Below are 518601 nucleotides of genomic sequence, written 5' to 3' on the forward strand. Positions count from 1 at the left end.
GTGCCAAATATTATCTTGTTGCAGTTTCTTTAAGGATAATATATTATATTAAATTTGATATATTTTAGATATTTTTGGGTTTCGGATCGTCATACAAAAAGAGCAACCTAAAGTGGAGCTGAGACAATTAGTTGATTAATTTATGCGTGGATTGTCAAAAAATCCGTTTTGATAATAAATTAAACATTTAAGTAATTTATCAAGCAAAAGTGTAAAAAATGATGTGGTTTCTTAATTATGAAGATTTGCTGCATTGTTTTCTTGCATCTTTTGACTTTTTTTTTTTTTTTTAATTTTGAACAATTGGCCAAAGAATGTTTAAGACATTACCTTTGGGCTTTTAGAAAATTGTGATGGGCATTTTCACTATTTTCCAACATTTTATAGACCAAACAATGAATCAATGAATTTAGAAAATGATCAACATGAAAGTAATTCTTAGTTGCAGCCCTAATTTGAATACATTCCCTTTGGATCTAAGAAATTATGATGGGCATTTTATTCATTGCTGAGATTTTATAGAAAAAAATTAAGTTATTAGTTATTTATTAATCCAAAATTAATGATTTAATCTCCGGCTGTAGAAAATGATTGAATTGTGGATATACTGACCACCTTAAAACATGTTTGTTGATTCTGTGTCCCTGAAACTCATCCTCATTGCTGCCCTATATCATCAGTTGTCATGAACTGATTTTAAAATTTGGGGAAGCTTATAATAATTTTCCACAAGGTGGGCAATAGAGTCCCTAACTATTTTCTACCGTTTTGTTTTAATAGGACCAAAGTCAAATGATACAATCATGTTGGGCACTTGCAGTGCAGAAGAAGACACATTAACAACTACAATGTCAAATGAAACCACCTTGGATTAAAAATAAAATAGCTAACATTTATTTTCCCATTTTACAAAAGATGTTGAGAGAAAAAAAACATCCATTAGCAGTCCTCCTGCTGTCTCAGCTCCATGTAAAAAAAAGAAAAAAGACAAAACACTTTCACCATCCAAATATGGCCTTCACTAAACTGTTTTGTTACAGACCAGTCTGTCTGAAGCTGTGTGATACTCTGATCAGCTGAGAGGGCAGAAGAGGGCGAACATCAACAAAAGCACATTATCTTCCCATTTAAAAGACATATTTGCAAACATTTGTTTATAGAAGATTCACAAAGGAAACAGTTTGCTATTTTCAACACAAAGACAATGAAAATCAGCGTTGATATGTTTAATCCAGCGTGGCGATAATCAGTATGAAGCTAAAGCTGCAGTACATTACATTGTTGAAACAAGGTTAAAAGAGAGCAGAAAAGGGTCAATTGCCTAAGACTGCATGAGTGTGTGTGTGTGTGTGTGTTTGTTTGTTACAGTTTAACTCTAGAGTCTGAAGACACTCATGCCACAAGTAGAGCTACAGTTTGAATAGTGCTTCACTGTGTAGAGGAGCACTTCATAGTGGCCACATGCTGCTCAAGCCACGACAGCACAAGTAGTAGTAAATGCAAGGACACAAAGACAAGTAATATTGAAATAAGATGACTATTTACTGTATATGATCTCCTCTGGTGACTATAAAGGAGGGAGAAAATGCATAGAAAATGCTTCTAACTCAGGTTAAATCACCATATGTTCATCTGTAAAAACATGTTTGCAGTTACCATATTCAGTAACAAATAAATATTGAATTTACACCAACAACACAGCCATCCTTTATTCTTCCTTAAAATGTATCATGGAAACAGCCACCAGCTGATAAAATTGGAGGGAGGTGTTATGATGGACTGGGCTGTCTTTGAGTCTTGTGCCTTATACAAGTTCTCTCTCTAGTGGTTTGTACATGAACTGCAGCTGATTCTGGGAGGGACTATCAGCTTGTGCTGGTGTGGTCGAGGTCTGGATGACGATGAGTTCAGAGGACCCAACGTGGTTGCTCTGACCTTCCTGGAAGCTCTGACATTCCTGGAAGTGTTTGTTTTACAGTCCAAAGCGGGCCGGGGTGTGTCTGGGTGTCATCGGAGCCTCCTCTTTTCTTCCTGGTGTGCAGATTTTCAGTGCCCTAAAACACAAGAAGAGAAGCAAGATAGGTTTACTACATACAATTCAGCTTCTTTATTACTCTGTTTGAAAGCAACTCTTCATCTCTTACATAAACGGTTAAAGGCAAAAGGGAAGAGAGGCCTGAGCGGCTCAACATGAAAGCAGCTGGAGAGTGAAAAGGCAAGCTGGTGTCTCTGAAGAGTGTTGGGATATAGAGCCTGACGCTTCTGACAGCACAATCTATCATCTTTAATTACAGCAGCCACACACACACACACACACACACACACACACACACACACACACACACACACACACACACACACACACACACACACACACACACACACACACACACACACACACACACACACACACACACACACACACACACACACACACACACACACACACACACACACACACACACACACACACACACACACACACACGGCCATAACCCCCTTCTGTCACTGTGTCCCTCTCTCTGGGTCCCTGTTCACATCAGGTAAAATTGTTGCACTCAGCTTGTTCCTCCACTACTTTTGTAACAGTGACGTACATAAATGTAGATAAACAGTATATGTACATACTAATATCTTTTAATTTGTTCTTTGTGTTTGTTCTCTCAGCGTTTTTATTCCTTTTCTGTATGTTGTTACTTGTCTTATTATCTGCTTGTCAATCAACTGTAAAGCACTTTGAACTACACTAGCCTGTATGAAAGATGCTATATTAATGAATTTTGATTGATTGATAATAACGCTTGAATAAGGATTTGTTCTGTCATTGTATCTTGTGTGCAATGACAATAAAGCTTCTTTATCTTTATCTTTAAAAGGAATCAAAGCAGTAGTCTTGCATGTTTTAGGCTGCACACACATTACACATATACATATACATACATACATACATATTTGGAAACATTTTCCAAATCATGCTGCTCTGTTTTAGAAATGTGAATATATTCTCCACTGTTGTCCATTCCTTTATGTACATCATCAAAAAAAATCACCCTTAAAACTAGCTGGAATTGTGCAACTGATCAAATTTGCATCTTTTTTTTTTCTTCCAATCATAGTTAGATTATTGTTTTACTATAATGCAAACTTTCCAAAGGAATCTGCACTTAAAACTGCATTACCACACCACGATAATGTGATTTTGACAAAAAATGATGCACACTGTGATGGATAAAACAACTCACACAAGTTTCAGTCTGCTATTTGATTTTTTTCAACCCATATAGAAATAAATCGATACAACTGTCTGGAATTGAAGGAAAATACATCCATAAATCGAAAACTGTGTAGCATGTATTGACAAATGTAGTATAGAATGACATAAAGGGTATTGTATGCAACTATTTTTTCCCCATTTGAAAAAAAAATCCGAATAAGTAAAAAAAAAAATCCGGAATCCCAACAAGTATTACATACAGAGAACTAAGTACATCATTTTAAAGCGCTCCATCTCTGTATAAAGAGCTACACTGGCTCCATAGCCAACTCTTACCACTGATGTAATTCCAAAAACACTCAATTTCTCTATTTCACATTTATACACAAAACAAATGACCAGGCCATTTACTAATTCACACCACTGATCTGCGCTGGTGAGCTGGGACGCAGGTAATAAGCAGGCGGCACATGAAGGCGTACCCGACAAAGTATTTCAATCCTGGTCACACTGAACTCAGAGAAGAGACGCTTGTGAGGCCTGCCGGAGGACAAAAGCAGCCAAGACCCCAGGAGAGCGGACGACGTTCATTATCACACATCCAGCTTCCTCTGCTTAAATCTAATTCTTAATCCCATACCTCGAGTGTGATTATTTTCAACTGATCTGTCACAGACGTGGTCACACAAACCCAGATAGATAAACCAGCTGATTAATTAACAATAAAAGTTCTTTTTAAAACCTGTCTTTATAACCTTATTTCTCTCTGTAAAGCTTGTGGATGGGTGTGAAATTAATTTTTTTGGTCTAATTTGAAAATGAACGTTCCTCTCCTTTCTCTGCTCTGCTATGGCACAATTTAAATTGCTGCAGTAATGGGGGTCAGCCAGGAGTCAATATTATTTCTTTTTGTCTCGTCTGGAGGGACCAGAGGTGAGAAAAGCTCATCATGAAGAGTGAGAAAGGTGGAGTAGAGTGAGTGGGAGAGGAGGAGGAGGGAGGGGTGAAGATATGGATTGGAAGCGAGGTAGGTAAATTAAACGTTTCTATCTTGACTGTGTATGGAAAATGAGGGCCACAGGGAACTATTGTTGGATGAGGCCCGTCTGTGATGAGGAGTCGAAAGGAGGAGAGATGGTCGCTGACTTACTTAACACTGCCAGTGTTGTTCTTCCTGTCCTGCTGCTCTCGCCGAGATTGCAGCTGCTCCTCAGCCAGTGTCATCTCCTCCTCCATGTTGCTGATCTCCTCCTTGGCCCGCCGACGGTTCTCCTGGAGGAGGAAGGGGTGACAGAAAAATTAAGGAAACATTAAGAGATGTATTAATGTCGACACAGCAGATGAGTGTTTAAGTGCACAAGGTAAAACTAGTCAGTCTGTGTATGACAACCAGTGACTCCATTCACATACAACTAGTCGTGATCAACTGTTAACATAATAGTGATTATAGCTTTTCTATAAGCTAAGCTCAATTATGCAAAACATGACCAAAAGTACAAATGTGGGCACTCCCATCCACATACTTTTGGCCATATAATGCGCTAAACACTTGTCTTACCTGTCTGCTTTTACCAGCATGTTTGATGCTGTAAAACATTGGTCCAAGTTCTGCCAGCCACTCTCCATCCACTGCAGTCACACACTGCATGTACTCCTACAAGACAGAGCACAGGTTAAACTTCAAAGATTTCATACATTATTTGTATGCTGGTCAAGTTCTGCTGCCAACAGATTATTATTATTTATTTATTTTTTTTACCTTGGTGGTCATGACAAGCTCGTGGTAGATGATGTAGTCCGGAGTGTAGCCCATACCAAACAGGGAGCTGGTGGGATGGAGGTGACATGGCATGCCTGTCCTCACGTTCACATATTCACCAATTCCCTGCAAGCAAAACATGCATTAATCAGAAATTAAATTGGTCAGAGCTTCTGGGTAAGTAAAATAGGACCTTCTGTGCTGCTTGCCCAAGTCTGGGTGAGTATGTGCAGGTCTTAATATGTGTATGTTGAATTTGTGTGTGCACTTTAAGGTCAGAGCAAAACAGGTCATCTGGGCTAATTTTCTCCTCCACCTTACATAAATAGCAAGAAAATAAATGTAAAGTATATCCAATACCACTACGATTGCTCAGGTTAGCCAGCTACCCATAAGTCAAATGGAAAACCTTGATTATATAGTCATGATTTCAGATTCCCTTTCAGATTTTAGCGGCGTATTAATGTGAGGCCAGAAGGGATATTTCACGACTCTGTAATTATGCTGCTATAAATCTGCCACAACCAGTTGCCACCAGGCTTAACATATTAACTGAGGGAAACCCAGAGAGCAGAATACCTTGAGCTTGGCAGCCTGGTGGAAGTAAGCGGCACAGATGCACTTCCTGATGATGTCCCAGTCTGAGCCACAGGAAATAAGGTTCATCCTCTGCTGCACCATGATATCCTTTAACTGGGAGCGCACCTCACGCACCTGCACAAAAATAAAATGTACTGTAAGTACAAAATATAAGACCACTGTCAGGTTAAAACATTTGTCTCTCTGTGAATATTAGAAAGTTTGAGAGGAACTTATCAGAAGTTGTGCTATTTGCAAATTGACAACAGTTCCTGCAGCTTTGAAAAGGCCTCTTGGGACTCAAACGCAGAGAAAAACATGTTCAAAACACCAAAATGGAGGCGCAGCTCCACCTGCAGTGGTCTTTTGTTTTTTTTTGTCAATGTGTATTAATGTATGTATGTATGTATGTATTCAATTTTTGCTATGTGGTGATACCAAAGATAATTTTTCACAATGTGGACAATAATGTTTCTAACTAGCAAACTAAAAGCAAGACAATAATCCAGAATTCAAGTTCTGAGTACTAGTTGCGCTACAAGGGTTATTCAATACACATTCCTGTCAGGTACAGTTTTGAGCAATTCAATGTGATATTCTGCTGATTGACAGCAACATGCAAATTAGGGCTGGGCAAAACCATTTCTTTTTTAAACTGTTCATTTTTCGATTACCTAAACAATTATTTTTTCGATTATCGATTATTTTCCCATTATTTGATTACTATAGCAATTTATACAATATAAAAACACATTGATTTCCTATAACATTTCAATATTTATTTAACATTTCTTTAATACATCCCTGCAGAGTATTGCTCCCAAAATCTCTCCAGATAGATGAGACAAACTGATTTTGAACTGCCTGTGGAAGCATTTCCTTCATTTTATGTGCTTAGCTACAGTCATTGTGTTTTGTTTTGGCTGACGCGTCAATGCACATTTTTCGCGTCGACGTATATACGCATCGCCCCAGCCCTAATGCAAATAAATGTAACAGTGTGACTGCAAAAAAATCTGCTTTGTGAACATTTAAAGAGAAGGTAATGCATTTGACACGTTTGTTAAACCTCAAGAATAAACACAATGCATTTTGGTAAGAAACAATGAATGTAAATGTAACCATTGTTTGTTTCGCTGTTTGTTTACAAGAATGTTTATGTTTCCATATAATCATGGTGCTAAGCTTGAATTTATCAAGTGAAAACTCAATGACAGAAGTGGGTGTCGACAGAAAGAAGAGGTGAGGCAGTGGGAGTCTGACCTTGCGCATGGCCTTCGTGTGGATGAAGTGCTCGTTGCACCAGATGCCGGAGTAATTATTGTTCTTCCACTGCATGTAGACGTTGAGGTAGGTCAGGTGGTCACTCTCTGGCACTGAGAATTTCTCCCTCACCTGGTCACTCTCCTCCTCACGACCCTGCAGAGATACACAAATGGAGTTTTCCATGTAACACGAGGATTTAAAAATATATATTGTAGAACATTTTCCTACACAAACAAATGATTTTCCACCTTTGAAGTATGATGAATGAAATCAATTATTTAACACATAAAAATATGCTATTAAAAATTATTCTTAAAAAATGGGAAAAGATGTTCAGCAGCCTTTTACCTATTTCACACTAACATATTACACAGTCCATGCTTCAATTAATGTATGTACAAGTGACCAACATAAACTACATCAAATGAGAGTACCTTAGGTCTGTAAAAGATGGCCGGCACAGACAACATGGAGACAATGATGAGGATATCAGCACTGCAGCCCATGTCGCAGGACACAATCAGCATTTTGGACAAAGCAGGGTCAAGGGGAAACTCCACCATCATTCGCCCCGTTGGTGTCAAAGCACCTGAGAGCACAAAAGAGGACATGATTACAAGGTCAAACACGAAGATTATAAAAGTGCATGAGAGGTGAAGAAAGCTTCTTTTGCATCAAAAGCCTTCTGGTGTGAGGGAGAATACAACATAATGTGCCACTTATTTGTCTATCACTGTGAGAGAGGAGGATGAACTGCTGACAGTTGAGAATACTTACAGTGAAAAAAAAAAGTGTGAGATCAAAAACTTTGCCAGTTCTGATTTAAATGATTAGACGACAGAGTCTCAGATAAGAAGCTTATGAGGAGGAAAAGCAGAGAGGCAGAGCAGCCAGTTTGGTGCAGGTAAGCCTTAATCAGAGATAATCTGCTGTTAACACACCATACGGGAATCATCAAAAGTCCCCCCTTATCCCCAAATCCCTAAATCCCTTGGTATCTGGCTAAGGATGAGACAGAAATGAGACCCGACCAGTCAAATCAAACACGGGATCAGTTACTAGGCAATTACTCCACTGGCTAAACCTCACAACTACCTCCTGTGGACCTGTTTGCAGTGTCTGCATCATCATCACTGCAGCATCTTTTGCAGAAGCTAGACTGCCTGTGTTTGTCATGTCAGCATCACCATGTAGCAACTCAAAGCAGCACTGAGGAGGAAATACAACCCTCAAACACACAATACTGTGTCCCAGCTTCATCTTCATCTCAAAGAGGTGATGATTAATGTCGTCTGGCACTTCACAAGACTCGTGAAGGGTGGCTAAGGCCTGATACTGCAGGCATGGAAAAGAAAATTGATACTGAATATGACTAGAATATTTTGCATGACAATATTGATACATGATAAGCAAGTATTCATTTTTTATTAGTTTAATCATGTTTTTCTACTTATTCATTATTATGTATTATGTTTAAATTAAAACTGTGACAATTAGTTCCCAAATTCATTGGTTGATCAATAGAACATTTAATAAATAATCATTCACTAAAATCTTTAAGCAACTTTCTTATTCTTACAGACAGGACAAATTAAAGGAAAAACCAGTACAGATCTGGTGGCTCTGTTATGCTGTAAGGGGCTGTTTGCTTGCATGGTTTGGGTCCACTTGTCCCCTTAAAAAGGGAAAGGTCACTGCAAATCAATACAATGTTGTTCTGAGTGATCACCTTTATATGATGAAACATTTCTATCCCGATTGGAGTGGTCTCTTCCAGGATGCAAGATGACAATGCCCCCATCCAAAGAACACAAGGGGTCACTGAATAGTTTGAAGATGAAAATGATGTGAATTATATTCTATGGCCTTCACAGTCACCAGATCTCAATCTAACTCTGAACACCTCTGGGAGATTTTGGACTGACGTGTTAGATGGCGCTTTCCACCACCATCATCAAAACACTGAAAGAGGGAATATCTTTTGGAAGAATGGTGTTCATCACTCCAGTAGAGTTCTAGTTGTACTGCACAGAAGATGTTATTTCTGCTTGACATGATTGCCTGCCGCACTTCCGCCAGTGCCCACCGGGTCAGCTGTCATGTTTCGCCCTCTAACCAATACATCTCCTGGTGGGGGGGGCAATGGCCAGTTGGGGACATCTCCCCGCCACTGACCCCCTGGCGTGTTTGCACCCCACGCTCCATCCGTCCTATGTACGCACAACCAGTAGCTCAACTTCTCAGCTGCCTCTGCCAGCTCTTTGATGGACCTCTGCAGCCTAACCCCAGTCGTACAGAGTGCACGAAGGAGTTGGAGAGCTGATTTCCCAACAAATCCTCTAGCTCCAACTTCCACTGGGTGGATGGTTGTGGTCCAGCCAGCTTCCCTGCATCCTGCTGCCACTTGAACTCACTTGAATGAGGACCTTCTAAGCTGCTGGGGACCACATCACAACATCTGGTCTGAGTGTTGTTTGTGTGATCTCAGGTGGAAAGATCAGCTGTCTGCCAGGTCAACCCGCATTTCCCACACGTTACTAGACTAAGCAGAGATGTCTTTCCTGCTGTTGACTTCTAGCAGCTCTTTCCTGGCCTGACAAAGGACATGAGCTGACGATGTTGACCTGAGAAGTTGTTTGCTCCCTGCAGTTCTCAAGCAGCTCTGACAGCTTCCGTGACACCTGGTTGTGGCACCACCTGAAGCGCCCCTGGGCCAGGGCAAATCTTGCACAGAGACTTTTAGAATCAATGCCAAAGAGCACTGAAGCTGTTCTGGCAACATAGGGTGGCCCAACAACTTATGAAGACAATTTATGTTGGTTTTTCCCTTTAATTTATCACCCATCTTTATGTAATGAAGGTCTCAAAGATGGTAGGCTATGTTTTGTTTAACTTGTTAATGGGTATTCCAGGAGATGAGGATTACTGTCAGGAAAGTCAGCTGTATCTAATATTGAGTGTGACTATTAAATGTAAAAGATATCTCTGTTAGCGGTTACATATCTTATCAGCAGTAACATGTAATTAATCAATAGACCACTGGAAGAGCGATTACAGTGAATTAGTTTACGCACAAACACTTGACATGTCTGGATTCTAGCGGCATGTGGTCGTCCAACACCATACTAAGACACTTGATGTTGATTTTTCTTTTAATTTTTAACCCGTCTGTATGCTACAGTACACTGAATATCTTTAGGTCTTGCACTTTTATCCAGACAAACCAAAGATGTTACCTTGAGGTCTGGGAATGTGTTCCTTTTTAAGAATTTGCTGGTATTTTATAGAATAAACAATTAATTCATGGAGAAAAATCAGGGCTGAAGTTGTAAGTCATCCTTTCTGTGATACAGATAAAGCTGTGACAGAGAGTCACTGTCAGTTTGCATTCAATGAAATATAATGATATAACCAGTCCAGACTGTACATCACATAAATTAGGCATCTTATTCAGACGATATTATGGTACCTCTGGTAATTCCCACTTCTTCACTACCCACCTGTGTTGTCCAGGGCTCCCAAGATCCAGAGCTGGTACATGGAATTGAGCATGTTGTCTTCAGGTGGTGGATCCATGAAATGGAAGAGGAGCAAATCCTGAACGCCCAGGGACTTCAAGAGCAGTACCACATTGGCCAGGTTGGTTCTCTGAATTTCTGGTATGGTGGTGGTAAGCATCTCATTCTTATATGCACTCTGAGTGTAGAGCCTGAATGGAGAAGGAGGGCAAAGACACAGACGTGGACACAGTGAGTGGGAAAGTTGAGCAACCATGAATAGTTACTTAAATAGAATAAGTGTAAAGATGTTTTATATTTAAACTGAAACACTGTACAGCCATGGGCAAAGCAATGAGGAAATGCTGCTGTACGCCTTGAGCGCTAATGTGAATTATTATTTCTTCTTTAACGTGCCGACATGTAAGAAGGCTACATATAACTTTGATGCAGAGACTCAAACAATATATTCAGGGAAAACATCCAAAGCCCAAGTTCAAATGAAGACGCTGAATTCACAAAGCTTTCTCAATAATTACAGTTATCTGATTAAAGTGCTTGAAATCACAGAACAATTTGAATGTGTATGGATATTTGAGGTTTGTGTGTAAGTACAAGCAGTCACAGCTAAAAGGGTCTTTGAGTGGGGAATTCTCCATATGAGTGGAGCAAACCAGCATAACTCACTCTCTCAGCTCTCCAACATTTGGATGCATCCACCCAAACACCTTAACTGTATTCTGTGTAAAGCTGCTCCACAAACCACTCTTCATATGTGTGTGAACATGGGTGTATGAGCGGGTGAGTAGGATTAATCCTGAAATATGTGGGCTTTCATAGGCATTTTAACTCATTAGCAAAAAAAATGTATAACTGTGTGTCTGTGAGTCAATCTTTTAAAGTAAATGTTGCAAAAGACGGAGAGGTCAACTAAAACATCTGACAGAGTCCTTTGTGGTACATTTCCCTGCTGTAAACAGAGCTAACCCGCATGAAATCCTCAGGAGATTAAGGCTGGGTCTCTCTCCCTTTTACTGCCTCTGACACACATCCAGAGCCCTGAACAAACTATCTGTGAGCTGCACTGATCTCACATGACTGAAGGAAGAAAACACATTTGAACAGTTATGCTAAAATATTGGTGCATTTTCTAGGAAGCAGAAACCAAAAGTGGTGGTTTATTTTTGAAAGTGGACTCAGAGGGACACCAGGGGGAGAGGGAACATTATGTTCCTGCTCTCAGGAGCATGTAAAAAAACAAGAATATCCTCATTGTTTACACTAAGGAGACTTGGTATTGGCAGCTAAAAGCCAAGATTAGGAGCTGTGCAGGAACTTGAATGTGGCAAAACTATAAACCTTGCACCAAAGCAAACGCGAGCCTTTACCTATAGCACTGCCCTGGTCCTGTACGCCCTGCTCTGCCCGACCGCTGGTTTGCATTAGCTTGACTGATGGGATAAACCTGTAGAGCGTCCATTCCAATGCGAGGATTGAATACCTGTAAACAGAATAAAGTTGATAAAACAAAAAAGTTTGGATAAATCTTGCACATGGGGAGAAGACTTTTTTTTAGACCTTTTAAGAATTGTTGAGTGATAAAAAAACTATCTAAGATTTTTTTTTTAAAAAGGTGACTGAGGCTTTGAAGTACCTTAAGTTTACAGTATCCCGAATCCACAACAAACATGATTCCATCCACAGTGAGGGAAGTCTCAGCAATGTTTGTAGCAACAATGCATTTCCTTACACCGTCGGGAGCCTAGTGGGGTGTTAAACAAAGGAGGTCATCAGGAGGTCAGGTATGTTTTCTCATTTGTGTTCATAAAAAATACTCAATAGTTGCAAAATGTAGAAACGTAGTCAGAAAATGCTTTGCAAATATCAAAAAATATCATATTATTGTGCAGTGATTAATAGAAACCTTCTGGAAGATCTTGGCCTGGAGATCAGAGGGCAGCTGGGAATAAATGGGCAGCACAGCCAGAGGTGGGGCGTTCTCCAAGTCCTCCAATCGCTCCACAATCTGATCTGATGTCACCTAAAGCGACAAGGATATATATACACACATCTTAATTCTCATGAGAACAAGATAGACAATAACATATTTTCAACACACGAAATATATTTAAATATAACAAACTGAATATAAAATATACATTTATAGTATGAACAGGAAGTGGCCAGCAGCTATTGACAGATTAAAACAGCAAACAAACACTTTTTTCGCCTATATTAATATGCGAGACCCCTTTGAGTGGTACAAGCAGCCATGTCTCTCACCTCAATATCCTCCTGTCCTGGCATAAAGATGAGGATGTCTCCTGTCATCCCACTGAGGTGGATCTGAAGGGCCTGCTTAACTGCTGCCTCCACATAGTCCTCCTGAGGAGTCTACACAGCACAAAACAGAAAAAATATTTAAAATCACCCTATAGCAGCCAAAACACACTCCTCTGAATTTTCACACAACATTAAAGATATTTTTACTGGTATATGACAAACATTGGTTCATAAGTGAATTTATACAGTATACTGTGGAGTACTGCAGCTGCAAGTAACAATTTGTCATACATGTTTCAAATTCTACAGATATATATTGCAGAGACTTATTCTTTTTAATCCATCACCCACATTAGTCATGGAGGATTGAATTCACGGCAAATGTCAGTGATGGCAGGTCTACTTCTGTTGATAATGACAGATAATGTAATAATGATAACGTAGTGCAAATTCTTTGGCAAATTATGGTTATAAGAAAGAACAGAGAACAGACAACAGAAACATACCTTGCTAAATAAGACGTCTACTGGAAATGTTCTTCCGGGAATGTGGAATATGGGTACATTGCCAAAAAATGCTGCAAATTTATCAGAGTCCATAGTTGCAGAAGTAACTATGAGCTTCAAATCAGTGCGTCGCGATACAACCTGGTAGGAAACAAAAGACAGAAGTGACAAATTAGAAAATTATAATCATCCATGATTTACTTAATATTGTAACACACAGCAGGCACACAGTTGTCCATTTGTCTTAGGAATAACAAAAAGAAATCTATCTATCAGTGGATGTTAGGCAGTGAGAACTGACCTCACGTAGCAGGCCGAACAGCACATCAGTATTCAAGGAGCGTTCATGAGCCTCGTCCATGATAACAGCACTGTAGTGATCCAGGTCTGACTCCCTCAGTGACTCTCTGAGCAGGATACCATCTGTCATGTACTTTATCAATGTTTTCTCAGATGTGCAGTCCTCAAAACGAATTGCATAGCCCACCTGCAGGAAAAATGCATAGGCAAAATTCAATTGTCAAAATCAATTTGACACACTCAAAAATTTGTATCATTTCCAGTATTTTGACTTTTCTGTTTCTTCTCATTTAATTCTCTGCTAAACCCAAAGACACAAACACATGTTATGTTTTCTTTTGTCCGCTAGATGGCAGTATGACACAGCATGTGACCAACCACTCTGCTTGTGTAAGAGCTACTGTGCCTCAGACTGGACATTACACAGTATCACATTTACTATACAAGCCAGTCTAATACACTTCATTGCAGGGGATAATTATCTCAAATCAGAGGTCATGGAGCAAACACAAGCAATCAGACAGCAATTTAAGAAGTGGAGCTATTAACCAAAGTTGTTGTTAATTTGCACAAGCTTCACCCTGCAGTCTCACCTCCTCTCCCAGGTTGGTGCCAATCTCCTCGCTGACTCTCTTCGCCACACTCATGGCAGCCACTCTTCGGGGTTGAGTACATCCCACCAGGCCGTAGCTGGTGTAGCCATCTTCATGCAGGTACTGAGTCAGCTGAGTGGTTTTCCCACTTCCCGTCTCCCCTACAACGATCACGATGCTGTTGTCCCTGCAGATGGCAGAATCACAATGAAATGCTTTAAAGTTAATTTGGTCATAGAGTAATTATCATAGTTTGTATGTGATATAAAACTCTTTGTGGGTGATAATTAGGAGAGCTATGAGCTCCATTGGGGTGTCAGTACCTTATGATGTTAAGAAGTTGCTGTCTCACGGCAAAGATCGGCAGGTACTGTCTCTGCTCCAGTAAGGTCTTCTTCTTAGCAAACTCACTGCTGGCCTCAGTCTTCTCTTTCATGTGGTCTGCAAATTTCTGCTCTGCTCTGTAAGTCAGAGAAAAGTCACTAATATTTAATATGGCAGGTCAGACACTGACACCACAGTTCAATCAGTAAAACCTCTGGATTATTAAAAAGAAAATGTCATCTAGATCCTAAATTCAAACAGTCTGGTCACCTGTAGTCCACTTTGCCGTCCTCGCCTACCGGTTTGCCTCCAGAGGAGTCTTCTTCCTCAGTCTTCTTGATCCCCATGATATCTCCCAACTTGGTCCCTGCCAATTCCCAGTGTTTGTGCTGTGCCTGAAAAAATTATTATTCAAATCAATTCATATGATTGTTTAGATTAAAGCTTCAGTTTGAAACTTCATGCAGATTGCAATTTTATGCATGTTCAACACACAGCAAAAATGACGGACCATTTGTCAAGTTGTTGCACCTCATTGATAGTGGTCTGCTGTGAAAATGTCATCAACCAACCAGAAGAGGTGATCATGAATAAATTATTTACAGGAGTGACGAGGTAAGACAGATCTGGCATTATCAACCAGACAGGTATGAACCAACAAACCCTATTAACATTTCTCAACCGCAGATGATGAAGATGATCTGTTGCGACAACATACACATGAACCTAACAATAAAATAATAATTTAAAACCCTGCCTGGGTTTGCTTTTAATATGTATATCAGCAACAATGACATCAGCTCTTATACGGGTGAACATTCTATCAGTTTTTTAAAAACTTTTTTTTTTTAAGCCCAGGCATAATGCAAAATAAAAAACAAAACAAATATTTTTAAATCTGGGTTTTATTAGATGAACTACAATTTGGATTGTCACGAATACTAAAGAAGACTATGAGGGTAAATTAATTCTATAAATTAGCTTCACATACGTTAACTCCCACAGCACATTTTCAGAACCATTACACATACATACTATTTACAGTTATATACTATATTAAGTTTTATTAAGCTGTTTTAGTTAGAATTAATGTGTTTAACTGTGTAATGCATAGTGTAATGCCCAATTAATGTATCTATGTTTTTTTTTTTTAATAGAATGAAATCTGCACTGTTTCGCAATGCTGAGGGGGCAACGTGTGCAGGACAATCCAGAAGGCAATTTATGTGTCTTGACTTCTCTATGAGCAAGAAAATTGTTGGAGAACATTCTTTTGAGTCACGCTTGTCCATATCTTAACCACATCTGTTACATAATGAAACTTGCTAGAAATAGTTGTGTAATTAACAAAGTTCAAATGCTGCCACCATGTTGGAGAACTGTATGGGGAGGAGGTTTCTGAAGGTGTTTGACGATCCAACAATTAATCAGATTTCTGTTTAGTTATTCATCGAGCATACCTTCTTGCGTTCTTTTTGCTCACGATGTTTACGGACAAGCTGGCTGCCCTTTCGGGAGATGATGGCCATGTCAGAAGTGGCATCTTTCACAGGGATGACAGGCTCTGGCTGCAGCAGTGAGACAGACACACATAAACAGACATCATGACTATGATTCTGACATAAAACCATCTAAAACATCTAATCCACTGAATAATTGCTAAATATTTGTTGCCGTAATTACCACAGATTAGAGGCATTTTATTACAACCTGTTTAGGTCTTGGTTACCTGTTTAGTGAAGACTATTCTCCCATCAAGAAAGGGGGGGACCAGGTTGTGAACCAGGAGGTGAACTTTAGTAGCATTGTCTTCTTCAAAGTCTTCATCCACTTCCAGCCGCTGCACCACACCACTGGTCAGCATACGGTTAGTCTCCCAACGCTCATTATCCTGACAGGAGAAACACAGCCAGTTAAAAAGGTATACCAAAACAGACAGATGCACTAACAAGACAAAGTACACACAATTACACACTTGTAGTTCTGATTAGGCTGACAGTTCATACTGTTGTAGTACCTCGTTGATCTGTCGTTTCCGAGCAGATATTCGTTTCTGAGTCTGCTTCTGAATGATCTGCTCTCTCTTCTTTACATATTCATCAGATGTGGAAGTAAACGGGTTGTTGAACTCATCATAGCCTTCATCCATCATGTACCAATCTCTGTCAGCTTGCTGCAAAACAGTGACACAATTAGCAATGTCTAAAATTAGAACCTGTCACCAGCTTTATGAGAGTTCATAGTTACTATGAGGGCTGAGCTGGGCTGTGCCACTTACCTTCTGGTCATCCTCCCACTGTTCTTTCTCGTCCTCATTGTCAAACATAATTCCTCCTTCACCATCTTTTTTACCTAAAGATAAAATAAGGAATGTCATCAGACATGGATTTTAAATCGTTCATGTGAGCACACAGCAGATTATTTTCTTAAATGTTACCTTTTCCTTGGGATAAACGAGGTGTAGAGCCTGAATGCTTCCTGTCATTGGCCCATTCATTGTACTTGTAGGATGGGGTGGGCAGAGGTGTGTCGTCAGGGTAACGGCCTCTGACTGACCTAAGATCAAAGCAGGTAATACAAAAATGTGACAATTTGCATTATGGAAGTACAAGCTGTGGTGGTATCAAATACCAATAGCAATGTTATAAAAAGCAAACAGTTTTCATCTATTGCTTTGGAAACTGGGGTTTACAGGCAAATAAGGTGTTTGGAACATGTGAGTCCTAAGTTCAAATACATGCTCTTAAATTTTTCATAAATATTCAGGCCTCAGCATTTTTTAACTCATCTTCAGCAATCTACTTGTAAAACAAAGTGATTTATTAATGTATTTATCAGAAACATAATTTCTGTTTTAAATACTACTTAGCATAATTTATGCCTGTTGATGAATATAACAAATTTAATGAATTTTGTGTAAGTCAGAAGTTTTAAAAATATGAATTAAATATATATGAAAGACAGTTGTTTACCTGTCTCTCCTCTCACTCTCTCGGCCAGAGCGATGGCTTCGCTCTGAGCGTTCAGACTCTTTGTGAGAAGGGGCTGGGGATGGAGACTCCCACTGGGAAAGCCGCGAACTGCCATAACCACTGTCGTCCTCCTCCCAATTGGAGCGGGAGGGAGTGAAAGAATCTATATAACAATAACATAGCAGATTAGTCAACCAATGGAAATAAAAAATAATTTGTACATAAAAACAATTACACATAAAAATATAAAACATGAGAAAACACAAAGCTACCTCTGGGGCGATTCTGTGGTGTAAGGGGTTCATTACGCTTATTTCCCCGGCTGATGCGTTCAGACCAGCCATCTCTCTGTGAGCGCTCACTCCTCTCACTGCGCTCCGATCGGCTGCTGCTGCTGCCACGGTTGTAGCTGCTCTCTCGCTCATCTGATAAAGACAAAGACAGTTAGTTTCAATAATCATTGTTTTTGTATACATTTTTTCATATCGTTTTCATTTTACAGTCAGTAAACTGTCACGCCCATCACAAGTCACACAGTGACTATAAAAGTGGAGCAGCATTAAAATACCACTGTTACTACATGAATAAGTCAGCTCAGTGATCTTTAGAATCACCTCTTTCACTCCGTCGATCTCTCCCTTTATCTCTACTCCTTTCTTTCTCTCTTTCTCTGTTCTTGTCCTCTTTGGAGGAGGCGTAGACTCCATGCTCACGTCTATCCTTCTCTCTCTGCTGGTGTCTGCGACGAAACTCTTCACTGACTCCTCCAGGGTTGGAAGGCGTCTCAGAACCAGTCACACGATACTTCCTGCTAGTAAAACGAAAATAAAACATTGCATATAAGTCATAGTGGAGTGAGTACTGAGTTTATTACCTATTACTGAGGGAAACACATTACCAGTAGAGTTTAAGTGATAATTAATACACAGATAAAATAATCAATAGGGTAAAAGTTCAATGAAGAAAGTTATATGATTATGAACATAAAAAACAGTACAAGAAAGAATCCCCAAGATCATGTATGTTTTGCATTCACTAGAGATGCACCAATCGCTTGACCACTGATTGAAACCAGTCGACTTTCAGCTGATCAGCCATGACCAGTGACCAGCCGATCATTCATATATCCAATTTTTGGTTGGTGAAAAATGTCTTTTAATTATTTAATTCTCTTAAAGAAGTAAAATCAGAATTTAAAAAAAAAGAATTGGATAAGCCAAGAAAACCGCAATCGGTGTGTCAAGTATGCTCTATAAAATGATTCACATGTTTTTTTTAATGTTGTTTTACTAATAACCCCATAGTCTCATTTAGCCAATTTTAATCTCAGAGTCCTGGCAAAGTGGCAACCTTTTATTTATCCATATTGTTTCTTTTAACAATTTATTTTTCAATTTCACATAAAACACCTGGGGTCATCACAGATATGAGTGGTATATGATTTGGACCCTTGTTTCATGTATCTATGATCCACAATTTTTAATAAAAAATTATCCAGTGTGTATAACACACTGACACTTACCTCTCCTTCTTAGCGTGCCTGTCCTTATCGTCGTCTTCATCATCTGACCCAGAATCACTTTTACCTTCCTCCCAATCCTTGAAGGAGGAAACCTTCGATTTCTTAGTACTTCTGTCATCACTGCAACCATCTGCCTGTTCCTTACTCTCACGCTCCTTCCTTTTCTGGGCTGCCAGCAGATCCAAGCCCAGCAGAGAGGTGCGTGGGGTGGGAGCCCGAAAAACATGCTGCTCTGAGGCGGCGCTCTTCTTCTTGACTATCAGTCCACCAACTTGAGCATCTGGATCAGTCCCCTCCAGCCTGTGCATGGAGTCATCGTCATCCATTTTCTGTGGGGGAACAGCATGTGCAAAAGGTAAAAATGGGTAATCCTATTGAATGTAAGTGTTATGGCTCAGGTGTTGTTTCTAATTGAAGGTTTAATCTATTAGCACAAACAGGGCATCATTGAAGTGGCACCTAAATCCCGAAAATAGCGAGTGCCCGAGTTGGTGTCTTCAAATTGATTGTCTTGACTTGCCAACAGTCCATGAATTAAGGTTAGAGATATTCAATTTACCATCCTTTCATGGCAGACAAAGAAAACCACCAAATACTCACATATTGGGAGCTAGAACTGGTGAATATGGGACAGTTTTACATGCAGCTCAAAGGGGCAAAGTCTTTGAATATTTTTGAACTTGCTATTAACTTAAACAAATCAGAAAGACACATATTTTAAACCGACTGTGATACTGTTTTAACTTCATGTTTTGTTAGCATAAACTGTCCGCTGTGGTTGTACTAATATGTTTTATAACAGGAAATGTGCCCTTTTAGCTAATTATGGTAAGTAAACTGTGTGACTTCTGAATATGTAGTTAGAGTATTACTCTGTTTACTAACAGCGAGATGAAATGAAACTAACACTTACCTCAGAGGCAGCGAGCTAGCTTCAGCTAATTATCAGTCCTGACAAAAACAGCCGTGCGTTTCTTCAGCTCTCAAATCTACAATCTCTCACATTAAGTAAAGAGAGTTAACGTCAATTTCTGAAGCGTCAAGCAATTCCGAAACAATCTGAAACACTTAAAGTACAATTGTCGTAAACACAACGCATATGTTTACCGAAGCCGCCATTGCTTTCCCACAATCCCACCTGTTGGCGCAAAAAAGCATTTAAACCTTTATTTAAAAGCTTGTGATGACAGACAGAGGAGAGACAAGCATATTGCTGACTGTTTACATGGGATCCTTGTACAAACTCACACACGGTATAAATAACAGCACACAAGCTGTAAATATAAACAATAAAGTTAAAATATGATATATTATAATACTGAAATATATATGTGAAATATACTGTTACTATCATGTGCAATAAGCTATGCCTGTAATGTGAAATTCACTCTTTACCATATGTGCAATATAGTGCTGCTGAACTTGTGCAATAACAATCTGTGCTACTGAGCCTGGCATCATTGCCATATTGTGAATTTTTGTTTGATTATTCAGCAGTTTAGCATTATTCTTTATTTATACTGTATATATTATATCTTCTCTATCTATCTTATTTATTTATTTATTTATTTGTATTGAATTTGAAATGCACCTCTGGGGTTGTCGAAAAAGTAATTTCATTGTGCTATACAATGACAATAAAGTGCTTAAACTTGAACTATAATAATTATAACATAAAATAAATTAACACTATAATACCCACAGTAACTTTAAATTATACATATTTATTTACTTTAAAATACAAAATGTGCTATACATTCACTAATTGTTGTATATTTGAACAGGCTGTATATATTGAACATAACCATCTAAAATATATAATAAGTAACGTGCCTTTTTTATTACCATCTAATATTATTTCATCACTCCTTGCACTCTTTACTTCGTAACACTAGCCTATTTGTTCCCTGATTACAGTTCACAGAAACTGCTTTACTTATATAGTCATTCCTTCTATATATTTCTGAAGATTGATATATTGTTATTTTGTGTAGACACATTGAGAGTCACTAAACCAGAGTCAAATTCCTTGTGTAAACATTTGTCCATTAAATATGATTCCCAGTCTGATATTTACTTGATTCAAAAAAGAAAATGCACAGATTGATTTAAAAGTTACACAGTACCATGGCAAAACGTGTCAAATATTGAGTATAGAATCACAAAATGTATGTTTACAAACTGTAAAATTAACCAGAACAATGATATCCATTATTGTCAATATTATTGTATTGCAGGGACAACATTCAAAGATACCAGGTAAACATTATGATCCCTGCAGGGTACACCAGTGTGCTTGTAAACTTGAAAGTTTGAGGAGTGCATTATGTGGGAAAATCATCAGTAAAAAGGCTTAAACTAAGGATGAACCTAAAGGTATGTACTGAGCAGGAGCTATTGAGTGAAGTTTCTACTGAACTCAAAAAGTAACTGTTTCACTTAAAACACACCATTGTGTGCTAATGAGAAACATGAAAGAGGATCTCCATATGTTACCTTTTAAGTTTTAGGTTGTAAAACTATAACCATCATGTTAACATTATCAGTGTCAATAACTGAATGAAGAAGCACTGGTGAATCATTTTGAAGTGTTACATTAAAGAAAGTGTAACTTGATCTCAGTTTTAGTGTTATATATCTAGGAACAGATTAAAATTTTCCCTGAGACATGATATGGAAAAGAGCAACAGATATTGGAAGAAATTGAGATGGTACTTGGATCTGAGATGACAGTATTACAATATGTTTGCTTCAATTGAATAATTTTATTTATTCATTTTCCATGCTGGGACTTTTAAAGTGGATTTTATGAATGTATGGGGGAACACTCCCTTTGATTGAGGGTATCCAGCATTTTACATTGTAGCAGATGACCCAGTCTTGTGTGTATTCTGTGTATGTATTTGTGTTTTTATAAAATGTATTGTGAAGAAATTTGTATTGATAGCTATGTAATTGCAATTCAGTAAAAGTATTACCATAATGCCCTCTGCAAAACATCTTGGTGAATAGAGTTAAAGTATCTAAATTACAAACACTGCTCAGTATGTCATTTGCAGCATTTAGAGATACCATTCATTTTTTCCAGTTAATCAGTTAATCCTCTTAAAATGTTTCTTTTTTTCCTTTGGTTTATAATGAATATGGCAAACAGTGATATTTAAATAAATGGTTTGTATGGATTTATCCATAAATGTTGCAATGAGTTGTCAGTTTCTCAGTGAAACAGTAGTTCAGATAAGAGGTTATATCAGGGCAAACTACATTCAGACTTTAGTATGTTGTACAAAGGTATTCAGGCACTTTGTTAAGACGAGGCAGGGTAAAGGGCACAGTTGGAAACTGATACAGCCAACAAATCAAGTCTCACAAAAGACCTTGCGAAATACATATTGGAATGTGTTTTAGACTGCAGAGCATTAAATCCAGACTTTACATGCTAACAGTGAACCATTTGCGTACTTATCTGCCACTGTCATGTTGTAGTTGCTACACTGACTTATCAGTAGCATCCATATGCTTCGAAAGGCCCCCTATCAGCACAGAAATGACATCAGCACCACTATATCCCTCAAGTTATTCCCATATGTAAAAGCATAAAATCACTTACAGTATTTATGTTCAATATACATTCATATTTGATGTTATAAAATAGTCTAATTTGATTTCCAAGAACTGAAAACGTGATCATGACTATAGATAACACTATAAGACCCACTGCTCCTGTTTACAGCTGACAGAAACAGTTTCACTTGTATATTCATTCCTTGTGTATATTTCTGAAGATTGTTGTATTGTTATAAGGTATAAGTACGCTTACAGCCATTATACAGTAGTCAAATTCCTCACCTAAACATCATTGGCCAAGAAAGGTAATTCTGATAACTTACACCCAAGGGTGCTAAGGGTCCAGGTATCATCAAATATGATCTTTGTTTTGTATTAGAGTTGTACTTTACAATAATATTTTGTTATTGTTGTTATTATATATATTGTAATTAATTGGTGTTTTTCTCACTTTTATGCGGTCATATTATTTTCTGTATTGTGAAATTTTAACTTCTTTTTTTTTAAGTAGAGGCTTTAAATTAGTCCATTTGGGTTTTCTGCCTCTTCCTGCACTGTGTATTATCTGACATTTTTGTGTAATTTTTAACTTGTGCAAAATAAAATAAACTCAACTAAACTACATGTTCACAAATTAATCTCAGCAATTTAATTTCAATGCTTTACAATAGTCTCATACATACAAAGCAAATGTGACGTAGGCTCACATAAGAGGTTATAAAAGAGAATATGCGCAATGACAGCGCACAGGTGAGACCTTGGCAATTTTCCGTCTCGTGATCATCAAGTGGTCGATTCTGATTGGTTGCCACCTGGAAAGTCTCGGTTTGATTGGTCAGATGTCATGTTTGCGTTGGACGGTAAAGTAACACGCATGTCATTGGTCTGTTTCTCACGTCTGCTGATGTGCCGGGTTGGGGTGTTATCTGGCAACCCGAAATTGTTTAGCATTTTGTGGTAATATTCGTGTTTATGTTATCTTCTTTCTACGAGCTCTACTAGTGTTGTTCAAGCAGGGTGCAAACTGATCTAGACGTAGCTAGCTAGCGCTATATTCGTATCTGGCTAACTGGAGCTAACGTTGGCTAGCTGGTCAATCGATATTTTTTATTCGCATTAGCGTTACAATGGGTGAAGAAATTAACGACAACCTCAAGAACACAGACAGTATACCCGCTAATAACACCAATGTTGAGGAAAACGGCGAGACAGTGGAGGGGAGTGTAAAATACTACACATTAGAAGAAATAAGAGTACATAATATGAACAGTGACTCATGGCTCATCATCCACGACAAAGTTTACGACATCACAGGTTTCCTTGAAGAGGTAAGAAACATTTTTGTCAGGTGATAGTGGCAACTTTTGCGTTAATATTGTCATATTTTTCAAGTTTTGCTTTAAATATCGTGTACCCCGTTTTGCCTAAGTCTACTTCCTGGAGTTACAAAAAGGTTGTTAACGTCATGTGTTGACGTGTAACGTGTACTGACTGGCCATTAACCAGCAGAGAGGCTCTCCGGTGGTTCGGATGAATCAGTGACTGCGTTAACTGGCAACTTAAAGACCAGTTTGTATTTGATTGCTCGTAGTGACGGCAACCGTTGAAACCACAAGGAGACACCTTAGGCGTTGAATTCTCTTAAATTGAATGCTCAACACAGTATATATTCGTCTCGTCCTTTTTTGCATGCAAGGTAAATGGTGTCGCCAACAAGAAGCATTCACAATTTTTATTTCACTGGAATTAATGCTTTTAAATGTTTAAACTTGATATATCGTTGATCACAAACTATATCGAGCCACAAACTATATGTGTGTATACAGTGTAAATCCCAAGATATGGCAGCTGTTATAGCTGCATTACCACCTTATACACTACATTGCATTATAAGAAATATTGCAAGAGGCGAATGCTTCTCGCTGAACACAATTTAACTTAAGGAAATGCTTAACGTAGATAATATCCACTGATGAATATTGACTGTAGTATTAACGAGGCTTTTAGGAAGACACCTAGGCTGCCGTCACTACGACAACCACTGACGCATTCGGCTGAAACTCGCCAGTTAACACGGTCTCTCGTTAAACCGGAACACCGGCATTTAAGTCTGCCGGTATTTCAAGTTCCCCACGGGCCCGACTGTAGACGGTATAGGTCAAACAAAAGGTTACGTCAAGCGACACTTAGCTAAGGTTTCTCAGGGCAGACTGCAGTAGCTTACATTGGAAAACTTATAGCAACTAATAGACAATTACAGCAGTTACCTAGTCAGCCGTCAGTTTGTTACAGGTTAGCAGAATTGATGCTCACCAGCATTATACATGCACCAATATATCAGTATAATATCAGCTTATGGTGTCTATATGAACACTGAACACTGCAATCTTTCTCCATCATTATTCATTGCCTATTAAAAGATCCCCCTCAAATGCACTTCAATTGTAGGTGAGGGGAGCCCAAAACCACACTGTCTCCACACAGTCATTTTATGCAAAAATGCTTTTAAAAGTTTATGTGAAGTTAATATGAGGCTTCAGCAGTCTGTGCTAGCCATATCAAGTGGATATCTGCTACATTTACAGTCTTTTTTAGTAAATTCTTTGTGTTTCATTAGTGTTCCCTGTTGAGCTACAGTGGAAGTAAGTTATAGTGACAAAAAGAGGGACTTTGGCACTAAAAATATTAATTAAAGATATTTGCTTAATTTATCTCATTTGAATGACCAAGGCTTTATATTAACTTCAGATAAACTTTTAAATACATTTTTGTACAGAAAGAGGCTTGTGGATTTCAGCCTCCATCACTTACATTGTAAGTTTATGAAATACATTATGAAATACTGACGGACTGTCAAGTACCTCAAAATTGTGCATTACTTGAGTAAATTTACTTCTTTGTGTCTTTTGTAACACTCTGTTAACCCATTCTACAATTTCAGCATCCAGGGGGTGAGGAGGTTTTACTGGAGCAAGGAGGTACAGACGCAACAGAGAGCTTTGAGGATGTGGGTCATTCCACAGATGCCAGAGAGATGCTCGAGCAGTACTACATTGGGGAGCTTCACATGGTAAGATTTCTTTTAGCTCTGAAAGGCCTGGTTTCCTGCCTGTTGCATATTGAGATAATGTGCATTTCCCTTTGTCAAATACATAAGTTTAATGTCTAACAAATCATTATCATTGCTGAAATACCACACCAAAAACTATAACTATAATAATAACGATGTGAGCATCCACAATTATGAATGAAAACATTTGTAAACAGTGGTGCCAAGCACATGCTGTGTGCTCCAGCTGTGTTGGCAGCTTAAGAAAATGGATATTGATGATTTGTTACTGCTGTACAGTGCACAGAAAATAAAATCAGAAGGATTTACGGGCAGGTGGTGATTCAGTGTGTTACTCAGAAGAATTTTGGGAAACTAGTGGCTGTAAAGTTGCAGTATTTACAGACCAAACTGCATCAACTGATGTTAGCAGACACTGAGGCATGATGCGTAAAAGTGAGCAAATTTTATTGTGCTGTGGGAGGGACACATGGTATGAGCATGAATCTGAAGCCTGAAAAGGTTGATAGCTTTAGTTTTTTACATTATAACGGAGAACAAAGTCTCAGCATCATTGTATTATAAAGAGAGACAAACCCATCTAAAGAAATCGCTTCTGAGTGTCATTCTGCTCCAATTTATAGTGTGTCAGTCCGTGGAGAGAGAGGAGCAATTTAAATAAATAAATAAATATAAATAAATGAAGTGAGTCATCCAGAATTAAGGTGATTTCGTTCAGATCAGGTTTTTGTTGTGCTGTATGGTTTAGGGGATATGTTTTGATTGGCAGTCCGTGTTTCTGTCGTTCATGAAATCACTCTGAAAGTGGTCCCAACTACATTGTTCACCACTGGCATTGTTGTTACAGTTGTGGTGTGGACCATCCTTTTGAGTTAGAGCAATTTAAAACAATGTATTAATTATTATCATTATAGTTATTGTTCTTGGTGTGGTCAGCCCCTAAATCTAACATAACCAAGTAGCATCATTTATTGGTGTCACCAGATTGCTTTGAGAATGAAGTAGCTATTTGGTGCACAAAACGGTGCCTTGAGTCACAAGATGGTGCAATGTCTAGTCACTAGCATGTCTAGTGAGAAAGCATCAAATTATGACATGTAATGTAGCCAAAGCATAAAACTATAAAGTTGTCTTTATATGTCTCCCATATTATTTTCAGCCTAGCTTAAACTTTTTATCATTTCTAGTTTTTCCTCCATGCATCATTGAGAAATAATTGGAAGTATCATCCATCTAAACTGGTCAAAAGACCAGAGCACTACAGATCTAGTCAGTATGGAAGAGTGACTTGAAAAGACCATGTCCCTAAGGGACAATTTAGCATGACTGTATGCCAGACGTCTCAAAACAGGCATGAGGCAATAAATAAATTCTGATGATCTTTGATCTTTTCCACCCAACATTATAATGTTATGGAAGCTGATGCTCAGCTGAGCTCATCAGCCTGTTAACAGAGCGCCCTTAGATTTATCATAGTAAAAAAATAAAGAAGGTTAAAGTATAGTTAGAATTTTTCACTGTCAGTGTAGCGCTAAGTGACAGTAAATACAGGGGCAACCCATCAACAGCACTCACAAAACAGTGACTGAAAATGAGACAACAGAGAAAGTTACACAAAAAAATCCAACTATATCTCAAGTGTTTTATAAAGGAAAAAAAAATGTAAAAGGGGTTTTTTGTGTCTCTAAAGTTTAATTTTGCTGTATCACTTGTCTTGCTGTTCTTTTTTCAAACACAAAGCATTGCATTAAATAGTATAGTAAGATGAATTAAAATATTAACTACAAAATAATTAATCAAAAACATTTTTTTCTAAAGAAATTTCTTACATTTTGATATCTGACAAATTGAAACATCCCACTTGACATGACAGTGATAGTATTGTGGCTATAAACAAGATTGCTGGCTTATTTGCAAGCTCCAGTTTCCTGTCACAGGTGGTCATGTGAGGTGATATTATCTCGATTAAGATGGTAATTAGGGGTGTGACGATACACTCAGCTCACGAGACGAGATATTGGGTTCACGAGATCGAGACAAGATTTTAACTATATTTTTATGAAAACTTCAATGAGGAAATACATGACTATTCTTTTATTTAAAATTCACAAAATGGAAATTGAATTGAAATGTTTGAACTAATCAGCTTGTAATGAATCACTTTAGTTCTACTTTCTAAATATATAATTATCATATGCAGTATGCAGCAATGTAAAAGGTTTTCACCATATAGATATTTTAATGATGGATAATTTTGGTATTTATGGAAATAACAACCATAAATACAAAAGTTAGATACAATCACAGATACTAAAAAGTAAATTGTAAAGAGTAGAAACAATTCTAATATATAAATATAAATTAAATAAAGAATCCAATTATCACAAATTATAACATATTGCTAATAAAAAAACACAAATAAAAGTAAATTGCACAAATCCTGTATCACATAAATACACAAGTAGAACAGCATATAAATTGTGTTATAATTTGGTAGTGTGACTCATTTTACTTTTTGCATCATAAGACTTTCATAGCTGCGCTAGATTCCCTGCTCCTCCTACCTCAGGCTTTCAGTGTAGAGACCTGAGGTTAACCTGCTCCTCTCCTCATCTCCTACTGCTGACTAAGATCTTCTCAGGTAGAAGGTAGAAGCTGCAACAAGGTTAATGATCCACACGTGACATTATAAAAAGAAGACATGACGTGCGAATGAGCGATAGAAAACCGATCGTCTTTTTTTTTTTTTTTTGGTGTGCCCCTTAATTATAGCTTCGCGAGACAAAATTCAAGTCGACGAGAAATATCGTTGCGTTTCGTCTCGCGAGATCTCGTCACACCCCTAATGGTAATTCATATCATTACATCTGGAGTTTTGAGTTTGTGTGTCAATATTAATTTGTCAACCATAACATCGAAGCAGTAATACTTATGTTTTTATTTTCTTTGTAGGATGACAGAAAAAAGGAACCAACAAAGGTAAGCTCCACTGTCTGTTCATCTAACCAAAACTGCAATAGAAAAGATGCTGAAGCAGAATTTGCAAAGTTTTGGGTTACTGTATTTCTTTTTAATATATGTTCTTTTCCTTCATTTTCTGCTACAGGATGTAATTGTCACAAATTCAGGAGAGTCCAGGTCAGTCATCATGATGTGCAGTACACCACATGTCATTCTCACAGTGATTTTTTTTGAAAATCAAACAGAACAGGTCATACATCAGTCTTCACCCATTTTTTTGCTAAGTGTCTTGCTGCAAGAGAAGACTTCTTGATTTATCACTGTAAATAAGGTACTCTTGCTGCATGGACAGCTCAGAAAATACTAACGGTAATAGAAAATGACTTGCTGTTTATGTGTTAGTCCCTTTAAGTAGAGCCCGACTGATATATAAGTTGATATTATTGACTGATATGATGATCACATATATTTCGGTATCAGCGAATATATTGTCCGATCTTAATAAAAATAATAATTTTGTTTTATAGATAATGGCAGCATTTTATGTATATTTGATTATTTTTCTTAATTCAGGTTTAACATATTTACACTTTTTTTCTGTGTTTTTTATTTATAGTTATAATTATGAAATTCCCAGTGAAGTTTAATGTTTTAGTGCACTGATGTCGTTTTATACAGTGAAGTTCATTGTTAAGCTGTAAAATATATATATATACCATTTCATATCTTTTTCATGTGTTTGATGACTACATTCAAGGGATCATTGCAAAAAATGTGCATTTATGTATATATTTTGTACATATACAACTATTGGCTTGTATATTGATATCAACATTTTTTTTAAAATCGTTAATATCTATATTGGCATCGGCTCCAAAAAAGTGTTTTTGCAACAAAAAGGTATTTTTACAGTATTTTACAGTTATATTTTTACAGATTTTGGCATTTTTTGGATTTTCACAAGCCACTACCTTACAGTATGTTGCTCATATAAATCATTATTGTTGTCTATCTTTAAAAAAAAGTTTTTCAGTTGCTCTTGCTCAAAAAGTTTTTTCTGTTTTCCAGCAGCTCCTGGACCACGTGGTTCATACCCGCTATTGCTGCAACTGTCGCTGGAATCGTGTATCGCTACTATACGTTTGAACACAAATCCTCTTGAGTGCTGTTTTCATGTTATTTTTTCATCTGGAGGCCTTGAAATGTTTGACCAAAACCTCCTTACACTGAACGCACACAATTACTGTGTTTGCATCCTTTGCAACAAGAAAAGGAGGGGAGCAGTTTGATAAAGTACTTTTGTCCTTTGTCCATCAATATGCATAGAGTGCACCAAATAGGCAGTTGGGTAGAGACTTTATTAAATTGTCTGCCTTCAGTTTCTTTGTACGTCATTGTCACTATGCCTGTTGTCATAATTGTAAAATGTTATCTTTAACTTTAATATTCATGCATTTGACTCAGTTTGGTCTTTGTATGTTAATTACCCATATGCCCATTCTAAAAAAAACATTTTTACACAGAAAATGGACTGTTGAAGTGGATGTTAGTATGATATGAGTTTTTTTGTTTTTTTGTTTGTTTTTTTCAAAACGCTGCAAGTGTTTTTCCCTACAATTTCTTAGTTTTAATTGTCTGTGAAATGTTACTGCCACGTAATATACAACTTATGAGTTTATTCAATTGACTCCCTCTACACAGTTCTGGGTAAAAGACTGCTTAATTGCATTTATCACTTGGTTTTAAACACATAATGTTTCTAATCATGTAAATGACTGTTCCTTTTGAAATTAGTGGTAAATTAGATTGTATCATTAATTAATTAAGGTATAGAATGTGTTATGATTTGTCCCTTTTTTCTACAGTTCTATTACCAGGAATTTCTGTAAATGTTAAAAATATCTGATCAATAGATGTGTATAAATTAATGTAGTATGTAATAAAACAATATTTTACTACCCAGATATGATGGCTGAAAAGAAACAACTAAAGTGAATACCCTTGACAGAAGAGAACTATTTGTTATTTGATTGTTTTTTTTTAAATTAATGATGTTTATTATTTAACTGATGCTTTTTCACAACTTTGTTTCATTGTAGTGCAGCTTAATTTTTTTGTTTTGGGTGATTGATACTGGCAGCTGTCAGTGGAGGACGTGAGTTGTTTAGAATGAAGTCAAGTGTGCGTTTCTTGATTGACTGCTGTTGGCAAACTGGTGGGCTTGGCTGTTGTCATTAGAGCCATAGATGGGAGTCTTTGAATCTACAAATTGTCATTGGGCATATTTAATGTAATGTGTTTCAGTTGTCTTTGATTTCTTAGGGTTGCTTTTCAGATCTTCGCACTGATAAATGTGTTTAGGTTTCAGTTCAGTTCAGGCTTTTCTGAACCAGACATTGCCATTATTTTATTTCATACTACTATTGGAAAAAGCATTTTCCAACTACAAAGTAACAATTTGAAATCCATTTACAGCCTGTTAATATACCAGAGTTCATAATTTAGGAACTTGCTGCTATTTTTACATATGATTATTACTTGCATATTTGCAGAAAACTTGCTAGGTCGACTTTAATTGCCATTTGTTTGCATTCAACTGCCATTTCATGTCATTAAAAGCCTCTTTGAATAAAATTAATCTTTAAAAGAAGTATCTAGTCCTGATGTGCTTTATAAATAACTTAAAACATTTATACAATATGGTATTTATAGTATGGGGTGAAGATTATCACTAGTTTTAGTCTGCTACCGTTTAGACAGAATACAAAAATAAAAACAGTCAAAAGAAAAGTGCTCTGTAAATGACCTGTAAGTGTGAAGAGTCACTGCTGAATAGGACTGTATGTTGGTAGGCTTTTATGTGTTTCATACGAGCCTGACGGAAGTGTTGCAGCTGTGAATTGACATACAGTTGAGCATATAGACAGCTCAGACAATTGCAATTAGTATAGTCAAGACCCCAAAACGTCCCTAACATGAGTGTATGAATGAAACCATTATTTTAAAAATGAATCAAAAGATGAATCCACTGACAAATATCTCCTCTAATGTTTGGTCAATGAAGACTGAGACATTAATTATCCTGAATGTTGTTTGTGTGTTATTGGTACATGGCTTTTGAAGTGGATGTAGTGAAAATGGGTGACCTCTTCAAGCTGTTGTCTCTTTCTAGGAGTGAGCACATGCTTGCTGATGCAGAGTTTAAAACTAGTTCATTTTCTGATTAGTAGACCTGTTAGATGTAGCAAAAGCTACGTGATCTCAAAGACAGGACATCAGTGTGTTGCCTAATGATGACAAACTCTGTCTCTGGAGCTAGAGACAAAAGAGACACTCTGAAAATCAGCTTCTGAACTGATCAGTAGGCTCTGTGAAGCCAAAATGATGAGCTTGATTGTTATTGAGGGACACCAATTGCTATGTATGAAATGACAGGGTGGCGCACAGGTGGTCGAGTGGTTAGAGCGCATGCCATGTACGCAGTGGACGCTGGTTCAAATCCCGGCCAGTGGAACTTTCTGCATGTCACACCCCCCTCTCTCTCCTGTAATTTCCTGTCTCTCTACATTCAAATAAAGGCATCTATGCCAGAAAAAAAATCTTAAAAAAGAAATGACAGGGCAATGCTGGGAACAGAGAATAATATCAAACAGAAGTACAGAGTAGTGTGGGACACAAATGCAGGTTGAGCAGGCTGTGTCTCAGATTCATATATCAGCTGTGATGGAAGCAGATCCACTCACACACTCATCACTTTGTTATCAGTTGAGGTGGCACTAGTGAATTAATCTGCCTCTATAGATGTCAGGCTTGCGTCCTTTTTGGTCACTATTTTTAGTTTAGCACATCATTCTTTTAACATGTGCCTCGAGCTGCTGTATAAATACTTACTCAGATGGTTACAACCAGAAGGGCAAATTCTTTCTTTCTCCTTTTCCTTTAAATATTTATGAACTCAATAATTGACAGTATGTTGTGACACTACTGTGCTAATTTGAAGAGAATACATGAAAAATTGAACAGCTGGGTTCAGTTTCACCCTGTGGTCCTCTTGGTTACAGTAGCTTAGATGGGTGCTCATTCATACTTTCTTGACTGGAGGACATGAGCTCCTTTTAGAAAAGATGGCTTTAAAATTCTGACACATTATATCATTAATGCAATGACTGGCAACAAATGAATAGTGAGAGTCCTCTTGATGCTTTACAGGTGAGTGGCATCCTTTAAGACTGGGTTCCTTTTGTTAAAAATATAGTTAATCATTTTCCCACTTTAAATGATATAGCATAATATAGCTGATGATATGGTTTTGCACTCATACGCTGATTTGTTTTTCTTAGATAACTATTCCATAGTGCAATACCAGCATAAAGTGAAAAGTACTTGAGTCCTGAATATTCTTGCTTCCCCCAAGCTACTTTCCTGTGGAGAGAAGCAGGAACCAGTGATTGAAATTAAAGCGTTTTCCATCTACAGCATCCACAAGAGTCCTCACAGCGCAGAGTGCCCATGACCTGCAAACCACAAAAAGCAATTCATCCTTTTTAATCAGATGAGGCATATCAAGAACTGGATGGCCCTTCAATGGTCCTGTGGTTAGATAATTGATGGTAACTGGTAAAAAAAAAAAAAGAACAAAGCAAATGCTGCTGCACAATACACCGCATATTTTGGTTTTTTGGTTTCATAAATGCTCATTAAGACCAACCAACAAATGATATGAGGACACTCTGAATGATGAAAAATATATGCTAAGTGCAAAATATCAGTCTCAATCATTTGATTAATACACCAAAAAATGTTTAAACCACCTTGTTCTACTTTGCAGCACATCAACCAAACACAAAGTATTTTAAAGGTGTTTCAAAGCTTGGTTATGCTCAGTATAAACACAAGGTGGCATTACTGCCTCAAGATGCTAATATGTCAATTGTTTCATTTAGACCTCTACCACAAACAGTGAAAAAAAATATATGAAAATGGCTAATCTGACTTGTGCACCCACACTAATACATTCATCACAGAGTTTAGCAGTGGTTATCTCCAGGTTCCCATGTGCATGGAACAGCAGTGAACACGATAAAAACAATGCAGTCACACATGGTGGGAGAGACATTATGCAATGATGGGAAAAAACAACCTGCAACACTGTTTCTGCAATAGTGTGATACTGATAAAGATTGTGTGCAATAATATGGTTTGCTGTAATATCCAGAGACAATATACAGACTAAACTGATATGGGGCTTCTGTTTTCCCATTCTCTGAAATTAGTTGAGAAGTATTTACATTTGGAGCATTTTAACTGTGGTGTTTCCTAGTTTCTGTACAGTAAGCCAAAGACAGAATTATTTTAGAAATGTGTTAGATCTCATCTGTAGATATTTTCTCAGCTTTTGGTCCAAGTGGTATTTAAAAACACTGACCATTTTAGATCCATCTCAGCAACTATGACCTGAGTAGACGGTATGACCAGTGCATATGAGACAGCATATTGTATTTGCGGTTGTATAGGAACATCACTTTCCGTGATTGAATGGCCATCAGCAGTCATCCTCAAGGAGAGCTGAGGCTGCTAATGCACAACACTCTAGTGTCCTGAGAGACTGGCTTTGCAAAATTCTCAAACGGCTGGAAGAACACTCATGGATGCTGCAGGAATAAGCACGATCTCTGAAAGTAGTTTGAGTTAGTTGAAAAGGTCAAATATTCATAGGATACTACATATTATGATATGTTTTATATGGGACAATAGTTCATCAAATTCCACATTTGTGCTCATGTGCACAGGAACACTTTGGTAGAAGAGATGCATCTACAGACAGAGAAGCAGTGTCAAATGTGTCTGCAGAGGAAATCCCAAGAGGATTTCACGGCTTTGACAACTTCCTAAAAGGTTCAATAAAACACTCAACGCTCACAATACGAACATTCCCAACTTCCCTCCTCCTCTGAAGGACTTAGACATTAAAGGATTAAAATTCAGCTGTTTTCATTCAACAAGTATTTTTTTTCTCTCCCTGCTGAGTCAGTTTTTGAGTCACTTAACCTGGTTCCTTGCATCACACAACATCAAAGAGTTGAGAAAATAGAAATATATTATCATAAATCGTAAGTGCCACATCGAAACAGCTGTCGAAGTGTAGCTGTCAAATCAAGTTCTACCTGAGCAAATTAACATTGCTGAATACATAATAGCCGCCCCATACAGTATCAACATTTCATAACTAATTTGCAAACAATTTGATACTTTTTACATGGACTAACAAATGTGTTATATTTGCTTTCGTTCTAACCTCATTCTTTGAGAAGTAGTTTTGTAAAACTACTTGCAGTTCTTTCATAACCAAATTGCTGGTCTAATTTTACTTATATATATAAATATATATATATATATATATATATAAATATAAACCTGTTGTTGTGTTGCTGTTCTCTCGTCAGGAACAACACCAGGCACACAATCAATCAAATCTTTCCCTGTTGAGTATGCAGAAGCCAGAGCATTGTGTTCTCTTCTGATTGTATTCAGTAATATTTTAAACCCCATGCCCCTGGCTCAACCTGTTATGCAACATGGCACTGGTAGGTAGTAATTAGCATAATCCAGTTCTAATGATTATTCATCAGGCATTTTATTAGATGTAAAATTGAAGAAAGTGTCAGTGAAATCCAAAGAAATGTCAAATATTTGTGTATAGACTGTAATTACACTTGCAGCAGTCTATTATTTAAGTACATGTTATTGCTGATATGTAACTGCTAAACTTTTATATTTAATAATCACACTCCATATTATACACAGCTAATTGTTGACAATGATCCTTAAGTTCCTGGAATACTCATTAACAAGTTAAACATAACATAGCATTTGAGACTTTAATTACATGCAGACGGTTGACAAATTAAAAGAAAAGCCAACATTAAGTCTTGGTCAGGTGTTGGGTCACCACATGTCCCTGAACTTTACTGGAGGGATGAACACCATTCTTCCAAAAGACATTCCCTGTTTTGATGATGGTGGTGGAGAACGCCATCTATCATGTTGGTCCAAAATCTACCATAGCTGTTCAATTGGGTTGAGATCTGGTGACTGTGGAGGCCATAGCATATGATTCACATCATTTTCATCCTCATCAAACCATTCAGTGACCCCTCATGCCCTATGGATGAAGACATTGTCATCCTGGAAGAGACCACTCCCATCAGGACAGACATGTTTCATCATAGGATAAAGGTGAACAACTTTGTATTGATTTGCAGTGACTCTTCCCTCCGAGGGGACAAGTGGACCCAAACCATGCCAGCAAAATGCTCCCCACAGCATAACAGAGCCCCCAGATCCCCCTCACCTGTTTTTTCTTTAATATGTCTCTATATCAAAATAGTCCTTTGGAACTGACAGTGCCAACAGAGCAACCCTAAACAGACAACAAACTTCTAATTTAGTTTCATGGTCATCTAATATTAAAGATGTATACTGTTTTAATGATGTATGCTGTTCTACGACAGTAGTAATTACAAACCCTTTTTAAAAATTTGTATACACTGGGTATGAAGCACCACAAACATGAAATGCTCAGAATTTTGATTTCCAACTCCATTTCCTGCAATAGAAATGAAATAATTCATAAATAGGGAAAAGAAAAAATTAACAATATTATCTATTATTATAGCAGGTGTTTTTGCTGCTCTACCAGACACCTAGCTTCAGGTTTGGGAGATGTTTTCACAGCATACTAAAGCTCTTTCCAATTCCTGGTCTGTTTTGTGCTTGAGTAATGTGGTGTGTAGTGCACAAAGAGCAAAAAATTTGAATACAGGTTGAGTAATTCACGCTTTTCATTTTCAATTTCAGATTTGTTCCCTTTTTACTTGAAGTAATTAAAAAAAAAATCTAACTCAGACTAAAGGAGGACACAATCTAAAGGCATAACACTTTATTTAATGGATCATTCATAAACCAACACATTATCAAGTTATTTCTTCATTATTTATAATATTAAGATTTTAGAAACATAGCAAAATTAATTTATACAAAGGGTCATGTTGAAGACAGTCATTTCCCTCACATGATATAGTGAAAGACATTTTCTGATGGCTACAACTTTGTGGAGAGGGTCACCGTTTGCTAATGCCCAAAATCAGTCTTGGTGACACTATGCAGCACTCTGAAAACTAAAATAAGTTGCATAAAATGATTCTAAATTTCAGTTTTTGGTTGAATGTTTTGGAGGATTACACTCTTGATTACCAACAAAAAATTTAAATCAACCTTCACGACAGTTAACTCTATTCAGACAAGATGACATAGGCATTGCCAAGTTGAAGCCCTGCTGTAGTAAAATATACTGGGGGGTGGGGGTAGATCATAGGATTAATAGCTCAAAATAAACAACCCGACCTCAGAAGTTACCCAAGTTATCTCTTGCCAGCACAAATGTGGTGACCTTTCTACAGTGTAGCTGCTTAATTACTTTTCTCCTTGCATACACTGAAATGCTGTGACTTAAAGGTTAACTTCTCCCAGCTGTTATATGCCAAGGTCTTTGATTCACTGTTTAAACTGAAGAAGAGGTAGATGTCCTCAATCCCTCAGAGTAATCGGATAGTGATGTTGCTTCATGAAATGTCTCATCTGAATAGAAGCCTAAATATCAGTTTCTTGTGATGAACTAATTGACTAGTATTGGATGTTTGAAGCGAAATGTGCTGACTTGAGCAACAAATGTATCAACACATGCAGCATCTGACACCATTAAAATACTGATTTTTTTAGCTCTACATATAGTGATGGTGGACATTTCTGGGGCCCAAGCTAAGCTGAAAGCTAACTATAAAACAACTTAAAAGTAGTTTAAGAGGTGTTGTCTGACAGTGCATTACATCTTGTCAACACTGGGTGTGTGGGTAAAACAAAACAAAAAATCAAAGTTATAAACTGAGCTTGTGTTCCAGTCAACAGAACACAATTTTTAGATTGAAAATGGATAAAAAAAAAGGAAACATATACAACAATCAAAATAACTCAAATAATAATGAAGTAGACTGTACAGTAGATTTGCAGTTTTTCATACACTTGCTGTCATGTCCTGTCTTAGTATCAAACCATTTGCATTGCAACTCAGTGACCCCCCTACTCTAGTTCTTACACTTAATGTCTTTCTATGGATATGCCAATGACATGGCTTCAGTTGACCAGCCAAGTCACACAAAGCAAGAGAATACAGAGTTTCATGAGCATGTCCTCTAACATGCCAATGGTGCACCTCAGCTGAAGAGGTCCTAAGTCAAACTCAACAGGGTACAGGTAGAGGACACACTGGAGGACCGCTCATGGACACTGTTGTTATTATGCAGAATTCCTGACACAATCTGTGTCCTTGAAGTAGTGCAGAGCCCCAGGGTTTTTGCCAGTTTGGGGCAGAGGGCCAGAGCCAGCCTCTGCAGGATGAGGTGGAATTTCCTGCGGAAGCTTCTGTTGATCCAGAAGTAGAAGATGCAGTTGAGGAAACCATTTGAGGTTGGCAGCCATACCACCACAAATTCAATCCACTCTGGTACACTGCTACCTGAGAGTGCTGTGGGTCAGAAGACACGTAGATGAGCATGTAATGTTTCAGTATTTCATTGTGAGTCATTCCCTTGACAGCATTGATATGAGGCCATCACTTAACATGTAGATATAAAGTACAAATTAAGAGACAGATTTGGTTGGAGTGGAAGTGGCTACTTTGCAGTGATGCTCACTATCACTGGGACGGCAGCACACTTTGAAGTTTAAATTAATACTTTCAGCTTCATTTTGCAGAGATTTTCATCCATATCAGATGAATTACAGCCCTTTTTGAAAAAAGGTCTCCAATCCTAAAAATATTCAGCTGAGACTCCACTTTCAGTCTTGATTACTATAGGACAGCACATGGTTGGGGTAAATGAGAAAAAGTCAAAAAAGGTCTGACTCATAAAACTGGCCATTAATCAGTACATTCCTGCCCAGAATTACATAAATATTTTTGACAGCCATTTCCTTCAGTCCAATCCTTGTTGAAATGGAAGGAGTTTGTAGACAGGCAATAGCTATTAAACTTATATTCTTTAATGTGTCCCAAAAATATTATATAACCTACTTGTATGTTTCATTGTTACCCATGGACGCATAAATTCCAGTCAAGCATACAAAATGTAATATCAACAAGGCACTATCTGAATTTTTACCTTAAGATTTTTTAAAAATCGCATGACCCGAGACAATTTAAAGCTATACAATAATACAACACTTCCTATATGTGGTCCTCATCTAAAAACCCTACTACACTATACTAACTCATACTACACAAGAACCTAGCCACACAAAAATGTCCGGTTTCATATATTTCACAACAGTGAACAGTTATGGCAGATCTCAGGAGGACTAGACACCACATAGTGGAAGCTGGTGGGGATCCAAATGAATAAATAAATAAATCTATATTGTGATCAATGCAGTCTGCTCAATCAGCAGGATGCTCGGCTTCCCCATTCACTGGTATTGTTCATCCATAATACAATCCATACAATCCATGATACAATGCAATAAGTGCAATGTCAAGAGTGTTTTTTCTTTTGAAGGAATAATGTTGCATCTGTAGGTATTTTCCACTTGTTGAAAGTTTAACGTTTTGATTTTATTAGAGGCCAAGTTCAAATATTTGTTTAAATGTGAATAGACTAGCCACAATATGGTAAATGTGCAGACTGGAGCAAAACTATATGTTCAAACGAATTTGAACTTTTACCAAGGCTATATGTTAAGGAGTTGTAAGACAGCTTTAGACATGCATCCATCTTCTACATTATTCTAAGAAGTTCCTCAAAAGAGGATTCATCAACTATATCATGATGGAAAATGCTTTCATTCAATGCACACCCTTTAAAGTTCATTCCCACTGCCTCATTAATGCTTACCATTGTAGATAAGAGCTGCCATACAGGGTGTCCAACAGGTGTAGTAGGCTGCCATCACAGGTACGAGCACTCTAGATGCAACGTCGTGTCTGCGGCGACGCGCGCCGCAGTATTTGCGCAGTTTCAGTCTCTGTCTCTTGGCAGCACGCCACACTCTGAGGTTTGCATATGTCATGATGATGGAGCAAGGAAAGAATATAAGACATGTCATGCTTAGGGAGTATCCGACATTTGTAGAGTAGGATAGATTGCAGACCAGTGATGCTGTGGAAAAATGAACCTCGATAATGGCACCTGGAAATGGTATTGGCGACAATAAACACGGAGGGACGCACCAGGCAAGGGCGATCAGGAGCAGTGTGTTTCTTCTTGTCAACAGAGATGAGTATTGCAGCGGGTAAAACACTGCTATGTACCTCTCCAGGCTTATGGAGGCTAGTGTATACATGCAGGTGGAGTACACGGTGGCATTGCAAAAGGCCACGACATGACAAAGCGCATCTGGCCCCTCACTGTAGTCCTTTAGCAGACTCACCCACAGATTCAAGGGCATGACCAACAGTCCAAACGCTGAGTCTGCAGCAGTGAGAGAGAGGAGAAAGTACCGAGAGCTTCTTGACCAACCAGCCACGGACGAAGTAATAACCAGGAGAACTGCAATATTTCCCAAAGTGATCATCACGCCCAAAACGATTATTATGCTTACTTTGACGGACCGATGAGTCAGCTCGAACAGTCTCTGAGAGTCAGCAATTGACAGGTTGTAGTCGTCAGACTTTGAGATGTTGAGTGTTGTAAACATTTTTCCTCATAGTGGCATGACTGCGACCAAATTATCAAGCACCAAAATGTAGGTGAAAGTCCATTGTAGAAGGCAAAAGTATTTCAAAGATGTGGAGTTACACTAGAAAGCAGCCCTGCAGCTGCTTGTAGCCTTTTGCTACAACCTGAACAATTAGCAGCACACCTGGGTCAATTAGGGTTGGGTGGAAACAGCTACCTCTCCAAAATCCATTGCAGCCGCATCATCAGTTGTTATTTACTGATACCACAATGATTAATGTATAACTTGAGCTAATTTCTAATAATAAATTCAGAAATTGTTTAATTTATTAAAAAAATATAGGTGTTTCAGGTTTTTTTTTAGAACTTTACACAACTTCTCCTCACCTACAAAGCCCTTAATGGTTGGGAACTATCATATCCTAAAGAGCTCATAGTACCCTGTTACCCCACTAGAGTACAGTGCTCCCAAAATGCTTACTTGTGGTTCCTATAGTCTCCAAAAGTAGAATAGAGAGCAGAGCAGAGTCTCAGTTATCAGGCTCCATCATTCAATTTGGGTACAGAAGGCAAACATCCCCTCTACATTTAAAAGTAGTCTTAAAACTTTCCTTTTTGATAAAGTTTATAGTTAAGGCTGGCTCAAGCTTGCCTTGCTGCTGTAGGCCTAGACTGCTGGAGGACTTTCCATGATGCACTGACCTCCTATCTCCTCCTCCACCTCTTCATTTCTACACATTCATGCCTCATTACTATGGCATGCATGTTACTAACTTGGCTTCCTTTTTGTTTTTGTGCTTTATCATCTTACATGTTCAAGTGGATCATGGTTGTGGACTGACCTGGGGGGTATTCCAGAAAGCGGGTTATGTGAAAACTCAGAGTAAGTTCACCCTGAGATGAGGGAAACTCCGTGTTATCCGTTCCAGAAAGAGAGGTAACTGAAACTCTGAGTCAGTCACCATGGTAACTGACTCTGTGAACATAACCTGCTCGCTGGCAGGTTTTCTGTAAGAAACCCTGAGTTTCTACCTGTCTCCTCCCACCTGCCAGACAGCAAGCTGCCAGACATGGGTTGTCCGTTTCTTCGCAATCCGATAGATATCGAGGCAGAATTAATTCGCAATGCCTTATGTCGGGAGATGTACTCAGGGCTCAATTGGATGTGCTTTCATTCCGAGATGAATATCTGTTAGAACAGTATCACTGTTCATTACACTCAATCATTTCTTAACATTCTCCGTCCATATCTGCCTTCTTGTTAATCTAATTTTTAGGAAGTATTTTATTTAATATTCATGTACACATCGTCACATGTTAGTCTTATAATCAATGACTCCAATATGTATTATATGTAAAATTGTGTTAAATAAAAGTGTTAAAATAGTGTAAAATGTTAATCTACTAAACAGGATATTAGATGAGAGGACATATGTGTTAAGCAGCTTTCTGTTTGGGGTTTAAATTACTACATGTTGAAGTAGCCACTGAATTAATATTTACTTTGTTTAATAGCCTACGTCAAATATGAATGAAATCAAAGCGAGGTACAGTCATAGCCCAGCAAAATGTGCCTTACTTTTCTGAATTATGTTTTTTTATTTCATTTTTAGCTGCTTCCAAATACGTTACACCAGTTTTTCACCTGTATGCTACAATTTTAAGTGAGGTAAGTTAAGTCAGTGGAGTAGTGCATTACAACTTAAGAATTGACTCTCTCTACTTAGCGTCTGCAGCGGTGTTACTTTTTGTGAAATATATGATCATATTCGCCACAGGCCTGCAGGGGGAGCTCCAGTTACAGTGAGGTGACGTAACTCAAGCTTTTTTTCTCAGTAGTTGCCATGGTGAATCAAGGTATCGGGGCTCCATTGATGATGGCTTTGTATAGTGGTCGCGCACGCGCTAAACTCAAGGTTAACATACTCAGAGTTGATTTACCTAATTCAGATCAGCTGTTCTGGAACCGGATACTCAGAGTTTCCCATCTCAGAGTAAGTCAACTCAGAGTTCTGGGTTAGACTCAGAGTTTGTTGAACCTCCTACCTGGAATACCCCCCAGTTATGAATAGAGAGCTTCCATAGGTTGTGGTTGTGGTCCCCATCCTGCTGTGATCCTGCTTGACGTCCGCACCTGCTATAATTGTTATTAGTCACATTTCTATTATTATTACTGTTGTTATTGTTGTTTTTTTATTGTTATTATTGTTATTGTTGTTTCTCTGTGTCTCTCTCTCCTCTCTCCCTCCTTCTTTCTCTCTCAACCCAACCGGTCAAGGCAGACAGTGGCCTACAGTATATACCTTAGCACACTATATACATAATTGCTGGGCTAAACTACTATACAGTATTTGGAAACTGACCTGTGTGTTCTCACTATAGCTTTAATAAATACAATTAGTAAGACAACGTTTTAGCCATGCAGGGCTTTCATCAGTTTCAGCAGCCTGTCTCACTAACCAGAAATAATGAAGATGCCATGCGAGAGAGAAGTGTGGCTTCTACATATTATTAAGGACTAAAATGTGTCAAATATCTATCATGAATAATTCATATGATAGAAACATTGTAATACAGCTCCTGTATACCATTAACGTTACTATTTTTAAATTATTGACTGCATTCACAACCACCCAGTCAATAAGTTTGCAGTGCAGCCTACCAGGACAGGTTTCATCACCAACAATAACAAACAATTCATCACCACCAAAAATGATCCCACAGCAGATGTACACTTCGTCACAGCCTCCGAATGACATCTCACAACAGATCACGGTCCATTTTCCACGATCGCACACCATCAGTGTCAGTCTCCCCTCTACCTCCTATTCCAGTGAGAAGCTTAAGTGTTTCGTCTGCACTGCTGAGTGGTAGCTGCCAACTGCCCTCCTTCAAAAAAACTGTATGGCTCAAGGGCAAAGAAAAGGGCAGGGAAGATTGTTGCTAACCTTTCACACTCAAGTAACCATTTGTTTCAGAGGTATTCTTCTGTGCGACAGTCAGTCCATTAAACAGCATATACAGACTTTTCCTGAGCACATAACCTACTTCCCTGTATTCCCAGGGACAATATCGCCTATGATTTACTATATCTCTACCAGACAATCATACTGTCTTACTTGTCTTAGTGTGTAATGACTTATATGGTGGTGGTGGTGGTGGTGGTGGTGGTGGGGGGGGGGAGAGACATTTAGATCAATGAAAATGAAATGAAAATATATTTATAATGTAGAATTCAGGTGATAAAATAACAATTCAAAATCACCTTTCCAAACAGAGTCCTTGTGACTTCAAAGTCATCAATCTTCTATCTCGCCTAAGAATCCACTGCTAATATTAATGTTTTAACAGTAGTGTAGCATCTGCTACAGTGTGCCATGGGAGGACCTTTTCCTATAAAAGGGATGCAGCACATACGGGATGGACTGTAAATATACATCTATGTACAGCCCTAAAATACACAGTTTTTCTGTTCTGCTGACATGCACAGGATCCCCCAGAGGAGAACTGACAGCTATCTGAGTTTGATATATGTGTTTCTTACTGTCCTAACGAGCAGATTTCTCTTGGTGATGTCTAACAAAAGGCTTGGAGGAGGGGATGGTCTCAGGCTCTTGGGTAAATATTACCAAGACCACAAAAACTGGGGATGGGTAAATTTAAACAGTGACTTAATGCAAGGGGGAAGTGCACTCTGAGCCATTTTCTTCGCCTCTCACTTCATTCATAAATCCAGCTGCTTTTTAGAGTATTTTCTGGCTAAAATCCTGGGGTGTTTTCATATGACAGAGAGGGAGGGTTTTTATGTGTTTCTATGTTGGGTCTACATGTGTGGGTGTGCACACACACAAGTAGTACTTGCCCAAAGGTGCATGTGTAAAAGCAGTTGATCCCATGCGAACATGAGTGAGATAGGGAGAGGATGGATTTGAACATGCTTGCAATTGAATATCCTGTGAGTGGGCGGACTCCTCCATTGGCCACCTACTGCACAGCACTTCCTGATGTGGAGGAAGGTGGCCATTGATTTGATCGGTCTGTGTATGTGTGCTTGTGTGTGTGCAAGTGTTTGCGTGGGCAACACTATCTAATTCTACCACAGAGGGTTGATGTATGATGTTTAGGAGAGATAGCATAGCAGGGAGGCGTGATGGGCAATTGTGTGAAAACTTGATGTCTGTCCTGACAGTTTGTCTAACTGATAACAGCTCTGCCAGCACAGACAAAACCAACCTGGCAGGTTGGACGTTATTAAAGTGGTGTCTAAGATATATCCTCTTTGTGCCTACACTCTGATGTGTTTCCCCCGTGGAATCAAATAAACAACACCATCCCATACTGTGTGAAGATACGTGCAGAAACTGAATGGAGAAGATACTATATATGTAAGCATGCACTGCATATCAAAGACCGATGAAATGTAGATTAGTCATATTCAGATTTGACTGAGCAATTTCATACAAACAAGTCCTCACATTCTTGCACTAGAAAATTGAATCCAACAAAATGTTTAATGTTTTTGCTGAAAATGTGGAAAACATGTACGAGGTTCCCTTTGTGCTTCATTGCCACTGAGCAAATTTATACCATAGGTGAGACAGACTGTGAGAGTTTATTGATCACAGTTCAGTTAATTAAAACAAGCTTATCTCAAGGCTTTGCAGGGAAATGTGCTGTATTTCTAACCACTGTGTGTGGACAGAAAGATAGCAATCTGATCAACATTCCTAAAAAAAATCCTGGGTAATTTAAGCAGCCCATATTGACCCTGTTACACAATGTTTGTATGTCATAGTGCCTCTGCTTCTCTCCATTGTGCAAAGATACTCACCGAATCAAGATGCATAAGAGCTATTCAACTCTCATTTAAAAATGCCTGGAAATTGAATATCACTGGAGATCATATTACATTTAAGGTTTTGAGAAAATCACCATTGAATCAAACCAATACACTTCTCTGTGGTTGATCTTATGCTTCTCATTCTCACATATCTCCTTGAAAAAAGGGTTGATGGTAGAGTTAAACTAAATGATTGAAAGAGTGAATAGAAGTGTGTGAACGTGAGTCTGTCTGTTGGAGATCTGTAAGCTCCCTATCATACAATTGAGTGAATAGAAAACTGTGGCATTCATGCTCTGTCTGAATGGTATTGTGGTTTAATTCTTAAATGTTTATACACTGCAACATTTTAAGAAGTTTAACTACCAGAAAAACTGCATTCATTGATTTGACCTCAATTTTTTTTGTCAGTGGTTGCAACTCACGTCACACAGTTCTTTGGTAGCCTTGATGGTCCGCAGCATAGCAGCTTTATTTTGGAGCCAGTCGCTCCCCAATGACCTTAAGCTGAATGCAATCTTTCATGTCCACATTTCAAGGTATTTCAAATTTAAAGCTATACAGCAAATTTCATTGACAATGCATCTTACAAAAACCTTTGGTCAAATTATATAGCATAGTGTTAGGTAAAAGAAACAATACACAACATGTGGTCTAAACACCGCTATGTGGACAGATTGATTTAATCATATCAAAACCAATTAGCAATGAAAATCCACACCAAATTTTAATCTATTATTTTTTATTAGGGAACAAAATCTTATCATTTTGAAATATATTAAAAATATATTTCAAATAGTAGTACTGTGACTGTCCAACAAATCACCTTGTGCAGTTACTTTCCACTATCTAGTAGTCTGCATCCAAAAGTAAATAGTTTCTGAGAAATATTTTAACTACTGTCTTTTAAAGTCTATAAAGATTATATATTGTACAAGTAATTACCTGATTTTTGGAGATTTTGTTTTTGTAGCCTCTGGACTGTTAGATTTTTTCAGCTTTGTCAAAATGTTTTGTGATCATTGCTGAACAATGCTATTAACATTTAGAAGTAAGAACAATGAGGAGAGAGCGGTGGTATAGATCAGTAAAGAATATATACAACATGTTTTTAGTCTGAAGTATTTGTGAGATCTGCTGATGCACAGCGTTGTTTAGTCACATAAATGAGAACATTTGTACGTTTGACCCCCAGATGCGCATAATTTGATATGACTGTACTCTCTGTTCTAGCAAAGGTTATACTGGTGTTTCACTGCTCTACAGTCTAATAGTGTACCATCTCTACTTGAAAACCCTGACCCTGCCTGGTCCTCTACACCCCAGAGCAAAGAGTGATACAAATTACGGTTGTGTAACTGCAAAAATAAGGCCATGTGTGTGAATTATAGTGATAACTAAAAAATAAGGTCTAGAAAAGTGCTTGGAGAGAGTAATGCTAAATCTTGTTGCACAATTCATCCTTGACAATCTCAAGCTCAACAAAAGGATGTCAATACATATAATATTTACATGCCTTTCTTGTCTTTCCACCAGTATGTAATGAGATGTTTAGATATTGTGCTCTATAAAACATACCTTATCTTTTTGTAAATATGGACAGATAGATTTTATTCGTAAGCCTGAATAATTGAAAACACGCTTAATCATAAATGGTCTTGTTGAAAATATTAATGAGAAACTAGAAGACATTTTTCCTTTTTCAGCTTGTCTAGTTTCCAATATTCCTTACACTAGACACTCCACAGACGACTGTGTTACGTCAGGGTTTGGCTGAGAGGTCAGACAGATCAGAGGAGAGGAAAATATTGTTAACAGCACTACTCTATCAATAATAGGTAAGGCATTTATAATAATAAAGTAAATAATGAAACAGATGTGGCCGGCAGCTTAACCCACAAATCATGACAAAACTGACTACCTTTATTCAAAGTCTCCTTTTTGATTCCTCTCTGCACAGCTCATGACTTTCTCACTTTCTCTTTCATCAGTTATTCTGTTCCTGATGATTGTGCAAAGCAATGTGATTGGATGACGTCATCCATGTGTGCGTCAAGCCTTTGATGCTGAGTAACAGGCAGTGAATGAAAATGAGCCACTGAGTGAAAACTGTGACTAAAATTCTGCCTGTTACAGTTATGCCAATACTTGTCTCCTCTGCTGTATTTATCTCAGGAAATTGAGGGTTTATTGGCAGCTTAATATTATGCCCTTCAACAACCTAAACAACAATATCAGAAATTTCACAGACACCACAGAGACATAACCAATTTATTACAATTACTGTGGATTCAGCATATCATTTTAATGTTGTTACGCCTTCCTAACCTTTTGAAAAGTAAAACACTCAAGCATTTACATGAGCAGTCATGTTTATCTGTATACCCTAACATCCCTTTAAAAGGTCTTAATGGGCTTCACAACTTCACAACATAAATAATTCCCCATTTCAGTCAAGTTCTCTAAAATGACAGGGGAAAAACTAAACTAAAAACGGAACAGCAGCAAAATTTGGTTGAAGAAAGTAAAACACATATCTTTGGATAGCAGAGTGTGCAATAAACAACTGTTGGAGGGGGAAAATAATTGCAAACAAGACTAAGAGTCTACAACCATGCTGATGGCTCTGTGAAGCAGCACTTTTACACAGCTGTGCTTTGATCATGAACCTAAGTATTGGACAAGTTCAAATTGTGACCTGATGATGGCTTTAGATGAAAGGTCAGGGGATCACCAAAGTCCTTTTTCATCCTGAGATGAACAAGGATGTCTGTACAAAAAACTATGATAATCAGTCTCATAGTTGTTGGGATTTCCATCACTAGAGCCTCAGTACAAGCTGTTAGTGTGGCTACATTTAAATGGAGCAGAATTAGTAGAAAATCAAAACACAGCAGGTTATAATCCAATCATACTAAACCCAGTACTTATTTATGTACAAACACTAATGTATGTAATGTAAAATCAATAAAAATCAATAAAATTAACTCAGTATGAGAAGTCCTTTATGCACAACATTATACATTGCACATATAAATACAGAATATTTGTAATGTATGATACTAATTGTTTTGTGGTGTTGCCCTCCTATGATAATGACACACACATGCACGCCTGGTGCGTGCGCGCGCACGCACGCACACACACACACTGTTCTGCACCTCAAAGTGTGGTAGCTGATGCAGAATGGTTTATCTCATATTTTGAACACCATATAAAAGGATCAAAAGCAAAATTGATGTAATGCACACAACGTCAACTTTTTATCGCCAGCCTCAGGACTGCTGTCAAGCTTGATAATGAGCACTTATTAAACCCATCTGTTTGGTGAGAATCACTCTGTTTACCATGCTAACAGAAAATCAGATTGTAACTGCCACCGATGAAATCTTTCTGTAGAGAAAAACACATTTAAAAGATGCGCCGGAGTCTTCAGCACCAGACTATGATAAGAGCCATCTACAGGCTTCATCTTCAGGCTCAGAAGAAGAGATGTTTATTGCTTTAGTACCTGATAGTGCGACCCAGTCGTTGTCAAGACTCAATAACGGTGTTGTCAAACATTACATCTTTTATTGCGCATAAAATAGGATCTAAACGATTTTCCAGCTGGTGCCTTCACAGTTAACATATTGTCAGTACTGGTATAATGGCAAAGATGTTATTGGTTTCTACATCTTAAGTATGTTGCCAATTGGATTTGCATTAAATTAAATCCTAAACTGAATGAAATCAGGAATAAATATTAGTTAACAGAATTTGAAATTTTTCCACGGATGGTTAGAGGTAGAAGTCATGTAGTCAATTTGTATGCAACAGCCATTATTCTAAATGTATGAGCCACCTCTGTAGATAACAGATCTGCTCAAGTCAGCAAGGTGTAGGTCCAGGGAGAGGTCATGAGGGTCTTAGCACTGAATAATTGTTGATGCTGAAAGCTAAAGCACTGAAAGCAGCTCTATCGCACATTCTGGTTCACACCCCACATCTTCATTCATCTGAAGAGGTGGATGGAAAAGTAGATCAACCAGTTGGGTAACTTGAGGGACGATAGAGGGCCGCTACGCATCATTAAGGGGGGAAACCCTGCAGAGCTTTCAGCTACAAAGTTCATGAACACTGAAAACCAGTAGAAGGATCGATCCTGAGACATCTTGCACACACTGTAGACCAAGATGCTGTTACACAGAACTCCTCAAACATCACTCCACCAAACAAAGCCACTGACAGCCATACTCCACATGGAGTGCACTCATAAAGCAGGAAGGGTGATCCTGGCTCCTTGATCTATGAGATTCACTTAGAAAGATAGTAGGAATTCAGCTGGATTACCAACCGAGCAAAAGAGGCAGCTGCCCAGGGGCCCCACAATACCCAAGTTTACTCTATATTGTTTGTGTCTTACATGTTTTGATTAATCTCAAATGTGTTGCACCACTTGTTTTAAAGCTGTGTTTTATAAAATTATACACAGAGAACTGAGGGCAAGCATTATTCCATCTAAGGAGTACTACAAGGCTACAATCAACATGTATCAATATTGTGTAAATAATTACATACATTTGTGAAAACTGTGGACCATTATGCCAAATGTTAGCCCCAGCTCCCCATATGAGGTTAATCCAGCCATGGTTAAGACCCAAAACAAGTGCTACATTGGTGAGGGCATTATTTTTCAGGTATCGGTAAGATGATCAAGTACAATCCAGACAAGCCTATTGAAGTAAAACAATTCAAAAGTTTGAAGTCTTATTAGATTCCAAAAGACTGTACAGTGGATTAAAATACTATAAGGAAGGATATTACAATTCTAGACAGTTACAGTATCATATCAACGGTTACATTGTTCACATTGCAAATGACTCTGTGGTTTGGTGCTGTGTTTTCTTTTTCACACTGTGAAAATGGCCTTAGTAAGTGAACCTGCATTTTAACAAGGAAAATTTAATAAAGCTTTAAAAAGCTAAAATGATCACTCGTAAATTATTCTATTTTTCAGTGGTAAGGAGTGTTGAGTGAAGCACTATATACATGTTTCCAACATACTTGGGGGCACTATATCCTGTCAGTGGGTTACATATATGGAAGGCAACCCTGGTGAAGTTTCTTCATCTGTGTTCACACTAAAGGAAAATCAAAGTCAGACAACTCAGAAATCTCCCTCTCCTCATTTCAGCCAGTTAGGCCACATTCAATATTCAAACATTGCATCAGATTACATTTTAGGTGTAGTCTTTCTACTGTTCATTTCATATCAGATATTCTACTAACTGCCATTGTTAAACAATAGAGCACAACACTCATGTAAACTATACTGCCTATCCTTCTTCCCCTCCCCTCAGTCTATGTCCACTCCTATTCTGGATTCACTGCAGTTTATCTAAGCAGGAGCAGGTGCTTGCTGAAGAATACCCCAGGATTAAATCTTCACATGAAGCCTGTTTACCATTCACATATTGATGCCCTATTCACTATAGAGCTGCTTCAGTAATGTGTCGTGGAGAAATAGTGAAAGATTGATTTCTGGCATCTGCATGTTACAAAAAGCAACATATTTTATCACTGAAAACAGACATTGGCCCATTATGTTGAGGTTGACAGTTGTATATTAGTTGTAAGCCCATTATTGAGAGGTAGCTTGTCAGTATGATAGAGTTTTTACCTAATCTACCTTGTTGCTTTCATAAATGAGTCTGGGTTTATTTTTGGTGTTTTTGTCACTCTTCCTCTCCATCATTCTTTCATAACCACTATCTTTTATTTTCACGTTGCACAAAAACCACACATACAGGATGTCTGTTTCTGACCTGTTGAGAGAACAGACTGTCCTCTCTTTGTTGGGACCCTGGCGAGCCATAAAACATGCGAGGTTACTTTGTTACACAGTGACACAAGAACCATTGATAAAGAAGCAATTGCACCATGTACAGAGATGGCGTTATTCCTATAATGAATCTGGCAAATGTCACAGATTTCATGGGTTGTTACACAAAGTGAACTGTTAGAACTAATGGAAAAGTCCTCCCCAGTTGTATTAAATTTCCTTGTGTACTCCAGTCTATCCTTAAGGGAAAAAACATGCCAAAATACAAGTACAGTCACAAGACAACTTTCAGACTACATATTTCTGTTATATTAATGCTGCGCATCAAAATCCATTTATAGTAATCACATACTAGGAGGCGTGGATATAGACGCCTTAAATAATTGATCCTTTTAATGTTCTCAAATACATCCAGGCAAACATTCACTCAGGGACTGGCAGGCTCCTTGTATGTATTCTCTTGAAAGCCTGCATCATTTTGTCAGCACAAAGCTCCACTGCATGAGAGATGTCTTTGATTCATATTAGGTACATTTTCTTTTTCTTGTTGTGATTTCACCTTTGCTCATACAGACTTTACTACAGGTAACATGCCTATAGGTCACTTTTAAACTTTAAATTCACTTTTAAGACACGTGTGCTATGTGTTACAGAGTGAACAGGTTGTGTTATGTCAGGTTGCAAGGTTCTAGAAACAACAGTGCCATTATTTTTCCCATAAAAATCATAAATAACTAGCTGTCATAGCACTCCTGTCAATTAAATGGTCTCCTAGATAAATTATCACTACTACATTATTATATTACTACATTACTATATGAGTGGCAGAGCCAAAAACATTTTTTAAAGAAAAATCAAAGAGAGGCCAGATGAAGCGTGTTACTGCTGTGATTGGGATGAGGACAAAGGGCAATAGAGGAAAAAGAAGAGATTTACTGTTGTTCTATATTGTTTCAAATACAATGCTAAATTTATCCAGCATTTATACTGCAGTAATGTTTGTTGCGGTCATGATATCCTGTTTTTGGTCCAAATTAAACAAGTGATCTGTGTGAGATAAAACAAAATTAAAAAACTGTGTGCTACATATATTACAATGTCTTTTGTTTTGTGCTGCAGAGAGTCGCCATCTCTTTACAACTGAGCTCTGCGTAGCTAATTGGTTGTTTTCAGTATGAGTTGGGAAAGCTACGACTGCAATACAAAAAAGACACCGTGGACCATAACCACAAAGCTCTTACTTCTGAATACAGCTCTACTGTGCCTATATTTAAAAAATAATGCAGTTGAAAATATATATTAATCTAAAACCCAAATGTGTAAGAATTCCTAGCTACTTAGATAAATCACAGATTATTAGAACATTAACTACACACGTCATTAGGTCCAAGATAAAATCTAGACCTGGTGAAGGCACTTTAAGCTATTTTGCTCCTGTTCTCTGTTTCAAACTGCCTGATGACCTGAGATCTCTTACAGCTGTAAACAGTAAAACCTTATGGAGAGTGTTTGTCTTTGTGATGATAGTCCGGTTTGTAAATGTGGGTGTCACTGTTGTTTGTTCTTGTATTTTATTAAATGTAGTCTCAAGTCACTTGTTGGCATATTGCACTTTAATGTAAAGCACACTGAGCTTACTGCTAATAAAATATGCTATATGAATAGTATTTTCTTTTTAAGATAAATACTGTATTTCTAAATAATAACAACAGTGTGAAAATGGGTACAAAGCTGTTTGCATTTTCAAAAGGACACAAAAGGGGAATCAGTGACTGTTACAGGATTATGATGAACATCAGAGATAAATATTTATCTTATCCTTTTAGTCCTAAAAGCAATAAAAATGGGATTAAGGCCAGCCTGCCTTACTAAGACCGCATGTATCATATTGATAACCCTCTTAATCAGAACATTAATCAGCATTGTTTTAGCTGGTAATATTATATTTGAGGTCGATCTTTAGGTTCTCACTAAATAGTTACTGTTGCAGTGTGTCAGGTATGAGTTTGAGTTTGATTAGTAAATAGAGAAAAGACAAAAATACCAATGGCTTGATATTGAGCCTGGGTTTCTTTACAATAGGGAGTTGCCAAATGTGGATATTGTAGGATTTTGTGTTTTACATACAGTACCTAAAACTCTTTTAACAACATTAAATTCAAATGACAGATACAATGGATAAATCAACTGTCTGAAGTTTAATGGCAAAAGTAAGGGGGAGGGAAACACTGAAGCACCTTTCTGTAGCATTTGTCTTGGCTGACATTCATGTATTTCTGGTCTCTCAGTCGGAAACTTCAAGTCAAAAATAAAACAACATCTTGAACATGGACTGAAACTCTGAAAAATGTAGCTTTTTCATTTCCTTTTCTATTTTCATATTAACCCTTTCCATGCACCTTATCCATGGATGCAGCCAAAGCTGATCTCATATTCCTCTTGTGATCTGTGTCCATTTATCTGCTGTATCTTAACAATGCACTGGTAATGTGCACATTTTATATAGGCTGAAATTCCAATAATAGGGATCTATTAATGAATCATTAACACAGCAATACTGTGTTAGCCATGGTGGTGATGAATATGGATGTTGGCAGCATCATTTCTGTCATATGGCGGCTTTAGTATGGGCACGCTGGCACAGGGAGAGAAATGTGTTTTTTGGCTGGTGCTGCTACATCCCATGTGTGACCGATTTGACAACTCTCTTTTATCCCCTCCATACTGTCATCTCCACTTCCACAGCACCTGTGACTGATCAGGGCTTTGGTGGCCAAAAAGAATATGAGATTAAACTGAAAAAATGTATATGTTAGTTTACATCAAAGTGCTGATTAATTTGAAAAAAGGAAAAGAAAAACAGAGTTACTGTGCAAAATATAAACAGTTTCTCAATTAAGTAAAGCTCCCAATGATTCTTTTTTATTATTATATAAGTACAATGATGCATAATTGAAAAGATTGCAGCATCTTTAGTACTATAACATATTTTATCCTTACACTGAGACATACAGTGGTAACCAGTCAGACCAATTAGGGCAACACAAAGTCACCTTTACCTGTAAGTACACTATGTGATTTGGTGTGTTCACACTGAGAGAGATCATTGTAATTGAAATGTGTTGGATGGAGACTACCATTTTGAATGATAAGGAATACAGATTTATCATGGCGATCATTTTGAACTGTTAAACACAGGAATATGTAATAATATCCATAATGACGACGATCTATCAACTGTGTCAGTTTCAGAGCTGCCGTAATGAGCTCACTGGCTAACTGGCACTATACACCTAAATGGAACATAAAGTCAAGCCAGTTTTCCTTTTAGTTAAGGTCATTGAATAGGTTTCTTAAGATCTTCAGAAGCTGGTTAATCTGAGGTCACTGATAGTTTTCTGAGTGATTCAGTGACACGAGAATACGTTGAGCCATATTATGACTAGACTTATAAAAAAGTCACCATCATAACACCTTGTCATTCCAGTATTTAATTAATTTATAGCAGTAGGACAATTTGTCTCTGTAAAATATGTTAATCACTCAAAGGAATACATAAATGAAAGTCCAGTCAAGTAAATTTGATTTTTATAGTGACAAATCACAATAAAGGTTATGCCAGGGAACTTTTCACACTGAGCAGGTCATTTACATAGACCCAACATTTCCCCATGAGCAGCACTTGGTGGTGGTGGCAAGAAACAACTCCCCTTTATCAGGAAGAAACCTCAAACAGAACTGGGTTCTAAGTGGGTTGAGAGAGAAATAGGGAGAGAGAGGCAGAGATGCAAGGAAACAATAATAATAACAATTTAAAAAGGCAGTCCTTGAAATGTGTTGTATGTGGGAGTTAAAGGACATATCCTGACTCCTTATGGTGTCGGAGGCCAAGGTAATGCCATCCAGAGTAGCTGTATCTTTAGAGAATGTGTTTGTAAGGTATTTGTCTGTGTGAAATAGTAGAGGAGGTGGTTAGAACAGTGAGTGAATTGATTTGCACTCTGAGAGAAGCCAATTGCATCTACTAATGAGATAAACACAGTGCTAAGGCTGTCATTATCGACATTTACATGAATATTAAAGTCACCCACTGTAATTACTTTATCTGTACTACAGACTAAGAATAAAATAAATAAATTATCAAATAAAACCTCTGGGAATTCAGATGAAAATTCAGGAGTCGGAACATTATATAGAATTGCTTTTTTCCAGGTTAGGTATAAAAGACTAAGAGCAAAGCTTTTGAATGAATATAGAGTTGATTAATAGACTTGAGTTGAAAATGGCTGCAACTCCATCTCCTCAGCCAATGAAAGTACAGTTTCAAAGTCTGTCAGTTGAAATTAAGTGTTATTTATCTGGAATATGGAGAGCTAAAATTGTTTTTTAACAGTCTCTTCCCTTTTAAATATGTGTGTTGTGCTCTCTCTCTCTCAGGCACATTTCATTCTTCAGTTTAATTATCATCTTAACTTTACCACACAAACTAGGAGGCAGCAGGAACACGATTCTGCAGATTCTGTCTACAGGGAATAGTATCGAGTGTTCAATAATTCAAACTGAACTCGGAAAATTGTGGTTTGTTACCCAACTATTCAGCAAAGAATTTTATTTGAACCCTATCACCAGAAAGTCATAAACAGCTTTGATTTTTCTGCATTTTGTGGCTTCACAGCCTGAATTCTAAGGTGATTATTACACAGAAATAGTCCTGCTCTACTGAGGTCAGAGTCTCTGTCTGCTCATTGTTTAATCATGTGATTTTCTGTGAAGGGGTGGACTCATTTAGGACAGAAGGTACTTGACTGCCCTGAGATGCCACTTCCAGTTACACTAAATTAGCAGAGATAAATACTAAACTAAATAATCTCTTTAGTACTGGTGTGACGATACACTCAGCTCATTAGACGGACAATACACGATATTGGGTTCACGAAAACGAGACGAGACAAGATTTTAACACTAATTTTTAAGAAAACTTCAATGACAAAATATATCACTGGAAAAATAGTCCTTTATTTGACTGAAAGTCACAAAATGCAAAACAATGTAGGTGCATTTTGAAAAGTTTTAACTAATTATCTTATAATGAATGTCACTTCAGTTCTACTTTCTAAGTATGAATTATCATATGCAGTATGCAATATACAAGCATTGTAAAAGGTTTCCCATCCTCAACCCCCCATATAGATAGATATTTTATAGATAGAATTTTTGTATTTATGGAAATAACAGCCATAAATACCAAAATTATATACAAAAATGAAGCATGAAGAATAGAAACAGTATATAAATATAAATGAAATAATTAAATTATCACAAATTATAAAATATCCTAATAAAAAACACAAATACAAGTAAATTACTTAAATCCTATATCACACAAATACACAAATAGAACAACATACTTATAAATGGTGGTGACTAATTTTACTTTTTGCATTAGTAGGCTACCACAGATGCGCTAGATTACTCCGCTCCTCCTACCTCAGGCTTTCAGTGTAGAGACCTCAGGTCAACCTCTCTCCATCTCCTACTTCTGACTGTGAGAGCCTCTCAGCAGGTAGAAGCTGTTAGTTCACAAACTACAAGGGCACTAGCTCCAACAAGATTAATTGACTCACACAGTGACATTATAAAAAGAAGACATGCAAATGAGTGATAGAAAACTGATCCTTTTTAAAAGTATGATTTTTTATCCCAGTGTTCAGAATTTATTTTGCTTTCTGCCACCGAAAGGTTGGTAAGTTTACTCAAGTATATTTGTGTATTCTTGCTATTCAAACATTAAAAGGATCAGTGTGTGAGAGTTTGCAGTTGTGAGGTTGTAGATTGTATCAAATACCAACTTGAATGGGAATGACACAGGAATGTGAAAGATGGAGCTGGCTGCAACTGACCAATGACTGCATGATGATGCAGTAATCATAATTATCAGACAACCCACTTAGCCTAACAAAATGATTCACAGCCACTAGAAATATATCTGCCTGTATCCATGGTGAAACTCAATAAAGGCCCCCCGCCCACACACACACACACACACACACACACACACACACACACACACACACACACACACACACACACACACACACACACACACACACACACACACACACACACACACACACACACACACACACACACACCTAGTCTAAAACTAAGCACTGTAAGTGTCATAAATTTGTCAGCTACTTGCTACCATTTATCAATACCATATGTGTGTTTATGTGCAGGTAGACCACTGGTAAGTTTTGTTTTTACTTTTTTCAGCTTTCTTTCATACACAGAAACCCAGTGAAAACCCATAACTCTTATCCATGACTAGGAAAAAACAAACAAAACAAAACTCAGCTAAAACTTTTAATTCTGGATTGCCCTGGTGGCTGGGCAGCTGAATAGTTACTGGCATGCTACATAAATGCAAGGTCCCTGGTTGTCATCTGTTTGACCTTGTTTCCTGTCTGCCAATTCACTATCCAATGAAAGCAAAAATACTGAAAATAAACAAAACAGAAAATCTTTTAATTATCCTATAATTTGTTAAAATTGCAACCATCTTTTGTACAAGTAGCCTTATTATTCTATTTTGTTGCAATTGATCAAAATTACAGCTTCACCACAACTTAACTGGTTTGCGTCTGCTCAAGGACCTTTGTAGCATGTCATTCATATTGCTCTCTCCCTTATTTCTACTGTTGGCATTCTAGACACAAATACCAAAAAATATAAAGACAATAACACACATTACTTTGTAACAGTAAGGGCTCCCATGAACATTTTCCCCAATAGGTTTCTAATTTTTCTTGTGAAATGAACTTGTGAGATAGATATACTACATTTCTCATGAGAGATTTAATTATTTGAATTTGAAGTTTGGCAAATTATATAATGACTGGGCAAAGTAGTATGCATTAGTCAGAATTTTAAAACTTTAAGAAAATATAGATTATATGTAAATACCAGTATTTTACATGCATACCTTTAAACTCCCTACTTCTGCATTAAGAGTCTTGCATTTGCATAGAGGAAAATAAAATGGGTCTTGTCTGTAAATGAATTGATATGTATTGCAGTATTCTAGCTCATTCAAGAAAAAAAAACTACACTTTTTGTTGGATTTAATTAAAACACAAACATGGAAGGGATTGTTGTGAAAAGTGTGAAAGGTCATGAATTCATGCTAGTGTTATTGCCTGTGGCAACTCTGTTATGCTTGGCAGTGAAAGATATAAAATACCTAATTCTGTATTTTCCTTTATTTCTCTATCAAAGAATTTGGAACTTCAAACGATTAAACTTGTAACTTCTGCTCGTTGGTCATTTTATATTTATGTGTGAACAAATGATCAAAGATATTCACCAAAACAATTTCTGTACCTGCTTAAATTGAACTTTCTAACAACTCATTCCTTTTAATATAATGAGATATGTTTTATTGCTGCTGCAAAAACTAAAAAGTCCTTACAATTCCATTTTATTTATTTTGTTCCTATAAAAACATTTATATTATTTTATAATATTTTTCTTGGCTTACTTAAGTTGTAATAGATCAATTGAGGTCAGGTAACTATATTAGTGGGTCATGAATTCAGCTTCAAATAAAGCAACAGAGTTTGCATTTACTGTACAACCTCAGCATACTATTGCATTGCATAACACTATTTAATAAATGTATGCAAAAAAAATAGAAAAGAAATAGGAGGAGAAATGAGCAGCAACGTTATATATTTATAGATGTTTTACTATAAGTATTAAAAAATACTGACAATAAAATGACTTCCATTTATTGAAATGTTTTTTTCATAGAATAGACTGTTTTATTTATTTAGCCTGTCAATCCAAAAATATGCCACTTCTCACTGTCCTGATGCGAGGCTGGAAATTGGCATAATCTCTCAGACAAAAGTCTGTGGCAGTGATAAAATGTCAGTCAAACATTTTAAAATGTCAGGCACATCGATATCAGCCAAGGCGTAGGTGGAGGTCTGTTTGTGCCAGAGGGAGTATAACAGAGAGAACTTCAGGGATGGATTTTTCAACTGCTGGAGACACATCACACTGCCTTTTAACACCAAGCCTTGGCCTAAATATCTGAAGAACAAAAAAGAAACAGAAAGGAGCTGCATGATCTGCAGATAAGGAACCTGGTGTTATTAACATTTCTCACCTTTTCTTCTGTTATTGCTTCAACATGCCCGGTCTGTTATTTGATATAAATGCCATATTTATATATTACAATGGGAAAAATAGACTTGTTTTCATCATGTTTTAACAAAATATACTGATTGAAATCTAAACCTTGAGCAGCATCAGAATGAATAACTAGTCATTCAGTGTCAGTCACTTTGGGAGTGCAGGTTCCAGTCTGGTCATTTTGGATACGGAGTAGAAAAAGCACTGGAAAGCTACTAAACAATCCAACATGGAACAATATATTAAATATGAAAAACCTATGATACCTATTCTGATACAGTTGGACCACCGATTTTGAGATATGTAAACCAACCCATATTAAAGAATAATCAATAGGTTTGACCCATCAGTCCACCACAACATCACACTGGTTCTACTTCGGGCTCTTCCTCTAACGCACAACGGAGACCACAAGATGAAGAGTAAAAGCCTTAGAACAAACAGGACAGGTTTTCTTGTTCAGGTGTCAGAGAAACAGTTTGACTCTCCCTCCTGCTTCTCTATTTTCTTTTTCATGCCCCAGAAATTGCATAGTTTGTTTTCTCATTGTTGGGTTTGTCAGGAGGTATTCTTCAGAGGAGTTTGAGGTTCTGGAAATTAGGGAGTCTTTTCACATGAACTTCAGCAGCTATAGGACAGAATGCAATGTTTGCACAGTACGTGTTCATCATTCTTGAGCTCAGGCTGGATTCGATTTTCTTTCATTTTCAGTTTTATTTTCAGTTCCTTTCGATTCTTTGTCATATACTGTACCCCCTCTTTCTCACAGATGTCTGCTGCAGGATTCTGATCTCCTCCTTCTCCTCCCTTGTTGACACAGGGTGTCCCTCTCGGCCCTCGACTTGTTTTGACAAGCTTTCTACAAATGAGTTCACCTCCTTCTCAAGTCATTCTTCCTACCAGCAGCTGTATTTTATACTTGTTGTTTGCTTTCATAACATAGAAATTTCATTTCTTAAACAAAGACTCTCATTCTCTACCTGGAGCTCTGCTGCCAACCTGCTGTTGCTCTCTTATGCAGCACCTATAGCTCTTTTTGAAGCTCTTTCCTGTATTTTTTGGTCTTGATTTGGGCATGTGGGAGCTCTGTGGCAACCTGAAAGTGTCCTTATTACAAAGCTTTGTTAGCTTTTTAAATTCTTCCTTGAGATTCTACAACACTTTCGTACACACTTGTGTGTAAAAAAGTGTGGCTTGTCTTGTGCTTCCATTTGACCTCAATATGATTTTTGTCTTTGTCTTCTTTTTGTTTCTTCATCAAATGACACTCTCATCTTAGAGCATAAATGCCATGTCTGCCAGACAATATTAAAGTGCCTTGACCTTCCTCCAGGGATTTGGCTGTCTGTATCTCTCAGCTATCCAGGTCTCTTTCTGGAGCTAATTTTTCTTTAATTTTTTCCATTATTGGACAGTGGGCAGTGAAGAGCCAGACAAGAAAAGGGAGAGAGAAATGGGTATGACACACAATAAAGGTCCCTGGCTGGAATCGCACCAGGGACTTTGCAGTTATGCGGCATGTGCAGTGACCATCTGGCTACCGGGCACTCCAGGAACTACTTTTTCAGTTCAATTGCATCTATTTGTGGCGAGACTGCATTTCTCTCATTTTTCCTGCTTGGGGACAAACTTCATTTGCGTTCCTTTTTTTCAGCACCATTTTTTTCCACTGTTCAGTCCTTGAGTTTCCTGGCGAACTTGTTGATAACCAAGGACCTCTGGCTGTCAGTTTAGTCCTTCATGTCTTGGTTGGTTGATTCAGTCTAATAGTTCATCTGTGGTGGTGTCTGTTGCAGAACAAAGCATGGAAGAAAAGTTGTTCCAATTCTTGTTTTTCTCATAAATGTTACTCAATTTACATTCATCTTTCCTCAAGTTTTCCCATAATATTTATTACATATATCATTATCACTAAAGGAGCCAGAGGAATAGCTAAACATAAGATACGCTGAGCAAGAGAGAGCAGGTGAGTGAAAGGGAGAGCAAAAGTAAATAGCATAACCAAGCCCTAGTCAAACCCAAGTTTACAAAGAATTAAATTATAATATTTCAAATTTGGATTGAAACTAATTTTAGATCAAATCTTCCTAGTTTATTTGCATTTTCAAGGACAAACTGGCATCCACTGCAGCTCATGATTTACAAAGTTAACTTTATCAGCATAGCAGTGTGTATGGTAACTTAGTTTCATATATATCCATAAAACACATCAACTTAACTCTCCTCTCGTGTAATTTTTCAAACATTTTAGGTATAATCTCTGCTGTCTCATTGTCTGAACAGTGTTCGGTCCTCTCTGTCTTGCTTCTTCTGTTGACGCCTGCCACACACAATGCTCTAACATATGGTCTGGCCTTTAGTATATTATGAAAAACAGAAAATTATGATTGTGATTTTGAATGTAGTTTCCTTACATAATAAGCAAAACAACTTTTTTGTTATGTTTATAATTATAATTATATTATAGCCAAAATTATAACTGCTCCTTCATACTTTTGATAAGAAAATCTGCAAGTACAGATAAATAATGTGTAATGGATTAGGTAATATTATGTACAAACATTAGTAGGGGTAAACATGTCTTACCACGTTTCTGCAAAGTGCACAGAGATGAAATTCATATCAATCCTATTATCTAAATATGACACCAAACAAGCATGCTTCCCAAAATGTCAGAGCATTCCTTTGAGATTTACAGAGTATGATTTATCATCTAATCTTACAAACCAGGAAAACATTCTACCATATTAGAAGCAAAACTGATGAGTAGAAATATTACTCATTATAGTCTGTCAACAATGGAAGCATTTCTTTTCAATGACATGCCCATGAGTTCAAACATTTTCACTTGCATGGCTCTTTGATGGCAGGATGGTAAACCTCAGTGCAAGTCACTGAAGATCAAAGATATTCATTGCATGGTACCACTCCTTCACTTACAGATATGACATTTTGGAAGATATAGCCATTTCTATTTTGAAAAGTTTGACTTTGTAGATGATTGGGAGGAAAGATAACGTGTAAGACATGTTGAAAGGTGAAATATGATTTTAAAATATCCCCCAGTAAACCACCTACTGTTACAGTTGTGCAATGTTGTTGTAACTAAAGGATTTAAGATTAAGTATTTTAAAGTCACTCTGGCTTCTGTAATTACAAACAAAGTCAGAGCTCATCCTGATGCTCCCGAGTGCCTCATAATAAGCAATGCTCATCAGACAATATCAACTACAGCACACATAATGCTCTCAAGAAAACTTTCCGCTGTGAAAAGTTTAATATTCACAGAAGGTTGCTGTGTGTTTACACTGGTGATCTTTCTGATCAGGAGTCAACCTTGTCCCAGCTGGCCTCTTCCTTGTCAGTGTGAATCCTCCCTGACCTCAAACAATCTGCTTGTCAAAAAATAATAAAAAAATAAAATAAACACAACACAGTTGGATAAAATACTTTGCTGCATACCCAATGAAAGAAGAAGATTTGGCTGATGGTTTTTATATTTAAGAGGCATTATTTCTGTTTGATGGTTGTTCATCTTAGTATGAAATATAAAAATCTGAGGTATTTAATCACCCTTCCAATTAATTATTTCTATTGATATTTTTGTCTTTCTTCAGACGATGGACATGGTTTAAATATTGTCTATGTGTACATTGACTGTTAATGCAAAAAGGGTGCTGTCACAGAATGAGCCTGCAATAACAAATACTGTGTAATCAGTGAGTATAGAACCAAACTGCTGAGATTTTAGATTTACACTGGGGGTTTTTTTCAATCCAGGGAGCTTCCTTTTTCACTTGCAATGACTTAAGCATACTTGATAATGATAATGATTATCATTATTATTATTTTTTAAACGTTATCTCTGAGAAGTAATGCATTTTGAACCACTGGCAGCTTTGGAAGCTCTGTTTGCCACATGCTATATAGAATAAAATAATTCCAAATATTCCAACAATTCAAATAAGATTTGGCAAGAAATATGTAAAATGGGAACATCAGGGGTTTTTGTTTTTTTGATGAAAAAGGAAAATGAAAAGAAAGATTTTCATTGTCAAAGGTTTGTGTTGATTATATATTTTCAAGGTTTCCAAACATGGTTCAGCCAATAAGAGATGAGGACTGGAACCTGAGCATCTGCTTTAAATCATTTTTAATAAACTTTAATAAACGAATATATTTGTATCTCATATTTTGGTGTTTGAACACTAATAGAATCGCCACAAGGGAATCAGCAAATGGAAATTACAGGGTGGCACAGTGAAAAACTACTTTCTGTTGGTCCTGTTGTCAGTAAAAGGGAAACATTTTTGGACTGTCCTACCAAATAAAAACAGAAACTGATCTGAAAAGTTTAAAGTAAAGGTGAAATACTGGCTAAAACAAAACATGTGATGATTGATCACTGTTCATGCACTTTTGCACACAGACATGCACATGGACATTCAAAGACTATGTGTATGCACACACACAGACAGACACACACCTACAAACATTATGCACATATTCACAAATTGACATTTATTAGGCAACACAATAATATGCACACATATTATGCAGCACATGTAAATAATGTAATTTTTGTACCATCATCTCACATGGATAAGTCAAGAATGTCATTATTCATTATGTGCTCAATTTAATTAATGTATTTTTGGTAATGATGATAGGTTATGACCATTTTTAGTTAGAAAAACCTAACGTTGGACAACGGTCACAAATTAGCCTTGGCTAGAAATCCTGTATGCAACACATTTTTATCATGTTATTGTAACCTGTTACAATGTTTCCCACATTTGCACTGAGAAAATAAACTAATAAAAAAAATGGATTCCTTTGAGCTGTGTAATATCCTGGCTGTAGTTCTGACCAATAAAAAAGGATGATCTTTTAAAGCAAGCAGCACTGTCTCATGTGTTGGAGCTGTTGCATATTGCATGCACTACCTAGCAGTGTCTTGTAATTTTTTTTTTTCAAGGACTTAACTGTAGAGGTCATTGACTACTCAGACCCCTGAGGACACCAGCTCTGTGGGAACTCACATGAATGACAACGCCTGGAGCAACCACAATATTCCTGCTCTAAGTCACCTGTTTATAGACTTAACCATCACCGAGGTGTTGACTAGGAGGTACCCAGTGTCTGATTCACTTCACTGACTTGACCGTGTTGAATATTCCCTCATTGTAACTTGTTACATGAACAAATGCTGTTTTACAGTCAGTTTTCATCCCAGTTTTTAGGTTGGACTTCAGCTATTTACTCAGATTCAGTGAGCTTGATTCAGTGTGTTCTGGCAAACAGCTCAATAAAAACAACAAGAACAAATATGTGTAGCTGTGTCAGACAATCTGTTTGGACAACACAATATAAATGTAGCTTTACTGCCACACACTTCCAAACAACTGCCTTTCTGTCCAGTAAAAGTGACACCTTATCTGTCAAGCAGTCAATGAAGCTGGGGGATAGTGATAGCAGGGACAGACAGGAAAAGGCATATTGAGCTAGCTCCACATCTAAGCTTCACCACACGGTGGACCTGTAGGGAATCAATGGCATTGATCACAGCATTGCTGTACATACCAGGAAGTATATGAAAGAATCAAGAACAGGAAAATACATTTCTTCATTGCCAAAAACACCCAAGCTTATTTAGCTCTATAAATAGTGCTTTTGCAAGACAGATAGACAAACAGACCGACTTTGGAGGAGACATTGTCACTGTTAGGTGCTCTATAAACCAATTAGACTAGTTGTAATTATTTTGGTCTGTTTTACTGTTGCAAGAAATCAGTAATTGTCCCATTGAGAATATATATATATATACATATACATATACATATACATATACATATACATATATAGTAATGTCATAGTCATAGCCAGAGTAATGACCCATCCTTATTCTCCCTGGTATTTTTTACTGTGTATTAAAAACATACACATAACACTTTTTATAGCAGTAGGTAGCAGTAGTACAGTAGCTCAGTAGCTATAGTCATAAAGGTACACCCTTTTTCCTAGGCTAATGTTTTTTGCTAAGCAACAATAATGCATAAGTCATTTTTACAATGTTAGATAACAAAATAAAATGTTGCATTTTGCACGTTGCACAAAATAATTAATACCAAAACTGTCTGTTACCCCATTTTACCTGTTTTTCCTATCTTGTTAGCCAGGAACAATACTATATTACACTGTAATTATTAAATATGTAAATACATAAGGTGTACATTTTCTTAAACACAACCTCTTAATCTACCCCTTATTTCCCAAGGTCTTTTTATTTTCTGTACTGCCTGGGATATGTACCTGGTAAGTGTTTTTTTTTTTTTTAAAACCCATAATTAACCATAATTTGTAGGCTGTTAACAAGATTTGATGTTTTTGCAATGTCACATTAATTCCTGCCTTTAAGCATTTTGTGGGTGAAGCGCTGTAGGCCACAAGCCCCTTTAAAATCATATCTCTTTTAAATTTTGCATTTTTTATCATTAGAAGCTTTTCATTAGATCCACAGAAAGTACCTCATTCCATGATAGTGAAATGAGAATTAAAGAAGTATTAAAATCAAATAAGAGCTAAGTATAAACAGAGATATATGGAAGTAAAAGGCTCGCTCACGTTGTTGGCATTCATCAGTCAAGGAGTAAGTGCCAAAGCACAGAGGCTTAATCCAGAAGGTATAAGGCTGCAGAAATCTCACCTTCTGTATCAGCAATTCAGTGCTTTGACAGGTTTACTGTTTCTTCTTCATCTCCAAGCTTACTGCGATAAGAAAGAATCCCTCACAATCCCTGCTGGATTGATTGTCCAGAGTAAGCAGAAATTTGATCTATAAATTGTCGCCAATGAAACACAGTCCAGTGACAGTCATGTGAGTGGCAAAGTGTTTTAGGCAACTGAAATAGGTGAACCAAGAATATTTGACAAGGGATATCCTAGTGCAACATACTCTGATCAAATATAACCAGGACTAGTTGCCATCTTGTATTCTTGAGTCACAGACATCTAAAAAAAAGCAAATCAATAAAATAATGAATGCTGCCTGCTGCCATTAGTTTTAACAAGCCTACAGCCACAGTAGCAGCTGTTTGAGACTATACCTTGGCAGAGTATGTGCTTTGATCAAAATGCTAATGTTAGCATGCCAATATGATCACAATGCTAACATGTTCATGTGTACCAGGTAATATTCATGTTCACCAGCTTAGTTTCATGTGTTGGCAGGCCATTCTTTTCTAATTAGAACTACACAGTACAGTAAAGCTAAATACTGGACAAAGTGACATTTTGAGCTGCTGGTGGTACCAGAGGAAAAGTCAGGGGATTGAAGTCATTGGGATTCATCTATGTGCACCATGTCTGCCAAAATCCATAACAACTGAAGTTCTTGAGATGCAGTATTTCAGCCTGGACTAAAGTGTTGGATTGGCCAAGTAACATGCCATCATAGTGTGACTGAAAAGTTTAGTTTAAAAAGTTTAGTTTAATTGTGTGCCTCTCATGGGTATTATTTGTACTTTTGAAACATCCTTGGTGGAGAAAATCAGCTGAGTATACAATGTGTTTATGATTGGTGAGTAGTAATCCCAGGGGAAAACTGATTAAAACACACTCTGAAGAGCAGGACCAATATCAATCTATGCAAGCTGTTCAGATCAGATTTGAAGGGATTTAACTCACCTGCCAACAAAACCAGTCAGCCAACTCTGTTTGACTGGCTTACTTTGTCTCTCAACTCTTATTAAAACCAACTTGGACTTTCTGTTTATGTGTGGTTGTGTGTGTATAGAATAGAATAGGCTTTGTCTATAGTGTACCAATCACGTCTAAGTGTTTGTGCAGTCAAAGCAGTGGCAATAACTGCACATTAACATTTATAGCATACACACCACCATGGGTAAAGAGAAGCTGAGTCTTGTTTGTTGACTCAAAGCATATTCTGTTCTACTTATGGCTGCAAGATTAATCTATAATTGAAATGGGGACTCCGACCCCTTCACTCCCATAAGGACAGTTTGTGCTTGTGAAACAGTGAGGCAGTTACAGCATGACTCTGGCAATGAGTGTTAATGTGGGATGGTAAAGAGACAATGGTATTAGATCAGAAAAGACAGTCAGTCCCATATGAAGCTTTGACTTTTGAGCACATACACACGGCCAAACATTTAATAGACCAACAGAACCATTATAAAGCTCCTAATGGCCTCTAAACGGTTTCTGTACATCACCCACTCATCCCTAGATAATTTATGGCTGATAGCATCATGATTCTGTAGTCGTTTTCAAGCTGAAAAGAGAGGGTTAAGTTTCAGTTAAAGAAATGGCCCAGCTTAATAAAAGACACACTGTAGGGATTAATTAAACAAACATCATAATACCAGGAACCGCATCTCTCTACAGTTTCCAACCCAGTTTACATTATCACAGTGGGATTAATAAAGACACATAAAAGTAAAACCCAGTTCCATTAGCTAACTTCCTTTTATTTCTCATATTACACAGCACATCTTTCACAGTTTTCTGTACTAGAAAGTTGCATGACTAAAGGATGAGGGAAAATCTATTTAGCTATTTCCTGCACTCAGCTAGTCTCCTTCACAAAATCGAAAGGACATGAGCCACACCGCACACATTGCATGCTTGAAAATATTGCCTCTATAGTTTCAGTCAATGACACCACATGATACCTTCTGCAGACGTACACGTCAGAGCCCTCTACAAATGGAACACAACCCCATTAACACATAGGCAATGCACAGGATGTGGTTGTAGGTCTGAGCAAGGACAGCTTTTTCTTGTGTTGAGTCTACCTCCATTCTTGAAGTCCCTTTAAACGCACTATATGCATGATAAAATGTAGATTTATAATGACAATAAAGCATTACAGGTTTCATTCATGTCATCAAGGACTACTTTTGCATTTGGGTCTTCTACACCATTTGGAAACCAACTGCCAGCTAAATTACTGACTAACAAACAAACAAAGGTCATTGGTTAAAGGTTAGCATTGATACTAATTTAATAACACTCAATGAAAACCTTTGTTTCAAGTCTTAGCTGACGTTCTTTTTTAACCTAATCTGCAATAACAGAGTATTTGGTCACTTTGGGGATGATTGACATTACTACAAACAGTTATATGTTGCAGATGCAGATATGGAGCAACATGGCTTTCCTTTGGAGTTGTGTTTCTAGACACCTGATAAATGTAAGTCAAATGTTTACTCTCCTTTTGGCTCTGTTTTTAAATTATCTTGCAACCTTAGCTGATACATGCTCTAAGCTAGTCACTAACATTGACTGTTAGCAGTTTGGTGCTTTTGGTGTCATTGCTGTAAAACTTTTGATGAAAACAGTTATATGCTGAAATGATCTGATGAGAGTGTAGCAGAACAGTAAAGTTCTGAGCCTTAAAATCAAAACAATGAGCTGCAGAGTCAGTTGCTAATCTAGTTTATCACTGAGCATTATTCATTTAACATACAAGTATGTTATCCATTGTTAATATGAATATATTGATTACAGCTGCTTTAACCTGCACAATATTTGCAAAATTTGGTTTAATCATACTGAATTAAGTGCATTTTGAAGTTAATTCCTGACCCTGGAAAAAGCAGTTTATGTAACAATCGCATGTGACAGTTAATGTGACATGGTGAAAAGCTCCAGAACAGCCACTAAATGGATTTGAGGTAGGATTATTTGGTCATCTGAACCATGAAACATAACTTTTAAGTCAACGTACACAAGAAGTCCTTAAACTGTTCAGTAAAAAATGATTTTGAGGAACACTTCAGACTGTAAGAAATTCAGTAATGAATCATCATGGTTTCAAAACCGGTCAGTTATGTTTTATAGTAGGTCTAGCAACTGTTTGCATCTCCCATGAGAGAGAGCAATTGTGCTTAATAGAGCCACAATCATGTGGTCTGTTCCTCAGAGAACTAGTGACATGTATTTATCCACTTTGTCAGTTCTGATAAATGGCACCCCTGTCACGGGTTTGCAGTTAGAGGGAGATACCGTCAGTGGCCATTAAAACAAAATGTCTTGTTTGGAGACATTATGGGGAAGAAATGTTAGCAATGCATTATTCTTACAATGGATGTGCTTGGTGAGGACAGACTGCTCTGTCTTGTGGACAGCAAATAAATATTACAAGCCTCATGGTGGGAGCCATTTGTCTCACAAATGTTTTGCTGATGCTCTGATTGTTAGTTTTAGAAAGTGCAGCACTGACAAAACCTGTTCATCATCTATCAGTCCAAAGACAAAAACAAACAAATTAAATACATGCATATAAATGCATATAAATATAACCACATTTAACACTTGCTGTGTCTACCTTCTCTGACTGCAGCCTGCAATCTTCTCCCTCTTATCCCCACCAGGCTGATGCCATGGCATGATTACCTACTTTGTTGCAGGCCATCAGGAAAACACTATGTACCAAATCTTTTCAAAAGTCTTACCACAGAGAACACAGCATATGCTGCATTTGGCTTACATAGGAACTGCAACCACAAAGAATTATCCCAGTACAGACCTGCTTGAGGGAGTGATGGCCTGGTAACATCTGATGGATTCCAGCTATTACATTAAATATGCATGATGAAATATATTGTGTTATTACTATGGGAGCAGTAGAATAAGAAGTAGTAACATCTCTATTATGTATTTAATAGCATTGTAATATTACTGTGTAGTGTGTATAGTGTGTTATACACAGGCCAGCTGACAGTCTTGCCTGGGCCCGGGACGAGATAACCTTAGATGGGCCCCCACGCAACCGGATCTCTCCTTTTCCCTTGCTCTTCCTCTCCTCTTCTCTCCTCTGCTCTTCCTCTCCTCTCGTCAGTGTTGGGGAAGCTACTTTGCAAGCATAGCTTGTAAAACTACATGTAGTTCAGCCTGGCAGTAGTTTGAACAAACTACCATTTCTACCACTAGAGAAATGTAGTTTGTAAAACTACAGCTAAAAAAAGTAGCTTTAGCAACTACTTATACTCATTATACTCATTTAACTCAGCGTTAAATAAATCAACATGTGGTGTATATGAAACTAAATATAATAGCCTACAAAAAATCCACATGCCAGCAGAAATATGCCTCTCAACTCAGTTTTATTTTTTTAAAGAAAAAAAGCTGGTCAACATACTGTAGGTTCACCATAGACATGTTGGGTAATCTATAGATATGTTGGGTAATATAAAGAGAAAATGAAAAGCCTACCCCAATACCCACATGTAAATCAGAAATGTAAATCAGTCTACAAAAAATGTAATAAAAAACCCAAAGAGGTAGACATATTCTAGATCGGTGTGTCTTCAACAACAATGTTGGCATGACATGACATGATTCATGCCTTTTTCCAAAAAAAAAATTAAATTAACATTTATATTATATAGGTTTTTATTTTAATAAAAAATATTTCATGTGCAGGTGGTCGAGTGGTTAGAGCACATGCCATATACGCTGCTAAATAAAGGCGTCCATGCCAACAAAATCTTAAAAAAATAAAATAATAATATTTCATGTTATTGACCAAAATTGTAGTTTGTAAAGTAGTTTAACTACAAAAAATGACCCAAAAAGTAGTTGAAATACTTGACGCAGCACAACATATGAATGTGGTTTAACTACCAGCAAGTTACAGCTAATTGTAGTTAAGCTACTGTATGTAGTTCAACTACATGTAGTTTAAGTCTCCCCAACACTGCCTCTCCTCTGCTCTTCCTACTCCTACTCTATCAGACTCGGTCATTTTAGTGGGCCATAATGCAGGATCGCTGAAATTAAATGTCTGATCAGTCTCTGATCCATCCTGCTCAGACTCTCTGACGGGGCAGCGAGCCCCTCCCGCTCCACTGTGACTCTCTTCTCTCTCACCGGTAGCCTGACTCTGTCCCTCCGTTGCGGGTCAGCTCTCCCGCATCACTCTCTCTGTCACCTGACTGCAGCTGGATCTCTCTCCTCTCTGACGGAGCTACCAAACTCAACTGTTTCTGTCAAAGATAACGTGTTGTGTCAGGCTTTTATACAAGTTAATGGACGTTAACATTAGAGCTGGCCAGTTAAGTAGGTTACGTCACAAGGCTGCCGGTAAACGTTGGCTGCGCTGTTTCTTACCTTGCTCTACGTTGACTTTACTAGTTCCAGCTTCACCGTCACCACCTTTTTAAAAATATGTGTTTAGAAAATCTCTAAGGCCTCTATTTTCTTTTTCTTCTCTTCTTCTCTTTTCTTTACTTTTCTGAGCACCGGACTTGGGCTGACCGGACATTTTTAGCGTACTGAACTTCAAATGACAACATCAAATTTTGATCAGTGGCCAAACCATTTTTGTGTTGGGGGTGGGGGGGTTCTTGACCACTATTTCAAGAGCGATTAGGAAGAAAACAATTAAAAGCTTTTATGTAACTCAAATATTACATTTTTTTCCACAAATAGGCCTATTTTGAAAAAATGATTCCATAATTTAATGTGGGCCCATTTCTGGGCCCCCCCCCCTATCCTGGGCCCGGGACAACAGACCCGTTTGTCCCCCACTATCGGCGGGCGTGGTTATACTTGTATACTTGAACAATTATATTGTAACATACATTTAATGTCATCTCTCTTTTATTTTTTAAAAATTGTTATTTATTTAATTAAAGTATTCCTGCTTTATTACCTTTTCGTCTGTCTCTGTGCTGTAGTAACATGTGAAATTCCCCATGGTATCAATAAAATGTGATCTTAGTATTCTTGCATTGTTCTACTTTGTCTCAACAGAATATCCTGTGCATCTGTTGTAAAAGTTTAAAAATGAAACTCTGGCAGTGAAATCTCCACAAAATAAGTGACAATAGGACAAAAAAGGATGATTGTGCCAGTAAAAGAGAATGTAGTTATAATTTTAATCAAAAAAGGTCAGCAGAACAATGAAGAGCCTCTGCCCATACTCATATTAATGTCCAATTACATCTTCCCCATTCAGGCCAAGATCAAGCCCCGTCTTTAATTGGCTTTTCCTCTTTTTGTGCTTGGATGAAGACGATGCAGAGACCTTTTTTTCCACTTTACTGCATTACAATTATTTGTGTTTTTAGCTTCTCAGGTTTAATAAGATCTATAAATAGTCATCTAAATTCAGTGTAGCCAAACCAGTCACCAAATGGGGAAATTGATTTATAGTCTGTGATCACCTATCCAGTCGAATGTGTGACTGGTTACCGTAATATATTTCTGGCATAGTGGTTTCTTTACTTTCTTTCTCTTGTAAATTTTGTACATGGTGCTGTCCTCTGTCGTTCCTGTCACAGTGTTGATTTTACATCACAGAAGCCAACTCCAGATAAAAATGACGCAGGTATCTGGAGGGATGTTAGTCTGTAATGTTTTCTTTCCTTTTTTCCTTTGACCAGGAAAAAGGAGGTGCAAATTAACTATCCCACGGCACAACATAAAATTCAGTTATGGTGCAGTTAAAGGTTGCAGTTATTGAAGGAACCCACAAAGATGTCAGAGGCGTTTGACTGACTCAAATCTTTCCTTCACCAGGGGCCCTTCACCCTCAGGTCTGACCAAGAAAAGTGACTTTTTCCTTTTCTTGTGATTGTATCTACTGTTTATGTCTGTGTATGTGACATTTTCAGTGACCCAAATACCCAAACCAGTCTTGTTACATTGATTTGAGAGGAGCTTGCATCAAAAGGTTTTCCCCGTATGAGCAAGGGCACTATGACATGTGGACAGGCGTGGCAGTCAGGAGCAGCCACCCCACTACAGACCGTCATGTTTGTACCTGGATTACCATGCCAAAGCTGTAACCATTTAAACTAATATGGTTTGGATTGATTAATACAGATAAAACAACTGTGTAATTCAAATTATGTCCACTTCCTCTTCTTTAGAGCATATTAAATAAATACATTTACTGTACATTGCTAGTAACGGGGTTTTGAATCTGAATAAGAAAAAACTACTTGTAAAATAGTCACTAGTTGTGAAAAGGAACCTCCTGATCTCCTTCCAGTATAGATATCTGGGTCTGTTTCCCTGCAAAGCAGCTATGCGGGCAGAGCACTGCACAAAATTAAGTCAATTTATCTCCTGAAGAGACAGTGAGCCTCTGGAGGCTGTATATTGGTAACTTTGTTTGCTTATTCAAAAACATTGATAATGGGTTTTAACCCATTAAATTTGTTCATTTCTTTAGCTAATATAAATTAAGCAACAGCATGATACTATATTAATACCAAAAATACAGAAAATAATCAACACCAACCAAATGTAATGTCACCACTGACACAGAGGGGGAAAAACATTAATGCACTTCAGGATCAATCCTGTTTAAAAGCATCAATTCACTGGGGGCATTGAGGTGTCTTTTAAAGTGTGGCTTGAGGTATTGATTAGGTTGATTGACTGACTGATAAAGAGACCAATGACTGAGATGTAATCACAATTTCTTGATTCATCTGTAATCTAAGGCTGGTTAGATTGACAGCTGTTTATCAACAACACCTGCTAAAATCATTCGGTCAATACATTAGTCTGGTGAGTACAGTGTTAATAATGACTAGAGGTGATGGCATAAATTACAAAACTAAGATATGCAAGTACCTGATTTTATCATATTGGCTCAAATTAGTACATTTAATCTCAATTTATTTTATTTTACTGTTTGTGTTTTTAATGTTGCTCTAATTTCTTCTAGCCGTAAAGCATTTTGAAATGTGTCGGTGAGTAAGAAAATTGCCTTGCCTTGTACATGACATTACATTTAACAGTGACTTTCAGACTATGAAAATGACTTATGGCGAAACATTGACAATAAAGAAAGACAATGCATCAATAAAATCCTATTCTCACTTCAATGAGCTGTCACAGTTGAATGCAAGCAAGAAATTACAATTAAGATTACAAGAAAGTAAACATTGTGGCAAGAGGGAGGCAGAGGATGTCAAAAAATATATAGGAGATCAATAGGTAACAGACTTTAGAAAGACATCTCATATGCTGATGCAAAATCAGGAAAGAGTTAAGGGCTTAGATGACATCACTAATCAATAAAAAACTGCAGTAGAAAAATCTGATAAATGAGGAAATCAGAGAACCTGGTGGGAGTTTTATTTTGTTAAATGGCTTCACCAATCACTATGAAATCCTCACAAATCTAATTTAAACGAATCTAGTGTTGTTCTGGGATTACTAGCTTGTGTAAGTCTAGCTTTTATCCATATAATTGGGTTCAATTAAGTTCTTGCATCGCAATGTGACCTCAGGGTCAATACAGATTATAAAGAGGAGGAGAGGTTATAACCAGCATGAAAATTTAAAATCAGCATTTCAGGGTTTTTTTTCATTATTTTGTCACAGTATGAATAAATGTAATTCCAGACAATTTCTAACCAAATTCAAGTTCAATACGAGGTCATGTAAATGTGCACTATTTGAGTGGAAATCCTGCATGACAGTTTATTCAGTGAAGCCTAAATGATCACCTGCACCACTGACTCACTGTTCCATTTAATGTCAACTCCCACGATTAGCTCTAGTGTGTACATAAGCCCATTTAACCTGGTTACCACATAATTGCTGATCATCATCATGTACCAGAAAATCAGCCATGTCTCAAAAGAGTCATTGCTGCCTTCGTCTTGCATTAGATGCATCCTCTAACAATCCCAAAGCAGCGATTGTATTACACACAGATATTATAAATTAGTCATATAACATGTGTTACTGTTCATTCAGCACGAGTTATTCTTGTAACATGTATGATTTGTTAATCTATCAGCGATTATAGAATTTCAAACAAGAGTCAAAGGGAGAAATCGTCCCTTTCTGCTCACTGTGGTTTGTGTTTCACTTTCATTTGTTTTTCTTAGAGCCTCGTTATGCTCCACTGATTCATACACCTGTATCTTCATGTTGCTGCCAACGTAGATGACATCATTATCTATAGCAGTTGCTCTGGCCCATAACCATTCAATACCAAGTCATTTTTGATCAGGACTCTGTCGCAAGCTGTACATCTGTAGAGTGGTAAATGGATGAATATGTTACCTTGGTTATGGTTTCTTATTTGATTACCTACACAGAGACCTTCAGGGCTTAGCATTACTTTCATTGCAGAGGGAAAAAAATAAAATATATAATCAAAAAGAGAGTTATTAATACATGTGTAACATTTGATTACCTACACAGAGACCTTCAGGCTTAGCATTACTTTCATTGCAAAAGGAAAAAAATAAAAAATATAATCAAAAAGAGAGTTATTAATACATTTGTACCAATTAAATATATTGCACATGTGCCACAAAACATGTAACAAATGTCAATTCAAAAATTAATTTCTTACTTTGAGTGATGAGATCCCACATGAACAAACTATTTTCTGCCAAGATTAGGAAAGTTTTTGGTTATTTCACACAAGATATATCTGTATTTGAATCTGCAAACCTGTGTTAAGTAAGAATTCAGAATCTAATGGCAGTTGTTGGTTTGTTTGATCGCTGTCAATCAAATCAGATCAAACCACATGCACACATGACGAAGCAGATTGGCTGGATTTTTTTAAGTGTTAAATTCCAGAATTATAAATGTGATTGTTACGCATTTAGTTAGATTATTTCATGAAAGAGAAACCCACTTTGAAACATAGTTTTAGTGGGTTTAAAGCTGAAATCTACAGATTGGTGATGTAAAAGTAAGTTCCTCACTGCTTAATATGCTTTGGTTTGAACATAATACATTTGCATTGCCATTCAGACAATTAGCAAGCTGCCTGAATAATGAGACTGAATAGCAGGCAACACGTAGACGCCACAGTAAATGAGTCAGTCTTAACATCTAACAACACTCAGATGGCATGAAATGACGATCATTTTAAACCTAAAACGTTCATGGATTTCAACTTTAACAAATATCCGTTTTGTATTCTTCTGACATCCTGCTGTCTTCAAAAATGACGCCTCAAACACAGACAGGCCTGCTGACTGTTGAAGTTCAGTGGTTGAAGTTATGCAGTTTTCGAGGGAGGTTCATGGGACTGAGGAACAAGGGCTCCTGTGGAGAGCAAGAAGGCGAGCTGGTCAACCAGGCACATTGGAGCCTAATTAAATTACTATATCTGTGGGTGTCAGAGACATAGATAGAGGAGCCTGGGACTGAGGCACAAAATGACTGATCTGAATGTTAGAAAAGGCTGTTAAATACAGGCAGTGGACTCACTTGCAGAGAAAATCTTTCCTGGTGGTACACTGAACATTGCTACATACTGTATATCAATGCAAATATTTCCCTCTTGAAAACCTTTTCCACAGCACACATTTTGACTTGTCAGACGAGGAAAAACACAGGTGTCGCTAATAACATTAACGATGGACCTGCTGTACTGAAGTGTCAGTGTAACAGTGAGGCAGCATGCACAAAACCAGGACCTTGAAACCAAAACAACTAAATGAAATCATCAAAACCATCATTAATTTTTACTATTTACAGCTGTGACATGTCAAAATGTCTCCCATGAAAAAAAAGAAGGAAAAAAAGAAGATATCTGCAGATTTAAAAACAGTTCAACTTTCTGCTGTCTGCCTATGATTGTTGTGGACAATTTATCAACAGATTATACTGTATAAGAATATTTTTTAATTTCCTCCAATGTTATGATGAGGAAATTAACTGAAATACCCATGTTATGGGAAAAACCTTTTATTGAATGCTGATGGTGAGGGTTATTTTGTTTTTTCACAACCAGTGACAATGACAAAGCTGAAACATAAAATGAAAATGAATGTGAAAATGAATGTGTGTGTGTGTGTGTGTGTGTGTGTGTGTTAACTGGAGACGACTTGTCCAACGGTGGACAAATGGAAAATGTGGGAAAAATTCAATTTTTGGGTCAAGTGCTTAAGGTTAGGGTTGGGTTTAGGCAAGTAGTGGTTATAGTTGGGGTGAGGAAAAGTCTCCAGGAAATGAATATACGTCTAAGTAAAGTTCCCAAAAGTGACCATGATCTGATATGTGTGAATGAGAAAGTGAGTCCATGAGGGAGCAGGAGAGTAAGATAGAGACACAATGCAAGAAAGTGATATGACATTGCTGGATGGTGCTAAAATTCTCTAGAGGCTCAATTTAACTCAAATAAAAATCACAACCACTGTCATCTCTCAGAGCTGTGTGAATCTATAGTTGACTCATCTATTGGCATGTTTCAATAGATTCACTTCAATCAAGCTTTCTACACGCACAATCAACCAAGGATGCAGAGAAAGCTGCTGGAACACTGCATCATTTGAAAATGAACATTGCACTGGCAGCAATGTATAGTTGTCAAGTGCATCCCCTTTTTTGAAATGTGCTGCATATGTAACAGAGTGCAGCCCGCAGCAGGTGCTTGTCACAAAAGCACGATTATTTATTTGGGATGGATTCTCAGCTCGACTTCATTCTTCAAAGCATGTTTGTGTGTCTATACATGTATGTGCTGTGTGGTATATATGCACAGAGTGAGTGGGGGATTGAAAGCATGTGAGAGACAACATCAGAAGAGCTAGCTGGAAGCATTTCAAAGGTGTGTTCTGTTCCCTCAGGGGGAGGAGGAGACAGCTAATTACCACTGAGATTTCCCATTCTCCATATCTTATTAGTCATTTCCTCATTACAGGCAGGCGTTAGGCAACCAGCCAGGGAATAAAACCAATGAGTCCTCTGTCCTCCCTGTTTTTATGGCACCTCTAGCAAGACCTTGCAGACGTACCAGTGTTAGGGAAGCCCAGCTGAGTTTAAACATAATCTGATAACTTGGAGGCAATGAGCCGATTCCACTAAACAACAGCACCTTGTCCTAAGGTGCAAGCCTGCTGTTGATTTTATTGCCAGTGAATGTTAAGAGGTGGTAAGTGTTCTTTAATTGTCGCCATAAATCAGTTGACCAGGCATAAAAAAAGGGTTTAAGAGAGAGAGTGAGGGACAGACAGTCTCTATTGAACACAGAGCTCACCTGAGGCACACAGCCCTGCTGTACATTTGTTGGCTTTGCGAAGGACAGCAGACATCACAATCGAAGTCTCCTGTTTTTCATAATAACGTAACGGATGGCCTCCTCCAAGAGCCCTCACCACATCCTGCATCTTTGTCCCTGAATCTGACAAAAATGAAGGTCTATGTCTCCCCACAAGTAGGTGTCACCATGGAAACAACCGTTATTCAATGCTCTCAACAATAGCCGTTAAATGAAAGGAGCTGTCTGATGGAATTAAAGAATAGGCTCAGTCCCTCTTTACGTGTACAAAGTACTTACAGCATCACCAGCCAAACCACACAGGGCAAATGTGTACATGATACCCTACATTTCATCAGGCACCACAGTATCATTCTCTCATTTTTATTCATGCTTCCTGAACAGCAGTGTGCAGTGAGAAAACGTTTTGTGAGCTGATCACTGAAATGGTTTTTACATACAGTTTGCTCAGAGGAAACAGAATTAATAACATACATATACACCATATATTCACATTCAATTACAGAATATGTCATTTTTTGACAAAATAATTACAACAATAAGAAAGCACGGCAACTGCTTCATTTAAATTGTGAGATTTATTTACCTAACTGCAGACAGAGAGCATAAACTACAAGAACAGAGGTTTGTGCAAATGCAGGCTTGCATATCAGCATATCATAAAATCCAAAGGAATGACTGCACAGCACAGCTTATCAATAAAAGTAGGCATGCAATAAATCCCTTTCTTCCCTTTGAAGAAATCATATATTTACTAATGATGCATGGGTTGCTTCTTACCCACATGGCCTGCAGTTATACAAGTTGCATATTAGGGTTATGGGCTGTAAACCTTGTTCTGATTAACAGTGGGTGGGTGAAATAGAGGGAGAGAGTATGGGAAATTTCAAATACATCAGCATGGTGCAAAACCTATGACTTGTTAATTCTGTCTGACAATGGCGCGAGTACAGATAAGGGGAAATTAACAGCTCAGTGGATTCTTCCCAGATTCTTTTAATCCACAGTGCAAGATGGCCTCATGAACTGTGGTCTTATTGTCTTCAGTGTTTCAGCTCACCATTGTTTGCACCACTATGGCACAAATAATGGGTTCCTATTAAAACATGAAGGTAGTTCTTTCAAACTCTTCGGAGCTTAGACAACACCACATGGCACCACATACTTGGATTCAGCTCTTGTACATAAACAATGATATTCTTTTAACACTTTCTATACATGATTGATTGCAATGATCTGTCAATTATTTTTCTATTAATGATAGCTGAGAACAAATATAATTCACCCTAATTTGTAACTTAATGAACACTATAATAGTTAAATAATTTTAAATAATTCAAAAGGTTATGAGAGTTTGTTTGGGATAACTCTGAGGCATTAGAGACCTTTGCATGCCTGTTTAACACACATAACCATAAGACATCTAATACATTTTGCAGTTCAGGCAATGCCCAGAAGAGCATGAAACATTTCCATGTCTCTACTGGTGTTTGAACCATGAAAACACTTATTTTGGCATATCTGTATCACTAAAATAATAATAAAAACAAATCTTTAAAAAAATTACTATTTGAATAAAGGAGTAACATTTTGTATATTCTCATCAATCACTTGTAAAACCACATCTCATAAAAATGTGAGACTGGGAAATCGAACCATTTGAGCCGGCCCAGCTCATAACCTGAGGCAAAGTAGTAATAAGGTGATAAAGGTAATAGGATACAAGGTGTGAATTGCCATGTAAGGCACGAATCACAGGAGAAGTGCTGATGCCTTTCAGATATTAATATGTAAGCTGGTTTACCCTCAAACAACAGAAATATTGGTTGATATCTGCTGTTTCTGCCTTATTTAGTAAGAATCCACTAAAGATGTATGGGAAAGCATAAAGCTGGTTTCATGGATAAAAGCTATTAAAGGTTATTTACTTTTCTTAGCATCATAGCATAGTTTAGCATCTGAAAATGACAACCTTTTGCTGTTACTCTTTTCAGAACAGGTAATCTGTAAAATGACAACTATAGTTTTTACATGTGAAGAATCTGGAATGTATGGAAATAAAGGAATATATTCACATGCCAAGATAATTATACAACATACAGAAAAGACATTTCGAATGCTGTTTATTCCAGCAGAGTATTTTCAAATTTTTGCATCCATTCTCAAACTTGTTTGCCTTTATTTTATTTTAGCCTTTATTGTAAACCAGTCACATGGAGCCAAATTTCAGTTATGAGACCAAAGTCCCTCCGGGATCATCTACATTCGAGAAACTGGCTCCAAATCTGAATCAATACACCTCATCCTGTGATGCACAGTGACAGAAGAATCCTCAATAGTTGTGATCTTCAAAGGAGTTCAGAGAGCAGCCAGCAGCAGTGCTGGCTGTGTTTAGGTGCAATCATGAGTCAATAGTCTGTATGTGAGGAGGGCTGGTGAAGCTCTAGAGGACAAATCAAAGTCAGATTAATATTTGTAGCTTGGAGGTGTACGTGTTTTTGTTAGAGTAGCTGTAAACGCAATGTATTTAATGACAGTGGCAGCTTGGTTTCTGGCCAAGAGAATTAGTCACCAGTCTGAACACGAATACACCTAGATAAATACAAAAGCACTAAGCAAATATACAATGTACTGAGCCATTACTAGAACAGATGCCAAATAATGAACTATGCAGCCAGACCACACATGATTAGAGTTTATACTGTACAGTGTGCTGTCAGCCACTACTGATATCAGAAGGAGTTTTGGCGCTTTATTCATAAAATGTTCAATTCAGAGAGAATATTAAGCTTTCTTTAGGTCTAAAAATTAAATACAAATTGTAATTCTTGATCAAAGTAAAACATGTCAGTTTGCAAATGCAATCAAAAACCAACTTCAAGAAAAAGATCCATCACAATGAAGGAGACAGACTTTGTTTGGGATTAATTTATCTTTTATAATCTATAGTACTCTTGAAGTGAAATCGTATGTGTTTAGAAATTGTTTCCTTGCTTAATAATGCATATATGGTTTGTTTGTTTTTTTGCATCAAAGAGTGAATACTGGTAAGAGGTTGTGCCTGAACCTATGTAGCATTAACATTGTTCTTTAGATGTTGTATGCGTTTTCTGACTTTTTACAGGCTACACTCTGAACACAACCAAGACAAAATGACAGCTCTGGCAAGCAGAGTGAAAGTGAGGGTTATATCCCTTTGAATAAGATGTACATTGTATAGCTCAAACAAAAAGCTGAAAAAGCAAATGCAGCCATCTGATCCAGTAAATAAAGTGATGTTTCAAGCAAGATTCACTTAGATATGACTGGAATATTTTCACTAAACAGTTTGTTCTTGGAGATTCACATTAAGCAAATCGATTTATTTCAACACTAGTCTTGTGGTAAGACATAACTTTTCAAATGTCACTGAGTAAATATGACAAAATGCATACATTTTTAAAATTATTTCATAAATGTTTATATATTTTATATAACACATTCCAGATCTGGCTTAGAAACATTTGTTTGTGTCGCAGCACTCGCTGTGATTGGCTTTATGGTCTCATTAAATCTAATCTGTGGAACATCTTGTTGAATTATAGTACATGGGGAATTAAGAAGCAGCAGAAAGCAACAAATCATGAAATATACTGCAGAAATCTAAGGAATGCTACCACCTGCATAACGGCTGGTTTAGGAATTAAAACAATAATGGACAATTCAGAGAGTAAAGGATTCACCTGACATGAAGCAGGATTTTCACATCTTATATTGCAGCCACTTGACAAAAGATAAAAAACAGAATGTGACCATTCTTCTTCTCTTGGAGAAAAATGTAATTTGAGCTTTGATCACAGCTAAAGGGCAGTCCTTTGCAACCTTTTGTTATGGCACAACAATCCAAAAACATCGTCAACCTGCAAGCTGATGACCTTACTGTATATTCTGCTTCACTGAGACTTGTTAGCTGTGTGTTGAACTGAACAAAACATCATACAAAAAGGTCCAGCTGCACCCAGTATCCCACGTTGTTGAAATTAATAGGTCACTGGCAGTTTCACAGATGTATGTGATGCACAGATCTAAAGTAATAACACACCAGAATTAAACAAAGATTTTTCCATTGCTCCTGTTTTTTGAGAGGGCGTAATTACAGTGCAATTAGCCAATTATTGTTATTTAGCTAATTATTTTAGAGAGTACACTAACTCGGCAAAATGTACCGGCTCACTGCCGACCACACACATTCACACACTTGCCTTTGCTTGTTCATAGTTCTTGCAGTTGCAAACAGGACATTTTTTGGTTTGTTGAGAATGGCTGGTACACTTTGGAACAGAGCTTTTATTGACTAGCAAAAATCATAATAGTTAATTAAATATTTTACTAGAAAAGTGTAGCATTTATGAATTACCACTACTTTATTACTATGGTGACATGTGGTAGGCTGATTTGAAATTGTGATGTGTATCTCTGGAAATATTGTCTGTAACCTAAAATAAAGCCTGTTCTGCAGCCAGACAGACTCAGGTATATGATGGCAGGTCAATGTAATAATATACCTATATTTATAAATGCAGCATCTGTGATTAATATAATAGTCAGATTAAATATTATCAGCAGGGATAGGGTTTAGATTAGGTTTGAGCAGTCTAATTTTGATTGTGATATACTGTACATTAAAATTTTATCTGAAGATAGTATATAACAGAAACAGTAATACAGGGGCCGAATTTCAGTGGCAGAGGAAATAATAAGCCTCCATTCGATTATTGGATTTGCACTGAGGGATTGGTATGCATGCATAAAAATTGGGGAAAAAACATAATCCTCCAGGACTTATGATGCTGAAACAGCTGGACGGTCAATTTGCACAGCCAGGCAGAAGTGCTGAATCCACACTGAGCAGAGAAATATAAGGAACAGTTTCTGTCGCACTGTCCTTGTGTAAACACTTTGATAGGACTGAAAAATTAAATAAATTAGTAATAACACATTTAGAGGGTTTTCTCTTCAGTTCTTATTCAAAATGGTGAGGCATGCGTCCTCTCTCCCTCTCAGTTTGCTGGACTGGTACTGTGGTCAAAGCTTGGTCCCCATGACAGGTTTGTTTGGTTATTCTGTTGGGGTGGTGGCGACTGGGCTGAGGATGGGTGTGTTTACATCCCTCGCTGGAGACATGGGGGAGATGGCCTTATGGCTGAAGTACTCCACTACTTGCTTGGGCACCTCCGCCAGGACACATTTGGCCAAGGCTGCTGGTGAAGCCTGCAACACAGACAGGAAACAACTGTGGTTCTCAGAATTATGAAATAACATTTTAATCTAAGACACAGAATATTTTTATATGAAGCTTTTAGGGTTTTTCCAGATCTGTATTGAAAATGATAGGAATACTTGTATCTGTAATCTACATTTGTTATGTGTTTCCAGATGTGTCACCCATCTGTATAGGCCTATGGTAAATACATGAATATACATGAATTTTGGTAAATGTTTAGAACATGAGGCATAAATTCCTAAACAGACAGAATCATTTTGCAGCTGAAATATTACTGACTGCATGCAACAACATTAAGAATACATTCTTGTTTGAAGAAATTCCTGGATCTGCTCCAGTCCATAATGCCAATCTGCAGCACTGGCATAGCTAGCAAAAGCTGTCTGTTTGCTCTTTAGAGGAGGGGGGCGTCATATAAAAGGGTTTAATATACATTAGCATCACTGGTACAGCAGTCAGGAGAAGTACAGAGTTGAGAAAATTGAAATCTAACAAGTGAAGATTGACAGTCATGTCAAGAAAGAAAAACTGACCGTTTTGAAGTCTCTGAAGGGCACGAACTGCACAATGTCCCTGAGGACAGGCTCGCCCTTCGGTGAGCGTAGGACTCCATCATCTCCATCCAGAATCTGCATGTCTGTGAAGTCTGCATTGCCCACGCCAACAATGATAATGGACAGAGGCTGGTAGGAGGCTCGCACAATGGCTTCACGTGTGTCCGCCATGTCTGTCACAACACCATCCGTCAGGATGAGCAGAATGTGGTATCGCTGGATGAAGATAAAGTGGTTCCAGTGTGTATTTATCAGTGTTAACGTTAACCACATTAAACAACAGTGTGTGGTTACAAGCAAGGAGACTCAGTGTGTTCAGTGGTCTGAAGCTGTTAATAATAGTGATAATTTAACACTGAGTAGACACAAGACAGAGACAGAGAAACTGCATTACAAACCACTGCGAAGACAGACATCTTATGTGTGTTTGCATGCGTGTATGTGTGAAATTAATTTCAATAGTCCATGAACTATATAATGTGAGCAGTACAGTACAAGAATATTAACATGCTGAAAGACTGTAATCATTATTGATGGGTCCCATGAGTTGTTTGTTGGTACCCTGAAGCTGTTTATGTGTTACTGAATGTCCTATCCTGTGTGCATTTCTAAAATGTGTCCCTGTTTACTGAAGCTCATTTACTGATCAAAAGAAGAACTGACATTGAGTGAATAATTAGATGAACGTCCGTGCAAATTTCAGGAGTGTAATAGTTCAGAACACAATGTCCATGCAGCCAGGGGGCAGTTTAAGATGAACAATAGATAGAATACATGTTTTTACTACCAAAAGGAAACTGAGTTAAGATAAGGAGCACAGTTACTCCATTATACACTTTTGTTAAATCACATTTTAACTACAGTTGGTGAGTTTATTTCTGGCACAAAAAAGAGGTAAATGATATGGAACTATGTCAAAAAAAATACACCATTGTATTACTTCATTGCGTAATTAAAGAACAAAAATGTCCTCTTTAATGGGGTCCTTCTTCTTTCAAGCTGTAGGGCATCATTACTATAAACAGTGAGGTGAACCAGAGGCTGTTCACTGGGGGAACTCAGTGGGAGACACGACAACAAAGCCTGTATTACATCCATTACTCATAGAGTATAAAAAGATACTCACAGAGGCATCTTTAATGTTGCCGTCACCTGCTGCCTGCTTGGCTAGCCTGTTAATGATGGGAGAAACATTGGTTGGGCCATACAGCTGGATCTTAGGAAGGCAGTTCTGGTATGCCTCAACCACTCCTTGGATCCCTGATCAGAAGGAGCACGGATGACATGGTCAAAATAAAGGAAGCATCAATCAAATTAGCTACACTTGTCAGTAAACAAGCAACTGTAAACTAGAAGATAAAGTCAGATGAATCAGCCACTGCAAATTCATCTATAATTCAATAGCAAAGAATTATAAGTGGCTTGAATATGTTTTCTACTGTCACAAGTTAAAGAAGATGAATCCTGTGAAACAAGCTTTGTTTTGAATTTCAGCTTATCCGTGTGTATTTAAGCAACTAATAACTGATTAAAATTAAAACATTATTGTAACTGATTTTTGATTAGGTACAAACCAAAAGAAAGATGCACACTGAACAGAAATCGGTACAGAAAAGTTGGTTCTTATCTTTACTGTTGAATATGAATGAATATGATCTGTCTTGTATTCATTTTACTTGAAATTCGTAAGTACATTTTTACAGTAATTGGATCAGTATTTGTACACACTGAGAATTATTCAGATTTAAAACTCAATAACACATAAAACAAATATCTTTAACATCACTGACATTTTTAAGCAGCAGTTTTAGATTATGGATGTTAATTTTAGTATCATCAGCATAGAGATGTACCGCTGTGCAAAACTGGTACATTGATACTAAGAGGCTTGGATGCTAGACCACCTTCACTCGCCATATTAATGTATATTTATTTACAATACTAAGAGCTCAAGCTCATTTTCACACAGCCTTACCTTCACATTCATCATCCTCTGGATTGAAATTAATGGCATAGTCATGTGACACCTGTGGATGCATAAAGAGAAAATTGTGAGACACTGTTAATTTACAAAGCTAATCTTTCTTTAACAAGGGGGCACAGTACTCTGCCTTTTTTGTGGGGGGTGGGGGGGTGGCTTCAATGTTTGGAAGAAATTGAGTTAAAACATTTAAAGAACAAAAGGGAGACAAAAGTGACCCAAAATGAAACTTGGACTCTGTTTTTTTGGGTGCATTAATGTTCTAGCAAATTATTGGAGTGTATATTCCAAGGAATAATTTCTGATTACATCTACAACAGTACTATTGGCTAGTGACTGCACATGTGTAGTACTATGTTTTCACTGAAATGTTGCCTGGCGTGCACCAGTAGCCTACTGGTTAAGACAAATGTCACATCACTGCAACATCTAATCCAGCTGTGGACCTTTGTCACATGTTGCTGCCCATTTCTCTGCCTTGATTCCCTGTAATCTCTCCACTGTCCACTGTAATAAAGACATAAACTTTTTTTTTTTTTAATAAATGTTTTGCTTTTTGGCAAAATGTTTGGTTTTAGATGGATTTACATTGACCACATTTAGCAAAACAACTTTTGCGCCAAACAAATTGACATCATTCAGCAACTGCAATTTCCTGGAGTGTTTCTACGGTTTTTTTTGTGATTGTCCCAACAAAACATAGAATATCTGCTGATAACATTGGATCTGTTTGTGAGTATTATATTTGTTGTGCAATGTTTTAAATCTATTACTCCAACTGGACTTCCTGGATTCTATGGCATTGCCTCATTGCTACATTAAACAACACACCCACCAGTGAAGCCCCCTGATGTTTAATGCAAGGCTTTTTTTAGTCTTAACATGCTGAATTGTCCATTGAGTGAACTATACGCAGTAATAAGCACATAACGTATACTATATGGTTAATATCTGGTTTCTGAAAAGAGATTGAAACCCCTCCTCTTCTTTTTGATCTAATCTCACAATCCAAATGTCAGATTGACTTTGTTTATCTATAAGCTGTTTAACTGGCAAAAATGAAATTCCCTTCTTGATGCCTCCTCTCACAAGAAACTGTTTTTTTCCACAAGCACCAACTGACAGCCAGATCAGTGACAACTGATTCCTCTCCAGCTGGCTACTTTTTAAAAAGTTTTTTCTTAATATGATTAAACCCCTGAATTCAGTCAGTGTATGGATAGATATGAGGAGCCCTGGAGTACTGATTCATACAGATCACCATTCATTTTTTGCATTGGGACACAGCAAGAGAACAGATCTTGTTTTATATCTCATTTTACAGGCCTGTTTCACAGGAGACCTTGTGACATAGCAGGAATTGCACAGGTGTGACTAATAACATTAATAATGGCTTTCTTCCACTTGTTCCAGTTCCAGTTCCCTGCTATTGTGCATGCTGGCTCACTGTCAAGGCTTACATGGACACTTAGGGGGGAATGGACCATCGTTAAGCACCGTTAACATTATTATTAGTTGCTTTTCCTGCTATGTCAAGTCAATCATTTAATATTACAATGCCATATCCATTGGTTTTTTGTCCAAGGACATAAATAGGAAAATACCTCGTGTTTTTGGGTGCAAGTGCAAAAACAGAACTCCTGAACTGTAAGGTTTTAAAACCTTTAGTCTCAATCTTCTTCTAACTATACTACCACAAAATGTTCTTGCAAAGCTTTCAAAAGATTTCTGTGTTTGTGTTTTTGTTTGTTTGTTTGCTTTTCTCACTGGTTTAAAGTGGGTGGGTCTCATTAGGGAATAAGTGATATCACATGCTTTTTAGCACCAATCTGGATGTGGTAACATGTGATTCCAAATCAGAGGACAGCTATGTGCTGTGTTTGCTTATATTGCTTATATTATGTCAATTACAATTACAATCGAACCACACCCACACAGCCCTGACGGAACAGATTGCCTGAGTTTTTGGCTTTTAAACTCCTAATAAACCAAAAAAAAATTTAGCTTTGATAGTATATTTAGGGTTATAGAGAAATGCTAGTTTTCAGGGACTTTCATTAACTAAAACAAAGGGGCATATTCATAGATAGATAGATAGATAGATAGATAGATAGATAGATAGATAGATAGATAGATAGATAGATAGATAGATTGATGGATAAATACTTTATTAATCCCGAAGGAAATTAAGGCATTGTCGTACAGTATGGTAAAATGTGGGACTTCCTATTAATTCCCTATCTGATGCACGCTTGGCTAGCAAATGATTGTCTGGGAGCTTTATTTATATTGTTTTGTAATCATATTCAGTATGCATAAAACATAATTAACGATACAAGAGTGCAAAAATACACATACTGAGAAAGACCCCTTGCACACAGGATTAACCTATGTGTTTGTAGATTCAGTCGATGATTAGTCTAACGACTTACAGTGCATCCGGAAAGTATTCACACCCCTTCACTTCCCCCACATTTTTTTATGTTACAGCCTTATTCTCTGTGGAGATTTTCAGCTTTTAGCATTCAGCTGCACCACCACCAACAATGTGGCAACAGCAAGCAACAAAATACATTTTGACGTAAGCAAAGCCATCACTGTCATGGTAAGTTTAGAAATGAATAGTTTATATTAACTGAGCCACAAGCCCTAGCATGATTGAAGTGATAATTATCACTTTCACGGCAGCACATATAGCACATATTACATCCATACGCTAAACACAGGCCGTTCTGGACTGATAGATGGTGTGCGTACTCACTTTTCACATGTCAGATTTTTCCCTGAGGTTCCTATCAGAATCACTGATGGCTTTTGATTCTTAAAATTCAATTTGCTTAAACAAATGCGCTCAGACTGATCAATTCTTATTTTACTATAACATGTTATTTTCTCTAGACAAGTTGATATTTTAAGACAAGGGGCTTATGAATAAATATAAACTCAATGATTAGTTTTAAATGATTATTGATCTGTTATCTGTTTTTTGACAGAATAACAGATTATGTCATAAAATAGGTCATGTAAATCAGCTTGCTCGACGTAAAGCCCTGGGGTATTGGAAATATAACCAGGATCCAATATGACTACATGAATATACAGTATGCATAATGTTGATCGTGTGACATAAAGATATGCAGATATAAAAACTGAGATCAGACTCACCTCATAATTCGGAGGGATTCTGGCACCAAACCCCAAAGCTGAAAATCTTTTGTCACTGAAAAGGTAAGCAAATGAATTGGTCATATATAACAGCTACTGTCATTTAATCAGGAATAGCTTTTGACAGTGATCTAAAAAATATTGATGGTTTATCCATCTGTTCACATTACCCGGGGCAAATCTGCTGCTTGTTTGAATTTCATAAATGTTAAAGCCTGAATTACAATTTGAAATATGTCCCACGGTCCCTGCAGCGAGTGTTTGCACCTGTTCAAAGACTGTCTCATAGTCTTTATCTTCTCCATTTTTCATTGTACCATTTAGACAGGCTGACATTAATGTAAGAGGCTCTGCTCTGCTGGATAATGTGCTCCTAGTCAGAGGCTAGGGTGGCAAGATGAAGAATGGTCAGCACTTGTCAATGTAATCAAGTGATGAAATATCTACAAACAGCAACCAAAAGTAAGATGGTATGATGTTAATATTATGCCTGTCAGAGGAAAATACCAAATGCATTAGTGTCCTTCTTTAGGTGAAGAGGATCATAACATTTGTCTCCCAAACAACAAGATGCAGAAAATGTTCAGAAATGTTAACTGCTGTCAGCCATTTGTGTAATAAAATGAAAATCTATTTAGAATATCTGTCAGCTAATTCTATTTTACTTATTTTCACTCATTTCATCCATACTTTTGTATGTATGTAAAGCACTTCATTTACCATGTTTAAAAATGTTGCCTGATTATGACAATCACGTCTGGCCCAAATTTTGTGTTTGTGTAATGCAAAATTCCTGCAGTACCTCTTTCATGCAATATAGTTCATATTTATAGTGAGATATTGTACACTAAATACACATTAAACAGAACACACTGTGTTTACTGTATTACACTAGTGGCATTAGGATAAGCAGCATAGCTGTCAAAGTGGGTTTTCCGTCACATCAGTGATTGTTTGCCTACAGACAGCTTTCACCAATGGCTGCCACCCTTATCAGAGCATTTACTGTATTACATGCCTTCATGCCTGACGAAAAATCCACTAATTCTCCACCCCAGTGCAATCGCAAATTACATCTCTACCTCGACTGGATCTTAGTTTGGGGCACAAACATCTGAAATGATGCTCTGGACAGGGTGTGGGTGCATCAATCAGTACACAGCAAAATTCACAGTGCTAATAAGTGTTGATTTATACAGTGTGTTGACAAGTGTTGATTTGAGAGTTGTTTGTCCACTTATAGAGCTATAGCTTTGAGGCAGCTTTTAAGAGCTATCAGAAGTGTTTAATTAACTTGGATGGGTGTGAACTTATATCAAGTCTGTCAGAGTGATGCTTTTTCTACTCTCTAAACCCTGTGAACTGTTGACAGAAGCAACTATGACTGCAGCTACAGAAGGTTTTAGCTGTTTTATTCTTATGATTAGTAGTAAAGGTATTAACTAACACAGACAGGCTCCGTTATTTTTTGTTCTCCCTCCAGTGGCATAGAGGAGAAAAAGATTTAATGTTTGTCTTTTCCCATTATTTTTCAGAAAATTATTTACTGGCTGCAAACAACAACATGCAGGCTTTGTGGGACTGGAGCTTGGTGAGAAAATGTGATACATGGGCTATTTGGAGAGTGTATGTGGTTACTATTATCACCCTCTGTTCGAAGGGAGAAAGAGAAGATAAAAACGTGAATTAGTCCAACATTTTCTGTGATGTAACCTCTCCACATGCACTGGCTAATGTGCTGTACTGTATCCAGATGTGAGTGTACTCCATTAACAATGTTCCAAACAAATAGATTTTACCGTCCAACAGGCTCTGCAAGTGACACAACAGCAAAAAGCTTTGCTCCAAAACTCACCTTCAACATTTACATGTTTTTAACAAATTATTTTTCTATCCATTTTCATCAAACAAACAAACTGAACACAGGCCTCACTCCCACTTTTGTGAGCACTGACGTGGAGGCACACTGTATATAGATACAACATAATAGAAGGAAACTCACTCAAATTGTGTGGGTTTTTTTTTTTTTGGTATTACATTGGCGCACTTTTACCAACTTCGCCCATTTAGAGAAAACATTTTAATGCATTTATTCTCGCAGGGCCAATTATATTCTAAGATGCATTGTTTTCTTGTTATTGTTAACGAGGCAAACATACAGCGCTCATTATCTGGACCTCTATACTCATCCCGCACTTTGCTACACACTTATAAATATGCTCTTGCAATTTAGGGATTGAATTTCTATGTAAAATTCACTCAAGAGATCTTCTAACTTCAACAGTGAAGCGATATGACATGGCACCTTCAGCTCGGACGAGAAGACAGTTTCCAATTTATGACCATCATATGGATTTTGCTGTAAGGTACATGGTGGTCCTTGTTTTTCTCACCTTGTCAGCACACTTTTAAGGAGCCACAGGGAGATGTGCCCGGTATAATAGCCCTCTCAACAAGGTAAATGAGCCTCTGCCCACACAGACAAAAGCTAGTCACTCCAACTCCATAATGCACTCCTCTGCAAGGACTCTAAACCCACATCACCTATATTCACTAAAGGCTAAAAGGTTTGCTTGCCCACGTTTTACACCTCAAAAACAATTCCAACTTGAGAGGGAAGGGCTGCCTACACTTACAGTCACCATTCGCCCAGAGGCATGTTTCCATGTATGATGCTCTTGTGTTTCATTGTAAGCACGAAAATGATAAAGCTATATGAATCAGCTGCTCATTTTTAAACAAGTTTTCAGTGTCTCCACTGCTATCTCTCGGATGTTATAATTAGCCAGACAGTGCTCCCCTAATATTGAATAGGAGGATCTGCATAAATGAGGAGTGTTCTGCCTCATCTGGCTTAGTTTCGAGAGATAAGAAGGTCCTTTTCTGAAACAGATATTAAAAATAATTTCCCATTAATCAAAAACTACCTGCAACCCTGCCAACAACAATTCATTTCTTTTCACATATTTATACCTTGTTGAATATTAGTCTCCAGTTATTCAACAGGAAATATAAAAAAGGTTTTATAGAAGCTAAAACATAATAACTTATATCAGCCAGGATTTACACATTTTCTCATTCAAGTGAATGGTAAGCAGTGTCCAAACTTTTGACTGGTACTGTCATGTAAATAATTAGAAAAAAATGTAACCGTTCAAATAGCTTTAGTGCCTTTAATTGGTTCCTCAGAACGGCTGCATGGTGTATTTTCTCTGTCTTTACATCTGATTCTACACCACGCTGTTATTTCCCCAGGCATAATGCCTCCCACTTCTTTTTGAAGTGCCTGCTATCCTGGAGTTAGGCCCCATCTCTGCATGGGTTCGTCTGTAGTTCAGAGTAATGAGCCCATGCAAGCTAAGGAGGAGGACCAGTCGCTGCAAAAGATGCTGAGAGGATACTGTATCATTGAGTTATCCACAGGACAAGGCACATGCAACAGCCACTGAGCACAAAGAGACTGTGAAGTGCATGCAAAACAGTTAGCACTGTCCGTACAAACAGCACCACATACTGCTAATGCTGTTCAGCAAGATTATGCAAAATGTGTGTCTATGTGTTTGTTACTGTAACAACTTCCAGCAAGAGGGTTATCACAAATCATTAACAATCTTTACAGCATGCAACACCCTCTACCCTTACACAATCAACTGTAGAGGACAATTATGTTTTATCTTTCTGACAAATGCATAGCATAAAATGTTTTTTAAAAAGAAGCTCAATTTTTCAATGTTAAGACATAATTTGACAACTGTGCCTCCATCCAAATCCGCACCAAAACAACTCACAAAAACAAAACATTGGCCCAAAAACTTATTTTCCAACAAACTTCCCTGAAATCTGTTAACGGTTTTTGTGATAAACTGACACATGTGACCAAAACATCTCTTTGGCAGATAAAACAGTGCTTGAAATTTAAGTGCAATTTGAGAGCGGGTGCGGAGGAAGGATTTGTTCATCTACATTAATCAATTGCAAGGGCCCCTTCAGAACAGTGCAACAAGCGCACTGCTCATATTGTACCTGATATTATACCTTGTAAGTTGTTATAGTTAATCTAGAGTTGTGTTTCTGTCCACCTGGGAAAAAGATAGATAGATAGATAGATAGATAGATAGATAGATAGATAGATAGATAGATAGATAGATAGATAGATAGATAGATAGATAGATAGATAGATAGATAGATAGATAGATAGATAGATAGATAGATAGATAGATAGATAGATAGATAGATAGATAGATAGATAGATAGATACTTTATTGTCCCCGAAGGGAAATTTGTCTTGGACTTTAAGTGCTGAGACAGCTGCTGCCATAGTTAAAAAGAACGTAATGTAATTAAAAAGTGGATTTGTTTGAAAAATCACTTCATGTTACACATAGTAATTGGATCCACTGTTAAAATAAAAAATATTGATTAGAGCAGCTTTAATGATGTTGTAATACTAAACTGAAGTCACATGACATCACAAGTTATTTGATTAGAACAAAGTCCCCATCATTGCATGTAGAAAACAGATGAAAAGGAGGAAATTACAAGGAAATGTGGATGTATACACATTGATGAATGCAATTTTGATGAGTATTATGTCTAATAGATACGTACTTTACATATTGACTCAATTATATTATGTCCATTCTGATTTTGATTCAACTGACATAGGATTGATATGCCTATGGCTGATATCAATTGAAACTGTATGAGTTTTCTGAGACATAGAAATTGACAGATACTTTGGCTAGCTCAAAAGGAACCACACGACTTGGTATTATAAGGAGAGCGTCCAGAATATTATGTCAATGTCCTTGACAAGCACCATCTTCAGCCCCAGATTATCCTCATGCATAAGTAATGCCAGCAGAGGCCAAATTTGCTTGCTCTAATTTTCCCAACTACAGACATTTTCTCATAAGTTACTATAAACAGGATTAAAATTGATGTGACCATGATGTGGACAATAAACAAGACTGTATTTGTGATGTAAATAATGTTGAGCCCTTTTGAAAATGTGAAGCCTGTAACTCAACTTTCACAGAGAATTCAAAAATGCAATTCATTTGAAGAAACAAATGGGCAGTGGAGATGCTGGCGGTCTGCAGTTCAGTCCAATCAGCTCTGTAACCAACTGGTGAGCAGAAATATAATAACATGTAGGATTCTCTCTGCCAGTCTGTACTCCACAATTTCCACTACAGTCCTTTTGCAGTGGTTCAAATGGGTCTTTTTAGTATGCAGTATCCAACCAAAATGGCATGCAAGGCGTACTGTGCAGCTCTGTTTCACACCACGAGACACCGACAAGTCCTGTAGGAATCAAGGAGCTTTTACTGAAAAACAAAAGACTGACCAACCTATCATAGTCTTGACAGATCTCCCCCACTGCTATCAGAGCCTTCAGGTACTCGTTGGGCTGGTAAGGGTTGATGTAGTGCAACGAGCAGCTGTTCCTGGGGTCTCCATTAGAGGCTGTGAAGTCAATGGCAACCTAGTAAAGAAAAATGAGTGTGCAACATTAACAATGATTAATAAAAACAATATGACAGAATTAAGTCTTTCTTCTTCTACTTAACTTTTTTGTCTATTTGTGAAATCACAAGTCGTTCTGTGTGAGCAAGCCTGAAATATGCCTAATAGCAGTATAAATTATGTGATCAGAAGTAGGAACTTGCACTTTTTACACCCACATATACCAAAGCAGCTAAAGCTCCCATATACTGAAGATACAAGTGCCTAGCTCTTTCAACATTGAGGAACTGCATCATGATTAATATTCATTGCTTCAGTAATCCAGCCAGAGAGTAAGAAGTAACACCACAGAGGGCAGTCCAAAGGGCAGGAGTTGAAGAAGGTTTGAAATTATTCCATGAAGGTGCCTACAACAAGAAAACTAGAAGCGCACATTATAGCAGATAGAGTTCCAAGTATAAAAAGATATTTGAATATTGTGTATTGTTTCACAATTAGAAATTCTCTGCATGTAGTGCACCAATAGACCCACAAAGATAAATACTGTTATCATACCAAAGCCTGCTATTCTTGTAGCAAAAGGTTCTTAAACAAAGCACATTATCTTTAATAGGCAAATAATGTGTCTTTATTGGGGAATTCATACAACTGGGGCGACTGTGCTCAAAAGCTCAAGACAGTGAAGCGTCACTAAACACAAACAGCTCAATTTACCGTAAAGTGAATCTGGCATCCTCCCATGATGTAATCTAAGAAGGAGTACACTCTGTGGAGCTGCAAGAAAAGAAAAGGATATTTCTTAAAACTATGGACGCATCTGGTCGCTTAACTCAACAAACCTGCTAACTGTAAATGGTAGCCTAGAAAGATGTTGTGATATATCTGGTCAGCACTAAAAATATCTTGTGAGTAAATGATCATTACATGTTCTCATTTACATGTACAGTAGGAAAAAAACTACCAAGAATGTTTACATGTGCAGCACACATGCAGTGATAGTCAAAATCATTGCATAATAATAATTATAATAACACTGAAAACTATGTTCGAAAAACAGATTTTTGCAGCAGATTCCTACCTTAAGATCATTTAGAATGACAACTCCTGAATTTTTATAGTTTCTCTTCTTCTGTTTGTACTTGGGATTCACACAATCCCATGTCACCTTAAACAAAGAAAGATGAAGAGAAAGAACAGGAACAACTCATGGCATTTGAACATTGGCAATATATCTTTCTTTCTCTGATCCGCCTGTCGTTCTTTCACTGACCTTATTTCCACTGGAAATTTTCTGCATTTCCCTGAAAGTAGCGTAGAACTCGCCGATGAAGTCATGCTTCCCCCTGGAGTCATAATCCCACACTAAGCACTGTGGCACACACAGACAACCCGGTTTGTTACCTTGTCTCAGTAAGGATTGCCCTACATATAAAAATCATACAATATTGATATGTTCATTGCTCAAATTTTCTGTAAGCTTTTTTTTATTCTGTTCCCTTTTACCTCCATGTATACATCATTTTCATTGTTTTCTGTTTCCAGCTGTGTCAAGCTGGTTGTACAGATTCTGGGTCACTGCTCAATATGTTTTTTACTGACATCCTAAAGATCCCTTACCTTGAGCTTCCGGTCCTCATCACAGCTGCACAGTGATATGAGAGACACTTTAAAAGGCTCCCACACAGGGTTCAGGTTGTTTTTTATCACCTGTTTGAGAACAAAGACATTACACATGAAGCGAAGTGTGCAAATAGCTGTTGGATTAAACAGAGAAATAGAAAGTGATGAATTTACCTCAGTTCTGTGCACAAGCTGTTCGGTTTCATCGTCATTCATTCGGTATATTTCCAAAAATGGGTCTGACTTGCTGAAGAGATCCTGCAGAAACAGAGAAAACAAAATATCCAAAATGATTGACCCACAGGCTCTTAATGTTAGATGAGTACATGAAGACAAAACAGCTAGTTCCCTGGAAAGACCAGAAAACATAATTTTGCGTTCTTCTAGTAGCTTAAGGGAGAATTTCCTCATAATATTTGCTGTCTTTGTTCATCACTGCACTTTTAATTGATAAAGGATGTAAAATACTAATCTTAGGGAAGACAAATTTCACACAGGCAAAATTATAGATAAGTGTAGTAGTAGTGTAGTGTAGTAAACATTCTGCTTGGATTATTGTAGTATATATCTTCATGTTGTTCAGACAGTTCATATGGGAGGAAACTGAATTTCAAACAAATAACTGTTGAGATAAATGTATCAATGCTGATTGCTAAGGCAGAGGTAATTGTCTCTGTGATTAAAGGTCAGGAAGAAGCAGGAGTCAAATTTAAAGCACAGCATGGTCGCTCATTCCTTTCGGAGAAATTGCTTATAACATTTTTGTCTGAGGAAAATTTGAGAATATTCTACAAGTTTGAAACTCATGCTATTACCTGGATATTACAATTTGTACACTCAATAACTGACCATTTTCTTGATCTAATAGCCTTATTGGACTGCTATTTTCTCCCTCCCTGCAATTTTGAGATGCCTGTATTTGTTCCTTCAACCAGCATTTGAAGCTGGCAACAGGGTATTTAAACTTCCTTTTGCGCTGCATTATTTCCCAGAGGCAAAACCCATCTATTACTGTCAGAAATAGGTTGTTATTAACATCATGTACTAAACGACTGCTGTGATCATAATCACTGTTAGTAAATACCTGACTAATATGAAAACATGCGGTTTCGAGTCCCTCAAACTAGGTCACCTATGTGGTAGGAATGTGCAATTTTTTTTTTTGTTAAATTGGTGCCCTATGACTAGAGGAAACAGAGATAAGGACTGTATGTTCCCCATAATGCTCTTAAGGGGGGATCAGCAACCAGAATTCATTGCGTCCAGTCCAACCATCGACTGATGGTGTGTTTACAGAATATAGGTGACGAGTACAGAGATAAAGTTTCAGAGACAAAGTTAGTAAGCAGCATTATATCTGTTTACTGAGGTTTATTTTCATTTACAAAATGTTTTTCCTCATCGAGTCTGGATTGATTGCACATTGTATTAGTGTGCAAGGAACTTAACACAGTCGCTGTTGTTCTGTTCTTTATTCTGTGTTGGCAAAGTCCGTAATAATATTCTGTCAGAAAACAAAGTCCAGTTTACCAAAGTATTGTGAAGTGTGTTGCTGTTGCAGAGTTTTCTGTTTTGTCTCCATTATGCTGCAGCCACCTGATCGACTGGTCGCTTTTTCCTCCACACTCTAACTGATTCCACAGTGTGATACATGACCTCATGAAATTAGTTTTTCTTCCAAAAATACTGATATTTTAAAGTATTTAGTGGCATGATATTGTAGTGTCGGCTTTTGCCTGGATGGTGTAACATGATGGACAGAGTGTTTTGGAAGGCCCACATTTTAGTCCTTGGGGGCACCACTACAAAAAATGACGAACCATAATTTATAGTCTAAAGCAGGTTTCTAAATTGCACCAATTTATGTCTTCTGCGTAACCCAGTGGACGGTGCTGGCGTCTGAGAGCAGCACAACACTGATTATTTAGGTCAATTGATTCTTCAAGGGAGGAAAACAAATGATTAGTGTGTGTGTGTGTGTGTGTGTGTGTGTGTGTGTGTGTGTGTGTGTGTGTGTGTGTGTGTGTGTGTGTGCGTGCGTGTGTGTGTGCGTGTGTGTGTGTGTGTGTGTGTGTGTGCGTGTGTGTGTGCGTGTGTGTGTGTGTGTGTGTGTGTGTGTGTGTGTGTGTGTGTGAATTTATGTGTGACTGTGGTCGGGGAGGCAGGCTGGTGAGGGGGTTTTTGTGTTCCGAATAAGACAGTTAATGCTGCATTTCCCGCCACATTAGCCAGATACATCTCCAGAGGGACAAGAGCAAAAAGAGCTGTAACATCCTCTCTTTGTTGTCATGGCAACGGCCACCCAGCAGCATCAGCAGCATGAGCAGCATGGACTGATCCGATTCACATGTCAAAATTGAATTTCCAGCTAACAATATCAGTAATGTGAATCATTTGCAGTTATCATTGTTTAACTATGATACCTCATCATGAACCCCTCTGTTCACCAGCATCTCTACACTGATCGATCAATATTTACAGCAGATTGAGGTGATAAATCTGACACACACCTAATTAGGAACATTTTGCTGTTTCAGTCATCATCTGGTGACAATGCCAGATGAACTGTTGCACCCAAGTAGTCTGTCGCAGTTGATTTGTGTTGTTAAGTACATGTGTATGTGTGAAAAACACAGCTGATTGCTTTGTTATAGTAATTCTAATATCAAATACCAATAAGTTAATGTGTGACTTGATGCCATTCATCATTTACCTTTTACTAATGTTCATAAATTAACCAGTTAAAACTGCATTTATCAATACTTTTTATTAGCAATGTATCACATGAACCAAATCTGCAGTTGCCCTCACCTCTGTGGAGCGTTTTGGTGTCATTGTTTTGATTTTAAGACCTGCAACTTTTCTGTTTGTGTTCAGCAAACAGAGGGTTAGCAATTACAGACATCCCAACTCTCCCGGAAGTTCTACACTATTGATAGTGGTTCCCTGACGCCCCACAAATTAGATACAATATCCCAGAATCTGGAGTGAGCGAGCAAGGCCGCACGCACTAGAGAGTGACAGCGTGTGTGTGATTGATCCGGTAGTGCACGCACGAGAGGGAGCGAGAGTGTGTGTGTTTCTGTGACTGTCAAAGCAGTGCATGTGAGAAAAGCGTCAACACAGCGGTTCTAGTAGCACTCGATATAGAAAGCATATATGACTTGCAGGAGTTCAATTTCACTCCCAGGGAGGCTGTAAATTACAAACTGTAATGTCAAAAATAAATGTTACCGCTGTAGGAAATTTGACTTTTTCCTCCAATATTGCTGTGAACCCAGGAGGCTGGAAAACAGAGGCTTGCTCCTGAGAACACGAAGCGACTTCAGATCATCAGAGTTGTAATTGCATGTAAGCTCCTGCTGTCTTTTTGATTGAAATATGCCTTGAGCAAAGTTTGACAGTGTAAGAGCACGATCAGTGAAGGTCAGTGATGTTCAGCCAGGAAGTGAAGCGACATAAATTCAACAAGTAACAACACCCTTTTCACATGTGGCATTATGTGCTGTCATGTTATTTACATGTGAGAGTATTTTATTTACAGATTATTATTGTACCTTTACTGCACATGTGATAAAACTGTCACTACCCTGTTGTGATTTCAAATGATTTTTTTCTATTGATTTATTCATTTTTTTCACCTGCTGTACCACGACATTTTATCTTTATCATTCTTTGTTGTTGAAATTGAAAGAAAATCTTTTACATGTTTATTAACTGCAAGGCCAGGCCATTATGGGTGCTTTCATATTACTCCCACTGTCACTGTCTAGTGCTACTAAACCATATCTAATAATACATGAACCATGTTTCCATCAAACACGTGTGCTCCTCTTACCTTATCATCAAGCTTCTTGGCACAGAAGGAGAGCTCCACATATCCGTTGTTGCCAGAAATTTCCTCTGCATGCACCTGAAGGGAAATAAGATTTGTCAGAATTTTTTTTTACTTACACTCTTCATTATTCTTGGCAAGAAGAACCATTGACATGACCACATGATCTACATTTCATTACTTCCTTTCAAAACACACTCATAAACACTAATGTGTCTGAGACTGAAACATGGCACAGGAGATATAAGGTTTTGATGGATGATTTTAGGGATGCAGATAAAAACCTCGGGTGTACGTTATCTGCCAGCTTTTTAAACAAAGCTACACTACTGTATATGTGCAAGTAAAGCACAGCTATCTAAATACTGTCACAAATGACCACAGTCACGCATTATAATCTCTCACACTCCTAAAAATAACACAGTGAGCCTGGATATATTAAATTCCTTACCACAGACATGCTAACGCTTCTAATTTAAGACTGAAATCTAACAGGCTTTTTTAGTCTTAAAACCAAAACGTATTTTCACAATCCATTTTCAGGTCAGTACTTATACGCCATTTTACCTTTCTATTGTAAAAAGTAATCTGAGTTTTATTAAATGCAGGATTATGTGACATGTATACCGTAACTAAAGAGTTGAGAGCACCATTAGCTGTAACTTAGAGAGCCCAGCTGTCAAGGATCGATGTCTCAGCTCATGAATTTAACTTTAAATAGATACAGAAGTTACCAATCACACAGAGTCCATCACCAAAGTGTGGTAACAGCTGTCTCTCAGAAAGGCTGCAATGCCTTTTTTTTTTTGCTTGTTTGCATTCACTTGTGTGTTAGTTCAAAAGAAAAAAGCTTGAGGATGGCCACCCTCTGCTGCTCTGCTGTTCCCTTTAGGCTGTCTGGCCCACTCACAGAACAGTTTGCTGTCTCTCCATTCCTCCGCTTGAGACTTGGTATAGAAACTAACAGAAACTTTATATCAAACTGCCAGCAGTATAGCTGTAGTGCGGACATGGCCAAAGCTTAACAAAGCTTGACAGTGATGATTGACAAAGTAGAAAACGTGTACATTTGATCAGACAGCTTGTCCTGACAGGCACCAAGAACAGCAAAAAATCTATATAGGAGCTGTGGGCAGAAGGTGTGTGTATGTATGTGTATGTGTGTGTGTGTGTGTGTGTGTGTGTGTGTGTGTGTGTGTGTGTGTGTGTGTGTGTGTGTGTGTGTGTGTGTGTGTGTGTGTATATATATATATATATGGAGAGAGATATATATATATGAAATGGTCAAATAATCCACTTGAATTCTCACATTTATTGTATTCAAGGTGTTTAAAAGGTCTTTGCTGTTGGCTTTTTATTAACAGTCCAATTGTTGGCAAGAGATGTAATGGCAATGATTTAAAATTGATGAGTTTGTCGTTAACTTTTTCCTCCCTCACTGGGGTCTCATGTAAAAGGAATCAGAGTTCAAATAGTAGTTTATACGTTCACTAATACCATCTGTACAGGTTGAGGCAATTCAATATAATAATGATGTTACTACTGCTACACAGTTTTTGTTTTTTTACTATATATTTATGGTTAAACAGAAAACAAAAATCTCCATCTAGTCTGCTGTATATTCAAGTAGTATTCAAGTACAAATAAGGCGAAGCAGTTCCTCTTTAGACCAGAGTGGAACATTTTACCATCCAGCTGTAAACTGGTGGTTAATGAGCCATCAGCTTTTTTTCCACATCTGACACAAGTGATTTCTTGAGCATGTTTCATTTGTTGTGGATTTTCTTGAGATGTTATGTGCATTTGAGTGCAGAGCAGAAACACTAGCATACACCAAGTGCTCGCACATCATGTATAAACACAAAAAACCCCAAAACTACCAAAAACAGGAACATGAATCTACTATATATGTTGTGTCGCTTCACAAATAATAGATAATGTTGCACACATTCACTTAGGTCAGTCAAATCATCCTGGGGTGAAAAGTGAGAGAAAGTGCGTTATGATGCCGGTATATTAAACTGTTGCTGACAGTGCACAGTTGTGATACTGTGGAAAAAGAGATGGAGAATACACAGATTTTACTGCTACTAACCATCAATTTGAAATGCATTAAAGTTATTTTGCTCTGCTCTGACTGTCTGTTACAGAATCTACTGTCCCAAAATCCACACAATTTCATTCACCAGAGCGGTAAGGTCAGAGCATATGCACAATGTCAAGAACCTACCGTGATGGTGGATTTGCCGGCATATTTTCCATACTTCAGCAACAACGGCTTCACCATTTTCTTTTGGGCCACAATCTGCAAAGAGCAAGATAAACACAGTACAGTCCTGGCGCACCTCAGCAGTAAAGAGCAGTGAATGAATGTGAGTCCTAAACATCTCTGATAGGTGTCCATCCCTCAGTCTGCCACTCTATATAGCAAACAAGGAAAGCATCACGTATATTTACTATCACAAAGGTTGATGTTTCAGCTTTTATGGCAGACAAATCACTGATTTAAGGCACATGGAAAACACAGCTATTAACATATCACCAAAGAGGTGAGATAAACAGTAGCCTACCTGACCAAGAGTGCACTCCACACCACCCAGGAAGTCATCATCACGGGTCCCAATGCTGTGAGTGCCATGGATGTCGTAGACTTCAAATCGCAGCTTCTGAACCTCCTCAAAGTAGTAGTCCAAAGAAAAAACCTTGGCAAAGACTGGGTGCAAGTTGCTCTTGATCACCTCTGTCCTGTCCAGCTAAGAAAAAACACACTGAGTTCAGTTTTGAACCTTCACTCACTTTCATCTGATATTGTATTTTTTATTTTAATTCACGATATCTGCTGTTAAAAAGATGGTAGACAGTGGGGAAACGAAGCCTTCCTTTGACAAAGGAATTGCACTTTCATAGATTGTAAACTATATCCTTACAGTAAGATGTCAGAAATAGGACTTGAAACTCACAACATATTTCATCTCTACTGATTTTGAGGAGCACCAGTGTACACACAGTAGAGCAAATATTATTGTGTTCCTTGAGGATGATATAAGAAGAAGATTGAAGGGCTCTGACATTTAATATCAGCATACAGAAAACATCCATGCCTGTCTTTAACTGCCTGACAAGGAAAAGCTGAGCTCTGCGAGGCCCCATCTGCTCATGACGTAGGATTTAGCTTTCACACACGCAGCTCCATGAATGTTTCTCTGCTGTCCAATTTGTCACAAGGACAGATCATCATTGAGCATGATATTTAAGTTCACAGAGGTTTACATCATTAAAGAATAACTAAAAAAATCCTGCCTCTCAAAATGAAATGAAATGATGCATATGATCATTAATTTTTAATGCATATTTCCAGTTTAAACTCCAATCTACCAAAACAGGACAACATAGAATAGATACTTAAAAATCTCAAGCTTGTGCCAGTAACTGTCACAGCGGAGCAGGTCTAGACTTTGTGTCATGATGACTTTAAAAGTTGGTGATATCTCTCCCTCGTCCTTCACTTCTCGTCTCGGTAGAGATGAGTCATGTTCAGATAGGAAGACAGATCAGAGTATTTGAAATAGATTATGATCAAGAAAATGTCGCAAAAGTGTCACATGAACCTACACTACCAGTCAGCTGTCAGACCAGCTTCACGACTCCTTGAGACACATTCACAAAGTCTCTGGATATCTACTGGAGTGATGACCATTCCTCCAAGATATATTCCCTCATTTGATGTTTTTTTTTTATGATAGCAGTAATGTGCTGGTCCACAGTCTCCCATATGCGTTTAACTGAGCTGAGATCTACTGACAGTGAAACCAATTAAACTTGATTGATATCGTTTTCACACTCAAACTTGGTCACAAACCATTCAGTGACCCTGTGTTCCCTGTGGATAGAGACATTATCATCCTGAAAGAGACCATTCTTTTAATTTTTCATTACAGGATATAGTGATGACCCCGACAAAAAATTATATTGATTTCCAGTGACCCTTCACTTTAAGGGGACAAGTATGCTATGTGTGTAAGCATCTGCATTCTTTTTTCTTTTCTTTTTTCCTCCAGGTTTTTCTTTTGGGAGCAATGTTTTTTTTTTACTGGATACATGTTAATTACTGTATTTCTGTGGTTGCTTTTCTTGTTTTTTTATCAACTAACATCAATGCAGTTTGTTGGCTAATATATGATAAAACATATTGTATTTGTTGCTGGAAAATTATTTTCCATTTGTCACATCTTTATTTCCTTAACTGACATCTGGGTTGAAAATAAGCAGAGTTAAATATCTGTTCTGGGGGAGTAATGTTGTTGTAATTAGCATTAGTAGGTAGGTGTAGTAGTAGGTGGCAGCTGTGGCTCAGGAGGTCATCCACTAATCGGAAAATCTGCGGTTCAATCCCCGGAGACACTGAACCCCAAATTACTCATGAATGCTGTGTGTGTTAATGAGCGCTAGGACTTCTGATGAGCAGGTTGGCACCTTGCATGGCAGCCTCTGCCATCAGCGTGTGAATGGGTAAACGTGGGATGTACTGTAAAGCACTTTGAGTGGTCGGAGGACTAGAAAAGCACCACTTAAATGCAGTCCATTTACCATTTAGTAACAAATGCAGCTGAGAGTTCTCTATTGTTTCCATTTCTGGCAAAATGAAAAAAGAAAGCAAAGATCTACCAACCAGGACTTGGCTTGCTGTGCCTTCATTCATTCCCAATTCTCCACTATTGTCTTTTCTTGCCTTCCCCTCCTCTTTTTGTGCCATCTGGATAGACGGATTTGGAATGAGTTTGGTGAGACTGTTTGTTGATGAAAGCTAATCAGAGCTACGGAGGATAGGTTGTGCCGACATCTGTGAAGCCTGTTTGTTGTTGGTGCAGTGACAGAGCTATAGAGAGATCCCTGATATGGGAAATGGAGGCTTTCTCTAATCAGTTCTGCATCATCTGTGTAGCTTGTCCATAACAAACCCCTGCAGCCTATGTTACATATCAACATAGAGATCAGGTTTTGAGTTAATTTATTATTGAGTGGGAACATGTACAAGCCAGTTTACAGGGGAAAAAAGAAGTCTGCTAAATGATCTCCACCCGGCTTGAACATCTGTTCTCGAAAGTGAGCAGGTGGAGAAATAAGGTAAAAATAAAAGGAATGTTGTTCAACAAACAGCTCTCGCAAGGCAGCAGGGCCAGTGGTATGAGCTCAGAAGAGAGAAAGAGGGCGGCGGTGATATGAGTGGGCTCAGCTACTTACTCAGTTGTTGACGTAAGTTAACAATTTGAACAGTGACGGTGCCTCCCAGTACTGAGGGATATGACAGCGGAGGATTGGACAAGTTGTGTACACTGTCATGGCTGTCAAGACTCATGGATGGATGGATGGATGGATGGATGGATGGATGGATGGATGGATGGATGGATGGATGGATGGATGGATGGATGGATAGATAGATAGATAGATAGATAGATAGATAGATAGATAGATAGATAGATAGATAGATAGATAGATAGATAGATAGATAGATAGATAGAATTTGCTCCAGTTAATGAAGCTAAGAATAGCCACTTATGTATTCATGCACACTGAACCCAGGTCAGTCATCTCATCTAACAACCTCCTATCAAATTACAACCAAGAAAAAATCCATAACTGTGTGCAAAACACCGTCAGCCAAGCATTCTTTGTTTTTTTTCTTTTCATCATCATCAGCGCCTCAAAATAGTATCTCGAGGTTCCGCATTCACACAGCCCAAACATTACAGTATCTTCAACAAATTGCTCCCGTGTGGCAAGGATCTGCCAAAGTTCCAGTTAATTATTATCTCCTCTCTTCCTGAAAAGAGAGCATTCTGCTAGATGAAGGGTTGCGAGGGAAAAAAATCTATATAATTAGATTTCCTCTACCATGTTTTAACACATCCTCTACTTAATGGAGACCTGTGTTTTGGCTTCCCCTCACCAACCAAATGACTTAATTAACAGCGAAATGAGAGACCTGCTGCCTGTGCTCCAAATCAGACTGGGACCAATCCAAGAAAGCAATCATTTTCAGCTGGAACACAACTCATCATGCTGCATATTACCAACAGGGCGTTTGTCCACTAGTGGAACATACAGAACAACGCAATGTGAGCCCTATAGAGCTGACAACACAATCTGTTTGTAAATGACTGAATCAGGGAGACAGACGATGTTTACTGCTCCTCTGCAAAGATAGACAGCATTCGCTATTTTTAATTCTGAATCTGGCAGCTGTTCTTTAAGCTATGATCTCTTCCGTAAGAGTGAAAAACAGATGCCAAGTTCACCAAACCATTAACAGATTTGTCTCCCTGGTTGATCTTGTATGGAAACCCAGGTTTTGGAAGAACTGGAGTAGGGTTAAAATTTCATGCTCATGAATAATATTTCACACTTCACCTCTCACCACTTAAATCCCATATGAGGTTGTGATACTGGACAAGGGAGGGAGAGCTAACTTACTGGGCTTTCCCCAGTGTCTTCCTGTGCAATAAATCAATGTCATTAACAAAACATGTTGCTCGGATAACCTTAGCATGCTTTAATTTAAATTATTAGAACTCTTATCCATGTATGAGTCAAAGCATGATTCTTGTATCATTAAATAATATTTAAAAATGTGGTTAATGACTCAGATAGAGAGATTAATAAAAGATGGTTGATACATTTTTAAAAGCTACATACTGCTGCTTATAGAATTTGTAATTGAGGAGATATGAGCCTCAAAGGGTCCAACTTTACACTTGTCAGACTGAAGAAAAGAAAGGGGGCTCACCTCTGTCCACTGTCCATTGGTCTGTATCATGAGGATAACACAGGGGTCTGACTTATTCAGTGTGTCTCGATCCAGCAGAGCTTTGCAGGACACACGCAGCTCTACTTTGGAGACACAGGTAGCCGGACCGCTAAGGCTGGTCGCAGGGGAGGTGGCCTCCTGAACATCATTCATCCTGGCTCAGGGCAAGAAGAGCTGCCAACCAGTGAAGCAATGGGATGTGAGGCCGTTTGGTAACTCTGGAGGATGGGAAAACGCAGTGGTCGGTCAAAGGATTTCAGTAAAGATGTGGTGTGCTCACAGGAGACAGGCTTTTTTGACTTGGTACAGATTCCCATTGCGTCCCAGGGGACCAAACCCAAGCTTTTATTACTGCCTGTCAAAGAAAGCCCCCTTCTGAGGAATCTCATTTTACTTTGGTAATGGCGACAGAAGGAACTTGAAGGTGGTGGGGTTAGGCTTTTATGTGTCTAGATCAGATCCTTGGAGAGATTCATGTCTGATGGTCAAATGTGATAAATGCTTTAAATTATAGTATGAAAAAATAGAGGGTGTCACTCAAGATTACAATGCTAACCACAAAAATGTGCACCAGATATATAATTTTCTACATGCTACTTTACAATTCTTCTGTTTCCAGCACTACATTTGAGACAGAAAAGAGGTACAGCACAGACATCTGACCAACCAAAGTAGGAAAGAAAATGGGCTTTTTTCTGCTCTGTATTCAAAATGTAAACCAATAAGGGTAAGAGATCAAATCAGGGATCTAACAGCCACATTGCTGAGTGCCTTTATTTCCCAGAGGATAACACAAAAGCAAAAAAAGGACTTTGGTTTGTTTGAGCTCCAACATGACAAGCATCCGCCCTGCTCAAGTGTCCCTGAGCAAGGGCTTCTGACCCTGATTAACCGTTTTAAAGGGAAGAAAGCAGGAGGGTGGGGAGGTCGAATTTCTCTACCGGCATCATTTACTGTAAATGTCACATTATTAAGAGGCAAGTGCGCGTTCTGATTTCAGCACCAGGGACAGCGCCCGCGGTTTGTAGTCAGCTGCGCGTCTGGAAACCAGATGTTACCTGCAAAAAGCGTCAATCTCAAACTTTACTCTAGAAAAAGCTCGAAATATTATCAGCTATAAAGATGCGACTCACCGTATTCTTAAAGCAAAACTCACGTTAAAACCTCTGGATAAAGCAACACGTCCGCTCAACAGCCAAATCCAACAACTTGATGAAGGCGACACGAAAAACGCTCTTAAATGGTTAGTTGATCATTCATCACAGTAAATGAACTCCTGCTGCAGATCTGTAATCGTTGAAACCTCCAACATCAAAGTGCTAAAATACCAGTCTAGCAATTAGTTTTCCTTAATGAGCAGGCAAGGCGTCGCAACAAAAACGGACAGCCTACTTTGATAACATCGTTTGTCAGTGACTGCTGTTACTCATTTCCAATAAGACAATCTGCAGCTGTTCAGAAACACAGAAAAACGCGCTTCATCCCCGCATTCAACTGTGCTGTTAAAAACCACAAACTCGCTGCCTACCTGTCGTTGTTCTTTACTCTTAAACACACTTGTTTAATCCTCTCCCGTAACACACTGCTTGATTTTCTTTTTTTTCCCTCCTTCTCCACAGAAACTCATTGGTTAGACTGGGGAGGAGGGAGTGGGCTTGGCTTGTCGAGGTGGGGAGTGGGGACAGTCCAGCTGCTGATGCAAGGCTAGCCTGAAAAAAAAGATACATTGGAAACAAGCCTATATAAATGCATTAAATAAATATACACAAAACCATAGATTCAAAAATGTGGATAGCTTTTATGTCATTGCTGAAATTATTCTTGTGATTTACGATCAAAACACTAAAAGCCCAGATAAGGCTTGTCCTACTTTCCCACACTCCCTCTGAGTTGAAGTTAATCTCTTTGTGCTAATAATCCTCTTTTTAAATATGGATTGCAACTGATATATCAGTGAGATTTTTCTCAGTGTACTGTAAATAACATCATGCTTATTCTCAGATTTTCCACGATACTGTGCCAGCAGTCAGTCCTGCAGATCACTGAGCTGTTTACCAAAACAGAATAACCTCATTGAAAGAGCAGGACCTTATGAATCTGTGGAAATGCTTCTGAAATAATTTGCATTGTGTTTGCATTATTAAAGGATAGGTTCACATTTTTTCAAGGCTGTCTTAAAACAATAGTCAGCTGCCTAAATGAAGACTGAAACAAATCTTTCTTATGGTAATCATCCCTCCTGTTCAGACCATTAGAAGCTCTCCTCCTAATGAGCTTTCAATATATGTAAGTGATGTTGGACAAAATGCACAGTACTACTTTTGAGCAAAAGATATAGAAACGTTTATCTGACGTTTATATGAAGCTTCAGCCGTCCATATTAGTCAAATCAAGTGTACGTCTGCCAAAATTAGTATTTTTAAAACAAAAATCTCTCTTTTTCATACTCTCGCTACTGCAGCTGAACAGTGAGACGCAGTGAATTTCACACTACAAAGACTGTAAATGTGGAATATATCCACTTTATTTGAATACATACTAACTTCAGAAAATCTTTTGAAATCATTTTTGCGCAAAACGACAACTGCAGATTGTGTCCTTCAGAGTTCATATAGTCACCTGACTGTTTTTTTTTAAACATACTTGAAAAATTATGAAGCCGTCCTTTAATTAGCTTAATTCTAATATCCACCTATTGCAATATATCACATAATTGTGCACACAGTATTGGGTAGGTAAGCATCTCAGAACAGATTATATACAGATGTTGCAGCTGTCAAATCAGCTGCTAATTTAAACACAGTCCCTTTACTGTACCTTCACTCAATGGTACAATCTAAAATGATTTGTATGGGCTTCGTCACACAACTTAACATAAAAGATGACATCGGATGTTTAGCTGGTAACCCTCTGTGTATGACATATAGATTGTCAATTTGTACTCAGACAAGAAGTCAGTTCCTGCTGGCTTTGTCTCAGCTCCAGTAGTAAAACATCAACTGAGCATGCAAGATGTTTCTCAGCAAAGCAACTGGAGCTCAAAAAGACAGATCTGCCAGCAGCAGCACATCACAACCAAATCTTCATTTGGGAGCTCCTCAGTGGAGTAGAGTAGACAGCTGAGGGACTGTGACCCTCTGGTCTCTTACTTTCATCAGATACACACATGTACTTGCATATCCTGTATAGATATTTACACACCTGCACTTTTAATGTCATCCACATTAAAGTGACAATGAATTGATTCATGGTGTAGATTTTCAGTCATTCGGCGATATATGTTACATAACATATTGTTTCTACGCAGCGTTTATGCCTGATCCCTTTCTGCAGTCCACCCACAAATGTATTATTTTCATGAATGTATTTCCAGACATTGCATAACATTTATAGATTGCACTGACACAACAGCAGCTCTCGAGTTCGAACAAAAGACCATAAAAGACAAACTAATAGACAAAGAAGTTGAAAGAATAGCTGGAAAATGTCAGGTTTCTGGAAATACAATGTTAAACGTAAATTTGAAGAGGTTAGGGTCAGGTAACCCCTTAAATCAAAGTTGTGCAGTTTATGATACAAGAAAGCTGTTTTATCCCTGAAGGCTTGGATATCAAATGATTCTGTGTCCTTCAGACAGTAAGAACATTTTTTCATTACAGCTTTGCAGCATTACGTCTGATTTCACAAGCACCTGGCTGATTCCTTGAGAGTTTAGCCAATCAGAAGTTTTCAGCTGCTAAAAAGATGTTGTGTGCAACAGACAGGGAGGTCAATGAAATCACTCCAACAGTAAGTAAACATAAAACGTTTTCTGCTGAGCACCAAACAACAAAAACACCACCCTAATTTCCCTTACAAGTTGATATTTTAAGTAAAATTCTTTATGCTGATGTCTTTTTTCTGACTCATTGTTTTATAAGGGAACTTGCTGCTCTCTTACATGGCCATCGCCTAAAGTCAGCTGTCTCCTGCAGATATCACCCCCACTGATCCCTCTTCCATGAGTATTCTGAGTCGGTAGGAAGCTTCTGCTTTGGGGCACACACCTGAGCCCTCTTACGCCACAACTCCGAACATCGGCCATCTGCTGCTTCGTCGCTTCAGCACCTCATAGGACATTCTCTGCATTTACACATGGATTATCTATTCAGATTCTCCCCTTTGCATTTCTCCAGTAACATTCAGTGCCTGCCTTGGTGCTGCTGACCACTTTGACTGTATAACCCAAATGTCTCCTAACATGGCCTGATGTGCTCACTTTCAAAGTCAAACAACCCTGTTGGCCTAATATAGTTCTGATGTGTTTGTGTAACATCATCCAACAGCTCCCTTTGACTAGAGGTTTTTAACATGTAGATTTTTTGGCAAATTTCTACGTCTCTATTGATTTTAAAGTCATCGGGAACAGCTGATGGAGCATTGTGGTTAATAGTAATCAATCACTAAGCTTGTGTTTCAGCAGGTTTTTAGTGACGGCTCACTGAAGAGAAATGTTATCCCCAGGATTCTCCTCTGTCATTGTTATATTTGATTTACTGACCTACAAACGCTGTTGTAAAAAATATCACAGAAGAAATGTGAGACACACAATACATCTACATTGGTGTGAAACTGACACTGAAGGATACAAGCATGCATGCCACTTAATTGATTTCAATTGGATTATAGATTAGAAGAAAAATGTGGGGAAATGTGTTACCTGCAGCAAAAACAAGGATACAACTGTGAGCAGAAAAAAATATACATTCACCGATTAAATAGCAAGTGAATATTCAATTGATTATTCATAACGACATTAGGAGCTGTAATCAGAACAGAACTTGGTTGCCATTTAGTATATGAATGTCTTCTAACAGAGGACCTGTTTGTTGTAATCAGATTACAACTGCAAAAAATCAACCTATCCTTTCTTTTAATTAATAATAAATGAATAATTTATTCTATAAAAAATTAAGAAATTGTCAAAATACTTGCCACAACTTTACAAAGTCAACGGTGACGTTCTCAAAATGATAGTTTGGACCGACTACCAGTGCCAAATTCAAACATTATCCAATGATTAAGCAAAGAGAAAAGCAGCAAATCATCACATTTGAGAAGTTATTACCAGAGAATGCTTTGACTAAAAAAATATTTAAATGTTTAATTGATTAATTGACTTATCGTTTCAGCTCTGGGTCAGTCTTGTCTGACGTAAACTGTGCTCATCAAAAGTAAGAAATCCGAAATGTACATCACAATTTATATTAATTTGCATAGAATGTGGTATTTTGCCTTTATGTTATTGTTACAAAGACAATAATGACGTCAGTTGTTAAAGAACAGATTCACATATTTTCACGTCTGTCTAACAACACTCACTTGAACAGGAGGAATGATTATATAGCAAGAAATAGCTGTTTCATTGTATGAATGGGCACCTTAGCATTAAGACAAAACTTAAACTTTTGTGTATCAATCCTTTAATATCTGGAGGCTAGTGTTATTGTTAACACAACAGGGACACAGGTGGTTAAAGTTAATGGTTGAGAAGTGTGATTTAGTGAATCATGTTGTAGTACTCTATCTTAAGGATATATAAGATCATGTCTTAGAGTTCCACTCTCAGCTGTATCAGTCACCCAAGGTGCAAACCAACATAACACATGACTCACCTTCATCAGCTGAATTATTTATTTTCCAGTCAGACTGTTGGGACAGAGAGAGACATTAAAGGAGACACGAGCAAGGACCTTCTGTTGGGTCCAATCTCACCCCATCCAAACTTTTCAGTCTGTATGTCATCACACTCCAAACTGTTATATATATATAATATATAGAGTAATGCATCTAATATCCCCAATAGGAGTGTGTGAAACTGTTTCATTTTAGTTTGTTTTTATCCATTCCCTTCACCTTATCTGACCACCACAGTGCACCCCATCTGTGCACATTGTTTATAAATGTCCATAAACTCTGTTGTCATAGCAATATTTTCCATTAAAAGTCAGTTTTGGTTCATGTCTGCCAGCAGGTAACCATCACAGGAAATTAAAATTCAGCTTTATCCCCCTGCAGAGGTCAGGTGTAAAACTGCTCCTTTGTGTTGTGATTCTTGATTCTCGTTTTTTTTTAAGTTTGTTAAATTTCAGTAACCTCTTCTCTTAAATGCCCAATGTATCCATTAATGAGCTTCATTTTGTGCTTCTAGTGCCACCTACTGCTGCAAACAAGTCATACATACACAACAAAACAATTATCAGTCTTGAGTTTACAGCTGGTACAATTTAAACGGACGCCATTTAATGAGATTCATGTAGTAGTATTGTGTGGCATGAAATTGTAAGTTCTTCCAGCTCAAATTCCATCAGCTATCCAGTGGTCAGAAGTCATTATGAAAAGGAACTCAAACACCTCAAGATTTTAAAATGCAATATATTTATATTGGCAGACATAAATCAGATGAACTACTGTATTTCTGCTCTAGGTATGAAGGTTTTATCTCAGCTGTATTTCTTAGTCAAAATTACAATACCACTTGCTGTGACAACCATTTATGATCTTACAGGGACTTTTAATCTGATTTTAGCAATTTCAGCACATTTGAAACCATCTACACATCACACCTCACCTGTGTTTATACTGTAACACTGACCCATTTCAACTACAGTTCTTTGTATTTTAAAGACATGTCAGTAACATCTGATGTTTGTCTATATTACACCAAATCCCACCAGCTGTGATGACACCATGAAAACCACCAACCATCATTGAAACTCGATCTTAAATCAAGACATTCTCACAATAATCTTTTTTAAACTTTATTTTGCAAAGTTCCAGAAGGGCGACTTTTACTTCTTCTTCTCCACATCCTGCTCGGCAGCCTCCTTGGCTCTCTTGGCGCGGATGCCGAAAAGACGAGCGTTGGCCCGGGCCATACGCAGGCTGGCAAAGGCCTTGAAGTTCTTCTCATCCTCGGAGATAACACGGGCCTTCTCCTTCTTGTGTACCTAGAAGAGCAGGGAAAAATGTATAGTAATCTGATACTTAACAAAAAAAACAATAGTTCCTATTGCCAAATGACAAAATCGAGCCAGTTTAACGTGAACTGATATGCAATTTCAAGTCCAACTTTGGAATATCAGTATTTCATGACAACTGATTCGGTTTTCAAGCTTCATTTTCAAAAGGCAGTCATCAGAAAAAGGGGTTCAAATGTTTCATCACAGAAATACAGAGATTCCGGAGAATTATCATCATCTGACTGCTGCAAAGCGAAGCTACGTATAAAACGTATACTAATCAGGTATTGCTGACAAATGACAACCTTCAGTCAGTTTAAAGTTAACTCGAAGGTAAAAATCATGTTTATTTTCTTCAAACTCATTTATTTCCTGCGATTTAATTGTAATCTATACTACTACAGTTTTGAGAGTGTATGTTTTGGGTGAAGGAATTGACACTTACAGTTTTGATGGGCATGACTGGACCAGCGAGCTGAGTGGCCATCTTCAGTTCCTCAGCCTGAAATGATTACAAACAGTTCTTCAAGGAAAGAAGAAAAAAAACTAGAAAAACCCCCACATTACTCAATTACATCTCGCTAAAAGGCAGACAAACATCAGGGTATCTCTGTTAAATGTTTTAACCACAAGTTTCTTTCCAGGTACCTAAACCACCAAACATGTTCATTTAAAAACAACATTAACAGAGAAACTTACAGTGCTGTCTCCCTTCTTGGGGGCAGAAGCCTTCCTGGGGAACAGGATGAGCTTGGAGCGGTACTCCTTCAGACGCTGCACGTTGGCCTGAAGAGATTCTGTGGATCTGTTATGACGGCGAGAGTCGACAGAGATGCCAATGGTGCGGGCTGTCTTTTTGTGGATTCCAGCCGCCTGCAGGGAGGAGCACAGCACATTAAGAATTAAACACTAATTCCTGATTTGGAGGTGATGTTGAAATGTACAATGAATGATACGTTATTGTGTCCACTGTGTGTCTGAATTTGTTTTTCCGACTCAATTGAAAACAGCAGTCATCAGATAAAGGGTTCAAAGGATTCATCAAGTGAATACAGAGATTCCGGAGATTTGTCATCATCTGACTGCTGAGAAAAAACTAAAAAACAAGGGTCCGATATTTCTAAATATAGTTGCCAACCTGTGTCATTACTGTCTCAGGTACTCTTTGTGTCAGTCTCTTTTTACTGGACAAAGCTTCGCTGCAAACTTACAGTTCAGTGGTTACCTGTACACCGTGCCATTTTATTGGTATCATTTTACTGGAATGAGAGCTGCTTGATGAATTGTCATGATCAGACTGATGTCATTTTCCCCACACAAAAACTGAGCTGATGAGGATCAAATTCAAAGATGTGATGCATGTTGATAGCAGACACAGGGACTCCTTGTTATCCTCCACAATATAAACGGCAATTTTAGATTTAATAGCAGAACTTTGGGGTTGCTGTTCATGTTAAGGTGTGAAACATTAATAATACAGAAGCTATGTATGCTCCCAGCGCTGCAAAGTCACCACATTGATCAATGACAGTAATTCGTGCTTGAGCCTACCTCTTGCGAGGGAAAACAACTCTACATGATCAGGGGTGATGCACATAAGCAATTATTTTAGCATTCCTCCCACAGCAGATAAGTACATGGGAGGAAAGGCAAAGTACATGTTGGCAAGAACATGACGTCTTTGGGCAGCTTCGTGTTCCTCTACAGATATTGACGATTTTGGTCTGGTGGGATGCATGATTCAATGATTAATCACAGAAAAAGTTGAGTCTGTTCTGTTTTACAGCCACAGTAGCCATTAATAGCACCTCAGAGATGGAGGTCATCCTGATTAACATTCACTTTTAGAGATTGTCATGCTGACACACAATTTTCTACCCAAGCAACAATCAATAAACATAAATCACTTATCTCCTCAGTGTGGATGTTCATTCTGAACTACTGAGGTTTTTACTCTTCTGAGGCAAACATTTTAAAAACACTTCTTTATTCATAGTATAGTAACACAAGAAATTGACATTGCTGATGAATTATTCAAATAATCTATTTATAGACAGTATTACCTTGAGTTCCTCCAGGGTGAAGCCACGTCCAGCACGAACCTTGGTGTGGTACCTGATAGTGGGACACCTGACTTGTGGCCTCAATGGTCCAGCAACAGGACGGGGAGCAATGGTACGGGCCTTGGCCTGGCGAGCCTTTCGCCTGAGGAAGGAGATACCTTAATTAAACTAGAGTAACCACAGGAACAACGAAAACTCAACCCTATATGTTTTATGCATGTCCACAACATCTCAAAACCATAACAGTAAAGCAAACAGATTAACACAAACAATTCCTTTGAAACATTTTATGCGTTTCTTTGTAAACTACTGCTGTGTGATGACTGAATAGATTTAATGAATGAATGAAAATAAGACATGCAGTGGTGAGTGAAAATGACAGATTCTGTCTCCAAAGTTGCACCATCTGTTGCTTTCTGAAGTCACTTTTGCTTCAAGCGAGTCACCAATTTGAGATGATTAGCAAATAGTTACTTTACATTTTATTCTTCATCTTTGCCTACTCAGTTACCTGATGACATAATTTTGAAATTAATGTTAAAATGTATATCTTTGAGGTGTTCTTGTTGAGGGAAAAGGGCTGCAACAACACTGCATGTTATGCTGGACTTGAGTGATCAAAATCGTTCCAATGTGTCTACAGAAAACCCAACCATGTGGCTTTTAAGCATCAGGGAAAACTGAACAGACTTAATACAGTTAAATTTGTATCATCAACTCAAATTAAGCTTTTAACAAAAAATACATTTTGCTCCACAAGATGTGATGTAACTGCGAATGTGCATTTAAATTAATTACTATACTAGCATGGCTTTCTTTTGAAATTACTTTGAGCTGTTTGGCACCACTCTGTGCACACTGTTGAGCTCCACATTGTACTCTTGAACAATTACAGACATGCCCTTCACATGACAGTCACAGGAAAACAAAGCAGTATGACACTACATTAAAGCAAACATTTGACTATCATAAAATTTGAGTTTAACTCAACACCCAGGTCTACACAGTTTATTTTTAAACTTCCCTTCAATATCCTGTCTAAATCTGGGGAATGCTAATAGTTATCTCGGTGAAAAGTTACATCTTTGCATGTTATGCCAAAGGTTATTCATTTGATAATTGTTTGTTTGCTACTTGCACTTCAAAAACTTGTGCTGACGATTACCCATAGAAGGCTACTGTAACATAGCCTAGGTACTTTCACTGAAGAAAAATTTAATTGTGTGACTTCTCAACTTCCAAAGATTAAACTTAATATCATGACTTTTCCAGACCTAGAAAGGAGATTTTAAATTCCAGATTTTCCAAGACTGTGGAAAACACCACCTGTTTAGGTCAGTCATGTTAATTTAAGGGATATTTGGTTCAGAAGTGTGTCTCCATCTTGGAGAGGGCTTAATACACAGCTATGCTAGCTCATGTTATTGCATCTCCACAAAGCAAAGTACAGCACTCACCTGCGGATCTTCCTGGCTGGCTGATTGAACCAGGTACGGACTCTTTTCTGCCAGTCTTTGTGAAAGTGGGGGTTCAAGAGCATTCCATTCCGGCTGGGGGCCATGGCTGCCTGCTTCCCTGAAAAACAGCGTGGCACACGGCTATGAGCAGGCTGTCATTCCCGTTCTGTTCAAGTCTTTTCCCCTTGAATTAACCTAAACTTCAACCAAATAGCTCTACTGTGCCTATATTAACCGTAACATCTACCGCAGAACTGAAGCTACAGGAATCAATTTAGCCAGGACATAAACATTACCTGAGGGGGACCATACTCCTTCACTTAACCGGTCCTCTCAGAGGCTAAGCTAATAGGCTAACAACTGCTCACATTACCGACTGCTACCAGCCGCTGCCGGTCATTTTCAGGCATACTTTGCCATTTCGGCATTTGTTACGTAGGAACACTTTATTTCAAGAGGCATTATTTATACATGAAACTAATGTTGGCCTTTAACAGCAACGCTTGCAGACACACACACACACACACACAACAGGAGACCGGCCATGACGGCGAAAATAGACATAAATTATCAATTCTACGGCGAAATCTGTGACAATAATCACCTTGTTTCAAAGGTGATAAAACACACTATTTCAGATGGTCAGTGGAATTTTAAAACACGGGTAAAATATCAAGGATTAACACAGATTAGTTTGAATTCTGTAGAGGATAAATTCTCATACCTACGAGGGAGGAAAATGGCCGAAAGGAAAAAGGAAGTAGAAAAGCGGTGGATTGTGGGATATGGGGTCCTATCAAAGAACACACACAAGAGCATTCCCTCCACTACAGGAACCACCGATAAAACGTTACATTCATCAAACTATTTCAGATTATTTAATGTAACAGTTTGTAAAATAGTTATTAATTAAATCAATGTGATCAGATATTTTAGTTATACAAATATACAGCCACACTGTTAAAATACACACAATTTACTCTATATATAACGCAACAGTTCTCAAGCTGTATCATTTTGCATGTTACAAGAGTACATTCACAGGCTGTACACTATGTTCTTATACAAGTGCGACACACGTAGAACTGCAAAACAATAAGTTTTGTCAGTATCTGAGTTTTTAAAAAAATCTGCAAAATCATAGACTCATAAACCGACCACAGAGGGTTAGGTCATATTGAACAAAACCGGAAGTAAGTGTGAGAGTCTCGCATTCATCATCTTTGTTGAGCAAACATTCAAAAAGTGAAATTAATCTAAAAACAACAAATTTGTATACAAGTATTTTCTCTATATCTGAGAGGGTGTGACTGAAGATGTGTGAAGGCTGAGCTGAGGTTTAGAAACGGTCAGATTATTGTTGGGTTTGGATTCCACAGTTTGGGGTTGCTATGGAGATTTACAATGTAGGCGATTCATTATCTAATGGGTTTTACTTTTTGTCACCAGGAAGTAGTCCAATGAGAAAACTTGTCTATAATAAAACTTAAATAAAACTTAACCTGACTGTGAACTGTTTAAACGTCTATAAATAGATGGATTAACACTGGCTGCTGTAGATGTCTGGTTAATGACATTGCAAGCTTTTCTATTGATGAGAATTATTTAATTGATGGGAATTATTTCATCATGTTATGTGTTGATAGCATTAATACTGTATGTTAAATTACAATAGAGGTGAAATGTTTATCACTGGCCACTAGATGTAGGCCTACTACCTTTCACCAGCAGAAGACAATAACTAATTTACAAGGCTCTGTTTAGATACAGTAACTACAATCCACAACAGTCAAGTAAATTATCCTCTTAAAGTTAACAGCATACATACCTGATTAGTAATATAAGCACGGTATCGCTCAAAGTTCATGGCAATGAAAATGAAAAGGAAACATTTTGATGTTTGCTAATTTGTCTGCTAGGAGTCACGTGGGCCGATAGCTTTGTGCTGTGTCTTATCAGCTGCTGCCTGCCATTTCTGACATGTAAACTCAATAAAGTGTCACATTACTGCAGCAGTTAATGGATGGATTGTCAAACTAGACTACCAGGCACAGGGCCAAGGGGCCAAGGGGCCAAGGAGTCACGGTGCCCCTGAGCCAGAACCTCTGTTTGATGTGACTCCAATTAACATTTCGTGTTAGAATCAAAGGTTCAGTCAACAGTACGTATGCCCTGTTGTTTTTTCCCCACTCTTCATCCATATAGCAGAACAGGAGCGCATTGGCCTGGAAAAGACCCTTTCCTTTCATGCTCCATATATCACTTACAGCGTAACATGTAGCTGAACATTTTTATTACAGTGGGGCCATTCATGAAATTAATTCATGTTTGAGCTTTAACTGGTAATTGTTATAACTAATATTATTATTATTATTATCATTGTCCTCATTATGCTCATGTCTGTCTCTGTCTTACATCTTTCATCATTAAAAATGCTAAAGCTTAAATATGAAAACAGTAACTATCCATTCTTTTGGTGTCAGCAGATGCCTCAGTAGTCAGGCTGGTGTTGTGTAGGACATTACTGTATGTGCTATAGTTGCTATTAAATAGAATGTGTCTCTAATGATAATGAAAGAGGGTAACACCTGCAGAGGGCCAGACTTTACCATTAAGTAAGGTAGGCAACTGTCTGGGAAATAAACTAAAAGATCCCCAAACAGCTAAAGATTTATTATGTTTAGATATTAAAATATTGAAGTATGTTACTATTCTAACTCACTGTATACCTAAATAACTTGCAAAAGGCCTCCAAAGCCACTGTTTATACCTCAGAGGAGAACATTGTATCATTACATTTACTTGACAGATAAATGTTAGAGGTTATACTGCAGATTCAGATTTTACTCACAAAATATAACAAAATATGATGCACTATTATTGATTAAATTATCCAGCATTATATAAGAATTGCAAATGTGTATGCCAGACTTTTACAGTATTTTTACTGGATGGTATTAATAGTTTTACTTCTTAACTTACTATTTTCTTTATGTTCTATGTTATTTATACTGTAGCACTTTGAGTTTCACTATGAATAAGAAGTGTGATACAAATTAAATGCATTATTATTATAATTATTATCATTAAGAAAACAGTTTTTAGTACTTTTTTTTTTAACCACAGCCAATACCAACATTCCCAGTAAGAGAAAGGGTGGACATTTAATCCAATTTCCTTTTCTTAAATATGTATTAATCTTACTAAATTTAAACGTAATATGGAACTTCTAAGAGAAATATGACTTAACATGTTTTAAAATGCCAGTAACAAACATTGTGAAAAGCATCTTGTTGTATTATTGTGCTTCACTTGTTAATACAAAATGATAGAGAAGGACATTTAATCCATTTTCCTTTTCTTAAATATGTATTAATCTTACTAAATTTAAACGTAATATGGAACTTCTAAGAGAAATATGACTTAACATGTTTTAAAATGCCAGTAACAAACATTGTGAAAAGCATCTTGTTGTATTATTGTGCTTCACTTGTTAATACAAAATGATAGAGAAGGTGATCATGTGTATAAGAGGCCAAGTGTAAAGAGGTATCACTAGAGAGGCTGTTTTTGAATGGGAGGTTTGGTACACATTAGGTCAGCACCAAAGACTTTTTTCTTTATGAGGAGTAAGCATGAGGATATTTCAAAATGTCTTTTATTATAGATTGTTTGATATTATATGATCAAATAAACAAGAGATTAAAGTCACCCCTGTAAAAATGGTGTAGCCAGAAATACCAATTAAAGCTTTTATTTAACATTATCAGCTTGAGAGTTCAGTTTCTACATCAGTCACTGATTTTAAAACCACTGCCTCATTAATCATTTATCAACTAGCCTCTGCTATCTCTGCCTATCTTCACCTGAGGGCAAAGGTCAAGGTGTGTGGAACTGTAATAAGCAGCATGAAGCAGCCAGTTCTGTCAACACATGTGCAAACATACAATTAACATGTGAAATCTATTGTCTATACCATAAGTTACTCTTAAAAATGTCAAAACAAAAGCAGAGTAAATGCTTACTCTTCATCCCTGTGTCAGAATGAGGTTGTATTCTGAGTTAATTATGACTTCAAAAGTAGTATTTGTTAAAAATTAAAAAACAAAACAAAGACATGTCAATTCAAACATAAGGACCAGATTTATTAAATGAAGGTGACACAGCACTTACAATCACTTTCCAGTCTTTAACCACATCTGTGCACATTTAAAATGGAACAAAGCACCACAAACAAGACCCAATAATACTGACTGATCTTGATATTAAGAGCCCTTAATGTTTTAGTGGCTAAATGAGTCCTAAACTTCTACGTGGAAGTTACTTAAGATTTAAAATTATTTTGATAGCACAGTTCCAGTATCAAAATAAACACTGCAGATGAAGAAGAGTGCCACTCAAGATGTTAGTACTACTGTTTGATTGAGGTTACATTACAAAATAGCACAGTGAGTCTATTGGTTTATTCATCAAGTGACTTAATAAATTTATCATAGCTTGCTTGATCCATGAGGTCTTCAAGTTCTTCAGGCTTTTCAATGGTCATCTTGATTAGCCACCCTGAAAAGGTAAGAGGTTTGTATTTTTTAAAGGCCAAAAAATAGCAGAACAAGGAAAAATGACTATGAATGTACTTGAGAGTAGCAACAGTGACGGTGAGGCGCTTACCGTCTGTATAGCAGGCTTTATTCACAAGTCCAGGATTGTCTGCCAGCTCTGTGTTGATTTCACTCACTTCTCCTGTCAGTGGTGAGTAAAGCTCACTGGCAGCTTTTACACTCTCCAAGGCACCAAACTCCTCTGCAACACGGACATATAGGCAACGTGACCACTGATACATCTTATCTCACTGTTAGACTCTATTACTCACAGAAATGTACACTGTATTTCAGACTCTTACCCATTTGTTCAAGTCTTTGGCCAACTTCAGGGAGTCCACAGTACACCACATCACCTAATGCTTCCTAAATGGATAAAACAAATGTATCAATTTGAGTTTATATATTTAATAACACTTAAAAGCAATAGTCTAATAATGTCTAGAATTAATTTAGCATTTTAAAAAGATAAGGCTGATAATCTAGGTTTCTTACAGTGAACAATTCTTAGGAAAAACCAACCATGTTCATCAGTCTGTCTCTCAATACTTTACCCAGCCTACCTGTCCAAACTGCTTCATACCTACTGAGGACGTAAAATCCTTTAACAGTTTACACTTATATACTTTTTAAAATTATATTAATTAGCTGGGCAGTGTTTTTGGTGAATTTGGTGGGGATTACAAAATCAGCTACTGTTTGTGTGTTCATGGTAATGAGGGAACATGTTGCCCAGAGCAACGGTGTGGCTCACTTCTTGGTTCTTGGACAATAATGTTGGTTTGTTGTTTTCATGGGATAAGAAGAAATAACAAGTATGTAGAATATCACAATGTATACCTCATAAGTGAGGGGGGTATGTTTTAAATGATAAAAGGCATCTAAGAGTTGGTTTTGTTGAACCATCAGTGAAGACATAATAGCACAAAGAAATCAGTTAAAAATGTCACATGTATCAGAGCAGCTGCTGGGTGTATATTTCTGCTTGTCTTGACTTTCACACAGTTGCAATGCTGACACAATTTATTGAGACTAGTATTAACAGGAACAAACATGGGACCCGAACTGGTGACCCCACCAAGATGTATCACTTTGTCTTGCTCATTCGTATACAAACTTGGAAAAGACGCATTTATGGATGAGGACAGAATCTTAAAACAAGAGCATGTACGAATCATTACATTGTCATAGTCCTGCTTTTGCATCTATCACCTACACAGATTATTACCTACTGTACATCTTTAGGCTACTTAATACAGGCAGGCAAAAATGACAGGTTAGATGTAAAATCATAGGAGAGTAGTATCCATATGCAGTGCTAGTCTGCTAATCTGAGGGCCTTGACATCAAAATGTTTTCTTTATGAACACCTATGATGTACTCTCACACATTTTACCCAAAACTACAATACTAATGCACAACAAGTCTCATTTACTGATTCAGAACAATTCTCCAAAATAATAACTTACGGTCAAAAGACCGTAAAATATAAAATATATTTGCAACTAAAATAAAATCAACCTCCACACTCAGATAGCCTGTAATAAAAACAGTTTAAAGTTAGGATTTGCTATTTAGGACAAATCACAGTCATTGTCAAAGTGTAATGTATTTTACACATTTTAGCTAAGAGTCGAGGCTTTGCCATTATGTTCTTCTGGGTAAAATGTGAATCATGACATTTTAAGTTGCACTGCCAAATACTTAATGAAGTCTATTTAAATACTATTAACTATTTAACATACAAATTAAGCTGTTAAGCAATTTAAGCTTTTGACACTTGAAGACACTGAATTTCACTAGATTGATATTTTTCGAGGACTGCATGACAATGACATTCTTGAACGCACCCAAGGTCAACTAACAGTCTTCTATGAAAATATATGTGAGTGAACAGAAAACCTATCAGTGTACTCTATAGTCATCCTTCAATTTAACACAGCTACTGTTAATCCATTCTGCATTTAGTGGATGAAATTTCACACTGCTCTACAATATTTCCACAAGGTCACAGCTTTGATCAAAGTACACAATCTCATGTTAAAGTGTAAATTGAAACTACTACTACTACTTATTTTTGTAGTGGTGATAAATGGAGATTCATAAATATAAAGAGAAACAGTGAAAACCCTTCCTTTAAAGAAGGCTGTCTACTGATATCCTGATAATCAACTTAACTATTTGAATGTGTGAAGTGATTCAGAGGTGGAACCAGGCAATATAAACACATTTCACAAAATAATCCATTTGCTCCCAAGACCATATATTCTAGTGTCATTTGAGAAACAAGATGGTTTGGGGTACTGAAAAATAAACAGGATTAATGTCAGCAGCAGAGATAAAAGTATTTGAACTTGAGCTCAGTGGCTGTGTGGCAAACTTGAATGGTGCCCATTGTCAGGTTGAATGCCGCTGCATTCGACATGGCGAACAGCAGCACTAGCAATAGCAGTAATAACAATTTCTCCAAAAGCTGCTATTAAGGTAAAGATAAAAAACACCCGCCTTCATATTTAGTCTAAGAAAGTGCCTGCCCTTGAGATTTTCTGCACACCATTGTAGTCTGCTGCTAATCAGTTTTCTCAAACAATAGTCATAAAACAGTAAATTAGCTTGTATTAGTGCAGTTGCTGTAGGTGAGGACAAAGGGCAGCACTGAACTGCACAATTCAGGCATTAGTATAATCACTATTTTTAGATTGCCATCAGTAAACCTCTGAACCAAGTATGTCATAAATCAACGATTAGTGTCGGCAGAAGACCCAACAACCTACCTGAGCATAACTGCTGATACCAACTGTGCCAATTCCACCCTCGATTTGCACCCACTCATGCTTATCTGTGAACTTTAGGGCTGCGGAGAGAACAAGGGGTCAAGTTAGTTTGTAACAGATCAATTAATTAGTGTGTGTAACTGAGATTAGTCTATGAATCAATATGCACTATGATTAAAAAATACATATTGGTGCTATGATGAATCGTGTGAGATAGACTACATGAACCACAGTCGTGAACAGACAAGAGGAAGCACAACTGTCTCAACACATATCATTTGTATGTCCAAAGAACACCTTACTGTACTATGGACCAGAGCCCGGTGAGTAGGCCAGTACTTATGCAACACCATTTGCAGTTTAATGGATCCAAAATCTAAAATCTGTCATTTACTGGTTGTAATGAGAACTTAAAAAACAAACAAAAAAAAGTACAGTCAAATATCACAATCTTTCTGCAGGTGCACCTCCTGAATCGTGACCACCCAAGGTTTGACAGAAAAAGGTGCAAACAGGTGCAAATAAACTCTGATGGCAATAAGTGAACAAGTCAGATCTAAACTAAAAAAAAACAAAGCATTAGATTCCAAGCTCATGCTGTCATCTTTACAATACCCCCCAGGGAAGAACTGCAATGCCTCAACAGTTTCCAGTGTTGGCATCAGACCATGCAGAAAAATACAGGTTTGAACCAGATTGTGAACTGTGTGAGATGCTGATGCATGTCCGGGGACAGCACTGTCAGTCCTGAGAGCGGGCTGTCCCAGCTGAAAAGGGCAGGATAAACGCTTTCATACTCATTTTAACCAAATGAAAGCCTTAAAAAGGACTTTAATCATTTAACAAGGTGATAGGTGGAAGAATAAATCATAGAGAGTTTACATTTTAGACCACATTGTACACATGGAATCCATCCTTCCACAGCTGCCCACTGTACTGATCAAGGATCATGGGTGCATTTTTTGTTTAATAAGTTACTACATGTTGCACGAGACATGGATAATTAGTCGTTTAGGGTCGTTAATTAACAGCCCAATCCGGAGCTCGTGCTTGGACACTGTAACCTTGCAAAACACACGTCTCCCAATAACATCACACAAGGTAAAAGAAAGCTTTGTAGTAGACTGTAGCCACTAACATGTGCCTGCTAATTTTGTGCCACCTAACTTTCAGCTGCCCTCCGTTACAAGAAAGTGACACAAACTGCGTGAGGTTTTTCGCCCCTCGCAGACAGACAGGAATGCGTAACCAGCCCGCATGTAGTATAATGTAACATTACGGCTCCTTTCTTTTTTCTTTTACCTGTGGACAGGGCCGAGGTGGTGCTCAGTGTCCGCGGAGAGCCGCTCCTCCACAGCAGCCGGCTCGCTGAGAGCTGCGCTGCCGGAGACAGCTGAGGCAGGCTGGGAGAAAAGTTTGCGGAAAGGCACCGCAGCGCTGCTCTCATCGCCATCTTCATTCAGTGTGTGTGTCGACTCTTTAACCCAGTGCACATACACTTGACCGCGGGAGCGCGCACCATCCCACTGTTTGCGGGCTCCCGCAGGAGGGAAGGAGGGAGGAGGAAGAGGAGGGAGTGTAATCTAAAGTTTGGCATTGAATTAACACTTAACGAATTAATATTTATAAACAAAAAAAATATACATGAATTATTTTTAAAAGAACTGCAACCTACACTGCAAACTGAACTCCATACATATCATTGTGTGTAAAAATATGTAAAAATTTAAAATAAAGAAATAACTTAATACATTAACTTGAAAAAGATCTGTCAGAATAATAATTTGTATGTGATAGTTTTCACCGACAGTGAGGTCAATTGGTTAACATTTATTCTACTCTTACTCTTCTTCGTTTTTAAAAATCCCGAATTTATGAACTTGCAAATATTTGTAATTTCTAGTTAACTGCTGGACACGAGGGTAGCGTGTCTATGTTCCCCCATTTTAATAATAAAATAAAGATTTTCACCTGTCTTTCAAGAATTTTCATGGATGTAAAACAACAATACGTTATGTGCGTTAGGGAATGGCCATATCTGTGCTGTGGGAATGTAGGCCCGAGGAAACATAGGGCCTCATTTAGATGGGAGGAAAATGTCTTAGAAATGGGGGAACATACGGCTGACCCCGACACGGGATGTCTTCTACTTCACTAAAAAGCAAATTGTAAGTGTTTGTTCACTGAAGGCTTCAGGTTTTCAAATCACACTTGTGTAAGTTTTATATAGGCTCCAAAGTATGTGTGATGTCACTCAGATTGTCTGTGAGCACAAATAAACCTTTAACTTTTGATTAATTAGACAAAAAAAGTGTTTAAGTGGCAGACACTGCACACATCATTCTTTACAGTTAAGGTCAAACATTACAGTCAGGCAGTAATAAGAAAAACTCATTTTTTGAGTGAAGGGGGACTTACCTTTTGTTTTTTTCCTGCTTCAGTTTTATGCATAAAATGGTCCAGTTTGTGTTATTTTGTTTCTGCATGTCCATGTTGTGTTTGAATGTGTGCTTTTTTTGGTTTGTTTTCATGTGTAGGTTGATTTATTAGAGAGTAAAACCAGAGCAAAGCAAGAAAATGTCAATGTCAATGCAATAAATTATATTTACTCCTCTGAAATCCTTATTTAATTTTAGGTGTGGCACACAGCGTAACAGATCATGAGTTAGGGTTGTGACACACATTTTAAGTATAAAGGGTACTTTCAAACTTGGAAAAGAAGGGCCTTTAGTTACTCTGAGAAAATCATTGTGAGATGACAAGAAAAACATTTAATGTATAACCCAAGCTTAACATTTCATTGAGTCACTAAATTAAGACCTTACCAGAGTAACAACTCCAGACCCTCTAACCTCCCAGTGGAAAAAAAAGGAAATGTCCTCAGCCAGCAAAAGTCTATCATATCATCTTGAGTTCTTGTGGATAATTATTCATGTATTTTGTCTCCTTTATGTAAAACAGGGGATTGTAATTATTGTTACCATCAGCATTATTTAATTCAGTGAGCCTCAAAACAGCCCTGGTCCTTTTATATCCTGCGATTTAAAAAAAAAAAAAAAAAAATGCTGATTGTTACCATTTCTCTCAATTGTTCAACGTAAGTGAACACTGGTCAAACTCTTGACAGGTTATGTTTATACCAGAGAATTTTTAGCCTAACCAACCATTCAAATAGCACGTCGAAGAAATCCAGTGATGAATCAACACCCACAATATGTGCCGGACCAAAAAGATCCATTCACCTTTTGAAATTCTTCTAAAATAGCAAAACCTACCACCAACTATGTCTCTTATAAATATCTGATATGGCTATTTTGAAAACTCAACACAAGCTTTTGAAGTCTCAAAAGATGTTTTTTATTTTCATTTTAGGTGTAAAAAAAGATTTAAAATGACCCTTGTTTAGGTTAGAGACTGTTTTCTTTCCCTTTTCATGGAACTCTTCTGGATGTGCATAGAAGGGCCATAGGCATGTACAAAAGATCAACTGACGTAGACTCATATCATATGCTCTTTATTCAGACATACTCATGTTTTAAACTTCTTGGCAGAGGAACGTTGAATTTGTGGAGTCCATTTTGAAAAATGTTTAGACAAGGAATACAGGCAGACCTGGTAAAAATAGATGAATATATTGAGAAGATTTAAAATTGCTTATTTTGTTGTGTCTACTCTGTGTATCAGAATCAAGCAGCCCTTCACTGCTTTAACTGTCTCAAAGCATATTCACAAACATTTCACCCAGGTCTGCAGACAACAGCAGATTACAGATGACTTCATGATCTTAAACCATCCATTTACTGTCTGGATGACAATGAGGATTAAAACAGTTAAAAAACAGTTACGGTCAAATAAGGAAGATGCAGAAAATATGACTGTGAAAGTTTAAGAAAAACAAACTGAAAAAAAGAAAAACTTTCGTCATCGTTTACCATTCATTCATGTGGCAGAATAGATAATTTCCCTTAACAACTGCAAGGATCAAACCTTTGACAAACCAACACCAATTAAACAGAAAAACTGACTCCACTGATGACCACAGCGAGGTAAAGGCTCCTTCCCCACACAGATCTGCCTGCAGGGGAGGTCAGAGGTCATAGTGTTACACAGAGGTGCCCTCTGAGGGTGCTGATGTCTTATTGTCATCAGGCTTCATGGCTGGGAACAGCAACACCTCCTGTAAAAGAATAAAAGTGTGGAGTATGAATTTGACAGGTGGCCAATTCTAACATAGTGCACCTTTGGGTGTTTTAGCTGCAAAACCTCAAACAAATCAAACCAGAAAATGCTCCGATTGGCATTTCTGGAAGACAGCAACAACCTATTGTATCATGCAAGTGTAATGACTGACTGAAAAATGCACCTGCTTGCATAACGATTGGTAGGACGCCTTTACCTTGATGTTATTAGAGTCAGTGAGGAACATGGTGAGACGATCAATGCCCATTCCCCAGCCAGCAGTTGGTGGTAGTCCATATTCCAGTGCTGTGCAGAAGGTCTCGTCGATGAACATAGCCTCGTCATCGCCCTCAGCTTTGGCCTGAGAAAGATACAACTCTAATTATTAACATGCACTGCTAGTCACTGATGACCAATTCTAGATAATGAAGGAAACGTATATCCATGTCTACAATGCAGTATTAAGAAGCCTGATCCCTTTTAGTGTGTTCAGACTGAATGTGAAGCAAATTCTGGCCACTGGATCATTTGTATTTATTCACCCCAAACGGCCAAAATACATTACTACACATTAGCCTACTTACATCTTAGCATTGACTTTGTATGTAATCGCACCACACAAAAAAATCTGCTTTGCATTATGTCTGAGCACAGATAATGAGGCCATGTATGAGAGTAGAAAGAAGGGAAAAGAGAGTTTAAGCTTTTGCACCTTGGCTTGCTGCTCAAAAAGCTCCCTCTGTCTAATTGGATCATTCAACTCAGTGTACGCATTGCAGACCTCCTTCTTCATCACGAAGAGCTCAAAACGCTCTGTTAGGCCTTTCTGTGATCTGTGCCTATAAAAACAGAGGAATGTGTCAGTTTGGACATAAGCATCACATTACCAAAGGATAATGAACGGACAAGGCATTTCTCACCATTTAGCTAAAGGACTCATGATTTGAGGGTGATCACAGATGAATGTGGGATTGATACAGGTGACCTCAAGGAAATCTCCAACCATCTGCAGGAAAACATTATTAATGACGACCTCAAAGTGTGCAAGTGGAGGAACAGCAATTACACTGTGCAAAATATCTTTCAATGGAGCACCTTGTCAAGGAGGCGGGCAGTGGTTCTGGGTGGAGGACATTCCACTCCTTTCTGGGCACACAGGTCATCAAAGAATTTACGAGTCTCTGAAGACAAAAATTGTGAAAAAGAAAGGCAAAATTCAGTTTATTACCTCAAAGCAAAAAAAAGACAAACTCTTCTCAGGGAGCATTTATCTCTTCAGTTCAACAGATTCTTACCAGCACTGTCATAGCTGTCAGTAGGTGGGAATTTGACTCCCATAATCTTCTCCAGGTCGTGTGTCATGCTCACTCTTCTGAATGGTGGAGTGAAATCAATCTCATAGGCCTGTCCCTCTGGACCATCAGGGTGATAAGTCACCTTGTATCCTCCAGTGATGTGCTTCACCATTCCTGAAGAAAAGAGCAAACCAAGAGTAAATCCCAAGTGTCTGAGAAATGACACAACTGATATGAATTCCTGTGCAATAATACTGCACTCGATATAGGAATGAACAAATAAAGTGTTATGTGGAAAATTCTCCTGCCTCCACTTGACAAATTATTGTTAGGTCTGCTGCTGCTTCTTACACAGATTAAACCGTTTTCATCTTGTTGCATCTGTGACAGTTTCATACTGTGAAAACCAATGTGACACTCAACCTCTGGCTCCACAAACTTTTTTAAATTTTTTTTTTTTTCTTTAAACATTGACGACTGAGCCTCCCAGGGAGACAAAACTGCCTCATAGACTGTCTACTGCCCAAACATGCTTTTACAGTTAAAACATTTATTTTATATGTGCTCAAGTTAGTTCTTGACTAGGCTGAGTGTTTTTTGCAATCTGAGGACAGAGCTGAGTGGAAGGAGGCTCAACTCATGGCATGCTCCACACTGACCTGACGTGGTTGTAACGGCACAGAACAAGTTTTTGTTTTGTTTTAGAATAAATCTTTTGGTGCAATCTGGGTTATAAGGTGCAGCACTATACAGGGTAGGGCTGTCTTTTTCATTATCAAGATCCCATCACCTTTAATTACTTCCTCTTTTAGCTAGTATGTTATGTGGTCATAAAGCTGCCTATTGAATGTTGATGTTATTGCCATTTTTAATTCACTTGAATAACTCTTATCACCTCCATAAACACATCAATCTTTAACAATGAATCTGTCACCTACTTAATGTATTGTTACAATGCACAGAATGAATTATTTTACTGATATGTATTCAGTTTAGTTTAATCAAATTTAACTGTACAACTAAACTGAGTTTAATGTTCTGTATTCTAAGGAAATCTGATGATATTCTGGAACACTTAATAATTCGCGTTTTTAATTTTACTCTTCAATTATCACCCTGACCTGGCCAATCTGTGCCTTCTTAAAAATACCAAAAAGCCAAAACTTGAAAAGGTATTTTAATGAGGTATCAGATCTGGGACATTTGTTATGATCAGCACTTTCTGAACGGTGTCAAAATTCAGACTAGTGTTGTCTATTAACTGACAGGACACGTCGCATGGACAATTTTTTGCATACCTGAGAGTAGTTTCTCTGTGATGTCCATCAAGTCGTGGTAATCTGCATATGCCATGTAGAATTCACAGGTGGTGAACTCTGGATTATGAGTAAGATCGATGCCTTCATTCCTGAACTGACGCCCGATCTCATACACTCTGTCAATACCACCAACCACAAGCATCTGTGGAAAAATATGATGTCCAAAACCCGTTAATTTTAAACTCTGCAGGTAGATCTAGGAGCAGAACTACAACTTCAGTGTGTTGATTGCAAACTGATGCAAGAAATTCTGTAAAATATTCCTTTACACCCGTTACTCAGAGGAGTAACTCTTGAAAGTAAATTACCTTGTGGTACAGCTCAGGAGCAATCCTCATGAACAGGTTCATATCCAGGTCATTGTGGTAAGTTACAAATGGACGGGCCACTGCTCCACCGGGAATAATGTTCATCATTGGTGTCTCAATCTAAAGTAACAGCAAACATGACTCAGAATGCAAGCTTATGTGCACACACATACAGTACTGTCAACTGACTGAAGCATGCAACAAATATAACAACTATTATAGAAAATTGCATCTAAATTTATGTAAACACACATTTTACCACTACGGCTTAAGACTTAACATGTATTAATAACAAGTTGTTCATTCTGGTCAATTTGGTTGTCCTCATAGACTACAGACAGTTCTTACCTCCAAAAATCCCAGCTGGTCCAGGAAGCTGCGCAGGTATGTAATGATTTTGGAGCGTGTAATAAACTTCTGCCTCACATAATCATTGAGGATCAGATCCAGGTAGCGCTGACGGAATCGTGTTTCCTTTGACAGAAAGATGATACAATGTTGAGAAAAAACAGGGTGAACATTTCCATGAGTTTTCTTCCCATCTGCACAGGCTAAGGAGACAACATTGACAGTCAAAAAAATCAAAAGCAGCGGTGATGATGTGGGATATTTCTATAATATGCAGCTTTGAGGTAAGTTTTTAAAAGCTTTGAGCCCTTAATTTTTGTGACATAGCAACCAGGGCTGTGATATAGAAAGAAGAACCATGTTTTCTTCTGTGAAAGTGTTTCTGGGGAAGCCCACAACTCTTTGAGGGGACATGATACCAGATAACTTGGCTCATACTTCATGATGTGACCTAACTTCCTCTAAGTGAAATTTTGCATTTGACCTAGCAGAAAAAGTGAAAGGGTAACCAATTACATAAACAGACGTTTTTGATAAAATTAAAATTCCCCTTGAATTTTTTATTCTTTTGTTATTGTCAGCCAATACACATATAATACAGAGGATACAATATTCGTAAATCTTCTACCCCCCTCCTTGCAAATCCTATATAAAAACATGGCACACAGAACAAAGAACCTCTCACTAACTCAGAGAGGCTGGTCATTACCTTGTCTTTGAGACCAAAATGGAGGTGGGGCAACATGTGCAAACAAGGTGACAGTAGGGTCATCTCGATTGGGATTATGCTCAACTCCCCTTTTTTTGTCTTCCCTGGGTTACCTCGGACACCAATAATGTCACCGCGCCGCAGCTTGTTGTTGATGGCCACAAAGGCTTCCTCAGACTTGTAGTTCCTGACGGTGTAAAAAAAAAAAAAGAAGAATAAAATAAAATACATGCATACATACTCCAGAACATCCACATGGAGAAAAAAAAATAGTTAGGGGCAAACATTTTACAGTCACATAACAAGTTATCTAAATTGGACTTTTTTCTGTCAACATAATGACATAATTGACTTGTCTTTTCAGCTTGCTTTGGCTGCTGGGGACTGATTATAAAAATTCTGAAGGATTCTAGTTTCACTTATTTTCTTTCAACACCATTTATTATATTTTAACTTAGAAATATATATTTTTTCCTCCTCAAGTCAAAACATTTCACTTGAGTGGGAAGCCCTTTGTCTCAACATGTACTGCCATGTGCAAATCTGCATTTTGTTTACTTTCACTTGACGGTGAATAATTCGAATAAATGACAGCATCCATGCATTTTTATTCATTTTAAGAGTTAAGTAAGGACATAAAAATGGTGCGTATTTTCTCACAATTCTGTACCTTGAGTTGGCCATAACTTGCAACTTGACGCCTTCACCTCGCAGATCATAAAACAGCAGCTTGGCACCGGAAGCCCTCTTGGCATGGACGCGGCCTGCCAATCATATAATAAGTTTGACAGGGAATCCACTGCTAGACTATAGTGTACATACACAGAAAGCTAGTAAGTTCTAAATTATAAAATAATCTTCGTACCTGACAAGTTGAGAACAACATCTGTTAGCTGGTCTCCTGCCTGAAGATTGTTGTATTTCTCAATGAACTCTGTGAGTGACAAGTCCACTTGATACTTGTGTGGGTATGGGTCCTCTGCTGTGCCCTTCAGCTCCTGGATGGCCTGGGTGCGGATCTTATAGTATTGCTACATTTGAGGGAAAGAGATGACTGCATTTATTTTTTTGTTAAAAATCAAAAAACAAAAAACAAACACATTACAGGTTTAATCAGTGAAGTATAATGATACGTGAATCTCACATTTGGGTCAAGCGTCTCGTCATCCAGCCCACAGACATTTTGAGCTCCCTGGTCATTCGATTCCTTCTTTTGTGCCAGATGCTCTTTGACTTTGGTTTCTTTCTCAACAGCCTTTTTCTCAGCTTTCATTCGCCTCTTCAGCTCACTGATGAGAGGTGAGGGAAGAAACATATTCTAAATACTTTAATGTAGGTTGAGTATACATCTTAAAATGATTTCCGTGTAACCACACTGTAAATCGTTATTCTATTCTGGTTTCTGAACTTAAAAAAACAAGAACAATAAAAAGCAAAGCCACAGCACAATCTACTAATTGATGAGGAGAACAGACAATCATGCGGAAATGGGAAGGGGACCACATTTGCTCTGATGACAAAAGGTTGGTTGTTTTTCTCATTGGAATGGAAAAGCCACCAACCTTTTGTCACCTCTCCATCGGGTCCCGCAAATTTGAGCTGGGGCTTCAGCTGTACATGGGGGTGCATATTTTAACCACTGTCCCCTGACCCCATAGGCTTGGCACAGCTGCTGCCTGGCTGCCCTGACCAGACACAGCATGCTGAACTACCACAGTCTGCAGAGCGACCTGAGAAAATAGACATATACAAAGACAGTGTACAGCACATACAGCAAAGGCTGTCTTTGGTCACACTGTTAGGGTAACATAACTCCACTAGTCTGCACCAAAACACTCCGCACCCCGACTACAAATAGACATTAATTATTAGCTCAAGTTAACGTTTCTTTTAGTTAGCCGGGTGTGTCGGTGTTAATGGTGATACCAAGTACAGAAAGTCGGGACGCAAGAAAGGTTAATTGAGTTAAGATAATCAAATAATCACTATATTTGCACACCTAAATATAAGCACAAACGGACTGCCCTTAAGTTAAATAGCAGTCACAAATATACGGCAAGTAAAGATACGAAACAGAAACCACACGATTACACGACTAGTGTGTGGAGGACATTTTTTTCGAGTGCATTTTGGAGCTTGTAGTTTTACTTAGTCCCAACACAGACCATAGACACTGACGCCGGATGGTTTTAAAAACTACAAATCCAATGGATACAACCGAACTGACTTCTGGGATATGTAGGCTTCTCCGGTGCCTCCATATGGAAACCTTGCTTCGCTATCATCCTCTGACCTGATGTAACATTTAGCAATGTTGCATAGCCGCATTAAAGCGAGCATAACTGCTGAAACAACAACATTTTCTGTAAGAGAAAACTGCGTGAGATGTAAAGAAATGTTTATATACGACGGAAGGAGTTAATAAGCTCACTTTTTGCTGAGTTTCTCTCCGTCCACCGTTGTCACGTCGGCCATGTTCTTGATGCTGCACTCAAAAAGATCTACCGGAGCGGGAGCGCCGCAAAAACGCGAGATTTTGAAGGTGCGTTTGGGTCACTGTCGGAAATCAGCACACCAAGTAGTTTATTATTTGATCAACTGCTAACATATCAAAAATAGACCTACTTCCTTATAAAGTCTGCAATAGTTTTTTTCTTTTTTTCTTCTTTAAATAACTGCTTGAAGGGGGATCCAGCTTTTAAACTGCATTTGTCACAGCAGAAATGGGACACAGCCTCAGTGGCAGACCGCTAATATTTTGTCCACTCCATAAACATACATGATGGTGGCAAAATATTAGGAACATCAGTCAATATAATGCACCCCAATACACCAACACCACTTACTATGGCCTCAATAATAAACATAAAGTAGAATGATCACCTTCCTGACAATGTTAACAAAAACTGAAAATGTATAAGCTTCATAAATGTAGAATTTAAAGCAGAGCTGTTGTATTGGTTGCCTTAGATTGCACTGAGAGTGTGTGTATGTGTGTGTGTATGTGTGTGTGTGTGTGTGTGTGTGTGTGTGTGTGTGTGTGTGTGTGTGTGTGTGTGTGTACACACACACACATATATATATATATATATATATATATATATATATATATATATATATATATAAAATGTCGATCAGTTTCCCAAGTGAGCCAATATGTCCTCCAATGTTGTTTTACTGACACAAAAGGAAATTGACTTGATTTATTTTGACTTTCCCCTCTGAAAAAAAGACTCAAACAATAGATTATAAAAATAGTTGGCAATTAATTATTAGTTGGCAGCTAAACAATTAATTGACTAATTGTTGCAGCTCTACAGCAGTTTAATATAAAAAGTAGAGTATTTAAATAAAAATGCATAAACCTGCATAAAATCTTAAATGGGTTTTCCCTGATTATGTATAAAATCACGAATGCTACACATTTATTTTAATACAAGAAACATACTGAATATCTGTCTAGTTAGGGAAGCTCTTGTCATTGCTATAGTAGCCATATCACTTGTCATGCTGTAGTAAAGTCTGTGTTGCTCATCTGTTGGCAAAAGCAGATAGTTTATAATGTTAAAATGACTTTTTTGGGCTACAAAGGGTCAGTAATTAAACTATGTTGTTGGTGGGGTTGATCTTTATTGAAGAACTTCATGTTCTCATTTAATTGGAAGAAATTAAGAAACACTATACTTTATCCGTTGCTCCAGACTGAAGGTAACAGCCAATAAAATAGATAAAGCTGGGTTTTAGGTGTATTTCCCAATGTTGCACAATGCAAAATTACATCATATCCCATGTTAGTAAAATCTTTTTTTATAAATTTATGGAAAACACCCCAAAATACTGTTATGTGCATAACAGACAGCAGTAATTAAGACCTGTGGACAAGCTATGATGTAGTAACATCACTGTCTTACACACTCCTGTTGCTTACTGGTAGGAGACACCAGTACAAACACTGCATTTAAATCTAAATCAGTGCAGAAAACTACCACTAGCCCCCAGTTAAACAAGCTCAACGGTGTGGGGCAGGCCACTTTGCCAACCGAGGCAAAGAAAACACATTTTTGAATCTATGGTTTTTCTCACATTGCACTAACTTATTCCTCAGCAGTATCTTACACCAAAAATGATTAAATGAAAGCTCAAATGCTTGACAATAAAAGTTTATATGTTTAATATAGATAGCAGCAAGTTTACAGAAATTAGATTGCAAGAGAATAAAAATATCCCAACAAAAGCCAAATACATAGAGATTTTTTTTCTTAAGGGTGATTATTTGACAGTTGTTCACATGGTTAGAAACATAAAGGCAAATTTCCCCTTTCTATTTCCAGGACAAAAAACACTGTATACTGGAGGAGTGGTTCAATTGTGTTGGGAGTGAAGACACGTTTAAGACATCACAGAAGTATGGAGTGAGCAAATGGGTTTGATAAGAAATAATACCAGACGCAGAACAAATGACAATGAATATTGACTTTTTTTGTTGTTGTTGCAGAATGTGGAAATCTGTAATTATTAAATTATAGGGGGCAAAAAACATGAATCTGGTGTGTATTGACATTTACTGGTCTGACAAATAAGACATAAAAGAACTAAGTGGCATCCTGGTAACTTAGGCCCTGAGAGAAATCAGAAAGATCAAGAACCGCTGCTCCAGGAAACAGTGAGTCTGGATATAACACAAACTCCCACAAAAATCATACAAGCAGAAGGGAATAAAAAACACTTGATGTTATTGACCCTTGTCTCACAAAAGAAAAAAAACAGGAAAGTCAAGGTCTGAGATGATTGTTGAAAAGGGAAATTTGCATTAAAAGACAGATATTTCAAATCAGTTTCGGCATCACTCAAAGCATCGGAAATTTCAATAAGCAACATAAATAATAGAAAGAAAATCTATTTTGGTTTCTCCTTTATGTTGAAAATGGGAGAGGCTATATAGAAAAATATATATTCAAAAACTAACAAATCTACATTTACAGTATATTAGCTGCATAGCAGTTTCAGAGAAAATGTGTCTGCATCTACGTTGTATAACATAAATGCAATGGATACTTCAGTACAAACAAAGTTAGGTGACAGAAAATTGCACAACACATTTATCAACCACAACCACGTTTATCTGGTCATTGTTGTAGAGCATTAGAAGCACACTTAAAGTCTTATGGCTTGCAACATTCTAGTTGTCGAGGACTAACATCAAAACGTAAAACATAAATCTGCCCTCTACTATAACGTTTTCTCAAGGCACATGTACAATATTTACTAGTGTCTAAAGTGACATTTTAGGAAAAATATTTACTGTGATAGACTCAATTTGTTGATATTAAATTAACTTGTAATGGCAAAAAAACCCAGATATTGTTCTATTGTATAAACAGAGAAAACTGACGTTTAGTCTGTTGCATCTTGAGAAAAATATGAGAACTTTTATAAACAATCCTCCTCGTTTTCCATTACTGTACGAGATGCACATTTAAACATCTACAACCTCCAGTTACATTGTAAATACACAAATGAGGGAACTGTAATTTTAAAAAGTTACTCCCCAGCGTGTATTAAAACATTCTGAATATAAGCTTTAACAGCCATGCTGTACAATTACATTCAGTACTATATTCATAGTTAAAATACTGGAATTTGTTGGTCCTATTTTAAAGGGCTCTTGTTGTTGAAGTTTGGTGCCGTTATGCCCTGGTGTTAACGGTTTTGGTCAATAAAGGAGTTACAGGGCCGGAGGTCCAATTAAAAGCCTTGAAAAAGCATGATATGTACATTAAAGTGTATATTCATTCACCTTCCAAAATCACAAAGGAGTAACTGTGCAGAGGAATGTACATATCATTCATAGTGCACATAGCACTTTACTATCATTTAAAAGGCATCATCACCATCATCCCAAGGTTCCAGATACAGTACCAGCAGGTGTGGGCGCCAAACCACACCGCTGTCATCAAATACAGGTAGAAAGATCTGAACACAACTATGATTACATGATACAATTTAGATAATAACGACACACAAATAAATTAGACATGCTTTTTCGAAAAGAAGCACAGGTACTACACCGATTAAAAAAAAAAAGAAGATAAAGTCTTTCTAAAACAAACAAAAAAACAAATAAACTCATAAATACTCAACACTGGAAAATCTTAGTTCTTCTGTTTCACAAGGTGAAGAAAGCCAATCACAGATAGCTCTTTTCTCCAAAGTCAGGTTTCCTTCAGGAGTAGGGTCCCTTTAAAAACCACTCTGTTCAAACTGACACACCGTAGCTCCACAAATCACATTAGTCAAGTTTACATTATCTCCATCACAACACAATAGCTGTTCCTGTTTTTTTTAAGTGTATAAAACGTAAAGGTATCAAGAATGATGTAGTTCTAATAAACTGTACAGATAAAACAAGACAACAATGGAGGCATTAAACTGAGCACGTTTGTCAGAGACCAGCCCCTTGTTCACGCATACATTTACAGTGAAACTAACAAAACAATACAACAAATTACAGAAAGAAAAAAAAAAAGTGGAAGCAGGGTGCCATGCCAACAATAAAAGAGAAGGAAAAAATAGTTTTGCTATTTACTGTGAGCTATGTTTTCTTTTAATGTCAAATGGCAAAACAGAAACAAGAAGATAAAAGCTAACGAGCCATAAAACTGGCCTGTCATCAGGATTGCATGCAAAGCAAGAAGGAGTCAGACTTTGGTCCTGAGGTGACCGCCACTGGCCAACTGCAGACAAAGACATTTGCATGTACAAGAAAGCGTGTAAAATGGGCTCTATTCCTGCATGTTAATACCGACCTGGATGAGATGCACAAAGTAGAGTCATAGCCAGCAAACTATTGCTTCTCTTTAACATTCACTAAATCCATCACATTAATAAAACTGGCGAAAAGGCTCTTTCTAGCTGGTCTAAGAATACTATTCCAGTTCTTGCGTGCCTGACGCAGTATGATGCCAACAAAATGACACTTACACTCAAAATGATCTTATAACAAACATAATAATATACTATATTACATTCTACAATTTCTACTATTAGGTGCATGTATTTAAATAAGAGTTTCACATCAAATGAAGTTACAGAATTTGAAGCCTGACTTAAAATATATTGATCCACATTTTAATCCTCATTTGTCCAGATGTCTATGCTGCTTTTTCAGAATAAATAATGTCTTTGTTTAGTTTTGGGAATTAATAGTAATAGTAGTGACATGGCTGGCAATGAGATGCATAAATCTAATACAAAATGCAGACCATAAAACTTTTTTAACCAATAGGAAATAGTGAACTTAATGACACTGGCTTCACACCAGTCTAGTGGACTTTATTTTGTGAATTTGCTTCACAAATGTTGCTATGCAAGTAGATAAAAATAACTCAAATGCTTTCTGATCTGTGTGCTATGGTCCTCCCAGCTTGGTGTGTTTCATGATGTGTTTAAAAAAATATATCTTCTTCACTGTAAACAATGAGGAAGAGGAAGCTGAAAACAACAGCACCTCTTGTGGGACTGTACTGTACCCTCGCAGAGTAAAGTGGTCACAAAGAACAGCAACGTAAAGTGCTGAATATACATGTAAAAAAAGAAGTATTATACTTCTACCATCACACTTTCCTAAATATTCAACTCTTTGTAATGTATAACATGAGATTCTAGTAAAAAAACGTATCAAACTGACACAGTTCAGTTTGGATGAATACAGACTAAATGTTAGCCTGAACATGTTTGCTTACAAAGAGCGTTTTGTACACTGTGGTGGAGCAAAGTATCTGATATTGAGTGATATGATTCATCCACAGCTGGTGGTGACATTGCTGAACTACAAATCTTTTATAGGCATTATTGTACCAAACAAGCTGGGATCAGCTTAATTTAACTGGGTTGTAGATGGTGAACAAAAGCCATAATATGAGGTCATACACCTACTGAGCCAAGTTTCTTCTTGCTTATTATTGTATTAATCAATGAAAACTAAAGTCACTGTGGGCCATAAGAGACAGCTAGAGTGAGTTCATTTATATTATCAGAGGCAAGCTTGTTGCTACACTATTAAAAAATAAGCACCCACATACCTACATACTTCCCTTTCTACTTTCTGCTTCTAACCTTCTCTCATCTCCATACACTTTCTGCACTGTTGGATCCTAATGAAAAAAAGATTCAACCCATTCTACCTTTAACTATACATACCACATGCTGTCAAAACCTTCCTTCCATAACACACACTTCACCCTCCATGCAACCAGGAAACACGATAAAAGAAATTACAACAGACAAGTTAAAGGGAACACTATTCATGGAAAACACTAGACACTTTGGAGAACCCTTTAGAAAAGACCACTGTAACCGAAAGATGTTGCAAATAACATCACTGACATCTATATAGATATGAACAAAACTTCATTTTACATGAATAACAAGGCCACTAAGTTACTGTCTTTCCAGAGGAAAAGCTGATAGAAAGGGCCAAATGCCGCTTCTCACCTTCAATGTTCTTTCCTAATAAATACTCAGTCCTGAAGGGGACCAAGTCATGTGTTAGTAGGGCAGCAAAACAATTGGTGATCAGATATAAGTACATAATGTGCAGTATAATTATCAACAGACTTTTTTTCTTGAAATTTTACAATGATTCCAAATATTATCATTAAAAAATGAAAGACAAATCCTGTTTAAAGGTTAGTATGAACGTGTTAAGTTGCTGCCCGACTCTTGCAAGCTGACCAGCAGGTCATCAATCTTCTCCATGTTTTGAGAGGCAGCTATGCTGTTCTGCACAGTCGCAGACTGTGACAGCGACTGGCTGAGCAGTGACTGAATGTGTGCTTCACTCTCTCTTTGGTTTTGACCAGACTGGCTGATGGCTATAATCTGATCCGACAGCGTGTTTCCAGGAGTGTTCATCAGCTGGCCACATTCTGCAGAGAGAGAACAGAGAAGGCCATTTAAAAAACACACATTACAATCAGTGCCACGAGAGAGGGGAAATCTTTCTTTTGTCAAATGTATCAAATGTTTAAAAAATAATATTATAGATTAATATATGCTTTGAGTGGAAGTTTTAAATCAAAATGACAATATCATTTTTGAAACTGAAACTTTAAGGCAACTTTCAAATTTTTCAGTTTGCATTTAGATTTATCAATTGGTTCCCCATTTACTTTCCCATTTGCCAATTTGCTATTATTCTATATGTGGCATGTAAAACGTAAAGGAATCAAACATTTTAAAGCTTCATACACACTCTACAGACATGACAATGGTATCAATCTTTGAATCTATCTCTCAGAAAGAAAGTGAATAAGCGAAGAAAGTCAAACTATGGCAGTTGGTTTGCATCATTTCTGCCATCTAAACCGTTTTAAAAGGTGTGCACCTGGTTAATGAATTCCTTACCATTCTGAATACCAAACAGAAATAGGCCAGGTTGTTGAGGCTGGCTGGGCTGATTGATGGTCCCACTGACAGCGGACTGAAACAGAGTCCCTGGCTGCTGAACAGGTGAAGAGGTGGTCGTCTGGAGGTTCGCCACACCGTTCTGTGAGGCAAACATGGCTGACTGTGCGAGCTCCTGAGCAGCCATTCCCCCCTGCAGAGAGGCCATGTTAGACTGAGGCATGAAGAGGCCCACGGGCTGCTCCTGCCGGTTGTTTGAGCTGCTGCTAAGCTGCATCGGCTGTTGGTCCTGAAACAGCACTTGCTGCCGTGGATCAGCAGGGTTCCCTAAGGCCATGGGCTCAGAGCGATCCTGCTGGTTCACTGTCACCATGTTGGCTTGGGAAAAAAGCAGAGAGGGGTTTTGGGGCTCTTGGGAAACTAGACTGCTGCTTGTCAATGGAGGCATCTGGCCCTGGCTGCTGAACAGGAGATTAGAGGTCTGGTCTGCAGTGGACAGGGGGTTGTTACAGAACAGTAGGCCGGCCTGCTGTTGCTGTTGCTGTTGCTGCTGCTGGCCCGGAGAAAGTGTGTTTGCAGCTGGATGTTGGGAGATGCTCTGAAACAGAGAAGCCTGCTGAGCTGGTTGTGTGTGGGGCTGAGGCTGGGAAGGCTGTTGCTGATCTATGGGACTTCTCTGTTGAATAGGAGATAGCTGGGTCTGAGCCTGAAACACTGACTGAGGTTCAGGGGCAGGGGTCTGCAGAGCACTGAGAAAGGCCAGCTGCTGTTGTTGCTGCTGCTGCTGCTGCTGCTGTTGTTGTTGTTGTTGTTGTTGTTGTTGTTGTTGCTGCTGTTGCTGCTGTTGTTGTTGAGCACTGCTGGTTGTAAGCTGAGATGGCAGGGATGTCTGAGGGAGGAAAAGACTTGGGGTTGAGGGCTGTTGGTCTGGGGACTGTAGTACTGTCATGGTGTTTTGGAATAGAGCAGCCTGGACCTGCTCTTGAGTGTGAGAGGCTTTCTGATTATGAAACAGAGCCCCTTGTGGATCTTGAGTTTCAGCCAAAGAACTGGGATTGTGGAACATTGGTGGTGACGGGTGTGAGGGGGTCTGCTGGAGGAAGTTGGTCTGAATAGAGAGCAGGTCATTTGCCTGCTGAAACATAGCTGCTTGTTGCTGCTGTTGCTGCTGCTGCTGTTGCTGCTGCTGAGCCTGCTGGAAAAGGGTCCCTTGGTTTGGTACTACTCCTTGTGATGAGCCCTGCTGCTCTGCGTTCTTGCCCTGAGAGGCATCCTGAAACATGCCGCACTGCATTTGGATCTGCGACTGAAAAAGCTGCTGCTGTAGATTCTCCAAAACTTGCTGCTGTTGTTGCTGCTGCTGAAGCTGTTGTTGCTGTATTTGTTGCTGTTGCTGCTGCTGAATTTGCTGTTTTTGGATCTGTTGTTGGTGCTGCATGTGTTGCTGCTGTTTGGCCATCGAGTTGTCAGGCTGAAGTGGTAAGCGACAGAACCCTTTGGCTTTAAGTTGTCTCACTGCCTCCTCCAACTGGGCCACTTCGTCTGGGGGGAACATGGGTAGCTGCTGCTGTTGAGGTGGGGGTTCGCCGCACAGCCTTCCCACAGATCCAGAGCCACTGCCTGGCCTCTCCTGTCCGAGGCCCTCTCTTGGTTCCAAGAGGAACTGCTGTGAGCCTTGCTGGAGCAGGGAGTCTGCTGGCACAGAGTATGAGCTGGTGGCAGCAATGTCCTGCTTCTGGATGGTGCTTAAAGGCTCTGTATTGGTAAAAACAGGAGCCTGGCCTTTGTCAGGGTCACCTGCAGGCTGAGACAGGTTGTTGGAGAATGGTCTGTTCTTATTTAGATGGCCTACAGCCATGTCTGGGTTCTGTTGGGTTGGACACAGGTCACCAGTCTGCTGGCAACACAAAACAGAAGATAAAAGGCTTTATTTAGCTTTTATGTTATGCATTTTAATTGTATTACTTTTGATAATTGTGTTTTACTGTATGTATTTTTACTATATTAAACAGCTTCCATCCCATTTCAAATGTTTTGACTGTGTAAAATGTATTGTACTAATGTACTAATGCATCACCTTAAATACTCCAGAGGACTGGAGGTTGCTGGTTACCTCCATCGGAGTGACTTCTTCTCTTTTCACAAGAGGCAACATTGAAGGCATCAAGGCACTATCTAGAACTGTAGCAGAGCAAGGAGTATATTAGATTATATGCTTTAAATGTTTGTTGTTTAAAACCATACAAACAAAAGGCAAGTCCAATGAGCTAAAAAGTGTAATAATGTTGGCACTTAACTACTGTGTGTACAGTTATATAAAGAAAATGAACAGCTTTTATATGGGAGGCAAACAGAGGCCTAGACAGCGTTATGGGCGACTCCTAAACTCAGTGACCATTTCTCTAAATATTTTGCCTTCTTAAATACACACAGCCAGAGAAAAAGCTGTAATCAAGGGTACGTACAATAGTTAACAAAGAGAAAATAACCTTTAATTTGTTCATCAAAAGAACAAGTCTTCACTGGAGAGGGCGCCTCTTTCTTCACAGAAACATCATTCTTTGCTGCAAGAGCAGACATCAAAACATTCACTTTTAAAATCTATGAGCCAACAACACATGGCATTCAGTGTAAATCTGCAGCATAACATTCATGCTTTTAGAAAAGAAGTTCCTTTGTTAGTCACGTCTTTCAATGTTTTGTACCAAGGGCCTTGTAAATAACAAAAATGCTGATGAAAGATTGTTCTTTCCGTGGAAGACTATCAATTCCTGTGTTGAGAAATGAGCGGCGTATTGTGCTCCTCAGAGGTTTTACTAATAATTACTTTTACTTGCTTTAATCCTTCTGAACTGTGGGTGGTAGTGTTGAGTACAATAGATTAAAAAAAGACCTTGTAAGCCTAAACCCAACAAAACTGTGATGCTGCCCCTTGTTTCTGTGGGTTTTTTTTTTAATTACTAAAAGATATGTGTAAAATATTTCATACTATTTGTGGTGGTTAACTGCAATACAGCTTGTTTGTATTTTCCAGTTGAGAAACAGCTATTGTGCAAGCAAGTAATCTTAAAAGTAGTGTAGATAATGATATAATCTAAAAGGAGCACTGATTATTATTTAAGCTTGTCTTCCCATCACGTGATTGTAAAAAGAAACAGATAAAGAGAAACTTTGTGCAGTTTAGTAGATAAACTGAAATGGACTGGAACAAACCTGAATCTGGAGTGTAGGTAAAAGGCTGAACGTCATGGGATCTCCCCGCGTTGGTCACCACGTAGACCCCCACACATACTGCAGAGGTGATGGCTTGGTTCTGGTACGGAGGAACCTTGACTATCAAGTGATTCTTAATGGGTGATCACGCGAAAAATAAAATCAGAAAAGAAGAGCAAATATAAGTTTACAGGTGATGCAACATATGTCTTCCCTGATTGTAGGTGGAAACTCAGCATTCTGTGGAGTGGATTTGTTATTTATATCAGAGCATAAAATGCTGAGGGTTTGAGGATGAAACTGGATCAATTTGTGTTCTTTTTTCATGTTTTGACCTTCAAATACTTACTTATCAGTTTCAGTTTTATTGATAAAGGCAATAATATTTAATGTCGCTAGGCCTATCTCAAAGATTAATATCTACTAAATGAAAGGGATGACAGTATCAGTTCTACACAGTTTATCAACACCTGGCGGTTGTAAAACTGTAACTGTAATGATTTTTGAAGTAGCAAATGCATTCAGCATGTTTGTTGAGACACTGTACATTTCAGTCAGAAAAACTTAATGTAAGGTTTCTAAAACCTTTGACAAAATCAAAAGGACTTTAAGTGAGTTATACTATATGATATACCATTAGCTGCAGATCCATCGATTCATTTACTTCTGATCACTTTGTTTACAAGGGCAAAGGTTTGAACTGGACTGTTGAGACACACTCAGCATAGCCTCTGAGATTGTATGTAATTAGGTCAGAACACAATGAGAGCACTCAAACCTTTGAACCAGCAGCCGTTTAAGATGATTACATCTTAAGCCCCATACAAATCTCAAATGGCTGCTTTTATCTACCCAGCTCATTAGTAATTGGCATTAATCATTTGGTTAAAAAATAACACAAGAACACCAGCATTTTACCTGGTGAAAAAGCTCCATGTCGATTTCAGCCTCTGCTTTCCACGATTTCTCATCTGAAACAGACAGAAGATCCAGCATGTCAAGAGGGGAAAAATACAGAACACAGAATTCATGCACTAAAGTCTCCATGGATGAACATATTGTATAATTAGAATAATATCTTACCAGAGACATTCTCGTGAAATATGACTTTGGTGTCTTTAAGGAAATTCTTGCCAATAATAAAGACTTCATCTCCCCCCCTCACTGAGCAACTGTGTAATGACTTCTTTAGGATTTCAGGCACCCCTGCAGGTTGGGCTGGAGACAGAGCAGATACACACAACATTGACATACAATTTCATTTTGGTTAAATGGACCATTTTCTACCAGATTTAATGTCACTTCACATCCAAAAGTGGTTTCCTGCACCAAGGAGACATTTTACAGTAAATCAGGTTCTCTCAGATAGGCCAGGAGATGCAAATGAGAACATAATTAGCCTTCAAAGTATTTAGAATAACAATCACCTTAATTGGTGTGTTCAAATCAGATTTCCAACTACATTTTAATATTCAAAACAAACTACAATTGATTCACTCTTTTTTGAAAATTTGATTAAAAATGATAAAATAAGGAATGCTAAGCATTGAGGAAAATGGCAGTAATTGCAGATTTTTTGAAAATGTTTGGATATACAGTCAATGCATAAATACTGTAAAAAAAAAAATGTATATATTATTTGATAAACCAATCTCTGTCATGACGAGCTATACGATTTTGTAACATGCTTAAGGGATGTTCTTGGACCCTGAAATCTACAATTCTGTAGATCGTCATTATTAGGGCCCGAGCGGCGACTGCAAGTCGCCTGGCGAAAGCCCTATTGAAATTGTAATGTTTATTATTATTATTATTATTATTAGGGCCCGAGCGGCGACTGCAAGTCGCCTGGCGAAAGCCCTATTGAAATTGTAATGTTTATTATTATTATTATTATTATTATTATTATTCTTCCGACATTTCGTGCCCCGATTTCGCCCCTTTCCCAAATGCGAAAATGCTTATACTTTTGCACGGACGTCCGGCCTCATCCGAAATTCGATATTTTTGGGTGGTCGCACATGGTCGACGCAGAATGGCGGAATAGCGCCCCCTACAAAGTCCAAAAATGCCCATAGGGAATTTTGCTAACTTTGTCCTATGCTCACAAAATTCGGTACACATATGTATTATACCCACATATGCAAAAAAGCCTCTTGACCTCATGACCTCAACCCAACAGGAAGTCGGCCATTTTGGTTTTGATTTTTCCTGCCTAAAATGAACTCCTCCCACAGCGTTCGCCCGATCAAGTTCAAATTAGGTACGCAACATCTCCAGACCTAGCTGAGCTTAAGTTGTGCTCTGCGCATCCGTAGGTCAAAGGGCATGTCTGCCAGGGCTCAACTAACTTTGGCGTGCTCGCCATGTACATACGAGTGGCTCTCACGCCCACATACTTCATCCAATCAGCTTCAAACTTGCTGGACATGATGATGGCTCCGCCCTGAACGTCCCGATATATTAACTTCCCACGTAACTCATAGCGCCCCCCGGTGGTAACAGGACGTTAACTAAGATTCATTAAAATTACATACTTTGCCCCATCAACTTCATTCAGAACCAGTTGGTGAAGCTACATTATGAAGACTGTGAAGCTACGAGTAATGGCGTCCGTGTGGCGACGCGGCGACCATCAATTCCTCGCCATGAAAATACGTTTGGCTTTTTGATGGCTTTATTGAACTCGTATCATCATGAAAATTGGTACACAGGTCCAGGGTCCCAACCTCAACGTCTCCATTCGCTCATAGGCGATCTCACTCGTGTCGCCCCCTAGTGGAAACAGGAAGTGCCATATTTTACATCATCATTGTGCGATTTCCACAAAACTTCACATGTGTAATCACTGTCCCACCCTGAACGCAACCGCTTGTGTTTTGTTACAATCTACTGCCCCCTGGTGGATGAACCATCAACCTCTCATAACTCCTTCATGCTTTGTCCAATTCACTCCAAACTTCACATGACTGATGAGTGGCCGCCCTGAACACACCAGACCACACCAGACCATATGTGTAACTACCTGTGACTGCCCCCTACTGGATGAACGAAACATTGCATTTTTGGCCTCCTTCCAGGTTTTTTCTCACTTTCTGCTTCACGCCACAGCCCCGCCATGCCTCAGGCCCCGCGGTGGCATGGGTGAGCGAGGGCCCGCCATCGCCGCTTGCGGCTTTAATTATTATTATTATTCTTCCAACATTTCGTGCTCCAATTTCGCTCCTTTCCCAAATGCGAAAATGCGTATACTTTTGCACGGACGTCCGGCCTCATCCGAAATTCGATATTTTTGGGTGGTCGCACATGGTCGACGCAGAATGGCGGAATAGCGCCCCCTACAAAGTCCAAAAATGCCCATAGGGAATTTTGCTAACTTTGTCCTATGCTCACAAAATTCGGTACACATATGTATTATACCCACATATGCAAAAAAGCCTCTTGACCTCATGACCTCAACCCAACAGGAAGTCGGCCATTTTGGTTTTGATTATTCCCTCCTAAAATTAACTCCTCCCACAGCGTTCGCCCGATCAAGTTCAAATTAGGTACGCAACATCTCCAGACCTAGCTGAGCTTAAGTTGTGCTCTGCGCATCCGTAGGACAAAGGGCGTGTCTGCCAGGGCTCAATTAACTTTGGCGTGCTCGCCATGTACATACAAGTGGCTCTCACGCCCACATACTTCATCCAATCAGCTTCAAACTTGCTGGACATGATGATGGCTCCGCCCTGAATGTCCCGATATATTAACGTCCCACGTAACTCATAGCGCCCCCCGGTGGTAACAGGAAGTGAACTTAAATTCATGAAAAATACATAGTTGACCCCATCAACTTCATTCCACTTCTAAAACATGCAGAACCAGTTGGTGAAGCTACATTATGAACACTGTGAAGCTACGAGTAATGGCGTCCCTGTGGGGGCGTGGCTACCATCAATTCCTCGCCATGAAAATACGTTTGGCTTTTTGATGGCTTTATTGAACACGTATCATCATGAAAATTGATACACAGGTCCAGGGTGGAGACCTCTTCCATCTGATAGGGGTGTCGCTCATGTCTCCCCCTAGTGGAAAGTGGAAGTGCCATTTTTTGCATCAACATTGTCCGATTTCCACAAAACTTCACATGTGTGATGAGGGACTGACCCTGAACACACCTGCATGCATCCCATTACTGCCCCCTGGTGGATGAACCATCAACCTCTCATAACTCCTTCATGCTTTGTCCAATTCACTCCAAACTTCACATGACTGATGAGTGGCCGCCCTGAACACACCAGACCACACCAGACCATATGTGTAACTACCTGTGACTGCCCCCTACTGGATGAACGAAATATTGCATTTTTGGCCTCCTTCCAGGTTTTTTCTCACTTTCTGCTTCACGCCACAGCCCCGCCATGCCTCAGGCCCCGCAGTGGCATGGGTGAGCGAGGGCCCGCCATCGCCGCTTGCGGCTTCAATTGTCTGAATGTTATCTTAAAAATCGAACATTTTTCAACTCGTGAAAAAAATTAACAACATGTACAAATGACACCATACCAGATGACTTTTCCTAAAACAGACTCGTACATAGAGGGCCACACTACTTGTTTAAGTAAGAATAACAAAGATGTGATCTTTTAATATATCTCAAATACTGCATAGTTCTTATACACTGGCTCAAAAGCCCCTCCCTTTCCCAGTAACATTTCATAAACCTTTCTCACTGCAGGTTACACACACACACACACACACACACACACACACACACACACACACACACACACACACACACACACACACACACACACACACACACACACACACACACACACACACACACACACACACACACAGATGCCAAGGGGCATTAATTTTTTTTTGGTTCTGTGGAAAGATATTTCCCTGGATTGCATGCTGGCTTTGTGTAAACAATACAAGTCTACACACTTCTATTGTTTCGTCCTTTCCTTTTCTTTCTCCCGTGTCTCTCTCCTAACTCACACAGACACTTTCTTATGGCCCTAAGCGTCTTTCCTGTTTATGAAACCGACCACACCCTCATACCGTTCACATTATCAAATAACACTTGAATCTTAAGGGATCTATACACATTGTCTCCAATCGCTGATATGAAAAGAAATCAGTCTCTTGACCTCAGGTTACTTTAAACTTTAGAAACAGAGCCTCTCCTGGTAGAGAGAAGAAAACTGTTTGGGTAATTATTAAATCAGTAGGTTACAGGTCAACTATTTTGTCCCTTTTTAACTTATGTTGAAATTCATCTATTAAAGGTAAAGTATATATAAGATTTTATGCAACACTTTCTAGTAGTATCCACAATCAACACCTTTACTTTTCCACAGCTCACAATATATCAATTTATATAACAGCATATCCATAAACATTCGACAAGGAGTTAAAACATAAAGAGATCCACTTACTACACAGGATTGGAGATGATGGAGTTTGTAGTGTCAGCACTGAACCATCTGGACGGGGGATGTTGACCCGAAACACCAGCCTAGCACGTGTGCTCTTCTTCTTCGACCCAGCCACACCGATGCGAGCCTCGACATCAGCATTACGGAGTTTCAAGATCCCAACACAGTCCACCCTGCACAGACAGACAATGTCAGCTTGGAAAACCTGCAGCTTAACCAAAATGTTTTTACTTAACTAGCAGTTCTTTATTACATCTAATCTAAGTCTCATAACAGCAGGATAGACAAAGGACAACTATTTCACGAAAAAGAAAATACATTTTTTAACATTAACATAAACAAAATCAACCAGACAAACATAAAATTATAATAGTAGTCATAACATGTATCTGGCTACTGAAGTCATTAAGTGTTTTCTGTTGTTGTGGTATGAATAGGGCTCTGTTTGTGGTTTAACATATTAAAACATAATCTTTAAAGCTGGAGTTCAGGACTGGCCATTCTGGCAGTGACAATAATTACAAAATGTCGACATGTGCTTACATCATTGGCTCTGCTGTAGCCTACTCAGTCACTACTGTTGTAGCTGTAAAATGATGGATACATTGCTTTGAGCGTCACACAATCCCTGCAAATTCATTTATCAAAATTTGATCCATTCAGACCAACATTCGGAGAGTCTAGAAGAGCCACACAGTTCAATTATTTTATCCCCATTCAAGTTAGCAGAGGGTTAACCGGAAGTTAGCTGGCTAGTATGCATCTTCTGCCCACAGAGCATGTGCAGTGTGCATTCATCCAGCCAGGGCAGGAATGTCAAACCCAATACTAGTTTAAAAACTACTGTATACTGCAAAATACAGAGAGATTCATCTGGTAGTGATTGGCTTAATCTGCATGGTGTGAACTCGTTTGGGAAGAGCTTGAATGTAACGGATGTTCATTTTAGTAATTTTAGTGAACACAAAGTTTCACACACAAGAAAAGTACATACGCTAGTGTCATGTTGGTGCTTGGATCTAGGGAGACTTCAATGACAGTTGTGCCATCAATGTCCACCTCCTTGCAGGTTGTGGTGTTGCGGCCGGTCACCCTGCAAGCTTGGTAAAATCCATGAGGCTTCACACGCCCGGTATCGTTCCCCACAAACACTTGCAATACCACTGGATCATTCACCCCCTCCAGCTGTGAAAAAAATAAGGAATAAGATACATTAAAAGGAGTCAGTGAATTAAGAAGACCAGAATTTGATATATACTGTAAGGGGGTAGTGTAGTTGGTGACAGTCAATTTTTTTTTTTGCATGACTTTTGGTACTTTTATGTGAACCACACATTTTCAAAACTTAATAAAAAGAATACAAATTTTAATGTAACATGGTATGGGTGAGATATATTACTATCCTATCCTGTCTTGTCATGTCCTGTCCTGTCCTGTAGCTGAACCTGTTCCTTTGTCTCTTAACATTTTCTGTATGTTTTGCCCTACCTGTCCAGCAGATGCCCTCAGTATGTTTTGGCATCTTTTCACCAGGCAATCCAGCTTTAAGTGTCCCGCCCAGTAACAGCGCATTCACCCAATTAGACTTTCTCCCTTCTTGTGCAGTCAGGTCAGCCTTTTAAAAGCTTTCTATTGTTTGTTATCTTCTGCTCTTGCCTTCCATTTCAGAATCTTGCATCCATTTTTTAGCCTCGGTGTCCACCTGCGGCTCCTGAACCCTAGCAGTACTAACAAGCCAGTAACTGATGCAGCAGAACTCCCCTTGTTGCACTGCCCAGTTTCATCTCCAGATCACCTCTCTGACTAGCATGAGCTACTGGAAAATAATGATCAAACATGAGACAATGTTCCTGTTCTGGTACAGTTACTTTTCCATCTTTGGTCTTAACTCATATCTAGAGAGGTACAATAATTTTTTTATGATAACAGCTTCTTCTGTGGTCCAACTCTTTGTCAGTGTGAGGTAACAGTGACAATTCTCATAAATCTACGAAGCAATGCTGATTACACCATTGAGCCCGGAAAGAAGCTGAATAGAAGAATATCCGCTGTCCATCTAATTCTTAAACAACTCAAGGAAAAAATTAATTCTGTAAGTTAAGAAAGAGTCTAGAGTGGTTGATTTCTTTTGCCATTAAAACTAATTATCACATTCATGAATGGTAACAAGACAGACAGGAGTCAAGACCAATGTTTCACAAATATGACTGATTCCATTACCTTTCCTCCATGATATCCAACATTTTGCAGGTTCAATATTCTACAAAAGTGCTGTAAGTGGTTGGGAACTGCATGTACTTCATTCACACTAGGAATGAAGAGGGGCTATTAAAAAATGCCAAAATGACAAACCTCTCCCCAGATATAAAATACAAACAAATACCACCTCGCACTTATATGTAACTGCATGTTGCAGTTTACATTCATGTCTGTAAAGACTCATCGAATATTTATAACGAAGACATTGAAGTAATTTAATAAAAGGTATTAAATGTATTTTTTGGCGAAATGGAAGTCATCACTATATTGACAAATATGAAACATGCTTTCTTCACTTGGAGACTATTTTTACAGAGGACTGAGAGAACTTTGTCACATGGTGCAAAAACGATCAATAGAATCTCAATATCAGCAAAACCAATGAGCTTGTGAAGAAGGTGGACTCATACAAGTATCTTGGGAAAGTAAAATGCAAAGAAGCAAAACAAATTCTAAAATTTGGATGCTAGGCATACATCTTCAACCCAGAAGAACAGAAGATTGGTACTATCACTACAGTTTCATGGTTTAATAATTAGTGTCTCCAATTCAATCCAATCCATCAAAATGTGAAATATGGTCACAATCTCTCCTCTGTTCCTGAGTTATGGCTTTGAATAATGCCCAGAAAAGTGTTTTTGCAGAACATTATGGTGGGACAGTGAAGTTGACCTTTGACCTTATAAAAATGTCACTTCATCATTTTATCCTATTGAACATTTGTGTGAAAGGTTGACATAATTAGAGGATGAATTCTTAAGTTGTGGACATAAACAAATCAGATCGTCCTCGAGTCCAAGTGGACGTTTGTGCCACATTTGAAGACATTTTCTCAAGGCATTCCTGATATTACGGTCATGAGAATGGAACAGACGGACAACCCGAAATCAAAATGCCACCAGTCACGGCTTTGGCAAAGGCATTTAAAGAATAGAACCATAATGCAGTGCAGATATGAGACACAATCAGTATGGACATATTAGACCGATAATGACTCAGTGAGCTTTACTTCTTCAGCTCCCACAAAACATACTTTTTGCCTCCCTACTCATGGAGCAAAACCTGCACACACACACACACACACACACACACACACACACACACACACACACACACACACACACACACACACACACACACACACACACACACACACACACACACACACACACACACACACACACACACACACACACACACACACACATATAATAAATCCTCTGGCAATGACCCAATCATTAACTTAACCTTCATTAATTGAAATGTTTTTGACCAACAGCTTGAAGCCAGTTGAAGGGGACTTTTGCTGAAGAGGAAACAAATGGCTAAGCAGCCGTAGCAGAAAGGTCAAAACATTAGGAGGCTATTTGTAGGGTTAACAGTTACCTTTACAGTAGGGAAGCCCTGCTGAGTGCGGTCCTTCACTGATCCTCTGCTGCCTTCAGTCAGATAGCGGGCTCTGTGCTGAGTCTCAGGCTGGACCAGGATCTTCAGCTCCTTCCCCTCACTCTTCTGCGGGTATTGCATCGAAAGAGTTCCTCCTTTCTGGTTAGTTGACTGAGGATCGTCTTGAGAACTGCAGTAAAGATCAATTTGACATCAACAGATCACCTCTGATACCAACTAGAGTGTGCAATCTAGCTGGGATCTTTGGACAAAGAAAAGCATGCTCTCCACTTTGACACACTGCAAACCTGTCAGTTTTTTATGTGTTTTATATGAAGGGTTACCTGTGTTACCAACTTTTGGTTCAGAAGGTCCCATTTTTTCTCAAAGTGGAATGCACAACACAGCATGGAGAACCGGGGAAAAGTGTTGCAAACTCTGGCTCCATATGTATTCCTCTTTTATTCAAATGATGATGTTTTGGCCTTTAAGCCTTCCTCAAGATCAACAATTATCAACACAGCACTGATCCAATATTAAATATCTGTATTTGCCTGAAAATTGCTTAAGTTTTGGAACAATTCAACTAATTAGTCTAAAATTGGTCTAAATTTGCTTCAGTAGCAGCAACAGTGAAAATGCTCGGAAGTTGCCATGGTGCTCTGAGCAATGCAGAATTAAGAGGCCCTCCATCAACCAAGCATATTCTATCCCCAGCTCTTAAAGCGTTCAGAGTTATCTGTTTATTTAATCTGCTCTGCTTATCCTAGGTCTTTGAGAGAGGCTCTGTGATTCACTCTGGCTGACCATTGTTTGTACTTCAGTATCCTGCCCCTCCCTCCCCTCTGATCTAACCGCTCTTCTTCACTCAAAGTGTGGTGGGAAATTTAGAGCCAGCAGAGACTTTAGAGTAGTTTGTTGAAGATTTCCATCTGCTGTGCAATGTTTCATTTCCTAATAATACCTATTCTGACAACCAGGATGAGTGCTGCGTGAGATTATCCAGGAGGGCCTTTAAGACAATGGCAACATAAAATGAAGGCTGAGTACCTACTTACAAGCTTAACTGTGCTACTACCACCAAGAGAATATTAAATTAATAAAAAGTAACTACTGAGCAGGAAACTTCCTAAAGTAAGTGAACCTATTGTTTTGTATGTTCAATAATGGGTGACAAATTACAGGAAAACCTAAATATATCAGAGAGGAATAATAACAAGGGGTCACAAAATCTTAATCTATGGCCTTCACCTTCTCCAGATCATGTCTGACGTCAAAACATCCAATGAAAGAAAATGTTTTGTAAGAAAGGTGTTCTTGGAGACTTGTAGAGCAGCATGACATGCATATGACCTGCCCTTAGGAACCCAACTTGCTAAAGGTAGATCAAATAGTTCAAACTAACCTTCCTTTTTGCCCGGTCTTGTTGTCGGGGCCTAGTTGTGACAGGACAAAGTGTGGACCTTTGGCACTGTCTGCATCAAACACGTCCATGCTGGCCTCCTCTGCAGGCACAGACTTAGGCCCAGGTCTTTGGCGAGGGGTACGTTTTCGGGACTTCCGTGGCACCTCTGTGTTGTCATTGTAAGAGACGCTGCTCATGATGCTGAAGTTGGAGAGAGAATCATCCATCCAGATGCTGTTGCTCTGCTCTGAATCCAGGGATGTTTCTTCCTGACAGGACATACGGCTATCATCAAACAGGTCTTGTGGAGGCGGAGAGATGTTCAGAACAGTCCGACGCTTTGACGGGGTCATCGGGTGATGTGGCTGGGCCTCCTGGGATGTTACACCTCTCCCTCCTCCAAGCTCACTGGTACCCTTGCAGCTACCACCACTGCTGCTGTTACCATTCCCACTATCTGCTCCGACAACCTCTGGTACCGTCCTGCAGTTCCTGGCGTCCTCTGGGTCAACATTGCCACTCTGAACTGGCTTCTGGTCATTTGCTGAAGAACTGGAATGCTTTGTGGAGCTGGAAGAGGTGGAAAAAGCACTGCGGGGGCCTTCCATGGTCATAGAAGAGGACATGGCATCTACAGTGCAAATAATTAGACAGTAAATAAAGGCTTCTCAACCAGTGTTGGCTAGCAGTCCCGTTTAAGCAGCTAAATTTGTTCATGATTGTTTTTTTTGTTTGTTATTTATTTGTTTATCCAATTAAAAATTCTCCCCTTTTCATTGGATCGTATGTGTGTATGTGTGTTTGTGTGTTTGTGTGTGTGTGTGATGCTGATATAAAGATGTGTAAGTGTACAGTTCATGAAGCACAGCATAGGTGTCATTAAAAGGGGCCAAAAAATCAACAAGTGAGCAGTGCCCTTTATTTTAAAGATTTTGAGCTTGTGAATAAATTAACTACTAAAATGAAGAAAAAAAATCAAATAAATGAATAAATTTATCATTAATACTAGCATTTGTTGACGTTCAACTGACTGGAAAATTGATGAAATGGAGAGGGAAGTTCAAAACAGCAATCTGTACAAGATGATGCATGCCAATTACTGGAGCTTTTTTTTCTTTATTCTTTCTTTCTTTTCTTTTTTTTTGCAATAAAAGTTAAGATAATTTCGTTGGGACTGAACGTAGCCACAGAGACAAAATAAACAAGCTTCTGACCTATGAAGCAGAGAACTGCAGACCATTTTATATGCAGACACTCCCTGCTTCAGAGGGAACTTCCTGGAATAAAAATGAGACAGCGAATGAGCAATAAGAGCTGAACAGTAAAAATTTATTCAGTTTATAAAAAATAAAAAATAAAAATAACAGGATATTTTGTTTGTAAAAAAAAAACTGTTGCTCCAGCATGCTGACATACACTGTAATTTAAAAAAAGCATTCAAATAGTCACATTGAACTAGATGAAGAATGGGGAAGAGTGTGGTTAAGTTGCAGATTGTAAAAGGCGTTAGACTGCTATTGACATTCGAGATTGTTTGGTGACTCATTAGTTTGCAAAACACACAGATTGAAAGAAAGAGAGGCACAGAAAATGTATTGAGGTAGTGTCATTTTGAACAAGTATCAAAACACATAACAAGACATATAAGATCACAAACCCAAAACATTTAATTTCACCCCAAATCTATGAACAAATACTGTTGGATATTCAATGCTGTTACATATTTTGAGACGTAGGTTATGAGTGTTTGTTCTCAACTTTATCCTAGTCACAATATGAGTGCCAAAAAAGATTTTTAAAAAATGAAATTCAAAAAAACATTAGTAACACTGTTTTGCTAAACACTGCATGTCACTGTAAAATCTGACTACAAACATAATTGTGACTTCAGAGCTTTAAGCTTACAAAAAAACAGAAAGACAGATGAGAGCCAGATGAAGTTATTGACAGTTTTCAGTAAAACTTATAGTTCCATGTAAATTTAAATATACTTCACCTTCATCCTGATACAGCCACATTTCCCACAATGCAGCACTGATATCCATACGGAACAAACTTCTGGATTAACTGAAACTCACTCTAAAGCCTGGATGCTTCAATGAGAAGCTGCGGTGATGAAAAGAACAACTTTTTAACCACTCGTCTGATGGCCAAGTGGACTGAAAAGTGTTGTAAAGAATTTACTATGTATTAAAACATTATCTGTCCATTAATTAATAAATAAGTTAATTAGTTTTGACTACATGAGTTGGTTTTGTGAGCAGTGACTTGCACACTTGATCAGTGCCCATCAGGACAAAGGAGACTTTACTGATGTGTTACTACCCTTAACATTTTATCTTAGACTATTTGCCAAAGATGTTTGGTATTGGGACATCACTGTTTCATGTGAACGCACAATAAGAATATGGAGGGTCATGGGAAAAGGAAATAAATGTGACACTGTATTTGTGGCTCTTGTTGAAGATGTCCCAATAGAAACATATTATGCTTCAATTTCTAAGAATCAGTCCTTAAATAATTTTCAAACCTGTATGTCTTGTGTTGTGTATGCACTGTACACTAAACATGCGTGTTGTTTTGTGATGTTTAACGTCAGCATAAATCAGACAGTCCAAACTGCTCATTGTTAGTGAAACCAATAACTTCTGTCATGAATGGTAAAAGATCTGATTAAACAGCTGTCTCATGATCTCAATCATGATACATCGAAACACAGTTTAGTGTTCCAAACCAATGTGTGTTTTAAAGTTACAAATGACCCTTTCATAACCAAGATGTCAATAATAAAACATAGCTGAAAACACTATGGGAACATGGTCAAGGTCATCAACTATCTTTTCAATCACAAAACCTGGCCACAGCTAAGCTGCAAACAGTAAAACTAATCTCTTGACTTTTGTGTTTGCCTATAAATTTGATTTTCTTTAACCAAAACCAAAAGAGAAAAAAACTGAGAAAGTATGTTCTGCAAAGATATAAAACTGTTAAGTAATAAGCTATGTTGGGCTCTCGAGTCATTATGGGGTACTGTGTGTGCACAGACGTTTAACTTAAACATTAAGCAATTTTGCACTGTGTCATGCCTGCATCACAAAAAACCTGCTGAACATGACCATTTCAAAACGTTGTTGCTGCAAGACACAACACAGTAGTTCAAAGGTAATCACAACAACATTCCCCTAACCAGGTTGTTCACAGTGTACAAGCATGTATAGATGGTAGGAATGTACATGTGATTTTATGACAACTTTTGTCTTAAGCAGATTTTTTGGACTGATATTTTTTAAGATCACAGAGCAGCAGGCTGCTTGTCTGACTGGCTTTCCTGCCATACGCAGGTGTTTGTTCGCCTTCAGGTACAGACTGTTGCATGGGTTGTGTTTTTTGAGGTGGGGCATGATCAGTTCCGAGGAGAAATAAGGAAAAGAGGAGTAGGATCCTACCTGATGCTACAGCAACTGAAGGAGGAGGCCCTGCCTCTCCACCGCTCTTTTGACTCATGACTTTTGGGTTCTGCTGAGTGGAGGAAGGCAACTGCAGCTCTCTTGGAAGAAGGTCATACACTGATTCTGTAAAGAAATGAAATGAACAATAAGGCAACATACTAACAGGAACTTGACAGCTTTTGACTTTAAATGAGAATCACAATTTAAATGCATCAGCTCAATAACCAAATTGTTGTAGAGAAAGTAAACATGAAAAAGGCACAACTTCTTGTTTTGATAAATGCTTTCCTCTTTAATTTCATTAGATATCATTCCGATGTTGTAATCACTGTGATACATCTTACATGTCACATCACATCTCTTTCGCAATTGTAAGAACATTCACACTGTCTGGTTGGCAACCAATCTGGTAAATGGCAAGGAAATACCCATGATACAGAGTGCTGTCCGTGAGAACAATGTATGATAATACCAGCATCAATTCGGACGCCAGACGGGTTTCCATCCCTTTGTTATTGCCAAACTCTGCCGCTGGCTACACGTACTGAAGATTCATGAAAACAGTGCTATGTTTCTTCTCCAAGATCATAACATTAACTTGAAAAATAAGTCCAATTCCTGTCAACATCTGTTTACTTTGCTGATAGAATTTGAAAACCAAGAGAAATCATAAAACTGACATAAATGTGTGAATAAATGTGCAGTGAACTTGTTTATGATGATTCTGATCAGGACATTTGACCTTATTTGAAAGAAGAGCCACATTTGCAAGTTAGAACAGCATTATTCCTCTGCCACACTGTAGTCTTAAGGTCAGTGACAAGAGCTGAAGTGATTAATCAATTACAAAAATAATAACCAGGGGTTCTAAATAGACATTGTGGAGTACTAAACCACATGAAAAAGCACAAACTTACACAACTACTGAGGTAAAAGCAAAAGCTGCTGCACACCAAATAAACAGCAGATCTCATTACAAACAGGCAGCGGGGTGATACAAAGCCTTTCCCTCTCCTCTCTGTGCCTCCCTCAGGGCCAACAGGACGTGGGGAGGGGGAGAAAGCCTTGGGTCAACAGCATGACAACACTTTTACTAGCAGCCTGATTCATCATCCAAATATTATGGTATGAACTTAGAGCGGCCATTACAGTCGCCTGACTCTCTTCTCTGCCAACTGCCAGCTTTAATTACTTGCAGCTGAGTCCCAGGGTTCGGTGTGTATATCAGATACTTAACCCTCCCATTGTTACCACTCGCTGTGTACAATAGACAAACCTGGGACATACTGAAACCAGCCCATGCCTCTTCATTCCCAAAGCCCTCCAGTCTCTTACAGCTCGGTTTAGAAGAGCAGGGAATGCCGGTTCCCAGAAAGGGAGCTTAAATCTGGACTCAGCAAACTCATATAGCTCATACTCAACCACACATACACTCAGGATTTGACTGTGGCTTTGCTGGTTATTTGCTAAGTTCTCCAAACAAAATCACACACACACACACACACACACACACACACACACACACATGCATACACAGGCACTCATGCACACAAACGCCCCCCCACCACCTGCACAAAAACACTTTCTCTGCCCCTGCATCTACACTTAAACTCCACAGTCTTCTTGGGGCTCACTGACTGACTGCACATGCAGAAACATGTGCTCTGAGTGAGCAGTCCTTCCAGTAAACAGATTGCCAACCGCACAGACAGAAAATATGTACTCTTCTCTCAGAGCAGTGGTCTCGAATCACTGGCTGGCCTGTTCAAAGTGTTTCCACAGTCCCTGGACGTTTTTAAAAAAAAAAGTGAAAATCCTTATTTTGTGGCATATTTGTTTCCTCGTAAGCAGAAAGAGTGCAGTTCTTTATTCACACGTGACAAAACACTGTCCCTTTCACACAGCAGGAGAATGAAAAAAAAAGAAAGAAGCTCAACCTGGTTAGCTGGGAAATAAACTGAACTGACTCACACACTCACCATGTGATGTTTTGATTTTAACTTAAGACTAGTCATGTTGTGCAGACCACTGACCACTGAGTAAAACCTTTCATTTTATGTCTGTGTGTGATTATCATAATAACAGATTACAATTTAACCGAAAATATTCACACTGACATACACAGTGCTCATGTGGTTAGTTTTGATCAGGTCTACTCATGCCTTTACTACATTCTGATAAATGTCCTCCCAGCTTCACAGATTGAGTTTTCACTGTTAAAAGGATAAACAACAAACGAGCAACACATACAATCAAATAAAAATCCAAAAAAGTTTCATGCACAGTTAGATCTTTTCGGAATCAACAGTCAAACATCTTTGCTCTTTATATCCCCCCATAACGTGTGATATGTTTATATGGTAAGTAGTGCAGGCTAAAGGTGAAAAAAGAAAGCACTCACCATGTGAATGGCAGGACTTACACTCCCATTCATTTCCCTCACATTCCTGCTGCTTGCTCTTACTAGCCCTGGCACCTGGGGCGTGGCACTGGTTTTTGGCTGAGTGACTGATTTAACTCCCCTTCTGTCCCCCTCCTCCACTCCACCTACCTCTCCCTCTCCCTGTCTTGTTTACTGTGCTCGCAGACCCTTTTCTGTACTTCAACTTGCTCAACAGGTTAGCTGTATTGTCATGTGGAATCCTGTCAAGCAGAAATAAAAGAAGAAAATAACCTATTAATGCTGAAAAGTTAAGGCTACAGAGATACACATGGTGGATTTATTAACTTAATGGAATAGTACTAAACAAAAAGTGACTGGAACATACAGATAAGCTCACCTTGTCAGTACATTTGGAGATTATTCCAAGCACAGAAAAAAAAACACTGAAGGCGCTGGCACCTGCAGCAAACCATGTACAACAACCCTGAAATGTTTACAGCCAAGCCTACATGAAGGCTGCCAGCGACTCCATAGCAACACAGATCAGGGGACAAGTCTTTTGAGTGTCTGCGTCTCTCGTGAGATAATGTGGAGAAAATACAACGGCATTATCCTAAATCAAATGGAGAACTAGGCCTTGGTATTACAGGATGTTACATGAACGACAAGGTTACAACATCTGAATCATCTCTGTAAAATCTCAGCAGACATTACCAACCAGTACTGATAGATAGCACTAATACCCCAAATAATAGCTTTAATAATATAGGTACACCATTCATGTTTGATTAATACATAACTAATACATGGCTGTTCTTAATCTAATACAATCAGTATTGTAAGATAAATCTAATCTAATGCTAATTACTTAGCACTTCTTGGATAATGAGTTTATGAATTCATTCACATTTTGGTCATACATTCATTACACTGGTGGCACAGAGGTTCAACTGTTAATACTACACAAGAAGGAAGCAAGAAGGTCAGAATCTAAATCAGTTGGCTTGAGCTTCCTCTGCGTCCTCTTGGGTTTATGCTGAATATCCTTGTTTCCTCAAATGAAGACACTTCTGTTTGGGCACAAACTATGACTCTAGCTAAAGGGACGTTCCTGTATTTGGTCATTGTTTGTGTATTTACATAGAACTGGGCAATAATATATTCACAAAACATCAATACCATTATATTTCATCGACAGAACTTGACTAAGACCGGCTAATATATCTTTTATTTTAAACTCTTAAATATTGACTGATTGGTAAGTAGTCGGATAAATCCAGTATTGAACAGGCTATAATCTGGGATTTTAAATGCTAAATATTATGATGTAATTTACTTTTTTTTCCTGGTGTTAAATGCTGCATCACGAGACACAATCCCTATCTGACTGTCATAGCTGAGTGAAATGAAAAATAAATGTACTTCATTATTATTATTGTTGTTGTTGTTGTTGTTGTTCACAGATACACTACTTAAATAATTAGAAACGTCCCTCAGAGGAACCAGTGTCAGTTCATTCCAGTAGTGAGGTACATAGTACCTGAAACCAGTCTGTCAAATAACTTGGAAACTTAATTAGCATTATAAATGAAGATGAGATGCTGTGTCTTCATTAATCGTTTGCACTGCAACTGACTTTCTTTTTTCTCCAGAAAATGATTAACATATTTCAATATTGAAGTAAATTTGATTATATTTATATTAATGAGGGTAGACACATTTACATAACAAAATGCACATGAAAAAGTAGCGCAACTACAGCCTAAAACAAACCAAAAAACTGTTCTGAACAATAACAGTGAACTCTTCATAAATAAAAGATATATTCCACTGCTGTTGTATTAGTCTGCATTCGTTTTATCTAGGCAGACTAGCAGTTGAGTGTACGTTTACAAGCTGGGCAAACTTGTTAAAGAAGCATGTACACTGTAAAGGTGGTGTGACAGCAAGATGTATGCATGAATGGATGGGGAAGCTGGTTGAGCATAGGAATGATGAAGTAAAAGCATCCAGTGGGCATTACAACGGCGGCCAGGAATTATTTTTTCAATGACAGACGCTACACAGGAATGTGCAGGAAAGGCCAAAAATACTCAACTCATAACAGCATTGACAAGCCATTGACACTACCCGACTACAAGTAATGTGATAGCATGTTCATTATTATATAATCTGCCTGCAAAACTGCTACCAAAACACTCCTTGATTTACTTAAGAGGTTTTTTTCCTACCAGCTCATTGTTCTATTAACTCAGCTATGATTTATGTTGAGTTTCAAAACAATCACATCTGAGTCAGGAGGAAACATTTGAGATTAGGTGCACTACGGGATGCTTTATAAGACCAAGGAGGATTTTTTATGTTTTTACAAGTCTTTAATGTTCCTAAACCAATTATGTGTTAAGTAATCACAATCTAAAAACACTGTGATAAGCCCCTTCTTGGTGTGTCATATACAAATGTGTGCATTACATCATGATTTTATATTGAGTTAGGCATGATAAAGGTGTTGCTGTCACAGGAAGCAAAATGTGTTCATTGCATTACTGTCATAGTCACAAGAGAACCTTTTATCATTTTACTGTCAGTTACTACAGATAATGAAAGCTGAAAGAAGTCCTATTTTAGTAACATGATAATGTATATACATTACATTGTTTTTCTAAATGTTTTCTTTTTTTTAGTCCACATAAGATACATACATATTGAAGAGAAAGATATAATGTTCGTGTTAGTGGAATACAGACGGCACTTTTATTTTGACTGCAGAGTCTGTCACTTATCACTGTAATAAACTGCTGTAAAAATACAGTCAAATGAAGTACTGTTGTCTCAAAATACAGTAAAATACTGTAAATGTTGATGCTTTCTTAGAGACAAAACCAAGAACAGACATTACCGGATAAGCTGCTCTGAGATGTGATAGCAAAATACAATATTTTTATTTTCACTGCAGTGGTAACGGAGGGACAGAAGCTGCATGTAGCCATCATTATTTAATCACTGTTTATCCTCCTTTGTAGAATCAAACCAAAAGACAATAGAATTGCCTGATTAGCAACTATGTTTAATTATTTTTTTTTAATTATTAGTATTTAAACAATATTTTCATATGACTGCTGTTTGGAAGTCTAGTTTAAAGATTATATTTGCATGAATGTTTTCTACTACATATCAGTGAATACTAACGTAAGACCAGCCTGATATTTACCTACACCTTATTTATCTCACTTACATTTCATAATTGATATTTGTCTACTATCTAAAGCACATAACAACTGGTGGTGATACACCACCATATGAAACCAAGTTGGTTAAGATATGCTTGCTGCTGACTTCAAATATTGTTTTCTCGTACAAGTATCACACGTTGTTTTCATTTACTTAATTGTGATCAACCCTGAGAGGGGAAGGGAGGCCATCCGGGGAAAAATAATGTCTCAGAAAATAAACAAGCTCACAGTGAATCCTCGTCACCATGCCTCTGAAGAACCTGACGTCACTTCATAAAGTTAAGTTTCCCTTTTGTGTAAAATGTCTCTCTCTGCCATTCAGTTGTTTAACTTCTCTTTCTCTTTATTCTTGTTTCTTTCTCACTCAATGAGCTGTGAGCCTGCTATTTATACCAGAGGACATTTGAAGGCATTACAAGCTGTGTATCCTGTAATCTGTTTATTAGTGCTTTTATATGTTTAACAATAGTTTGCAGAGCAGTTTCAAGATGTTATAATTGCCAGATTTACATTGACCCCCTGTGAAAGGGCATGAACCATGAGAATTATTTTTTCCAACACATACTTGAATATATTTGGCATACTTGAAAGCCTTTGAACAAAATGATCAGTTCCAAACAGCCATCACTTGTCTCATCCTCTTTTGTGCTAGATGCTCGGGGTAACATGTTTTTAAATGTAAAACTGAGCTGATCTCATTACTGGACCATGAAAACTGAAGACACATTGTTATTTACATTATCATACATATGAATAAGAAGAGAACTTTTCAGTTGTTTATTGTAACATTTAAAGTGAGAGTGAGTCACACTCAACAGCAGAATACTGTAATAACTTTTACAGTCATTAACTGCTTAAGCATTTTACAGGAGTAAAATACTGGTGAATACAGCTGCCAGTGGTTAACTGTGATTTTACAGGGAAATGTGTTATGAATTCTACAAGATTACATCAGAGAATGTGACTCAAATATGTGGAAAGAAAAAGCCCAGTGGTTACTCTGCTGTTTAGTGCACCATAAAGGCCATTATACTTATCGGTACTAGTTATTGCATTAAGGAAGTACTACGAAACCATTCTTGCATTTGACATAATGTTCGCTTGATGAAGAAATGGCATAGAATAGAATAGAAATAACACATTTAACAAGAGGGGATGTGCGAAATCACGGTTATACTGCATGGGTGACACTCCCATTCCTGTTGAATTTTAGTCATCGATTTTTTTTTATTATCATTTTTTATTAAACCTTTATTTAACCATGTGGATCCCATTGAGATTATCTCTTTTTCAAGGGAGCCATGGCTAAGATAGTAGCAGTACAGTGTTTCTAACAACATGCAAGCAAACAATTAAAAACACATAAAACAAAACATACAGTAACAAGTCACAGAATCATATGTCTGAAAAGACAGGCAGGGGAAACGGAGCTAACTAATGAAGCAATTACACATTCCAATTGAATGCACCCAATTAAAAGCAACAAGAGAGTAAGAGTGTCTAAGCCAAACGAAAACAGGTAAAGCAGGGTGAATAATATAGAATCAGGTCAGGAATGATCAAGAGTGTATATTATGACATTCATTATGTTTAATTTCCACCTTGATCATCTTTGTAGCCTTACCCACCCTTGACTGACCTTTGCCTTTTGTCATTTCTGACAAACTGTGCTTATGTTTATGCTGATCTTTTTACCAGCATGCTTCAAAAAAGGGGGACTGGGTGGATCATAAAAAAGCAAAGGCATACAGCACTCACAAAACGCTGCTCAAGATATGAATTTACATTTTTTAACATGCATTTTCAATTGATATCGACCACAAGTTATGTGGTAAATTTACATTGGACCTCGTCCAAACTCCTCACAAAGCTTATATTTCAGCCTACACTTCAGTGTCAACTCGACTCGAGTCAAAAGAATAGCTGTCTTTTAAATAAATATACGGTTAGATGTAAACCAAATTTTGAAAAGATATTTTTTTATCAGCTGACCTTAAAAATATGCTTAGCTTTGGGGAAGAATCTGTGGCGCAGCAATTCCAATCGACAAAGACAGAATACTGTAGCTGTATTTCTTTTTTGCTGTGTTGTTAACACCCTGCAATCCTGCTTTTCTTGGAGCTGTGACGGAGTACTGTGGTGCTTAAAGAAAATGTCTCCCCAGTTGTTTAAAAAACTGAAAGTCAGCCAGACTTTAAATCAGGCTAAGGCAAGTCATTTGTGTCACACCAGGCTCGGGGTTTGTGGCATGTAGCTCTTTCAGTGCAGCTAATCCTGAAGTCGCCAAGAACAACCTCCAGGCATCAGTTTACATGATTTGCTTTCAACAGACACCCACTATGATCCTGACGTTACAAAACAGCCCACTGAGGCTGCTGTCAGGGCCAAACCACCCAGCTACAAGATAGGTTTGCAAACAAAGTGGTTTGTTAGTCGTATTTTATATTCTCACAGCACTGCAACACAGTTAATGTTAATCTCATAAATTATGGCTGAGATTAATGCTCTACAACTTATCCACCTTTAGCTCTGTGTTTACTCTGTGCGGAGTCAGAGATGAAACAGACAATGAGCTTAGTATGAAAGAGTGACTTCAGAAAGCAGTGGAATTCAAACTATTTACAGAGGACAACACGCACACGCACACGCACACACACACACACACACACACACACACACACACACACACACACACACACACACACACACATAACTTTGTACACTAACCAGAAAATGACATGCTTGCACATAGATACTGGAATGTACTATACTTTTACACAACACCTCCAGTGAATCTGGTGTTGACAGCTCCTCAAGTGACACCCCCTTTTCTTCTGAGTCAGAGGATACCAAATAACACACACACACACAGGAGGACATTGACAAAATGCATTCCCTAGCCCTTAACCATCACAACTAAATGCCTAATCCTTAACCTTACCCTAAACTAAATCTAAACCCAATTCTAACCTTCAACCTTAAACTAAGTCTGAAGCCTCAAACAGCCCTTTGAAGGTCTGTCAGAAAGTGAGGACTGGCCAAAATGTCCTCACTTTCCAGGTACAACACACACACACACACACACACACACACACACACACACACACACACACACACACACACACACACACACACACACACACACACACACACACACACACACACACACACACACACACACACGCACACACACACACACAAACACGAATATAAGCAAATTTACAAGCTAGCTAGAGTATGACAGAACAAAGTCTTTGGTGTGCCAACCCAGGCATTTCTGTCTGACTTACAGGAAAACCGTGCTGAGGCAACAGGAAAAGCCTGTAGCAACACAGCACGACACTCACCGACAGTGTGTGACATCACCAAGCTGCTAACCACATTTAGTCTGAACCTGGAAAAAGAATCACAGCAAAAGTGAATTTAAAAACTCCTCACTGTCTACAAAATAGTTAGCTAGTTAGGTCGTTTTCTCTGCCATAGTTAGTGTAGGCTACTTTGGACAAAAACATCTGTAAAAAATAAACATAATGTAGTGTCCTAAAACCTATTCTTGAATAAAAAAGGTTCATACTATGATGATATGTATGAGGCATATATAAAAACGACAGCAAATACACACACACAATAACTCATGAAATACAACAAAAATCCATTTGTCCACATGGCACAGTTCAGCTACAATCAGAGTAATTGTGGTTTTAAAAATAACTTGAGGCGTCACAGAGGTCAAGTTTTGGCAGCCTTGCAAACTGATTTCTGATTGGAAGTTGTTTGCTCTATTTAACAAGAAAGTGGGAACAAACAGATAAAGTAGCTGGCAGCATTAGCTCAACATTTAGCGTACACTGGGAAGGTCTGTTTGAGTCTTGAGGCACTCATGAATTCACAATAGAACAGTCGAGCCTGTAGAAACTTAATGCCTAAATATCGTAAACTGAGACACCATTTCAAAACAATCATAGCCTTAAACAAAAAAGCAGCCGGATCAGCAGGTCTGCTCAGGCCTGGCAGCAAATCTAAGACCCCACCTGCTCCTTCTGAGCCTATTCATACTGTACAGCCCATCTGTCCTCATTTCCTAAGTTTTATTTCTTAAAAACTTGCCATTTTTTCAGATTTGTAACTGAGCCTACACCTTTGGTTATTAATGACTTAAGAAGATTGGGTGTTCAGGTTAATTAAGGATTTGGAATGTCTACTTATTAGTCAGGCAAAACCACAGCCGGCTATGGAAGGAGTGGCCAAGAACCAGTGAAAACCACTAGACTGGAAGGTCGCTGCTCTGTTGACATGGTCTTGTTACTGTTTCAAAAATAAATAAATAGAGAAATACAAATTTGGACTTACTCTTCTTCACGCAAATTGGTGTCACCACTTTCTTGTTGGATACAGTATTGCAGTCTGTTATCTGACCAAGCAAAAATGTTAGCAGTATATAGCTCATTGGCTCTCAGATGAACACATGCTTCACTTTGAGACATTAGTTGCTGCACCTTGTTAAAAACTAATCTTCCCAGATCCTGCCATATAGCTCATGTGAGGATTCTTTATTGCTCATAACAGACTGCTACTATAAATTTAAAAAAATACCTTAAAGCAGGAGTGAGCCAATATGCAGGTCACATTTTCTGTTTCTGAGTTAAAGAGATACTTCAGCAATTAAGTAGTGGACTTCCATAAAGTTGGGAGATTTCTAAGAGGCAGATTAAACAAATAAATAGTTGACTAACATATCCTGACGTTTAGTCTCTAGTATGGGTCCACCTCCCAAAGTATTTGGGATTTTCCCATAACGTATCATTTGTTACACGTTAATTCAACATCAGGGTTATTTTTTCAGACTTTTGAAGTTCCCATCAGGGCTACTTAATACTGTTTTCATTGGATGAGCAGTATTCCTTGTGACAAGTAAACTGACTTTGAAAATCAGTGAAGGACTCCTTATACAACTTCGCACCCTGAACCATAGTGTATAGACTTGCATGTCATCTCTTCTTTTTGTATAAATGTCTTATTAAGTGGCGTTCTCACTGCTGAGTTGCCATGCAAACCACAGTTTAAGACAATCATGTCAGAACACAAGCACAAGAAATAAAATCAAGTCTCCTGTTGAGTCAAATTTCTATCCGAGCAGGTTGGGGCTTGCGAGGCGGTGGGAGATTGAACACTGTCATGCCTGCTGATGACCTATTTAACTCATCAAAAGAAAATAACTCCTCTGTGTCAAACTCTGACAAATACAGGAGTGGCAAGAAAGAGACTGAACAAATTTATACTGACAGAATATAATAACAATTTTACTCATATAATGACTCATGATTATGGCTTTTTAAAAGTAGGAGAGGAGAGTAAGTTTAATATTATTTTTCTAAAAATCTTTCTGGCAATATGCAAAGTTCAAAAGAAAAAAGTTCAACATGGTAAAAAGAAACTGTGAGAATAGTAATTCTTCTGAAACAGTAGCAAATTATAATGCTTGATGTCAATAAGGGCAACAAATAACACTGGCGGCCCAGGAAAAAAACTGAGGAAAAGAAAACGCAGGCAAACAATGACCTACAGAAATGTATGCAAAGCTGTTCAGGAGCGAAAAAGTTCACCTTGACTCGCCTCGACTTGTTTTCAGGCAAGAGATTCCACTGTGTGGGGGGTCTGAACAAACATGACCTTTGATTTTAAATTAAACTACAGCAGGGCAGCTTTACACGTGGTTAAAAGGTCTATGATGAAGTCAGGAGCTAAGCAGTTGGTGCAGGTGAGAGTAGAACAGTGTGAATATAAAATCCTATATTGGATTGTAAAGTGCATATTTTAGTAAGGTATGTATGTGTAGAATAGGTGTGATTATATCAATGTTCATTATCATTACTCTGATGTTTCAGCTTGTAGAAAAAAAACTGTAGTTACAGCGAAATTGGTCTAAAAGTAAAAAGTATTTGTTCAGCTATTTACTGTCTGTGTTCCCAGGTTGAATCTAGGGGAGGCGGGCTGCTGATACTACAAATAGGGTACCATTTTCAAATCAACGTGTGTTCAACTGCAAGCAAATCAGTGCCACAGTCATGTATCCTTTCGGACAGCGTTGGCTCTACCTGGCATCCTGTGCTCTGTCTCAGTATCCACACCTAATGCAAGTGTCATTTCACTAAAGACATTGAGAAGGAAACTAACAATGACAGGATGCAGAGGGAAATCGGACGGTCCAAATGCCGCTTTTCACCTCGGCCCTGCCAGTCTGCCGAGGAAACAGCGGATGACTCAGAAAAAAGAAATGAAAAGAAATGAAAAAAACAGGATATTGTGATACGATAACCGTAAAGCTTGTAGACTGGATTGTTTGACTGATTTATGCCACAGGTATTCAGGATTTCTGGAGATCATGAAATACTTCTGTGTACATGTCTCTATGAAACAACCGTGTGATGTGATGGATTTATGACAAAGACAGGAACAGAGTCAGTGAGGACCGCAACTTGTACAGGGTTTCATAAATCTGGATCATGTTTTTGAAACCATGACTCAAGTGTCTCAAAACATCCATTTAAAAAACCTGAGGGCAGATATCATATGTTCATGACTTTGTAACACTGTTCACTGACACCACTCTTACTACTACTAGCGGGACAGTGGGACACAAATTATATCACCAAAATGTCCAATGCAGATGTCTTAGACCAAACTTAAATGTATGTGGAAAACCTTAACAAAATGCATAAACTAAAAGACTACACTAAAAAAAAAAAGAGAGAGACCTCAGTACAGTAAGACATGAGGATGAAAAGACCTAATGCAAATGTTGTCAACCGGACTGGATTCAAATACACAGACAACACCAACACTCGGAGCAGGGTGCTGATGTGCAGCTGTGGTTTTAACCATGTGGTAGTTTTGCATAGTACTACAGTCACAGCGTCCCAAGTCCAAATCTTTGTTTTATGTCAAAGAATTCTCCTTATTATTGATATGCAGTAAGTTTGTCAGGCATCACAGCAGACAAAATACTGGACAACTGCTCCTGCATGAGAACTAGGATGATGAGAGAAGAAGGGTCAGAGTACTGTAGATAGTAATCCAGCTAGTTTCAATTTGAAGCTTATTTCAGGATATTGCAATCAAAGAATACACAACCACAAGGTATAGTTAATAGTTGAATCAACACCTCTCTGTCACAGTAAAAACTGAAGATAATAAGCTAAACAAAGGGAGGATTTATTGCAACGCTGGTATACTGGATTATAGTTAAGTTCTGGTGTACAGTGTCAGTGTAGTTAAAGCACAATAGTGTGGGGAAAAAAATCTGCTATGGTGGTACATTAATGGGTCTGTAAAAAATATCTGCAATTGTTTTTTGACTATATTGTAAAATGAGCCAACACTTATAATTAAACACTCTGTTAAACATGTTTTTGGGTTTCTTTAGATGTAAGATTATTAATGTCATTATTTGATATTAGGTCACAGTTTTGGTATCATCTGTGGCTCATTTTGTGTCAGAAAGTATCCCGGCAGTGTGTATGTACTGTGCGTGTGCAGCCTAGTTATAAGCTCATGCTTCTCATCTGCCAATGGAAAGAATCCTGCCAGCCAAGATTCACCACACTTAATATTTAATGTCTTAGTTCAGATGCGTCTTTCTCTGGAGAGAAACACGAGGGGTGGATGTTAGATCTCACAGGTGCTTTGGGCTTTTCGCAGACGAGTGTGAGAAAACCTCTGCCAGATGATTGGAAGCAAAAGCTTTAGGAATCACGGCCTCCTGTGCTCCTCCTTTGGACTACATGTGACAGTATAAATCTGAAAATGCATCCTTTACTCCTCATTTTGGCCATTATTAACATCATCATCCTATGATGAACTACTATACCAGAGACATACAATGCTGCTCAAACACCTTGATGGAGAGGCAGAATTTGAGCTTGACATACTATGAAACTGCCACTGTTGTTTTTCCAAGTGAAACTCTGCTCCACCGCAACATTTACCCAGAAAATAAATTCCATTCAACAGCAGATAATGTGATAATGTGACTGCTTCAGGGTAAACAAAGATCTGCTTCCATTACATGGACACAATTAACATGCTAAGCTAAAATAGGTCAAGAAGACAAAGGTCTGCAACATTGCTCACAAAAAAGAAGTGTCTGGGAAAAACTGGGAAATACACTCTAAAAACATGCTAGATGAACGCTAAACTGTCGCACAACACATTCAAATATCTTTCATAGTATAAAGGTGTTGCATCATCATAAATTTGACATAAAAAAAGTTTATTACCTCATAAGAAAGCAATAGCATTGTAAATATCACAAAAGTTAAGGATGTCAAGTGGCAGCAGCTTTGGTATTTGGTGCAAAAACAAAATGCAAATAAAGTGTGTAACATTCCTAGTGAGTATAAAGGCTATGCAAATAATACATCTGCAAAATATTTACTGAAGAGTGTAAAAGTAGCAGAACAAGGTGAGTGACTGATAACCCCAGGTATGACATAAAATCGACAAGATGTAATTGTGGCCACCTTGATTGGCGCGGCTGAAACAAAGTCACAAGTGTGCAGTAAATACCAGAGGAGGTGATATTTTGACTTGAGCCTCATTTGTCCTTTTATTGGGGTTTGTTTAGTGTTAATGATTAATCAAATAGATTCAAAAGAAGATAAGGAGGTCAACCTGCACCACTTCTGTGAGCAATTTGCATCACTACATTTGTTTTTGTTAGGACACACACACATACACATGCACACCCACCCACACACACACACACACACACACCATGAATCCAAACAATCCACATGAGAACTTTATATCGATTATCATATTCATATTTACTTCATTAATAAGAGCAACATTTTTAAAAGATTCTTCTGCTGCCAGTAGTTCAACTATATATCTTAATATTTGCTTTATTGAATTTCCGAGCAAAAATGCCACACTCACTGCTTCTAGCTTCTCAAATGAGGAGATTTGCTCTGTTATATAATAAATGAAATGCCTTTGGGTTTTGAGCTGCTGGTCAAACAAAACATTGTAATATATCTCCTATAGCAGTGGTCAATTATAATGAGCATTCTTCCACAATTGTCTGACAATTCATAGACAAAACAATTAACTGATCAATCAGTAGTTGCAGCTATAATAGATGGGTAGACCATATATGCCAGAAACACTACCTACCTACATGTGAAGTGGAAAGAACCTGTTATGTGTCTACTGGTTAATTTTCCACTCGGGTACACCACAAAACAACAGCAAAAGTTCTTTCTCAGGCATGCTTTCTCTCTCTGCCGCCCACTCTTTTATCTCACTCTCTTTCAAATTAGTAAAGAAGTAAGCCTTTTTTTGTTAAAATGTCAATAATATTACAAGAAATTCCCGGTCCATACTGTTCTGAAAACTGCACCTCATTAACTCCTTGTCATGAGAGAGTACCCCAGGAGCAGGGGCGGGAGCTGGGGTCCTGTGGTCAATGCGCAGGTAAAGTTTCTTGGTAACGTTTTTTGGTGTGAGAGGGCCATAAGACGCATTGGGGGTAGAAAGAGTAATAGAGCTTGCATAATACAGGTATTGTAGACACTAAACAGGGGGGGTTTGATGGCAATCTTGACAAACTGTGGCCCCAGCTGCTGCAAGCACAGCACTCTCAATGATCAAGGAGCTTAAAAGCCAAGACCAGGACCTGTGGACAACACCAAGGACCCTCCAGGAATCGAGATTCTTTACCATCATCTATATTCACAGTAGTAGATTCAGAGTATCAGACTGATCTGAGAGCTCACACTGCTGTCTCACTGAGAGTTGGCTGGCTAAGCATACATTACGCAAACTTCAGTGTGTTGATCCACACATAGTCATCATTATAGCATGGGAAAATAATGTTTCTTCAAAATATGCTTTCAAAAGTGGAAATTGATTTTAGATATCAATACAGTGTCTGTCCCAATCGTGTAATTTCTTCTTTAGTGACACCTGGCAAAAAAAAAGTTTTTAAATCCCTGAGCTGTTCAGACTGAAGCACAACTGGCAGACTAAAGCATGCAGAACAGGTCAGGGTCGATGCTGAACAGATAAAGACACTGTAAAGAATGTTCCTGTAAACACTGAACGTCTCTACTTCACAGTATTTACAATGATCTAAAGTTTATAAGACTACTGAGTCACAGGTTAAAAATGTCAAAATGGTAAAAAAAAAAAAAAAAAAGGATTTTTATTCCTTCTGTTCCAAATGATCATTTGAGGTCGGAGTCCATCTATTAATGTTTTTATGGTTGTAAAGAAATCATGAACTCTAAAGATACTTTTCCTTCTATTTCAGATGCTTTACTTCAACTGTATTTTTTTAATTTCATCATCAGATATCAACAAGCTTTCAAGGCAATCAAGTATTTTTAAGCGCATGCCGCTAAGTTTGCTTAACACAGAAGAGTCAATATTAATAGAGTGCTATTTAAGCCAAGGTTTACACACAGAGCAGCCAGAGGTTTAATCATTGACCAGGCTTTGGTGGGTGTCAATATGAAAAAAAACTAAACTATGTCAAGATCTGCGGTCTTACAATTGTTAACAGAGCTTGATAGAACTTGTTATTGAAAGCCATAACATTCTTTAGCTTTGATGTGAAACTGCTGGGAAGATATTTTATGGCACCTATTAACCCACAACCGACAAAACTACAAAGGTGGTTTGAGAATCCAGAGTGCCATCGTTACAGTGAGTTGTTCTTGTCTTGGTGTTGCCTGCTTTGGCTTTTTCTGTAGAACATCCTTACTCACCAAAATAACCTGTTAAATACACATTAATAAAGAATTTCAGCTCATCTGCCACAATCTACTTATAGAGTGTCCTTTAAAGTCTCCTCACACAGGTCAAGTATTCAGCTGCATGCATTAACGCTTTTGTCCTTTCACCAGAAGGGCAATCCAACACACAACCAAAGCAGAGTTGCATTTGTCTGCCAGATGCAAAATAAATCTCACCTCCAACACACAGCCAAGCAACAATCATGACACAACACTGTATGATTAGTAAGCAAAAAAGCTAAGCAAAAGAACAAGTTACTGTTGGATAGAAATTTAAGCTGATTTGGTGCACAAGAAATGACAAAAGTCTATAACAGGTTGTCAGGTAGTGCTGATCATGGATAAACGCTTCCGATCAATTGGGAGTCTCAGTTCCTCTCAATGGTATTGCATGACCTCCTTTTAATTGTTTCAATCTGTGAAAGTGAGAATTTTAACATCTGTTAAGTAATATTAAGAGTTGCAAATATCAATGCAGATACCCTAAACTCTCAGCAATTATTAATTAAATTAATTAAAATACTTAAAAAAAAATATATATATAATAATAATAAAATAATTAAAAACTCTCTGCTCATTTTGATACGACTAGTGGTAAGTCAGAAAACTTGTTTTTTGTTTGTTTATTTTTTGTAATTTGAGTGAACAGATTCTTTTTGCCCATGTTTATGTTTGCTTAATTATTATTAGTAGTTGTTGTTAAGTCGTTTTACCTGAACAGAACATACTGAAATTACAGGAATAATGCTGTTTTAACCAGTTAGATAAAAGACTCAGATAATGATTTCTTCTACATGCCGTAGAGAGATAGGTACTGAAGTGTTTAGCCTAGCTTAGCAAAAAAGGGTTAGTTACCAAAAAATAAACAAAAAAATGCAAGGGACATCTTCAGTGAGACAATGAGATATAGATTAAGGAAGCTGATTTGAGTAAAAGATCCATGAGTTTAAGGCTTATCAGACACCAAAACACTGCACAGCAGTTTGTAATACTATGAGGAACAACCCAGAGAAGGTGTGACCTCTCCACCATCTCAAAGTAAACAGTAGAAATACACCATTCATGTTACAAAGTTAATCTACCTACAATTGCACATATTTGAGTGGCCAGTATGGTGTATTGCTGGATGTCGTTGTATTGCGATGCGACAAAAACTGATCCAGCATATACACAAATCTTCGGTCACCAAATTTAGGTTTTAAATATGTTGTTAATTTATGTGTTTAAGTTTTAAAAAAACATATACCATTACTTGTTTGTTGTTTTTTACTCTCATATATGATACTGGCTTCAAAGCGCTGCATCGGTCTATGATGATGGAATTGTTAGTTTCACACAGTGATTACTGAGTCAGACCTTTTTACAAAAATCAGACACATCCTGTCTCAAAATGATGCTGAAAAACTAGTCCATGCATTTGTTACTTCTAGGAAGTCTCTGTTCAGACTTCATAAGAGCCATCTGGTTCCAATCCAGATTGGCTAAAAATCGGATTTTGGCTTGCAGTGCGAACGCAGCCTTAATGATCAGGCTCCATCATATCTTAAAGAGCTTATAGTACCTTATGTACCTACCAGAACACTGCGCTCCCAGAACGCAGGCCTACTTGTGGTTCCTAGTATCTCTAAAAGTAGAATGGGAGGCAGAGCCTTCAGTTATCAGGCTCCTCTACTGTGGAACCATCTCCCAGATTCGGTCCGGGGGGTAGACACCCTCTCTACATTTAAGAGTAGGCTTAAAACTTTCCTTTTTGATAAAGCTTATAATTAGGGCCGGCCAGGCTTGTCCTGGACCAGCTCCTAGTTTATGCTGCTATAGGCTTAGACTGCCAGGGGACTCCCACTCCCATGATGCACTGAGCTCCTCTCTCCTCCTCTCTCTCTCTCTCTCTATCCATCCATTTATATCCATTAATGTACCACTAATGCATTCAATAACCTAAACTTCTTCCCCGGAGTTGTCTGTGCTTTCTTGTCTCACAGGTAATCTGGGCCTGTAGATATCCGGACGACAGATTCCAGTCCTGGACCTACTAGCTTCAATGTTGATATTCAATGTGTTTCTCTCTCCTATTCTTCCTCTCTCTCCTCTCTACCCCAACCGGTCGAGGCAGATGGCCGCCCACTTTGAGCCTGGTTCTGCCTGAGGTTTCTTCCTGTTAAAAGGGAGTTTTTTCTTGCCACTGTCGCCAAGTGCTTGCTCATGTGGGAATGTTGGGTCTCTTTAAAATTAAAATAAATACAAATAAAGATTAATTGATTGATTGATTGATTGATCTTATTTGATAAAAATATAGCTTGCTAAAAAAAAGTTTTGGGGACATATTTGTTTAAATCCAACTGTTAATAGAAAGCAGCAACACAGAGCTTTCAATTTTGACAGTAAGGCCTTAGTGTGGTACATTGCAAACAACTGATGGAGATTATATCACTCATGATTAGTCTGCAAATAGCATAGGAATCTGTGCTAAAAGTCGTGACCTTAAAATTGAAATAAAATCGAATCGAGGATTTGGAGAAATCGTGACACCCCTACAAACAACTCACCTGGACTTAACCCTCTGCTCCTGCAAGGGACACCTCATGAGTACCCTGCTCCGACACTTTATACCCAACCATCATCACTGTCATGTCGCCTATTTACTGTGTATGATTACCACTGAGGACACTGAGGCATTATTTATATTGCTGTTATTCTTATTGTTTTTATAACAAAGTTGTAGAAAAGTATTTATATTTATTTATTTTGATAATATTCACAATAATAGTTACACCCCTCATGGTGCTGACAACTAAAACCTGCACGGTGGCATAATGTCACTGTTGCTCTGCTTTTATTTATCTATTTTAACCTGTCAATCATGGTTACATACGGGTGTGCGCAACTCACTTTAAAAGCAAGAAGTCACACCATGCCACAGACCTGCCTACGTAGTTTGTTTTTTTGTTTTGTAATTGTACATTTTCCTGTGTGGTATGATGTTTCATGAATATGTTGTTTTTTTGTGTTAGCAACCTGCGCTGTGAAGAACGACATTTGGTTCCCATATACTTTGTATGTGGATGAATGACAAATAAACAAGCTTGAATTTGATGGGCTCACATGCAGATGATGACACTATAAATGTTTGTGCCCACTAGCGCCACCCTCAGGGGCAGAGCAGTGTGGTGCCTCGGGTGGAGGAGGGGCAGGGGGCCCTGATGGCCCACTCAAACAAACCCACAGACATCCACATACACAGCACTGCTTTTCAGCTAGCAGGGAAAACGTAAACTGGTCTGACCGGTGTGAATGCAGCTGCTGAGGGTTTCAGTTTGGGGGGGGGGGGAGAAAAAAAACCCGACCCGGGTCCGGGAAATAAAACCAAAGAGTGAAAGCTGAAGGATCAGAGACTAAAAACTTAACTCCAGAAATGTTATCAGGAAGCATGTGTGGCGGCTGGCAGTTCATAAATGAATGACACATAAGGGGATGAACGTCACACACACACACACACACACACATGGACGGGAACAACCAGGTACCCTTAAACACACACAAACTCATTACAACATAGCGGAAAAACTTCAACAAGGGCGTCACATAAGAAAAGAGCTATTAGCTTACCTTTAGAGTACAAGGATCTGGGAGAATTCAAGTCGAGGTCCCCGCTGAAAAGGGAGATAAAGTCAGAGGGCATCGCAATCCCTCAGCGTGAGGAAACCGGACAGCGTGACGTCGCTGAGAGAAATATTAAATTACTTTCTCCCCCGACTGTCAGAAAACCTTCAAAGTTCACACAACTGTAGTTTGTGACTCGACCCTGTCGCTGTGGCTGGGTAACTGTCTCTGCTGTCACTCGGCTGGCTCCCCTCTGCTCCGCCTACGACGCATGTTTGTTGTCAGCAGGCGACCCGAGCTGCTCTTACCGGGAGCCACGCCCCCACACGCATGACGCAATACGTACAACAATTACGCACGGACAATTTATGATAATGAGTGTTATGAAATTGCTGGATGAGTCCCCTGACTGTTCATTTTAGTTTTTTACCGATTTTGTTTTTAAATGTATTATTTAAACTGCATAGACCAATTTTAGACGAATTATATAATATTTATTTTTCATTATTTATTTATTTTCTATAATTTATTTGCACATTAATGCACCATATGTCTGTCTATCTGAAAGATATCTATATGTTTGATGATTCTGTAAAAAAACAAAAAATATGATTATGAGATATATGTTTGTATGTGTAGAGTTTTCTTATGTGAACATGGTGAAGCAGCTTTTAGCTGTTATGCTGCACACAACTGGAACAAACTACCAGCAGAACTGAAATCAGCCCCAACTGTGAATATTTTTAAATCCAGGTTAAAAACACTTCTCTTCTCCTGTGCTTATGATTGAGCTCTTTCAAAGCACTTTAAATTTTAATCTTTCATTTGCACTCTATGTCCTTTTAATGATTTTAAAGCAAATCATTATTTTATGCTGCAATCTTATTTTTAATGCTCTATTATAGTATTTTATTTCTCTCTCTTTATATGTTTCTGTACTTTGTTTTTATTATTAGTGTGTGTGTGTGTGGGGGGGGGGGGGTATGTATGTGTTTACTATGATTGGGTTTTATTTTTATTTCTCAAATTCCATGTTTTTTTCAATTTTTTCTGTTAAATGTTTTATGTAAAGCACATTGAGTTGCCACTGTGTATGAAATGCGCTATATAAATAAAACTGCCTTGCCTTGCCTTGCCTTGGCTTGCCTTGCCTTGCCTTGCCTTGCCTTGCCTTGCCTTGCCTTGCCTTGCCTTGTTATGTTATACACTTACTGGTCAGTTCACTAGGCACACCTGTGCAATCTAATGTAACCCAATACAACAGCTCTGCCATAGACTCTATTTTTACAAAGCTTATACATTTTGTGTTTTTGTCAACATTGTGAGAAAGGTGATAATTCAACTTTACGTTTATTAGTTAGGTCATAGTCTGTGGTGGTGATGTACTGGAGTGCATTATATTGAAACGTGCCGAATATTTTGATCCCCTCATGTATGTTTATGGAGTGGACAAAATATTAGGAACACCATTCAATATAATGCACTCCAGCAAACCACTGCCACCCAATATGACCCCAATGATAAACATAAAGTAGAATTCTCACCTTTCTGACAATATCAACAAGAACTGAAAATATATAAGCTTCATAAATGTAGAACTTATGGCAGAACTGTCGTATTGAATTGCATTAGATTGCACAGGTGTACCTAACAAATGGCAGATGAGTGCATATTTATCTGTATTTATCTTTGTAGTGCTATGTTCTCATACCTGTGTATATAAAATACCTTTACCAGTGCAAATTCAGAACAGTGAATTATATTTTTTATAAACTCAGTTCAGCACATTTCATTGCAGTATACAACTTTTACCTGTATATATACATACACTCATATTAATTGTAGGTATGGTCCTACATTTTGGTTCACAAATATAGTAGTTTAAATGCAAAAGGTTAAAGCCCATATTTAATCTGGATGACTAGATGTTTTCTTGACTTGAAAAATCCCTAAAACCACACTTATTCAATTCCTTGCATATGTTTTGTTGAGTCGGGCCCACAACACCTCGACTAGGCTCAACAAGGCTTGTGTACGTCTCTCTTCAACCATAAGAAATCCATCCGCTATGCTCTGCTGACATTTGTTGTCATTTGACCTTCACACACTGTCATCAATGTCTCTTTCTGTTTCATATTAGAGATTTACACACAACACCTGAACTCTAAAAAGTTGAAGTGTCAGTAAATGATATTCAACTATATTTGGGTGGCAGCACAAGTCCCAGTGGCACCTTCCTAGAGCATAGTACACCTGGTTTTGATACTTAGGACCTCTGATAAAATTTACACTTCCAGCCGATCATCTTCTCATGTATGGTCAAAAAGTAGATAAGCCCACCTATCTATATATCAATTACGTACTAATGTTTATGGCTTGCAGATGTCCAGATCATATTGCATATTACTATGTATTTTGACTACACACTTAAAGGGATATCTTGTTGAATCTAACAACACCTTTATATGGTGGCATCATATGCCTCAAGAGTTTTTTTTTATCTGTTATATTTTACACAGCAACCTTTGTGCTAATTTCTTAAAAACAAGTCAGTGTTCATTGTTTCTCAATGCATGAGTCTTATTATCTAAGTCATAAATGCATTAAGTGCTAATCTGATGTCTTTATGATATATTTTTCAGATAACAAATTGTACTTGTTACTTACTTATTTCATAATCAGTAACTGTAATATCACTCAAATTAAGCAATAATTTGCTACTTTCTCTTATTTACTTGTGGGAAACATAATAAAATGATTATCATATTGCTGAATATGATACAATGGCTATACCATATTCAGCAATATGATAATCATTTTATTTATAATACAGTACACTAATGTAAAAAAAAAAAAAAAAAAAAGAAGACATATAACACATATAAAGCTATTTATTTTACAGCTGAATCAAAACACACTTTCATTAAATATCTCAGGAGTCAGATTGATGCATAATACAGTTGAATAATTAAAATTATATTGTTCAATGCTTAGTCACAGAAACACAAATGTATTTGTATAACAAAATATACAGCAGACTAAATACAGTGCCTCAGTGCATAACACAAGGTTTATCTGCAGTTCCTTCTTTCTCTGATTGATTCAGCCTATCCTACAATAGTGACAGTTCTGCAGTGTTAGCCAGAAATGCTAATAATGTATAGACTTGCAAGGGCCAATATACAGTTACAAAGCAACAGCGTGATGGTATGAATAAATAAAGCAAGCCATGACAAGCAACACCTGAAGCAAAGCGTACTGTAGGTGTTATAATGTTGATCTTTCTTCTGTTTGACTGTAGTGGTGCATATCAACCTTTGTGATGTCCCAAAGAAATTGTTGAGAGTCCATTATTTGTAGCAGATGAAATATCTGGCCTATCAGTCGGGCTGTCGCCACCTTGTTTCTTACATTTGAGTCCAAACAGACTGCCGAGTTTCATCAGCATCAGGTCCACAATCTCCTCCTCCTCTGATGGCTGTAGAACAGCAAGTAATACAGTATGTTTATAACTTGAACAGTTTCAAGTATTAAGTATGCATCTATAATGAAAGGCAAAATCTTAAACACGTACTCTGTGTATTTGTACAATACATTTCCACATAGTGGTCACAGTTGACTACAGTGACAAATACACACTGACATCAGCAATATTTAGACATTTCAGACTCTGCAGGGGTGAGTTACCTTATGATGTATCTGCTCTTGACTGAATGCCACCAGGATAACAGAGATGAAGAGGTTCAGCACCACAAAGGTCATAAACACAATGCAGGAGCCGATGAGGAAAGCACCCAGCACTGGATTGTAATTCAGAACCTGACGGATCAAAAGGAAGAAATATGCTGAATAACAGCTGTAATAATCTGCTATGATATAAGTACCACAGTCTTACACTGACCTCTTCATAGTTAAAAATGCCCAGCTGCAGGCTGACCATGGTCTGAGCAGCATCAAGCAGAGTCCGATAGGAGTACAGCTTCCACCCATACATCAGGTTAGACTGTAAAATAGAATTAAAAACACCAGAAAGTTAATTTATGTATTAATAACCACCTTTTGAATTATTTTTTTCCTCAGAATGTTGATAAAATAGGAAGAAAAGCAGAGACTTCAGCAGCACTTTGACATTAAGTGTGGGAAACTACTAACAGCAATGGAGTAGGCCAGGAACATGATGGTCATGACCACCAGGAAGCCTGAGATATCAGTCCAGGCTCGTTGCAGTGTTGCTGTGATCATGTGCAGCTTGGGGTTGAGTCTCAGCAGGTGCCACAGTTTGACTGTAGCCAGCAGCACCAGGAAGGCAATCAGATACCCCAGCACTGCATCAGCCTTGGCTGTCTCATGGAAACTAGCATATCTGAAGGGAGAGCAGAACAGGACACACCATTGTTGTAGATTATGGTTGATGGAGTCTGATGTAAGTTTGAGACATCATAAAATGTAGATGTATAATTTGGTGTAAGCAAAACAAAAGCTTTCACTAACTGCCAGTCATGATATATATTAAAGCTGCTGCGAACAACTAAAATATCTACACACATTTTGTATCAAATAAAATCTGCTTAGTTTATCAGTGTTTGCTGGAATTTATGACAGTGATTGTTTATCAGAACAAAATCAGTATTGTAACCAACAGGTGTTTGTTGTTCTGGTAGAAATCCATGTCCCGCTTCCCCAGTAAAGTCCTCTTGATGAAGACGGACAGAGCGCTCCAGCTGAGAATGATGATCGCCAGCTCGAGCAGGTTCCACTTAGTCTTGAAATAAGTCAATTTCTGCTGCTTCATCAGCTTTCCCTGTCAGGACACGAGTGCAGCCTTGTCTAGTTTGTCGGATTCGTCATGGTGAGACCTTCATTATTAATTATAATAGCAGTCATTTAAAAGTAGAATAAATATATACCTGAACAAACATGTAATATATAATGAAGAGGAAGTAGATGGCTTCAGAGGCCATAACAAAGATGTGAAGGCCACCGGTTGACTGGTAAAGACGCACACTTTGAAGCTCACTGCGGAACTGGAAAGCCCCTAAATGAAACAAAACATCACAAACATCATCAAAAAACAGATGCAGGAGTGCTGGTACACTTCAGTTTGAGGATCCTACTAATTTATAGTTATTGGAAAGATCTGAGGCACTCAAGAAGGTAATAAATATAAAGGCTTTTATAATTCATGGCTTCTTAGTCATAGTTAAAAACATGCCTACTCATTTCAGCCATAAGGCATTCATCAGGGCAAGCACAAAACAAAGTAATCTAAATGTATTACCCTTGAGTGCCTCAGATCCTTTCAGTAACTTATCATGTTTAATAGTAGAGGTTTCCCTAAAGGTCGCATAGCTGATCATGTACTGCCTACCTATGGCTGTGGTCTCCAGCATGAGTGTAACAATGCAGAAGAGGTTGACGTTGGCGTTGTACACAGTGAACTCGACAAAGATGGCCTGGGTGTACACGTCAAGCCAGGTGTTGTCATAAAGGTACTGAAGGGATCTATACAGACATGCAACATATGGTTCAATTATATGAACAGAAATGTAATAAATTTAAACATGCTTCAAGACTGCCAGTTCTTTCCTAAAACCGCTGATTAAGACGTTAATGACATATTTACAAAATCCAAACAGGGCAGAAACCTAAAAAAATTGAACAACCAATGTGAGTTTTGCTTTAGAAGTAACTTACACGGAATTGTGCTGTTATGTCATCATAAGATATCAAACTCATTCATTCTTAAATAAACTAATTACTTGTTTACTGTATATGGTGATGAAAAAAAGGCCACATGCAACATGCTGGAGGCCAAGGTGACTCCATCAGTTGCTCAATCTGTCTGAACAATTCAGCAACACACAACAAACCCAAAGGGATTCAGGTTTTATTGATAAAAAAGAGAGAGTGCCTGCAATTCTTTATAAGTGAGGAGCTGGAACCTACAAATGTTTGGTCATTTTATTTGATGAGTTATTTAAAACAATTAGTTGATTATTGTTGACCTATTTTCTGTCAGTGGACAAATTAATTAATGGGTTAATCGTTTCACTACATATCCATCTTAATTGTATCTTTCTTTCATTCTAAGTTAATTTCAGTGATTCAGTATTAAAAAAACTACCTGCTGGAGTTTTGTAAATCTGGCCCCAGATCCACTACAAACCCTCCTCCTCTGTAAAGCATCACGCTGCCCCAGATGGGGTAGGCCCTCAGTTTACCCTGGGACTGGTATTTCCACGGGCTGTGAAGACTCTGTGAGGTATTATCAGCCACAGAGGGGCTCCAGCCGGGATCATAAGAGTCCATGTCCTCCAATTCCCACGAGTATGGAGCGTGACAGTCCTGCACAGACTGCTGCATGGAGGAAGCAATGGTGCAAGAGTTTTTCTGCACCCTCACCTGGCGAAGACGTGCGTTACCCACCAACTTTGAGTTTCCATCAGTGATGAATCCTGTGACATTTAAATAGAAGATCAGTCTAGTACTTAGTGCTTATTCTGTGTCCGTGAAACCAGTTTTGGGGTGAAAAAATACTATTCATTTGTCTCATTCAGTCAAAAAACAACAACAACAACAACAACAAAAAAGTACATCATCAATCCACATTTTACACATTGTAATTTGAGGCATTTACAAGAAATTTAAGTACAATGCTACTTTAAGTACAATGCTACTTAATGCTACTAAGGACAAACATATTTTGTAAGACCGATAAAGTACAATTTGACTTTAAATTTGGATTTTAATTTATTGTTGGTTGTAATTTACTTGGGAGACAGATCAATACTTTATTAATCCTGAAGGAAATTCAAATGCAGCACCATACAGAGGGATTACCTCTGGCTATATGTACAGTTACGTATAAATACAAACTTAAGCCAAAATGAACAATAAGCTGCTTTTAGCTACTTATTTATCTATCAAGTGAACTCTTTAAATACATTTTTTTAAAGTGGAATTATTGCCACTATACATGTGTTTTTCATATTATAATGTGTAGACAAAGTTTCTCAAATGTTAAAAAGGATGCATGCAAAACAGTTCTGAGTTATTAAGATCAAAGCCATGCTTACCTGGGTGATCTCCAAACAGGTTGCTCAGCAGAGTTGTGTTTGCCCAGTTAAACACGTCTTGAATACTCATACTGTCTGAGATCCCTTTGCTGAAGCTCTGACGTATATGCTGGGTCAGGAAGTAAGCGTTGGGGTCTCGCTGGCCGTATGCCACCAGGAGCAACATCCACATGAATCCCATGTAGGCTGCATCACAAACAAATATATTACTTTGGCATCTTACAGTGTATTATGTTGCTTCATATGCTGTTAAGAAAGTGTGTTTCATACTCAGAATCTCCCGAATGAGGGCGAAGACTTTCTGCTCTTTAATTATGTTGCTCCTCATCTTCTCTATGTCAGTTGGGGGTGGTGGCTGATAGAAACTGCATGTGCTGTCTCTTCTTGCTGCTCGCACTGCGTCAGTATCATCTGAGAGGGGAATTTAAAACTCATGTATTAGTTGTTTGAGGTTTTTCCCCCAAGAAAAATAATGCAATACAAATGTAAAGCATGAAAATGTACCTGAGTTTTTGAGACTATCATCCATCTGAGGCTCTCCATACTCCTCCTGGTCAACTTTCTTCAGAACAAGAGCGAAGAAAGCAGCAAAACCAAGAACCTGTGACAGAAATAAGTCTTCAGTACCAGAGGAGCCCATAACGATCAACATATTATATTTCTGAATTTTGTTGACAATAAGACAACAAGAGTTGTCATTGGCTGGAATTAATCATCAGTCTTTGGCAATGTCATCCAATTGCAAATGGAGAATCATCCATTCAAAGCTGGCTTATATCAATATATCATTAATATATCTATCTTATTATAACTTATTTGACATTGGTTGGAAACTCAACATATTCCACTTGAATGCCAATTCATTAATATATTTCCTATCACAGAACATTTGCTATCTGATATTTGATATCTGGCCATGTGCTTCAATGTCCTCACCTTCAGAGGTTGGGTAATAAACAGACTCTCAAAGAAGGAGACCATCATGGAGATGAGCCAGCTTATAGAGCGGTCTTTGCCATATGTCAGTCCATACATCATGGTGAAGTATCCTGACACACCGCTGGTTGCAATCACCAGAATCCAGCCAACAAAGACAAACCACCATGGCAGCCCCCCTTGACAGCACTTCTTGTTAGTGTACCCTTTGATGCTCTCCTCTGGACTGGGGCTGCGATCAAGCTGATCTCCTTCCATGCTGGATGAGGGGAGGTGGTACTCCAGCAGACTCTTCATTCCCTGAACTTGCTGCATGGCTCGGATGTAGCTGTCTGGGTTTGGAAAACGTGAAGGTCCCAGCAAACCCAGCTCCTTCTCAACATGACGCAGCTGCCTGTAGAGATACCTGCTGTTGGTTCTCTTCTTCTGAACCCCATCTGAAGTCCTCTCAGGGCTGTTCCACATACTGTTCTCTGCCCAAGTCAATATATCAAATCCATTATACCAACACATCATCAAAGACATCAACAGTACAATCAAAAGTTGTTGATTGGGATCATTTAATGTATATAATTATAAATGCCTTGCACAAATGTTTACAGTACAAATTCAGAATCATTTTTTATAATTGTTATTGATTGTGTAATGGATTGCACAGTGTTTACAACTGCTTCTACAAGTAACAATGTTGCTCTCTTGTGTCTTTGGGTGTTGTGCAAAATATTCCATGACACTACCTTGTAGATTGACTGCACCTAAGCTGAGGATCATAGAGCGTTCACTCTTGGAGGCGTCGTTGTAGAAGTCTCCGGTCGCTCGGTTCTGCTGCCTGATGATGTCCTCCACCAGAGACAGCAGCGTGTTGATATCAGCTGGCTGACCAGGTCTCAGCTCCACATGAGTAAGTGGACTCTTCATGGCCTTTGACAGTGACTGAGCAATTCTCTTTATGTCCTGATGTAAAGACCACATGAGGTGTTTCAGACACGCAAAACAGAGGAGTTATTACTCACAGTTTATAATTTGATTCATGTTTTGTCACCTTGATCACAGTGTCTGGTGTGATGTCCTTTTGCTCTTTCTGAGGGGAAGAAGTCTGTGAGGGAGAGACTCGGCCAGTCTTTCCCTGCTTAGACGTGTCTGTTTTGGCGGCTTTTTCTCGGGGACGAGTGTTTCTGAAGATACTCACAATGAGGAGATTGATGGGAAACATGATGATTGAACTTTGAAATCCAATCATAACCTGCTGCCAGGTGAACTCTATATGACCTGCAAAGTACAGTGGGTTTGTGATTAAAAGCATTCAGTATTGTTATCTCTGTTTCAGTTTCAGAATGAAAAGCTCTGTGCAGTAATTTTCCATTACATCCTGCCACATTATTGTCACAGTAATAGTTCCCATGTCTGGGTTCTGTGAATAATCAGATTTCTTAAGTGCATTTAACAGAGTGTGTGCATAGGGGGGTTGGAGTAGGATCTTCAGAGACTTGGGACACTAACATTTTTAGAGTAAAATTATTGTAATTATCAATCTTAATGACCTCTTCTAGTTTATATTTTCCTAAAAGATTTGAATGATTATTATTTTGTGTCATACCCAGGTCCATGGTCTGCTCAGAGGGGTCTGTGGGGATGCCCCAAAACATGATGCTAGTCAGCATGGTGCACAGCAGCAGAGAAAAACAGCAGGACACCCGCTGCACACGGGTAAAGGTGCTGCAGGGAGGTCGACTAATGACAGAGAACCAGATGTGGCCGTCACGGAAATCCTTGGCGGTCTTCATGAAGAACAGATTACTAGAAGAATAATCAAGATGTATTCCAGGTAATAATAGAGTGAGGATGATACAAAACTACATCATAATTTCTTTATAATGTATCTTTAATGAACCCTTGGCTCATCTTACCTAAATCTCTTCAAATCCTCCTCTGTTGCTATTGGGAAAACTTTGTCAAGAGAGCACTCTCCCACATCTACAGCCAGCCAGGAGTTACACAGAAAGTGCCATTTCTGACCACTCTCCAGATCCTGCACCATCACTTTGTTGACATACCTGCATGCAACATTATTAAATATGTATAGTGCTGTCAGTAATGGTCTGTGCTCAGGTTGAACTTTAATTTAATCATCTTCATCCTCTACCTCGTACCATGCAGGATGAACTCCAGAGTTGTCATGCCACAGCCTGATGCTCTGCAGCTCTCCGAGGGAAAAGTGTGTAGTCAGCAGAAACATGTCCACCCCTCCCCTCTCAAACACAGGCTTCTCAGAGTCTGTCAGGTGGTGAGGCTCACTTTCTCCTTCTGTGCCCAGCAAAGTTATTGTCACCTAAAACATAACAGGTGGGGGAAGTCAATTATATTAGTTATTATTATTATTATTATTATTATTATTATTATTATTATTATTATTGTTGTTGTTGTTGTTATTATCATCATCATCATCATCATCATCATCATCATCATCGTCATCGTCATCATCATTATTATTATCACTATTATTATTATTATTATTAGTGTAGTTCAATATCACAAATATGCCTTAGGGGGCTTTATAATCCGTACAGTAATACAACAATACAACATCATCTATCCTTAGTGCCTTGATTTGAATAAGGAGAACTTCCTAAAACAAAGATGGATGTGCTGTACTATAGATGAGACTCACTGACCTGAGAGGAGGTGGATGCACCATGCCGATGCCCTGTGCTGATAGTCAACATGTAGCGATACTCAGCCAAAGGGTCATTATCCTCAAGCACTGTTATCTTGACCTATAAGTAAAGCTGAACACTTAACATCAAGAGGAAATTCATACACAGAAAACTCTTTTTTGAATTCTATACAATTATCAAATATAAGCTACATATAATCAGGCATTGAAAGGGATTTAAATGATAAAATGTGAAGGACATACTGTAATATAAACATTCCTGTTTTCTCACATACACAAACATATATTTCATATAAAAATACCTAAAGTATATGTGTTACATTTGAGTGCTGTGAGGGTATTTTTTAAATATCAGAGCTGGCATTATATTTGAACTTCATGTGAAGTTGTGTGAAGTATCTCAGTATGTTTCCTTTAGTAATTTACTGATGCTTTGAAGTACTAGTACCACACATGAGGATACTTCAGTTTTATTGCTCTCGAACTAAGCACGGATGTTAGCAGAGACTGTTGATGCACAACACAACAATAAAGCAACATAAATAAATGAGGGTCTCAAGCAAATTAACCCTCCTTTTTCAGTAAGTATTTTTGCATTTAATACTTGCATGTGCTAGTCTGTAAATACCGGTACTTTCCACCTTTGACTTTGCTAACGTTTAAAATGCAAGTCTTATGAAAGTCTCTTTTGACGTTTACCTTAGCTGAGTCCAGGATATCTTTCCTACGTGCCCACACAACCACCATGATGTAAGCAGCAAAGATGGCCCCCACGAAACACACCACCACAGGATTGTTAGTAAAGGTAGCAAAAAGTTCTGCCGTGCGTGACACATCCACCAAGTTCGGCATAACAAAGAAAGAGCTCCCAAAGAATGTTAAGTGGTTACAGAGACACTGAGTGACCAAAGGTGTAGTGAGAGGACCAACCTGTAGAAAAAAGAAAACCAGCAGTGGATCAAACTCTACAGCTCACTTTTCAAGGATGTACTGACAACTTTGTTAATTTTTGCACTCACCCTGCACCCATCTTCACTCCAAGAAGACTGTGTTTCATTCCAGTACTTGCACTGGGCAGCGATGGTAATGACATTGACAGTGGCGTTGATGGATTTGACGCCTGGCTCTACAACAGGCTTCATAACAAGGAAGTGCACTCCAACATCTCCTGTTCTGTGTTCGGGACCCAGCACCCAGGTATATTTTTCCTCTGTGTTAAAATGACATCATGACATGTTTATATAAAAAAGCACACACATGCAGGCTTAGATATATACCAGATCTTCTTATCATGTGATCCAGTTGCTTGATCAATGACACTTTGAAAGATGGCAGATTGCAGCTCCACACTGAGTGGTGTGGGGATACATTTTCAGTTTTGTGGTAACAGGTCTGTCATATCTGGAAACCTAAAAGTTGGTTCTACTTTCTAATTCATGTATGTATTGTTCTTGTAAGAAAACGTTGCTGCATGTGTGGCAAAAACATGCAATATAAAGAAGCATCAGACAAAATTACATCAAAAACAGACCCAAATGTTTTAGGAAAATGCATCAGTCATGTACAAACCCAAAGGTTTTTGTGATGATGATCATTATAATGTCAATAGCTGTGAGATAAAGACCTATGCCTGAAGAGCCTGAAGAATTGTTTCATGACATGACAACCAGAAGACAGCCATCATATTATGTTCTTTGAGTGGTCAAAAGATGGCACTGCAATAAGGTGACACGATGACACTCAACTCTGTTTTTTGAATGGCACTTTAAGATACATTTTGTTGTCTTTGTAATTATTTGTGGTATTAAGCCTGTTTTTCTTGTATGTTTAGATTATTTGACCCTTGAATTGCAAATCTCCTGCAGCTGAACGTTTATAGTTTTTAGCTTATCTTTTTTTATTCATGATACTTTGTGTATCTTCAACTGTTATTATGTAGCCTATATAATGTTATTATTAATATGCTGTATATATAATATTATTATTAGTATGCTGTGCCTACTGTATGGCTGTAATGTAATGGCAATAAAGTTAACTCAACTCATGCAGTGTGACTTTGAGCCACTACAAAATTAAATCTGGTATTTTTACTGATACCTTCTTTTGCGTTCTCAAGAGGGATCTGAGTCTTGGCAACATAATTCTCATCACTTGGATAATCTTTGTATCCCAGGAATAGCATGAAGGAAATGTCTTCAGAGGGCTCCATTTTCAGCACCAGTGTTACGTCAGGTGAGGGAACGTCAATTATTAATGTGCTGAAATTGGCCAGATCCAAAACGGTACTGTTCTCCTGCCCAACGTCAAGCCTCGGAAGGAGAATCTGAAGACACAAAAACATTATTGTGCAAAATCCACAGATTTGATCCTATATAAACTAACTCTAAATAAAGTATCTCTGAAATTGATATTACCTCTATCTCATCAGGCAGGTTCTCAACAGGGATGACTGTACCATTGACTCTGGTAAGAGAGAGAGATCCTACAGTTCCTGTGATGTTTTCCTCTTTCCAAGCATATGGATTCTTCTCAAAACTCATCATCTGTTAGACAAAGCATTGATGTGGGCATTGATGGTCTCAAACACATCAAGAAGACAAGGAATTCCACCAATTAACTTTTAACAAGACACACTTCTTATTTGAAAAACCATTCCAGGTGACAACTTCATGACTGTGGGTAAGACACTGAAAAGCTGTCAATAAGGCAAACAGTGGCTACTCCAAGGAATCTTAATAATGGAAGATATTTTGGTTTGTTTAACACTTTTTTGTTCACTACATAATTCCATATGTGTTATTTCATCATTTTGATATCTTCAGTACTGCTCTACAATGTAGAAAATAGTAACCATTGAACCATTGAATGAGAAGGTGGGTTCAAACTTTTGACTGGTGCTGTATATACATTATTGTGAATATATTTCTTTTAGTTCAATAGTTTGATCAGATTTTGGAGTTTTATAAAGGTTAGAGAAACAATGCTTCACAAGCAAAGGAAATGAGACCTACTTGTAACCGATTAGTCAGGATGACAACTATAATATCTATACGGGATGGAAAAGTTTTGCTGTTTTCTCTTTGTGTTACTGTTGTAAGCGGATACCAAGGATACACACATCAACCAAATCTGCTGGTTGGTTCAAAGCAGAGCACTACAATACTTAAACGGGCCATTGACATTCTGTCAAATGTCTGCATCTTTAAATTCAAATATTTATTGTTTCCATTTCCTTCCTATGTGGACACACTTACCCTCACATCCACCGGTTCTTCTGGAAAGAGGACGTCAGCAGGCAGAGTAGGAAAGGAAAATCTGGATGAGCTGTTCTTTTGGACATTGATATCCTGCATCCGCATGGTTCCTGGAGACACTCTATAGAAAGCAGAATCAAAGTCATCTTGTAATTTCAGGACACTGGTTAATTATAACTACGTGTTCACAGTGCCAGCTGTCTCTTACCTGTTGACATACACACTGATCTGACCAGAATCAATGATGGCGGGGTCTCCATTTAGTTTCTTATTATTCAACAAAGCACTCTGAACATTATTTATCCCAGTAAGTAGAAAATCTGAGACTTTTTTCTGAGGAAAACATATTATATTTTGTTTAGTTAAGACCACAGAGAACAGAGGAAAAAGAAAAACAACATTTAGCAGTGATAGTTTTGTTCTTACAGTTGAAGAAACATTCAATATATTACTGGCTGCTTCAACTATTGGTGTAGCTGCTTGTGCAACTTCTCCATCATCGCCACCATCCTGATTAACACTGATAGCGTTGAGGGAGGAGCTGAGGTCGACCAACAATGAACCCGCTTCTTCCTGGAGAGGAAATACAACATCAGCTAAGAACAAGAGTTTATCTCTGCCTGACGTTCAAAGAAGCTGATAAGAATATTTCAATGTTAAAGCTTTCTAAAAATGTACAAAAAGCTTGCAGGTTGCTACTTGATGATTTCAAACAATTACATATAGTACATTTAATCATAATCATAATCATAATATGTGTGTGTGTGTGCTATATATCAAAAAACATAGTAAAAATAAAATAATTAAATACGATACAGCGATTTTACAAAGTTGTTTAAATTGTAGTGTAGACTTGTAGTAGTCCAGGAATGGTTGCTATATTTTGTGATATATATAAACTAAGCCCTGAGTGGTAGATCTGAGCTTTTCCAACTTCAGTGAATCATTACCTCCTCAACCCAGCAGCTGAGGAGGTAATGAGTGGTGGGTGTCTAGACTTCCAATTATATGAAATGAGATGTCTTGCTAAAAGCGATGAGAAAGCAACAGCATGGGCCTGGGCTTGAGCAACTCTATGAGCAACGCTAAAGACTGCCAAACTTGGCTCTGGATCTATGGCCTTATTACATGAGTGTTTCAAAGATCTTGGCCCAAAATCATCTCATACTTGGGCAAGCTCAAAAGGAATGAAAAAGAGTTGCTGGATCTTGGTTGCATCGTTGACATGTCGGGTCGAATTCTGGATAGAGTTGGGCAAGTCTTACCCTGGACAGATGGAGTCTGTGAAATATTTAACATCGGATCAGACTATGCCTGTAACATTTCTATACCTAACTGAAGATACAGTACTATTCTGAGATTCATTTTTACATTTTGTCTCAATTAAACCGTTTTTATTTTATTTAACTGACAATTAAAATTAATTCCCACATGTTTTGACGGTGTTTCTGAAGCTATTGCAGAACTGTTCTAATGCACTATACTTGAGCAGAGGGAGTGAGCTCGTCTGAGCGCTGGGTGAGTCCAGCCACAGCTCTGGCTGTCACTTGCACTTCTTGACTTGTGTTGGGGGGGGAGTCCAGCAGAACTGTGGTCATTTTGGTCAGCATCTGCTCTCTAAGCTGAAAAATAGTGAAGTGCTCATTAATATCACTCAGCTGCTCTCCACTCGGTGAAACAAATAAAAGCGATAAGCCTCACAAATATAAGAGCAACACATTGACTTGCGCAGTTTCAACCTCAAATGTATTCTGTTACCTTCGTCCTCGCATCCCTCTGATCTTCGCCAGTCTCTGTGTTTAGCATATCAGACACTGAAGTGAATATTTGTCCAAGTGCCTCACCGGAGAGCAGACCTTGTTTCTCTAACTGAGTCACAGTGTCCTTCACTGCAGACTGGAGAATCTCCACAGAGGTACTGGAGTCGCTTTTTCGTACCTTAAGGAAGATAAAACAACCATTTTAAAGTGGTTTTTAAATCATTTTAAACCTTCAGATCAACTAGGCAACTTCTTTTTACAATTTTGATGCCCCTCTTCTCTTTCCCTCTAAGATACATGATTGTTGGCAGATGACAAACCTGAGTGGTGACAGTCGTGGTAGCTTTCTTGTACTCATTTTTTACAGTCACCACAACAGACAAGCTGTAATTGTTGTTCTTATCTCCAAGAGGCAGGAAGACAGATTTGACCTCATTTGCATTGCTGCAGCGCAGATGTTTGCCTTAAAGACAAATTAGATGAATTAGTTAAACTTTCATGGTGGATTCTTAATTATTCATTTGCATACAGGTGCTGAATGGCAAAAAACACAATCAAATCCATCTCAGGCACTTTTTACTTGAGCAAAGCACATTCTTTAAAAGATTAGTAATCATCAACAGATTCTCTTTTTTTTGGTTCATTTGAGGAGCTTTACTTTGTGTGCAACAAATTAAATGAAGCTTAAATCAACAACCAAGCTAGAATCTTCTGTGGAAGATACTTGTGTAACATCCAGAAAGCAAATGGTCCAACAATTAACACATACAATGTGTACCATGTCTGTCTATGGCTGCCATTTGAACCTTTGCGTTTAACACTTTGATCTGCCTTTTCCTCCCTCACCTTCTCTCAACCTATTTATACTCCTCCTATTGCTGCTCTCTTTGTATTTCAAAAGCTCCCATTGTAACAGAGCTTTTTGTTTTTTTTAATTGTAAATGTAAAAAAGAACAAAAGCACATCACATTCTTACCAGTGTCTGTTTTGAAGCAGTAAAGACAGCCTGTAGAGCAGAAAGGACTTGCTTTGCAGGTGATATCAAAAGCATCGAGCACTGTTCCAGACAGTGGAAAGATGCTACAAGAGGCAGTGCTGTGGTCCACAGACGTCTCAGTAGGTACTGGTTCTGTTGGCTCTGGACCTGGTATCGGTAGAGTGTACTTGGCAAAACCTGGCTCCTTCTTGCCTGTTATAACACACATTACAACACACACAATGTTAACCTTTTTTAATCAATTTATCAGTTTGCACCACAGAAGTTTCAATTTAAGCAAAATATGTGAAGTATGTCATTCTGATTGATGTGCTGCGATTCAAAAGGCTATAAAACCATAGGACACACCATAAGCAATCACGCTGATGTTTTGCAACGTGTCTCTTGAAACTTTTAGAAAGCGGCTGTGTACAATAAATTCAGTGCTGCCATTCTGCTTCTCAATAGGTGGCCTTCGTCCTGCTCTGGAGTAACAGTTTTTGAAGCTACCCTGAGAAAATATAATCAGATAACAAACTGTAACTTTGTATAATAATCATTCAGCACATTTATCTTTTATATTTTAGTTTAAAAAACATTAAAGTGCCATTTCAGACTCACTGTCAAAGGCGTGGGGTCCTCAATATACCAAACTATTTCTGGACAAGTTGTCACGCAGCGCAGTCTTAGCTTTACGCGGCTGTTCACATTTATCGAAGTGCAATTATCACAGCTGCAAGAAAAAACATAAATATATGACCATAACATATTCCAATAAAAGGCCTAAAACAACGTCAGTCTGGCTCCTGAACCCTTTGAGTCACTAAATTCTCATGAAACCAAAACTTTGTGAGTTGTCATGTTGTCCTGTGAATTTACTGCATCAACTCTATTTAATGTAATTTCACATCAATAATAAAATACAAATCATACAGTAATATCAGTCTATTTCAGTGATTTCAAGTGGATATTAACATTTAAAGTTAATAAGCAATACTATACATACAATTAATTTTCCTCAGTTAACAGTATTTCTAACACCACTGTCAACAAACCTGCAGAACAGTTATTTTGACAATAAGTGAGAATTTGGTATTTGGTCTGAGTGGTTGCATTTTACCTGATGGTGATGTCTGTGAATTCCTTTGGAGCAACAGTGATGCATTTAGAAGCTGAAGCAAGGTTAACCGGCCTCCTAAACCAGCTTGTTTTCCTCACAGTTACACTGTATTTGATTATCTCAAATGGATTTGGGAGGCAATCCTTATCAATAATATGAGTTTTATTCATTGCGTGTTCACTGCATTTGCAGTTTTTTTCTGTAGATAGAAACACAAGCAAAGCCTTAATATAGCACCAAAACAATAAAGATATTTAAGTGCCGCTGTTGTATAAAGACTAACATCATTAATCATTATTGAAAAACAATGCAATTTCAATATCCTATACTGTAACCCCTTATTCTTGTTTTGAGAAACTATAATATGGTAAAATAAAGAAGAATATGCTAGACTTTGTGGATATTTAATATAAATATAAGGGGATATAATATAAAGGGACTATACTGTGGCGTGTAAACCCCTTTGTGCAGGTGTTACCTCAAATAAAATTATGTAGTAGTTAGTCAGTAAAACATCAGTTATGGCAATTAATGAGCTACATGCTGAAATCAAAGTGAGAGTCAGATACTGGTAAGGATAAGTTGTATTGGCACTCCTATTTTCTATTACTGGTAATTAAAAGGTGAGACCAAGTCCAGCAGAGTGATGAATACAGAAAGAGTCCAGAAAGCTGGAAACCGAGCTGGGATGATCCTCAACTACAGAGTATTCAGGAATTTTCCAGTGAACATGAGAAACTCCTGAATAAACCAGGAGGAAAAGACTAAAAGAACAGGATATTAATGTGCATGCGAAAATGTAAACAAATACTGAACATTACATGTTTTCACAGTTTTTGCATTTATTGAATTGTGATCCTCTAATTGTGTTGCAATTGTCACCCTGTAATTTCTCAAATTATGGTTTTAACAGTCAAACTAACTAATTTAAAATGCTCAGTGGTCAAGCAATTGTGGTACTTACTACATTTCCATTTAAATGTGAGTCCTTTGCTGGGTAATGAATCACTTCCATTAACCGTCAGTGTGACACTCTGATTGTAGTCAACCAAAGTTTCCGGAGTATCATTGATTTTCAAGTCATAGATGTCGTCATCACTCATATCATCTGTCTGCCATTGAAAACAAAACCATAGTGTTATTACAGCAACAAGCAGATACTGACACTGCACATAAGAATGCATTTGAATTTAGAATAAATTACAGTTATTCAAAATAATGCAGAAGTGATCATTAGTTGATACTAATCTTCTACATACTGCATTTTCACGTTCTTCTGATGAAAAGTCAGAGAAATTATTGCAAGCCTGGAGTATGTGCTCCATGTCCACATCAGCATCAGAGGCTGAGAAGGCGTTCATGGCTCGTACTTTCACTTTCATAAGTCCTTTATGAAAAGAGTTTGAATTTAAAATATATTGAGCACATGTGTTATTTACTAAGAATGTTTTATTTCATTTAACTACAGCACAGCTTACATTTCAAGTACCTTCAATTGGGCTGGCGAATGTATAAAATTGTAAGCTTTCGTTGGGCATGTTTCTGGTCTCGGAGATAGTGTCACTGGCTCCAGTCAGAGAGAAGAGAAGCTGTACAGGGGCTCCTTGCTCCAGTGAAACACGGATAATGAGATCATCAGAGTCTGGACACTCACCATCCTCTGCTTGTAATGAGGCCTGTAGTCCCTCAACAGGCTCTTGCAGACACAGCTCCAGCTCAGTGGACACTGTGTGGGCTGTGACCCTGTTAGAGGCTGTTAGAGTCAGGTTGTAGCAGCCGTGTCCGAGCTGCTCCACTGCACTTGCACTCAGTGTAATGTTGTGTGGTGTGATCCCTCTGTCCAATGATGACTTTGCAACCAAATGGCCTTTATGTTGAATTGTGTAAGAAACATTTGTTCCTATTTAAAACAAACAAGGACATTTTATTATTATATATGTTTTGAGAAATGGTTTATTAAAAGTTTTTTTTTAATGTATTTATTTTTATCAGCGGCTGTATTAGATCGTCTCACCTGCCTCCACCACAACCTGAATTTGAACAGGCCTGCCAAAATGTGCATTGCATTTAGTGCCACCTGCTGTTATGTTCCAGCCATAGCACTCGATGGCAACAAATTCTCCAACAGGTTCCTGAATGGTTATTGCTTTCTGAGCTGTAACATGCCAGTCACTGGTAGTGCATTCCACTCCGACCATGAAAACACCAGGATGCTTGAATTTGTGTATAACTGTGCTCTCCATCCTGTGAGACAGGTAAGATTAAGGTTGAATGCATACATTTATATTTAGTTATACAATAACTATATTTATAAAATCATCTATATACTGTGTTTCCAGAACTTTCTGTCAACTTAGATGCAAAGTATTGCTCACTCCTCTGGGCTGTACGGATCAATAGTGTGGCCATCTCCAGCATTCAGTGTGCATGTGAGGTTTCCTTGAAATGGATGAAGGAGCCACTTCACAGTGATGGTGACATTATCAAAGACGGCTGCCAGTTTACTCATCAATAAGTGGAGCCCTGAGAGGAAATAGCACAACTGAATTTAAATTTGAGACAAAGTCAAATACTGACCTCTACTGTTCATTGTCTCATCAACACAAGTCTGAACATTTCATAAACTCATGCATCATAGACTGAAGTCATTTTGGAACAGATAATATGAAAGTGCAGTTCATGTAAGTTTACTCTTAAACTTGCTCTTATTACACCTGTGTGGCAAATCTTTGATTGAGTTGAAAGTGAACTTGCAGGTTGAGCTTGAAAGGCTACATACTGTAGCACCAATGGAAAATTAGATGAAAGGTCAAAGCTAAAAAAATTTGGTTGAGTCACTTAAAGAGGAACACCAGACATAGAGAGGATAGTCTGAAGATGATGACATAAACCAAAACTTTGGTTAACAGCAAACATAATAGCTGTCAATAGGCAAACACAGGAAGGTAACATAACAATACTTTAAATACATTTCGTCAATAAAGCTTATGTTATACTGTCCATCTAATAGTGATGTGCAGTAGAATTAAAGAGAGAATATTCTCTGTATACTGCAAGTGAAAGGGATAAATTGTACATCTGACCATGTTTGCAGTGGTACTCGACTGACAGGTAACTTCCCAGCAAAGGACAGGGTTCACCAAATGAGCTCAGATCCACTGGAGCCTGGCAAGCCTGCAGTCCACGGCAATGGGCTGGAAATAACACAAAGTCAGGTGTGATGATGTTTATCAGGAGTATGAACCATATTATTTCCAAACCTACTGACTGCAGAGGCCTTGCAATATAGTGTATATATTTTTAGTATGGTTAAATATCACAAGACTGTAATTTCGGTGGTGTTTCTATAACCTTCTAATGAGAGGGACTAATAGCTAAGAGGTACACCAACAATAACTATAACTATTTGCTTAGTAAATGCATGAACTCCTCCAGCATAACTAATCCCAGACTGTTATGAATGTGAAAGTACATTCACATCAAAGCCCATCTATTCAGCTCTCGGAAAGGGATTTACCTAATGTCTTTTCTGGCAGTGTAATCCTTTCATCTGCAGTCACAGGGCAATCATGGCTTTTGAGTTTGATACAAAGCATGAAACACATACATAGTTTGTGGTGATTTTTGTATATTTAAGCTGGCCTGTTTGATCAAGCTGCTTTAACAAAGCCTGGTGTGTCTGTCAGTCTGAAATACTAATATGCCTTCATCAAAATGGTTCATCTTTCATACTGTACCAAGTAACTCGATCTATTATACATTTCCTAGATTTAAACATACCCCAATGTCTGCAGAACATAAAACAAGGCTGGTTCTTTACAATTTACTGTCACATTAATGAAAAAAATATTTCATAATACCTGTCACAGAATCTACCACATCTATCCAGCTGCACTCCTCCTGGGAAGATGTAGGTGAGGTGGAAAGTATGGATCGGCAGTAGTGAATTGTTTTCCGGCCATAGAAGCTGTCGTCTATCTCTATAACCTGACCAGAACCACACTGCAATGTAGAATTTTGTCCATCACATGCAATAGATTTCCCAGAATCTGAGAGGGAAAAAAGGATTATAAGATGAGAAAACATAATCTACAACCTACTGTATAGGTTTAACTCTATTCATTGATTCATTAATGAGTACACACCAAACTGGCAAATGAAGTTCAGCTCCTGGCTACAGTTCCCTGTGGCTTCCCACTGGAAGCCTGACTGTCTCAGGATATGTCCACAGTCTGCTTGTTCATCTGGCATGTTCACCCAGTTATTATAGCTGACATCTGAGCCATCCAGCCATGCAAGGGAACCTAGAAATGTTTTGTTTGTTTTTTTGTTTTTTTAAAAATCAAAAGTATTTATTTAATCAAACATTAGTGATCAGCATCAGTACAGATGTTAAGGGTAATTCTATGGATCTTTAATGGGGGTAAGTTAATTGTCAAAGGTGCACTTTAGGGATCTGTCATAAGATAACAAAGCAATAGAAGGGTCCAGAGGCAGGCTGAATGAATAAAAGGAAATAAAGAAACATTTGTAAATCAGGCCACTTGACAGCAAGCCTATTGAAAGCCAACGTGAATGAGGAATATCTGTCATCATGCCAGCTGCTCGACAGAGACATCCAAATGTGCCAGCCTTCTGACAAACATCAGTAAACAAACACATTTAAGTCTCTACAATGGACATGCAAGCTGCCTACAGAGATAACAGCTGAATGATAATATATTCATCCCTGACATTTCACAGTCAATTTCAAGATAAATTAATTGATCACAGATATCTCAAATTTTGTTGTTTACATATGAAACAAAATACTTAAAATGGTTAGTTGTTTGTTTTTTTAAAACCCGTTTATGAATATTTTCTGGCCCTTGCAACATAGCTTTTTTCAAGCTGGCCATCAAATACAAATACATGTAAGTTATAAAAAGCCATGCAACATGTAGTCTGGAATATGTATCAGGTCATCTCACCCTCAGAGGCTGTAGAGTCGAGTGTGAGGTTTGGAGCCGCCGGTGCCAGCCCGAGCCACCAGTTCTTCTCCATCTCCAGGTGCTTCTGAAGGAACTGCTGTGTTTCATCGTTCAGGATGAAGGCTAGGTGTCCTCCACCTCGTTCACACCATCCCTGGGCACTGAGGAAGGATTGCTGCAGACCCACAAATTCATAGCATGAGCCATCAAAGCCCTCCTGGTGTTCTGGGCAGGAGAGAGCCTCTGGATCATCCTCAGCATAACAAGTCCAGCTGAGGAAGAGAACAGTTAAAATCAGCGTTGGGAAAGCAGAGCTGCCCATCTCTGTCTCTACACCTGCACACTGTTAACTCACTCTGGTAACATCATGTCTTTAAAGGATACTGACGTCAGCAACTCTGACACTGGTCAGCCCTTTAGTGTAATTACTGACATAAGGAAGACTTCCTTTGTGTTGTTCCCATACCTCTTGTAAACGAACAAAGGTCTGACCTGTAGTGAAAAGAAGAAAAGAACCCACTGTCAACAGCCACTAATTGCTCTTCTACCTCCATTAATGTAGGCCTCCACAACCTGCGGAGAGAGATAACCTTCTCATTCAGAGCTGTCCCTACCATTAAAATGTCAATTTGAACTTTAAAAGGAGCCAAAACCTTCAGCTGTCTCATGGGTTTGTTGTTGTTGAGACTGAAATATAGGGTTGAATTGAGAAACATTAAACAATCATAACCATTACACCCTAACTTAATATGATTACTTTTTATAGGGTGTTATACTAAAATCCCCTTAAAGGAGAAACAGACCTTTTTACAGCAGATATTTTTTAAAGCACAGGTTTAATTCATAAGATTAAGAAAAACTGAATTGCATTTCAGTACGTCAATGTGTTTGTTTTACATTTGGCTCATGTAAATGTTAATGTGTTTTTTTGTCAAAATGAAAATTAATCACTCAATCATTAATTTTTCAATTATAACTTTGTAGCCTAATTTTGGTCAGATTTTAGTTATCTTTTCCATCGTAAACATAAAGTGATAACGATAAATAGTTATTCCAAAAGGGTCTCACAAAAGGGCCTAAACAGGTCAACAGCAGTCTCAGGGGAGCTACAACAACATTTTGAACTGATATCAATATTTTTTTCAGAATTTGTTTAAAACTATATCTTCACTGGGTAAAATCTGTGAATAGATTTGAAAGAAACTTCTTTTATATCAGATATCGATAGGAGCCAGACCTCCATGTCATGTTATTCACAAAGCGATTCCAGTATGAGTCACATATTGTGTGAAAAAGTGATCTTATGGATTTATTGTTGTTACAGGGATGCAAAGAACTAATTTAACTAAATTTAATTTTTCAGGGGTACAACACCACAAATAAACCATTAAGTCAGACTGAGAAACAAAATGTTTTTTCAGTGAAATTATGTTCTGATCTGAAACATCTAACCCGAACCCTGTCCATACATGCACAACATGTGTATGTCCAGTATACAGGTCATACTCAAACAAAAGTAACTTTTAAAAAAAAGTAACTAAGTTTAATGAACAAAAAGAGGAAACAACATACCAGAGAATTCAGTTATGAATGTAAGATAAAGTTTAAAAAAACAAAAAACTCGGGGTACAGATGAATAATAAGTAGGGTACAAAGGGTATTATGTGGGACACTTTTTGCAATTCTGACTTGTTTACCTTATTTACATACGAATCCAATACATTATATTAACATCTCATATCATTCATATCATATCCCTGAGATGTTTCCTTGTTAAACCAGAAGACATTTTTTAGATATTGTTCTCAAAAGGAAAATGGCATATATATTAATATTCCCTGTGCCAAATTGTTTTTAGAATTTGTAGATTTTGTTATATGGGACACTATTTTTTAGGCTTAGAAGTACTTTGATTTATACAAAGCAGCCTTATCTGCCAAAACTTTCTGAAATGTGCATACCCATAGTTTTTAGGTTAAAAAACTAGCAGCCTGTATGTTAATGTGTAATTTTAAACAATATAACTTACACAGTACGCATATACTACTTAGCTTTAAAATAATCTAATAGAAAAAGAGATAAATGCACTGGATGCTTAAATGTCCACATTAGTCAATGTCCCATTTTACCACCCTAATTTTTAAATATTGTTTGGGTTGTTGTCGCTTTTCTATTTTTCCAGCTTGACTAGAGAATTGTAATAAACATGAATATCAATCAGAAACTAGATCAAATGTGTTTGTTATTAGTCCATTTTTCATTTGATGAAAAAAAAAAAAAAAAGGTCACCCTGAAGTACCCGGATGTGTGACGTCATATCACCGGGACGACGCTGACTGAGGGCATGAGTCGCTGAATTTGAGTATCGTAAACATCCCGTTATTAAACCCGATTCATCACAAGCTGTTTTCTCACAATGTTGGCGTGCAAACGGAGTGTGACCGGCACCATGACCGCTGCCCTCCGGCTTCTTCGCAGTAATCAAGTAAAGTCGCTTTTACGGTGGATTCCCTGCAGTAGAGGTTGCATATGTAACGCTGAGTTGACCCTGTTGCTCTCTGCTCTCCTCAGGTCGTTGTTGTGTCTGGACAGCAGCAGAGATGTCTGAGCACACACACAGACGGAGAGGTCCGCATCACAAAGGTACTGAAGGAGAAGTTCCCGTCAGCCGCATCGCTCAAAGTGGTGGATATATCAGGTACACACACACATCCACATCCATTGGCTGCTCTCTAATGATGGGGACTGACGTAACGAGTTATTTAGGCGACGCCACAACAATTAAACATTTGACATCCAGGTTCCTCTCTTTGTTTTCCTATAAAGGACGGGTTCACAAGTTTTCAAGCATGTCTTCATACAGTCAGGTGCCAAATGAGCATTGAAACAGGTTTTTCTTACCATGATCATTCATATTACTCATAAGATCCTTTCATGAATCCACAAGTCTCCTTTTGTGCAAAAATATAAGTTTATCTTGAGCTAATATGTAGGTTCAGTCATCCAAATTAGTCAAGTCAAGTAGATATCTTTCAATGACACAGTCTTCATAGAGCCAAAGTCCCTCTTTTTTTACTACACACACAAGAGGGAGTTTGATGCTGAAAAGGCTGGGGACTGCTGATGCCTCGTATATGCTTCAGATCAACTTTTAAATACATTTGTGGACAAAATGACACACTGGATTTTGGCTGTCATCACTTACAGTGAAGGTGCGTTGGAGGGGGATCTTTTAACAACCAGTATGAATGACTACTGAGTCTTTCGTTGTTCTTATTGGCATCTGACTATTATTTTAAAACAGACTTTAAAAAAGTGCGAACCTCTCTTTAAGTGTGCAATGAGGTCTGCAGCACCTCGCGTCAGCTCTTCACTGATATTATGATGCTTACACTGAATGAAGTATTCAAACTTAAGACTGTTTTGTTTTTGGCTGCCTCATTCCAGTGAATATTTTACAGATGTTGAATACATCCATCAGTCTGAATTTCCCCAAAAAGATTTTTTTCATTTTTCATAAAAATTTCATAGATAAAGTAAATAGTTTGGTCTTTAAAATGTCTGAAAATAGTAATAGGCCTACTTTTCCACTCTGTATACTATGATAATAATATCTATACAATCTTCTATTTTTGTGGCACATTTTGCTTTGAAACTAAACAAACAATTAACAACAGATTAATTGTATTGTTATCGATTAATTGACTAATCATTTCAGCTTCAGATGGCTAACATTTCAGTTTCAGTAGATATACTAAACCTCTATACATATGCTTACTATGGTACAATATATAAATTTACTAGTATATTAACTTATATGAAGTTTTTTACAGCTCAAAGTGTGAGAGTGATATCTGGTTAAATCTCATTTCAGCAATCTTTACAGCAGCAATACATCTTATATAGTTTGATGTTTATATTTACTTTGAACTTTCACAAAAATCAATGAAGTTAAAGTATTACACCCTCCATGTGTTACTCTGTATATAATACTTAAAAATAATAAATAAACGAAATAAGCATATAGATATTTCCTTGTTATTGTGTAGCAATCATACGGGAACCACATAAAGTGGCTCTAAATGACATTGTGTGATTTGTTGTTGTGTGTAGGTGGCTGTGGGGCCATGTATGAGATCCATATAGAGTCCAGTGAGTTCAAAGGAAAAAGGACTGTTCAACAACATCAGTTAGTCAATCAGGTAACTCATCATATAAAATTAGCTCACCATATAACCTGTGTCACTATTAGATAATTGTGGAGTTTACAGGTAGGTTTGAGATATTGTTCAGCTCTAATTTAGCAATTGTTTGGGTTTTTTGAAGAAGTTCATACTTGCACTTGTGTGCAGAGGTCCATATTGTATCAGTCAGTCATGTTGAGATATGTAAGAGTGAACCCTTAACTCTGGTGGAAATGTTTTCTGAACACTGTTAGATGGTCCAACATTTTATTCATTTGTGGTTTTGTTTTCTCCTCCACAGGCACTCAAGGATGAGATTCAAGAAATGCATGGACTGCGAATATTCACTGACGTTCCAAAACATTAGTGCAAGTTCACTTTTCCTATGTTAAAGCTATTATGAATGTACATTTTGTTTTAAAGAGGATATGGTGTAGCTAATTAGTTTCATGATAATTGTTAATGTACCAGTGGTAGACATGCAGAGGGACATTGTCTATCACAGTTATACATTAACAATGTAAAAATGTGAAATAAATGTAAGATTACAATAAAATTATCTTTTTTTACCATTAAGGTATCCTCTGCTTTGAGACTATATAGAGTGAACGCTACAATACGCACAAAAGGACATGGTAAAATATCAAGTCACGTAGGGTTCTTATTATTTTGGGGTCCTCTCAGGGTTGATGATGATGATGATGATTGTGTAATGATAAGTGGTCCTGCAAGTCATAAATAATAACATCCTAAATATTGAAGAATTGCTGCAGACATTTGCTCTGTGGAGCATTATTTTGCTATGTCACGGTTCATTTGCGTCATTTCAACAACTACAGGAGAAATATGGTCTGTCAAAAAGTGATTTTTTTAGATATCTCCAAGTCAGACATTTTGTAAGGACACATCTGGACCATTTTGAAAACGCCACCCCTGACAAGCTAGACAGGTGTCTTAGAGATTGCACGAAGGAGAGGAATGCAGTTTCAGTTATATATGATTCATTTGAGGAACTAGATCAGGTGAATACGGAATACATAAAGGAAGGCTGGGAAAAAGAATTGGGTATGACGATAGCGGAGGATATGTGGAAGGAAAGCCTGAGATATATCAACACTTGCTCCCTAAATGCTAGACACTGTCTGATCCAGTTTAAAATTCTGCATAGGCTGCATTACTCAAGAGTAAAATTACATAGAATATTCCCAGAAATATCACCCATCTGTGAAAAATGTAACCAAGCGGAGGCAAATCTACTTCATAGCTACACACTATGTCCCAAACTAGAACATTTCTGGACAGCAGTGTTTTCATTTTTCTCAAAAGTCTTCAAGACTACATTACAACCAGATCCTCTCTTGGTTATACTAGGGACATCAGGGAACACTGGGAACCTACAGAATATGCAGCGCCGCCTTTTATCCTATGGTCTCCTCTGTGGGAAAAAACTTGTTCTCCTCCACTGGAAAAAAACGGAGACACCTACTTTCAAAGAATGGTTAACGGCACTGACTGATACATTACACCTTGAAAGGATTCGTTATTCTCTTAGTGGTAGGTTGGAAGACTTCAAAAGGATGTGGCAACCGATTATTTCTCTCTTGAAACAGGATGTAGGACAACCTGAGTAGTACTGGGTGGGTGGGTGGGACGGGGTGGGTCAGGGAGGGAGTTATTATTTATTTATTTCATAAATGTATTATTTACTTATTTTTGTATATTTCTTATTTTTCTCCCATCTATTGTTTTTTCATTTATTTACTTATTCGTAGGACACCTTTGTTACTTGTATTACAAAATATTGAAGCATTGCATAAACCAAGATGGATGTATATGTGATATACTGTCTGCTTCACAATAAAAACATTTGAAATAATAATAATATTTTGCTATGTCACTGACACTGATGGCAAAGTGAATGATTTCAAATCAATGTCTAACTATTAGACTGTACATGGACCTATTGTATTTATGCTACCTTTGTATCAGTAATACAAGCTGCAATAAAAATCAGTGGCTCCTCAACACATTTTTTAATGGACTTTCTAAGTATTTTCTTTCTAGTAAAATTAATCTTAGTATACTGGCACCATTTGATGCTTGATCCTTTTGTTATTGTGTTATAAGTTCATATAATATTGAATATTAATACTGAAAATATAAACATTGTGCAGCTGTTAGAGAACAAATACATTTGGTAACACTCAGCAAACTGTTTCCTCATCTTTTCTGAAGGTTGTGAGGGAAACAGCTTTAAAGTCGTTAACTGGAGATGAAACCTTTGCAACAAGTTTCATGTATGTGGTCTGATCATAAAGCGTTTAATGGCTAAAGAGGTTGGGCTGATACAAACTCATCACACACAAAATTGCTGGTTTATATGCTGGCCAGTGAGTAACAAGAAATTATACATAAAAACCAGATAGGTCAGAGATCATTTAGAAACAGTGTTGGATCTAAAGTGTATTCACCAGAGACATGTTTATTCCTAAACCACAAAATAAACCACTCTGCATATCTTGGTCATTATTACCCAAATTTAAGAAATTGTAATAAAATATCAGCAGATAAACCGTAAACAGGGCTCAAATATTTAGGGCTGTAACTCACAATTATTTTCATTATCACCTAATATTTTCCAGATTCCAAAGTTAGTTGTTTCAGTGTATAAAATGTCAGAAAAAGGTGAGGAAGGTCGATCATTGTTTCCCAAAGCCCAACGTGATGTCCCCAAATGTCTTCAGTCCACAACAGTCCTCAATGCAAAGATATTCAGTTTACTGTCATAGAAGAATAAAGAAACCAGAAAATAATCACATTTGAGCTAGGAATGAAATAATTTGAAATTATTCATCAATTATCAAAATAGCAATTATTTTTAATAGCAAATAACCGACCAATCGTTGCAGCACTACAAACACTGATATCTGTATCACTCAAAAATTCAAATACAATCAGTTGGGTGGAGTTGGTAGGCGTTATAAGCCTGCTGTATCAGATTTCTCTTTAATATGAATTGCTTGCAGTGAAACTCACAATCTATCACTGAACTCTGCAGCTTGAGCTTTTTAGCCTTTTATCTCATTGTTTTTACACTTTCAAATTAACCAAATGGTTCTGTATCGCTGCTCTCATCAGTTTTAGCAGCAGCAGCTATTAGCAGCAACAAAAACAATAAACCTTATTTAAAGGATCAATGTGTAGGATTTAGTGGCATCTAACAGTGAGGTTACAGATTGCAACCAACTGCAAAAAAATCCCCCTGTGGCCCAAAAAACTTTTCCTCCATTGACCACCACTGTAAAAGAGACCTTTGTAAAACTTTTGACTTGACACCTCAAACAGCAGACAATATCAATTATTACTCTTTTTATTGTTTACCTAATTTTTGATCCATGGAGGTTTTGTGCAAAACCTCCCTTGAGCCTAAAAAGAAAAAGAAGAATATGCTGTGTTAAAGCCCCCTTTAGGAATTATCAGCAAGGGCTGTGAAGCGGAGGTAGGCCTACCATCAAACATCTTGGGTGTAATGGTTTACACCCAAGTGTCCGCCCTATGTCATGTAGCTTTCACCTTCACCCACCATGTTTCACAAATCACAAAAACGTTGTTAATTACCTGTACATCTGTGACAAAACGTCTCATAGCAAAACAGGTAAGCAAGATGTTCAACATTGCGAAATTCAAGAAAAACAGGTGTAAATTATGATAAAATCGCCTAAACATAAACTACACCTTTCTGGAAGAAGTGAGGGGTGATGGGTTTGGGGACCATATTTTCAAGCACACCTGAAGGCAGCACACTTGTTGGATTTTTTCATCAGGGGTGCATGAGTTGTATTATGGACTGTAATATAAAGTTTTGTGCACACTTCACCAGCAGATGGTGCATTTCATAGCCACTTTAGCTCGCTGCATGCAAAGATATACATATTATAGCCTGGATATGGCAAACTATATTTGATATACGGGGCTTCTGTAAGTGGAATTTTAAAAATGTGATTATTCAGGCTTGCGTTTCGGCATGAGTAAATGCAGTGTGTGGGTCAGCAGACATCCTGCCACATAGCGCCTGTGTGCAGGCTGCGCACCACATCACTCTGAGCCCCGAGGAGGAACGGAGAGGAAGAGCATCTGGGCTTCGACATGGCTAAAGAAGGAGCAGATATGACGGAGGAGACCGAGTATATGATTGATAAAAATGTGGGGAAAGAAACAGAAAACGTGGAATCTTTCGGCGATACCAAAGAAATGCGAGCGGTGATACTATCAGGTTTTGGAGGTCTGAACAAACTCAGGGTGACCAAGAAGGCAATGCCCGAACCTCAGGATGGTGAAGTGAAGATCCGCGTCAAAGCATGGTAAATAAGAAAATATCACTAAAGCATTTTATGTGTCGTAATAGATTGGGATGGTCTCCCTGGCCTACCCATTGTATTACCATGCTTGTATTCTCTAAACAGGAAATAACACATTTATTTTCATAAAGCCAACAGGTTTTTTTCTAGTGTAGATGGTTGGCTGGCTGTCTGGAGTCCATTGATATCAAGCTATTAAAAAGGAGCAAACTGTTGTCAGAGAGATTCAGTCATTTTATGTGTATATTTTCATTCATTCATTATTATTCCGAAAAACGACAGCTACAGTTTAGGAAATTTAAAGTGTATACTATTTCATTTAGTGATAATGCTTGTTGTTGAGTCTATCCTTCCTCACAGAGGAATAGCCTGTGACTCATTGCTGATAATAGTGAAATAAAAAGCACTGGGCATTACTAAAGCTCTTTTGCACAGTTGTGCAGTAGCTGTGAGTGGTCAGACAGTTCTGCTGCATGGTTTACATCAAACTATTGAATCAGACTGAGTTAATGTCAACAAACACTATAGACCCTATTTATTCTGTGTTGCAGTGGTTTGAATTTCCTGGATCTGATGGTACGTCAGGGAACTATCGATAGTCCTCCTAAACCTCCTCTTGTTCCTGGGTTTGAATGCTCTGGAATAGTAGAATCAGTGGGGGAAAACACAAAGGGATTTGAGGTTAGTGAAATTCCAGCTGCAGTGATGTATGAATAAATGTTGTCAATTTCTAAAGCACAGTAGGCCACTGCCTTAAATCTGTGGCAGGGTCAATGACGTGACGCTACTTTTTTTTGTTTCCATGTGGTTTAGTCAAATTTAAAGGATTAAAATTTGAAAATAAATGCATGAATGCCATGCACATATTCTTTTCATGTTGACAGAGTATAAAATGTCTGCTTTAATCCATTTTTATAGAATATATTTGGGGATTATGACAATTTTGTCAAATATCCGTAGTTTATGATGCAAACATTGTTAGATATCGGTAATGTATGATGCTAATTGAAGATGCATCATAAAAACCTACTTTTGAACACGTACAGTAGCTTTAAAATCCTGTAAAATCCAATAATTAATTTGAAGGAGAAATGTCACTCAAACATAACATCTGTGAATTATTTACATTTCTGCTATTTCATTACTAATATAAACAAAACTAAAACAATCAAACAAAATAAATAAAATCAATTTTCCCCCATAAGATGCCATCTTCTAACAAGGAAAAAAGTGGCTTGTAACAGAGCATGTGTGAATTCTAATGCTGCTGCATGAAACAACTGGGTGGGAAGAATGTCTTCACTTGGCCTCAACCTCCTGACCTCTTTATAATATAATAACATCATCTCTGAACCAGAAGCTCTGAACTCATGACATTCAAAGCTCACGACAGAGCACTGGAACCAGTTCCTCTCTCTCTCTTTCTCTCTCTGCCCACACACATCTTTTAAAGATACGTTATCCAAAATTCTTATTGTCAGATTACATTTTTATAAACTGTATTCACAATAGAAGATAATTTATCAGTTGACTTATGAGTTGTTATTGTCAGGTGATTTTTTACTTTTTTCTACTATACATCACAAGTTAAATTTTGAGATGAAATTACCATGTGTGTTGTAAAATGTTTTTTTTTTCAGCACATAATTTACAGTTGAAGAAATTAGCTTATTATATGACTTTAAAATGATTGTTTCTTAACTGAATTTAAAAATATTATACAAGAGTTTACCCTAATCATTTCTTGTTGTCAGATGTTCTTTTTTTAAACTGAAATAACATGAAAAACTAACTTCACTGAACCTTATTGACATATTTGATTGTCAGTGTCCATTTCTTCAACAAACAACGTGTTTGACTGTAGAAGGAACATGGTCAGGCAGTGTATCAGATTTTTATGATAAGTACTGGTTACATCCATTGATGCTACCCAGTGTCCAGTTGGTGTAACCAGTATTCTTTCATAAAAATCTGATTATGTACAGGAAAATAAATGTGAACTAAAACATGGAATAAATGTAATCCACTTCTGCAACGCCGACACAATTATTTAGAAAAAATAGTTGTTTTTAGGATATGTCATCCTCTATATTATACTTTCTTTTCATTGGATGTTTTAAAATGAGTTCACTTAAATACACTGTAGGTGGATGAAATATTTAATATGATTTAATATCTTTCTTTTGTGATTACACCATTGGACATTTTCAGGAGCATTCAGTCTTAATTTTGGTAAAAAAACAACATAAACACAAAATATACATATTAATAAATCTGATGCATGCTTTTAAAACATTTTTAAGACATTTTTGAATTTCTCATCTTGCCAACCCTTATTTGTCACTGACCTGCCAACAGAATTAGAGATACAGACTGTGCTGTGATGGTGATAATGAGATGTGCAGTCAAGTTAATCCATATTTCCTTCTTGGTGCCACATGGTTTTTATTCATTATTGCTTATTCTCCCACTGCCCTAACACGTTTCTTTTCAGATAGGTGACAGAGTTATGGCTTTTGTGAATTACAATGCCTGGGCAGAAGTTGTTTGCACACCTGTGGAGTTTGTCTACAAGTTGCCAGATGAAATGACTTTTACAGAGGCTGCAGCGTTCTCTCTGAACTTTGTTGCTGCCTACATGATGCTCTTTGAGGTTGCCAATCTGCGAGAGGGGATGTCAGTGCTGGTCCACTCAGCAGGAGGTGGTGTAGTAAGTTGGTTTCCTTTATGACCATTTCATAGCAGCAAAACAAAAATAAATCCAACTCTTATTATAACTGGCAGTTTACATTTGGAGCATATCTGTTCTCTGTTATTGCCTTATATCAAATAAAAATAGATAATAGACTTCTAATTATTTTGTTGTAAAACCTTTTAAACATCTTTTTGAGTAATTAAAGTTTTGGAATGAATGAAAGAAATGCGCAAATATTCAAAAAAGCCAGCCAACACTGTTGTTATAACTTAAGTTAACCATGAATCATAAGCACTATACAAACAACGACTTAGAACATATAAACTCTACATCATTATATGTGATTTTTCAATGGATGTGTGTTTATTATGTAATGGTGGATTCAGCTGTTTTTTGTGATCATAGTACATTTAGAGTTTTGTTTTTTTTTCTCAGCCCCTGATAAGCTCTTGCAACTGTTTGTTATTTTCAGGGTCAAGCTGTGGCTCAGCTCTGCTCCACTGTACCTAATGTCACTGTCTTTGGGATCGCCTCATGTTTCAAACATGCAGCCATCAGAGACTCTGTGACTCACCTCTTTGACAGAAATGTTGATTATATACAAGAAGTCAAAAAGTAAGCTTGGAAAGTTTGTCTCTACTTTAGCTGAAATGCTTCGTAAATTGCTGTTATAGGACTCAAGCGTCTGCAATTAGTTCAACTTAATGTATTTTGGCAACTCTAATTTTTTAGCATTTAGAATTACATTAAATTTGATGGCATCATCAGGGCAGGTTAGGTGTAGCATAATAGATACATAATAGATATACTGAACTAATGTGATAACGTTGACCATATTGAGTGCAGAGGGCTGTGCAAGGTTGCAGATGTTACCCATTGCCTTATTCGGCCTTGTGTGGCTGTGGTCCCCATGGCAACTCACAGCTCATCTCAGAGAGCAGCATCATTGTGTAGGGCGGAGGTCTGCACTGGGTCTGTGGAACAACTGAGCCAATTAGGGCTTAGTATCGATACCTTACACATTCCATTCACAACACACTACCAATTTGGACTACAAAAAACCCAATAGAGGTTTGATGCTAAATGATGCAGATTTACTGCAATTATGCTGTGATGTTTTAAAAAAATGTATTGCAAGGCTTATGATTATTTACAGAACTCCATGCTGCTTCCTCTGCCTCAGAGAGCTTCAGCAGTAACATATTATTGTTTGTAGATATACTGTTGAGCACATTACTATATTCCTCAAAGTATAATACATAGGAAATTAAATATTGTTTCATGAGCACTGATTGTTTCATGCTTTCTGGCTACATATCAGGAGTGGTAGTGGATTAATATGCCTTTCATCTCTCTGGCCCACACATTCTTCTCAGGATCAAGAGCAAAGTACAATTAAATTAGTCTTTTTACAAAAGGCAAAACCATGGGAATCACAAGACCACCAAGCAGTTTAGCTAAGCAGGTGTCCAGGGACACAAGGCTGAAAGTAAAGAATTCAAGCCCCCTTGATAACTACATGCCTTTCATTCTTTCATATCCATACCTTTAATTAGTCTCATTATGGTAAACAGGTTGGTCTGTTTGATTCTGGGTGTGATCAACTTTTTCTAATATCTTGTAAAATGTGTTACTATTAAGGAGCAATATGGACACTGCAAAACATCACTTTCTTGACAAGAAAACTGTAGGCAGAGTTAAAAGAAAACCTGTGGGCTGTATACTGCAATTTCTGAGTTAAACTCCAGAGAATCGGTGTTCATATTTTATCAATCCACGACTGGACAAAACTTGAAGCTGCTCCAGAGTATGAGTCACAGTCTTTATATGGACTTAAAGAAGATGTTGTGCAAGTTTACATACAGTGCCCACAGTCATAAACAAGGCAACACACTGTAAATGTATGAAGGTGGCCTTTGATTGTACTCAAGAAAGTGTTTGTAGATTAACACTTCACATGTGTATTAATTTACATGAATCCTCTTTTTCAGTGTACTTTACCTTTGCTTTGGTCTTGATGTTCTAGGATCTCTCCAGATGGAGTGGACATTGTGTTGGACTGCCTGTGTGGGGAGAACACAGGGAAAGGCCTGAGTCTGTTGAAGCCATTGGGAACTTACATCCTCTATGGTAGGCCCCATACTTAATGCTTTGGCTGTGTCTTAACGAAACCCTTGCCTTCCATTTAATACCTTCAAAGTGGAAATAACTACATTTACAGTCTGTTAGGTTAATGTTGGCATGTTTGCTTCAACTTTGAGGTCAATAGTAGCAGTTAAAGAAATAGTGTGACATTTTGTGAACTTCGCTTGTATACTTTCTTGCCCAGGTATTTATGAAAAGATCAATATTGTACATTAAATATGCAGCTTGAGCCAGGAGGCAGATAGTTTAGCTTAGCATAGGACTGGAAAAATGAGGAAGCAGCTAGCCTGGCATAGGTAACAAAATCTGCCCCAAAAAGTGGTCTTTACACATCTATAAATTGACTGATGCTTAGGTGATACAACAAAACATTGTCAGCACTTATGGTAACTTCAATCAATAGTTATGTTTCGGTCAAGCAACACATTTCATTCAGAAATGCTTGGCCTTTCTGACAGTGTGCAGGTGGTAATAGTTTGTTTTGAACAAAATCTGCCAGCCAGCCGACGCTCACTGATTAGTATGTAATATCTCATGTGTTTAATCAAAAAAACTGTAATGTAAACACAAGTTTCTGTTTAACATGGGCTGGACTTTTCCTGGGAGAAGGTTTTTGTATGAACGAGATATAACATATTAATTAGTAAGCTTTCAAGCTACTGGTCGTCGGTAGATGTTGCTACCTTCAAACAGAATGAGGCTAGCTCTTTCTCCGCACTCACAGTGTTTATGCTAAGGTAAGATAGTCACATGAAGTCACATAGTTTATGTAGCTTCATATAACTGTACAAACAGGAGAGTGGTATCAATACTCTGCTTAAACTCTCAGTGAGAAAGAGAATAAGGATATTTCCCAAAACAATTCCTTAAAAAGACAAGTCACATATTCACTGGAAAGTGATTACATCTGGACCGGGTCTGAAACAGTGAGGCTCACTTGAATAAAACATAGTCCATAGCCTGTAAATGAAATGCCATCCTTATCTTATCTGTTACTTGCTTAATTCCTGTCAAGCCTCATGAATCAAGCAACAGAATAACAAGGAGATTAATTAATTGGTTCTGTTTCTGTTTATATGTGCGAAGGTATGCTGTCATAGATATAATGGTTTAAAGGTGCCAATTGTTCCTCCCCCACCTCACCCTTCATGCTTTGTGGCTGCCTATCATTGACCAGTCACTTCTCTCCAGCCATTTGCACAGCATACAGCAATCCTTTTATTTTTGTTTTTCCAGGCGCGTCAAACATGGTAACTGGGGAAACAAAGAGTTTCTTCAGCTTTGCAAAATCTGTGAGTCAGAGATGCAGTCTGTCATCAACATTTGAAGGAAACAGTACCCTGTTACTACCCAATGAACATTTCATGGCAAATGAAACACACACACACAAATGAGTCACTGAGGATGAATGTCTCTCTGAATTGTTGTTTTTTTTTCTCCAGTGGTGGCAAGTGGAGAAGGTGAACCCTATTAAACTATACGAGGAGAACAAAGTCATTGCAGGATTCTCGCTCCTCAATCTCCTCTTCAAACAGGGCAGATGTAGTCTTGTGAAAGCAGTAATGGACAAACTCTTGTGTCTCTATGAGCAAAAGAAGATCAAGCCAGTAGTGGACTCCCTATGGGCGCTAGAGGAGGTAAGAGTTAGACCAGAAGGTGTAAGACAGTGTGATGTCAATGATTATGAAATTAAAAAGATCAGATCACATTGGCAACGTAAACAGAGATGCCAGGGAAGACAACATATAATCTGTTGTTTGTCACTGCTGCTTTCTGTGGGACATTGTCAGCTGTTCTTGGACATTTTTCTGCAGATGGTGGGTAGGTTGCATCTTCCTGCACCACAATTATTTCACTCCCACACAAAACCCAATAGGCCATACGTCAGTCACTTCAATCTCGATTTCTAGAAAGTCTTTCCTGTCTGTGGAGTCTTTGTAGATGTACACTAATCACAAAATGTACATACTGTATGTTGGCTTTGGATCAGTTCAGCCATTGTAGAGACCACAGTGAACATGATTTGTTATCCAAAAGCTACCATCCACAAAAATCACTTTCAATCAGATGTCAATTAACTTTTTCAGCTGTTTTTAAACTTGAATTGTCTCAGAGAAGCAATTTGCCCAATGGACTTTTGGTAACAGCAAGTTGTACAGTGCTCTTCTGCGAAACACTTATCTTGTGAAAATAAGTTCAACAACTTGTATTAGTCTTAGAACCTTGTTTCCTCTGACAAGGACACAAGTGGTGTATCCAGTATGCCATAATACATTGTGCACTGGTGAGTTGTTTGGTGTAGTGTTCAGGCAATCCACCTAAATTTTTCAAGTACAGAAATGTCACTTCACATCATCATACTTTTGCGTAATCTGAGGGTAATTTCAGCCCAAACACAGAGGATACACCTAACTCCTGCCCTGCCTGTAGCATTTGTGACCTATATGGCTTGCTTTCACATGACGGCTAAGTTAACTTTGCATGCAGTCCTGCTAACAATCATGATGTGTGCAAACTGCTATTCTACAAGTGAAGGAAGATGTCGCTCCCTCGCAGGACGAACTCAGGGAGAAGAACAGGTTAATCCTGGACTTTTCAACTGTAGCCACAGTTTCTTCCCTAACCATTTTGCTTCGTTGCGGGACACTGTCCCATGGTTGGGAGATGAACCATTTCACCCATCCGGTTTCTTGACTCTGGGGGAGGAGGTTTGGCTTAGCTTTAGGGCTAAACCCTGGGTGTAGACACCACCCCTAGCTACAAACACACGAGGCACTTCACTTGAGAACAAATTTCAAGTTCTAGGTCAACTAGACTGTCCACCGTCCCCTGTCCATCCTGACCTAGATGGCTGTCTTCCCGCCTTGTTGGCTGTTGCCCCCAGTCTGCCTGTCTGGCTTGGATATCCAGGGCGTGAATAAGTTTGCCCCCTCTAACAGGCTCCTCCCATCCTCCATCTGCCTTGCTCCATGCCAGTCTGGCCTGTCCTCCATCTGCCCTGGCTCACAGTTGCCCCCCCCCCCGCCCCTTACCTGACTCTAGTCTGTTTGCAACACCCACGACATTGGTATTCACAATTTGAACTTCTCTTTGTTTACACAAGACAGTCTTCACCCAAAAGTTAGGTAGTTGTGCTTGTAGCTAACCTGCACCACGTTGTACCATCCTCCCCCTGTGATTGACTAAATATGTATTTATCAGGTGCCTGCCCTTGCTCTTCTTCTTTCTCTTCTCAAACAGTGTTACTCAACCAGTGTTTTTACTGTGGAATTTCAGTGTTTTCGCTGGCTAGTGTAAATATTATTTTTAGCATTCTTTTTAATCCACCAAATTCTTAACTGTTGCATGAGAAATCATAATGCTGCAGTTAAAGATGCATTGGCAAAATATTTCTCCATGCTGATCTCCAGCAACTACTACTGATCATGTTGTTGGTCTTGACATATGTATGTTTCGTAGGTATGTTTCTCCTGAACTTTGTAACTGTTTTTTTAACCCATTTTAAAAAAATAAAATTAATTCCTCCAGTTCAAAGTTCAACAGCAGTTAACCTTTTGTGGGAGCCTCTAAGTCTATGAGATCAGTAATATCCACTCCAAGCCCATCTATTGGCTACCTTTACTCCTTCAACCAAATTTCCCTTAAAACTCTGCTGAACATAATCAATAACATGAAGTCTTTTACCTGTTCCTTGGACATTTTACCAACTTCGTTTTTGAAGAAGGTCCTCCCCACCATTGGCCTGCTCATTTTGTCCATTGTTAACAGCTCCGTGGTCTCTCCCCTCACAAAATCAAACCTAGACCCCACAATTCTTAACAACTATAGACTCATCTCCAAACTCCCATTTCTTTCCAAGGTTATTGAAAAAGTTGTAATCCACTAGTAGATCGCTCATCTCAGTAATAACAATCTCTTTGAAAAATTTCAGTCAGGCTTCCAGCTTCACAGCCCAGAAACTGCCCTCATCAGGGTGAGCAATGACCTCCTGTTGGCTATTGATTCTGGTAACCGCTCAATCCTGGTCCTGCTGCACTTGAACTATGCCTTTGACACCAGTGATCATACTGCCCTTTTAAACCATCTGGAGGTTCGCGGAGGCATCTCTGGTGTTGCCCTTAAATGGTTCACCTCATATTTAACTGTCAGTAGAGGTAATCCTGTGACATCTTTGGCTCCTATCCACTATGGCGTCCCCCAGGTCTCAATTTTAGGTTGATTTCTTTTTATTTCTTTACATGCTCCCTCTGGGTGACATCATCAACCATAACATTCAGTTTAATTTCTACACTGACGACACACAACTTAATTTGCTGATCAAAACAATGACAAAACCAATCTACAAAGCGTTCATGACTGAACTCTGATGAATTTCTCCAACTGAATGACACCAAACCTGACTTCATCCTCTTTTGACCAAACGCACTGCCTGAGATCCACAGGCAAACCTCTGTTATCTGTTCCAAAGTCACAGCTAAAAGCTAAAGGTGTCTTTGCATCTGCTGTTACAGACTTTGGAAAGCCCTGCCTGAGGAGATTAGGCATGCTCAATCAATGCCACATTTAAAATCACTCATGTACAGCTTGTGGTTGATTGACATAATCAGTTCCAATATAGCTCTGCTCAGCTTCAATCTGTGCAGAAGTCTTATTAACTGCATTTAAGTGCAGGGCCTTTAAAATAGGGACTGAAGGTATGTGTCCTGTAGAGTCAAAAATGTACTCTTTTGGTCACGAAGTTTGTAATCCTAATATGTATGGTACTGTGTCAACTTTAGTCTGAGCCATTTCCTTAACATAAAGTTTTAACTTGAAGTTACTAATTGCTCCTATCAGTGGAATCAAAATGGTTTCAACACACCCTGTAACCTTTTCAAGTAGAATGTTTGGAATTTGTTTCACAACCAAACATGGTCAAATAAGTTAAATAAAAGGTGTAATACATCACAAGAATCTGACTGCAAGTCAGCCTGAACTTTCTGTTTACAGTCAGAGAGAATATGCTGATAAAATTATTGCTGGCTTCAGATTTTTATTTCTCATGGGAAATTTCCCAGTACTGTTGTCATTTAACTTTGGCAGAATGCTTGGGCCATTCACCGGAACCATTGCCCATGAAGAATCTCATTAGTGGGGAGGATGGCGTGGGATGTAGTGTCAGGGGCACAGCCTGGCTCAATAGGTTTTTATGCCTGGATTGAGAATTCAGAGGGCGTTAGTTTACATGTTAACCATAGCAACCTTTTTTCTGGAATGAAATGTTAGAGAAAGTGCGTGACTGGAACAGAACAACTGGAGGTTTTGCAACCACCAGCATTTTTAGTCAAGAAAATATTAATGTCTCTAAAGTATTGAAAAAGAGAACTTGCATAAGGCATCTTGTAGTGATTTTCATTGACATAAAAGCACCAGGAGAGTCCCATTAATGAAAGTGGATTGTATCCCACTCTCCTATATTTGCTATCTTGCAGCACTGTGCTGGACAAATTTCTGACCTATTTCTGCTCTTGGCTTGCACTATTTCTTTTAACAAGTGAATACTTGTGAAACAATAGCTTTCAGACAATGAGGTACATTCATTTGTGTCTCTATGTGGACTGTAATGAGAGAGCACGATACCACATTCTGTGTAATTTTTTCTGATGCGTGAACTTTTCTCCTCTCTGTGATAAAATAGTCTGACAAGCTTTAATGAATATGATTGATGTAGTATTTTTTTTCCTTTATTAGACATTTGACAGGGAAGTGATAGGAAACAAGGGGAGGGAGATGGGTATGACTTGCAACATCGCTCCATGGCTGGAATCAGTACCAAAAGTGTTGCAGTTGTGCGGCATTCCCAACATTTGCTACAGGGCACTCCCTAGGAACCACAATTTTATGAGCAGAAGTTAAGCATCATAAAGCTCCCTCCTTTATTACATGTTCCTTACACATTTGCTACAAAATTGATGCAGCTCAAGACTTGTTGACACAGTTATCTTTTACACATCAATGTAATCTGTGTTTACTGGGGATTTGGGATTTTCCAGACAAAATTGTTTTACAGTTTTAGAATCTTTCATTTTCAGAATATTTCATTTTATCATGAAAGAAAATAATTTACCCACAATTAAAACCCTTCTTTCTTTCTTTCTTTCTTTCTTTCTTTCTTTCTTTCTTTCTTTCTTTCTTTCTTTCTTTCTTTCTTTCTTTCTTTCTTTCAAATTAATTTCAGGCAAAGTCATGTTTGGTTTTTATTTTGGTAAAAAAATACTGAAAGTCATTAGTTTTTCTTCATGTATGACTGGTGTGGGTTAAGTTTAATTGCTATGATTTATTCTCAGGTTAAAGAGGCAATGCAGAGAATTCATGACAGAGGCAACATAGGAAAACTCATTCTGGATGTTGAGAAGACTCCTACTCCTCTGGTAAATACAAAAAATGTGTTTTTATTCTAGTTTTAGAACAATATTAACAGAAAGCATACATAAATGGGCCACTAGCCTTAATTTCTCAGGGGGAAAAATGATCTCTAGGTCAAGAGTTTATGTGGAGTTTTTTTTTCTTCTCACTAGAACAGTAGGAGGGTATGGTGAATTGTTTTTAAAGTAATTTGGCTAACTGTCTGTATGCCATGTAATGATACATACAGTATTAAAATACACACAAACACAAACTTTATATTTTAAAATGTCACACTGAATACATTATGGAAGTATAAGACTAAAATGATTTGGTCTGATTTGATCAATATGAATGGTAGATTAGATAAATACTGTATTAATGACAAAAACCACATACAATTAAAGTATTATATGACATTAATTGTCGATACAACGCAACATGGTCAACAGGAAGAATAGGAGAAAGAGGAGGAAGATGACAGATGTAAAAGCCCCCCTCCACTCCCTGTGGTTTCCTTGATATTATCTATTTAGCTAATGTAGAGCTAATTTAATCATAATTGCATCTTCAGTGAAGAGATTTTTCGGAAAAACAGTGACATTACAAGATGTGCAAGATGGGTTTCATCATCTATGTGCCAAACTAACTACCCAGCTAATTGGCTGGCTGGCTTGCAGGTGGTCTTTGTTGTAAATGTTGTTAAAGTTACATTCCTGATGCCTACTGCACATTGCCAGGTCCAATCAGGGTCACGAGGGAGCAGTGAGTGGGATTTCCTTCTGTTTAATAGCAGCAGTTTCCATGGTGATCTCAACATCAAACTTAGAAAAACTACTGTATCAGATGTATAGAAGCCTGTATCCCTGTATCCAACAGAGGACACATTTACTGATCCATTTGAGGTCAGCTCACACTGTTGTTTGTGTGAGTGTGTGCGTATACCTCAGTATGCAGTTAATGATAGATCAATAATATTTCTTACCACTAGATGGCCAGTGATAGCACAGAGACCAGTGAAGCAGGGGAGGAAGAAGAGGAGCCTGAGGGAGACAACGACAGCAAGGAGCGGATGCCTTTCATTCATTAAACCTAACAAAGCCCTCTGCAACATGCTTATAGAGACTGGAGACGCTACGCAGATTCACCACAGAGGATCACAATGACACACAAGTGTTTTGCTGTATGTGTGTATGTATGTATGCATGTGCTGTATGCATGTATGTACAGTATGTGTTTGTGCCTCTTGTCTGTTACATATTGTTTCTGCCAGATACAACATTTGGATAAATTAAGACTGACAACAAGTGGAGCAAGTGCCATTCTCAGAATAGTGATATTATATAATTTACTGTATTATGAAGTAATGTTATGCTAGGCAAATCTGGGATTAGGTTTGTGTGCATTTTACAGTTAACTGCATCTGCCACTCCCTCAATTTTTTATCATTTATTGAATTTCCAATGGACTTAATATGTATTTAAACCTCCTGACATGCTTTTGTTAGGTCAAAAATAGTAATCAGTAAATCAAACAAGTGGCATGCACTATAACAAGCTAGAAATGTCTAAACATTTCACAAGGTAGGAAAATGTGTTATGTTAAACCCTTCCTTGTCTTCAATGATGACAGATGAAGTTTGAGAAAATCACTCCAGTGTTTTCCTGCATCTGACCATGGAAATGAATCAGATATGAACACTTTTGTGTCACAACAAGAATGTGTAAGCTAGGAGGGGTAGAAAAGTCTATGTGTAGATATTTGCATGATATTTAGCATTCTTAGGTGCCAAACTTGTGATATTTTGGGATCACCAGTGCCTTTGAGCTGCAAACACTGTACCACTGTTAAGTGTTTGATACTTGAAATGCTTTCCTCATGTAAATTTCACCTTGAACAAACCAACAAAACAAGTATTTTTAACCAGAATATGATACATAAATTATTAAAAAACTATTCATAACTTGGCCTTAAAATGTAGTAAGACGATAATGTAGTACCATTATGTCTCTATTCATGTCGTGAGTTATTGGATTGTGGACACAAAAATGTATTTTAATAACTTTGACTAAAAGGCTACAAACATTGTTAGTTGCTTAAACACAGGGATAAAACAACTGAATTTGAGTTTCAAAAGGTTACATTTATATCTGTGTCAAAATCTTGCAGAATATATGGATAAAAGAGACACTGAGATAGATCAGTAAAGTCTTATACGTCTCAGAGGAGAATCAAGAAGTGCTCAGTCAGATTGTGAGCAGTTGAAGGTTTGCTTGTTTGACTAAAGTTGTTTACTTGCTGGTGCCTCAAAACAAAAGTGCCATAAAACTCCAAGATAAATTATTTTTAGAATGAAAGCTGGTGTATGAAGGCTTTCTACTGAGCAACACTGTGTATTACATTATTTGGGTATGGGTATTATACCCTCTGCTTTACTCCAGATCTGTGAGTTGTTAATTAAATGCAGGAAAAGCTGACAAGAAATACACACACCCTTAAGACTTATTCAGATGACTGATCTGTTTTTGTTTTTTAATTTATTCAAGTAAAAACAACCTGCGTTTTATTTAGTTTGTTAAAAAATGTCCATTAGCCTTGCTCATTTAGTATGTTGTATGTTTTATACTGTATCAGCCATTACTTTTCACTTCACTTGAATTATTAAAATGAAAGCAGAGTATACAGCAAGAAGTACTTTCTCAATTGTAAAAAACAAACAAAAACAAAACAACAACAATAAAACAATTTAATACTTTGTGATCAAGCCATTTTTAGAAATTTAAAAAAAAGATCAACTCAGTGAGAGGAAAACTAACAGGAGTAAACACTGCTTGCCTCTAAGTTGAATGATAGACAGTGTTAATGTAGTAAAGCAATGAAGTCAATTATTTTAGAAGTTAATTTCTAATAAAGTTAATGATGTGTAGACACTTTGGAAATACATCTCAATTATAATATCATAAATATGTGTAAATGTATGTGTGAGGGAGAGTGAGAGACTGCATGTTTTTTCTTGAATGTGTGTGTTTATTCATATTGCCTTGTGAAAAAAAGAAAAACCTATCTAAAGAAATGTTTCGCACTGTAGTGTTTTTACAAATTTCCTTATGAACTATGGTTTACCTGTGGTACATTTTTGTCAAGTTTTGTTATCCTTTGTTGTGCACTTTCTGTTTACTTGAATAAATTTATCTGCAAAGTATGCCGTGAGCAATGAGAATCTTTTCATAATTTTGCATATTGCATTGAAATTGGTGTTACTCATCTCTTTTAATATATTTCAGAAAACAACGTATGACTTTTTGCATCTCACAAACAATGAACCTTGCAGGTGGATAAAGCCCCTTTAAAACAATATAATTTTCAATCATTCAAACCTTTTTTTTAAAATCCATGAACAGGAACCATTTGCTCATTGGGTTGCAGGTGGGAGTCTAACTGAGTACGCTGTTGGGGTACCCATTCCTTTTCTCTCCTCTCTTTCCAGCCCTGCCCTTGTGTCATACATGAGGATTTCCCTGATTAGGTATTCCTCTTCCTCATGCATGAGTAGATGGTAGCAGTGTCATCTTCTCCTTTTACCACTATCAGTAGTACCCTTTGGAGTAGGCACCCCCAGGAACAGCCTCTAGGACCCTTTCAACGTCATGTTCCCCTGGTTGCCAAGTTGGCACTATATCCCAGAGGAGTTGCATCTCCTTTATTAGTGCGGGTGTTGTTGGACCTGAATAACTTAATCCTGGATGCAGGATGCTGATCCCTGTCAATAGGGGCATTTGTCCCCATAATCCCCATTGAGATGGGTCCCTTCATGCTTCCACCTGTTGTTGGGATGAACCAGGAGTAGAGGAGGTCAGTGGAGGGTTCTCCAGTTAGATTAAACCTCAGTTCCCTCCATGAAACTTCTTCCCCTCATCTCCTTTCCCTGTACTTAATGAGGACTATCCGTTTAAGCTACCCATGCTCTCATTAAGGCAAGGCAAGGCAAGGCAGTTTTATTTATATAGCGCATTTCATACACAGTGGCAACTCAATGTGCCTTACATAAAACAAACATTCAACAGAATTTTTTTTTTTAAAAACATGGAATTTGAGAAATAAAAATACAACCCAATCATAGTACACACGTACATACCCCCCCCCCCCCCAACCCCCCCCCCTCCCCACACACACACACACACACACACACACACACACACACACACACACACACACACACTAATAATAAAAACAAAGTACAGAAACATAGAAAGAGAGAGAAATAAAATACTATAATAGAGCATTAAAAATAAGATTGCAGCATAAAATAATGATTTGCTTTAAAATCATTAAAAGGACATAGAGTACAAATGAAAGATTACAATTTAAAGTGCTTTGAAAGAGCTCAATCATAAGCACAGGAGAAGAGAAGTGTTTTTAACCTGGATTTAAAAATATTCACAGTTGGGGCTGATTTCAGTTCTGCTGGTAGTTTGTTCCAGTTGCGTGCAGCATAACAGCTAAAAGCTGCTTCACCATGTTTAGTCTGAACTCTGGGCTCCACTATCTGACCTGAGTCAGTAGATCTCAGAGCTCTACTGGGTTTATATTCTACTAACATGTCATTCATGTATTCTGGACCTAAACCATTCAGTGATTTGTAGACCAGTAGCAGAACTTTAAAATCTATTCTATAGCTGACTGGGAGCCAGTGTAAAGACTTTAGAACTGGAGTAATGTGCTCTGATCTCTTTGTTCTGGTCAAAACTCGAGCTGCAGCGTTCTGAATGAGCTGCAGTTGTTTAATGCTTTTTTGTGGGAGTCCAGTCAGAAGACCGTTACAGTAGTCTAGTCTACTGGAGATGAAAGCATGAATCAACTTCTCCTGGTCTGTTTGGGACATAAAACCCTTCACTCTGGATATGTTCTTAAGCTGATAGAAGGCTGTTTTGGTGATTGATTTGATATGACTGCTGAAGGTCAGATCTGAGTCTATCAGCACGCCAAGGTTTCGGACTTGGTCGCTAGTTTTTAGAGAGAGTGACTCGAGATGTTTACTGACAGCAATCCTCTTCTCTTTATTGCCAAGAACAATTACCTCAGTTTTGTCCTGATTTAATTGAAGGAAATTTTGGTTCATCCAATTTGTTACTTGCTCTAAACAGTGACACAATGACTGTATTGGACTGTAGTCATCCGGGGACAGTGCTAGGTATATCTGCGTGTCATCATTAAGCCAAGCATTGCACCAAAATACCCCTCTTTAAAAGTCTTTGTCAATTTGTCTGTCTTTGCAATGGTAGGGTACAACCAGTTCTCCTTACCCAAAGATTAATTCCTCTAATCCGGGGATGGGCTCATCCACCCAAGCCAGCACTCTCCTGTCACCTGTCCTTCCCCTGTATCCTTAAAGGTGTCCCTTTTGGGATACGGAGCAAAGGGTTGATACCTTTAACTTCCAGAACTTTGGTCGCTCATCTTTTACCCAGGGATGCCGTCCCTTGGTGTTTCTCCCCCTCCAGCTGTGTTCCCTCATAAACTGTTCCTCACTCCACTCATGGATATTCCCATTTAGAAAACCGCACTCTAGGGAGGGGATGACCAGGTTCCACGAAGGGTTTTATATCCCTTGCTTTGCTCAGAAATAATTTACATTTTTTTGTATTTCTACTATTAAAATCCAGTTTGTTTAACTTGCTGGTTTCCAATTACTACAGCTACAGAGTATTAACAAAACATGTTTTGTAAAAATGCATTATTTTCTAATCAGTATTCCACGGAGAAAAATGTTACTTCTTATCTAGCACAGATTCAAACAAAATACAGTCCTTAGAAATGTACAATTTGAAGACTGTAAAATGGGAAAATATATACATTAGCTGGTATGAGAGTTGCCTTGCTATATTGAGGCCATGTGCACAGGAGTTTTTCTTATTTAGCTCTCACCTCCTGTCTTTATACAACACCTCACTCTAAAAATAACTTTGCCTGCACCAGAAGTGGGAGCTGGAGTTTTTCAGGTCTAATAGCAGCTTTATTTTTTTTTAAATAAATTATGCAACTGGAAGTATGTGTGATTGTAAATATATCTATGTTTAGCAGCAAAATTTTCTCTGTAACTTGTTTTTGTACACTGACATCTGTGAATGAATTTTTTTGAGTAGGTTAATACCACGTAGTATGTAGATAAATCCTGTATTTGACAGTTAAAGGATGGTCGGATTAGTACTTTTTACTGAGTTGACAACCAGTTGTAACATTTGTAATCACTTGTCAAGAACTGACTTAGCATCCAAAGATGATTGGAACAGGGAAGCAGAGTTTTGCAGAACACTCTGTAATAGTAAAGCAGTCAATGAATTTCCAGTTTGTTTGTGAAATGAAAGGGAATACTGCTTAGTGCACGGCGTACAAGTAAATATTTATCAAAAGCCAGACACAAGGAAATCATTATTTGCCACTCCACCCTTTTACCTCCCTCATCTCCTCCTGATGTCTGGAAGAAAAAAAACAGAGTTTGAGCCAATGCAAGGAGAGTACCCAGAAAGGCACACAGAGGGCCAGTATATATTGAGCTGGCCACAGTATTTTGGTTCCTTTCACAGCAATACAAGGTGTGCCACTGTATCCTGTCCTGTAGGATCCGCTGGCCTCAGACATGGCACGTCTGGCCCTCTCTGTCTTCCTCGTACTTTGCTTCTCTTTGCTCCACTTCAGCTCCAGTCGTCCATCTCGCACCAGAAAGGCTGTGTCACCTCGTCAGTCTGGTATGTATGGACATTGCAAACAGTTCAGAAATAATGTGTTCACTAATGATGTTTTTCTGACCTGTTTTTCTTGCTTCTCCATTGAGATGCAGCTGCAGAAGAAGATGACGTGAAGTCCCAGCTTGACAGGCTGTGGCAGGAGGTGAATTCCCTGAAAGAGATGCAGGCGTTGCAAACAGGTATCACTCTCACTAAATATATAAATAAAGGTAGAAATCATGCAATAGACTGTGTGTGTGTGTGTGTGTGTGTGTGTGTGTGTGTGTGTGTGTGTGTGTGTGTGTGTGTGTGTGTGTGTGTGTGTGTGTGTGTGTGTGTGTGTGTGTGTGTGTGTGTGTGTGTGTGTGTGTGTGTGTGTAAATAGCTCTTATTTTATTGGTTTTATGTATAATATTTATTTTGACTTTTTATTGCACCACTGGAAGAGAATCCCGAACCAATCTTGTTGTGACACCTGTTGTACAATGACAATAAAGGATATTCAATCTATTAAAGAGTGAAGTGAGGACACGAGTAATTATATTGATAGATTGTGTGCGTTGTGAGATAAATGGTGACATAACAGATTTTGAACTTTTTGGTTTGCTAAGTCTCCAGCAGAGGGCAGCAGAACTGATTTCAGCTATTAAATGGTTCTGCACAAGGGAGAGGACTGTTAGTAAAAGGCCATTTATAGAGAATGTCAAAACCTGTATAATTATGTCCATAATGATTATTTGCTGATTCAACAGGAAACTAAACCTATTTTTAAACACTTTCTATATTATATAGTTACTTTACAATTCAAATGTATTCATAAAACAAATGCTTTTGTTTTCAGTGTGTCTCCGTGGCATCAAAGCTCACAGGAAGTGTTATCTTACAATTGAGGAACCCAAGCATTACCATGAAGCAAATGAAGACTGTATTGCACAAGGAGGAACTCTTGCAACACCACGGGACATGATGGAAAACAATGAACTGAGAGACTATGCAAAGAGGAGTGCTCCAGGATCCAAGGACTTCTGGATTGGTGTGGCAGACATAGTGAAAGAAGGCCAGTATGTGGATGTCAACAGCCAGCCCATCAGCTACTTCAACTGGGACCGCTCCAAGAAGCAGCCCACAGGAACGAAGAGAGAGAGCTGTGTTGCTCTTTCAGTGGTTGCACAAGGAAAGTGGTACGATGAGGTGTGTCGTAGCCTGAAAAAGTACATTTGTGAATATGTCATTCCCTAAAAGTGACAAAGTGGTTGTTGATGATTTAATGATCATTTATGCTGGTCAATGATTAAAAGTGTGCAACATCATATGTTTGTTGTAAAATCTGTGCCAACCAAAACTCTGACTTGTTATAGCCCATGTAAGATCAAATATATTTCACGAAAAGTGGATTTAATACACACTGTTCAGAGGTAAATGTAACTAGATTACAGTAAGTTATTTCTCTTTCTTTGATAACCGATATCAGACTACTTTATGATAACCGTATACAGTTTTTACACTGTTTACTACTGTACATCTGACCACTTCACTGTTCAATTTGAGGAAACAACAGAGGAGTGATTTGCTTAAGGGTAGCATGGAGGTAAATGGGAAGGTAATTCATTCACCCATCACTCATCACCATCACACCATTCAACTACAGAGTCTGTAAATTAACCTGCTAACAAAAATATCACTGTAAATGTATTTCTATGTATAACACGGAAAATAAATAGACATTCCAATACATCTATGACCTCTATACTCTTCTTACAAGTAGTAAATGGTTTAGACCTATTTACTCTCACACCTAACCTGTGTAACCACGCTGAACTGCGGGTGTAATACTTAAAAACAGACCTTCACATCAAACCAGTATGTAACATTGAAAAGAAACAAATAAAGAAAAGAAAGAAAGAAATATTGAAGACATATTTATAATAACTAAGTCAAGTAACTCAAATATAAAAACATATAAAGAATAAAATAGAGACCAGAGATATCACCATAACTATAATATACTATTTGCTGAGTATACACTGACCAATTGTGTTAATATACTACAATACACTGTACATTAGTGCAAGGTGGATGATTGCCCATGTGTACATTGAAACATGAATAATTTAGACAAAGTATATACATCTATAACAGTATATACAGACAGTACTTTAAAGATTACATATAGTTCATTCTTAAATATAGCAGATGTGATGGATAATGTCATGAATACAGTCCAGGTGAGCAGTCTGTCTTTACTATCAGAGGAGTGCCTTCCTGACGCAGAGGAGAGTCATTAAACCGACTGATGGCAGCTGGCAGGAATTACTTCCTGTAACGTTCTTTGTCAGAGAAACAAAGAAAAACAGACATGACGTCTGTGGTATGAATGTGCTCTGTGCATTTGTAACATGTTCTACAGTGCATGTCAGTGTTCATCATCTCTACGGTAGGTCCTGTGCACACAATGGCTACTACAGAGAGGTATAGATACATTTTCATATGGAGGTGAATCTACAGTAAAATGTCATAATCTGTCAATATTCATCATGAAATAATGTTGTGTATTTAATTTAGTTTAATCTATCATTGTCATCTATTAGTTGTGATCGGATTGTAAACAGGACTTTGTTAAATTCGAAAGCATTGCCAAACGGCTGACCCATAGCTGATCTGCATCATTAAAGATCTCCTCCAGACATATATTAAGACATATACAAAGACTGCTTGGAACAATAATGAGTGTCTGATATGTTTTTCCACAAAAAAGTATAATTACCATGTTAAAATCCAAATGTTCTGTCCTGTTACTTCTCCCTCATTAAAAATGCCAGCAACTATGAATATCTAACTATTTTTCACTTCAGAAGTTTATCTGCTGGACACAAGATGTCTCCTTGTTCACTGTAAGGTCCATTCTAAGGTTTTGTGCACTGGATTCTTCAAGTTTCCACATCACACTTGTGTAATGTGGATTCAATATTGAATCAGGATTTGCTTCCAAACTATTTGTAATGTCACAAATCATGCTCGTAGGTATGATTTGAGCCTTAAACTTAGATTTTCAACGAGGGCAGAAAAACTCATGAATGTGAAAATTGCCTTTTATTGTCAAACTGAACACGCATCATTCTGCACAGTGAACTTCAAACGTTTAACTATAGGAACTAGAAGGAAGACATATTTTTAGCCAAGGGGGAATAAAAGGCAGTGTTGGGGAGTAAATAGTTACATGTAACAACATCACGTAATTTAATTACAAAATAAATGTAACTGTGATCCATTACAGTTGCTGAGAAAAAAATGTGTAATTAAATTACATTTACTCAGGAAAATGTTGATTACAAAGGGGGTTACATCTGAAGTCAGACATTGTTTGCTCAGGAGGAGGGTTTTTTCCTCATTTTTTAATATTTAACATGTTACTGAAAACATATATTGCTGTTTTTAATTCTTTGAAAACAATATTTTTTATATTTTATAAATAAATCATGACGTGGGCTTAAATGGTGTCACAGTAACCAATTAACCCGATGCTAGACTTGACTTTTTTTCATAAAATATCGTTATTTTAAATAAAATCTACATGAACTAATAAATACATTTTCAAATGAGAGATACATCTTGCTTTATAAGAAATGATCTCACTAATACATCATGTCAGTATCCATGAAAAACACCTGAACTTAGATTTAGGTGAGCTAAATGGGTACACTTATCCTACCAGTTGAAAACATTTGTTAGAAAATTAGAAAATGAATCAAAGGATAATCATTTAAAAGTTACATTACGTTGATTACGTAATTAAAATAGTGACATTACTATACATTTTAAATAGGGTAACTAGTCGTCTGTAACCTATTACATTTCCAAAGTTACCTTCCTAACCCTGCTTAGTGGACGTAATAATGTGGTGTTCGTGTTTTGTTTTTTTTGACATATCTGTGCCCTCTTAAAAAACAAGGAAAAACACGCCTACGTCATCCTGCCCGCACACATCACGCACGCTGCTCTGGATGCAATGTGACGCCAAAGTCTCGCGGAGTAAAAACACCGGCCATCTTTCTGCGTTTACAACAGGACACTTTGTGCTCGGGTAGTGTGAACCGAGACCGCTGCCACCACTTTCATAATAAGCATACAAGTTTTTGGCAAGTGTAATTTTGTTATCCAAGCATTCAGACTTCAAACAAACCGGACACAAAAACCATGTCTTTGTTCACTGCTGAGTTGAGCCGCTGACATCCTGGTCCGGATCGATGTTTGTCTGAACTGTCGCCACAAATGGAAATGGTGCCGAGCGAGGAGAACCAGTTCGTACCTAAAGAGGTGAGCTTTTATCGCGGACTCAACCCAGGCCGGAGAACCAGTCTCTGGGGCGTTAGCTGTCACCCCCCTTTGCTCACTATCAATGTCTAAACTTTTGCACCACTTTGTAAGTTTACGATGTTGGCTTGTCGTCTAAATGCTAACAGTTAGCTCAACATGACTTGGACGGCCTAGCATGACACGGCTAACAGCTAGGACCAGTTAGCAGCTACTTTCTATATATTTCAACACAAAGTGGATTTATGTTGCCAGCTAAAGCGTTAGCACCATTATCTTCACATTAATGACTTTAATGACTATTAAAATGAACTTCCGTGGTTGACATCCTTTTAACCCCCTAAAACAAAGACGACACTTGTCAATATTAGTTAGCCAGCTTGCTCTTTATTTTGGCTAGCTAATGTCGTTAGCTTCAAGTATGGTTATTGGCAACAACTCCAGCTAATCTGGGTGTTTTTATAGTTGTTTATAAGTTGTTAAACCTAAAACAAATGGTTACCTGACTGGCTAGTGTAAGAGTAAGTTAACATGTATCACTAACACTAGTTTTACAGATATGGTTGATCTGATTAGTTGTTGTCCCTGTTTGGGGGGATTGTTTTGAATGAAGCTGTAAACGGAAGCGCTAGCTCGTCATATTTGGCAGCTAACGCTAAAGTGAAGCTAGTCGCGAAGATGCAGATGTGTGTAACATAACCATTAGTGTCAATATTAGTTATTCTTCTAATGTTTGTGTTGAATTATTTGTCCTCTTTATGCTAACATCCCTGACGAGCTCAGCTGACATGATAAGTTATTCAGCCTCCGCTTGTTTATTCTGCTGTGTTTGATGTTTACGTGTAACTAAAACAATAATCCATCAGTATTAATCCACATTGTTACAAATGCACGATGTTTTGTCACTTAAGTAGAAAAATAATCGACTATATTGCCACTGTCGTCTCCTTTTGATGGTTGGTTGCTGATATGTTAAGTCTGAATTAAACATAAACGTCATATAGGCTACTATTGGTATATTGGCAGTCATTTAAATGTGTTAATGTGTTTAATGTGTTATATATCTAAGAGGTTGTCGAAACTAATTTGGAGCTCCAATATTTAATTATGGGTGGTGTTTATTGCAGTTTGGCTGCATTTACGTCCGCTGCAGAGTCATACGTCAGGCGTGGGACGTCACTCATTGATATAAGGGACTGGTGGGGAAATTGGACTTGATGATGCAGCACACCACACTTCATTTTAATATAAGTCACAGTAATAGTGTCAACTTTTACACAACTTATTAATGGATCTAATAAAAAAAACACCTGGACAAGCTTATTGTTTACAAGGATGACTTGAGCTGGTGAGGAGTCAAACGGTTTGTATCCTATACATTTCACTTTAACAGCAAAGCAATGATTTTTAAGGCTTGTTTTCATAAATGATATTTGGCTGTTAAAAAAGAAAGCTACAATGGAGAGTGATTGAGAGAATTATTATGTTTGTAAATTTAACATTTATATTACCATGCAGGATATTAAGAACAGATTCTTATTTAATTGGACGGCCCGAGGAGTGCCAAGAGACACCTGAAAGAGGGGAAGGAGGGTAGGGGACAAAAAAGAAGAATAACTAATTAATCAAACAAAAAAGATTTACAAGTTTTAATCAAACAGAAGTAAAAAAAAAAATTAAAAAAAATTACAAGTGTCTTTAAAAATATCCATAAATAGGTAATCTGCTTATCACCTGTTTTATACAAAGGATCTAAATATAAACCCAAGAAATTATAAAATGTAAACAATATATTGATGTTAAAGCATCAATTTATATTTTAAAATATATAATTAGTTTAACCTACTGTTGTAAAAACATTTTTGAAAAAAAGTAAGAACTGCAAATGTTTTTTTTTTTTTTTTGTTTTTTTTAGATATATGTGCAAAGTCTGTTGTTGCAAATCCAGCTGCATTTTTGTCCTTTGGTACTTTTGACAAGCTGGTAGGACAGGAACATCATTTGTTGTGATCGTTGTCTAAACTTTATCAGTATTGTCAATGCAAAAACTATGCAAAGCTAGTATCACAAAATCTACTGAAATATTAGTTGCACCACTGAAGTTCTGTTGCTGAAATGATCATAGCATTTAAAGCTGTTGTGAAACAAGGCATAAGCTGAAGTGTAGGTGGGGTAGTGTTGACATGAGCTGCAGTTGTGGATGGAAGTGGAAGAGATGTGCACTGGGATAACAGAAATGATTAAGTTATTAAGGGCCCAAAGAAACCGCTGTGAAAGGAGAAGCCAAGTTAACAACCCCAGTTACGTAACCACACTCAACTCTGTGACTGAAGCAGGCTACTGAATGGCTTTATGTTTATGATGGTTTTGCTGTATAGATGGTAACAAAACCCCTTTTTCCAAAATGTCACCATATGTACATCTTTCTTTTGAAATGTTGTTTCTATAAGAATTAGGACTGGGCTGATACTGTATTTTTGTTGCAGATGTAGATACTGATATTAGGAAGTAAAACAATTCTGATTTTGATATACTTGCAGATAATCTCACAGCTACAAATTCACATTGTTTTGCGATGATCCCTCAAATGTGGTTATTTAACACTTGTGACAAAGATATGTAATGGAGGCATGATATTTTACAGTTTAACAATAAACATCATATAAAATGACATCGCTGCACTGAAACACTAAACTTCACTGGGAATGTATCTCTGTTGAGATTTATTTCATAATTACGTTTAACAGTGAGAGGAGTGACATTATTTGAAACCTGTAAAATTATTGGCCGTAATTGTTTTTTTAAAAGCAGGAATTAGAACGGTTTTGAGTTAACATTTGCATAGCTCATGATTTGTCATAACAAAGTCGACTTGTGTGACCCGACAAGTTTTCTTGCCAAACTGCCTGTTGTTATGCAGAAAATGCGTTGATAGTTTAATTATTAATCTTGTCAATCAAAAAGTTTCTTCCACAAGAAAATTGACTGCGCTGTACGTCACACTGTTTGTGTTGACAGCCTTTTAAAGAAAGACAGGTTCTCAAAACACATACCACCGTTCATTTAGCTGTAATAGCAATAAATATAAGGACATTAATACTTACTAAGCATATTTCTGTGTGATACTTACACAAGTTAAGACATGAAGCCATAAAAAAGCTCATGAACATGCAGGGTTAGCCATCTTTTTAGTATTAAAACTGAATTTGTTAAAACCATTAGTTTTCCATAGTTTAAATGTTTAGCATTCTTAAGATAACAGAAAGCTGTCTCAGATCACGTTCTGCTTGCTTTGCGTTATGACTTTGCTGAGATAGCTTTCGTTTTTCAAGGGGAAAGGTTAAGTTTTCATTTTGTAGTCATGCATAAAAACCTCCGTGGCTGTTATCACAGTTCTCTCACTTACAGCGGCACGAGGTTGCCATTAGTCTGTGAACCGATCCACATTTTGAGGTCACTAATTTACTTTGTTGATTCACGTTTTGAATCAACACAACATGAATTTATTGTTAATATCGCTCCTAAAAGTGGAGTTTCTTCCTCTGTCCTGGTCAGCTAACATTTACCACCCATCGTCACTACTTATCAGTGCTATTATTTGGATTTCAGTGTACAAATTAATGGTTGGTTCCTTGCCAAAGTGTCAGCTTTAGTCGACAAATGAACTGTCTACAGTAAGGTTTATTGAGATAAGATTGTTGGCTATTAAATGAACTCCTTCCATCTCTTGTCTTGTGTGTTTTTAGTTTTTGTGAGCAGATGTAGTTGCAGTGTATTAATAGATGTTTATGGGTACTGACACTATCTTAAGTCATCATTTTTATTCCATTTAGAATCAGTTACAGCCATAAACAAATACTGCCTTTGCTTTACCGTACCTGTGGCTTCATGTCAGCACCTTGTGATTATATCCATGGTAAAAATAACCTTTAATCTCATAATACACTTGTGTGTTGTCAGCTCCAGCTCCTATATAGGACCTGTTACTCACATTTTGCCAAGATCACAACCTGACTAACCTGAAAAAAGTCCTGTAATTATCACTCTTTTACTAGCCAGGAGGTTTATTTGCCAGACAAACAATTTTAGGTACGAGTTTACCCGTCAGCATGGTGCATCCTAAATGTGTTTAGGGTAATTAGAAAGGTATGTGTTACAATTTCTGTTTATTGCTGTGTGTGTTTTGTGATGCTCTTCATTCCAACTGTCTCCACATATTATCAGGGTGCGTTTTGGAGTTGCAGACAGAGTATTTTTGATGAAATGATGAGGATTTCTCAGGTAGCCTTGGTGTGTGTGTGTGTGTGTGTGTGTGTGTGTGTGTGTGTGTGTGTGTGTGTGTGTGTGTGTGTGTGTGTGTGTGTGTGTGTGTGTGTGTGTGTGTGTGTGTGTGTGTGTGTGTGTGTGTGTGTGTGTGTGTGTGTGTGTGTGTGTGTAAGAGAGCTCACAAATTAGCATGGTGTTATATAGTTGCATGAAGCAGCACTGTGATGACCGTCATACTGGAGAGTGAAGACACAATCCAGACATTCTTCAACTAGGAGGAAGCTTCACATGTAACAGCATCATAAGAGACGCGCACATTTAAGGATGGATAACATTTCAAATCAACAATTCTTTTCTATAAAAAAACTGTCAATTTAAAAAATAAGCAAAGCTTCTCAAATGCATCAGTGTTTCATGTTCTCGTGACAAAATATCAGAACAAAGTGTTACCTCAATATCATAGACATTTATCAAAATGATGATTTAAATACAGCAATGTATGATCAAATACAAGTAAACATTGTATTAGCTAATAGCTGATCAACTAAAGCTGCATTGGATCATTATGTGTATGTGCTCAATATTGACTTTCCTAAACTTTTACACAATAGTAATCAATTGTTTTCAGTTCACTGAATTAAAATATTTTGTAGCTGGTCACCATTATGAGAAGTTATGAAAAGTGGTCTGACAATATAGAGATGCATCAATCCGACTCTTTCAGTTCTGATACCTGGGCTTTGGGTGTACCAATGTTTAATTAATAAGCTGTATGTCTGAGAAACTGGGATAATTCTTTTATGTGTAAGGCCAAATCAGGCTTGACTTAAACATTTCATCTCTAACTTTGTAAATCAAAATGTAACAAATAAATACATCAATTTATTGAATTGTTACCAACTAATGGTATCCGGTACCAGATTAGACCATTGTCATCAATACCCGATCCAGCTATTGGAGTCAGTATGGGACCGATATTGGTGCATCTTTATGACATGATCTTTGTACACTCAGCCCATTAGTACTTGCTAAGTGGATTTTTCAGCCAGTTTTTATTTCCTGAGTCGTCAGTATGAGCTGTTAGTCTGCCAATCATTTAAGCCCGACCAGGCACAGACAATCAACTATGAGGACGGTTTAGATTACGAAGTGACTCACTGCCTCTTGAAACTCTTGATCCTGTTGGAAAACAATTTAAACTAGGTGTTACACAATTAAATGAAGCATGATTCAGCAATGGCATGGCCTTTTTTTCTTTTTCTTTTTTAACCTAAAGTAACTGTGTATATGTGTGTATGTTTTTTCTTTTGTTTTGTTGTTGAATTTTGAACCAAAGATCAGCAACTGCCTGGAGAGCTGGCATGTCCAGTCACTTGTAAGGATGGTTCTTACGGATGTCAGTGAATGAGAGAGCCTCAAGTCATCTGTTATACAGCCAACTTCAAATTATGTCTGTCTCAAGCAAATTCCTATTAAGCTTGTGCTGAATCATAAGTATAGAAGAGAAAATGTGAGCTTCTTTTGAAAGGATGTCATTGTGGTGGATTAGCTTCTGCATGTCCCTGCCATATCTGTTCATATTTTGTTGGCAAGGATTTCATTTGTTTATACAATTGGCATGAAAATTGTTTTGTCACTTACCAAGTCGTCAAAGGTTATACTTTAGAAACTTCTAATGTCCTGTATTTAGTCACAAAGACTAATGCTTTTTTTTCTAAATAGCATCTTGACCCATTGAATACATACATTCTCTTCATGAGAGCTGGGCACAGATAGCTGTGATACCTTACTTTAAAGGGATAGTTTGCATTTTTTGAAGCAGGGTTGCATGAAGTTCTTATACATACTAAGTTTATTACTTGCAGTAGATTGAGGTTGGCACTACCCCAGTTTGGAGAAGCAGGCATTAGTACTGCTTTAATGAGAGCTGCAGCGAAATGTATATTAGCCACGTTAAAAAATAACTCAGTTAAACATCAGTTTAAGTGTATTCTATATTTATAATATTTTCATCACTTTACCTTACCACCAGACAGTCCTTTCTTTTGGCACTACATTTTCTCAAATGTAGCACCGTTGCATTCCTACACATGGCAGGCACTGTATTACGCCGCAGATCAACTGTTCGGGCAGAAAGTGCTGTTGAAGCATAATACAGAGGGCAACGTGTAGGAATACAGAAGTTCTACATCTGAGAAAATATAGTGCCAAAGGAAAGGACTGTCTGACACCAAGTTAGAGTGATGGAAATATTCTAAATATAGCGTACACTTGAACTGATTTTCAATCTTTTTTAGGTGGCTAAAATACGTTTTGCTGCTGCCCCTGTCCACAACAGTGTATTGTTTAGTTTCCATGTTGGTACTCATGCCTGCTTCCCTAAATTTGTGGGGTGCTCACCGCCATCTACTGTTGGTCATGCCATTGACTTTATATAAATATGGACAACGATTCTCCACTTCCTACTGTTTTTGCAAAAGTGAAGCCAAAATATGCCCTTTCTGGCAGCTGCTATGTTGCTTGTGTGACGGTATTTGGAGCCAGAGTCTGCGCAGAATAGAAACCTGATCTCAAATCATGTAGCCTAAATGTAATGAAATTAGCAACATTTCCATTGAAACCAGGAATTGTATAATAAAAGAAAAAGTAAACAAGTTTATAAATCTGACCAGATTTTTACTCAACTTGATCTTTTCCAGAAATGTAACTCAACTTGTAACAGATAGGTCGTATCAGTACTGAGGCATGACACAGAGTGGTATTTTTTCTTATGTGTACTGGCTTATGTTTCTGATAATAATAGTACAAAATGTTGTAACAGTTTTATTTCAACACTTGGCTTTTCACTGGTACACAGCGCCGATAACACACAAAGTACAGAACAAATATACAGTCAGCACACCATGCTAACTGCTATCATCTTGATTTGCAGATCCAAAATGCAGCAGAGGAGCCGAGAGTGCTGTGTATAATCCAGGACACCACCAGTGCAAAGACAGTCAATGAGAGGCTGACCCTTAACCTGCCTGCTTCCACCACCCTCTCTAAACTTTATGAAGATGTTGCCCACAAAGCGGGATATGTCAATGGCACCTTTGACCTTGCCTGGGGAAATACTCTGGACATGGTTAGGACATTCATTAATCTACACCGTTACCCTTGTTTCTGCTCACGTGTGTTTAAGGTTTTCCACATTACTGTGCACAGCCTTCACTGTAATTATGGATCTCAACTGTGTGTTGTGGGCTGCAATGCTCTGTCAAATCAAAATTAGGTCAAGGTAAAAGGTTAAAATTGGTATTGTTTACCTTTCCTTTTTTTCCATTGTTCAACATGATGGTGGCACCTAACAGGTGTGAAGGGGGTGTAGCATTTGAAAACGGGTTTATTGGCTTGATCGTGTGTTGAAAGTGTGAGGTTTGCCAACAATAGGCACCTTTTCTCCCCAAACTTTACTCAAGTGTCCAAACAAAAACCTAGGTTATTTAAAGTGATAATTTGCATTTTTTGAAGTGGGGGTCATATGAGATACATATCCATTGTCAGTATCTTAAACTGCAGTAGCTGAGGGTTGGCACTCCTCCAGTTTGGCGAAGCAGACAGGAGTATTAGCAGTACCGGAAACTAAGCAATTCACTTCTGCAGACGGGGATAGCAGCAAAACAGCCCTTTCCTCTGGAATTACATGTTCTAATCTGTATGTAAGCACTGTCTGGCGGCAAGTTAAAGCAGTGAAAAAAATCTAAATATAGCATAGGGGTAGACCTTTATTCAGATGGCTAAAATAGGTTTTGCTGCTATCCCCGTCCACAGCAGTACATGGCTTACCTACTATGCTGGTACTCTTGTCTGCATGTCAAAATGGGAGCATGCAGACCCAAATCCACTGTAGTATTAAACTGACTAAGTGCCTCATAAAAAAATACAATCTATCCCTCTAACCTTGAGAAGCCAAACTGTCTTCCCGATACTGTAATAACTTAGATTGTTTAAGATTCGTGTACACTGTTTTAAGTATCAGGGTAGATGGTGAAGTGAAAGTTTGGGGTTTGACGTAGTTGAGGTCAGTGTACGTGTTATTCTCTGTGCTCCATGTTACCTCTTTTCTAAAAACTTCTACAATAAGCATTAAATACAATAATTAACTGTCCAAGAGATTTATATGAGGACACATGGCCTCTTCAACTCTACTCTGGGGAAGCAGTGCCATATCATGACCTCAGAAAAGCTGATAGCAGTAGTGATATGTTTTAAAGTCAGACAGCCAACCAGCCAACACCTTTTTTCTTGCTGTCGGTGTTCAAAGAGAGATTTTTCCATACCATTGTGCCCTGCAACAAAAAAAACCCAAAGTGTGTAAGCATGGAGTTGCTAAGAACAAGCACTGTTATGTTAAACTGTCATATTTTAATTTCTAATGTACTCAGTGTCTGTGCTTGTGTACATACTACTCCCTTTTCTTAAATGAGCCCCATGCTAATCCTGCTGCTGACCCAGGCCAAAGCCCAGGTGCTGTGCCTGTTGTTATCTCACTGAGTAGGTCAGTGGATTAAGCTACTGTATGTTTCCACTGCAGCACTCTACTTGCTCGTCCTCAGCTTGCCCAGTAGACAGTCTTCTGCTACGCAGCATTGTTCACATGTTGGCTTCAAGCTACTTTCCGCGTCAATACAGAGAATTTACTGAAAATGATTTCAGTGGGAATCTAAGTCTTGTGAGTTTATTATTTGTAGAGTGCAGAAAACATTTATTTTCAATGTTTCCTGCTGTTTGTTAGCATTTTTCCAGGAATAATTTGGCTCTAAACAAAACCTGCCATTATTTGTGATTTTTATTTTTACTTTGCCTCCCTCTAGGCACCACTGGACCACAGCAGTGAGATGTCACTCTCAGACTCTGGGTTTGAGCCTGGTGGTAAGAGGAATTTCCTCCAGCTGACAGACAAAGATGGAGAGCAACCCCAGACTGTATCGGTAAGTGGCATAGAATTATCAAACTGAATTCTTTATTTCTTAATTTCCAGAGTTTAAGATTTAATGGCATCTAGTGGAATGGACTTGGCAGAAATGGAATATAATATTTATAATTAGGCTTTAATTATTGTATAATCACCTGAAAATAAGAATTGTTGTGTTTTCATTAGAATTAGCTCTTATCTACATCAGGAGCAGGTCTTCCTCCATGGATCCCACCATATTGCCCCGCCATGTTTCTATAGTAGCCCAGAACAAACAAACAAACCATAACTGGCTCTAGAGGGTCATTCACAGTTAGACTTACGGTATTTCATTAAAAGGTTTCCTTTCTGTTTGTGTGTGTTTTTCAGGATGAGTCAAGAACAGCAGATAGCAGTGGAGTTGATGATAGTTCCCAGGAGCGGTTCATTGGGCCGCTACCAAGGGACAGCACAGCAGGCTGCAGTGGTGATTACAGCAGTCCATCTTACTCCTACTCCTCCATCCTCAGCAAATCTGACACAGGTGAGGTTTGGTCACCTATCAGATATATGATATCACTCCTTTTGTACAACCCCAGCTGACTTCTGATTTCTTGTCATTTGCCCCCACTGTAGGTTACGTGGGCTTGGTCAACCAAGCTATGACCTGCTACTTAAACAGTCTTCTACAAACACTGTACATGACCCCGGAGTTCAGAAATGCACTCTACAAGTAAGGAGTTATGTTCCTACAGGTCTATGTGGAGTTACTGGCAATATTTCAACTGTTAAAATCCTTCATTTATTTATTACTCTATTATTCAGCTGGGAGTTTGAGGAGTCAGAAGAGGACCCTGTCACCAGCATTCCCTACCAGCTGCAAAGGCTGTTTGTTCTCCTGCAGACTAGTAAGAAACGAGCAATTGAAACCACTGATGTGACGCGGAGTTTTGGCTGGGACAGCAGTGAGGGTGAGCTTTTGTGGTCTCCTATGACTAGACTCACATGGCTTGTGTGCGTATTTGTAAGAGAGACACCATGTGCCTCTGCATCTGTACATTATACTTTTTGTACTTTTGTTTTTAGCTTGGCAACAACATGACGTCCAGGAACTGTGCAGGGTCATGTTTGATGCCCTGGAGCAAAAGTGGAAGCAGACTGAACAGGTAAGAGAAAGCAAAAACTTTGCTTAGACTTTTAACAGCAAAAAACCAGCAGCCATTCTAAGGACTCCCCCCACAATCAAAACAAAAGGCCTACTGTGGGGAAAAGTGAAATGTGCCAGTATGCCTCAGGGTTAGCTGGTCCTTATCTCAGGAGTGGCTATAAACTGCAAACACTTAATCCAGTGTGCGTATGTACAGCCATGTGGTCTGTACACATGAGCTCCTAGTTAGGACAAAATGAACGCATGTGATTGAACCTCATTAAAAATAAGGTCAATAACATACCACTACAATGGATAAATATTTTACTAAGTGGGAATTTTAAGTTAGAAACAGCATGTTGTAATATATGGTAATAGAACATAAAATACAAAGATTTAGATTATTTTTAAGACCTAGTTAAAATGTTTTATGTGAAGCTTTAATTTTTAGTCAAGATGGGCATATCTCTGTTATTTAATGTCCTGTGTAGAGACACAAGACTAGTTACAGCAACTGCTCTCCATGTGCCAAATTCCATTCTCCTTTAATGCTAACATAGCATATTAAAATATTGTTAACATGTTACTGTGCTAACTTTATGCATATTAACAAGCTAATATCAAACATGCCAGCATGCTAACTGCGCTAACGGCATTTTAGGGTTTTAGCTGTAGATCAAGCACATTTGACTGACAGAATGTAGCTTTAAACCGTTTAGCTAAGTCTCACATCATAGAGTTGATGCTGCGTTCATTTCACTATTATTGTAATCATGAGTTTCTAACTTGAAATTAACATTTACTTTCAGTTGTGACTGTGACTGAGAAACTCTGATTTTTCTGAAAGCTACAATATATCCAACTTTGTGCCTATGGGAATACTTGAAAATCAAGCTAATATGGATCCCATATGTCAGCCAAAGTCAGTTGATCAATGTAATAATGTCCAATGACTGAAGTGCTCTCAAGTTGTTAACAAGTTCTTTCCCATCTCTTCCCTCTAACATGACATAAATACTACATTATCATGATGAGCTGAACCCTCACGTTCGATAAAACCTTACATTTTTCTTCCCATAGTGGTAAGAATATAAGAACTGTCTCATTCTTAACAGTTTGTGGTGGCAGAGGGTTTCCCACAGCAGTAAATGCACATTGAGGCTGTCTGTACTGAGGAAATTTAGCAAGAATAAATTTGGTAGCCAAAAGCAAATACTTTATTTTTACAAGTGAAACACGTCTGTGAAGGCCTGACTGTCATGCCCCCGAATCCTCAGGCTGACCTGATCAACCAGCTCTACCAGGGGAAGCTCAAGGATTATGTCCGTTGTCTCGAGTGTGGCTATGAGAGCTGGAGGATTGATACATACTTGGACATCCCTCTTGTAATCAGACCCTTCGGAGCCAGCCAGGCCTACGGCAGTGTGGTATGTTTCTTTACATTACATTTATGTCAAAATTTCACATATTGGCATCACATCAAGGCTGCCATGACTTCACTTCTCACAGCTAATGTCAAATTAGTTTATGACCACTCAGTAATTAGATCTGCCTCTAAATGTACCTGTAACGAATTTTGCTGCCACAGGAGGAGGCTTTGCAGGCATTCATCCAACCAGAAACTCTGGATGGACCCAACCAGTACTTCTGTGAACGCTGCAAAAAGAAATGTGACGCCCGCAAGGTGAGCACACTGAAAATGTGATGTGGGAGTTGTGTTCAGAGAATACAGTGTTCTGTTATTGACCTGCGTACCTCTCTGATACATTCCTCTCTGCACAGGGTCTGAGATTTCTGCATTTTCCCTACCTGCTGACACTACAGCTGAAGCGGTTTGATTTCGATTATACCACTATGCATCGCATCAAGCTCAATGACCGCATGACTTTCCCAGAGGAGCTTGACATGAGTCCTTTCATTGATGTGGAAGATGAGGTATGGGTCAGCTCAAATTAGATTTTTTGGTCCCCTTTTTATTTTACTGTTAGCCATGAGTATCAAATTATCAATTACTTGCTGTGACTCTAAGTTATGGTTGGAAAAAGATACATGTGCCACACTCGACTTCATTGTGTTTTCTGATCATGTAACATCTTTATCACGAAGTCCGGACCAGAGATACTTGGAGTTTTCTTTTGGCTGAAAACAAGGGAAAGACAAATTAATTAACACCTCTATATAGACAACATGTGACGTATTTTGTTTTCTCCTGTTTTATCTTGAAGGATGCTTGAATTAATCTGTTAATTATTCTCTTGATTAATTAATAAGTTGTTCAGTCCATAAAATGGTGAAAATTGCCAATCACTGTTTCCTAAAGCCAAAGATGACATCCTCAAATGTCCTGTTTTTCTGACCAACAGTCCACAACCCAAATATATTCAGTTTACTGTCATAAAGGACTAAAGAAACCAGAAAATATTCATATCTGAGAAGCTGGAATCAGAGAATGTGGACGTTTTTATCTTTAAAAATGCTCCAAATGATTAATTGATTGTCATAATAGTTAATGATCAATTTAATAGTTAGCAACTAATCAATAGATTGTGAATCGAGAAATGTTTTCAGAATTTAAAAAATAATCAATATGGGCAAAAGTATTTTCAAAATCTACTACCAGTATTGACAACCCACAACATTTCTGTATCATTAAAAAGAAACCCCCTCTTAATTCTGATGTGCTTTTCGTTTGTTTTGTTTTTTTATGGCCTCCTCTGTAGAAGTCTCCTCAGACTGAAAGCTGCACTGACAGTGGAGCAGAGAATGAAGGTAGTTGCCACAGCGACCAGATGAGCAATGATTTTTCCACAGATGATTGTGTGGATGAGGGCATCTGCCTGGACAGCACTGGCAGCACAGAGAGGGTGTTGAAGCCAAAGGTAATCATCATCCTGAGCACTTACTGTATTGATACTGTTAATAGTTATAAATGTGCTAAATGTATATTAAAATGCATACAACCAAACAATACAAGCAGTTGCAGATGCTACAAGGCACAAGGGATCACTGAGAGTCAAATGAAAACTATGGGAGATTTTGGAAGATCATTTGAAAACTCCAAATTAATTTTTTTCATAGAACAAAATAGACTGTCAGAGAGCAGTGAAGGTCTTCTGAAGGTTTGTTATGGCTCAACATCCGACTAGGACACCCTGTTTTGGTTTTTAATTTAATTTTTGTCTCATCTGTTGCTGCTGTGCCATTATAGTAATGAGAGGGGATTCCAGGAAATGTTTTCGAGCAACTGTCTGCTGTCAGTCAAAGCTGAAAAGTGTGACCCTTTACTTCCTTGTTTGTGTTATGTGAAATATCTGTTTCTAACTTTGCAGGTCATGGTGGTTTTCTTACATAAAACTGTCTCTCTGCATGTTTTCCCCATTAATACACTCAATATTTACCGGATTCGAATGTAGCATATATTATGCCTATATCCTGTCCTTGCAAATTAAATAGTATTGGAGGATTTTAGCATTGTGAACATCAGTCCTGCATGTTGAGCTCGAATATGATGATACAAGTTGTTTTTTGCTTTTGTCTGAACAAAAATATTTTTTTTGTCTAACCTCAGAGTTTACTGACCTTTGAGCTGTTCTCCGTCATGGTCCATTCGGGGAGTGCTGCAGGTGGCCACTATTATGCCTGCATCAAATCCTTCAGCGATGGCCAGTGGTACAGCTTCAATGATCAGCATGTTAGCAAGGTCAGCATCAACCCTTAAGTGACCTATTTTGTCCTCTTGCAGCACTTAAATGTCAGACAGAATGACGAATCGGACTATTTAACTGCTAGACCTATTTATACATACTTTATTATTTTAAGACACAAATGCACCCCATGCCCCTGTCATTTTAAAACACACCTTATTATTGGCAAAGCAATTTCTGTTGAAAGAGTGTCAGTGCCTTCTATGTGTTAGTTTGTTTTTTTGTTGTTTTTTTTTTGGCACTGTATAGTTTTGACAAAAATGTAAAAAAAATAAATTTTTATTCGTTTTTCTTTTAGAACAAAACAACATAAATGCGCCAACTGGGCACAAAACGCATAACATGGGGAGGATCTGAGTGTTAAATAAGACAGCAGAATCAACATAAATACAGTATACACACATAGACACATGTACCCACACCCTTACTTATCTCGACAGCTCAGTCAGTTTACACATAGTACTCGCATATAGACACATATTCACATATATACACACCATACCCACTACTACTTGTACAGCATGTGTCTTTGTATACCACATCTTTGTTTTTACATGGGCTCATACATCTAAACCGAAAAACATAAAGATTCTGCACTTGGGAAAGGGGAAAATCCTTTTAAATTTGGAAGGTATGACTCAGGTCTTACACTTGACACATAAGAGAGCCATTTTGACCAATTTTCTTCAAAAATATCAATTTGATGTCTTAGTTTAAATGTGATCCTCTCCATCACTTATATATTATAGATTATATCAATCCATTAATTTATTGTTGGTTTGTCCTTCTTAAGCCATTTTCTGGTAAAGGCCTTTTTCCATCCCACTAACAACACTCCTAACAGGTATTTATCCTGCTTTGCGTATTCTAGTCCGCTCAGATCACCAAGATACATGATTTTAAAGTTTAAGTACATTTTCTTTTTAAAAACAGCTTCCAGGACCCCGTGAACATCTTTCCAAAATGGAGCCACAGAGGGACAGCCCCAAAAAATATGATAGTGGTTTGCTAATGTGTTTCCACAGGAAGTCCAGCAGGCAGTCTGATTTGAATAGTTAGTCTTTTGCGCCAGAGTGCTAAAGAATCAAGTCACATTCTTCCAACTGAATTCCCTCCAGGAGGGGGAGCTTGTCATTGTCCATTGCTGTTTGCAGATCCTGTCCCACTCTTCCTGTGATACTGTGAGGCCTCCCTCTGCTTCCCATCTTTCCTTAATGTACAAAGTATGGTCACTTTTTAGATTTTGGAGAGCCTAATATAGTTTAGATATCATTTTTTGGAGGGTAGCATTTTTGTAAGCTCTTTGAAAGATGTTCAGAATTTCTTCCCTCCCTGAGGTAGCATCCCTTGGGATTTTTTTGTTCACAAAGTCTCTGATTTGTAAATACCTAAAGTGATCTTGATTTTGTAGGCCAAATTTATCCTTAAGGTCCTGGAAGCTCAGAACTGTATCCTTATCTAGGAGTGTGCAGTATGCCGTAAGCCCATTCCCTATCCAATTTTTAAACCGTGTATCATACTTATTGGGTATAAAATCTGGATCATAGGCAAACCATTTAAACATTTCAGTCTTTTTTTCTCAATTGATACCTTTTAATTATTTCATTCCATGTTTTTAGGGGGCCCATTATCCAAGGATTATTAGGGTCCGAAATGTGATTAGTTGATGAGGGGACACCAACCAAAGTATTGACTGGTAATCCCTTCACCATAAACATTTCGATGTCTTTCCATCTCGATTCATAATTTGGTATACACCATCCAACTAGTGGCCGAATTTGAGCTGCTTTATAGTAATTTCTCTGACAGGGGAGAGCCAATCCACCTTTTTTCTTTGGTAATTGTAGAGTTTTGTATTTTATTCTTGGCTTTTTCCCCGCCCATATAAATCTGGAGAGGATTTTATCAATGTGTTTTTAATTGGCAGATCACCCAGGATGATATCAGAAAGACATATGGGGGATCCTCAGGGAGCAGAGGCTATTATTCCAGTGCCTTTGCAAGGTCAGTTGTCTCTCATGTCTGTTTCACATGATATGCTTACAGTACATTGACTTATGGAATAGAACTGTAATGAACTTTGATCTTTAACCTGTAATTTACAATTTATCCCTGTTCAAATAAAAAACAAGCGTGACCTTGTTTTATACTACATTCACTGACAAGACATTGTTTTTTTTCTCCCTGCAGCTCTACAAATGCATATATGCTGATTTATAGATTGAAAGATCCCTCAAGGAATGCAAGTAAGAAATTCATTCATTTAAATCTGCTGAGACACCAACACAGATATGACAAACAGTGATGGCCTCAAGATGTTCTAGGACATCATTTATTCTCATTTATTCCGTCACATTGTTGATTCTCCTGTCTGAAAGACCTACTGCACAATCAAGTATCTGCTACTCTACAGAACTGAAATAAGAAATAATCAGAACATGTCTGGTTTAAGCTACAAAATTGTATTTAATATTTAGAAACTTTCCAAATTCATCAAAGGTATTGGTGCTGGCCATTGTTGGCCTTGGTTTACCAAAGCATGAGAATCAGTAAAAGAGAATGTGTACATGAATAAATACCAGCTATATGTTTTGATAAGATAAGTAGATTTAATGAATATATGTCTGTCCTGTCTGTAGAGTATTTAGCCGCGGATGACTTCCCAGAGCACATAAAGAGTTTGGTTCAGAAGGAGAAAGAGTCTGAAGAACAGGAAAAGAGGCAGAGGGAGATTGAGCGCAATACCTGCAAGGTACATGGTCATTTAGCTTGAATCAGGAACCATTGTTCCTCTGAGTGAAAATCAGTTCATGCATAGCCTCTTTTAAAAAGTATTTTTATTACTGTCTTACTTTTCTCTGTTCAGATCAAGCTTTTCTGCATGCATCCTGTGAAAATGATGATGGAGAGCAAGCTGGAAGTGCACAAAGACAAAATTCTCAGAGAAGCAACAGAAATGGCCTACAAGGTTTGTTGGTTTATTTGTTTTCCAGCAACATGGCATTCAAGTATCCTTGAAGGGAACTTGGTGGTGCATTCACCTGTCTGCTTCCACATAACATGTAACTTTGACAAACTGAACAATAATAAATACTGGTTATTTGTCCCAAAATACACTGATTTACTTGTGTTGTTATGTTTCTGTGTTCTGTATTTCAGATGATGGAGCTGGAGGGAGTGGTCCCTCTTGACTGCTGTCGCTTGGTGAAGTATGATGAGTTCCACGAGTACCTGGAGCGCTCCTATGAGGGAGAGGAGGACACACCGATGGGCCTGCTCCTGGGAGGAGTCAAGTCCTCATACATGTTCGACTTGCTACTAGAGACCCGCAGGCCAGAGCAATTGTTCCAGCCTTACAAACCTGGAGGTCAGTGGCCCAGTACTGTTCAGTCAATGAAACCTGTACATTAGGAATGTGTGTAAGTGATGTAGATAATCATATTTTATTAAATGTTTTTATTAGTCCTGCACAGGTAATTATGTACAGTCTTCCAAGTATGATTAAAGCCCAGGTAGCAGAGTGTACATGACCAAGTCAACTCTACAGACAATGGCGACCAACCAAGATGGCTGGTAGTCATTAATTGTAGATGCGCAAGTGGTCAGAATATAAAGCAAAATCATTTTGATTTTGACTTCAACCATAATTGTAAGTGGTGCTTTATGTCTTTGTGCATGTGTCTTCCTGTTTGTTTGTTTTTTACAGAGGTGATGGTGAAGGTTCATGTTGTGGATCTTAAGACTGAGACCATCACCACTCCAATCAGCATCCGGGCATACCTGAACCAGACCATCACTGAATTCAAACAGCTAATGGCACAGGTTCGCTACTCCTCTCTGCTTATATATTTACAGCTCTATCTTCTCTTCTTTCCTTAACTTTTTATTTTAAACATCAACACAAAATAATTGTCTTCTTTGGAAAACATTTCTCTATAGCCATTGTTATAGGGCTAAGTGCCAGTTTTGCAGACTTTAATTTTACACACCTGTTTCTTCACAGGCAACAGGGCTATGTGCAGAAACGATGCGTGTGGTTCTTGAGCGCTGCTATAATGACCTCCGGCTCCTCTATGTTCCAAACAAAACACTGAAAGCAGAGGGTTTCTTCAGGAGTAACAAGGTCCATACATTGTTTGTCTTTTACTACATATGTGTTGCCATTGTGTGATGTCAGCTTTATGTAAAAAATTGGTACTCAGAAAATATATTTGAACTCTTCTTAACATTATGAAGTAAAATTTTTCACCTGTTTTGCATTTTGTTTATTTATTAGGTTTTTGTAGAGAGCTCCGAGTCAGCAGATCATCAAGTCGCTTTCACTGACTCACTCTTGTGGAAACTGTTGGATCGTCACGGGAATACGATCCGACTCCTGGTCTTGCTGCCTGAGCAGTCTCCTGGCACACTGGCCAACAGAACTCTTTGCCAAAAAGTAGGGGGTGACTCTGATGTGCCCTTTGAGGGGTCAAAGGGTAACAGGAAATCTGTGGAGGCCATCCTCGAGGAGAGCACTGAAAAGTTAAAGAATCTGTCTCTGCAGCAGCAGGGATCCAGCACCAGTGACAGCCAGAAAAGCTCTGATGCAAGCGACTTTGAACATATCGAATCCCCAACCCAAGAGGCCGACTCAAACTCTTCACTCTGCGTGGCTGCAGACAACAGAGAGTTGGAGAACCGGATCAGAGCAACAGCTGGGTGCAGCGGCGGTGCCTCCTCTGACCCAGAGAACCACTTTGCTTGTGAGGAGCGCTCGGACTCTGAGGTAAACAATGACCGCAGCACCAGCTCAGTGGACAGCGACATCCTGAGCTCCAGCCACAGTAGTGACACACTGTGTAATGCAGACAGCGGTCCTATCCAGCTGGCCAATGGCTTGGACTCTCACAGCATCACCAGTAGCCGTCGCTCCAAAGCCCATGAAGGCAAAAAAGAGACCTGGGACACTGCTGAGGAAGACTCTGGAACAGACAGCGAGTATGATGATAATGGGAAGAGCAAGTCAGAGGCTCAGTACCTGTACTTCAGAGTGGAGCCTTGTTCCCAGGATGACTCCTCCTGGGATGCACAAAAATGTATGAACCTATATTTATGATGCAGACTTAAGTAATTACTATCTTTAAGAAACATAATGCTATTTTATTGCAAACACCATCTTACAGTTCAAACTGAGCACTATTGACTAAATCGAGAGAGTAAAAAGGAGCAAAACAAAATGATCCTGTGTTTTTCTTTCTTTAAAGAGGGGTGTTAAAAATGTTAAATTGTTGTTTCCTGTGATCTCCTTCAGGTTTAGTGATTCATGTGGACAAGAGGATAACATTAGCAGCATTTAAGCAGAACCTGGAGCCCTACGTGGGCGTCACCTCAACACAGTTTAAGGTGTTTCGGGTTTATGCCAACAACCAGGAGTTTGAGAGTGTACGGCTCAATGAAACTCTGTCATCGTTCTCTGATGATAACAAGGTAAGGATCCATTTTCATGAGTGATTTTGTTTGATTTTTGTTTGAGTTACTCAATACTTGATTATAATAGACTTGACTTAGACTAACTGACATTTCATTATGTTCCATAGATAACTATTCGACTAGGAAGAGCACTGAAAAAGGGTGAATACAGAGTGAAAGTGTATCAGCTACTAGTGAATGAAACCGAGGTAAGAACACAACTCATTTTCTGTTATTATCATCTATAAGATTGGGATTAAAATGACATGATTATGGTGATGAACATTGTGTTCCCTAGCCCTGCAAGTTCCTTGTGGACACAGTGTTTGCCAAGGGCATGACTGTCAGACAGTCAAAAGAGGAGCTGCTTCCTCAACTGAAAGAGCAGTGCAAGCTGGACCTCAGCATTGACCGGTAACCTCATACGTCGATGGACCACACATTAGTCATTGGTCAAATATAAAACGAGATAAAAGATGATATATAGGTGTGTACAAAACAAGTGGTGTGTGTGTGTGTGTGTGTGTGTGTGTGTGTGTGTGTGTGTGTGTGTGTGTTCAGGGTCCGTCTCAGGAAAAAGACATGGAAGAATCCTGGCACAGTATTTCTGGATTACCATGTCTATGAGGAAGACATCAGCATCTCCTCAAACTGGGAAGTTTTCCTCGAAGTCCTTAATGGTAACACTGGTTCTTCTATACTAGATACAAAGGATATAATAGACTGTATTTGTTTTTCTGGTACTTGAAACATCTGCTGGAGCTGCAATGTTAAAAGTTATTGTTAAAGATCAATATTTACTGCTGGTAATAAATCTCTTAAAGTCACATCTTCTTTTTGGCACAAACAAGTTGAGTTCAAAAGTGGGAAATCAAACAAATGGTAAAAATATCTATTGCTTCCAGAGACTTCAGGCAGTGTTCCATTATAACTTGGAAACCCATGACATGATGGCACACATGCTCTCTGATAAAAGTAGTACCAGAGTGCAGAGAAACATGTTTACATGTTTGACTGAACTCATTTCTCAGTTAAAGTGCAGCCTGACCCCTGGTCTACTTTCTGTTTGTCAGAACCAGAGAAGATGAAGTCCATGTCGCAGCTGGCTGTTCTGACCCGCAGATGGAGCCCTGCTACAATGAAGCTGGGACCCTTCCAGGAAGTGATTCTGGAGAGCAGCAGTGTAGAAGAACTGAAGGAGAAGGTATGTCTGACTCCTGTTCAATGTTTTTTACTTTATACACAGTTTACTGCAGTTCATAAAGACAGTGGTTTAACATAAACATGCACACTCATCACCACTCAAATCAATGCTGTCATATTTTAGTGAGTCATTTTGGGAGATTAACTTCATATTGGGGGGAAAAGATGAAAAATAATTTGCCTTGTCAGGTGGTCATAATGATGCCACATAAATTACTATTTGCTGTGAATGATAATTGAGCCTGTTTGTGACTCATTTCATTCTTATGTTTGCAGCTTAGTGAGGTCAGCGATATTCCACTTGAAAACCTGGAGTTTGCAAAGGTACGCAAGATGCACTGCCTCACACAGAATATTTGTTGCAATGTGTTGCTTTACTGTCACTCTCTAAACCTTCCCCCTGTCTGCTGTGTGCAGGGGAGAGGAACATTTCCTTGCGACATCTCTGTGTTGGAGATCCATCACGATTTGGACTGGAACCCTAAGGTGTCGACCTTAAATGTGTGGCCTCTGTACATCTGTGATGATGGAGCTGTGGTCTTCTACAGGTAAAAGAGCTCAAAACAAAGACTTCACTGATGTTTCTCTCCTAACATTTCCTGAGTTTTGCTAAATCATTTGACACAAGCAAAGTCTTGACCATAACATTAAAATGAAATTTAGAACTATAATAAATAACTCCACTTTCTATATTTACTAGTAACAATGTAATGATGTAAATTATCTCTGTGTACAATATTGTAACGACAAACATTAAAATAATTAATGCTTAAGACAGGTTGACCAAAATAAGATCTTTTTAATTTTTTAAAGATGTAAAAATGAAGATGCTCTAGGAAAACAGGTGTCCAACCAAAGTAAAAATCAGCAGAAACGTTATTACATAGTAAAACAATCCAGTTAAGGATAGACTATTTTTACTTTTAATGGTTTACATTATTTTATCAGTTGTTATAAGATCTCTAATGGTGACAGAATTGTGTGCTTGAACATTTTAGCTGTCACGAAGTGAAAAATATCCGCTTAGAATCTCTAATCCAAACCTTTTAATATAAATGTGGAACATTTTATGGCTGAGTCATCCTCACTGTGATCTGTGTCGGTGCAGGGATAGCACAGAGGAGCCCATGGAGCTGTCAGACGATGAGCGCAATGAGCTGATGAAGAAGGAGAGCAGCCGTCTGCTCAAGACAGGACACCGTGTCAGCTACTCTCCACGCAAGGAGAAGGCCCTCAAGATCTACCTGGACGGAGGCCCCGCCAAGGACCCGGGGCAGGACTGAGTCACAGCACACCACTCCTGGTTGTTTGGATGGCCTGGCTGATGCAGCAGAGCAGCCAGGCTACGGGACTGAACGTCGGGCCCCAATGATGACTTGAACATCAAGCAGCGTTGGGAGGCTGATGTGCTTTCAACCTCCACTCTGAGCTCCAGTACTCAGGCTCAGAAACCCTATTGTGCACTATAGTGTATTGTACTGTAAAGTTTAAAGGGAAGTACAAAAGCTATTCAATACAGAAAAAGAATCAAATACTGTATAGACAAATCAATCGAGCATAAAGCTCCAGAGATGGATGCAGAGATGTTAGGACTGTGAAACTGGGCTGGAAGGCATCCATCCTGTCTATTTAAGTCTCCTGTCTCCTTTCACACCAGTCTTTGCTCCCTGTCACTGCGTGTTTCTCTTCCTGTTTTGGCACACATGTGTTGTCTGTATTAACCATTAATTTAGAAATGAATTTATTTTTGTTTTTGCACCATGTGAACTGGGTGTACATCTCTAGTGTCATCCACATGTGTGTGTGTGTGTGTGTGGTGTTGTACTGAGGGTGAGGGAGCTCTCTCTGGGTTTTTGGCAGAGTGTGTGAGGTTGTTCTACCTGCTGCTGCTTGATAGATTGACACAACAGGGTGTAGAAAGCCTGCTGGACTTCTCAGTCTGCCTGGGCAACTGCTCTGAGGACTGAAGCTCAGCATCCCAGTCTCTCTGGGCTTCTGATGCTGCCACCAGCGATTCACTGTAGAAATGCCAATATCTGAAGAATTTCCTTTTTTTGGGTGTTGTTGATGTTTATTTCTTTGAGATTTAATATCCTGTGTGGAAATAGTTTAAGATGATTTTAGAAAATGTATTAAAATGCTTTTTTTCATAACTGCAGTTTTCTCTCACTGTAAATTAAAATCGCTTTTCAACTCACGTTCAATTTATGATACATTAATGTGACAAACAGCAGAGTTGGTGTTTAAAAAACATATATTTTTTTTAAAGCAATGCAGGTTTAAAGGTGCTAAAGGAACAGTTCAGAGATTATTTACATTTATACACATATCAAGATATTGCTTACATTAGTAACATGCTTTTCATGTTGCTGTACATTATACAAATCACATACAAGCATCATAAAGTATTGGAGACTGATCGTGTGTTTTTGGCCTGCAGAAATGTGCAATGCAGGTCGGAGTCACCTGAGTGGACAACAGCAGTTTGTCAAATCACAGTTTGCAGTAAATTGTAAATGCAATGGGATCAAAATCTGTGGCTGGACATGTATTCTGGGGTAATAAGTGGTGGTTAACAGTAATTTCTATGAAATATTTAAATTAGGATTCACAGGAAGGAGTTAAAGCAAAAATTAAAGTAGTGACTACTGACTTTCACTTGAGAAAGAGCACATTACACTGAGCCACATTCTAAAATTTGTTGCAGTACAATAACCCTATAACAAATTGTATCTTTGTGATACTTACACTGACTATTTTGGGAACACAATGTTATAGTTGAATGAACAGCTGTGGAACATTGTCAACAAAAACGGATGAAAATGATTGATCACAGTGCATTTGGATCAACTGCATTAGGTTTTACATGTGTGCTTGATAAACTGGTTACTCCATTTATGTTTCTAAAGTTGGGAAGTTCCTCCCGGATCAGTGCTGCCCAACTCTCAATGGAGTATTCAGTTCAGAAGACCAAAACCTGGTGAATTATTACAGTTTAAACATGAAATCTTACTAATATATTTTGTGTATCTAAATGCAACCATAATATTAGTCATTGAATGCCAGTAGTCAAACATCAGAAATATCAAATCGTCAGCCATGGTGGACGTTTTCTTTTGCCGCGACAGTTGAAATATTGAGGTCTTAGCTGAAAAATTCAGGGCCTCTGGGACTGAGCAACATGAGGATTTTTAGCAGCAAGCAAACATTGGAAGGATCAAGCAGGAAGGTATGCCAAAACATTTTCTCAAGTGACATGGGGGAATAAAGGAAAGGAATAATAATTGTTAGTGACATTGAAATAGCTAAATGTTAATTACTTCTGGAACAAAAAATTATGAAAACAAACTTTCTAGGGGCCAATCATTGAAATCACTGTTGCAGTCCCTATGAAAAGTTTACAGATTACCAGAAAAAAAAACCCAACCTAAAACGTACATTTTCATATGATTAAGGACGATAAGCAGGGTAATTATTCAAAACCCAAACAGTGATTATTGCCTGCTTCTGTGATACTGGTGTTCATACAGTACATAAAGCTTCTGTTAGTGCGAAGCAGCTCAGTGGCTCAGTCTCATTCATATGGATCGATGCTCCTCAACTGCGTATCAGCTGGTGACAATGTGACAAAGGTGAGATCTGAACACTGAAGCAAGTAATCTAGAAATTAGTGTCTAGAGTCATATTCAGTGTGTTGCAGTTAATTTCAAGGTCTAGGATTAGCATTAGATAAAGGTTAAAGTTACAACTTTATATACAGATGCAGCAAATAGTCAAAGATTTTGTAAATATAGTGTTTCCCATCTCCTATTAGTGACTTTTATATCTACATTTTCAGGAAACTTTAAGCATCAGATCTCAATCACAGCAAAAATAATATTTATATTCTCAGCCATATCTCATGCAGTATAGATTTACCACCTTGGATTAAGTTGGCAAATAGAAAGTGCAATAAATTAGAGACACAATCCAGTTTGATTAGATTATGTAGTCTATCTCTGAATACAGAGTGTCTGTCAGATCCTCTTCACTTGAGTCCTCTCCTCTAAGGCACATGGACCCTCGCCTGTCAGGGGAGAGCAACATTTTTTAAATCCACACCAAATACAGGATTTAAGACATACTGTGCTGTTAAATGTGCTGCGTTAGGTATTGTAAGGTTAAAGATAGGGACAAGTGGCCATGTGCTCACCCCAGGTGCTGGCAGTGGAGGTCCCCCGCACAAGGACAATGTTTTCTGGGTCGCTTGTCCTGGATGTCCCAGGATAACAGCTCCATCAGGTGGTTGGAGGCACCAAAGCAGCGCTCACGCTCAATGGGCTTTGCAGAGCAGACGGGGAAGAGCAGGGCTAAAAACCCACACAGATACAGCCATACATTACTTTGAACACATTTGTAAAAATCAGATTTTGGTGTGATGTTGAACAAATGTAGAGCATCACAAAGCAACATATACTATACACACTGTAAACTCTACTGTACCTTTATGGAAAGCACAGCAGAGGTCAGGCTTGCAGTCAGTCTGATACTGACAAGTGCTGCCAGCTTCTCCTTTTGTTGCATTTTGACTGCACTGACCCCAAACACACAACTGTTCACCACAGCACTCATCATCTTTAGTACAGGGCTGAAACAACAGAGGAAAAAATAAAAACAACACACAATTAATTATAGTTATTATAGTCAAATATTGTTCCATTAAAGTAGCCACAAAACGTTTTAAAACATATTTCAGCCAACATATCAGCAGTTTCATCTGATTCAAATTTGCTCTTAATAATCATACAATAGTGCACGGCTTCAGTTCAACAATTCACAGGAGCATTTATGACATTAATAATTCTCTATACATGGTCTCTGAAAACAGTGCACCAAACATGTTCATAGTCCTGCATGTTCTCTACAGACAATTAATATGGTGATTCAGTAAACTGTGTTCTGATCATTTTGATACAGAGTTTTTCAGCGCAGGGCATCTTACAAGACAGATGTCGTCCTCTGTTTATTTATTATCCTGGTGCACTGTACCAGTGTTTGGCAGACTGCCAGTATCGGTATGCCTTTGCATTGATTTTTTACTCTGCCTCTCCAAGACCAATTTTTTCCAAAAAATAAGAAGAATCAGCAGTAATAACTGAGTCAGTCTTAAATAAAACAAAAGAGTGAGTCTCTACAGAAAAATTTCCAATATTATTTCTATTCTGGTCGTCCCCTGAGAGAGCAGAGGTAATGAAGAGCTCTTATTTAACCTTGACACGTGCTGTTCTTTCATGTGAAGCTCATAGGACAGAGCGTTCACCAACAACACACTCCAGTTACACTTCCAGACACACTGCAATGCAGTCAAAGTGAAACTCCAGACGCCCGGAAGTGACTGTATGATGTGTGTGTTTGAAGGAGACAGAGACAGAGAAACAAAACATAAAAAAATAATGAAAATAGTAAAAGACTTCCACGTAAAACCAGCTTAAGTTAACTTACAACATCGATTGCTTTGCAAGGTAGACACTTGGAGATGTGTGTCTCAGAGAGGCAGTACCTCCCTTTCCCACAGTCCTCATCAGTAACGCATCCCTAAACAGGAAATAGAGGAAGGATTACATTTCTGACTCATCAAGTTCAGTCCTAAAATTGTTCTTTGGCCCCAAGCAATCAGAGAGCCGTCCAGTCATTATGGCATACATTATATCCTGATGGTCCACTTTATATAGATATGATCCTGTATGTAAAATCCATTTTCTATTAAAAAAAAAGAATATTTCAAACAAACTTCCAATATATCAGACTTCTTTGGTGACCTTATCTGCATATTATTCTATCTTAAAGGATTGTCTTATCTTATATAATCTTATATCACCTCTACATTAGGCTACATTATCCATATTTGACATGCAAACATTTTATTAGGATCCATTAATTATTATTATATTTTTTTCTAATAATTGTGAGAAGATGCAAAGGGGGCAGGAAATGTATCAGTTTAAAAATAAACCTGCCATTGCTCCCTTGTGGACAAATGATGTAATGGCAACACTGTTAATTACCTTAAACATATCTGTGGCATGTCTCTGCTGCAGTTTTCTGTACTACTAATCTGCCAACATATTTGCCAATAAGCTAATAATATAAGACTCATAAATTCAGACTTTGGATTTGATACACACAAGTCACACTTAGCATTACTTTTAACTGTAAGACCAGAGAAGTAACATGTACTGTATCAACACTTGGGCTGCTGTATCATCAGGACCTTAATTAATCTTTTAGGTTACAAAGTCTTCAGTCTTCTTTGCAGACAGGAAACATATTGTATATTTATGGAAAACCAGGCGTCTCCTTCACTTTTATTTTTTACCTGTTGTGTGTAGACCTGCAGTTAAAACTAGGACAGACTCTTGTCCCAAAGGTACCATGTGAGCAGCTATTTATCTCTCCTGTTGTCCTCCTCAACATCACACTCTCATGTGTCAAAAAACACAAGTGAAAGTGAGTTCCAGAGAGCAGAGCAGACTTTGTGACTTATTTATCAACAATTGTGTATGGTTATCTTTTTTGCACTCAACATATCGGCTGTGAATCATCATTTTTCATGTTTTAACTTATGCATGCACAGCAAACAAATTATGACTAGAGTTGAATGAGGACATGAAATGTACCCTGTACAGCATCTCTGAGTTAGAGCCATTACGCCAAGTCAGCAGCTGGGATGCTGCTAACAGACATTATGCAATCTTGAGGCTTTTCTTGCTGAGAAATTCAAAGTGTGAGCACTCAAAGGACATCTGTTTAGAAAAAAAGATGTTCCACTTGACTGTATACACATTTAAGACTGTAGATAATGAATGAACTTACATAATCAATGTTGTTCCCCAGGTCACTGGACTGGACAGTTGTGGTAGCAATGTCATTTGTCTCCTGTGTGAAGATGGGACATCTGTTTTAAAGTCAATAAGAGAAAGAAACATTTCCCTGCACTTTGACTTTTTTAAATACGCTTACCTGGTCTTCAGAGGTGTGGACAGATTCATTCGCTTTGTCCAAAGGGTTATGAGGATGGGGGCTGACACTGGCACCGTCATTGTTCCTCTAAAAGGAGCAGACAGATTATTAGAGATTATTTCAGGTGTCAGATACAGAAATGCAATGGGCAGTCACTCCCATATTCTCACTCATCCCGCTGGTGCATCTGTCTCAGCTCTATCTATATTCATCTATTTTATATTAACCAAACATGAAAATATTTTACATTTCAGCAGGAGTGGTGAGTAGTGAAATAACGCTCTGTCGTGTTGAATACTTTGAGGTATAAACTGCCTGGCTTCATACCTCAGTCTTCTGTTTCTTCTCCTCTGGGAGTTGCTCCACTTCCACAAACATGCGGTCCAGCTCTGTTTGTCCCGGGGCGGAATTCTCCTCCAGGATTAGTCCTGAGTCTACTATCTCTGGGAGGATCCCATTGCAGACTGCTGTGAGAGCCAAAACTAGCAGGGCAACTCGCACCATCGTCATGTTGCTGCTGTTGCTGCTGCTGCACTGTGAAGAGGGTGTGGCGCTGATGATGCTCACAAACCTACACAGCGTCACACACACAGCTGATGCTCCTCCGTCACTGCGGGTCATCAACTCAGCCATGTAGGTCTACCTAACAACTCAACAAGGTCAAAACTAAACTAAAATTCGCCGCTTTTAGCAACATTATAACAAGAACATATGCATTTCTAAATATAGGTCTTAGCTACTAGGTGTTTGTTAAACTTTGGCAGGACGCCTCAAACATGGTTCCGGTCAAGTTTAACCGCCGTTCAGATTAGTACGCGAGGTAAACTGCAGGTAACCATAGCAACTTCTAGCACACTGTTAGCTAATTAATAATGTTCACTAACAATGAGCCTGTTACAAAACACACAATAGCCTACTCATATTATCTGTACGTGACCATGGTGATAATTGAGCTGTACATCCACCTTTTAAAATCAAATATCCAAAGTTTATGTTAAGCACAACAATTAGTCCCTACGAAAAACGACGCGGCAATTAGCCTCAGATTTAGACAGAAAAAGAGGCTAATTGACACAACAGGGTGTAAAAAGCCTGCTGGACAAGAAATTGTATTAAGCGGCTGATTCTCTATTTTTGTACCAATTACTTATGAAAAAGTGTTAGCTAGACAATATAGCAACACATTCAGCATTGTGAAACCTTTATTCTAGTTGTGAAAACAACATGATTTCACATACTGGAGCTGTGTTTGAAGAGTCTCTGGGTTAGAGTTACAACTTATTTTATTCCTTGTGAAAGAATTGTGACGCCTCATGTCATACTGGGTGTAATCTGCATATTTGTAGAGACTTGTTCACTTGAATGTGTAGCTGCTGAGACAAACTTTCACTGTTGTAAAGAGATTTGTTGTGATTTTTGGCGCCATCTTGTGACAGAAATACATGACTGCACCTGAGAAAATATTAAATGCTAATGGTGCTTATTGCTATCAGTGGCTAACCGGAACTGGTTTTCTGATTTCTAACTGGGACGATTCAGACTCGGGGTGACGTCATTCCCAGCTCCAACTACCAGCTCCTGATAAATATATAATACATAAAGCAACTCATTTCCATTTGAAATGACTATCTGTGGTTGTAATCCACATTGTTTCTGACAGGTTTGATGCTATGTGTTTTCCTTCTCACACCTGTGATGACTGAGCTCTGACCTCATGTGTTCATGACTCCTCTCTGTCTCCTCTCACAGGGTGAAGATGATCTGCAGGATCCTTCTGCTCATCAGCCTGACCTCCTGTGTCTTTAGTTAATTTACAGCTTTACTTTAATATCCATAAATATTAATAACAAAATACATTTTTCAGCCTCACCAACCGATTTTATGACCTTCATCTTTGAACTGTGAGCGATCCCATTGGCAGAATGTATTAAACGTTGTAAAAATGCCTTATTGCAATTGGGGAAAGTGTTCTTTATTCAGTCGTTGCTTTTTTAAAATTAATTATTGTATCATGCATCACCTTTTCTATACTGCAGCATCTTTGAACTCTTCAGTTTTGTAGCCTCAGTTCTCAGTTTGTCTGGTCCTCACCGTCTCCTCAACAGGAACAGTTGTAGTGAAAGTGACACAGATCTCCTATCAGGCAGAGGACAACCACAACGTCACACTGGAATGGATGTTTACGACCAAACCTGACAGTCCCTCCACCTCACTTAACATTGTCTGTGAACTGTTCACTGATCACAAGGCCCCAGTCCTGTATCATGTAGATCAGGGTGTTGAGGTTTCAGAGTCTCAGGATGAAGAGTTTGCAGGATGAGTTCAGTGCGACAAAGAATGAGATCAGGATGAATCAGACTTCATGTGTCCAGACTCAGGACTGAATACTCGGGTCTGTACCTGTCTGAGGTGTTCACAGACTATGGTGGGAGCTCTGACAGATGCCTCCTCAATGTCACTTGTAAGATGATTCAGAAAAACTCAGAATGTGTATGTGGACACAAACATCAGCAGGTTCAAACCCCCAACAACAGCCCAGATTTTACAGTTAGAAAAGTTGAATGTTTGGATAACAGAATTTGTGGAATAAAAGTGCATTTATTATATTTCTGTCCTTTACAGCTGCTGTTGATCAGCCCAAACTTCAGAAACCTACTGTGAGAACACAACCAGAGAGTCCGGGAAGAATCAGCCTTTACGTTGGACCGGGACTTGCAGCAATTGGACTTGCTGTCTGTGCGGAACTCTATTTTGCCTTCAGACTTTGTTGTAAGCCTGATGGGAGAGATCATGTAGTGGTATATGCGACAGGGAACATTGATGCAACAGTATAGCAGTTGTGTTTCTCAGAGAGCAGACTTCTGTCAGTGCATCTTTTCATTTTGTATGTCCATGAAGCTGCTTTTCCTCTGCACATCCAACCTGACCTCTGACCTTTTGACCTGAGAGAACCCATCAGGATGACAGTGTGAGAGGGGAGAACCTCTGATTAGACCCATCAGGACTAACAAGGTCTGTCTGGAGGATCCCCTTTATCTAAGTGAGTCATTGGAGTTTTGTTTATTTTTTAATATTATGAAGATCCAGATAAGCTTCTGCTGATGTGGCTGCTAGTCTCCTGTTACTGCACACAGTTAAACCCAGACTGAAAATGATACATAATAAAATACAGATAAATTAAACTGCAGTCATATAGGCTTACTGTAGTATTGTACTTGTTTTCAGATCTGAGTCATATGTTACATGTGATTCTGTGTCTGCTATTGTGTTTGATCTTTTGTTTTGTCTTTTGTCAAGAAGTGCTTTAACCTTTTTTGGCATTATAACTTGGTCTTGTGTCTCATTGAGTTGTGGCTCTCGACCCATGTTTTCTGTTTTGATTCATGCTGATGTTGCTACATGAAGTAGATTTTTTTTTTCAGATCATGCCTGGTTTAGAAAGCCTGCCGGTGTTGGAGAGACAAATATCACTTTGTTGTTTTTATGATGTAATCCTGTGTGGCCCTTGGTGTGCCCTGGAAAGCCGACCAAGACCAGTTAAATTCTAGTTAGATAGGATTAAAGTCTCATAGGTAGAGAGTTCTGGAGAGATAGAAATGTCAAAATCTAACCTATAGATAGCATGTGGTGGCCTTTGTACTTCACACACTGCATTTTGTTTGGTTAGGGTTTGTATTAAAACCAATCTCGAACCGCTGACCTTGCAACTATAAGTCATGCGCCCTAACCACTTGACTACCCAGATGCACCAAAACATAGTTTTTCAACAGTTGTAGTCTCCAGTAGTCCAGTAGTTCCCATCCTAGGGGTCAGAGCTCTCCAAAGGGTCACTGGATAAACCAAAAATTGCACTTAAGTACAGTACTTGAGTAGATGTAATTAGTTACTTTCCACCATTGAATTTAGCACACTAATTTTGAAATGAAGCAGTGACTGAATTTACACAGCTGACTTTCGTTTCCACATTGGATGAATACTTCCCTTTTCAGATAAGGAGAGTAACTAGGCGTATTTACTCAAGTACTGTAAAGAGGCATTTGTGTTTAATGTGGTTTTTTTTTTTTAAAGATTTTGTCTGACATAGACACCTCCATTCAGCACTAGACTGACAGGGAACATTGGAAAGAGAGGGAGGCGCTACACGCAGCAAAGGACCTCCGACCGGGCCCCGAACCGGGGTCGGCTGCACTGCACATGTCATGCGCTCCAACCACTCGACCACCTGCGCGCCTTTAATGTGGATATTTACATTGTATGCGTCTTTACAATTAGATTTCACTATATTTTATAGGGAAAATTTGTGCTTTTTACACGCATGTGCTTAAAGATCCCCTCCATAAATGTTTTATGATGTATATAAACAGTCTACTTTGAATAATAGTTTGTGTCTTGTGATATAGTTTGTCCACAAAAAATAAGTTAAATCATGTTGTTATAATCTTTAAAATGATAGCCTATCTACTCCTCCCTCATTGAAAATCCCAGAATATATATGCAAAAAATTGTTAACTTCAGAGGTTTAACTGGTCAACACAAAACGTCTTCCTCTTCACTGTAAAGTCCATTCTCAGTGTTTGTGCACTGAAAGTTTCAAGTTTCTACATCACTCGCGTTTAAATTGAATACTGGACCAAAAAGGGCTCTGAACTAGTTGTGTGATATCACTCATAATGCTTGTAAACCCACCCCTTAAACTCAGATGAGCACAGAGAAAATTTTCTCCCCTCAGCACATGAATGTAAAAACACATTTCTGGTGTCAAACTATGCACATACTTCCCACTGGCGGGATCACTTTCCCTATCCATTTTAGTCACTGTATCTGCCATTGTGAGGCGGTATTATTAAAATTGAGCTGAAAACTACAAAAACTACAACTCCCATAAGTGTGCGTACCGACCGGATGTTCGTGTTGCACAAATTTGGCGCTGATCTATCCGGGTACTTCATTCACTGCTTCCTTTCGCGCCGGGTAACCGGAGAGCCGTGCGTCCATGTGCGCAGTGACTGGGAACTGATAGACCTCCTGAAATATTAAAATCCGAGCCGTAAACAGAGTTTTCGAAATGGATCCAGACGCTTTGATCGATGCCCTTCGGGGTACAATGGACCCCAATCTGCGAGAGGCGGCGGAGAGAAAGCTGAACGAGGTAAAAAAGTTGAGATTAAGGGTGAGGGCAGTTGTGGCGCGGTGTCGGGATCGGGCCTTGGTCGCTCACAACACCAAGATGGTGCGATCACGCAGACTGGGCTCTGAGTCCTACCATGACAGATGAAGCGCTACATGTCGCTGCTTGGCTCTTTAAATTCCTCCTACTAACTCACCTCTATCACTAGTAGACGGCCTTCAGTCTGAAATCACGTTTTTTTATCCCGATGATAAACTCGCGTGGCCGGGTCCCAACCTTAGCTCCGTGCTGAGCCAGCTGTGTCGCTCATGCTAAAACAAGCTAAAGCTCGCCTTGACGAGGAGAAAATGGTTAGCTACTGACATGGCATCGGAATAAAATGTACGGTGTGTTAAAACAACAACTGACGCGGGCTGAGTGCGGGTCAAGTGTTAGCTGGGGTATTTAACAGCGGGGTAACAGACGTGTAGCTGTGCGGCTAATAGCAGCTAGCGGTGAGTTGTTGGAGGGGCTAGCTGCTGCTCACGTGTCACTGTGACAAGCCCTGAAGTGATGACTTTCTTAAACACAGTGATACGATTTACACCAGACATCTCTTAATCTGCTGTTTACTCTCTCCACACTGGATTTTTCATCGGTGACTTCAGCTACTAAAATGTAATAAAGCAGGATTTGGATGATATGAAAGCTAACGTCACTAAGTTAGCATTACTGCTCCGAGCTTTAGTTGGATTTAGTAGTTTTGTTTCACATGTAATGACGGGGCTCATCCTAAAAACTACATGACGAGTTTATAATGTATTGTTTTTGCCCAGCAATGGATAAAGTTGCTTTTTATAAACAATTAGCCAGTTCATCTTCTGATATTTGAACAGATATTAATGGAAGAATTTAACATACTGTCATCACACTTATGACGTGCATTTTCTTAACACTTTTTTTCTTTTTATTACGCAGTTTTCAACAAAACAATAATTTAAATCCCACCTGCTCAAAGACTAGCATCAAAGTCCACAGACAGCTGTCATGTGTAAATAATATCTTACATTTTTTTATTATGTAGCTTATGTTAGCAGAAAAAACAGTTTAAACCTTTTAATTTGATCAAGATTATACTATTGATCCCCAAAGGGTAAATTAGCATATTACAGCTAGGGCTAGGCAGTATGGCCAAAATCAGATATCATAATATTTTGACCAAATATCTCTATGAATGCAATATTTACACATGAGTTTTTTCATAAATAATCACCAGTAATGTGGATATAATGACTAAGCAAGTAAAGGCCAATAGTTGAACAGCTAGAACAGTCTGGTAAGTTCAGAAAATGACCTCACTTTACTGTAATATCAATATAATACCGGTTATATTGCCTGGCCCTAATTACAGCACTGCAGGAAACATTGAAAATATTTAAGAAGTAGGAATACTGAATGCAGACAAAATAAGAGGTTAAGGAGATGGAATTCAATCTATTTACATTATGAACATTACAATACTTTAGCTATGTACATGACCTGACTTGTGGATTGCAAAAATAAAAAATATTGTGCTAAATATGTGCAGTAGTGAAGGTTTTACTTTCTCTCTTTCTGTAGGTGTGTGAAGTTGAATGACTCAGGCTTTATCTCCTGAATTGGTCATGGAGTTTAAATGCACAGTGTTGAGGCCTTGATATAAATTTGTGCCAAATCACAATGCTGTGATGATGAAGCACCACACTTCTTCTACATGTGAGTCAGTGGTAGTAAATTGAAATGGATATTGTATGTTTTCACTTGGAGTGATGATGATGATTCAGTCACAGCACATACATGTCCTCTGTGTGTTAGACCCCATCAGGTGAACTTTCCTCCACTGCTTATTTTTGGCAGCGCAAGAGGTTTGAGGTTTTCTTTTTTTTTACACCCACATAAGCATTAATAGGAATGGTGCAGTTGGGTGCTCAGACACAGCTGGCAAGTGTTATTTAAGTTGTATACAGAATAAAAAGCATGTCTTCTGGAGGATGGAGTAATTCTGTTGGACTGCATAGTTTCTAAATACAGTGCTTTGCTTAGTCATAAACTGTTTCTCTGTTTATGGAAAATGGCCAGATAAAGATTGAATAAGGCTTGACAAAATGCTTGAATACATAACATGACCTTTAAAGAATTGTTGATATATTGGATCAGCAGGGTGTCTGACGGCACAGTGAGTAAGATATATATATAATGTAGCATACCATTATGACCATTGTGACCTCTGGAATCAGCCCTATAGTAACATAAGACACATTTAACAGTGGCTGACTATCCAGATACAAACATCTGGTATATTAAATGGTGAGGTGACAATAGACCAACATGCAGCATTGGTCAGATAATTCAGAGCATTTCAGTGTGACTACGATCTCATTGATTGTGATTTGTATGACCTCACTGTTTAGTAGTACACATTGCTGTTTTAAAACATGATGCAGCCATGGGAAATTTCCCTTTTTTATTGGTAAAACATGACATAATAAACTAAATAAAACTCATTTTCAGCTCTTTTTTTTGTACAAGGTTAACAACGGCTTGGATTCTGTACCATTGTCGCTCACCTCAAACCACCTGAACTCCAAACATGTCAGCTCAATTTGCTATGTCAAAAATGTGACTTCACAGGTTGAATTTCAATGTCTCATATGTACCCGTTATGTTAGTTTTAGAGCCAAGGATATTTCCTTACAATGCAACATTATTGACAAACAGAAGTAGTTTGTTTCATTGTTTATGATGGACTTAAACTCAATTGTTTTTGGTTCTGACTTACAGGGTCACACCCAGGTCAACTTCGTGTCCACCCTGCTGCAAGTCACCATGTCTGATCAGCTGGATTTGCCGGTCAGACAAGCAGGTGAGTCAAGACTAACATGTAAAAAGTAGATGAAATGCAAATTCAGATTTAGAGGTGCATATTAAATGGTTTCTGTATTCTCTAGACAAAGCATTTTTAAATACAATCTGTTGAGTGATAGAGAAACCTAAAAGCTGAGTTGGAAATTCAACACAGATATTACAGACATAGTACCGAATATATCTGAAGAGATAACTGCATGCCTCCATAATGGTGTTATTAAAGATGAAAATAATAATAATAACGTCAATATCACATCATGGGTATATAGAAAAGGCTCTGCCACACTAAAATTGGCCTCTTTTGGTTCACTTCAATGTTTATTCAGTTCTACCCTTTCTCAACACTTGGGAAATTAAATATAGCCCTTTTCCATTTTCAGTGTTGCTGGTCGATTCCTAATCACCCGTTATGATACAAAGTCCATCTTTTTGTACACTTGATCCACATAATTACTGAAACACCCTGGTAGTGTGTGACATGCCACTTTATCCTGCATCGGACTCCAATTTTGTCAGATTGCATTAGATGAGAAATGGACCAGATATTCTCCACCTAGAGAAAGTTGAACAGGTCACTTATATAATAGTTTTGAAAAAGGTAACTTGGCAATGATACATGATTCACACTTGTTTTTGTAAGGCTAAAGTGCCATGCTGAAGTGCAGTGGACACGTGGAGTTGGTTAAATATAGCTTGTTTTGCTTTAGTCAAATGCTGCTCTGAGGAGGAAGTTGTTCACAGACTAAAAAAAATAAAAATAAATCAATGTTCAAAGTGAAATATCTTGACCAAAGTTGTTGCAGAAAGTGCACCGATGCAGTGTTATCTATATTTTTGGGTCCATTTCAAGTGTTCAGAGCCATACTAGCCAAACAATATGTTATATCTCACAGTGCTGTGCTGTAGTGCAATAAATCACTTTTCCAGCGGCAGGAAAAATGTCCGACAGTATTAAAGGACCAATGCGTAGCATTTAGTGGCATCTAGCGGTGAGAATGCAGATTGCAACCAAATGAACATCCTTCTCTTTCAAAGTGTGTAGGAGAACCAATGGTGGCTGCAAACTTGCCAAAGATACAATTGGCCCTCTCGAGCTAGTGTTTGGTTTGTCCGTTCTGGGCTACTGTAGAAACATGGCAGGCTCTGTAGTAGAGGACACACTCCCTATGTAGATATAAAGGGCTTATTCTAAGGTAATGAAAACACAATGATTCTTATTTTCAGGTGATTTACTAATTAAAACATACTTATGAATATTCAATTTCTGCCAAGTTGTACTCTAAGAACACAAGAGATGAGAAGCAGCTGTAGACTGAACATAATTTGTCAGAATATTTATTTTACTGGTACAAGTTATTATTCATTTAGATTCCTGTCTAGCTTGATGCTGGTAGTCAGCCTAAAATTAAAAAAAATGCTGCCATTTCAGTGATAGTCATCCTTTTATTGTTTCTCAATTATTTTTATATAATTTTCAGTGAAAACATTGATCAAATGCCATAATAATTGTTTTATAACAGACTAGCTATAGACAGCATGCATGAATGCAGGTGTGAGGTTTTTTGTTTTGTTTTTAATACTCATGGTTCAATAAAACTTGGATTGGTTGATATTATTCATGATCAGGTTGAACTGACCCTTTAAAGTATTTGGTTCTTATGCTTTGAAATAAATAAATGTTGGCCCACAGTATGTAGGTTTAAATACAAACTTAAGGTAATATTAAATGATTAAACCACAACAGCCTCAGTCTCTACTTCTTAACATCTTTCTACTTTTGACCAGAGCTGTTACACAACGACATCGTGAAGCTGCGTCGTTAGTTAGAAGATGAATAGAAATAGCTGAGTTTAACATTTTCAACACCACCGTTATACTTTAAAGTGGGTATTTTACTATATGTTCTTGTCATTTGTTATTTCCATTCATTTATTAAACTTGCAACAATTTAATTCAGCTTGATATAAGCAGGAAGTGATTTTTCTTCTAACCTTTTAATCTACTTTATGAGAGATTTTCAGTAGTGGCGGTGCAGGGTCGGGCGATAGTGTAGTTTCGTGGTCATAGGCGAAGGGAGGGGTGGGGTGGGGGGTTATGCTCTGTCAGCATTGATAGGCTGGATTATGATTGCCTCGCCAGCGGTGTAGACATTTGTGTCAGCAGTCTGATGTCAGCCTCCCAGCCCTCGCTCCTCCACTCCCTCGGATACCTCAGACTGGGGGCCCCACACTGGGGATATCAACCCAGCTAACACCCTTGTGCCACATTCAAAACTAGTGAACTACAGATGGAGGGATTTATTCCTGTGTCTTTGGTTTTAGGGGGCTCTGAATACACACTGCTGCGTTGTACACGGTCATAATGATGTAAATGCAGTCAGAAAGGATGGGTGCACATTTGGGAGAGTTGGTACCTCAACTGAATTTTAAAACCTTACAGAGAGTTTACTTTGATATTCCTCTGTACAGCAGCCTGATGGAAAAATAAAAACCCCCTTTTTTATTTTTAATATAAAGGGCTGAATGTTTATAATGTGCAGTAAAGTTTCAGGTTTTTAATTATTTTGATTCATAAAACTTAAAAATAAATGATTCAAACTTTGATAAAATAATATTCACAAATGTATTTCATGTTTAAGAATAAGCAAAGTCAAAAATGTTGAGCTGAAATGTGCAGGTTTTAGTATGTTTCACTGAATTTCAGTTTTGTATTTCCTTTTATAGTTTGACGGTTTCATTAATAAACTATTTGAATAAGCGTGTTATATTTGTCATACAGTGTCTGTATTTTGTCATTGTATGGGCCGACCTTTCTTTTTTCCTCTGTCTAGGTGTGATTTACCTTAAGAACATGATAACCCAGCACTGGAGTGATGGAGATGGTTCAAGCTCAGAGACACCTGTCAATAACATCCCTGACGAAGACAGGCAGGTTATTCGAGACAACATAGTGGAGGCAATCATCCACTCTCCTGAGCGCATCAGGTAACTACACTCCCTGCTGGCTGAGAAGAGCCACAGGGAAATTAAGTTGTCATCCTCCGTCAGTCTTTTTCTTTTTTTGGGGGGGATCATTTAAACTAACCAAATCTACAACTGTCCTTTTGAACTTTGTCAGGGTCCAGTTGACAACATGTATCCACCACATGATCAAGCATGACTACCCCGGCAAGTGGACGACCATCGTGGACAAGATTGGCTTCTACCTGCAGTCAGACAACAGTGCAGGATGGCTGGGAATCTTGCTCTGCCTTTACCAGCTGGTCAAAAACTACGAGTAAGTCAAAGGTTTCAATATGTATGTTTATTGTACTATATTATGGGGAGTTACTGTTGTGTTTTTGTGGTGCTAATGTAACTTGTGTGTGTGTGAAACAGATACAAGAAACCAGAAGAGCGTCAGCCTCTGGTGGCTGCCATGCACATCTTCATGCCCATGTTGAAAGATCGCTTCATCCAGCTGCTCCCTGACCACTCCAGTGATTCTGTCCTGATACAGAAACAGATCTTCAAAATCCTCTATGCCCTTTTCCAGGTATTATCACTACACCTAACATCTTCAGCCCTCGGCCTTATGTTCCTGAAGAGATTTTTTATTTATTTTTCCATATAGTCCATCGTATTTTCACACTTTCAAAACACTGTTCTCTTAAAGGTTTGCTCAGTTCATTCTATTCTTCAGCTGAAATCTGTTTTTTTTATGTTTATATAATGTCCTCTTTTGACATAAACACATTAAAACATGTAGTTGAATTGGACTGAGATTTATACGTTCTCTTTTGTCTCCACAGTATAATCTCCCTCTGGAACTCATCAACAGACAGAACCTGACAGAATGGATGGAGATCCTCAAGACAGTAGTGGATAGGGACGTTCCTCCGGTGAGGACACTGTAAAATACATATTACATTAATATTGCAAACCACTGTTCACACATGGTTTGGTTTATCATATGTGCACATTTCAGCGCTTCACAAGCTCACTGTGTCTGTTGTCTGTACAGGAGACGATGCAGATAGATGAAGACGAGCGGCCTGAGCTGCCTTGGTGGAAATGCAAGAAGTGGGCCCTTCACATTTTGGCTCGGCTGTTTGAGAGGTAAATCTAGAATAACTTTTACCTAACAGGTATCTAGCTGTTGTCCAAATATGTACATGAAAGTAATCACTGTATTAAACCATCTTTGCAGATATGGAAGTCCAGGCAACACAACCAAAGAGTACGCAGAGTTTGCTGAACTTTTCCTCAAGGAATACGCAGTTTCTGCCCAGCAGGTAAGAACTTCAGGAGGTGTAATGTAAGCAGCAGCAGTTCTGCAATCAGACGGGGTCTTGGGTCTTTGGACTGCAAATTTAAGGATTTTTTTTTTTTGTTCATGTGTCTTCTAGGTGCTGCTGAAAGTCTTATATCAATACAAGGAAAAGCAATACGTGGCTCCCAGAGTACTCCAACAGACACTCAACTACATCAACCAGGGCATAGCACACGCTCTGACGTGGAAAAACCTTAAACCACACATCCAGGTATGAATACAGTGTTTGAATATTCAGTGCATGCAACACATGACATGTCTGGAATGTTAATTGTGCAGTAAAAACATTGTGGTACCACACTGGTAGAAATGATGAAGCTCATGCATTTGGTATTGGTCTAACCGGTATTGGGTCAACCAATAGATGAAAGAAGCAATCATTTATGTGAAAATCAATCCTCTTATATGCTCAGTTACACTATAATTACACCCAGAATTATGTTTGACTAATAAGTAGTCTGCATAGTTTCAAAACCTACCTGGGTTTAACCATTAAAAACAGAAGATTAGCACATCCTCAACTTTGACTTTATAAGTAAAAGTCAAGATGTTAACCATCACCATCTTCTTGCCTGATTCTGACTTAATGCTTTTGTTTTCTCCTTTTCTCAGGGCATCATTCAGGATGTGGTTTTTCCCCTCATGTGTTACACAGACAGTGATGAGGAACTGTGGCAGGAGGACCCGTATGAGTACATTCGCATGAAGTTTGGTAAGCAGAGAACATTTGTGACTGTAATCCAAAGGGAATCCTGTGCAACAGCAATGACTAACCTTTCATCCAATCTCTACTGCCCTCCTCAGACGTATTTGAGGACTTCATCTCTCCCACGACTGCAGCCCAGACACTCCTCTTCACAGCCTGCAACAAAAGGAAAGAGGTCAGTTAAAATGCTTTTTTTTTTTATTTGCTTTTTTGTTGTGTTCAAGTTTGACTTGACATCATTGTTTGACAGTTCTGCCCACAAGGTTTATATTTAAAGAAACCTTAAGTTTTGTACGGTACAATCCAAGTTCTTATTTATTTTTTGCTCTGTTCAGGTGCTGCAAAAGAGTATGGGCTTCTGTTACCAGATTCTCACTGATCCCAACTCTGACCCCAGGAAAAAGGATGGTGCCCTCCACATGATTGGGTCTCTGGCTGAGATCCTGCTGAAGGTAAACAGCTCTCAATCAACTCGTTTGCATCAAATCTTCTGCACAATTCCACTTTTATACACTCACTCAGAAGACATGATTCAATCCCCCTGAGTAATGTTGAACATTTACCAGTATCCACAATTTCAGTTTGGACATCCTCCTCGAAATACACTATAGATTTCACTTATCTTGAAGTGGATATGTTTTGTAAATTATGCCACCTTGTATAACTTACCAACTTCATCCCTTTCTCTACCTAGAAAAAAATTTATAAGGACCAGATGGAGTTCATGCTGCAGAATCACGTCTTCCCCCTGTTCCGCAATGAACTGGGCTACATGAGAGCCAGGGTAAGTGATAATGTGAACACGCAGCCATGAGACTTGTGTATTAAAAGAACTGAATGATTTGGCCTTCAATTAAAATAATGGTGCTTTCCTTGTCGTTAGGTACTGCTGTTTGCTCAGCCAGTTTCTCAACCTCTCTGTTCTCACACAGGCCTGCTGGGTGCTGCATTACTTCTGCGAGGTGAAGTTTAAAAGTGACCAGAACCTGCAGACAGCTCTGGAGCTGACCCGCCTTTGTCTAATCAATGACAATGAGATGCCAGTTAAGGTGGAAGCTGCTATCGCCCTGCAGGTTCTCATCAGCAACCAGGAGAAAGGTGAGTAAAGCAGCTTATGGTTTACTGACTAAACCGCATGCCATCATTTTCCTACTACAGGTGTGTAATTAAACTTCTGTATTATATTGTTTAGCCAAAGAATACATCACCCCCCACATCCGGCCAGTGATGCAGGCGCTCCTGCACATTGTCAGGGAGACAGAGAATGATGACCTCACCAATGTCATACAGAAGATGATCTGTGAATACAGTGAGGAGGTCACTCCAATTGCAGTGGAGATGACACAACACTTGGTAAGTACAGTCTTTACAGAGTGTGTGTTTGTAGTCATTTCATGTGATTCCCTCCCCTTCACAACAGTGATGCACTGATCCAACTTTTTCAGTCCCAATACCCGTACCTGGACTTTGGTTATTGACCAATACAAAGTACCAATCTAATACAGGTGTTATTGTATTTGAAAATGATTTGTACAGTTTACATGATAGCTTCAGTCAGATTAGGGAGAGTATAGAGTACGGGCACTCCCTGAGTAGTCCAAAACGAAGCAAAAGTCTGATTTTAACTCAAATGTAGGGTTCCTTAGGAACAATGGCAACTATATATCCAAATTAAGGTGCCATGTGTTAAAATTGTCTTGCTAAATTGCATCAAGTCATTTGATTATTGTCGATTACACAACAGCTCTTTACCAGTTTAGTTGAGTAACTGTGTGACTGCTCTGACGGTAGCTGAATGTTTACGGGATGCCTCTGAGGAGGACACAATCATAACAATCTCTGTTTGCTCTTTGACAGGCAATGACGTTCAACCAGGTGATTCAGACAGGGCCTGATGAGGAGGGAGGAGATGACAAGGCTGTGACGGCTATGGGCATCCTCAACACCATTGACACATTGCTAAGTGTAGTGGAGGACCACAAAGAGGTATTGACTCGAAGTGTGCTACACACACTCACACACCGGCTGATCACTCATCTCAGTGCCACTTCCTCTGCAGAAGCAGCTCTAGTCTGCTGTAGCGTTCCTGCCAACACACTTCAGCCACCCACCAACTGCTGGGAACACGCTCTGCTCTCACCATGTTCAAAATGATTCAGAGGCTGAGGCAGACGCTAGAAATAGTGCTGGGGCGCGCTGCCACCATGTCTGCTGAAGCATAGGACTGCTGGTGCTCAAAGCCAAGAGGATGTGACATTAGATGTGACCAAGCATTGCTTTATAGGCAGGATTTTTGATTGCATAACAGTTCAGCAGTTTCAGCTATCATGAAAGTACGTCACTTTGCTGCAAAGACTTGCTGTTATTTTCATTTGGCAAGTCAGAAAAGAATACATAGGAGTTTTACTGTTTCAGATTATTAAGACGGATGACAATGCAGGACTGACAATTTCAGTACATGACAAAACAAAGTCTGACCCAGAATATTCATTCACTAAATTCATAGTTAAACTCCGTACTGTTTTTTTCAATGCAGGCTGGATAAGTAACTCATTTAAAAAAATAAAAAAAAAGATCCCGAAGTTATGCTTTTTCTACAGCATCCTTTTTATGAAAACTTTGGTTTTGTATAATATTTGAAACATTTATTATAAATATGTTTTGAAACTGGAGTTTGGCCAGACTTACTACAAATATTGGATGAAGAACCCTCTATTGGTTGATATACCCATAATATCTGTTGACTTGCTCTTGAAACTGTACACAGTTTGATTACGACAGCCTTATCTTCTCACTTAATTGATTATATTGATTGCATCCTAATTGCCTTTTAACCATCGTGCTGTTTCAGATCACCCAGCAGCTGGAGGGTATCTGCCTGCAGGTGATTGGCACTGTGCTGCAACAACATGTACTGGGTAAGTTGGACCAGTTATTCCTGTGCAGCCAAATTCCACCTGTATGTGGCTGAGACAGAGATGAACTATTGATGATAAACTGTCTGTTTACTGCCAGTGGCTCACCCCTCTTCTTTTCTTTTTATCGTCTCAGAGTTTTATGAGGAGATCTTGTCTTTGGCTCACAGCCTCACTTGCCAGCAGGTGTCGCCACAAATGTGGCAGCTCCTTCCTCTGGTGTATGAAGTCTTCCAGCAGGATGGATTTGACTACTTCACAGGTATATGTTTGACTAAGAGGAAGTACTTGCATTCATATTAGGGTGCTAAAAAGGTTTCTTACAGTGACTAACTAATTTGATGCAATGTATTAGTATTTGTGATAATAATGATATATGATGCAAATCAGCTCACCATAAGAGCTCCATTTTTAAACTAAAACAAGTAACCAGGGCACTGGTGCTAATGTTTTGCTTTTAAGGTCAGTTGTGTGAATAATAAATGTTTCTGTTTCAGATATGATGCCTCTCCTTCATAACTATGTAACAGTTGATACAGACACCCTCCTATCTGACACCAAATATCTGGAAATTATCTATAGCATGTGCAAGAAGGTAAAATGATGTAATTGATTTACACATAAAACTGCCTGTATATGAGATCAATTATTTGGTTCGCAGTGTTAATGAGAAGCTTTACCTTGGCGTGTCACTTCACACAGGTCCTGACAGGTGATCCAGGTGAGGACCCAGAGTGTCATGCAGCCAAGCTGCTGGAGGTGATCATTCTGCAGTGTAAAGGCCGCGGCATTGACCAGGTCAGTATCTAACAAAGAGAATCACATTTAGGTCTCAGACTGGTGTAACTATGATACTCAAACCCATAGCTACAATAAGTTTATCTACAGACCTGTGTTGGCTCCTGCAGTAAATAAATATTTGTCTTGTTGTTGCAGGTTGTGCCCTTGTTTGTGGCTGCTGCACTGGAGCGTTTGACACGGGAGGTAAAGACCAGTGAGCTGAGGACCATGTGCCTGCAGGTGGCCATCGCTGCACTTTACTACAGCCCCCCTCTTCTCCTCAACACTTTGGAGAATCTGCGCTTTCCCAACAACACTGAGCCAATCACAAACCACTTCATCACCCAGTGGCTCAAAGATGTCGATTGCTTCCTCGGGTAAGACCGCTTTGAACATGAACATTAACACCACAATATATATTGTCATTTTTAATGTCACAAATGCGTTTTTAGTTTTATGACTCCAGTTTTATTAAATTTCATACTTGACCTCACTTGGCCTGTAAAACGTCACCAATAATGACAAATGCTGATCACAAGCTGCTAGAGCCCAAAGTGATACCTTTTAAATTGTTTGCCCTGTCTGACCAGCAGCCAAACAAACCCAAAAGAGTTTAATCAACTGTTTGTTTATTCATGTCATCTTCTACTGTAACCATCATCAGTTATGTATTACTGGTATTATCAGAGATCTGATCATCTTTTTTTATTTATTTAATTACAGCCTCCACGACAGGAAGATGTGCATCCTCGGACTTTGTGCTCTCATTGACCTCGATCACAGGCCTCAGGCCATTAACCAGGTGGCCGGCCAGCTTCTCCCAGCAGCCATCCTGCTGTTTAATGGCCTCAAGAGGGCGTACGCCTGTCGAGCAGAGCATGAGAATGATGATGACGACGATGATGAAGACGGGGAAGAAGAGGATGATAATGGTAAGACATGTTTTGATTTTCAGCAGGGCTGCTTTGTCCAAATACCGCTCTGCAAGACGAGTTTAAGTGAGTATTGAGTGATGTTGAAACATGTTCCCTTTTTTTTCTCTGAATGAATGTAGCTGAACTGGGAAGTGATGAAGACGACATTGATGAGGAGGGCCAGGAGTATCTGGAGATGCTGGCGAAGCAGGCAGGAGAGGACGGAGATGATGAAGACTGGGAGGAGGACGATGCTGAGGAGACAGCACTTGAGGGCTACACTACAGCTGTAGATGATGAGGACAACTTAGTGGACGAGTATCAGATCTTCAAAGCCATACTACAGAGTAAGACGACTATCTGTTGATTCGAATTTAAAATGAAATGGCTCCTGCTGTGCATCAGTCACTGTAACTGCAAGTAGACGACTCATTTCCCTTTACTGTGATGCAGATATCCAGAATCGTGACCCTGCATGGTACCAGGCACTAACGCAAGCCCTTGACGAGGAACAAGGCAAACACCTTCAGGACATTGGCACACTTGCAGACCAGAGACGGGCAGCACACGGTGAGCATCAGCTCGGATAATTCTGCTTGGCAGTCAGTCCAACATGTAGATTTTTATTTATGCTCTAGTATGTTGTGCTTTGGGTCATTAATACAGGTGTGTGTGAAATTTTTATTTTATTTTTTCTACTGATGACTTCCATTTATAATTGACATAAAATTATATGAAATGTATATTATTCATTGCCAGCTAGTTACATTTAAATATACTGTAAGCTTGGAAACTTGTCTGTAATGAAGTGAACTGCTGAAAATGTTGTACTTTTTTTTTTTTTTTTTTTTTTTTTTTTTTTTTTGCCTTTTATCACTAAATAAAGGGAGGAGTGCACTCATAATGTGTTTGAGGTGCATGTCATTAACTTATAAAACTATAGAAGATAGTGTTTCACATTTCACCAAATAGTCCTGCTTCATCAAGGTCTCCTATCATCTCAACATCAGTAGTTGGAATGTTAAATATCTCAATTTCAATCAACAAAATAAAAACTGTCACAATCTTAATTTTGTGATGAGATGGCTGTGAGTGGTGGCTCCCCTAACAATCCATTAGCACCTCCCCAGAGAGCGCCAGTGGCATGTGAAGGGTGAATAAAGAACAGCTGAATGTCATATGAATGGTTATTAATCTCTAACTGTAATGAAAATAGAAGGATGTGCAATTAAACATAAAAAACAAGTATATCAATTCAGAGTTTGGAAAATATGATGGCCTGCTTAGTCGGTTATCCTGTGCTCTGTTGACCGTGAATAAGGGAAAATAAAATTATAAAAAGTTGAATCCTCAAATGACAACACTGAATTTGAAAGTGAAAAACTGAAAAAGAGCTCCCCTAACTGAGGGAAGCCCTAGCACAGCTGTGTGGTGGATGAATAGAGCAGCAGTGAGCTGTGTGGAAACATAATTTATCTAATGTGGGTTTAAGTACTTGTTCTGTTTGTCTAATTGCAGAATCCAAGATGATTGAGAAACATGGCGGGTACAAGTTCACAGCACCAGTGGTGCCATCTACTTTCAATTTTGGAGGCACTGCTCCAGGAATGAATTGAGTCATCTGTTCTACTTTTTATTACTCTGTGACTGATTGTAGTGAAGTGAAAAAAAGCTTGTGTTGTTCCCTTAAGTAGTGGTTCCAGAACTGGTTCTTCTCAGTCATTCTTCAATCTGTCAAATGGGAAATAGCACCAGAAGATGTGGGAAAGCAACCAATGGCTGGGGAAAACAAACCAAGAACTTGAGCACGATGCAAGAGAAGAAGCTCTGAACAACGTTGTCTTCTGGAGTCCAACGTGGAGGGGATACCATGATGGCAACTCTTTTGTTTTTTTTCCCACTTAAACAAAATTGGGGGATTAACAGTTTAGAAATTGATAATGGGACTAAATATTTCATTATCACTGTTGTGGCCAAATGGCCGTAATAAGATTATACCTCTGGTAGTGGTGATATCTACGTTATTTTCTGCATAAACGCTCATGTTTATGTACATACAAGCCAAGGTTATTGATTTTTCAAGTAGCCTTGAAAAACAACCAGAGGCATTTGTTAAGGTGTCAACAGCTGTATTCATATGTAGCATATTGGATACTTCATAGCACTATGTGATGCCTGATCTCTGTAAATTAATGACTAGCACTTTCATATTGTTCAGGTCTCCTAGCCTTCTGTATCAGACTGCAAATTTTTTTAAATTGAAGACTATTTAAAATGAAATCAGCTGTAACTTTGTTACTTTGCAAGCGACTTCTGTAATGGCTGGTTGTCATGCATCTGGTTACAGAGTGGATCAGTGGGCAACTCGGAAACATTGATTTCAGGAAAAAAAGAGAATGCTCTTGGTGTTCAGTATGGCTACAGGACATGTGTTTGTGAGCACTGAAAGTACAATTGGATACATCATTGAAGCATGTACAATTGGACTTCTCGTGAAGGTCTCAAGCTTTTGGTTGATGTATGGATGAACCATCTATATATACAACAACATATTAAAAAAAGAAAAAAAAAAAGCTAAGGGAATCCACGACCACGAGTGTTTCCTTACATAGGCACATTGCCTTTCCTGCATTTATATATGTATGACTTTAAAGTATTTTTGCAGGCGTTCACCAGAGTGCAGTGCTCTCCTGTGATTACAGAATGACAGTGATGGTGTTTCTGATTTTTATCCGGTGTTATTTGTACACAGAGGCCTGGCTAAAAGTTCTGTCCCCCCAACATCTCTGAAACAAATTTGTATTTACACTATGACCCCTGATTATTTTGTCCACATTTTCCATTTGTCTCAGAAACAAACCCCAGTTAGTTGTCCAGAAACCAGCCAGAACATAATTGGTACATGGCAAAATAAACAATACAGCTACACTGCAGTCAATAGCAATTTGGTTTAGAGCTGCAATCATTAGTTGATTAATCAATTAGTTGGTTGTCAAAATTAATCTGCAGAGAAAATGCCAAATATGATTCCTGCTTCTGAAAAGTTAAGATTTGCTGTTTTTCCTATTCATAAGATCTGTCTTATGAATCACAGTGGCCTCTGAGAAATTGTTATGCTTTTTTTTTTTTCCACTTTTCTTTTTTCTAACTGTCCTGGACCTCTGACAACTCCAGACTGTCACCTGGTTTGTGCTCATTTAAAGGAAAATATATACTATATAAACCACTATATGTAAGTACAATATCAACATGCATGAGAAAGGGCCTGAAGGTTGGGATCCAAACAGTAATCGGGTTACAACACAGCAGATCTGTGTCCAGTTAGTTTTTAACACCAAGCAGAGGAAAAACTAAAAAAAACATTGAGTTGAGAGAGGGAGGTTAGTCTGGCCTTTGGTCAGCTCAGGATTCACCTTTTACCTTTCAATTAGTTAATGGGGATTTTTAAAGAGCCAGTTCAGCCAAAAGAAACCAGTTTACCTTTTTACCTGAGTTTACCATCATTGGCTGTGGATGAAGTACTAATATCCTTTACTTAAGCAAAAGTACCAGTGCAGCAATGTAAAAATACTCCATTAATCCAAGTAAAAGTCCTGCATGAAGAATCTTCATTAAAGTGCAGAAATATTAGCAGCAAAATGTACTTTAAGTATTAAAGATACTTGTTTTGCAGTAACTGATTATATGGCATCATTATATTGTGATACTATTATAGCTGCTGGAGGTGGAGCTGGTCTGAACTACTTTATACAGTTAGCTAGTTTAGTCCAGTGTCTCCCAACCTAGGGATCGGGCCCCTCCAAAGGGTCAATAGATAAATCTGAGGGGTCATGAGGTGATTAATGGAAGAAGAAAGAAGAAAAAAAGTTCTGCTACACAACTGTGTTTTCTAATAATTTTAATAATTTTCTCTAATCTTTAATGTTTGGTGAAATATTGGATACTTTGAACATTTATTGAAATGAAAACCATGTGAAAAGTTTAGAGGGAAAAAATCAATATCTGGTTTAAGCTGTTAAAAACTCCAAGAAATATGACCCCAATTACACACAGTTTGTTTTAAGACAAAAACAAAACGTTTTTTAACCATTAATTTCATCTTTAACAATATGTTTCATTTTAAAATTCTATGTTATCCATTGTGTCAAGTCTTCATCTGAAAAGTAACTACAAATAAATGTAGTGGAGTAGAAAGTACAAATGTAGGTTAAGTAGAAAGTAAAAGTACCCCAAAATGACACAGTAACGTACATGGTTACATTTCACCACTTACAGATAGTCCTTGTACTCCTCAAAGGTTTTCACATGTGGCAGCAGGTTAGTGATGAAGATGGTTAACATGAATCAAGCGTTATGTGGCGCTATTCGCACACCTCTCCGTGCTGCTCCAACATCATCACATCACAGATTGAGAGGCGGACACTTGGAGCAACACTGACACAAACTAACAGACAGACACACACACACAGACCTCCGGTGGTGCTACTGCGGAACAAAATGTGGCTTCGTGGGGAGCTTTTGAAATCCATATGGCACGCCTTTACGGCTCTGGACTTGGACCATCGTGGAAAAGTCTCCAAATCTCAGTTAAAGGTGTGGATCACTTCTGTTTTCTTGTCGTTTGCTAGTTGAGGGACGTCCACTGCAAAATAAGTTCACGTGTGTGCCGATCACGTCTCCTGATTTCATTTTCTTGATATTTTGTCTGTATTCTCATTTTTGATTCAATTAACATGCGACTTAACAGCATCCTAGTGTGTAACTTCATGTCAGTGGTGGAAAATAAGTCCGTTACTCAAATACGTTCAGGGACGTGCACAGACATTTTGAGGGGCTGTGGGTTTAGGGAGTATGGAAGACCATTTCCGCCAATGTGATTTAAAAAAAGAAAAAGTTATTATAATGAGACATTTTCTCAATACAATGACACAGTAAAACAAAAATAACGAGAAACAATATTAAAAAAAATAATGACAGTATCTCAATAATTAGATACAATCTCAGAATAAAAAGAAAGCCTCTCAAAATGACATATCTCATTATTTTTGAGACACTAAGTCATTATTTTGAGATACTAAATCATTATTTTGAGAGTTTCTCATTACTCACATTCCGTACTTAAGTAGAAGTACAGATACTTGTTTAAAAAGTAGATGTACTAATTAAACTCCTTAACTCAAGTAAAAGTAATAAAGTACAGCCTCTGAAATGTACTTAAGTACAAAAGTAAACAGTAAAAATGAATTTTTACCATCAATGGTACACAATACCTTTCCCCATAACTAAACAAAACGAAAAACGTTCTCGGCACACAAAATAGGATAGTTTTCCTCTTTTGTTAACAACCTGCACAGAGAAAATTTTTTTTTTTTTTTTAGTGCGTCTTTACATGATACATATGTGTACCGAATTTCGTTTGTCTATGTCAATCTGAGTCGAGGGGCTCCATATTTTAAATTTTCTAGGGGGCGCTATTGAGCCATTTTGCCTAGTGGCGATATGGGTCCAAGAGACTTTTTCGTGCGTCTTTACACGATACATATGTGTACCGAATTTCGTTTGTCTACGACAATCTGAGTCGAGGGGCTCGCTTTTTTAAATTTTCTAGGGGGCGCTAGAGAGCCATTTTGCGTCGCCCATTTGTGCGATCCTTAAAATATCCAATTTTTCGCCGGGTCGGACACGATGGCAAGTTTTGATGAGTTTTGGGGCACGTTTAGGCTGTCAAAAAGGCGTTTGATTTGACAGACGAATAATAATAATAATCACTACGATTACAATAGGGCCTTCGCACTGTAGTGCTTGGGCCCTAATAAGTATAGATACCTGGAAAATCTACTTAAGTAGACTATAGTAACGAAGTCTAAATACCTCTATCTTCCCACCTCTGAAATTTGTAAATAGTTTTAAATTAATACATTATTGCAAATATTATTATATTAGTGCACACATTATTACATAGTTTATTGTATCTAGTTTAAACCGCAATGTGATTTTGCATTGTGAAATTAACACTGCCAGCTATCGCTATCAGCGATAGTGAAAGACGTACCTCTATGGTGATCAAAGCGTTTCAACACGGCACAATAGTCCTTTATTTCATTCCTCGTTATAGAAAGCAGAAGCAAGTTAAGCACAGAAACATCTTTGAAACCAAAAGTGAAAACCACAATATTCAAACTTCACACATAAACTCTTTGATCTCAGATGATTATTATTTAATATATTTTATAGGCTTCATCATGTAAAGTCAAAATTTAAAAGCAGATCTTGCAAAATGAATGAATTAGTATCTCATATCGCTATGAATGAATACCACAGAATGTCTGGAATACAATAATAAATATTTCTGTCTGAATTTTCTAGAGACGATAATATAAAGACAGTGCTAGGTAAAATGCTTTCATTCTTTTCAATCCATTTCTAAAGAAAGCGTCTGTCACACTGTCACGTCACAGACATACTTACAATTCAGAGAACAAGAACTTCTTTTCATACTTATGAGGTATCAACACATTAGTCCCAAGAATAGCAAGGGTATAACAACAAGGCCTATATCACTTTTGTATGACATGTTTTTCTGTGTCCCTACCATCAACACTTCTAACCCACACAACTCTGAACCATTTCTTATTTCAAATGACTGTGCATCCTCCTTAAAGTTTCACAAATTGGCCTATATATTATAAAAAGCATTTTATCTGAACAAGAGCATAACTCAGAATTTTGCAAGAATAACCGCAGCAGCCATGAAGTTATCCGTCAGTAACATATCACTATTTGACTTTAACATACATGAAGTTTGCTGTTTGTACAATAATACAATGTAAAGGCTTACAAATGATATCAGAGCTAACTCAGCCAATAAACACCATATTTCTGTTTCTTCATTCTGGCTCACTTTAAAATAGTACTAATGAATTAACATCACAGACATGTGTTCTTTAATGTTTCTCTTCTAGGCTTTAACACAGTAGGTTTATCATAAAACAATCATTACTGTTAAAAAGTATGAAAAGAGAGCAGTTTAGATGTCTTTTTTATTTGCTACACAGCAACATGTGGTTTTTAGCTTTGCTGGTAGCAAAAAATCCCAGTTGGGGATGTTTGTTACAGTCTCTTCAGGGTTGGTGGTCACATGTTGGCAAATACATATATGGGGTGATATAAGTAGTCCTCTCTTTCTTTTTAGATAGCAAAATGGCCAGGAATTTGTCAGGAAGACAAACAAGGGTGAGACCGCCATATTAATGCTCAGAGCAGTCAGATAAGTTAAACTACACAATATTGTTATATAAGGATAAAAAAATGCACTTACAGGAATGATTTTTGTTTACTTGATGCAGGAGATGTGTTGTTTTATTTCAATGAAACTAAACATCTTAAATTAGTTTCTAAGATGCCTCAATTTTTTATTTTTCCCCATTAAAATAACACAGGGTAAACCAACTCCATAGTGTGTGACTACCCACGGTGGGGATGGTTGTCACAAGTGCACAAGACATAGTTGAGAGTCCACTTTCTTTCTCCTTTTTTTTTTTTTTTACAAAATCAGCTTAAGGAGATTAAGTCCACTCCATTACACATTAAAGGGGGAATCTTTACAGAATACGGTTTATGAGGAAGGGTTAGGGTTAACTTAAATACAGCATTAAATAATGCTTAAATGCATTTTTTTAATTGAGTAACATTTTCATATGTGAAACACTTTTATTATCCATGTGTATGTTCTGCTTAACTACCTTGTGTAACGATGGCTCAGTTCAACGAATTCAATTTCATCATTAAGATCTGAGGCAACGCTTGATCAGTAGTGCTTGTAAATGTCAGCGTTGAGGTTTTGCATTTCTGGTAGCACAACCCAAAAACCATGAAGCAGGTCTTGATCATGATCTCAACTTACCCTTCATGTGAATGAATTAGTATCTGTTTCTTCACCTGTAGTGCGCATGTTTTATACAGATACTATCTAATTCACTTACCTGTGGTATTTTAGGTGCTGTCTCACAACATATGCACAGTGATGAGGATCCCTCATAACCCTGTGGCCCTTGAAGAGCATTTCAAAGATGATGATTCGGGGCCTCTGTCCAACCAGGGCTACATGCCCTACCTCAACACATTTGTTCTTGACAAGGTGGGCAACAAGTTGAAAGTTAACTCCTGTCAACATGCTATAAACAACGTGGAAACGAGGACTGGTTATCATTGGATGCTTTCTAAATAGTTATGCCAATAGTTTGTATGAGTTTCAGTACCGATACTTAAACTTGTTCCTTTTTTCTCTATGTTTCTTCAGTTCTCATGTTATGTGCTGTGCTTTCAATAAACTTTGATGACAGCAGTTGACCTTTGAGGTTTTTAGAGGAAATAATAAAGAAATTGGATTTCAAATGAGCATTGGCCATAATGCTGGGAAGAATCAGCAATAAGTCCTCATAGAAACTTGCATGTTATTATTCTAATAAATAACCTACAAGAGCAAAAATAAAAAGAGTGAAAAACATGAGTCTCCCTGACAATAAACAGCAGCACTAACAGTTACAGTTGCTTAGTATGTTGTATTAGCAACACATTAGCTTCACACAGCTAACCTAGTATAATTGCTAACTTTTGGTTAGCACTGAACTGATTGCAGGAAAACTAAATGAGAAAATAGCAAATCTCAGAACAGCTATACTAAAAAGAGTACTTACAAATAATGCTCTGAAAATTGCTTTTATGTATGTTGCATTTTGCTACAAACAAATCTCACAGGCCTTTGTTTTAGACTTCAACTCAGTAAACCAACTAGCTTGAAAATCTCACACAATAAAAATAGTAAAATTCTCTTAATTTCCTGTACTGTTACAGGAATTGATTGCCACTTCCCTGTTCTACCCAGTGTAACACTGTCTGTTATTTATTCTTTGATAGAATAACATATTATTGAAATTTTCTCCAAAGAGAGGAGTACGCACTCTGATATATATATTTTGTCCTGTAGTTTATTGACTGGTAGTGTAATACGCTGCAAACACATCCGTTAAAATGTTATAAGACCAACTATGATGTGAATTAGTAAACTGCTTTAGTTTCCCTGTTTGTACTTGGTAGCTGTTTTCTTGCCTCTCTCTTGTAGGCTCTGACTTGAATTAAAATGAGGCATTTAGCTACATCAGATTTGTACCTCACATCCTGGAGGCTCGAGGTTTTGAAAAGAGACAAACACTAGTCCCTTGCATAGCATTTGTAAACACACTGCCCTCCCTGGTGCTGAACTGTTTGACTTTGACTCTGACTGAATGCTTCATGTTCAATCACAGGTACAAGAGGATTTTGATGTACTGGAGTTGTGCAGGATGTGCTGGACTTTGTGTTACAAGAAAAATATCTGCACTAAAAATCTGCTCATCTCAGACAATGATTGTTTCAAAGTGTGGTGCATATTCAACTTTCTGTCAGAAGAAAAGTACCCACTAGTCATCATCATTGAAGAGGTGAGAAAGAGCTTGAGCTTGAGAAGTTTTTATATACATTTATCACACTGCACATATACACATATAGAGGCAGTCACATCTGTCCCATTGCATGTCTCAGAGCAACAGGCATCTTGAATTTACAATAAAAAATGTAACACAGAAGTTTTTAACCATTATCTCCACCAGTCATGGTTGTGAACTCTTAAATTTGTCTCCTTAGATCGAGTACTTCCTGCAAAAGCTGATGGAAGCCATGGGGATCGGATGGAGTGAGGAGAAGTTTGTGGATTACAAGCTCCACCTGTACAGGAAGAAGAACTGCCTGACTGCCTGGGAGCTGATCGAACTGGTGGGACTCAGTTACTTCAGCAAAGGCATAAACCGCCAGACCCTGTCTATGGGCATCAATGAGGTCTTCCAAGAACTCATATTGGATGTGCTCAAGCAGGTTAGACTGATCTCATGGTGCATGTGTACTGTGTATGTGTGTGTAGACATTATAATCTAATAACTCAAGAACAATACATGACCCTTAATCCACAGACTCACCCCATACAGTACATATTTAACCCTCATCCTACTAACATATTAAAGTCAGTGTAAAGTAAGAATAAATATGTGTTCTGAGTTTGACATACCACAGAAAAGTGTGTTGTTAACCACCCTGCCAAATTTGAATGATTAAAAAAATCGCAAAAATATATGAAATTAGGCTTCAAAGTTGTGTAAAAATCAACCTTTTTTTCTGCTCCCAAACGCTGTGGGAGTGCCCGCCGAGTCCACTGAAACCCCGCCCCCTACCAAGTGTCACCTGTCAATCAAAGTCACCACCTCTACCAGAAACATGGACGCTAGGTCTGAAAGCTTTCTGCTGCTAACTCGGCAGCTAGCTCGACGGCTCACTGGCTAATTGTAGACTGTAGTAGTAGTAGTAGTGTGCGCTGAATGTATTTATTCCTATAGCAGCAGGGGCGGGTTTATGCTAAACACCTCCGCTTTACGTAATGCGGTGGTGATTTTCAGACCCGCCTATTAAATCCAGACACAGAAATCTTGAAACACAGTTTGTGAAGTGTAGCTCCACAATTCAAATCTAAATGGTTTAAACGCTTTTTACACCTTTTTTCAGAAATACATTTATGACCTATTTAAAGTGTTTAGAAGAAAATGTCTGAATTCACTTTACACGGTCTTTAACATACATGAACTACAGACTGGGGTCCCTGGAGAACCTAAGAACCTAACCTACTGTAAGAAACAACTGACCTAACAAAATGTATTTCATAGTTTATTTGGTCTCAAAACATTATTGATGTCACCAGAAAAGCCCCCCATTATTTTAGGAAAGCTACAGTTAAATTTGTATACTATGGCGCGCAGGTGGTCGAGTGGTTAGAGCGCATGCCATGTACGCATATATGCAGCCGACCCCGGTTCAAATCCCGGCCGGAGGTCCTTTGCTGCATGTCAACCACCTCTCTCTCCTGTGTTTCTTGTCTGTCTACTGCTAAATAAAGGCGTCTATGCCAGAAAAAATCTTTTTAAAAAAAAAAGTGTATATTGTGTGAAATGAACACTTAGGGTCATTGAAATAGCACATGAGGGAATCCGTGGCTGCTCATCTGTGTCTGTCTCACAGAGTTTCTCCACCCCCCTGATAGTGTGTGATTATATAAATAGTTAGAATAAATTGTTCCATCTATTAAAACTGGTATTTAAAAAAAGAAAAACAAGCACTAATTAAAGCAGAAACAGAAAACAAATATATGAATTTGTTAAGAACAAACGGAGTGACAAAATCATAAAACATTGGAATGATATAATGAAATAAAGCACCTTTGAGATATGACAAAAATATGTCTCTAGGGTCTGCTGGTACCCCAGTAAATAGGATTAGGGTTGATCATCTCTTTCAGTCGCTGTGTGCAAATGCAATATACACGGCCCTATTTTAACGATCTATAGTGCATGGTCTGAAGATGTGGCCTGATTTAGGGTGTGTCCAAATCCACTTTTGCTATTTTAACGGTGGAAAAATGGTCGATGCGCCAGGCGCATGGTTCATAGGGGTTGCACTTAAGTCTCTTAATTAATCATGGGTGTAAAGACATGCATTCCGCCTGGTGCTGCTGTGCGCCAGGCGTAAGATAGGGCCTACAATGTGCAATGACTAATGATTAAAACATTATCCTGAATATGAAAACATTGTTAAATGCTACCTTGCATATGGTGATATTAGTTGGCATATTGTGGTATGTGAAAACACCATATTAGGTATCATTAAAAACACATGCATCATGTACTGTAAAGAGGCGCCCCAATGATATAATATTACTCTTCCATGAAGTTGTGGGACTTGCAAGAAACAGACAATTAATGCAGCAAAGGTTGAGTCAAACTCCTTAAGAAATACCAGATTTTCCATAAAGCAACTGCTCTTATCTTTCCATTAAACGTTCTGCCTGATAAATGTCATCTTTTAAACTCTAAAGTTGCAGTTTGATCAATTCCTTGTTTGCAATAATACTCTATGAATACTTTTCATAGATAGATTTTGCACCTTAAAGCACATTATAGGTAGAAACATTTATTTTAACTGCAACTCTTAAATGCTTGAACATATAATCCATATATATGTTCCATTATTTTTACTTATTGATACAATTATTGACTTATTTACAACCTCAATGGCAAATCTTGTTGTTTTTAAATACAGTATATAACAGTGACTATTGAGGAATATTGGACAGCTGAAGTGTCTTTGTTTAATTCTACTGAAGGGCTACATGATGAAAAAGGGCCATATGAGGAAGAACTGGAACGAGCGCTGGTTTGTGCTTAAACCCAACTCACTGTCGTACTACGTGTGTGAGGATCTTGTGGAGCTGAAAGGAGTTATCCCTCTGGACCAAAACTGTTGTGTGGAGGTAAACACTCAAATAGTTAAGTTTTATGTATGTTAGTTTGTGTTGTCACCTGGATATGATATATAAGGGATACTGGGGTTTTTTTCCAAATAGAAACATGAATGAGTGCCATGACTTGTTATTCTCTCTTGCAGTCTCTGTTAGATAAAGAAGGGAAGAAATGCCTGTTTATTATCAAGTGCTCTGACAAAAGCTTTGAGATCAGCGTGTCAGATAAAAAGAAGAAGCAGGAATGGATTCAAGGTAGTTAGTCATTTTAATTAGTCGTTTTGTCATCATCATCTCCTGTTGTGGAGGTTGGGTGGATCAGTCGATGAATCCCCTCTTTCTCTGTCTCATGGCAGCTATTCAGACGTGCATTCAGCTGCTGAGGTTGGGGCTGTCCTCTCCTCACCGCGAGGCCCGACGGAGGCGCAGGGAGCTCCGGCAGAGGCAGCAGACCGAGGAGGGTGATCTGGTAGAGAGGATGAAGGAGCTCCAGGTGGCCAATGAGAACAAACAGAGACAGCTGGAGAATATGAGGAAGGTACTGATTTGTGTCGACATAAAACTGACATTCAGAAAAAGGGTTTCTGACATAGTTCCAGTAACCAATTGGACAACTCAATTGTCATTTAAAGGAGTCCACTTTCAAGTCATGCTGTCTTCAGTAAACATTTTTGGTCCCAGACATAAGTTGTCAGACATTGCTGTCTCTGGTACAGTGACTTCCTCCTTCTGTTTCTGCCTGATTCAGGTTTTTCTCAGTTGTTAGGGTTAGGGTTGTTGACGTTCACAAAACCACTGTGTTCAATCAGTGGTTTATTTTCTAAAACGATGTATTGCAAATATGTTACAGTTCCATTAATTGAAACAAATCAAAAACTACAGCCTCAAAAATCATTATAGTGTTGAATCAAGTCCTCTTCTCAATAAAAGCTGAACATACAGTAATGAAATATAAATGTAGTATTACAGGGCAGCTTTATGGTGAAAGGTGTTGGTATTATTTTATATATCTCTTGTACGCTGTCAGGAGTTTCAAGTATCAAACATTTATACAGATGTGTGAATTATTATTGTTACAAATATGAATCTATAGATTCTAGATAGACAAAAAAATACATCTGAACTTCATGAGCGGTTTTCTTGTGGCAAAACTTTGATCTGTCTAACTGGTGACCTGATGGTTGTAAGTTTGTGGCACTGGTAGTGCAGTATAAAAATAGGAATTTGTTATCTACTTCCCTTTATTTTCACATATTCTGGTTCAAAATAACATAAAAACCCAAATTGACTAAAAGAAACACATGCTCACAGATGATACCGCACAACCCTGTTACTGAAAAGGGAAGCAAAACCCTCTATGCAAATGACACTATATATCAGTCAGGGACATCTGCATGAAGTGACAAGCAAGGCGTTTGACCTCCATTGTTTCAGAGCTGCAGCACATTATTGATGGCTTCTCACTTCCCTTTTTGCCATGCCAGATGGCCTTTTCGTAAACGTTGAGATGTAAAGGCTTTTTTAACTCTGAGTCTAATCTGCACATCATTTTAGAATAGTTGCATTTAGCGTAATACAGTCTAATGTAATTTGCCACAGTATTACATAATAGAGACGATAGGGAAAGAGACTAGGATTTTACTTCACGTCTTTACCTGCAAATCTCTGTCCTTGACTTTAAAAAAATGTGCTGAAATGACTTATTACTTCCTTGTTAAGTAACCACATAATGTTTAACAAATCTGAGTTTCTCTTTTAAGTCTTGTTTCTCAGTAAAGTAACAGCTCTTTCCTCTTTTGTGCTTCACAGAAAATGGAAGAGGCTGCCGCTCAAGCAGCCATGGAGGAGCACATGAGGAAGAAGACTCAGTTAGATTTGCAGGATCGCTACAGACTGGATCTGGAGAGAGAGAAAATGGTAACTGCAGTCTCAGCCTGCCTCAACAACAACAACACTGCTCATTTTTCCCGGTGATGATATGGGCTGATATGATAAGTGAGACAAAGTATACACATGGTTCAGAAAGAAGACTGATAATTCTGGTGAACTAAAGCTGTCTCTCTCTATATACTGCCTATTTTCTGATGAAGTCACCATCACCCGTCTGTGGCTCTGTGCTTCCAGGAACAACAAGCTAAAAATAGTTTAAATGATATATCCCATGATGTTGAATCATCTTTTGTCTGAGTGTCAGATGCAAAATCTCTCATTAATCATCATGTTAATACAGTTATTATACAGATGCATGTCTTTGTGAGATGATATGAACTTCTCTTTCCGTTGGTCAGATTACGTCATTGTAGTTTCATGGAGGAGGATGTAGATGACACTAAAACAGTAAATGTCACCACACAGAGTCAAAGGTTGAAGATTTACAGTTGTTATATAGATTTGTCTTTGGCTTAATGTGTAAGAAAAACTGATTATCTGCATTATTGTGTGTGTGGGGACTCGCTCAGGTACGTCAGCAGATGGAAGAGCAGGTGGCTCAGAAGTCCAGTGAACTGGAGCAGTACCTGCAGCGCGTCCGGGAGCTGGAGGACATGTACAACCGGCTGAAGGAGGCCTTAGAGGATGAGAGGCAGGCCAAGCAGGATGAGGAGGCCATGCGCAAGCTGCAGGCCAGGTCCAACACACACACACACACACACACACACACACACACACACACACACACACACACACACACACACACACACACACACACACACACACACATATCAGACCATGGTCACTTTTGGGGACATTACATAGACTTACATTCATTTCCATCCCCAATCAACTGGTCCTAAGTCTGAAATTTGTCCCCAAAAGTAGCTTTGAACAGACCACACACATGCACACATACACACAGGACGGTGTGTGGATATACACAGCATTGTACAATTAATGAACTTGTATGATAGAATGTAAACTAGTTCAGTAGCCCCAAAAACTTTTTCAAAAATGTTTTTGTTAATACTGCATAGTCATATTTTGGGCCCTATTTGATCTATCTATAGCGCATGATGTGAAGCGTAAGTACATTTAGGATGTGTCTAAATCAGCTTTTGCTATTTTAATGGCAGAAAAATGGTAACATGGTAAACCAATCAGTGTCATCTCCCATTCCCTTGAAAAGTCGGGTGCGCTTACACTTTGGAGCATTGCGATTATAATTCCGTATTTGCCATGCAATGTGTTTCAAGAATAAAACATGAGTTACTTTTTCTGAAAAGAAAGTTGGCTGATGAGCTGCTAACCCAACGTGTAATTCATAAAAAGGAAGAATATGGAGTTATAACCAACCAGTCTGATTAGTGTAAAGGTGTGTGTGGTTGTACTGTAGCAGCCTGGTGTGGTGTCATAAGCTGATTTAATAAACAGTGAGTGGCTGTGCTTCCTTGTTGATAAAAAATCACTAAGTGGCAGCAGAGCATCTTTACTCCAGAAGTAGATGTGGTTCTGAGATGCATTTTCCACCAAAACACCAACAACTCGCTTTATGCTGCATATTTTCCAATCTCATCCGTCAGGTCACCGTGTATGCAAAACCCAACAAATATGTACAGTTGTAGAAGGCTCATTCTCATTTAATCTGTTATTTTTGTAATTCATTAATTCTGTTAAATATTAAGACTAATCATTATGACTTTTTTTAAATACATTTTTTGATGTGATCCTTTTTTTCTAATTTCTTGCATGTTTTGTGCACACGCCTACTAAAATCCTGATTCTGCGCCCCTAAAATAACAGTGAAATACGCAGCATTGACTTCTGACCAGTATATTGTTGGTCAATAGTGCAATCACTTTCCACTGCCTCAAAATAGCAATGCAGCAATTAAAGCCGCAAACGGCGATGGCGGGCCCTCGCTCACCCATGCCACCGCGGGGCCTGAGGCATGGTGGGGCTGTGGCGTGAAGCAGAAAGTGAGAAAAAACCTGGAAGGAGGCCAAAAATGCAATGTTTCGTTCATCCAGTAGGGGGCAGTCACAGGTAGTTACACATATGGTCTGGTGTGGTCTGGTGTGTTCAGCGCGGCCATTCATCAGTCATGTGAAGTTTGGAGTGAATTGGACAAAGCATGAAGGAGTTATGAGAGGTTGATGGTTCATCCACCAGGGGGCAGTAGAGTGTAACAAAACACAAGCGGTTGAGTTCAGGGTGGGACAGTGATTACACATGTGAAGTTTTGTGGAAATCGCACAATGATGATGTAAAATATGGCACTTCCTGTTTCCACGAGGGGGCGACACGAGTGAGATCGCCTATGAGTGAATGGAAACGTTGAGGTCGGCACCCTGGACCTGTGTACCAATTTTCATGATGATACGAGTTCAATAAAGCCATCAAAAAGCCAAACGTATTTTCATGGCGAGGAATTGATGGTCGCCGCGTCGCCACACGGACGCCATTACTCGTAGCTTCACAGTCTTCATAATGGTAAATGGTAAATGGTAAATGGCCTGTACTTATATAGCGCCTTTCTAGTCTTTTCGACCACTCAAAGCGCTTTACAATACATTTCATTCACCCCATTCACACACATTCATACACTGATGGCAGGAGCTACCACGCAGGGTGCCAACCTGCACATCAGGGGAAGCTAATCATTCATACACATTCATACAACGTTGGCACAGCAACGGGAGCAATTTGGGGTTAAGTGTCTTGCCCAAGGACACATCGACATGTGGACTGGAGGAGCCGGGAATCGAACCGCCAATCTTCCAATTGGTGGACGACCGCTCTACCTCCTGAGCCACAGCCGCCCCCGGTATAATGTAGCTTCACCAACTGGTTCTGAATGAAGTTGATGGGGCAAAGTATGTAATTTCAATGAATCTTAGTTAACTTCCTGTTACCACCGGGGGGCGCTATGAGTTACGTGGGAAGTTAATATATCGGGACGTTCAGGGCGGAGCCATCATCATGTCCAGCAAGTTTGAAGCTGATTGGATGAAGTATGTGGGCGTGAGAGCCACTCGTATGTACATGGCGAGCACGCCAAAGTTAGTTGAGCCCTGGCAGACACGCCCTTTGACCTACGGATGCGCAGAGCACAACTTAAGCTCAGCTAGGTCTGGAGATGTTGCGTACCTAATTTGAACTTGATCGGGCGAACGCTGTGGGAGGAGTTAATTTTAGGCGGGAAAAATCAAAACCAAAATGGCTGACTTCCTGTTGGGTTGAGGTCATGAGGTCAAGAGGCTTTTTTGCATATGTGGGTATAATACATATGTGTACCGAATTTTGTGAGCATAGGACAAAGTTAGCAAAATTCCCTATGGGCATTTTTGGACTTTGTAGGGGGCGCTATTCCGCCATTCTCCGTCGACCATGTGCGACCACCCAAAAATATTGAATTTCGGATGAGGCCGGACGTCCGTGCAAAAGTATAAGCATTTTCGCATTTGGGAAAGGGGCGAAATTGGGACACGAAACGAATAATAATCATAATAATTAAAGCTGCAAGCAGCGATGACCAGGCCCTCGCCCCCCCATGCATGTCGGGGCTGTGGTGCAGTTGGAGGGCGCGCACGTAGAAGTCTTCATACGCAGGCTTTTATTTGACATTGCATGATGTGGTGAAATATCACTGACTGTGTCCACTATGTGGCACTAGAGAGCACCCACCAATTATATGTCATGTTGTAGTGTGTGATGTGGAGAACACATCCTGTAAATGTCATATAAATCGGATAATGTTTGTCATATGAGGCTGACTTCCTGTGTCCAGTAGGTGGCGCTAGAGGTCACCCACCAATAATATGTCATGTTGTAGTATGTGATGTGGAGAAGACATCCTGTAAATTTCATATGAATCGGATAATGTTTGTCATATGAGGCTGACTTCCTGTGTCCAGTAGGTGGCGCTGTGTATATGACACAGTATTGATGCATAGACGTGTTAGGGGCGGGACCCTCTACTTGCGTGATTAATTTGGTGTAGATCGGACGATGTCTGTAGGATTTATAAGGATTTCCTGCCTGTGTCCACTATGTGGCGCTAGAGATCACCCACCAATTATATGTCATGTTGTAGTGTATGATGTGGAGAAGACATCCTGTAAATTTCATATAAATCGGATAATGTTTGTCATATGAGGCTGACTTCCTGTGTCCAGTAGGTGGCGCTGTGTATATGTCACAATATTGATACATAGATGTGTTCAGGGCGGGACCCTCTACATGCGTGATCAATTTGGTGTAGATCGGACGATGTCTGTAGTAGTTATAAGGACTTCCTGCTTTTTGGCGAAGGATCGAAGGGCGAAGGAAATTGTCGGCACCGCCACGCCCAAACCGAATCCCTAATCAGAAAGTTTTTGATAACTTTTCATCTCCAATGTCTCAAGATGTTTCTGAGTGAATTTGAAGTCGGTCGGATAAAATCCCTAGGACAAGTTTGTTAAAGTACGGGGCGTGGAAATCGCCAAAATGGCACGAGTATCCAGTAGGTGACGCTATGGAGCTAACACAGTATTGATGCATAGACGTGTTCAGGGCGGGACCTTCTACATGCGTGATTAATTTGGTGTAGATCGGACGATGTCTGTAGGAGTTATAAGGACTTCCTGCTTTTTGGCGAAGGATCGAATGGCGAAGGAAATTATCGGCACCGCCACGCCCAAACCGAATCCCTAATCAGAAAGTTTTTGATAACTTTTCATCTCCAATGTCTCAAGATGATTCTGTGCAAATTTGAAGTTGGTCGGATTAAATCCCTAGGACAAGTTTGTTAAAATACAGGGTCAGGGGTCCCATAGACTTTTTTGTGCGTCTGGACATGATACATATATATACCAAATTTCGTTCATGTACGTCAATCTGTCACATTTTTATATTCGTTAGGGGGCGCTATTGAGCCATTTTGCGACATCCATTTTGGCGAACCATAAAATATCGAATTTTTCACCGGGTCTGATGTGCGTGCAAATTTTCGTGAGTTTTGGGGCACGTTTAGGCTGTCAAAAAGGCGTTTGATTTGACAGAACTATAATAATAATCACTACAGATACAATAGGGCCTTCGCACTGGAGTGCTTGGGCCCTAATAAACACTATACTAAACACTAACAATAAACAATTTCAATAGGGCTTTCGCCAGGCGACTTGCAGTCGCCGCTCGGGCCCTAATAAACATTACAATTTCAATATAGCATTTTTCCCCGGGGGTCTTCCATACCACATGATTACTTGATTACTTGATTACTTTGGGGTCACTTGCACTTTGGGGTCACTTGCACGTTGGGGCATGAACAAATTTCAATAGGGCTTTCGCCAGGCGACTTGCAGTCGCCGCTCGGGCCCTAATAAACATTACAATTTCAATATAGCATTTTTCCCCGGGGGTCTTCCATACCACATGATTACTTGATTACTTGATTACTTTGGGGTCACTTGCACTTTGGGGTCACTTGCACGTTGGGGCATGAACAAATTTCAATAGGGCTTTCGCCAGGCGACTTGCAGTCGCCGCTCGGGCCCTAATAGTAATAAACATTACAATTTCAATATAGCATTTTTCCCCGGGGGTCTTCCATACCACATGATTACTTGATTACTTTGGGGTCACTTGCACTTTGGGGTCACTTGCACGTTGGGGCATGAACAAATTTCAATAGGGCTTTCGCCAGGCGACTTGCAGTTGCCGCTCGGGCCCTAAAAATATGCCTGACCACACCTCATTTCGAGACCAACACGCCCACGGGCGCACAGATGGGTGCAAGTGCATTTGCTATTTAGACAGCGTGGGCGCTTGATGGGAAAATGACAACTGCGTAGGTCTTAAACTAGCAAAGACACTTGCGCCGGGACTAGCGCCGCTGTGCAGCTGGTGTGAGATAGGGCCTTTAGACTGTAGTTTGTGGTGATGTTCTATTTGATTGCATTATATTTCAGATTTACCTAAATAATTCAATATCGGATGTAATTATTTGCTGCACCTCATAATAAACTAGACATTTTCTGTTTTTCTTCATTTTCACCTTGAAAACAGCCTGATAGTTTTAAAGGAGCAGAGCAGTTTAAACCGATTTCCCTCAGATTTGTAATTTTTTGTACACATACTTCAGATCAGATGTCGAATCTACTGCAAGAAAATCTACTGTTCCTAACATTAAACCAGACTCTCTTGTGATAAGCATTGTTAGGTCTAATGGAGGAGAACATAGTAGGATGAAACTCAATTCTTAGTTCAAGCAGTTTAATGAACACACGTGTGAGCAAATACAGCATTCATACACAGCAGTTGTCCACATATATATATTATGTGTGTGTGTGTGTGTGTCACTGCACATGCATTATTGTCTATTCATTATTGCATTATTGTCTATTCAGAGATCCTACGTGTTTGGCAGCAGTTCATTAATGGAACCCCAAAAGACCCTCACCTTTGTTTTAACAGTTTGAGCAGATCAATCTTGTCTATAAAGTACTCCCGGGACAGTTAGTCTTCCTTCACAAGCTTGAACATTAAAATTCCTTTCCTTATATGTATGTTTGTATGGCTGGTTTTCTTAATATGAACTCAATGAACTTACACACTCAAGAACATCTACTTTAGGGCTCTTCTGAACTCATTGAACCTAGATTGTAATGGTCTCTATTCAGGACTCCTTACTATTAACACACAATATAATGACAAGACATTTTATATGATTAATATGACATTAAAGTTAAATTCATAATGACGTTGTTAATGAATATCAAATCAAGCATAGCTAAGCAAAATGCACCTGACGATAGAAGATGATGAGAAAGAGCCTCCTGGTGGCCAAAGTTTTTGAGATGCTGATCAAATGATCACAACGTCCCTGGTTCAAGTCTGGACCTTGATCCATGTCATTCCTTATCTCTGCCTCTCCTCTCAATTCCTGTCAACAGTCTAAAAAGGCACAAAATGCTCCAAAAATCAATAAATAAAACAATAAATGGCTCAATCACAGTGATTGTACAGCAAATGGCAATTTCAAATGTGAATGTTTTTGTTGTCTAATTAATGACAACTAAAAACACAGTTCATTCCAGTACAACAATCCCACAAATACACAATCTTAGAAAATCACTGGCACTGAAAATCAATAGTTGCAGTCATTGTTTTCCACCAGCTGGTTTAATTCAGCCGTTGGTGAAATACACTCACAGTGTTCAGTCCTGCCTGCTTCTCTGTGTATATTTTGAATCATCTGGCTGTGTTAGCGTGGGTGATGTTCAAAACAAATACTTTAAAGGCAGATTTTTAAAAATTCTCTGTTGGAGTGTATGTGATTGAACTGATAAAACTAACACATCCAGTGTGTTCTGGCTTCAGCTCGTTTATCCCTGTGTACTGAACAGAAAGTGGATAAAGAAGACTATTAAAATATATTTTTAAGCATGCTTGCTGTGCATTTCCTCACAGGCTGCTGGAGGAGGAGACAGAGAAAAGGGCAGAGCTGGAGCAGATCCACCTGCAGCAGCAGAGGGCGCTGTCTCAGACTCAGGCTGAGAAGCAGGAGTTGGTTGCCGAGCAGCAGGCCAAGGAGAGAGACCTGCAGGCAGCCATGCAGCAGCTGGAGACACTGGAGAGAGAGCGGCAGGGAGCACTGCAGGAGTATCAGGTCAGGCTAAATGTAACAGCAGAGCTATAAGACTTACAGTCAGTAATGAGGAGTAACATGAGGGACTGATGTGTCTCATCCACTAGTCAGAGTTTTGGTTTTGATACTAAGTGATCAGAAGTCTGAGGAATGAAAACACAAACTTCCTCAAAATACTTTTTTATAACACAAATCAAAGTCCTCAAATGTCTGAACACGCAATGCACACAAGAACGTAAATTACAGCATAACTGGCTCAGTTATTATTTTAGTTTTATTTGATGTATCTGATCAAATAATAAATAAACAAGATTTTGAATCTGACCTGGTATTTGTTGCCAGCTTTCAGCACCTGACCTGACACCTTTTTGATGTTTAAAAAAAATTGCAGTTCGTGCCAAAAAAGTTTTGAGGTTCAATGCATAGCCCAGGGATCCTACGGTAAAAACAGGGAAAAGTATTTTAAAATCTTAATTTCCAGGCCTGGAAAAGTCATAAAACAAACTAAAATCATTGACGGTTTTTGAAAAGTCATGTACATCAATTTTATTATATGAATTTAAATGTTGTGAATTTTCATGGAAATTATAGAATAGTTTTGAAATTTTGTGAGTGAGGGGGCCCTGCTAGCACAAGTCAGAATAACTATGTGTACTACTGTGCTGACATCTGTTCAGAGTTCATAGATGTGAACGCTTCTTCCTCTTCCTTCTTCATTTCTAGGTGGTGTCGAAGAAGCTTGAGCGAGCAGCTAACAAGACTAAGAATTGGAAAGACAAGGTGGCCAGACATGAAGGGCTGGTGCGTCTCATCCAGCCAGGTAAAGGGATTGGCAGCTCATTAGTTTTTGGTCATCATTTACTCATGTATGAACAGTCTTGTAGTTAAAGATTTTAAACTGACCAGCATTTAATTGCAGAGATTTTTACATTAAAGTTCATGACAGCAGGGTTTTGCAACATTATGTAACTGTAATATTGTTCATATACTTTGGGCCAACTAGACATTAACACAGCTCAGCCACAGTACTTTATTCTGTGTCAGTAATTTATATCTGAAGTACATGACAAAACTGAGAGTTTAAGCCTAAATTATTGTTGGTCCACATCCAACAATGTTTTACTTTTTGGACATATTTGCATCAGTGATTTGTCTTGTTTAAAGGTGCCGCCACCCGCCACCCCCCCCCCCCCTCTCTTGGTCTTTTAGGCGATAAAGCACCTCAGAAGATGACCAACTGGGGTCCGGCTGCATTTACTGACATTGAGCTGGAGATGAGAAAGAAGTCGTGGCAGGAGAGGAAAAACCAGGGGGCTCAGCGGGGCTCACCATGTTTACATGGACCGCATGCTGATGAGGGAGACTCTGACCATAATTAACTACTGAGCCAGTGTTTTTACATTCCAGGTCTGAAAGGTTTTATAACATAAACTTACTGAGCCACACGATAGCTGCAAAAAAACAAAAATATTTTACAGATTTCATTAGAGTCACATTTTGCCTTTACATGTGCAGCTTGGATGAACTGCATTTCATCTGTTTCATCTTTATCATTCATGTTTTTATTTAGTTTTGTTTTGCTTTGCAGCTGGTAATTTCAGGTCATCCGTTCTCAGTCTATCTGCTGACTATAATTTCTTTAATTTCATACTTTGTGGTTGTTTCCCATATTTTTGTTTTGACATAAACCTGCTGTGATGTAAACTGTGGAAAATAACTGATATCCTGCAAATTATAACAGTTAATTCATTTTCTTATTGACAGCACTGGCTTCATTTCCTGATAAAAACTTTTATTAGCTAGGGTTAAGTGAAGGTTGTCTGTCATAATCAACATGATAAAAACAAAAGTAAAACACCAACTATTCTTTACAAAAGTGGATTTACATTTCATAAATAAGAACATTTTATAGCTTGAGGCTGCTGTTTCCAAATAAAGACGCCTACATGTGTCTAAAATAGCAACAAGTGTCACATTTTCTTTTGTTTTTTATTGAGGGTCATTTACCTCCTGACCAGGACAAAGAGTGTCCACCAGGTGTCACCATATGAACAGGTCCTCATTCAGTTCACTATAAACTGAGGAGCAGAGGGAGCCACTGTGCAGGTGCTGCAGGCTCATGTGGAAGCTGCAAGAAAATATTGCATGGACATTGAACTGTGGATGCTGAGTGTACACACTCATGCTAGGTCTTGCTTTTATATTTCGTTATTTTTGTAGAAAACAAGAGGAGATGTCTCACATGCAACAAGGTGACCAGTCTTAACCATCTGGCTACCAGGATGCCACAAGTGCTAGATATTCTTGAAAAAGGAGCCACATCGTCCAGATGTTGAAAGGATAAGGCTGATCTTATTCTATATTTTTCACATCATCATTAAATCCCATGAAAAGACCAAACCTGCAAGAGTAACAGTCTGAGTGCATTCTTACCCTTCCCTACCCTGTTTGGCACTCAGCCCCAAGCCCCTTCATTCCAAATGAAGAACGGAAATCTTTTAAAAACTAAAAACAAAGCTAGAGTTTGTGACCCATTTTTAAAAATGCTAAGTAATTTTCTAAAACATCTGGGCAATGTAGTTAGTCAAACAGGAGTGTGAGCCACAGAGTAATGAACTTTATCAGGCTTTGGCAACACAAACAATACAGTCAACTCAGTGTTGTTTTTAGTCTTTTCAGGGAATTTGCTGACAACCAGAGAAATGCAGAATATCACCATAAATCCTCCCAGCAGGATAAAAGCATTGCAGTCACCTGCAGGGATGGACGATCACATTTTTGCGATTGCTATCAGCAGCGATACTGATCTGATTACACAGATCGGTTATCAGTCGTGGTGTTGCAAAATTCAGTGATTATGCCATCAGTTATATTCATTCAGTCACGGCAGGTTGTCAGTAACTTTTAGTGCCACAGCGATCCACGACTTCTTGATACCTGACTTGTGCACAACTAGGTACACAGATGTTAAACTTGTGAAAAAAGCAGCAGTGGTGTCAGATTGGTGCACGTTATCGACAGATGCTCTGAGTTCAGGTACCGAGAGAGGAAAAGTTTGGTATCCCCATTCACCTGCCTGTTGGTATGTGTATGACTTCATTGTTCAAGTTATCGCAAAAACAATATGAGTCACGCACAGCAGTGAGGCCTCATTTTTGCTTTGGCCCATGTCAAAACATATCAGTTTTTGCAACAAAGAAACACTGTTCTCACACGTACACCGCAGTGTAGTCTTCACTACCCTCATGTTTCAGTGAAAAAAGAGACAACATTACAGGAATATTGAAACTGGGTGAAACTATCAGCTGTGGGTACTTGTTTGTCTCGTGTCTGCCAGTCAGTCCACACAATGAAGCTCTTCACTTTCTATTGTAAAAAATCTCAAACCACTTAAATGTGTCCTTCGAGGGAGAGTTAGAGAGAGAGAAAGAGAGAGAGAGAGAAGGAGAGAAAAACAGTTCATCTTGAGTTCAGAGTTGTCAGAACAAGAGATGAGATAAGAACCTGCATGTATACACTGAACTAAGAGTTTCATGTAGATCTCTTCATACTGGTGGTTTACTGATAAGATCAGATATAGAGATGAATTGTCCAATTCTCTGAGCTAATACTGAAATCAGGAATGTGGTTTACAACTGAAAAAGACAATGCAATCCTCATTGCTTCTCCTTTTATGGACTTTTTTGTTTGTTTGTATGATTGGCAATCCTTCAATTGGTGCACAGAGACAAGATTGAAGACAAAAAGATCAGGAAAAAACAGCTAATATTATTGCAGTATTTGTCTTGAGTTGTTAATCCGATGTGCGATAAATAGATTTGCTGTTCACATTTCCTCCATGAGAAGTATTTTTATCCCAGAATCTGAGAAAAAATGTGCTGCCTTTTTTTTACGAACACTATTCTCAGAATATGGGGTTTCTAATCTGCGTGGCTAACTCGCACAAGCCCCCGACATACCAAAAATAAGGATATCTCGAAATGTCTCACCCTCGCCCCATGTGTCCGAAAAGTACCCTAATGCCCATAACCAATCAATAATATTCCTGTCCAACATCTCATCGAAACTGATTTGAAACGGGAACATTTTTTTGGGATTGTCTGCTAGTGAAAAAATGTCTGGCAGATGCCTGTTTTTGGGGGGTTAGGTAACTTCCTACAGTGACCTCACGGCCCCGAGAGTTTCACAGGGTTGAACGCACTCTGGGTTTTGCTGCGGAGGGAAACTGCGGGTCACTTCCACGGGCAAGAGAAGAACATCAGGGCCTCAGATTAAAAAATAAAAAAGTCTAAAAAGCCAAGGAAGCAGACACCATTGCGCACTTAAGAAATTCTCACTTCGTGTGTCCCTTAAAACGATTAATCAAGTGTTTTTCTATTCATGGATGAGCGGGCGGTGTCCGGGTAAGATTATCTGGAGCCCAGTTGATTCATGCATTTGATAATCTCCCAGCAAGACCCCCATGCGCTGCAGGCAGCTGACATCATCCTGATTTCTAGGGTGGGACTCGGTGATGTGTGTCGAGCCGGTGAGATCAGTGTTTTGGAGCAGGTGCCCGCCGAGGGGCCGCAGGGCTCCGTGGTGGATGGGGGGCCCTCAGCAGAGGTGCAGCGGCTCTCACATTGCGCACATTGCAGAGACACCCAGGAAACGGAAATGCTACACAGTCTGCATTCATTGCAACTGCAGGCATACATGGATAATAGGATTTGGAGGACCAATAAAAATAAATCAGAATCATCTGTCACTTGGGTATGTTTGAGGCCCGTGGAAAAGGCCGGTTAGCGTAGTTTTCAGGCTGTTTTCAAGGACAAGAAGCGCATTTTTTCTGCAGCTGTGACTGTACATGAACAGCACGGCATCCAAAAACAACAGATACGTGCAATGTTGAATTTAAAGACTGCTTTTGATTTGTCTCTCTATGTGAGAGCAGCACGCTTCCAGCCAACCAAGACTAATCACACCGAGCTTAGCCAAGTTACACAAGATCACGATTACACAGCGCCGCATTTGAAAGCACTGCTGTTCAAAAGGATAATGGCTGCTTTTATCGATAATCTGACCCAAACCTCGGAGGAAAAAACACTGTAATGTAGCCGAGCTCACGTCATGGTTACATAACAGCAAAAATCTTTCATGTCTTAATGTAATTTTCATACAAGTCATTTTCATGCAACGAAGCTATGTGGAGTCAATAAGTGGCTGCTGTTGGGTGAAAGCGCTGCATTTCGTATTCTGGAGGACGATTCCTGTCATTCCTCACTATCCTGCTGGATAACTTCCGCTGCATCCCTCTCTCCGTGGGCACAGGTCCTAATCTCCGTACCCAAAGCAAGAGGCTAAATATGGAGAGGCCTTCCAGAGGCTATGCCCAGATGTTGGCCCGCTGCAGCTCTGCACCTGCTGCCCCTACAAGCCAGCTGGGAGACAAACAACCACCACTTCCCCCCTCCCCTAAAAAACACCCTCTGCTTTACTTCTGACCTTCCTCTCAGACACAGACCTTCATGGGACTGCAGGAGTCCTGTTCAGCGCCGCCATCCAGGCGCCACTGAGCCTGAGCTGGGGCTCCTGCCCAGTCCCATATTCATTGCTGGCAAGTGAGACACCCATCATCATCCTCTCCAGGCTCCTCCGTTGTTGGCTCTGAGCAAAAAACACAGTTTCAGCGGTGTCAGATTACCTTTCATTGAGAGACAATCTTTAATAAAGAGGACGTGTTCATAAGAGGCCAGAAAAACGTGGCAATTACAAATGGTTTAAGTTTTCTTCCTGCATCCTGTGATATCCTATGACCCAGTGTGTAACACTGAGGATCTATGAGCTCAATGCTAATACTTAAAATACATGCTGATGTTCATCAGATATATAACGTTAACTATGATCAGTATGTTATCTGTTAACATTTGCTAATTATAGCCTAGTGCTTGGCACAATTTATAGCTGGGGTATTTGGTCATAAACCAAATATTTATGTAGGCCTAATGGACTTGTTTCCCCCTGATTACTGCTCAAGATTAAAACTTAAAGCAAAATAACAAATGGACTTTGTGTTTGACTCCATAGAGAGATCTGTAGCTGTGCATGACATTTAAAGGCAACGTGCAAAAAAAAAAAAGTTCCTTGAATGGCCACTTGAGGCAGTCTCTAAACGTGGGTTAACCCCCCACAGACCCTCATGTTCAAATGTGCAACTTTACTGTGGAAATAAACATGTTTACAGCCTGGTGCAAAAAGCTGCTTTTGGTCTCTATAGCTAATTTCCCCTTCATGACAACTGGGGTTTACAGTTTTGCATAATCAAGGGCGTAGCTGCTTTGAGTGACAGTTGGGTCACAGACCAGTGGCTACTATGGCAACAATGTTGGTTAGGTAACGTAACCATGGCGTAAACCCCAGATTCACAGAGTCTAAATGTAGCCTACATTGCTATTTCAGTGTGTTTATGTTAATTGTAGCAATTTGATCTTAATTAAATCTATTTGCGCAAATATTTTATTACGCATTCAAACATTTGACTTCATTTGATCCAAAAGTTTTCACACATACACATATGGTGATAAACAACTACAATACATGTGGCCCTAATTTGAATCCATACACCACAACATCACATGTTACAGAACAAGTCTAGAGAGATATTAAACCAGTCTGGCATCACACAAGAATGTTTGTACAAAATTACATCTCTTGGTAAAACACACCTGTCCAAACAGCTGTACACTTACTGCTTTAATTCCCTGGAATCATGAACATCTGGCAGTCCGTCCAGTATCTGTGAAGATATTTCAGTCTGGACGGAAGAGGTGGATCAAGCCATGCTGCTATTTATTTCATATGTTGCTAAAGCTGTTTACAAAACATAGTTCTACATCACATGTTCACTTGGATTTCCATTATGACATCTCATTGCATTGCTCCTCGTTTTTTCTGATCGCTGCCATGTTCTGTAGCTGTACATTAGCCTGTGCTTAATTATTAGTTTAGTAGAGCTAAAAGAAAGCATAAACACTATTCATACAGATTTTATTTCAACTAACACATTCACTCTATTCATTGTGTATCTTATGTATTCAATGATAGATAGATAGATAGATAGATAGATAGATAGATAGATAGATAGATAGATAGATAGATAGATAGATAGATAGATAGATAGATAGATAGATAGATAGATAGATAGATAGATAGATAGATAGACTTTATTGATCCCAAGCTGGGAAATTACAGTGTAGCAGTAGCATTACACAGACACATAGTGACGATACAGTGACAATAACAACATATAGTATAAGGATTATGGAAAAATGGGTAATCATTTTAATGATATGCATGGGGGCTTACTGTAGATCTGTTGAGAGAACAGTACAGTAACAGGGAAATGTTCATGGTAAAAGTTGTTTTTACCATATTTTCAAGTTTCAGAAAATCAGCCCAAGAAAATGTAATTCATGTGCGCTTCCATCCACAACTGTTTTGGGAATATGATGAGTTTGGTGCGTTGATTAGGTGCTAATTCCCCCATCAGGTGCCATTAATCCATTGAAGAAGAGGGTTTAATGGCACCCAAATATGACAATTTTAATGGATTGGATAAAATAATAGGAACACCATTTAATATAATGCGCTCCAGTATACCACCACCACCCGCTATGTCCTCAGTAATAAACATTAAGTCAAAGTATCACCTTTCTGATAGGTAATCCTTTAAAGTGGTCAGTGAGTGTAGATAGTAACAGGTTGAGTGCCACAGAGTAGGTTAACAAGACACTGGAGGGTAACGAGAGGCATTAAAATAGTTTTTTATTTGTCATTCAGATATACACTATGCAGTGCACATCCAGACGAAACTTTGTAGCAATGGCTCAAAAAAAGTACGGAATATTAAAAAGTGCTGATATAAAAAATAATAAAAGGGGAAATTAAAAAATCAAATAACTGGAAACTGCAGTTGGCTGAAATGTCGCAAATAAAGAAAATGGAGCTCTGATTCAGTGTGTGGGTACTTCTTGTTCATCATTCAGGGATCATGAATGCATTTAAATTTTTAAAGCAATCCATGTGTACTTTTTTCAGGGTTTATTTCAAATAGAGCTGCTGGTGCACATTCATTTGAAGGATTTTTTTTAAAGTTTCCATCAAGCAGACAACTTACTAAGATTTAGTTTAATTTGTCAAAATACAATTCCTGTTGTGGAGGCCAGCCAAGTACCATGCTCAGTTAGAGTTTATTTTACTGTATTTACTTTACTTATGTATTTCCATATTATGCATTATTTTGCAGATTTGTCACACACACATACCAGCAGTTAAAATATGATGCGTCATTATATTTAAAAAGGACAAACAGTTTTGTTGTTTAATAGTAAACTTATATTAAAAGTCTGCACATCACCTCACATTTATGTAGCTTTAACAAAAAATTAACGCAGGCTTGATGTTCCCTGTGGTGATTACACAACTCATACAGATGTAAATGTGACCAATGATTTGATTATAATTGAACACTGAACATTTTGATTTTTCCACTTCAGTAAAAATTTAGGAGGACTTTAACTTGTAACAGTATTTCTACATTGTGGTATTCTTACCTTTACTTCCTGCAGGACAATGATGTGAATACTTCACCATCATTGGCAGCAGTGGAATAAATGAAACCCTGATATTCACTCAGTAAAACAAGACGTCAGTCAAAGGTTGTTTTCAAGTATGTTTGGTTTATTTCCAAAAATTAGTGTCACCACAAAACATGGTACAAAGATACAGTAACAAAAGAAGCCTCTGACGTCTTTGAATAGCTTCATGTTTTCTTGTTTTTTTTCTTCTTAATGAAACTGTATAGGATGCACAAACAGAGAACAGATGAGACCAGAATTTAAGAAAACCACAATGTCCTACATGATATATTCATTAACTTCTTTAAAAGCCCTTAAAAGACACAGAGCCTGCCTGGACAACAAAAACGTCTCCATTTAATTTTCATTACATTGGTTCATTACAAACAGGGAACAGGCCACTCAGGTATTTGCACCATTAACAACACATACAAATAAAAAAAAAAGACTGGTTGGTCACATTAGAATTAAGGTTAGAAAAGTATACTTATGTTGAGCACATACAGTATATAAAATGAAATGTCACACAAGTATTTACAGAAAAACATGAAGAAACCACACTTTAACAGTTACACTTTTAATAAAAAATAATAATTTACATTATATGTGACAAATGTGTTATGCAGAAGTCAAACAACAATCAGCAAAATAGAGAAAACATCACATATTTAAATAGAAAAATGTCAGGTAACTCTTTTGAATTCACTGTGCAAACTTTTTTTTTTCTTTAATGTCTTGAGGAACTGTCATATGTACATTGTAAGGTAATGCCTTTAGCCTCGCTGTCTGCATCTGTTAGAAAATCTATATTTGATAAGGAGTGCATACTTTAGAGCTAAGTGCAAACAAATAGCTTTTTCATGTTGTGCATTAAAATCTCTGAGTTTTTGGCGGTTCATACGTTTCTTTTAAGCAGCAGTAACCTCTCCTCGTAGTAAAATAGAAATTCTTTTAAAGGCTCTCCTCTATATTTTAAATTCTAAACTTGAACCCACAGTTTGAATGGCCAGTGATATTGCTTTGATCTATTTACAGCTTAAGTAGGATAACATTTCCTTGGTAGTGCAGTGCCCTAAAACATCAGCTTATCTTCACTTTATCCCTGTCGGAGGCACAGAGGAGGGAGCTGACAGCAGAGACGGACGTGTTCGGCCGACTCCGACTGAAGCTGACCTGCAGAGTGACGACAGCCTGACAGTAACAGGCGGAGAAGTGGATCCAATGATGGATGGACAGTATTCATCCTCCACTACCAGGCACTTTGTTAACTGTGGTCCATGAAGTTAAAGACATCTATAAACTGAGCTGAGTGATCGCCGCGTCTCTGCTCTCAACCACCTGACGCCACCTCTAATGTTCGTGATACGATGTGATGACCTCGGCGCTCAGGCATCAGAGATGCAGTTCTGGATCTTGTCCATCCACAGCTGGGCACTGGGAGCGTCTGAAGCGCAGAAGTTGTAGACTCGCTTGCTGGTCTTCAGCTAGAAGAAGATACGAAATGTGAACCAGGGCGACAGAAAAAATTTGGATGATCAAATAAAACAGCGGATCATTTTCAGGGATGCAAACACATTATGGGTGAAAAAAGGTGACAAAAATGTGAACAAGAAAATTCAGGGATATCAGGTCAGTTCAGGGCACTTAAAAAATAATCAAGGACGGGCAGATTGTATTAAAGTGCATTTCATTCCCTTTACATTGGTGTTTATCAAACAAAACACAAAAAAAACGGGAAAGCAGCTTATATTTCATTTTATATGAGAGAGAGAGAGAGAGAGAGAGAGAGAGAGAGAGAGAGAGAGAGAGAGAGAGAGAGAGAGAGAGAGAGAGAGAGAGAGAGAGAGAGAGAGAGAGAGAGAGAGAGAGAGAGAGAGAGAGAGAGAGAAAGAGAGAGAGAAACTGAATCAGACAATCGGGTCTATTAGCATTGGAACAGATGGTGATGTAACAGCTACGATGCAACCAGAACACATCACAGCAACATCCGGTGGACATCTGGATTAAAATGTACTCACGTCAAAGAAAGCCTTTTCACTGATGTGTTTGGGAGCTCCTATAGTGGGTGCAGCGATCATCACGGACTCCACCTCTGCCAGATCGATGTGGCCTCTGCAGTTGGTGTCCTCGCCGGTGTCGTAGTACCTCAGCTGTGAAGACACAGACGTTAACTTTTAGCCTGACGATTTAGTGCTGCTTAAATAAACCTGATGCTGTGTGCTCACCTGGTGTTTTGTGATGTCCAAAACAAACCAACGAGGCTTCCAGCCTTTCAGCAGTGCTCCACGTTTATACAAGATCCCCTCATAAGACCTGCGGATTGACACAAAGTCTGAATGTAACATCTCTGAAACTTCACTAATGACTAATGTGTGAAAGTCAGCTGGATCAATATTTATAAATCAGTGGAGCAAATTCCAGCTTTAGTTGCACAGAAGGCAGAGACACACAGAACAACACAAAGCCTGACTGATGTTTCCCCATATGTACAAGATGAACTCCGGCACCCTTTGTACATTGTGTTCCCGTTGTGTAAAGAGGCCCAACAGTGGGTGGCTGAATTACTCTGAAACAGAAAGCTTCTCATGTTCTTTTAAGGGTCTCTTCTAGAGATCCCTGCTGTCATATTTCAAAGTTCTTAGAGCAATTTAAATGATTGAAAACCAGCCTTGACCTGTCAATAAGCTTCAACAAAGACTAGTTTTTACTTTTTATGTCCACAGAGACAGTAATACAATAAAAAAACAAAGCTATCTGTAGGAATAATGAGTGAAAGTGTGAAGCTTGCAAACATCTGACATGCAAATATCTGATCTGGTATTTGACAGAACAGTCAAGTCATTTTAAGGGCTGCAAGCTTGGAAATAATCTGTTTCAACTTGTATCCATCAAAGGATTATTTGAACTGTGAAAGTTGAAGATCACATATAAAAGAACAAACTTTTTTTTTTTACACAAATTACATTTTAATGACTGTTTGTCCAATTCAGAGGAGAAAATATCCAGATATTAAAGCCAAGGGACTGTACTTTAACCTCTTAGTAATTGTAAAATCACACACCCAGAGTTTAACAGAGTACAGACAATCCTCACAAACATGACACACAGCATACCATGGTGCTGAGTCATCTTCCAAAACTGAACTGGACTGGACTGGCCCCTCGGCAGCAGTTGTAAGTGAATCAAATGTGGACTTTATTTTTTCCGGGGCTCGAGAAGTTCACGACCCACCTGTTCTCCTCGCTCTTGGGGGTGAACTGGTTGTAAAGTGTTGCAGCTCGGCGGTTGATCCCGTTGGCTGTGGCAGTGCTGCGGTCCTCGCCCAGCGCGCTGTCTGGCAGGTGCAGCATGGAGCGCCGCTGGAAGGCTTGCAGGCTGGACGTGGGAATGAGGCCTGAGATGGACACCGACTGCTTACGGAGCTGCAAAAACACACAATATAACAATTATGACACTCAAAAGAATAGTTTTATGTAATTTAATTGTTGGGATGTGAAGCACACCCACATTTCCTTCTTGCTTGAGGTCTTCCTGGATGCTGATTCGGACTCTCTCTAGAGTGGTCTGCCATCTCTCGGTACTCTGGTTCAGCTCACCATCCAGCTTCTCGATGTCCTACAGCACCAAAAACAGACAAATGTGACTGATGAAGTAAGAACCTAACAGAATGAAACTAAAGATCAGAGTTTTAGTAACAGGCTCTTACAGCGAGGAGTTTGGTGATGGCGTGCGGCTGGGCACGGCTCACGCTGCTGTAACACGGCCACACGATCCTCCTCTTGCTGTTGGAGATGGTTTCCGCCTCCTCTGAGCTCTCCAACCTCACAGCCATCATCCTCCAGTCGTAACAAGGCCCGGTCGACAGAGTCTCATCTGTGAAGTAGTCCCATTTATTCAGGCTGGGGATGCTGATGGAAGGCTTCAGGATCACCTATAAGACATAAAAGTATTGTTATCATTTTGTTCAAATACTTTGGAATAAACTCAAATATTAGACAGTCATTTAGTAACAAAGATAATCAAAAAGCCTACAATTTGTAAGGGCTAAAAAGTGTGAAATAATAGTCTGAATGTTGTAATTCTAAAAAGATTAATCAAGAAATAGTTTGACAACGAGCCCCGCTCACTGATTTATACTCTGCTGGGATATGAGAGGAAACATGAAAAGTCATCAACATAAAGAAGCTGATCATTCATCATAAAAAGGCTGAAATAAGTTACAGAGTTTTGTCAGGAAACTGGAACACTACAAGGGTAAAGACAGATCAAACTTGATCTCCAGAGTTTGACACATTTATTCCATTTGAGATGTACAGACAAGGACGAGATGAAGACTTGATGCCCTCTAGGTCATCCTCCAGGTTGGCTAAGGGTCTGCCACAGGGTTGTACAACATTTTGTTCACTCCTTTTGACCACTAAGGCCCAGGTAGTTGGGTTGCGACTTGCAGAGTCTGAGGCAGCTCCATTTCATGGATCCTGTTTGGCTAAACTCCAACTGGATTTGTCACTGAAGGAGATAATTGATCAAGCCTTCAACTTTCTAGAGACCCTGTCTGATACTGGAAGGCTCTGTGACTGGAAACTGTGGTGATGCAACTCCACACCGCTAAATAGGCAGAGAGAGAAATCGCAGCTGCTGTGCAGTCTTAATCAAAGGTCAAAAAATCAGTTGAAATGTTTAGTGAAATATGAGCTAACGTTAGTCATTTTACTTAAAACGATAAACGATAAAATAATTAAGAATTCAGAGTCAAAACAAACCAGGGAAGACGGAGACAGAACAACAACCAGTATTTTTAACTGAGGGACAATTTCATAAACTATCAAAGAAAAAGAAAATAATGAAAAACCTCACAGACGAAAGCCAGAGTCATGCATCTTGAACTAAGATGCTTTTATCACAAATGACTGACCATGAACAGATGGAATCCTTCAGTATGAACAAAGATGACCGTTGACAACAGGTTGGCTTTACAGACACTCAAAAGGAGAAGTTCCTTACACATCATTTTTTTATTTCAAAGAAACTACAAAAAAAAAACCTGGTGTCGACTCAATGAAAATGAGAGGATATCATTTTGTCAAGCTACACAGTACGCGCACAGCTGGTCGAGTGGTTAGGAGCGCATCCCACATACGCAGCGGACCCCGGTTCGAATATCGGCCAGAGGACCTTTGCTGCATGTCACACCCCACTCTCTCCCGTGATTTCCTGTCTCTCTACTGCTAATAAAGGTGTCTATGCCAGAAAAAAATAAAAACTATACAGTAAATTCATTGACATAAAACAAAGAGATTAACTGGTGAATTTGTATGTCGGGTGGTACGACTGTGTCAGGATGGACATGACTTTGGTGAGGACAACACAGCAACTGAATGTATTAGAAATGAGCAGAACAAGAAAAGGAGAGACTAAAATACTTTTGTTTGATTTTTGTTTAAAAAAAGAAAAACAGACAGAAAGACTTACCTCGATCTCTGACGGGCTGTACAGATAGTTGAAGAAGATGGGACTCCTCCTGTGCATCCTGTTGATGCACTCCCAGATGCAGATTCCTCTTCGTGCCTGCTTATCACCTTTATCCTCAAACAACAAGCCTGCAAAAAAAAACACAGAGGAGAACTGTTCAGCACACGGACCGATTCATCCCTCAGATCGTTTTAGCTGACTGTGTTCAAAAGCCTGTAATTCAACAGAGCGGTTCATGTTTTAAACTACATTGGAGTTCATCATCTGAAGTGTTAAGTGGATGCTAACTGTGTGAAAGAATACAAATACATTAATTGGATATGCGCAGATAATGAAAATGATTGACATTTTTGCAGCAACATTTGCCCCGGTCCCTTCCCCTCCAAACCTCGTCCCACAGCATGCACTGCCTCCTTTAATAAAAAAAGATATATGGCCGAATGAGCTGTTGTGGCCTGTTTTTCATCAATGGCTTTTTAATTTCCCATCATGAGCACTCCAAACCAAATTTATTTTTATTGTCATGAACACAACTTCCAGTTTTCAAAGAACATCATGCTTTATGTCCCAATACAATCCTAATTTTCATCACTGCTCATTTCCACCTGGTGACACAACCTCAATTTACACTCAGTTTAGACTTTTGACTTTTCTTTTTGAAAGTGGGATCCAAAAACCAAATCTTGTTGGCAGCTAAACAACTACAAATTTATGTGGAGAGTAAATTTTAGTAGAAAACTATTTTATGCAGAAAATGAGGCTGACTTGACAATTTCTAACAACTTCCAGTAATAAAAAAAACAGACCGATGTATGAATCTGTTCAACACAATCAAAATCCATATCAACTGCATGACCAAATGTGAAGAAGATAACAACAACAACAACAACAATAATAATAATAATGATTTAGCATTCTTACATCCATTTTTCATCCTATAAATGCAATTTAATCAACAGTTTAATAATATATAACAAAGATTTGAAAATTACAAGGGGACTCAAAAATTCCTGGAATTGTTAAAAAAAAACCCTCATTATAAATCTTTCAGTTGTATGTTTCTAATTCCCAATTGATTTATTCATTTACTTCTCCTTCAAAGTGTTAAAAGTACTCTCCATGAGATGTGATACTTTTGTCATTTCCTTTCAGTCACAGCATACGCTGCCTGACAACTGCCATCTTCTCCTGCACTACTGATGGTTTTTTTTGGGTCTCCTCTCATGTTTTTGAAAGATTCAGTGTAGTTGCACATTTCAAATGTATTTATAGTCCTGTGTTACTGTGTTGCAGGCAGGAACAGTGCTGGTGTCTATTACTGTGTGGGTGAAGTCATCCTCATTTCTGGGTCATTTTGGGCGGGCGGGGAGAGCTGTGTCACTTGTCAATGTCCACCAAACAATAGTCAAACCATGATAGTGTGTTAATATATAAAGGTAAACTTTAAACGTTAAGTGTGATCGGTTTTACGAAAGACACATACAGCCACTAGTAAGACAGCCCTTCCTTAAAATAAAAAAAAGATGTTATTAAAAAACAATCCCAGTTGGATTAGACTGTACGGGACACTAACCATGTTCCAAGCGCTCATAGTCGGAATCCAACAGGAAGTTCTTGAAGCGGTTAGAGATGTGATGATAGGCCAGGAACTTCAGATAATACTGATTAAACTCAAACTCCAGAGGATGTTGCGCCAAAATCTGCAAGACATGAAGAGATGCATAAAGATAGTCAGACAGAGAGAGGAGAAGAGGAGAGACAGTGAGAGAAAGTCAGTATGTGTGACAGCTGGATTGTGTCCTCGTGTTGTGACTTCACGTCTCTCCAGAGCAAAGACGACCAATTAGGAACAGAAAAGAATGTCTCCTGTCCTTCTGGGGGCAAAGGTTAGTGATATCATCAGACACAATCCAGACCGAGCTGGGAGGACTGTAGCTCCATTGTTCCCATCCAGCAATGTGAGGTGGCCAGTGAGAGAGAAGTGTTGAATATTTGAGGCCACCTGGGTCTATTGGCAAAAACAACAGCTGTTTTGGAGATGAGGCACTTCTATTTTCAGCTCTTGTCCGAACCCCCCCTCCCCTGTTTATAGCCTTCCAGGCCCCCAGAACCCCCGCCAAACTGTCATAGCTGCCAAGACTACAGTTTCAAAAGACAAATGCTGAAACTATGTGTTGATGTAAGTGTATGGGAGTGGGTCTGTAAGACCCCAGAGACACAAAAAAACCAACAACATTCTCTAAAGTTAGCATTTTACAGCGGACACAGCTCTCTGGCCCTCGGCTGGGCGAGCTTCATTCTTAACCCCTCCCACCCCTCCGGAAAACCTGAAACCCTGAAGCACACCCAAACCCTTCTTAGGGACTCTCAATCCCCCTAAGTGCAATTTTCCACATGCTGCTCTGAACACACACTAAAATGTGAAGGGATGCTGAAACACGCGAGCGCACACAGCTCAGCACTGATCACTGGGTTCACAGACCATCTGGGCAACAGCCTCCCTGCACGCTCCCCGGTGCAATACGCTGTCGAAATTACATCTACAGTGTTTGGAATGCAACGTGCAAAACTAAACCAAATGTATAGATAACGACCTTCTTCACCCTCTTGCCTGTACTCTTTTGAGGAATGTGATTAGCTCATTTAGAAAATATGAAAGTAGAGAGGAGTCATATTGCAGCCACAGAGATGCTTGACTGTACAGAGCACCTGAGGTACAGTGGTAAAAAAATGTGGAGTTTATGCTTCACCTGGTGCACGCAGTCCAGGAACTGCAGGAAGATGGGTGTGAAGCCGCTGCCCTGGCTGCTGGGACTCAGGTTGCTCCGCTGGCTGAACTTGTGGCCGAAGGAGAGCCACTCTTTCTCCAGCAGCACCTGAAAGCCCTCCAGAGTCCGGTAGAAAGGATCACTCAGCAGCTGCACTAAAGACACCACCTGCAGACAGAAAGACAGAGGTGAGGAAAATATAAGTCAAACTGTTTATTAAGTAGTTTTTGGGGCATTTTAAGTCTTAAATAAAGACAAACAGACAGTGCATAGATGAAAGGCAATGAGGGAGACACATAAAGGTCCCTGGCTGAACTCTTTGTGGTTCATGGTTGGTGTCTTAACCTCATAGCTTAGAGGACGTCTTCATTTTCTGATGAGGATATAAGCAAAACATTGCTATGAATCTGATATGAATCCTTTGATATGAATCCTCTGAGTTTAAAACATCCTGTGATAAACTGCATTGGTTGATATTAAGTTTTTAAAACAAACAAATAACAAGGATCTGTTTAATTTGATTATTAAAGAATTGTGACCAATATATTTACTGTTCTGGACAGTGAAAAGGAGACAGTGTTCTGAATTAGTGAACTAAGTTTTTGGCATTTCTGTACTGATACTTATCAGCTAACATACAGGGTCAAACCAATATATCTGTTATAAGCCAATACTTGTCAACATATTGGTCAGGCTGTAGTTTTAGTGGGAAAATATTTTATCAACAATCGACTGTCACTAATTTAATTTGATAGTTTTCATTACGTTAAATATACAGGGTTTAAAAATCATGATCAGTTTACCACTAACAGAAAGAGGCAGCTGTTTCACTACCACTCCGCAGCAGTTTTTCCACTTCTCATGCATGATTTCAATACAGCGTCTAACATGTTTTTTAAGTGGATGGCATGCTGTTGAATTGCACCCCCTTTAAAGCTGAAGGCCAACACAACACAAACTGATCATCTGCTCTCAATAACATTTATATAAAATTGTAGTTAAATCTTCAGGCACACTTGAGCTCACTCCACAAAACACCAGTTGAGAACCACTTGTCTACACATGCAATATGTTTGGCCCGCCTCCCTGCCCGTGTCTCCTCCAACACAGCTAATGAGCCCTGACACGTGTGGAATGAGCGGGAAAAACAGTTCATGGTGTCCCCATGGGGTTTACAAGAACATCCAGCCCTGAGTGGTAGAGGAAGCCCCCTGTGCCCAGGCACAGAAATAAGCCCCTGAGATTACAAAGAGACTGAGGAGAGGACTCAAAGGAGAAGTGAGGCACGAGATAGGAGACTGGATAGGAGATAGAGGAAGAGGTTTAGACTGAGGATGAGAAGAAGAAACAGAAAACAAGAAAGTTCTACATCCTGTTTGCTGGGTGTCTATGGTCCGTGGTCAGAGGCAGGAGAGCCAGAGCATATGGAGCCCATTTGCCTGTGCAGGCTTGATCAAGACCTGGCGTGATGGAGCTGGTGGCCCGTGGAGAGAGATGCTCCGGGCCTAACACGTGCCTGGCATAAGGGACCCACAAACTCTGCTTTTAAACAGCAGCCCAGGGCTTCACAAACCCCCATAAACACTCAGAAAGAGACACACTTGCAACACAAACGTGCACTTTAAAAAGGTCAACATGGAAAATATGAGCAAAGGCTGCAAACATGCGACAAAATGGTGCAGCAAAACGATACTGACAACTGATCAGGTTAGAACCAGACTTTTTTGTTTACATGCCTTCAAATCAGAACCATAAACTTTAATGATTGAAATCAGTACAAAAACCTTTTCATTTTCCTTTCCTTTTGCATAGTTGGGTCACCGGTGACACAGCTGATTAGAAGATAAGCACTAAAAGCAGGTGTGGCAGATTTATGATTCACACATGCCCCATTTATAAGTGAAGTCTGGTGGATGCTGCAGGCGACTGTGGATAATCTAAAAACTTACTAATTTCTACTTTCAAAATACTGTTTCAATATTTGGGTGGTGGACCTGTGTCGCAGTTCTCTTGACCCAATTGTGATAAGAAGACCAGTAATGCCAGACAATTTGGTCTGCACAGCTGTTGTCAATAAATGAAGAATATTTATGTGATTAACCATCTTGTGTGGCTACATCTGGATCTTTGTTACATTTTTTAAACTCCTATTTATTTGCTTTTTGCAAATAAATAGGAGTTATGTTTGGTTGTGTCTGCGATCCGGCAGTGTGAAAGTTAGAATTGCAAAACCCTATGTATGTTGTTTATTCTTTTTTTAACATAAAAAAACAATAAAAGTGCATTGAACAGATACTCAGTGGTAAACAAGTGCTTCTTGGAACATTTTCTGTCAGTGAACTTATGAATGTGTGGTAACATATGTAATGTAAATAGCTACATGTTTCTATCAACTACATTTACGCAAATATAACCAAGAGGACATGACAGTATAACATGATTAACTGAGTGTTTAAGATGTTATTTGTGTTGGTTTTTTCCCTACTAATCTATAAATGTGTCAGTTTTGATCCATGTGTTCCCTGTGGTGTTTTTATCAGCTGATAAAGAGGAGATGGTGACGTCTAACAAGAGTCCCCATCTGGACATGTACCAGTAATGATGTGGTTACACACATTTAACACTCAAAACTCTTCTTATTCTTTATTTTACTGGTTTTCTGGTGAAGGAGAGGCATGTAATGTTGAGTAGCAGCGTGACATGAACGCTAGCTTCCATCTCTCATCAACATGCCAACTTTCCTACCTCCGCCAAGCGTAAAACTTATTTTGTGATATTTCTGCTGTTTTCCAAATGTTTGGTTTTTCCACTCAGTTTTTTCATATCCAAACTTTAAAATGAGCAAAAAAAGAGATCTTAGGGAACGTCTCTCTGTTCTACACACACTGTACTCGACCACTTCTTCCTGAGTCCACTCCACATCTGTCTGTGTTACTGGATGTTTATTCATAAATGTATTTGTCTCACTTGTGTAGTCATGTCCCAGCCATCCTCCAGGCTGAGGAGAACAGATGAGCCGCTGTCCAGAAGCTCCACCAGGATCAGTGCCAGCTGCAGGATCTTATGAAGCTGTGGGCGATCAACATATGTGCAAGTGAACACACAAACACACACACACAATTAATCCTCTCTGTGCATGCATTACCATGTTTGGTCTACTGGTAAATTACTTGCTGAATCTGCTTGTTGCTTATGTTGGGTTTCCCACAGATAATATTTTTCGATGCTCTACGATATGTTCAATGTAAGGACAAAGGCTGCAGGGGGTCAATCAGATAACCAGCATGATAAAGAGCTCTGTTGCAATCCCATCGTTGCGAATCCACTTCCCTTGGGAAAATGGCTTCAGAGTGGATTTATCCATTATGTGAAACTCGCACACAGAGCTGACTGCTGGGTTGTTTCTCACACAATTTTTAGAAGCCTACTCCGACTCACAGTGGTGCTGTGAATGTTTACTCTTGATAAAATACGAGAACAGTATTGTGTCTATGTTGTATTTTTACCTGCAGGATCCATTCAGAGTCCTCCAAGGCTTTGAGGAAGGAGTCCTCCGCATCAGATGAGGTGGCGCTGGGAGCACAGGCTCTCAGCAGCTTCTTAAAAGAGGCTTTCACCTGCCGTGTCTCTGCAAAGTCCACTGGCACCAGTTCACAGTTCAGAGAGGAGTCCACTCTGAGGCCCTGTCCAAAGAGACACAAAGAGCAGCAGAAATCTAACATGTTCAAATAAAATGACACCTAATGATCAGAAAAATACAGATATGTATAACGTAATTCCATGCAGTCTGGACTACTACTTTAGTTCGGTTTGAGTGTTGACTCAGTTCTGTGGTAGGTTTAGAAATTGGTGGTGTCATTACATTGAAAAGAGTTTTTAAAATGTGGCACTCCTCATTTTCACATATGGAGATGGAAACATTTCAGAATTTCTTTATAGGATCATGAAAAATCCATATATCACAAATCTTAGCATCTGAGGTGGTTTTACATTTTGGTGTTCTATACCTCTACTTAATTTGTTATTTTTTCATATTAGGAAACCTCTTCTTGTATTACTGGTTAGTTACAAGTCTGTTTTTGTTGATGTGTACTTGTTGAAGTGATTAACTCTGCAGATAAATGACAAGATCCTAAAAACATATTCATAGCGCCTCAGTATCCCACTATTACTGTGCATTCGACCACGTCCATCTGAGACAGGTGTCAGAAGACTTTATGTGCCAAGGACAGACACTGTCTAACTGGAACTAGGAAAATCTTTATCTTAAGCCAGATTTTGGGAAACTGAGCGGACCTGAATCACTCCAGAAGAAGTACTCCCACTGCTTTCAGTCTCACTGACTCAGGCTTATTACCACAACAACTGCAAAACTGAGATACAGAGGGCAACAAAAAAATGTTCTTAACGTGAACTTTAACACCAATGGCGTCTTATACGGCTTTCTGACAAATAATCAGTTTTTATTAGAATAAGTATATAAAGGTATTTTCATAACAGTGTTCATTTCTGTGTTGGCCAGAAGCCAGTCTGAGGAGCTGTTATATTGTGGCTGATAATAGATTTTACATGACTGTAGATGTGTTAGATATACAGAACTGTTTGTACAGATTTACTACATGCTCAGACTTATCCTTTATTCTCAAGGAATGTAGTTTTATATCCTTTGAGAGTGTTAATATATTCTTAAACAATTCAATTATTCCTAAATGGACTATTTTATTTAATACATTTTAAGCTTAAACATGATGTGACAAACTTTAAAACTGACCTTAAATGAATAAATATTAACAATCACATAACCAGACAGCAGGTTTCTTTTCTTTCTCACCCTCAGATGGGACTTTTCTCCGAAGACGTAGAGGGCAGCTTGCTGTTTGAGGAGCTGAGCCTGCAGACTGCTGCTACCTGCAGGGGGCGCCAGATCCTTCCCTGCTAGTCTGGCGCCCACGTCTGCTACCGTGGGGTGCTGGCTGAGTCTGCTGCTTGAACGCAGGCTGGCCCACATGCCTGCAAACACACAGATGCAAACAAAAATTGCACACAGACACGGGAGCTTGCCTTTACAAATGCCACTGATGTACACATGCCGTCAAACAAACTAAGATTAAATGATGAACAACACATAACATGCAGACTACGTTTACATGCACAGCAGAACAGGGATTATATAAACACCTCCATTCTTTCAGTCTACCAACAAAGCGCTCGACTCTACTCTGTGAAATCAGGCATTGAGATATTAGAAGCAGAAGTTGTTGGAATTTCCTAGCAAGTCAACAAGCCTAGAAGCCATTTCTTTGAAAACCAACATGCAATATCTTCCAAACAGCAGGAATCACTATTGGGAAGGGCATGGCTTTTCACAGAAAACATTTTACAATGCCACCTATGTCAGCATATGCAACTGAGACATTTACACGAACACCTTTAATCAAATTTCAGACATATCTTGATAACATAACTTGCTTTTATACTGAAATTGAATCAATTTCAAAAGCTGTTGGTAACACTTCTCAGTTACTATGAAACATGAAAATTACCACCTGCCGCTGCACCTGATTAATTCTTTATATCATTATTAATTTTTCAATATGACCGCTGTTTAGATGTGACATGACTCAGAGATAAACAGGCTAGATGAAAAAAAGGACAGTATGTACATTTCACAAGTCTTTGTTGCACTAAATTGAGTAATCTGAGGCACCTCATTTAGTATGAATTATGACTGGTCTGCCATGACAAACAGCTTCTTTTCCTCCTCAGTGTGGACTTGGCTCTTTACTGACCACAGCCCTGCTGAGCCAACACATTAACAATAGAAATGGCCACATAAGAGCCGCCACTTTGGTTTGGTGAAAAACCACAGCTCCCAGAAGAGCAGCCACAAAGTCAGTGAGGATTAGTACAAGGCCTCACAAGGTCTTTGTGAGGGGTTTTCAGCATGGTGGAGTGTGGTACTTGACCTGGTTAGTCTACTGTGTAAGTTAGAGAGGAGAAATTATTAGAGGATGATGAGGCTAGGAGGATGTGTTAGAAGAAAAAAGAGCACTGTAAGAGGAGGGGCAGACAGTTTCACTATACCTTGACTGTGGATTCGCTCCTTACTGGCAGGTTTTTGGTGTGAGTGAGTGAATAGTTTATCTCTGTACTCAAGCACTGGGGAAGGTTGTTGTGTACGGGAGGTAGAGAGGAAGATGAGGGGAAAAAAATCATGTCAACATCATACCGACATTTCAGCCACACACCAAACCCTGCTAACCTTTTCAGTCCACAGAAACAGTCATGCATGTTTAAATGAAAGGTTACAGTTGAGGGTCAAAGATTGGACCACGAAAAGTGACAGAATGAAAATCCTTTTTCATTTTAAATGAATGAGATGATGATTGTCATAGCATGCATAAATATGACTGTCCACTGTTATGATTGGTGGTGCGAAGACAAGGCCAGGTTTGTCAGTTGTTGATGTAATGGTTTGTGCAAGTTAAGCCTCTCTACGTGCATAGTTGGATTATGTGCACTGCATTTTTTATTTGGAAAGGTCAGTTTAAGATGGAAAATTTGATGTCCCCGAGAAGCAGCCACAATAATACACCAATCAGCCACAACATTAAAACCAATGATGGTGAAGTGAATATCACTAATTATCTTGTTGCAATGACACCTGTAATCGGTGGGATATACTATATTAGGCAGCAAGAAGTTGAAGTTGGCATGTTGGAAGCAGGAAAAATGAATGAGTGTAAGGTTCTGAGCGACTTCGACAGGGGCCAAATTGTGATCCCTTGATGGCTGGGTCAGAGTGTCTCTAAAACGGCAGGTCTTGTAGGGTGTTACCAGTATGCAGTGGTCAATACCTACCCAAAGTGGTCAAATGAAGGACAACTGGTGAACCAGGCTAGTCTCTCTGGTGAGATCCCACTAAAGAGCTACTATAGTACAAAATGCTGAAAAAGCTAATGCTGTGATCGTGCTGACCACTGTCCACCGCCAAAAGCGCCTACAATGGGCACATGTGCATCAGAACTGGATCATGGAGCAATGGAAGAAGGTAACCTGGCTTGATGAATCACATTTTCTTTTAGATCGTGTGTACAGCTGAGCACATGTGCGTTGTTTACCTGGGGAAGAGATGGCACCAGGATGCACTATGGGAAGATGACAAGCTGGCAGAGGCAGTGTGATGCTGTGAATGATGTTCTACTGGAAAACCGTGGGTCCTGGCATGAGGATGTTACTCTGACATGTACTACCTACATAAACATGGTTGCAGACCAAGTACACCCCTTCATGGTAACAGTTTTCCCTCATGGCAGTGGCCTTTTTTTCTTTTTTTATAATGAGCACACACTAATACCAGAGGACACCTTCAGACGTCTTGTGGAGTCCATGCATCAACAGGTCACAGATGTTTTAGTGGCATGAGGGGGATGTAACCAATATGAGGCTGGTGGATTTAATGCTGTGGCTGATTGGTGTATTGCAGATAAGATTTTAAGGAGACACAAAGAAACAGAGTGATCACAACACCAAACTAGCTATATGGAGACCAACACTGATTTTATAGCACCAGTTTGGACACAACTTCCAATACCCTTGAATGAGAAAGTGTGTCCAAACCTTTGACTGGTGCTGTAGGCAGACTGAATGTCTTTGGGTCTTGGACTGTTGGTTGGGACAAAACAAGACATTTGATGGTCTTGGGTTTTGGGAAACTGTAACTGTCACTGCATTGGTGAAGTACTACAGTGGGCAGTACACTGACACTAGATAATGTACTGCAAAATTAAGTCCTGTAACCATTAACATGTGGTACATTCTGCTATCAGTTTAATACACAACTGGAAACTCATAAACTCACTTTGGCTAACTGGCTGTACTTTGTCACCTTTCCTTGACAAAGTAAAAATGTTGATATCACACTGTTATGCATCTATCAAAATAAAACACTAAAACCTCTGCTGAATTGTTGATCTTGTCAATTAGCATTAAGCATAGAGCAATAAAAACATGGTTCAAACTGCAAACACACACACACACACACACACACACACACACACACACACACACCGCTCTCGCTCTCTCGTCCACATGTGTCACTGCATACGTGTCCTTGTCGTTACGCTACAGATAAATTTCCACATTAGCACTGAACATGTTTGCTAACGCAGAAGTTCTAGACATACAGTACATTTACCTTTTATCTACTTTAACGGCCCATTAAATTTGTAAACATCATCTGAGCGGTCACCAACTAATAACTCTGCTCGTCTCCTACACTCAGTCTATGTCACATGTTGGCCGTTGCAGCTCTGCATTAAAAACATTATTGTCCAGATTCTAGCAACTATCAGAAATAATAGATAGCTTTGTGTCTTCTTTGAAACACCCTGGCCAATTTGAACTGTTTTGTGTACTTCTGTAAAAGGTATACTACGCAGGATTTTCCTAAAAAACAATGTATAAAATAATCCATCTCAATCAACACTCATGAGCTTCTTGAAGTGTGTGGAGGTGTCTGTATCTTCAGAGACGCTGCCTGTGTATTACTGTTTCATTATTTTGCTGTGTTCAGGACATTTCTTCAATCTTTGGACAGTCAGTATGTATCTCCCAGCAAATAACAGCACGCAGGGTGAGCGAGTGTGGTATTTTATAAAAATGTGGTGCAGATGTTCTGCTTACAAGTTACAGCAGTGAACAATCATAGTTGACTTGAGTAATGTATAACCTAAAGTCTGTGTCATTCTGTCTGCTCTGTGTGTGTGTTTGTGTGCCCCATCTTCATGCATACAGGCAGACAACAGGGGAGAGAGACATTGATCTGGGGAAGAGAGGCCAACTTTGAATGTTGTGTTTACTGCAAAAACAACTGACAAATCCTGCATAGTATGCCTTTAATCCTGTTCTCTTCATGAGAGAAGGTGGTGGCCTGTTGAGAACCAATCGAGAAATTACCTCAAAAGACCTGGACTGGGCTAAGTTGGACTGGACAGAGTTGTGAAGATCAAACCATAGTTACATAAGTGAATGGTGGGGAGCTATTTCTCATGCAACTAGGCATCACCTCAAAATATAAGAGCTACCATCATTAAAAACAGGACATTTAAAATAATTTTATGACCTTAAATTCTGAAAATCTAATTTGAGGCTTTTTAACGATCCATGGGAACCCTGTGCACAAACGCCAAGCATAACATCTGGCCGAGACAAAACACTAAGTACTGATGGTTTCCTCTGAAGAGTTCACATTCCACTTCACACAGTTTTGATGTTGTGTCAATTTAATAGAACGCTGAGTTAACGCTCATTTGCCAGGAACAGGAACACATTACGTGTTGAGTAGAAAAGAGAAGACGACACTCACCTCCTCTAGTAAAGCTGTTTGAGAATGGGATGTCTAAATGGACAGGAGTCATCTTTGGTATCCTGGATGTCCTCCTTTCGCTGCCTGGAGACAAAACATTCACTAAACATGCAGGGCGTCAAGACAATTATATTTCATACACTATAAGCATCAAGCATGGACAGTCAGAGGTGGAAAGTAACTAAGTACATTTACTCAAGTAGTGATACCATTTTGAGGTACTTGTACTTTGAATATTTCCATTTTAATTTACTTTATACATTTCAGAGGGAAATATTGTACTTTCTACTCCACTATATTTATTTTTAGTTACTTTTCAGATGAAGATTTTAAAATACAAAACATTGTTAAAGATGAAACCAGCGACTTAAACATTGTTGGCTTTTTATGTCTTACAAAAAGCAGTGTGTAGTCAGGGTCACATTTCAGATGTCTATGAGTTGTTAACAGCTCCTGTTAACAACTCTTGTTAACAGTGATTCTTTCCCTCTAAACTTCTCACATGGTTTCATTTCAATAAAAGTTCAAATGATACAATATTTCACCAAAAACCAAAGATCAGAGAAAAAGTCCAAAGACTGAAAACAGGTTTGTGTATCAGAACTCTTTCCTCTCCCATTAATCATATTTTGGAGGGGCCCGATAATCTAATGTCATTTAATAATATATCAGTCAGAGAGCCAAAATATTAAGTACATTTTGCTGCTGACACTTACAGACTTTCTCTTAAGTTGGATTTTGAATGCAGGACTTTTACTTGTAATGGAGTATTTTTACATTGCTGTATTGGTACTTTTTTGCTATGTAAAGGATCCGAATACTTCTTGGACCACTGTTTACAGGTGAAGAAAATTATGCGATGTATATTTATGCCTCTTGGCACTACAGAAATGAGCCATATTAAAATTTCCTATTAGGGAGCCCTTACTCTGATCCTTTAAGTCTTAGGTATATTTAAAAAAAAATGCTACCATTTATAACAAGTAAAGCTTTTAATAGTTTCCATTAGTAAAAGATACAATTGATAAATTATTGTTTGCCCGTATGTGTGCGTACGAGTCTCAGTTCCGCACAGGCTACAGTGTATATCCAGGGGAGATGATGGATGGGCTGGGCAGTGACCCCAGGTTGTCCTGTGATTCTTAAATAACCTTTTATTGTGCAAATTTCCTCCCAATGCTACCAAATATCAGATACAGTTTTTCTCCCACACTGTCGCTTTGTCTCATAGAAACACACACACACACACAAGATAAGTATGTAAAAAAATAACTGCTGACCAGAGCAGACACTTATGGGAAGAGAATGATTGCCTGGTGGCAGAGAAAAACAGAGCTGGAGTGAACAAAAATAATTCAGAAGAGTGCAAGTCTGCAGTTTTACTCTTTATCAGAAGACATGTACTCTACGTGGCCCTTTTGTCCCTCGCAAACAAACCAAGTTTTTTCCCACGGCACAGCCAAGGCTGTCAAACAGTAAATTCAGGTCAGGTATTGAGCACTGGGAGTCAGGTGATGTAGCTTTGGTTTGAGTGAATTGATGCCCAAAGTTAAGCCTTACAGGCAGTGCTTACTTAAACATGCACAAAATCTGACAGTTAATGTTACGTTAGAGCTTATCAACTCTCAGGAAAACATTTCTGTACAAACTGTATTTTCATGTTAGAAACTGGAAACACTTTATTATCCACATCACCTGAAGGCTTGGTTAATATCACCCAATGCTTGTGAGGAAATGTGTGTGAGATGTGCGTTACCTGCAAGGCTCAAATTAGGGCAACAAAGTGCTAACTTTGGTTTCAACAGACCTTTCTCACGCCAGTCAAATACAGGAGTAATTGATAATATTGATGACTGCATTCCTTTTAGATGTGCCAGTTTCAAGTACCGACGGGTACTGTGTGTGAATGCTGCAGTCATACCAGTGTTTTTTTCTATTAGAGGATGTCAAAATGTCTGGTTGCTAACTGCATTATGAGAGATCTAAACAATCACAACTTAAAGTAACACATGAACTGTTTCCAGACATGACATACTGCTTTTCGTAAAAAATATCCAAATTATCCCAGAGGGAGATCAAAACAGTCAAGTAGAGGAGAGAACTGCAGCATTTAGCATCTTCAGATAAATAAAAAAAGGATCTGGATGTTATTATCTGTATACCTGGTGAGAGACCTATGAGGGAGCGGTTGGACAGGGTGTTATGTCCGTTCATCTTGAAGTAGATAGGGATGGAGTCCAGGATGGCTTGCAGGTACTTCTCTTGTTCAAGACTACTGGACGAATCTGAAGACGAGGCAGGAGCTACAAGCAAAACACATCACTAAATTTAGACAGAAAATAATCACCAACACTTTAAATGTTTAGATTACAGGCAACAGTTACAGTGTTTTGCAGGTTAAACATAAAAAAGGTTTAATAGTTTGAGTGAGAGTTTATCTTCTAAAGGCAGAGCTGTCTAAATATAATAAATAAATACTGTCATTGTTGAGATGAATTTCAATACAAAAAACTTAAAGTTACAAGCTAGCTAGCTAAGTTATAGTTATCCTATTTTTCTGATTTGCTGTACTGGCTGAACTAAGATTATGGCGCATTACTGCATTACTGCATTACTGCAATACTGCGATCATGCGTGTCTACTGCTGGTTTAAACTACCTTCATCACTTCATTACAAAAAAAAAAGAAAAAAGAAAAGCCAACCACAACTGTCATATACAGCAGTCTAATGTGCTTGTGCATATACTGTGTAATATATGGTAATACAATGTAGACGTAGGAGTCTATGTGATATGTTGGGGAATCTGTATTGCCCTGGCTTGATCCGGACACCGGGCCACAAGACCACCAAATTGCGGGGATATGTTGTTAATTCAGCACGAGAAAAAAATCCATCCTATAACAGCACTGGGCTGAATTAACACATAAAAAGTTCTGCCTTTTGGTAAGTTTACATAATTATACTCTACCTGTTGAAGAGGGGTTCTGTGACTTGAAAAGTCCCACCACACTCTTTCCATGGAAGCCTCCTGAGCGGAGCAGCACAGCTTTGGTGCGGGGATGTTTCCAGCACACAACAGGCAGACGGTTGTGTCTGTAGCAGCGGGCCACTTTGTGTAAACTGCTGTCCTGTACAGCTTGAGGAACCACCAGCAGCCCTGGGTAACTGATGGAGAGAGACAGAACAGAAATGTCCAACATACAAGTACTGACAAAAACAAGGTCCACTGCAATGCAATATGTTCATAAACTTGTAGAAAGACAGAGAAGCAGTTGAAAAGATGTTTTTCTTGCTGATTTAACAGCCAAGACCTGAGTGGGATTACAAATGTTAGTCACAGCATTTGTGTTTTGTGTAACAGGCTGGACTTGAACCTAGCTGTTTCATTTAATAAGTCAAACATCTGTCTGCCTGGTGAAGGAGGAGGACGACTCACTATCCTGTTGAGATACTTAGGGTTACAACACTTCTGGCTACAAATCCTGAAAATGAATATGCTCAGAACCGCTGTGCTGCGATTATTGGAATAGGAACAGATCAGCAGGTTTCTGGAGTCATGCTGGAGCTAGAAAGATTCAACTAGCAGCAGGTATCCAGCTTGTGAGGTGATGTACCTGCGACAGAGCGAGTACAATCTGTTCACGGCTGTGATCCTGAACTGCTCGCCTGACTTGGAGCGAGACGAGCTGGCAGTGATGGTGCCGAGGCCCAGACGTTGGTAGTCGCGGAAACAGGACTGCTCCACCAACTGCTCCATGGTGGACTTCTCTGATGCTCGCAAAGTGCTGCTGGGCGGCGGCTCACCATCATCCGATACTGAAACACACAGTGCAAAAAAATTAATAACATTTTTATATCTTTTAAATTTTCTTGAGTCTGTTTTTCTACATCACGTACACAGAAAACTCTTCAACACACACACACACACACACACACACACACACACACACACACACACACACACACACACACACACACACACACACACACACACACACACACACATACACATACACATACACACACACACACACACACACACACACACACACAGCAACAATTGGTATCCTGCAACCATCCCACACGTGTCATGTGCCATTTCTCTCACTTGAAATGTCATCATCTTCATGCCAGGTCATTCTGCTGCCTCTGTCATTCTTCTTCAGTGTGGTCTGGCTACCACGGCCCATGGTGATCTTTCCAGCCCTTTTGGCTCCCTTGACAATAGTTTTGGATAATGTTCTGTGAAGAGAACAGAGCAGACGGCAACTGAACAGTTTCGCCTTCAAGCAAGAGGATTCTCCAACATTTCCAGAGGAAATGCCAAGACATGTATTGGTTTACAATAATATTTCAGATGTCTATTTGATTCATACCTAGAATCAACATTCAGTGAGGCTTGTGAAACTTATTTGATAATCTCAGCCAGTGAAGCTGCACCACAAACCTGAAGCCAGTGTTCCTCTCTTTTTGCTTTGGAAGGATTAGCTGAGGTGCTGTTTGTCCCGCAGCAAATGCAAAGGCAGTGAAGATAGATTGTGGGTAGCGGATTCTCTGGAGGTGCTTCCTGAAGATCTCCACCATTTCTGAGCTCACCTCCTCATCAAAAGCCACCTTTATCAGCTGTAAAATATATCAATCAAATGGATTTCTTAAACAACACAAACAACAATTTACAGACATAATATTTATTTGTTAAAAACCACATCGCATTAAGACTGGAGCCTCATTCTATGACTGGCAACATGTGGTGATGACATCTTTAAATGCAGTAAAGCATCTACATGAGTCACAACTGCTGTTTATCATTGCTAGAATTCCTTTCTGTCCAACCCCCAAACATTTACTAAAATCTGGATCTGGAACTTCCATTTCTGAACACAATCCACATATAGTTTCCATAACACACCTACACACTTATTCCAATGTGTGTGTGTAAGCACAACAAAACTAAAGAGATGTCCACACATACTGAGTGACCCACACTCCAGAAACATGGCCATCATCGTCTGTGTTAGTAAAAAGGAATGAGCCATAAAAAGTTTTGCAGCAGTTCTTTTAATGACTAAAAACACATGCTTGGCTGAAAAATCTCACTTCAGTTCTAAGAATCAAGCTGACATTACGAAACACAAGGCAGGGTTGTTTCTAAAAAATATGCAAAACTCGATGATAACTGTAATTCAAGGGCCACTGATGTTAATATTTAGATTTTTTTGTTTTCATTTTTGGAAACAGAACCACAGATGATACTATGTTTACGTCATTGCAACGGGTTGCTCCCAAACTTGTTTTATAATTTCTAGAGAAGCTATCTTTTCATCTGAAATTTCAGAAAAGTCACAAGAACTAAAGCTCAGTTGTCTGTCTACCCATCTGTCGAACATCTTTAGTGACTTATTGTGCCAATGTTGGACTAACATACAGTGCAGAGTGTTTCAATGTTTACCTGGAAGGATGCAGAGCGGAGCTGCAGACCTTCCTGCATGTTCTGCTGCAGCTGGTTCTGGATGCTGATCTTCTTCTCTTTGGTCAGCGTGGACACAGGGAAAGCTCTCATGACTGCCTGCTCCCCCACTGAACACACAGGAACAAAGACCAGCATCACAATAACCAACATTGCAAACAAAAATGATTTCATTTAAACAGAAAAAATGGGATTGTTTGAAGAGGTGACCAGATTAGCCTGAAATGTGTGTCTGAAGTCATGTGATGAGGTAACAACAAACTGCATATTAATAATAAAAATTTGCAATTTATTAAATGGCGACTTAAAAGTTGTTCAGCTAGTGATGCCGTATTAATGGAGTTACCCAGTGGATCATGAGGGATGCCTTTAAAGATGATACGGTAGGTGGTGAGAAAGAGCGCCCCCTCTGCTGGCAGGATGTGTGGGCCCCCCAGCAGGCCCCCAGTGGCCTCCTCCCTGCCGTCAGGATCCAGAAGCACCCGCAAGCCCTCCGACACCAACTCCTCTCCGGGAAGCAGTGCTGGACGCAGAATTTTAGGCTGATTGGAAGACACAAAAAAAATAAATCATACGCAGGGACTGCAGTGTACGCACTAACTTAAACTGTTTATCAACCTGTCTGAGTTTAAATCTTTGTCTCTGACAGTCAGGTCGTCAAAGCTAATGACGAAGCAAAAACAAGTGCGTCAGTGAGTTAGATTAGAAAAAGTCAAGAGATCAATCAATCATGATCATGTTAAATCACCGCACCACATGACCTTGTTAGACATATTGCAGCTTCACATGTGCGTCATCATCAAAAACACACAAGCGCACTATGCATGAGATAGCATTTTTTAAAAACCCAATCTTGCCAACAAAAACAAATCCATGCTCTCTGTAGAGACCAATTTAGGCATCTCAACCCTCACAGAAAAACATTATCATCTGTTTTTCCAAGTAAAAACTGTTCTGTTTATCCAATTTAATAAAATGAGCAATTGCTGGTTTTTCACCTTATGTTTTTAACATTTAAACATATGAACAATGACTGACATCTTGCCTGCTTCCTTATTACTTGTAGAATAAAGCCCATTGACCGGGCTCTTTCTGAATCCCTTGAAAGGTCAATTGTTTCAGTGGGGCAGAAAACAACGGCAGGGCAGACAAAGACAATGTAAACCCAAAGATGCATGAATAACTGCAGCGGTCACTGTATATTGTGTTCTCTTGTCAGCAACCATGTTGTTAGAGTTGTTGAATTTCAAACTGCTAATGTCTTGTACATGCAGGATCTAATTTGTAACTCTTTGTGTGCTTCTCATTTGTCAAGTTTGTTACGGCTTAAACCAATTTTCAAAGAAGTCACCAGGCTGTTTTTAAAGAAAGAAGAATTGGAAACATGTAATGTGACACATCTGCCTCGTATAATATGGATTACTCAGGTGTTGACTGTATTTCGGTACATTTTGATATAAACCACATACTAGAAACAAACACTATACTGTAAGACCATCTAATGGCACTATATGAACTGTTACTAAAGGCAGTGATGTCTTCACCCTGTGTTGCTTCAGCTCCTTCGGGCCTCCAAAGCCAGAAGAGAAACACTCAGTTGTTCCACTGTCACAGAAACAAACGAGGAGGGACATTAGATCATTCACAGCATTCCCCATTAAGGCCACATCCAGTCTGTGGGAGTTGAGGTCTGGCCAAGATATAATTAAAGCTTCTTGAATCTTTCTTTGAATGCACAGCAAGACCAAGGAAAGAGTCCCTCTGCACCTCATTACTGCTGCAGACTCGCCTTCTTATTAGACTTCACCTTCAATGTGTTCACTGTTTTTCTTCTTAGTATTATTGCTGCCATTCCTGCTACTATTCTGACTTGTCATGAATCCAGAGTCCATGTTGTTTACACACTTTTTAGTATTTGGCATTGTGCTTACAGCAAGCAGGCCAGGATGGAAGTGTTGTCCAACACATAAACTTGTGAGAAGTTAGCCACAAAGTCCATCAGACAATCTACCCAAACTGCTCACCATGGTTTCCAGGTTGCTCCCAAGGCTGTGCTGGCATGTCATTTGTCTGTGTGTTTGAGTATGTGCGAGAGGAATTACCAACAGCTGGCACACATCTAGCACAGCAGAGTCCAAAAGACCAAAATATGAAAGTGCAGTGATGACTGAAGAGACTGACATTCACAAGCACACAAGCAGCAAAACAGACAAAACTAAGGATGTAGACATAACTAAAAGATAGGATGTAAGTAAAAAACAATGCTGGAGTTGGATAGAGTGCTTAAATTGAGTTTCAAGTATTATTCCATGTAATTCTGAATTTTTCAGGTATCAATAGACAGAGCTCGTCACTGTTCTGTTAGCTTCTGTAATTTAATACAACTTAATACAATCTCATCAAGGGTTTCTTCATTGTTGTCTTTCTGAAAACATAAAAAAGTCCTTTTGAGATTTAATATCCACATTCTAAAATTGAAATAGTTTATATTTCTGCACTTTATATTACTGATTTAACCTTTTATAAAAAGTTAACATGCTTACACATTAAACAATAAGTAATTTGTTAGCAATAAAAAGCTCCCGAGCCGATCTTGCCAACGTTTTTGATGTAGAATTTATTGCCTAAAAACCATCTTGGCTGTTTTGGCCTTTCTTATTCCATTCTCATTGGCTCCCACTCAACTGGCCCTCATTCCTTCAAGCTGGTGAAGTTTATAATGCCATGTACGTGTCATATGGGAGTTATCACTTGATAGAGTTTCTGACTTGTAAAATGAGTCTTTGTCAACATCCAAGTCTATAATTACGACCGGGACGCTGTTTTTTCTGAAATTTCCGATATATCCAACTTGGCACTTTAGAATATAAAGGTGCCTGAAAACAAATACAGATACCTTACAGATACATTACCTAAAGACCATCGTACAATGTCATTAAAATCAAATTTAATGGATATTGTGTTATATTTTCAATGCACAGTATTTTAATCCACATATGACCAACTGTGATCATAGAAAGAAAGGTAGATTGTTTACACACCCAACACTAGTTGTGTACAGGTCCAGTACAAAAAACTGCAACAGCAGAAAAGGAGAGACTGTCTGCATACTAGGGGTGTCACGATCTCGATTGTCGATTGTCCCGCAGGCGAGTCAAGAGGGAAAAAAACACACGTTTTGAAATGTGGCGATTCAACATTACGTCCTCTAACCTGAACCTGCAGCCGGTAAAAACACACCATGGCAACTGCTGATAGAGGATACACATCAACCAAACTCGAACTGGTTGTCAGTCCGGTGGGGGGGATTGGTCTAATAAGCAGCAACACAGAGCTATAAGGACGCTTTGTCACACAAACACACGCGCGTGCGCTGACACTCTCTAGTGGGCACTCTTGCTCACTCGCTGCAGATTCCGGGAGATTGTATATAATTTGCGGGCGTCAGGGAGCCGGTATCAATATGCGGGACACTCTGAGAGAGTTGGGATGTCTGCACTAAAGCAATAACTAGCGCTATGGGGGTATTTGTAGCACCAGAGATACTACTGTTAGGATACAGTTAGGACACTGTTAGGACAGTTAACACACTTAATTGTTCAGTGATGTCAATGGACATTAGGCTGTTTTAATTTAGTTTTTGTTTTATTGTGAACTTGAATATCATCTAATATGAAGAGTGCACACTGCAGTTACAAAAGGGTCACTACATGATTCTTTTGTTTACAGTAAGTTTCATATTGACTGCTGAAACAAGTAATTGTTACATTATATTGCTCATAAATAATTGAATTTTGACAGTAGGGCCTTAGTGTGGTACATTGCAAACAACTGATGGAGATTATATCACTCATGATTAGTCTAAAAATGGCATAGGCATCTGTGCTAAAAGGATAAAATAAAAAGGGATTGATAATCGAATCGAATCGTGACCTTAAAATCGAATTGAGGATTTGGAGAATCGTGACACCCCTACTGCATACTGAAATGTTTTGACCTCTATATACATTGAAACAAGCTATGAAAACAACTTAAAATGTGTGGCAATAAATGACAGCTCCACCTACAATGAGGAGATCACATGATACAAAATAACACAAAATAAATAACTGATGTGAATGGTTGCAATTTATAAGCATGGGAATCTGTTCAATCGCTACCTTCCATCCCTTAATGATACAACATTAACATGCAGCAGTATAGACCTTGCGGGAAATGTGGGTGCTAAATCAGAAATACTGAAGCATTTTTGTTTTTTAATTGATAATTTTGTCTGGTGCGATCCACATGACAAACTGTTGAGACTGACATTGTGGGTAATGTTGTTGAGCTGGCTTTTAATACTTTTCTATATTACAAATGTAGTATATAGTATAGAATTATGTATGAGGTTTAAAATAATAAAAAATAGAAAGTTGAGCTTTAGAAAGTCTGACCCAGCCATACAATTGTATATAAAATGCATGCAGCTGAAGTCCCAGCAGTCCTGTGTAGAGCAACACTCACCTTCTGAATGGGAGGTAATCTCCTGCTCTCCCTGTGAACTGCCTCTAGAGCCTCCATCTGCATAGCAACGATGCCTGCGGGTCAGAAGTTGAGGTCAATTACCATATGTCCACACACAAGTGCACACACAGAGCTGGTACAGAGAAACACATGTACGTACACACATTCATACAACCAGAGTGTGTATTTGTAGATTTTAAGGCCATCGGCAACATCGTGAGCGCTGTACCTGGGATCATGCTGTGCAGACTCTTGATATGGTCCTGGGTTACTCCGCTCTCTGTGCACACCTTGTCAATGAAGCGGGCAACAAATCTGACCACAGAGTTGGCCACGTCACTGGTCTCCGAGTCCTCAAACCCACTTTCTGTGTCAAAGCTCTCTGCGACACTACCGGCAATGCTGTCAAACAAAGAGTAAAAATGTGAAATATTGAGTCATGATGTCCATGATAAGAATAAGAATAAGAATAAGAAGTACTTTATTAATCCCTTGGAAGGGAAATTGAATGTCATTGAGATTTAATCTGAGGTCTTGGAGTTGTGTGCTGACAGGAATGGATTTAAAGATGTATTGTGATAAAGAGCAGTGAAAGAAATAGTGATTTGTAGCCTGGCACAAGCAAAGTGTTGATGCCTGCATCAATCGCTCAGACTCTATTAGCCAAGAAATTGTTTCACATGAGATGGTGATGCAACCTCCCCGCTGGATTCACAAATAGTGAGTGATGAGATCCAAATGTCCTCTGTGAGAAACAAACACGTCTGGGGCAAAAATGAAAGAAAAACGAGAGAAAATTTCCACATAAACAAATTCTTGGCAGTCCTCTCTTCAGAATTAGAAACAAACTAAAGATTAAAATATTAACACTCTGTTCGTGATAGCAGTTGGGAATAAAATGTAAAATTTAGAACACAATGTTAAGCTATATATAAATCACATACACAACAAAAATAACATTATTAACAGTGTGTTCTGAACAAGATTTTTTTGGCTACAGTCCGACCAGTTCTAAGAAAAGACATACATGGGGGTTCTTCCCAGATTTATTTCACTTTGCAGTTACTGCAAAGCACAGGAAATCATTTCCACCATTATTTTGTTTGGTTTGGGTGAGTACAGTGCAGCCCCAATAAGGACGCCTTGAGGGGTTTAAACTTCCCAAGCGAAGTAAATGAGCCTCACTCTGTTTTGTGCAGTAGCAATGTACTGTAAGCCCACAGGATGGATGTGGACCGGATAAATAAGACGTACTGTGTTCCATTTGGCTTAATAGAAAGGTATCATGTAGACTGTGAGTTTTGCCACATCCACCCACTTTCTTATTGTCACTTTATTAAATGAGGTACACATACTCCCAAACCATGAAACCTTACCTTAAGACTTTTTCCAGATAAGAGTGATTGTTCTACCGTACTAGTATTGAATGTGCCAAAGATCTGTTCTAGTCCAGCATATGCTTGATCATAGTGGAAGTTAAGACATTTGAAAGATGTCAAACAGTAAATGGGATCCATTCACCAATTTAAGACAACCCTGGCATGCTGTGGCTCTCTCCTGACCTGTTTGTGACGATGCTGTTGCTGCCGCTCTCCCAGTCGGTGGCAGGGGCGTTACGGAGCAGCTTGATCTTGCTGGTGTCCAAAGGAACTAGCAGGTAAACCATGAGGCTGGCGTAGTGGATGGCCTGGCTGAACACGGTGCTCTCCTCATTCTTCACCAGCTCCTGCTGCTTCTCCTTGCTCAGGCCGGGCCATGAGCGCAGCTGCTCTGCTGCCAGGTCCATGGCCGTCTGCTCTTCATCTCTGCCCGCTGCAGGTGCGGGGCCCACATCCTGGAGAGGTCAGGGTTGGAGCAAAGTGGAAAAAGTGGTCAAAAAGATTCAGTAGAACTGGAAAGATTTTTTCTCGGATTGTGCCCACTAAAGATACAGTGATGCCTAGTTATACTGCTAGTTACAGAGTATTGATTAGAAAAACAGTTGGAAAGAAAGGTGTTTTAATTTGTTAAGTATACTTTTGAAACTATTAGGTTTTTCTCAAGTAATAAGAATAAATAAACATGTACAGTTGCAATCAGAAATATTCAACCCCCTCACCTCAAAAGACATTTTAGTGATGTGTATGAAGGATAATGACAATAAGTGACAAAAAACCTCATTAAATAACAGAAAATATTTATTGATACATATTTGAGTTATTTTGACAACACAAGTTGACTCAACTTTGAAGTTCAAATGAAAAATGTAACTCTCTTAACAAATGTGCATGTGCAGTATTATTCAACCCCCAGCTTCAGTACTTTGTGGATCATCCTTTTGCTTTTATAACTTCTAACAAACATTTTCGATGGGTGCTGACAAGCTTCTTACACCTCTCGATCGGTATCTTTTCCCATTCTTCATGAGCAGAAGCCTCCAGCTCAGTGATGTTTGATGGCTTCCGTGCTGCAACTGCCTTCTTTAAATCCCACCAAAGATTTTCAATCAGATTTAAATCTGGTGACTGAGAAGGCCACTCCAGTACATTCCAGGATCTATTTCTGCAAAATAGCTCTGGTTGACTTGGAGGTGTGCTTGTGATCATTGTCCTGCTGGAAAGTCCAATGATCACCAAGGTTCAATTTGCAACAGAAGACATCACGTTCCTCCTTAAAATGGCTTGGTATTTCTGGGAATCCATGATACCAGGTACACGGTCAAGATTGCCAGTTCCTGCTGCAGACAAACAGCCCCACATCATCAATGATCCACCTCCATGCTTGACTGTGGGGATGGTATTCCTGTGGTCATAAGCCTGGCCTTTCGCATTACAGACATACCGCTGGTCCATATGTCCAAACAGGTCCAGCTTGGTTTCATCAGTCCATAGAACTGTCTCCCAAAACTCTGTAGTCTTATCCAAATTCCTCCTGGATTATTCTAGGCGACTTTTGATGTTCTTTGTGGTCAAGAGTGGAGCGTGTTGGAGTCCGGCCATGAAGTCCTTGTTCATTCAGTGCACGTCTTATAGTTGCCACTGAAGCACTTGTACCAGCCTTCATCAGGTCATCCTGTAGTTGTTTTGCAGTAACATGGGGGGTTTTCTCAGTTGTCCTGACTAAGTTGCTATGGGCCCTTGATGAAATGTTGGGCTTTCTTCCTCAGCCAGGCAGGTTTGCAGCTGTTCCAGATGTTTTGAACTTCCTTATGATGTTCCCAATGGTGTCTCTCGGAATGTTGAATGTTTTGGAAATCTTCTTAGACCCAAAGCTCTTCAGGTGTGATGAAATAATCCCCTCTCTCAGCTTTATGGAAGCTCCTTTGTCTTTCCCATGATTGCAGCTCACCTTGGATACCTTCATGGGTGGGGTTTATATATGCATCACAGCTGAATCAAATGAAGGATCATTATAGAGTTCCCAAAGGCTTCATTATGTTTCTACTCCACTTTAGGCCATAAAAACTGGCGGAAGGCTTTAAAAACAACAATATTATATAGGGCTTGAATAATTGTGACATGGCTATCTTAACAAAATATACTGTTACACACAAATACTACATGATTTATTTTCTGTGTTTATTTTATGTATCACTCAACTCATAAAGAAGTCATCCAAAGAAGAATCTGGCTCTTTGACAAAACTTTAATAGATAAATCCTTAAAATCTTTGGGGGGTTGAATATTTCTGATTGCAACTGTATATAATCAGACATAGCAGTAAATGTGTACAGAAAATATATGCAATTTCTTATTCCAAAAATTATCTTGATCTCGTACAAATCTCAAAAGCCACTGGAAGATTCCAAACTCCAGGCTGAGAACCACTGTACACACACACACACACACACACACACACACACCTATTACACAGAATCAAATACATTGGACAATATAACAAATGGCAATTGTGACTCGATGCTAATATGGATTAGGCTTGCATTTAAACATTTTATTTTTAATCATTCTAACAATTATTTCTTGACTAATTGACCAATTATTAAGTCTATAAATTGTTGAACAATTGTGAAAAATGTCCAATTTCCTATAGCCAAAGATGAACACTTTAATTGTCTTGTTTTGTCTGACTAACAGTTTGAAACAAAAAAATATTCAGTTTACCATCACTTAAGACAAACAGCAGCAATTCAAAAGTTGGAAACAATGATATTATATAAGCAAAAAAACTATTATTAATAAATGATTGATAGTAAAATAGTTTCCAATTAATCTCCTGTCATTTAGTCATTGCGTTTTAAAACAGTGAGGTTTATCAGACTTCAAATTAATTCAAAATTACACACAATACCTACTTGTATTGGTGTATTTTCCTGTCTTACCTTTAGCCTGGCAGTGATGCGACCCTTATCCTCTGGAGTGTTAAGATACAGGTCTCGGATCTGTCTCTGGACCTCACTGTAGAAAGTGGCTTCCCAGAATTGCTGGTTGGTCCAGATGGGATGGTCCTGTATGCATGTGTAGGCAAACTGGTTCACCCCAGCAGCCAATTTCTGCAAAATAGAACGTAATTCCTGGAGTCAGGACAAAATAAAACAGCTGACTAGGTTTGAGGTTAGTTTCTTATTCTATAACACAGTACTTCTGACAAATTCAGAGGACGTTCTGTCCCATTCCTGCCCACAACTATGTATCTATGTGACACATAGCCCTAAAAATGTTAAAGCTATTCTAGAGAAATGTACTTTTCACTGAACCAACTTTAAAAAACATATTAACTGAAATCAAACCTTTTTAAATGCAGATAAAAGTTTTTAAAAAGTTGAGGGAAGTAAAAGTGGAAAAAATGGATAGCGTCCCTGTTTCTTTATGTTGTTTTCTATAAAGCAGATAGCAACCAGATGCTGGATTGTCAGGCGTCAGAGCAGTGTTATGGTTTATAGTTAAGATTTGGGTCAGAAAGGCATTCTTTCATGTTTCTGACTTTTAAATGAAATGTATGTACTGACTATACAAGCAGTCTAAATAGGAAGACAGACAAACTAAATTAAAACTTTACATACATAACTCTTCAACCCCAGTCAGTGCAAACACATGTGTGTAGCCAAACTTGCGTCAAAACCACATAAATGTATTTCAAATTCTAGTTTCCAAGGATACAAAATATGTCAAGATACATTAAAGAAGATGTTCATAAAATTATATATTTCCATGGGATGGAATGGTGTAGCTACAAAAATATCTTGAATTTGAATGTTATGCTCCTGCATTAACATAATATAGCTTCAATGAAGACCTGGAACAAGCTGATACAAAATAGACCATTTGGAAAAAGAGGGTTTTTTCAACCTTAAAGGTGACTTATTACACTAATTTCCAGCTCCACATTTTAATTCTGGGACTTGATCAGAGTAGCTTTGCACGAGTGACTGAAATAAAACATCCTTGTTTATCTTGTATTGGTCTTTATGCAACCGTCAGTTCAGCCTTTGTCTCTTAACAGGCAGTCTTAGCTCCTATCTTTGTAAGGCCCCCTGCCCAATGGGCCCACTCTTTTCTGATTGGTCAGCTTTCCAGAGGCTTGTGGAGGGCCAGCTGTATCAGTCATTACATTACTGCCTATGAAAATCCAACATTTCCTACTTTAGCCACTACATATTAACAAGTTTTAAATGACTAAATAACAGGAGACTTTTACTGTATACAGGAAATTAAACATGTTCCTCACCGAATTAGCGAAACTTTGTCAACAGCGCTAAAAACCAGTCAACGCAACATAACGTGGAGATATTTGGAGCTCTTTGTTCAATGGATCAGTTAGAAATAATGCAGGGAGGAATACTATAAGCTGAAAGTCACACTGAAGAGGATGTTTGATGAAGAGCTGCAGATGACCAGAACTATTCCAACAGGTAAACAACTTAGTTTACTTTGCTCTACTCTGGAAAAGTACAGGACAAGTTCCAAGCTGACATGAGGCATGGCTCGGTGTGAGTACCCCAAAAACAATGCAAAAACACCATAAAGTAGTGCAGCACAGCAGTGAATAGATGACCATACAAAGAAATCTATCACGAGCTGACGTCCGCTCAGGCTGAAAGTACAAAAAACTGTTGGAAACAGAGCAATGAGAGCAGTCTGAAGCTGGTGCTTTTTACTCACAGGGATTACTTCTACATATGTTTACCTCATTATTTGATACTTTGGCCATGTTTAATATGAAAATCCTACATTGTAACATTATATGTATGACTGAAAATAAGGGAAAGCATAATTTGTCCCCTTTAACGCTACTTAAGGGCCCTGGATGTTGGATAGTTTTTAATAACACTGACAGCTGCTTCTATAGAGAGGAAACACTGTGCCTGAAACATCTGTATTTGTTCCTGCATTATCCATTGGATCCTCATCCCACTGCAGCCCTCTTTTGTGAGCAGTTAGAGTTGGTTGCAGGTTTGTTTCTCTTTAAGCATTTCTGTCAACAAAGGGTAGGGATCCAGTGAGTGTTGCTTGAAAAATGGGGTTTTCAAAATGCTGGGGAGAGGTGGGAAAACAAAAAACAAGCCAGCTGTGAAATTTAAAGTGAAATCAATCATTTTCTGTGAGTCGTAACTTTTAAAACAGATAACAACCCCTAATGGGCTGAAGAGTAAAGCACCTTATGCTTGCAAAAACAAACCCATGAAGGGAACGTACAGTGCTCGGCTAAAGGCGCTAAACCTGACCCATGCATGCCTGACGCATACAACAAAATACCACAGAGCAATCCGGGGAATACTACAAAAAAACATGGTCTCAACTAGAAGTCCTGTATGTCAAAAAAAATGACAGGCCACAAACCAACATTCACCTACGGTCCATCTCCCTACAGAGTCTGTAGGCCACGGGTACGGCTCGAGCCTGTTATTAGATTAGCTTCTGATTTCTTTCCCCTGAGTCTGACACAGTGCCGTGGTTTCCATTATCACTTCATAGTTTACCTTTGAAGGATGAGAACTGGAGGGGTTACAGTAATTATAACAGACAGAACCAAAACAGCTCTATTCCCAGTGTTACGGGACAGAAGCCAAGAGAGAGGAGAGCTGGGAGGACGGGGGGCGAACACAGAGCTGATGCCCATACAGTACAGCAGTTAACATGCAGGCCCTCACTGTATCTTGATTTTGATACTATCTACCAAACTATTTTTTCACTTTAAAAAAAAAGAAGAAAGAATTGACTCACAGTTAGAAATTGTTATTGTATTATGTATTGACATTTTGAAACTGCTGAAGTACAGTCTCAAGCTGCTTTTCTAATTAGATGACAAAAGAGACACCACTTTCACAGGAAGCGTGACACAGCTGCGAACTTTCAGTAAATTTCAAGGGAAGAACTTGAGATAAATAGAAGATAATGCTAATGACAGAAGCCAAAAAGAAAAAAATAGAAAATATGTGGGACACTCTGATATAGATACAGAACACAGGAGTTGGTAAACTCTGTACAATGTCCAGGTACAACATTTTAATATAGATTCAGAAGAACTCTATCTAAGCTTCATAGCAATTCAGTCTGATGTAACCTGACAGATACTATCTTTTGAGGCTAATACCAATATTTTAATATTTAATTTTTATATGTATGTTTGTTATTTGTTATTGACATTTTGTCAGTGCTCTCTGGTGGACATTGAGTGAGGGAGATGAAGTATAGAAAAGTGTCTTTCATTTGGGGGTTCAGTAAGTTTCATGTCATGCTTTGCTTCTAAACTATGAATTCACCTCCTCTCCTACCATCTACACTACTGCCACCAACCTGAGATGTACAAATGGTGTGCCAGAGTACCGCCTTGCAGTAAGTAGATCATTGGGCAACATGAGAATAACATTAATAGATATTGTTTAGAGGATCTGTTTTTCATCAGAAACAAAGATGATTATAATAACTTTGATATCATCAGTGGAACAAATCACGCTGCCCTGAGATCACGAATCTCCTGAGACCAGAAATGCTTTTAAGACTGGCTATAATGAGAGGATGGAGATGCATGAAACATGGCCAATAAATAGTGACGAATACGATAAGAAGAACTGCAGCCCTTAGAGTAGTCCCGTAACACCTATCTGTCACAGCATTGTGCTATGTGTCTTTCAGCAGATGTTGTGTGGGTGGGTCTGTGTGTGTGTGTGTGTGTGTGTGTGTGTGTGTGTGTGTGTGTGTGTGTGTGTGTGTGTGTGTGGGTGTGTGTGTGTTTGTGTGTGAGGGGGGGGGGGGGTGTCTGTCTACAGCCTCGCTGTACTTTTGAGATATGTTCAGGTCATTTTGACCGAGGTCATCTCTTCCTAATATGATAATACATTGAGCTCACAGAGAAATCCACAAAACAGATGGACAAGAAGGAGGACAAGGAAGGGGAGAAAAAAGGAAAAGGAGGAGGAAAGGAAATAAGGAAGTAAAGATGAAGGGGAAGGAGGGAGTATACCACTATCAGACACATCTGGCTGTGTGACTTGACTAGTGAAGAGGAGGAATGCAGGGTTGAAAGGGCGAAAAACAAGCAGAAAAACCACAACCAGAGACAGAAAGCAGAAAATGCTGTGTTTAGGTCAAAAAGAAAGAGGCTATCACAATTTGAGATCTTGTTTTGAACTTTGGGACATGATCCCAAAGTTCATGGTATGCTGGACTGTGGCCTTCAAACATCAGTTGGAGAGCCATACAACAGTGTCTCTCAGAGAGTGAGAGACGGTGCATGTTGTCACTGAAGGGAGATCACACTTAAATGCAGACGCTGAGTGAAGACCATCATGTCTGATATGTTGCCAGCCGTGGGGCAGCAACATTATTCACTATTATTATTGTTTTGGAAGAATTCTTAGCATTCCTGAATTGTAGATACAAAAACAGACATTACTTCTGTCCTCTGTGGGAATGCATGCCTAACCTGCACACAATCCATCTCCTAATTTTCGTAATTCTCTATGAAGTCGGTGTATTGTGAAAAAAAACTACAAGCATCGCGAAACCTTGATGAAGCCTCCGTTTGAACAATGTATTTACATTATTCAGTCCCGTAAAACAAAGCGAGAGAAAAAAAGTTGAAAGTCAGACTAATAAACAAACCCCTCATGGCATCCATAGGCCATGACTGTGAAGAAACACGATGTACAAGTAACATAAATGTTCCAAAATGAAGTAAACATAGATACGGTAAGTCAAGAGCTGGACATCTCTGATATATACAAGGATCACCCAGTACGTCATTTTCATTGTGAGGACACGGTGTAGAGCTGTTTGGCAGAGCAAGCTGCCAAATCCCCCCATGAATAAACTATGGCTGAAAGAATGCTAACAATCAAGTGTTCGAGCTGTGTAAATCTTCCAGAATTGTGTTTGTGTTTTTCACTTGCTGCTGGATCCAGCCTTTTACTCTGGTGACATATTCAAATGTAATAAAACATGTTACATGGGACTGCAAAGGGCAAAATAACAACTGACTCAGACGTCAATGACACCTGCTCATCTGCTGATAAACTCACCCTTCACTAGATAATGAATGGCAGAGGAACTGACATAAGATTAGAGAATCACAACAAAATGTAAAACCTCACCTTTAACAAAGAGCCACTGTTCAAAGGTTGTGCTGCGTTTAGATAAACTTTAGCAACAGGAGACAAGTGACACCATCCATGCATGATCCAGGCTAAAAGATATTTTGCAAATCAGTTTTAGGTTCCTTCTATGGGAAGTATTAACAAACGCTGCTCCATGTGTGCTTTAGTATGAGCAAAACATTCAAGAAGGGTCAACATTGAAGGCAAAACAAAGAAATGGTAAAGCAAAACAACTGAACATAGAATGTGGGTCAATAACATAAGCTGTTCAATGTCAACATACGGTCTGCAATACAATATAACCATACACTGTCTGTCTCTCTCTGGCAGTGCTGATTCTGGGAGCAGACGGTTGCATAGCGAGGGAGCTTCCCACGTTCCACGACCTGGAGACTTAAGGGCCATGGGGACAGTACGACTGTAAGCATGAGTGCAGTGTGAGCCTGCCAAGGCCTGTCCAAGAATACCAAACAGGGACTTGACCAATGTCTGACTCCTGAACTTGAACTAACAACATTTAATGTTCACCCACTGTTTGGCATCCATTAGCTTTATCTCCTATGAATACTTGCACAATAAGTGCAAAATATCCACTGTTGATTAAACTTTGTGTCAGACACATGTTGGAGATGCAATAGCACTATCACCCCTGACTTAAAGAATATCAAGAACGGATTCTTCAAAAAAAAAACATTCATACTGAGATGTCTTACAAAACATGAAAATTTGCTGGAATGTAAAAAGGGAAATGCCTCCTCTGTTCCTGCTTTGGAATAGACTGAGCTAAATTACAACAGTTTCGCTTGCTTGCTCTTGAGACTGATTTCAAATCAATGTCACCATACAGTTAAGTAGGTCACATTTTGATCAGGTCAATGGTTCAATTTTCGGTATAAACAACCTGCTGATTTGGAAAATTTCCAACTCAATTTAGTGGTCTTTACAAATATCTGACCTTTCTTTAAACAGCATTGCACCATTACATCCTAATCTTAAAGCCTGTAGGGATCTCCTGCATAACTAGCAGACTGAATACAAAGAAGTGCAATTACATGAGTCCAACATCAGCTCAGCTGTGTGAGAGATTGTTTAGTTTTAGATCTTAGATGAGAATGTGCTGTTTCAAACAAATGCGTCATGAAAATAATTGTGACCACATGGCCCACAACATCTGTTTTCAGGTTAAAAGCCAATTAAACAACAGCTCAAATGAACCTGTCTTTCCTGGATTTTTATAGCCAGCACTGTCATCTATATCTTACCAATTCCTATTGGGCAAAAACCCCCGAAAAAAACAACAACCCCAACACAAAACAAAAACTCCACTTCAAGACATGAGACAGCAAATTACAAAAAAATCCCCAAAAAACTAATTACTGTCACAGTCTCGTCTGGTCACATTGAAGGACTGGTTGATCATTTGTCAAGTATTTGGGACTCTTTTCGGAACACATACAGTAGCTACTGTGATATATAAGCAATGGTTAGGAGCCCACAGTAACAGTCTCTCAGGTTTCATGCTATAAAGATGATTGGGAGTGGTGGGGGGGGGGCTTCTGAAAGATGAGATGTTGCATTTTGGATATTTTAAATGCCTGCTATCTAAACCCATCATGTTATGCATGCTGCAGTGTCATGGTACATATTGTTCTTTGCAAGGCATCCCACTCAAACTTCAGCTATCAAACTTCTAAAGCTGCGTTTTGTAATACTCAAATTTGGGAATGTGGGAAAAATGTTCGTTGAACACGTCCAGAAACATGTGAAACAGGGTGTGAGGGATCAATGGTGAGATGTCAGGATCATGTCGGGTCTTTCAATCCACACCCATGATGACAGCTGCTGGGAACTGATGGAATGCTTCATTACCAAGCTTTGTTTTTGTCACATTTCCCCTGAATGATCCTTGCACCACTAAACCAAAGATTACAGAATCATTTTGGCAATTTCCCTCCTGACCTCACTCTACTTTTCACCCTTTGGGTGAGGCAGAGCTCAAGTTTGTCACCAGTTCCAATCATCTGTAAATAACAAAGAAAAAGCTGTTGCATTCTCAAAATATCTTCCTTTTTTCAGTGAGTTGTCAGAGCCAGACAAGAAATCATTTATATTGTTCTAAGACAATAGGAAATAGCTCCATTGTGTAATAGTTGTGAATATACTTTAATGGATATTCCTATGAAACAGAAATTGAATTAAGAAAACACTGATATAATTTATTATTTTTCAGTGCTGGTGGTCCTAAAGAGAAACAAAAAGAAAGAACACATTTGGTTTATCTGGGTGAGTTACATCAGTCTGTAGCATGTGAACTGGATGAGTCATGTGGCGGCAGAGAGCGGGTCAGGTCCCAGACCAGCCCATCAGGGTATGGCAGTGATACCCAACAAAAGCCAGTGCGGACAGTTGTGTCTGTGTCCATAGCAACGAGCAAGCTGTGGGAACATAGTTGTGGTGAGCACTGCAGCTACCCCCTGTTGATACTGTGGTTTGGAAACCAAAGGCCACGACCAGTCCTTTACACTCTGCTGTGAAGGTTTTAAGATGTTGCTCTGTGCATGTACTGTACATGCTCGGGGATGATCAAAGGTCAAAGGTTAAGAAAACTGCTCTTCCTCTGGCTACAAACATTTCTACAGTGCAGTGTCAAAGGGGACATATTATGCACATTGCTCTATATTTACATACTGGGGCTCAGCTGGTATACCTTTGCATGAATTACAGTTTGAAAAACTGTCCGGAACAGGAATTGTAGGTGGACATATTAAAAACCTTCTTTACGGAGATAGCTTTGGGGCTTGTTGAATGTGTTCAGTATTTGAGAGCCTCAAACAATATCCCAATATCCAATGCCCCTCAATTTCTTGAAAGTAGTTTCAGTGGCAGGTATTTCAAAACCTCGGCAGTGAAAATCTAAAATATACATGGCCAGACTCCACTGGAGGTTAATGGTAATGTTTTTTGTTATTCGGTTTAACTAATCCTTTAGACACTACATAGTCAACCAACACGTGACCAAGTATTAGTTTGTATGCATAACAAAGAAAATGCGAGAAAAAGAAACATTGAATTGAACTCACATCCTGTACTGTACATCCTTTCTTTCAATTAACTTCCTTACCCTGTAGAAGGCTGTTGACAGGGGCAGCAGTGCAGAAGCCACAGTGTACTCCTCTGAGCTGGAACAGTCCTGTGGATCAAACAACAGGGGAGAAGTTAGAGCAGGGCAAACACAGCAAGAGACATGTTACATGGCTCTATGAACACTTTTTTTCACCAGAGGCTCAACACAAGTAACACAGGCTCCCCACAGAGAGGTTACACACACCAGGGCTGGAGGGGAAACTTGAGTGAAGAAATGTATATGAGTTTTGGTAACTGTATGTTTTGAAGTAATTATGTGTTCCTAAGATATAAGAACAAAAAATGTGTCTTTCAGCTCCTGACTGATGTGAATGATCAAGAACTTTTTCTTTACCTTTCACTTGATCTGATATGTTTGTTATTGTGTCCAACCAAATCTCGCTCAAGAAGTCTTTCTCTGAAATCTCACGAGATGCAGGAAGACAGCTAAATAATAAGCTAAATATTCAGCCATGACTTTGAAAATATTTTAGATAAAGATAAAAAAAAATCTGAGCATCTCAGTGGCAAAACAAGCACTTTTTATGGATGTACATTGACAGGCCGCAATAGCTCTGTCTAAAGGATTAAACTGCGGCCTGTTTTGTGGCTGCTGGCTGGAGTGCACTCACTCAGTACTGCCCTTATTTCAAAAATTGTTGTCCTCATTAGTCACTTATACACAAAATGATGGGAAAATGAAGTCGAGGTTGAAAAATCCTGACGTTTCCCCTTCAAATGTGATGCTTGAAAAAAAGTCTGCCAAAACCACTTACTCTGCTCTGTTCCACTATTAGGACATATGCTTTCAATAGCCTTATATAATCCCTGCCTTGACACAATTGTCAGGTCACTCCAGTCTTCAATTTATTGGTAATTTTTATGTTTTGCATTCTTGAACTAGATTGCCATACAAGACTCATTCAAGACAATCATAAGAATCTATTCTTTTTGGCCATAAAATGCTGTGTCCATTTATCAAGCAGTCATGACCAGCCAGAAACCAAATTTAATTTTCTTTTTTATTTTGTTTTTTATAAATAGTTGAAAATATTCCCCCTTTTGACTTTTATACACCATGCCAAAGAGTCTTTGTATTTAGGATTGTTTCAGGTCAAAGAGGCGGCGCCTAATAGTGCTTTCAAGAGAATGGCATTAAGATGAATAGTACATTAAGAGGCTTATAGCGGGGGACTTAGGGGCCCAAACAAAACTTAAAGAGATCACAGAGAATGATGAGAACAGGAGAATTGGAGAAAATGATGCGAGTTGGAGTCAAAAGTACTTCATTCACAGGAAATTGGTACTTATCTGTGGTAAGCTTTGTTGGGATTTATTTGTTGAACTCTGTAGATGAGAATGGCTAGAGGAAACTTGATTTAAGACCGTGCACTAACAACAGCACTGATGCTGACCTGGTGCCGCACCTCATAACCCTCAGTGGGACCTTATACCAAGAAAATGTACATAACACACATTTTCTTTCTTTTTTAACTTTATCATTCAGAAATTCTAAGTTCATGAGTTTTTCTAAAGCTATGCAACACACTATCAGGGTCTATAATTTCGACAGGAGAGATAGGGAGAAGAATGCTGTGCTTTCTGATAGCGGTCTATAATGGGGGCCTATGTTATCACCATTACTCTAGAAAAAAAAAAAACACAAGAATGTTCAGAGGAGAGAAAATGCAGAACACAAGTTCCACAGCTACACATGAAAGCATGGCCCCCTGTGGACTGAGCAACATAGTTTCTATTTTATTGTTCTTGTCGCTTGTGTTTTTCTTTGCAGTTATTTGGGCTGCGGTAAAATGTTCCAGCTTGGAGCAGCACCAAAGCATTGTTTACCGGCATCCTTGACAATGCTGCAGGTAACAGGAGTTCATGGACCCCAGTCAAAACAGAACAACAAGTGGAAATGCACGAGCAGATAAGTGTGAATATTTAACAATAGGACTCAAATTCTGTGGAATGGTTTATTGGTTCTTTGAAACAGGAACTTATGATAAGTTGTTTTTTTAACACTGAAAAGGCCACAGTCATGCTTCAGATGAAGAACACATCACAAGCTTTGTCCTAATATCCATGGAAAAATAAAGAGGCTGCTTCAACATGTCACATGTCATATAAAGTAGACATTATCAGGTTTACTTAAGCCATCCTTATTATCACCTACCAACCTTCACCATAATCTCCAGTCAGAGAAGCAAAGTGACAGCTGCACGGCTTTGGCAAGTAACAAAGTGAACAGATAAGAAGTAAAATCTACTGCAGCTCTGAGATTAGACTGAATGAAAAGTGAAAACTGAGAAGTGGAACAGAGCTGTTTCCATTCTATCAGCACCACATGAAAAACTTGATAAAGGTAAGTACATTTTATTTAGGACTCAAAAGGCAATCACTGAAATGAATAGATCCATGCAGGAAGGGGAGTATGTTAGCTTGTTTGGGATTTCAAGGATCGAGGGAGAGGAGGGTGTTTGCTAGGACACCTTGCAGTCTTCTTTTCCTCCTATTATTTTCTACATATCTCACTGTTTTTTCCTTCATTCTTGAAGCTGCAGGAACTATGATGACTAACATAGCTAGTCTGTCTCAAACATGTATGCAGCAAACAGAAACAAATAGCATGTGACAGAAAAGCTACATGATGTGAACAAACAGCAGCTTCCTGTGTGTTACAGAAAACTTAGTGTTTTCCAGGAAAGCACTTATGGCATTCCTTAATGAGAATTCTGTGATTACGAATATACAGAAAATTCTTAACTCGGAGGCTTTTACGGTTAATTGCAGGTTGAATCACCAATAGGAAGAGGAACCATCCACATAGTTGAACTGTGTGGTGTCCGGATGAGTAACAAACAAAGATTGCATTGCAAAAGCATGAATTCCGATTAAGGCAGATGTTTACCTGGCCATACAGGACATCCTAGAGAAACAGATATCTGAACATGGGAATGATACCCAGTGCAGATTCCCAGTGACCGTGTTACGCAAGGCAGTCCATCAAGGCCACTAAGGCAGACAGGGGCCATGTTCTCACAGCAAGAGACAAATTTATGATCTAAATAATGTAAAAATGAAATGAAGTCATCTATTCACTATTAAAAGAGATGTTCAAAGTGCTTAAAGAGCTGAAGGGGACAAGGACTGAAACTATTTGTCAAGTTGTTGCAGCCTTCAAGCTCCATGAGGGGCAGAGGGTATACTCAGTTGGTATGCGTCCCAGCTCATCAGCTCAATATTCAGCAGTCTGTGATTCAGACAGGACAGTGAGATAAAGTGCCTCCTACTTGTCCAAAAACATCTGTGTGTAACGTGTATTTCTGCACACTGCTCTACATCAGACGGTCAAGCTCAATATAATGCGGAACTCATGGACTCCATGCCGTTGTAGCCGCTTCCCATGAACCTCCCGCCCTAATCCCCTCTCACAGTAAACTGCCATTCAGAGTGTGTTTTTGAGCACCATCATGAGGCCCTCAGCCATGAGAGAGCAGAGCACAGAGGGCTCATAATCCTATCTGACAGGAAATGGTTGGGATGCCAGGATAGATCCACAGCAGGACTCATTCCCCCACATGGCTTGCGCAACATTCATTTCAAGAGCTGGAGCAATGACCAGTGCATATGCGTGTGCACTAACTCACACACACAAATAAATGTGCAATTAGCTCAAATTACTTAATGAAGCTTGTTACATTGTATGATTCATGGCAGAGAAATAACACAGATAAGGATATCAACAAATGTGAAAACAGGAAAAATGTGTCACTGTGAACATTTTCTGGTCATACCAACTCACTCCAGAGAATGTATCAACATTTCTCTAAGCATTAAATATTATAACAAAATAAACGGAAGAAAGAAAAACAAATGAACAAGCACTGACATGGTACAGTACCACTTGAATCTGATGTCCTAACATCTAACCTATTGTACATTTTTGTATGACATACTGCTTCCTGTGGCTGTGCTCCGCTGCAAACCTTTCGAAGGAAAAACATTGATTGCAACCAGACAACAGAACGGTTACTTAGCCTGAAGTTGACAGTGAAACGATAAATGTTGTAATTTTCCCCATAATAATGTCATTGTGAATCGATGTGTCATATCAACAGAAATGCCAGAAATCCTAATGAGGCATCATGCTGTCATTATACAAAGAGCAAGCAACATTTTTTACAGAAGAGGTCACTTTGGTTTTGTAAAGCACTTAAGGATCCCTTACACACACACACACACCCATGAAAAACGCTGACAGTGGTGCACACACTGCAATATCATTTTTGGGTTCTTACGTGGCTGGGCGTTGAAAGAAAAGGCAGAGTGCAGAATATGAAAGTAATTAATGGCCCAGCAATTTACTATTTATATTCCTTTCATAGCTCATCTGAGACAAACCCCTCACAATCGAGTTGAGACCAAGAAAGGAAAGCCAGGAACAAATGCCTGGCTTCGATGTTAAAGAAATACATTACATTACAAAAAATACACAATAAAATCTTTTAAAATCTTTATCTTTTTGCATGTTGTGGTTAACAAAATTCAAATCCCTTCTCCATGTGTGAACTTTTCTCGCACGAGTAACATTGGTGTTTTTGCAGCATGCCGAAAGGAGTCAAATTTGTCTTTAAAACATGCTCGGAGACTTTTATTATTTACATATAAGAATTATAATGATATTAATGTCTGTAGTAAGACACTTGTTCTTTCGTTTACTAGTATTATAAACACATCAGTTCAAAAATAGACAATGAATATCAGCATTATCCTCTGATGTGAGTTCACCTGTTTGTGCTGCAAACAGCAGACAATGAATAGATAATCTGTATTTTTCTGAGTTTTTCCTTTATAAATTCATGTTTTTAATTCCAATCAATTAATTTCGTTGTTGTGTTTTAATTTTTTGTGTGATCTGTGTTGTTTTTCTGTATACCTGCTGCAAACTAAGTGCCCTTTTGGGACAAAGAATAAAATGAATCTGAATCTGAATCTTTTTCCAGATGTGAACGACAATTTCAGTTTACTGAGAGCTGTCCTTGACAAAATGAGGAATATGAAATTGACTAGAAAATGCATTTCACATTTGTCTCTCCTCATGGCAGAGATGGGGAGATTTGCTGCATTGTTCATTATTTTGTGTTTTAAACTCATTTCACTGATCTGTTCCAGTAAAAGTTAACACATCAGGATCTCAGTTTAACACAAAAAAGACCCTCTGGCTGACAAGCTATCAGATAGCAGCGCTACAATGGCCCACCTAAACAGCATGCAAAGGAGATGGTTGTATTAACTGAACATCTTGCAACTCTCCATCCTTTCAACAGATACAGTAGATATCACTGACAAACTCATGTGGAAGCAGCACATAGTTCATCACTGCTCTTAGAACTGAAGACAGTCAGACATTACGCAGCATAAGTTGGGTGATGCAACAACTCTTCCTGCATGCGTGGAAAGACATAAGTTACCCTGTTTGCAAATCAATAGCCTTGTCATGTAGACAGAACTTTGGCCAAAATCATCAATGCTGCAGTCGGCTTCATTTCTTCCCTTTTTAAAATTGAGGAGCAAATGACATGTCAAATGACCTTGCATGTTCCTGGCCCGAGCAGATGGTGGGATTAATTGGCTTTCTATCATGGGGGGGGGGGGGGGGGGGGAATGACTGGAATCCAAAGTTACTCCATAAAATCTGCACTCCGTGAGGACTGCTTAAAATTATTAAATTCCCTGGAAAGGCCTGATTCAAGGCAGTAAAACATGTGGAACTACCAATAAAGACTCGGCTGCTCTGGTTGAGTGAAGCCTCACTGACTCTTTATGAGCTGCACAAAAACACATTACTTACTCACTTTGACAAGTAGTCGAGGCATGAGGGCACCAGGAAGAGACAAACATACTATCTGATAAACAATAAGCAGTATTGTTGGGATTCAGTCTTAAGACTAAACTTTTGTAAACGAAGCCAATTTTTGAAATTAAGGAAAAACAAGTTGAGAAGGAAGGTCAGGCATGTAGAGCAGGTCATGTGTACTCACACATTACTTTAGCTAAATTAAAACCAGTTTGAACTCATAAATATGAAGCATCTGCTGAAAATTTGGGGTTCACGGCTAAAAATACAGCCAGATATATACTACAGTGAACTTTGGCATCTGTTTTACATATTGTTTGGGTACAAAGTCGGAGGAAGAAAATATATTTTTGGCAAAATGTTGTCAATTTATTTATTTATTTTTTATTGTTTTAACAGATTTTAAAACAAGTTTTAACAGGGCAAATCTATTTAGATTTTGTTTGACTGCCTATCACGCATCCTATTTATTGATGTATGATGCAATTTCACTGAATGTTGCTTTATGTAAGGGGTTAGAGACAGATGAAGTGTATATGTAGTTTTCTCCATAAGTTTTCAATGACAGTAATGTTGAAGTGAACAAGCGCTGCAATTAAAGGTTGTGTTGCTTATTTTTCAGACTAAGGCTGCACTCACACCAAATCAGGTGTTGTGGCAAAAACACCACTCCCCCCCATTCATTTAAAATATAGAATTTCATTTAGTAGACGCTTTTATCCAAAGTGATATGCATCTGAGAGCTGCTACACCACCAGGGGAGAGCAATTCGGGCAAGTTCCATAATCTAGGTTTGAGTCCAATAGGATGTAGGTGACAGCAGGCAGTGCACAGAGTGCATAGGAGAACGTTTTGTTTGTTTGTTTTGCTTTCAAGCAGTCGAGTGCAGAGGTGTTCATGAAAGAGCTGGCTCTAGTCCTTTCTTAAAGATTGAGAGGGACTTTGCAAATTGAACAGAGTTTGGTAACTCATTCTACCACCAGAAAACCAGTGTCTTAAGGCCCTATTGTTATGGTTGTACCAGGCACCTTTCATTGGCAGAGCGTTGTGAGCCAGAACTAGGGAGTACACCTTAACGAGGGAGTTCAGGTAGATGGGAGCTGTTTTAGTTGCTGTTTTGTAAGTGAGTGTCAGGATTTTGAATTTGATGCGGGCAGCAACTGGGAGCCAGTGGAGGGATATGATCAGCAGGGTGACGTGCTGTTTTGGGCTGGTTGAAGACCAGATGTGTCACCAACACATTTGAATAGGGGTAGTGCGTTTAAACTGCAGGGGTTTTGACCGTAGAGGTGTCAACTTTTGGACAGACGCAATACGATGTCACACTATGGTGGCCAATCACAGTCGGCAATCAGACTGATCAAAGCTATAAAACCTTTCCATGTGAGATGCTAGAAAACAGTTTGATGATTGATTTGATAAAATGATTTCCTGAAGCTCAATGTAAACATTTTCTAATTTAGTGCAAAACACAAAAGTATTTAAATTACAGCTCAATAAAACTACAAAAAGGAGCAAATCCTCACTTTAGTTTAGGACTTTGCCTAAATATTGCTCAAACAGTAAAACAACTAACACACATAAATTGTTGCCAATTACGTCTCTGATGAAGGATTAATTGAGATATTATTATAGTACTAGTAGTGTGATGCTTCTCTTAAAGATAATATCAAGTTCTTAAAGTGTAAGAAATTACTTTGCCTCCATGGCAGCTTAAGTTTTTAATCTGTTTACAATGTGGATGCAGAAGAAGACTGAGGTGTGAGTCTGTGAATTACCTGGAGGGCACAATTCATCATCCGAATGATGTAATCAAACTGTTGGTGGTCCAGTATAGCACGATTTTGCTGGACGTGAAGACTCAGTTCCTCAGTCAGACATTGGCGAGCTGCTTTGCCTTTCATGGCGCGCAGTGCAGCTGGCAGAGTCTGTTAATAGAAAGAGAGTGTTTTGGTAAACAAAAAAATATCTCTAAATACAGTGACTGACCCGATGAGATAGCAATGACATTTAGCAACAAAGTTAATGAGTGTGTGCAGCTTATATGTTAAACTCACTGCAATCTTTGATAGTCATTGCTGGAATGGTATGCATGTAGGTCATTTTATAAATCTTTAAAGTAACAAATATGAACTGTTATATGTTGTACATGTACGGATGCATCTACTGTACTGTGGATTGCAACTCCTATTTTATGATTATTATTAATGAGCAATGTATCTTAAGTTAGAGAGACTTTTGTTGTCATTTAACCTGATGAAGAGTACTGATTAGTGTCACTTTGTTATTTGATGATTGCTTACAGCAACACTCTGTACCAGCACAGCGCTTCTAGGAACTGCGACCTGCCGTATGGTTGTTAGTGTTCACACTGACAATTTGGCAGAGCATGATTTATAGGCTCATTGGGGGTTCAGAGGATGAATGCTATGCAGTCTTACATGTGGACTACAGGCCGGATTATATAACTCCTATATGAAGCCAGTGGGATACATAAATTAACTGGCTACCATCCCATTTCTAACACTGTGGATACATATTGGACATATACACCTGTGACCTCACATACATGGGGCCTCGAGAAAGGGAAATGTGAGCAGGCATCTCATGTAAAGTGCTTCTGGATGCAAACTCAAAGTGTGAAGAACTGATTAATTTCAAGCATTTGATAGCAGACTGTATCTCATTCTGTATGAGTGTCTGTGTACCAGCTAGGAGATATTAGGACAATGAAGGTGTGGAGAGACCTACAGCTCCAACAGAGGCTGCTGGATGGGTGTAACACAAAGGACAGATGCCCGCAGCTAATGAGCCTGTTGAGAGGTAGAGGAATTCCCTTGATGAAAGACAATATGCATCACCTTTTCAGTTTCCAGCATCTTGTTGTCAAAGATGAAGGAAATGCAGCTCCTCACCACCTCCAGTCTGCGAGCGCTGTTAAAGACGGAGCCACTCTTACTCATAATGGACACTGGACAACACAGAGGGACAGAATTAGGTGACAAATCACTGCACACGAAAACTACACCTGCTATGAATATTAAATCCATTTGTATATATGTATGCCTGTATGTGAACATTACATGCTTTTCAAATTTTGACTGATATTCAGAGCAATTTAGGGTATTATGTTGTTGTTATGTTTAAAATTTGCCATACCCACAGGTGGTCCAGCAGGTACAACACACTTCCTCTCAGGTCGTGTTGAGGGAGGTGCATTGGTGTGCTTTGCCACACCTTCCTGCATCTGCTTCTCCACCTTCTCATCATCCAGCACGGGGAAGGGTACCTGGTGCACCCGCAGGTGGGATCCCTCCGACGGCCGAGGCACTTTCTGGAATGCCATGTGGGGGTTTGGGTTCTCCTACAGCACACCCAACCGTAGAACAATATGTATTATTAGGACATACGGCTGTATATACAGTAGGTCGACTAGTCGATTTATTGGTCGATACGTTCTGGCTCGAGCAAAATTCTGATTGGTCGATTTTTTGCTGTGTTAATTTCATCAGGTGGAAAGCACTAATTGCTAATGGGGGTGTTTTCAAAGCACCCCTGTTTCACAGGTAACAGTCTGTCTTCAGAACACCCCCCTTGTTTTCACTTTTTTTGGATTAGCCCAACCCACTGGAGACAGATTGAAGAAAGTACTAGAAGGCCTTGGTCTGGTGGTTTGCTGAATATTTATTTAATTGTGAGCGTTTAATTTACAGTCAGTCCTCCGCTACCATGTCAAAGACATCGGCAGGGTGGAAGCATTTTACAAAAATAGATAACGGAAGCCCGCAAATGAGACGTATTCTCTCGGAATCTGGAGTGAACGAGCAAGAGCGGGCACCAGAGAGTGACAGCGCGCCCGTGTGTGTGTTTGTGTGACTATAAATGCGGCGCGTGTGAGAGCAAAGCGTCCTTACAACTCTGTGTTGCCGCTTATTACACCGATCGCACCCCCCCCCGCCCCCCAGACAGACACCTAGTGTAACCCCCCCCCCCCCCCCCCCCCCCCCCCCCCCCAGTTTGGGATGTCTCACATAGAATATTGCATATATCTAAAAAACGATAAGCTAACTTGTCTGCGTTATGTTGCCCCGTCTGTTTTGAGTACACTATATGAACATATCAGAATTGGCATATTTCAATGTTTTAGTCTAATAATCGTTTTATAACTGCAGGCACACTCGCCCGCAACGACGGTAGCATCCCCCAGACAGACGAAGCTGAGCTCCCATGTTCAGCCTCGTTCTGTGCGAGGACATGCACAGAGCGGCTGAAATGATAGTGTCTGTCAGTTATTATAACATATGACAAAAACAATTGTCAAAATTATGTTGCATATTCCTCAACAGTTCTTGTGCTGATATCATTAATTGACATAGTACTATTTTCGGAAATCATAGGCTATGATATTGCGCAGGTGCACATGATGCAACGCTGTCAGAGCCGACAGACTCGAGTGTGTCAGTTCAGTGCAAAATAATTAGGTCAAAAAACGATTTAATATACTGCAAATAGCCTACTAGTTTTTTATATTTATTTGTAATTCATTTAGGCGGACAAGGCTACCAAGTACTGCGCAGCTAATTAATCTAACCCTCCCCGCCCCCGAGTCGATTTTCAGTCGAAATTTCAGGACATCAGTCGACCAAGATTTTCTTTGGTTGATTACAGCCCTAATATACAGTAGATACACCAGAACAGATAAAAAGAATGAGGAAATGCGGATATCTGTCTATTATAGCACAACACCAGTACAATAACAAAAATCAATCAGTCTTACATTTTTGTATAGCTGCTCAGAGAGTTCCCTGATGTGTTTCTGCAACTTGACAGGGCTGACCTCCTCTTCCTTAAAGCTGTCAATGTCTAAGGCCACCAGCTATAATACACACAGAGTAAAACAAACAATCCGGTAAAATAGCATTCAAAGGGCTTTATAGATGAACAGTATTCCTTATCAAAAGATTGCGCATCTACCAGATGCTGGTGTAAAATGTCTCCACTTATAGTAAAGAGATACCTCATCAAAGAGATCGGAGGCTCTGTAAGGTGGACCTCTCTCCGAGACAAAGCCAGCGAAGGCCATGCCATCCAAAACCTTGGTAAGGAAATCATTCTCGATGAGGCCTCGCTGGCCCAGAAAGGCAGTCTGGATAATGTCAGAATTAGAACAGTTACAATCCCGCACAGATGGGAGCAATGTAATCTTGTTCATGTGGACATGCTGTAGACTGAAAGCAAACATAGTTATCACAGCCATTTTTAGAATATGATCACAAAATCTTCCAAAATATCTCTGTAAGGGGCCTGAGACCAGCTTCTTTTAATGTTGAAATAAAGGATAAGTTCTTCAGCATGTACAAAAAGGGAAATAAATCTGGTTATAAATGACTACATGCAAATGAATTTAATTTACTTTACGCATAATTATTTGTGCTTGTGGGTAGAAGAGATAAAACAGAGTTCACTCAAGCCTTCCACACTCAGTGATTCCAGACGAATAAGCCGAGCGTTTGTTTATAATAGAATCCATGTGGGGTACTTTGAGGATGATGTGCAGAGGGGTTACCACGGAGACACCACAGACACGAACAAACAAAAAACCCCGGCACAAAACAAAAATGTAAACCTAATACGTTTCATATGGCCCATTGCCGGGCTTTGCCCAAGGTTAGAGGACTGTGTCCGAGGCTTGCATAAACAAAAGGATAGCATCACGGAACAGTCATGAGGCCGCTACAGCACATTTCAAACAACATGCATACACACACATGTACACACAAACACACACTCTATACACGCCTGACAGGTTTATCTGTCTTTACATGTAATTCCACCCTCACTGCTGGACACTGGCTAAAACATTCTTGGCAGGTTACAAGAACAATGTGCTTTCTGAGCAGCACTTGCTAAAGTAGTTTCTATCTAAGGTCACATAGTGGAAAATTAAGTTTTCGAAACTTTTGAATTTCAGCACTGGGAACTTCATTATGTCGTTATCTTACCTTGTGAAAGTGAATAACAGGTTCAGAATGGATGCGGATGAGCTGCAGGCAAGACCTGTAGCCCTGGAAAAGTTGTGCAAACAGCCTGAGAAAGACGGCCCTCACCTCCTTGTCCTGAAATAACACACACAGAGACAGACAATCAAGCCTCATCAAACAGCTATGCCACAAATGCAATATGATAAGTTTCTTTTGCAACAGGCATGCTTTATTTGTCTTCAGGGTAATGCGTTATGTCAGTTAGTACCCTCACTCCCAACACTAACCTTTATGGGATAAGTGACCTTTTATGTTGAAAGCCATCATGTCCTCCTCTTGTGGGAGGAGGAGGACATTAATCCTTACAGTGAGACATCCTGTGAAGTAACTGATAAAGGGAGGGCTTGTGATGACTTACCAACAACTTGAGGTTGGAGGGTGCAGTGCGAGGTGGAGGGAACGCATTATCTGCTATCTCCAGATCAGGGTGCAAAACCTGAGGGAATGAATGCAACAGATGCTCTTATCAGGAGAAACTTTTGATAAGTGCAACAGAAATATTACGTGAACATTCCACCGACATGATGAGTAACCATATACAGTAATAAGTCTTATCATTAAATAGTGTTGGATTAATAGAGTAAAGTAAGCGTATCATTTTTTATCAGTCACTAAACCTGTTTAGTGCCTTTTGTGTTTATGTATGTGTGTGTCTGCTTGAAAGATGGACAGATATGTATACAGATAAAGAAGGAATTTTTGCTTGCTCTCTTCAAATGCTATCATCATGTTATTTTTTAAATATGGTTATGTGCGTGTGTGTGTTTACCAGAGACAGGGCAGTCTGCGTTTGGTGTAAAATAGGTTCAGGGAGCAGGGACAAGTGGATACACTCTGGTATTTTTATAGTTCCTCCATCCAGGTCAGCAATAATAACATCCAACTGGTGAAGACACATTAAACACAGACAGGTCAGGTGGTTTGGTTGGAGCTGGAGGGAGGATTATGAGGAACAACACTTATGTCTGATGAAGTTCAGCCGAAACCAGCTAAATAAACATCTTGATGAAGGGCAGATTACTTCACCTTCATGTGTAAGAAAACTTCCTGAAACCAAAGTGCTTGTGAAATGAAAACTCTCCTGGTCAGTGGAAAGTCCAGAACTGTTACAATGCATCCCGACTTTTAAGGATATCAAACTCTTAAAAGACTCAAATATTTGTAGTACTGAATGCAAGAAGGGTATTTAAAGATGCCTGTGACATGTTTGTACTCACCAGATCTTGGATTTCACTCTGAAACATGGAGTGCACTCCAATGATGAAGGGGGTGGGTGAGCTCAGCACCTCCAGCAGCCGTGAAGGCAGAATAGGGATGTATGGATAACTATACATAGAGGAGGACATGTCAGTGGAAACATATAATATGCACAGTTAGACAAAGGAAGACGGATGAGGAGGAATTACACAATGAGCAACTGAGAGCCTAAAATATACTGCCCTGTATTCTAATTATGAATGCTCAGTTACGAAAACTGAAAAGTTACAAGAGAGCGGGAAAGACAGTCATTGCACATGGCATGGTGTTCATAAATGTTGCAATAATATTCTTTATTAATATTCTTTTGGAAATATCATCATTTACCAGAAACTCTGGTGGCACCAATTAAATATTTTATATCTTTAACCAAATATTATATGATATAGCATGCTGTGTATTGTTACAGTAATACAGTGATTGACACATTGAGTATTGCTGCTTTCATTGTTATATGTTGAACGTTGCACACAAAATTTGACTATTAATAATGAGGTTAAATTAACCCAGCTAGTTTGTTACACTTAAAATGCAACTGAGCCTTTTAGAACAAGAATTTTAATCTATGTCACAATGTGATAATTTAAAAAAATCCCAGATGATATTTAGTCTCACATTGTGATTTAGTTGGGTTTTTTTTACATATCAGCCAGCTCTACCCGTAACAGCGGACTTTTTGAATCACTCCCCTTTACTATTTCAAGTTATGTTGTGAAATATGATGTTCACTGAACTACTTTTAGTTGTGTTTGTGCAATTTGTTACATTTTATAATGATAAAAGGACTTCAGAGTTATGTCATACATTTTTAGGAAATGCATTCACATAAACCATTACTGTTACAAGCATGATTTGTAACATCACAACTAGTTTTGAGCCATTGTGATCCAGTATTAAACACATGTGATGAGGAAAATGGAACTGATCTTTCTGACAAAGTGACTGAACGTTTTCTTTTTTCAGACACAAATCAGTATCAGTAATTTTGTATTTTTAAAAAAATGTCTGGAAGGGATCTTAGATTTAAATGAAATCATGTACTGATTATCACAGATTTTCAAAAATGACATCATATAAAATGTATTTCATAAAGACAGTGATGAAAGCATTTGTTCTAAAAAGGGAAGGAAATTCATCACCATCCAAGTGAAAGACACTTTAAGGAGAAGTGAATTCTGAGAAGATAGTGAGTGGAAAAATGTAACCCATTCAAGTTGCTGGATATATGAGGTCAAATTTTGTCATGCTAAAGAGGGATTTTATCCAAGAAATATAGCCGTTTCTATAACTGAAGATAATAATGAACAAAGTTAATCATCCGTCAAATTACAAGCCATGGAAGTCATGACACCAGCCAAGATGTTAGTGGAAAGTCACATGAGAAACTGTCCCGCTGCTGGCGTCAAACAAATACCTACCTGTATTTTAGGGGAAACATGAGGGCTTCCAGGGCACGAGATGCATCCCCGAGCCTCTGGTAACTGCTGGAGTGGAACAAAACCTTGTGTTCTGTCAGAACCGCACAAAACAGGCTTAGAACATTTTGGATTCCTGAAGTGAGAAAACAAAACAGAATGAAAATTAATGAGGTATTTGTTGAAATGTGACTGCCACATTGTTCCAGATCATTTATCAAACATCCATGGCTATTTGTGGGGGAATTCAAACCTCAAACACAGATTGGAACAAACAACATTCATTTGGGAGTTCTGTGCGTATTCATAACAGCTTCAAGACTGATTACTAAAACTCGAAACATACAATATTCTGTGGGATATTTATAACAACTTTGGCAATGCTATGCAGACCAGCCATACTGACTGTAATAAAGAAAATCATAGTGCTACTACTGGTGTTGGTATACATTTTAAAAATCTGTCTCCCAGTTCTGTAGAAAATTACGCATGACTCCACAACCTGTTTCCCGGCAGCTGCCCTGCAAGATAGGGCAGTGCTCATCCATTCAAGTATTCTTTTTTTTTTTTTTAATTCCCTGCCCTTTCCCAAATAGTTTCCATGCAAGACTTCTCAGATGGTTCTGTGTAACAAATCATCTGGTTTGTCAGATTACACAATCTGTGGAATTGATTCAAATCTATTTTTATTTGTCATATTCAAATGAAATGTGTGAGACAGCTGCCTAAAGCACCCAAAAGCCTGATGTGCTAGTTCTGTGTTGAGGAAGAAGCGTGAGAGCCCCCCTTCCCCCGACAGGTTACGGCACCATCACAGGTTCACTGGATAAACTTCCAGAGTGATGTATGTCTGTGTGTGGTTATGTCTTTGATTGGTGCTTGCACAGCCTTTCTGTTTTCCGTGGCACTTGGCATGTACAGTTCATACTGAGCTGAAATTGAAATAAAGCAATATTTAAAAAATGAACACTGAGAAGAATAATGTAAGCATTTAAGTAAATTACTGAAACATTACCTTTAGTCTTGCAACATTGTTCATATTTATTTAATTTGGATTACAAAGCTTAAGCATCTCAAAGTTGTCACACTTTAGTCCTAATGTCAAATTGAAAGAATTGACAATTCAATCCCAACAGATACCAATAATAAGAGTTACAATCACTGCATGTAAACTGCAGGTTGTGCACAGCTATGTAAAGCCATGTAACCAGCTGATTCATGGTGACAACATAATGAAAACAATTTTTTTCCCCACAATGACATGGGACAGTTTTTGTTGGCACTGAATATAAATCTATGGGAAATCTCATCTTGGAAAAACAAAGGATATTACACACTCTCATTCAGTATAAATAATATTTCAAATACCGATGTGACAATCAGGAAGACTTCTAAGTTTACAGTTCCTGTTATTGTTTCCTATCAAGCAACTGACAGACCAATTCATCACACATTGACGTGATAAAGAGAGAGGAACACTGGCAGACATATCCGCACCACTGGGGGCGCTGAGTCTGGATGTTTGGCTGCCTGAGGGGAGCATTTGAGTAATAAACAGGAAACTGAAGGTTTAGGTCCAAATGCAATGAAACACTATTTTGTTGGGACCTTTTTCTACCAAAAGACCTGCAAATTAGTTTGACTTTATCATCTCCCCAAGGCTAATGAGGCCACAGTTACGTAACCACACCTAAGGCTGAGATGTTTACTTATCTTATGAAACAGTGACATATTTCCGAGCCCTAAATAAAAAGTGTCAGCAACAGCTCCAGACAACAGAAGAGACAAAGGCAACAAACAACAAACAGCAGGGCTGTTGATGGCCGGTTTTATCTCGCTCCGGTGGGGGTGTACTTCCTGTGCAGTGTTACATGTTTAACACACATTCCTCTCTGATGACTTGTGACCTGTGCACACAAACTGATGTGCCGACCTGCCAGCTACTCGCCAGTCCTTATATGGGAAAGAGGACGATCTAATAAGTGGAAACGATACACTTGCTCTTGGCTTATGTGTAGCTGATCATCAGACCACAAACATTTGCCTTCCTGTCAGCATACAGAGGAATCACTTCTTAAAGGGTAGAAAAATTAACTCTGTCAGTCAATTTCACCCAGTATGCTCTGACTCTCATTGATCCCGCTACACGATCATAAAATATCATATCATATGAACAGCCAATCAAAGTGGGATTAAGGACTCAGCCAGTTATTAACAATCTGTTACTTGTTGCTACAACAGCAGGAGGATGACAACAAGCGGATAACTGCACTTCTTTATTTGTATGGTCAGAAGATAGACTGTGCCATTGCGTTCATGTTTGTGACATCAAAATATTAGCTCCTTGCTGTATGTATTGAGCATATGTAGGTGGAAGAATACAATGACACTGTTAAAGATAGTTCATTCCACATTTCAGCTAGCTGTTAACCCCTGTGTTCAGACTTAAGGGGGCCGTCTGCTCCCCATAGCTTCAGATTTCAGTATAATATATATTGTCTCATCTAACTCTCACAAAGAAGCAAACATTTTTCGTGTTTACCAAAATGTCGAACTAGTCCTTTAATGGTTATCGTGTCCTGCTCAGCAAGCAGGAAAAGACCAAAACTCTCATCAGTTAATTGGAATCTGGTGCAAAGAGTAGAGAGTAGAGAGTAAATGTCATCACACTGCACCATTTACAGTAGTTTTTATAGCAGAGCAAGCAGTTTATCTATAAAGAAACACAAATCTGTTTGTTCAGAAGGCTTAGACACATTCAGTATCATATCACGTGTTTGTTTAACCGGAGTTAATATTAAACAACAGTGACCAGACATGGAACTCTGACCTCAGATGACCTGACTGTAACTAAGGCAGGTAAGACATTAGCTAAACATAACTTTCCACCTCTTACATGTCTTGACAAGACATTTACTAGACAGATAATTGCCAGACATTAAGCACAATGACACATATTCAGCACCTTTCCAACACAACACATCATGTCCTGTACTCTTTAATCAAAACAGGCTGACTGTCAGACAACGGTTGGGTATTACGTAAAGATTGCTTTGTGTATGTAGATTGGCTACAAATAGATGCCTTCCACTTGACCGTGATCACATGTATATCTTGTAAGTACCCCCCATGTACACCCTCTCCAAAAAAAGAACGGTGTTAATGCACTCAGGAAATAAAATCTATTCTGATTTGAAGCACAACCTTCTAATCAAATGAGGCTACATGAGGGCATATTTTCCATTACAAATCAAATTTCAGGTACATCAGATTCAGTTTCACTCGTAGCTCACGGGGTTCAAAAAAGCAGAATTCCTTTAAAATTACCTGAAAGTCTAAAAATATAATGTACAATAGCTACACCCTAAATTTTCCCTAGGGGATCAATAAAGTTTCTATCTATCTATCTACATTTTTGTGATCCATGCCAAACTGTAATATTCTGCTCTCTATATGATTCATGGTGAGTCAGGCACATTTTATCTTCAACAAAGCACTCATTGCCTGTTCAAATACTTTACAGTACGAACATACTGTGTAAGCACAGCCGCTTGAAACCAACAAAGTGCATCAAATCTTCAGCATGTGCTCGTTCTTTCCCAGACAAAATTACAGAAACACTGATGGGACAAAGCGAAAAACACATAATCTTGCTTTAGACACATTCAGTGCAGAATTAATCCAAGTTCTTAATGGCTTGTGGCAAAAGTCTCCTGATTGTTAAAGACCCACAGCACTCTAGTTTAGCACCATGTGATTTGCAAAGTAAAATGGATCCTCTACAAATCTGGATCAAGACTACATGAATGTAAAATATGTCACACGCATTAAGCTGCTTAATTGAATCAACTAAGATGATGACGCCAGTAATATGATTAAGATAAATGTTTGCTGTCAGGGACAGCACTCAATATGTCTTCAAAATTAAAAGGGATACTGTGTAGACGTGACAACCTGCAGCAGGAAGTTTTTGTTATACAATAAATATTTGACAGGATCTTGGTAATAACAAAAAAATTACTTAACATCATGCTGAGTCACCGACACAGTCAGTTTGACTCAATAGATTACTTCCCCCCTCAGGATAACTAATTGGTAATTATTAAAAGTTCCTGAACCCACCCAGCTGCTGGAAGAGCAAAGCAACACTCTTGCATGTAACAGGCAATGTGTCATTCAGAGGCGTCTGGATGAGCTGCCTGTCTCCTGCTCCCAGGCTGAACAGCTTCTGTAAAGAAAAACAAAAGCAGCAAAGGTCAGAAAACAGTCATGGAAAAACATCTACAGCCATTGCGCCTAAAGGGCAAAACAGCTCTGCAACTGACACTAATCCATTCAGATTTATAGCAGAATGTACTGTGGCTGCATCAAATGAAGAAGACACATGCTGTACACACACACACTGCAGCTGAAGGGCTGAATTAGCCATTTGACTGATGTGCTTGTCATAGAGAAAAGAAAACCTCAATTACATGTTCACCAAAATATCACTGGTGCAGCACACAGCCTCAGCAATATCACAGGATCCATTAAACAGAAATATTATAGGGTACTGGGAACTGAAAAGTGGAAGCCTGGTTTAAGATGTAGAAAGTTCTCTATTCAAGGGAAAAATACAAGATCTCCATTCATACAATTCCTGACATACCTTTATGTTTAACTAGGTGCTATTTGGACAAATTTGTCTGTCCCACTGCTGAGGTTCTGCCTAAAGGCAGACTTTAGGACTTGGGATTTTAAGTGGCGTCCTGCTGAGGAACAGGGAACATACCAAATTCTTTCCTGTTACAACACAACAAACAATTGTTTAAAACAAATTCTCAATTTTTACCAGTGATGAGGACTTTTCCGCAGTGGCAGTAGTATAATAATTTTTGAACATGACTGGGACACATTTTACCTCTGGGTTTTTTTTAAGGTGCAAGTATGCACTGCATTTATAATATTACTTTCCAACATTTGGCCACCAAATGAGTTTTTTAAAAACGTATTCCTCTAAACAGCTATAAACACAATTTAATAACTCTGCTCGATTTTGCTCCACTCTAGGCTGAGGTATTTAGCTTAGTGACAGTATGGAAAAAATTACGAATATGTATTAGAAAATTACCGCCTGTGGCTGTTCAACAATCTGTGGCACCATCTAAACAAGGCATTCCTGTAGCTGCACCATCAAGCCATCACTTCACAGGAAAAATGGGTTGACCTTAACGTCTTCAGCGGCAGTGTGTATTTGTAAGAGACTGTGGTAGTTTGAGCATGCCTTGCCTTAGTTAAGACTTACCTGGGATCCACCAGCAACAGGAACCTGAAATATAAAGAGATTGGCCACCAGACCCTCTAAAGGGAAACTCAGGCTGTCGATATACACAGTGTAGACCAGACCCAAGCACCCCTGTTGGACAACAAGTGAAATACAACTTAGACATTATACACGGACACAAACCTCACAAAGTGTAATAATCAATATTGCTGCTTATGTGTAAACTTCATAGCCACCACTGACGACACTGGTTCTTTTATGTGACAGCATACAGGATGTATGTATGTATGTATGTGATATATATACACACACACACACACACACACACACACACACACACACACACACACACACACACACACACACACACACACACACACACACACACACACACACACACACACACACACACACACACACACACACACACACACACACACACACACAAAATTGTTGGTAGTAATGAGCACTGAGGGGTCGGTATATTAGTGTCCTGATGGACGATCCACCACAGACACAATTAGATCTAGTCTGAAACAGTCTTGTTGTGACTTTGTTGCAAAAATGACAAGACAGTAACGTCTAACATTTCATAATTGCAGCAGTTTTCCAGCAGTTATTTTACTTTTCTAGGTCATTATTTATTTCTAGTAATGGTGTTTTTGTTTACTTGTTGTTGTTTTTTGCATTCATAAGCATTGGAAAACTAAAAAGCCAAACAATTGAGTGCTTATAATATGTTCTGTTAGGGTCTTTTTTTGCATACTGTATGTATGTACATACAGTACAGTATGTGTGTGATGACTTATTTATGATTAAGGATATAGTTTCAATGGCTAATTGGAAATAATAATAATAACAGTAATAATAATAATAATATACTGTTAATCAAAATTATTACAAACAATTGTGCAGTTGTTAGCATCTTGTTATTAGCTTGTCTATAATTTTCTTTCTAATCTCCTGAGACAACTCTCTCCTTCGCTTCCTGGTCCATGTTCAGTGTGGTACACACCATGTCACCAAACAGCACAGTGACTACTTGTCACCCTTTAAATAGGCAGACTGACTGATTACAAGTTTGAAGACACCTGTGATGCTAATTAGAGGACACACCTTAGTTTAACATGTCCCTATGGTCAAATTATTTTCAATCGTTTCTAGGGGTACCATCATTTCTGTCCAGGCCTGTTTCATTAGTTTGTTTTTTAAAATGATTCTGTTGAACCACAATTCAAAAGCAATGTCTGATTTTCATTGGTTAATTTTCAGTTCATTTTTATTTATTATTACTTTTGTCAGTTATTTCAGTAACAATTGTGGGTTTTTCTTTCATTAACAGAGGGGTACCAACAATTTTGTCCACGCGTGTGTGTGTGTGTGTGTGTGTGTGTATATACAGGCTGTGAGAGAGAAATATGATTATTCATCAACTGTTTGCTGATATCACAAACAAATGTTTCAATGTTTAATTTATCTACATTTAGATTGGATAATGCAATTTATTCTCTGTGCCCTTTGAAAAAGCAGAGAACCTGTTGGGATGGATAGCATAACTGACAAATCTGCAGCATCAACTTACTAGTCAGTGATGAAAAGATCAGTAGTGCTTATGCTTCTACGTCTCATTAATTTAACTGAAATGCATCTTTAAGCTCAACCAAACTCGGCAGACAGTGTAAAGTAGATTAGCATCATCTCTGAAATGCAAGATCAAAGCACTGATTTGGGAAAAAAAAGTGGAGTATTCCTTCTCAACGAGACAGAGAAATATTTTTTATTAAGATTTATATGGTGTCTTATTACCCGGAATATTTCGGGATAATCCAGCCTGGACACAAGAATGAGACTTTTTGGTGCGAACACTTGAGCTGGCTGGATCAGGCCATCTTCCTCTGCCTCTTCATCTTCATCTCCATCAGCCTCCATACTCTTTGATCCCTGAAACATTGAAAAAAAAGAAGCTATTTCAGTTGAAGAGTTCAACAAAGTGCCATACAATACAGACCCTGCACTGTAGTGCAGAGCATGCCAGCAGCACTGAGCTCCCGGTTTAGCCTGTAAATTCACTGTGTGCCTTAAACTCATCACTTTTTATAGTACGTGTCCTGCATATTTAACAGAGAAAAATAAATGATGTGTTGACGTATAATACTGAGTCATGTGTGCTGAAATTTAGTTAGTTTAGATTATTGATGGCATTGTAAAAAGATGCTTGGAAATGCGTTTAATTACTTGTACCAAACAGAAAAAAGCCTGAAACTAATTGCATTAGACGAAGTCATAGATTCTGCCCATAAACAATCTTAAAAATCCTCCTTCGTCTCCAGAGAGGAAATACAGATTTATGAAAGTTTGAGCTGTTTATTATTTACTTTCCTAATCAGTCCCCATTTAACATAGTTGCTCATCCCCACGGAGCCACTAAAAGAACACAACACATATCCTAAAATTACGATGAAGTTAATAAAAGATCTTGCCTGCAAAGAGAAAAAGATTATATGGGTGGATTTCCTCAGAGAGAAGCCAAAATGAGTTTAGGGATTGATGTTGCTTCCCTCCCAGAGTCACATACGAACACAGCAAATACAAAACAGAGATACCACTGATGATACCAAAGATGCCAACAACTGCACAATTGTTTGTAATAATTTTGATTAACAGTACATTATTATTATTATTACTGTTATTATTATTATTTCCAATTAGCCATTAAAACTATTTCCTTTATCATAAACCACAGGACGTCTTAAACCACTTATAAATTGAATTAGCTGAATATCACACACATACTGTACTGTATGTACATACATACAGTATGCAAAAAAAGACCCTAACAGAACATATTATAAGCACCCAATTGTTTGGCTTTTTAGTTTTCCAATGCTTATGAATGCAAAAAACAACAGCAAGTAAACAAAACACCATTACTAGAAATAAATAATGAAAGTAAAATAACTGCTGGAAAACTGCTGCAATTATGAAATGTTAGACGTTAATATCTTGTCATTTTTGCAACAAAGTCACAACAAGACTGTTTCAGACTAGATCTAATTCTGTTTGTGGTGGATCGTCCATCAGGACACTGATATACCGACCCCTCAGTGCTCATTCCTAACTAAAGCCCTTATCACAATCTGGTATATTTTCCCCAAGCAGTGAAAACATGCCGTAAGTGCTTCAATATCTTGGGACCGAGGAGTATGGGATCAAAATATCCCATTCAGATGGGGGTTACATTTCACCATTATTCTTAGGATTTGGTTTAATTATCAAACAAAATACATTTCTCCGCCGCCTGTCTGGACTCTCTCTGGAATTCAGCTGGGTAGATAAGGATGTCAATTTAGATAGTGAAGACTGTTAAAACACCATCACGTTTTTAAAAAGAGCTTCAAGTGCCATAAACTGAATCCAGGAATGTCTGTTTGTTTTGCAGTACTATGATGTCTGGACGAGGCCAAATATAGCCTAATCTCATTAATAATATGAGGCTGACAAAATGTTAAGGTTGTATTGTGGTTAAAGCGTCCATTATACTACAAATATACAAGTTTAATCTTCACTTTACATCCAGGTTTCTTGATAAAATGTATTTTTAGAATATACAAACATCTCAGTTATTATAAGCTGCTCTAGATAAGAGCGCAACTTAAGGAGCTTAAGAGCAAACTTAAGAAATAAAACAAAAAACACGTATGTATAACATTTAATCTCTTGCTGATAAATTAAAGTCCACGTGATGTTTTGTTTTTATGTATATATAGCACAAACTCTGCGGATACTGCAGCTTGTATTGCAAATGGCACCAATTCACAGTAAACATTTTAATTTCACATTTCAAAGTCAGATGTGTCTAATACTGTTTTACTCAACTAAAGGGTCATAACCTACAATCTGACAGGTTGCACTGACTTTATTTTCCATAACTTTCCGCTTCTGGCGTGGATGTCTCAATGAAAGCATAGTTTATTTTAATCAGTGAAACTTGTTTGATAATCCTGTGAACTTCCTTTAACTGATGAAGTGGAAACTTGATACTGAAGAAGGAATTCTGATTTAAGTCAACATTTTGAGATCAAGTGAGACATTTAAGACCCTGTGGAGACATGATTTGATTGCGTTTTAGACACTGGCTGCAAAATATTTCAAATGTTTACACTCTTCCAGAGTCATAAAATGAGTGAAGTGAAATGTATTAGTCCCTTTCTATCATGACTGTTTAAATATCAGGCTGACCTTCTGGAAAAGCAGTTACTCTATGACTTGGACCTAATATAAACATTAAATGTAGTATGTGTGAAAAACAAAGTTTTTGGCCCTTGCTAATAGCCTTGGCAGTCAACAGTAAACAAAGACACAGTTACAAAACATAAGAACTCATAATCAAGACTAAATCTGTTGTTAATGATAATTTGTATTCTCTGCACTGAGCTGATGGATGAGTACAGGAAACAGACCCGATGAGTATTATGGTGTCAATACTGTGTTTTTCACAGCTGGGGGGCTTCAGCAACCAGTGATAAGCAATTAGATTCAGTCTGTAGCTCGGCTTTTCCGAAAAGACCCGGTAACATTTAAAAACAGGGATATTTTTGGGTTATTTACTCTCTTTGATGTGGCGATTTGCCCTAAATCCTCCTTTTTCTGATGCTTTTGAAGCGCCACGGAAAAATGTGCTCAGTTGTGCAAACAGAAAAACGTCTGTGTAATTATGGTCTGATTCACACAACAAGCTTAAATGGTAAAGTGAAGAGGAGGATGCGCCACTACAGTGTTGATTCTCAGCATTCCACCGCAGTGATTCTTCATCGTCTTCTCGTACACGGCTGCTTTACAAATTTATCTTGAACTCATAGTGCTGCTCTAACTGGAATGTGATTGACGACTGCCTACCACATGTGAAAGGATGTGAAATCACAGTGGGCAGAGGGACAGGAGTCATTTCAGGCCTCTTACAAAAGCAAACACAGTGAAACAATTAGCCTGGTATTCTGTGGACTCTTGGCAGTCAAAGACATTAACAAGATTATTCATAAGTGTACAAAAATGATGCCGTCCCAATAAATCTGTTGTAATCAATAATTTATTGGGTTTTGCAGATCAATGCCGTGACTACTAATATGTATTCAAGCACACTCTTCTCTCTTCTGCACGGGTAAACCAAATAAAAAAGCGCTGAAGGGGAGCACAGGTCCATCCTCTTTCTTTCTCTTTCCTATCAGTGCCCCTCAGCCAACACAAACGTTATCAGGCTGGATCCAAGTGTGTTTTTGTTTTGTGTTAATGCCTCAAATTCTGGAAGACATCACGCACGCGACAGACATTCCTGAATGTTACAAATGTGCCAAGAAACGTTTAAAAACAAAACAATAAGACTAAAATGGAAAACAGAAAACGAGAAACATCCCGTTGCCCGACCAAGATATCCTGAAGGCTTCTAAGAGTCATGAAAGAGGCTGAACGTGACTTCGCGCACATCGTGGAGGTTGACAAAACTCATCATTTTCATTGTGATGATATTGAAACCAGCCCTTATGAGGAGGAAGAGGAGGAGGAGATACAGATTACACTACATCAGGATTAATGAGGCCAGCGTGTAGCACTGATGACTCAAGATTACATAGGCAGGTCACATCCTCTCCTCTCATTATGGGCTCCATTTAGTGCTCCTATTTAGTGAATTGGAGACTCCAAAGTGTCCTTAGTTATGACTGTGATTGACTGCGTTAGCCCTGTGATGGATTTAGACCTTCACCCCAGTCAATTCTGGGATAAGCTACATCTGCCTGTTACCCTGAAAGTGATACATTTGTGAGAGAGAGTAAATAAATGAATGACAGCACGAATGAAAACAGCACAGCAAAGTGCTCAAAAGTCACGTGCACCAAGATACTAGACATGTTTAGCAGGATGCTGCAGCAGGATTGGCCTAGCGTGTAATCATGGTTGACTGTGTGTGTGTGTGTGTGTGTGTGTGTGTGTGTGTGTGTGTGTGTGTGTGTGTGTGTTGTGTGTGTGTGTGTGTGTGTGTGTGTTTGTGTGTGTGTGTGTGTGTGTGTGCGTGCGTGTGTGTGTGTGAGAGAGTGCACTCTTACCTGTAAATTGACCTCTGCCTCATAGAACGTGAGGCAGGAGCAGTAGTGTCTGTCTGAATCGATATCTGTCAGCACAACGGTGAAGAAGGTGGGTGCTTTCCTCTCTCTGTACAGCCTCCAACCTCCAGGCTGGCAGAACTGCAAAGACATTCAATAAAACACCATTAAATGAGAATAAGACAGAGAATAATCCACACAACATGGTCAAATATACATAGTGTTACAGCAGCAACAAGACACCATTCTGAAGCATATGTTGAAACTTTTCAGTGTTTATTGCTGATTTAAAATTTTTAAGAGTGGTTATTATGTCCACTGAGACTTTTTGCTGGTAACCCATTCAATACGTGAATGCACAAAACATCAGCATATTAGCCCGTCTATTCGTAATACCGCCATGGAGAGTACAGGCAGGATGTCCTGTTTCAGTGCTGCAATTACGTTTGTTCATCAGAGCGGGAAGTGGCATGTTCACTATTTCTTTTTCCCTGAGAGTAATCAGAGAAGGTGCCAGGACTGATCATAAAAGGAAACATCTTCACAAATACGAGTAATAGAAAAATCTTGAATTCCACGGACAACCTTAAAGACAAACTAGGAATTAAGCAACATGCCAAATGATTACAGTTTGGCACAGTAAATGAAATCGAGGTTAAAACTGAGACTGAATAACAAAAATTCACTTTCCTGCGATCAAAAATGAAGCAATTACAATTTTAAGTCCCGCCCACCCCAGAGGGTAAAACTATTTATCATTCTCCGTTGACTTTGTTTGGTGTGAAGGTGCCTCTTCGACACAACAGAAAAATGCCTAAAAGCCGATAATGGCGGGATGCAGTACCAACAAGAACCCAGAACTAAGTTTGTATAAGCTGCCGAACCGAAAGGCTGAGTATTTAAGAAGAAGAAAAACAGGCAGGCAATAATGTATCAGCATTTTGAAAGTACTGTATGCAACCGACATTATTGAGTTTGTCAACATACCATTTCCTCTCTTGTAGACATAGGTTACTAAAATAATCATTTGACATGCTGAAATCTAATGTTTTTAGCTAGTCAAAGACATTTTGTTAGCGTTTCAGCTGTTGCTTGCATATTATGGTGTTGATTATTTTCCTCTCTAGTAGGCGTGGTTTTCAGAGTATGATGCATCAGGTCTCTATTTTAAACCAGACTAATAGTGAATATTATGAAGTCAAGCTCTTACTAAATGTTCCTGGAATAGCTTATTTGACTATTCCGACTCATCACTCGCTTTGTTTGTTGAGGTTTTAAGAATCACATAAATCAACAATTTTCAACGCGTGACAAAACCAAAGTCATTTTTAGCAAACTGTGGGCACCGAACCTAAGGAAGACGGTTACCATAATAAAAAGAATCTCAAACAATTTTTAAGTCCCAAAGCAACAGCATGAGTCATAACCAATCCTGACACAAAACATCTGCTAAGTGTGGAAAAACACAAGCTTTTACTGATACAGTGTTTTCAATAAAGTGATATTACAGATGAACATAGACACAGCGTCAGACTCCACTGCCAAAAAATGTTTATTCCACATGACTTGCTGATGATATCTAATGTCTTAAACAAAGAAAATAATCATACATTATTTATTGTTTGAAAGACAGACTCTCAAAATGAAGAGTGGCAGGGAAGAGAGAAGAGGGCCAAAATATGGGAGGCAGGCGGGCATTTGGTCATATAGTCAAGTGTTTGTGTCTGGCCTCTTTCTGTTTTTGCTGGAGCCCAAATGGCCTGGCTCTGAAACGGTGTTTAGACTGTTCCTCAAGGGTTACGTGGGGGATCACCGGACACATGGAGGAAGAGAGAGGAGATTGGGTAAAGGAGGGGTGGGTGAGGGCCAAACAAATGGATTGATGGATAGATGGATGTGTTTATTAGCCAAAGACAAATAAACTGGTGTGGTAGCGTCTCTGAGGCAGAAAAAGAAGAGGAGTAGAGATGGACAGAGTTGAAGAAGAGAAGGACAGTGTTAGAGCGGAGAGTGGAGATAAAGGGAGGAAAAGGAGGAAGGGGGGCTTTGGCTTGTTCAACCTGGAGGTTTGGACCAGGATGCCACCATCCTCCGGCAGATACAATAGCTTGCAGGAAATCTGTTAAACCTGCATTGTGGTGCTGTGTGTGTGTGTGTGTGTGTGTGTGTATGTGTGTGTTTGTGTGTGTGTTTGTGTGTGTGTGTGTGTGTGTGTGTGTGTTTGTGTGTGTGTGTGTGTGTGTGTGTGTGTGTGTGTGTGTGTGTGTGTGTGTGTGTGTGTGTGTGTGTGTGTGTGTGTCAGACAGGACTCAAGGACAAGTGCAGATAACTGTGATCCTGTTCTAAGCTATTCCAACTATGCCATTCATTGTTGTCAAAAAAGAGATAAACACCTTTGGGACCACATACCTCACAAGATCACAGGAGATATAACATCCTGTGAGTGAGTGTGTGTGCACACACACACGTGTGTATGAGCTGTGAGGCAGAGTGACACACACACCATGTGGAGGAGCTAGAAGTGAGAAGATTAACTGACTTCCCTGATATTGAATCTGCAGAGAGCTGGAGCAGGTTCAAAGACACTTTGGGGATTTTGGTATTTAGTAAACTTTATTCAGGGATTGTTGCATTTTACATAAAACTTACAACTGTCTTGAGATATTCATCTTTTGGTTAGAACCGAATGATGAATCTCCTGAATGTTGTAGTTGGATCCATTCAATCAGCGAAATGAATAAAAGTCAAGTAAAATGCAGATTCCATTAATCATCTATTATTTATTTAGTCATGTGGTGCATCACTAAGGCTTTAAACACATTTTAATGCAAAATATAACTTGCATATGACTGTAATTATGATTTTTAAGGTTAAAAACAACTGAGCATGCATCCTACATAAAGGTGTTTACATATGCTGTTTGTTGTATGCTTGTGAGTTAACTATTTGGACCAAAACTACTGTAATGTCTTGCCTGGGCTCCTTCTCTGCAACTTGTTTAAAAGTAAGACTCACCCGAAGGGCTGCGCTGCTTTCTGCCAAAGTTGTTATCATGACAAATGTAACTATGCACAACCGAGTGGAAAGACAAATGGCCTAATCATTTGTTATTTATTTGAACACCCAACATGAAAAATGATGTCATTTGCAAGTGAGTCAAACACAGACACCACCACATTTCTGAGACTATCCCTTGAGGGCAGAGAGGATTAAGATGTGACACTGTATGAATGAGAGAGGGGGGGTTCAAAGGGAATCATATTAAAAATGGTCAAAAGGTCAGTCTGCAAAACATTGATACCTACAGAAAAAAAACAGTCTGTCTGTGCTTTTAAGCTACACAGGTTGTTTTTTCTTTCTGCAAGTCTCTGTAAGTGAATGATACTGAACTGCCCCAAAGGAGCAAAGCTGAGAGTAAGTGAGTATGAACATGCAGGAATAAGTGTGCGTCAGACACAAGCTGTACTGTACAATAAGCCATAGCATGACACAGAAATCCACTGCAGAGCAACAGGTGCAAAGGTCAACACGTAGGACCTTTACACAGCTCAAACACACACACACGCACACAGAGCAGAGAGAAAGGGCATCTCCTGTTCCCAAATTAGACCTCAGTCAAGTGACAAAGGAACTCTGGGACACACTTGCTGTATTGATGTCAAAGCCGAGTAAATTGCTGCCCTACAGCTAAACCCTCTGCATCACATCATGTGCTGCAGCATGACTGACTCCCCTACACCCACCCAACTGCACTATTCACCCACTGAGATACTGACACAGGATCTACAGCCTGACCTGTTAAGCATTGTCACTGCAGCATGTTTGAGAAGCAGCACCAATAAAAAGAAAAGAATAAAAATAAATAAAAATAAAAAACACATTCCGATGCTCAGAGGCTTTGCCTGATCAGGACAGGGCTACATTCTTATACTGTGACGAGACCCTAATGCCTGGTCAGGCCAGCCAAGGCCAAATATATCTGGGGCAGCAGCCATTACTAAGGATGACTCAGGACAAGGTGGCTTCGTCTTTTATATCTAGTGCAGCTGATACATGACTGGAAACAGTGTTTTTCTTATGAGGGCAACATTTGAGATTCCTCTGCGTGGAGAAATACAAACAGACTTTGAAGGCCCATAAACCCATCAAAGAGTTCCCATTACCACAAATGAGCTAAATCCCACAAATCCTTTCAGAGAACAGACTTATTTCATAATTTGGTAGAGTTATAAACTTAAAGGAAATCAGGCACCACAGTTCCTCCATGTTTTCTCAGCACAGCAATAAAAAGTGTGTAGACTAAACTGTCTCCTCTCTTTCGAGCATCATGAAGAATAATTTAAGGACCCCGGACATGCATCTTTTACGATAAATAAAAAGACTCTGCTGCTCTGAATAATGTCTCTGTTTTGTCTCTGACACAAAAAGTTCAATGACGTACTTACAAATTCTTAAAATCTTGTCCTTCAAGCTTCAACGTCACACTTGTGCAAGTTTCATACTGAATCACAAGTGACTTCAAAATTAGCTGAGATGTCTGAAATCTTACTCATAGTATGTACATGCCAACTCAGATTTAAGGTGAGCACCAATAAACTTTACTCTATTAGCAGATGAGTATGAAAACAATCTTCAAATGTCAACCACAAACATCACTCTGCACAGTGAAGCTCATACATCTGATACAAGTAACATTATACCATGGGTGAATACTTGATTCTGATTGGCTGCAGGGTGTCCGTTAATTCCTGATAATGGACACATACTGAGTAGATTCACTGACACTGTGTTCACTGTTCTAAATTAATGTGCTGCCTGAAATGAGTAACCATAGCAACAGGGTGCAGTCAAAGCCTCTTTTCACAATTTATTGCAACACTTTATTTGAGAAATATGACAACTTTGATCGCTGAGATGCAGCTAAAGTAAGAGAAATTGAAAAGAAAAGGTAGAAACGGCACAAAGAGTTAAACACCAGGAGAATGATTTAACAACATATGTTAAACAAATCGACATTAGAATTACAGTAAATCTGAATAACACAACACTGACTGTAGTCCTTCAGTGCCTCATCCTCTGAACACCATTGGATGGCGACTGTAACACACAAGCTGCAAGAAGTACACTGCCCCTCTGAACTTACTGATACATTAAAGCAACTATCTCACATCCCATTTGCTGTTCAACTCTTCACACTGATTTGGAGAAAATGAGATGGGTGGAGAGGTAGCTCGTCTTTTGTTTAACATACTGTCAAATGATATTTATCGTTTCTCAACTGTATGCAGTGTTATTGACTTTGCTAGCATAATTTTAGCTTGCTGGCTCGTAGCTGAGCCACGGGTTTCCACGAGCTGAGCGGACTAGAAATATCTCCCGTTTGCCAAGTCGTATCTCAGGTTCATCCTATTTACTGGAGTAGTAAACAAAGTTTCCATTGCATAAGATCTTTACGGGATGGAAATGATTGTTTCACCTGAACGTAAAGTCACAGTACATATGTTCAGGAAAACTTAGCAACAGATGTGCGTTACACCGTGCACTTCCAACATCCTCTTCCTTCCGCCTTGTTCTTTCCTCATTCATTTGGAAGAGCCGTTTGCCAGGAAGACAACACAATGACGGAAAGTGAAGTAGGAGTTGTCAGGGCCCAGAGAGGGACTAGCCGAGGTTGAGAAGGTCAGTGGCGTGCTGCCTGCCCTGTACTCCTGCTTTATCAGGTCTGCAGGATGAGCTGTGAGCAAAACAACCAGAGATGGCTGCTCAAGCTGAACAGTTTGGTGCACAAACATGAATGTGCTTGTCCTCCCCCCTCCTCACCCACCTCCTTTGCTCAAGGTCAACTCGATGAGTACAAGAAACAAAACTGTCAACAAAAGGACCATAATAGGACTGTTATCCAAACATTATTTAGCAGTTGCAGCGAGTTGAATCACTGCACCAAAGCCCGAGTCCATCTGAAGGTTGCGCTGAGGTGGCATCTCCCCTTTTCTCCCATTTTTCATTTCTGCTTCCCTGCTGTCACCAACACCTCTGTTTTCCCTTTGCTGATCTATTATGCAATACCAGGCACACATGATTCATTTTAGAGATAGATATTTTTAGATGGCCATGATGAACTGGACCACAGTAATAAAAAAAATGTCTAGTCAGACAGAACAGGAAGAGTAATCTAGCAAAATTGAAAACTGTACTGTACACAACATTTCAAGTTTCATAAATGCCATATGTGTAGGAAATGTAACACCAGAGAAAAAACCCAGAACAGAGTTTATTTATAGCGCAAATGTAAAGAGTCTTTTTTTTTTTCTTGCCACGCACAGCCCAACAAGCTCATAATGACAACTCTGCTGAAACCTCTATTTCCCCAACATCCCTTGGGAAGATTTGTTCACTTCAGGGCGAATACTTGGTTTTATTTCAAAACACAGCATAAATTAAAAACATACGGCCAGTTCACCACATGCAACTTGAAAACAGAAATGCTTAAAGAGGCAAATAAAAAAGACCCTTTGGAGAATTTGACATTCCAACTCTTAAATCAATCCACTATCGGATTAATTCATCCTGCTCTTTCGACCTCAAACCTAAGCGTCTGTGTGATGTTCACGGTTGGAAGTCCTAAATATTTAATGGATTTTGTTATGTCACAGTTGATGTCAAAAGTAGGTTAATAAACACCACATCTTCCAATCTTTAAATCATAGTTCCTGCTGTGAAATACAGTCAAGCGCATAAAAATTCCCTTTCACAATCCAAGGAAAGTCCACGGACTTTTCCCTGCACAGTTTTATAGTAGATTCTAGTGGTAAACTTGATATTGAAACCACTTCAGGAGTATCAAAACAAGCTTAATCTAATAAATCCTCCCATTTCTGTGATGGAACTGGGGTCAACTGTGTGAAGCTTGCAGCATTATAGCAACAACAATCGATGACTTTTATCAAAGAATGATCCGGACTTTCATCTATGAACATGCCTGCTTGTGCTACTGGGTTAATCATAGCCCGACAGTTTGTCATCACCTTGTACTTTGTAGACAATATTAAAGTAAGGTCAAGGCTGTGTAATAACTACAGAATTTTACAATTCCTGTGAAGTGTCTTATATTAAACAGAAATCTGGAAAGAATGTGCAGTTGGCTTTGCAGAGTAAACCATTATGAATTTAGCCAAGGTATTTGTAGATAAGTGACAGTGACAAATACTGAGTACAGCACATATTGTGGTGCATAAGGATGAGAGGATTTGATAAGTTCAAAGATAAAATGTATGCAAAATGAAAAAATTATTACCCCAGTAAGAGCATTACAAACAACAAGATTCCTCCACATGAGAGAGCAACAAATCAAGTAGATCAAGTAGTACTACACTTTGGGACGGCCATGATGAAAAACACAAACCTAACTTTGGCCCTCCTACATGACCTGAACCTCAGGCACAAGTACACAGTACACAACAGAATTCAAAGAGGGGATTTTAAGAGTGAGTCACCTTTTACTACAAATCAAACAATCAAACAATCACAAACACAGTTCATCTTAATATCTAACATCCACTATAACATAAATGACTCCCACAAGTACAGACAAATACTCTCATTTTTGTGTTAAATACAGAGTGAAAAGTAATTTAATCCCTCAATTGTAACAATTTTACATCGGTGTGTTTCAGATCATTAAATAAATTAAATATGGGTTAGTGCAGCATGCATTGTCAGCCACAATGTAATTCTTTATAGCACCACCGGAGGCACCAAAGTTGAAAATTGTTAAATCCTACTCTGGGGCTGTGAGATGAATTATCAAGTGGAAATTAATTTAAAAAATACCCCTGCAAAATATATTCCACTTTAAAAAATTGGAATGAAGAAAAATTAAGACAGACCAGACATATGTTTTTTCAGATGTTTTATTGGACACTTATCATTGTAGTTCACCACATACTTGAAATTCAACTTACTTGAGATTTCAAAATATTTTTCATGGAGTGTTTTGGTTAACTATTTTTTTTTAAAAATTCTGTTCAGTACCACATCAGTGCAAGCCTTTTCTCTTTTCTTTATTTCTGCCAAGAGTAGATAAACACAGTTGTGTTTTATTTCAACTGTAAAAAATTAACACAAAACATCAAAACACACTCTTGAGCACATGGGGTGATGAATGAAAGAGCAGGGTAAACAGCTTTGTCCTGAGGTTGTAGATCAGCACAATGGCTGTCCTGCGTCAGACTGCTGAGCCCCGGCCTTTAGAGCACAGTAAGATAATGGCTGATAATGACCTGGCTCTGAAACAGGTGCTTCCTCCACTGCCTTGTGGGGGCCCTGGCAAAGTTATTCGCCTTAGTCTCTCTTCTGCTGTTAATCAGCTCAGTTAAAACCAACAACCTTTTGCTTCCCTTTTGAACAAACATTAACGCTGTGGGAAGAGCGAAAGTAAATCTGTGCAGTACATATGTGCAGTATGTTGTGTGTGTCCAAATGCTTTTCTCATATAAAGCTTCACACAAATATTTCAGTGATTTTTTTGTACAACAGGTGAAGAACAACAGGTACATACAGTAGTATGTTAATATAAGATTCACTGCTCCAACACAATAAACTAATGGATTGTGACACATCTAATCTGCAAATTCATCATTATAATAATAATATTATTATTATTATAAGAGCAGGACCTTGGCACTGGGCCACAGGAGCTCTGCATACAGCTTTATTTCCAAAACAATAACAAGGGATGTCCCCTGTGAAGTACCTTAAAGGTGATGTCCAACCTCACGTCCCTTCTCCAATGTCATCCTATCACGTGTCAATGCACTACAAGCATTGTTTATGGATAGCAGCTAACAACAGTGTTTCTACAAAGGTCCTATGAAAAGTAGAGGTCGTCTGTTTGCACTGTATTTTGCTTGCTATACAGTGATCTGCCGGGTATTTGAAGTCTGACAGTCCAGTAGTTACAGCATCAGTCTGGTAATCAAGTGAAACGTTCCCTCCTAAGGTATGAACGCATTATGCCACAATGGCACTATTTCTCTTAGATGCAGGTAGCGAAGTGGTTATAATGATCATCCTCTGATCATATGACACAACTGTCCAGAACAAAACCCAATAAAGAGTCAAGAGTTTTGATTACATGCAGTATACTGTCAATGGCTAACAATCAACATTTCTTTATGAAAAATAAACAGAGATGCAAGACATCACGTAGTATTTATAGATGAATATTGACACCAAAACATGTGTATGTGGGAGGAAAACAAAACAACTATGACAGCTATAAAGCAACCTTTACACAAACACCATTAAATAAAAACAAATTACTAATGTAGATAATTGGTTGGTAAGCTTGTTTTTACCAGCCATCAGAGGCCAAGCTGTTCTTCGAACCCAAAGAGACTAACAGGGTTTGACAACCAACCACCACTGCCATCCTCAGACACCCACACTCCTACTAGGAGAGCTAAAAATGTCCAAGAATAACAGCAATGTAATGTATTACTACACTGTGTTATTATGCTGTCAGATGTTAAGACTGTTCCAAAGGATCTTAATATTTTTCCCACAGAATTTAAAACATCCCAATACCTCTTCTCAAGTGAAACCGTAGCATACAGCAGTCGGGACCAAACTCTATTTCTTCAATGCCAACACAAAATGGAAACGTTACAACAAAAAGATGTTGGCACGTCCTGTTTAAGTAGCAGGAATGCCTGAAACTGGGCACATAGTTGTGCATACATCAGACTGTACTGGAACAACAGGAGCTTGTTTGAAAGTTGCCTGATAAGAGCTTTGCAATCTATACAACACCCTCTATCCTTACATCCTGAAAAATTCCTAGAAAATATAAGCACGTAGATGTAGGAATCCAAGTAATTGCACCCGTCCATGGCCCCGGTTTTAGCAGCAGTCAGCACATTTTTACCAGTAGCAGCGGCAATCACCAGTAGCCAAGTAGAGGGATGTCTGCCAGCGGAGGGAAGAGAGGAAATGTACAGGATAGATGGGGTGTCCCAAAAGTTTGCTCTTAGACCCGTTCACCTGGCTACTGGCAACAGTTCACTAAAATGTTTGTTTTTTTCAGCACAGAATTTACAGTTAAAGAAATTAGTTCATTTATTAAATGAAATTAAAATGATTGTTTCTTTGCTGGATTTTAAATAAAATATCCTAATCATTTCTTGTGTCAGATATTCCTTTTTCTAAACTGAAATAACATGAAAAACCAAGTTCAATGGACCTTGTTGACTGTCATATTTGATTGTCAGTGTCCATTTCTTCAACAACAATGATGTTTGACTGGAGAAGGAACATGGTCAGGCAGTGTATCAGATTTTTATGATAAGTACCGGATACATCCATTGATGCAACTCAGTGTCAAGTTGGTATAAGCAGTATTTTTTCATAAAAATCTGATTATGTACAGGAAAATAAATGTGAACTAAAATGTGGAATAAATGTAATCCACTTTGGCAACGCAACAAAATGGTTTTTAACAAATTTAACATCATTGGCCCAACTTACTTAGAAAAAATTGTTGTTTTTAGGATATGTCTTGCTTAATATTAACAAAACACATAAACATTTAAATGAAGGAATACTCCATTTTTTTTCTTTTCATTTTTTGTTTTAAAATGAAGCAATTCATTTTATAAATGTAAATAAAATACAATATGATACAATATTTAATATTTATTAATATTTATTTAAACTTTAATAGCATGGATCAAATATATTTATGTGACTACATTTATGTTCCCTGTTATAGGCAAACATGTAATTTTGTAAATTTCCAGTGTATTTCTGTTAATTCTCATGGAAAGTTTCCAACTATGAAAATTAACGAAATTTTGTGTAGGTAAGAGAAGGTTTAGAGGGCTGAACAAGACCACCAGGTTTCTCTGTTCATGCTGCTGAGGTTTTCACGTTTATCTGACAGATTTCAAAAGAACTTCTACTGTATTACATCTATGTGCACTCTACAGTGTGCTGTGGCTTCATTTCATCCTGTGTATTCCCATTTCCTGGTGAGCTCATAGTGCTCTTCAGCCTGGAAAGTCCTGCTTGCTGACAGCTCCAGCTTTGTTTCCTCATGTGTTTGGCCTCACTGGTACACGAAGCATTGATTACTCATGTGTGGATCTTCCTGACAAACACTGGTTGGAACGGCATCCTGCTATCTGGAATGCACTGTTTAGTTTTTCTTTCACAGTTTTACAAACATCATAAGGCTGACGTGCAGCTTGACATGTGAAGTTATGGTCACTTTAGTCAACCCATCAAGTGATACAATTAAGCAACATTCTTTCATCTTGTCTTGTAGTTTGGCACACGGGTGCTGATGGTAAGCAATACTAGTTAAGCTTTGTCTTGAATTGCTTATTCAACCTGCTCAGAGAACAATGCAAGATGAAAGACTCCCTGCAGCACTGACAGTCATTCTTTTCTCCACTGACCTGACCCTGACCTAAGCCCAGAGGTGCAGGTCATACTGGAGTCAACCCTAACTCTAACCCTACACCTAACCCTCCTAAAGTATTATTTTCCTAAAAATATGAAATATACATTCCAAGTATTTTAATTACTAAAAATGTCCCCTTTTTACTCTTGCCTAGCAGTCATAATAAACTACCCACATGAGACCAGTAGTTTACACATTTTCTGAATAACTCGAGCATCCTTCCCGGAAGTGTAAGCCACGTTCCTCATTACAGCAGGGATTTGGGGGAAAAGGGAGGAGTTCAAGAAGTCAAAGTTCTAGACAAGAGAAATGACACAAATGTTTACAGTCTGGTCAAGTTGGGTCAAATTCCTTCATCAGAGGAAGTTGGGCCCCTAAAGGAGTTTTCTAAATTTTTCATGTTTAAAACAAGCAGGGGCGTAAGATGGTATGTGCTGGTTCATGTATTTACAGTATGTACTGTACACTACAGGGAGTGGACACCACCTGCTACGAGCTGAGCGCACTCTCTACAATAACAGAACACAGAGTACAATAACTTTGCTCACAATAATGCAAGTCTCTGTTATCATCTCTCCTGTGATTAGCTTACTGTAAGAGTACACGTGATTTATATCCAACTGCTTGAGAAAACTAAACTAAGGCATAAGTGGACTTCGAATTAGGTTTAGGGGCCCAGTATGTATATGCCTATAAGGAATTTGACTCTTTTTTTTCTCTGCGTTGCTGTTCAGCCTAGAAGAGCAATCTGCAATCTGTGTGATGTAACTTTGCTAAACAGCTTGAATTAGGAGGAGCAATGATTGTGTTAAAAGCTAGAAAACACACAGCCTCCACTCTACCACATTTTGATTAACCTTCCAATCCTGACTGACATGTGTAATACTGTATTTGTCAAAAGCTGCACCCCTTCTTCTCAGTCAAAACTTATTCAAACCAGAAAGCACAGACAGGAATAGAGAGTCTATGGATATTGTAATGCTGTACAGATTGTAAAGTCTGAGTCTGAGGCAAGTTTGTTATTTATGGTATTGGGCTATACAGATAAAAGGTGGCTTGACTGAACATCATATACATAATGCTGCAATCAATTCCCCGATTACTGACTTTTTCTATTGACTAATAGCCATTTCTCCAGTGTTCATTGAGGACAAATTGGCTTAGAAATGACATACCATCATTAAGGTGTAGCCTAAAGCTAAATGACCAACATTATTCTACCTGTCTGCTACACCCAAAAGATGATGGAAATCCTGGTGGCAAAAACTCACATCATAATTATCTCTAAAGGGAATAAGAAAAAGGAAACATTTTCCAAATGTATTTTTATTTTTAAAGACATTTTTGACAGTAGTAGGACACGTAATGTTCCATCAACTTATATCCCTGAAACACTGATACACCTCTCTATCCATATCATTTGAAACTGTGTAAAACTTTTTTTTTCATTAAAAACTCTCCTAGAATATGAATAGTACCATTATCCAGCCAAATGATGGAATTTCTGTGTTACCCAAGCTAAAGGGTGAAAGGGTAAAAAGCAGTTGCTTTCCATATTTCACATTGCAAACATATTGGAGCCAAATTAAGAATATACTAATATCATGATGAGGCCCACCCACACTCCCAGATAGATAGAAGTAATGCCTTTGTTATCACCAACAGATGGTTTGAAGACTGGGTTTGGGGATAACTGTGTTCACCATCTTGACATTTGGCCAAATAGTGAAGGAGCCTGGACAGAACTGTGAAGGGATGAGGAAACCACAAAAAATAACTCTTCTTTTCAATGAACATTTCCCTTCCTCCTCCTCTGCTTAGTTTTTTTCTCTGTAAAGCATCCTTGGATTTGTGAAAGGCGCTATATAAATTTGACTTATTATTATTAAAGTCTTGAAGTGATAGACACTCGAGTCAATCATGCAAACATACTCAAAAACATCTTCCTCTTCATTTGAGGCTCCCAATCACTCCCTATCTCTCTCCCCTCATTTCCTGTCATCTCTCTACTTACTGAATCTAACAAAGGCATAAAAATGCAGTTTTAGATTCCAAGCACTGCAAATGAAATCAGCTGCTGAAACCAAAAAGTCCTGTGGAAAAAAAATATTGAGAGAAATCTGCACTTTTTCAACAGATTGTAGAATCTAGTGGCCATTAGTAGAGCTGCAATTTGAGGCATTTTCATATTTGCTTTAGGTTTTGACCATTGTGGTGTCGACTTGTTTAAAATGTCTACCTCTCACTAACAATTATGGCCACCAGTGTACGTCTGAGTAAGCAGTGTGACAAAAAAGCAAATGACCGGCATGGTATGTGGTCAGAGAAACAACTATGCTTGCTTAGCTGACTGAGTGGAACAGAAAACCCACACGGCGTACTGCATGTTGGACTGGGCCACTACAGGATTTCTATTGTTCAGTGCTGCAGCATCTCGCCTACAGGCACAACATGTAGGGCTACAGATAGAGCAGTGTAAATATAAGAGTCCCACTGTTTTCACTGTCAAACAACTCAGTCTAAAGGCTACGGGCCTTTAAAGGTGAGGACAGGTCGACTTCAGACTTTGAAATCAAACTGAGAAATACGTCAAGGAGGGACAACGTGCCACAAGTGGAGAGTTTTTGAATCGACAAGTCCTTTGAAGATGTTTCAGTGATTGTGTTGAGAAAGGTCACACCTAACCTGCTGACTGAGGGTTTTTTCCTAAAATGTCTAACCTACAAAACTACATTAATTTCTTCATGAAATATTTGCTCATCAACTGAAGATTCAAACTACTACAACTAATTAAAACAAACTATAGCCGAGAAAAACTCAACACAATGAAACTCACTATTAAATCAGAGCTGCAACAAGCCATCATTGTGATTGATTACTCACCAGACTATCTTTCAAATAATTTATCAGAAAATAGGGTCAATCGCCCTTTAAAAGTCTTAGAGTCAAAAGAGCACACCATTTTTAAAATGCTTGTTTTGTCTGACCTACAATAAAATAGCAAAAAGTATTTAATTTAAAATAATATACATAAAATAATAATATATATTTGGAATTATTTGATTTTAAATGTCATGATGTGTTGCAGACTCATTTTCTTTAAATCACTAAATGAAATACTGCCAAACCTACTCTTTGACCTTTGGCATACAATTTATAGCTTTAATCATGATCAAGGCTCATCCTGCTGCAGCATCCCAAATCAAATTTTCCAAAATGAAATGACTAATGTGAGGCTGTGTAATCAGATGAGGCATCTTGTTTACTTGCTGGGAAACATGACTATGGTGGAGACAGCAGGAATGAGTCTGCTGACAGCATATTGTCTGCAGGCTACATGTAACTGACTGACCCTCGTGTTCGACACTGAACTTTGTGGCGCTTTGGAATGTGTTTGACCTCTCGGGCGTAGTTGTCAAGACATCTCTCTTCATCTCACCCAACACACACAAAAACACATCCACAGACTGAAGGCCAACCCGAGCATAAACATAAACAGCGATCCATTTCCATTGCACAGAGTTGTCATTTTCAGTATAGCTCCAAGCGCCCTAGATTATTACGTTTTTCGCGAACAAACCAAGACTGTGTGGTCAAGTTAAGTACATTAAGCTGTTTTTAGGGGTTACAATAACAAACATTTCTGTGTGTAGCAAAAATAACCTATAAGTTGTTGTTTTTTTGGGCAAACAATTGAGTCATATCCCTTTATTAAGCAACTAACACACACTTTTTTAATGACCAAGAATTTTATTTTATACATAAAAAATCAACGTAATAAATCAATAACTAAAAGTGATTTATAACAATATAGAAGCCAAAGTTAGTATTGTGTCTGAATAAAAAAAATCTTTAACTTAATATTAATAATTTATATTCTAATTACACTGACCGGCATGGAGTAACTGAGCAAATAATGAGTGTTTTATGAATTTATGCATCTGAATTGGTCAGGATCGGGGAAATGTTTTTTCTAAATACGAACTCCATTTCTTTTACGTGCCTCCATTATTACATGCAACAGACAGCAGTAAACAAGAACGTTCCCGTCATAAATTGGAGGCATATTGCTTCCACTGTACTAAAAAAGAAAGCATGAAGGTTTAATTTAGGCGAAGTTAACGTTAAAAATTTACAACTCAGTTTGCTGGCAAGCATTGTAACTTGCTTGGACAGGATATGGTGGTTGTGATTCCAAATAACTCACCAACACTTGAATTAGATAGATTTAAAAAGCTTACCGTCCATGTGGTTGTCTTAGAATATAAACTTTATACCTATAATTAATACGGCCCATTAAACATGAAAAAACACAGTGCCAGTTAGAGAAGAAGGTCAGAGGGAAAACAAGTGCACAAAAAGGAAAAAGTAAGAAGAGAGGAAGACTTGAGGATTTGTGTATCTACATTTGATACCAATATGTTGTCTACAAGCAGCGGATGTTATGAACATTCACAGAATCAAAGCACTAAACAAATGGTGTTTGTAATTATACGAGCAAACTCAGCAATTAAACAATGAACACATAAGTGATGGATTCTTTTGACTTTTGTGTGGCACATTTCTTTTTTTCTCTCTAAACTATCTGGCAGCAAATCTAAATAACAACATGTAAACTGTCAATGTCAAATATCAGAAAATGAACCTTTTTTTCATAATTACACTGGGCATGAAAAGCACTGCAAAGGTCACTTGACCCAGAGGTAGCTAAAGGTATCAGTTGACTAGTTATGGTTACCCTGCTGGCTACTTAAACAGTGCCCTTGAACTCTGATCATTTATAAAACTCCCAACTTGACACAGCAAAGGAAATCACCTATGGTATTCCTTGTTTGAATAATAAGCTTGCTTTGCAACAATTTTGGCCTGTGAAGTAATCATCATTAATTCAGGTTGTCATTACACACACTGACTTCATTGTAGAAAATCACAGTGCAGCTACTTCTGTTTGTCACGCAATGCATGTCATACTAGTTGCAACCGGCTGTCAGGAGAAACAAGAGAAATGTGAATGAGAATCAAGGAAATCTTGAGGTGATTGTGATGTGGGGAAATATTAGACCACAGGCCAGACAAAAATGTTATGCATACCAAGAAAAGGTCAGTCTGAACAAAACGTCACTCCTGATGGTAGCAATAACTTAGAAATGTTAAAGTAGCCATCATTCAATCTGACATCTGATGTGCTTTTTCATATTAAATAGTTTTTACATGACTAGCCTACAACCACCAGTACTTCTGTCCTTTTACAGTATACCACGAGGATTGTGCCTGGAAATGTACTTGGAGCGCAATGTGCTGACCTCTATCTACAGGACCTGGCTCATCTGTAACAGATGAGGATTTGAGCTGGTTCCTATCATCATCACTTGCCTGAAAAGATTAGAAACACATTTTTCCTAGCACAAGTTGTAAACGCTTTTTCTTGGTGCATTCCTCATCTGTGGTTATTTAGTTTGCTGGGGGCCTGTTGTGACCACAAAATGCTTTTCGTGCTCAGCTTCATCCAGTGTTTTCTACAGATGTGTTCCTTAGCGTTTGTAAATGAGTCATTCTCTTTTTCATGGAGTAGAGAAAATCTGCAAATAATAATGGTTTACATACCAGCCCAAAACAGAGCCAAAATGCAAATTGCTTAGTGGGTCTGTTAAACACTATGGTGTATCTTCATTAAAGCTTCAAAGTTGGAATCCCAGTCATTTGGCCCTCAACCAAAGCTTGCCACACACCAAATAGTAGGAAAGCAAATTTCTGGAACAACCCCCTCTTTCCTGCCCTTGCTTACACCTCTTGGTGTTTTGCGATTGAGAAAACGGAAGATGTCCACATGTGCATTTTATTCAGCATGTTATCCAATATTCTATACTACCCTTGTACTTATAGATCTTGCTTTATAAGAACATAATCTGCCTAAATTTTAGTGAATATGCAGGGTATTTGCCAATAGGGACTTGGGAAAAAAGGCTCTAGCATTGAATACATCCTCTTGTTTCAGCTCAGGCTTACTTACTCCAATGAGAAACATGCCTAATGCTCTTTTTTTACACACTAGGGATTGTAGTATGTCTCAATTTCAGTCTACGCTGACACATAATGAAGAAGCATTGGGGGGACCACTTCAGTGTGATGGAATACAAAAAATTCACACACACACACACACACACACACACACACACACACACACACACACACACACACACACACACACACACACACACACACACACAAGCACAAAAAATGTGCAGGTCTTCAATGACATCTGGAAGCACTAAGCAAATACATTTAGCTAAACTTGGGACAGTGTTTCTATATTTAAACTCTATGAAGCCACGACAGGATACTTGAGGCATGATGCTGAGGGGGGAGAGATGACCTGGTTCATCTGTCAGTCACTGAAAGGCTGGGGTCGGGGTTTCAACTTCATATCAACACAACTCTATTCTCTTTTTCTGGGCAGGATGTACTATATATATATTTTTTTTCTTCCATTTTTAATTAGTGTTGTTGGCTTCTTGAGACATGCTTTGCAGTATGACACATCACTGCTGGTCTCTAAGCATCAACTCAACAAGACACTCTTAATGGCCACCAACAGACTCAGAGTTACACAGGAAGACGCCTGCATGTCATTCACACCACCCACTCACAATATGTATCCATTTGTGCTGGAAAAGCAGTCTTACTTGTCCTCAATTGCCTTATAAATACCATTGCATAAACAAGAGTCATGGTATAATAGTATCTTTTTGACCTGTGTCCACACAGAGCCGAGATTTCAGATGCAGCTATAATAATCTTGGACCATCATTTGGCCGAAAAAACTTGAATTCACTATTCATCTAAAAAAACTCAGTTGCATGCAACATTAAATAAACTAGAGGATAAATGTTGAATATTCAAATGCTGTGTAAAATGTAGGTTATATATACAAGCCTTTCTGGAAAGAATCTTGTTTTAGTGAGCGAGAAAAAATTACTTCATCCAAACATGAGAATTTAAAGGATGCCTGTGGTTTAGATTAGCTCTCTCCATTTATCTTGGTGTTGATATCTGACCCTTATGATGCAACTTGTTGGCCTCCACATTTGCTGCTCTGCTCTGCATCACTTGGCTTCTACATTAAATACCTCTGGATATGATCTTTGAACTCTGCTGACCTCTAACCAAACACAGAGGAGCAGTGATTTCATTGATGAAGTTCACTGAATTCATCAGCGTACTTGCACAAAACTATAAACACCACTGCTGCTTAAATTTCAAACTTCCTCTGTTGCATGTCATACCTGTCTTTCTCTCTCTTATGACATTGCAATGTGGAACTAAAGAGAAGATTGGTTTAAAAAAAAATATCTATAATTACATCAACAATCGATAATCCAATCCGCGGTCAAAAACAGTAATTTTTAGGCCATTTTCAAGACAATGGACAAAATGAAAGAAAAACACATGCATCATCTCCTTGCACTCCTAACTTCTCCTCAAGTTGCATTAAAGTGTTTCGAAATATACTCTATATAAATATATAGTGCACCCCTATCTGTTTATGGTGGCACAGTTAATTATTTAGTAATTAAAACAAAACTGTTGCAAATTACCATTTAGGATGCAAAATCTAATGCCTAATTGAATTTACAGAGGTATTTACTAAGATGTCATATGAGTCCTGCCAAAGTTCATCTGATTTTCATAGGAACTTGGATTCATCCTTTGGCAACCATTAATGTTTGTACAAAATTTCATGGAAATCCACTCAATAGTTGTTAGGATATTTGAGTCTAGACCAAAGTGGTGGGCCGACTGACCGACCTGTCATCTCTAGAGTCATGCTGCTTGCGTGGCTAATAAAAACTGTAAAACTGACTTAGACAGCACCCATAGATGTTGAGCCATGAAAAAACTAAACAGTAAGTCCTGTTGGTGACGCCTTAACTACAATGACTTGAATAAAAAAATCCAGCTTTATACATGAAAGTCATGGTGCTGAGTTGAACACAGAAGTGAATACCACAGAAGTACGAGATGATTAGTATTTTCAAAGGATCAAGTACAGTGTTGGGATCTGGAGTCATTCTGCTGTTTTCCCTTCTCGCCCACTGCCAAAACCATTCTGCTTAGTCATTAAAAGCTTATCTGCAGTAGCCAATATAAATGAACAAAAACAGATATATCACAGGCACTCATGTCCTGTGCAGTATGATACTGTTAACTGCTAATGTTGCCCTAGAGATTGACAATTGTTTCTCAGTCCTGATAAGCAAATATTTGTCCATCCATTGCAGTGTCCATATAAGGGTAACAGACCCCCTGTCATGAACGCCTTGGAGTCGCCTTCTAGAGAAGGAGGGAACAAACTATGAGAGGCTGAATATTCCTGAAGACAGACGATGAAGACAGATAGAAATGGGAAGCAGACAGGAGGCTGGATTTAATGTAAAAAATGACACTGAGAAAACTAAATTCCCAATTAGTGAACACAGAAAGGGTTGAAACAAACCTTTGAGTAAACAATTACTATGAATTTATCAGAAACAGGAAATGCCAATATCTGCTGCACAAGCTCCAAAGTGCAAATGTGTTTTAAAAACATGGGGAATCTCGGGGGTGTAATCTGTCACTGTGACAGAGAAAATGCTTTCGTTTATTAGAGTATATCACGCAACGAAACATTCTCAACCATCAACAGTTGGAAAGGGGAAGTTGGCAGGGGGAGGACAAGGACACTCGTTAACCAGAAAAAACACTGTACAACCTTCGCACATCACACATGAACTTACAACTGTAACTGAGATGGTGTCTGCTTTTCTGTTATGAATTTACAATTGTGGTCTGCACTGCAGAGAGTAAGCACCTCAGGCTGATTTCACAACTGTTTTTGTTCCAATCATCAAATCATGGACAATTACAGGAAAAGAGATGCAAAATTAAACAATATCCTTTTATGTGTATGTAGAAGGAGAAGAAACACAGGGACACTAAATGATTTCCTTTTTTTTGACATCAACTTTGAGAAATGTTGAATGATGAAATTCTTCCCAGTGATTATCCAATCATTGGAGTTTTCTAAATAGTAAGCTCTGATATTTGTATTTCTCTAATAAAAAAAAGTATAGACAGAAGACACAGTTCTGTCTATATAATAAATTGCCAAAGCATGTCAGGTAATATACTTTTGTTCAGTGTGAGTTATCTTTATATGAAGCTGTTATCACTCACCATCTCCACCCCCTGAGGGAAGGCTGTTCCCTCCCAGTCCTTCTTGGGGAATCGCTGAATGATCTTCCCGCATCCCTCTCCTGAACCTGCTGGAAAAATTGATGAAAATATGTCAATCAGTGCAGAGCTTCATAAAGAGAGCATCGTAACATGAAGACCTCTTTTTTTTGCTCACAGATATGCTTAAATTAGCCTGTCTGGGTGATGTGGATGGGACTGCTACAGTATGACAATAGTTACGTCTGCAGTGTAGAGTAGTCCTGACATACAGTACAGTAATTGATGCTGGTATGTGAGGAACTACAAAACATGCTATGGTCAGATTAACATTGAATTTCACTTCATATTATGTCAAATCTACTTGTGAGGATTGACTCAATATTACTAAATTGTATTTACAAGAAGATAAGGGTTGCGAAAATGCAAATATTCGGTATGAACTACATTCAGATCTTTAGCAACCGTATGACTGTTTCTCATCCCTTTGTTTAGGGATTTTTTTCTTTAACCACATGAGAAAGTAGGGTGTATGTACCAACAGAGGTTTCACAACAGCCTACAGGTTTCATAATTGCCACTCTCTTTCAAAAATGCATCCATACAATAGAGTTTTCCAAGTGAAACTTATTTCACTGAGTATTTTCAGAAAACTATTACGAGAGGGAAGTGAGGAAGCTCTGAGAAAAACGGTTTGGTTCCTTTTTTGCCAGAATGAGGAAATGTGAAAAATCTTGAACTGAAAAAAAGAGGGATCTAAATATGCTGACAAAGCAAGATAAAATCAAATGTGACACTAAAATCTGAATTAACCTTTGGATATTAAAATAATGAATGTAATTGCATTGGTGAATTTGGGAGGTGTTAATGCCACTACATTAATGAATTATAGAGTTGGATAAAATCCGTCCTCCTGGAGTTTGCATGGTTGGCTTTGTAATAATTAATGTAAACTTTCAATTTTGTCTAATTACTGAAGTTCATTTAACAAACTTAGAAAAATGTAATGAATATAGACCCTTTACCCTAAAAGTATCTTGTCAGGCCCCCGATCTTACTCAAAATATGTATTACTTAACCCACTTTAATAATAGGTAAATGTAGTATAAGTTTACAATTAGAAGTTGACAAGTTGTTCAATCAGCAAAAAGCATATGAATGTTTTTTATTAGGCGTGTACGCAAATTTAACTTAAAATTAAAACAATAAAATTATATTAAATAAACATCTGCAGCCCTAAAACAAACCACGACGCTTTTTGTGCCCTCTTGCAGTCTTTAAACACTACTGCAATTTAACAAGATTTAAAAAATCAATCTGCATTGGCAAAAGCCCTTAGCTAGTTCAGTCAATATTGGCCACAATAAACACACACACACGCACACACAATCACAAAAAAAAAAATACACTCCTGGTCAGATTGTGGTGGGACTGATTATCTCAAGATGTAGAAATGTGGTCAAAAGTGTGAGATATGGAACTTAACGCCACTAACACAAAGCAGATTATATGAGCCAAAAGGCCATTCATTCTTTTGTGATAATGCTCTGACAAGTGAGTACTGGAAGACAGAGAGCCAACATTAAACCATGAGCCATGAGGGGCAGCGTCTTCGTTCTTTACTGTTTGCTCACGATATACTCGAGAGCAACCTGACATTAAATTGTCCCCTCTAACACCACACTGCACCTCTGCAGCATCTGGCACAGTATCTTCCCTGGTCTGTCTTTACCACTCAAATTTGCTCTGTTATATTGGCTGGAGGCCTTACCTTATTTGCTGCATAATTCTTAACTTTTTTTTTTGTAAATTTGATATAATATACAAGTCATGATGAATAACACATTGTCCATTTTTGGAGCTATACAGATATCTACTCAAATCTACATCACAACAGTAACTGTTCCTGAAAACATGTTTACATTACTGATGTAATTTGCATTAAAACGCATGTAAGACACTAGATAGATAGAGCCGGTGAGTCAACTTTTTTAGTGTTTTGTGATCACCTTAATATATGACTGTAATTTAATACAGCACATGCATACAAAGGCATACGTAAGTATAGTAGACAGTTATTGCTGAGAGAGACACCTGGATACTGATCTATAGCAGGTGTAGTGAACTTCACATTCAGCCACACAGATTTGAAAGTTTGAACACTGCCAACTTTAGTGGTGAATTACTCCCTCATAGATTTCCCAAAGGACCCCATATGGCTTGGTCTTGCAAAACTTTATAACCTAAATTGGATGTAATAATTCATGTCAACATGAGTGCAAACACAACACAAAATGTATTTAGGAGTTGATTTATGACTGAAACATTTTTACTTAGCAACTTGAAAGTTAATAAATGGAAATATTATCTAATTAAAGAAAAATATCGCTCATTTAAAATGCCAAAAACAGCATTTTAAGGTCTGTTTCACAATATGCACTTTGTAACAGTGCGATGTCTGACCCAATGATTTCATCTCAACGTTATTTTAAACTCTTAGTCACACTTTGACAGTTAGGACACACTTTCTCCAGCCAAGGGTAAATGGTCTCCTTTCAAGAGAGAGTAAGAGAGAGAAACTGAATAAGTGTGGCCAATTTCATGGACCTTCACTGAAGAGTCACACACTATATGCTGCAGACAGTGTTAGCTCGTTCGGTTCTCAGTCATTTGTTTATATTGAACAAAATACTTAGTATTTGGAACTTACATGGCTTTAACCATCTGCAGAAAAATCTAAACCAACGTATGTTGTATGTGCCCTGTAACATCATTTGTAAGCTACAACTTTGGTTCAGAATTATAAAAACATCAAATGGAAAAATAAAGCTTTATAAAGATTGTTTAGTTTAAATTAAGGCATAGGGACACATATTTCAACCTGCTGTACACACTAAAGGGAAATTAGTTTTTCAGCAATCCCATCTCAACAGAGAAATGCCATTACTCAGCAAACTACTCAGCACACTGCTTACAGATGACCTCTTGTCACAGTTTGGCCAGAGGTCAGACACCATGCATGAGGGAGGCAAAATTGCTTTAACAAACAGGAGAATCATCGGCTACACATCATCATAATGACACGTGGTGCTCAGTAGCCGGCTGCAGCCCCCCTGCTTTGAGTGCCTCAAGCCTGCTGTCAGCAACTCATTGAAACCTAGACCTCTGTCAAAAAGAACGACTAATTAATCATGATGAGGCTCTCGGGGTCTGGGGGTCTTGGTTGGGGAGTGTATGGGTGTTAGTTTGAACAGAAGGGAGCTGGATGATCGTTATATTTTTGCTTTTGTTCACCTGCACAGGCGAGTACAACGTGTCCAGACAAGGCATGGAGACCGGTGCTAGAGGAACACCAGTCTGTCTGACCGTTACGTGTCTTCAGGTCTTTACAGCTCCTCTAATTGAAATCACATGCTGTGAGTGCTCCAAGTTCTAATTTTCAGCCACGGATGAAAATAAATGACAGAATTCCTCACATTCCACAAGGCTGCTCGCTTGTATTAAAACAAGCCATGCTTTCAAATACTACCCCCTTGACAACTATAAAGAACCCCATCAGCGAGGATAATAGAACCCAGGCCTTAAAGGGAACATGCTAATTTCAACATCCGCTAGCAAAGTGCAAGGGGGATAAAGTCCAAAATCAAGTTTATTTATTTATGTATACTTTTTTTTTACTCATTTCCAGCTCTATACTGTTATTCGGGGACTCCATTAGATTAGCTTTACATGATTAACAGTTAAAAATACCCTAATTTTTCTTATACTGGCTTAATGCAGCCCCTCAGTTCTGCCTCTGTCTCTTAACAGGCAGTCTTGGCTCCTATCTCTTTAAGGCCCCCTCCCGATGACCCCACTCTTTTCTGATTGACCAGTTTTCTCTGGGAGCCTGCTGAGGGGAAGTCGTATTAGAGTTGTGTAAAGTTACTGCTGATGCAAACCCAACATTTCCTCCCTTACTGCTTTATTATCTCTAACAGGAGACTTTTATTATGAAGAATGTACAGGAAATAAAACTAGTTCCTCATCAAATTAGCAGGGCTTCTTTAGCAGCACTTAAAACCAGTTGACAAAACAACACATGGACATTTGGAGCTCTTTGTTCAGCGGATCAGTTAGAAATAATGCAGATCACACTGAAGATGATGCTTGATGAAGATATGCTGATGACCACCACAACTCCAACAGGTAAACAACTTATTTTAATTTGCCCTACTTTATAATGGAAAAACACTCAGCGTTCCAAGCTGACTCAACTCATGGCTCGGTGTGACTACCCCCAAAACAATGGAAAAACACCATAAAGTAGTGCAGCAGAGCAGTGAATAGATGACCATACAAAGAAATCTATCACAAGTTGATGTCGGTTAGGGCTGAAAGTAGAAAAAACTGTTGGAAACTGAACTTTAAGAGTAGTCTGAAGCTGGTGCTTTTTGCTCACAGATATTACTTATACACATTATTTGACACTTTGGCCACGTTAAATATGAACATGGACACTGTAACATTATATTTATTACTGAAAATAAGGAAAAGTCTAATAGGTCCCCTTTAAACAACAAGAACAAAACCTGTCCAGGGGTGGGTTTGCATGTTTAAGACTGTGACTCATTTCCAGCTCAATACAGCAAACCTGTGTGTGTTAAAGCTGCACAACAAACTAAAGCAACAGCGTCAATCTACAACATCTACAACATCTACAAGATTACTTTTTTTTCTAAAACTGCTTTATTTGGAACAATAACTGTAGACTAACCAGCATTTCACAAATGCCATCAGAGATTTGCAGAGTCCAGAACAAACACTGGGCCTCATTTATGAAACATTTGAATGCACAGATTTGATCTTAAATCATGCATATACACAATAGAGGAATGTTTGTGGTATTCATTTTCTTTTTTCAAACAAAAAAAACTAGAACGTAACTTGCGAGTGGCTTGGACCCCTCGTAAACTAATACCCTGACACCCATAAACTCTTATTAAAGCTTGAGGAGAGTTCTATTCCATGAAACAACACATAAAGCAGAACTGGCTTTGGCTTTTATTAGCCAGATAAAAAATATTGCAGCTCCAGAATTTATCATCTGTTTTTGGCAAACTTGAATCTTCCTGATATATGCAGTAGGATGCTGTTCAGTGATAGCAGGCGTGTCTTGTGTCACACCTCAGACAACAGCATCCTTTTCTGGTTATGCTGATGAACTATCACATCAATTATCAGTGACTGAAGAGCTGATTACTAATTGTTATTTCAAAAACAGCTAACTAGGCTGGAAAACCGATGCATGTGATGATAGAGGCACTTTCTTAATATTGTTTTGCTTAAACATTCAAGTGACATCCTCATAAAAAAGATTGTGAAAATGCCAACTCAACCTTCAGCTGCATATGGACACTAAATAAAAAGTTTTTAAAGAGCCGAAATGATTAATTGATCACATTCATTGGCAACTATTTTGATCATTTTTGTCATTTTTAAGCAAATATGACAAAAATGCAGTCTTAGCTTCTCAAATATGATGATTTAATGCTTGTCTTTGTCATTTGTGACAATAAGCTGGATATCTTTGTGTTCTGAACTGTCAAATTATGATATTTATATTCAGTTTTGAACACTGAGAAATTATATCCAGCTTTATTCACTATTTTCTGACAAAACAATTGATTTCATGTATCAGACACACACACACACACACACACACACACACACACACACACACACACACACACGCACACACACACACACAACTTAGCTTTAAAAGATTGAAACCTAATAATTTATTACTCAGTTGCGTGATTTAGCATAATCTCAACAACAAGTGAAAAACCACTGAGGAAAAGTTGTTAGTCTTTCTTGATTAGAGCAGATGTTTCTCCTCTTGGAAAAAAAGCTCCATCCATCTTCCTGATTTATCTTACTGCTGTTACTGTTGATTAAATCAGCCAAACGCTTATTTTACCATATATGGACATACCACCAGTGGACTCTGCCAGTTTACATAACATTCACGTCAGTCCCTGTGATTTTGGCCCAGTTCTGCACACAGGTGGGCTGTCCTGGAACAAGTTCACAGGTATCGATTAATCACTTTCCTCCTCTTATCTATCAAGACGCACGTCGGAACGGAAAATCCACCCCAAAGCAGAATTTTCATTAACCTATTTCAGCAATTAAGATTGATGATGTTCTCATGTCTACTTACAGGATCTGAGGGATCAGTTTTGTTTGAGATATTATATCCAAATTAGTCTGAGTTGAATCTAGAGATTGCAGCTGTGAGTCAGAAAATGTGGCTTAGTAAAATTACCACAGATGCTGTCATATTGTCCTGTCCTTTTTTCCAATCATCACTTTGTATGGAGCAAATCCCTGTTGGAAGATTTTTATCATGATTGTCTCCCCTCTTTTTCTGCTTCCACTCTAAGGACAAACCGGTTTCAAATTCACAAAACTGAGGTGTACAACATTACATAATTTACATATACATTCTATATCAGTGTATTTTGTTGTTGTTACAGCACAGTGAAATCAGTGTTGAGTCTGTAAGTGCTGCAAAAAAACATTTTTCTCAAGAGCCATCATCAGGAAATCCGACTGTTCTGGATGTCCTGCATGGGTGATATGCAAAGAAGTAAACTGTGGTGTAGTTTGCATGGCAAAAGGGTACTGGAGATTAACAAATGGTGATGTCATGAATATCTAATTCAGGAAGCTTTCCAGCCTCCAAAGACAGCTGCAGGGCAGGAAAAATATGTAAAAAGATATCCATTGCCTTTAGGTCCTGCCAAGGTCAAAATACTGGGAGAGAAGAAAAAAGAAAAGGCCCGGAGAGTTAAAGCTTCCTAGCATTAAGATACATCACACACTGGGTTTCTTTAGCTTCCCTTCACTCATGGCCATAAATACGCTGCATTGTTTCTATAGAGAGCAATTCATAAATAAGAGGGTTTGACCTTTCGTAGACATTTCTGTGGTTCTCAACCGGGCTTCAGTCAGCAACCAAAGTTTAAGTAGTCATTATCAACTGAAACAGATTTCTAAAAATATCTCATAAATCATCTTTTCATCATTTGCTCTCTCTCCTCAAGCAAAAATAGTCAGTGTCTCTCACTAGCTGCAGTGCCGTGTGCAGTCATTCTGTGGTTCAAAGTGGCTCAAGATTGAATTATTATTTAAATGATGAATAGTTGTGACATCCAGTTGCAACTTTACATTCAATGGTAAGCAGTTCATCCAAGAAGAAGAAGAAGAAAAAAAGGAATTTCTATTTTCCAGATTTCAGCACACAATTAGATGTTTCATTTTACAGCCTCGGTAACATCTGTTGCTATGCTTAAATTTATCCTCTTCTGACTAATCTGTGTTTAGAGCGATGTCTGCATCCAACACATCCAGACAGGGTTCAGTTCACTTCAACACTGTATTAAAATCAAAGATACATATTTTATAGTCACACTGTCACTGAGTTATCAGATTATAAACATGGGCAGCCTAGTTTGGAGAAAGGGATGACCTCATGTTTTATTTTCTTTACCGCCAACCTACTATATGTCAGATTTACTCAAATGTTATGACTAAAATGTTTCCTGGCACGAACTTTACCGTAATTTGCATAAGCAGAGAAAACACAAAAGATCTGATTGTATGAACACCTTATCAAGTGATTGAAAGTAGTGTGGTTGAACAGCAGCTAGTGGAGTTTCCCTAGCTATCAGTTTTAAACTCTACAACACAGAGGCAGGAACTCCTCCATTGTGGTGTGGTCAGGATACCATTCACCACCAAGTCTACATCCAACCAGAAGCTGCCAAATGTGGGGATAAAAAAAGAAAACAATCAATGCAGGCAACATATCCGAGATGCAAGATCCAAGAAAAACAATTCCCCATCTGCCACCTTACTATGAATAACAATTTTTATGACACTTACTGGTAATTGCAAGCAGGCTGTGTTGTAATATAACGATAACTGCTGAGGGTCAAAGGACAGATGTGAAAAACTAAAAGTGAAAGTGTTTTTCAGTGGAAACTATCAGAGTAATTTAGACAATTTAATGGTCATGCCAAATGTTTGTTGTGCATGTGTGTGCAGAAGGAGGCACACCCACACTTTCTTACATGCTCACTCATAACTTATTTGAAGGGTTGGCTCTCCGAGATTGACCATGTTTGATAAACTAATCTATCAGAGTCAATTTGAATGCAACAGTTTTGGACAAATTTGTGCAGGGGTGTTCATGATATTAACCATTCATGAACTCGGAGTGTGCTTACTGATTCACTGCATACTATTAAAAATGGTGTGTGTGGTTTCCGTAGATAATTCCTGCACTTTAAAATCACCTCATTAATTATCAAGATGTGAAGGGATGATGTTGAAATAAAGTCGTTGTTTATCACTGAACTACAACAAAAACAGAGAAACCCAAACTTCTCATTTGGACTTCATTCTTAAATCACAACTTTTCTCCAAATATAGTTACAACTAACTTTGAAAAACAATCCAAAGCAAATCACTATTTCAACATGTGTTTATGTTACCGCTGAAAAAATTAAACAGACTACACAACTTGACTTGACTTAAATAACTAATGATTTAGAAAATCAACCACAACACATGGCAGCACTTTCTGGCATCTACAACATGAAATCAACATCTCCAGCTGTCTGAAGGGCCCGTCTCTTAAGTGGATGTATTCAAACAATATTTACTCTATGGCATTATTTGGCCAAATTTAGTACTTAGTAAGTCAACAGATGGCTTTAGGCCATCACCTTTGCATAAATAAATAACTGTCAAATCCAATCTTGTGCTGATTGTCAAGAGCTAATGCTTTGTTGAACCTTGTTTATGCAATCCATTTTTAGACAAAGGCTTAGAGAGTTTTCTACATCTAAGGATGCAGCCTCTTTTCATACTGGCAACTTCTTCAACAACACTCTGATCTTGTGAATAATATCTGACTTAAAATGTGTAATTTTTTCAAACTGATCAAATTGAAAACTGAAAATGTGTCATATCTGGAATTGATAGTAAAAAAAAAAGTTTTCATTTCATGGTACAATCATAAAATGCTGCAAGAAAACGAACTATATTTCATGTTGTCAGTAACGTGAATCTCAAGTGTGCAGGCATTCCCTGAAATGAGGAGACCTTTGTTAAGCTCAGAGGCAAACACACAGCCAAAAGACACATGAACTGTGAGTAAAACTAGATGAAGCTAATCAAAAGGATCCGGTAAATGAAACTATGAACCCCAAATGTTGCGGACCAGCACAAGCTTGAAAACCACTTTACTGTCTCGAATGAAAGGCAAGAACTGGACTGATGACAGAGTCAGGCGTAAAAATGTAGGGAAACAACCATCGAGACAAACCACAGAAACACCAACATGGGCTATTCCCGTAGTATTTCCAACAAGATGAAATAAGTAAGTACAAATAGCAGACAAACACATGAACTTCTCACAGGTTCAGATGATGTTTTTTTTTTGTTTAAGAAAGGGGTGGGGGTTTTGCCAAAGCTTTTTTTTTTTTTTTTGACTTTCCTTGTGGGTGTGCCAAGTGAGCCGGCACACAAAAACAAACACTCTTTGAGAAGTTGTAACAGAAAGCCAATTCATGAATGTGTGGGGAAATGAAACCTAGCATGGACTGATTCTTGGTACGACTGATACAATAACGCTTAAAAAGGCATTTATGAATTCAGTCATGCAACATTACATTACAAGCTGATTAAGAAATAATTCAATGCTAAAAGCTTGCATACGTGCATCTCTACTGATACACATCAATAACAATGTCACGCAGTCAACTGACAAGTGCAGATGGAAGTATTTTGCCCTTGGTCATTTGGAGGTATTTTTGTTATTTTGCAGGATTGTGATACGTTACATAAGCCATTCTTCAAGTCCAGACCAGAAAATCCAGACCATAAAGTCACACAGAGTAGAGATTGGGCAGAGTGTCTGTGAAACACATTTCCAAAGCAGTTTGATTCAATACAGAGTGATGATATCTATCCAATAAACTGTTTGAGAAAAGCAGCTGGGCAAATTCCTCTTTTTCACGTGGCAAATTACATTTTATGGTAGCACGCCAGAGCGAATATAACCTTTCGCCAATGAGGAGAAACAGCGTCCTACTGCAAAAGGAAAATCCAGAATACAATGCAGGTTTAATAAAGGCTGCATCCATCTAGACCAGCGTTTTTGGACTCCAACATTATTCATGAAAATAATTCCAAGTTTTGTGGCCCATGACAAACTACGACCAGATTTCTAGTGGAGGAATCTGTCTTTTAGGTCATGTTCCCTTTTGTCATATTCACAGCTGCATAATATATTTCATCTAACTAATAGCACTCAAATGACAAACAGCTCACCTGTTATAGGTTTTAAGGGCAGCAATAAACTACAGAATTAAAAGTTAGCCCACTTCCATTTTTATTTGTTTAGCCTGCATCACTTCAGTCTGCACCACAATGATATAACCATTAGTTACGTACCTTTCGATACATTTTTTTTAAAATAGGTCACCTGTCTCACAATGAAAATATCACAAGTGTGCTTGCAGGAGACACATACCTTAGATTTTTATCCAGTCCCAAGGGTTAAACGTCTTTAGAAAAGAAAATAGCATTTTCTATATTTACAGAGTCTCAAGAGGAACTCAAGCAAGTTGATGAAACGGGGCCGTGCAAATGCAAGGAATTATCCTATACAGAATCTAGTGAGGATTTCAACTATATTTGGTACTGTTTAGTTGCTATCTTTACTGTACAGTATTGTATTCCTACCTCCACATCATCCAGTGTCTCCTAGAGAGAAACCACACTACCACCTCAACTACACACTGTCACTTCTGACTGTAGCTGCACACCAGGTGTGCCCTACTTTAAAAGCAATGCTCTCTCTTTATTGTGAAGGTTATTACTTTGCATTAAAAGTATTCCATTTCCAGTGGCAATAATTAAAACAAGAGTTCACATAAGGTATAGGTTCAGATTTTACAGGAATTGATTTCGATTTAGTTGTCACTTGGATTCACTACAAATTGGATTTGAGCCTATTCCCCAACAGGCTGCATGCTTAGCATTATTTGCAACTGATCCATCCATAGTAATCTGAAACTGGGTCAGGCCAGTGGAGCTAAAGCCAACACGGCACAGGAGGCTTGGTGATGACCCTTGTAGGGATCCCTGGTTTGAATTAACGAGCAAAGTGGACAGGAAAAATCTGTTGTCTAGACGACGTTTTGCACCAGGCAGATGCCTATAACCTCACTTTGTAAAAGGATTTCCTGGGATAATTAGATTTTTCTCTGCATTTCAAATCTCACTCTAATTTTCCACTTCTCATAAAAATTGCTCCCAATTGCAAACAAGGGCATCTCTGCAGAGCGCCAGCTCAAACCAACAATTGATATGCTTCATTACATTCAGCAAAACATAATAAAAGTAGACAAATACAATTCAATATGGACTGGGGATTTTTTTTTTTGTCCTCCGGAAAAGGCTCACATGTGGATGAGACATGAGCCTGTCACAGCGCACTAATCAACCTCAATCTCAGAAGGGAGACTTATTTTGCTAATGCTCTCCATCAACTTCATCATCATCATCAGCGGACAGTGGATAAAAAAAGAAAAAAGAACTGAAATCATGGTCCGTGTGACTTCTAGTGGTGAGACTGTCTGAATGTGAATCCATTCAAACTCCTCTGGTGACGCCAGGAACATTTTATCCCTGGAGCACAAAAAATTCATTTGTCAGTTGGCGCTGGGATGTACAGAGTTGATGAAAGACACTGTTTACCTATTGTGCATAGCAAGCTATGGTGACTAAGAGGATTCAGCTGCTCTGGCCCCTCTTTGACACACATGGTGCTGGATGGACGCCACTGCAAGAGGCTAGGAAGTTTAATTTGTTCCCTTATGGCAGATTAGCTGAATATTTTTACTTTATCCACCAATGCTCACTGAGCAACCATTCCCACTGAGTGTCAAAAAACTGCACAGGCTCGAACTGTTTACTATAACTAGTTGTTTAAAAGTTGTTTACCAAGTACTCTTTATGGTTAATGGACATGGAAAGTAAGAAATTTGAAGTCTCAACATCTGTGTGATGCTCATCTATTTATTTATCTGTCCATTTGTGCTAAGAAATATGCGCAAAGTTGTTTTGAATGAAGAGAAGAAGTGAAGCTGGACCTGAGGCACAACATGTAAGTGGAAGCATGGGGAGCTTCCTGTCCCACTACAGATCAACAGAGGAGAGGGAGAGGGACTGCCTTCCCTCGCAGCTGTATAACGTTACGCCCATCATGAAAAAGTTGAGCTCTCTTCCGGCAAAAACAAATATAACACAACAAATCATTGACAAGTGAGGCTGCACTTAAAAATAGACCAAAAACAGATCATGCAGGACAGGCAAATCCACAGCTACCATTTTACACAACTAAAATACAAAACATGGATGCAAAGCCTGGCTATAAATACCAATGGTTTACCTCGCTTATTTTAAACAATACTAATCAAAATGTGGATTTCTCTGATCTCTTGTATGTATTATACAGCATGGTTTTCCCCTAAGCTGGCAGTGAAACCAACCCCGGACCTGACAGGAGCACAATCAACAGGGACAGGATGTGACAGATTTTGAATCCCGGAAAAGTTTCGATTGATCCAAGTTAAATATCGCAAAACGTCATGTGTAAAGACCCACTGTTGAACTGCCAACAGGCGTGTGTTTTATCAGTAAACACATGCCCGCCGGATGATACTCAGCAGCTAGCGGGTTAATGACAAAAAAAGAAAGTGTTTCCAGTTTCGCCTGGTAGCTGTGAGGCTAACGTTAGCCTAAGCGCAAAGCTATCTGGTATCAACATCATCTCACACTGACTGACGGCCTGGACACAAACCACAGCGTCGCAGTTCAATCTGCGAGCCGCCCCCGCCGCGAAACTTACCGGCTTTTTCGTGATCGTATCCCACGACAATAAAATAGTCAGCAAATCTAGCCATGTCTGCTGCTTTTCCCGAGATATACCAACACAATTCAGCATTTTTCCTTCTTCCAAAGCACAGCCATGTTTGACAGAAGGAGTGCCAGTGCGCTTGCGTGCAGGAGCAGAGACATCCATGGGCGTGGGCCCGTCAATTTACAGATCCAGCACTGTGCCCCAACACAGCGTCTTTTTGCCATTAAAGCGGGGGTCTACACCCTTTTTTCATGCCTAGTACAGCCAAACACACAGCCTATACATTACAAGCATAATTTTATATGCTAAAATTTAATAACTGCGGGTAATACATCAATGACCATAATGACAAACCTGTTGTGTTGTTATAACAGTGATTCTTTTGTCCTCAGTAATTACTGTCTGGTTAATGCAACAGAAGAGCTCTTACAACATTTATGGGTTTGCTAGAGATTCCCTGGGAGCTTATAAAGAACTCACAAGGATCTAAAAACTCCCATTTAAAAAGAGTTTCCCCAAAGAACTGTCTAGGAAAAATAAATAAATAATAAAATATGCAACTTTGACAGAGTAATGAAAACATATTTGCATCATTGTTGTATTAATCAGATGATCAGATTTCCACAAGGTTACATAATAATACCCTCCTTCTTTATACTTGCCACCCTCTTTTTTATGCATGATCATTTGGATTCATCATGGAGAATTTGTTCCAGTTGGGGCAAATACTGGTTAAAGGGAATATTAGTTATAGGATAGTGAAAATACACTGCTTACACTACCCAGACAGATTCGTTTCTCCTCTTAATATGACAAATCTGCTCCAATTTAAAATGATTAGGAGTTATTCCATGGATTCACATATTTGTTCAAGCTTTTTTTTTAATACAATTTAAAACTTGGTCAAAGTCTTGGTCCTGTCAAAGATAATTTTTTTTGTTTTAAAGACGCTCTACAAGACTGGACATGGTTATGATTTGATGCACAGTGTGAGGGATAGGGCAAGCTCGTGTGGTTAGCGCAGATTATTGAATATTTATGAAAACAGGAAAAGCTGTCACGAGGAATAGCACATGGACATCTGTACTCCAACACACAATCCGCCATCACTGTCAACAATGGCAGGAACACAGCAAGCCATTTCCACTACATTTTGTCTCACTCTTCATTGCTCTTTTTTCTCTTATTTGTTGTTATATTCTGTGTTTTCTTTTTTCTGCCCCTCTCTATCCCACTTTCTGTTTTGGCGTACTAGTAAAGAGGAGATGAAGACAGAGGTTAAACAGTTGAACCTGAGCCAAAACATGAAGAAATACAAACAGGGTTGGAAAGTCAGGGGACCGTAATCAGATCAGCACACATTTCCAGGTTCATCAAAGAGCTACGACATTGATGAATCATCTTTCAAATTTGTGCCTTTGGGCTTAACACCCTTTTTCCTGGAACACATGAGCTTAGTTGTTCAGGTTTCCTGCCACACGTACCTGTACACACGCATATTTAAATGCAGAACAAATATTGTCAGTAATATGACAGCAACTTCATGGGGGACATGCAAAATACTTCTATATAAGGAGTCAAAAAGCAACAGCAGTGTTTTATTGTCATGATTGCACAATCTCCTATTGTAAACTCTGGTGAGGGGATTACTCGTCTGCCGGAGGCAATTATCATTACAAAGTGCTTACAAAATGTTTGCTGCTTTACAGCACATGTGTTTGACATTTATGCTTTTTTTTTAGTTTAAAATATGACGCCATGTGTGGAATGAGGTCGCATGAGATATAAATAAACTAAGAAAGGTTCTGTGTCAGGGACTAAAAACAATAAGATATGAATGATAGGATGCTTATATGCTAGAGACTGGAGTGGAAGGTCAAGTGTTAACTATGCCTAAAATAATGTTGAAAAAAAGCCACAAAACAGTTTCCCCTTCACTGAAACCGAAAGGTAAATCAAAACTGAAAGCATTACTTTGACATGCTTACACCATAGTGTAAGGAAATGTTACACTGGAAATTCTACACTGACAAAACCAACAGATCTTTCTCTGGTATTTACAGCATTTCATCGCTCAATGTGAGGGCAAATTATTTTAATCTTTCTGAAATCATGTACTCAGTTTTCTGACATGCACACTATCTCTTTATGACAATATCCACATCTCAGATACAGGCATAGATCCTCACTAGCTGTGTGTCAGATGTATAAAACAAAAAGTTGTTACCCCCCAATTAGTTATCTCAATTCTGTGTTTCCACCAAATTATTATCATCATCATGAACCCACTAACAAGGGTGTTATTTTGAGCCTTACAGATTAAACTGTTTTCTAGTGCCCTGTTTTGATTCATCTTTCTTTCTGCTTTGCTTTCAGTTTTTTAGCTTTAATCTAAACACACATGGACACAGTGTGGTCATGTAAAACATGCTGGCATGCTGAGTGACTCACTGAACTAGCCATGACGAGAAGTCAAGTAATGCAGGGGGTGATATCCTCCGAGACACACAGGCAGACTTGATGGCTCTCCTCTTCTCACCTAATAGATTCTTGTGTATGCATTCTTATGTTGAAAAGTGAAGTCATATTACTTATAATTTATAACAGCAACAAATCAGCAGAATTATTTCAAAAATGTTTAAGCCAATATTTTTTCATACGTCATGGATTGTTGTTCAAGTTCATTTTCTGACTCTTGATTTACTTTTAGATAATTGTAAAATTCCACTTCCCATTCATCCACACAGCAAAAATAAATTGCATGGTTAGTCTGAAGTCAAATATTTGCCTTGTACAAACAAATACATTGAGTATATTGGCCTTACAGTTGGGCATTCTTACTATATTTAATAAGTTACTCAATGCTTGTCTCTTACCAAATCTCAAATTCATCACCCAGTGTACTTTCGAGCTGGCATGAAACTTAACTGTAACAGGGAGTGCCTTGAAAAGAAGACTGTAGAAACATTCCTTTAATTTTATTTTACAAAATTAGCCAGTGGGACTGAAAGGAACGTTAACAAAAACTATATCTAACCAACCTTGAAGATCAAATATAACAATGTATGTTTAAACCTTTTCATCTGTGGTTATTTAGATTTCCTATACCATCTTATAGCAAGCAGTCGGCTGAGACCAACATATTATGCATTGACTGGGACAGTATGTTTGGTATTTGACTTATATATGCTGACTATTGATTTAATTTTATTGCTATTATACACACGCTGAAATGAATAAATCACATTAAATGAGACTTATGAGTATGTATTTATACTGAGCTTTGAAAAAGGAGGATGATGTGACTCAGCAAAAGCAAGATAAATTTGCTGCATTTTATTTATAATGTGTGCTCTAAAACTATTTCCCTTTACAAATTTCGTTTTTGATTTTGGTTCTTTATCTTTGCATTGTGTAGCACCGTTGCAATACATGATCGGCAGCGCAGCACTGGACTGGGTGGGGGAAAGGATGAGAGACTGTGTGTGTCAGTCAATGAGCCCCTCCCACCTCCTGTATAAAGGCTCCCTGTCTGGTGTGTAGGAGCTATTAGCAGAGTGACACAGCTGCCTTACAGAACCAGTGGCAATTTCAAGAAACCTGTGGAGTACGCTTTTACAAGAAGAACTTTCTCATCCAACTGAATTATCAAAGAGATACAGGTATGTGCACTTTCTTTTAAAAGAACACTGCTATTATTGCTCTGCTCCCAGCTGATGGCTTTATCCTTGCTTTTTGAGGTCAGGGCACAAGTGTATAGACAAGGACAGGTTATCTGTCTGGTTATATAAGCAGTTCAGCTCTTAATGTGTGCGTCTGTGGAGGAATTGCCTTCAAGGTGTAACACAACTGACAGAAGCACTCCATCATGTAGTGTAGTTGCAATTTCTTTGTTCTGTTTAATCAGGGACCTGAGTTTAATAGCATTTTAAGTTTTTGTTTGACTTTTGAGCTAAGCATATTTTGGAACCCTCATTGGTAGACAGTGTCCTTCACTTTATTGGCCAGGGGCCCAAAGCGTGGTTGTAGGTTTACTTAACCGAGCAAAATCTGACCTTAGCTTAACTTTTTAAATAAATGAATGATAAGTGCAAATAACTTGGCTTTTGGACTCTTGTGTAAGCAAGCACCAGTGTGGTAATTGTGGGCATGCGGGTGGTTTACATGCATACAGGGACAATAGGAAATTCAAAAAGTTAAATATTAATAGATAAATAATTGAATGTTTTTTTCCTTCTGTCAACAGGTGTTAAAGACAAAATGAAATTGATCTTCCAGTCCTTCCTCTCTTGCTGTCTGCTGGCGACAGTAGCACACTGTGTGGAACTTGAAGTGAATCCAAAGTTGAAAAAAAGGTGAGTTAACTGACCAAGTCATTCATTCAATAATCATTTATTTCCATGCTGATAATACATGTTGCAGTCTGTCAAGTCTTTGACAGCAGCTACCTGTCTACTGAATTATCTACCTAAGACTAATGGATTTTTTCCCCTCCCCTAGGCTAAGCATATGGCTCGGGAGCAGATTGAGACGGGATCTAGACAGCGTATCTGTAGAGAGGCCAGCAGACTCTGAGCACTTTGTCAGACCAGAAGATATCAGGGATACCCTGCTGCCACATTCCAGGTAAGAGCACTTACCGTACAACTCTGAAGATCTAAAAACTGTCTCCATTAGGTCATCAGGTCACGTTTTTGTCAATTTGTCATCAAAATGTATTCTGCATGTCATAGAAAACAACTCAGGAATGAACAGCTTGGATTAATGTCTTCTTTTCTCTCCCATTGTAATTCCAGCACTGACATCAATGTCCGAACCAAAAGGTCTAAAAATTCATCCAACCAGTCAAGAAGGCAAGGTTGTTGGCTGGGCACCTGCACAGTGCATGACTTGGCAGATCGTCTGCACCGGCTCAACACCAAGTTGAATATTGGGAGCGCTCCTGTTGACAAGATCAGTCCACAGGGATACGGCCGGAGGCGTCGCTCCCTTCCAGCACACACAGTCACACTGAGGCTAGATCAGGGCAGGCTGCGGCCCGTGTGGAGAAAAACTGACTCACAAGTTCACAAGCTTGAGTCTCTCCTCAGACGGACATGAGCGGGACTTTGCGAGAAGAGTTGGGAGCAAAAGCGAGGGAGCAGACCTAGTGTCCTCTCTGCTCTGTTCTAAAATTCTCCAAATGCCTCAGACTCCTGCCAAGTTTTCTCCAGCACATTTTTTCCAGGCATAAGTTTGAGCAAGACTGGCTGCACTGAGTTTCTCTGAGAGCTGAGAGCTTGCAGCTCAGTGATGTAGAGCGTGCAAACAACTGCAGCTGGCTTACAGACACTGGATGGCACCGCGTGGAGCAACTACAGGTGTTGCTCGCTGCTTTGGCAGAGATACAGGAAGAGTGCTAATACCTGGCAAAGTGGACACATCCGCTAGCTGAAAGAGGGAACTTTCTTCTAACATTTTTGGACCTTAATTGCTTCTTCCTCAAGGCCAGGACTTTAATGAGTGCTATCCTCTAAGGATTATACCACCGTTTCCATCAACCTGTCAATACTCGTCTGCACTTTTCTATATGGACTTAAAGTCAAATGAATCATCAGGAAAAGACATCATCACAATGCCAAACAGGGAGATAGGCTACAGAGCTCCGAAGCTCTTAATCTATATCAAGTTTTGGACACTGTATAAGGGAAAATGCCTTAGATTCTGTGAGATATGTACCAGTCCACAGTGGATTGAAATATACTTGAAATTGTATGTACAAAACCATGTGCAATCTGTGTTTGATTTTTTTTATTGCTGATATATGTATATATGAGTTCTTTTATTTAAATATTATATAGAGGTTACACAAAAGTACTTATGCAGATAGAACTATTTTTGTACAGGAAGAAATATATATGGGCATTTTAACTATTTGTCATTATTCTTTTGCAAACTGTGGTAATAGGATATCTGTTTTATAACTATATTATATATTTGTAAATATTTTCTATTTTATTTGTGTCAAATCAATACCATCCTCATTCAATAAACATTTTGCATACAGAATCTAGACCTTGTCCAGACCTCCTTTGCTTCTGACTCTTGTAAATTGAAAGTGGCATTCTATTGTCTAGGGTGCACTGCTACAGCAAGACACAGAGCACCTGGTCTCTGTTAAGTGATTACAGGGTCTCATTAGAGCCTTCCCTCCTCTCACTACATTCCCCTAGTTATGACGCCCCCCCTCAAAAAAAAAAAAAAGGGCAGACAGGGTGCCAGGCGCATTCCTGCTTCGTTCAGCTCATATTTGTTGGCTCACCCCACACCACAGAACAGCCCTAAAGCCATCAGAGGAGGCTGAGGCTTTAGCTCCATCTGTATTCAATGCTAGATGCTTGGGACACAAGAACGATGTGGGGGGTTCCGGTCCAACATTCCTGCGAGAGCATCATGAAAACTGCTCCAACAAAGAATTCATCAAGACCTTCACATTCAAACAGACCCCTGAGACTCAGCTGCACAGAAAGGCTGCAGACCTTCTTATTCGACACATTATCACCCCCTCTTTCATATTATTTTAGGGTCCAGACTACACCACAACAGCTCTCTCTTTTGGCATCATTTCTTTTCTCTTTTTGTCCCACGATAAAAGGGTATAACTGTCAACATGTGCACTTTCCAATTTGGAAATATAGTACAAGGGAACATGTGGGGTATACACTCAACTTACCCCCTGTTGCAGAACTATCGACACATGATCACATGTGTAGATTTACTACAATGGGTCAAATCAGGGAGTCACTGAATGCCGTAATGTCAGATTAACCAGATGTTTACAATAAGGCATTCATTTCCACTTATTTAGTATCCTATGTGCTCATTAGTAGCATGGCTATCAGCTTCTCATGTAAACATTAACTGGATATTCACCCTGCTATTATAGACAATTCTTGGTGAAATCATACAGGAAATGAAAGGTGACTGAACACAATTTAGCATGACTTGACTTTTTGTAGAGCCCACAGCACTTCATACCGATTTCAAGAGTGATCATTAGTAAGTACATAGCATTGACATTGTGTCATATATTGGCTTAAGACAGTTTCATGCTTTTGTTTTAACTCACAGGAAAAGCCAATTACAGCTGTTCAAAACTTTGTGGTATGATTGTGCGAGCTATTTAGAAAGGGTCAAGAATTCAATTATATGTTCTCTATTGCCATCTAGCGACCAAGATGGGTAAAACTGCAAAATGGTGTTTTTGGATTGTTCTTCGTCTGATTTGTTCGCCTACATCAGAAGGAGGAATCCAAATGAAGGTTTTTTTCAGCATTATAAAGGAACAGCATTAAGTGAAAACTGTGGTTAATCCTGGAATATTATTGGGTTACAAATGTAAGTTTGGCTTGGTCACTCAGCAAAGATGACAACAAATGAATTACCTTTTTTAAAATGACATCACATTTTTCACAATATGTAATAAATAATGTATATATTTTTTCAAATTTCAATTAGTACAATAAGAATATAGTCAGGAAATAGTGGTTTATTCTCCTTGTGTATACTGACTATGAGTTATTACTATTACTATCATGGGCTTCAGAAGTGTTCAGAGGTACCTATATGCCTACAATAGTTCAGGGGCACAAGATACATAAAAGCAACATGTGTGAAATGTCACTTACTGAAACTCTTTCTTTACTTCTGTCTTTTTTCACAACCTGTTCTTTTGCAGTACAGGATTTCAATTTAGAAAATGAGCCTATTATGGAACTTTAATATAAGTTGTGTTTTTGGGGTGCTTCAGTCATATTTAAATTGTATTTTATATATCCCTTAAATATAGCCAATGGTGAAATTAAATTAGAATTAGCCACAAATGGCTAAATGTAATGGGGGGGATAAAAAACAAACAAACACACACTATGAACAAACTAAAACAATGAAAAATGTGCCATCTAGTGGCTGGTAAAATGAGCATTTTTAATAGAAATTGTCTGTGGCTTCTACACAAAAAATCCTTTTAAATATTTCTCATCACAGTAAAAGCACTCTAAGAATAGACTGAATGGATGATGGATTAATGTCAGTGTACTCTTTATCTATGTGACGGTGTCACTCCTTCAGTAAGTCAATCAGCTAGTGACGCCAGTGACGTGATGACAGCATCAAGAAACTGATCAGTGTAGGTCAACTGGGACAAAATAATACCCCCTGCTGAGGGCTTTTGTTAATCTCAAAGTCTTTTAATTTTTCCACTGCTGTGTTCAAACAGCTATTGAAATATTTCAATATCTATTCTTTCCAGCAGTATGTCAGCTGAGAGTATTCAATCATTTACCTTTACTGCCAAAATGTAACTGAGTGAATGAAATGAGAAAATAAGAAAATAATGAGATTTTTTTTTTTTTAAAGAAAAAAGAAAATAAGGAGAGGAGAGGAGAGGAAAAGGCAGAGGTATAATCATTTCGACAAACCTGCTACCAATCAAAGTGATACAGGCCCAGGGCTAAAAGTCATTCCTCTAAAGCCAACTCTCAAAGTACCCTGATAGCCTGAGCTGAGAGGATTAGCCTCATAATCTAAACACTGCAAGGCTAAATCAGGGACTGTGGAGCCCCTGCTGCATATGGCCACAATAGTAAATCTGGGTCTTCTGAGGCTGTGTGTGAAGTTCAACCAGCTGTTCTGTAGAACTGCTTGTACCACTCTGCAAAGGAGTTGTTTTGACGTGGCTGTGGCTACTCAGAGGCTGATGTTAGCAGTGGAAGAGATAGCACATGGTTTTAATGTCTTTACAATAAGAACAGAAGGCAATATTAGAGTCACTTAAATTTGCCATGATGTACACTGATGAGGCAAGTCCAGGTGAATGTACTTTAACTGTTTGTGTCTTAGTTGATGAGCTGTCTTAGTTGGTGAGCTGTAGTTAAAAACACAGAGGTGAGTGAGAGAAGGGTTTTTTTTTACTTTTAATATGTTGTATGTTTATTGTGTATTTCATAAAAAGGGCATTTGTTATATTGCTTAAATGTTTTTGTCTGCTTATGTCATGTCACATCAGCATTTCCTGCAATGGAACAAAATATTCACAAGTAGACATGACTAGTCTCAAAGAATGAAGAGAGAAAACAGGGAAGATACTGATATTTTACCTACGGCAATGATCAAATTTGTACAAAATGCCTTCTGCATCCATCAGTACTAATTGAAGAAGTTAAACAGGTAAACATAGTAAGCAAAACAACAGCTGGCTACAGTAAAGGACTTCCATGAAAAATGACTATGATGCCTTTATCATGATGTTCAGCTGATGATCTTATACAAAGCTGTGGCAATGAAATAGTTAAGGATGGAGTGATGTGCCCTGCGGGGAGGTGGATGAGATATCGTCTAAAGTATTCCAGCCACAACAACAGCACAGCATGACTTAGACGTTTTTCTGAGGGAACTTGTACACAGTTTATACACACTTCAGAGACAGCAGAGCCTGAGGAGGTGAGTGAACTTATTTAATGGATTAGTGATGAAGTCTGATAACCGTTTTGTTTTTTTACTTTTTGTCTACAAATTAATTTTGTTATACTGTTGTGAGTTAAAGACTTTGTAAAGGTTTGATGTGTATCTGTATCCAACATTACTCATAAGTACAACACAAAAAACTAACCATACTTGAATATTATCTGACAAGTAATAGAGAATAGCTTTTTGGCTGTTTTGCATTCATGGGTGAGTACACTTCCTTCACTTTTATCTTTACTCTTTTCAGGCCCTGGCCACTGAGAAAGATGAGAAAAGGAGACATGCCTCTTTTAAAGCAGCAATCAAGTCCTTGCTTGGGAAAGAGTGAGCTTCTTTATTTCCCTCTATCATCCTCCCACTATTTCTCTTTCTGTAATGCGTTAAATGGCTTTCTCGTTTGCTGTTGACCTCCCATTCAGATATGACTTTGACAAATATCTAACTTATGGGCTCTGCCAATAGCTGGAGTGAAGTAACTGAGAAAAGGTGCAAAGGACAACGAAAACAATAGAGGACAGCTAGCTGTGTCTGAGACAAGGTTATGAGCCCAGTAATGGCTTGGGGAAGGCTCCTGTGGGATTAACACAAGGGTTGGGAAATAATGAAGGGTGTTCCTTCTCAAGTCCACATTTCCAGTACATTTAAACAGTTTGAAAAACACGAGAGGGCACACACCCACATTTGCACTGTGCAGAGTGAGCAACCATTAGGTTACTCCCCACATTAGTGTCTAATAATGCTGTCTCCAGAGCTACACCGCTACACCATAATGCTATTTCTCAACCATTGAATCTGATGTTTCCTAAACCATACACTTTGATCAATAAAAGAAAGGCTGCTCTAATACTGAATAAAGTGAGTCATTGGTGTAGACAATGTAAGCATTTCTTTCATTTAGGAAATGATTGATCACCCTGTAGTGATAGGAATCAGCAGGTTAAACCAGCTACCAGCATATTGCAAATACTGTTCAATATTATGATTTTTAGACTCAATCTTCTCTTATTTACATTAAAACTACAACAGTCTAAACAAAAGCCATATGTTACAACAGTTAAAACAATGAGCTGTATCTATTGGCTCTCTGTAATACTGTGGTTATACTTCAAGGATCCCAAGAACCTGTAGGTCAAAAGCACTTGTGAAAAATCACCTCATTGAAGATCAGAGTTGTTGCTGAAGCTCTACAAATGCTATAGGTCTATTTATATTTAATTGAAACAAAACATCAGTCAGCAAATTTGTTAATTTTAGGCTACCTCAGGGGAAATGCTGCACTATAAAATCCATTGCAGCGTACCTGGGTCCACACTGTGGAGGAAACAGGCTGAGCAAGTTTTAATTATTATAGGCAGGTTAAAGGGCACCAGAAACATACAGTATGGAGAGTATTTACCTTACTGACAGGTAGAGGAGTGTTCTCAGCATTGATACAAAAGATCACTGTGGTCACTTGGTTATATATAGCTGGGTAGTGACAGCTATAGAGATTTAACTAAAACACATTATGCAGTTCTGCTTCGTACACAGAAAACAAATGGGAGTAGGGTTCAGTTTGTCTTTCCTATCACACAAATCTGAGTTGTTATCTGATAGTGTAAGGTAGCTAATGCCTTCTGAGGGCTGTTTTTGGCTTGACTTTTCATATGACACCACAGCAGGACTGTGTATTTTCAGATGAACAGGGAGGAAAGCAAGGTCAGGGCCCAGATAAAATTCAGTGCTAATGAGCGAGAGAACAGCACGCTTGAATTGCTTTCCAACTGCTTGGCTGCCTGAGGGCACTTAATAATTTCATCACCTCAGCTTGTGACTTACTGACCAAGAAGGACAACTGCGACAACTACCTGGTTTTGAGTCCTCTATGCCACAGAAGTAATGTGGAGTCTCTCTTTCTCTCTATATCTGCACACTAAGTAAGTGCAAGAGTGAGCTACATGCGCCTGTCTAAGTTTGTGTGTATGTGTGTTCACGAGAAAGAGAGAGACAGAGAGAGAGACAGAGAGAGAGGGAGGAATAGGCAGCAGGTTGTAATTACTCTTAGGCCCTCTCTTTGTTGACAGCCAGTTTTGACATATTCTCAGGATTAGTAGTCCTGTCAACATGATGCCACCGGCTCCCTAATATAGAGAGATGGGCAGTCAGGAAAACAGAACTGTAGTTGTGTACCACCATAGACTCATAGATTAACTGACCCAGATACATGCAGACGTAATTTCTTTGACTGTACAGCGCTTTCCCTTGAGCCCAACTTGAGAGGACAACACCACCAGATATGGAGATATCTGGATATGAAGGTAAGAGACAACTAATGAGCAGCATAGAAATGTAATACAAGATAAAAGGTGAAATGGCTATGAAGTCAAATTACAATATAGTCTATTCTCTGCATCACTGCTCATCTGTTGTAATCAGGGCACAACAGGGAGGAGTCTGAGTTAGTCAGCAGAAATTGGACAGTATTTGTGGTGCGGCTGTGTAAAATAAAAAGGTCACTTGCCATTAAGTGGATCTCTGACTTAGGACCTAGCTTTGACTAACTATTCACTATTCCAAATTCGCCAAATCATTAATTGATAATTCACATAAATCTTTAACTAAGAAGACTTGCTAAAAAGACAAGGCATTGTCATGTGACAAATAAAATATACATTTTCTTTTTCTTTTATGAAATATAACTCTACTATTTAACTGTAGAAAGGTCTACAACATTTATGGTGAAATATTTTTTAATGTTTGATAAAGCTCTATATATAACAGATTAGCTTTTTTGTTTTTTTGCCTGCCTTTACCCTGGTTGTCATGGTAACAAAAAAGCAAGACCGTTACAGTCAAGACAAATGGACATTTAAACCGAGTTCGCTAAGAGAGTAGTCGAGGCTCAAATTTTATTTATATAGTCTACACTCAAGTGTTCAGTGGACTTCATACATACCTAATTTAAGCGGCTTTAAACTTCATTAACCTCCCGGAGGCAGCACCTGTGCAGGTTGAAGACAGGTGAGCGATAAGGAGGAAAAGCTACTCCTCACGGTCGGTAGATGGAGCCAATAAAACGACAGTTTTAGAAATAAAGTTAACGTCGTGTATGATTAACACAGCCAACGCAAGCAATTTAGACAGCCGATATATAACTAATACCAGACATCTTGGAAACTTTCTTGTTAACCGGTTGGTTATCTCTTTTTTCTTGACTATTAACATTAGCTGCGGAGTGATATTAGGGAACACAACACGACATAGTAGCCTCCTCATTTAAATGTTTCCCACAAACTAACCAAACAGTTCATTCTTAACAAGAACTAGTAAGTGATTACATCTTCATATATTTTATCAGGTGCCACTGTTGATGGTATAGTTCGGTATTAGACCATAGATTAAGGGACTGCTTTTATTGGTGGATGCAGATTCGGTTTTTTCCCCCAGCTAATATAGTTCCTGTCGGCCAGCAGGTGACACTAGTCGTCTGTTGTTGCAACTGTTTGGCCTGAAATTGAGCAATAGCTGCTCATGTTATTTGGGACATAAATGTGTTTACACAGTCACATTGTTGGGTCTTGTCTGCCTTCTGGAAACAATGAGTAAGTGCCATAATGGAAATAATTTTTTTAGAGTTTAAGGTTATAGGCTAGGTTCACAATTAAAACAATAGCTATATGCCCAAATAAACCTTGTTGTAGGTTTATTGCTACAATCAATCTTTCTTTTCATACTGGCCATTAGAAAATGCCTTCATAATGCACTTAAAATTTAAATGATGGGGATCAAAATCCATAAGCTGCCTTCTGTTCAAAATTTACCTGAAATTAATATGAAGCCTCGGTCATCCAAATTAGTCAAATCAAGTCTCTTTATTTCAACATTACAGTGTTTTAGTGACAGTGTCCCTCTTTTTTTTTTTTTTTTTTTTTTTTTTTTTAAACTGCACTTCCATCACAGCTCAACAGGGAGACACTGTTCAAGGAAACACAAACAGGGAATTTGATACTAAATAGACTGTAAATGTGGCAGATATCCACTTGATGTGATTATCTCAGATTGCTGAAGCCTCATATATGCTTCGAATACATTGTCGCACAAAATGACTGTGTGCAAACACTGTGGATTTTGACCCCCATCGCTTACATTGAAAGCACATTTGAAGGGAATCTTTTAATGGTCAGTATGAACAGGAGGAATGATTACAGCGAGGAAAACCTCTTTCAGTGTTCATATGGGCACCTGGAATAAGTGTGTGTGTGTGTGTGTGTGTGTGTGTGTGTGTGTGTCTGTGTGTGAGATAGAGAGGGGAAGCAACTACTTGACTGTGTGATGAAGTTAATGAGGAACTGATTTTAGAGTATAGAGGAGATGGTTAATAATTCATAAGGCCATCATCTCCAGATCAATACAGCTTGATGAGCCTAACCCTTTCCACAGTGCGCCTGTAGTGCCATAAAGCTCCATAGCAGGGTGATGTACACAGCTGTTGTCTGGTTAGTGTTGTGTGTCCGGAATGATAAGCTTCCTGGAAGCACAATGGCAGAGCGGAAAATTGGCTTAGATGACACCATGCAGTATGGCCTTTCTCTGTTGTTGCCTCAGCACTCCAGTGACCAGAACTGTATCGTGCATCACTAAGGATATCAACAAGACACTGTCAGTTCACCCAGGTTATCTCCTTTCAGAAATAGACAGTACTGTATGTGTCAGTGAGCCTTGTGAATAACTGTACACAGCTGGGCTGGAGTGTATCCAGCGTGTCATTTGCAACAGTACTGCTGATATGGGTTAAAACTGAATTACAGCTGTTCTGTTTATGAGGAGGAGAAAATGACTGCCACTGTGATATATATACTCTAATAACATGTCACGAATAGCTCAGGAGGACTTGCATTTCTACAAGCATGTCATGAATCTTGAGAATTTAATTAATCTGTCAATTTTGTTTTCAAAATGTCTTTATACTCACTGTGCACAATTCAAAATGCTATCGTGCACGTATGGTGGTAATCCCATACATATTCCACAGGACTAGCTTGTGTTTCCATTACAGTGCTCATTACAATCATTTGCTGATGATAATACATTAATTATTGATGCACCCTATAATAATAATAGTAATTCTTTTTTTCTTTATATAGAAGACATTTCTAATGCAAACTAGCAAGTGAAGAAGTACTGCAAATAAAAACATCAGCATGTAACAACAAAACAACAATAAAGCTAAGTGATAGAGATACATTATTTTAATATCTATGGTTATATCTTTAGTCCGTCATTCTTTACTTGTTTCAGATGAGACAACTTCCTGATTGAGACAAGTGCACAAAGTTTTAGTTATTTATATTTTAGGATATTTTGTAGTTTTACAGGGGCCTGCTATACATGCACATTCAACTACATTGTGGTCTGTTTACTTTCTCCTAATTTCATCAATTTTTGCATCACAGAAGGGTATTTTCTAGGGCTTGTCTATATAAGCCATTGTTTTGCTAAACTGTAAAAATCCATACTGACAACCTGAAAACTTTGTTTATTTGTAGAACTGCCAGATAAGAAAATTCATGAGTGTCATTTGGAGTTAGGAGAAAACATTTTAAGTGGTTAAAATTTTAACCTGCGGGACATGAACGACTGCAGCAATTGAATGTCATCTGAGTCAACATGAGCAGTTCACACATAACTCTCCAGGAGGTGATGTTGTGCCAAAGGTAGCTCTTAAATGTCCTGCACTCAAACCTGTACACATGATGATTTTTTCGTTTAAAAAACAGCACAGACTGGTCAAAGCAAGTAAAGTCTTTGTGTACTGATAAACAAAGGAAGTACTCACTACAGTATGTTTGAATGTTACTGTCATCAGTCACTTTACTGAAGTTTCTGCCCTCCTGCAGACATGCCTCGTCAATTCCCAAGGGTAACTCTGAGTGCGGCACAAGAGGAGACACAAATCTTAGCAGAGAAGGTATATGCATCAGCGCTGAAAGAGGAAGACAGTAAAGATGCATCATCCATGTTCAGCGTGCCTGAGGACTGTCCGATTGAACTCCACCAAGCCAAGGAGCATGAGCTGCTTAAGGAGCTGGCAGAGCAACAGTCAGAAGAGAGTGCTAAGAGGTAAGTCTAGCTATTGGTTGGACACAAAATCAGATTAGATCATTGACACAAATGAGTAAAAAACACTTTTATGTATTGTGATTTTGGGTAAAATTAAAACAGTTTAAGAGAACTTAATATCAATTACCAAATATGTTGCTAATTTTGCAGGAAGAAAAGCCTCCAGATGATTCGTTCCCGGTCAATGTCCCTGCAGACTCCAGTGAATACAGATTGTCCACGGTCAGTGACTGTCACGCCATACATGTCCCCTAGCTCCACCTGCTCATCTATGCCAGAAAATTGCCCAGAATACCAGAGAGTTACTATCAGCGGTGATTACTGTGCAGGAGTAAGTACCATGAGGAGGAGCATTAATCTGTTTTCATTACAGTTGTGATAGTAAAAAAACGCACACCACGGTTGTCAGCTTAATACTGTTGTGTCAAATACTGTGGTATATTTACATATACACAGTGCTGAAGATACATATATGTGCAATTCCCATTCCCCATTCAGATCACAGTGGAGGACTATGAACAGGCAGCTAAAAGCCTTCTTAAGGCTCTGCTCATTCGTGAGAAATACTCAAAACTGGCCTATCACAGATTGTGCAGGACCACAGCCCAGTTCCTCCGCAGTGCTGAGAACATGAGATGGAGCGAAGAAGATGAGGTTCTACCAGGTTTGACGAGTATATGTAGTAGTTGAAATCCTATAGGGTATTCTGGTTTATATGACAGTAACAGAACCATGTTGTGGCCTCCAGATATGTGCCCACGTCCAACAGAAGGAGATGACCCCTACAGTATGGAAAACATCCCAGAGAACCTGAACTATGAGCTGCAGATGAAGGATGGAATAGTGAATGTGTATGACAGCGCTGAGGCTCTGAGATTAAACCAGCCACATGACCTTCCTTACCCAGACTTAGAGACTTTTGCCATAGACCTTAGTCATGTGCTGGCAATGATTGCAGATGGACCCACGTAAGTTGCCCAAACAAAGTTGCCACCCATACGCTACTTGATACTTTTTCAGAATTGCTCAGCAGATTCTGACTTTGATTTTCAGGAAGACCTACTGTCACAGACGACTTAATTTCTTGAGTTCAAAGTTCTACCTGCATGAGATGCTTAATGAGATGGCAGAGCTAAAGGAACTGAAAAGTGTGCCCCACAGAGATTTCTACAATGTTAGGAAGGTTTGTAATCTCATTACAAGAATTAGATGTATTATCCCAATAGCTTGCTTCACTTTAACTGATTTTCTTTTTTTTTTAAAGACAAAGAAATGGCCACGAATTAGTTCTTATTTGGCCAGTAGATTGAACATAGACATTGGTTGTTTTTTTTTACACAGGTGGATACACATATCCATGCAGCTGCCTGCATGTCTCAGAAACATCTGCTGACATTCATTCAGAAAACATATAAGACTGATGCAAACCGCGTGGTGCTGGAAAAGGATGGACAAAAGATGACTCTCCAGCAGGTTTTCCACAGCATCAATAAGGACCCCTATGACCTTACTGTAGACTCCCTGGATGTACATGCTGTAAGAAACTAAGAAAATGGCACTGTCTGTTGTTTTAACTTCATGGTTTAATAATATACTGTGCTTTTTGAAAAGAGAAATATATCACTATTGATGAGTATGAATACATGACTGATCATTGTGAGGTCACAGCTGTGGTTTTTGTCTGCATATACTTTACAGGGGAGACAAACCTTCCACCGCTTTGATAAATTCAATTCGAAGTATAATCCCGTGGGAGCCAGCGAACTTAGAGAAATCTTCCTGAAAACTGAGAACCTCCTTGATGGAGAGTACTTTGCTCGCTTAGTTAAGGTAAATGTAATCATGCATTTTAAGTCAGAACTGATGCAGTGACAGTTTATCACATTCTCTTTTTTCACCTTTAATAGGAAGTGGCTCATGACCTGGAGGAGAGTAAGTACCAGCATGCTGAGCCACGCCTGTCCATCTACGGAGGCTCTCCAGAGGAGTGGGACAGCCTGTCTAAGTGGTTTATTCACCACAGAGTACACTCTCCGAACATGAAGTGGGTCATCCAAGTGCCCAGAATATAGTGAGTGCTACACTACAAAACTCAAGCCCCTGTTTTAAAAGATTTTGGTTACATTTTTGAAATTTCCTGGACACAAGAAAATGTTCTTATGTGTTTCAGTGATATTTTTAAATCTAAGGAGCTGGTCCCGGATTTTGCCAAGATGCTGGAAAACATATTCCTTCCTCTCTTTGAGGCCACTGTTAACCCACAGAAGCACAAAGAACTTCATGTTTTCCTCAAATATGTAAGATGTCACATATTTTATGATTCATTATACTTGTCATACGAGTTCACAAACAGTAATTGATTCCCTCAAATTTTCCAATTGACACACCAGTCTATACAAAACAAGCTGTAACATAAGTTCCTGTACTGCTACAATGACATCATGCTATTATTTTGTGTATTTGAATTGAGTAATTCAAGAGTAAAATTTGTCAGTTAGAAGGAACACATAGCTAACAAAATTGTACCCTAGATACCTGCCGTACTTTGTAAAGCCACCTCAGTAGTAGCTGACATTTCTTCTCTTTTTGTGCAGGTGTCAGGCTTTGACAGTGTAGACGATGAGTCCAAACACAGCGATCACATGTTCTCCTTCAGGAGCCCAAAGCCAGAACAGTGGACTACAGATGAAAACCCTCCCTACAGCTACTACCTCTTCCATATGTATGCAAACATCATGGTCCTCAACAATCTCAGAACGTAAGCGCTAATTCCTTCTTTTCAAAATGGGCACTCCATTAAAGGAAATTATCTTGCTGAGAGATTGATGAAAGGCAACTTCATGGTCCAACATCTGACCTGGTACTGTGGATGCAGCACTCAGTGGAGAGGTTTACTGGGAAGATGTGATTAATTAATCACAGGAAAAGAATAATCCCTGATGTACTGAACACACGATGAGAACACCTTAATAAGTATTACAGTTGATAGTAGTAGAAGTACTGTCCGTGTGATGAATTATATAATGTTCCATGATTTACTAGTTTGTTGATCAATGCGTTTTAACATATTAATTTTGTCCTTTTGTGCTCTCTGTAGAGAGCTTGGCCTGAGCACCTTCCAGTTCCGTCCCCACTGTGGAGAAGCTGGGTCAATCACTCATTTGGTCTCTGCCTTCCTCACAGCTGACAACATCTCACATGGACTCACCTTGAAGAAGGTACTTTAGATTTTTTAACCTGCTATTACTGAAATAAAACTGTAGAAAAAGTATCAACTCCTGAAACGATAACATGGGGGCAGCTGCTGTGAGGACTCACCTCCAGCCAAAGATCAATAAAATGTCCCATGCTCTATGCCTTTTGTTCTCTTTCCAAATGGATTATATAACAAACCAAAATAGCCACTTCAGTGTGAGAGTAATTGTTTACATGAACCTCAACTTTAGACCAAAACATTAAAACAAACCTTCTTTTCCTCTATGGACTGTTTTGATGTCTTTGCTGCATGCTTTGTAGCATGTGTAGCTCAAATGTCCTGCATATAGTTTACTCGTAACACTGTGGACCAAAACAATGAGAAATTAAGATTAGATGGAGGGAATTGGAAGTTTAAAATTTCTGGTGGATGGAAAGCTTACTGTATGTTCCTTAACAACGTACAGAAAGTGATGAACCGATGTCAATAACACACATTTATCAACAACTCCTCTGCACAGTTTTATTTTAAGTAATTTTGTTCCATTGGGTTGTACGTTTTATTTACTTGATGTTTCCTTAGACCAAACATCTTTACAGTTGCAACAATGTAATTCTCTCTATAATTTGGACAATGTGGAAAAAGGTCTGAAAAGTGTTTAATTATGTGAGGTAGCAAAATCTAATGTTGTAGCAGTCCCTGTTATATATTTAACATAACACTTTTGAGTTCCTGTTCAGCCAATTGGAGCGGCAAGCGAAACACTACAGTATGAAAAAAAGGGTATAGAATGTAAACAACTGAAAAGGCCTTCATGTAAGGAGACATGGTGATTCTTAAAAATGAAAAAAAAAAGCTGAACATTATTCATTTTATAATACTTGTGTTCTCTCAGAGCCCTGTGCTGCAGTACCTGTACTACCTGGCCCAGGTGCCAATTGCAATGTCTCCACTCAGCAACAACAGCCTGTTCCTGGAATACTCCAAAAATCCTCTGAGAGAGTTCCTGCACAAAGGCCTGTGTGTGTCCTTGTCCACAGATGATCCCATGCAGTTTCACTACACCAAGGTAAACAGAAGAGTTCCAAGGCTGCTGTTCAATATGTTACGTTGATTGATTAAGTCTTATCTACTGTTTGTGTGTCCTGATTGTAGGAACCACTGATGGAGGAGTACGCTATAGCAGCTCAGCTGTGGAAACTAAGTACTTGTGATGTGTGTGAAATAGCCAGAAACAGCGTGCTGCAAAGTGGACTGTCTCACGAGGTACGGTCTCACTTTCAATCATCCTCTTTCTGTTTTTCCTGTCATTACATTTAATCTGCATTGATCCTATAAATTGACAATGTACAGCCATATGGTAGCTTGTTTTATTGTTTATTTACAGGATAAGAAGCACTTCCTAGGGGTGAACTATCTGAAAGATGGACCAGAGGGAAATGATATCCGTCGGACCAACGTAGCCCAGATCCGCATGGCCTACAGACATGAGACACTATGCAATGAACTTAGCTTCATAGTTGATGCAGTGAAGTCTGGCGCTATGAACTTACAGAATTCAAGCATGCAGAGCTCTTAGTAATTAACATTAACAAAAAAAATGCAGTATCCTGAAACATAAAGCAATGCTGAGCTGGTCACAACCTCACAAAAAGGGAGAGTGGTGAAGTAAAGATGCATGCCGTGAACAACTGGATGACTACAGCACTTCTCAAAGTTTTAGACAAAAGCTGTGGAGTGCCAGATGTGTGAAGTAGATGCACACACTTGTCATTACCCAAACACACAGTATAAATAGTTGTACCTTAATATTCCATTGTGTGACAGTGTTATGTCTTAGAAATTGTTTGAAACCGGAGGATTTTCAGTTTCTGTATATACTGAACACCAGATGTAAGAACGCCTGTGGTTGAGAGAGTGTGAGCTTAGACAAACCTGATAACAGAGATAAATGATGTCTAGAACATTTCCTCTGTTTCTCCTTTAAATAGCTTGTTCTTAGAGGGACTTTTTGTAAATATATATGTAGAAAGATCTGGAAGACACCCAAGTTTGTAATGATATATGTTTTTTTCAAAGTGCTTGAAAAAAGAAGTTGCATTTACTTGCATGTATATTCAATCTCTGAAGCACTGCACCATTTGGTAAAAGAATAAAAAGTCTTCAAAATGATTGCAATGCAAACACTGCCATCTAGTGGCCACACTGTTGGCACGCGCCATCATTCAAAAACAAATCCCTGTATTTGCACATCAAATGACTGAAAATAAAAATAAACTTATACAACATAATTATGCACAAATAAAAACACAACAGATGTACATATTACTCAGCAGTTCATAGAGCATTTCTTCAAGATGTTTGACTTGCACTGTCATCAACTTCCATCTTCATATCTTCCTCAGCAGCTTTCTTGGGTTCCTTGACTTTCTTCAGACACGTCCACTCTTCTGTCTCCATATGCTCTTCCTGCTGCTTTATATCAGAGCTCCCAGGGCTCCTTTTCCTTTTCGAAAAGAGAATCAAACAAATCTTGTTAAGCACTTAATGGATATTATACAAGAGGAGATTTAAAAAAAAAAAAATAGTGTCTGTATTTCTTATGCAGCTCATAAAAGAAAAATCCTTTGGTTTATCAGCTTTTATTGTTATACTGTATGAGCTGAACTGTATGTTAAACAATATAAGCACAGTATAAGTATTCTTTTAATTTATTAATTCAGACACTCATTCAGTTATTAGTTTTTTTCTGTTAGTTTTTCTTTAGTTTTTTTAAACCCCCAATGGTAGTATTTTAATGAAAAAAACAACTCACAGTTTTATGTATGCAAGGGTGACCATCACAATAAGGAGAAAGGTACAGGTTGAGGTGATGAGCACTGCCTTTGCTGAAACAATAAAACATGAAATCATACCTACAGAAATTATATCACTTATGACCAGAGAGATTGATTTCAATATAAATTGTAAGTACTGTATTTGCTGTATAGTATGTACTGAATATGATATCAAGTATCTCAGCATGAACTTCATAGTGAACAAAGTCCTCATACCTCCAGCAAAGCCTTGTGCTGTGCCAACAAACCGGGCTGGCTCTGCCTCACTGTCTTTGTTGTACAGGAATGAGAGGGAAGTGGTAAAAGAAGAAGTGACAGGAGGAGGGGAGGAAGGAGATATAGAGGATGCTGACTCAGAAGGGAGCTGAGTTGTTGTATCCATCAGTTGTGCTGTGATATCTGTGAATGTAAAAAAAAAAAGTAATAGGATGATATATAAAATGTATATTTCATGCTTGCTTGTATAATTCACATTTTGAATATCATTTTTTTCATCTTTGTTAAGTTGAGGGAAACACTGAGGTATGGCACATATTGAGTTTAAGTATTTATGAAAGTAAAATAAACATAATGTTATCAATTGTACAGTATTTTCTGGACAGCGGGAATTCAGTCAATTCATTTCCAGCATGAAATGCACTGAAAGTGAAGTCCTTGTGCAGCTGTATTGATGATTAAATGGAAAATATTCAAAAGGCATTCCTGAATGATTTTCTGGCAGCAATGGTACTTGGAAAGCATTTATATAAATATTTTATGTTCTCCACAAGTTCAGTTTTACATTGGAAAGGGTTGTGTAGATACTGAGATGCAGTCCAAATATAAATGGAATGAACAGTCAAGAGTGCTCATTTAAAAAAAATAATTTTGATGAAAGAACAGAAAGCCAGGTATATATTTAAATATGAAAGATATATTCAATTTAATGTTCTTTTAATGTACAATAAAGTGTGAAGGGATAGAGAAGAAGTCAAAAAAATCATACCTGATTCATTAAAGCAAAACACATCAAAATTTTGTGTAACAGAAGCTCGCCATGTCACCAAGCCTGTCTGGTTTTTGCCACAAGTAGAAAGTGCCTTGATGCGGGGAATGACTGCCAAATGTTCATCAATCCAGCCAAACCTGAGTAAAACCAAACAAAACATGACTTGACTACATCTCGGCATGGTTTTTTTTTGTCTTCTATTGTCAGACGTTGAAATGACTGAGGTGTTCTTGTACAATCTGTTGTGATCTGTACCTGCATGTTTCTAAACCCCTCCTGAGAGCTTTCTGCACTTGTTCTTTTGAGGCAATGTTCACTCCGAGCGTCGAGCAAAGCTTCCGAGCATCAGAGGCATTGAAGGCATACTGAGGCTGGTTGAGGTAATTCAGATAGCTAACCTGGAATACTCCTGCAATACTCCTGTTCACTGCAGGGAAAACTGGAAACAGCATATAAAACGTTATCAGATTTAAGTTTACTGTATTCGTAGAAGCACTAATAGAATAAAAAATGTTCAAATGCAGTAATACTACTGGTTGGCAGAAGTTAATATAGAAATATACAAATATACAAATGTCAAATCACTTACCTCTGATGTGGCTTGTGTCAATATTTTGATCAGAGATAACTGCAGTAATCGACAGCACTGACATGATGCAAAGCCACATAATATTCATGACTGTTCAGAGTACAGACAGATTAATGCTGTGGATGTGAAGTGTGGCACGTTTTATGTGTCTGTGAGCCAAATGACAGGGTTAAATAGAGGTGATTGTGTTTGCAGGGGTGTGTGAACTCTGTCATGGTCAGAACGTACAGGAAAAGGAAGAGGAAAGTACTGCTCATAGGTCATGTCAAGAGTCATCATATGTTCTTGGAGCAGGGTCAGAGAGAAAAGGAGATAAAATATGACAGCAGGACACAAAGCTACAGAAATTCTGCAGAAGGCAAAATGCAGTAAACTAATGTTCCAGGAATAAATATAGTTGTTGGATGTAGATCAAAATACAGCTTGATACAGCTCAGAACAAACCACATAAAATTCTAGTACAAGGCTTACGAGAATAATGATGTCATACTTCCGATTAAAGTAAGGGATTTGCACTGTTACTAACATCTGGCATTGGGCACCCTGTCCAAATGATTTCCTCCCATGGGGCATTGCTCAATCATTGCTCTGGTATCCTCTGATGATCCTTTGGCAAAGGACGACAACACACTTCCACAAAAACATCTCTCCACAGGTCTGGCAGCAGGAAATGACGCAAAGAGGGCTGATGAACTCGCAGCAGTGTTTTTGTCAGATGCGAGGTGTCAATGAGGTGTGTGGGCACAATAAATGATGACTGGGAGTGACGGGAAGAAGACAGATATTTAACTTCTCTCTAGGGTCTCATGGTTCTTCAGCAGATTACAAGATCAAATAAAAAAAGTTAGGTTTAATTTTCATGACATTAAACAGTTTCCTGACATAATTATGCTATTTTAATGGGAATTTTTTTTTTTTTTTTTTTTTTTTTTTAATAGGCTGAAAAGTGAAAACAGGCAAAATATAATGAAATTAATGATGGTTCTATGCAAGTATCCTAGTAAGTTGTGACAGTGAGTTAACATGTACAATACCAGGACGCTGAAACTGAAGCAGCTAAATGGAATTCAGCCATCATTAACTTTATTATTTACACCTGTTTCCTGCTGTGACATGTTAAAATGTTTTCCATGAAAAAAGGCCTTTTGTTTACTTCATTTATAGGGATTGCTCCACATTCTGGGAAATACACTTATTTGTGTTCTTGCCGAGAGCAAGATGAGGAAACCGATCAGTTTGTAAAAAGAAAGGGGAAACAGCTTCCCTGGCTCTGTCCAAAAGCAACCAAATCTGTCTACCAGCTCCTCTTAACTAAATGTTATATCTTGTTTTTTTAATCTGTACACAATCTGACATGTAAAAATGGCACACTGGGTTATAGGGAGGGTTATATGCCAGACGCCAGGCATAGCAACTTCCTAGAGTCTCATTTGGCTGCCTTCCTAATGGTAACTCCAGTGTGTCATTTTTACATTTGAGTTTTTGTCTGTATAAAACAAAGAAATTTAATGTATTAATTACTGAGCTTTATGGGTGCTGGTAGGTGGATTTTGCTATCTTTGGATAGGGCTGTTGGTTGTAGCTTCATATTAGCTAAAAGTGGAGGGGAAAGTAAAAAAGGCAGACCAAGAAACACCTGGCACAGTGACTTGGAGACACACATGAAGCGAACTGGCCATACATGGGGACAGCTGGAGAAATTGGCTCAGGACTGGGATGCCTGGAGAGCCATTTTTGGCGGCCTATCCCCAAAGTGGGGTCACAGACTTTATATAAGTAAGTCAGTAAGTACGGTATTAATCTTCTCATCCAAATCTCAGGAAGACAGCGAATAAGCATAATTCCCAACAGTCTTAACTACTCTTACAAGTCCTCTGTATTGCATGCTAGGAATAGGGATCATAGTGCCAATCTTCTTTGGTATTTATCAGTGGAAATGACAACAGAATATTTTCAGGCACCTTTATTTAAAGGTGAAGTGGTAGAACATAAAATCCACAAAGAAAAAAAAACAACACAGGTAAACACACATGTGCAAAGAAGATAAAAAATAAGCCTCATGCCATCTACTGAGTGCTCTCATACAAGAAGAAAATCATTCAGTGCTCTAAAGACACAATCCAAAATGGCACAAACAAGAACCATTATTGCAAAAATATTGCACTTTAGGAACTACTTTGGAATGTGCTTATACTTTAAAATCTTTAAATATGCAGTATAGAAATTTAAAAAACAAATAAAACATTCCTTCATTTTCTATATCTTTAAATATGAACTGATAATCACTCAGGGGCTTTATTATCTACTGGACCTGAGAGATTACACATTAACATTAGAGTGCAGATAAATATACACTTTTTAATCTACTGTGGCATTTTTATTAAAAGTGCCATATTTATCATTAAAGTACCAGAACCCCAATATTTTATATACTATATTGTACACTCTATACTGTAATTGGTCCCTAAACAAAAAACATATTTCTCTCACTGCAGCAAACACTCTGTCCACTTTTCAATCCAAACAAAATTATAACTTAATTCTGTTAACCATGCAAAAGGCAACATCATCCATAAAACCTCCCAAAATGTCTTTGACCCTCATGAGTCAGGGTCGTGGATTCAAGTGAGTCCGACTGTGGTGATATGGTAAAGTGACAGAGACAGAGGTTGACTGGGGTCTCAGCAGTGGGGATCTTTGGTTCAAACATCTTTGTCTTGCCTTGGATAAAGTCCTTTTTACGTGTCCTCACGTCTGTTGTAGTAGTCACTGAAGAATGTAAAAATACTGATAACCAGACACATCATCAGAAAAAATATCAGGGCGATCCCGAGAAGACGTTTACTCCAGGTGATCTTGGGCCAAAACCGCCCAAGAAGAACCAGGAACTCCTCCAGCCTCCTATGAAGGTAAAGACTTCATACATTAAACAGAATATACAATATTTTCATAGCTGTGTACATGTTTTGGTATATTTTATTTGTTTTCCCTTTCCCTTCATATAAAAGTATTTTTCAATCATACTGACCATTATAAGACCCCTGAAAAAATGCAGAACATTATAAACCTTTACCTTTACCTAACATTGACCTTGGTGACATTAGCACTGTGTTTCAAACATAAACAATCGGTGTTCAGTGTGGCTAACCACACATTGGAGAGTTCATGAAAATGCCAATGGGGCTTTTTACCTATCTACATTTCTACAATTGAATGTTACTTATTAATATGATATTCAATTTCTACCAAGTATGTTCTGCTAGATGCCATTAAATTCTACACATTGCATCTTTAAAACTACTACTAATGTTGGGAATTTAAAGTTTGAAGTGCATCCTTTGGATGCTTCCAATGTGTACAAATGTAGGTATTTTTCAGGTCACTTTTATGAAATAAATAGTTGATTTTCAATGGGAATGATAACCATTTAAACATCAGCTCTTTCTGAATGCATACATCTGATCATATATGTTGTACTTTGAATATAATCTAAAGAGTCGTCATTTAGTCTTCCTATATCAATACTGTCAAAGTAAAAACATTTTACGTAGTACATAATGTGTTTACCTGCTACTCTTTATCTTCTTTCCACTTTCTTCATCCTTAATTTTTGATTCCAGCAATTTCTCTGCAGCATCCTCCTCTTCGTGCTTTTCTTCCTGAAGAGCTTTGCTTTGCTTCAGACCCTCTTGCAAGCTAAGTTTGAAATGTTCACATTTGACAGCAAAATTTAATCACATACAGTAATAAAATATGTTACAACATGAATGCCCTACAAACCATCACTGTGTTTACTGTATGTTATTTATAAATGCCTGTCGGTTAATGTTACATAAGAAGATTCACCTGTATAACATAAATGGTGGGTCTCATAAAAGTAATGATTTATGATAAGCAACTATAATGCTGTGCGTGTTTGTGTGTAGTTAACGAGCAGGAGAGAAGGCCTCACCCTTTATTATATGCCTCCTCCTCAATCTTCGCCTTGAGCTCAGCTCTGATCTCGGCTCTGATCTCTTCTAAGTTGACAGCAGGCTTGGCTGGCTCACTTTCCTGCTCCGACACAGTCTTTCCACTGCATTGTTTCAGATAGGAAAGAACAATCAACCTCGGACACCATCACACTATCAGAGCAGACATTATGAAACTGTGAGGAGTCTACATTGTCTTATAATGGGCAAACTACAGGGTAGGAGCTGGCAGGAGAGTACAAACATGGAGCTGGCACTTTGCACATTTGTTATAGCTATTCTCGTCCTCTCACAGAACATCTAGCTCAGACACTTGAGAGCTCTACTCAAGCTCACTTTATAACCAGGATATGATTGGAGTCTTGTGCCTGGACTTTGTCAAACTCTAGCACAGATGTTTAGATTACGACCCAGGATAGCATATCCATCAACTGCAGCAGGATTTGATTATTTTTTTATGCTTTCAAAGCTATTTTCACCTCACTGTGGCTCTCTCTGCTCTGTAAAACACATCCTGAAGGTCAAACAAACAAGCCAAAAGTCCCACTGCAGCAAAAAATGCGTTTGATAAGAATGATTAAATGTTCTGGCTTTTCTTGGCCCATTGTTTCAAGGACTGTGTATCAACCTTGGGAATCAGGCAATGGTATAGCATGTATGTGTGTGTGTGTGTGTGTGTGTGTGTGTGTGTGTGTGTAAGGAAAACACTCCCAGTACATTAAACATACCATTCCGTTGCTGGTTGTGCTGCCTCTGATGGAGAGTTTCCTTTCACATCATTTGCTTCACTCTAAAGAGAAGAGTTGAAGTATAATGTTGAATAATATTGAAGAATATTAGGACTCTTCAAACAATAATTCACAGTTAACATAGAAGAAGGAAGTAAAAGTGCCACTACCACTATGTAAAACTTGTTCATTTAAATTATATTCAAGTGAAAGTACACAAGTATCTTAAGTATCTAAAGTTAAAAAATTCCGTCTGCAGAAAAATAAGTAAGCAGCATTTTATTGATATAGGAGGTTGAACTAATTTGAACACACAGTTTAGTAGTTGAGTTCAGTGTTTCAACTTGAAGTTCACAAGATAAGCCTGGGAGACTTCGAGATGATTAATGGGGTAGGAAACGTATATTTGTATTGTTGACTTTTCTCAAGTTTCTTCTTTAAAAATAAAGACTTTTACCAATTTGAGCCTCAAACAAACATTTAAATAAAACAATCTGAGAAGTTTAGAGGGGAAATCTGTCTTCAGTTGAACTACTAACACTTCATAGACATCTGAAACGTGACAAGGAACCCTAAACAGACTCTGTTTTGTGCATTTTATAAGCTTATCATATATCTTTTAATATTAACTTTCAAACTGTAACTCTAATCAGAGTACAAGAACCTCAAAATTGTATCTAAATACTGTACTTTTATTTAGGTATTTTAGTTACTTGCTACCATTGACAATTTATATTGATATGACATTTAGCAGAGGTTATTACTCATAACCAGTAAATTATAGCATCATGAGACAGATGGTTTACATTCCAAAACACTATTCATCTATTTTGAGAAACACTGTAATATTTGAAGAACAATAAATAATTCTGTCATAAAAATGAGCTACGTTATACACACTGAGATAGCTCCTAAATACAGTCAAAATGAGAGAGTGGTTCTTCTTATGAAATGCTTGATATCACATTTTGGAGGTCACCTCAGGGACAGGAAGACCTACCAGAACAGGAAGAGCAGCACCAGCAGTGGGTCCCACGTTGGGGCCTGAAGCCGGGTTGATGCAGACGTTGGGGACGGCTGTGGCTGGGGTCTGACCCGGGATGTTCAGGAGGTTAAACTTAGGCACGACTGCAACACTCACCCTGCGCCTGGGCAGAGCCTGCCAAGTGAAGTGGAGGCAGAACGTGCAACAGTGTTAGTTGGAAATGTTAAAGCTTTGAATGATTACACCTACAGAGGCATGAGAACACCACTGAAATAACTGAGTGCATTAGACAAGAAACACAAAAAACAAAAAAATCAATAAAAATCAAGCACTTCAAGCGCTACCTTTCCAAGGGTGAGGGACATTGATCTTGATGGCCGAGGGACTCCATCATCTTTATAAGAAAATACAGAACACACCACATCCCAAAGCTGCATTAAAGCTGTTACAGTAGGATACTCTATAGGTGATAGATATGCTTAAATAACAAAGCAGGAGTAGTATTAAAAAAGGTAAATGCTTTATCAAAATCCTCTCCTGTATAAATAAAGTTTAAAAATACTTTCCACTTACAACCATGAAACCCTTTGCACAAAAATGTAATATCAGGTTGGCTGAGTTTCATTCCCTGTGTTTTCCTATGCTTGATGTGAGTTTTGTGTAGTTTTACCTCCAGTGTCTACAGACCCTCCATAACAGCGGTTTGAGTTCTGGTTGGCCAGCTTCTTAAACTCCATCAGCTCAGCATGATCTTTCTCGTACGTCCTCTTCAGGTTTTCCACATATTGCATCATGACCTCAGTGGCCTTGTTCATGCGTTTCTCCTGTTGCAAAAATGAAAAGCTGATAAGTACAAGTTCGAGGAGCGCCTTGGTGGCTGAGTGGTTAAGGCGCATGCCACATAATGGCAGTGTCCCTGGTTCGATTCTGGCAAGGGACCTTTGCTGCAGGTCATTCCCCTCTCTCTCTCCCTGTTTCCTATCGGCCTCTATGCCACATACTGTCAAATTAATCTTGAAAAAAAAAAAAAACAAGTTCAAGAATCCTCTCCTGAAAAGAAAACTGCCCAAAGTAACTATCATAAATGTTAACACAGAGAGAGATTGGACATGTGGTTGCTTGCTGTAGGAGCTCTGCAACAATTTTGAAAACATAAGAAAGACTTGAGACATTGTAAAATATGTCCTGTAAATCAAATTAAAAAGTAACTCTGCCCTCTTTGGTTGAAAGTTTCGAGCCTGTTTCACCTCTTGCATGTGGTCGGAAGTGTATTTTGCAGATGAGCTCTGTTATAAGCTGACAGACACATCCTGTAACTTGGAAAGATATTACCAGCAGTATTAACACATCCAGCAGACACAGAACATTATCATCCCATTGGCCTCCTGATTAAACAAAGTCCAATAATATCTTTTTCTCTCTTTATATGAGTATTTGACTTTCTAGAAGTTTACCTTTCTTAACCAGCTAGTTGTACACTTTGCCTCACTGCTGTTTGGTGATAGGCAGGTGGCATACAGTGTTTTCTGCAGCTGTCTGCTGCTGAAAACAGGGTCAGTGAATGAATCGTGCAGTAAAATGTGCCCTAAAACAAAAACTGGGTATACATAGCAAATCACAACAGAGAAGTTTTGCTGCAAATAAATCATCACATGATGGTGAGATGTTCAAAAGGTGAGGAATATGTACAGTACTCTAAATATACTAAATTTATGGCAAAAAGTAGTGTGGCAACAATAAATACATTTTTCCTTCCCATAGCTTGCATGTGATACTGTGTAGAGAGAGTTATTACTTGCAACAAACTGTCTAAAGCAGTGGATGACAAGAACCTAAATCTTGACATTTTAAGTGTATAAATTACCTCAAAGTGACTCAACAGATCTGTACAAAGACAGAAAAGGCAGTAATTCATTTGAATGGTTTGGGGTTATAAATAGCAAAAGATCTTTGTACTGCAAATTTGTTTTGTTTTTTTAAATGTTTGCTTTGGCCACAGAGAGGTCAGCCATGACATTAGATAAAATCCTTCACTTACAAATCTAAGATGCTGCCAAACAGGCATTCCTGTGGCCCAAAAACATCCTCGGGAGGACAACATCTTTCAAAAAATAACACTGCAGCATTTTCTTTCTCTGTCATTAAATCGTTGTGCAATTTATTATTTGCACATGCGTGTGTAACTGTACCTGTCGAACTGCTCCGACTATCTCAGCTCTGCTGGAGAGCCGTGTGGCCAGACGATGCAGCACTGCCACTGTCTCTATGAGGCGCTGGTAAGCCTCACGCTGCTCCAGGTTCTGCCACTGTGGTGCAGTCATCTCCAAGAAACACAACAACACAACATCTCTTTATTATCATCACACACTCGGGAAAACTCAGTGTACATCAATGTCTCTTTTGTACCTGCGAATGGACTTTTTCTCAGACAAGATAAATATTTATTCTGGGACATTTCCAGGAAACATTAAGCAGATAAATGAGCACTAAAAAGCCAGAGGGAATTCTTCTTTTCAATGACTTAATCTAATATCAGCTGATCGGCTGTTTTTGAGGACTGACCTTCAGAGCGCCTTTGAACTCCTCCAGTTCTTTCTCAGTGTCTTCCTCAGTCAGGTTCCTCTCCCTCTCTGCTTGTTTGAGCCGGGTCTCCAGAGTGTAGTTGTCATTACGAAATGCCAGTGACAGCTGGACAAACGCATTCTGTGGGGAGGAAGTTACTGCAATATAACACTCAGAATGACACATTAAACAACACATTAAAGACTGCTGGTGGTGCTGGTGATGACAGCACACCAACTTACTGGAACAGATCAGAGGAATCCATAGAAAACTTTCCCACCAGTGCAAGTGCCAGTCTGTGTGACTGTTGACTGGATACTAATATGTATTTTTATTGGTTGATGTGTGAATGAGACTCAAGCAGGCCTAAGATGAGCCTGAGGAACAAGCTGCAATCCTGCCATTTAACCTCCTGATATTTTGCTGCGTTGATCAAAGCCAGTCTGCATGGTTTTCCAACATGTATGGGCCATGGCTGAGAGGAAATATATGACCTCTGACTGTCCTGATCCAGACACGTCCCCATGGGAACAGCGAGAGGGGCAGCAGCCCGAGCCTGACGGCGTCACTAATGTTTGCATTTTCTCCACAGGAAATCACTGCGAGTCTCTTTGGCCTGATCAGGAACAAAAAACAACTTTCCTGTTGACAGAATACCGCCAAACCCAGGCAGCCAATTCTTTTTTATAACTGCGTAATAAACTACTAAATAGGTTATTGTAAACTTGGGGCTTCACATGGCAAATGTTCAGAAGCAAGTAGAACAATGCATCTGGCTGCACAGCTTGAAGCTGTGTTTGAACAATGTTTACTGTTCAAAATAAACAGATACTGTTGGTAGTAAATTTTATGAGCTGCTGTTTTACAACTTAATTACTGTAAGTCATTGTGAGAGTGGAAATGGGAACGATATTAAATTAAGTGTATGTTTTTAGGTGACAGACATGGCATAAATCAAGTGATAGTATTTTTGCTATTTATTGTTTTCAATTGAATTTTATTTGGTTTGACTTTTGATACTGTAGTTACTGTAAATAACTATTTCTAAATTATTTCAGTCACTATTTTTCATGTAACATGCTTTAATGTTACAACAAAACAACAGACCTTGTGAAAATACCAGGGACAAGAAGGGAAATATGTCTAGGACTTCATTGTTCTATTCCTGACAAAGTCTGATATGTTGTGTTTTAAATATATTTTAGTGTTATCAATGAAAATAAACTAATTTCACTCCATTCTTAGCCAAAAAATAATTAATAAAGCTTTAAGCACACAACTGCAGCATGCACAAACTTTCAATGTATTGTCATCATTTGAATGTTTTTGTGGCGTTATATTTTTATTTTTAGCTTTAATAATGTGTGAAATTCACTCAACAACCTGTATGGATCAGATACCAACCTCAACTTCTTTTTCAGTAAGTGGGGGTGCACTGGAATGAAATCAAAGAGTAACTGTTAGTAAGGTGAGTAATGTGGGTCTGTGTACACAGTATGACTGAGATGTAAGAAAGGTTATTTCTGCACTATTAGGCAGAGAAAATGAGTCAAGAAAGGTAAAAGTTAACTTAAGCAACTGTTGGTTTTTCACACACCAGCCTGGTAGACCTCGGTGAAGTTTGAGTTTTCTCAGCATCACATCTGAAATGTTTGGCATGGCATCTGACTTTTCCTTTGTCTCCTCACTGCTGGCTGAGTTTGGAGAGGCAGGTAGACCTGCAGACACATCGCTGCATCCATCAGACTTACAAAAGTCAAGTCTGGGCCATTAAAATAATGTGTAATTTCAAAGCAATGTTGATGTAAAGAATACATTTTTAACAGGTCATAACATGACACTTTTTAAAGAACATTTTTGGCTTCAAATCTCAGGTCAAGTGTTCAGGCCACCAAGTCTCAGAGCACTCCATTCTTAGCCAAGTCTAAAGTCTAAAGACTTCAGACTTTATAACATACTCAAGTCAAACCTCTAATCAACTGACCTGAGCCTTGTATAAAGTCTCAAGTCTACATCTTTGCCTACAAAACACAAAACACAACAAAATACTAACAAAAAAATTGTTTCTTCCACAGGTGGTCTATGGCTTTAACAATCATGCCCTCTGCTGATAGAAACTGAAAACAGCATGTCTCTCACTGTTATGTGGTTGCCAGTAAATGGGTGGCACAGGGGAAAAAAACAAAACAAAAGAACAGACCATCATCATTTTCTGACTGGAACAGATTTTCCCTGAGAATCAGGAAGTGCACGCCCTTGGCGGCATTCTGCGCTGCTGAAAGCACTTTGTGTCTTACATGAACAAGAGGGCTAACAAGGACTGTTACCTTTTTCCTGCTCAGCAGCTTCACTCAAGTCTGGTAGCTTGGATCCAACTACGCTTTGGTTACGCATCAGCTTGTGCTCCTGTGCATACAAACACACACAAAGTACAATGTATTTTCTATCTTTCCTACAGTATTTTGGAAAAAGCAGGCAGTAATATCAGTAACATGTAATCTGCTGCACTAGTGATTTACCTCTCTGAGTTTCGACAGTTTCTGTGTACTCCCCGGCTGATCCTTGTACCCTGAAGATTTGAAAAGAGCATCTCTTGGCTTGTCTGAGAAGGTGTCCTCTGCTGGGGGAGGGAAACTAGGGGCTCCATTTCTAGAATTGAGGCCACCCACTGCATCCCAGGAAACAGCTCTCATTAGTGGAGGGAAGGCCCCAATCGTCTTGATCTCTGCTGTACAGGGAGCTTGCTGGGTAGGAGGTCGGGGAACGGGCTTAGCGACCCCTGTGGCTGGGGTCTGGTTGGGATTTCGGCCTAGACCAGTTCCCTCATCAGTTTTATTGGCTGCTGGAGGACTTTTAGGTGCACCGAGATCACACTTCTCTTTCTGAGCAACAAAACGAGGTTTTAAAGTCCCAGAGGACACTTTCCTTTTCTCATTGGGCTTCCAATCTACCAACAGTCTGCTGCCCTGAGGGGATATAAGATATAACTGTTATTAATACGCTCAGCTGTGAGTAAAGCTGTGATTATTAGAAGTACAAAGTCATATCTGTATTAACAAAGATGTTATTAAACTTCTGCACACTGTCAGCACTTTCATCAGACATTAAACCCACAATATGAATGATATTTTCTCAGTAAACACAGTGCTGACCGTGTGTGGGAGGTTACTATCTTGTTTTGCATGACTTCAATATTAAATTCCACATATCTGTATTTATATAAGGAAATGCATTGAGTGAATCTGTTATCTAACCTCCTGATCTTGGTTCGTCACATCAGGCTGCTCTCTCACTGAAGGAACCTCCAGATGCTACAAGAGAGGACAACGTAGAAAATGCTGCAGTGTTAGTGTTATGTTACATGTTCAGTGGTTGATTTAATTGAAATCTAACTGATATGAAAGCAAGTGAAGGTGAGTTTTTTTGGCGAACCATTTGTAAATAGAGACTATTCAACGTTTTTTTTTTTTTTTTTTTTTTTTTTTTTTACATATAGTTAATAGGAACATAAAATCAACATTTGCAGTTTTAATCGGGGATAATGAATAAAGAATGCATTAAAATTTAAATATTTGTTTAACACCTTCAGCCACCATAAGTGAATGTTGTTTATCAGTAACAATAATCTGTTTACCTGACCAGCAGACTGTGAGCTGACATGAGTTGCTTCTGTGGGTCCAACAACTGAAAGAGCAGAAAACAACCGACACAATTACTGTCACAAAGAAAGACAAGCAATAAACAATGGTAATGTACAACATAGGAGGGAATATTGCAAAAGTGTATGAAGCTGCTGCTTTCAACGTAGTAGAAGTCAGACTCAAAATGAATACCATTTTGAGGGGCTATGGTCAGTGAGCTGCTTCTAGAAGAACACGGTGAAGATGATGGAGTTGGAGCTGGAGAAAGACCTGAGGATAAATTAAACATGTACTGCATTTAGATTAATGTGACTTTCTGAGTTTTAAAAAAATAACAAACTAAGTCAAATTGAAGATATTTAAGCCCAGAGTATGCGCAGAAACCCTAAGAAAAAAAAATCTAAATATGAAGTTAAACTGACTTAACAACACCAAAAGATTTTCTTTCATAAATTTACATAAAGAAAAACTTGACAAATCTCATATAGCTGTAAATGTATTAGCTAGCTTCAGAAAAAATGTAACAGTTTGAAAATTGTTTTTTGTTTTCATTGTAAAATTGGAATAGTTTTTTTTTAGCTACCTGTGGGGGAGTCAGTGAGGCTGCTGGTAGAGTGGCGGCCACGGCGTGTCAGGAAGCGATCGCTGACCTTCTTGGCCTGCTCCAGCAGCTCCAGGTTCTTCTGTCGATCCTCCTCAGAGAGCTGCAGCTCTGGCAGCTGATCCTTCACCAGGTCGATCACATTACCTGTGCTGTCTGAGAAACACAATAAAGACATAAACACATTGAATTAAATTAGAAGAACAAATACTTAAGTTTTAGACAATTATGAAATACAATTACAGGCAAACTGCTATGTTAATCAGTCAGTAATATCATGGAAACATGCGGTAATAAGGAATTGACAAAATACTATACATTTTATGATCTATTTAACTACAAGAAGTCTGTGAGCACTTTTGGAATTGTGTTGGTTGAAGAGCAGCTGTATCTCCTGGATATTTCAGTGGGACTTCTAAGTATAAAGCCTCCCAAGCCTCCCATACCAAGGAATAATTCACAAATGGATGTGAGCCAATAGATCAGGTGATGAGGGTTGGCCAAGTCAAAGATGCTTTTTATTCTCTTCCTCAGCTCAGAAAAGGGCAACAAGCTAAACATCAAAAGTAATCAAAGTAGCGAAAGCATCTCAGGCATGTGGGAGGACACACTGACAGATTCATCTCTCAGGACACCAAAGACCAAACTTAGTCTAAATGTGGTGCTTCTTGTGTGCACACAAAGCATGAAAGCAGTGTTTAGTTTGATAATCCTTGCAAGACCTGACAAGAAAGTTTAAGAGCACAATTCAGTAAAGAAGGCACCTCGAAAAGTAGGTTGATTTAATGGGGTTAATAGTGGTGAAAATGTAGAAAGGTTTAACTCTGAACAGTCCACGAATAGATCCACACTCTGTGAGAAACAAAAAATCCCATTAAAGTATCTCTCACAGTGTTGTGGTTATCTTTAGATAACTACAGCTGCAGTGTGTGTGTGCGCTGGGTTTACACACCGACTGTGGTGATGGGTCCTCCAGAGGAGTTCCTGGCCAGACGAGCTCTGGGACTGTGCGGCCTGAGGGGAGGAAACAGTAATGATACAGACACATTGTTCCTGTTTACAGCTGAAGAAAAGAAAACTATTTTCTGTGTTCCAAAATGGGATGATTACCTGGCCTGCTCCAGAGGACGTCCATCTTGTTGGAAAATAGTGGCCTTCTGTGGGTAGATGATAGTGGGGGCAGTCATGACGACAGCTCGACTTTCACCTGGAGTAGACTGTGAAAAAATAAAACAAAACAAAGATATGAAAGTTTATAGTAAAACAGTAAAACTCATGTCATCTTGTTTTTATGGAACAGATAAAGATACACTGTAGAGTTAAACAATATAACAATATAACAGTATATGTTTCTTTGTATTCTTATATCACAATCCAATCACTTTCTTCCTGTAAATCAAAATTTGATGTATGCTTACACAGACTTGAATCAACCCATTTCAACCCATACCATGACATCCACCCATCAATCAATCTTAAACTTTTAGTAGCACGTAGCTAAGATTCATTGTGACATGCCCACTTTCCAATGTTTAAATCAAATTCTTCCCAGTGTAACGCCTGTCTATCCTGTTTCACTCAGAAATATCTCATGACGCAGAAGTTAGATACTCTTAATGATGCCGTTTCATCTGAATTTTAAAGACTGTGTAAAGTGAATTCAGACATTTTCTTCTAAATACATTAATAGGTCATAAATGTATTTCTAAAAAAGGTGTAAAAAGCATTTCAACTATTTTGAATTGTGGAGCTAGGTTTCACAAACTGTGTTTCAAGATTTCTGTGTCTGGATTTAATGGGCGGGTCTGAAAATTTCCGCTGGGTTACGTAACCCGGCGATTACGTAACCGGTAACCAATAGCACCAGCACACCAGAGCATAAACCCGCCCCTGCTGATTTAGAGGTATAAATACATTCAGCGCACACTACTACTACAGTCTATAGTTAGCCAGTTAGCTGAGTTAGCCGCTTAGCTAACCGCAGAGCTAGCCACCGAGGTAGCCGCCGAGTTAGCAGCTGAGTTAGCCGCCGAGCTAGCAGCTGAGTTAGCAGCAGAAAGCTCTCAGGCCTAGCGTCCATGTTTCTGGTAGAGGTGGTGACTTTGATTGACAAGTGACACTTGGTAGGGGGCGGGGTTTCAGTGAACTCGGTGGCCACTCCCACAGCGTTTGGGAGAAGCGAAATAGGCAGACTTTTAGACAACTTTGAAGCCTAATTTCATATATTTGTCGATTAATTATTTAATCATTCAAATTTGGCAGGGTGGTTAACAACACACTTTTCTGTGGTATGTTAAACTCAGGACACATATTTATTTTTACTTTACACGGACTTTAAACAAGAAAAACTTTAAACTAGAAATGTCAGAAAAAAGGCAGGCTTGCATCAATCTGTTTTGGGCCAAAAATCAAGCTGTGAGTCATTGCTGACCCCCAGTTTCTCCCACTCTACTATATGTGTTTTGTGTACGTATTGTGTTGCCTTCGAATACCTATCAGGTGCAGTACATCATTAAACTACACATGATGGCTTAATTACAGTTTCCCAAGAACCCAAGAAACCAACCAACACTCTGGGTTTGCATCATGTAAACACAAAGCAAACTGAACAACAATTGTATTCAAACTAGATTTTGACATAAAACAGCTGAACAAAACAGGTCTCAAGATTATGTAAAAAAGCAGGTTATTTGTGCTACAGTGGTGCATATCTCCAAACATATTTGCAGTTACTCAAATGACCACAAGCAATGAGCTATTTGTGAGAACAGGAAAGATTTGAAACCACTATTGCGATGACTTGGCTGATTGATTTGGAGTTAAACAGTGAAATGAAGATACGGATCAGTCCATTAGTCATGACAGTACTTCTATACCTGTGGTGATAAACCACAGCTTTGTTTATAGAGGGGGCAGAAATGCTCAGAGAATGTGACCTCTCATTTCTTTTCAAATGTATTTATTTTGACTTTAGCATCCTTACAATAATGTACAGTTTTGGTGTAATTTCTCTCTTCGTCATTTTCTTCACAAACTTTTAGCTAGCTTGACATTTATCCAGTTTTAAGTGAGATATATATCTAGATAAAATGTATGTAAAAGACAAAGAGCCAGATGTAAAAGGCAGAGACCTCAAAAGGAAATGTAAAACAAACAGGAAAAAGAAAAAAAGAAGAGGGGGTATATGTATAGTGTAATTATATGTATAATGTGTAAAGTGTTTCAAGAAGAGGAAGGATGCATGAGTACAAGGAATGTAGATAGCTTGATAAAGTATGAGATGAGTGGGACAGATTATTGCATCAACAGTCATTACAATTATATGTGATTTGCTCCATATGTTGTATGATCAGGAGCAGGTTACCGTCACCAGAAATGAAACATTTCATGGCAGCCCCCCACAAGTATTTGTAACAAATAGATTTTCCCTTAAAGCCAGGAATTGCTCAAAATGCTTTTTGATTGAAATATATGTTATAACTGATTTTTCAGAAAGCCCAAATGAGTGTTCAGCAGCAGCAACAAACTCTACAACATTAGACATTTGTTAGAGTGAGGGACCTAAAGGAATAAGTAATAATATCATTAACCTTCTGGAGTCTGGACATTGATCCGTGACTCCACTGAGTGTGTTTTATTTATAGGAATGTGACTTATATATATGATATATCAAGTAGGGACAAGCTGAAGAAGCAATGCCGATGTGTGGCTTTCACACATTATCTCATTTCTATCTGTGGATCAAAAAACATTTTTAAGCTGTGAACTATTACAATTGTCAGTGAGGTACACATATACTTTCAATGACAAAAACCACAAAAACTATTATTATAAATCAATGTATTATTAGTTTTCTGCTATATTTGTATGTATAAATAGTAAAACTAGTTTTACAGTATAGTTTCATAACCTTGAACTGTTCTAAAACAATACTTTGAGTGATAATCAGTGAATATTTATACATTTTTACAGCCACGTCTTTTTTCACGTAACTTGAGTTCCTAGTAGCTTTTGTTAGATTGACAAAAAATTATACCAAAAGACAATGTAATGTCCAACAATATAGGGTTATAACTGAATTTGAGCTAATAAGGCTATCATGCATGTGAGTTTAGGTAAGTTTAAAAGGTGCAAAGACAAGAATGAGCACAGAGAAAGTCAGCAAACATTAACACCAGAGGGTTTATGTCCAAGAACAAATCAACACTCAGATAAATTCTTCTGAATGTGAATGTTGCCCTAAATCTGTCACACATTTTTAAACTTAACGTGGCACTGAGAAAAACTTAACATCCTCTGAAATAAAAAGTTATTTCTTGTAAAATCCCAGTCCAACCATCAATGGTATGTATAAACACAGTCCAACATCAAACACTGGTTACCTAAGTGCTCCTCTTACAGCTCATCTTTGCCACTAGAATCCTAATGAAAGGAGTCCAAACGAAGCTAACGCTGCAGAAAGGCCACGGCCGGCAGTAATAAAGGTGAATACTTTTATACAGTTGGTACATGGCCCGAAGATTAGATTACACAGCTTCATTAAATTCTGCAGAGATATCTTATCTAGCTTGTGTGTTTATGAGCGACTGCAAACAGCTCTGAATGTTTAACACTTTGTTGACTGTTAGTCTGAAGAGGTTAGCAAATTTAAAAAAAAACACAAAACAAACAACCTAACCTGTTTGGATTGGTGATAATAATGATTTAAAGGGTCAGTTCACCCAAATTAGAAAGATATTCTAATGCTCTGATTTCTTCTGTGAAAGTGGAGGAAAAACCAAGTGTGTAGCTGAAGAAAAGAACATTGTGCCTTTCGATACGAGGTATTAATGAAATGCTTCTATTAAAAATTGAAAGCAAAAAGATGGCTTATTCGAATGCAGCCTTCAGTAGCAACATTGTTTCCTCACAAGGGCAAAATGGATTACTCAGTGGCACTTTATATTGACTCACATGCTTTTCCCAAAACAGAATGTGCTTCAGAAAGTGACAGCGTGTTCACTCACTGTACTGGGAGAGCTTGAAGAACTATCTAGCTCCTCGGGGGAGTCCTCTTCCTCCTCGGGCAGTGTGGGCATGGCGGGGGGCAGCGAGGGGCGGGAGCGGGTGTGGGGGAAAATAAAGGGTCTCTCAGCAGCAAAGGAGGTGTCACAGGACTCCTTGTAGTTATGGTCACTTTGATGAAGTAGAGATCCTTGCAGAAAGTGTCTCTCCTTTTCCTGGAGCTGCAAATCCATAAACATATGTCAACACAAAAGATGTATGTTATGCATGAGAATAAACGTGCATTTGATGAGTAATATTGAGGGTAAACTCTTCTTTAACTCTCTCTCAGTTTACTGTACGAGCTGCAGGAAAAAAGATGTAACGCATTAATGACGATTTTCTGAAGATGGTAATTTCTGGCAAAGCAGAACTAAAAAAAGATACAGTAGAACTAACAAAACAGTCACACTATAAACAAACCCCAAAATAGCTTTGTTGTCCACGGCCTTGCAACAGCACTAGGAGCATAGTTTCCCAATGTACTGTTACTGGTGTATTAGAAACACAAACTTCAAATAAGAATAAACTGTGAACTTTAATGCTATACTGAGAAAATGTTTAAAATATTTAATCAGTCATGGCATCAGTGAGTAATAATAATAATAAACATTATTTATATAGCTCTTTTCTTAACAATGTTACAACAGTCACTACTACTTTGAGTTCAAAGAACTGTTTATCAAATTATACCTTTCTGAGCATTTTTTGTTTGATTATGCCTTGGGTAGCGATAGTAGAGAAATGACAGGGAAGAGATATGGAGAACGAATCAAATCAAGGACTTTGCCGCAAAAAATTCAAGTGATATAACTACCTTTGCTAGATTTATGCCATGAAATAAGTTAATAAAGTGAGTATTCATGTAGGGGAGGACCAGGCCGAAAGTAACAGTTTTCAGATAAAGGTCGTTTTAAAATATAACATTACAGAAACTAAATTATGATGTGATCATCAATACACATGTGACATTTTGCTGTTAGGTTGTGTTGTACAAATGTGGAATGACTTCAGTATAATTTGACTTTGAAAGGAAGTTGTACACTGTTACTTTTGACCCGGTCAGTTGGGATGAAAGTAATGCACGGGTGAGTCAAAAGTAACAATACACATATAAACAGAAATTGTTTATATTATTCTTATTTTTATTAAAAATGTCTTTGTTAATATGTATGTGGATTTTATTTTTTTTTCAGACCTGTGTAGATCAGCCCATTATCACATTGCATTTCTTTAAAGTCCTTACAGGCTTCACTTGTCAGTGTTGTACAAGTTTTATTTTTGGACATTGGCCATTCAGCCTTTATGGCACTTGAACTTATAAGGCAAAGAGTTCGCTTTCATCTGTTAGCGTGTGTGTGTGTGTGTGTGTGTGTGTGTGTGTGTGTGTGTGTGTGTGTGCATTTTGTCACGCAATGTCTGCTTCACTATGGGCTTGCAATTATTTTATGACCTGTATTTGGTGCCCCAACAGTCATAAAAGTACAATGCTGTTGCATTGTATAGACAAACACAGTCCCGCTGTGAACTGGATCTCTCGACCTCAGACATGAGAGGTGGGTGTGCTCGCAATGAAGCTAAAAACCATTGTTGCTAATGTTGCGATCTAGAAATATCTGGGACACTATAAACTTCACAGAGGTATAACAGATGAAGCAGTTACATGAAAATGCATTTTTATTTTGTTTGGTTTATCCATTATCCCCATATTTTGGAGCTTATTATGCTTTATCTCATTGTGTTTAATATGACAGTTTTACGACAGTATACGTCATGAGTCGGCACATAGGTGTGAGACAGTTGTTCAGTTTTAGTTTGGTTTTTGTACGGATACGATACTGCTGTATGAGCTCCAGCTGTGGTCTTTTGAAAAACTCTTATAAAAAATGATGCAGAACCGGGAAAATAAAGTTGCCTAAACGGAAGATGGAGTCTTGTCTTTTTAAGAGTGCAACACTAATGTCTGTCATCAGCCCAAGTGTCGGTGACTGAGGTTACTCACAATGCAATGTGCTTGCTGGCTTCACAGTGATTGTGATTTTTGATGCATTACTGTATGCAAATTAAGCCTGACTGATGTTTGTGCAGGTAGGATGGGGCATTAGTTGAGTCATGATGGTACCCTTAAAAACAAATACCTGTCCAGTAAATTTCTTGGTCAGTTTTGTGTGCAGTACATGCTGATGCAGTTAGGCATATCAGATTTGTATGGACTCTGAGATAATCGCTTTTGATCCAGTTATTCCTACTTTTTTGAATATCCTATATGTATTTAAAGGACCAGTGTGTAGGATTTAGTGGCATTCAACAGTGAGGTTGCAGATTGCAAGCACCTGAATATGCCTCGCCTTCCCTCCCATTCCAATAGTGTAGGAGAACCTATGGTGGCTGCCAAACTCGCAAAAAATGCGAAAGACCCTCTGTAGATCCAGTGTTTGGTTTGTCCGTTCTGGGCTACTGTAGAAACATGGCAGTGCAACATGGTGGGCTCCATGGAAGAGGACCCTATGTAGAATATTATTTTCAGGTGATTATACACTAATTAGAACATACTTAGGAATATTATCTTCCATTTCTGCCTATACTGGGAGAAACATGCAATAAAAGTCTCAGATCTTCAGTTTTTGGGGAAATAGTAAAACATTGTTAGATTCTTCAAGATTCACAAAAAAACAAGACAAAACAAAACAAGGAAAAAACACCAAAATCTGAATGGTGTCCAGTGGAGCAAATACCAACTTTCAACACTTGCAGCCTCTGGACATGATTCTCTGTGCTTGTCACTTTACAACATGAGTGATTGGACATGCAAATAAATACCACCCATGACTGAGTCTGAGAGTCACAATGTGTGTTTTTCTTCCCATACTGTCTTTCATCAGGTGGTCTACATTGACTGACGATGTGTAAAGATGATAAAAAGACATGAAGTACAACTTGCTCTCACAGGCTGATGTGACGCAATGAAAAGCTACACAAACTGTATCTGTAACTGTTGTTTACCTTTTTTTTACCAAAATAACGAATCATCAGGTAAGTTGTGAGGTCCGTTAAGTAGTGAGATAATAACACGAGATGAGAGACAAGATACAACAAAATATGAGAAGTGTAAGTGAAAAGCAAACAGGAAAAGAAGATAAAGCATATAGTGGTGCAGAGAAAGAATAGGGCACGGCAATTATACAAAAATGAAAAGTATCCTAAGAAAGAGGCTGGGGATGACCGGGACTGTATAATCTCAAGACTTGATATGGTAGAATATTTTATCTAAAGTCGGACTGCTTAGGTTTAAATTAAACCCAAAGAAACGGTAAAACCTGAGCTGTGCTGCTCCATGTGTTTGCCATCAATAACACTGGATCACTGGATCATTTAGCTAAAGAGAAACAGGACTTAATTTAGTCAAATATTACGTGTGCAACTCGCATCCCTTCCCTTTTAGTCACAAATCCATGCAAATTTAAAGGCTGTGCAAATTTAACCCTTTGACAGGAGCACACGGGAAACGCCACACTGCATCTACACACTATTGTCAAGTTTCTGTGAGGCTTCTGCACCCCCCATTGGTTTAGCAAAAACAGGCTAATTTTCTTGCCAATGACTATCTTCACATGTGCCTGCAGATGGATAATAGTTTGCGAGCGAAAGGTGTGATAAATTAATGCTTATTTCAGAGTGACGGCATGCACTTTGTGCGGGACAAAACCTCAGTCACTTCAAAGCCAAATATGCAGTGTGCTGCTCTGTGTCATCACAAACATGACAAGTTCTTGGGAACATATAGGGACAGAAAGCATGTGAGTCACTGGGGAGGAAATGGGTTGTTTAGCTGTCTCCCAGCGAGCAGCGAGAATATTTCCTGACTGCAGGAATACTGCTATACAGGGTTTAGTTCATTCTCTTTCTCAGCTTTTGGCTGCAGACTTTTGATCCTTTAAAATGCAGTTGTGTAAAACTGCTGTTGAGTTACAGTTTACATTTTTGCTGGTGAGCAGAACATGTGTCTTGTGTCAGATACTCCTCCTAAACCTGCCACTCATCTCATACCTGAAAGTATGAATAGTCCCATCAGTTCTACATACAGTTATTTAGATTTGCTTTTAGCTTTGACTGCATATATAAACATGAGAATGACTCACTGAATATTTCTAACATGATTATCTAATTGCCCTGTGTATTTCAGGGGGACTTTGGTAGCAACCACCTGCATTATTCCTGGATTGAACACACGAGTCTTTCTTCTCATTTCTTTCTTTCATTTTATTCCTTTTCTCTGTGGTTTATGTCACAGTTTTTTTCCTCAAAATACAACAAATAAAGAAAAGAATAGATAGGAAATGAAGAAGAACAACAAAGAAATCACTGATTATCATTTCAGTAGGTTGTATCCTTTACACTTTCAAGCAAAGTATAATAAAACAGACCGTGACACAGTGCTGACACAGGCAGAAGAAACTCATTCTACTTGAACATATCACAGCCCAAACAGAGATGCCAGCCTTCACCGCGGGAGTGCTTCCCCGGCAGACCATGAAACTGAGATAAATATTGCAGAGTAATTGAATCACTCAGATTATTTCCTGTGGGGGAACAGTACAGAACATACAAGCCTGAGCACACACAGCCCCTCTAGGTATTCTCGTTCTCACACAACAAGGAAGAAAGAAAACACTTGTCCATCAGGAGCGTCAGGACTCCATATTGTCTCTCATTGCAGTCAGGTCTGGCTGCCCCTTATTTTAGCTGCCCTGCTAAATGCCCTGTTATTTTTACCCTAACAATCTCAATCCTCATCATGCCTAAACCTAACCAACACTGCAGGTCAAAGAATCTGATGGGTCACCATGGGCCTATCAATGCCGCCCTCCTCCCCTCCTCTGTTACATAAGCCCGCTCCCTCTTGCCAGATTTGTTTAAAATTTGGTTGTGGGAAGCACGGAGTACAGGGCCAGCAGAGGAAGTGGTTGCTACAGAGCTACAATCTGACATAACAGGACAGAGGAAATATGAGAAAAGAAAAGAGACGGAAAGATGTAGAGATGTAGAGTTGGGAGATGGAACAGATAAATACACTGACTTTAAATCACAAGGATATATTGTCACTCACACCAAGAAGACAGAAAAATGAGTTTCACTTTAGGCAAACACTCGATTATGTAAACAGCACAGCAAGACCAAAAACACCCCCTTTGGCACGTTAGTTTGACACTGCTGCAGAGTTACCAACACAGCTGCATCTCCTGGATCTCACAAATCTGCATGAATCCATCATCCACTAAGACAACGCACCTCCATGCAGCCCACCATCTGAACCTGTCCACAGAGAGCATGCACATTACCTGAGTCCACCGCTAGTGCCGTGGAAACACACTCACTCCTGCTGTTCTTTCCACTCAGACCGACTTCCCACAGTCAAACTGTCACTCTTAGCCTTTTCCACAGAAAACTCCTCTGTCCTCGGGGCTTCTCCTTCCTTCTCCCGTCCCCTCTGTTCCCTGTCTTTTTTCAGCAGCAGCCTCTCTTTCACTCCTGGGAGCTTTGACCATTTAAGGAGAAGGGCTCTGTATGCCTCTTTGGGCTGCTGTGGAGTGTGAGTGTGTGTGTGTGTGTGTGTGTGTGTGTGTGTGTGTGTGTGTGTGTGTGTGTGTGTGTGTGTGTGTGTGTGTGTGTGTCTGTCTTCTCAGCCTGCTGCTCCACTGATCATCCCCTCAACTAAAACCTGGAGAAAGTTAGTAAAGTATGTTGCTTTTTCTCCATGGCTTGTTTGGTTACCGTTACCATTGTGTGGGAAGATTTTTTCTGTTTGTATGTGAGGGCATGTTTGTGAAACATGGACAAATAGATAGATAGAGTCCATGTAAACTATGTTTACTCTGCCGGCTAACGGGGAACCATGCATCGTATTTTTAAGCCTTTAAGTTCATTATAGTTTGGTAAACTGCATTATCAAACCACCGTTTTACTGCTTTTTAACAGGGAGACATTTGACTCTTTAATACTGTGATTTTTGTGTGGAGGACAAGCATAGCAGCCACATTGTCTGGATGAACACAGCTGACATTCACAGTAAATTACAAGCACAGCTTGAATTCATGTGAACTGATAATCTTAAGTGCGACAGTGTGAAGGAAATTGCTTATCAAAGGACTAATTTGTGCAAAGAAAGTCAGATGTTTGTATTTTATCTTAACTTATTCTTCTCTTCTTCAAGTGAAACTGCCAAAATAAATATGTGAAAATAAAAAAATGTATCAGCTAAATATGCTTTCAATGTCACAGGTAAAAGTACTTCTGCAGACAAATGGCCAATGTGACTGGTATATTATTATATCAAACGGTAAGATTGTTAATACTGTTGCATCAATGTGTACGTAGCATTTTACTGTTGTAGCAGGTGAACATGGAGCTAGTTTTAACTACTTTATATGGGTAAGTAATTTAGCCCAGAGGTTCCCAAACTGGGGGTTGGGCCCCTCCAAAGAGTCACCAGATGAACCTGAGGGGTTGTGAAATGATTAATGGGGTAAAAATGAAGGATAATACAAAGTTCTGCTACACAAATCTGTATTTGTTTTTGAACTTTTCTCTGATATGTACCTTATTATGACATATTGGATAATTTCACCTACTTTGAGACTTAATTAAACCATCTAAGGAGATTAATAGGGATATTTAGAGGGGAACTGCTCATTTATTATCTAACTATTAAAAAAACATTGTATTTTATAAATTTGTGACATGAAAAGTAACTACTCATACTACTGTAGCTGTCAGATATATGTAGTGGATAAAAAGTGCAAAATTTCCATCTGAACAGTAGTGAAATACAAGTATAACAAGTAGCATAACATGGGAATACTAAAGAAAAGTACAAGAAAATTAATATATTTTCCCCTACTGCCCAAAGCAAAGTCAAAAGGATCCGTTTCACTTTACCTTTTCCAAGCATGGAAGAAATTTGTAATCAGCACTACATTAAGCATCTCATACAAAAACATATTTTCGACAAACATAAATGAGACAAACAAGCATGCAGTTCTGCCTTGATATAGATAAATAATATTCATGAGCAACAGGGAGTCTCACCTCGTCGCAGCTGCCTGGTCCTGTGCCACCTGTTGGAGCCAGAGCACAGACAGACAGTGAAAAATAGTTAATTTGCATTTAACAGGAAAGCAATGCAAATGTCATGAGACGGTTACAAAACAAGAGCGAGGTAGAGAGACGGAGCGAGATGAAGTGAGAGAGAGAGAGAGAGAGAGAGAGAGAGAGAGAGAGAGAGAGAGAGAGAGAGAGAGAGAGAGAGAGAGAGAGAGAGAGTGTGAGGAAGAGTGATGAAGATAAACATGTAAAGGAAACAAATCGAGATAAATTAATTGAGTTTTCTGTCCTGTAAGGTTGATGCTGGCAGTGGGATATTCATCTGAGGGGTAAAACTACTGTAACTCTTGTTTCAGGAAGCACCCAACCCCCTCCCCTCCATTATCTCTATAACTAGGGGCAACAATAACCTGGCAACCGTCTCAAGTATACCAGGTGCTTGATCTGCTGGTTGAAAGCTCTTGGCCCAAGTGAAAGATATTGTGTCGTCTGCTTTAGGTGCTCTCAGGAAAAGGTTGGTAATACCGTGATACCAAGTAATAAGATGATGTAGAGGACCATCATAGCGGAACAGCAATATACCACAAGAGGTAATTGAGCTACAAATGTTGAGGACACCAGTGCTATTAAAAATTAAGAGCATACAGAAAAAGAACACAACACTGTTTATATGATACTTGTCTCATAACAAAACCTCCAATCTTTTTTCTTTCTCCCCACAACATGGCGCCTAGAGTTTAACCTGACCATACATTACGTTAGCATTATGCCACTGTACTCTAATTTATAGATTCCCCATAAAAGAGCTGACTGTTTACAATCCAGAGTGCACACAACCATCACACACACACACACGTGCACACAGTGAACATTAGAAACTCGCTTCTTTTCTAAATGATTTACATTCAGTGTCCAGTGGATCTTTATTCATCGGCACCAAACAACCTCACTGTTTCTTGTTTAAAACTGCAACATAAAAAAACCCTAGAAACAAGTTTTATTCCTTTGTCATGTTATGGGGATATGCCTACAGTTGATTGAATATCTCCTATTAGTCTTTTAAAGGTATGAAGGCAGATAAAAGAAGGACCTTAATAGCTTTAAAGGCCTAAATGGAGGCTGAGTGAATGTCTATACTCTAGATGGCAATGAAAACACAACAGCATCAGTAAGGGTGCTCAATCACTGAAAAGATAACTCACAAGTCAACATTTAGTATTCTTAGTGATGCCAGGTGCTTCGTGGATAAGGTTTTAAGGTCTCCATAGCACATATGTGTGTGCATGTGTCAAACATCCTTAGCATTTGCCTCTACTGATACACTTTTGTAGTCCTTTGAGATGTTTTGTCTCGTCTGTAGTTGTATGTATGTGTTTTATGACAACTTTGATTAGCTTTATATTCATCCATGCTGTATCCTTTGCTCTGTTGTTTTCTCTTGTTTTTTGTTTTGCTGGTTGTTTCTTTTAAAGCTTAACCTCAACAAGCCCAGAGGCTGGATATGAATCTGACACATACAACAGAGTAATGAGGGGGGAAAAGGAAAATCTGAGAATAAAGTCATCATTTTGAAGAAAAACAGCCATCACGTTATGAGATCATATATTGAGAAACAAATTGTAATTTTATGACAATAAAATAATAATATTTTGAGGAAAAACTCATAATATTAGCCTTTAAGAATAAAGTTGTAATGTTACAAGAATAATGTAAGCTTTTACACATCAAACATATAACATTTAACACACACCTGGAAAACATTCTCTTTTATGACTTTTATTTCTCATAATATTATGCCTTTTTTCTTGAGATATAACAACGTTTCTCACAAAAGAAAATTGTGACTTAATTTTCTAGATCTCAGATTTTTCTTTCTAACAGTGACCCTAATTCCCCATCATAGGCACATTTTACTTCCCACTGAAGTAAATTGATATGTTTTGTCACAGTTAAATGAAAAAATAAAGTAATGTATTCTTGTGGCAATGCCAACATCTGGGTTGCTTTGTGAGGAGATAACATGTGTTAAAACTTCGCTCTCAGTGACAGAGACTTGCATTATCAGACATAACTTGAGGTACAGTGACATCAAACTGGAATCAACAGAGCTCATATTAGTTATTATCATATGCATCAATATGAAATGTTTACTGCACATCCCATTGTAGCTATTTGCAGTGTGAATGTAACTTCATTTGGTAAGCAAAAACAAGCCCACGTCAACATGGCACTAGTCAATGTCAACTTTAGACAGAGGGCTGTAAAATAAACAAACAAGCCGACATAGAGACAAACACTGTCTCTTCATTTAAAATATAATTTCCCCCTCTGAGGCCACCCAGTGGCTCTCAGTGAGCTCAGCGTGCTCCAAACTCCTCTACACTACAAATAAACAATTAAATATACAACTCGGACTTGAGCCATCAAGGGACTTGTTCTTGGAGAAGGAGACTTTGGAAACATTTGCCATGACCTTTCCTGAAGCGTTGGAAAAAAAGTGAGCCTCCCTTTGACCAAACCATAGAACAACATGATTAGTAGTAAAAAATACATGACGAAATCCTGCAGCTTTCAGCTTTATATTTATGGGACAAACATAAGAGTGGTATCATTCTACTCATCTCTAATCTCTCATAATTTGTTTTTTCATTTTTTTCCACTTTTACTGGCCATTTACCTTCAGACCTACATTGTGTGCTTTTTGTGTGCTGCATATCAGAGATTTTGCAGTGTGTTTATATAAACTTGCTCAAAAGATGTAAATGTAATATGGGGTGAACCATAGACATTGAGAAGAGCTGACTAAAACAGTGAAGTAGCCTTACAAATTCAAATACTCTCAGAATGTGTAGTCAATTAAACAATTTGATGTAGCTAAAAATACTCTACCCCCACTAAAAAAACATTCTGACTTCCCTTAATTTTCCTGATGGCCCCCTGTGATAGATAGCAAACACTCCCTAAGAGCTTATTCTCTCTTCCTCCTCACTATACCAGCTGTTGTGTGCAATGTAAATATCTGCTATTCTATTTTCAGACATCCTCAGGGAGTACCAATAGAAAAGGAAGTAACTTTAATTCATCTGTGTGTAACCACAAGAACTAACTGAAGCTGCATGTCTGTAATGCGGCCATCATACCATTCATGGGTAGCTGTGGAGAATCACTGACTTCTGGGATTACAGGAGATGAAGGAGGGCTCTCTGTTCGCTGTCTGTCTTTAGCCTCCATATCAGACTCAGTCGAAGAGTCAGCTGTGTCTGGTCCAGGGTCAGCTGACGGTTTGGGACCTGGTGGCTTCAGGAAAGTACAGACAAAGAGAACAGGTTGATCTAGTAGTATTTACTAGTTGTAAATATTAAGTTCATCCACAAAAAACTGATTATAGCTCATATATTTTTGTTATTGTTATTGTTGATTGCACAAAATACACACACACACACACACACACACACACACACACACACACACACACACACACACACACACTCACACACACACACACACACACACACACACACACACACACACACACACACACACACACACACACACCTCTTCAGTATTGTGAATGGAAATAAATATTTGCATAGTCTTTATAACAATGGTTCCCAACCTAGGGGTCAGGGCCCCCACACGGGGTCATCAGTTGAATCTACGGGGTCATGAGATGAGGGTAGGAAATAAGACAATCAAAATCCTGCTAAACAAAATTATGTTTATCTTTTAGATGTTTCGCTGACCTTTGCTATGTTCATGTAAAATACTGAGTATTGTAATTGATTTCAGCTTCTAAAAATCTGATGGGGGAAAATCACTCTTCAAGCAGTTCACAACTCATTTATATTAAGGGGTCACAAGAAAAAAGGTTTACAGGCTATCTGCTGATTAAAAGATTTCATGCAAATCCTTTAAAAGGGAGAATGCAATATTAATCATTGCATGATGTCAAAACAATTGTGGACACACACTTTTCTGTTCAGTACAGCAGAGAGGCCACATTTCACATTTTTGTGAGAGGAGTCAAAGTAATGTCACAACCTCAACTTGATTCCGGCAGGATTTATTTTGGCAGTTTTTATCCCCTGGGGTGTTATCAACTCCACATGAGAAAATCAGCCCTCATGACTGATTATAAAAACATCTTCAAAGCTCAAGAAGACAGTAGGATGACATAATAAGATAAAATCTTAAATAATTGTATGTTATTATAATTTGACAGCCACAGATTTTCTAATATTAACTCAACCAAGCTGGGTTTAAGCGTTTCATATGTTGTAAATTGTACATTTCTTTGAGACGCATTTGTGATTGATGTGTGATTTTGGGATATATAAATAACATTGTTTTTACTTGACTAACTTTTCTACACTATTTTATGTGAAATAAAGTAAAATAAAGGTAGAATTGTGAGCTTTTCAGATCAAGATTATGTATGAGTTTTTACTGTTACTGTACTGAAAAGCAAATAGACAAACCTGAGTTGGAGGCGTTCTTGTGATCCTGGCCTCTAGACCGCTCAGCTGCTTGACAGTGTCGGCTGCTCGACCCAGAGCCTCCTCCACCTTCTGAGTGATGCTCTCCATCCTCACTCTCACCTGGCTCACCCTCTGCTCGCTCTCTCTCACCAGCTCAGCGGTCACCAAGGCATGGGTGACCATCGCCTCCATCCTTTTGAGGGTCGCTAGAAGTTCGTCTGGAGTCACTTGAAGCTTGGTGTGTTCCTGCTCTGAGACTGCTCCACCTGTGATCTCCACAGGGTCTGTAACCACCGCTGCATCCCTCTGATCCTTCACTACATTCTCCCCAGCTCCGTCTGCTTCTTTGCTCTCAGTGTTGGTTCCCTTGTGTATAAGAACAAGTCTACTGCTGCTTTTTTGCTCAGTGACACACTCCTGTGCAGATTTGGGAGAGGTTTGCAGCTGACAGACCTGCTCCCTCATAGCAGAGATTGTCTGCTCTGTTGGCTGCAACTTGGCTCTCTCAGAGAGCTCTTGGGTCGGCTGAGTTTCTTTTGTCCGGGCCTTAGTCCCCTCTGCACTGAGGACTTTCCACCAGTTCACAACAGCTGCCTTGGCCTCCTGGTTCGGTGTCTGGTTACCAGTCTGGCTTTGCTTTTGCTCCTTCTCCTGGGCTCTCAACTGCTCCTCCACCTTCTCTCCTTTCTCCTCCCACAAACACTTCTGCAGCTCCAGCTCCAGAAGCCTGAAACCACCACCGCAGCTTTATAAACATCTCCTTTACACACTGTTATGTCTGTAGTTACCAGGGGGTACTAAAACTGCACTTATCCCTAATAGAGTGTTGCACACAGGAGATAGTAACTCCAATGGAGATGCCCATAAATACACTGTCAAAACCAGACATCCCTTTTATTAGCGGGTGGAAGCGTCTCAGAACAGAGAATAACATCAACCAAATCCAGTCTGTTACCATAACAGGAGAAAGGGAGGTAAAAACTCACATACACATTGACAAGCTGCTGCTTGATGCTTGCCTGTTGCTGCTGGCGGTGAGAAAAAGGCCTCTCTGGTGTCTCTACAGAGGCAGAATCCTGTGTGAGAAGACACAAGAGAGATAATTGATGCACGAGTTAGTTTGTGTAATAAGTATCATCCTCTGTTATACTCTCCTCTCTCTCCTCTCACCCTCTCAGGATACTTATTGTGCAGAAGATGAGCTATTTCTGCAGACTTGATCCTGTGGATGATGCTCTGAATATCATCACTGTGTGTGTGCAGGGAGGGGAGGCTTATGTCTTCCAGAGCTCTGTGATGCTGCTGCCGACAAAGAAGGAAGTCACGATAAACACTAGACAGAATATCAGTACCACAAATGACAACCTGCTGACAGCAAGCATTTCCTACCTGCTGCATGTCCTGCATCTCACTCTGCAGAGAGTGCAGGTTTGGAGGATCTCGGCTGTAGAGCCTCTGAGGACTGATGTGTCTGTCATACCTGTCATTAGAAAATCATCAGTAGAGAAATGATATACAAGGAATTGTGAAATGAATACACACATATGTTGAGATATTCTCTAAAGTATAACATTATAAACAAACAAAATATTTTCTTTGGAATAGCACAGGAGTTTTCAAAGTTGGAGCCTATGGGCCTCCCTTCAGACAAAACTTGGAAAAAGGTGCCCTTCACCCTCCTTTAGTTTACTTGCTTAGTTTTGCTCAAATCCTGGATGCCTATGAGATCATGATTATGTTATTTGATCTCTTAGACACACAACAACTGACCCAAGATGCCCTGATAGTGCTGCTTGACATAACCTCAGACTACACTAAATACATGAAAAAGTCTTAACAACGAGATTTATTAGTTTCTGACTCTGGGAAAATGGGAAAAACAGTAAAATTCCCCAAAACTACTGTATCTCTGAACTATGTCTTTAACCATATCACATATATCTAGGCTACTCAAAGTGATCTCCTTTTGATAACTAATGCAATAACTAATACATTTGTTCTCACTTCGATTCACTGAGCATTCCCTGAAGCTGTTTGGAGCCCCCCTGGAGCGGCCCGCCTCCCACTTTGATGATCTCTGGAATAGCATGCTTTGTTTGGATATTTAACTTAAAATATTGCATTTAAAAATTATGTAAGCTGATATATTCCTTACATTTAACATACACTTTTGTCACCAGTGTTCAACTTTATGACCCTAAGTGTAAAGTAGTCTGTACTGTACAGCTGTTAAATAGAACAAATGTATATACAAAGTATAGTACCTCAACAGAACTTGCTGTGAATGTTCCTGCAACCTCATCAGCTGTGACTGCAGACCCTGCACCACCAGGACAGAGTTAATGTACTTAATAAAAGCCAAAATGTCAGCCAAACCCATTTAATAAAATCAAAACATATGGAAGATCTATCATATTTGAAATCTTTGTTTTCCTTGTTACATATTCTGAAATGCTGCTGTTAATGAATTAGCTGCTTGTTCAATAATTTGAAATACCTGACATTAGTTCTGTCACATTGCATTTAATTTTGGTTTCTTTTCAGGATTTAACACAATGTCAAAAAATATGGGGACATTTAACATTGAAATTATTTTCTTGTTTTTTCAGTTAGATGTTTGAGTGTCACTGTTAAACAAGAAGACTGTTTTCACATTCATCTGCTGAAGGGGGAAACGTTCCTCTGTGCTCTCCTGAAATCTGAGTGTGGGGCTACAAGCATGATTTGTGACATCACAGCTAGTGTGGAGCCAATCATGGTCCACTATGTAAATTACATGTGTTGTGGAAACTTGAAGCATCCAGATCACATACACTAAAACTGAATATAAGTGAAGTAGTTGTTACACATTTAAATTGCATGTTCGTAGCTTCTGAATTTTATAAGGAGGGAGAAAGAGTAGATGTTTAAAAAAAACCCCCAAAAAAAAACATTTTCTGCACCTGTCCACTATTATTCAAAACCGATAATTTTATACGCCTTAAAACATGTCTGAAGAGGGTGTGAAACAAACCTCAATAATGTTGTGATTCTCCATATGAGACGTCTTCATCTTATCCATAAGGATGTCTTTCTACACAGGAACATATAAAAATAAAGTAGTTGACAAAATAAACTCACACACTGCCCAATATTTCTTCTGTTAGTATGACCAACCTTTGTGATTTCTCTGTCTCTCAGAGTCAACATAACCAGGGATTCTTCAAGTTCGGCCTGTGAACATTTAGATGTTTAATTCACAAAACTCTCTCGTAAATCAGAGACTACCAAAGGAGTGTTTTATGGATCTGTTCCTACCCTCAACTCAGAGTTGACCTTCCGCAGTTTGTTGATGCTATCTTCAGAACATGTGATTTCAAAGTTGAGTTTTTCATTCTGTACGAACATAAGGAACATTTTATTACATCAAAGGTACATTCACTTCTCTTCAAGCAAAGTACAAACATTTGGACTTATATGTAAGATTACCTTGTCTTCTAGCCTCCTAATGTGAAGCTTCAGACATTCAACCTCATTGCTCTGAGGACCAAGAAAGGATTTTATTAAAAGAAAACAAGTTCCTAAATCTCTATGGCATTTTTTGGGAGCATGCACAGTGTGTGATATACCAGTTTGGTGCAGCTGGTCTGGGTGCGACTGGCTCTCTCCTGGGCATCCTTAAACGCCCGACAGGTCTCCTCAAGTTCCACCGTCAGGGATCTGGCTTTCACTGCTGACCGCTGGGTACTGCACACAAAAAAACATCAGATCTTCTTGATTTATTTAGCAGATCGCCAATCCTTCTGCACCTGTCATCCAAAAAGTAGATTTTGCTCATAATCTAAAGTGCTGTAATGCTTTTTGAAAAGATGCATGACTCACTGCATCAATTAAACAATAAACAATTAAATAAATCAAACAAGAATCTGAGAGAGAGGACCTATCCCACTGAAAATGGAGACATAGACAGTTGGCTACAGATAAATGGGGGAAGAAAGTGGGAAATCCTTCACCTGGCCAGCTTTGCTTGCAGCTCAGTGATCTCCAGAGTGAGCTGCAGGTTGACGTCCTCACACTGGGCCACCGTCCTCAACAGGCTGTTGTTCTGTTCACTCAACTTGCGGTGAGCTTGCTTCAGTTCAGCCACCATTTCTGACAGATCTTTTCCATCACTGCAGCCAAACAAACAGTTAGTGGTGAAGTATGACAACACATTGATTACAGAAGTTAATCTCGTGGTGATTAAAGGACTAAAGTAAACTAACCAGGTGCACTGATGGCTTTCTGAGGAAGCAGCTTTGCTTTGAGAACATGAAGAATCCAGCCCTGAAAGGAAATCAGGTTTAGTGAATTGTATTTTGTGTTATTAAGAAATTCTCAAGAGTCTGACTAAAACAGTGACAGCTCACCATTTACAAGCACTTGAGGAGAGTCAGGCGATGATGCATTACTGCCATCCACAACAGTACTGAAGGACAGGAGAAGCCATTAATCCCATGGTTTGTGGTGAGCGCAGATCAACAGAAAAAAAAGGAAACTATACACTTGGAAACAAGATGTATGTATGTATGAAATGGCTGAATTATTACCTAACCAGATTAAACCAAAATCCAAGATTATTTTTGATTGATTGGATTGATGACATTCCCTGAAAAGTCATGTATAGCTCATTTCACAGCATTTCAATGATTGTATGCTTTTCGAAATAATAATTTGTGTCTGAAAATGTTTCATATCCATCTCTTCATAAATACCGGAACATAGTGGAAAACCTTTAGAGCATATATAAATATACTTTTAAGCGATACATATATTTATATTGTCACTAAACCAAGCTTTAAAGGCCTGGATGTGATGCTTAAGCGCTAATTGTGTCTCACCTGTCCTGGTTGCACTGGGCGATCCACTCCCTCATAGTCGAGTGGAAAGTGTCTCTGCTCACGAGCGGGTCTTGACAGTCAGGGTCGAGCAGATGTCGCAGGGAAGCCAGTCTCTCCTGCTCCGCACTCTGGGACGTCATAGTCTGCAGGTACTGTATGATGGTGGAAGCCAACACCTCTCCTGAAGATGACAGAGAAGCAGGAGCAAATGATTCACAGTTCAAGTCAATATTTTAATCTGTGTTGCTGAACTCAACACAAGTCTGTGCACCTGTGTTTGTGGCGTTGCACGCATTATACATGATGTCAAGGAGTTCATGTTCAGAGAATCCGGTTGTGTCCTTTGTGTCCTCAAGCACATCCCTCGTCCCACAACCAGGAGACTCCCAAACTAAATATGTAGGGATACACAGACAGCACACACATAAATAAATATACAGTATATATTTATTTGATATACTCTGATGGACAATATGAACAAAGTCAAAGCAAAACGTACCATCATTGCTGTCAGACATCATACTTGTTTCTCCTGAATCCCTTGAGGGCAAAGGTGCTGATAGACTGCCACATTGCTGTATGAGGTGATACTTAAATAAAGATCAAATGCATCTTTACCTCCACTTACATTATCTGAGGCCATTACCAACAGCAGAAACAAAGAATGTCATATACTTTAAAACTCTAAGTTGTAAAAAGTAAAACATCTCTGGTATTATCCAATTTGAAATACTTACATATCTGCAGTGAGGATCCAGTCAAAGTCTACATCTTGTTTTCTTGTTCTATAATATAGAAATAAATGTGAGGTTCATGTGCTCCAATACTGATACCTTATACTAAAATATTAAATGTATGGAATGTTTATAAGAAAGAGCCTAAACAGCTAAACAAAATCGGTGTCATGAAATCTCCAATACTAAATATTTAGACTATACGTGTTAAATATACAGGGACAGTGTTCCACTTCATATTGTGTGCTGTGCAATGATATTACAAGGCACACATTTAATTTGTCTTCTATTTAGCTATCTATTACATTAAAAAGAGAAACACATAATAAAGATACATCCTTACTTCTCAGTCCAGGACATTTCTTCTGTAACGGAAAAAAAAGGATATTAATTGTTAAATGATAAGTCTCATTTTGCCAGCCTCTGACTCACTGCAATGTAGCGCAAGAAGTCTTCAAGATGCTCTTATGCTTGTTTTCACTGCTTCCCATCAAAACCAGCTGACAGCCCTCCTCCCCCCTCATCCTCCACCTCACTCCTGCCCAAATGCTGCCCTGCAGAGGTCTGTGACAATGAGGCAGTTAATAGATTTCAATTTAAATTCACTGGTTTAACATATCAAATGCACAGTCTGCCAAGCATTTCTTTTTACACAGCATTCAAATGAAGCACATGAGCATGAAAATATCTAGAAATACAATTGCAGCGATAACCATGAATGTATTCAGCTTTGTGACTTTCCGTTGCTATTCATTATATTATAGGGATTTTTTATTCTCTTATTATTAATATTTTCTTCATGTTGTCTGTTGTATGTTAATACTGTAGCAATTTGAGTTTCACTATGAATAAAACATGTGGTACAAATCAAATGTATTATTATTATTGCTACTAAAACTGAGGGATCCTTGAATATTATCTGACATGTATTTACATGTTAGCAAATCTCCAAGCTTGAGACAAAATACAGGGATTCCTCTAGTTGTTAAAAAGTATCTGTAGATGAGAATTGTAACAATTGTAACAATTCACCTTGCTTAAAATCTAAGGAGAAAGGCATGCAACCATTCAAAGTAGGCTAATCTAATATCCGCTGCCAATAGACTCAGACAGCTGGGCCTGCCTAAATGGCTGAAAGCAACAAAGTCAAAGAGAAACTCTCTCTCTTTGAGTTAAAATTATATATTAACAAGTGTGTTAATTAATAATTAATGAGTGTGATTTGTTTGGAATGGTATTTCTTTTGGACTTAAAAAATCACAACATTTAATATAAATACATTGTTAAATTAACTTGTAAAAGTGTCTGTTTTACATTCATTCATATTTTTATACTAAACATGATGTAAAATAATGGTAATCTGGAAATGATTAAGTCTATCATAATTACACTGAATAATGTATGTGATATACGTGCACACATACCAATCATAGGTGGGAAAAAAAGGTTGTCTGAATGATAAAAGCGGTTAGGGTTAGGCCTTTCATTCATTTCATTAATGAAGAGTTGACTGTGAGCCGAAAGACCCGGCTTTTCTTGCTTGAACTTAACCAAATGATGTGGCTCACTTAGAAGAGCCGTAATCCCCATCTCTAGTTATCATTATCTACTTCTGTTTTTTTTTTTTTTATCAGAAATCATCTTGTGCTCAAACTTCAAGACGAACGCACGTCAGGACGACCCGGAGACAGTTTCCTGTTGAACCATCCTGTATGTTTGTTTCTTATCGGAGGCGTGAAGTAGTTACACACAGACTACCGCCTGACGAGGATTTTGTATTTTGTATTTTGTATTTTTTTAACACAAAAAACAATCTGGAAGTGGATTATCCCTCCGTCAAGATGTCTCGGGGCTCTATCGAGATCCCTTTACGGGACACTGACGAGGTAAACGTCGTCTAATTTCTAAAGTTGACTTCATGTGAATGTTTGACTGTCTCAACCTCGCTGTGATGCTAACCGATGCTAACATTAGCTACATGGTCCGTGGCGAAATATCTCACAAAAATATTACAAATAAAACAGCTAGGGTCGATATTGCGTGTAAACCAGAAATATAAACGTCGGTGATGTTTGGAGCTACACATACTTAAGAGAAGGTTACCAACATGTTTATAAGCCTCCAATACAATAGGCTTATATATGTCCCATGTGTTTGTTTATTGACTAACATACAAACATTAACGCTACACGTTTAAAAATGGTCCTGTATGTGGGATATGAAAGTCCACAGGTCCACTATGTGAAGGTACAACTTATTAAAATCTCTACTTTCTACTGTATGCATTTATATAAAGAAAGTATCAATGTCACTGAAACATCTGGATGTTCACTTATAGTCGTAATATTTAATGTATGTTCTTTTATGCCGAGGGGTTTTTATAATATTAAGTCTACCCTCATTGATAAACATTTATAAACACCCATCAGTATAAAAATACAACTCAAAAAGCTTCAAAATGAACAAACACCTTCCTAACACTGTCATTTGAACAGGATAGCGTTCATGCATTGTTGACAGCATTGTTTTTAAGTTAATGCTAAACTGGCAACTGAGTTTATAAAGTTTACATTATGATGTAATGAATTCACTATGTAATAAATGGACAAATTGTTTAGCTGACTATCTCGTATTTCCTTAATGCCGTTGTGTGAATTGAAAATGAAAAACAGCAAATCTTCACTTCAATTACATTTGAGAACCTGGAATCATCAAATATCTGCTCATTTTTTTGAAAAATGCTCTTTTCTAATGATCTGAACTACTCGATTAATTGACTATTCATTGCAGCTATAGATAGTTGACTAAGGCATGTGTGTAACAGTACATGTAGTTATATCACATTCATACCACTCTTTAAATAAAACATGGAATATGATTTTTGTCAAACCTTCATGCATCATGACTTGATTGAATTGTTTCCTGCAGGTTATCGAGCTCGACTTTGACCAGTTGCCAGAGGGGGACGAGGTCATCAGTATCCTGAAACAGGAACACACACAGCTGCATATATGGATCGCTTTGGCGGTAAGTTAGTACACACCACTAACATGAAGCACCACAAATTTCATTTACATTTATTTTGTATTACTCTGTTGATTTAAAAAAAGAAAAAAATCTATCTGAAAGTCTTTGAAATGTCAGAAAATAGTAAAAAAAAACTTTCATTGCACCTTCCTAGAACTCCAGACAAGTCTTCAAGTTGTTTGTCTTTGTCTGGTAAACAATTTTCAGAAGGAAAAGCAGCAAATTCACAGATATGAGAAGCTGAAACCAGCAAATATACATTTTAATAATTAGCAATTATTTTTCTGTTGTTCAGTAAATCAGTGAATTGTTTCAGCGCTATATTTATTCATCTAAAGTAAATGGTTATATATATTTTTTAATAAAATGAACATAATCCTCAGAAGACAAGGTAGGGTTTAGTGTATCTGCTTAGTTGCTTAGTTATCTGCTAACATTGTCTTCTTTTGCTCAGTTGGAGTACTACAAACAGGGCAAAACAGAGGATTTTGTCAAGCTTTTAGAGGCGGCTCGTATTGATGGAAACCTCGACTACAGAGACCATGAGAAGGACCAGATGACCTGTCTGGACACATTGGCCGCTTACTATGTCCAACAAGCCCGTAAAGAGAAGAACAAAGATGCCAAGAAAGAGCTCATCACACAGGCCACGCTGCTCTATACAATGGCAGACAAAATCATCATGTATGATCAGGTAAGAAACATTTCAGAGTGGGTCATGATGTGGGGAAAGCTGCTATGGCTACTGTATTTTAGGTAAATAAAACATCTCTTGTCTCAATCAGAACCATTTGCTGGGACGTGCCTGTTTCTGCCTCCTGGAAGGAGACAAGATGGACCAGGCAGATGCTCAGTTCCACTTTGTCCTCAACCAGTCCACCAATAACATCCCTGCCCTGCTTGGCAAGTTGAATTACAAAGAAAAAAGATTGTGTGACAGACACTGTGACAGATTTACTGAAATAATCACACCTTTATTATTAAACAGGTAAGGCTTGCATCTCCTTCAATAAAAAGGACTACAGAGGAGCTCTGGCATACTACAAAAAGGCTCTACGTACAAACCCTGGCTGTCCAGGTAAACACATTACTAATATTCTCCTGAAAAAACAACAACTCTGTAAGCCTGGTTACTACTACTACTGCTATTACTGCTACTACTACTACTACTACTACTACTACTACTACTACTATTACTGCTACCACTACTACTACTGCTAATACTAATACTACTACTACTATTACTACTACTGCTATTACTGCTGCTACTACTACTACTACTACTACTATCACTACTGCTACTACTACTGCTGGTACTACTACTGCTACTACTACTACTGCTATTACTACTACTACTACTGCTATTACTACTACTACTACTACTACTACTGCTATAACTACTACTACTACTGCTATAACTACTGCTACTACTACTACTGCTGCCGGTACTACTACTTGACCGTGGCTGATATAAGATCCTTGAGCAATATTAATAGGCAAATGTATCTGTATTGCACATTAAACAAACAAATGCATTTCAAAGTAGGGCTGCAACTAATGATTATTTTCATTATTGATTAATCTGCTGTTTATTGTCTCAATTAATCAATTAGTTGTTTGGTCAGAAAATCAGAAAATGGTGGAAATGTCAATCGGTTTCCAAGAGCCTAAGGTGAAGTCGTTGTAGTCTTGATTTGTTCTAACCAACAGTCCACAGCCCAAAGACATTTCCGTTTATTATCATAAAAGAAACAAGAAAATATTCACATTTAAGAAGCTGGAATCAGAGAATTTGGACTCAAGACTCAGAAAGTGACTCAAAACAATTAACCAATAATCACAATGATTAATTTTTTCTAATGATCTATTAATCAGTCAATCAACTAATCATTGTAGCTCTAATTAATAAAAGTAGTTGGGACACACTTTCTCATTCCTTTGAATAAAAGAGTGTGTTCAAACTTTTGACTGGTACTGTATTTGATATATGGTATATATGTAAGTGCCATGGGGACATTGATGAGTGCTTAAAGTTCAAAAATCCATTCAAATTTGGTTAAAATTAGTCATGACAAAGATGTAGTATACATGGAGGCAGAATATTTTATAGTTGAGCATTAATCTTTAAAATTTAAAAAGACGATAATAGAGAACTAAAGTTTACTGTAAATTTGGAACAATAAATGTATTAAATCTGAATCAAATAAATGTACATATATATGCAGGCTGTGAATCATGCGCTTTCATTTTTTTCTTATGTGCCAACAATGATACACCAAATAGCATATATCTTTTAATAAATATATCTTGGCTGGTTGTATCGGTCAGGCTTTAATCACTTATATTATTATGATGAAACAAATCATACAAAGTCCTTTGCTTTACATATTATTCTTCACCTATCATCTGTCCTCTTCTTCTATCTCTGACTAGCTGAGGTGAGGCTGGGGATGGGCCACTGTTTCGTCAAGCTCAACAAACTGGAGAAGGCTCGTTTGGCTTTTGGCCGAGCCCTTGAGCTGAATTCGAAGTGTGTGGGAGCTCTTGTCGGGTTGGCTGTTTTAGAGCTCAACAGCAAGGAGGCAGATTCCATCAAGAACGGAGTCCAGCTCTTGTCACGGGCGTACACCATCGACCCCAGCAACCCCATGGTGCTCAACCACCTCGCCAACCACTTCTTCTTCAAAAAGGTAGCTGCTGGTCCAATTGTCTTCAAAATACTCACTCAGCTGTGTCTGTTGACTATTATTCATACCTATGTGTTTTCTCTTCACTATCAGGACTACAGTAAAGTGCAGCACCTGGCCCTCCATGCTTTCCATAACACAGAAGTCGAGGCCATGCAGGCTGAGAGCTGCTACCAGTTAGCTCGCTCCTTTCACGTGCAGGTACGATCAGCTTCCTCTTTATTTACTGTGTTCATGGGCTGGATCCTAGTTATGAGCCAAAGCATAGCCTCAGATCTTCAGGTAGGGCCCTTCTGGCTGTTCCTGAGTCCTGGCTCAAGACTAAAGGAGACAGGGCTTTTACAGTCAGAGCTCAATTTTGAAGCTTCCTGTCTGAAGGGATCTCATAAAACTTGTAAGCTCACACTTTTATGCTCCCAGTCCAACTCTGTTCTATGTGTTTCATTTATTTATTATACTGTTTTTATCTTATTTTTTAAATGTATTTTTGGTATTTAATAAAATATTTCTCTCTGTACTTTCATATTGTGGTGTTTCTCCCTTGTAAAATCACTTTGTGACACTGTTTTAAAAGGTATGTCTCTGATATATCTGCTGTTTCTGTGCCTTCAGGAGGACTATGACCAGGCTTTTCAGTATTACTACCAGGCCACTCAGTTTGCCTCGTCCACCTTTGTCTTGCCCTTCTTTGGTCTGGGACAGATGTATGTGTATCGAAGAGACAAGGAGAATGCAGCACAGTGCTTCGAGAAGGTTTTAAAAGCCTACCCCAACAACTATGAAACTATGAAAATTCTTGGGTCTCTCTATGCAACATCGGATGATCAGGAAAAGAGAGATATCGCCAAAGTACGTATCCTATGTAAACTGTTTCGTCACCGTTGTCATTAAGTGGTCTGATCTGAATACTGTTACAGCTGATATTGTTTTTGCTCCGTTAGGGTCATTTGAAGAAGGTAACCGAGCAGTACCCAGACGATGTGGAGGCATGGATCGAGCTGGCTCAGATCCTGGAGCAGACTGACATCCAAGGAGCGCTGTCTGCCTACGGCACAGCCACCCGCATCCTGCAGGAGAAGGTGCAGGCTGATGTCCCCCCTGAGATCCTCAACAACCTGGGAGCTCTTCACTTCAGACTGGGCAACCTGGGAGAGGCTAAGGTAGCTACCAACAGACAGTAAAGCCTGTATTAACTTGACTTTGAAATAGTTACATTCACAAGGAGGTATGAGGAATGTTAATTGGAAATACTGTGCTGCAAAATCTTTTTTAATTGGCAGTGTTATACATTTATACACATACACAAGTATGCAGAACTCTGTAGATGTAGTCTGATGTAGACACTTGTGCTATTTCAAGGTTGAAACACGCCTTTTTTCCTACAGAAATACTTTCTAGCATCTCTGGATCGAGCCAAAGCTGAGGGAGAGCATGACGAGCATTACTATAATGCCATCTCTGTCACTACCTCCTACAATCTGGCTCGCCTGTACGAGGCTATGTGTGAATTCCACGAAGCTGAGAAACTCTACAAAAACATCCTGAGAGAGCATCCAAACTATGTGGACTGTAAGCATGTGAAGAGTTGCTTCTAAATATCAGACAGTAAAAAAATGTGAGAGTGTGAGGAAAGTGGTTTGTATTCTATGAAAGACAGTTTGAATATTTTACCCCACAGGTTATTTGCGGCTCGGAGCGATGGCGCGTGACAAAGGGAATTTCTATGAAGCTTCTGATTGGTTCAAAGAGGCCCTGCAGATTAATCAGGTACTCTGTTTGATATTTCAGTTTAAATGTGTGATACCAAACTGTCTTCAACATCATTTGATATCCATTTTGTTCCGTTTGGTGCAGGATCACCCAGACGCCTGGTCGCTGATAGGAAACCTTCACTTGGCCAAACAAGAGTGGGGGCCAGGTCAGAAGAAGTTTGAACGTATTCTGAAGCAGCCGTCCACACAGAATGACACCTACTCCATGCTGGCTCTGGGCAACGTGTGGCTTCAGACCCTGCACCAGCCCACCAGAGACCGGGAAAAGGTGCAGACAGCTGTTTTTGGAATAACTGAAAGAGTGACAGTGCAGTTGTAAATGTAGAACAAAAGCACTTCTGTGAATGGCTTTGCTAAATAACTGAGATTTTTAGTGTGTGTGAAGGGAAACAGTAGATCCCCAAATGGAGTAACAGTGTTTTTGTTTTGACAGGAAAAGAGACACCAGGATCGAGCCCTGGCCATATACAAACAAGTCTTGCGAAATGACGCCAAGAACCTCTATGCTGCCAATGGCATTGGTTTGTTGAGCTTTATTCTATTCTTAAAATTCGTAAAAACGTCCTACTGTATGTGTATAATGTATAAAACATGAATTTGTTGTGTCCAGGTGCCGTTCTAGCCCACAAGGGCTACTACAGAGAGGCTCGTGATGTGTTTGCGCAGGTGCGGGAGGCCACGGCAGACATTAGCGATGTCTGGCTAAATCTGGCTCACATCTACGTTGAGCAGAAGCAGTACATCAGTGCTGTGCAGATGGTAAGAGCCTCACGTTGTTGCATTTAAAAATTATTGTTTTTGGCCTTTTTTTTTCTGATGTATTGTTTATCCGCTCCGCAGTACGAGAACTGCCTGAAGAAATTTTACAAGTATCAGAACACTGAGGTCCTGCTGTACCTTGCGAGGGCGCTCTTCAAATGTGGGAAACTCCAGGAGTGCAAGCAGATGCTGCTCAAGGTAAAATTAGTAAATAAAATCAGGGCGTTCATTTCATTCTTCATTGCGACATCTATTAACTGTGAGGAGTTTAACTTTGTCTTTCTGATGCATTTTCAATAAGGCGCGTCACGTGGCACCCAGCGACACAGTGTTGATGTTCAATGTGGCGCTGGTGCTGCAGCGGCTGGCCACTCTGGTACTGAAGGATGAAAAGAGCAACTTGAAGGCTGTGCTCAGCGCTGTCAAAGAGCTTGAACTGGCTCACAGGTACGCAGCAGCATTAGCTTTGAGTCATGCCTTCTGCAAATCTGATCCTCTGGCTGTATGGTGCCAAATCCTGCAATTTCATCTGTCCGACTTTCTCCTCTCCTGCTCAGGTATTTCAGCTACCTCAGCAAAGCTGGAGACAAGATGAGGTTTGACCTCGCTCTCGCTGCATCTGAAGCCAGGTCAGTCAATGTATATTCATTACAATAAACAGACACACACACTCAGTATTCTTACAATATTTTCTGCCCTCTAAAGAAAATATTATAATAGTTTATATAAACATAATTGTACTGATCGTTTTTTATTGAAGCTAACATCACAACCATATTATTCTGTACCTGTATGTATTTATTTAAGCTCAAATGCAGTTTAAGCTTTGCAGACAGGCCTGTTTTAAGGTCAATTAAATGTTTCACTTGACTCTGTTATTAATTTTCCACAATCAGCATATGGGCATAGAAAATACTTTTTACAGCGGACGTCAAAAGTTACTGATAGTTTGCTTTACTTCATGTTGTGTGGGTTGTAATATCTTTTGGGGGTACGGATGTGTTGTGGTATTACAGGCAGTGCTCTGACCTGCTGAGTCAGGCTCAGTACCATGTGGCACGTGCCAGAAAGCAGGATGAGGAAGAGAAGGAGCTTCGGGCCAAACAAGAACAGGAGAGGGACTTGCTGCGCCAGCAGATGAAAAAAGAACAGGTACTTATAGTCCTGCCAAACAAAATGTCATGGAAATGATTTTGGACTAATGATTAGGTGTCATGTTTTGCATTACACTGAGTTTTGATTCTATTTTGAGCAACAGTAACCTACTTCTCATTAGTCTGTTGGCTTGTCACCCGTACATCTCACCAGGAGGAGAAGCGAAGCAAAGAGGTTGAGGAACAAAAGAAGCTCCTGGAGCAGAGAGCTCTGTATGTGGAGAAGACCAAGAACCTGCTCACCTTCGCAGAGGGATCGAAGGAAATGGCCAAGGAAAAGAAGAAGGGAGGAGGTGGCGGTGGAGGACGTGTAAGTGTCAGCTGGGTCAACAGGGACATGACATTTCTGTGAATGCAGCAGTGAATAACATAACTGTTTTTCTCCCTCTAAGCGTAAGAAAGGAGGTGACATGGATGAGTTTGTCAATGATGACTCTGATGAGGATCTGCCATTGAAGAAGAAGAAGAAAAGGAGAAAGGGCGGCAGTGGGAGCGAGCAGGAGGAGACTGAGGATGGAGATAAGAAGTCACGCAAGAAGAGGAGGAGGTGAATCTGCTGCTGCCATGAATGAAGCCAAATATAGTTAATTTTGAAGGCTGAACGCAGCTTGTAAGATACTCAGAGTAAACGCTTTCCTATGTTTCAGACCTACTAAGGGAGGAGAGGACAGCGATGATGAGGAAGGAGGATCCCGACCCAAGAAGCAGCGTAGACCCAAAGAGCGCAAGAAGATTGAAAAGGTCTTTCTTGGACTTTTGCTCTTCTGTGTTCATGTCATGATTAATGTTTTTTGAAGTGCTTTAAACAAGTTTTTTGTGTACTGTCATTTCTCTAAATTCAACAACAATCTCTATCGTTTTTAGGCTCAGCCTGAGCGTATGCCACCTTCTCTCAAAGGAAAGATCAAGTCTAAGGCTATCATCTCCTCTTCTGAGTCCTCTTCAGATGAGGATGGCCTGAAAATAGCTGAAGACAGGTAAAAGCATCTTTGTTAAAGTGACAGAAGTGCTTTAAATGTTAGTAAATCTACAGAAAAATAATGTGTGATTCTCCCCCATATAGAAACCAAAGAGACAGTGGTTCAGGGTCTGACGATGAGGGTGGCCACACGAAGCGCATTGCATCCGACAGTGACTCTGATGCAGGTAGGAACCGCTCTGGCAGTGAGGCGGGCAGCCCTCGGCGCTCTGCAGGCTCGGACGACGACTCTGGCAGCGACCATCGAGTGAAGAAGAGGAGGGTGCAGCGGCAGTCTGACTCGGAGCAGTCGGACAACGAGAGCAAGAGGAGTCGATCAGGATCGGACGAGTCCCAGCCCGGCTCACCCGTCCCAGCATCAGACCGGGGATCTGAAGCGGGATCAGACAACGAGGGCTCTCCTCGCCGCTCCAACAACGGATCAGAACAAGAGCGCTCCAACAATGAGGACGACAGCGATTAAATCTCCAGTTCTCCCAAACAGACTGTCATTTAATGTTGAAAAAACACTCAACACTTCTGCATTTTAATTTTCTATTACAAGCAGGGATTTTTGTCCATAGCATAGAAAAGTTTTTTTTTTTTTTAGCACAGCGTTATGTTGTATTATTCCTCACGTCTTAACAGAGATGTCTTTTCACAGATGCTGTGCTTTGTTAAATTGGTTTCGTTAAAGACGAATCAAAAGTTTTGAATTGAACTAAAATGTGTAAACATCTATTTTCTGTGTCAGATGGTGAGATGAGACACTGACCCTTAAACAGGAAGATGCTTCAACAAGATGTCAAATAAAAAGAATTGTGTACAATGTGGGTTTGTTACTTTATGCCCGTTTCATACCATCTGACCAAATACAGTGAAACTAGGTTTATCAACATGAAACATTTTTTGGTAATTGAATATTTTAAAAAGTAAATTTTAAGATGTGGACATGCAGTGTGCCCCATTAACTTACATCTACATAATTAGTGTTCAAACCCTGAAGCGGTGAGACACTAGTTTGTATGTAATACCACTGAAGAGCAAATTATGCACTAATTTCTAGAGACTGAGCCAGTTTGGTAAAGACAACTTGGTAAATGGCACATGTAATTCTTGACTGCCATGTGTCATGAACTAACATGTTCAAAATGGCAAAACCTACAAAAAAAAGTTGAAAAATAAGATTTACTGGAAACCATAAAATTAACTGTTTAAACTTTATTCAAGGTTGATCTGTAGCTGTACACTCAACTTCTTGCACTTACATTACAGTGACACTCCAAAAGAACACGTAGGTGTACACATACAGTACATTCTCTGTAATTTCACGAAGATAAAAAGACAATTTAAAAACTTGACAAATATGGCTGAAATACGACCGATTTCCACACATGGTGAACTGTAGCACAGGAAACTAAGCTTTGGCTGTCTCAATGTGTTAAAACTGAGACATTCAAGTATAGTCTGAGATACATTAGAGGTATATCCATATGAACTGATAAATTAAAAAAGGCCACACAGATTCATTCCACAGCACAAAAGTTTCATACACAAAAAACGCTCTTGATTCATTCAACTAAATGTGGGAAACTGAAATCACACTGTGCAAATAAGACAGGCCATTACCGTTATCGTCAAATTCAGACGAATTTTCAGACAGTATGGTCTGCTTTTAAGCACAAGAAACCATTATAATTATAGCAGCCAACAACTGCAACTTAGGATTGTTTTAAACAAATCAAAAAAGTGTATCTTACTATTGCAACGACTCATGATGTTGAGCAAAGTGCATCTAAAAACTGATTAACAAATTCAGATAAACAATGAGGAAAGCCTCTTTGCAATATGTTAGAGCCTTTTCTCTTTTGTAAACAGTTTTTAAAGGTAATAGTTATGGCAGCACTTGGTGACTCCTACCAGATGTAAAAAGGTGATAAAATGGGTCAGGTGTGGTGCTGGTGTAGTTTCCAGCAAAAATACTACCTGCTGTCATTGACAACATTAACCCAAGTAGATTGAAATGTATAAAACATCTGCAGTAGGACATCAGATTCAATCAAAGAGTAGGAAGAAAGCATAAATAAAATAAGATGGTGATGCTGGCTAAATATGGTAAAAGATTTCATAGTGGAATGAATTGTAACAGCGGTCGGGGAAACATTTATGTCAACAAGAGAGGGGGAGGGAGTTGGGCTCAAACAAGAAAGAGCACAGAGACAAAAATTACAAAGTAAAAAATATCATTCATTGCATCCTGACAACACATGGCTTTGGCCTGTTTCCTCAGTAATCTTCCTCCTCTGACTCCTCCTCCTCTGCAGTCTCCAGCCAGGTCAGCCACTGGTTCACCTACACAGCAAAAACACCATTAGGATAAGCCATTTATTGTCAACCAAAAATACATAGATGGGCTTAAAATGTTCATATCAGGTGCAGAGCTGCACAATAAAAAATAATCACAACCATGTATGCAGGCATACCTGAAATAATGCTTTTCCTTTTCCCGGATACTCTTGGTTGACATCTTCTTTCCATGAAAGGAAGGCTTCTTCTTCAATTATTTCCATGTCGTAAAAGTGGACAAAGTAGCGCAACAACATGCCTGGAAGAGGAGAGTAACATTAAACTTATGTACCAGAGTTCACCAACTTTTCCAGGCTAATAAACTTTGATGCTAGTCTGACCTACAAGTGTGTGGGCGTACCTTTGGGGAACTGTTCTGAATCGCAGTGGACCTGCAGGGCATACAGGGCGCTGACTTGCAGGTCAATGTGATCATGCAGAAATTTCTGCATTACTGGTTTGAAAGAAAGCAGCAGCTGCTTTTCCTCGTCCAGCTGATCTTTGCTGGGTGCTGCAAACTGCTCGTCATCATCATTAGGGTTGATCTCATAAGCGATGTACTGCAAAAAGCTGGCAGAAAAGAACAAAGGAAATCATAATCCTGTGAAATATAACATTTGGTTTGGGAAAAAAGTAACCAACATATCAACGACAGATAAATGTGTTTAACACTGTTCCACTGCTATACCTGGTCATGAGGATATTGATGAAGCCTTTGTCTGTGTGGAGTTTGGGAGAGATGTTGTCCTTGATCCACTTGTAGATGGACTGTGGAGATGGATCTACTTTGATCTGCTTCAGAAGTTCTTTCTCCAGTTTCATCAGTGGGAACAAAAAGCTGAGACCTTTGCCCTCCAGGATCTCCAGCATCCTGTCCTTGTTTTGGTCAATTTCTACAGGAGAAAAAAAAAGACCTAGTCAGTGGTAAGCAAAGGAAACAGACACTAGAAACTAAATCAATTGAGAACTTCGACTGTACACATCTAACAACATGAATAATTATGTGGACAGAGTGGGTTCAGACGTACCAGGTAGCATCTTCTGCATGTTGACCTTGCTCAGCTGGAACAGGTCAGACAGCCACTCGCGGTCCTTCAGTTTGACCATCTGCTGCAGGCAGAGCAGGAACAGTGGGAAATGGGCGCCGTTCTCCAGATGATGGGCCAAATCTGCAACACTGACCAGGTCAGCGATGATAGCCCGCGCTGCAAACTGTGCCAGGTAAGACTTCACCAGTGGGATTTCTTCCTCTATCTTGGGACACTGGTCCAGAACACTCAGAAAAGCCTGTTAGACAAAGAGAACTTGTGAGGCAGGAATGTGGCAGACCTTCAGGACAACAGGAATACAGACCTCCTTTAATGTGCTTTTTCCAAATACAAGTCACTAACACCATACAACACTGCATGTTGACTTTAAACCAGTACACAGTTAAACTACTGACCTGCAGTAGGTTTTCACCAGTGACAAGGCCCTCAGTGCAGAGTGCATGGATCAGGGTGCTTGTATGTTCCTTATCCTCATCTGAGCGATCAAGAGAATAGACCACGATCTTGCTCATCATCTCAGACAAAAAGTGTTTCGGAGGCCTCATCTCCCTCATAGTAGTCACTGCCTCATCGATGTTCTTGCTGTTCAGGTAGTCTGCTGCCAACGCTTCCTAAAATACAAGATTTGTCAAATATTTAGTATTAAGCTGGACAATGTACATTACATCTTGCAACGGTGCAAAGTCTGAGGAACTTACTGTCATCTTGTGTAACTCTTCCTTTGTAGGAGGCGCTTTTTTAGTGGACTTGGCAGGTTTTTCCTGGATTGGTGGAGGGTTTTGTTTCAGGCCAAGCTGTGGAGACTAAACAAAAATATCCAAATTAGCGCATGTTCCCTGGACCTTGCAACCTAAATATTAAGTCCTTGTGTTTCATTTCAATGTAAGAATTGTACCTGTCCCAGTAAGGAACCTTGGGCACTTGAAGGAATCATGGTCATCTGTGGCTGCAGCTTCGGCACTTGTTTTTTATTCAAGATGAAAGACTGTGCTGGCCTCAGACTGATCTAAAAGGGAGAAAACAGCAAGTTGATACCGTTATCAAAGTAGTTAGATTACTACTACACCGTTCTAGATTTTTTTAAAAGAGTATTAAATAAAAAGTGTATTCAAACTGCAGGAAAAAAACTAAATTTAAAGTAAAAGTTTGACATTTTGGGAAATGCACTTGTTTCTTGCCAAAGTAGTGGAAATTGATACAACTCACATCAGTTTGAACATGAAGCTATAATCAGGACACCTTTAGACTAGCTTAACATAAAGACTGAGAATAGGGGCTAACAGCTGATCCAGCACACAAAAAACAACACCTATAAATTTCAAGTCATTTTCACACACTGATTAAAACAAACATGATATGTGTTTATGAGCTTTAGAGGCAGAGTTAGGCTAGCTGTATCTTCAATCTTTTTGGTCTTTTGCTAAGCTAACTGTTGACTGACTATAGCTTCATATTTAACATACAGACATGAGAAAAAAAGTTAGATCTTCACATGTCAGCTGTCATGAGGGAGAACAAATATTTCCCAAAAACCATTCCTTTAGAGAGACTGAGCTACTCCCGACATAAAACAAACATGGTATTTGCTCATCTGTGTAAGTGGTTGTACCTCATCAGCATTGAGCTTCCCTTTCTTGCTGAAGCGTGGAGCCATGTCCTTAGACTGCATCTGCATCTGCACTGTGATATTCTGTTTGTGGTTGAAAACTGGTGAATTCTGCCCCTTTGAACAAGATTTCACAAAATGAATGTTAGTGATGAAACAATGGAAATGCCTACATTCACCATGCAAAGAAATATCCCAACCTAGAACAATATGGCATGTACCTGATTTGGTTTTATGAAGGGCTTGTTCGCCGCTTCAAACTGAGGTTGATGTGAACCGTTGCCATTTCCAATGTGGCCATTGTAGAGTGGGTTTGTGCGGTGACGTCCCATGGTAGGGGAATAGTGGTCCTGAATAACTCCTGGACCTGTTCCAATACCACTCCCTGCACAGAACAAGACAAGCAACATTACAGCATTGAAAGAGAAGGTCAATCCCTACAAATACGGCAAAGACATGGTGTTTAAGCTCATATCAATGGGAGTAAAACTTTTTTTTTTTTTTAAGTCACATACCAGGCATTTGTCCAAACATATCAGCCAGCCCACCAAGAGCTTCCTTGTCAAACTTCATCATCCTTGCTGGCAGAAAGGAGTTTTCCATGAACAAGTCAGTCCTCATTCCATCGTTTTGTGGAATAAAAACACCTAAATCCTGCAGAGCACAGTTAGAATAGTCTCAGAATACAGCAGGTAAAGCAGTATAATAAAATTGAGCAGTTCAATAAGTACTTTATCTTTACCGTTTTTAAGGATACTAACCTTAACAGCATCCTGACGAATTTGGTTGATCGTCTTTGGTCCGTTGTCAATATAAGCTTTGCGAGGGACCCAGCGGTTCTCTCGCAGCTCCACCGTGTTCTGAAGCAAGAAGCGAATCCTTGCTGGCAGTTCCTTGTTGTTCGTTAAGGACCGCATGCGGCTGAAGTACTGATCCATCAAAGACTGGAAGAGAAAAAATGTGTTATTTAAGAAAACAAATAGGATTTTAAAACAATACTATAATTCTGGTATTTCCCCCCTTCACACTCACCCTAGCCTTTTCATGGTCAAGTTTAGGTCCCACTGTTTTCATTATCTGACAGAGGCATTCCAGATCTTCACCCATATCCTTAAGTTGGACTCTCTTCTTCTTCTCCAAAAGCTTAAAAAAATAAATAAACATGTAGTACAATCTACTTGGGGAAATTTAACTGTCAGGGTGCTTCCACACTGACAGGTTAACTGATTCCAGATTTACAAAACTTACTGTTTTGATGCACTTATGAAGGATAGATTCATGGATAAGGTGTAGTTTGCCAAGTTCCCCAATGAATTTGATGTTGCCCAACATCTTGATCTTTGCAATATTACGCTGCTCCTCCTCCTCAGAGGTGAGTGGGTTGTCATTTTTGTCAAAGACTATAGAGGGGAAAAAAGCACAAAAAAACAGCATTGAAAATGAGGAACGATTCATGCAATAAATGACGGCAAATGAAATGTATTATGAAACCAACCACTTGCACCATATATAATTCACTTACTTTCAACATTTTTGGCGCGGTTCTCAAACTCATCTTGAAGCTTAGAAATCAGAAGGCGTCTAAAGGTCTGTAATGACAGGAGAATTAATTCAAACAGGAAGGCAGAAAAATACCAGACAGTCAACAAAGTAGCAAAGTGAGAACTTATTCCAGCACAAATCCCATTTTAAAATAACTAACTGTGTTTTGCTTTTGTGTTGCTGGATTTTCGGTTCCTGGTTCTTCAAAATTTGGTGCGTCCTCTGACAGGCGTAGACATAGTTGAGCGTACAACTGACTGTACTTGGGCTCTTCAAGGGCTTTGTCAACAATCTAAAGAGAAAGAAAAACAAATTCAGTGTCTTCTACAATGTATTACATGAATAATTCATGAGTATAATTTATTTATCAATTCTTACCAATAAGATGGTTCCTTTTAAGACAAGTTTCGATTCTACACCCACATTGAGGAGCTCCAGGCATAGTTTGTCAAACTTCTCGGGAGTCAGCTTATTCAGTATGCTGAGGAAGGACAAGAGGTTTAAACATCTAGTTCTTTAAAGACAATACACCAACATCAATGTTAATCTACCACAGATGAATCATGGATATTCAGGTCCTATCTTTTAATCTGAGAAATATTGTGCAACAAGTTGTGGATAAGTGTCTGAAGTAAATATGGATTCAAATGGACACTTACCCTCTCACTTTCCTGAAGGTTGCGTCATTTTGCCCTTTGTCAATGGAGGAGTTGACATCTCGTCTAGTGCTTCGAGAAGGTACCCATCTCTGAACGCTAGAACCTGGGGTTTTCCCCAGGAACTCGCTGCAATTGACACAAAACACAGCCAATGTTATAACACAAGTGTTTACAAGAAAAACATGACCTTAAATCACAGGTGGCAAATCCCTAATCCCTAGTTGAGTTAACAAGGTCCTGTTGCACTTAGCAGAAATGTCATTAAAATCGGATTTGATTTGTAAACCAATTTTAAATTGCTTGTTTTTTTCCAGCATTACTTTGGATATTTCCAGTATGTGACACCACTCATCATTGTAGTTTTAAGATGACCTGTTTTAGACTCCATGGTAATCAGCTCTTTGGCTATAATGGATTATTAGCAGATTACATGCTGCATATATGTTTGACCAGTAAGGTGTGCTGACAGGTGACTTGTGAGGTGGTAATTGCAACCAGGAATTGCAAATATGTTGCTGCGTATACTCAAAGATAGACAACTGCTAACACACATGTTTTGGTATGTTTAAGTCATTCGAGAAAAGCAAGTGGGATGAAAATATCCCATTTTCTTAAATGCTGCCAGCTTTTGTATCAATATATTGACAATGGCAACACTTAATCAACCTAACCACTGCCAAAGTGGTAAGTCAAATGCTCAAACACTACGACCTGGGAACCACCATCCTAAACTAGTATGACAACACTGTTCAGAGGCCTTTAATCATAGACGCTTCTTTTCCCTGTATGTGTTAATACAAAAAGGACTACAGAGGGAGTGTGGCTTAAGGCCAGTGCAGAGATGTAATGAATGTCTCAAGGAATATATGTGACTATATGTTTCAAAGTGAAAGGAAAATTAAGAAAAAATAAATAAAAGAAAAAAAAAAGTCACCTGTTGCCGACAGTCTTGGGATAGTGCTGAGGTGCACCCCCACCTCCTCCCCCCACACTGTGACAAAAAAGAAAGGAAATGTTGTAATTTAATGTGAAAGCTAATTCCTGAGTGTGAGCCATTTGGCAGAGTGTAAGTAGGTCAAGTGTAAAAGCAAATGTTTCATACCTGAAACGAGAAGGACCCCCTGGTGCAACGACACTCTCCACTTTGGCGGCTTGACAAAGAATACTTGAAAAGAATAATGTTCTGGAAAGGAGGCGGGAAAAAGCGACCTGGAAGTAGAGACAAATTTTATTCATCAGTAACAAATTAGCTGGCTGTTAATGGCTGTGAAATGCAAACACACACACTGATTTATTTGGAAACATCACAATTAAATGGCAACAAAATGCACAAAAGTAGTGCTATTTTGTAGTCTGTTAAACAGATTCTACAACACTGTTAAATGACAGATTATCATTTTTATTTAGTATGTCAGAGGTACAAAATGAACACTGACAAAGGTTTCTCTTGCTGTAATCATTCCTCTAGTTTATTAGAAGATCATTTCTTAAAGCACTTGCAATGTAAGTGGTGGAGGCCAAAAAATCCAGTGCTCCTGTTCATCTGAAGCTTCAGTCATCCAAATTAGTCAGATCAAGTGCCAAAGTCCCTCTTTTGTTACTATACTTCCCACTGCGCCTCAACAGGGAAACAAAGAGGGAATTTGATGCTAAAAAAGAATGAATGTAGCAGAAATCTACCTCATATAACTAACTCAGACTGATGAAGCCTCATAAGCTTCAGAAACACAGATGCACAAAATGACCGAGGACACAAGATACTGGCCCACGTCACTTACATTGAAGTCAGATTTGAAGGGGATCCAATAGCTAGTTTGAACAGGAGGAATGATTAAAGAGAGAAAACCTCTCTCCGTGTTCACATGGACGCATGACTGACGGACTTCATAAAATGTGAACCTGTCCTTTCAGCGCATGAGCGCCTGCACGTGTCTTTATTGCTAGGTGGTGCTAACTTAGCACACCATGATACCGGTGTAACGTCATTATCTCAATCTGGTCGTGCTTTCCGTATCGTTAACCCAAATTGGCGTTTTCTGCCACTCCTAACCACAGCCCAGCGTTATCCGGAGTTACTAAATCTGACCTTAATTAGTATAAACTGCAAGTATCAAGCTAAGCTCAATCAGGGAGGGCAGCGGTCCAGGAAATAGATTTCACACAAAAGCTGGCTAACATGGACCAAATGTAACGACCGGCCAATTTTACTATGATCAAATCTCAGATGGTTTAAAATTAAATATGTTAAACAAACATTTAAAAACTTTAGTGGTGAGTAGTCGTTTCTTATCCGTATTTCCTAATTTAAAGATTTGCTAAAATGGCTAAAACACAAGACATCCCATATTTAATGTATACTTATTTATATAATCCAACGAAATCGTTATGAATTCAGACATAAAACGAGTCTTTATCGTAGACTAAGAAGTGAAGCCCCATCAGCTGATTTTATGAGGTCTTTGTTCAAACACCGGATGTCCAAATACAGCCAGCGACATCTTGTTCAGTAGGCCGCCGGGTAGCCAGCAGCTAACAAGCTGTAAACAAGTGCTGAAAACCAGCCCAGTTTCGAATGAGGGGAAAATACCGTAGCCCAACTTTTGTTTGTTGAAAATCCAGATAAGCACGGAAAGTTTCTGATTAAAACATAATCAATTAAAGACGGACTTCGGCTCAGTTAGCTGACGGTAGCCATCGTTAGCCGGCTACAGAAGAAAAAAAGACACCGAAACACCGCTTACCTTTTACAAAAAGGACGTCAGCGTAATAGTTGTCTTGACGACTATGATATAAAAAAAAGAAACAAAGGAGAGAAAAGAGAGCAAAAACAATCGTGTTAAACCCAGCAAAGGTTTAGTTATATTGTTTAAAACGGGAGAAACACGACGGCTCAGCTACCGGCTACACAGAAGAAAGACTGCTTACTGGCTGCCTACGTCATGTGGACGCCGGGTTTTGTGTGGGTGCCCTCGTACACGTCATCATCACACCCTGCTGACGTCACCTGCAGAAAAAACCCCACATGAACATTTCGCAACCCGACCTAGTTTCAGCACAGAGGTATGTAAAAGAGTCTCATCATATTACACAGATATGTCGGGGCAAATCAAGGATTACTGATAGTGAAGTGAAGCTGTGTTTATATGCTTTTTACATGTAGATTTAGATCTTTAAAACAAAAATAACACCTTGGACAAAGAGGTGGACTGCAATAATATGATTTGGTACTACAGTTATTTTGATTTGTGTTGTTTGTTTTTTCTTTTTTGTTTGTTTGTTTTGTTAATGTTTCTTTATTCTCCTGTAGTTTTGAAATGTTTTTTGTGTGTGTTAGATTTGATAATTAGAGCCTGTTAAAAAGAAAAGAAAAAAAGAGGTAGGACTAGAAAAGTTTCTTACTTCATCCTGCATCCTTTTGAACATTGAACATTATTTTGTTGTTTATCTAAAAAATTGCAACATTCTTTTTTGTTATATTAAGCTGCCTATATATTTTATTTTGTTATTTTAACATGTTCAGATACATAAACTACACTACGTGTGATCACAGGCTGTTTATTGAGCACACTGAGTTCATGCTGTTATATTTAGTATTTCTTCTGGGGATTTAGGAGTTTAGGAGCAATTTAAGCATGTACTTAAATTTACTTTCCACCGTTGCCTAAAATTTAAAAACTCACACATGGGTATTTTAAAATCTCATTTGAGTATTTTTAGACACAATATATTTAAGTTTGACCTTTAGGCCCATGAATATTTCATGAATTGAGGAATTTCCTCAGCAGAATTTCATCCCATGAGAGGGATTTAAGCCTTGATGTTTCTGAATAAAATCTACAGACTAAATGAGATGGATAAGTAGAATATGACAAATTAAAAATAGCATTTAAGAGACAGTCTTAAATGATGTCTGAAGGGGTTTGGGGTTGCATTGGGGGGAAATTTGACTCATGACCTCAGTATTTCTACGATGCAGGCTACTGTACAGCTCTTAATTTGTGTGTGTCTCCGTTGTAGGTTGGGTGGCTGGAACTTTTTCTGTCACATTACATTTGGACGAGCAAACCATTAAAAGAAACCCTTAAAATAATCAGATTTATTCACCAAGCTTTTGCGAAAAGTGCAACTTTTTATTTGTCCATCTACAAGTATGAGCAAGCAGACTTACCTATGTAAAAGAAAAATAACTGTAAAGCTGCTTCAACATTTAACAGTTTATAAATTCATGTGGGAATGTTTGTTCTCTGAACATGAGGAGAACATGCATAAAAACACCACACTTCATGGAGTTTAAACCCAGGTGATTCTTATTTTGATATGACAGAGCTAACTGTTGTTACTGTGATACTGTCATAATGAACCATAGAAATATACTTCTACCACAAAAGGACAGTGCTAATTGTATTGTAGAGTCACCAGTGACTCCACAATACAATTAGCCTATATTGATGACTTTATTGATGATTATATTGATCATCTCAGAGAGACTCATTTTGGTAGCCCTTCTCTACAGTGTTGTCTGTGCATAGGGTCAGCAGCAGGGTATTGTCTCAGGTATCAGTGAGGATACAGTGTTTTTATTTAAGGCTGCCACAGGAGGAGGAAAGATGGTGGTTGACATGGGACTCAAACCTTCCAGGTGAGTCACGCCCGCGGTCTCCCAGACTGATTCCCTAAAGGTGCATGAGCCAGTGAGAATTACATTTTTGACACAACACACACATTAGTAATATCTTTCTGCATGGACTAACAGATTGATTACACATCTCCCTCCTGTATTTGTCCTTTATTGGCAGAGACATGAGCTGGCAAAGAGTAAAATATCTCAACAACCGTGGGCCACATTAGCATGGAATTGGCATATATATAAATAATCTCCAGAAGATTCCTTATGACTTTGATGCCCAGTTGACCTTTTAGAGGCTAATGGTATTATTTCCATAATATTCACTGTAGATATTCATGAGCCCCAGAGGATGAATCCTAATGTTTATGGTCACCCTTTGACCTTCCCTGTAACAACGCCATTAGGCCAAAATGTCTACTCCTCTTCTTCAGGGTAGACTTTTACAGATATTTCAGTTTGTATGTGTTCTGCACTTAATTTAAAGACCTCATTTGTTAGTATTTCAGGCTATTTCATAGTAGAGTACAAGGCGTGAAGCGGTGTAGTTTCATAACTAGTTCCCTGGATTGTCTGTATTATTGAGAATACAACACCCAACACCCATGTTATTGTTCACACTGACTTAGTGAAATGAGTCACTTCCTCTATCTGCCAGTAAATGACTGCAGGCTAACACCAGAGTGGGAACGCCTCTTTAATTGTGGCTCGGGTTACACTGTGCCCCCTGCGGTAAAAGATAAGAGCACTCATGTATTATTGTGACTAACATATCTAGATATGACACAAATGTACTAAATAAGTTTGACAACATCTGTTTTTGAAAACTATTAACTTATATACATTGCCTGTGGGTGACTTTTGGTCAAAGGTGATACTAAATCTACATAGTTAATCATAAAAAGTCTGAACTGTGAGTGCGGTTCTACTTCTGACATGTTTTGGCCTGCATAGCCAGATTGACAATTTGTATTGATGTTCTGTTTGGTGGTAAAATACCAGTGAAATTACTACAAGCCGGGCTCTGATGGGAAATAAATACTAGGGATGCCTTCTTTGTATAGTATTCAGTCAGTGGTTCCCAACTCTTTTGCCTTGTGACCCTTTTTACCAGGCAATGTCTATTTCTGACTCTTTGTCAAAGATTACATAATGTTCACAAGTTGACTTGTGACAACTACAGCTTGATGTTACCCTGTTAGATTGTTTCATTTTGAATACTTAAAACTATACAGTCTTGCACAATATAAAAAAGCCAAAGTCAAGGAAACGCCAAGTTATTAATTTGCTGATTAAAATGAGTTTGAAAGCTCTGAAATAGCTAATACGTGGACCTTGAGTTGAGGTTATTTTATCACACATATTTATACATGCATGGCAGAAATATGTTTTGTTTTTGTTATTTACCTCTCAGATTTACCATGTGACCCCTTGTGGGGTCCAGATCCCCAGGTTAGAATCCTCAAATTTCTTTAAACCCTCAAATCGACAGACTGATGCTGCTTGTGATCTGATGAATACATTAAAGTGAACGCTAATGACTTGAAGAACATGGTAACAACCTTTTTGATAGTCTTTTTTTTTTTTTTTAAACATGTGGCATTATCTAATCACTGAGTGAAGTTAAGGGATTACTCCTTCATCATTCTCATTAACTCACACATGCTGATATACCTAATCCCATTACTTTCAAAGATGTTTGTCTCATCATGTTTATTTCATAATTATCCCCATTTGTCACAGGAGCGTATGCCTGCACTTGTTTGCTGCTTCACCCCTGAGGGGCATCAATCATTCATCAGAAGCAAATTGAAGCCAGTTGTCTGACAGTAAACACTCCTCTCCAAGTTAATTAAGCCCAGTGTGTCAATAAAGTCAGCAAAGGCTATCTCTGCACTTGAGGAAACAGTTTGAGTTGGAGCCTGTGTGAAGTGATCATTACACTGCTGCGGTTTCTTTTTGGTGTGGGAATCAGTTATCTAATGATGTTGTCTGAACCTCATTTGGATCTTTATGATTAGAAGAAAGATGCTGAATGCAAAATATATTTTGACACAACTTTTCATTAATAGTAATGTAAAGAATAGCTTAAAATGCATTGCTCAGTAAATTTGTAACATGTTTACTAAAAAAAACCCATCAAATTATTCAGATTTGTTTTTTTGCTGAGCTGTTATTAGTAGTAATGTTTTATTTTGTCTATTTACATGTACAAAACCCAGTTAATTATGAAGATGATTCAATAGTTTACACTTTATGAATCCACGTGGTACAGTTTGTCCTGGGATCAGAATTGCTGTGTTACTGTGGTGCTGTTTGGATAGTTAGAATGTAGCCTCACTGTTTAGCCAAGTTTGTCTATATGGTGGCCTGTATGCTTTTTTAAATTTTTTATATTATGACACTGAAACATCTGCTGACACTTGCAATGCTTAAGCCAACTTGGACAAGAAGTCATAAAGTGCTCAGAGAAAGTAGACACTTGAACATTTGCATTTTCAACTCCATCTGATGAGGAAGATCTTGTGATTGGATCAAAAGCTCTGGTACAGCTACTGAGTGGACTTTGCAAGGAGATCATTTTTTCACTAGTTGCTGTTTCCAAAGCCAAGAGTAAATTTTCAATCACAGTTCAGTAAAGTTAACAGTGACCAAACTACAGAATTTTTGCCCAGAAGGACAACAGTAAATTCAGCATATGCTAAAACTGTGGCAATTATCTTTGGCCTGATGGAGGCAAAGCATGAAAATAAGTTTGCAAAAAGACAAAGACTCAGTTGTGGGACAAAGTACTCTGTCTCATGGGAGCAAGACTCCATCTTGCATCAGCTTTACCTTCAAGCATCATGGTAAGAGTCCGATGCTCTCAAATTACATTTTGTTTCAGGGACTGAAAGCTTTACATGGATAGAGGAAACAATGACTGGAGCCATCTACAGGTAGATTTCCTGAGGTGAATCTCCTTCATGTCAATCCAAACATGTTAGGCCTGATGTTTTCACTTCCAACAGAACAATCACACTGAGCCCGGAGCCAAATATGAAAACCCTTAACGATGCATCCTACACTTATACACCTACTACTTACAAATAGTTAGTAGTTGAATAGTTTTTAAGTTATAGTATATACGCCTATTTTAACTATAGTATTTTTCTCCCACAGTGTGTGAATTGTTTTGTGAAGGCTTATAAATGACTCTATATTCAAAGAAATGTAAAGAGAATATACCCACTATTTGCCGATTTATACATTTCTGAATCACAAGAGGTATGAACCATTGTGAGAGTCTCCTTAAAACTGTATGATGGTGTATTACTATTTTAAAGCCTATATTCAGGGAAAATGTATTAAAGACCAAAATGCCTCATGAAACCTGAAATAAATTTAACTTATGCTTAATGAATGTTGAAGCCAGTAGATGGTGCTACAGTGCTTCCTGGGCCGGTTCAAATTAAAGGCATCACTTCAACTCATACCAGTGAGTTTAAACGTTGCTGTGAAACACAGAAAATAAGCCTACATTTTCTGTGATATCACACTGGTGTGACTATTATCCCCAAGTCTTTCTTTTTTATTCAAACATCAGCAGAAGATAAACAACACAAAATAATGGAATTTTTTGTTAACAATAATTAGTGGTGTCCTCATTTTGAATGTCTGCAGGGTGGATACCATCCAGTGAAGGCCAGCAATTAAGTATTAACACTAAAGGTAAAACAGTTTCTCATAGATATTTTGACTTGGCATTCATTGTGCAGCACAAGTGCAATCAATAACATTAATGATGGCTCTATTCCAGTTTGTACAATAGCCCTGAAACTGACACACCTGCATACAATCCAGGCATTACTAATTTAATTAGTTTCATGTATCAAAATGTCGGCTGTGAGGGAGGTCCATTGTATTTTCTTTAAATGTCTTCATTTTAGGTTCTGACTTGCACACAAACACCTATCATATTCTGACTACATCTTTATTTTTGAACCATTAAATGCCAATTAGTCTATAAATATTGCCCAGTGAGAACTAAATGTTTGAGTACTGAACTCTGGTTGTCTCTATTTTCCCTTTGTGTGTTTTTAAATGCTAAGATGCTTCCTTCAAATTGAAAACTACCACTTGTAAAATTCAAATTGATGTACTGAAGTCGTTCACTGCGTAATGCATGAAGAATATATTTGTGCAGAAATGTACTTGTCCATATGGTGAAGGTAAGTATTTATATAGGCCAACCAAAACAATGAATTTTTCTTTTTTTTACCTGCATGGTGTGAAATATTCAATATATAGACAGACATGTCTGAATGTGTTGCAATCTGGTTCTGAACCTTCATTCTCTCTCTGTTTGATATACTTTCATTATAAATGCATTGTATATTTTGTTGACTTTTGTGTTTTTTACACATTGCCATAATGGGCACATATGCAGCACAATCACACATACCAGGGACATATGTACACTTTAGGATTATTAGAACTACATACTAACAGTGGTGAATGGGTCAACAACTGTAAAAATCATCCATTAAAGAATTGGGACAGACAGGGGAAAAAAATCTTCTTTGGAATGTAAATTTAATTAACTGAACTCTCAGCATACAGAACATGAATCACATTAAGAACAACCATATCTTGGCTGAATTATTCATATAAACTGGCCTATTGAATCCCTTCCCCCAGCAGCACCCTAAAGTACAGGTTGCTTTGAAAACTTACAGCACTTCTCTGACTTGCTGTTATTGTTCTCAACAGAGATTGTTAACCCAGATATGTCTCTCGCTTATTGTATGAGGGTTTCCTTGCTTGGCATCTAATTGGCTCTTACTTATTGCCAGTGGAGTGGGTCATACATGGCAGAGGGTTGTGTGGTCCTAGATATTATTGCAAATTAAGATACAGGGCTCCCAAACTTGCTCATGCTGACTGTGTGTTTAATATTCCAAGCACACACTGCATGAATATGCTGAGGTAGATCAATGGTGGCTGTCCTGTGCGCCAAATTGTGTTGGGCTTGAGGGACTGTCTGAGTCATCAGTGACAAGCCCTGAGTCTGATTCCAGCTATGCTTACACTCCGGCTGGGCTCTACCTGGGGCCTGATGGTATTAGCATGAGTTTTGTCGGAGGAGAGAGCAATCCCTGGGGTGAAGTTAAAGTGTTTGCCTGTATTAAGCTGAAAGTGGGAAAGAGTCCACATCCAATCTCATGTATAATAATAATAATAATAATAATAATACATTTTATTTTTAAGGCGCCTTTCAGGGCACTCAAGGTCGCCTTACAATACAGATAAAAAACAATTAAAAGAGCCAAAAGGGACACATGTAAGTGCAATAAAAACAAATGCAATCAGAAAACTGCAGGATGGATGACAAATTAAAGTGAGTATGAAAGTTTGAAAAGGTGGGTTTTTAGACGGGATTTGAAAATGGATAGAGAGGTAATGTTCCTGATGTCGGGGGGGAGGGAGTTCCAGAGGCGGGGGGCAGAGCGGCTGAAGGCCCTTGACCCCATGGTGGACAGACGGGCAGAGGGAACAGCGAGGCTGATGGAGGAGGCTGATCTGAGTGCCCGGGAGGGAGTGTTGATGTGGAGGAGGTCAGAGAGGTATGGGGGGGCGAGGTTGTGGATGGCCTTGAAAGTGTGAAGCAGGATTTTGAAGTCTATGCGAAATTTGACAGGAAGCCAGTGAAGTTGTTGAAGAACAGGAGTGATATGATTGATGGATGGAGTTCTGGAGACAATACGAGCAGCTGAGTTCTGGACCAGTTGGAGCTTATGGAGGGACTTGTGAGGGAGACCGAAGAGGAGGGAGTTGCAATAGTCTAGGCGGGATGTAACTAGAGTGTGGACCAGGATGGCAGCGCTGTTGGAAGTGAGGGACGGACGGAGGCGGTTGATATTGCGAAGATGGAAGTAGGCTGACTGGGTAACCTTATTAATGTGAGTCTGGAATGACAAAGAGCTGTCAAGGACGACACCCAGGCTCTTAACCTGAGTGGAGGGGGAAACAGAGGAGTTGTCAATGGGGATGGTGAAACTGGGAGTGTTAGTGAGAGAGGATTTTGAACCAACAAGGAGGACCTCAGTTTTATCGCTGTTGAGTTTGAGAAAGTTGGAAGAGAACCAGGATTTGATTTCCTGTAAACAGACACAGAGGGAGGGGGGCGGGAAGGTGGAGGTGGGTTTAGAGGAGAGGTAGAGCTGGGTGTCGTCCGCGTAACAATGGAAATGGATGTTGTATTTTCGGAAAATATGACCAAGAGGAAGGAGATAGATGATAAATAGGATGGGACCGAGGACAGAGCCTTGAGGAACACCAGAGGAGAGGGGAGAAGGTTGGGATGTGAATGTCTTCAGCTGGATGAACTGAGTGCGGCCAGAGAGGTAGGAGATGAACCAGTCCAGAGGTGTGTCAGACAGTCCAATAGATGCTAGCCTGTCGAGGAGGATGGGGTGGGAGATGGTGTCGAAGGCCGCACTCAGATCAAGGAGGATGAGAATGGAAGATAGTCCAGAGTCAGCTGTCATCAGGAGGTCGTCTGTGATTTTAAGGAGAGCAGTCTCTGTGCTATGGCGTGGGCGGAAACCAGACTGGAACTGTTCATATAGGTTATTGTTATGGAGATGAGTATGAACCTGAGATGCCACTGCTTTTTCCAGGATTTTTGAAATAAATGGTAGGTTAGAAATCGGACGAAGGTTATTGAAGTTGTTGGGATCAGAACCAGGTTTCTTCAGAATAGGTGTTACAGCCGCGGATTTGAGAGATGATGGAACAGAGCCAGAGGTTAGGGAGGAGTGAATGATGGCAGTTATCAGGGGCAACAGAGAGGGAAGGCATGCAGTGACTAAAGAGGTCGGCAGTGGGTCGAGCTGGCAGGTGGATGTTTTAGACTTCAGCATGAGGTCAGAAATGACAATGGGAGAGGGGAGTTGGAAGCTTGAGAACGGTTGAAAGAGGGGGGCATGAGAAGCCAGAGGAGACGGATTGCAGGATGAGTGAGGTGTCAGTTGCTGGTGGATCTTGCTTATTTTTTCATAAAAAAATGTCATTAAGGAGGTACAGTGTTCTGTGGAGTAGAAATGAGGGGGAAAAGAGTCGGGGGGGCGTAGTGTTTTGTTCAGTAGTTGTTCATGTATCACAAAAGCATTTTTGTATCATGAAAAATACCCTGTTTATCTAGGTGTGCTTATGGGGTAGTTTAAGTATATGTTTCTTTCTTTTCTTTTTTTTGTATTACACATTTTGAACAGAACACATCAAAATATATTGATATTAATATATTTTAGAAATATGCTTATTCTTGCTGACTATTTATGAAGTTGTTTACTAGGCTATAGTTTAGACCGAGAGACTGAAAACACCATAAAAAGGTAAGAGAATCTACCTGTCCTCTTAAACTCACTAATAATAGACTATATCATATTTGTTTAATCCATAGAAACACTGTAGTGGAAAAACAACACGTGGTTTTACAGGGATTTATGTGCTGGGCAATATGCTAGTTGCCTGGCAACATCACAACGACAACAATGTTGTCATGTTGTCAAAAATGTTTAACTATTTCAAATTTTTATCAGTATTGTTTTGATTTTTTGGTTTTAATTGTAGTACTGTACAACAGTTTTATCTTTAATTTTGACCAGAACAACCCCCTAAAATACAGGGGGTTCGCAGTAACTGATTCAGAGTGGTCACTGAGAAGTGTCACAGATCATGAGAGTCCAAGATGTTTTTAGTGGGATAGACACTGGCTGTCATGTAAGCTCTACCTTGTTTGGGACAGTGTCCTTAACCATCAAGCCATTCTGCAGCCAAAGGGTGGCCAAGTGCTCATTCCCAAAATAGAATAGCCCACTAATACAGGAGACAATGAACAGCATGAAGCCCCAAGGCATCATTGTGGGACAGACAATTTCCTTGGGCCTGGGAAAATAGAGGGGCTGCTTATTCTGTATGAGGCCAGTCAGTGTAATGTACTGTTTGCTTTGAGTGAAGTCTGCTGGCACCACTCAGAAGAACCAATGTACTGGGCCACAGAAAAACATCTTCCCTCAACATCCAAACAAGTAACAAAGTCATTTATCAAAATCATTCTGTGGCAGCAGCACTGAAGCTCAATGCTCTGGTCTGAGGGTGAACAAAAGGCAGTCAATAGCTTTTTAAAAAGAGCTGATTGCTAAGCTCATATGAGGGTTCAACACACTTAAAAGAAATACAAAAAAAGTCTAGAATTAAGAGACTTTGAAATATAGCAGTATGTTCTCATGCACTGACTAAATCTGGTAAATTCAATGTGGTATTAATCATGTCATATGTAGCTCAAAATCTTGTTGTAAAAAACTGTTCAAAACATCATAAACATAGTTAGATGACCCATAGTTGTAATGAGAGTTATCACACTCACATTTCAGGTGTCAGCTCTTTCTGCAATCAGTGGCTTTGTTTCTCTTTTTCCTGGGTTGCTGTGTCCTTGAAAGACTTCTATTAACTCTAAATGAAAAAGTAAAAAACACAGCAGTGCCATTTCCTCACTTACATCCTGTATTACTCAAACAAGTAAATAAATACAAAAAGAGTTTTACTTAGACAGTGAGGATGTTACCCCCAAGGGGAGCCATCAGTCATGCATCTATTAAGGAGAAAACACAGAGAACATGGAGGTGCTTACAGGCTTGAGTTTTTTGTACTCTGTGTAATTTGAAATTCACATTTCTGCTAAACCTTCCTCTCAGAGTCTCTTGGAAATTGTATTTTTGTTTATCAGCAGTTTTTATAGTGATGATAATAAACAGCTAAAATGCAGTTCTCTGTTGCCCACTTTCATCCTCTCAGTCAGGTATCTGAAAAGGTAGTGCAAAACAGATGAGTGTATTGCATGGCTGGACATCATAATCATGTAAATATTGATTAGATGTATTGGTATTTATTCTGCCTTGCCTTTGGGCATTTTATAGAAGCCTTTCAGCAGTAACTAATACACTGAACCGGGTAGAAGTTTTTGAAAAAGCGCTGAGATTTCAAACTGTTGAAAGGGTCAGACCGTCACTCAATCACCCACTCCCCTCTGATGAAAAGGTCTTTTCATCAAATAGCTGAATGTTCATTATCCATACAGTGCACATTGGAGTCATCAATATTGCTGATGCTGGTTTATGACAGCATGGAAATAACCCTGGATTTTGACATTACTGAATTTATGCTATAGGATACACACCGTTTCCCTTTCACCTCTCTGGAAAAATTAGTAACTGTATGGCAGCCATTGTGCTTCAAAATACTGTACATAAATATACATAAACGCACATAAATACATCAAGATGAATTCATGTTAATCTGCATCAAGTAACAGAATTATATTCATCCTCTCAGACCCTTGAACACATACAAGCATTTAATATTTTTTCAGTGAGAATGAGCTCTTAAGAATAACTAGATTATTTTAAGAAATGTCTAATAGTTCTACAAGTTTTTCCTTGAATGCCTCTTTCCCTTTCTCCAGTACGAGCTACCCTCTTTCTCTGTGCAGGTTGAGATGTATTGGCACTGATAGCTAACTCCCACACGGTACAGGCTTTAGTTTTGTTCCTGGAGTACGTTACACATGTTGACAGATTTCTTGCAGCATAGACTCAGACAGGAATAGATCCCAGTAGAGCGGAGTGACAGGGTGAGGACTCAGCTTAGCAGTTGAGAGACAAACTCCATTCATGCTGAGGTAATGTGACCGGGCCTGAGACCGTGTGCTCAGCACAGAGAGAGCTGAGCTGCTGTCTATCTATCTATTTATCTGTCTGTCTGTCTGAGTAGTCGAGTCTGCTCCAGGAAGTACTGCAGTCCTGACTGCAGTTTCAGTCCATCAGCACATATCAGATTCATTGTAGCCTTTCTTGAAATTTACCTGCAGTCTCAGAGATTTATCTACATATAGTTGCTCTTTTCTTTTTCAGAGCATCAACACAAGTGGGGAATCCAAATGTACTTTCTGCCACTGCCCAACGAATATCCAACCTATTTTATAGCTGCTACAGTTAGAGATATTGTTACAGACAGTCCCCAGCCCTAACAGCCTTATGAGAATAAGTTTAAGTAGTCCTGTCATATTACAAATGGGTTCTTAATGGATTATAAACTGGATTATACATTTTTTAAATTTGATAATATTATAATGGATATTGCTACAATATTTTTCATACAATTTGATCGTCAATGTTTGGTCAAGTTTGCAATTGTGCACCTACCAGTTGGAGTGGTGCTGGACGTTTCAACTGATTACCCATTTCAACCACTACTTTCCCTGCTGATAAACATAGCATAGGCACACATAGCATGGTCACTAGCATGACCAGTATAATGCATGCTGGTTATACCAGCAAGACCACCATATGTTGTGTTTTGGTGCTGGTATGGTGCTGACCAGCATGGGATGCTGTTGATGGGAACCATTTCAGTAGTTTATTATTCTTAGCTAACTATTTCAACAGTTTATCATTTACTTTGAGCTAACTGATTCAAGTGTTTAATGATTACCCATAGCTGCTTCAAATATTTTTCCACACTTAAACTACAGTAACTGTTGTTCCAAGGGCTTATGTTACTTAGCTAGTGTGCTTATTGGTCAATTTCAACTGTTAATTGGCTATTTAACAACAGATTATTCATTATAATGATTTCAACTGCTTGTATTGCCTTTAGCTCACAAATTCATCTTTTCTGCTTATTTGCTAGTTTGCAATCCTCAATCGCAACATTCTGTGTTAAATGTGTAAACTGACTCAGTTTGATGGACATCTTATTAGTTATAGAATAAATATGGTACTCATTTTTAATTCTATTTGGTTATGTATATTTACTACACCCAAATATTTAGATACATCTTTTAAATCTACTTCTATTTTCAAGTGATTATTTTTCCATGTTCCTACTAACTGCAGTGACTTCCAGTAGTGGAAATCACTGTTGTAAGCCCTTCATATGGAGAACAGTCTAAAAATCTACATCCACGCATGATGTGTACAACATACAGTATGACCTCCTTCCAGCTTCATATTAAATGATTTTCTGTCATCACTAAATGCATGATCAAGGCCAAGCTTGCTAGGTTGGCATATAGCTAATAATCAATACTGAAGATTCAAGGAGAGTCTGGCAATCAATTTTTAGTCTTCAGGCTCAGAAGATAAGGGGCCTCTTCAGTACTCTCATTCCCATTCATTACAAAAGAAAGAGGTTTTAACTTAATTATTTCTCTGCAGTAGAGTCATCATGAGTTAATATCATCTGGTTGGGAAATGTTTAGTGCTCTCATGACATACATGATAGGGAGATACTTCATGTAAGACTTCTGCATCTGCATGATTAATTTCTGTACATTGCAGGAGAAAAAATAACAATGTAATGGTAACACCTATCTATTGAATGGCAGTTGTTGCCTTAAAAATGTGCAAATAGAGCAAAAAATGTTTCTGTAATGTCTAACAGAAGGGGAAATATGTGTTAAAGAGAGCAAAAAGAACGAAAGCAATACACTGTAAATGAAAAAGAGTATCATCTTTGCATCTCAGAGAAGATTTATCTGTCCTTTCACTATGTAGTTTTCTATCATTTATTCTTGTTACAGCTGCCACATAGAGACAAATATCAGGTTTACACTGAAGAATGAACTGAATTTTCAGCAACATACTTTTTACTTTTTTTTGTTGCTTTTTTCCTTTCACGTCCCTTTTGAATTTTCCTAATAAAAGGAAACAGGATAAATAAAAATATTGGATTGGCAGAAAAAGCTTATCACATCCAGCATGACAACTCCTCACATAAAGTATCATAACCATAACTATGACAACATCAAACTGTTTATATAATGATGTTTAAATGATCATTTAAATGGTTTAAATGGTCATTAGCACAATCTTTGGATGCATGTGTAACAAAATATTCCTATCTAAAAGTGAGTGAGCTGCAGATGCAAAAATATGTTGTTAGGCCCATAAATTAAAATGATTTCCACACTAGACATGATATGTTCTTTCTTGACATCCCAAGTCATTAATTACAGCTGTTGATATATTCAGTAACTCTAGATGTGTAGGTATTAGCAATTAAGATAATCTTGTTGCTTCAAACATGTTATGTGAAGTTAATGAGTCCATAAAGGAGGAAATGCAGATATGTCAGACGATATACAGTATCCTTTAGATCAGTACTGTTACTCTATGCTTGCTTCACATTGACACTATTGTTGAAGGCAAGATTTTGTGTCACTTTCGCTACCAAGTTAAAGTTTCACTTAGCACAACATGCTGACAGGATGTGAAGTTGTTCCCAGGCACTGTTATACAGTTGTTGTGGAATGGCACTGACTTGTCATACCACTTGAAGTCTGATTTTGTAGATGCGTTACGCCTAAAGACATCCAGTGTAGCAGGAGGTAACAGAGAGACTGCTGTCTGCCCTCCCCCCTTATTTCACAAAATTCATGAGTGAAACTACACAAACTAAATTTAGCATGGTTGTGATCAGTGCAAGTAATTGCCTGCAGCACATTATACATATCTAATGTACAGTAAGTGCCAGAACTCTGTGGGCCTACTAGACCATCATGTTTTTTAGGGAGAGAAAAAATACCAAATGCTTCCCTGGTTAACACCATTGATCCTTTAATGGCCACTGAGACAGAATGTACTGTAATTTTCTTTATATCTTGTGTTGATCTTGACTAACTTTGGACACAATGAGATCCGGGTTATATTTTTGGATAGGACAATGGTCATATGTGGAATCTTATACAGTCAATTTATTGTTCATCATATTTAGCCAACACACCACTATCACAACCTACTCTCTCACACAACTTTGTCTTCAAACCATCCCGCTTTTCAACATGAGTCTGGCTTTTAAAGCATAACTAAGAACAGATAAAGTTAATTAAAATGTGCAATAAAATGATTGATGACATTGTGAAAGCATCAAATCATTAAATTGTCTCTTTGGAAAGTCTCTGTGTTTGTGATATTCAAAATAAACTTATAATACAACAAGCCCACCTTCATCTGGTGGTGTTGGAACTTGTTTGTAAGGTGGTGGTGGTGGTGGGGTTAAATCTACTGGGACATTTTGGCTCATGGATAGTCAAATCCTGTTTTGCAGCAACATGGAACTGGTGTAACAGAAATAACAGAGTCACAGTGTGTGAAAAACACCTCGCATTTGGACATTACATCCCTACACCCATCTCTCTTAGTGACCAAATGTGTGAATAAATGTCCTCTTGGTGCTTTTTCATTTTCTTCTGTTGTTTTATACGCATAACTGTAAGACCTGGTGATAGCACTCCTGTCTGTTTTATTTCTTCTTAAAGCTCTCTTGCTGCTCTGCGATGTGATCTCTTTTCATGACTTTGTAGGTCATTTGAACACAGGGGCGGCAGGCTGGGAGAAAGCAGGACACTAAAACAAGACCATTCCAGGTGTTGGACATTTTGTTAAAGACAGTCTTCGCATAACATGTTTGACATAATATTACTGTACATTTTCTAAATGTAAGGGTTAATGTGCAGGTAGCTGTTCTAAAAAACACCTTTTTAGCCATGCTAGCGTTGTGGTTTTATGGTCGGCCTGTCAGTTAGTCCACAGCAGGGGCGATTCTAGGATCAGACCTTTAGATGGACTCAGCTCCTGATGAGAATTTGACATACAATGCCCTGCAAGTGTTCAAACCTCCTTCTAAATGACTCACTTCACTAGATAACGTAAATTACAACAAGAAATATTAATACACAGTTGAGTGGTCTACTAGTGTATAGTAATAATAATGGTTCAGAATAAAAAATCACAGATTTCTACAGAGAGGACCCTGAGATAGGTATTGAACCCTGAAGGAAAGACTATATTAATGACACAACTATCCAAAGTACATTAAAGCTGTTAAAATAAAACCATTTGAACCTGTAGCATAAGAGTTTGTCCCATCTCTAACAGACAGGCTCGCAAAATAATAATAAAATAATAACTTATTTATTTTTAGGGAGTTTTGTTATTGAGGTACATTTTACTTGGCTCCTCCATTGCCCTAATGTGTGATTTATGTGGATTTGGCCCCAATTTGGTCTCATCTGAAAATGGTTCACACCTCCCACTCATTTTACTGTTTTGACTGAATCAGCCTCCTTTGATTAGGGTCTCACGAATGTCCCTGAGTCTGTTGTGCTCCATTTAGTCTTTAATGACCCTTCTCAGTTTGAATTAAGATTCCAATATAACTGTCAAAAACAGATGTTTATCTGCATGATACTGGATAAAGAGGGTGGAAAACTTAGCCAATAATTTCTCACCAGATGCATCAACAGACAGAAACAGAGTCACAGTGGTGAGAATGTGATTCGCCTCAGACAGCTTGTTTAATTATTTTTTAAAGGTTTTTATATTGTGCTTTTTGTTCTGAATTAAAAAAACATCACACTTTTATTCTCACTTGAATTCAAGTTACAATTTCCAATCAACCCATTCATGACGTAAAAGCTGCAACAATCTTCAACAACAGTCTTTCTAATCTGTTCACAGATTCAGGGCATCATATCAGTGGCCTTCTACCTGTTCACCAACTGCAACAATGGCCAAATCATCTACTGTATAGCCTAAATGATAAAGTACGAGCATTCATTGACTTTTCAGTTAGTATGTTAATTACAGGTATTTATATTCCTGCAGCTTTAAAGGACGGGTCCACAGTTTAGAATAATCTGTTTTAAAACAATAGTCAGGTGCCCAAATGAACATTGAAATAGTTATTTTTTCCCCAAGCATTCCTCCTGCATTCTCTCCTTTTGTTACTATACTTCCACTACAGCTCAAGGGGGAAATACTGTCGGCTCTGTCACATGCTCTCCGAAAACTTCATAAGGATAATGATGAATCACCTATTCATTAATGACTAAAGAGGTATTTATGATGAAAAATAGATTTGGCATAGAGGCTAATTATGAGGGGAAAGGTCAGAGTATAAACAATATGTAAGGGTTAATGGTTCTGACTCAAACAACAGTCTGTAGTTTTAAATCTGCAGCATAGATGATCTGGATTACACTTGTCATGTCTGGATTAAAACAAATTTATAAGGACTGAAGTCAAAATGAAAACACAATATGATTTGGTCTTTAAAAACATTTACATAGATAGCTTAAACATGCTTTCATACATGTATATGCACGTGACCACGTGACCACGTGACCACGTGCCCAAGCACATACACAGTAAAGTAGATCGGCCTAGAAGTCCCTGTAGACAATAATCCAAAAAGTATGGAATACATTTGATAAAATATTATCAAATATACTGTAAAAATGTATTCAAATATAATCCTATAAAGAATATATCATGAAAAATATTAAATACGGAGCTACGTGCACACAGACACATGCACAGGTGGTGTATGATGTACCAGGGGCACGAAGTAGTGGTTAGTATCCCGGGGGTCTCAAGACCACATTTTTAAGGTCTGGTCTTGTCTTGGAATTGACTGCACTTTTTTTTTCTTCACTTTGTCTCAGACGAGCTGGATTCGGAATGTTATCTCAAAACCACAGTTTCAGTGACATTTTTATTTTATTTTAAAAAAATATATTTTTACTGTGATTGGGTGTAAAACTCCCAACTTCAAATGCAACCATTAACTTATTTACTTTGAAAGTTTTAATGTGCCAACCGGCACCCCTAGGTGCCAAGGAACAGAAGACAAGAGAGAAAGCAGGCAACCAGCTGTGGCTGTAGAGATGTCGTCCAAATCGTCATATGATTTGCTTATTCAAAATACAAAGGGTTTATTTGCAAATCAAGTGGAAGTTCTGGTGAACAAGGTCAAGCAAACTATTCTGGAGGAGCTGGAGACCCAGTTGTCTGTGTCATTAACAGCTGACATCTGGTCTGATTACAGACTACACTCCTTCCTTGTTGTAACTGCCCATGTGTGCTGCAAATCAAAGGGTTCCTATGCACAGCGTTTTACAGGAAGACACACTGGAGAGCAAATTGCTTGTGCCTTTGAAAAGATAAAATATGGTCCCCCCCCCCCCCCCTTCGCAACATTGTCCTACCCACATTTTCAATGCCTCCAATGCCCATGCACTAGTGTTTGTCTTATGTGTAGATGAATGATTTGGCAGTTGTCATCCCTACAGCACGTCCTGCCCGAAGGTTGTCCCGTTGGCTCCTTCCACCAGTAGGCGTACCTTTTCGGAGCTCAAACCATTTCAGCTGGCTTATCTCAGACTGGAGGAGCTCTGGCTGGATGCCAAGGTCCTCTGAAATTGCAAATTCCTCATCCTGTCACTGAGAGTATGACCAGCTCCCTTGCAGAGGCATCTCATTCTAGCTGCTTGTGTAGGTGATGGTCGTAATGAGGATTGGTCAGTAAATCAAGAACTTTGATTTGTGACTTAGCTCCTTCTTCATAACCAAGGTCTAATACCAAGGTGTATGGTGCATGAGTTGCAGAAGAGTCGTACACCACAGCTATTAATCACACCACTCTTCTTTTCCTTGACCCCAAATGATTCCTCTACAGTTCTGCTCACTGGAGATGTTGTAGTCACACAGAGGTGTCTCACTAATGAACATCAAGGTTTAACATACTGTACATATTTGCATTGTGCCTTAGTAGCCTTTGGGCGATTTTGTTTTTGTGTGTGTGCACCTGCTTGTGATCTGCATTTCTGTGCATTTGACTTTGCTTTACTATTTACAAATCTCATGGGTGTTTGCTGTTGCTCTTCACATTTTTTTTTTCAAAGCAAAGTTAATTAGCATTTCAAACAATTCCAGCATCTAAAAATCTGTCACATCTCTTCTTTCAGGAAAACAAGATCACAGTTGCTCACCCCTGTGTCTCCTGCTGCTCAGGTCATTTGTTTTAATCGAGGACGGCAGAGTGAGAAGCATATTAAATAAGTGATTGTCAGCAGACTGCCCTCTGCTTTGTTTTTGCTGTTTTGAATTCTCCCATATGACTCTTTGGCCCTGTTTTAAATAGGACCAGAGAGTCATTTAAATTGTCCAAATTTGCTGTTTGGGTAATGATCAATCTAAGAACAGCCTTTTCTGGTATTTTGATAACTGCTTCTTTATGCTTGCATCATCAATAGATCTTTATACATGTTATGCAGACGCTAGGAGTTTTGAAGCTGCACAAATAAAGCTTTGCATACTTTTTTATTTTCTTTATTTTAAAAAGCTAAAATGCCACAGCACAGCAGCAATACTATACAATTCAGCAGCAATACTGTGGCACTGTGGCATTAGCACATTTCTCATGCCACATTAACTTTTTAAAATATAATTTATGCATCATTTTAAATTCAAATGGGATCTAAAAACACTGTTTGCTTTCACCATGGTCAACAAAAATGAAGACTAAAGGCCAGATTTCAACACATGAAAGCCTCTTGTTCATTTTGTAACTGTTGTTTACAATTAAGTAGAGTCTGTATTACAGAAGCAGAAGCTAATTACACAATTACTGTAGTGCCTAGGACGACTCTCTGTATGTGAAGGGGAGCTCAAAGGCACATTTCAGTGGTGGATTTGAGTGAGATCTGCAACCTCAATGAAGAAATAAAACTGTAGGGTACTGATTAAAAAAGTAAAATAAGTAACATTTAAAAATATACACTAAGGCCACAATTAAATCATCTGAGCATCTTTTGCTCATGAAATCAATAAAAGTAATGCAATGGGAATCACCGACTGACGTTCAAAGGGAATAAAAAAGGTGTTGGTGGCATCTGATCTAACCTATCGAAAAGGGCTGATGTGTTTGTGAACTCCGCAGCTGTTCATGTTATCCCTTTTGTTTCAGAAACGTTTCGCACCTCAGTGACATGCTGACGAATGTATTCTTAACATATTTCCATTCACTTTCCAATTTGTACAGACCTTATGAAAACATTGGCTGATCTGACCCTGATTCACCCCACTGAGGAACCTATCATTCTGTGAACTCCACTGTGCTCCATGGGGTTAAGCTAATGGATCCTCACTTGTCACAGTCATTAGACCTGTAAGCTGTCACCTGTCTTCTGTTCACTCAGTTGTAATGTTTACACTCACAAATTAGCTGCTCGCTGATTCCAAAGTGTTGTGGACAAAGAAAGACATAGATTTACCATTCAGAAGCAATTCAGTATAAATCGCACCACATGTACAAAAATGTTTTTCTTGGTTATACATTATTTTGCCTAAAATAATTGTATATAACAGATCTAATATCTGTTTTGTCAGTGAATTTGCAAGACATAAAACTGTTTTTTGAAAGACAGTATAATCCATATACAACCGGTCAGGGGTTGCTGTTTTGTGTTTAAGTAGTGGAGTGAAGTGAGAAGTGGTTCAAAGAGTAAACATCACTAAATTGTTAGCTAGAAGCTTTTTCTGCGTTTCAATATGGCAAGCAATCTGCTTTCTGAGGCTAATCTAATTGACTTCTGTAAGAACACTGAGAAATAGGCTATCGATGGATCTTCCCCTGCAATATTCTACAGCTTATGGCTTATCGTACTGTGTTCCCTGATAAGTTCAGAGCCAGGTAGCCATAGAAATGAGCTCTCCTTTTAAAGCACATATGATAACGTCAGATTATTGCTCTCCATCTGCTTGACAGATGCTGTTTGCCAGAAATTATTAATTTTGCATCTAGGTCAGCATGTGTGTGAGGAGCTCCTAACAGCAAACGCATGATAACCAGCAAATAACTTCCAAAATGGATTCAAACGAAAGAATGTCTCTTCCTTTATTGGGCTTATGTTTCACATTAAATGCAATATTGCTGTTCATCCAAAGCTTTGTTAAAAACTTTTAGCATTGAGCAGACGATCGCTTTCTTTTATACCACAGATGTTTATGTGTTACAATGAAAACATTGTGTCCATACATGTCACTCAACATGCTCCTCAAGTCAGTGTAGATGTGTAACTTCCAATATACTATAGATATGCAGGTAATAAAACCATTACTGTTCCAACTTATGATTATATTACCGATTAACCAGTAGATATTTGTCACAATTAACTGATTGTCAAGTCTTTAAAAGTTTTGAGAACCCAAAGTGATGTTTTAAAATTGCTATTTTTGTCCAACTGAGTCCAAAACCCAAAGATGTTTAATTTACAATAATCTAAAGTCTCCTCATATCAGAGATGTTGGAATCAGACAGTGTTTGGCATTCATGCCTGATGAATGACTTAATTCATTATCAAACTTGTTGATGTTTAACTATCTGTTGATCAATTATTAAGAAACTATCTACAAGATACACACTCTGAGACAGTGAAGAGTCAGACACACACAGCTTGATTGACAGATTGTGTGAGACAGGTGCACAGCAGCAACCATGTCCCCATCCTCAGAATAGCAATGCTTTAAGGTGAAAGTAGTCAATCTTTAGGATTCACATGAATAAAAAAAAAACCATATGAGATGTCACATGAGATGGAGTTCTATAATCTGCATGAAACTAGAAATCTTCAAAGTGTATGCTGTGCAGAGGTCCTTGTGTTTATTCAGTCAGACAAACTAAAATCTTTCAGCGAGATCTAAATACAGATGAAGATCCGAACAAGGATAATCTTTAGCAGTGGAAGTCTTCATGATCAATTTGTCTGCTTGGGAGGATCTTGTATAAAATTCTGCTCAGTGTGCAGGAGGACAAGAATAGAAATAGAGTTTTGCTCCAGTGCTCACAAGATGTCTTTCTCTATAGTGCTGTAGGGGTGGAGGGGCTGAGTCTAAATAGATTGCAGTGATTAGACATTGTTGGAGTGTGTTTAGGATGTGAGTTCATGGACTTCAGCCTTTTCTACTCATTTAGATGAAAGTGTGCTGTCTACTAATTTTTCAGGTTAGCAGTGTCAGGATTGGGTATTGTCAGTGAACAGTCTAAAGGCTGACTATAGTTGTAACAGCTAAAGGAACCATTAATATGTGTCTGGACTAAGCTGCTGTCTGTGTGACAAGCACAGATTGAATCTGCCTTTGTGTTACATTTTGGTGAACTTGTGGTGTCTAAGAATCTCCTTGTTCCTGTGTGACTTGAGGCCCAGGCCTGAGTGTTTTCTCATTTGCGCTCGTCAAGATAGGTGTCCAGACTTTGCACCGACTCACCTTTGATAGCATTTTCTTCATTATTTTTAGTTCAAATGTATTGATTAGATGTAGCGATGTGGATACTTTTCTGTAACTTGTTGAGGGCCTTAAAGCAGTCAATATGGGGGCAATCATATGTTGTATTACATAGACTGCCAATTAAGATGGATGTGGTGAGGTGTGATGTCACCGACTGGTTTGTTGGTGCTTATGGTCAGCATAATCTTTTCCATTTGGAGCCAGGGCCTTCCAAATAAGGACTGTGAGGTGGTGCCTTTCACACTCTGGAGACACGCCCCAATACCTCTGACCAAAGCAAAAAGCTGGGAACAACTTTAACTATAATATTGTGATAAGAGTCTGACTCAGTGTGAATCAGACCCTGGAGCTGGGGAGAGCAGGAGGTGAGTGAACTGTCAATCATACAGCAGACATCAAAGCTGAAAGTGTTCAGATTTTATTAACAGAGCAATAATTTCCAAAATGACCTCCAGCACATTAATTAGAGGGCCTGATTTGAGCAGTTGAGACCATAATGACTTGTTGAAAAAAGTAATTGACTTCATAGTATATCTAAACCAAATTGAAGGTTTTGAAAGGGAGTCAATTTTAGTCGGGACATTGGTGGCATTGCCCTTCAAGGCACTGAAACTTCTGCATTTTCTTCAGCCTCAAGCCATGGAAGTTTCTGATTGGTGTATTATGAAAATGGCAGTTTAGCAGCAATTATAATTTAATGTAGCACAAATACAGTTTGTTAGTATGTTTGTCATGTCTGTCTTCCACATTTGGTACATGGTATGGTCAGTGGATCATGTTCTGGTGTCAGACATGTTCTGGCGCCGGACTTTCTAAGATTACTGGAAATTACCGACACATTGGATAAAAATACTTGACGGGGCCCCATATGCTTAGATAATATTCTGTTTAGGTTACTTCTTGGGAAATACCTGACATGCCAGCAAGACTATATATGCTGTTCACTTTTGGTCGCAGAGTATCATCATTGTATTATGCCTGCTGCCTTGATGATCCAGGCCTGCATTAAACGTGCATTAAGAAAGAACTCCTGATTCACCTCATTTTTGTATCTTCAAGATCATCACAGAAACATCTACTCTCACAGTACAACTGAATAGATTTGATTCATCCAAACCAAGGACTTGATTGAGGAAAAATGCTGTTAAGTCATGAATTACAGTATCATTCTGTCATTTACCTGAGGATTGAGGGATAACACTCTCCTGCATCACCAGCAGGGGTGGATTCATTCAGCATAATGCATTTAGCAGGTTTGACTAAGCTTTTATTCACACCAAGTAAAGATTGCAACCACTGTTTGATTCAGTGACAGCTGATGCCTGCCTCAAAAGAGAAATAACACTCACCAAGACTTTTTGCAGAGGCAGACAGATTTAATTTAAAGCAAATACACTGCAGATAATACAGTCAACACCCATTTTTAATGTTTAATCTGATTTATTGTCTTCCTCATGGAACCTCATCCATCACTGTCAAAACCCGGTTACATTGTAATGGATAAAATGTCACAGAGTCTACATCCTCTCACTTACTAAAACTTAGTATAAGGTGCACTATGTAAGATTTGGCCACCTGCACCCAACATAGCTGAATATCACTAGAATGCACTGTCCCCCTTCCAACCAAAATGACCAGCTGTCTCACTTGGACAGCATCAGTGCAAATTTAAAAAAAAGTTTTATTTTGATAAACTGACCACATATTCTTTTTCTTTGCTGAAAAACAATTAAAACTTAAAAAATGACATTTTAACAGTGAAACTTCCAGCTTGGCTCAAAATCCCTGCTATTTATTTAATCACAGTGACTTTTACAAAGATGCTCTCTAACAAAAGGTGATACGTTACAAGCTGTGCATGGTATGAAATAGTTTACACATCCTGCCTCCTAACTGGACATGGTCACCTCTCTCTATCATCTCTAGACCCCATCTAGACACGATCCATAGCTTTGTCTTTTAAGCACCCAGACTACAACCACAGCCTCCAGTGGAGTTTAAAACAATTTACAAATTCAAAATCAACCTTGGTGTGTCTAATCCTGATTTAAATTCTATTATGTTGATTATATGAGGCGGAAAGCAGGCAGATACACAGACAACCTAACGTTAGTTTATGTGCCTGGAAAGAAAGCATTTAGCAAACCCCCACGATGATAGAAAAGGGGTAAAACAGAAGATGGTAAACACAACATGCCAGGTTGAATGGATTATTGTGGTGCTCCAGTTTATTTGCATGTGAATTAATAACTGAATTAATATATTAACAGAGATAAGATATATCTGTGTTGCCAGATCTTGCAAGAGTGTGTTCCTAAGACAGAGAGAGGTCTCAAACAAAGTACATTTTCCCATGATTTCTCTGTCTGAAAAATGCCATGGTTGTGTCAGAATGTTCAGAGGATATGTGACTTGTGAAAAAAAAAGGTTCCAATATTTGACTATGGGGCGAAAGAATCACCCTTGCTCATGTTCACTTCTCCCATTGGAGTGAATAAACTCTGCTGAAGAGGTGGGGCAGTTGCGAAACCCATATAGACAGAGCGCAACATGTCTACTCTGAAAACCATGCCCAGCAGAAGGAAAAAATATCTGCGCAAAAATATGCAACCAAGGGCTGAAATGCTAATAAAATGCCTGTAGCTAGCTAAAGACATTAGATTTCAGTATGGCTGCAACTAACGATTATTTTAATAATTGATTAATCAGTTGATTATTTGTATTGTATTATTGATTTGGCGTGCAAATGAGCAATAGAAAACCGATCGTCTTTTTGGTGTGTGCGCGCACATTTTCTGACACTGTAAAGTCTAAAGAATATATTACTTATTACTAGAAAAAAAACCCTGAAAATGTAACTGATGATGGCAATAATCATGACCTGAGCTGAAGCAGGGCTAAATGTTTTCACTTATTTATTTGTATGTATGGCACGATGAGGAGGAGAGGGGAGAGACTTCTCTTTTAGTCAGAATTTCATTGATTCTTTAACAGCAAGCTGAGTCCCTGAAACCCCTCTGTATGCTTTAGTCTGTATGTATTTATCTTTGCGTTTAATCATTTTCACTTAAAATAGTTATTTTTTGTCATCCTGACATTCTGGAATATGACAGTCCTTCTACAGAGTGACATCATAGAACTGAAGCTTCTAAAACTGCAGCCAGATTATCAATCAGTATCATCTGCCTTCACTTGCTTTCAGTAAACTAAACTTGCCAAAGAAAAATGGGAAGACGTAGAATCAGAAACAGAAAACAGTCGCCAGTGACCTCAACCGGAGAGGAGAAGAAAATAGGTGAGAGAGACTAAACACACCAACATGTTCTCACATATTATACAATGAAAAAAGTCATGATACTACTGCATAATATGCCTGCTCAGTTTGATGCTCTTTTTGTGAAGGCTCCTCATTTAAATGGTCTGGAAATCAGTTGTATGTTTGTGATGTTCTAACTTATATTTTCTCTCCATGTTTTGAAGCACCTGTTAATGCAGTACTACAACCTAAAGACATGCTGATCAGCAAATGGAGTCAGTACCAGCTTCAGCACTTCTCATTCGATGGCGTCTTCAGCAGAGTCGCTCTGTGTCAAGACCTATGCACCAAAGACTCTGTGGCCATCAATATACTCAATAAGAAGACCAATGCATCCCAGGAGCCCAACAGAGAGGTGAACCATCAGAGTCTTAGTCTTTGAGCAGCACATTTCAGTTAATATGTAAGATTAACTGTTAGCTGAATCACCCATGTAACTTCTCCTTTTTTCTCTCCAGCTGGCCATGTTGAAAGTGATTCAAGGTATCAATCTGCTCTACAGCACATTGGGGAAGACATGTCTTGTCTTCGAAATGCTGTACAAGAGTCTCCATTAGCTGTTGAGGGAGAGACGTGGCAACCTTCTCTCTCTTCAACAAATTAGACCAATCACAGAACAGGTATGTGGCTCTGAAAGAGCAAAGAACAGTGATATATGCATCAATGATAGATGTGCACCAGCATTTGGAAAACAACATTCAGAATGATTCACATGGTGGATTGTTTACATGGTAACATTATGTTAATGACGTGTCGTGCAACATACCGCACACACTTTCTAGTTTGATTTAGCATAAAGTGCTCCCACAGTTTAGAAGATTTCAATTGCCATTTTGTCCGCCTCTGCCAATGCCGGCTCAGCTTAAATCCGTCTGCAGGTGAAGTAAACTGTTCCGCATAGCAAGTAAATAATTAATTGCGCAACACAACAAATCGTCAATGAAATTTGTTGCCAACACTTTTAATTATCGATTTTTATTGATTTTATCGATTCGTTGTTACAGCCCTAGATTTCCACATGCTGAAGGATGATTTTAGCAAAGGTAGGTTGTATGCTGAAACTGGTTACATTGCATATGCTAAGATGTAATAGATGAATGCAAGGGCTGACATCTCGTCTACAGTGGAGATAGCACAACTGTTAAGCAAACTCCAATACAGAACAGGCTGGCATGACACTTCTTGCAGCTGATATGGCCAGTGCAGTTTGTAAACATGAGTGGGGAGATTACAAGCACAGACATGCAATCATTTCCCATTCAGGCTCTTTTTACAGCTGGCATTTCAACTGAATGCAGGTTAGCTATTCTGTAATCTGTGAGCTATGTGTGATGTGGTCTATTACAAACACTGCATACCTTTCAGTTAAACAGCTGTTCTGGTTTTACTTTTTATGTGTGTTCTTTGTGACTAGCAGAGTGTCCAGATGCAAGCATCATTTTCACTGAGGTTTTTTAGCTGCAGGCTGTCCATGCAGCTCAAGTCGGGTCTGTCTCTTTATACTTCATTGTCCACTTCTGTCTTCTTAAGGGCTCAGTTTTTTGTTTCAGCAGCTTATAATAACTTTGGGTTTTTTAAACTGTTGGTAATGCATCCCACCACACAACAATTAGGGTAACTGTGGAAAATCTGAAGTGGTTAGTATTTATAGTTCAAACCCTCCAAACATAACAAAATTGAAAACAACTTCACACGACAAAACATAGTTATTTGATTTTATAATGAATTTTACGCATTATGTTTTGTTAGCTAATTTGTGATTATCCCCCAGACATGCTGTTTAATTAAACAACCTCATTACGGTTGGTGAAAATTAAGACCTGTTATTAAGACATTATCTATAAGCTAAATAAGCCACAGCTTGCGCAGCTGATTTGTTTGTGATTGTAGGGCAATATTTTCATTATGAAAATCCTGTCAACAGCAGCCAGAGCAGCACTAAGACACACAGACAAGTGAGCTTTGGCCTTTAAGGTAAGTAAACATTTTCCAGTCATACTTTTTATGTGTGTATGTGTGTGTGTGTATATGTGCCTATTAAAGAGAAAAAGAGTTTCGGCCATCCAACAAAAAATGAACTGAAGTTAAAACCAAACCTGCTACGGCCTTGAATACAATACAATAAATGTAAGCGTGCTATCACATCACATCACTGATTGCAAATTTACTGTCATCTATTTTTTAATGATTATATTTCGAATTATTTAGAAATCGTGTGATGTTTAAAACTTCTGGGAATACGTTCACACTTCAGTATCAGCACCAGTAACATGTTAACCTGCACCAGTGGAAATATCCTGAATTACATTGTCTTTTCATAGTGACTTCAGGGCTCTTTCTCCACCTTCTTGTCTTATTTTTAGAATTTAATTTCCACTGGAGCTGATCCCTGATTCACCTTTACGCTTCCTTACTTCTCATGAACAGATATACACAATAACAAATACATTCATCAACCAGTTCATTTGTGTAGGTCAAAGCATTCAAGCGTGACTTAAAAAAGGGCAAAGATTAAAGTTACATCTGCATCTGTAGGCAATTACAATCTGTCAGGTCTTTTCAGTTAATACACTCACCTATGGTCCGATGCCTGCGGATACCTGAGAATATGCAGTTTAGAACTTGTAGCCATGGCAACGTAGTTACAACTCAGATTCACTCACAGAAAACAATTAACAGTGACATTTATCCACATGTGAAACATTTGAGCTGCGCAGTGACTACACATTTCACACCCACACACATTGTTCTGGTAAATCTGTTTTTCTGCTTAAACATTCCCTCTAACACTGTTGGCTCGCTGTAGATTGTAAGTGAAGAGTCATTTCATCTTTGGCAGGATTTATGTTTATTTTCACTCACAAAGGGGGAAGATGTTTAGACTATTCCCAGCTTCTGTTTCTCTGTGAGTGACAGCATCCCTTCAGCTACATGTGGCTCACCTGCAGGAGAGAGAACAGAGAAAACCTCCTCTCTGGATCCTGGGGGGTGTTCAGATACTCTCCTGACAGGCTGCTTCCTTTTGCCATATGGTATTCAAAACTCAGCTGATTCCCCTGATCACACCGCGTCTTCTACTAGGAATATATTCCTCAATGTTTTATGTCTCCGTGCCAGGGGCAGAAAATAATGACAAGACATGATAGGTTGCCTCTTAGAGCCTTTTCCCACAAGAGGCAGAAATATGAATTATACAGAGAGGGAGGGAGCTTTATTAGGGAGTACATTTTATACATATGGGGTACCAATAAAATATTGGGAAGCTACTGGGGTATTAGGAGGAAAGTTCAGGGAATAAGCGGATATAAAATTTACCTTGAGAAGTAAGAAGTAAGTAAATTATAATTTTACATATTTGATTATTACATTACATAGACACGAAGAGGACCAACAGCCTTAGCCTGTATGTCCTTTCACAACAGCTATTTCATGAAAAGGAGTCAATCAGTATCAGTTGCAATCATCATGTGCAACCAAAATTAGATCTGAAAAACTTCAAAGCTGTTCCCCCATATTTTATCATTATTTTAAAGGCTATGGCTGGCAGTTTTCTTTATTTTTCTTATTGTCAATGAATCTCATGTGCAGAGCCAAATCAACAATGAATCGATCGTACTTACAAGTGTTGTGTGTGTATCCAAAGGCTGATATATCTTATTCCTATGTGCTGTAGCCCCCCCATTGTCCAAAAGCTATTAAAAACACATCAATGACCCACACCGCTGCACTGGCTGACATGTTCCTTCACCATGAAGAATATAGACACAGTGGTTTGTGTAAAAACATACAATATTTTCTTTGAGAAATTCGCAATGTAGCACAAAGTCAGGAGGTCATGATATTAAGCTCAACAAGCTAGTGAAGCACAAATGGAACTACGTTCTTGTGTAAGCACAGTTGTGTCTGCTTTACACAGAACTACTCTTCAGACTGTAGATTGAAAACATGAACAAAGTAATGTCACCATAATCTTCAGGGCAAAGTAACATGTCACCCAGTGCAACTGTGTTTGTCGACTGTAAGAAAAAATTTGAAAACTGCGAGCTGTATCCTTTTAAAAGTATAAACATAACTAATTCAAGGCTATAGCTATAAAAAAAAGAAGACAAAAAAACACCTTACAATGTATTATACCTGAGTAACAGTTTAACTTTAAATCACATCATTTCATTGCAATATTTGCAATGTTATCCTGATTTGCCATTTTTCCTGTTTTGTTCTCCAGCAACAATATTACCGTGCCCTGTAATTATTGAATCAGTAAATACTTTTACACAGTGAAATAGGTAACACAGCTGTTACACCTTTATTCACAAACATCTTGTCGTCTTCCTCTGTACTTACATATGTAATCTAAAGCTTTGCCTGAGGCACACACAACTATCCTACACTTAAACTACATGTGCTGACAGCATGTTTACACCAAAATATAAAATCCCACTAATGGAGAGTCCTGGGTCTAGTATAGCAAACTAACACTAATAAAACAATTGAAAAAGGACAACACAAACCTGTTGGTAATCAAGGAGTAATATTTTTTTCCCCTGCACGTCATTTTAATCAACAGTAAACATCATGTTTCCCATGAAAATACAGTGTCCTTTAGTCAAATTTCCATTATACACAAAGCAAAGTCAGATCACTGCATTTCTTGAAAGTTAATAGAAGAGGCAGTTTCAATTAAAAACCTCCTGTGACAAATTGCTCATATGAATAGTTTTCATGACAGTTGCTCTAGAAAGGCAGGAGATGTACCTGTTAAAAGTCAGCATTTAATTCCCATAGAAACTAAAATGACTGTAATTTTGCAAATGTTTGATCTCAAAATGGAAGACAGACATGTTATCAAAATCAGGCCAGCACTTTTGTGAGATACAGCATGTGACTCATGCTCAGACAGAGGGAGCTCCAAAGCTTCATCACTGTGGGGTGCAGTTGGATGTATCTTCTACTCCAGATTTACAGGGAATTAAATTCTCCACAGTGCACTCGGTGCCAACCTAAAAAAAAGTCTTTTCATGTCATTTTGTGGCACAAGATGATTTTGTGCTAAATCAACAAGGGTGATAAATATATGTGTGATAATAAAATATTGAGCAAATGTACATACACAGACTATCTATGTAATTTTAAAGCTGAAAATACACTTTGGAAAGTGTTTCAGCAGGGAATCAGGATAAGAGGTCAACTAAAAGAGGATGTAAGGGATGTGCATGGGAATATGGTTTTATTGAGTTTCTCTCATTCAAAAGTTTACGCATGCAGAGGGGCTCTTATTGCATATATTAAGATGTGTTGGTGAGGGAGGTCCCTTTGATGAAAGTGGGTTTCCATGTATATTTAATGCCATGGTTTGCCGAGCTCTTCTTGAGTGTGGATTGAATGTGGATAGTAATGAGGACTGGCGTGTTGAAAACAGGCTGTGCCAGTCGTCTCCTCCCCAGGTGCACACAACAGACAGATCAGAGAGCAGTCCTGTTTCTCTGCTTCTGCCCCTGCATTTGTCATTACAAACTGACTACATCACTTCCATGACTCTGTACTTTCTGAATGCTGTGTGCGTGCATGAAGATTAACTAACACAATTTTAAAATTGATATTTTGTTTTAACATTCTTATTGCATCATTCACTTATTATTACAGATTTGTATAGCATACAGTATAATGTACTGGCTAACAAAGCCTGCATCACGCTACATCACACACTAAGTAACTCTATGAGCCACAAATCCTGGCAACAACTCAACTGCCCAGTTGTGTTTATCAGTTTTGTTTTTAATGTTGCGCTGTACTGTGCAACCTGCATTGTTTCTGTATTTCTTTGTGTCTTTGGCTGTGTTATCTGAATTTGCAAATGTGTTCCTGCTGTTGGTGTTTTTATATGCTGAATGTTTTGTTATGCATGTGTGGTGTCAAATTGGTTAAGATATTTTCTTCATTTGCTTGTATTTTGTCTATTTGCATGTGTTTTCTATATTTGTAGTGTGTTGAGTGCTCAGGGCTTCTGTACGAATTAGACATGTTTGACAATCAATAATATTATAAAGGCTGATGGCAGATTCCAGTCCTGCAATTTAAATGATGAGGTGACCCTTTTGTTAAGACTTGAATCATAGATTGTGCTTAAAATAACACACGAAAAAAGACACGTGCACTCAATACTTTACATCAGTTATTTTACTGTTATATATTACAAATATTTGGGATATTTACATTTAGAAAATAATCTATAATTTTCAGATTTATTCCAACATTTTCCCACAACTGTACAGCTGAATCGCATAATAAACCTACAAACCTGAGACACCAAATTAAATAATTACAGCAGGGACAGGTTCAGAAAGCATGCTACACAGTAGCAATTATGAACAAAGTAGAAAAACATATTGGACCCATAACATCTTTTA

At 38.6% G+C, this 518601-nt stretch overlaps 23 protein-coding genes and 2 non-coding genes across 34 annotated transcripts; 10 read left to right on the forward strand and 15 right to left on the reverse strand.

The window, feature by feature from the left end:
• Positions 1-1214: 1214 nt before the first annotated feature.
• On the reverse strand, positions 1215-19931 carry dhx38 (DEAH (Asp-Glu-Ala-His) box polypeptide 38). Its single transcript, XM_062422746.1, has 27 exons — positions 19729-19931; positions 18816-19144; positions 17908-18104; positions 17566-17718; positions 17294-17456; positions 16759-16877; positions 16600-16673; positions 16339-16494; positions 16051-16212; positions 15782-15889; positions 14592-14716; positions 14321-14458; positions 13998-14184; positions 13406-13591; positions 13105-13245; positions 12599-12709; positions 12240-12356; positions 11970-12077; positions 11704-11816; positions 10319-10527; positions 7253-7407; positions 6816-6971; positions 5553-5687; positions 4974-5099; positions 4773-4868; positions 4365-4486; positions 1215-2054 (listed from the first exon to the last, which is right to left on the reverse strand). The coding sequence occupies exons 2-27, from the start codon at positions 19139-19141 to the stop codon at positions 1973-1975; spliced, it is 3765 nt and encodes a 1254-aa protein (XP_062278730.1). The 5' UTR covers positions 19142-19144; positions 19729-19931; the 3' UTR covers positions 1215-1972.
• Positions 19932-23248: 3317 nt separating this feature from the next.
• On the forward strand, positions 23249-31063 carry LOC133983615 (cytochrome b5). Of its 2 annotated transcripts, none has more exons than XM_062422758.1 (5): positions 23249-23710; positions 25324-25452; positions 28405-28431; positions 28559-28590; positions 29482-31063. In XM_062422758.1, the coding sequence occupies exons 1-5, from the start codon at positions 23510-23512 to the stop codon at positions 29573-29575; spliced, it is 483 nt and encodes a 160-aa protein (XP_062278742.1). In that variant the 5' UTR covers positions 23249-23509; the 3' UTR covers positions 29576-31063. The 2 variants fall into 2 exon arrangements, with proteins under 2 accessions (XP_062278742.1, XP_062278750.1); XM_062422766.1 differs by having other exon boundaries at positions 29485-31063.
• A 6634-nt stretch (positions 31064-37697) lies between these two features.
• On the reverse strand, positions 37698-40161 carry zgc:162592 (uncharacterized protein LOC561993 homolog). Its single transcript, XM_062417382.1, has 2 exons — positions 39360-40161; positions 37698-37993 (listed from the first exon to the last, which is right to left on the reverse strand). The coding sequence occupies exons 1-2, from the start codon at positions 40159-40161 to the stop codon at positions 37698-37700; spliced, it is 1098 nt and encodes a 365-aa protein (XP_062273366.1).
• A 42959-nt stretch (positions 40162-83120) lies between these two features.
• cpne7 (copine VII) lies at positions 83121-106868 on the reverse strand. Its single transcript, XM_062415459.1, has 15 exons — positions 106695-106868; positions 102481-102663; positions 102141-102215; positions 99914-99988; positions 96250-96333; positions 96073-96162; positions 95726-95824; positions 95534-95620; positions 95170-95229; positions 94341-94474; positions 88987-89041; positions 85816-85867; positions 84967-85100; positions 83820-84056; positions 83121-83273 (listed from the first exon to the last, which is right to left on the reverse strand). Exons 1-15 carry the CDS (start codon positions 106866-106868, stop codon positions 83121-83123), a joined length of 1692 nt encoding a protein of 563 aa, XP_062271443.1.
• A 6634-nt stretch (positions 106869-113502) lies between these two features.
• rpl13 (ribosomal protein L13) lies at positions 113503-118000 on the reverse strand. The gene is made up of 6 exons (XM_062422799.1): positions 117961-118000; positions 117237-117354; positions 115780-115921; positions 114416-114589; positions 114162-114218; positions 113503-113704 (listed from the first exon to the last, which is right to left on the reverse strand). Exons 2-6 carry the CDS (start codon positions 117338-117340, stop codon positions 113546-113548), a joined length of 636 nt encoding a protein of 211 aa, XP_062278783.1. The 5' UTR covers positions 117341-117354; positions 117961-118000; the 3' UTR covers positions 113503-113545.
• On the reverse strand, positions 113874-113952 carry LOC133985536 (small nucleolar RNA MBII-202). The gene has a single exon (XR_009925479.1). It is a non-coding gene; the product is annotated as a small nucleolar RNA MBII-202 (small nucleolar RNA).
• LOC133985504 (small nucleolar RNA MBII-202) lies at positions 114716-114793 on the reverse strand. Its single transcript, XR_009925470.1, has one exon. It is a non-coding gene; the product is annotated as a small nucleolar RNA MBII-202 (small nucleolar RNA).
• Positions 118001-121360: 3360 nt separating the features above from the next.
• On the reverse strand, positions 121361-126098 carry gcshb (glycine cleavage system protein H (aminomethyl carrier), b). The gene is made up of 5 exons (XM_062422810.1): positions 125911-126098; positions 124609-124688; positions 122137-122200; positions 121905-122036; positions 121361-121796 (listed from the first exon to the last, which is right to left on the reverse strand). The coding sequence occupies exons 1-5, from the start codon at positions 126065-126067 to the stop codon at positions 121699-121701; spliced, it is 531 nt and encodes a 176-aa protein (XP_062278794.1). The 5' UTR covers positions 126068-126098; the 3' UTR covers positions 121361-121698.
• A 2008-nt stretch (positions 126099-128106) lies between these two features.
• On the reverse strand, positions 128107-135258 carry kars1 (lysyl-tRNA synthetase 1). Of its 2 annotated transcripts, XM_062422778.1 has the most exons (15): positions 135198-135248; positions 134329-134496; positions 133911-134055; positions 133632-133797; positions 133437-133530; positions 132767-132953; positions 132058-132183; positions 131710-131829; positions 131381-131543; positions 130083-130256; positions 129883-129968; positions 129708-129793; positions 129500-129626; positions 129005-129148; positions 128107-128785 (listed from the first exon to the last, which is right to left on the reverse strand). In XM_062422778.1, the coding sequence occupies exons 2-15, from the start codon at positions 134466-134468 to the stop codon at positions 128711-128713; spliced, it is 1833 nt and encodes a 610-aa protein (XP_062278762.1). In that variant the 5' UTR covers positions 134469-134496; positions 135198-135248; the 3' UTR covers positions 128107-128710. The 2 variants fall into 2 exon arrangements, with proteins under 2 accessions (XP_062278762.1, XP_062278770.1); XM_062422786.1 differs by lacking the exon at positions 134329-134496 and having other exon boundaries at positions 135198-135258.
• A 1662-nt stretch (positions 135259-136920) lies between these two features.
• Positions 136921-179574, reverse strand: nfat5b (nuclear factor of activated T cells 5b). Of its 3 annotated transcripts, none has more exons than XM_062422829.1 (13): positions 179331-179574; positions 159310-159435; positions 155864-156494; positions 154459-154648; positions 151808-151998; positions 150814-150986; positions 146468-146602; positions 146303-146355; positions 145385-145517; positions 144661-144735; positions 144249-144352; positions 142172-144065; positions 136921-141693 (listed from the first exon to the last, which is right to left on the reverse strand). In XM_062422829.1, exons 1-13 carry the CDS (start codon positions 179401-179403, stop codon positions 141455-141457), a joined length of 4017 nt encoding a protein of 1338 aa, XP_062278813.1. In that variant the 5' UTR covers positions 179404-179574; the 3' UTR covers positions 136921-141454. The 3 variants fall into 3 exon arrangements, with proteins under 3 accessions (XP_062278813.1, XP_062278805.1, XP_062278821.1); XM_062422821.1 differs by having other exon boundaries at positions 142172-144068; XM_062422837.1 differs by lacking the exon at positions 179331-179574 and adding an exon at positions 157078-157140 and having other exon boundaries at positions 142172-144068; positions 159310-159386.
• Positions 179575-182634: 3060 nt separating this feature from the next.
• On the reverse strand, positions 182635-202412 carry LOC133990830 (polycystin-1-like protein 2). The gene is made up of 41 exons (XM_062429271.1): positions 202091-202412; positions 201266-201424; positions 200981-201169; positions 200204-200314; positions 199496-199643; positions 199135-199364; positions 198610-199020; positions 198380-198507; positions 198085-198232; positions 197121-197319; positions 196622-196733; positions 196370-196511; positions 196001-196213; positions 195345-195487; positions 195023-195202; positions 194749-194886; positions 193691-193837; positions 193473-193597; positions 193265-193385; positions 192425-192553; positions 192108-192333; positions 191006-191220; positions 190710-190973; positions 190009-190110; positions 189487-189665; positions 189244-189390; positions 188934-189133; positions 188379-188605; positions 188074-188290; positions 187337-187809; positions 186905-187001; positions 186671-186811; positions 186401-186586; positions 185449-185779; positions 184693-184826; positions 184232-184359; positions 183965-184125; positions 183477-183687; positions 183226-183327; positions 183012-183143; positions 182635-182802 (listed from the first exon to the last, which is right to left on the reverse strand). Exons 1-41 carry the CDS (start codon positions 202410-202412, stop codon positions 182635-182637), a joined length of 7536 nt encoding a protein of 2511 aa, XP_062285255.1.
• A 2014-nt stretch (positions 202413-204426) lies between these two features.
• Positions 204427-207077, forward strand: bola3 (bolA family member 3). Its single transcript, XM_062417095.1, has 4 exons — positions 204427-204575; positions 204662-204788; positions 206204-206292; positions 206576-207077. The coding sequence occupies exons 1-4, from the start codon at positions 204507-204509 to the stop codon at positions 206639-206641; spliced, it is 351 nt and encodes a 116-aa protein (XP_062273079.1). The 5' UTR covers positions 204427-204506; the 3' UTR covers positions 206642-207077.
• A 3343-nt stretch (positions 207078-210420) lies between these two features.
• vat1l (vesicle amine transport 1-like) lies at positions 210421-223229 on the forward strand. Its single transcript, XM_062418448.1, has 9 exons — positions 210421-210635; positions 211184-211313; positions 213127-213342; positions 213800-213942; positions 215354-215457; positions 216709-216764; positions 216915-217109; positions 221799-221882; positions 222848-223229. Exons 1-9 carry the CDS (start codon positions 210421-210423, stop codon positions 222944-222946), a joined length of 1242 nt encoding a protein of 413 aa, XP_062274432.1. The 3' UTR covers positions 222947-223229.
• A 5230-nt stretch (positions 223230-228459) lies between these two features.
• Positions 228460-229877, forward strand: clec3a (C-type lectin domain family 3, member A). The gene is made up of 3 exons (XM_062418654.1): positions 228460-228602; positions 228695-228781; positions 229423-229877. The coding sequence occupies exons 1-3, from the start codon at positions 228494-228496 to the stop codon at positions 229818-229820; spliced, it is 594 nt and encodes a 197-aa protein (XP_062274638.1). The 5' UTR covers positions 228460-228493; the 3' UTR covers positions 229821-229877.
• A 2762-nt stretch (positions 229878-232639) lies between these two features.
• Positions 232640-255787, forward strand: usp47 (ubiquitin specific peptidase 47). The gene is made up of 28 exons (XM_062422848.1): positions 232640-232895; positions 240091-240285; positions 242015-242131; positions 242485-242638; positions 242731-242827; positions 242920-243065; positions 243181-243260; positions 244519-244668; positions 244830-244925; positions 245024-245176; positions 245962-246120; positions 246810-246941; positions 248873-248949; positions 249136-249191; positions 249585-249697; positions 249812-249913; positions 250105-250312; positions 250652-250767; positions 250949-251068; positions 251222-252020; positions 252236-252411; positions 252522-252602; positions 252692-252807; positions 252955-253073; positions 253467-253597; positions 253873-253920; positions 254014-254144; positions 254705-255787. The coding sequence occupies exons 1-28, from the start codon at positions 232851-232853 to the stop codon at positions 254877-254879; spliced, it is 4092 nt and encodes a 1363-aa protein (XP_062278832.1). The 5' UTR covers positions 232640-232850; the 3' UTR covers positions 254880-255787.
• A 1787-nt stretch (positions 255788-257574) lies between these two features.
• On the reverse strand, positions 257575-261108 carry dkk3a (dickkopf WNT signaling pathway inhibitor 3a). The gene is made up of 7 exons (XM_062429387.1): positions 260923-261108; positions 260596-260682; positions 260449-260511; positions 259078-259170; positions 258079-258223; positions 257789-257945; positions 257575-257662 (listed from the first exon to the last, which is right to left on the reverse strand). The coding sequence occupies exons 1-7, from the start codon at positions 261103-261105 to the stop codon at positions 257575-257577; spliced, it is 816 nt and encodes a 271-aa protein (XP_062285371.1). The 5' UTR covers positions 261106-261108.
• Positions 261109-265567: 4459 nt separating this feature from the next.
• ipo7 (importin 7) lies at positions 265568-281904 on the forward strand. Its single transcript, XM_062422862.1, has 25 exons — positions 265568-265744; positions 268523-268604; positions 271437-271590; positions 271724-271882; positions 271984-272140; positions 272397-272486; positions 272609-272703; positions 272795-272879; positions 272994-273128; positions 273530-273629; positions 273722-273798; positions 273959-274075; positions 274318-274407; positions 274556-274721; positions 274816-274976; positions 275481-275609; positions 276475-276541; positions 276675-276800; positions 277036-277133; positions 277241-277336; positions 277475-277695; positions 278042-278250; positions 278373-278579; positions 278686-278802; positions 279751-281904. Exons 1-25 carry the CDS (start codon positions 265661-265663, stop codon positions 279846-279848), a joined length of 3120 nt encoding a protein of 1039 aa, XP_062278846.1. The 5' UTR covers positions 265568-265660; the 3' UTR covers positions 279849-281904.
• Positions 281905-282690: 786 nt separating this feature from the next.
• swap70a (switching B cell complex subunit SWAP70a) lies at positions 282691-302104 on the forward strand. The gene is made up of 12 exons (XM_062415471.1): positions 282691-282825; positions 286229-286369; positions 287538-287711; positions 287914-288141; positions 290474-290620; positions 290755-290863; positions 290965-291146; positions 292418-292525; positions 293068-293234; positions 299996-300194; positions 300897-300993; positions 301383-302104. The coding sequence occupies exons 1-12, from the start codon at positions 282730-282732 to the stop codon at positions 301550-301552; spliced, it is 1818 nt and encodes a 605-aa protein (XP_062271455.1). The 5' UTR covers positions 282691-282729; the 3' UTR covers positions 301553-302104.
• Positions 302105-308876: 6772 nt separating this feature from the next.
• Positions 308877-408719, reverse strand: sbf2 (SET binding factor 2). 3 transcript variants are annotated; one of them, XM_062422916.1, is made up of 42 exons: positions 408597-408719; positions 395630-395718; positions 374959-375096; positions 370667-370801; positions 368882-368992; positions 367720-367825; positions 363601-363733; positions 362143-362251; positions 361695-361808; positions 361284-361361; positions 360887-361000; positions 359902-360030; positions 359662-359760; positions 358044-358248; positions 357746-357855; positions 356663-356812; positions 349023-349091; positions 340688-340858; positions 337932-338203; positions 336599-336771; positions 336370-336443; positions 332210-332405; positions 331846-331973; positions 330844-331019; positions 330505-330638; positions 330011-330212; positions 329365-329561; positions 328558-328698; positions 326396-326479; positions 323113-323187; positions 321860-322038; positions 320535-320711; positions 319996-320097; positions 317011-317196; positions 315834-315960; positions 314261-314388; positions 312495-312719; positions 312296-312403; positions 312020-312210; positions 311014-311101; positions 310807-310938; positions 308877-310272 (listed from the first exon to the last, which is right to left on the reverse strand). In XM_062422916.1, the coding sequence occupies exons 1-42, from the start codon at positions 408649-408651 to the stop codon at positions 310174-310176; spliced, it is 5709 nt and encodes a 1902-aa protein (XP_062278900.1). In that variant the 5' UTR covers positions 408652-408719; the 3' UTR covers positions 308877-310173. The 3 variants fall into 3 exon arrangements, with proteins under 3 accessions (XP_062278900.1, XP_062278907.1, XP_062278915.1); XM_062422923.1 differs by having other exon boundaries at positions 395630-395715; positions 408597-408703; XM_062422931.1 differs by lacking the exon at positions 323113-323187.
• A 3448-nt stretch (positions 408720-412167) lies between these two features.
• adma (adrenomedullin a) lies at positions 412168-414660 on the forward strand. Its single transcript, XM_062422955.1, has 4 exons — positions 412168-412270; positions 412855-412963; positions 413109-413234; positions 413405-414660. Exons 2-4 carry the CDS (start codon positions 412869-412871, stop codon positions 413706-413708), a joined length of 525 nt encoding a protein of 174 aa, XP_062278939.1. The 5' UTR covers positions 412168-412270; positions 412855-412868; the 3' UTR covers positions 413709-414660.
• A 3718-nt stretch (positions 414661-418378) lies between these two features.
• On the forward strand, positions 418379-429009 carry ampd3a (adenosine monophosphate deaminase 3a). 2 transcript variants are annotated; one of them, XM_062415506.1, is made up of 16 exons: positions 418379-418436; positions 423989-424211; positions 424362-424397; positions 424467-424542; positions 424710-424875; positions 424960-425179; positions 425265-425394; positions 425553-425747; positions 425910-426041; positions 426119-426282; positions 426382-426508; positions 426806-426969; positions 427309-427429; positions 428303-428476; positions 428563-428673; positions 428795-429009. In XM_062415506.1, the coding sequence occupies exons 1-16, from the start codon at positions 418379-418381 to the stop codon at positions 428984-428986; spliced, it is 2289 nt and encodes a 762-aa protein (XP_062271490.1). In that variant the 3' UTR covers positions 428987-429009. The 2 variants fall into 2 exon arrangements, with proteins under 2 accessions (XP_062271490.1, XP_062271481.1); XM_062415497.1 differs by having other exon boundaries at positions 424362-424542.
• A 12-nt stretch (positions 429010-429021) lies between these two features.
• Positions 429022-431950, reverse strand: lyve1a (lymphatic vessel endothelial hyaluronic receptor 1a). Of its 2 annotated transcripts, none has more exons than XM_062415529.1 (6): positions 431822-431950; positions 431488-431671; positions 431230-431369; positions 430461-430643; positions 430223-430295; positions 429022-429907 (listed from the first exon to the last, which is right to left on the reverse strand). In XM_062415529.1, exons 1-6 carry the CDS (start codon positions 431907-431909, stop codon positions 429760-429762), a joined length of 816 nt encoding a protein of 271 aa, XP_062271513.1. In that variant the 5' UTR covers positions 431910-431950; the 3' UTR covers positions 429022-429759. The 2 variants fall into 2 exon arrangements, with proteins under 2 accessions (XP_062271513.1, XP_062271503.1); XM_062415519.1 differs by having other exon boundaries at positions 429023-429913.
• A 1827-nt stretch (positions 431951-433777) lies between these two features.
• Positions 433778-455548, reverse strand: mrvi1 (murine retrovirus integration site 1 homolog). The gene is made up of 21 exons (XM_062422873.1): positions 454692-455548; positions 449316-449534; positions 445420-445526; positions 445262-445323; positions 444292-444465; positions 443901-443978; positions 443702-443751; positions 443322-443378; positions 442587-443033; positions 442395-442473; positions 441665-441785; positions 441472-441502; positions 440068-440208; positions 439695-439826; positions 438176-438329; positions 437850-437899; positions 437521-437679; positions 436521-436582; positions 435774-435896; positions 435389-435517; positions 433778-434722 (listed from the first exon to the last, which is right to left on the reverse strand). Exons 2-21 carry the CDS (start codon positions 449385-449387, stop codon positions 434560-434562), a joined length of 2391 nt encoding a protein of 796 aa, XP_062278857.1. The 5' UTR covers positions 449388-449534; positions 454692-455548; the 3' UTR covers positions 433778-434559.
• A 12724-nt stretch (positions 455549-468272) lies between these two features.
• Positions 468273-477705, forward strand: ctr9 (CTR9 homolog, Paf1/RNA polymerase II complex component). The gene is made up of 23 exons (XM_062422885.1): positions 468273-468410; positions 469453-469551; positions 470006-470245; positions 470337-470454; positions 470540-470629; positions 471985-472241; positions 472332-472439; positions 472851-473087; positions 473180-473398; positions 473624-473807; positions 473917-474005; positions 474093-474278; positions 474444-474531; positions 474621-474769; positions 474851-474967; positions 475071-475216; positions 475327-475398; positions 475786-475921; positions 476078-476233; positions 476316-476470; positions 476571-476664; positions 476788-476900; positions 476987-477705. Exons 1-23 carry the CDS (start codon positions 468366-468368, stop codon positions 477363-477365), a joined length of 3477 nt encoding a protein of 1158 aa, XP_062278869.1. The 5' UTR covers positions 468273-468365; the 3' UTR covers positions 477366-477705.
• Positions 477706-478093: 388 nt separating this feature from the next.
• Positions 478094-485288, reverse strand: eif4g2a (eukaryotic translation initiation factor 4, gamma 2a). 2 transcript variants are annotated; one of them, XM_062422896.1, is made up of 20 exons: positions 485186-485288; positions 485018-485074; positions 484084-484209; positions 483803-483905; positions 483585-483716; positions 483405-483471; positions 483131-483282; positions 482915-483025; positions 482644-482826; positions 482398-482536; positions 482104-482267; positions 481886-481999; positions 481172-481282; positions 480975-481079; positions 480672-480887; positions 480256-480514; positions 479916-480120; positions 479589-479797; positions 479365-479486; positions 478094-479233 (listed from the first exon to the last, which is right to left on the reverse strand). In XM_062422896.1, the coding sequence occupies exons 7-20, from the start codon at positions 483212-483214 to the stop codon at positions 479168-479170; spliced, it is 2088 nt and encodes a 695-aa protein (XP_062278880.1). In that variant the 5' UTR covers positions 483215-483282; positions 483405-483471; positions 483585-483716; positions 483803-483905; positions 484084-484209; positions 485018-485074; positions 485186-485288; the 3' UTR covers positions 478094-479167. The 2 variants fall into 2 exon arrangements, with proteins under 2 accessions (XP_062278880.1, XP_062278888.1); XM_062422904.1 differs by lacking the exon at positions 485018-485074.
• Between the last annotated feature and the right edge of the window lie 33313 nt (positions 485289-518601).

Source organism: Scomber scombrus, chromosome 1, assembly GCF_963691925.1.
Source record: "Scomber scombrus chromosome 1, fScoSco1.1, whole genome shotgun sequence".
Taxonomy (NCBI): Eukaryota; Metazoa; Chordata; class Actinopteri; order Scombriformes; family Scombridae; genus Scomber; species Scomber scombrus.

Coding starts and splice junctions, on each gene's coding strand:
- dhx38 (XM_062422746.1), bottom strand. CDS start 19,141: ATGGATGACGATGACTCCATGCACAGGCTGGAGGGGACTGATCCAGAT. Junction 18,105..18,815: donor AGGCACGCTAAGAAGGAGAG/GTAAGTGTCAGT, acceptor TCGTTTTACTAG/CAGGAAGTATCGTGTGACTG. Junction 16,213..16,338: donor GGAAACGACAGATCAACGAG/GTACTACAACAG, acceptor TTCTCCTGTCAG/GATAATGAGCGTTGGGAGAC.
- LOC133983615 (XM_062422758.1), top strand. CDS start 23,510: ATGGGTGAAGAAATTAACGACAACCTCAAGAACACAGACAGTATACCC. Junction 23,711..25,323: donor TCACAGGTTTCCTTGAAGAG/GTAAGAAACATT, acceptor CTACAATTTCAG/CATCCAGGGGGTGAGGAGGT. Junction 25,453..28,404: donor ACATTGGGGAGCTTCACATG/GTAAGATTTCTT, acceptor TTTTCTTTGTAG/GATGACAGAAAAAAGGAACC.
- zgc:162592 (XM_062417382.1), bottom strand. CDS start 40,161: ATGTTTACAACACTCAACATCTCAAAGTCTGACGACTACAACCTGTCA. Junction 37,994..39,359: donor GGCAGCTCTTATCTACAATG/GTAAGCATTAAT, acceptor TCTGACCCACAG/CACTCTCAGGTAGCAGTGTA.
- cpne7 (XM_062415459.1), bottom strand. CDS start 106,868: ATGAATGATGTTCAGGAGGCCACCTCCCCTGCGACCAGCCTTAGCGGT. Junction 102,216..102,480: donor TGGAGTGCACTCTTGGTCAG/GTAGGCTACTGT, acceptor TGCTCTTTGCAG/ATTGTGGCCCAAAAGAAAAT. Junction 96,334..99,913: donor CCAAGAAGCTTGATGATAAG/GTAAGAGGAGCA, acceptor CTGTTTCTGCAG/GATCTCTTCAGCAAGTCAGA.
- rpl13 (XM_062422799.1), bottom strand. CDS start 117,340: ATGGCCCCCAGCCGGAATGGAATGCTCTTGAACCCCCACTTTCACAAA. Junction 114,219..114,415: donor CCAAGAAGGGAGACAGCACT/GTAAGTTTCTCT, acceptor TAATCATTTCAG/GCTGAGGAACTGAAGATGGC. Junction 113,705..114,161: donor CAGTCATGCCCATCAAAACT/GTAAGTGTCAAT, acceptor CTGCTCTTCTAG/GTACACAAGAAGGAGAAGGC.
- gcshb (XM_062422810.1), bottom strand. CDS start 126,067: ATGAAGATGGCGATGAGAGCAGCGCTGCGGTGCCTTTCCGCAAACTTT. Junction 122,201..124,608: donor GTATCAGCAGTTATGCTCAG/GTAGGTTGTTGG, acceptor TTATCCATTTAG/GAAGCATTAGGTGATGTGGT. Junction 122,037..122,136: donor CCAAAGACTTGAACAAATGG/GTAAGAGTCTGA, acceptor TCCGTGTTGCAG/AGGAGTTTGGTGCCTTGGAG.
- kars1 (XM_062422778.1), bottom strand. CDS start 134,468: ATGCTGTGTCTGGTCAGGGCAGCCAGGCAGCAGCTGTGCCAAGCCTAT. Junction 134,056..134,328: donor CGATGGAGAGGTGACAAAAG/GTTGGTGGCTTT, acceptor ACCTCTCATCAG/TGAGCTGAAGAGGCGAATGA. Junction 131,544..131,709: donor CTCCTGAGCTGTACCACAAG/GTAATTTACTTT, acceptor ATTTTTCCACAG/ATGCTTGTGGTTGGTGGTAT.
- nfat5b (XM_062422821.1), bottom strand. CDS start 179,403: ATGCCCTCTGACTTTATCTCCCTTTTCAGCGGGGACCTCGACTTGAAT. Junction 146,356..146,467: donor ATTTCACGAGAATGTCTCTG/GTAAGATATTAT, acceptor TGTCTGTTTCAG/ATGAGAAATCGTGGAAAGCA. Junction 144,069..144,248: donor AGTCCTCTGGAGTATTTAAG/GTGATGCATTAG, acceptor TTGTGTTGCCAG/CAGACTGGTGACCTGTGTCC.
- LOC133990830 (XM_062429271.1), bottom strand. CDS start 202,412: ATGGGCAGCTCTGCTTTCCCAACGCTGATTTTAACTGTTCTCTTCCTC. Junction 199,365..199,495: donor GATCCGTACAGCCCAGAGGA/GTGAGCAATACT, acceptor CCTGTCTCACAG/GATGGAGAGCACAGTTATAC. Junction 186,812..186,904: donor TGATAGTCTCAAAAACTCAG/GTACATTTTCAT, acceptor TTCCCCTCTCAG/ATGATACTGACGCAGTGCGA.
- bola3 (XM_062417095.1), top strand. CDS start 204,507: ATGTTGGCGTGCAAACGGAGTGTGACCGGCACCATGACCGCTGCCCTC. Junction 204,789..206,203: donor CAAAGTGGTGGATATATCAG/GTACACACACAC, acceptor TGTTGTGTGTAG/GTGGCTGTGGGGCCATGTAT. Junction 206,293..206,575: donor AACATCAGTTAGTCAATCAG/GTAACTCATCAT, acceptor TCTCCTCCACAG/GCACTCAAGGATGAGATTCA.
- vat1l (XM_062418448.1), top strand. CDS start 210,421: ATGGCTAAAGAAGGAGCAGATATGACGGAGGAGACCGAGTATATGATT. Junction 213,943..215,353: donor TATATACAAGAAGTCAAAAA/GTAAGCTTGGAA, acceptor TTGATGTTCTAG/GATCTCTCCAGATGGAGTGG. Junction 217,110..221,798: donor CCCTATGGGCGCTAGAGGAG/GTAAGAGTTAGA, acceptor ATTTATTCTCAG/GTTAAAGAGGCAATGCAGAG.
- clec3a (XM_062418654.1), top strand. CDS start 228,494: ATGGCACGTCTGGCCCTCTCTGTCTTCCTCGTACTTTGCTTCTCTTTG. Junction 228,603..228,694: donor TGTGTCACCTCGTCAGTCTG/GTATGTATGGAC, acceptor ATTGAGATGCAG/CTGCAGAAGAAGATGACGTG. Junction 228,782..229,422: donor GATGCAGGCGTTGCAAACAG/GTATCACTCTCA, acceptor TTTTGTTTTCAG/TGTGTCTCCGTGGCATCAAA.
- usp47 (XM_062422848.1), top strand. CDS start 232,851: ATGGAAATGGTGCCGAGCGAGGAGAACCAGTTCGTACCTAAAGAG. Junction 244,669..244,829: donor GCCAGGCCTACGGCAGTGTG/GTATGTTTCTTT, acceptor TTGCTGCCACAG/GAGGAGGCTTTGCAGGCATT. Junction 253,921..254,013: donor AAAACCTGGAGTTTGCAAAG/GTACGCAAGATG, acceptor TGCTGTGTGCAG/GGGAGAGGAACATTTCCTTG.
- dkk3a (XM_062429387.1), bottom strand. CDS start 261,105: ATGACGATGGTGCGAGTTGCCCTGCTAGTTTTGGCTCTCACAGCAGTC. Junction 260,683..260,922: donor AGAAGAAACAGAAGACTGAG/GTATGAAGCCAG, acceptor TGCTCCTTTTAG/AGGAACAATGACGGTGCCAG. Junction 258,224..259,077: donor CTTGCAAAGCAATCGATGTT/GTAAGTTAACTT, acceptor CTGTTGTTTCAG/CCCTGTACTAAAGATGATGA.
- ipo7 (XM_062422862.1), top strand. CDS start 265,661: ATGGATCCAGACGCTTTGATCGATGCCCTTCGGGGTACAATGGACCCC. Junction 274,722..274,815: donor CATCAGCAACCAGGAGAAAG/GTGAGTAAAGCA, acceptor TATATTGTTTAG/CCAAAGAATACATCACCCCC. Junction 278,803..279,750: donor CCAGAGACGGGCAGCACACG/GTGAGCATCAGC, acceptor GTCTAATTGCAG/AATCCAAGATGATTGAGAAA.
- swap70a (XM_062415471.1), top strand. CDS start 282,730: ATGTGGCTTCGTGGGGAGCTTTTGAAATCCATATGGCACGCCTTTACG. Junction 287,712..287,913: donor TAGTCATCATCATTGAAGAG/GTGAGAAAGAGC, acceptor TTGTCTCCTTAG/ATCGAGTACTTCCTGCAAAA. Junction 293,235..299,995: donor ATGCGCAAGCTGCAGGCCAG/GTCCAACACACA, acceptor ATTTCCTCACAG/GCTGCTGGAGGAGGAGACAG.
- sbf2 (XM_062422916.1), bottom strand. CDS start 408,651: ATGGCTAGATTTGCTGACTATTTTATTGTCGTGGGATACGATCACGAA. Junction 338,204..340,687: donor GCATCACTGCCAGGCTAAAG/GTAAGACAGGAA, acceptor TGACCTCTCCAG/GATGTGGGCCCCGCACCTGC. Junction 329,562..330,010: donor TTGTACTCGCTCTGTCGCAG/GTACATCACCTC, acceptor TCTCTCCATCAG/TTACCCAGGGCTGCTGGTGG.
- adma (XM_062422955.1), top strand. CDS start 412,869: ATGAAATTGATCTTCCAGTCCTTCCTCTCTTGCTGTCTGCTGGCGACA. Junction 412,964..413,108: donor AATCCAAAGTTGAAAAAAAG/GTGAGTTAACTG, acceptor CCCCTCCCCTAG/GCTAAGCATATGGCTCGGGA. Junction 413,235..413,404: donor ACCCTGCTGCCACATTCCAG/GTAAGAGCACTT, acceptor TTGTAATTCCAG/CACTGACATCAATGTCCGAA.
- ampd3a (XM_062415497.1), top strand. CDS start 418,379: ATGAGAAAAGGAGACATGCCTCTTTTAAAGCAGCAATCAAGTCCTTGC. Junction 425,395..425,552: donor ATTTCTACAATGTTAGGAAG/GTTTGTAATCTC, acceptor TTTTTTACACAG/GTGGATACACATATCCATGC. Junction 426,509..426,805: donor TTCATGTTTTCCTCAAATAT/GTAAGATGTCAC, acceptor CTTTTTGTGCAG/GTGTCAGGCTTTGACAGTGT.
- lyve1a (XM_062415519.1), bottom strand. CDS start 431,909: ATGAATATTATGTGGCTTTGCATCATGTCAGTGCTGTCGATTACTGCA. Junction 431,370..431,487: donor AGGGGTTTAGAAACATGCAG/GTACAGATCACA, acceptor GGTTTTACTCAG/GTTTGGCTGGATTGATGAAC. Junction 430,644..431,229: donor GTTTTGCTTTAATGAATCAG/GTATGATTTTTT, acceptor TTACATTCACAG/ATATCACAGCACAACTGATG.
- mrvi1 (XM_062422873.1), bottom strand. CDS start 449,387: ATGCCCACACTGCCCGAGGAGGAAGAGGACTCCCCCGAGGAGCTAGAT. Junction 436,583..437,520: donor GTGCTGCTCTTCCTGTTCTG/GTAGGTCTTCCT, acceptor TCTTCTCTTTAG/AGTGAAGCAAATGATGTGAA. Junction 435,897..436,520: donor GCACAACCAGCAACGGAATG/GTATGTTTAATG, acceptor GAAACAATGCAG/TGGAAAGACTGTGTCGGAGC.
- ctr9 (XM_062422885.1), top strand. CDS start 468,366: ATGTCTCGGGGCTCTATCGAGATCCCTTTACGGGACACTGACGAG. Junction 470,455..470,539: donor TAACATCCCTGCCCTGCTTG/GCAAGTTGAATT, acceptor ATTATTAAACAG/GTAAGGCTTGCATCTCCTTC. Junction 473,808..473,916: donor GCATCCAAACTATGTGGACT/GTAAGCATGTGA, acceptor TTTACCCCACAG/GTTATTTGCGGCTCGGAGCG.
- eif4g2a (XM_062422904.1), bottom strand. CDS start 483,214: ATGTTGGGCAACATCAAATTCATTGGGGAACTTGGCAAACTACACCTT. Junction 482,537..482,643: donor TTCGTCAGGATGCTGTTAAG/GTTAGTATCCTT, acceptor TGTGCTCTGCAG/GATTTAGGTGTTTTTATTCC. Junction 480,888..480,974: donor AAGAGTTACACAAGATGACA/GTAAGTTCCTCA, acceptor CTTGTATTTTAG/GAAGCGTTGGCAGCAGACTA.